General features: G+C 41.2%; 5 protein-coding genes, 1 long non-coding RNA gene and 1 other non-coding gene across 10 annotated transcripts; 2 read left to right on the forward strand and 5 right to left on the reverse strand.

Moving 5' to 3' along the window:
* Positions 1–6,287: 6,287 nt before the first annotated feature.
* On the reverse strand, positions 6,288–77,593 carry PEX1 (peroxisomal biogenesis factor 1). The gene is made up of 24 exons (XM_061164888.1): positions 77,395–77,593; positions 72,587–72,730; positions 71,373–71,456; positions 59,170–59,284; positions 58,311–59,077; positions 56,335–56,454; positions 48,620–48,743; positions 48,285–48,388; positions 47,304–47,386; positions 46,022–46,154; positions 38,713–38,809; positions 36,912–37,082; positions 34,849–35,003; positions 31,969–32,158; positions 31,421–31,587; positions 29,420–29,554; positions 26,218–26,282; positions 23,874–24,016; positions 23,690–23,793; positions 22,733–22,909; positions 21,440–21,670; positions 20,034–20,228; positions 19,618–19,748; positions 6,288–6,568 (listed from the first exon to the last, which is right to left on the reverse strand). Exons 1-24 carry the CDS (start codon positions 77,518–77,520, stop codon positions 6,484–6,486), a joined length of 3,846 nt encoding a protein of 1,281 aa, XP_061020871.1. The 5' UTR covers positions 77,521–77,593; the 3' UTR covers positions 6,288–6,483.
* Positions 77,594–77,835: 242 nt separating this feature from the next.
* On the forward strand, positions 77,836–84,090 carry RBM48 (RNA binding motif protein 48). 2 transcript variants are annotated; one of them, XM_061164889.1, is made up of 5 exons: positions 77,836–77,990; positions 78,482–78,672; positions 80,214–80,359; positions 81,680–82,233; positions 83,771–84,090. In XM_061164889.1, exons 1-5 carry the CDS (start codon positions 77,880–77,882, stop codon positions 83,855–83,857), a joined length of 1,089 nt encoding a protein of 362 aa, XP_061020872.1. In that variant the 5' UTR covers positions 77,836–77,879; the 3' UTR covers positions 83,858–84,090. The 2 variants fall into 2 exon arrangements, with proteins under 2 accessions (XP_061020872.1, XP_061020873.1); XM_061164890.1 differs by lacking the exon at positions 77,836–77,990 and having other exon boundaries at positions 78,536–78,672; positions 80,219–80,359.
* A 1,225-nt stretch (positions 84,091–85,315) lies between these two features.
* Positions 85,316–103,347, reverse strand: LOC133072059 (calaxin-like). The gene is made up of 6 exons (XM_061164892.1): positions 101,847–103,347; positions 93,684–93,839; positions 92,298–92,402; positions 89,713–89,864; positions 87,120–87,224; positions 85,316–86,295 (listed from the first exon to the last, which is right to left on the reverse strand). The coding sequence occupies exons 1-6, from the start codon at positions 101,902–101,904 to the stop codon at positions 86,152–86,154; spliced, it is 720 nt and encodes a 239-aa protein (XP_061020875.1). The 5' UTR covers positions 101,905–103,347; the 3' UTR covers positions 85,316–86,151.
* A 1,340-nt stretch (positions 103,348–104,687) lies between these two features.
* FAM133B (family with sequence similarity 133 member B) lies at positions 104,688–132,723 on the reverse strand. Its single transcript, XM_061164891.1, has 11 exons — positions 132,585–132,723; positions 123,092–123,189; positions 120,936–121,014; positions 119,995–120,069; positions 119,826–119,858; positions 119,364–119,426; positions 118,791–118,883; positions 117,659–117,709; positions 112,374–112,466; positions 107,891–107,938; positions 104,688–105,060 (listed from the first exon to the last, which is right to left on the reverse strand). Exons 1-11 carry the CDS (start codon positions 132,606–132,608, stop codon positions 104,974–104,976), a joined length of 744 nt encoding a protein of 247 aa, XP_061020874.1. The 5' UTR covers positions 132,609–132,723; the 3' UTR covers positions 104,688–104,973.
* LOC133073151 (U6 spliceosomal RNA) lies at positions 116,948–117,055 on the forward strand. The gene has a single exon (XR_009696861.1). It is a non-coding gene; the product is annotated as a U6 spliceosomal RNA (small nuclear RNA).
* Positions 132,724–136,122: 3,399 nt separating the features above from the next.
* CDK6 (cyclin dependent kinase 6) lies at positions 136,123–388,789 on the reverse strand. 3 transcript variants are annotated; one of them, XM_061164896.1, is made up of 8 exons: positions 388,682–388,789; positions 385,165–385,780; positions 323,751–323,886; positions 273,290–273,457; positions 214,426–214,535; positions 157,501–157,551; positions 152,455–152,590; positions 136,123–146,375 (listed from the first exon to the last, which is right to left on the reverse strand). In XM_061164896.1, exons 2-8 carry the CDS (start codon positions 385,395–385,397, stop codon positions 146,229–146,231), a joined length of 981 nt encoding a protein of 326 aa, XP_061020879.1. In that variant the 5' UTR covers positions 385,398–385,780; positions 388,682–388,789; the 3' UTR covers positions 136,123–146,228. The 3 variants fall into 3 exon arrangements, with proteins under 3 accessions (XP_061020879.1, XP_061020877.1, XP_061020876.1); XM_061164894.1 differs by lacking the exon at positions 388,682–388,789 and adding an exon at positions 385,963–386,099; XM_061164893.1 differs by lacking the exon at positions 388,682–388,789 and adding an exon at positions 385,893–386,022.
* A 113,915-nt stretch (positions 388,790–502,704) lies between these two features.
* On the reverse strand, positions 502,705–568,249 carry LOC133072062 (uncharacterized). Its single transcript, XR_009696616.1, has 3 exons — positions 568,047–568,249; positions 552,581–552,679; positions 502,705–504,854 (listed from the first exon to the last, which is right to left on the reverse strand). It is a non-coding gene; the product is annotated as an uncharacterized LOC133072062 (long non-coding RNA).
* Positions 568,250–576,716: the final 8,467 nt, after the last annotated feature.

Below are 576,716 nucleotides of genomic sequence, written 5' to 3' on the forward strand. Positions count from 1 at the left end.
GGCAGAACTCTATTAGCTTTTGCCCTGCTTCATTCTGTAGTCCAAAGCCAAACTTGCCTGTTTCTCCAGGTATCTCTTGACTTCCTACTTTTGCATTCCAGCCCCTTATGATGAAAAGGACATATTTTTTTGGTGTTAGTTCTAGAAGGTCTTGTAGATCTTCACAGAACTGTTAAACTTTGGCTTCTTTGGCATTAGTGGTTGGGGCATAGACTTGGATTACTGTGAATGTTAAATGGTTCGCCTTGGAAACAAACCGAGGTCATTCTGTTGTTTTTGATTGCACCCATGTACTGCATTTCGGACTCTCCTTGTTGATTATGAGGGCTACTCCATTTCTTCTAAGGGATTCTTGCCCACAGTAGTAGATATAATGGTCATCTGAGTTAAATTCACCATTCTAGTCCACTTTAGCTCGCTGATTCCTAAAATGTCAGTGTTCAGTCTTGGCATCTTCAGTTTGACCACTTCCAGTTTGCCTTGATTCATGGAACTAAAATCCCAGGTTCCAATGCAATATTGTTCTTTAGAGCATTGGACTTGACTTTCACCATCACACAGCCACAAGTGGGCGTTGTTTCTGCTTTGGCTCAGCCTCTTCATTCCTTCTGGAGCTGTTTCTCTGCTCTTCCCCAGTAGCATATTGGCCTATTGGCCATCTACCAACCTGGGGGGTTCAGTGTCATACCTTTTTGATTCAGTTATGTATATACCTATATCCCTTATTTTGCAGATTATTTTCCCATATAGGTTATTACACAGTATTGAGTAGAGTTCTCTGTGCTGTGGTATCTGCTATACTGTAGATCCTTGTTATTATATATTTTATATATAATAGTATATATGTTAATCCTAAACTCCTTATTCCTCCCCCCACCTTTCCCTCCTGGTAACCATAAGTTTTTTTGTTTTCTAAGTCTGTGAATCTGTTTTCATAAATAAGTTCATTTGTGTCATTTTTTTAGATTCCATATATAAATGATATCATATTTATCTGACTTATTTTGCTTTCTATGATAATCTCTAGGTCCATCAGTTCAGTTCAGTTGCTCAGTCATGTCTGACTCTTTGCGATCCCATGGACTGCAGCACTCCAGGCTTCCCTCCATCACCAACACCTAGAGTTTACTCAAACTCAAGTCCATTGAGTTGGTGATGCCATCCAACCATCTCATCCTCTGTCATCCCCTTCTCTTCCCGCCTTCAATCTTTCCCAGCATCAGGGTCTTTTACAATGAGTCAGATCTTTGCATCAAGTGGCCAAAGTGTTGGAGTTTCAGCTTCAGCCCTTCCAGTGAATATTCAGGACTGATCTCCTTTAGGATGGACTGGTTGGATCTCCTTGCAGTCCAAGGGACTCTCAAGAGTCTTCTCCAACACCACAGTTCAAAAGCATCAATTCTCTGGCACTCAGCTTTCTTTATAGTCCAACTCTCACACCCATACATGACCACTGGAAAAACCATAGCTTTGCCTAGATGGACCTTTGTTGGCAAAATAATGTCTCTGCTTTTTAATATGCTGTCTAGGTTAGTTATAACTCTTTTTCCATCATGTTGCTAGAAATGCCATTGTTTCATTCTTTTTTTTTTTTGGAAACCAAGAATTTTTTATCTTTTATTTATGCATTTCTTGACCAGAGCTATTACAATGCTGAGTTTTTCACATTTCCAAAGTAATGCCTCATCCATTGCCATGTTGTCTTATTCCAAATTACTAAGTAAGGTGGAACTTTTCCAGTTATACAAACAATAAAACTCTTAGATCTCACCCATAGCATCAGTGTTTGGGCAATATCACTCAGAAGTCTGGATTACAAAGCTACTTAAATCTTCTATTAAAAGGAACAATATTTTAAAAATTTTCCAAGATACTGCATAGAACACAAAAACACAAATATGTTACGCACAGTATTGTCTGCAGCCCCGCCCCAACCTTCTACTACTTAGAACGTGAACTTCTTTTTAACAACAAAGTAAGGAATCTGCCTCAGACTCTTGGAGAGGGAGGAACTGCTGGCTAAGGCACTGGAGCGGGCCCTGGCCCGGGCAGCAATACGAGCCTTGGCTGAAGCTCTAGCTTCGGCTCTCTCTCCCTCATCTCTCAAAGCCGCCTCATACAAGGATGGGAAGGCAGTGGGGACCGTATCACGGATCTTAGCCATAAACTCTAGCACTTTCATCTTGGTGGTTTCAGCGTGGGCTCTAGAGCCCCACAGGAACTCACAGCATGGAGGGTCACTATTGAACACCTGGCGGTACTCTAGGTACTTCTCCTGCACTAAATCTTTGGTAATGAGCTTCCTAGGCTCCCCAAAATGAGGTGCTTCCTCCCCTTATATAACCCCATCACATTCAGGATTTCCCAGACTTGCTCCTCACTAGCACAATTGCCCTGCATGAAGATCACACCCAGAACAGCCATCGGCAGGCCTGTCTTGGGAATCTCGATTCGATTTCTCAGCCTTGCATCGCAGCTTACTTCCATTTTTACACCATTATAACCACCTTCTCATCTATATGGCCTCTGTGGATGGACTCAGTGGATGAAGTACTTGTGGCTCTCTGAACACCCAGATTCTGGGGCTCGCCTTGGGCCTGGCGGGTACGAGGCTTGCTCTTCTGACCCCGAGGCATGATGACTTTCAACAAGGGCAGCAGGCAAGTGGGCAGGCGACTCAGTGACCGCAACCCCCAGCAGAGGCTGGAGCTTCTCTCTGCACTCTCTGACGAAGGGGCCCCTCAGACGGCACGGGCGGAAGTGGTCCTGGGTCAAATCCTTGCCCCACCGGGGTTCCTCCCACAGCCTGTTTCATTCTTTTTATAGCTGAGTAATATTCCACTGTTTGTAAATATCACGTCGCCTTTATCCATTGCCCTGCTGATAGACATTTAGGTTGCTTCCTTGTCTTGGCTGTTGTAAATGGTGCTGCAATGAACATTGAGGGACATGTATCTTTTCGAAGTATGCTTTTCTCCAGATATATGCCCAGGTGTGGGATTGCTAGATCATACGGTAGTTCTATTTTTAGTTTTTTTAAGGAACTTCCATACTGTTCTCTGTAGTGGCTGTACCAATTTACATTCCCACTAATAGTGTAAAAGGGTTCTCTTTTAATTTTGAGTTTATTTTTGCATATGCTGTTAGAGAATGTTCTCATTTCATTCTATTACACATAGCTGTCCCATTTTCCATTTTCTTATTGAAGACACTGTCTTTTATCTGTTGTATATTCTTGCCTCTTTTGTCAGAGAGCAGGTGACCATAAGTGTGTGGGTTTATCTCTGGGCTTCCTATTCTGTTCCATTGATCTATATTTTTGTGCCAAATTCTGACACAAAAACAGGAGTTTGATAACAGTTTACTGGATGGCATTATTTCTTGAATTCACAGCCACTTTAGATCTCTTATGAAAAAGTTAGGTATTGATTGGAAAAGAGTTGAATCCTGGTAATTGGGATGTGGACACATGGAAGAAACTGGAGTGCCTTTTATCCCCAGCCTTTTGAAATCTTGCTTGATAGTGACCCAGCCGGTGTCCCTTGCTTGAATACCCAAATCATCTCCATCTGTGTGGGATCCGCCTTGTAAAAGGAAGCTCCTTCTATTGTCCTGTCCCTACTACATGCCCCAGGGAGACAGTAATAAGTCAGTGTAGAAGGAGAAGGCTTACACAAGCACTATGTATTTTTGCCTTTTGCATGCAAAATCTAAAGAATATATTTGGAGGTAGAGACCTTGGGTGCTAGGCTAAGCAGCACTCATGTCTGACTCTTTGTGACCCCAAGGACTACAGCCTGCCAGGCCCCTCTGTCCATGGGCTTCTCCAGGCAAGAACACTGGAGAGGGTTGCCATGTGCTCCTCCAGGGGATCTTCCTGACCCAGGGATCAAACCCTAGTCTCTGAGGTCTCCTGCATTGGCAGGCAGATGCTTTACTGCTAGAGCAACCTGGGAAGCCAGGTTCAGTCAGTCCAGTCACTCAGTCGTGTCTGACTCTCTACGACCCATGGACTGCAGCACGCCAGGCCTCCCTGTCCATCACCAACTCCTGGAGCTTACTCAAACTCATGTCCGTTGAGTCAGTGATGCCATCCAACCATCTCATCCTCTGTCATCCCCTTCTCCTCCCACCTCCAATTTTTCCCTGCATCAGGGTCTTTTCAAATCAGTCAGTTCTTCACATTAGGTGGCCAAAGTATTAGAGTTTCAGCTTCACCATCAGTCCTTCCAATGAATATTCAGGACCGATTTCCTTTAGGATGGACTGGTTGGATCTCCTTGTAGTCCAAGGGACTCTCAAGTTTCCAACATCACAGTTCAAAAGCATCAGTTCTTTTGTGCTCAGCTTTCTTCATAGTCCAACTCTCACATCCATACTTGACCACTGGAAAAACCATAACTTTGACTAGATGGACCTTTGTTGGCAAAGTAATGTCTCTGCTTTTAAATATGCTGTCTAGGTTGGTCATAACTTTCTTTCTAAGGGGCAAGCATCTTTTAATTTCATGACTGCAGTCACCATATGCAGTGATTTTGGAGCCCCCCAAAATAAAGCCTGTCACTGTTTCCATTGTTTCCCCATCTATGTGCCATGAAGTGATGGGACCAGATGCCATGACCTTAGTTTTCTGAATGTCGAGTTTTAAGCCAACTTTTTCACTCTCCTCTTTCGCTTTCATTAAGAGGCTCTTTAGTTCTTCTTCACTTTCTGCCATAAGGGTGGTGTCATCTGCATATCTGAGGTTATTGATATTTCTCCTGGCAATCTGTGGATTCCAGCTTGTGCTTCATACAGTCCAGCCTTTCTTTCACGGACTCACCACACACACTCACACTATTACTCTATTCCTTATGGCATTTGCTCCTGATCACAAAACTCGTTTTATAGTGAATTCCCTGGACTTAATGTAAATTCCCCTCACCTGGAAACAGCTGGGCTTCTGGGGATATAACTGACTGTGAAGTTGGAGTTCCTTTCTGCAAGATGTAGTACAGAGTATATATACTGTATTAAGGCCCGGGGCCTTAATGGAAGGCGCTAAGGAGCTGGGAACCAAAGTGCAAGGGAGAATGACATGTCTCAGTTAATTCCTAGTGACTGAAACATCTCTGCTTGCCTTTCTTGTGATTCTGGGCTTTGCGGATTTAGAGGTAAACAAAGGAGGCATGCTTCTGGGAAGGGCACACAGTGATGATTCCATTGGTTTGAAAGGGGGGGGTTTACCATGTTGGCTGAGTGAATACGGGGCTGATGCTATCCGATGGGTGATGGGAGAAGAATGGCTGGACCCTTGTGATACTGAGTGTGCACCCTTGTGATACTGAGTGTGCACGGTTAATTTAACGGAGGACACCTACAATCTTAGGTCACCAAAGGCGAAGACGGAAATGACAGCTTAGACCACCCTACTTAGTAAAGGCCTTTAATCCACTAAATGCTAGCTGCTCAGTGGTGTCCTACTCTTTGTGATGCTGTGGCCTGTAGCCCACCAGGCTTCTCTGTCCATGGGATTCTCCAGGCAAGAATACTGGAGTGGGGTGCCACTCCCTTCCCCAGGGTTTTTTCCCCAAGCCAGGGATCGAATCCAGGTCTCCCACATTGCAGGCAGATTCTTTACCAGCTGAGCCACCAGGGAAGCTTCTAATCCACTAACATGAGGGGTGAAGTCAGAGGAACATGGAATAAATAACGGAAGAGAGAAATAAAACCTGTCAGCCACGACCAAACAATTAGCTACAAAAAGGGCAGTGGTTACAGCCGATACATTTCTCTTTGCTCTCATGTGTTCATTTGCATAGTCTACCGACCGTTCTCCTCTCCCCTCACCACATTACGACATACAGCTTGTGTCGGTGGCAGCGACTTTACAGTTTAGCTCACAGCGCGCAGCAGGACAGACCTGTCATGGAGCTGGCGGGGAGGCTGTACCTCGTTCAAGCTCCTGGCCTGGCAGCTGGACGTAGTTTATGTTAGGGGATGTCATTTCACTTCTGATTGAAGGAACGACTCAAGTTTATTTAAATTGTGTGCAAATTCTACATTTTCAGATAAAAAGAACAGATCATTGGATCAGCAGATAACTGAATTTTTTATTTCCAAAATAATCAAGGTGTTAAGCATAAAACTTATCAAATGAAATAAAGATGTTGAATATGCAATCGTGAATTCTAAGAAATGTATTTAATTACATTCTCTTTTCTTCAAAGGAGAAAAAAATCAGTTATTCTATGTGGCCAATATTATTTCAGTAAGAATTTTACATATATAGGAAATAAAATACAGAATCTGTTATAAATATCTCAATTTATTTTAAAGTATTACTGTCAAGTAATCCTGATCATTAGATAACAGCTTTAACAATCTTTGATTTTATAGATTAACAAGTTAAATTAAAAGAAATGTACAGATGACATTTTCATTGTTACAACACAGGGACAAACACCACATACACACACACACACACAAAGTCAGAAGTATATTTTATGCCAGGGTTACTTTCTGTCCAGGTCGAAACACTGTTCCACTTTGATTTTTTCTCTTCTTTGGATTTTGAAAGCTTTCATACCTTATTAAAAAAAAGAGATAACATTTAATACTTATAAATGCTGAATTTACAAAACATAAAACAATGGATTGCTGCAAACAAGTTTTTAAGAAACAAAAGACAGTTCTTATAAGAGTTTTTAAAAGTTGAACACTCCAATAGAAAAGGAACAAAGAGGATGAACAGACAAATTAGAAAAGGGAAAATACGAATGACAATGATCAACCACTATATTTTAATCAGAGAAATGTAAAATTTTAAGATACATACAACTATTCTCAAAATTGGCGAAGTTTAGAGAAATACTAAAATATTTAACATTAGGGTATGGTGAGGCTGGTACTATAATTACATTACTATTGTAACACACATTTCTGAAAGACACTTTGGCAGTAGATTTCAAAGGCATTAAAAAAAATGTGAGTAAACTGATGCGACACCTCCTATCCCAGTGAAATAATTAAGGATATGTGCAAACATAGGTAGGAGAAAGGTTTTCACTATGAGCAATGTGATCAAGTCCAAAAATTGGATGTCACGCCATAGCTGTACTATATAAAATGACAAAATAGTAAACGTATTTAAAATGTGACAGAATGTTAAAGATGTGTGGGTGGATGGGGGACTGCGATACAGCAGTATGTGCAGTGTCTTATTGTATTAACAGAAAACAAGCGTACAAATGAGATTTGGGAGGTAGCGAGGTTTAGGGAATCTGCTGGTTGTTTTTCTTCCCCTTTGTTTTCTGATTTTTCTACAGTAAGCACATGTTTGTTGAAGGGGAGCAGAATATGGCCCCCCAGTGAGCCACTCTGGCACGTGGGTTATTTTGAGCTGAAGGGAATCGAGACGCAGCAGACCCGGGAAAGCCTTCTGCCTGTCTCTTCGCTGCCTTACAGAAGTGAGATGGCCCGCACCGGACAGAGCCACTAGCAGACATGGCTTCTGTTACCTGTCGGCGGGGCGAGCACCTGCCCCTCTCATGCCCTTGTGAACTGCCCTCTTCACCTCTGAAGCTTCAGGCCCCGTCCCTCCCCTCAGTTCAGGACACGACAGAGGCCTCAGCTCACCGACCGCCAATGAGTCTTGTTTTTATGGGGCTCCTGTGTCTACAAAATTAGTTTATCACCTGTTAACATCCTATGTCAGTCAATCACAGACAAGCCAAAGAACCCAGAAGGGAAAGTTTTTGCTACCCCTGCAGTTTGGTGCATATGGGGGGCTCCCCTGGCTGCGGGTGGGAGATCCTGGGACCGCTGAGAAGAGCCAGTCAAGGGTCAGAATCCTTACGTCAGTCTCCTGGGTCTCTGCCTGCAGGTTCGGTGGAAGTGAGGGTGGGGAGAGTCCTTTTCTCAATTCAGAAGCAGAAGAAAAATTTTTGTGTGAACCGAGCCCCACTCCAGTGTTCTTGCCTGGAGAATCCCAGGGACGGGGAGCCTGGTGGGCTGCCGTCTATGGGGTTGCACAGAGTCGGACACGAAGGAAGCGACTTAGCAGCAGCAGCGGCAGTGCCTTAGCTACAGCGACTCTGGGAAAGACACCTTCTGAGTACTCTTGTCCTCTGTTGATCCAGTTCTCCCCGAACACGGCTACTGTTTGCTGCCAGCTCTAGTCTTTGCGTCACATCTCATGAGGAGGAAAACCTCTCTAGAGAGAGAGATGCAGTGTGTGCCGTGTGCTTAGCTGTGTCCAGGTCTCTGCCACACCGTGGACTTTAGCCCGCCAGACTCCTCTGTCCATGGGGACTCTCCAGGCAAGAATACTGGAGTGGGTTGCCATGCTGTCTTCCAGGGGATCTTCCCCACCCAGGAATCGAACCAGGGTCTCCTGCATTGCAGGCAGATTCTTTACTAGCTGAGCTACCAGGGATAGGTTCTAATTTACGCCCATTGTTCAAGCCCACTGGCCTCACAGACTGGTGAGTTCATGGTTCTAAAAGACGTGCATTTGTTTAGACACACTCTGCAGTGGGTCCCCTGTATTTAAACAGGTGAGGTTTCCTCTTGTCTTGTTCTATGTCTTGAGAGCTTGGCTTAGTGGCTGGTATGAGTTTGTGACTCTCTGTGGCTTAGTCAGAGAGAAGCCAGCCAGAAGATTAAGTATCAGCTTGCATCTGATGGGCATCAGGAAAACTCAGGGTCTGAGACAGAGAGAAGTGGTGCTCTCTCGGTCACTGTGCCAGCTCGTAGGGCGTCTGCCTTACGGTGCCCCAGCCCTCAGGGGCCTTTGCTGGCTCAAGCGTCACTGTCGTCTTGGTGCAGGGAAGCCCCACTCCAGTAGCTCCTGTGCGTGCGGTGATGGGGCAGGTCTGCAACTGCAGCATCATGCACTCCGGTAGGAGACGGGGGACTCCGTCTTCCCAGCCCCATTCTCACTGCCTCTGACCACGCAGGGCTCTGCTTTCTTTGGCTAGTTCTGTGAGGAAACTGTGGACCTTGTGAAAGCTATGTCTTTTGCACTCTTTTGGGACACTTCTTGTGGTCATTCCTGGTTAAGCCATAAAAAGGGTTGCAGGTTACAGTCACCATTAAGACCCTATCTGTCAGTGGCCAGATGGATCCTTTAAGCTGGAGAAAACTTCTGTTTTTGAAAAACACCTGAAAGAGCTCATGCTAAACAAGTATCTTATGTTGCCTATGGAAAGACAACAGTGAAAAGAAGGCACAAAGGGGTACTACAGCCAGCCTTGGGCTTGTGTGTGTCTGCAGGGCTTTCTCTTTCTGACCTGTCTCCCCAGCTTCATCCATGTTGCTGCAAAGGCAATTATTTCACTTTTTTTGGCTAAGCAACATTCCGGGGTGTGTGTGTGCATATATGTACATTTATGTATATATGTGTATATATATATACACACACCGCAGCTTCTTTATCCATTCATGTCAATGGATGTCGAGGTTGTTTACATGTCTCAGCTCAGAGAAGCAAAAAGGAAAGGAGAAAAGGAAAGATATACCCAATCGAATGCGGAGTTCCAAAGAATAGCAAAGGAGAGATAAGAAAGCTTTCCTCAGTGATCAGTGCAAAGAAATAGAGGAAAACAACAGAATGGGAAAGACTAGAGATCTCTTGAAGAAAATTAGAGATACCAAGCGAACATTTCATGAAAAGATGGGACAATAAGGACAGAAGTGGTATAGACCTAACAGAATCAGAAGATATTAAGAAGGGATAGCAAGAATACACAGAAGAACTATACAAAAAAGATCTTCATGACCCAGATACTCACGATGGTGTGATCACTCACCTAGAGCCAGACATCCTGGAATGTGAAGTCAAGTGGGCCTTAGGAAGCATCACTAAGAACAAAGCTAGTGGAGGTGATGGAATTCCAGTTGAACTATTTCAAATCCTAAAAGATGATGCTATGAAAGTGCTGCACTCAATATGCCAGCAAATTTGGAAAACTCAGCAGTGGCCACAGGACTGGAAAAGGTCAACTTTCATTCCAATCCCAAAGAAAGGCAATGCCAAAGAATGCTCAAACTACCACACAATTGCACTCATCTCACACGCTAGTAAAGTAATGCTCAAAATTCTCCAAGCGAGGCTTCAATAGGACGTGAACCATGAACTTCCAGATGTTCAAGCTGGTTTTAGAAAAGGCAGAGGAACCAGAGATCAAATTGCCAACATCTGCTGGATTGTCAAAAAAAGCAAGAGAGTTTCAGAAAAACATCTATTTCTGCTTTATTGGCTACAAAGCCTTTGACTGTGTGGATCACAATAAACTGGGAAATTCTTCTAGAGATGGGAATACCAGACCATCATGACCTGCCTCTTGAGAAATCTGTATGCAGGTCAGGAAGCAACAGTAAGAACTGGACATGGAACAACAGACTGGTTACAAATCAAGAAAGGAGTATGTCAAGGCTGTATATTGTCACCCTGCTTGTTTAACTTACATGCAGAGTACATCATTAGAAACACTGGGCTGGATGAAGCACAAGCCGGAATCAAGATTGCTGGGAGAAATATCAATAACCTCAGATATGCAGATGACAACACCCTTATGGCAGAAAGTGAAGAACTAAAGAGCCTCTTGATGAAAGTGAAAGGAGAGTGAAAAAGTTGGCTTAAAACTCAACATTCAGAAAACTAACATCAGGGCATCCGGTCCCATCACTTCATGGGAAATAGATGGGGAAACAGTGGCTGACTTTATTTTTGGGGGCTCCAAAATCACTGCAGATGGTGACTGTAGTCATGAAATTAAAAGATGCTTGCTCCCTGGAAGAAAAGTTATGACCAACCTAGACAGCATATTAAAAAGCAGAGACATTACTTTGCCAACAAAGGTCTGTCTAGTCAAAGCTATGGTTTTTCTAGTCATGTGCGGATGTAAGAGTTGGAATATAAAGAAAGCTGAGCGCCAAAGAATTGATGCTTTTGAACTGTGGTGTTGGAGAAGACTCTTGAGAGTCCCTTGGACTGCAAAGAGATCCAACCAGTCCATCCTAAAGGAAATCAGTCCTGAAAATTCATTGGAAGGACTGAGGCTGAAACTCCCAATACTTTGGCCACCTGATGCGAAGAACTGACTCATTTGAAAAGACCCTGATGCTGGGAAAGATTGAAGGCGGGAGGAGAAGGGGACGACAGAGGATGCGATGGTTGGATGTCATCACTGACTCAATGGGCATGAGTTTGAGTAAGCTCTGGGAGTTGGTGATGGACTGGGAGGCCTGGCGTGCTGCAGTCCATGGAGTTGCAAAGAGTCGGATGTAATTGAACTGAAGATGTTAGCTGTAGCTTTACCATATATGGCCTTTGTTATATTGATGGTGTATTTCTTCTGAAACAACTTTCTGGAGCCTTTTCATCATAAATGGGTTGAATTTTGTCAACAGCTTTTTCTGCATCTATTAAATATATCATGCCACTCCCTCTGGCTTGCAGTGTTTCTGCTGAAAGATCAGCTGATAAACTTATGGGAGTTCCCTTGGATGGCAGTTGTTGCTTTTATATTTAATCTTTGTAATTTTTCTTTGTTGTATTCAATCTTTAAGTAATATGTGTTTCAGCATGTTCCTTATACATGTTCCTACTTGGGTTTATCCTATCTGGACTCTTTATTCTTCCTAGATGTTGGTGACTGCTTCTCTTCCCATGTTAGGGAATTTTTCAGCTATTATCTCTTCAAATATTTTCTCAGATCCTTTATGTCTCTTCTTCTTCTGGGAACTCTAATGCAAATGCTGGTGCCTTTAATATTGTCCTGCACGTCTCTTAGATTGTTTTTGTCTTTTGTTGTATTCTGTGGCAGTGATTTTCACTATTATCTTTTGGGTCACTTATCTGTTCTTCTGCCTCACTTATTCTATTGATTCCTTCTGGTGTATTTTTCATTTCATACTGTTCAACTGTTCGCTCCTTAGTTCTTCTCAGTCTTCAGCAAACACTTATTGTATCTTTCTCAATCCTTGCCTCCATTCTTTTTCTGAGATCTCTGATCATCTTCACTGTTATTCTGAATTCTTCTTCCGGTAGGTTGGCTATCTTTATTTCACTTAGTTGTTCTGGGTTTCATCTTGTTCCTTTATCTGGGACATATTCCTTTTCAATCTCAATTTGACTAACTTTCTGTGATTGCAGTTTCTGTTCCACAGGCCGCAGGAGTAGTTCTTCTGTCTGCCCCCTGGTGGTTGCGGCTGTCTAAGAGGTTTGTGCAGGCTTCCTGATGAGAGGGCTGATCCTGGTCCAGTGGTGGGTAGAGCTGGATTTCGTCCCTCTGGTGCATAGGGCCATGTTCAGGGAGTCTTTAAGCCGCTTGTCTGCTGATGGGGCGCTGTGTTCCTGCCCTGTTGGTGGTCTGGCTTGAGGCGACGCAGCGCTGGAACCTGCAAGGCCAACGGCAGCCCGGGGAGGGGTCACACTGGTAAGCACATCCCGGTGTCTTTGCCCTTGCAGTGAGTCGCGGTCGCCCCTGTCCCCCACCTCTGCAGGAGACCACCCAGCACTAGCAGGTAGGTCTGTCCCTGTCTCTCATCGCGTCACTGCTCTTTTCCCCTGGGTCTCCGTATACATGAGACACTGTGTGCGCCCTCTAAGAGCAGACTTTGTTTTTCTCCCCATCTTGTAGAAATACTGTGGTCAAACCCCACTGGCCTTTAAAGCCAGATTCTCTGGGGGCTGGACCCCCAGGCTGGGAAGGCTGATGTGGGGTTTAAAACTTTCACTCCTGTGGGATAACTTCTATGGCAGAACTGTCTCCAAGCTTGTGAGTCACCCACCCAGCAGGTATGGGATTTGCAATAATGCCCCTCCTACCATCTTATTGTGGCTTTTTTTTTGTAAATGGTTGCTCAGCAGTTGGTTGTGATTTTGGTGTTTCTGCAGGAAGAGGGGGAGCTCACACCCTTCTACTCTGCCATCCTGAGCTAATCCTCCTCTGTTCCCTTACTTTTAATCTGCGCATATCCTTTGCCCTAAGGTAGGTCTCTTATAGACAACATATTATAGGCTATTGCAGTAATCTTTTGATTTCCTTCATAATTAAAAATCTTCATGTAGTTGGATGGTTGGGTCAGGCCCTTGATAGCATTCAGGCTGCAATCCAGTTTTTTGAGGAAATAAGAAACTGTGCGTATTTTACAAATTAGTCTCTGCAAAACGAGAAATGTGGCTCTAGAAACAATTCAAAAGTTCACCTCTCTTTACCAACCCCCAGACCTCCCCTATTGTTCTCAAAATGCTTGCAGGTAGTATAAAAGATCAGGATGTTAGAACTATGTAAATAATTACTCTAGATTTCTGATAATAAATATACCTCCAAACTCCTAGAAAGAGGAAATAATCAATAAAAAGATAACATACTGAACGGGAAGAAATATTTGCAAATGATATGACCAATAAGTGGTTAATACCCAAACTATAAAGAGTACATACAACTCAATACCAAAGAAACCTGAGAAAAAAATGGGCAAAGGATCTGAATAGACATTTTCCAAAGAAGACATTCTTTAGAGATGTTAGCCTTCTAACATCTTCCAATGAGAGAAATGCAAACCAAAAGCATAGCGAGATATCACCTCACAACTGTCAGAATGGCTATCATCAAAAAGACTATAGATAATAAAGGCAAGGATGAGGAGAAAAGGGGACCGTCTGACACTACTGGTGTAAACGAACGTTTGTGTGACCACTATAGAAAACAAAATACAGGCTCCTTACAACATGGATGTTCCTCAAAAAACTACAATGACAGAACTACCATATAACCAGTAATCTAATCTGGGTATGTATAGAAACATATAGTTTACTGTATATACGGTATTAATTAGTACACTAGATATTACTATGTATAGTAACACTGGTCATGTAGTATAGTAATGGCATATAGTATGCTCTATTTGCTATATATGTAGAATATTAAGTGTATAATAATACAGTAGAAAAACAAATAGTAATTTAAAAAGATACATGCATTTTAATGTTCAAAGAAGCATTATTTAGAATTGCCAAGGCATGGAAGCAACAGAAGTGTCCATCAATAAACAGCTGGCCTCATAAGATGTATGTATACACAATGGAATGTTACTCAGCCATTAAAAAGACTGAAACACTGCCATTTCATACAACATGGATGGACCTAGAGAATACCATCAGAAAAGGCAGATACTGTTATCACTTACTTTGGAATCTAAAAAAACAAATGAATGTATGAAACAAAACAGAAATGGACTCACAGATACAGGGAACAAACTAGTGGTTACCAGATAAGGAAGGAAAGGAGCAAGCCAGGGTTTGGGGATAAAGAGGTACAAACTATTCTGTATAAAATAAGGAACAAGGACTATATTATTCATCACAGGGAAATGTAGTGGAGTGTAATCTATAAATATTGAATCACTATGTAGCACACCTGAAGCTAACACTGTAAATCAACTCGAAACACAAGCAGAAAACATACTTTCTTCCTCTGTCCCTGTATGTATCCTAGGAGACAGCTGAAACACAGTCTACAATCACCTGGGACTGGGGGGGGAAGGAGCAGCAGCAGGAGAGGCTTTTTAAAAACTATAGACTTACAACAATTCCTGGGCTTCCCCAGGGGCTCAGATGGTGAAGAATCTGCCCGCAATGCAGGAGACCTGGGTTTAATCCCTGGATTGGGAAGATCCCCTGGAGGAAGAAACGGCACCACCCTGGTATTCTTGCCTGGTTAAGTCCATGGGCAGAGAAGCCAGGCAGGCTACAGTCCATGGGGTTGCAAGAGTTGGACATGATTGAATGACTTTCACACACACATAAAAACTCCCATGGTTTAAAGAGGAATGAATTTGGGTCACATGCAGTGATGTGGATGAACCTGGAGTCTGTCATACACAGTGAAGTAAGTCAGAACAAGCATTGCATATTACTGCATATACATGGAATCTAGAATCTGAACTCAAGTGCATATATGATGAACCTAGGTGCAGGGCAGGAACAGAGAAGCAGATGTAGAGAGTGGACTTGGGGATGCAGTGGGGAGGGGAGGGTGGGATGGACTGAGCATCGCGGACACACACACGACCACGTGTGGAACAGCCATCGGGAGCTGCTGTGAGACAGGAGCCCAGCTGGGTGCTCCGGTGCAACCTGGGGGGGGGGGGCACGCAGAGGGAGGCTTAGAGGGAGGGAGAGGACACGCGCATGCAGACACCTGATTCACGCTCCTAACAGAAGGGATTAACGCAGCACAGCAAAACAGTCCAATTCAAAAACCTCCCAAGGCTAAAATCTGGGGATGGAAGTTAAACAGGGTCTGTTTGTGATATCCATGTGTATGTGATATTTTGGATGAATACTGCCATAATTTGTAAAGCTATCTACTTAATCGGCTTAAAGAAAAACGCAGCACAAATTTAATATTTCTCAACTCTCAGAAACATAATACAAACTAATCCAAGTAAAGTGATCTGGGATACTGTCCATTAAAAAATTAAAGTATATCTGTTATGAAACTTGCCCTGACAGTTAACTGCTTTAATATCCCATAAAATTTTCATAAGTAATCTAAATCATATTTAAAAAACTCATTCTTAAGTGAACTTCTCAATAATAAATTTTCATGGTATGTCTACTTTGTTTCCATAATCTCTTTGGTAACTTAAAACCTTAGTTTTGGTAAATGATGAAAATTCACTGGATATCTAGATCATTTCTAAATATGATAAAATACTAACTACTGAACATAGTATTGTTTACTTTTGGCTTCTTACAATGTAGAAACTAAAAATATTTCAAAGTATAAAGAAATGTGTCCTATTCTACACTGAAGAATTGTACTGTTAAGGTGTAGTCTTCTGGAAATTATGAAATGTATGCAGTAATCTGCCAGTCTACAAAGTGCAAGCGTGACAGTTCAAAATTACCAGAAATTAAGGTTTGTGTTAAGAAGTCTAATTAATGTATTAGAACCGAGACATTACAAGGAAAACAACTGTATGCAACTCTATTCTGATTGTTTCAGAATGGGAAAGAATAAAGGACAAATTAAATGAATACAGAAACTTGGAGAGAGAGAGACTGTGCAGTCAAGGTGGATAAGATGGAACGAATTTACTACAGGGTTTTAAAAAAAAGTTTTAGTTTTATATACTACTGATATTAAAATGTTCTCCTTCAGGACAAAAATTTTTTGGTCTGCTACTGCTGAGACTGTGTGAAAGGTTCTTTACCTTTTTAAGTAGTCTTCATAGAAAACATTTTTAAAAATCAAAATCCTATTTTATCCAAATAATTTCCTATGCCTCGTCTTATTTCTTAAGTCTTCTCTTAAGTGTTTTGTTTTTACAACCATGTAACTCTGTATTTGCCTGCAAAGTCTCTGACACTATGGTTAAGCGAATAAGTATTTAACAGTAAGATACCTAAGATAGTACTGGTGTTTTAAAACCTCTTGATATTTTTGACAAACTTCCCCAAATTCTAAATAAGGTTTTTTTTACTTTGAACTAACTGTGATTTTCCAGAGGTCCCCTGGAACATCTCAAGAGATCTGTTCCCTTTCTCCTTACAAAAAGAGAGATAAATTAGGCTCACTTGATATTATTACATTACACGGGAAGCACTGGCAAGAAAAAACACTACAAATGATACTCAAAGTTATATGGGTATGTTATTAATATGCCTTATGAATATTACACATCAGAAATTTAGGAATTTTATACAATTCCTGTAATTTCAGTTATCTTAAAATTGTATGTCACAGAAATAACCAAATTTCCTCACCAACTACATTACAGTGATGTTTCATCAGATTTTTAAAAAATTTTAATAACTTTTTATTTTAGGAGAAGAGCTTTAGATTTACAGAAAAGTTGGCAAAGATAGTAAAGAGTTTCATCAAATCTTTAACCATGGTCATTTTTAAGTCTTTTGTCATTTATAATTATTGTAAAAGTGTTCCTGCAAAAGTGCTAGATCTTCAGTGAGACTCATGAGACGGACTCTTACAAGAGCTGGTTTCTGATAACTTTCAGTTTATACCACTGACTTAGGTAAGAATTTGTAGAACTCTAATGGAGAAACTGATGGTTTCATAAAACTGCTAACAAAAGATCCATAAAAATTAATTACATGGGATTGAATGAACTACTGAGGACCATTATAGTCTTTATGACTTTGTGTTTATCAAGTATTGTTTTATTTTTGCAGATTTAAGGAAACCTTTTTCTTCTAAGCTATCAATAATTTGGTTAAGTATGCCTTTGTGAACAAAAATGAAACATGTTTTCTCCGACCTGATCCTTCCAGAATTCAGAATCTCTCAATGAATATTCCTATGGCTACAGTTATTTCCATAAGTTCAATAAGAATCCTTTCTCCTTGTAATAGGACGCAGCTGGAAGCACTGGTTATATTACCAAGGCTTTGACTGTAACGTCATATGTGAGAATGCATGGAGAACAGAAAAGACGGGACAATTTTAAGAAACTAAGATTGATTTTATGGAAAACCCGCCTGGTACCTTTTTTTCAGAGTTCCCAGTAACCTTACCAGATAAGTTTAGGAAGGTCATTTCCTGGCAGGCATAGGGACTTCAGGGTATCTTGGGGACCTCCAAAAGAGAGGAATTTAACCCACCTGAATATGGGTGACCCTTTAACAACACAGCAGTGAGGGGTGCCAACCCCACCCCTCACTAACGACATAAATCTTCAGTCAGCCCTCTGTATCCACAGTTCTGCATCCACAGATCCAACAAGCCATGGACTGTGTAGTACAGTACATGTTTACTGGAAATCTGAACACAAGTAGACTCATGTAATTCAAGTCCATGTTGTTTGAGGGTCAAGAGGCTATGGCTACTGCAAGCACAATCTTATGGTAAGTACTTGCCTTGGCTTCCAAGTATCAAGAGTCTTTTAAAACATCAAACTGAGATTCCTTCTGAAAATTTCCAGCAAAAAGCACCTATATGGTCAATTACTATTCTTGCTGAACTTATGTAAATAATCAGGCCAAGTTTATTGAAACTAGATTTAATTTGAAAACAGTTTAGTCTTACTGTGGTTATTTAAGTTAGAAATGGGGGTTGTTTTAGAGAGAGAAATCATGTTTCATTAATATACTTTTGTGGATATCAGATTCTGGTGCTAAATGTCTCTGACATTTGGTTTTCTGTCAACTATTAACAGACTGGATCCTGAATTAATCTAGTTCCCACCCCAAACTGCCACATGGATTATTTTGAGCTAAAGAGAATCAAGACCCAACAGAGCTGAGAAAAGCTTTCTATCCCTCCCTTAACTGCCAAGAAGAATTTAGGAAGGGGGTCTGCACCAGAAAGAAGTCATGACCAGAGAGAAAGAACTTTTTCTTCTTTTTATCTCAAAAGACTTAGGACAAACATCTGATCACCAAACATCTGTTCTTCCCACTTTCCTGTGAATTGCTCTCCTCCCCCGTGGAGTCCAGCCCCTTATCTCAAGACAATATATAAACCTCAACTATCCGGTTGCCTTCGTTCTATTTTTATGCAGATCCTGAATGTACAACATTAGATTTTCCTCCTGTTAATTCACCTTATTCAATTTATTAGACCACCCAAAGAACTTAGAAGGGAAGGAATAATTTTTCTACCCTTTCAATGTACACACACATACCCCAGAGTTTGGCAAAACTCAACAAGAAGGTTGTAACTTCTAAACACCAGGAATACACTTCTTTTTTTTTCTCCCATTTTTGACTTTCTTTAAACTGAGACAACTGACATATAATATTGTATTAGTTTTAGGTGTACAACATAGTGATTTGATATATGAATATATTGTGAAAGAATTACCACAGTAAGTCTAGATGTCAACTATTATCACTTCACAGTTACTTTTCCTGTGATAGCTTTTAAGACCTACTCTCTTAGCAACTTATAAATATACACTACAATACTATTAACTGTAGTCATCATGTTATACATTACAGAGGACTACATCTCTTAAGTTGAATTATTGATCTAGAATGGTCCCCAGTCTACAGGTCTCAGACTCCAAAGTTTTTACAGAGACAAGTGAAGAAGCCTATAAACTCAAATAAGTATTAAACATGTTCCACAAGTGAATAAATGTGAATATATTTAAATGTTTTTGAGATTAATAAAATATAAATTATTTTGAAAACAAAACAGGTGTATTATCATAATTTCTACAAACTATATATTGGAATCATTTCCCAAATTGAAACTAGACTTAAATTTGAAAACAGTTTAGTCTTACTGTAATTATTTATGTTAGAAATGGGGGTCATTTGAGAAATTATTCCAACATACAGTTTGGAATGAAATCAAAGAAAAATGATTTTACTTTTTGTTTTTAAAATTAAAAAAGTCCATTAACCAATTCATTTGATTAAATCTGATTTATATAAAAATAATCTATTTTTGACTTCTTTATTCCTGAAGTTTTTGTGTTTGAATGCATGTCTACTAAGCAAATGCTTCTGAATTGGCTTTTATATATTCCACATATTATTTGTGATTCGAAAAAGAACTTTAGAAGTTTTTTTTTTTTCTTTTTAGAACTTTAGAAGTTTGAAGAACTGTCACCTGTAATAGCATGTATACTTCTGAATCAGAAGTTGTTACTTACAACTCAGCAAAGGTCTTCCAGTCATCTTCACTGATGGATGGCCGAGTGTGACTAAGCGCAGTCATTAAATGTGACTGGCTGATAGCTAAACTGGTTCTGGTCGGTCCTGGTGGGTTAAGAGCATCATCCTCCTTAAACAAAGAATAAAATGACAGAAAGTTAACTAAGGGACATAATGAAAAAGAGTTATTTGCTTTTGAAAAAGAATGTTATTTGCTTTTGCCATTTTCTTGGGACTATGCCTTCCCTTTCTCATAAGATTACCAAAAACTGTTAGCACATAACCATTTGACTGATCGATGTGCTGCAGCCCTTTATAAAGACAGCGCATTTACAAACCAAAAAAATACATATCAAAAACAGGAAAAACAACCTGTAAGAAGTTTTACGATTATGACGAAGGGGGAAAGCCTTACCCCAGTTTGGCTCCGGTATCTGCCTTTGATGACGCTGATATCTGCCCTCAGTTGATCTCTTTGCTCTGGTGTGAGGTCTTGATAACCCTCTTGGGAGGCTGTTCTGAACAGTGGGGGCCGTAACGACTGATCTCTCCCAGGGACTCCGGGAAACTCCCGCGTCACGGAGCTCGGTGCTGACGGGCACTGTGAGCTCTGCGTGGGTGAGTACAATAATGAGAGATGGGAGGGGAAAGAGCAAGGGAGGGGGAAGTTACGGGCTTATCAGAGATAAAGTGACAGACTTTCAGCAGGGAAACTTTAACGTGGGTAAACTTACATTTTAACTAGCTAAATTTAAGCAGGTTTAAAATATGCTCATATTCTATAAAGGACCATCTATACCTACGTGGTTGAACCACCACAGAGTGAAAACTGCCATGATACAAGGTGTTTTTTTTTTAAATGCTTTGTTATAAATCCACCACTAATGCTCTAGTGATAGGGTATACTAAGGTTCTGGGACATTTCTGCATGTTAAGAAACAGAAAACAAGGACTAGAATTAAAACTGCTTACTATTCTTAAGAATAAAAATGGGTTACTTTTATTATATTTTTTAAAACCTAATTAAGGAAATCTACCTAAAAAATTACTGAATATTTGTAAAAATGTTAAGATTACCAATAAAGAAACAGTGAATCACTCTCTTCTGAGATATTGTTGAATGCTATTTTAATTTAGAAAAATGCTATTGCCCAAATTTAATCTGGGCTTCCCTTGTAGCTCAGTCAGTAAAGAATCTGCCTGCAATGCAGGACACCCAGGTTCGATTCCTAAGGACAGGAAGATCCCCTGGAGAAAGAAATGGCAACCCACTCCAGTATTCTCGCCTGGAGAATCCCATGGACAGAGGAGCCTGGCGGGCTACAGTCCATGGAGTCACAGACACGACTTAGTGACTAAAACACATATATTTAATCTAAACATTTTCCCTGTTGAAACATTACTAATAGCTTTTTCACTATGCTTATACTTTCTACCAGAAGTATTACTAAAAGACAACATTTTGTTGTCAGAATTTTTGACATTATCATACCAAATTTCTCATTATCCTCAACTGTTCTACAATAAGAGAATTTAAGTTTAACATAAAATGGACCTGCTACTGAAGATGTTTTAAAGCTGCTAATGAAGAGAGAAAACTACCTGAAAGAAACCAAAGGGTGATCACAACCAGTGGCTACCTCGGCTCCCCTTACTGCCAGCCCCGTCTTCACAAGGAATGAAAATGACTGATTAGTGTACAGAAAGACTGCTTTACTGACAGAGTCACACCAACCAGAAAGAACACAGGGGGCTGGTTAGGACACAAACTGAACCAACATATGGCTTGCTATTTCAGAACTGTACAACTACACAAGTTACCAAATCAGAAGAGGTTCCATTTCCAAGTTCTGACTCGTAAGAGCTTCCAAAGTAGAGCCGGTACACGTTGAACTTTGATTCATCTTGAAGCACCTCCGACATCTCCAGAGAAACCAGGGACTGCTCTAAGCCACATTCTCCGTCTCCAGCTGAATCATCAGAGCCACTGCTGTGGTTAAGGAAAACCATTGAAGACAGACTCAGGTCACTATCAGAGCTGGAACCTCCATCCTAAAACATACAAAAGGACAATCAGCTGTAAGGCTCTAAATAATCCACAATTCAAAAATAAACCACACAGCATTCTAACAGACCAAGGAAACTCCAGGCCCTTTTTACAAAAGTTCTTATCGATTCTCTAATGGTTTTGAGGCATATCACATAATTTTAACTAATAAAATAAGGAAAGACAAAATGGAATATACAGGTAATTTGCCAACCATCTCCCCCAAAACTAACAAAGCTAGGACTCAGACTTCTGGATTTTATTTTCATGTCTCTTTAAATTCCTATTTTTCTATTCTGAAATGAGAAAGCACTCTAAAACATGGTTGATGCATCATTATAGAGTGCTTTACAAATAAACACCCTTTCTGCTAGTGAAATGGGGCGGGGGGAGGAAACCCCTTCCATGGCTTACCAAAATAAGCAGCACAAACTTGGAAGTATCTAAATTTAGTCCCTGCAATAACTTTGAACAAAATGTGAAGGAGAGGAGTCTATAGGAAAAGTCTTCCTAGAAAATATATGGTAAAGTCCATAAGGAGGCAGAGTTCAAATTCTTTGCTGCAAAAATTAAAATATTATCCTTAGAGAAAAAACGTCCTGGGGCTGGAGTACCAAAAGTACAAGATAAACCTAGAACATCTTGTCCTGTAGGGAAGCAGGTGATCAGAGAAAGAGGACGACACACCACGAAGGCAGAAGCCACCAAAAGGGGCTCCTACTGGCCAGATCTGTGACAGTCTGAGCTTCAAAATAACTACTTGATGATTTTTTTAAAAAAGCAAAAAATTTGAAATCCGCAATATAATTCCTGATACCTCAATTCAAAGGATACCCTTCCACACACCAATTATATTTTGCCAATAGTAAGGTAAGGTCAAAGAAACAGACACCAAATTCTCCATGTAATTACAAATTCTCTACAAAGCCAGCATCCCAATTACGGTAAATTTCTGTAAAGTTAAACTGAAGTCGTTCAAAAATAAAATTTTTTTTTAAGGTTGACACTGACACTGAACTGCTCCCGCCACCGTAAGACACCACAGTAGCGGCCTCCTCCGAGCTCACCTGGGGCCCATAGGACAGCAGCCTCCCGTGCAAGGCCTCCAGCTGGGCGTTGTAAAGCAGCGCTTTCAGATCCGCTCCCGTAAAGGAGTCGGTCACTGACGCCACATGCTGAAGATCCACATCATCTGCCAGAGGTAGAGACTCACTGAGAACGTTTAAAATTTCAAGACGTGACGCCTGAAGGGAGAAAAACTCATTGACTTAACAAATAACATTGAATACAATATTTTCAACTGTGCATCTTACAGGATTTTTCTTATACATTCACTTCATATATCTAACAAGTTTTACTTATAAATAAGTTGAGGAATGTACCACCAGGCTACAACTGTCCTCCGTGGTCCTTTTTTTCCTAACAGAAGGAACACAGGGAGGAAAATGAATGAAAATCAACATTCTCAACCATTCAGTGTAGGTCATTTCTTAGTGCTTATGTTCTGGATTTGGGCAAAGGAGCCAATAAATGTTTCAAAAAGAAAATTAAAGTAATTGCTACACGTGATATACATTTATACCTTTGACTACTGATTTGTCTATTTCTTCGTTCACTTATCCATTCATTGCTAAATTTGGAAACACAGGACTAGACTGGTTGAAAAGCATATCTCTACGTAACCGGCATGGACGCTTCCTATACCACTATGCTTGATTCTGTATCAGTCTTCTGTCAAGATAATGAGGTGTGTGATCTCTGAACACAGGGAACATGGACATCAATACTCTGTTTCCCTCCCTTTTTTCCATCTGGCTAACACAAAGTCTTCAGATGGGAGTTTGCATGGGATGGCTGGGCCAAAGAAAGGCTTTGCATCTAATTCAGAATCTTTTCATGCTGTAAGAAAACAATGACTAGGATCTTTGCCAAAAACTGGTCTTCTAAGGACAACTGCTATTACCTGGCAGAAGCAAAGTTCACAGGGAAAGAGTGGCGTGTTTGTAGGTATATGAAATTGTCACCTGATCAGGAGGAGGACAGTATACACATTTATCTAGTCGGCCGGGCCTGAGCAGGGCAGGGTCAATCAAGTCAGGGCGACTAGTGGCAGCCAGTACATAAACACCTGGAGGGAAAAGAAAATACTTTACTAAATCCTGGGGGAATCTGGTTCCTAGAAGGTATTTCTGTATTTACAATTATTACCCTGCAAGCCTTCGACTCCATCCAGCTGAGCCAGCAACTGGTTAACCACACGATCTGTAACCCCTGTGTTATCGTGGCCGCGTCGAGGGGCAATGGATTCAAATTCATCAAAGAAAAGGATGCAGGGCTTTGCGGCCTGTGCTCTGGGGAAACAAACAGTATCTCACAGTTGAACAGGGCCTCCGGGTTTGCGATTTCATATATATATATATCTGTATACACATGCACATATATGTATTTAATTCTTCACAACAAACCCTTAAGAAAGGGTAATTATCCTTGCTTTTAGTAAACTAGGTCTTAGAGAAGTCAGGGAAGATTCGTGCCTTCTGGACCAGTCTTATTCAATAAGTTAAAAGCGTCTTTGGGGAAAAAAAAAAAGCTTCTTTGATCCTTATTACAAGTAAACTCTTTTTAATATGCTTTGGCCACCTGCACTTCTTTTGTGCAATGTCTCTTCATGTCTTCTGTGAATTTAAAATTTGGTACGCTTATTATGTTACCTTCTTTTTAATTAATACAAAGTTAGTCAATAAATAAAACTAAACAAAGTTCAAGTTAGGAAAAAACATATGTGACAAATTATTTTATAGAGAACCTTACAAAATAAAATGAAAATAAATCTCATCTCTGGTAAAAGGATAGACTATAGATCTGAAGAATTGCCCTTAATACAAAATAACTGTCGGGTTGATTAAAAAAAAAAATCTTTATTAAATACATGACAAGTAAGATAAATCTGGCACCGACAATAGACTGGATTACCTGTGCCTTGAATGTCTGGCAAAACTCTCTTAAAAAACCAAAGACATCTGATGTTTGACTTGTGCAAGAATTTTTAACTAGTGACTCATTTTTTCCCTACAGTTACAAGAATATTCAGATTTTGTTTCTTCTTTGCTTGACTTTGGTCAAATATATTTTGTCTATGTTGCCCAAATTTCAAATACACCGGCATAAAATTTATATTACTATTTCATAATATTCTTTTATTATCTTTTTCATCGCTGGGACTTGGTCTGGTGGCAAGCGGAAGTGTTCCGGTTCTCCAGCCTGAAAGTGAAAGTGTTAGTCACTCAGGCGTGTCCAATTCTTCCCGACTCTATGACTGTAGCCCGCCAGGCTCCTCTGTCTATGGAATTCTTCAGGCAAGAATACTGGAGTCAGTTGTCATGTGCTTCTCCAGGGGATCTTCCCAAACCAGGGATCAAACCTGCATCTCCTGCATTACAGGCAGATTCTTTCCTGTCTAAGCCACTAGGGAAGCCCAACTAAATGTATTTGGGGGGGGGGGGCCCTATCCTTTATTTTAACTTGTTTTAAAAGGAGAACAGAGTCCACATTACATTATTTCTTTGAAACTTATTACAATTGCTATGTATGGCCTGACATATGGCCAATTTTCAAAAATGTTCCAGGTGTGCTTAAAAAAAAAAGTGCATTCCCCAATTGTTGGGCACATATTCTAAATACCCTTACATCAAGCTTACTGAATATGTTGTTTAAATCTTCTAAATTTTTACTTTTTTTCTTTACTATTTTTAAAATTAATAACTGAGAACTGTGTTAAAATTTTCCACTATGAAAACAGATCTATCAGTTTCTCTTTGGAGCGCTATAAATTTTTGCTTTAAATATTTTGAAGTTACAGTATTAGATACAATTTTATAACTGTAATATCATTCTGGTAAATTGAACTGTTGGTCAGTATGTGGTTGATTGTCTTTATCTATAATAAGGCTTTTCTGGTAATAGTCTTTTCTTAAATTGGGTCGTAGAAATAAGAGTTCATTTTATTATTCTTTAAAATATATAGATATGTTATATATATTCTAACTGCATATTTTATAATAAAATTTTAGTAAAGGAACAAAGTGGCTTTTTCATTCATAAGCTTTCTGTAATCCCATCACATTTAAGTATTATTTTCACTCTTAAATATAAGCTTCTGTATTCACATGTACTTTTAAATAAATGCAGTAATAATTATACTCTATTTTAATTAAGTTGGCCACATGGAATCTTATAAGAGAGATAAAACTAGTAATTATGTGCTTCATATACTTTGAACATCTATGAATAACCAATAATGATTTCACTTTCAACATTTCAGAAATATTTCTATTATAAATATAAAACCAAATAATTTCTACAGCTTAGTATGAAAAATGTTGTATACTTAAGTAGTATTTGGTAAAACAGTGAAATTTTGTTCTCCAGCTTATTAATAACCTATATTAAATCATAGGTTTCAAAAATCAGACTTTTAAAAAAACAAGATCAACAAGTATTGGCTGATAAATAACCACAGAGTTAGTTAAAAAAACATTCATAGGGTACTAACCTAATAAAAACATCCCGAACAGCTTGTTCACTTGCTCCAATGTATTTGCTGAGTAACTCTGGTCCCTGTTAGGTAAAATAAAGTTAAATTATAATGAATTCAAAACTATCTAAAAACAAAGTATTTTTGTCCATGGCTAAGTCTAAATGTAACAATAGAAAACATTTAATTAAATGGATTTCTCCAAAATACATGTAAAAAATTAACGTGAGTAGAACAACTAGTTCTATACCTGATGTTTCCTTTGCCTAGAACGTCTGTCCCCAGAGTCTCACGGCTTCTTGCTTCATTTCATTCAGACCTCTGACAAAATGTCACATCCCCAGAAAGGCCTTGTCTGACAACCCCCTCTACAATCCACTCCAGTTACTTTACATCTTTCCTTGACTGTCTTCCTACATAGCGCCCACGACCACCTGACAGTGTATTTATTATACGTTAAAGTGTCTGTTTACTGTCTCTCTCCAGTAACAGAATATAAGCTCAGAAAAGACAGCTTTTTTATCGAATCCAATGTGGCTGCTACATGGTAAGTGCTGAATTAATTTAGTAAAGTAATGAATGGTTTAAAAAGGGAAATGTTCCATCTTTCTCTAATCTTTGGAGACTCCAAAATACATGTAATGAGATATGAATTTCTTTAATCAGCATCTTCAATTACTGAAACCAATTTATTTGTTCAATAAATAGATAAGTTATTTGAAGAATATATTGTTTTTCCTAAAAGTCAACTGAAAAAACTTTCAAAACAAGCTTTACTACATGTAACAAAATCAATAATGAGGACAGTTTTTCCTTAAATTGGGATATTTAAAAAAACTGAATAAGCCCTAATGTGGTCTCCAATGACAAATCATTACCATGCAAAGACCAAATATGATCAGGATATGTGACCAAAATAAAGAATTTCTAATATTCAGCCATCATTTGATATCTATTAATATACTAGTATGTAATTATATTTTCTCAACATAGAGAACTATAAATATAGGATGAAATAAGAAATAACTAAGGCAACATATTGGTGTCAGTGAAAGGCCTGCTTCTGATGCACACCTCCTAGGACCCACCCTTACTGAAAGCCTCAGCTCTCTACCGAGACTCATCCCAACTGTGCTCTGAAGACTTACTAAAGGGGACAGATAAGATGTCCTCCTTAATGGAACAACCCAAAATATTTGCAAGTGTTAATCTTGAAAGTATGTTTAAAAAAAACCACACAATAAACCTACATTCTAGTGACAAGTGAAGAAGAAAGAATATGATCATTGCTTTCCATCAATGCCAGGATACTCAAGTAACCAGCTCACAAAAACTGATGTGATAAAGAGGGTAGATGTAACACAACTGCAAATGACTAAACTGGCTCTCAGATTATAAGTCAATTTTGAATAAGATTACAATATAGGTTTCCCTCTTTTTCCCTCCCCTTTCTTTTTGAAGTTCATTTTACACTACTTCGCATTCATGAAAGACCTATTCAGTAACTGTTTTCACTGACAAGAAATCCGAAGAAACACTTCACATTTATGAAATGGAGCAGAAGTGAAGACAGCACTGTGTCTGTTTGCTGCGAGCCATCGCCGAGGCAGCACGCGCCCAGCAGCGGGGCCGGCGCCGCCAGGCCTCCTCCCAAGCCGGCTCGTTCTACACTCAGAACTGGGCGGTCACAGCTGGAGCCGCGTCTGGGAGCCGCGGGGCTCTGCCTCAGTTTACGCTCTTCATCCACTAGCAGGACGTGTCTGTTAGTTTGCTTTATACCATTCTGGTTTATGGAAGTGTTTCACAGAAACACCCTACTTCCAGGCGGTGGGGGAAAATTTGCTTATGATTCCTTTGCCTTGAAATGTAATTGCTCTCTGGCAAATACATATGGCTGGGCCGCTGACACTGTACAAATAAGACACCACATCCCAGACCATAATGACACACCAGTGGTGGAGTGAGAAGCGTTACTCAAAATGATCCACTGCGTGCCAGTGAGGTCTGACTCTTTGCAGCCCCACGGACTGTAGCCTGCCAGGTTCCACTGCCCATGGAATTTTCCAGGGAAGAATACTGGAGTGGGGTGCCATTTCCTACTCCAAGGGATCTTCCAGACCCAGGGATGAAACCCAAGTCGCACGCATTGGCAGGCAGTCTTTACCACTAGCGCCACCTGGTGACTGCCTGGTGATCTGCTAGCATGTCCTTTTGGTACCACACTCACCCTGCATCTGAGAAAACTTAAACTTGGTGTGATGCAGCAAGGGTGAGATACAGACAACAACAGAAACATAAAAACTGCACCTTCTGCCTGAGAGTGGTCTCCAGGCCCTAGTCTTCTAGCTCTTCTTCCCCCTTCAAGTTTGCTCTTTTATCTGAATATTTACACATAATTCTATTGCCGCCTTAAGCAAAAACATAATAATAAGCCCTACAAAAGAGAGATGCCTCATTATTCATTTTCCCACACAGCTTAACAGACTGATCACTGCTTCTACTATTAATAGTTTTCCAAATATGAGACTAACCCACTATCAAGAAACAAATGGGGTTGGCGAGGAGATGGAAAAATAGGTATACTCACTCTCACGCTGCTATACATGTAAAACGGTATAGTCACTATGAAAAAAGTTTGGTGGTTCCTCAAAGAGTTACACGCAGAATTACCGTATGAGTGATTATATATATATATATAATTATACTCTGAGGCATATGTGTATTCCAGAGAACGGAAAGCATGTGTCCACACAAAAATTTACACACACATGTTTACAGGGGCATTATTCATAACAGCTAAGAAGTGGGCATAACCCAGATGTTCACCAGACCATGGCATATCCACACCAACTTTAAAAAAGACTGAACATCATCCCGCCATAAACAGTCCTGAAGTCCTGAGGCACATTACAACTTGGATGAACCCTGAACACATCATGGTAAGTGAAAGAAGTCAGACACAAAAGGTGACACACGGCATGATTCCTTTTCTATGAAATATCTAGAACAGGCAAATCCAGAGAGACAGAAAGCAGACTGGTGATCCCCAGGGGATTGCGAGGGGGATGGAGAATGTGATGAAAAGGTTTTACAACTAGAGAGGTGGTGGCCACACAGTAGCGAGAATGCATTAAATACCACTGAAATGTACACTTTAAAATAACGATGTTAAGTTTTGCCTCAATTAAAAAAAAAGAAAAAAGAAAAATGCCAAACATACCTTGACACTAATAAAGTTCATTCCACTTTCCCGTGCAATTACTCCGGCTAGTAGGGTCTTTCCTGTCCCAGGGGGACCATACAGCAGCACCCCCGTCCTCTGTCGTATGGGCAAGTTGGCAAATAGTTCCGGGTACTGAAAAATACAAAAATATGACAAAGAGCTCAACTCTGAAACAAATGACTGAGCAGCCAGAGATCAGTGTACAGAAAAAAGTCCTTGGACGGTAACAACTGCCATCTCTGTAACAGTGCAATGACAGAAAAAACATTCCTACTTAAGATAATAAATGAGCTCAAAGGAACTATCACAGATTTTTCCCACTGGACCATGGAATACATTCCACATAAAACACATCTAAATGGATCCGAACTTCTTTCCATTTTTCCTGTTTTATCCCCCCAAACATTAAGAAAATAAAAGTAAGTATACTGCCCTCCACTTGTATGGCTCATGGGGCAAGCTGTGAATGCTACATCTATTCAAATATACCCAATCAAGGAAAGAAAATAATAAAGAAACATGTGTAATGATAATAATAAAATCTCCCAGGACATTCCATGCTGAACAAGTAATGTGACTGCTCTATTTCACCCTCTAAACCACCAGCTTCTCCGTAAGAAAACTTTTTGAACAGCAAGAAAACCCTCTGGCTCTGTCAGCAGCCACCGGTCTCCCCTGGCAGCGTGTGAGCTTGTGCTCAGCCGTGTTCAACTCTGTGCTGCCCCGTGGACTGCAGCCGGCCAGGCGCCCCTGTCCACGGGATTCTCCGGGCAAGGCCACTGCAGTGGGCGGCCAGTCTTCTCCAGGGGCTCTTCCTGACCCAGGGACTGAGCCCGTGTCTCCTGCAGGTGGGTTTCTCACTCCTGAGCCACTGGGTCTCCTCTGTTGGTATGTCTATTTAGTCCCACATGTTGACACAATTCCAGCCTCACCTTGACCTCCACTCTCATCTGAATGAGGTCCCAAAGTCAGCATTTATGCGGATGGCCTCACACACCTGGACACTGATGCTGATGCCCAGACCCAGCCTTCGGGTCATGACCCCGCAGGCCACGTCCCACGCCCATGTCCTGCCACACAGGCTTTAACCCCCGGTTGTGAGCGGCACTCAGTACGTCCCAGTCCCCACCAGCCAGTTCCCAGGACTTACCCGTAACTGAGGGCCCGGCCCATTTATCTTCATCTTCGGTCGGGTCCCTGATCTCATGCAAAGATCCTTCTCTCTCACGATTCTCATCCAAACACACCACCTTCTAGATTCTACTTCTGATCTAAAGAACAGTCAGCCTGGTCGGTGCTGCCTGCTAACTCTGCCTTTCCAGACTGTCAACCAAGTCTGGCTTGATCCTGAGTTCTGTGGGCCTCACTGACTCTCCCACCTTCTAGTTGATTTCTATCTGTTTCTGCTCAATCCTAGCTGATGGCTCATAAGCTTCAGTGAAATGTGAATTATTCAAGAAAAATCCAAGAACTCTGAAATTGACATCAAACTGTATTTTTACTACAGGACTTCCCTGGTGGCACAGTGGATGAGAATCCGCCAGCCGATGCAGAGGACATGGGTTCGATCCCTGGTCCAGGAAGATTCTACACGCCTTGGAGCAGCTAAGCCCATGTGCCACATCTACTGAAGCCCGCGTGCCCTACAGGGCCTGTGCTCCACAATGGGAGATGCCACTGCAATGAGAAGCTCGGGCACTGCAGGGAGCAGCAGGCCCTGCTCACCACTAGAGGCAACCCCACAAAGCAATGAAGACCCAGTGCAGGCAAAAATAAAAATAAGTTATTTACTGTAAACATCACCCCAGCTTTATGGGCAAGGACTATATCAAATACTTTAAAAAATCTGTTCAAGTGCCCAAAATAGGACTGGACGTTTATTTGGTAACAATAAATTCTTGTTGGGTCAAACTGAGACTGGGCAAGCCAACACATACAGCCAGAGCCAGTGATTCAGGGGTTTTACAGGAAGCAGGGAGTACTCAATTTTTTAAGTACCTTGGCTGGTAACTGGATAGTATCCACTAGTGTCTGCCGCACTTCATGTAGCCCACCGATCCTATCCCAGCCCAGGTCCCTAGGTTTATGTAGGTTGACATCTCGCAGAGACACAGGAATAAATTCTCGGAGAGCGTTTTGGAAGTCCAATGTTGTCAAAACTAATTCTGTTTAAAAATAAACACAACTTCTGTTGGTAGTCTCATCTACATATGAATTCTCACTCACCCAGCTTGCCCTCCCCTCTAGTAACCACCACTCTCTTCTTCAGGTCTACGTATTTATGTTTGGTTTGGTCTGTTCATTTATTTTGTTTTTTATGTTCCACATGAATAGAATCATGTGGTATTTGTCTTTCCCCATCTGATTTCACTTAGCCAATCTTAACTCGGTTAAAAAAATGTCATTAATTTAGCTGGAAATGCCATTTTCTACTCAAATACCTGCTTAATTGAATGCTAACATGGACTATATTTAATTCTTACCTTACTACATTTCTCCACAACGGAAGGAAGGAACGAAATTTTGGTTTCAGCAATAAAACGTACCTTCCCTGCTGTACACATTCTGCTGAGAGAGACGAGAATGTATGGCTCGATCCACAAGCATGGTAAAATCTCTGGCCACAAAGCCTTCGGTTTCTTTAGCTATACGCTGCAGATCAAGACCGGTGAACCTCTTCATGTCACAGTTCAGTTTAGTTTTTAATATAGTATGCAGAATTTCACATCTTTGATCCTAAGAAAAAAAACACAAAATTCAAATTTATAATTTTACTTGAGTGCAAACTTTTGTACTTGTATTTTGGGGAAAACCCGGTTGCCATAATCTGCAGGCACAGAAAGCAGCCTGTGTTTGCCTGCAGATAGACTGGGGGGTGGTGACTGCAAAGGGCCACCAAGGATACACTGGGGAGGGAGGGAACCGTTTGTTGCCTTAACTGTGGTGATGGTTTCACAGTACATACACAGGTTAAAACTCATCAAATGCACACTGTAATTTTTTATTTTATTTTTTGGTTGCAATGTGTGGCTTGCAGGATCTCAGTTTCCCAACCAGTAACTGAACCTGGGCCACAGCAGTGAAAGAGCTGAATCCTAACCAGCATTCCATCGGGAAACTCCCAAATTGTACACTTTAAATAGTGAGTTTGTTGTCTTCAATTTTTTTATACCTTAATAAAGCTGTAAAAAGAATTACATTGATAAATGACTGCTCTTTCTCCAGTAAAAAGATTTTTATTTTGGCTCCTTTAAGAGTATTTTGTTGTTGTTATTCCCATAAAACATAATTCTAAAAACATTTAGTGGTTGATATCACTATGTTCTGTTATGCTTAATAACAAGTATATTTTTATCCTTTGCTTTTCCTTCAGCTTTGAGATATAATTGACAAATAAAATGATAAGATATTTAAAGTGTACAATGTGATGGGTTTTTTTTAAGTAAACTTTTTATCTTGTATTGGGGTATAGCTGATTAACAAGACTGTTGTAATAGTTTCAGTGGGCAGTGAAGGGGCTCGGCCACACATACACAAGGGTCCATCCTCCCCCCAGACCCCCCTCCCACCCAGGCTGCCGCATGACATTGAGCGGGGTTCCCTGTGCTACCGTCGGTCCTTGCTGGTTATCCGTTTTGAATACAGCAGTGTGTACCTGACCACCCCAGACACCCTAACTACAATAACAGTTAATCGGCATAGGGTCTGAGTACTTAGCGTGGATGCTAGGTAAGAATTTTAAATGGAAAGTTAAAATATGGCTGCCTGTCTGGGAACATTCTTGGAGCGTGCTGCCACTAAAACCATCAGGACTGTAAGCCCCAAAGGAGATGATGGGTTGTGTGTGCTTATGTACATTTGGTCTTTGTCATGCTCCTGGCACAGAGTTCCTAAAGCCCGTAAAATGTCCTAAATGATAAGAGTGATAAACGTGTCTTGACATTCCTAACAAACCCCTTTCAGCCACATCTGAGTTTATGTTGATGAGGTGACTTTTGGGAGCACCTAAGTACAGGGGTTGGTTGCCACAGTAACCTACCTAGGCTAGAGAACTGAAGCTTTCAGTCCCAACCCCTGATTTCCCAGGAGGGAGAGGGACTGGAGGCTGAGTCAGTGCCAATGGCCAATGATTTAATTAACAATGCCTACGTAACAGAGTTCCCACAAAACCCCAAAAGGACAGGGTCTGCAGAGCTCCCAGGCGGGAGGAGGGCTTCCCCGGCAGCTCAGACAGTAAAGAACCCACCTGCAGCGCAGGAGACCTGGGTTCAGTCCCTGAGTTGGGAAGATCCCGAGAAGAAGGAACTGGCAACCCACTCCAGTATTCTCGCCTGGAGAATCCCACAGACAGAGAAGCCTGGCGGGCTGCCGTCCATGGGCTGGCAACGAGTCAGACACGACTGGGCAAGGAGCGCACTCGCTTTCAGGCTGGAGACCCAGACCAAGTCCCAAACTCCGCAAGGACAGACGCTCTTTTGTGCCCGACCTCATCCTGTGTGCCTTTTCACCTGACTGCTGATTTTTATCTGTTCATACTCTTTGTAACAAGCTGGTAATCCACTGAGTGAACTAGTTTTCTAAGTTCTGTGACTTGCTATTGAAAATTAACGCAACCCAAAGAGGCAGTCAAGGGAACCTCTGACAGAAAACCATTCAGGAGCACGGGTAACACTGGCATCTGATGTGGAGGACATCTTGTGGGGCTGAGCCCTCAACCCGGGGAATCTGATGCGCTCTGGGCAGTGTCAGAGTCAGGCTGATGTGGGACACCCATCTGGTCTACAAGAATCGCTTGGTGGTGAGGGGAAGAAACCCCACATCCTGGAAACGGATGTCAGAATCACAGTGGGCACAGAATATTAGTGCTGGTAAAAAAAAAAATGTTTTAGCTAGTCACATTTTTAAAAGGAGAAACTCTTAAAGGTAAATATATGAGGTAATGGATGTGTTAAGGAACTTGACTGTGGTAAATATTCCACAATGTATATGTATATCAAATCACTGTGGTACACTTTAAATATATATAATTGTTCTTGTCAACTGTATCTCACTAAATCTAAAAAGAATTCTAATTTCCATAGTGTATTTATAGATTTTACTGATATGGAATGAAGCAGTTCAGAATTTTCAGGGTTTTTTGTTTCTTTTTAAATGGAGTAAAAAAAAAAACTTTAATAAGAAAAACAGAAGAAATGTTCTTTTCAAAAAAGATATTTCCTTGGAAAGTACCTGGTAATATTTCACATGGTTACAGATGAGAATTTTGTATCTAAGTAAAACACGCACTGAAGGTTGATTTTAAGTCTTCTTAGGATCACTAACATAAGCATTACATTTAAATTAAAGTTATACATCATTAATAAAATGGATAAATAATTTATATAGAAGGGGACACATTTCAACAGTCCTCACAAGTAGTAAGTTACCTGGTCAGGAGGTTGAATGTGCTGGACGCACTGGAATACGTGAACTCCTTGAGCAGAAACAAGTAAGGGATGCAGAGAATGTTGAGACTGGCTCGTAGCAATCAGCGCAACCAAACTTCCCATGGAAATAAATTCTTTCACCACATCGTTCAAAGCTGGAATTGAGCAACACAGTGTAAAAGCTTATTATATAAAAGTGAAATTTTAAAATCATACACTAATTAAAAATAATAACCTAGTTACTTTACAATATTGTAGTGGTTTTTTGAGTGAAAATCAGAACAAATTCAACTTTAAAAAAAAAAATAATAATAATAATAACCTAAAGTCGAGCTTTAAAGTAGAGTATGAAAGGTATGGCCCCTCTTTACCTTTCAAAAATTACATCTTCCACTCATTCTGCAGTTCATCTAGACTGAGGACCTAGTACTGGCCAGGTTCCAGTTACTCTAACAGAGGCAAGGGAAGCAATGTAAATGCCGTGTACTCAGAACCATGCCTAGTGAGGTTGGTTCTTACTAGGTAAACTTCTGGATCTCAACAGATAAATGAAAAGGAGTCTCTGCACAGATGTACAGAACAGACTTTTGGACTCTGTGGGAGAAGGCGAGGGTGGGATGTTTCAAGAGAACAGCATCGAAACATGTATATTATCAAGGGTGAAACAGATCACCAGCATGAGACAAGTGCTCGGGCCTGGTGCACTGGGAAGACCCAGAGGAATCGGGTGAAGAGGGAGGTGGGAGGGGGGATCGGGATGGGGAATACGTGTAAATCCATGGCTGATTCATGTCAATGTATGACAAAAACCACTACAATACTGTAAAGTAATTAGCCTCCAACTAATAAAAATAAATGAAAGAAAAAAAAAGAAAAGGAGTCTCTGAAATAAGTATTATAGAAGGATGAAAAACTTTCATGTTGTGTTCTATTGAGCAAGCAAAATACAGCTTATATACCTATGGCTTTCTGGACAACCTAGCTCAAGAAAGGTTTGACTGGTATGAGGTAAGAACTGAAACAGGCCTTAAAAACGTACATCTGATCCTGACCTAGGAATCTGCAGCATTCCCTTAAACACGAGACTAGCAAGTCTTTCAGACACTACGAGATTCCAAATGTGAAATTAACACTATTTTGGTGATCCAGCAGTTATGGGTGCATTCTGGATTCATCTCGTAAGAATCCTGATGCAGAAGAACACTGTCAAATCCTCCAACTCCTGATCCCATCCTCTCCTAGAACCCTAAGCTCCACTGGAATTACTTGGACCTTTGGCAGCTCCGCGCCAATTTCTACTCCTTCATCAAAACTCATCTCAGTTTGAACTCCTCTCAGAAACCTCCCCTGACAACTTCTTACCCAACCACCTCCAGTTTAGTATATGTGCTCCTACTGCGCCCTGGACACACTTCCAGCAGAACACATCCTACCCACCTCCTAGTTGTGTCTTCCTGGTCAAATTCCCTGACCTTGAGTTTCCATTTACTCAACTGGAAAACCAGGAGAGTGTCTGCATGGGGAATACAAAGCAACCCCTCGCAGTCAACACATGGCGGCTATCACTGTGAGTCTTCTGTACTAACTCTGTTTACTTTTATCTCCTCTCCAAGACTCTGAGACTAGAGACTGTGCATGAGCGATAGAGAAGTATTTGTCAAATGAGCAAAACAAGAGTAAAGCTGTACAGTTCAGCAATTTCTAATAAGTGGAGAAGGGAGAACTTCCCTGACGGCTTAGATGGTAAGGAATCTGCCTGCAACGTGGGAGACCTGCGTTCAATCCCTGGGTCGGGAAGATCCCCTGGAGAAGGAAATGGAAACCCACTGCAGAGGAGAATACGGCCCCAAAGACTAATGATGAGGTTGGAGAATGTTCACACTGCTCTATGGATCTTGCCAATACAAGATAACTACACAATTATACAATGTTCCCAGAGGCCTCAAAAGCAACACATTACATAGCACATATTCTGTTCTCTGAAGAGCACAGATTTACTGCTAACACTAAAAGTACAGACTGAGAAAGGAAAAGGCCTGCAGCCAGCAGGACGTGTGCGTTACCGTGGGCGAGCCGCTGGCTCTGAACGGCCTCCAGACCATGCTCGTGTTCCGGGAGCGCAGAGCGGCCAACGACGAGGTCCAGATCGTCCAACAGAACAACAGAGGGCTGCCGCCACAGCGCCTCTGAGAAAGCTGCTGCTAGGGTCTTCTGTATGTTTTCAAGCCTTTTTCCTTAACACAGGAGATACAAAGTGGTTTTAATGTTATTTGAAGGCTGAGAGAGTTCAGGCTGCCCTTGAAAGCATTAGAAAAGCTCAATATTGATTTGACTATGCAAATTTAATCCATACAGTATTTTGTTAACATACCAATCACTAAAATTGTTAGTCATTAACACAGTTTAATTAATACAGCTTCAAAGGACTCAGTAAAGTACTGAATTTTATAAAACTGAAAGACTATGCTACTATAATTTCTATACATATGCGTTTGTTCATTCCATGGAGAATTTCAGATCCCTATTTATAACAAAACAGTAAAATAAAAACAGGATGTGGGAAAATATAAATGAAAGTAAGGGGTCAAGAATCAGATAAAAGCAAACACAAATATAGCTGCCTCAAGATCCTAGAATTGCTATATTTAAATTACTAATTTGACTTCCATCTTCATGGTGAATTACAAACTTTTCATTTTCAAAGAATAGAGAACATACCAATTCACAAGAAAGGTCAAGAGTTCCTGTTACTTCAATCTTAAAATTTTCACATGAGGCTGCAAGCAAGACTCTAAGGACAAGGTCTCTAAAAACCAACTTTATAGAATATGAAGTAATGGGTTTTCAAAGGCTATTTCTTGGGACTTCCCTGGCAGCCCAGTGATTAAGACTTCACCTTCCAATGCAAGGGGTGCAGGTTCATTCCCTGGCCAGGGAGCTAGGATCCCATATGCCTTGTGGCCGGAAAACCAAAACATAAAACAGAAACAATATTCTAACAAATTCAATAAAGACTTTAAAAATGGTCCACATCAAAAAAATATTTAAAAAAAAGGCTATTTCTTAGTTGTTTACTATATGCTAGATTAATAAACACAATATAATGACTAGTTGTGAGTAGGAGAGGTAGCAAGGGGAGAAAAAATTAACTACTCAGTAAAATTTTTCTGATTCTTAAACTATTGGATAATAATATGTTACAGACTTTCAGAAGTATAAGTGTACAGCTGACCCTTGAACAATATAGGTTTGAACTGTGCAAGTGTACTTATATATATGTGGATTTTTTCCAGTAGGAAATACTACAATATTATACGGTCCAAGGTTGGTTGAATTCGTGGATACAGCAGAAACACATGTTCAGAGGGCTGACTATAAGTTATACAAAGATTTTTGGCTTCATGGAGGGTTGGTACCCCTAAGACACTCACTGTTCAAGAGTCAGCTGTGTGTGGTAGGTTGTAAATTTCCTCTCTGCTGTCTACAGCCACCCACTTTCCCTCCCCTGAAGCAGTCACCCTACGAGTTCCCCAAAGCAATTCAGAAGTAACCTATCCCAATTAGAGTATATTCTAAATACCAGTTTTCTCAGAGTTGTGCAAACTGGCATTGTTTAGGAGTATTGTCTACAAAGAGTTTTGGCTAGGGGAAAAAAAAGCCTCCAGCAAATATGGGGAGTTTTAAAATTTTTATTAAAAACATTAGAATGCCAAAGATCTAAAATTTCTAAGTAATTTCAATGACCAAATGACAAACAGAAAAATTAAATAAAAATTAGCTATCTGTATTTATTACTTAGCATTAAATAGAAACATTTCTTTCTACCAAAAAAGACATTTATGTAGAATATTACCATATTCATACCTCGTAAAGCTTTACAGTCAATTATTTCCACATGGGCATCCAATGTATCAAATGCTTCTTTACCGATTGCCTTTGCTAAAGTTGATTTTCCACTTCCCTAGAAAATAATTGTGTCATAAGAACTCTCAATGTATTCAGTCCCAGCAATAGCCCTTGTCACTGTGGTAACCACCAAGATTCAGCCTCATCAATCAAGTATATACTACACAATGCTATATAACAACTAAATCTCAATAAGCCTGGGGAAAAAGAAGAAAATCCACATCCCTAATTTAAAAATAACATTTAAAAAATACAAGATAACTATAAATACTTAGTAGAGACAAAAGCTTAAAAAAAAATCTGTAATCACCCCTCCTCCCAAAATTACTGTCCACTGTTTTGCCATATCTTCCTTCCAGACACTCCATACACATTTTATGCAAATTTATTAAGCTGGGATTACAGTACTCCTGAGGGTTTACAATAAATCACTGTCCTCTTTATCAACAGACATAGAGGTTCATCAGCTCTCTAGTACAATACCACTCTGAGGATGTACTGGACCACGATGTGCTTATCAAAACCCTTCCCGAGGTATATTTATGTTACTCCCAATTTTTAACCATGAGAAGTAAAGCTAAAATAAATATCCATGCAGATATGTTTATTTGTCAGATTATACTTTTAGAATAAATTTCTACAAGTTAATACTACATCAAAGGGTATACACATTTAAATTTTGCTAAACACTGCTGTAAGTGCCCCCTAGAAGACTTCAGTTCAGTCATTCGATCGTGTCCGACTCTTTGTGACCCCATGAACCGCAGCACACCAGGCTTCCCTGTCCATCACCAACTCCCGGAGTTTACTGAGACTCATGCCCATCGAGTCGGTGATGCCATCCAGCCATCTCATCCTCTGTTGTCCCCTTCTCCTCCTGCCCCCAATCCCTCCCAGCATCAGGGTCTTTTCCAATGAGTCAACTCTTTGCATGAGGTGGCCAAAGTATTGGAGTTTCAGCTTCAGCATCAGTCCTTCCAATGAACACCCAGGACTTATCTCCTTCAGGATGGACTGGCTGGATCTCCTTGCAGTCCAAGCGACTCTCAAGAGTCTTCTCCAACACCACAGTTCAAAAGCATCAATTCTTTGGCGCTCAGCTTTCTTCACAGTCCAGTTCTCACACCCATACATGACCACTGGAAAAACCATAGCCTTTGCCAGACGGACCTTTGTTGGCAATGTAATGTCTCTGCTTTTTAATATGCTATCTAGGTTGGTCATAACTTTTCTTCCAAGGAATAAGCATCTTTTAATTTCATGGCTGCAGTCACCATTTGCAGTGATTTTGGAGCCCCCAAAAATAAAGTCTCTCACTGTTTCCACTGTCTCCCCATCTATTTCCCATGAGGTGATGGGACCAGATACCATGATCTTAGTTTTCTGAATGTTGAGCTTTAAGCCAACTTTTTCACTCTCCTCTTTCACTGTCATCAACAGGCTTTTTTAGTTCCTCTCACTTTCTGCCATAAGGGTGGTGTCATCTGCATATCTGAGGTTATTGATATATCTCCCGGCAATCTTGATTCCAGCTTGTGCTTCTTCCAGCCCAGCATTTCTCATGATGTACTCTGCATATCAGTTAAAGAAGCAGGGTGACAATATACAGCCTTGACGTACTCCTTTTCCTATTTGGAACCAGTCTGCTGTTCCATGTCCAGTTCTAACTGTTGATTCCTGGCCTGCATACAGATTTCTCAAGAGGCAGGTCAGGTGGTCTGGTATTCCCATCTCCTTCATAGTTTTCCACAGTTTATTGTGATCCACACAGTCAAAGGCTTTGGCGTAGTCAATAAAACAGAAATAGATGTTTTTCTGGAATTCTCTTGCTTTTTCGATGATCCAGCGGATGTTGGCAATTTGATCTCTGGTTCCTCTGCCTTTTCTAAAACCACCTTGAACATCTGGAAGTTCATGGTTCACGTCCTGTTGAAGCCTGGCTTGGAGAATTTTGAGCATTACCTTACTAGCGTGTGAGATGAGTGCAACTGTGCGGTAGTTTGAGCATTCTTTGGGATTGCCTTTCTTAGGGATTGGAATGAAAACGGACCTTTTCCAGTCCTGTGGCCACTGCTGAGTTTTCCAAATTTGCTGGCATAGTGAGTGCAGCACTTTCACAGCATCATCTTTCAGGATTTGAAATAGCTCAGCTGCAATTCCATCACATCCACTAGCTTTGTTCGTAGTGATGCTTTCTAAGGCCCACTTGACTTCACATTCCAGGATGTCTGGCTCTAGGTGAGTGACCACACCATCGTGATTATCTGGGTCATGAAGATCTTTTTTGTACAGTTCTTCTGTGTATTCTTGCCACCTCTTCTTAATATCTTCTGCTTCTGTTAGGTTTCTATAATTCTTTTAATATAGGCTTCCTCCCTCAGTCTACTACAATTTCTTACCATTGTTGCTTTGACGAGCTTTTTATTTACCATATATATTTTTTTAATTTATTTAGGCTGAACCAGGCCTTAGTTGTGGCATGTGGGATCTAGTCCCCTGACCAGGGATCAAATCTCAGCCCCCCTGTGATAAAGCGCAGTCTTATCCACTGGACAACCAGAGAAGTCCCTGCCTGGCTTTTAACAGCCCTGTACCAGTTCTAATATTTTGCTTTTCATTTACTGTGAACAGGAAAAACAGCCAAGCTTATTGTGTAAAGTCTGAAATTTAGCAGGCATTCAACAATACTACCATCATTATAGTTTACAGAATTGCATTTATTTTTAAAGTCAGTGGCCCCTAAAGAATAAAGAAATTAGGGGTACTGGGCTGTATGTCCCACCTGTCATACTTTTGGTTTAATCAGAAGGCCTTTTCTCTCACTCAAAAGTAATTCACATTTTAGCACTTTTTAGTTTACAAAGCCCTTTCATATATATTATTTCTCTTAAGTGAGATTAATCCTAAAAGACAAGGTTAGAAACTGAAAAACTGCCTTAAGTCACAGCCAGTAAGTACATAAGAGAAGTGGGACTCAAATTCAGTTCCTCCACTAGTCTCATGAACCATGCTACCCCCAAGTCAGATGGTGGAGGTCTGATTTCTGAGTCAATAGGACATTGTTTTTTAAAATAATATTCTACCATGATGATATATTTTGAAATTTGACATAGGTAATTCAGAGAACATTTTGAGTAACTGCTATATTGTAGCAGCCTTGCATATCTGGAATAAACCCTACTTGATTGTGTTGAACTGTGATGTTGGAGAAGACTCTTGAGAGTCCTTGGACTGCAAGGAGATCCAACCAGTCCATCCTAAAAGAGATCAGTCCTGGGTGTTCATTGGAAGGACTGATGCTGAAGTTGAAACTCCAAAACTTTGGCCACCTGATGTGAAAAGCTGACTCACTGGAAAAGACCCTGATGCTGGGAAAGACTGAGGGCAGGAGAAGGGGACTGCAGTTCATGTGGTCGCAGAGAGTGGGACACGACTGAGCAACTGAATTGAATTCTTTTTATACATTAGTTGATCACATTTGCTAATATTTTATTAGGGATTTCTACACCTGTATTCCTGATAGATCTTAGTCAGTAGTTTTCTTGTGATGCCTGTCTTGTTTTGGCATTACGTAATGCTGGCCTCACAGAATAAACTAGAAGATTTTCCTCTGCTTCCACCCACTGGAAGAGACTGTAGACAACCGGGATAATTTCTTCCTTGAGAGTTTGGTAGAATGTACCCAGTGCGCCCATCTGGGTGTGTGCTTTCTGTTTGGAATGACATTAATTACAGACTCAATTTCTTTAATAGATGTAAGCCATTTTGTATTGTCATTATTCTTCTTGTGTGAGTTTTGGCACCTGTGTCTTTCAAGGAATCGGTTTATTTAACTAGGTTATCTAATTTTTAGGCATAGAGCTAAAAATTTTTAGGGGCACAAGCTGTTTATTACTCTTACTACTTTATTATCCGCTTTTAAAATTTGTTTTAATTGGAGGATAACTGCTTTACCATGCTGTGTGTTTCTGCCTACAAGTGCATCAGCTTAAGTACGTTTATTCTCCCTCTCGAGCCGCGCCCCCACCCCCTGCCCATTATACCCCACTAGGTCAACACAGAGCTTTATTATCCTTTTAATGTCTGTGGGATCTGCCCTCTTTTTCATTTCTTATACTAGTGATTTGTATCCTCTTTTTTTTTTTTTTCTTAGCCTGCCTAAGGGTTTATCAATTTTTACTGACCTTTAAAAAAAAAAAAGCCTTTGGTGTCACTGATTGTCTCTACTGATTTCCTGTTTTCACTTCAATGGTTTCTGCTCTAATTCATATTATTTCTTCTGCTTACATTGGATTTAATTTGCTCTTCTGTTTCTAGTTTACTAAAGTAGAAACTTGGGATTACTGGAGTAGTTGCTCTATTTTAAGTAAGAAATCAAAAGAAAGCAACTGGGGTAGTAAGAGGAAAAAAGTTATTATACTGGAGCTAAAAGTGAATAGAAGTAAAAAAGCCTTATGATTTTGAATTGAAAAAAAAACAAAACACACACAAGACTCACAAAAATCACACTCCAGCCCTGGAAAAAGTACTGCGTTGGTAGAGGAGAAAACTGTAAGCCCCTTCAAAGAGCAGGGAACCTCTAGTAAGACTGACAAAGATTAAAACAAGAGAAGATACAAATTACCAATGTCAGGAAACAGGACATAACAGATTTCCCATCTATGAAAAGCACAGTAAGAAGTGCTGCTGTTGGGAATATAAACTGGTACAGCCACTGTGGAGAACAGTATGGAGGTTCCTTAAAAAACTAAAAACAGAACTACCATATGACCCAGCAATCCCATTAGTGGGCACATCCAGGGGAAAACATAATTAAAAAAGACACATGCAGCCCAATATTCACTGCAGCACCATTTACAATAGCCAGGACAAGGAAGCAAGCTAAGACATGACCATCACAGGAACGGATAAAGACAATGTGGCATACATATACACACACACACAATGGAATATTACTCAGCCATAAAAATAAACAAAGTCGGGTCATCTGTAGAGATGTGAATGGACCTGGAGACTGTCATACAGAGTGAAGTCAGTCAGACCGAGAAGGAAAAATATCATATGACATCCCTAATATATGGAACCTAAAAAGAAATGATACAAATGAACTTACTTACAAAACAGAAAGAAACTCACAGACTTAGAAAATGAACTCATGGCTGCCAGGGGGAGGGGACAGTTAAGGACTTTGGGAAGGTCATGTACACACCGCTATATTTAAAATGGAGATCAACCAAACACTATTGGACAGCACAAGGAACTCTGCTTGATGTTATGTGGCAGCCTAGACGGGAAGGGAGTTGGGGGAGAATGGACACATCTATACGTGTGGCTGAGTCCCTTCACAGTTCACCTGAAACTCTCACAAGATTCCGCTATACCCAACACAAAATGCTTTAGGTGGTAAAAAAAAGATGTGGCGCATGTGTATGCGTGCGTGCATGCGCACACACATACACACACACACACACACACACACACACTCACAGAGGAATATTACTCAGCCGTAAAAAGGAATGAAACTGGGTCATTTGTAGAGATGTGAATGGACTTGGAAACTGTCATGGAGTGAAGTAAGTCAGAAAAACAAATATCATATTAATGCATATATGTGGGATCTAGACAAAGGGTGTAGATGATCTTATCTGCAAAGCAGAAATAGAGACACAGACGTAGAGAACAAACCTATGGACGTCGAGTGAGGAAAGGAGGGGTGGTGGGATGAATTAGGAGACTGGGATTGACATATATATACTATTGATACGACGTATAAAGCAGATAACGAATAAGAACACTACTGTATAGCTCAGGGAACTCTCCTCAATGCTCCACGGTGAGCTAAATGGGACACACACAAACAGGAAGGGAGTCTAAGAAACAGGGCCCGCATGTACACCTCTAGCTGACTCACTCTGCTGTACTGTGGAAACTAACATGTCAGGCAACTATACTGTCAGTCACTCAGTCGTGTCCGACTCTCTGCGACCCCATGGACTGCAGCCCACCAGGCTCCTCCGTCCATGGGATTCTCCAGGCAAGAGTACTGCAGTGGGCTGCCATGCCCTCCTCCAGTAAAGCAACTACTCCTATAAAAAATTTTTAAAAGAGCACACTTAGAGACTGCTACAAGCAACCTCATGCTCACAAATTTGACAACTTAGAAGAAACAGACACATTCCTCAAAAACTACAAATTACCAAACACCTGCCAAAATGAAACAAATGATTAAAGACTCTGAATTTATAACAAATATATAAAGAAATCTCTAGGCACAGATGGGTTCGGTGGAGATTTTACCAAACATTTTAAAGAATTTACATCAATTTTATACAATCTCTTCCAAAAAACAGAACAGAAGGGAGCACTTTTCAACTCATTCTGTGAGGCCAGTATTACTCTGAGAGCAAAACCAAAGGCAGAACCACAGGCTAATACTGATTGTGAATTTACATGCAAAAATCCTCAACAGAATATCAGCAAACAGAACTCAGCAAAGTATAAAAAGAATAACAGACCACTACCAGGTGGGATTTATTACAGATCTGAATGGCCGATATTCAACATTTCAAAATTAATCAGCCCCGTTATCACCCTTTGTTGCTGTTTAGTCACTAAGCCATGTCTGACCCTTTGCGACCTCATGGACTGTAGTCTGCCAGGCTCCTCTGTCCACGAGATTTTCCAGGCAAGAATACTGGAGCAGGTTGCCATTTCTTTCTCCAGGGGATCTTCCCAACTCAGGGATCAAACCTGTGCCTCCTGCACTGACAAGTGGATTTTTTGCTACACCAGGGAATCCCTATTTAACACCCCACCAGCATCATAAAAAAGAATATTCATACAATCATATCAACTGAAATAGAAAAAGAGCAGGGACAGCATCACCTAATTCAAGCGTTTTCTCAACATCTAACAGCAGGCACTCAAAAGTATTAGTGAGCGAATAAATTCTTCCCATCTGTCGCGTCAACAACCCTGTAGAACATGATTAAAGCTCAAGGAGAGAGGAATTAAAAATGGCTAATCAGGCACTTCCCTGATGGTCCAGTGGCTAAGACTCTGCATTCCCAGTGTAGGGGGCCCAGGTCTGATCCCTGGCCAGGGAACTAGATCCCACAGGCTGCAACCAAGAGGCTGCCTGGCACAGCGAAAAGACCCTGCATGCTGCAACTAAGACCAGCTGCAGCCATACAAATATTTAAACTTTTTTTTTGAAAGTTAAAAAAAATTGCTAATGAATGAAAATGAGCATATTTTAACCACATACCTTTCCTCCTGTGAGTAAAAGGGCCCCATTCCTAAGTCCTGCCACAAGGGACACCAGCTGCCGAGACAAAGGGCGCCCCAGGAGGCTGTGAGTGATGTGTTCCATGGAGGAGACACCCAAGGAATTCACTCCTCTGCAAAACATGTAAACTGCATGATCAAATGCTAGAACAGGATAAAATCTAGCGATAAACAATTTTCCTTCACAGGCTAGTTAATGATTTATAAAAAGAGTAAAATTTTGGAAATTTTCCTTTACTTGAAAGTGAAATGATTTAATGCCAAATCTGAGTCACAGATTTTAAAACGAATTCTACTACTTTCAAACATGTGCAGTAACTAGAAATTCTGTCCAAATAGGAATCCTTAAGGGGATTTGTCTTAATACACACATATATCCCCCTCAAAATGATTTCTGGCTTGTTATTCAACATTATCATACATGAGTGCTTTTAAAGTATTAGGATAACTAACTGAAGACTTATTTCCTTTTAAACATCATCTTTGAAATCCAGTTTCAATCTGAAGATTATACAAACATGAACTTTAACCTACTTCCTGATTCTGCCAGTTTATTTCTGATAATATCATAAATTCTTAAAATTAGTCTGCAGAGTTTTTACTTTATAAATTATTTACTTTAAAAAGCAGATTAATTGTTGCTTTGTAGTTTAATCCTTTAACTAAAACCTTTCTAGATTATACTATTACAGAACATCAAATCACTACTACTACATCCATTAAAGGCCTCTGTGACGAATTCTAAGACGCAACAGTTTATGTGAGATTCTTATACTGTATTAAGGGCTAAAGAAACTGAGGAGGTTCTTTTCAAATTTGTCTTAAAAGTTAAGGAAAACACAAATAATTCCCATCAATCAGTACATCTATAAGACAGTGAAGGAATAACTTAATTTGAAATATTTTTAAACACTCAACTAATGTCTTTGGATTTAACTTTCAAAGCTAATTTATTAATTTCAAAAGATTATTGTTTTATTCAAGCATGTACGATCCAGGTCATATCTAGCTGGCTCTCTTCTCACAGATCAAATCGCAAAGTAAAATTTCTAATACGTTTCAGACATTGTTTATCTGAGAAGAGAAGGCAAATTACTGAGCCAGGTGTGAAAACAGAAACAATCCTTGAAAAAACTATCTACCATTACATTAGTAAGACTAGTTAATGACACCGACATCTAATTTAATATTTACACATAAAAGCCCTAAGACAGGTAATGTAAAATGTGTCTAAATGTGCCAGTTTGGCCGTAACTTCTTACCCCAAGCAGTTCAGCTTTAAAAAAGGAAGAATAAAGTCAATTTCCTCACTGTTTTCTTCTTTTACCATAGGATCTAGAAGGACCTATAGTAGCAAGGAAAAATCAATTTTACATGTCAAAGTAATACCTTTTGCCTGCTTTTCTTGGGTTCTGGGAAACTGAATTGCTGATTCTGTTACACCAGAGAGAAAAGATATAGTGTGCATGCAAGACTATTACTTAAAATAACCCTGACAATAACAATTTACTCATCTAAGGAATATAAATAGTTATAGTTAACAAGCAGTAAAGAATGTCTTCATGCAGTTTAGAGATATATCTTTATTTGCAATTTTGATTTATGTCACATTCTTTTCACAATCTTCCATCTTTATCATTTCTGAATGGTATTCCTTAAATTGTATTTCAAAAGTAGAGAAATAATATCTAGTTTCAAACCACTGAAATTCTAAATGACTTTATTCATTTCATCTTCAGTTCTATAATGACAAGAGTAAATATCTTAACCAAAATATAATGTTCTAAAAAGAGTACTTTAAAAATATATCTGGGAGAAAAGTAATCTGATAATAGTTGTGAAGAGTTGAGAATTTAAGAACTGACAAAATAATATGGGCTGTGTAGCAAAACTGCAAATAAAAATATGAATTAAAAAAAAAGTTACCCGCCTCAGCTAAGTTTTCATTTGTTCCAATACTAGAAGAGTTTAAATCATGATCCATTGGCCAGTTAACATGATCAATTCTATTCCTGGAACAATTTTGCTGAAGCATCCATTTTAAATTTAGGATAAATCAATCATTTGCTTAAGTAAGTTAAAGAGACTACAGAATAAAATATTTTAAATCAAGTTATTCCTTACTCTTATCATTTGAGTTTCTAATACAGTTTAGGATGCAAGGTCTTAAGAAGTAAATTCATACTTTAGAATCAATCACATGTGAAAATATTATCATTAAGTATTCAGTAGTATGTAATTACTTGTATTGTCATCTTCTGCAGCAGATTGGTACTCAACAGAAAAATACTTTTTTCTTTTTTCTTTTCCCAAGAATGAACGATATTCAGAGAAAACTCCTTCAACCCTATTAAAAAGAAAGTAATAAGTGTAGTTAGTACTGTAGCTGAGATGAAATAATTTAAAATTTAAATTTATTTACATTTAAATAAAAGGATTATTTGATACATAAAATCTACTGTTTAATTATCATTATTAGGTTTCCTGTTCATACCTATCACAAGATGGAAAAACAATGAAAACTTTTCCAACTTCTTTAATAGGAAAAATATCAAAATAACAAATAAAATATACTCACCATCTTTCATTTCCAGTTTAATGTATTCTTCCTCTGATACTATCAGAGGAACTGTGGTAGTGGCAGACTGCTGTAGCCATGAACAGAACACAGTTTTTATGTCTTCTTCACTGACATCCTTAGACTGCCAGAGGAAAGGAAACAGTAACGATATTCTATTACCTGAACTTAACAGTCTTATTTTAATACCTTATCTTGCTGGTAAAATGATGGTCACAGGCACAGATTTGGGACTTGACATTATAGTACAATGAGTACGGTGCAGCCTGAAGAAAAAGTCACACAAGTGGCAAAGTTTTAAATGCTCCTTTTTTCTATGCCCAGTGATGCACAGAGCACAATTTAGCTCACTTGATAACCATGCCAGCCTAGTCTCTCTTGCTTCCTGTGAAGCAAACTCTGTAGTCAGGGAGCAGGCTCCTCTGTTCCCAGCCTGGAGCTGTGTGTGCCTGTGTGTGGCCAACGCATCACCATCAGCGATCCAAGAGAAGGCTTTCTCTCCCTAACTAAACGGCAGAGAAACCCTGCAAGGAGAAGAGTTTTGCTTTGCACCTGTCCTTCTGCTGCCAAGAATGCAGACGCGCTGTCTATTACCACCACAGATACCTCGCATCTAAGAGGAGGACAGACAAAGATGACAGAAGAGAAAGATCAAAGGAGCTCGGGTCCTTGGTTACATGGTTTAACCACCTCCTCCAAACTTCTTTGCACATGAGAAAAACAAACTCTTTATATGTTAGTGTCACTTTCTCTTTTTTCTATGAAGGCTGATACGTTCAACAAGTAGAGTGTTAATAAACTGTTGAAAAGATATGAAGAAATTCTGAGAAAAACACTGCTAATTTCTGAAACTTTTAGATTAGTATTATTAAGTTTAAATAATCTTCTTGAAATACAAAATCAGAACTAATCAAAATTCATATTGAAAGACACTATCTGCCTAGGAGAATAAACTTCTACCATTTTGCAACTCCCACATCTATTATCTAACAGCTCATACATAAAAACTCATATCTGTTACCTCTCTTCATCCATTAGATCCACTGATTAAACTCAGTTTACAATACGCTCACCACTAAAAAAGTAAGCTAAACTAAGAAAAGGCATCACTTTCCCACTCTTAAAAATCATAGAAATAAGTCAGTTACTTCTTTGTATATTATTGGAAAATGGGATTAAAGACCTAGAGAAAGTCATAAAATGAAAACTATTTTAAATCAAGACTTTTAGAATCAGAAAGCAACTCACAGTTCCTCTAGAACCAAACATCCTTATGTCCTAAGTGATGTAACCAGCCTAGAGAGACCTGCCAAGGTCACACAGCTTCCACCAAAGCACACAACTAGGGACAGGAAAGGAAATACTCCATTGCCGATACCAGAGGAAAACACAGAAAACCAATGAGCAATGGCTAGTTATTTTTGTACATAAGACCTAATTTTTGAAAAAAAAAAAAAAAAAAAAAACAAGATCAATAACCACGTTAAAAGCAGAGCTCCTATAAACTAAAAAAAAACAAAAACTCAAAACTTTATATAAGTCAAGAGCCATAAAAGTTCCACATTATAAAGACTTTTATACTATATGTTTAAAGATTACTAAAGAATATCAATGCAATATAGACAGCAAATATTTTGACTTTGAAAATCCTGGAGTTATCAAGACAATGCTAAATTTCCTTCACATGGTTTTTAAAAACATACTGAGAGACAAGACAGAGATAAGAGGGCGAGTAAAAGGACTTCAGCTCACCTCTTCTCAAGAAAATAGCTAAATCACAACTGGTATATAAACATCTACAAAAAAGACCTGAACCTACCATAAAAGATATTCTGCATCCAAAGACAAAGAAAAGCTACAATAAGACAGTAGGAGGGGCGCTTCTGTGATACAATGAAATCCTATACCCGCTGGGTGGGAGACCCACAAACGAAAATAACAGTACTGCAGAAGTTCTCCCACAGGAGTGAGAGTTCTGAGCCCCGTGTCAGGGTGCCCAGGCTGGGGGGTCTGGCACTGGGAGGAGGCGCCATCAGAGTATTTGGTCTGTGAAGGCCAGTGCAGCTGAAGAGCAGGCGCTCAACAAGGTTTCATGTGCACTAGGATCCGGGGCAAAACAGCGACTCCATGGGAACCTGGGCCAAAACTACCTGCAGGCCTTAGGTTTCCTGGGGACCTGAGGACTGGCTGTGGCTCACTGCGGAGGACAAGGACGCTGGTGACAGAGGCTCCAGGGACTACTCATCGGCATGAGCTCTCCCGGAGGCCATCCTTGGGCCTGGCCCCACCCAGCAGCCCGCAGCTCCAGTGCTGGGACACCTCAGAACAGCCAGCCAACGGGGTGGGAACACAGGCCTACTCACGGACAGACAGGCTGCTAAATGTCTCCCCGAGCCAGCAGCTGCCTCTAGACACACCCTTTGACAAAGCCCTGCCGACAGAGAGACAAGACCCAGACCCACTCACCGGGGGCGGGCAGCGGCCCCTCCCAACAGGAGGCCTGTCAAGCCCCTGGATCAACCTCACCAACTGGGGAGGAGACAGCAGAAGCAAGAACCACAATCCTGCAGCCTGAGGAACGCAGACCACAGACAGCCAAAGTGAGAAGGATGACCCCGCTGAGAAATTTCAGACAAAGAAACCAGACAGAACCCTAGAAGAACAACTAAGTGAGGCAGAGACAGGCAATGTGCCTGGAAAAGACGTCAGAGTAATTAGAGTAAAGATGACTCAAGATCGCAAAAAAAGGAATTGAGAGGATACGAGAAATGTTTAACAACCCACTGAAATGTTGTGAAGTAATTAGCCTCCAACTAATTAAAAAAAAAGAAAGAGAAAAAAAAAAAAACAAAGAGCCGGAAGCTAGAAAAAACAAAGAGAGATTTAGGAGAGGTGGCAAGAACACACAGAAGAACTGTACAAAAAGGCTCAGTGACCTGGATAACCAAGACAGTGCTGTCACTCAGCAAGAGCCAGACACCCTGGAGTGTGAAGTCAAGTGGGCCTCAGGAAGCATCACTATCAACAAAGCTAGTGGAGGTGATGGGATTCCAGCTGAGCTATTTCAAATTCTAAAAGACGATGCTGTTACAAGTGCTCCACTCAATATGTCAGCAAATTTGGAAAACGCAGCAGTAGTCACAGGGCTAGAAAAGGTCAGTTTTCATTCCAATGCCAAAGAAGGGCAGTGCCAAAGAATGTAAAAACTACATTTACACAATTGGCAATTTGGCACAATTGCACTCATTTCTCATGCTAGTGAGGTTATGCTCAAAAATCCTTCAAGCTAGGCTTCAGCAATACTTAAAAACCAAGAACTTCCAGGTGTACAAGCTGGACTTAAAAAAGGCAGAAGAACCGATATCAAACTGCCAACATTCACTGGATCATAGACAAAGCAAGGGAATTCCAGGAAAAAAAAAAACTACTTCTGCTTCACTGACTGTGGGAAAGCCGATCAAAACAAACTGAAGAAAATTCTTAGAGATGGGAATACCAGACCACCTCACCTGCCTCCTGAGAAACCTGTATGCAGGTCAAGAAGCAACAGTTAGAACCTTACATGGAACAACAGACTGGTTCAAAACAGAAAGGAGTACGTCAAGGCTGTATGTTGTCACCCTGCTTATTTAACTTACACGGAGAGTACATTATGTGAAATACTGGGCTGGATGAGTTACAAGCTGGAATCAAGACTGCTGGGAGAAATATCAACAACCTTAGATATGCAGATGACACCACCCTAATGGCACAAAGTGAAGAGGAACTAAAGAGCCTCCTGACGAAGGCGAAAGAGGAGAGTGAAAAAGATGGCTTACAACTCAGCACTCAAAAAACTAACATCATGACATTCGGTCCCATCACTTCATGGCAAATAGATGGGGAAAAAGTAGAAGCAGTGACAGAGTTTCTCTTCTTATGTTCCAAAATCACTGAGGACAGTGACTGCAGCCATGAAATTAGAAGCTTGCTTCTTGGACAATAAGCTATGACAAACCTAGACAGTTGTGTTAAAAAGCAAAGACATCACTTCACTGACAAATGTCCGTATAGTCAAAGCTAGAGTCTTTGCACTAGTCAGGTATCAATGAGAGAACTGGACCATAAAGAAGGCTGAGTGCCAAAGAATTGATGCTTTCAAATTGCGGTGCTGGAAAAGATGCTTGAGAGTCCCTTGAACTTCAGGAGATTAAACTAGTCAATCCTAAAGGAAATCAGTTCTGAATATTCATTGAAAGGATTGATGCTGAAGCTCCAATACTTTGGCCACCTGATGCAAAGAGTTGACTCACTGCAAACTGATGCTGGGAAAGATTTAAGGCAAAAGGAGAAGAGGTCAGCAGAGGATGAGATGGTTAGATGGCATCACCAACTCAATGGATATGAGTTTGAACAATGTCTGGGAGGCAGTGAAGGACAGGGAGGCCTGGTTGCTATAGTCCATGGGGTCGCAGGCACAGAGTCAGATATGACTTTGTGACTGAACAAATAGCTAATTCAGTTTGTTGTAAAACACTGTAAAGTAACTATAATCTAATTTAAAAAATTCTTAGAGTAAAAGATAGCCAGAACACTCTGACATAAATCACAGCAGTATCTTTTTTGATCCACCTCCTAGAGGAATGAAAATAAAAACAAAGGTGGGACCTAATCATACTTAAAAGCTTTTGCACAGCAAAGGAAACTATACACAAAAAAGCAAGCCACAGAATCGGAGAAAATATTTGCAACTGATATGACTGACAAGGGATTACTCTCCAATATATACAAATAGCCCATGCAGTTTGTACATAAAAGAACCCCTCTCCAAAAAAAAACAATCAAAAAATGAGTAGAAGATCTAAATACACTTTTCTCTGAAGAAAAAACACAGATGCCCAAAAGCACATGAACGGATGGTCAACATCACTATTAAATGCAAACCAAAACTACAATGAGTTGTTACCTCACAGTGGTCAGAATAGGCATCGACAAAAAAAGTCTGCAAACAATGAATACTGGAGAGGGTATGGAGAAAAGGGAACCCTTCTCTACTGATGGTGTGAATATAAACTGGTACAACGATTATGGAGAACAGTATGGAGGTTCCTTAAAACACTAAACATAGAACTACTGTATGATGGAGCAATCCCACCCATTCCTAGACTTTTATCCAGAGAGAACCCTAATTCAAAAGGCTTCATGCGCCCCAATGTTCACTGAAGCACTATTTACAAAGCCAAGACATGGAAGCAACCTAAATGTCCATCGACAGTTACGAATAAACAAGTGGTACACGTTAAGCATGGACTATTACTCAATCATGAAAAAGAATGAAATAATGCCATTACAGCAACATGGATGGACCTTTAGATTATCATACTAATTGAATTACTTCTATTTCAGGCAGAAAAAGATTTCACTTATATGTGGAATCTAAAAAAATGATACAAATTAATTTATTTACAAAACAGAAACAAGACTCACAGATTCCAAAAACAACTTATGGTTATCAAAGTGCAAAGGTGGAGGGAAGATAAATTAGGAGTTTGAGATTAACATATACACACTACTGTATACAAAATAAACAACAATGAACTACTGTATAGCACAGAGAACTCCAGCCAATATTCAGCAATAATCTACGTGGGAAAAGAATCTGAAAAAGAACGGATGTATGGAGAACTGAATCAATCTGCTATACATCTGAAACTAATACAACACTGTAAATCAACTATAATATAAAGTACAAATCAGAAAACAACTGAAGATCAAAGAATCAAAAAGTTAAAAACTCTAAATCACTATATATTGTTCAGTGAATATGTTAAATGCTCAGTTGCATACTATTATGGAAATGGCATGTACTCTATTTGTTTTCTTCTCTAGTCACAAAATATAAACTATTTTATATGAGGTCTCATCAAGCAGAAAGATCTGTTAAAATGGTTATATGATGACCTTGACATAATGACCATCATTATCCAGAGGATCCAGAAGTATAATGCAAATTATCAGAGAAGGATTAAATCATATTTGGCATTTTCTAAACATATAATAATTTTCCTGTGTTACAATTCTCTGAGAACTGGTAATCTAAGTTGGTACAGATGATATCACTCTAAAAGAAAATAAATGAAAGTCGCTCAGTTGCATCTCTTTGCGACCCCATGGACTATGCAGTCCATGGAATTCTCCAGGATAGAATACTGGAGTGGGTAGCCTTTCCCTTCTCCAGGGGATCTTCCCAACGGGGATCAAACCAGGTCTCCCGCCTTGCAGGCAGATTACTTACCAGATGAGCCACAAAGGAAGCCCAAGAATACTGGAGTGGGTATCCTATGCCTTCTCCAGTAAGCCTTCCCGACCCAGGAACCAAACTGGGGTTTCCTGCATTGCAGCCAGATTCTTTACCAACTGAGCTATCAGGAAACCCTGATAATATTCTACAGAAATTTTAAAATTAAGTTCCATACCTCAATTCCTGACTATCTCAGTTTCTATCAAAATTAAGTGTTCAAAGAAAAACAGTCTAGCTCTCTTTTACACTGCAGTGTTAATACTGAAACATGTGAGAATTTTCTTAAAAAACTGCCCAGATGTAGCAAAAATAGCAGTCCTTTAAATGCCAAATTATCCATATTTGCATTGACACAATATATGTTATATCATTCGTTAAAGACTTCTTGCAGACTTTCCTGGTGGTCCAGTGGTTTAGAATCCGCCTGCCAGTGAAGGGGACACAGGTTTGATCCCTGGTCCAGGAAGATCCCACATGCCATGGGGCAACTAAGCTCAAGTGCTGCAACTACTGAGCCCCTACTCTGCAACTACTGAGCCCCTACTCTGCAACTACTGAGCCCCTACTCTGCAACAAGAGAAGCTACTGCAGTGAGAAGTTTGTGCAATGCAACTAGAGAGTAGCCCCTGCTCATTGCAACTAGAGAAAGCCTGCCTGCAGCAACAAAGTTCCAGGGCAGGAAAAAAAGAAGACTTTTTGGTTTCTCAAATAGGTAAACAATACCATATGATCTAGCAATTCAACTTCTAGGTATATACCCAAAAGAACTGAAAGTAGGGACTCAAATACTGTATATCAATATTCAGAGCAGCATTAATCACACAGTTTAAACAAAAAAAAGCAGAAATGACCCAAGTGTCCATCAACAGATGAATAAACAACATGTCTATATACATACAATAGAATACTATGGAGGAATAAACAGGAATGCACAGGAATGAAGGAATAAACATAATACAGGAATAAACATAAACAGGAATGAAGTTTGATGTATATGCTATAGTGTGGATAAACCCTGACAACACGTTAAATGAAATAACCAAGATACAAAGGGCAAATATTGTATGATTCCACTTGCATATAAGATCTAGAATAAGCAAATTCACACAGACTGATCACAGTTGAGAACTGGGGCAGGAAAGGATGGGGAGTGATTGTGTAATGGGCACAAAGTTTCTATTCAGGGGATGGAAAAGTTTCAGGAATAGTGATGGTTTCATGTTATAAATGTACTTAATGGCACTAAATTGCACACCTAAAGAGTTAAAACAGCATTTTATCTTATATGTATTTTACCACAATAAAACCAAAAGACAATAAGACTTCTTTGCCCTTCTAGAATAAAGGAGTACAGTGTTATTACTTAGCTAAAGCAACCAGAAATTTTACAATGCACGTAAAACAACTGTGATATAACATATAAGTGTGAACTCACTAAGTTTTCTGTAGGTTGTAGTTTTAGAGATCTTGGAATCTCAGGGGTAATTTCCACTGGAGTTATTCTGACTACTGCATGCATTTCTATATTTAGTCTCTTTCTCAGGTCATCTGGAATCTGAAATATATAAAAATAAATTAAAAATATAAATGTTAAAATCTTAAGAAATATTCCACAGCATAAACACTGATATTAATTTCTATCAACTCAGGTGAATGATAAGATACTGCCATGATTCATAGTATAGGCGGGCATTCAGGTGCTGTTATGATGCTAACATTTCAATTTTTTCCTACAGTAGTTTCTTTTAACATCCTCTTCAGAGGTGATCAGTTTTGATCTGGCCGGTTAAGCCAGCTTGAGCAACTGACGGCAGCTGCCGCCTGTCACAGGCCACCCTCCCAACCTGACCACAGAGGGAGAAGTGCAGGCTCCTCACTGTCGTCTCAGTTGGTCTCCAGGACCCGATCGCCACTTTTTCACCCCAGCCTCACCATATAACATCAAGGAAGTAACAGTGCTTCCTGCCTAATGGCAGCACCATTACTAGAAACAGGCAAGCCCACTGACAGGTTCAGACAATACGATTTTCAAGATGCAGTGGGATCTTCTTGAGTAAGAGAACAGAGATAACAGAAAATGTGAGGCACGGTTGGAGCTTTCGAGAGTGATGTAGGCTGAAGAGATTACAACTTGCAAGCCACCTACCTAAAGGTCACAGTCTAAACTGTGAGCGTAAAAGAAATCTACTAAGGAGACTCCCTTTCCTTTCCATTGTTCTTCCCTGTCCTTCCTTCTCACCCTGAAATTACATTTCACAATGGTTCAAAATTAGGTCAAAATAAAGGAGGCTGGTGACTCATTTCATATAAAATCAACATTAACATCTGAAGCTAGGATGAGGAGGTGGAATGCCAGCCGTGCTCCTTTCGCTCTCCATCACAGTAAAGAACCAATACCAGCAAGGCAAGGAGCTTCCTGGGTACCTCTGAATCCAGGTCATCTCACGCGGTAGGTCTCTCCCGACACTGGGCATTTCCCCCAGCACGTACCAAGACATCCCTTTGCTTTCAAGAAGGTGGAAGCAAATCTTTGGGCATTAAAGATGTGAGGCTTTGTAGGGCGCTCCATTAGAAGCATGAACTCAAGAGTCAGCCTGTCAGGGTTTGAATCCTCATTCTACTTACTGACTCGTTACCTCAGGCAGGTAATTTTGACCTCTCTGGGCCTGTACCTATCTTAGCTTTTACCTGTCCAAGTTTATTAGCCAGAAAAACACACAAACCTTACCCAAACAAGGACTCTACCCTGCAATCAGAAATGTGTCCCCACGGGAACTTCTGCTGTTAGTTACTCAGTCATGTCCGACTCTGTGACCCCGTGGACAGTAGCCTGCCAGGTTCCTCTGTCCATGGGATTCTCCAGGCAAGAATACTGGAGTGGGTTGCCATCTCCTTCTCTAGGAGATCTTCCTGAACTAGGGATCGAACCCTGGTCTCCTGCATTGCAGGCAGATTCTTTACCATCTGAGCCACCAGGGAAGCCTAGAGGAGGGGGGACTTTAAATAGTATTTATTACACTGGTTTTCAACTTGTGCATAAAATATTATAATATTTTAGTTCAAAATTTGGGCAAGTTCAAGCAACATAAGATTATTTTCTAAGATTTATACTAAGCCATTTGCTATACCCCAGAAACAAACAACACTGTCAATCAACTACAGTATAATTTGGGTTTCCCTGGTGGCCCAGACAGTCAAGAACCTGCCTGCGATGTGGGAGACCCAGGTTCAATACCTGGGTTGGGAAGATCACTTGGAGAAGGAATGACTACCCACTCCAGTATTCTCGCCTGGAGAATTCCATGGATAGAGGAGCCTGGCAAGCTATAGTCCGTGGGGTTGCAAAGAGTCAGACACAACTGAGCAACTAACATAATATAGTATAATTTTTAAAGAAAGACTTATACTAACCCAGACTTTCCCAAGATGAAGCGTGTCTAAATTTTTGGTGTATTTAACGGCATTCTTCAGTTCCTCAAGTCCATTCCAGACTACCTTTAGCACACAGGTCTTGCCAGCTTTGTGACTATGGTCTGGGCTAACTTGTTTTTGATCTAGAGGCTCTGACATCTGCTTCTCTTTTTCAGGTGATAGGACATTTTGCTTTGTTCTACTTTGCTGTTGCTTTGGAGAAAGCAGTTTCACTAGCTTTCCATAGGTCACAGTGAAGCTGGGCTCCAAATCAAAATATTCCTGGTCCCATGGGAATACATGAATGGCATGATGTTTGTGAAACACAGAAGTTGCGGATGCCTTACATATGCTGGGAGGCTGGGATTTGCATACTCTGAAAATATTGTCCAGAGGAACAACTGTTGACTGCATGTTTTTGAAAGCATTGATTTCAGTTACCCCCCAGGATGTGTCTTGTTTCTTCTCAGACCCAGAAGAAAAAATGCTTCCTATCACAGTCCATAAGCTTGGTAGAAATGATGAGTTGATCCTTTCCTCTGAATCTTGTTCTTTAGACCCAGTGACTCCTACAGTGTTTGACTGAAGTTGCTTGGTTTGAAGTTCTTTTGTCAATCCTTTTTGGTCTCTTCCATGATTATGAAATTGTCCAGGTGTTTTACCTGCTTCTGAAAATGTACTCTCTTTGGCTTGGCGGGTCTTTGGCTGAATTAGGAGTCTGCTGTCGGTTTCCAGCCTTCCATAAGGAGCACCCGGTGTTAGCGCAACTGTAGATAAAACAAGGGTCATGAGTGTGCCTTTACCTCTACTGTGGATTCAATGTGAAGAGTATCACAGAAAACGCTACAATAGCACCTACCAATCTGGATAAATATGTAAGTCTGCTGATCAACCCAGACAGGAAAAATGGCTTTTGGAAAAACTATTCGAATCTGATCTAGAAGGTGCTGTTCAAGGGAAGCAGCATGCAGCTCCTAGGAAAAAAAAAAAAAAAAAAAGGTCGGTTCCCTTTATATTTCGTCTATTTTGTGTTTAGAAAGGAAATCTCAACTCTTTCTTATAAATCAAACCTACTTGGTTTATAATACCACTTAGAAAAGAGAAATCTAAAGACATCAATATTTTGGGGGATCAGATCAAGATGGAGGAAGGGTAGGATGGGGAGCTCCCCTTCTCCCACAAATATATCAAAAATACATCTACATGTGGACTTGTTCTCACAGAACATCTAGTGAACATCGGTAGAACATTTTATAGATTTCCAAAGGGCAAAAAATCTCCATTTAACTGTGAAGGACAGAAAAAAGAAAAAAGAGAGAAAGGAATCTGGACAGGAGCTATGAGAGGGGAAAGGTTTCTGCTCACTTGGAAGCCCTGTCCCAGGCGGAGAGATCAGTGGGGACAGAGGACGGGCTTTGGAGTCTCAGAGAGCAACGGAGAGACAGACCCGCACAGATAGTCAGTGCTGCCACCAGGCCCTCCCCAGTCTGAGATGCTCATCCACGCAGGCAGGCGGGGGCCGAGGCTCAGGCTTCAGAGGGAGAGCTGGGGAGAGGACTAGGGCTGGCCGTGTGCACAGCCCAAGGGGACCAGGATGCCACGTGCCCCAGCCAAGGGAGTACGGGAATGAGCCTGGGCCCACCAGAGAGGAAAGGTGATGTTGTTGGGGGCACGCCAGGTGAGGCACACGATCCCACAGAATTCCGTTCCCCTGTGCGCTCTCAGCTGACACGCACCACCCACACGCTCCGGGGCAGGCACACGCGGCCGCTACCACCGCAGACTCCAGAGGGGGCTGCAGACCACCGCCACCACCAAGGGTCCTGTGACTGAGCACCAACCGCTGCCCGCGCCTTTCTGGGACTGTGCATGGGCCAAGCGCCCGCACACCCCTCATCGAGTGGATGATGGACAGCACACGCAGAGAAGAGAGACGGCGAGCATTCAAACCGAAAACAACCCTCAGAACATTGTCACATCCACACAAGTTATGCAGGGACACCCTCACATATAAACAGCCCTCCAAGGCTACAGTAGATGACTGTTTCTCCTAAACTCACAGACTAAGAGAGATACAAGTAAAATGAAGCAGCAGAGAACTACTCCCAACTAAAAGACCAAGAGAATTCCCCTAAAGGAATCAACAGTGAAACAGACCTCGGCAGTCTAATAGACACCAACTTCAAAAACAGGTAATGAAAATGCTAAGGGAATTAAGAAAGGCAATCAACAGAAATGCAAATAACTATAAAAAGGAACTAGGAACTATACGGAGGAGCCAAGAAAAGTTAGAAAATTCATTTGCCAAGATGAAAGTTGAACTAAAGGTAATGAATACCAGAATAAATAATGCAAAAGAAGGAATAAGTGATCTGGAAGAAAGAACAAAGGAAATTACACAAAACGGCATACAGAAAGCCAGATGAAAAAAATTAAAGCAATACGAGACCCACTAGATAATATAAAGTGCATCAATCTATGTGTAATATGTTTTCCAGAAGGAGAAGAGAAAAGGGGATTCAAAGTGTATTTGAAGAAATTATGACTAAAAACTTCCCAAACCTGAAGAACCAAAACAGATATCCAGATATAGGAAGCACAGAGGATCCTAAACAATATGAATCCAAACAGACCTACACCAAGACATACTAAAATAACAATGGCAAAAGTTAAAGAGGATTCTAAAGGCAGCAAGACAAAAACAAAGAGTTGATTACAAGGGAACCCCCATAAGCCTATCAGCTGATTTCTCTACAGAAACACTGCAGGCCAAACAGGGGTGGCAAAATATATTCAAAGTCTTGAAAGGGAAAATTCCGCAATCTAAAATATTCTACCCAGCAAGATTATTGTTTAGAAGAAGAAGAAAAATAAAGCATTTCTCAGGCAAGCAAAAACTAAATGAATATACCAATAGTAAAACTATGGAAATATTAACAGATCTCTAAATAGAAAAGATGCAAGGAGATATAGAAAGGCAGAAATCATGATTGGAAAGTAAATCATTTAAACTGGCTAGTATAAATATCAAAAAAAAGAAAAAAATCTATTTGTGAAAGTGATGATACATACAAGCAACAGAAAAGGGATAAACATGAAGATGTAAAAAAGGACATCAAAATCATAAAATGTGGGGAAGGACAGTAAGAAAATGCATTCTTTTTTTTTTTTTTAGAATATGTTTGAGCAGATATGACTATCAGTTTAAAGCAAGCACATATATGAAAGGGTTAACATACTTAAAAAACAGGGCAGTCACAAATCAAAAACATAAAATAAATGCACAAAAACCAAAAAGAACACAAGCATAAAGTAAATCATCAAACCACAAAAAGAGGAAGAAAAACAAAGAAGCAACTGGAAAACAAGGTTTAATATGGCAATAAATACATATATATCAATAATTACCTTAAATGTCAATGGACTGAATGCTCCAATCAAAAGACAGAGTGGGAGACTGGATTAAAAAAAAAAAAGGCTACAACATGCAGCCTATATGAGACCCACCTTATGGCAAAAGACACATAGATTAGAAGTGAGGTCACAGAAAAAGACATTTCATGTATTGGAAATAAAAGGAAAGCAGAAATTGCAATACTTAACATCAGACAAAACAGACTTTAAAACAAAGGCCATAAAGAAAGATAAAGGACACTACATAATGGTAGAAGGATCAATATGAGAAGATATTGCACTTGTCCACATACATGCCCCTAATACAGCAGCGCCCAAATATATAAAACACACACTAACAGACACAAGGGCTTCCTTGGTGGCTCAGTGGTAAAGAGTCTGCCTCTAATTCAGGAGACGTGGGTTCAATCCCTGGGTTGGGAAGATCCCCTGGAGAAGAAAATGGCAACCCACTCCAGTATTCTTGCCTGGGAAATCCCATGGGCAGAAGGAGCCTGGATGACTATAGTTCATGGGGTCAGAAAGAGTTGGACAAAACTTAGTAACTAAACAACAATAATAGTAGGAGACTTTAACAGCCCACTCACATCAAAGAACAGATATTCTAGACAGAAAATCAGTGAGGCAACAGAAATCCTAAATGACCCAATAGAACAGTTACATTTAATTCATATTTTCAGGACATTACATCCCCCTAAAGTAGAATATACATTCTTTTCAAGGGCACATGGAACATTTTCTAGGACTGACCACACAGTAGGGCATAAACTAACCTCAACAAATTCAAGAGTATATTAGCCATTAAAAAGAATACATTTGAATCAGTTCTAATGAGGTGGATGAAACTGGAGCCTATTATACAGAGTGAAGTAAGTCAGAAAGAAAAATACCAAGACAGTATACTAACGCATATATATATATATATATATATATGGAATTTAGAAAGATGGTAACGATGACCCTATATGCGAGACAGCAAAAGAGACACAGAGGTAGAGAACAGTCTTTTGGACTCTGTGGGAGAAGGCGAGGGTGGGATGATGTGAGAGAATGGCATCGAAACATGTATATTATCATATGTGAAACAGATCACCAGTCCAGGTTTGATGCATGAGACAGGGTGCTCAGGGCTGGTGCACTGGGATGATCCTGAGGGATGGGATGGGGAGGGAGGGGGGAGAGGGGTTCAGGATGGAGGACACATGTACACCCATGGCTGATTCATGTCGATGTATGGCAAAACCACTACAATACTGTAAAGTAATTAGCCTCCAATTAAAATAAATAAATAAAAAAAAAATTTCAAGAGTATAGAAAGTATTTCAGGCATCTTCTCCAACCACAGTGGCACAAAATTACCAATCAACCACAGGAAAAGGAATGAGGAAAAGAAGATTACATAGAGACTAAACAACATGCTACTAAAAAACCAATGAGGAAATCAAAAGGAAATTAAAAAATACCTTGAGACAAGTAACAATCAGAACACAACAATACAAAATCTATGGCCTGCAGCAAAGGCAGTTCTTAGAGGGAAGTTCATAACAATAAAGGTCTTCCTCAAAAAACAAGAAGAATCCAACCAACCAACCTAATCCACCACATAAAAGAATTAGAAAAAGAACAAACAAAACCTAAAGTTAGTAGAAGGAAGGATGTAATAAAGAGCAGGGAGGACATAAATAAAGATTAAAAAAAACAACAGGAAAAAAATTATTAAAACCAGGAGCTTGGTCTTTGAAAGGGTAAACAACATTGACAAACCTCTGAACAGGCTCATTAAGAAAAGAGAAAGAACCTAAATAAAGAAAATAAGAAATGAAGGAGAAACCAACAAATTCTGCAGAAATACAAAAACCCGTAAGAGAATACTATGAACAATTAAATGCTGGGAACTCCCGATGATCTAGTGGTTAGGACTTGCACCTCCTCACTGCCATGGCCCAGGTTCAATCCCTGGCTGAGGAACTGAGATCCGGAAAGCTGTACAACATGTCCAAAAAACAAGAACAAATTATATGCCAACAAATTTGACAACCTGGAAGAAATGGACAACTTTCTAGAAACATACAGCCCACTGAAATTGAATCAAGAAATAGATCAGTTGAACAGACCAGTCACTGAAAGTGAAATAGAATCTGTAATGATAAACCTCCCCACAAACAAAAGCTATGACAGACCTAGACGGCATATTAAAAAGCAGAGACAGCACTTTGACAACAAAGGTCCACGTAGTCAAAGCTATGGTTTTTCCAATAGTCATGTACGGATATGAGAAAAGTGAAAGTTGCTCAGTCGTGTCTGACTCTTTGCGACTCCATGGACTATACACAGTCCATGAAATTCTTCAGGCCAGAATACTGGAATGGGTAGCCCTTCTCTCCTCCAGGGGGTTCCCTGGAGAAGATCCCAATCCAGGGATCTAACCCAGGTCTCCTGTACTGCAGGCAGATTCTTTACCAGCTGAGTAAGGAAAGCCCAAGAATACTGGAGTGGGTACCCTATCCCTTCTCCAGTGGATTTTCCTGACCCAGGAATCAAACCTGCACTGCAGGCAGATTCTTTACCAACTGAGCTATCAAGGAAGACCTACAGATATGAAAGTTGGACCATAAAGAAAGCTGAGCACCGAAGAATTGAGGCTTTTGAACTGTGGTGCTGGAGAAGACTCTTGAGAGTCCCTTGGACTGCAAGGAGATCCAACCAGTCCATCCTGAAGGAGATCAGTCCTGGGTGTTCATTGGAAGCACTGATGCTGAAGCTCCAATACTCTGGCCACCTGATATGAAGAGCTGAATCACTGGAAGACTCTGATACTGAGAAAGATTGAAGACAGGAGGAGAAGGAGGTGACAGAGGATGAGATGGTTGGATGCCATCACCGATTCAGGGGACATGAACTTGGGCAAACTCTGGGAGATGGTGAGGGACAGGGAAGCCTGGTGTGCCACAGTCCATGGGGGTCACAAAGAGTCGGACATGACTTAGAGACTGAACAGGAAAGAACAAGCACAAGTCCAGGCCCAGTTGGTGTCACAGGTGAATTCTACCAAACATACAGAGAATAATTTATACTGAGCCTTTTCAAACTCTTCTAAAAGACTGAAAAGGAGGGTACACTCCAAAAGATATTCTATACAGCCACCATCATCCTGATACCAAAACCAGACAAAGATACATCAAAAAAGAAAGTCACAGGCCAGTATCTCTGTTGACTACAGATGCAAAAATTCTCAACAGAATATTAGCAAACTGAATCCAACAACACATAAAGAGATCATACGCCACTACTAACTGAGATTCATTCCAAATTCACAAGGATGGTTTAATGTATGGAAATCAATCAATGTAATACACCATAGAAGCAAAAGAAAAGTCAAAAGAACACATGAGCATCTCAACAGATGCAGAAGACGTATCTGACAAAATTTAACACTCCTTCACAGATCACAGCCTTGTTATAGTGAAGGGACTTGCATAACTCAATGAAGTTATGAGTCCTGTCGTGCAGGGCCACCCAAGAAAGATGGGTCACAGTGAAGAGTTCTCACAGAGAGTGGTCCACTGGAGAAGGGAATGGCAAACCACTGAAGTATTCTTGCCGTGAGAACCCCACGGACAGTAACGAAAAGGCAAAAAGACGTGACACAGTTTGGAAGGCGTCCAGTATGCTACTAGGGAGAGAGCAGAGGGCACTTACTAATGGCTCCAGAAAGAAAGGAGCTGCTGGGCCAGAGTGGGAACAACTCTCCGGGGGTTCCTGTGCCTCGTGGTCAAAGTGAAGTCCAACGCTGTAAGGAACAATACTGCACAGGACCCTGGAACGTTAGGTCCATGAAACAAGGTAAATCGCGGGAGATGGTAAGAGCGAACATCGATGTCTTAGGAATCAGTGAATTAAAATGGATGGGAATGGGAGAATTTAATTCAGATGACCATTACATCTACTACTGTGGGCAAGAATCCCTTAGAAGAAATAAAGGAGCTGTCATAGTCAACAAGAGTCTGAAGCGCCGTACTTGGATGTACTCTTAAAAATGACAGCATGATCTCAGTTCATTTTCAAGACAAACCATTCAACATCACAGTAATCCAAGTCTATGCCCCAACCACTGATGTCAAAGGAGCTGAAGTTGACCAGTTCTATGAAGACCTACATCATCTTCTAGAATTAACACCAAAAAAAAAAAAAAAATGTTCTTTTCATCACAGGGGATTGGAATGCAAAAGGAGAAAGCCAAGAGATACGCGGAATAGCAGGCAAGTGTGGCCTTGGAGTACAAAATGAAACAGGGCATAGGCTAACAGAACTTCATCCAGAGAACGCACTGGTCACAGCAGAGCCCCTCTTTCAACAACACAAAAAGACGACTCTACACATGGACATCACCAGGTGGTCAATACTAAAATCAGACTGATTATATTCTTTGAAACTAAAGATGGAGAAGCTCTATACAGTCAGCAAAAACAAGACCTGGAGCTGACTGTGGTTTGGATCATCAACTTCTTATTGCATAAAAGTTCAGACTTAAATTGAGGAAAGTAGGGAAAACGACTAGGCCATTCAGCTATGACCTAAATCAAATCCCTTATGGTTACACAGTGGAGGTCTCAAATAGATTCAAGTAATTAGATCTGGTAGACAGAGTACCTGAAGAACTATGGGTGGAGGTCTGTAACATTCTACAGGATGCATGACCAAAATCATCCCAAAGAAAAAGAAATGCAAGAAGGCAAGGATGTTGTCTGAGGAGGCTTTCTAAGAGTTGCAGAAAGAAGAGAAGCAAAAATGAAAGGAAAAAGGGAAAGACAGCCCCAACTGAATGCAGAGTTCCAGAAAATAGCCGAGAGGTAAGAAGGCCTTCCTAAACAAACAGTGCAAAGAAATAGAGGAAAACAATAGAATGGGAAAGACTAGAGATCTCTTCAAGAAAACTGGAGATATCAAGGGAACATTTCCTGCAAGGATGGGCACAGTAAAGGACAGAAAGGGGAAGGACCTAACAGGAGCAAAAGAGATTAAGACATTAAGACAAGGTGGCAAGAATACACAGAAGAACAATACGAAACAGTTTTTAATGACACGGATAACCAGGATGGTGTGCTCAATCACCTAGAGTCTGACATCCTGGAGTGTGAAGTCAAGTGGGCCTTAGGAAGCGTTACTATCAACAAAGCGAGGGGAGGTGATGGAATTCCAGCTGAGCTATTCCAAATCCTAAAAGATGATGCTGTGAAAGTGCTGCACTCAATATGTCAGCAAATTTGGAAAACTCAGCAGCGCCCATAGGACTGGAAAAGGTCAGTTTTCATTCCAACCCCAAAGAAAGGCAATGCTGAAGAATGTTCAAATCACTGTACAATTGCCCTCATTTCACATGCTAGTAAGGTTATGGTCACAATACTTCAAGCGTAGGCTTCAACAGTACGTGAACTGAGAATTTCCAGGTGTACAAGATGGGTTTAGAAAAGGCAGAGGAACCAGAGATCAAATTGCCAACATTCGTTGAATCATAGAGAAAGCAAGGGAATTCCAGAAAAACACCTACTTTTGCTTCATTAACTAGGGCTTCCCTGGTGGCTCAGATGGTAAAGAATCTGCCTGCAATGCGCGAGACCTGGGTTCAATCTCTGGGTTGGGAAGATCCCCTGGAGAAGAGAACGGCTACCCACTCCAGTATTTTGGTTTGGAGAATTCCTTGGAGTTGCAAAGAGTCAGACACCACTGAGCAACTTTCACTTTGTTCACTTTGATTAACTATGTTAAAGCCTTTGACTGTGTAGATCACAACAAACTGGAAAATTCTTAGAGACGGGAATACCAGACCACATCACCTGCCTCCTGAGAAACCTGTAATGTAGGTCAAGAAGTAACTGGAACTGGACGTGGAACAATGGAGTGGTTAAACACTGGGACAGGAGTATGCCAAGGCCGTGTACTGTCACCCTGCCTATTTGACTTATTCACAGAGTGCAGATGTGCTGTGCTTAGTCACTCGGCTGTTTCCCACTTAGTGACCCCACGGACTGAGCCCGCCAGGCTCCTCTGTCCTGGGGATTCTCCAGGCAAGAGAAGTGGTGTGGGTTGCCATGCCCTCCTCAGGTCATCTTCCCAACCCAGGAATTGAACCCAGGTCTTCTGTACTGCAGGCGGATTCTTTACTGGTTGAGTCACCAGGAAAGCCCAAGAATACTGAAGTGGGTAGCCTATCCCTTTTCCAGGGGATTGTCCTGACACAGGAATCAAACCAGGGTTTCCTACATTGCAGCTGAGCTACAAGCTTAGCTACCAGGGTAGCCCTATATGCAGAGTACATCATGCAAAATGTTGAACTGAATGAATCACAAGCTGGAATCAAGATTGCTGGAAGAAATATCAAGAACCTCAGAGTATGTAGATGATATTGCTTTAATTGCAGAAGTTAGGGTGAAAAAGGTGGTTTAAAACTCAACATTACAAAAACTTAAGGTCATGACATCCAGTCCCATCAGTTCACGGCAAGTAGAAGGGGAAAAGTGGAAACAGTGACAGACTTTATTTTCTTGGGCTCCAAAATCACTGCAGATGGCGACTGCAGTCATGAAATTACAAGACACTTGTTCTTTGGAAGGAAAGCTATGACAAAACTAGACAACATAGTGAAAAGCAGTGACATCACTTTGCTGCAAAGGTCAGTATAGTCAAAACTATGGTTTTTCCAGTAGTCATGTATGGATGTGAGAGTTGGTCCATAAAGAACGCTGGGCACTAAAGAATTTATGCTTTTGAACTGTGGTGCTGGAGAAGACTCTTGAGAGTCCCTTAAGACTGCAGGAGATCAAACCAGTCAAGCCTAAAGGAAATTAACCCTGAATATTTATTGGAAAGACCAATGCTGAACCTCCAATGCTTTGGCCACCTGATGTGAAGAGCCGACTCACTGGTAAAGACCCTGATGCTAGGAAAGATTAAAGCCAAAAGGAGAAGGGGGCAGCAGAGAATGAGATGGTTAGACACCATCACTGACTCAGACAAGAATTTGAGCAAACTCCAGGAGACAGTGAGACAGGGAAGTCTGGCGTGCTGCAGTCCACGGGTTGCAAAGAGTCGGACGTGACTTAGTGACTGAATAGCAACAACAACATGATAAAAACTCTTTCAGAAGTGGGTACTGAGAGAACATATCTCAGTATAATAAAAGCCTGTTATGACAAACCCACAGCCAATGTAACACTGAACGGTGAAAAGCCAAAAGCATTCCTGCTAAAATCTGGGACAAAGCAAGGATGCCCACTCACCACTTTTCTTCACCATAATATTGGAAGTCCTAGCCACAGCAATCAGACAGAAAAAGAAATAGAAGGTATTCAGACTGGAAGGGAAGAGGTCGAATTGTCATTATATGCAATGCATCCCTGCTCAGTCACTGCAGCTGTGTGCAGCTCTTTGTGACCTTATGGACTGTAGTCCTCCAGGCTCCTCTGGCCATGGGCTTCTCCGGGCAAGACATTTAGGACATTTAGGTTGCCACTTCCTCCTCCAGGGGATCTTCCTGACCCTGGGATCGAACCTAGTCTCCTGCATCTCCTGTACTGCAGGCAGATGCTTTATCACCAGGGAAGCCCATGTGCAGATGACATGATACTGTATACAGAACACCCTAAGGTCTCCATACAAAAACTACTAGATCTAATAAATGAACTCAGCAAAGTAGCAGCATGCAAGATTAACACTCAAAAATCAGTTGCATTTGTTTTATACTAACAGTGAAGTATCAGAAAAGAAATGTAAGAACACAATACTTTTAAACCTGGACCAAAATAAAAATACCTAGGAATAAACCTGACGAAGGAGGTGAAAGACTTAGATGCTGAGTACTATAAAATATTAATATAGGAAATTAAAGAGAATTCAAAGACATGGAAAGACATCCCATGCTCTTGGGCTGGAAGAGTATTGTTAAATGGCAATACCTCCCAAAACGATCTACAAACTTAATGCAATCCGTGCCAAATTACTCATGACATTTTTCACAGAACTGGAACAAGTAATCCAAAAATTTACATGGAACCATAAAGACCCAGAAGTGACAAAGCAATCCTGAGGGGAAAAAAACAAAGCAGAAGGCGTAAGTCTCTCAGATTTCAGACAATACTACCATAAACAAAACAATGTGTGTTGGTACAAAAACCAACATGTGGATCAATGGAACAGAATAGAGAGCCAAGATATAAACCCACACACCTATGGCCAATTAATCTTCAACAAGAACATAAGAAAATCAAATGGGAGAAAGTCTCTTCAGCAAGTGGTGCTAGGAAAATTGGACAGCTGCATGTAAATCAATGAAGTCAGAATACACCCTCACACCACGCACAAAAATAAACTCAAAATGGCTTAAAGACCGAAACACAAAATATGACATCATGAAACTCCTAGAAGAGAATACAGGCAAAGCATTCTCTAATGTAAACTGTACCAATGTTTTATTAGATCAGTCTCCCAAGGCAATAGAAATAAAAACAAAATAAACAAATGGGACTTAATCAAACTCACAAACTTTTGCACAGGGGGAAAAAAAAAGGAAGGATGAAAAGACAGCCTAAGGAATGGGAGAAAATATCTGCAAAATGATATAACTGACAAGGGCTTAATCTCAAAAATATATAAATTGCTCATACAATTCAAGAAAACAAACAACCAATCAAAAAAAAAAAAAGAAAAAAAGGGCAGAAGACCTAAGTAGACATTTCTCCAAAACAGACATATAGATGGCCAATAGGTACATGAAAAGATGTTCAACATCACTAATTATTAGAAAAACCAAAAACAAAACTACAATGAGGTATCACTCCACCCCAGTCAGAATGGCCATCACTAAAAAGTCTATAAATAACAAGTGCTGGAGAGGGTTTGGAGAAAAGGAAACCCTCCCACACTGTTGGGAGGAATGTAAGCTGGTGCAGCCACCATGAAAAACAGCGTGGAGTTCCCCCAGAAAACTAAAAATAGAACTACCATATGATCCAGCAGTCCCACTCCTGGGTATACATCCAGACAAAACTATAATTCAGAAAGATACATGCACCCCTGTGTTCAGAGCAGCACAATTCACAATGGCCAAGACGTGCGAACAGCCTGAATGTCCGTCAATCCACGCACAGCGGAATGCTACTAACAATACATACTAACAAGGCCATCTGCAGCAACACGGACGCAACTAGCTATTGTGATACGAAGTGAAGGAAACCAGAGAGACAAACACCACAAGATGTCATTTACATGTGGAATCTAAAATATGGCACAAAATGAACATATGTAGAAAACAAACACAGGCTCACGGAGAGAAAAGACCTGTGGTTGCTCAAGGGGCTGGGGAGGGAAGGGCAGGACTGGAATCTGGGACTAACAGATGCAAACTATTATGTACAGAATGGACAATAACAAGGTCCTACTGTACGGCACAGGGGACTGTATCCAATCTCCTAGGGTAAATCGTAATGGAAGGGAAACAAAAAAATGTATGTATGTGTATCACTGAGCCGCTCTGCTGCAGAGCAGAAATTAGCTCAGCACTGTAAATAACTACACTCAAAAAACATCAAAGACACTGATGTTCTGAAGTAGTTTAACCTTCAACTTGGACAGTTCTCATTGTGTTCTCTTTACCAGTATCTCCCAATCATCTGCTGACAGGGGTTCCACCTCAACTTGCTGGCAAGACACCACATGGGAACAAGGCTTGAGAAACACCTGGAAAAAAAATTAAAGTATAAAATCACCATTAAAAGACTTTTTTATATCCCTGGAAAATAGGGACTTCTTTAGCTCTGTAGTTAAGTGTGTGTGTCATCCTTTATTTGACAAGTATTTATTAAGCTCTTATTCTTAGGTAGGTGTTGATATACTCAACATTTTAGAAAAAAAATTTCACAACTATAAAATACAGGAAAATACATCCTAGTGCAATACACATTTGAAAAAATAATATAAACATAACCATTTAAAGAAAAGAAATGTAAGTTAAAAAAGAGAAGAAAAACAATGATGTCATCAACTCATGGCTTGATCTAGTATATAAATACTATTGTTTCTAGATGTCCTGCAACTTAGTTTCATAACGAAACCTCAAGCCATGGTGCTTCTGGAAAAGTTAGTAATACACTGAAATAGAGATCAGAACCAATCATTTAGAATTATTCAGAAGTATAATCACTCATAGCTAAAAATATAGTGAAACAAATACTCTGTCCTTCCAGTCTACAGACACACAGGAATGCTAGTGTCTCTCAAGAATCTGGAATCCACTCACTCACTCTATTTCCACTTCTATGGGCATTTCTGGGGATTAGAGGAGTAAAATCCAAAGCCACCGAGGAGTAAATGCTCCTTCTTGCTTTTGTGGGCTGGGGCAGAATTTCCCCAAGCGTCTTGCCCGCTCCTCAGTTATTTCCCTCAGCACCTCCCATGTACACCACTTGAAAGGCATGACTCTGAGAAGGTACAAAGCAAGAAGCTAGTAAACACAAACTGGTGAATAAGATAAAGTGGAGACAGACACGAGTCCGTAAGCTTTGGAGTCTACAATCTAAGCACAGGAAGTAAAACTGAATAATTCATAAAGAATAACTGAACAAATTAAGGAAGCTGGGAACTGAATACAATAAAAGGTAGAACAGAAAATCAACTAGAGAGTACGGGAGATTATTAGACAATGCCTTAACAGAGCATATGACAGATACTACACAACCTGAATATCTTAGACTGGTTATAGTAGCACACAAGTTAGGTGTCCTCTTACCTCCCTAAAACGTACATCTGAACTTTTCTTTCTTTTACTATGTAACATTAAAAAGGTCATCGTCATCACACTTTGTGCTTACCTGTTCCCCATCTGAGAGTCCAAGTTTCTGACCAACTTGTCTGTTAATTTCAGCCACATTTTCACCTTCATCACTAAAATGTCTGCTTTCCACCCAGCTCAAGAATGCAGGCTGGGGACCCCAGGCTACTTCTATAGCTTGATTCTATTTAGTCAAGAAATAAGAAATGGGGGAGAAAGGTTTTGAAAGTTTTTATATGCTTCTCTGGATTCACAGAAAAGATAAACTACAACTGCAACCCACATGTACAAAAAGAGCTCTATAGATGGTTGATAGCTCTCTGTGATCACCTTCATCACAGCATTTAAAAAGCTGTGATCATTTCCAGAACCTAATGGTGATGATACTATGGGTGACACCAATACCCTTATATCCTTATGGTGGCAGGATACATTGATTCAACCACTCCCGAGTTCACAATGGCAGCAGGTAGCCAGTAAACTTAGATAGCCTTTGACCTTATTTACTTACTTAGGACTAATGATTCAAGGAAAAAAACTATACCAGAACACATCTCTGCAGTTATTTTCTATAATTATGAAAACTTAGGGCTGTCTTTATATGTCTAGCAATATGGGAATAAGCTATAAACTTATTATTTTAGTAAAGAATAAGTCAATAAGTAGAAAGATAATCAATAAAAAGCATTAGCTTTTATTTATTAGATGAGTAATAAATGCACATGGTAAAAGCACAAAAAGTATAAAGACATAAAATGTGAGGGCTGGTTCCTGTGCCCGAGATAATCACTGCTAATAGCTTCTTTTATGCATTCTAGAAATTTTATGTTATTCAGCTTAAGTAATTTTAAGTCTTGAACTATGGAAACATATTTATAAGTAAAAAAAAGCAAAGTATAAAATTCATTCTCATTAATAGCAATTATATAAATTATTAATAGAAATTATATAAAATAGGTAAGTATGTCTAAGGGTTAAAAGCCATTTTTTTTAAAAGCCATTTTCTATGATTAAAAAATTACAAACTTATTACAGAAACCTTAGAAAATACATAAACCTTGGAAAATATATAAAAGGAATGACTGATATTCCCATGAGAATATCAACCATGTGAAATAATTTGGTCTTTTCTGGCTAATCCTTTTTTCTATGCACAAGTTAACTGCTGTATTACGGTTATGATTTAGTAATCCTTTTCCCCCACTTATCCTTGTTATTGTATGTATTTTCACATACAGATCGTTTTTAATAAAAAGTAAGAGTTTCACGAATAGCCATGAACACTTAACATCTCAGGAAGTTTCAGTACTGTTGTGCTGTGCTAAGCTGCTTCAGCCGTGTCCAACTCTCTGCAACCCCACGGACTGTAGCTCTTCTGTCCATGGGATTTTCCAGGCAAGAATACTGGAATGGGTAGTCATTTCCTCCTCCAGGGGATCTTCCCCACCCAGGGATTGAACCCATGTCTCCTGAATTGGCAGGCAGATTCTTTACCACTTAGCCACCTGGGAAGCCAGGTGAGTTATAGATGAGGGCAAATTAACTGCATGGAAATGGACTGGCTAATTCTCTTACACATTAAAGTACAGAAATGACCTAGATACCGATGGCCTCTTTCACTATAAACATTGTATGATTCTGGAATAGTGGGTCTTGACTCGGTGCATCCAAGAAGCCTTAAATACTTTTATTAATAAAACTACAGATGCCTGAAGCCCACTCCTCAAGATTCTAATTCAGCAGGTCCATCCAAGAACCAAAATATCTGTTTTTAAAGCGTTTAGGAACATATTAAATACAATGAACACTGCTGCATTAAAACATGAAAGTGGTTGAGAGTAAACGCTGAGTTCTCATCACAAGGGAAACATTTTTTCCCCTTTTCTATAATTTTGTATCTATAGGAGATGACTGATGTTCACTAAACATTTTGATAATCATTTCATGATGCAAGTCAAACCATTGTGCCGTACACTTTAAACTGACACAGGGAGACTCCCCTGTGGTCCAGCGGCTAAGACCCTGCACACCCATACAGGGGCCCGGGTCCGATCCCTGGTTGGGGAACAAGATCCTGCAAGTCGCAACAAAGATCAAAGGTCACGAGAGCATCAACGAAAGACCCGGCACGGCCAAATAAATAAATATTAGAAAAGAAACTTATACACAGCTGTGTGTCAATTATATCTCAATAAAACTGAAAGGGGGAAGAAAAGGTTAAGTCTGATACAGTTCAGAAAATCATTCTAACTTTTTTTCCATTATAGTATCACCTGTATTATGTATTCAATGCTTCAGCTGACGTAAAATAATTCAACCTATTAACTCCCAATTCATGAACTTCTGCCTTAATAATTATTTACGGGGGCTTCCCTGGTGGTCCAGTAGTTAAGAATCCACCCGCCAATGCAGGGGACACAGGTTCCATCCCCGGCCCGGGTAGACACCAGGTGCTGTGGGGCAACTAAGCCCACGTGCCCTAGAGCCTGTGCTCCACGAGGAGGGGAGAGGGGCCACCCGGATGCCAAGTCCTCGAACCACAACGAAGAGCACCCCCACTCGCCACAACCCCACGTGCGGCGATGAGGACCCAGCACAGCCAAAAATAAATTAAAAATTTAAAACTCATTTATGCCCTCTAACTCAATAATTTCTGAAAGCCTATTTTAACCAGAAAATAAAACATTTTATTATACATTACACAAAGATATGCTACTTTTAACTTTTTCTTAAAATACAGTATCATTTTTAATGTCTTAAAAACTGAATGCAATATAAACGTTCAACCAGTGAACAATTATGGCAAACTTATGACAGAACGCTAATCAATACCTCTAAAAAATGACAATTACCAGGCTTCCCTGGTGGTTCAGCTAGTAAAGTATCCACCTGCAATGCAGGAGACTTGGGTTTGATCCCTGGGTTGGGAAGATGCCCTGGAGAAGGGAAAGGCTACCCACTCCAGTGTTCTGGCCTGGAGAATTCCATGGACCCCATAATCCATGGGGGTGGCAAAAAGTTGGACACGACTGAGCAACTTCCAAAAAAAAAAAAATGACAATTACCTTTTAATAAAATAAAACACTCATAAGACTGTAAGAAAATATCAGTATACAAAACTACCAGTGTGTGCAGGCCTCGATCTCTGTTAAAAATAGAGATTTGAAATAAACGAAGATTTGAAACAAAACTGGAAGATTTGATCCAAACTGTTAACATTTGTTATCTCTAGGTTTGGGAGTTATGGGTAGCTTTCATTCTCTTGTTTATAGTTTTCCATGCTTTCCAAATTTTCTACATAATGTATTACTTTTATAATTAGGGAGAAGAGTTGGTCTGGTCTTCTGACACAGGCTAGACAGAAACAACAGTTTGTTCCAAGGCGAAAGGGGTTTAGGTTTCATAAAGATATCCATGAATTAATTCTTACAAATACTTATCAAAGGCTCAAAATTTAAAACAAAGATGAAGACCATTAAACCTAATACAGCACCCACATTCTAGGAGCAAATTAGTTACTGTAAGGAAGCACTTCTATAAGCTCAGCAGGTGAGGAGTGTTTCCAATAAAGTCTGGAGGTGATGACTTAAATTTCCATCAGAGCTGACTGAGTACGGGGCGGCAGGATCTACCTAGGACTTGGTGACAAAACTAACTCACCTCCTGCCATGAAGGATATCATCAGAGCCTAGAGACTGTCTGCGGCTCAGATGCTCTGTGACTCTTCGCCACCCCATGGACTGTAGCCCGAGAGGTTCCTCTGTTCCTGGAATTCTCCAGGCAAGAATACTGGACTGGGTTGCCATTTTCTCCTTCAGGGGATCTTCCCCACCCAGGAATCGAACCGGCGTCTCTTACATCCCCTACATTGGTCCAAGGCTTCTTTACCACTAGCTGTCACCTAGGAGGCCCCGAAAGACTCTCCATTGCAAAAGCAATAATGGCAGGATCTACTGAAATTAACATGCTTTGAAAGACTGGGAGAAAACAATCTAGGAAAGTAATTACAGGGAAGTAGCTAAAATGGAGAGGTGGGATATTTAAAATTATTGCAAACTCCTAAATATTTCCTGCAACGATTAGCCCGTAGTGGGTACTATGCATCCAGGATTTTCAAAGATTTCAACTATTCTTTTTGTCTTCACAGCACACTCAAACTCTTAGACCAGGTGCCTCTATTTTATAATTACGAAACTAGGGATGTGGTTAGAACTATGAACTACCACAATCACAATGTCCAGAGGGCAACTGCCTGCAGAGGTCCAAGTATGCATAATCCCACTGCACGTTCCGGGCACACCTCGGAGGTATTCTGAGCCGCGGAGACGCAGCGAGACCTTCATCTTAATAAACTATCTCGCTCGCGACTCAGTCTCTATTAATTTACAGGGACTCCTGGGCCACAGCCAGGCAGGCGCACCTGGAAATCACTGGCAGGAAAAACGTTTTTTACGAAAGAAAAAAAACAAAACCCGCAAAGACAAACTCGACTTCTCCAAAGCTTTTCCAATCTGGAATGAGGAACAGGGGAACTCAGAGGTAGAATTACCAGGATGTGTGAAAGCCCAGTTTCACCCAGTGAAGACCTGGAACACGTACGGCAAGTTAACGCAAAGGCCTGGGGCTGCACCCGACGTGGCAGGGCTGCAAAGACCGCCCGGACCGGCCCTGCTCCGGAGCGGCCCGCGGTCTCGCCGCTGAACAGGTCGGCGGCGCGAGGAGAGCAGCCCGCGTCCCGCCGTCGGGAGACGCCCGAGCGGCCGCTGCGGCCCGAAAAGGCCCGGGTCCCGGGCGACCTCCCAGGAGTCCCGAGTCCGGGCTGGGGAGTCCGTGGGGCGGGCGCGTTACCTGGAGCAAGTGCAGCTGGGCCACTAGGCGCCGCGGCAAGTGAAGGAAGCAGTCGCGCGTGTTGGTGAAGGCCACGGTCACGGCCGCCCCGCCACCAGAACCCGCCAGCCGACCGCCGCCCCACATCCTCCGCAAGCGACGACCCCCCGGAGGCCCACCCCAGCGGACGCGGGCTAACTGCGGGCCGAGCGCGTCCGGGCCAGATACGCTCGGTCGGCCCCGCCCCCAGGTCCCGCCCCTCGCGCCCGCCGCGCCGCGGCAGCCGGAGCGGCCAGCACGCCCACGCCGGCTCGGCGGGCCTCTCCGCCGCGCCGCTGGAGGGCGGCAGCTCGCTCGCCGACTACTTGCTCACAGGAAACGATGGCCAACCCTGTCGACCCGTCAGCCAATCTCGGCGCGCCTTGACCCATCCCTCTCTCTTATTGGATAATCCGGAGGGCAACAAGGCGGATGTTGTCGTCTCTGCGAGGGCCTAAGCCGCCAAGATGGCGTCGAGCGGAGGGCAAGTTGGCGGCGTATTCGACCACCACGTCCAAAGGGCTGTGTGCGACTCGAGAGCCAAGTATCGGGAGGGCCGACGGCCTCGCGCTGTGAAGGTAAAGTGATTTTGGTTTCATTCGTTGTCGTCGGTAGCTTTATGTGAGCTGTAGCTTCACAGGCCTAGTGAATGTAAATGAAGTCTTCAAAGGCTGCGGTCACATCCATTTGCTGGAGATGAGTGTGAGGAACGCTGGCACTAAGGTACCAGATACTCTCGCGGAGTATCAGTCAGCTGTTGGAGCTCCGTGAGAACGGGGTATGTGTTTACAGTAGTGCATATTTAACTCTTTCCTGTAACATTTACCGAGGCAACTTCTGAAGCCATATCGATTGGAAGTAGTCTATTACGTGCTTTAGCTCGAAGCTCTCACACGTAGGGTTAGTTACTGTTTATGCAAAGAGAGGGGCAGATTTTTAAAAAACTTCTCTGCAGACCTGACCAGAGTAGTTCTTGTTTTCAGCTTTTTTTTTTTTTTTTTTTAAATAGTAACAGGTTTGTCTTGGGCTTGTTTGTGAAATACATTTAATGTGTCTGCATTTGTTTTAGGTATATACAATCAACTTGGAGTCTTGGTACTTATTAATACAAGGAGTTCCTGCAGTGGGAGCAATGAAGGAATTAGTTGAGCGATTTGCTCTATATGGTGCAATTGAACAGTACAATGCTCTAGACGAATACCCAGCAGAAGACTTTACAGAGGTTTATCTTATCAAATTTCTCAATTTACAGAGCGCAAGGTAATGTGCAAGTTAAGCAGTGTCTCATTTTCTCTGTTGCCATTGCTGTCATTTTGGCCTCCCGTATTCTTTCATGAATTACCCAGTAATTTAACATGGCTTTTTATTTTTCTCCAATATTCTTAATGTAGGTGTTAGCTTTATCAAAAGTCTGTCCATCAGGTCATCCCCATGCTTAACTATTTTCTGTCTTTGTAGTGTGGTAGATTAAAAACTGGGTTTGGACTAAGTTTTCAGGTTTCACTGCTTACTAACATCATGACCTTGGACAAGTTATTTAGTCCCATTAAACCTGTTTTCCTGTTTTATAAAATGTGTATGGTAAAAAAGGATCTATTTACTTAAGTTGTATGAGGATGAAATGAGATAATCCATGTAAAGGGCGTAGCAAATGCCTCCTGTTCAGAATTCAGTAAACAACATTAGCTGTTAACGTTTCTTGTTATGCATCTATATGAATTGACCCCATCTTTTTTTTTCTTCTGTATAGCATAAATCCTCTGCTCTAGTAAGGGAAATATGAAATGCCTTATCTCATATTCTTGTCATTAATATGCTTCAAGACCCATCCTTCCCTGGCTATTACAATTCACATTTTTTGTGCTACAAATAGTACTGGGGTATATGGGCCATATATTGGTCTCCAGTTGCTCTTACGTATAATCTCACTGCCCTAACCAGCTTGCCAGCTCCTCATGGTTAGGGAAGCATATTTTCTCATTTGGCATTCATTCCACGAAACTTTTGCATCTCCCACACCCCTTTTACAATAGGCCAGTGTGACATGTGGATTTGAATCCTGGCTCCACAAACCAAGGTGAGCTTGGACAAATGATCTCCCCATGCCTCAGAGTCATCACAGGGATATTGAGAAGTGTGATTTCAAGTGAAGCATTTAAGCATTTAGGCCACTGCCTGGCACATGGTAAAATCTCAGTGAATATTTCTTACCATTTTCCCTGGACACAGAAGTACTTAATTTTGTAGCAATTCCTGGCCAGTCATAGATGTTTAGTAAGTATACATTAAATGAATACTATCCTCTCCTTTTCTCATTTACTGTTACACATTTGTGTTTCCTCCATTATTAAATGTTTATAATTGTAATATTTTTTATTGATTTCTTATCTTTGAACCCCATTATAGGAACACATTGTGCTAAAAAGGCTAAGCTGGGCATGAGCTGATTCTTGAGGGTCTTTTAACACAGAATCTCTATTTGGTGACCGCAGGTTGTGTACCTCAGGCCAACCAGCTGAATCCTATGTTGGTTAAAGGGAGTCTGGATATGTTTGGAAAACTTAGCTTAAAACCTGTGAAGACTCTTGTGAAAGGGGAAGAAAGGCTCTGAAAGAATATGCAGTGGATCAGTAGGGTCAATACCATTCACATGCAGAGCATCTTAACTCCCAAGCTATAGGATTTATGTACACAACAATATCTGGACTTTGCTTTTTAGATCAATGCATTGTATACTAGTTAAGCTTTCATCCTAAGTAAATCTAGGTTAGTAAGCCACGATATCATGCACCTCTGTTTAGGATAGCCAAGAGAAAAATGGATGAACAGAGTTTCTTTGGCGGGTTGCTTCATGTGTGCTATGCTCCAGAATTTGAAACAGTTGAAGAAACCAGAAAAAAATTACAAGAGAGGAATGCTTATGTAGCAAGAATGACTAAAAATAAAGGTATGTAAAGCCTACTACTAAACACCTCCTATGTGTCAGGCATTTTGCTGAGTTTATCCTCCTGGAGTTTTCCCAGTCTAGTGACTATAAGCTGTGAAGATTTTTCTTTACAGAATGCTATGTAATCTGGGCTGGGAAGGGATAGATGTTATCTCATGGAAGATTTCTACAGGATGAGAAAGGTGCTTGAGTTCTGAAGGGTAAGTAGACATTACCCAGAAAGGGAGAGGAACAGATGGAAAGATGGGCCAGAGGAATAAATGAGCGTCATGCATTTTAAGGAACTGTGAGTAATATATGATAACCACAACACAGCAGCTTACGTGTGAATCTGAGATTAGAAAAGGGGACAGTAAGTGAATCCTGAAAGGCCTGTGTCCATGCTGAGGAATTAAGCCTTTGACCAAAAGGCAGTGAGAAACAACTTCTGATGTGCAGACCAGTGTGAACTGCTAATCTAAAACCGAAAACAGTGGAGAAATTACACTTTTGATTAACACCAGCTGGCCAGATACTCCATGTTTCTAATCAGTTGCCCTGGACACAAATTCCCAGGGCACAGAGTGGAGTCCTAGGATCTAGTTCATGGATCGTAGAATGAGAGGGGTCAGCACTGGGCTGTGATAGTGTGTGTGGTCTGACATCTGAATAATTCTAGAGGCTCAGATTACCAGATTTTCACCCTTTGGTTAAGAAGACAAAGACACTGTCTAAAAAGCTATTGAATGTGATGAGTTTCTGACTGACTGGGTAAGGGGCACCTGGCAGTGCGGAGAGAGAAGTGGAAAACTCCCCTGAAACTTTGGCAAGAGCTGTTGGGAGTCTTTGGTCATGCGGAGGTGCTGAGCTATAATCTGTGTAAATGTGTAAATAACTGGCTCCAGGAAAACGTGTATGTGTGGCGAAAGAAATGATAAAATATGGACCCGGCATATTGTTTCCTTTAACAACTACAAACACAAACTAAGCATAATACGTTCAAACAGTAAAAATACTTTGAAGATATAGAAAGTTTTCTGTGTAACGACATGGAAAAACTCCCCAAGATTTAGAGTTAACTGGAAGGCAGAGAGATGCAGAGAAGTGGGTATTATAGGAGAACAAGAGGGCTAAGTGGGAGGGAGAAGACTGGGCAGATAGCCTTGTTAGCTTTTGAACCATGTCAATACAGTGCTTGTTCAAGAATAAATTTTTTAGGGTAGCATTTATTAACATCTTAAAGTAATGTTCCTTTTTAAAATTACGTATTTCTACATGATGAAAACAGTAAATGAACCATTTCTTTTTCCCTTTCCCTGACTTTTAAATTGTAACATACAGATCATTACGTGACAAAGAAGCATAAAGATGCAAAAGATTTTAGAGGGGACTTCCATTCAAAGACATCTAGATTTCCTGCAGCCTCTCTGAAGACTTCTACTGGGAACTCAGATCCTTGTCTTCCTTATTCTTCTGAGTTGCCTTTGTGTTATTTCTCCCCCAAGTGTACATGTTCGTCAGGAGAACATGCAGACAGACCATCAGACTCCTCTCAGGATGGTAGAAACTCTGATGAAACCCTGGGGCATTGTGACCACTGTGACTCTCTGCAGAAAATGCAGATGAAAACTTCACACAATTCCTTGGCCCGCCGTGGCGCACAGAAGGCTCTGACTCCTTCAGAGGCAGTTGACAGGTTTATGCCTAGGACAACACAGCTGCAGGAGCGGAAGAGAAGAAGGGGAGATGACTGTAAACGTGAAACTCTTCTTGAAGCGTGCACAAGTAGTAGTGAGGTTATGATTGGCCCTCAGTTACCAGTCATTCCTAAAGTGGACATGCATGATGACTCCTTGAATACAACAGCAAACTTAATTAGGAATAAACTTAAAGAGGTAAGATCATTTAAAAAAGAAACTTCTAAGAGACAGTTTGGTTATAACGACTGACAGCTCAGTGGAGAACTGTTTGCAGGAACCGCAGTATTGTCCTCCTTTTTTTCCATTTTTAATGTTTAGATGTGTTTTCCTACGGTTCTGTGTTGAAGTAACTGAATTTGACTTATAAATATGTATTTGTTTTGATACCTTTAATCCTTGCTTTAAATATATTTTATGTTACTCTCGGTAGAAAATATTAGAGCAGTAGTTTCAGTCGGATCAGTCTACGAGAATGGATCCCAGGCCCTCCCTTTTTAAACAGAACTATCCCTCTCCAGACAGTTCTAATATGAGCCAACGTGGAGAACTACTGCATTGAGGGAAAATTATTATAATTTATTTCTCAAGTTCATAATTACAAATAAAAAAATTCAAATGCTTATTTTGCTTCTTTAATAATCATAGAAGAAGGTGACATTTTTAAAGATTAGGCCTGCAGGTCTGCATTTTAATTTTAAATTTCTTAAGTAGACTAGACCTATTGATAGATTGTCCTTCTTAGGTAGTAGTTTTTTAATGTTATTTACATTATCATTTTCCATTTTCTAAGCACAAATAAAAGTTAACATTTGAGATAGCTTTTGAAAGACACCTTACTATGGGGCAAGTCTTTAGAAATCATAATCTGAAGGAGAAAGACCATTCTCTTGTACTTGAACTCAGGTTCAGAAGGTGCTTTTCACATAGTGGTACATGTATTTCACAAATGTGATTAAGAAAGGCTAAGGTAGATTGAATTATTTTATAATAATAAAAATTGAGGGACACAGTTTTTATGCTTAAACTTCTGTAACATTGTTTTTGCTTGTGTTGGCGCCCAGCCTTCAGGTGTAGATAGACTGAGACACAGATACACGTACATAGTTACCTTAGCCATAGCTGACTGTATTTTCAAGGAAAAAGTTAGGTCCAAATCCTAGATATAGAGATTGTAGAAGGAGAAATACTAAATACAGTTATGTCAGATTCTGGTAATTTTTCATTTTAAGTGAAGACTGTTGTATGTGCTTTAACTTATATTGTCTACCTTATTCTGATGTATTTGGTTTCATTTTTCCCTAAGAAATTGAGGATTCTAGCATTTTTGCTTATTTCTCTACATTTTTCTCCCACCATCCTGGCTGGAGCCTCCTTGTCTCTGAATGTATCAAACATTATCCATATTTCAAGTTATACAAAAGGTATACCAGGGTATCTCTCTGTATTCATAAAATTACAAGTGACTTCATAAAATAACATATCTATAAAGGAATGTTAAAGTAGAGTATACATTTGCTTTTCTTCCCTCAAAATTTTTTCTTGTTTAGATGGCTTTAAAAATTTTACTCCCATCACTATTTGGACAGAAAACTTTGCTCTGTGCCTAAACTCTTGGGAGTATGTCTTACCTCTTCTAATAGTTTACTACTCTTCTACTGTAAAAATTAAACTGTTGGTGGTTCTCTTTTTATTTTTTTATTATTTTTTTTTTTGGTTCTCTTTTTAAAACTAGGTAATTTCATCTGTGCCAAAGCCTCCAGAGGACAAAGTGGAAGATGTGCCTAGAAGTCATCCTTTAAAACAAAGAAGGAGGATATAAACTGCCCGCCGTAAAGGAACATTTTTAAAGGACTCTTTTTTATTTTTAGGCTGTCATTTGAATTCTTGAAGAGATTTTACTGCTGGTATTTTTTTTTTTAATGCACTCTCTTTGTAGTTTAATTCAAGCTATTTGTCTAATTTAGTTTCCTCTTTTAAAATTAGTTTATTGTGAACAAAGAACATGCCAGCCAATTATGTCCCTTTAAAAAAATAAAACTTCCAGAACCTGCACTCAGTGACTTTGGTTATGTCTTATTAGCTGGAGTTGGGCCGTGGCCGTTCCTGACACAAGAGTCTAGAATGTCAGATGTTTAGGTTTTCTGTTTGTGAGGAAGCAAGAAAAAAGAGGATTGTGAATGGCTGATTAACAGCATTTGCCCCAAGATCTAAGGTTGTTGGCCTAACTTAACAAATTAATTAGTTTATCATTACTTATTATATCAATTGATGTTATTTTGATCCATACTTAATATTATAGAAACCATTCATTACAATATCATTTCTCATGTTGCAATCACTATATGTAAACCAATTGAAGCAAATATAGGTACTTTACAATATAAAGATAGGCAACCAGGATCTGTTTCTGATTTTAATAATTTTGGGTGAGTAACATTCAAAAACTAGAAGTCAGGATATGTTGGAATGCCAGGGCTTCAAAATCAAGACAACTCTGCAAAGCAAAAAAGTTAATAAACTGTTAGAACAAAGCTGAAATGAGAAGCATATATGCTTTAGTTAACTTCAAAGATAATTTACTTCATCTGTGGCAGAAACAAATCAGTATTTGTAAATGGTAGACTTTCACTACTACTTCCCACATTTTTTTCCTGTCAGAGGGCCACATAATTGCAAGTCCAAGTATGTCCAGGATGTTTCCCTTTTTTCTTTTTTTTGCTGGTAACAGTAACCTGAGGAGGCCCATACCAGATGGTGTCTCCTTTTCTCCCTATCCTAAGGGTCTCTTGCCTAATGGATTGATTTTGAATATAAAGGTTAGAAACTTTTACCTTCATTTATGACATTATGCGAGCTTGCTAGGATGGCACTGAGTTGTGAATGATATTAAAAGAAGCTACAGGCAAGGGGACTAGCCCTACTTCCTTGTGAGATAATCAGATATACAATTGACCCTTGAATAATGTGGGGTTAGGGTTGCTGACCCTCCACGCAAAAATCCACATGTAACTTTACAGTCTGCCTTCCATATCTGCTGTTTTGTATCCTCAGATTCAACCGACCATGGATCATATGGTATGTATGTGTGATCATATGGTATGTATTTATTAATAGAAAAAAATTCTACATATAAGTTGACCCTCCCAGTTCACACCTGTATTGTTCAAGGGTCAACTGTACTTTCTGTGGCACTCTTAGTCAAAAAATACATTAGCGACTTCAGCATAGAATTAGAGCAAGTTGCTGTCTAGATCAGGCTTTTCAGACTTTGAGGTGTTTTGAGTCTCGGGGGTCTTATTACAATGCAGATTCAGATGGTGGTGGCAGGGGCTGGTGGGTGATGGGAATGGGAAGTTGTTTAATGGGTGTAGAGTTTCAGTTTGGTGAGATGAGCAGAGTTCTGGAGATGGGTTGCAAAATAGCATGAATGTACCTATCGCTATTGAACTGTAGGCTTAAAATTGGTTAAGAAGATAAATGTTATGACAGGTGTATTTTGTGTCAACTGAAAATGCTCTCTGACAGTTCTGATGGGAGGAGCTGCTGTGTGGGTTCCGTGTCCCTGACCTTTTCTGTGACTGGAGGTCAGCACTGCTCCCCGTCCCTGGCCACATACACAGGATGGACCATGATATGGGAGGGAAAATGAACCGAACCTGTGTCACACACTAAAAAAAGACAAGATTCTGATTCAGCTGGTTTGAGGAGGGATCTGAGAGTGCAGTTCTCACAAGCTTCTAGGGGATACCAGTGGTGCACAGATCATACGCAGTAGTAAGACTCTAGATCACTGGGCTACGGATGGACTCGAGGGGAGCTGCTGAAGAACCCTGGTTGTTCCATCTGAACCTAAGTACTGACTCTAGCCTGTTATTCTATACCGTTTAACCCATCAGTCCTCTTAAAAAGAGAAGTTTGCCTTTTACACATTGATTTTTAATACAGGTTTCCAGACAGTTAAAATGTGGGGATAAACTACAGCAGGACAAGCTGAAATGACTTAAGGATAGCTTGAAAGTGAAAGTGTTAGTTGCTCAGCCATGTCTTACTTTTCGATGCCATGGATTGTAGCCTGCGAAGCTGCTCTGTCCAGGATTTCTCCAGGCAAACATACTAGAGTAGGTTGCCATTCCCTTCTCTAGCGGATCTTCCCAACCCAGGGTTTCCTGCATTGCAGGCAGTTTCTTTACCGTCTGAGCCACCAGGGAAGCCCAAGGATAGCTTAACATGTAGGTGGATGAGTCTGCATAAGGAGAGCTTGAAGTGAAAAAGTGAAAGTGAAGGTCACTCAGTTGTGCCTGACTCTTTCTGACCCCATGGACTGTATAGAATTCTCCAGGCCAGACTACTGGAGTGGGTAGCCTATCCCTTCTCCAGGGGATCTTCCCAACCCGGGAATCAAACTGGGGTCTCCTGCATTGCAGGTGGATTCTTTACCAACTGAGATATGAAGGATAGCTTAACATTATGCAAATTCATCCACAAAATCACCCATCTAAATTACTGCAGAGAATAGAAACTTTCTTCTTATATCACATGTTTGCAAAGCACAGTTGCTCAAACGAAGAATTAAGAAAGGAAATAGTGAAGTCAATTATCAGGCTGGCTCTTCTGGCTCAGAAAACCTTTGTCAAATTCAATACTTTTTGAGGACAAATAAAATACTATAAAGTACTATGCACGTGATCAAAATTTTTGAAAGTGTATTCTCATTGACAACAAATAAGAAAAAGATCAAGTTTTCTCTTAGCAGTTTATGGTAGGTTCTTGCTGAATCCACTCTGTATTTGCTGTTCTATCTCAAGCAAGCCAATATACTTTGGGTTTGGAGGGAGAAAATATTAACATCCAGAATATTAGGAATTGTGTATGGTCAAGGTGGTTAAAAGCTGAAAAAAAAATCTTGAGTATAATTCCTTGGTCACTACCGTCTTGGGTCCCAAATGCTAAGATGGGGCAGAGACCTTGATTGCTGAACTTCAGCAGTAGGTTGGAACCCTACAGAGGTAAGTGTCTAGCAAGTATTTCTTTTCAGGTCCTTTGGAATTTCCCCCCAAACCAATTCATTGCTGCCACTGTACCTTTGCCTCCGGTAAACACGGTCCAAACACTTCCAACAAAAGTCTGTCTTCTTTCACTGCTTTTTCAAAATCTGCAAAAGATATCTTGCCATCGTTGTCATAATCCTGGAGAGGAAGATGATTTCTTGGTAAATGACAAGAGTAGTTAATTCTGCATGGAAAATAACTGTAGAAAAAAAGGTTTTACCAAATCAAACTTACGTTCACACTTCTGTAGGCACTACTTGCACACATCAAAAGATGCTTATTTACTTTGTTCCTTTTAATCTAATAGCTGATATTATGAATAGAACGTTTGTCTCTCCACTGACCAGGGCAGTGGGATGCTATTTGAAGGTGGGGGTCTTTGGGAGGTAGCTTAGGTTCAGAGGAGGTCATGAAGGTAGGGCCCCAACGTGCTGTTAGTGTCCCCGTGAGTAAAAGAAAGGCCAGAGCTCCCTGTCTCTGCCGTGTGAGGACTCACTGAGGAGGTGGCTGTCAGCAAGGCAAGAGCAGAGCGCTCAGCCAGGCAGTGAACCTGCTGGCACTTTCCTCTTGGACTTCTCAGATTCCCCGGATTGTGAGAATACATTCCAGCTGTTCAGTCTACCCGGAGGATGATACTTGGTCACAGCAGCCCCAGCGTCACCTTAGACATATAAAACCCTGTCCCCTAGGGGCTTCCCTGGTGGGCCGGAAGCTGACATCCCACACACCACAAGTAAGACCTGCTGCAGCCAAGTAAGTCAGTAATAATAATTAAAATCCTTAAAGGACTTCTACCCGAATTGGGGGTAAAAAAACGAAAATTAGAGGAAGCCCATTGTAATACTGCTACTTTTGTGATAAAAATAGTGCCAAAGATTCTTAAGTGCAATTTTAGTCTTGTTTCACAAAGCATCTCTTAAACTTGAGAGAAGGCTATCACGTAAAATGTGTAAAAGTGAAGTCGCTTAACAAGGAGCAGGCGCTGAGAAAGCAAGGGCTAGGATCCTGAGAAGGAGCTGGCGGACTCCTGCTAGGCCCTTCAGGGTGGTTGGGGCATAGATAGGCGGAGAGGGGTCAGGAGGGAAAGCGGAAGAATGGCTCAACATGGACTATGACAGTAAGCCGGAATGCAAGTCAGGAAGCAGACAGACCAGGCTGGAATGCAGCGTTCACGACAGGGACTATGGGAAATTAACGAAATCATGTGTGTAGATTATGAATAGTTTTAACTGCTTAATTCAATTTGGATTTGACTTGACGGGTCCTTATTTTTTCACTTCTGGGCATAACTAAATCAAGGTTGCTGGGGGGTCTAAATTTAAAGAAAGGTTTGAATAATTTTCAGAAAAAGAGTCACTCCATGACATTTTCTTTCCAAAAGAAGGGGGTAGGGGACTTCCCTTGTGGTCCAGTGGTTAACACCCCATGCTCCCAATGCAGGGAGCCCAGCCAGGATCAATCGCCCTTCAGGGAACCAGATCCTGCACACTGCAACTAAAGATCCCATGTGCTGCAACTGAGTCCCAGTGCAGCCAAGTAAGTAAATTAAAAAAAAAAAAAAAAACTATTTTAAAAAAAGAAGGGGTGGGAGGGGGGATCCGGATGGGGAACACATGTAAACCCATGGCTGATTCATGTCAATGTATGGCAAAACCCACTACAATATTGTAAAGTAATTAGCCTCCAACTAATAAAAATAAATGAAAAAAAAATGGCAACTTTGAAAAAAATTAAAATTTAGGATGAAAAAAAAAAAAAGAAGGGGGAGTGGGTGTGGGTGTGTACTGGGAAGGATACTGTCTCTCAAGAAGTCTGCCCTCCCGGCTCACAGTGGCTACTGGGCATGTCTAATGGAAAAGGACACCCTGTGGTCTGTTAGCTGAATCTGAGACGCTGAGACTCGGCAGACCCCCTCATCAGTTACTTCCTGAACTCCAAAGAGGTTGTGAGCTGGACCTTGGCGGCCTCAGAGTCTTAAAGCATTGGTATCCAGTCTAGGGTCACAGGGAAAAAAAGAAATCACTATGGCCATAATAAAGAGGTGTTACTGGTTTCACTGAAAGATAAATTTTGCACCTCATTTTCCATCATGGCCTTGTATAAACCTATCTGCACTTCAGTTTTCTCATCTGCAAAATAGAGATGATATTTTCTACTTCATCCCGTTGTTTTGAAGATAAAACATGTTTACATATTAAACTTCTGTGAAGGGTCCAGCGTGTAGTAAGCACTTTATAAGGGTTATTTCATTATAATGAGTGTCCAGATGGATGAGAAAGCAAAGGTCATGAAGACAGACTACAATGGCATTCAATTTTAAAAGAACTAAATCTATCACCCTCCTTTCCAGATAATGAGAGTTAACTGACAGTACAATAATAAATAAAATTAACATTCATTTAATGTAGTGATTCATTTAATCACCCAGCCATCCCATAAATACTTATGAAGGAACCACCATCAGCCAGGCACTGTTTTAGGCAATGGATAGGGCAGAGAACAAATAAGAACTCCTGCCCTCACAAAGGTTACATTCACTATGTAGGAAAATAAATCATTTATTTAGCTTTAGCTTTCTCACATCCACTGGACTGAATATAATGAATTACAGCTTTTTTATTCTTACCATTTTCTTCAGTGCTATATCTACCAACTCTCTTATTCCTTCATCAGTCTCTTCTCCAGGTGACTGTTGGTGTAGACTGTTCTTCAACATGTCATATATTCTCTCTCGAGAAATGTAACCATCACCATTGAAATAATAAACTTCAAAACAAACTTTTCAAAGCATAAGAAGTTTATAGACAAGGATAAAAATAATTAAAATGTCACTAGTCTTCTCAGTTATTTCAGTATATAATTAAAGAAGGATAAAAACAGTTCAGACAATCTACAGTCTAGACTCAATGAATGAATTTGAGCAAATCCTGGGAGACAGTGGAGGACAGAGGAGCCTGGCGTGCTGCATTCCATGGGGTCACAAAGAGCCAGACATGACTTAGCGACTGAACAACATTCTACACAGTAGAGAATTTTATAAATCTTTCCACAAGACTAAATATCCTTTGTGATAACACACACACACACTCACACATATGTGTGTAAAGTCTTTCTTTTCATATATACACATATATATGTGTGTGTGTATCTTACTGCTATAATTTCCTTCTTACACAGAGTAAAAAAGCTAGAGTATACACATCATTACATCACTGACAAAAAAATTGTTCTATATATTTGGGTAGTGGGTAGTGAGTCTGTCAACTCCTTGGAGACTGCCCATTTCACTATCCAAAATGATCCATCTCTCCCTGGAGAATGATTTCATGATTTCCACTGCACCATGTAAGCACCACTACAGTTTATCCTTCATCCCACAAATGACCTTATGCAGGTCCTGGGAATAGAGCAGTGAGGTAGTTCTTGAGTTCGTAATCTAGTTAAATGTTTTTGGAAAGGAAGGAAGGGAGGGGGGAGAGGGAGAGAGACAGAGACAAGGAAAGAAAGAAGAGCAAGATGGGGAGAAAAGAAGGGAGGGAGTGAGGAAGAAAAAGAACCAGGTATTAAATTCCAGAGTATCAGATTAGCTCTTTTGTTGCATTTTTCTAATAAATAGCATATACAAGTTGTGACACAACCTTACTAGAAACAGTATTTTCCCCAAATTAACATGTATTGAAATGTATAATACATGAAGTATTTTTAGGCAGTGGGATTAGAAAAGGAAAAAAAATTTGATAGTGTGATGCTATTCATTATGTCCTGGCTTCCCTGCTGGCTCAGTGGTAAAGAATCCACCTGCCAATGGAGGGGAGATAGGTTTGATCCCTGGGTTGGGAAGATCCCTGGAGAAGGAAATGGCAACCCACTCCAGTGTTCTTGCCTGGAAAATCCCACGGTCAGAGAGCCTAACAGGCAATAGTCCATGGGGTGGCAAATGAGTTGGACATGACTTAAAGACTAAACAACAGCAATTCGTCATGTCCAGTGTTGTTATACAGAAGTCTCACAATTTACATTCATGAAACTTCACTTTTCATTTCTCAGTGAGACTTCAGTATAACAACACTGAAATTATAAGGAACAAGTGACTACTGTACTTAATGGTGTCCTGTGAAAATTAGACTGGAGAAAAGTGGGGGAAAAAACATGTTGTAAGAAAAAAAAAGGAAGTATACAATGTTGTATGTCAATTATACTTCAATATTTTAAGTATTAAAAAAAGGGGGGAAAAAAGGAAAAAAAATACCTCCCCCAAATAAAAGAGAGAAACAAAAGTCTTAACTTTCAAATACAGTTGGTGAGTCTTTAAAATGTTACTATCATTTTTAAAACATGCATTTAACTTAGAGATTTTCTTTTGGACATCCCAAAACCAGAATCAAGTGGCAGAAGGGATAAAAATTTGCTCACATACTAAGAACTCTGCAGTTTTTCCTAGGTAATTTGACATTTGTTCCCTTGAACACTGTTGTTTAAAATTGTTCCTATTCTCTCTCTAGGTTTCACACCCCAAATCCTACACAGGAGGTGTAAAACATAGAAAACATGCGTCACATCAGTGGTACAGGTGAGGTGAGCCAGAGCTATCTCTGCAAAATTGTGGGAGATTTTCGTCTTTGGAATTCCTAACGATGCTCTTCTGTAGGAAGCTCCCTTTATAATACTTCCTCCCTTTGGGGTTTCATTGCCTCAGTCTCATTCCCTTTATTCACCTACACTTATTCTAACACTAGAGTGTTGGTTTCTGACAGCTGTGTGCTTTACCTTGTCTTGTGTTAACCCCTCATCCCTACTCTAACGAAAAGACAAGCAATAGTCCCACTGTGGACTACGTGGCCACCCATATTCAAGGCCCATTTCCTGCTGAGCCCAGACACAGCCCCAGAGATCTCAGCCTTGCCTATCATCATAGTCGGTACCTGTCCTGACCTGTAGCTGCTGTTCTTTGCCCAGGCCTTGAGCCAAAGAGCCATGCTGGTGGTATTTGTATGCTACAGTGAAGTACTAGTGAAGTAAGTGTCTTGGGGACCAGGGACTCTCCTATAAAAGAGGTCACCCATTTCATCTGCCTTTTTTTTTAAACTCTCATGAACTATTTTTGCAAGAGTGCTATAGAGAATAACACTGAGTTTGTATTTAAAAAAAATGATTTAAGGATTAAATATAAAATTGATACTATATATGTTAATATTTATATAGAAATCTTACACTTCAGCTTTTCTTCAAAAGTCCCTCGAAGAAACACTGATAGTCCTTTAACCCACTCTTTCACATTTATGTAGTTATCATTGTCTTTGTCAAATGCAAAAAATACTGAAAGAAAAGGAATGTGTTAGTGTATTGTAATTTATAGCTATTATTCAAGAGTACTATGAATAGAGACAAAAAAGTATTTCCTCCCAAAAAGGGGGGGGGGGGGCGGACAGAAGGTTTTGGTACAATCTTTCTTGAAAGAATCAAAAATAACTGGAAGTATATTTCCAACAGATTTTTACAAAAAGAAGCCATTCTCCTCCCCATGGTTAATGATGAGTGTCACTTGTGATGTTTTGTATGGTTATTCTGAGGAAAAAAGACCAACAATGTAGATAATCAATGTGATAATTTTTACCACTCTAAAAAGAGTGGTAAAATCCTGTTCTAAAGAATTTGTGTTATACCTAAAGATCAATTAGTAAAATAACACATTATTTTTAAAATTACCAATGAAATCTTGGTATTATCCTATAGAAAACAAAATATTATTGTCTCCTTTAGGGTTAATGGAAACATTAATTATTTTGATTATGGACTTCCCAGGTGGCTCAGTGGTAAAGAACCCACCTGCCAAGCAGTAGATGCAAGAGATGAGGGTCCGATCCCTGGGTTGGGAAGATCCCCTGGAGAAGGAAATGGCAACCCACTCCAGTAATCTTGCCTGGAAAATTTCATGGATGGAGGAGCCTGGCAGGCTACAGTCCACGGGGGTTGCAAACAGTCGGACACGACTGAGCACCACCACATGACATGATACAGTCTTCATGGTGTATACACCCATCAAGACATCAAATTGAACACTGAAAGTTTGTTATTGAAACTGACTGGATCATGTTATATAATTTCCTATTTTAAATATAAAATTATTAATATTTTTTTCAATATAATGAGTAATTTTCTTTTTGTGTTTGTTAAAGAAGTCAACATGTCTTTACATGTTTTACATGTCTATAGCATATGAATCCAAAGACAACGGAAACCCCAAACTTATCTTTATTTTTTTATTTTTTATTTTTTACAAACTTATCTTTAAAAAAAATACTGCTAGCTTATTTAGTTCCTTACTGGTTCTTTCTCAAAGTACTACAGCTATGAGACAAGAACTTGAGTGAGTTTATAATAAAATCCATCCTGATGATCAAATCAGATTTACTGTTCTAAATCAGTAGCACTACCAGAATTATATGTATAGTTTTTGTTTTGAAAATTTCAGTCTTTGGTGAAAACTGAATATATGTGTATGTACAAATGTATGTGTGTATACACACACACACACACACACACACACACGCATCTGCCACCGCAGCTTGGCCCATCTCAGTCTCCAGGACTCCTTACCCCTGTTCATTAGCACATCATCAGTCATTCCAAATACGCTGTGCAGGATCACTCGAAATGTGTTACGATCTAGTCCAGCGTTAGCAAGTTTTATGTCACCTCTTCCCACCAAGTTGTGAAAAATCCTTATGAGACACTCTATTTCACTCTTTTTGACTGTAAAATGAAAATACAAATAAATACAACTTAGATTTAACCTCTGAGTTCTCCAACCCAATTAAATATATTTTACTAATTAGCTATTTTGTTTCTGTGATGCACTAGTGGTTTAAAAATTGTGACATGGACTTGTTACTTAACAGCTCACACAGTCAAGACAGATGCCACTCAGATGTCTCATTAAGACAGTATATAAATGTTAAATTATGTCATATAACACTCACCACTATAGACATGTGAAGACAAATCTGTATGAGAAAGACTTGTGCTATTTTCATGAGTGTAGACTTTGAACTGGGCCTTGACGGATGCAGAGCATTTATCCAGAAAGGAATGTATTCAGGGTGGTAAAGAAGTGGAGAATTCCAGGAAGAGGGAATAATATGAGTAAAGGAAAGAATTGAGATTGAGGTTGAATATGTTTTGTTGGGAGCATAGCAAGTTGGGAAGAAGTGAAAAACAAGACTGAAGAGGACAGGCTGTTTAAATAGAGCCTTGAATGCCTGGTCAGAAGATTAATGTTTGTTTTCCTGGAGCAGGGTTCCTTGTGGTATCATCTTTGGACCCTCCATATGAAAATCACCCACCTCTCATTGCTTGTCAAAGGCCTTGCCCCAGACCTACTAAGTCACAGTTGCTAACAGTGGGTCCAGGAGCTACCTTTGAAACAAAAGCTCAGCTAATTCTTCTATGCTGTAAGGGTCGAGAAGTGGTTTAATAAAACCCATCTGGCAAAGTTGTACTGAAGGGGAAAACTGGAAGCCTAGAAGCCTGGCTTGGAGCAATAAGCTTTACTTAGGACCACAGAAATGAGATCAGAAAGCGGGCAGGGAGCCTGAGATGCTGCTTAAGAAGCACAAAGGTGACTCTAATGCACTGTCCGAACTGAGAACTAAGAGATTAGGCTTTGTGGGTTGGGGGTATTAGACTTAAGTCTGGGTTCCACTTCCATTTCGTATCCTACATAGCTGACTTAACACAACTCAACTTCTTTATGCCTCAGAGTCCTCACCTATACAATTTGAGTATTATTCTAGATGATTTCGGATATTCCCTCAGTTTCTAAAAGTCTGATTCTATGACTTAAAGATAATTTGAGAAAACTTTCAAGAAAATTAGAGATACCAAGGGAATATTTCATGCAAAGATAGGCTCAATAAAGGACAGAAATAGTAGGGACCTAACAGAAGCAGAAGATATTAAGAAGAGGTGGCAAGAATATACAGAAGAACTGTACAAAAAAGATCTTCGCAACCTAGATAATCACAATGGTATGATCACTCACCTAGAGCCAGACATCCTGGAATGTGAAGTCAAGTGGGTCTTAGGAAGCATCACTACAAACAAAGCTAGTGGAGGTGATGGAATTCCAGTTGATCTATTTCAAATCCTGAAAGATGACACTGTGAAAGTGCTGCCCTCAATATGTCAGCAAATACGGAAAACTCAGCAGTGGCCACAGGACTGGAAAAGGTAAATTTTCATTCCAATCCCAAAGAAAGGCAATGCCCAAGAATGCTCAAACTACCACACAATTGCACTCATCTCACACACTAGTAAAGTAATGCTTAAAATTATCCAAGCCAGGCTTCAGCAATACATGAACCGTGAACTTCCAGATGTTCAAGCTGGTTTTAGAAAAGGCAGAGGAACCAAAGATCAAATTGCCAACATCCACTGGATCATTGAAAAAGCAAGAGAGTTCCAGAAAAACATCTATTTCTGCTTTATTGGCTATGCCAAAGACTTTGACGGTGTGGATCACAATAAACTGTGGAAAATTCTGAAAGAGATGGGAATACCAGACCTCCTGACCTGCCTCTTGAGAAACCCGTATGCAGGTCAGGAAGCAACAGTTAGAACTGGACATGGAACAACAGACTGGTTCCAAATAGGAAAAGGAGTACATCAGGGCTGTATATTGTCACCCTGCTTATTTAACGTGTATGCAGAGTACATCATGAGAAACACTGGACTGGAAGAAGCACAAGCTGGAATCAAGATTGCCAGGAGAAATATCAATAACCTCAGATAGGCAGATGACACCACCTTATGGCAGAAAGTGAAGAAGAAAAGAAAAGGGCCTCTTAATGAAAGTGAAAGAGGAGAGTGAAAAAGTTGGCTTAAAGCTCAACATTCAGAAAACTAAGATCATGGTATCTGGTCCCATCATTTCATGGGAAATAGATGGGGAAACAGTGGAAACAATGGCTGATTTTATTTTTCTGGGCTCCAAAATTACTGCAGATGGTGATTGCAGCCATGAAATTAAAAGATGCTTACTCCTTGGAAGGAAAGTTATGACCAACCTAGATAGCATATTAAAAAGCAGAGACATTACTTTGCCAACAAAGGTCCATCTAGTCAAGGCTATGGTTTTTCCAGTGGTCATGTATGGATGTGAGATTTGACCTATAAAGAAAGATGAGCGCAGAAGAATTGATGCTTTTGAACTGTGGTGTTGGAGAAGACTCTTGAGTCCCTTGGACTACAAGGAGATCCAACAAGTCTATCCTAAAGGAGATCAGTCCTGGGTGTTCATTGGAAGGACTGATGTTGAAGATGAAACTCCAACACTTTGGCCACCTCATGCAAAGAGCTGACTCATTTGAAAAGACCCTGATGCTGGGAGGGATTGGGGGCAGGAGGAGAAGGGGACGACAGAGGATGAGATGGCTGGATGACATCACTGACTGGATGGACATGGGTTTGGGTAAGCTCTGGGAGTTGGTGATGGACAGGGAGGCCTGGCGTGCTACGGTTCATGGGGTTGCAAAGAGTCAGACACGACTGAGCGACTGAACTGAAGAGTTAGGAGGGAAGCTGTTTACTAGTTCTATTTCTCTCTTCCTTCTCCTCCCTCCCTCTTTTGGGGAGGGTGGAAGGAGAAATATTTTTTTAGATGTTGTCTTTGAGGTGATTTCAAGTTACCCAATGAAAACCAATGAGAACTGACAGCAAATATGCAGGTTACATTAGGGTTTCTAACATGGTCAGAATGACTTGACTCTTAGGGCAAATGTTGATACATCTATAGAATAAACAATTACAAAGATACCTAACATTATTTATGAACTGAACTAGGTCTCAGGCTTCATACATAGCCCCAAGATTTGACATAAAGGTCATTTTTATCCATCTAATAAGCATTTATTAAGGGCCTCCCATGAACCTAGGCAATGAATACACCATCATTTCTGCCCTTAATTTATTACACTTTGGTCAAGAGAAAAAGAAATGAAATAAAAGTGTTACAAATACTGTGATTAAAGTGTTTGGCAGTGACCCAAAGAAAGGAATCATTAAGTGGGGAAAGGCAGTGAGTGAGTGAGAAGGGGCTCCAGGAAGAGGTGTACCTTGAGCTAAAGCCAATTCCAGGAGTAAGCATTTATTATTAATAAATTATAATTAATTTATATAAATTATAAATTTTTATATTATCTATTTATATAGAAAATATAAATTATAATTAGATTAATAGATTAATAATTAATAGCATTATTAAGTAAGAGGAGGCAGTTTGAAGGCAGGGTGGCATATTCTCAGAGCCACAGATGGTTTGGTGCAGCTAGGTGGCAGAACTGTTTGACTTTACAGAGGGGCTTATTGAAAAATTTTGGCTGGCAAGTTGATAATCAGATTTGCATTTAAGGAGGCTCACTGGCAGTGGATTCTTTAAACTGCCTTATGAATGGTCAACCTATAGGTGACAGGTTATATTTTCCCAGATAATTTTAAATCCTGTCCCACTCATATGGTCTTCTTAGAATGAGACTTGATACTTCTCCCTTAGAAAGATGGGGTTTGTGTCTCCTTCACGTAAAACTAGGGGTATTTTTTGACCGCCATTTCAACCAAGAGTACAATAAAATAAAGCAACGTGACTTTTCAAGACTTGGTCACAGAAGGGGGTACAGGTGCTCTGAGGACGAAGTCTCTGTTTTTCTCCTTCTTGTATGGAATATGAGGAGAAACACAGTTCAGGTGTGTGGACACACTATATTGCATACATATTACATTAATGTTTGCCTGAAACTAGCCCTGCTCAACTCTGATGGAGAATCAACGTTTGAGTGTTACAGTGACGTGAAATGGATATCTGAAGAAAGTGAGTCAGGAGTCAGGAACTGCTCTGAATCAAATACTAACAAGTTATCCAGCAAAATAATCAAGGATTTTAGACACAATCTGCAGCAGGTAGTAACTTCTGAGTTTTATCTATGCAGCTCACTTCCATTATATCTGAAGACCTTACACGTGTGGTCAAAGAACCCCTGTATTTGATACTTGAGAAACTGTGGGTAATGAGAATGGTGTTCATAAACTAGAGACTGACATGGTATTTATTAAACTTTTTAGTTTGGAATAGTTTTATTTTACGTAAGAGATGCAGTGATAGTAAGATTCCCCTGAACTCCTCACTGTTTCTTCCTGCTGACTTCTTAAATAACCATGGGGCATTTGTCAAAACTAATACACTGACACTGGTACATTATTATTAACTAAATTATAGATTTCACCTGTTTTCCCACCAATTTCCTTTGTTTATTCTAGGATCCCACGCGGGATCCATTTGGCTGTCACATCTCCTCCAATCCTGCAAGTGTTCCGTCTTAGTCCTTTTCATGAACTTGACAGTTTTTATTTTGCACAATGTTCCTCAACTTAGGTTTGCCTAATGCTTTCCTCATAATTAAAGTGTGGTTGTGTTTTGGGGAAAAATACTAGAGGGATAAAGTGCTGCTTTTGTTGCGTATCAGATACGTGACACTAACATAATGGATCACTGCTGCTAAGCAGGCTCACACGGTTCAGTTTCTCCCCTGAATCTACTTCTCCTTCCCCCAGTCTTTAGAAGCCAGTCTCTCATGATGAAGGTTTAATTAAACTCCACTTCATAGGGAAGGGATATTTATACTATTAAATTCTTCAAAGGAAGATTTGTCTCTTCTCCATTTAATCATTTACATCAGTATGAAGTCACATTTGTTTATTTTAGGCCAACACCATGTCACTTCTCAATAATTTCGCTGCTCAGGTTGTTTCCGCTTTGGCCCCTGGAGCTTTCGGGTTAGGCTCTTCTGTCTCACATGCCCTCACCCTTGTGCAACACTTCTTGCATTCTGCCAGTACTCGCCAGTCCCATCTTGTATTATCCGTATGAAATAACAGGCAGGAAAAAAAAAAAATTGGTCTCTCCTCAGGATCCTCAAACTTTATAGTGTCTAAGAACACATGAAGTGAACAATCTGGAGGCTTGGCACCACTGACAAGAGATTGTTTAAAATACACTAAGGGTGGTACTCAGGGATCCACATTTTCAATATAAACCTTCAGGTGATTCTGATGGGGGAGCTACTCCTACCATACTACAAGTAAGAGGTCATGGCCATTGCCAACTACAGAATTTGTGGGCCCAATGCAAAATGAAAATGCAGGTCTCTAATTTAAAATACATTTTGGGACTGGATGTGGTGGTCCAATGGTTAAGATTCTGTGCACCCAATGCACGGGGCCCTTGTCAGGTCCCTGGTCAGGGAACTAGATCCAGGATGCTGCAGGAAAGATCGAAGACCCAGCATGCCACAACTAAGACCTGGCACAGCCAAATAAATAAATAAATACAAGTAAGAATAAAAAAATAAATTATTTAAGTGTTAGCAGAGCCTTAAACTTAGCATGGGGCCCTATGAGAACACACAGGTTACACACCCATGAAGCCATTTACTATATACCATGAGGTAATTATCTGCCTCCCCCATCAGATTAAAGGGCCATTATTTGGAAAAGGGAATAATTTCTTTGCATGACTCTATAGCAGCAATGTCTAATAGAACTTTCTGAGATGATGGAAATGTTCTATATCTGTGCTGTTCAATTTGGTAGCCACAACCCAATTGTTGGTGTTAAACCCTGAAAAGTGGCTCGTGTGACCAAAACTGGATTTTAAGTTCCACATATTTTATTTAAATAGCCACATGAAGCTAGTGGTTACTATAATGAACAATGTAGCTCTAGAGAGCAGTGTAAATGAAGACAGAAGTCATATTAGCTCTAGAATACAAAACATTCTAGATCTGTTGGAAAAAAAAAAAAAAAGAGGAAACAGCTGTTTAGCACGGGAGTGAATTTCCTTTGGGAAGTCACTGGAGGTGACCAGCTGACAATCTGAGCACAGTCACACAAAGGTCGTGGCTTGGACTGGATGGCCATGTGGCATTTGAGGGGCCTAGCAAATTATGAAGGCTCCCTCCTAAGAAGCTCTAAAGCAAAGCCCAGGAAAAATCACTTCAACTTTCTGTCACACAATTAGAACACCAAGAGAAATAAAGACAGTCCGTTCTTGGGATGGCCAAAGCAGCAACAGCTTATTAGTCCTTCCCACCCCTATCCATCATCAACCAAATTCTAGTCATGAGACACATCGTCTATCCTGGTCTCAACTGCAAGGACTCAAGAACGGGAACTGATTTCAACAACTTTTCACTGCGCCCTTACTATGGTACAACAGTACAGAATGACCATCAGGGGCTATAATGCCGATTAATTTGAAAAAACAAAGATTATCTGAGTGTACATCAGACTAGCTCAGCCCACTAACTGGGTAACTTTACATAAACAATTAAACTAAGATGCAGTTTCCTCACCGAAGAACATGGATAACATCACCTACCTCAATGGAAGAGAAGACAATGGACATAAACCATTTTGCAGTATCCTGTCAATGAAGAGCTCAACAACATCAGCTGTTAATAATCTGGTTATCCTGGTCACTTAGCTGTTCAAGTATTTAGGGTCTGAACTGTTAACAGTAACTTAAGAATTATTAAGTGTCAAAAACTTTGGAATAAGGAAGAAATGCAATTTCTTTTTTTCTAAACAGCTTTATCTTCTTTGTAGACTATATGGGATATGGGTCTCATTTTTTTTTTTTTTCCTCATTAAGTTTTACATACTCGTGTCTACTATTTCAGAGAATCGCTTTCAAATATGAGTAACGAAGAACGACTATAAACACACGTACGGGTAGCAGACGCCACTAAGAACAACCTCATCAGGAAGGGAGAGGAGTCAGGTTTGCAAAGCAAGCGTAACTTCCTTTTGAGTGTTCTAAAACTCGGGCTGTTAATAGCAGGCATTTCTTACTGCATTCAACACTAGGTCAATCTGCTGAATGGATTTTACGGGTAGTAGGACGACAGGAGTAAACCGGGCCCAGGAGTGCTTGAGGAACTTAGATCATTTAAAATCCAACTAAAAGAGAAAACTGAATTATATCCACAATGAGATGCTTAAACAAGGTAGTGACTATCCTGCCAAGGTCACACAAAGAAAAATGGAAGTGCCCAATAATGAGGCCGTAAAGCTGGCTGAAATAATAGTTCCTCAAAGTCTAGAAACAAATTCTTAGAAATCGGTCAGGATTGCTTGTGGTCAGGCTTCAGAAACAAAAAATTCACAAGATTACTTTTTTAAAGTCTGGCAGGGCAAGGAATCCTAAAAAAAGTCTGTTAGTTTTAATAAACACTTGCCATGTGCAAAAGCAACAAGGTGTCTCTTTAACATCTAAAAGGCCTCACGTACCTCTATCAATCTTGTGAAGCACAGCGGTCATCTGCTGCTATGGCTTTTGTGCCAGAGAACTCAGGAGGGCTGTCAAAGCAAACCTTTACACTTTGAGGTCTCTTATGAAACTTCAGACTATAATAAAACCAGAACTCTGCAGGCACATAGCCCTTTAGCATTTTGACGGTCACATAAATTCTCAAGCCAGTCTTCCTATACATGTAACGTATTTTAGGACACCTGATGACTGAAATGTTTTCTGTGTAAGTGCAGGGATTATCATTCACTTACTACCTATGTATTTAAAATGACCAAAATATTAGATAGAAAATAGAACTCTACTTTGGGGTTACAAAGCACTTGTTCTTGGCCAACTACCCAATGTTTTTATTTGACGGAAGATGTTCAGGCAGCGCTAGGTATCTGGTCAGTACTTACAGCTATTGACACTCTTACTGATGGATTCCACCAGTCTCTTCAGAACCTTCTGGTCCATGTCAAGTGTGGCTTCAAAACAATGAAGACTTCTCAGACAGCCTACCTCCAAGCCTGGGCGTCCTGGGTTGCCACTGATTCCACAACTCCCCACTCCACACCAACACAGAACGTGACCATGGCAACATCCCAGCAACCAAACACAGAAGGTTCTCAAGCAATTGGAAAAATATGCAATAGTGGCTGTTACTACTCAGTAAAAATTTCAGTGATTTCATTAGCGTTACTGTGATCTGAAATATTACAGCTAATCCAACTTTGATTTTTGTGGTTCAACACCACTTCAAGTGGTATCTAAGAGTATCACCACTTATATTTCCCGAGAACAAATTCTACAGTTGAAAATGTTTATGGATGAACACATAATAATAATAAAGACCTTATCTTTAAGTAGAAATAAAAATAACTTCCTAGGCTATAAAAATCTCCTTCAAAGGTTATATATAACTTCCTCTGAAAACTCTAACCAAGTACCTTCTCATGATAAGCAAACAGAGGCCTCAATCTGGGAACTTTAGAGAAATATAAAATCTTCACATTTACCCCTCCAACTTATCTGACTGACTGGTAGGAAAACATAGTATGATTATGTCAAAGCTAGCCAAGATGGTAACTGTTCTCATATCTACTGTCGAATCCTGGTATAAAGAACAAACATCTTCTTGTGTATGTCTGCTGGTCTTCACTGTGGTAAAGCAAGGGGAAAAAAAGTACTAAAATGACTTTCAGAATCTAGAACAATGTATTCTTACTAAATTTTAAATAACATATAAAAACAAATTAGGCAAATACAACTGGGAAAGAACAAAACTCCCAAAACTTTTCTTAAGGAAATGCCAAATGTTCACTGATTTTAAGTTGAAAACTGGCAAGTTTTAATAACTGTTCTTAGTGGCTAGTCAATTGTTCTCCATGAAATTAAAAGAAAATTAGGCTCTTAGCACATCTTGACTGGAGGAATATGAATCCATACTCTGGATAAAATAAATTCAGAATAATCTTAGGGTATTTTAAACACCTAAATATACTAAGGGCAACCAAAGGAATTCGAAACAATCAGAAAAAGATAGCACCAGGTATAAATTCAATTTCTCAACCCAGACACTCATCAATTTTGTTGCAGTTACCTTGGCATCATTATCCAAATAACATGTTTTATGTTTATAAAATTAGTATATAATTATTTAAGAAAAACGAGTTTGGTGGAGGGAGAAAGAGATGAACTGCTGCTTTTAGTGGGACGTAATATCCTATACAGGACCAGTCTGTAAAGGTATACTTTTATGTTCAAAGCAAATCTGATCAACAAGTAACCCGATAAGTTTGTCCTATCCTTTAGCATTTCATGAACAATTCTGAGAAACTTCTTTTAGGATAAAAAATGTCTCCCCAACTTGCTGTGTACTCAAAACCTTGTAGATTTCTTTAAAGAGGAAAGATTATGAAAATTCAAGCATAAAATTTAGGGAAATTTGCTAAAACTTTGGGGACATGTCTTATCCATCTACCATTTCATAATTAACAGTGTTTCTTAATGTTTATAACTTGTGACTCAAAGGGAGCTGATAAGAACACAGCTATTTTTATGTAAAATAGCTATTTATTCAGCTTCTTGTCATGCCAAAATGTTTTGTGCATATGCCACTATAATTAGCACACCCTCTGTAACAGGCAAAATTGTACATCAAATTATACTTCATGTTACCTGATTATATAAAAATGTAAAGTGAAAATGATTTATCAATTCTCTTTAACATTACTAGTAAACAGTTCAGCAGGAGATATGAGGCACAAAATCTTAGTAAAATATGACACAGGAAAAGCAATAATGTAATTCTCACTTAAATTTAACTTGTCATAATCTGTTGTGAATATACAAAGACAAACTTTTAAAACGTTATATTTACTAAGATTCTGGCAATAGTTTTATGTAACAAGACACAGCATACCAGGCCTGCCACTCAACTTATTTATGGTAAGTCTCAGCTTCAATATGAAGCTGTTTAAAAAAAAAAAAATCAAAAACCTGCTTTTTACATGCTAAATAGCTTGGCAAGTATGCTGTTAAACACAGTAAGGAATTTAAGATAGCAAGAATAAGAAGTTAATAAAAAGCTAAACATTACAGCCTAAACAAAATTCATACAAAAAATAAAAGAACTATCACTGGTTACATAAAATTTTCCTGACTGGTTAAAACTTAACAGTATAAAACATGCATTTCAGAATCTTTAGCTATCAAGTTCAAAAAGTACCAGTGTCTATCTGAAATGATTCCTTTTCAAAGCCAAAGTGTAGTCAAAATTAGTTCAAATGTTATAACACATTCTAACGCTAAAAAACATTCAGTATTATCGAAGTGGAGGTAAACCCCAGAGCTTCTGGGGCATTCTCATGCTGCAAAAGGCTATTCCTCTGGTTCGCTCAAAGCAGCACGGGGCAGAGTCCGAGGTGACTGAGCTCAAGAAGGGCAGGGCCGCCATACCTGGCTCTGACCTCCCCACGAAGCATGGCTGCTGTGTCCACAAAAATAAGACGTGTGAGGATAAAGGCACGCTATTCTGCTAGCTAAAGTGATAGCAAACCACCCCCACCCCTAAAAGCTCCTTCCCCAGGTAAATAAAAAGGGGGAAAATTTAAAATACACTTATCTACAAGAGTAAGGATTTTGAAATATCAACGTAATCCCTACTTCAAAAAAGGTTAACTAGAGTCATCTGGTCATTTCTGATTACATCTTAATGATGTATACAGATTCAGTTTTTTTGATATATCATTAGATACTTCTGGGCAAAATATTAACTTTATTCCCAAATATCTTAAACCACTAGTATGACTGCAGTGTATTACCTCCCAGAGTTACTGGAAGAGGGAAAAAAATAGATGTTCAAGCAGCAGGCAACAATTATGGCCTTTTCACACAGTGGCATCTGAGTGGCTACTGATAGTCCAGGAATAATTTAAAAACAAGAAAATTCATGCATTTTAGTAAATATGTCATAATTTTCACAGTTGAAATTTCCTTAGACATTGCACTTTCTTTACAAGTGAATCCTGATTCTTCTTGATGTTATGGTGAGTCAGGACTTGAACTAGCAGCCTTCTTTTTCTTCTTCTTACTGTGTTTCTTATGCTTCTTTTTCTTTTTTGTTTTTTCCTGAAAAGATAGTTCCGTGTTAGATATAGCTACATGAAAACCTGCAAATTAAAAACAAGTTCACTACGGTACTTCTAAGTTACTACATAGTCATTTCAAACAATCCACACAAACAAGCAAGTTACTCAAAACATTTCTCAAAAAGCCTCAATAATACTGTATGAGGACTAAGAAAGTACTTGTCAATTTTCAAAATATAAGGAAAAACTCTGTGTCAGCAGCACGTTATTGTGGCTTCTAACAACATTTCCTATAGGAGATAAATTCAACTGAATTATGGTATCAACTACTATACTTTATGTTATCTAATTTCTAAAGCTGCAATAATTATAGTTACTGCAAAGGAAATGTCACATCGTAGTAAAACAATTATAAAATGGTAGCATTCAAAGGAAAAATACATGAAACCTATTTTTTAAGTAAATAGGAAAAGATATTATGTACTGCTTAGGCTGGTAGGACTACTTCATTAACTTAACAACTAACTGGTACAAAATACTGATGCAAAGTTGAAAAGTCTATTTAGCGCTTGATTTTTAGAGGAAAAGGCCATTGTAAAAGTAGTGATACTGTGACTAGACAAAGGAAGCTAAAATTTTGCTACACCCTGACTTTCTGATGTAAAAGAGAAAGGCAGACCTTTTAGAAACAGATATGTGGAAATGGGGCATCAAGTAATATACTAGTGCTGATACTCAGAAGAAAGTAAAAGGGGAAGAGGCACACAGAGGTGGCAAAAGCAAAGCTTCCAGTCCATCTCCTAATCTAGGAGAACTTTCCACCCCTTGCCCCCACTAAGGTCTTTACTACTTTATGGTTCTTAAGACAACTTCCATTGTTCTTCTCATTACAAGTCCAAGTATTCATGGACTGCTACAGAGTCCAAATCTTATATTTGGACTTTTTTAAAAAAATTTTTAAATTTTTTATATTTGGACTTCTAAAGGTAAGTTTTGGGTACAGGTTCCTTTTTCATAAAAGGACTGCTGGCCATTCTGTTCTTAGAAACGTTTCTTCTTGGCTCCCAAGACACCTCACTGCTGCTTTTCTTCTATCACAAAGGCCCCAGTTCCTTTGCTGGTTCTTCCTCTGCTCAATCTTTGTGGGCTTCCTTCTTTTCCACATGCTTTCCCAATCACAGGCTTTAAATACCACTTACAAACTAATCTCTATATCCAGTCCTAGGCTCTGAAGACTGCAAGTACCTCATTAATAGCTCTACCACGCATATTTAAAACTACCATTAAAAATGCTTAGTTTTTTTCTCAAGATCCTCTCTCAGCCATTTTAGTGAATGGCACCACTAATTAATTCACATTTTAGTTAGGCCAAACCATCTAAGCTTCTTTGGCTCTACTCTTCTACCTCCACCCTCCACACCTGAAGCACCAGGCAAGTCCTACCACCTAAGTCTAAAACATATCTCGAATCTACCAGGCCAGCCCATCTCCACCACTATCACTGCAATACAAGTAATAGCATCTCTCATTTATGTCTACCCATCACCTCTGTCAAATAGTTTAAAAAGGTAAAGCTGACTTAGGCCACCTGTTTGCTTTGATAAAAACCCGGTGTGCTCGGAGATAGGGCCTCTGCTGACTTTCCAGCCTCACTGTATGCTCTTCCTCTGTCTTCTCCGAAGGAGCCAAGCCTACCTTTTTTCATTTCTTCAAATGTACCAAACTCACTCCCACCACAGGTCCTGAACTCTTCTCTTTGTCTCGGACAGTCTTCCTTTCATCTACTGGCTGGCTCTTTTTTGTGAATCAGATTTCAGCTGAATTTTACTTCCTCAAAGAGGCCTTCCCTCCCTCAGTCAGCCTCTCATTTGTCACCCTCTTATCTATCTTGAATTCCATTTTAACAGCTCTACCAAGACAGAACCACACCTGCATAGAGAAGCTTAATAAACACATGGAACTGAAGTATGCAAATACAAGTTACAGTTATCCCAAATCAGTTAACTTTGTGTGTCAATAATCTAACCAAAGACGAAAGCAGTCTTTACCCAACTTATTTTCCCACTCAGGAAAAAAGTGTCTTAAACATTTCCTTGATCTTGGAGCATATAAAATGTTATGAATCATACATTATCAGGTGAACCTTCTTTTCAGAGGACTCTCATTTAAGAGCAAAAGACATTCTGAGGAGGGGTAGTTACTGTCAAACCTACAAATGATGCTGTTCATTTTTCTTTTATTTCTCCCTAAGAAAACGCCTTCAAAGGCCACAGCCCAAACTTATGTGAGTGCTCCTAAATTACTCTGGTGATATGACCTCCATTTCTCTTTGGTAATTTGTTATACACTTTCTCTAGGCTGGTCTACTTCTCATTGGGTACCAGGTCCATTTTCCTTATTCCCGTCTTCCAACTTCTCAACCTGCACAGCAGTAGAGATGGCTTCAGAAATGACAAGAATCATCTTTATTACTGAATCATTTATACTGTCACGTTCCTGCTTATTTTTCACTGAAGCTTGTGCTTCAGGAGCTTTTCTCTGTTAGTATCAGTTTGGTAGATCTGGGAATAACTACTCTCGAAGATGGAGGAAATCACCATACTTTAGCTTCATGTTTCCTAGTATCATTTAAGGAAGTCAAACAAAAGTTTAAGCTTACAGTTTTAACAGTGAAATACTGAAATGCTACCAGGATATGCTTCCTCTTACTCTGAGCCAATTTACCTTTCTCCAACTCATTAAGTGAAGCTGCTGAACACCACATCTTTCTCAATAAACATTTAGTTCTAATAAATGCAATCATGCTTTATCATGATGTTTACATTAAACAAAATAGCTATACTGTTATCATGTAAAAACGCGATACTTGCTGTTGTTTTTTCTCGTTCTTCACAGCTTTTCTTCTTTTTTGCTCGTACCTACAGAATTAAAATTTTTGTGGAGAAAAGTTAAATATGTAACTTATACCCAAGGTGTTTTTTTTTTCCCACTAATATAACTTGGATCTTTAAAAATTTTATGTAAAAAACTTTTTTTGGACAATGAAATAACATTTTAAGTTGCTTTGTTGTTCCTTAATCTTCTATTAAATCACAGGGAGGATTCAATGAAAAACTTTTCAAGGAAAGTGAAAGGGTTAGTTGCTCAGTTGTGTTTGATTCTTTGCGACTCCATGGACTATAGCTCACCAGGCACCTCTGTCCATGGGATTCTCCAAGCAAGAATACTGGAGTGGGTTGCCATTCCCTTCTCCAGGGGATCTTCCTGACCCAGGAATCGAAACCTGGGTCTCCTGCATTGCAGGCAGATTCTTTACCACTGAGCCACTCTTTCAGTACCTAAAAACAGCAGTAGAGGTATAGTAGATAAAAAATTTGAGCTGTGAAAGAAAACAACAGACTAAGCTCTGAATCCTACCTCTGCTATATGTTACTCTCAGTTGTAGCTTCTTGGTAAAATGTAGGTAAAACCCACCCTCAAGGGAGCGGGCTGGAATACAGTAGGTATTTTTCTTACCTAAGGTGTTGGTAATAAATAGTAGCTTTATATGTGTATATACATATATATAAAAATGTATATAGTATACTTGGTACCAATGAACTGATTAAAATATTTTTAAGTAACAATTATTACCCCATTAATATTTTATTTAAATATTTTAAAGTGTCATACACTGGATTTACATTACATTCAAAGTTGCTAAAGCTGATGTGTATTAATGTTAAATCCAAGTATAACATTTTTTATTAAGAAATACATAATTAATACAACATATTATAATAGTAAAGGGCAGAAATTGCCAAAATGTTGAATTGTTTGGTTTATCTGCTAGGTTACTATATGTTAAATATATGAAAAATAACTAACACTAGAACAAACAAACAAAAACAGACTAAAGGAATAGAACAAATAAACATTAGAAACTATTAGCTTTCAACAGGGGTGGTAGTTCTCTCGTGAAAACACTTAGAAAATAAAAATATTGTTTCTCGTGGTATTCTTGTCATCACAATGACTGAGTGGGGAGGGCCAGGTTAATACAGGGGAGGGCTGTCATGCAATGTCTAGGATAGCCCTGACATAAATTTATAATAGCCTGCTTGACATTCATATAATGGACCCAATTATGAAAAGTAAAAAATCCTAAAAGATGTTGCTGTTAAGTGTTGCACTCAATATGCCAACAAATTTGGAAAACTCAGCAAGTGGCTATGGGACTGGAAAAGGCCAGTTTTCATTCCAGTCCCAAGGAGGGCAATGCCAAAGAATGCTCAAACTACCACACAATAATTGTGTTCATTTCACATGCTAGCAGGGTTATGCTCAAAATCCTTCAAGTTAGGCTTCAGTAGTATGTGAACCGAGAACTTCCAGATAGACAAGCTGGATTTAGAAAAGGCAGAGGAACCACATATCAAATTGCCAACATTCACCAGACCACAGAAAAGAAAGGGAATTCCAAAAAAAAAATCTGCTTCTGTTTCATTGACTACACTAAAGCCTTTGACTGTGTGGATCACAGCAAACTGTGCAAAATTCTAAGAGACAGCAATACCAGACCACCTGACCTGCCTCCTGAGAAACCTGGATGCAGGTCAAGAAGCAACAGTTAGAACTGAACATCGAACAACGAACTAGTTCAAAATTGGGAAAGGAGTATGTTAAGGGTGTATATTGTCATCCTATTTATTTAACTTATATGCAGAGTACATCATGCTTGAAATGCCAGGCTGGATGAATCACAAGCTGAAATCAATATTGCTGAGAGAAGTATCAATAACCTCATATGCAGATAACACCACCCTAATGGAAAAAGCAAAGAGGAACTAAAAAGCCTCTTGACGGTGAAAGAGGAGACTGAAAAAGCTGGCTTAATACTCATCATTCAAAAAACTAAGACCATGGCCTCCAGTCTCATTACTTCATGGCAAATACATGGGGAAAAATGGTGACTGCAACCACAAGATTAAAAGATGCTTGCCCCTCGGAAGGAAAGCAATGACAAACCTAGACAACATATTAAAAAGCAGAGACATTACTTTGCCAACAAGGTCCATATAATCAAAGCTATGGTTTTTCCAGTAGTCATATATACGGATGTGAGTTGGACCATAATGAAGGCTGAGTGTCAAATAATTGATGCTTTCAAACTGTGGTGCTGGAGAAGACTTTTGAGAGTTCCTTGGGCAGCAAGGAGATCAAACTAGTCAATCTGCAAGGAAATCAACCCTGAATATTCATTAAAGGACTGATGCTGAAGCTGAATTTGGCCACCTGATGTGAAGAGCTGACTCACTGGAAAAGATCCTGATGCTGGGGAAGATTGAGGGCAGGAGGAGAAGGGGATGACAGATGATGAAATGGCTGGATGGCATCATTAACTCAATGGACAAGAGTGTGAGCAAACTTCAGGAGATAGTGAAGGAAGCTTAGTGTGCTGCAGTCCATGGGGTCGCAGAGTCAGACATGACTGAGTGACTGAACAAGTTTATTAAAATATGAACACAAAGTATTTTGTACTGGGTTTTAACATACAGTTGGCCCTCCATATCCACGGGTTCAGCACTCATGGATTCAATCAACCACGGATCAAAAATATTTTGGGAAGGGGATTCCCTGGTGGCTCAGTGGTAAAGAATCTACTTGTAATACCAGAGATGCAGGTTCAGCCCCTGCATCTGGGAAGATCCCACATGCCGTGGATCAGCTGTGCCCATGTGCCACAACTATCGAGCTCATGCTCTAGGGCCCAGGAGCCGCAACTACCGAGCCCACATGCCACAACTACTGAAGCCCTCGCACCCTAGGGCCCATGCTCCACAGAAGCCATTGCAGTGAGCAGCTTGCGTGTAGCAACTAGAGAATAGCCCCTGCTCACTGCAACTAGAGAAAGGCCCACCCAGCAACCAAAATTCAGCATAGCCAGAAGTAAACAAATTTTTTTTTTTAATTTGGGGGAGAAAACGGCAGAAAGTTTCAAAAAGCAAAACTTGAACTGGCCACATGCTAGCAACTATTTATATAGCATTTACATTGTATTAGGTATTATATGTACTCTACAGATAACTTAAAAGTACATGGGAGGATGTACATAGATACACAAGTATTTACTATGCCATTTTGTGTAAGAGACAACACCTGCGGATTGTGATATCCACAGGGGTCCTGGAACCAACTCCCTGCAGACATGGAAGAATGACAGGATAGTAAATGTCCTATAAGAGCGATATCATGTAAATAGGGGGAAGACTATCTTTTGTTTCATTCGGAGCTTTACTGGGAATTGTCTACTATTTTTGAAAATGTCACCGATGACAATGCTATTGTATGGCTTTTTAAGGGCATAGGTCAATTTGCCTGCTATAGCCTGAATTTTGCTGCAGCTCAATATTTTATGTCTTCTAGTGTTATTATGCTCAAATACTTATATACCGAAATACAATTTTATAAAATTATATATTATTTTCTTCTATTCATTTTTATTTCTTTAGGGGATACTATCAATAATATAAAAATGTGCACAGGTAAGCTATATTACCTACAAATTTCATTAAAAGAATAGCGTGAAATATTGCTACATAAATATTACTATAAAATTGCTACAGGTTTTATTTTTCAAATGAGGAATTCAAGTCTAAGCAGAGGACTATATCAAAGATGATAACTTATAAACCAAAATGAACTAAGAATGGACTCTAATTCCAATAGAGTACAAAATCTAAGACATGGATATTATAGCTGGAAAGGATGGTCTAGATTACATAATCATAGTCCCTCATTTTATGGATAGGAAAACTGAGGTCCTATCAACATTTCTGCTTTACCTTATAACCTTTCTGCTTCCTAAAGAGCAGCTCAAAACCAAAACAAGGTGGGGAGGGAGGTGGGGGGGGATCAGGATGGGGAACACATGTAAATCCATGGCTGATTCATGTTAATGTATGGGAAAACCCACTACAATATTGTAAAGTAATTAGCTTCCAACTAATAAAAATAAATGGGGAAAAAAAAAAAAAAAAAAACCACCAAAACAAGGGAATGCTGGGTTTTAATGTGCTACATACTGTACAGTATTTTTCATATCATCAAAATGGTAGTAAAATTTAAAGAAAATATTAGGAGAGTAAAAATAAAAGTTCTCAGATAGGAAAGGTATGTGGGAATATAATTATCAAAATAAAAACTGTATTACTATCGTCTGTAAAAATACAGAATTTAATCTTAAATGGCATTTAACATGTTAGAAAAGTGAGTCAAAAACTTATGAAAAATTATTTTTTAATAATTCACATTCATTAAGTCAAATAACTAGGTATTTTAAAGTAAAGAAAATGGATTTAATTATATACTTACCTCCTCAGTATACTCTGATTCTGACTCTGACTCAGATGATAATGGTTTATCTTCTGGATACATCTTTCTTTTTTTGCTGAGCCCTTTAATGTCCTATGAAAAATAAATACATGTATGTTGACTCAGATATAATAGTATGCCAGAAGAATTTTATGTTTCTAAGTTCTACTTAAAAATTTTTCCTATTATCACAAAAACTACCTATTTTCATTTTAGAACTGTCTAAAATTGGTGACATTTATCAGGAATCAGTTTCTAATTTCAATAAAAGTTACTTTTATTAAGTAACTTGAAAAGAAATAACTATACATCCACTTAGATGTAATATCTTCTTTACTTTCTCTAATTAAACATGATAGAATCTTAAAGAGTTAATGAAAACACAGCGTAAGATTTGGGTCCTTTGCATTCTAACTCTTTTGTTTCTATCCAGGGTTGGATCAGACAGGCCTAGTGCTATAGAAAAGAATCTAAAAAGATTATTGCACTTTAATGCATTTAAAGTGTTAAATTCACATTAAAAAACAAAACAAAACAAAAAACCCCAAACTTAATCCCTAAGCATTTAATGATGAGAAAATGTACAACCTGGGGGGAGAAAAGGAGAGTAAGACTGGGAGAAGGGATAAGTACTCTGAAAACATCTGAAGCAAAAGCGACAAAACATGAAAATGTATTAAAGCTGCATTCTGGATATGCCAGTTGTCATTTTATATTTTCTATATACTTTATCTGTATGTATGAAGTAGTTCATAACAAAAACAAAACCACATAAAGGAAAAAATGTTCACCACCTATTTTACACAGAAAAAAATGACCATTTTTTAATAGCATGAACCCAATTTTGAAGAGGTAAACAAGGAAATAAACTAAAAGTGGTGGTACATGTTAGATTACAGGTGATTTGTTTCTGTGAACAGCTTTATTATTTTGGTAGAAAATAATTCATTATAAGAAGATGCACCCAAATACCACTACAGGGGTTTTGGGAAACATCTATGTGTGTATTTATGCCTTTACATAAATACCTGTTTATGTAACCCACTCTTTTCACCCAACAGTATCTTTCCATGCCAATTACACCATCATTTTTGGCCACTTTTGATATACATTGAAACTATGTATCATTGAAAGTATATCTCACAATTTACTTAACCCATCTCCTTCTGGAGAGCAGGCATATAGGTTTTTGCTATTAAAGTTGAAACAGAGTAAATGGTATGTGAGGGAAAAATCTTTATCTAACAATAAAGACTAAATAAAAAACCAAAGCAGCCTTCATCTAAATCATTGTCTCCCTCTCCCACAACCCTCAAAATTGTTTATTTCATTCATTCATCAATCACACGTCACCAAAAAGCCTCTTCATCAGATTCTTTCGTCACTCATAGCAATCTCAGATTATTAGAATATAGTTCATATTTTCTTTAAGAATTGCCTAAACATGTTTTTTGGGTTTCCCAGGTGGCACAGTGGTAAAGAATCTACCTTTAAAAGTGACAATACACTTGAAATAAATCCACAGAGTTTATATTAAAAAAAAAAAAAAAAAAAAGAATCTACCTTGCCAATGCAGGTGATACAAGAGATAGTTTTAATCCTTAGGTCGGGAAGATGCCCTGAAGTAGGAAATGGCAACCCACTCCAGTATTCTTGCCTGGAAAATGCCCCGGACAGAGGAGCCTGGCGGGCTGCCGTCCATGGGGTTGCAGAATCGGACACAACTAAGCACATACACACGTATTTTGCCTATTTTTATGCGTGTGAGGTATTCTCTTTCCCTTAATTAATGAAGAACAAGGTTTTTGTGTTACATATTCCTAGTAGTTTTTCTTAGTCTATTCATATATATTTAAACTTTGTCCATAGCTTAAATGTCTTTTTGCCATTCAGAATTTGAATTATATGGTCAAAAGTTCCCGAGTTTTGCGGCAACGGCCTTTCTCACTCTGATGTTATATTCACCCATGTCTTTCTCTAGCTACGTTTTCATACATTTCTGACTTATCTGGGAATTTATTTGGCCTTAAGGAGTGTTAAACTTTAAATTTTTCAAATGGTTAGTCACTTTTGCCCAAGAAATGCCACCTCTGACATGTATAAATTCCACAAATACTTACCAATTTTTACCTGGACTTTACAATGTTCCATTGTTTTTTCTATTCCTGTACCATACCACATTGCTTTAATCAAAGTATATGAAAAATGTTTCAACTTCTAGCAGAGCAAGTCACACCCAGAAATTTTACTAAATTTTCATGTGTTTCTGAATAGATGTGTATAGTTTTCTTTAAATTAGTCCTGCTCACTTCCTTAAGATTTTCCTATGTGTTTTTTGTAAATATTATAAATGAAATAGATTTTTCTATTATTATTTTCTACTTAGGTATTGCGCTGCCAAGCACTTTGGAACAATTTAAAATAAAAATGGAGCTAAAAATAATGATTGATATATATGACTGAAAATTAAAACATTATAAGATGATAATAGACATCCCAATTAAGATTAAGAGAAATCGTAGACTTTTCTTAAGAGATGTTAACTATGTGTCTGAAAGATTAGCAATCAAGGTATATAACTCTTACCAATTGGAAAGATTTAAATCAAATGGAAAAATGGGCCAAGACCCGAAGAGGCAATCCACAGAGAATGAAATCTGCATGGCTAATCAATGGAGGGGCTCAGAGATCTCCACACATTAAACTAGCAAAAAAGGAGGTCTCAACAGTGTGCTAAGTACGTACGAGGAACAGGGGCACTATCATATATTACTAGTGGGAGTGTAAATTAGAAAATAAGCACTTTGGCGAGCAAAATGCTGACATGTTAAATGTATCAATATGTTCCCCAGACCCAGAAATTATAGTCCCAGGTATACCTTAGAAAATCAATTAAAAGCTAAGGAAAAGGAGAAAAAGATAACAAATAGCCACGGCAGTACTGTTTGCACTACTCAAGAAAGAAAATGACCTAGATGTCTACAAACAAAAGAACAGAAATACAAATTGTGGTGCATTAAAATAATGGACTATTAGAAGCAGAAGAAACAAACTTCAGAGTATCAAGAAGGATAAATGTCAACAGCACAGTTGCATGAAAAAAAAATAAGTTTCAGAAGAAAACATAATGATACCATTTTTAAAATAAGTGTGAACACACACTTATCTAAAGGTGGATGGGAAGGATACACAGTAATTTCAAAAACAGCTGCCTACAGTGAAGGAGAGTGTGACAGAGACTTCTGCCAATAAAACAAGACATGACAAAATTAAACCATTTGCTAATTCTACTGGGTATGTATATGTGTTATTTATTATATATGTATATCTTACTCTATATTTTGTATATTTTGAAGTACTTCAAAATCATAGTGCAGATGTTTTATTAGTTATTTCATGTTTGTAAACTGTCAGTTCTCAGTTTTACATTGTTTTTAAACACATGAAAGTAACCACTTATTATTTTATAATGATTTTGAAAATCAGGAATTTCTGTTGAAATTATATCACACCCTATTGGAACTGAAAATAATCACACAGTTTCCTTCCTTTGACCAGTTAATATGGCAAGTTATATTGATAAATTTTATATCCTTGAATCCTTGGAATTAATGAAACCAACTTTGTCAATATGGTTTCTTTTTAGTGTATTTATTTGCAAAGTGAAAAAAAAAAAAAAAAAAGAAACCCCTTCTACATATATACCCAAGAGAAAACATGATAGACTAAGGGAAAGAAGCCAGTCACATAAGGTCATATACAGTATAACTGCTTTTATCTGGTACAGCCGGAACATATAAATCCACAGAGCCATAAAGCAGACTGGAGGCCAGCACAGGATGAGGAGAACAGAGAAGGAAGCTGAGTACTTAATGAGTATGGGTATTTTTAACGGAATTATGAAAAAGTCTTGAAACTAAAGAGCTGATCTGCTTAACAATGCCCAACACTGTACATAAACTAAGTATCACCAAATTATAATTTAAAGATGGTTCATAGCATATTATGTGAATTTCACCTCAATTTTTGTTGTTGTTCAGTCACCAAGTTGTGTCCGACTCTGCAACCCCATGAACTGCAGCACACCAGGCCTCCCTGTCCCTCGCCATCTCCCCGAATTTGCCCAACTTCATATCCATTGGAATGATATAAAAAGACTGGATAAACTTTGGTGACATTGGTATTTGGTTTTCTTTTATTAGTAATGCTTTCTTTAGGCTTTTATTTTTAATAATCAGAAAGACTGCACGTGTGCTCAGGTGCTAAGTTGTGCTTGACTCTCTGTGACCCCGTGGACTGTAGCCCACCAGGCTCCTCTGTCCACGGGGTTTCCCAGGCAAGAACACTGGAGTGGGTTGCCATTTCCTTTTCCAGGGAATCAGAAAGACTAAAAATCATGAATTAGAAACTTAGAGAGGCATAAATTTAGCATTAAGCATAGATAAGCTATAAATGAAGATAAAACATCTACTTACAGTAGAAAAAAGATTTTTCAAATTATCTATGGTATACTCAATTTGAAACAGAAATCCATGTTCTTTCATTAAAAGGACCTTCTGTAAAATGAGTGAGGAGTGCTCGCTTCGGCAGCACATATACTAAAAATTGGAACGAAACAGAGAAGATCAGCATGGCCCCTGCGCAAGGATGACATGCAAATTCGTGAAGCGTTCCATATTTTTAAAATAAAATAAAATAAAACAAAATGAGTGAGGAAACAAACGGAATGTTTAAAATCTTCCATTATTTCAATTTTGAGATAATATACTACATCTACACAAACTCTCTGCAGGAATACTCTTCTCATCTTTTACCTTCAATAACGAACCCAATAAGCAAAAGAAATTGCTTAAGTTAAAAAGGGAATGCTTTATTGTTGATTTCTTGAAGCAATTCTTAAAGGAAATGAAGTATCTTAAATTAAAACAATGTAGAGATTTCCCCGGTGGCTCAGTGGGAAGAATACACCTGTCAGTGCAAGGGACATGGGTTCAACCCCTGGCCTGGGAAGATTCCACATGCCACAGAGCAACTGAGCACACGTATTATAACTCCTGAGCCTGTTTGCCACAACTTCTGAAGCCCGCATGCCTCAGAGCCTGTAACAAGTGAGGCCACGGCAATGAGAAGTCCATGCACTGCAACAAAGAGTAGCTACCACTTGCTGCAACTAGAGAAAGTCCACACAAAGCAGTGAAGAGCCAGCGCAGTCAAAACTAAATGAGTAATATTAAAATATATATACACACACAAATATACAAAAGGCAACGTAAAATATAAATTACCTTTTCTTTCTCAGTTGCATCTTTTGACTTCTTTTTCTTTTTTAAACTATCCTAAACAAACACACACACATATATATTAATTTTAAATGTGAAAGATATAGCATTATACCACAATGAACAAAAATATCAAAAAGGTGATAATGATTGAAAGAAATCTTCTTCCAGGCAAGAATTTCTACTTTTGAATCCCTCTGAGCTAGCTATTAACCTCTCTCAGCCTTCCTTATCCATAAAATGGGATAAATATCTACTTCATAGAGTGCTGAGAGGACTGAGTTAAAAGTTAAGTGCTTAGAACTAGGCCTAATACATAGCAGGCGTTCAATAAACGTTAGCTATCAGGATCACTAAACTGGCTCTTCTGCTTTAAAAACAAAACTACCATCTACTGAGTGCTTCTAGATGCCGGGCATTTTATCAGAAGGAATCTCAGTAGGTCAAGCAGATATCCGCCATAAAACCACATAGTGGTTTTGTTCTCCTTGACCCCCAGGACAGTGCTTGTCAACTGTGAAATGCCACGTCAGAATCATAGAGACTATTTGTTAAAAATGTAGACTTCTGATCCTAATCAGCCTCACTAAATCAGACTGTGGAGATGGGGCCCAGGAATCTACATTTTTATTATAACCTGCATGTATTTCTTATGACCACTAATGTTTGAGAGTTAACTTACCTGATAATTCTGGATAGTACAGAACAGATGAGGTAGAGTACCATAAAAAGGATCAGATATCAAAAGACAGATTCAACTTCCAATTCTAATACTATTTGTATGAATTTAAGCAAGATGCTTTATATCTGCACTACAAATTCTTTATGAAGATGGGAAAAACAATGTCTGCCATGTTTATCATAAAGTTACCATGAAAATTTTGAGACACGGAGACCTATCTATATGTTAGAGCATTTAGAGAACAATTAAATGCCCTATGTACAATATTAAGTGCATCAATTAAGTGGCACAGAGCATCAAAGTACAAAAAACAGTGTCACATTTCAATGCTGAGAGCTATTTACTTACTATCGTAAGAACGAAAAGAAAATCTAAAAAAAAAAAAAAAAAAAAAAAGAAAAGAAAATCTAAGTAAATGTCTGCTATCCAAAACACTGCTCATTTAAACAATTTTACCTTGTTGTCTGATTCAGTTTCTGACATGGAATCTTCAGAAGATTTATGTGAACGACTCTTTTTTTTCTTTTTCCTTTTTCCTTGTCTTTTATCCTACATGAAACATAAATAATTTGCTTTGTTTCGTTGCATATATTTGTTGCATTTAATTGACATCAAAACTTTATCAATGAACAAAACTTAATGAAAATATCAGCTTGTAAATGTTTTATTTTAAAATTAATATTTAAAATATAACATACACACATCACTTTTTTTAAAATTAAAATTAAAAACGTTAAGTGATTTGAGTCACATGTAATTCTTAGCTAAAATGGATTTTCCGATTTTTAAATCCATTTCTTCTACTAATATTCTTAAATGAACAAGACAAATCTAGGAATCTAAAAAATACATTTACCAGTATTTAAGTATCTAGTTATTTATTCATGTCAGTGCTCTCAGAGACAATCAATCAAAACTTGGAAGTAAACATTTCCAACAGACACTTCATAACAGGTTTCCCCTTGTTATGAAAGGTATCAGAGAGGCCATTTCACGTATTTCACATTTCGTCACGGCAGCGAACATTACCTCGTCTTCAGAATCTGAAGAACTGCTGGAAGAATCAGAGCTTGATGAAGAAGAAGATGAATACTTGACCAAGCACAAAACAATTAAAGCTTGTGAGATGCAGGAACTTCTCTTTTATTAAGTCTCTCAAATACTTAATGAAATCAATCTAGTTTCTGAGAAACAGATGCTATATGACTTAAATATTAAATGTCAAATTTCACACCCCCCCAAAGTAACAAAGATGTGGCAACAGTAGTCAATTTTCCCTCTTTAATTGTAACGAAGGAGTCACAAGGTTATAAGGAGGTCAGCACCTTCCTTTTATTATCACTAACAGAAGAAAACCACCCATAACTACCAAAGGACCTCCAGACTCTGACTTATCTAGAGTTAGCATACAGTTTGTATCAATTACTCTTACTTTTTGTTTTGTAGGCTCTTGATTATAACATTTAGAAAAAATGGAAAACTTTTGCTCACCCTACCAGATTTCTTCTTTTCTTTTTTCTTTCTCTAAAAGCAAACAAATACAAGTACAAATCTAAATAAGGTAGTGTTTTCCAATGGACCTATTAACAGCAGTACACAGCATTACTATGTAAACCCAACTGTGAGAGTAAGAATAGCAATAAAATAAAAATGGCATTACCTGTCTTTTTTTGGATGAGCTCTCACTTCCACTTAACAATTTCTCCCTGTGTTTTTCTAGTTCTTTCTTCCAGTTCTGCAGAAAAATTATAAACACATCAGAGGTCGTCTCTCCCCTCCTAATATATCTAAATGTTGTTGTCCATTGTTGTTCAGTCACTAAGTTGTGTCCAACTCTCTGCGAGCCCATGAACTGTAGCACGCCAGGCTTCCCTGTCCTTTATTATCTCCCTGAGTTTGCGCAAACTCATGTCCGTTGAGTCAGTGATGCCATCCAACCATCTCATCCTGTCGCCCCCTTCTCCTTTTATACTGAAATGTGCAGACAACAACTACTTCCTTCCTTCCATCCTCTACTATCTTGCTCCCATCTCAGCCTCTAATTAGTCAAAAGATGCTGCAGGTTTAAGAATCCTTTTCCCTGTCACCAAAGGAGCCTCCAATGAGCTCCTTTCAAAGAGGATATTATGAGGTGGAAATTCCACACTGTATACTCAAAGGAGGAGTAGGTGTTATTACTAAGACTGAGAACTTTTTTAAGAAAGGTGGTTAAATTCTCTTTCCAGACAATAAAAGTTCAATTAATCTATACTGTGGCTGAAATACTACATGTAGATTTGCAATCACAACACGCAAACATCATCGTGGAAATCCCAGGGTAAGATGGAGGCATGGGGACCAGGGGAGAGAAGGGACGAACCTAACACTTAGAAAACGTAAGATGATTTAAATTACCGTAAGATGGTTTTTCTCTATTTATTTTTTAAAGAAGTCAAATACTTAAATACAAATCATATTCAATGTAACAAAGACACTTCTAAAATACAGAGTCCCCTTAAAGAGCTAGGCCCAAACTCTTGGCTTATTAAAAATTATGTCATTTTTTTTTTATTGTAAGAAAAAAGATTAGTGTCTTTTTCTATAAAGGCACAATTTACAAACCTCATTCATTTTTTCTTCAAATTCAGCCAATGCCTTGGAGCCTTTCTTTTTCTTTTCTAGTTGTTCTTTCAGTTCTTCCCTTAAAAAATAGAATGTACAATAAATTTTCAAGCAGTTCAAATTAGAGATGGATGCTGACAACAAAAATTTCATAGTTTTTTAATATCCTAATAAGCCTCCATTCCAGTTCCAGTGTTGCTACATTTAAAATTTCTTTGCTCATGTCCTTGTAAATTAATTATCATAATAAATCCTATCAGATAACATAATCATTCCTCTCCAGAACATGGGTTTATAAGAACTAATATTTTATAAAAATTTATATTTATATATATATTTAAATTTATATAAGTTTATATACACTAATATTTAAACACCAAACATTTGAGTACTTCCATACAGTAGGTAAAGGCTTCCTAGGTGGCTCAGTGGTAAAGAATCTGCCTGTCAATACAGGAGTCACAGGTTCAATCCCTGGGCTGGGAAGATCCCCTGGAGGAAATGGCAACCCACTCCAGTATTCTTGCATGGAGACTCCCATGGACAGAGGAGCCTGGTGGGCTATGGTCCATGTTGGAAATGACTTAGCAAGTGAGCACACAGGCACAGAACAGGTACTGTTTTAAATACATCTTCCTTTAATCCTCACAACAATCCTCTGAGAAAAGGTAGCATTATTACTCCCATTATATAGGAGAGAAAGAGGCTGTAGCTTAGGGAAGGTCACAAAGCCAGTAGCTGCAGTGTCAGGGTGAGTTAAGGCCTGTATGACTGAACTACCACAGTCTACTACTAAATCACCCACTTTATAATGCACCTGCTTACAAGAAAGAGTGGCCCCGGCTGGTATCTGGGAACTTAGATTTTGGCACCGTCCCCTGATAAGAGTGCTCACCATGCCTATCTATACACATACAACAGTTTATATGAACATCTGCATTCCTTCTGGAAGTCTGAAATTTTGGCAGCTGATAGGCAGAGGCTGATCAATCAGCAATAAAAAAGCTGGACATACTGAATCACACTAGTTGGCCACATCTCACACATGTTATCACAACTCACTGCTGAGGGAATTAAAGGCAGCATCCTGTATGACTCCACAGAAGCAGTCCTAGAAGTTGACCCCCAATCTCCCCTGGACTTCTCCCCATGTGCCTTTCTCCTCTGTTGACTGTGCCTGGTATCCTTCCACTATAATAAACCTTGCCCATGAGTAGAACTATCTGTGAATCTTTCTAGCAATTACCCAACATGAGGGCTGCCTTGGGGATGTCTGACCACATGTATAATTCACTAGCTTAGGCACTTTGCCTTTCCCTTCTCAAAAAAAAAAAAAAAAAAGAAAGAAAAAGAAAAAAGTATTCATCCCTTCTCCCCAATCTTAAAGATAAAACACACTTTGTTTTGCAATAATTTATTCTCCTGTATGCTGAAACAATAAACAATGGCACTGATGAAGGGGCAGACACAGCTTACTTCGTATTTAACTCAAAGGAAGGATTCCTTGTTGTGTGTAAGCACAAGTTTCAACTATAGCTGCCCAGCTCTTGGGGGCCCTTAGAAGGAATAAAAAGCTAACATCTCTAAATCTTCTCTTATGTCACTTTAGGAGTATGGGTATTTAATAATAAGACATACTGAAAAATAATAATGTTAGAGCTATGATGCTTTATTTACAAAAGATCGGAGCCACTCAACAAGGGCAAAACAAAACAAACTTTAACACACAACTCAGACAATGGGAAATCCTAACATACTGTAAAGCCAGCAGATAAAACCAGAAATAAGGCCTAACATTTTCTTTCTCAACACTTAGTTACACCTCAAAGAAAGGTTAAATTATTCAAACCTACCACTTTAAATAGCCTGGAATACTGCAAGGTTAAGGTCTCTTTTAGGAGACAGAGATGTGTTTGGTATGAAACATTCTCTGGCAGTGCTTCAGCTTAGCTATACTAGGTGGTGGGTTCCTAAATGCTTGCTTTATAGTCATGCGTGTGTTTTATACGTTCAAAAGTAAGCACATATTAAATACTACTTCAAATAATGATGTTATCTAGCAACTGCTTGGCAATCAGTAGAAGTTGTAAAATGACCTTTAAAACATTTATGAAAACCTTATATATATTTATATAGGTAAATTGTTTCACAAATACCAGGTAGGCCTTGGTCGATTCAAATAATCTTGGATCGTTGGACCTGAAGACTGGATTGGACCCCTTGATCTGGCCATTGCTATTGGGTTCATATAGGCCTTGAGGAAAAAAACAAAAATTAACTCCATTAAAATAATCATTTTCTTACTCATAAAGCAATCTTTACTATAAACGCATACTAGGTCAAACTATGCCAAAGAACTTGAGTTCAAGCTCCCACAAAGTTGTACTCATTTCACATGCTAGCAAAATAATGCTCAAAATCCGTCAAGCTAGGTGTCAACAGTAGAACCGAGAACTTCCAGATGTACAAGCTGGATTTAGAAAAAGCACAGGAATAGAACATCAAATTGCCAACATCCGCTGGATCACAGAAAAAACTAGAGAGTTCCAGAAAAACATCTACTTCTGCTTCATTGACTATGCTAAAGCCCTTGACTGTGTAGATCAAGTCAAAGTGTAGATTCCACAAACTGTGGAAAATTCTGAAAGAGATGGGAATACCAGACCATCTTACCTGCCTCCTGTGAAACCTGTATGCAGGTCAAAAAATAAAGGTTAGAACTGGACATGGAACAACCACTGGTTCAAAACTGGGAAAGGAGAACGTCAAGGCTGCATACTGTCACCCTGCTTATTTAACTTACATGCAGAGGACATCATACGAAGTGCTGGGCTGGATGAATCACAAGCTGGAATCAAGGCTGCCAGGAGAAATATCAACAAGCTCAGATATACAGATGACATCACCCTTATGGCAGAAAGTGAAGAGGAACTAAAGAGCCTCTTGATGAAGGTGAAAGAGAGAGAAAAAGCTGTCTTAAAACTCAACAATCAAAAAATGAAGATCATAGCATCTGGTCCCATCACTTGACGGCAAATGGATGGGGGAAATATGGAAACAGTGTCAGATTTCATTTTCTTGGGCTTCAAAATCAATGTGGATGGTGACTGCAGCCATGAAATTAAAAGACACTTTCTCCTTTGAAAAACAGCTATGAGCAGCCTAGACAGTGTATTAAAAGCAGAGATATCACTTTGTCAACAAAGGTCCATCTAGTTAAAGCTATGGTTTTTCCAGTAGTCACGTATGGATGTGAGAGTTGGACTATAAAGAAAGCTGAGCACCGAAGAACTGATGCTTTTGAACTGTTGTGTTGGAGAAGACTCTTCAGACTCCCTTGGATAGCATGGAGATCAAACCAGTCAATCCTAAAGGAAATCAACCCTGAATATTCATTGGAAGGGCTAGTGCTGAAGCTGAAGCTCCAATATTTTGGCCACCTGATGTGAAGAGCTGACTCATTAGAAAAGACCCTGATTCTGGGAAAGACTGAGGGCAAGAGGAGAAGGGGGCTACAGCGGATGAGATGGCTGGATGGCATCACCGACTCAACGGACCTGAGTCTGAGCAAACCAGGGAGACAGTGGAGGACGGGGAGGCCTGGCGCGCTGCGGTGCATGGGCCTGCAGGGCGCTGGACTCACTTAGCAACTGAACCATTAGGCCGCAGAAGTTTGGGAGGTAAGTAATACCACCATTTCAGAGAAAATGTATCTTCACCAGAAATTTGATGAAAATAACATTGATAACTCTTCTCTTACTCTGAGGTGGCTTTGTAGTACTTTCTCCAAAAGCCCAACAAAGCTCTAAGGCTAGGAATACTATGGTAAATGAAGAAACTAGGTTTCAAAGATGGAAGACCTAACACGAAATTCATTGTTTATTCTACTTTATCTTTTATCTCAGGAAATACTGTGCCATCCTGATAGCAATTTTATACACAGATTGTTAACTATCAAAAATTAAATTATGCAAGGCAACCAAAGAAAAAATAAACAAGTTCAGCAAAATTAAAAACATTTGTGCATCAAAGAATACTATCAAGAGACTAAGCCACAGAATGGAAGAAAATAAAGTCCTACAACTCAACAACAAAAAACCCCCAAACCCCATTCAAAAATATGCAAAGGACTTAAGACATTTCTTTAAAGAAGATATACAAATGTCCAACATGCACATGAAAAGATGTTCGCTGTTACTTGTCATTGTTGTCAAAGCTCTGAAACCCCAAGGACTGTAGCATGCCCAGCTCCTCTGTCTTCCCTTATCTCCTGGAATTTCTAGTCATGAGGGAAGTGCAAATCAAAACAATGAGACACCAGATGAATGGCTACTATGAAAAACAGAAAATAAAAAGTGTTGTCAAGGATGTGAAGAAATTGGAACCGTTAAGCACTGCAGGTGAGAATAAAAAATGGTGCGGCTATTTTGGAAAAGTTTGACGATTCCTCAGAAAGTTAAACATAGAATTGCCATATGATTCAGCAACTCCACTTCTAAGTAGGATCGAAGAATGGAAAGGAGGGGCTCAAACAGATACATGTATACCCACGTTCACAGCAGCGTTATTCACAATAGCCAAAAGGTGGAAACAATCCACACATCCACCTATGGATGAATGGATAAACAAAATGTACTATACATTGGGTTGGTCAAAAAGTTTGTTTGGGTTTTTCCGTACCATCTTAAGGGAAAATCCAGATGAGCACTTTGGCCAATTCAGTACATAGAATGGAATATTATTCAGCCTCAGAAAAGAGTGAAATTCTGATACATGCTACAACACAGATGAACCTTGGAAGCACACTAAGTGAAATAAAGCAGACATCAAAGGACAACTATTGTATGATTCAACTTATTTGGGGTACCTAGAATAAGTGAACTCAGACAAAAAAAACGAGTTTACCAGGGGCTGAGAGTGGTGTAATGGGTACAAAGCTTCTTGTTTGAGATAATGAAAAACTTCTGGAAATGGATAGCGGTGATAACTGTATAACACCGTCAATGTATCTAATGCACTATACACTTAAAAATGGTTAAAATTATGAACTTTATATTATATATATTTCTGTACAATAAAACCCCACAAAACTATATTATTATGCTCTGTAAACTACACTTACTAGAGCAGAAATACATATTTTTATACACTTTGCCCAAAAACATACTGAGACAAAATAAAGCAGAATATTCGTTAATGACAGTGTCTAGAAGACAATGTTTTATTAGAATTCACTTTAGAACAGATACAAAACCCCATCTTTAATTCAGCCTCAACTTCTTGATCCTATGATTAAGTTTTCCAATTTAATTCAAGTCAACAAACATTTATTAAAAACTCTTCCACTTTTTATTTTATCACAAATAACGCTTTTAATTACTTAACTTCTTACAGTACTCATAACAGAAACTGACAAATCCGTGTTGTTGTTGTTGAGTTGCTAAGTCACGTCTGACTCTTTTACAACCCCGTGGGCTGTAGCCTGCCAGGCTCTTCTGTCCATGGGATTCCCCAGGCAAGAACACTGGGGTGGGTTGCCATTTCCTTCTCCATCTTCTACTCTTTAAATAAAAAGAACTTTGGTTGGAAACGACTATCACAAAGATTGATTTTGAGGCCTGAAATTTAGTACTTAACATTCCAAAAAATAAAACATAAAAAGGTACTTTCATCTATTGCATTTTACTTAAAACCTTTAAAAATGACAAAATTTTCCACCTTCATAACAAATTTAAGTTATATACATCTCGATTTCTCTGGCAGAGTAAACAATACACAACCACTATAAACAACACATTTCGAGAATTATTTCCATTCAATTGGATACTGCCTAATTACCTGAGATGAAAACGGTTAAACCTTTAATATAATTTTCTTACAGCTAGAGTTCCTAAGGTCAGAGACATTTACAGGATGGAGGCTACACGTGGCTGTCAATGCAATGTTGAAGATCGAGGCATAAAAGTCATATTTTTAATATCAAATGTTATACCCTCAAATATTTCATTCAACTGTCTCTACTGAGATTTTTAATCAGTTTATGTGGAAATGACAACCAACAAAGGCCACAACAGAGCAGTTGTTGGCCCACCCAATGACACTGACCATCTTAACGATCAAAAATATAATGTACAAACTGAGATCATCACTTTTAAACCAGTATAGTATCCATCACCTTCTTACTTCTTAGGTATCATGTCATAATTTTAGCAGTACTTAATGGTAAACTGTTTTAAGCTTGAAACTGTAAAAACTTTATTTTCAAAGTTATAAATATATACACGGATGTTAAAACTATATCACCAGAAGAGGAAATATTGAAAATGCCCAAATAGCCATCAATCTGAGAGTCATCAAATACACTATACTCCCCAAATGAAATACTAGGTTGGTACAAATATAACGGCGGTTTTTGCATTGTTGAAATTTGCCGTTTGACACTGGAATACATTCATAATAAATGTGGTCATAATTAATACACATTTCTCACTTTATGGTTTTTGGTTAATGACTTATTACTTGTTTATTTTATATTTACTTTGGACTATGGAAATGATGTTAGACAAAAAGCAAACTTGAGTGGATTTTCCTATTAAGAGTTCAAAATGTGCCGTAAAGCAGTGGAGACAACTCCCAATATCAACAAGACATTTGGCCCAAGAACTGCTGTTGCAATGTACAGAGCAGAGGTAGTTCAAGAAGTGTTGCAGAGGGAAAAAAGATGAGCCTTGAAGATGAGGAGCACAGCGGCCAGTCATCTCAAGTTTACAATGACCATCTGAGAGCAATCATCGAGGTTGACCCTCTTACAATTACATGAGAAGTTGCCTAAGAACTCAACAGCAACCATTCTATAGCTGTTTGGCATTTGAAGTAAATTGAAAACATTAAAAAGCTCGGTAAGTCAGTACCTCATGCTGCTGCTATTGCTAAGTCACTTCAGTCGTCTCCGACTCTGTGAGACCCCATAGACGGCAGCCCAACAGGCTCCCCCATCCCTGGGATTCTCCAGGCAAGAACACTGGAGTGGGTTGCCATTTCCTTCTCCAGTGCATGAAAGGGAAAAGTGAAAGTGAAGTCACTCAGTCGTGTCGGACTCTTCTCGACCGCATGGACTGCAGCCTACCAGGCTCTTCAGTCCATGGGATTTTCCAGGCAAGAGAACTGGAGTGGAGTGCCATCGCCTTCTCCTAGTACCTCATGAGCTGCCCACAAATCAAAACACCTGTCAATCTGAAGTGTCGCTTTCTCTTGTTCTATGCAACAATGAACCATTTCTCAGTTAGACTGTGCTGTGCCAAGAAAAGTGGGTCTTAGTTATGGGCTCTCTAGTCGTGGTGCGCAGGCTCAGCTGCCCCATGGCGTGTGGGATCCTAGTTCCCTGACCAGGGGTCAAACCCACATCCCCGGTACTAGAAGGCAGACTCCCAACCATTGGGTCACCAGGGAAGTCGCAAGAAAACATTTTTTAATATTACAGTACATTACCTGGAAGGGTACAGTAGTAACAGCTATATATATATAACCACTGCCTTTGTGCTTGCTTCCGGACATTCAGGACTTGACATAAACACACCGTACTACTGTGTTCTACTGCACAGTACACAAAAGCACAACTACTTGAAGAGGACGCACACACATGACAATATACGCCAGACAGGTGAACTAACTTACGTGACTACACATGCGAGAGCATGTTTGCATCTTTGAAAGTTTGCAACTTGAAGGTTCGTATGCAGAGGACTTAGTATAGCGGCAATTTTTCACTGTAGTTTTAAATAATCTAAAGACACATTTACTATGTTTTACAGCCTTAAAATTTTCTAGCAAGTATCTTAAAAACTCACTAATGAGTTTTAATGTCTACTGTGAAACTGCATCCTCAAAGTACGTATCATCCTATCTTACTGCTTACTTTTCAGAGGAATATAAAATAGTACATTCATATGCTAGGAGTCCACGTTAATCATGGACAAGTTATGGCACAATTCCATGAGCTATTACTGAGTATGTAATAAGGCTTAACTTTCAAGCTTTTGATAAACACTATGCCCAGTCTAAGTACACTCTAAATAGCTCCATTATTTATTTCAATTGCAATGGTAATACTTATGAAGTGCATCTTAAAAACTCCTCGCAAAACACCTGATCATGAGTCTGTGCTCATAATCATTAAGCAACAGTGCTCCTCTTTATGATGCACAATAAAAAGGTTTTAAAAACCAAAAAAGTAACCATTTCACAAAGGTAAAGCTCTTTCACTTACTATGCATAAGTGTGAAAAATAATGCTTCTAACATTAGTGCGTTTTACATAGTTTATATAATGGATGAGCATAAATCAAAATAAATTGTGCAATTTCTTAAAATGTCTATGACTTAATCATTTTAAATACTGTGACCTTTAAAATCAAACACCCATACTTATATGTAACTAGAATTGTCTGTGGCTCCAAACTGCTCCATGAGCTTGGGTAACAGAAAATGGGTTTGGTTTTTGGAAGTCAGGATGGCAAAATGGGCTCAAGGGAATATGAAAGTGGGCAGCTAGGAAAAGAGCAACTGCAGTCAAGTTGTTGAGGACAAAATGTGCAGAACTTCATTTGTTACTTTGATTATTTATTTTTATCTAGAGGATACATCTGTTTTAGTAAAAACAGAAAAGAACATGAAAGAAACTTCTGGAAAATAAGGGGCACAAAGGGTGGCCAGTGGCTCAGACAGTATAAAGAATCTTTTGTGATGTGGGAGACCCAGGTTCGATCCTGGGTCAGGAAGATCCTTTGGAGAAGGGAATGGCTACCCACTCCAGTGTTGTTGCTTGGAGAATTCCACTGACAAAGGAGCCTGGTGGGCTACACGGGGTTGCAAAGAGTCGGACACGACTAAGCAACTAACACCTTCATGCTTTACAAATCTCAAGGATTAAAATATTTAGTGGGGGAAAAAAAAGTTGCTTAAGAATGCACAATATCAAAATAAATAAATAAGAACGTACAACATTAAAAGGGAACTCTAATCTTCCAACCCAGGGATCGAACCTAAACTAAGGACTTCAGATGAAAATGATGCGCCAATATATGCTCATTACCCGTAACAAACATACTGCTCAGGTGTGGGAGTTGAAGATAGGGGAGGCAGCGCATGTCTATGAGCAGGGAGCATATGGGAACTCTCTGTACTTTCTGCCCAATTTTGCCTTGAGACCGAAACAGCTCCAAAAAGTAAAGCCTATTTTAAAAAAAAACTTCAACCTGAAATTTATGGCTTTTTAGAAAGCAATTCTGTCATCTCTAAAACCATGATTTTTATCATCAATGTAAAAAGAAAAAAATGCCATTATTTTCAGATGCAAATGTTCATTTTATTTAAAGTCAAAAGTTATGATGTACTGAACTAAGTCACCAGATGACCCACAGTGTTTTTTTGGGGAGTCCCAGTTTTAATAGTTCCGGGGGCTTCCCTGGTGGCTCAGAGGGTAAAGAATCTGCCTGCAATGCTGGAGATCTGGGTTCGATCCCTGGGTTGGAAGATCCCCTGGAGAAGAGAATGGCTATCCACTCCAGTATTCTTGCCTGGCAAATTCCATGGACAGAGGAGCCTGGCGGGCTACAGTCCATGGGGTTGCAAAGAAGTCGGACACGACTGAGCGACCAACACTTTAATAGTTTCACCTCCTCCATTGCAGCGAGGAGGCTGAATTGGGTAACCTGTGTCTTCTATGTCTTAATTTCCTGTTTTCCTTTCTATAACCTTTCAAGCGCATACAAAATGTTACTGGAACTACCTATGCCGAGACAACATACCAAGGAATCAGCAGAGCCCAGAGTCGTCAAAATGCTCTAGTAAATGAAACTAACTTGAAAATTTCGTTTTTCAAATGCTTTAAAAGAATGTCTAAACTAACACCTTTTGCCAGTAAAACAAAACATCTTAGGCCTTTGCATGAAAACTGTACCCAAGGTCCAGTGATTTCTAAACATTTAAGGCCTAAGGTCATTAAACAGCCAAAACACTCAATACCTTAAGCCTAAGGAAGCTCCATGAGAACACCATTTCAACTCTATGAGAATCAATACCATAAGGTCTGACCTACAGAAAGGAAGGCAGGAGAAAAGAACATTCCTCAACCTTGTAATCAAACTTCACCACTGTGGTTCCTAAACATCTTTGATTACAAAGACTATATAAAACTAAGATAAGAGTTTTGAACATATGAAGTATTTCAGAGAAGTAAATCTCTTTGAGCACCTCTCCTTCCCCCAAACAGCAAAGGAAATTAATCGCTTAATTTTTAAAAAGCTAGTTTATTAAATTTAGTACATTAACTTCGACAGCATTTTAAAAATTTTGCTGCACGTTGGTTTAAAGCTCTATCATGGCCAAGCCTAGCAACTGTAACCTAAGCTTATCGCAAATTCCTTATGTTTATGGCCCATCCAATCTGATTCAGAACCTGGGCTTTCCAAACCAAGCTAGTGGACACCTAGAATGCCTTCCTCCCATCTCCGTCTGTGAAAACGGAGAACTTCGAGTTTTCATCAGCCATTTCTTAACATTCTGCTATTAGTTACTTCTGTGTCTCTTTCATCTCATTTACAGAGTAACAACTTGCAGACCAAACATTCGCCCGCCCATCTTGCCTTGTGCGGTCTCAACTATTCTACAAAGTTATGGGCTGCACTGATCCCACTTTACAGATGAAAACAGCGACGTATCCTAGGTCATCCAACTCCGGAGAGCCCCAAACCGACATTCCAGCCTGGGTCTGAGTCCAGAGTCAACCAACAAGCCATTTATTCCTTCTCGGGGCCTAGTAAGTGCTCCGTGGGCTTCCCAGGTGCCTGAAACGGTAAAGAAACTGCCTGCAACGCAGGAGACCCGGGTTCGATTCCTGCGTTGGGAAGATCCCCTGGAAGAGGGAATTGCAACCCACTCCAGTATTCTTGCCTGGAAAATCCCATGGACAGAAGAGCCTGGCGGGCTACAGTCCACGGGGTCACAAAAGAGTCGGACACGACAGAGCGACGTACACACACACACACCTACGTAGTGCTGGGCTCTGGAGCCGCATCAAAGCATTTGGCTTTGATCCTGGTTCTCAAACCAGGGAGCCCGCTTGCCTCTAGAACTGGGCGCCCTGCAGGCCCCCCGGGTGTAGGGACAGCGTCCAAGACCTCCTCGCCTCGGGGCCACCCGAGTGCGCGAGAGGGGCGCAGAGATGGGGCGGGCGATACCGGTCGGGGTGGCGGGGGCGAGTTCCGGCGCCTTCCCGGGCCTCAGACTTCGGACTTGTTTACAGGAGGGGTCAGAGGACCCTCGGCGGCTCTATAAAGTGGGCACTGCTGGCCCGAATGCGAGAGAGAAGGATGCCAGAGAGCACTGCCACAGGGTGCGGCAGGGCTGACCGGATGTAAAGAAAAGGGGGGCCTGAGAGACAAGGGAAAGGAGTGGGGGGCCCACAGGCGCCAACGGCGTGCGCGGCGCAAGCGCGTCCGGGGCCGGCCCCGCTGTGGGGGGAGCCGGGTCTCCAGGCTCAAGGTCCGAGCGCCGCGGCTGCCTCTCAGGCCCAGCCGGGAAGGGCGAGCGGTCCCGCTCTCCCGCCGCCGCGCCCCGCGTCGCCCCACTGTTTTCCCCGCCGGGTACTCACCACTCTATTGTCCCGCTTCCCCATGGTGCCGGACTGAGAGCTCAGCCAGCCCTCAGCGGGGAGACCAGGCCAGCGCGGCCACCGAAGAGGGCCCGAAGCAGGTCCTTCGGCCAACTCCCCACCCCATTGAGAGAGCGGCGCCTCGCGGACCCGGCGGCCGCGGGAGCCCACAGCGCCCCCTACCGCCTCGGAGGAGAGGCGGGCGCCCGCGATCACTTGCGGTTCCCAGGGGTCGCCTGGGGATTCCTGTCCTTTGCCACTCACCCAGTACAGCCGCATTGGAGAAGGAAGTGGCAACCCACTCCAGTGTTCTTGCCTGGAGAATCCCAGGGACAGCGGAGCCTGGTGGGCTGCCGTCTGTGGGGTCGCGCAGAGTCGGACACGACTGAAGTGACTTAGCAGCCGCAGCAGCAGCAATATAGCAGCATGGCCCAGGCAGCTGCTTTCTGTTTGGCCTTGTTTTGCTTTCTGCCATTCCTGATGTACTGAAATCCTCATTCCAGAGGATACAATGATTATTCCAAGGCCTGTTGTGTCCCACTATTATTCCACTATGCCTGTGTGCTTGGCATAGTGCGGATGCTGGGGATCCATAAAGCGAGGACTAGCACGGAGGTAGTCCCTCAGAATCCATCAAGCGGTGGCAGAGAAGTCAGTGTTCTCATAGATATTGCTAAAGACATTGCTTTTAAAGCTCAATTCCACTGATCTATCGCTCATGTATCCATTTCACACTAATTTTTAAACACCTGTGCTGTGCTTGGTCGCTGAGTCGTGTCCGACTCTTTGAGACCCCATAGACTGCAGCCCACCGGGCTCCTCTGTCTAGGGGACTCTCCAGGCAAGAATACTGGAGTGGGTTGCCATGCCTTCCTCCAGGGGATCTTCCCAACCCAAGAATCGAACCCTGGTCTCCCGCACTGCAGGAGGATTTTTTTTTTTTTTTTTTTTTACCCTTTGAGCCACCAGGAAAGCCCTTTGAACACCTACTTGGTGTAATTCTCGGAGTGACTGGAAGCTGGATACGAGCAAGACACAAAGATAAGATTAAACACAAGTGCTACCTTCAAAGGGCCTGTTTATAAGCTAGTTAGGGAGACAGATAAACACAGGGTCAATTTTACTACATGGCATGCCATAATAATGTCCGTAAAACACTAAAACTTCAAGGGAGGTGTTCCGGGGCTTCAGAGAAGGTGTCATTATATTCACTTAGAATTAATAGATCTGGATAAACCTGGATCCATCTCAGCACAACATCATTAGAAATTGAAAATCAATTTGGATCTTTTGTAGACTCTTAGAAAACGTCAAAATGGGCTTATACTCAAATATAAGAAAACTCCTTAAAACCACCTTCCCACTTTGTCTCCCCCTCCTTCCCTTTCTCATGCTGTATCACACAACAAATGATGCCAACTCCCGTTCTCTCAGAACTTTCCCAGACTCTCAAATGCAGCCACTGGGGGTTCTATTCCATACCGAAAGTTCATTCTCCTTAGTAACACCACTTTACTTCTTACTGTAAATTGGGTCTCCAAGATTTCGTTTCTCCTCCTCCTTCTCCCTCACCCCTGACTTAAGCTGGGGATCCTCTTACCAAGGACAGGCTTCTCTGTCTGAACAAGATGAAGTTTGTTTTCATGGCTTATTGATAGTGTTTTTCATATCTCAGGAACTTTACAGATATTAACCCTGTCACAAGGATCTTTTTCTTATGTTTTCTTCAGCAAGTTTTATAGTTTCAGCTCCATGTTAAATCCATGATCCATTTTGAATTTTTTTTCATGGTGTAAAGTAAGGATCAAGCTTCATTTTTTTTTTTACCCATATGGATATCCAGTTTCTCCTGAACCATTTGATGGAAAGATTATCCTTTCTTCATTGAGTTAACATATTAGTTTGCTAGGGCTGTTACAAATATGACTTCCTGGGGGCCCGTCGCTGTCCACAAGGAGTTCTTCCCTAGAGAACTGGGAGTTGTAAACTGGGCTCACAGTCCAGAGAGAAAAATCAGTGGTGGAGACCTACTGCGCTTTTAATGGAGTGAGGTTCTAAGTGAGCTAAACAGACACAGAGATAAGTAACTAGCTGAAAGTCTTCTGTAAACCACTTTGAAGAAAATGGTCCAGCGAAACCTGGTTGTGCATGCCTATGATTTGTGGAAACAGGTAGTTATGACTTTCCATTTCTTAATAAAGATCAAATTCCTGACTCTGTATCATCCCTTCTGAGTATTCTGTGTAGATCCTAAAAATGTAGATGCAATTTAGGGCCTGTTAAAAAGTTAAGACAAGTCTTAATGAGAGCTCCCAAGGAATTCTGGAGGACTAATGTTAAAATACCTGATATTGGACACAAAGACGGGAATATAAACATCAGACAGTGACTATAGTCCCACTTTTGGTTTGCCCGTAGCATCTTAGGAGCTGCTACATCTACCACTCTAATCTAGTATGTAAGTCAAACAGAAATGGGCACACATTAGCAGAAATTATCTCCCTCTTTAAAATCCTTCAATGGTTCCAAACTCCTTTATATGACATATTAAGCTCTTCTGGACCTCACTTCCCTCCCCCTTACAGTTTTAAATCATTGAGTCACGGCCTATTGGTGGAGTTATATGAAGTGAATTTAGTGGCTTTCCACCAGTATTTTCAAAGTGTGGAGGATAACAAGAAAACCTGTGTGGGACACGCAGTATCATTTTGTGGTATGTAAGTTTCTAATACGTGTTTATGTGTGTCTACGTGTGTATATGTGCACCAGCCATACTTTTAGATTATATTTCTTTCTATAGGTTATGATCCAAAAGCTTAAAAGCCACTGCTCCAGGTGTGGCCTCACCAATCTCCTGCCTTTTCCTCTCTGCTATTTCATAACTCCAGGCCACTGCAGACACAAAATATTTCTCCTTGCGTGACTGACCAGCATTAACTTTATAGTCCACTCAAGCACCATTTCTGCTTCCCAGGTGACTTGGTGGTAAAGAATCTGCCTGCCAATGCAGGAAATGTAGGTTTGATTCCTGGTCCGGGAAGATCCTCTGGAGGAGGAAATGGCAACCCACTTCAGTATTCTTGCCTGGGAAATTCCATGGACAGAGGAGCCTGGTGGGCTACAGTCCATGGGGTCGCAGAGTTGGATACGTCTGAACACACACCCACACAGGTGCAAGCCACATTTCCAATGTGAAATCTTTGTTCCTCCCCAGGTTATCAGCAATTGGTTACACAAACCTTTTTCATAGTCTCAGTCTGGAAGTTTCAGAAAGGACTGCTCCTGGTGCTTTACTTATTTTGGGGTCTTCAGTGATTACCACAGTCGACTAATAAGAGCTTACTAAGTATGTGTTATGGAAATTTTACGTTCAATGAGTGGCTACTTTTAAACATTTGAAGCCTGAAAAGGAGCCTCTTAAAAATTTGAAACATATTCTGCTAAAACTTGCAATTATATGTTACTTTACTCACAAGAATTACATTTATTTTACATAAAAGCAAAAAGAAAAATAGAATAGTAATTCATCTCCAAGAAAGCAGGTCAAAATTGCTGTTTTTATTATTTTTATTTGCTACCAAGAGTTTTATTGTAAGAAATACAAAAGATATGACAAATATACAAACCATTGTCTCTTTTTGCCTCAATTCAGCTTGTGCACAAGTGAAAACAATAAACTGGACAATGACATTTCGACACCAATTCTTAAAAGACAGTGAACTCCATTACCTGACAATAAATACCTAAATTTGCATTCTAGCACCCAGTAAGACATCCAGTTACCAAAGGATTCTTGATCTGTAACCCTCTGAATTTTCTGATACGTTCCATTGCTTCAGTCACCACCGGTAGTTCCTCTCCAAACAAGTCTTAAGAGTAAGAGCTAGGAGACCTACCTTTGCCCTCAGCAACCTGGGTCATCATGCACCACTTACTTGAACTAATTCGGAACAGATTGCTAGCAATGGGGGTATTTAATGTGTGTTTTGGCGGTCCTTGGATTACATATTTCCCATGACACAAATACCTACTTTTTTATTTTACTCTTCCAGCGGGAAGAGTCTAAGTAAACTGACCTATATTTTCATCTAGCTAAAAGGAAGGAAGCAAAATCACTCAGTTCAGGGCACTAGGAGGAGGCTAATTTTACAGATTGGCTTTCTTTCTTTTTTTTTTTTTTTTTTTAATTTTTTTTTTTTTTTTGCCTCAGGAGGGCTTTCTATGAGGTTGGCCGCTAGAGTGAGACGGCTCTTTCCATTCTCCTGTCTACACCCGAGGTCATTTCTCTTTGAGGGCTAAGTGACCTGGGTACGTAGGAAGGCCCCTGCTTTTGGAGAGGTGTGCTGCACCCACACTTGGGGAGAGCACAGGGCTTGTGGACCCCGTGAGGAAGGCCACCCCGGTGAACCTCACACCAGGGTGGGAACTCTCCATCTTGTGGATAGAGAAAAGAGTGGAAGCCGTATCTACCACCAAGCCATCTGCCGACATTCGGGTAAACCTGTGTCCGCGGCAGTGAGCTTCTGCACTGCTTCTCCAACCCGCTGAACCCAAAGCACCGGAACAGAGCATTCTGTAGCAATGTGAGCAAACGGAATGAGAGTCGTTTCGCACCTTTAAGGAACATGCACCCTTGTAAGTCTGTACCCTGATATTAAAATAGCAGAATGCGTTTCAAGTATGAAGAAATACAGTGAAAGGATAGCCTGTAGATGGATAGAAAACAGCAGCCTGGAATGTGCTTTATATTCTTGGTTAGTTTCTCTATTTGCACCACAGCTGAAACGGAATGCTCTGTAGAATGACTGGGTTTAAAAATCAAGATCCCTACGAAGAGGCTAGAAGGCATTTGTGATTGGTGTCCTGACTGTTCTCTGCTCAGCACCAGGAACCTTCTCTTGAGAACTATGGCCATAGGGATGGTGGCCAAGCCTGGACAGGCATACCTGGGATGCTTAAAGCATCTCTCGTCATGTCCCTGACCCCAAAGTACAGCAGAGGAGGATGAAGAGCAGCAGATGGATAGGCCGGGAAGGGGGCAGGGAGCACTTCAGAGGGAGGGAGGGAGGGAGGACGCAGAGGCTGGTGGAGCATCTGTTATTCTGGGCTGGTGCACACAGCCTCAACTAGTATCTGACATGCACATGCGCAATCCTTACATCTCCAGAACCGTGATTTCAAACCAACAGAAACCAACAAGTCAGAAGCCCTAATTAAGATTTTCTTCTACTTTAAAAACATCTATTATAAAAACAAGTGAAAAAAAAAAGCAAACAATAACTCCCTGGCTGCAACAGCCTTGCTGAAATCTAGAAGAAAGTTTTAACTAGGCCCTATCCGAGTGCAGAAACACCAACACATTTTAAGGTGAAAACATGCTTTTTTTTTTACACATCTTAGAAATGATAAGCCTATAAAATCCTCTAGTCCTACTCTGCACTCTACAGGAACCGACACTGTGCTTTTCTTAACACATACTGCTCTTCTATACAAAACACTTGCCTTGTAACCTTCAGGTCAAAACTTAAAATAGCAGACATGCAACAAGCTTTTGAGGTGTTAGGGACTGTTGGTGGTTAAAATCCCATTGCTGACAATGTACCCACAGCCCTTCTTTGTTTTAATGACCGGACTGCAGTGCTTCTCTACAAAACCACCTTGCTTGAAGCACGGAACCTTGGACTTCTCCCATCTGGCACGTCCTGGAAGCCTCATGGCACAGGCTGGCAGTTCTGCTTCTGCAGAAAACTCACACATTGGTCTCCTTTCAACAGGGCTACCTGTTCCCCCTACTGTACCCAACGCCTATGAGGGCACAGATCGAGTCGGGGGCGGGGGGCGGTGGGCTTCTTCTCTCGGGCAGCTAAGCGGAAGTGCCAACCAGGCATCTGTCTCTACCTGCCATCTATTATGATGACCACCTGGCAGAGTTCCTAACTGAAGGCCTTATTTGATGCTTTGCTATCTGCAGTTTTAATTTTTGCTGTTATTTCACACCATAATATATGCAATACTTGACAAGAGAACAAGGTTCTTTGCTTTAATTCCTTTACATACTTATAAAACACCTAGACACAAAAAATACTATCTCTATAGACTTAAATTCTACTAATCATGTTAAAATGCATGCAGCTTACTTGGGGGCTTAGTCTTAATTTTAATTTTCTTAGTTCCATCAAGACCATGATAATGAGCATTAAATGCAAATCCTACTGCGGTCTGCCTTCTGTTGCACTTTCACAGGACTAATGTGATTGAGAAATAAATAATATACATGAACAATAATAGAAATAATTTATGCAAATGTAGAACAACTTGGAATAAAAATTTCCCACCGTGTTAAATGCTGATCCTAGGAGTAGTTGATGCTATTCATTCCATGTGCTAACTAACAGACTTATCACTGGTCACAGAAAAATAAAATGAATACAAAGTAAGTTAAGGAATTAAAATATTCCCGTATACATTTCTTGCAAACACAGGACCAAAATGGCAAGATATACAATACACTTGGTGGGGGCTGGGGGTTCAAGATGTGTATTACTGCTGGGATCTATTTTCCTTATCCAGAGACTTCAAGGTCGAATTCAGAGTTGCTGGTGATCACACAAATATTGCTAGTTAATACATATTATTGCATTTAATAAAACTTAAGATTAGAAACTTTCAAGTAAGGGTATGAAGGGTCTCTTCAGGACTGTAACCTAAGCACTTCATTGGGTCTGGCTAGACACCACAGAGTTAGGAATGATATAACTTGTGGCTTTAAGCTTGCTGATTAGTGCTACAATCATAGTTCTTTACAGCATTATGCAGTTATGTGTCCCCTTCAAGAAAAACTACATTTGACAATCCAAACTCCTTAAATAGGGAAGGGGTTGTTTGACAAAACAGTTCACATCAAAGGTTCCTCTAAACAGGAGAGTCTCCCTCCTACATAACATAATTTGCTCACATACCTTTATTTACCTGACAAAGAAAAAGGAGAAAGAAAAAGTTTGAAATTAAAGAGTTAGGAGCTTTTGCCAACTGAGGATGAAGCAGAAAATAAATTTTCCAAACAAAACTTTTCCAGGCATATCTTTTGCCATCATATATGCAGAATGATAGAAAATAAAAAAATAAAAAATCTTTCCTGTAATTATACATCTTCTCTTAGAGAAAAAAAAAAAAAAAAAAAGCAGAGCTTAGAGCTTGAGAGATGCCTGATAGATAGCTTGATAGAGTAGCATCTCTTTATACCCGAACTTTCGGAGAATTGTGTTGTACTTATTTATGCACAGAAGACATCGTTTGCCTCTAGGGGACATTTTACTTCCTAAGACTGCAAAACAGATGCCTCTGAGACAGCAGCAGGGCAACACGGACCTCGGACAGTATCCCGCCGGGTCTGTAATCAATATCAGGCACGAACAGGTGAGCGGTGGGCGGGTCTCAGTCAGCCCCGCCCACTGACCTTCTACGGCCAAAGGGGCGGGGCGACGGCGCAGCGCACCGGCAGGCTTTTTCGGTGGGAGGCGGGTTTTGAGCAGGAGTAAATAAGGTTCAGACTGGCCCAAATGATGACAGACTGGAGGTTTGAATTCGGCCTTCCACTGAGGGGCTTAAACTGGAATCTTCTTCAATGGGATTTTAAGAAGAGGGACAGGCCGAAGATTTGACAGCCTCCAGTGTGTGCGGTATTTTGATTTAGTATAAATTACCGAGACTAGCCAACTGGCTACTCCGGAGAAAAGTGAAGCAGGGACTACGGAGTTTCTGCCACTCAGAAGGAATAAACGGCCTTCCGCTGGGTTGTGCTAAGGGAAGGCTGGAAAAATAATTTCCTTCCTTCTAAAGTTCAGTGACACTACGGAAGAAAATGACTTCTCAAATTGACTAAAATCATCAGGTGGATAATGGTGTCTGAGCAGATCTGTGAATTAAAACAAAAGTCTATGAAAACATATATATTTTTATAACATGAAGTTGCCAAGGAGCTTCACAAATGGAGATACCACTTAATGTAGATATACTCCTAAGTTATTAGCTCATAGGCTTAAAGAAAATTTAAAACAATTAAGAATATCTTGTGAATTTATGCTTGTGACTATACAAATTTGCAGGTCTTTTAGTACTTTAGGGCTCTGTTTCAGCATAGCAGATCTTTGAAAAAAGTTTGGTCTATTTAGTAGCTGCTGTGTCACTTAGTGTCTGCATCTGATTTTGTTAGTTAGGATTTTTAAACTGGATTGTGTTAACGGCCACCACAGTAGGTGACGGGAAAGCAGCTGACATGGGATATACATATTGTGCCTGAGGCCTCTGGAGGAATCTACACTCCTAACAACACTATCCTGTTCACAGATGAGTGTTGCCTATTGAGTAATAAGCCTGTCCACGTTTCTAATTTCTGGACCTGGAAAAGTGAGGTAATTAGATACCTCAAAAGATGTTTCATGAACAAATGAACAACTAGGCTCTCTTCATGCACTTAAATAATCAAAATGGGTGTATTATGCATCCTCAAGAACAATTTACTTGTAGACAACTGTTCAGAACTTAGCTAACAGCTAAAATATCTAAGTTACAGAACATTGTGAGGACTATGAATCATCCTGAAAAACAGGTGCTAGGCAAAAGTTAAATGTATGCAGAAAAATAAAGTTAGAGGCATAGCTCAGATTCCATACCCCCCTTCAAAGTGCCACCTTGTGGAATATACTAGAATAAAACAAGAAAGGCCATCCCTTAGGACAATATGAATTTTAAAACAGACATGTGAAAGAAAAACCACTTCGCTTTCCTAACATATTGACTTAAAATTGCTGTACTAGTATTTAACTAGATGGTTGGGAAAAAACTGTGTTTATTTTCAGGAGAGTATTGTTATATTCTCGAAGGCCAGAGCACCAGTTATTAAGAAAACATAAATATGTTGATGGATGTCCATTCTTTTATCTAAATTAACTCTCAGGGAATGCTAAGAAATAGAAAACATTTGAAAAGCTGACTTGCACTTCATTTAAAAAACAAAAACAACTAACTGAGGAAAACATTGAAAAATCAGACCCCTCCTCTTTCTCCATTTTTTTGTTGTTAACAAAGGTCAGAAGATGGATAAGGCCAAAGGAATATTTTTGGTATATTTTCTGAAAAAGGACAAACTAGAAATGCTTGAGATATAGGTGTGTAATAAAACCAGGTTGAAAATTGCATGCAGAAAAAAGTGAAAATTCTATCTGCTTATGCCTTTGAGGAAAACACCACTGCTAGTTATCTGGGCACTTATATTGCTTGGCAGGTTTATGGGAGCCTGAAGTTTTTCCACTATGGGGACGGACCATGTAATTAATCTTCCTCATCATGTGTCTGTATGTACTGAATGCACATGATAAATGGTTTAGGTTCCACAAGTTTTCAAAAATCTTGGTGGCATAGGAAACACATACCTTTAAAAAATTTATTTAGTTTTTAACAATGAACATTTTAAGGCTCGCACAACGAGCGTAGCTTCACATGGCTGTGTCTTCCCATGAAATGCGGAAGGAATAGGGGTGGTTTAACTTGCTTTAGCTCAACCTTTGAAACGATAACTGTTTGGAATGGCTTTTCCATAAAATTTGTTTTTGACCATATCATGTTCATAGTTGCCAGGTGACTTTAAATAAAGTATACATAACTTTGAAACTATCCTTCTTTGAATACCTTCATTTTCTCCAGAATTTCCTCTAGCCACTGCCTAGTATCTTCTGGTTTTTAAAAAATTTAGAAATAATCACATTTTAATTTTTATAAAGACACTATTTTATGTCTTTAAGCATTCTTTTGAATTCTATCAATATCTGGAATATATAATATTCAATTATTTCCGTTCCAAGAAATTGTACTAACACAATTAAGTAACTACAGTGGCTTATTAACTTTCAACATTCTTTCCTAGACCCACCTAAGCAACATCGGCCTGTTTTTGGAAAATGAGACACTCTCATGTGCTTATAAAAATTACAGTAAAGTCACTTAAAAAGAGAAGCAATTCTTTAGAGAAGAATTTTAGTATGTTTATGATATTAGGAAGCATACATGATTTAATTTCTATTAAGAAATAAGAATTGTCATTACTGATTTTTATAGGTACCCCTGTTTAAGAGAAGTAGCTATAGTTAGTTAAAAACTCAATTTAAATCCATTATTTAAGACTCAAAAGTTTAGTCATATTTAAGTTTTTTTCTCACCAGGATGGACAGTATCACATTCTGAAGTCATATCATAAATTTCTCTATTAAAAGGTCCATGTTTTATTTAAGATAGTAACATCCCATGCATTCTGAAATTTTCATTTTTACCCAAAACGAGGAGGCTGAGAATCAGGTGAATCTTTTGAACTATTTTTAGTGTAAGTCACCTGAGGCTAAGTGAAAAATCAGTCATTCAGGATGTGTGTTTCCTGAGAGAAAACCATGAGAACATAGGGGGCTAAAATGGCCTGGAGCTTTCTTCCGAAACAGGTTCTCCGCTCCTTGAGTTCCCATCCACTTCAAAGGGGGAGGCCAAGTGGGAGGCCCCAGTGCACCGGGTTCTGACAAGCTCTTGGGGATTGTGTTTTTAAGATTATAAGGTTCCAGCCTTATTACCTTTGCCAGGTGAGAGCTCATGATGCCTAAATGGACTCTTTACATGTTGGCTGTTACAAGTCCACCCTGGCACAGCAGTTCCCAACGCTTGGGCCGCTAGATTGAAATACATAGAAACGATCCGGCAAACATTCTTGTCCCCATCCTAGTAAGAAATGCAAATGTGATTTCAAGTCTGTCATCCTGTTTCTTAGAGCTATAAGCTGCTTCAGTGTAACCCTGGGGCGATATGACCTTTTCAGCTAATCACTGCCTAGCTTTTGGCAAAGCCGTCTGAAACCATATGTCACAGAAGAATAAGCCGCATTCAGTAAGCTTGTCTTCTGCTCTATGATTCAGAGTGCCCTAATGGCAAAGGTGCATGTGTGGGATCTGGGTCTCAGAAGTGGTGAGCCGGATGTGAAAGACATAAAATAAAAAAGTAATCACTCAAGTGCAACAACCGCCAGGATGGAGGAGCTGGGGACAGACTCTTTAACGAGTTCACAGTTCTGCCTCTCACAGGGTAATTTGGCAAGTATCTAAATGTTCGTGCTTGAAGTTTTCTTTATAAACACCACCAATAAATGAATCAGGAGCATATGTTGGAAATAAAAATTGGACTTTCTACGTGTTTAAAATGCTAAAGAATGCTGAAAAATTCCAGTTTAGAACAGCTGCATTTTTCTTGAGTGAACTTACGAAAAATTTTTGCAAAAGCCAAAACCCAAGTTATGTTCAATCTAACCATGGATACTCACTGCAAAGCTCCTGACAGATCAGTGCAGTGTTTTAAAATTCAATTTCCAGGCCCCTGGTCTTTATTATTTTGACCTCCGATCAAAGGAAAGGCAGAACTCATTTATTGGTGTTCCCCCCCACCCCCCACTTATCTGGGTAGACCACAAGTACATTTGCCTCGAATATTCTGGGTCCGTTATATCTCAAGCATTTACAGTGATGACAAAACATAATCTCGATGCTGTCACAAGGAAGACTGTAAAAAACATTCTCATGGCCCATCTTCTCAATCATAGCTTGCTTTAGCAAAAATTTTCCTGCTCTTAAAGTTATTGAATTAGAACAATATTAAACAATATATAGATATTAGAAAAGAATGGGTCCCGACCCAGAAAGCTCTTAAAGAGAAAAGTCTCCTAATTTTTCTCTTGTTCAAGATAGTCATATACACTATTAAGTTCTGGAGAACTCGGAAAGGCCTGATTATGCATAAACATCATATAGAACATTTTCTTCTGAGGGAAGCAACGTCCATTCTTTGAAGCCCCTAATGCTAACACGATCTAACTGTTTCATACATGCAAAACATGAATTGGAAAGCCAAGGGAGCTAAAACTTACCAAAGGATACTTCACCTCTGTGTCTTCTGGTTACTAGAGCCGACTGAGCACTAACTACGCAGACGGCAGAGATGGCATGGAATATATAGTACTGCAGAGAAAAATGGCAAGAGGAAAGGTGAAGCTGTTCACAACACCCAGGTCAGGCTGGCTCTGCAGGGGGCGGGGAACGTGCGTAAGGCGCTAGAATGAGCACAGCCTGGTGAATGGAGAACAGGTAATTTTACAGAGTAAATATACATCCCTAAAAAATAGTTCAGGATGTTCCCTCAGACACTACACTGACAATATAGTCTACAAAAATGCAAAACACTAAGTAACACTTTAAAGCAACCTACATCTCAGTGATGGAGAAGAACCAGTCTTCTGCTCACTGCCTAGGTAACAACAGTAAATGCCAGGAAGATTGCAGTAGCGGGAGAATACATGGGATTCTGCTAGGGCTGTGGAATTGGAGCCATAAGCCATCATCTGAATCAAACTGTTGATGAAAGGTTCACTAGAGGAAAGAAAGGAGAAGATGCATGAGAACAGCCTAAGCAATCTGTCATTAACTGTGTAAGGCTAGTGAAGTACATTAGACACGCTGGGGGACAGATAAAGATGTACACTTTGCAAATTCAGCAGTGCACTGCAGAAGAAGTACAGTGTAAAAGGCGGAGGCAAACTTAACACGGCATTCCTGCCTCTGGTCAGAGAGAACTATCCTCCCAACTCAAAAAGGAAACAGTTCCTGAAAATTCCTAACATCAAAACCAAAACAAAGTAACAACAAAAACCAAAAAAGAAATAAACTCCAAACCAGGAAATAAAGGCTTTCTCTATTTTTTTTTTTTTTTTTGACAATTTTACCTTGCTGAGGTACACTCCCTAAATCTATAGCAAGCTTATAAGGGTATTCTTTAAAAGAAACAATCAAGCATACTATACAGGTTAAAATGACAAGGAGTAAATGCAGCTTTTTGAAGAGTAAATAGCACATTTGCTTTCAGAAACAGGTTTCTTAAAAGATACTAGAATTATTTTTTCTTTTTGCTGTGTGTATAAAACTTCACCTAGATGGTGAACCCTTTACTATTAGTGAATTGACTGCTTTTGACCAGAAAAGAAATGCTAAGGACATAGGCTCAATTTTCTAGTTTGAGAAGCCCAATTTAGTGGATCTGCTATAGTCAACAGACACCTGTTATTTAGCGGTCACTTTGAGACTTTAAGATTCAATTCTCCCTCTTGTTTATAGAAAGTAACACTTTTTAAGAGATCAAGAATCACACACACACACGCATGCACACACACTCACTCAGAAGTACCAAAGCAGGCCCCAGCAGCTACAGAGAGATTACATGTGCGATCTCACTCAGCTGTGCCCAGGTTGTTCACGTCACACGGGCAGCATTCAAGATCAGAAAAAATGAAACGGCAGCACAACGGATCAGCAGCTTCTCTTCTGGAATTCTTCCAGGTTCTTGAAACAAACAGACACACAAACAAATGAATGGACATAAAGCTGCAATCACTCTTGCATTGATTTCAAAACAGTAAACGAGGTGGTTCCCTCGGAGAAGCAGAGCCCATCCGGAAGACAGCAGCTAGGAGGTCTCCAGCCAGCGATCCTCGACAGCTCTGCAAGGCTTCCTCGGGGGACCCCTCAGCCACCAAGGAGGTCCCCCGGATGATCAGCTCAAGGCAGGTTAGGCGGTATTCATTTCCGAGCTGTTCTGGCTGGGCGGCAGGTGGGAATCCAGGTTTTCCTTGAACCTCTCCAGATCGTGGAAGTAAGGGTGAGACAGGGCACTGTATGCTGATATTCTTTTGGCTGGATTAAATGTCAAGCACTTCTGTGATGGAGAAAAAATAACAGAGTGACATAAAACACGTCCATGTGCTTACATAGTTATGTATCTCTTCACTGTCATGTGTTAGGAGGAGGGCTTGGCAACCCACTCCAGTATTCTTGACTGGAGAATCCCATGGACAGAGGAGTCTGGCAGGCTACACACCACAGGTCTCAGAGCGTCGGGCACAAATGAAGCAACTTGGCATGCATAATGAGAATGGATATCTACTTCCAGGGACACTAAATACAACGTAGAGAGTACTCATCTGACGTTGTTGTTGAGTCGATAAGTTGTGTCCGACTCTGCGACCCATGGACTGCAGCCCACCAGGCTTCCCTGCCCTTCACTGTCTCCTGGAGTTTGCTCAGATTCATGTCCATTGAGTCGGTGATGCCATCCAGCCATCTCACCCTCTGCTGCCTTCTTCTCCTTTTGCTTCATCTTTTACATGTCCCTAATGTATAAACTGCCCCTCAGGAAAAGGCAACACCTTTTGGATTGCCTGTGGACTGTTACCTACCCAGATTTCTTTCCAACTCAATCATATTATTATTACAGCATGTGGGGGTGGTGGTTTAGTCGCTAAGTTGTGTCTGACTCTTTACTGTAGCCCGCCAAGCTCCTCAGTCCATGGGATTTCCTGGAAAGGATACTGGAGTGGGTTGCCATTCCCTTCTCCAGGGGATCTTCTCAACCCAGGGATGGGGATCTTCCTGAACCAGGGATTGAACCCAGGTCTCCTGCTCGGCAGCCAGATTCTTTACCACTGAGCCACCTGGGAGGCCCTTATTACAGCATGCATATAACTCTAGGGAAGTGATTTTTCTAATGCTAGCAAACTTGGTGCCAAAGGCAGTCTTCACCCTGATTTTTCACTCTGCCCAAGTTTTATCCATGAACGGGAAATGGAAAGGGGTTGCCTTGTTCTGGTGTAAGGCTAATTACTGAACACAGGGCCAGTGGAGGGGGCAACAAGTAAGGGCTAAACCTAGACCCTGATTATCCCGATCCACTAGCAAGTCATGTACCCCACCCTAGGGCTGTGTCTCCCGGAGGAAGAGATGGCTTCCTTCTAATTCATGTCAAGGTGCCATATGGGCTAGCAGTAGCCGTACAGGGAGACCATTAGATTTAATTCAGGTCACTAAACTATTTCAGGCTGCTGACCAAGTGCAGGTAGAAGGTGAGAGGAGAGGAAAGCAGCCATCTGCCTTCCTAAGCTGCCAATACACAATCAATTAGTTATTAACATTCCTCTAATTTCAGTTCCATTTCCACTCCAACCACAGGCAATCATGTTCTTCAAATCCTCCCCCTCTCCTCTACCAACTCCTCCAGCATGCTGAGCAGGTGGTCAGCACTCACTAGCGATGAGTAACATCCCAGCTATCCACACCACTGCCTCAGGAGCTCCCGGGGAGCAGAGAAGCTATGCCAGCTCCTCCATCCTTGTGACCCAGTGCCTGCTGATGCGGCTGGGGAACTGAGATGTCTCTGAATTTCAGTCTTCTAGTCTGTGGTCCTCAGCCTTTTTGGCACCAGGGACTGGTTTCGTGGAAGACAGTTTTTCCACGGATGGGGGTGGGGGTGGGGGTGGGATGGTTTGGGGACAATTCAAGGGCATTACATTTATGGTGCGCTTTATTTTTAATCTAATGCTACTGCTGATCTGACAGGAGGTGCTGGTCCGTGGCCCAGAGGCTGGGGACCCCTGCTGTATGTAATCTAGCTTTAACATTATCACAATTAGGTAGACCTCTTCCATTTAATCTGAGCCCTTGAGTCTTTCACAGTCCTGATTGGATTAGGGACTCCTAAAACTCTGCTGAATACAACTGACCTGGAAAAGTACAAACAGAAAATCCTACATTTAACTTCAAGTGAATTTTTGGGTTCCCCCAAATCTTATTTATCTTGAGCTCCCCACCAGTCCATGGATGCCAACCTGTCTTCTGAAAATTAGACCCAAACAACAAGCAGAGGAAGGAGCTTGTTCTACTGTCTCTAATAGCAATAAACATCTTGAGAAAAGCTTTACAAGGGCTGAATTCTCAAAGGACAGGAAAGCAGGGGCAAAATTCTTAAGCCTGAGTGCTCTCTTCCCAGAGTCCAAGAAGGAGAAAATTACGTAGTGGCATTAGAAAAGGAAGTTGCTAGTTTAATTCCCAGGACATAGGAAAGAAGAAAAAAAAAGTTGTGGAAATATGTCTAAGATAGAGATATCCCTAGAGGATTATCTGGGAGGAAGCCCTGTTCCCACACGACACGGATGGCTTAGAGCTGGGAGCGTGGTAGACAGGAGAACTCCTTAGCCTATGGCGGGGCATGTGTGTGAGAATCTCAAGCTGGAGGTTGTAACACATTTTGTCCTACAGAAATATTGTTAGAAAAAGTGCTTGAGTCTTATTATTGCTCTACTTCACCAGAGCAACTGGCTATTTTGAGAATTAATTTCAAAGTGTTGCATAATAATGTTGTTTCTGCAGAAAAATATAATTTGCTTGCCAAATAATTGACTTAAAATGAGCTTTTGGAATGGCTACTTGACTACTACAGTGGATTTGGATCATTTTCTAACACAAATTTCCTTTCTTTCCTTCTCTGCCTCCATTGGGGGAGTATTTGTTCTATTAGAGTTGGCCTTGGCCATGTAATTTTCATCAGCCCATGGAACATGGACAGAAATAGTAGGGTACCTTTTCCAAGCTTACCTAGGCCATTAGGGGCATCGTATATTTCTGCCTGCCCTTCTGGGAGGGCCCACCTTCCTTCTATGATGAGAAAAGCATGCCCCAGGGAGCCAAAGTCCCTTTGGCCTGGGTCCCAGAAGGCGACACATAGGCAAGACCAGTACTTGACCCACTGGCTGAAGAAGAGTTGTTTCAGATGACTCACAGAGCTGTCTCTGTCAATGTGCAGACCCATGAGCAAGAGACAAAGGTTTACTGCTGGATGCTCGTCAGATATTTCTTTTGGTTGTTTGTTATGCAGCAGAAGCAGACGAATACAAGTATCCAAAAAAAAAAAAAGGTACTACCTCAGGCTCTGAAAGCAGTTAAATAGCAAGAACTCCAAAACTTCTTTTCTACAAGAGCATCATGTCTGGAGGATGTACCCAGCCTCCAAAGTTAATCATGATGAATGGGGCAAAAGTTGTAAAGATATGTAGGTTTGGGTTGCTAAAAATAATTCTTCCCCTGAAGTGTCTTGTTACTGCATACTACTTTCCTTATAGATTTACATAAGAGTGTTCATAACTGTTGCTGTATATATCCATACATGTATGACTGAAGCATTATATAAAGTCGACTTTTTTTTCAGATAGAAATGAAGGATTACTCTTAAAGCGTTAAACTTTTAAATGTTAACTGTCACCAATTTTCCTTTCCCTTGCCCTGCTCAGTAAAACATCTTCAACGGAGGAACAGCACTTTGAGGGTCGCAGGGGCCTCTCTTATACTGAATGGCCTGTTTTCTCAGCTTTACAGTTTTAACTCGTGTCCCTCTAAGATGAAACAGTGAGAGCTTTTAGATAGTTCTGAGGTTTAAGGTCTTGGACTGTCCTTTCCCCGAATGTCTGTGCATATCATGCTTCGTGCTTAACTCTTAGCTGGTCATGATGTTCCCGGCTCTGCTTTTTAAATCTTTTGACTGTTAGCAGTGCTGGGTCTCTGATGCTGTGTGCGGACTTTCTCCAGTTGTCGTGCGCAGGCTTCTCACCGTGGTGGCCTCTCCCGCTGTGGAGCATGGGCCCTGGGGCATGCAGGCTTTGTAGCTGTGGCACACAGGCTTAGTTGCTCTGTGGCTTGAGTGATCTTCCCAGACCAGGGATCAAACCCGTGTCCCCCTGCATTGACGGGCAGATTCTTAACCACTGGACCACCAGGGGAGTCTGAGCTCTGCTTTTTATTCCTATCCCTTGCTTTTCTAATCTCTGCTGCCACTCCTGATCTACCGACTGCCTTCTCGCTTTGGTAGGTTTCTTTGCTCCTTTTTCTTTCTTTGTCTCCTGCTACTTCTTCAGATTAGCACTCATGTGTAGTCTGACTTTGAAGGCCACCACTGCTCTCAGGGGACCCTGAATGAACACATGGGACTGTCTGTTATCTTTAAATTTTAAGTTCTTCTCAGTGATTCCTACTGATGTTGGGGCAAGGAAATCTTGGGGGCTGTCTTTGGATGTTCCAGTAGCTGAAAGAGTGGGTTACTTTACTTAAAGTTGTTCATCATTGTGACTCTCTACCCAGAACCCTCTACTAAGAGAAACATTTCATTCAAAGTTCCTGCCTATGGTGGCCATATTTTATATCAGGTAGTCCTCACCCCCTCCTAGCATAGCTGATTGGGCCAGGAGTGCAGCTTGGCCTTAGGTACCGACCCATACCATGGTTTGGCAGCAAAAGGGTGAGGTGTGCCAGCCAGATTCCTCTTTGTAAGAATCAGATGAAGGAAACAGAGACAGGGCAAATGCTAGCAGAGAGACTGGAGCTGAAAGGATCCGTGAATTAGCTGAAGTTCTGGTAGTCAAGGGACCAGATGATGTTAAGGGGAACAGACAGTAGAACTGAAAAGAAGCAATGAGGTGGAGTAAAGGGCAGGGAAAAGCGGAATTGGTAAGAGAAGGTGATGCGCACAACAGTGACATACTCTGGATGGCTCTCCACCATCAGAAGCCATCCATCAAATCTCCTTTTCTTAAGGTAATGCAAATACATGTTTGGTTGCGTTCTGGGTTAAAGAAAGATTCCCCAAACAATAATTACATAAGATTAGAGTCAGACCCCCCCAAATGAGCTGTGAAATGTAAGAGCAATCAAGGAAGAAATTTCCTCGATAGCAGGTAAACCATTGGCTGTGTATACGGTATACAGTGAGCCCCTGTGTCTAGGTGAATGTTCTCTCTAATTAATCTATCTCAAAGGATGTGGGCCAAGGTCCTTAGTGAGCGTCTTACAAAGAAACAGCAGGGAGGATATAGGGCTGTTCTCATCTGCAGTGTGGAAGTGGAGGGAACTTTTGCCTAACCATCAGGAAATGAGCCACCATCAGGTGAAGATGGAGTTAGGGCTTTCACTGGGAAAAGTCCATGGTTCTGCAAACAGGCCAATCAATGGCTGTGTCCATACAGAGCTGAAGCACAACATTTCTACTTGGACTTATAGACTCTTAGGTCTGTATCTAAAATTTGTAATACACTGACAGAATGGGAGCACTGGCTCCTCTGAGTCTAGGAGCACTTTCTTGGCTAGATATCAAAGGTTGTTCATTTGGCTGGTAAAAGAATACACTCATTACTACTCATTGGGTTCCAGACACCAGGAGAAGTCCAGTAGGTACATTTTTCTACTCTGCCCTACTCTCCAAGTACAGGGAATTATGTGCAAAGCCAAGTATATGAGTTTGAGTCTCAAACAGGGCACAGATCTTTGTTTTTGGTGAGGTATTTTATATGTCAGGGCACGTTCAATACTTCTTAAATAAATCAGTAACTGGAAGGAGTCTTGCTATTTGGTTCCTTTGGAAAAACATCTTCCTAAAGATGTGCCTGTTTAAGAAAAGACACATTTAAAACGCCAAGCAAGCTGCTTAAAGTGGCAGGAAAGTGTAAACAAGGAAACATAATATTTACTTCTACTGAAGCATATGTTTAGACGAATCCAGAGGATTCCAAGGCTGCATTCAAAAGAACATTAAAAAATGGCAGAATGAAGGGGTGTGAATCAGACTCTTTTCCTTTCTATAGGACCTGAAGACACTGCAGAATCAAAAGTCACTAGCCACCATGGGGTAGGAATGAAAGCTCTGTCCTGTGAGCTTGTGGCATGTGAGGCTGAACTGATGCTGTGCCCAGCGCCCAGTGTGGACAGAGGACTTGTCGGCAGCAATAACAATTCATTGCATATCCATGCAATATCAATGCGTATCAATATCAATGCATTACCCATTATCATCCTAAGAGGGAAGTAACATCATTAATCTAAAATGTGTAGGCAGTGCATCACCAGCACACTAAAAATATTAGCTGATGAGTTCTATTCATGAGCGCAGAGAAGACCAACGCTGCATCGCGTGAACTTACCAGAAGTAGGTCTTTGCCTTGTTCATCAATGTCTGTTACAAACTTCTCAATTGGTTGAGGAGATTTTGAGTGAAAAGCCTGCCTGGGTAGGGCAACATCTCTAGGCCAGTCCTCTTCTCCCGGGAGTCCAATGACGCTACAAAAGAACCACAGGTGAATGTAAGCATGAGCTGTTGTGCTGAAGCGACTTTTCTACCAATTCCAGAAGAAGGTGAAGTCTCTGGGAGGCGCCTGGGGGAACACGGAGCCCCGGGAGTCCCCACTTGTATGACCGGCAGGACTCTTCTCTGTCCTCCTAGATGTGGTGAGCCTGGGGTGGAGGGCAGGCTCACAGGAGAATTATAAAGAGCCACTGGGAAGAGAGAAACGCAGTCACTCTGGCAGCAGCTGTGAAATGTGAGAGATCACGCAGAAATGGGAACTATTACTGGTAAGCCCCGAAACACTGTCAGACCAGGATCTATGTACTCAAAGGAGACCCGCATGGACACATCATGTTTGCCTGCATGCCCCAGATGGCTTTCTGTGTCCTGACAAAACATGCTGTATTGACACGCTTTTAGGATGCTCATCTAACATGATGATACCTGAACTGGGTTGCATTTTGGGTTAAAGAATGAGTCCCCAAACAGAAATTCATAGATTAGAGTCAGAACCCCCAAGTGAGGCTAAAAGGTAAGTTAGTTCTGTGTAACACAAACACTATTTTATCATTTAATATCAAATTTAACTTATTTACATATTACAAATTTAACTTATTTATATATTTTATATAATCATTTTTTGGTATTTCAAAGTGAGCGAACAATTCATTAAAAAACCCATTATCTTTTGTTTCCTCTGAGACTCATCCTAGGATCAGAAATGCAGAGAAAGAACTAAGAGATATAAAAACAGCACATGCTTTAGAAACAGGCAGAACTGGGTTCAAATCCTGAACTTGCCTTATTGGTAGGTAAGAACAAATTATCTAACTTTTATTTATATGACAAGGATGATAATTTGTGGTGTTAAGGATCAGCAATGATTTCTATAAAATGCACAGCACAGTGCCTGGCACACAGGATCTGTCAATATCAGGATCAATGTACTGCATATCAATGCATATCAATATCAATGCATTACCCATTAGTATCATAAGAGGGAAATAATGTTATTAATCTAAAATGTGCAGGCAATGCATCACCAACTCACTGAAAATATCAACTGACGAGTTCTACGGGTGTGTGACTTAAGGTTCTTCAGAACTATTAGTAGGCCTGGGGCCTCACACAACTTATACATTATGTAGATGTTCCTTATAACTTATATACAGGTAGTAAGTAGGTTTGAACAAGGAAATTCAGGGGAAGCAAGAACTTATATCTCATATAGACTCTGATTAAATCTGAACCCTGGTTGGTGCAGTGGTAAAGAATCTGCCTGCCAATGGCAGGAGACGCAAGAGATGCAGTTCAATCTCTGGGTCGGGAAGATCCCCTGGAGGAGGAAATGGCAACCCGCTCCAGCATTCTTCCCTGGGAAATCTCATGGACAGAGGAGCCTGGTGGGCTATAGTCCATGGGGTCGCAGAGAGTCAGATACAACTTAGCGACTAAACAACAACCACAAGAAATATTAGAGTTTAGCGGACAGAATACGTGGCTATTCAAATATTGAGTGGACTCTTCTGACTACAGGTAGAAATGGTGCTGCCCTGAATTATAGTCTCCTTGGCCAGTACTTGCCGGGACTGGCAGGCCTGGGTGGTGGTGTGTTGGGGTGTTCTCCCGAGTGGGTCTCCAGGGCATGGGAACAGGCAGTGGTACATTTCACAAGATTTCTGCAGGACTTTGTTCCCCTCCTCTTACCTCGACAGAGCCCAGGCCACAGATCTCACCCGGGAAGAGCAGACACCTGCCACAGGCTGTCTGGAGAAAGACACTGCCCTCCTACCTGAGCCAGACATGCAGGCAGAGCCGGGTTGCTGAGGGAGATAAAGACAGACTCACAGACACACGGAAACAAGCGAAGGGAAAGGAGAGCCTGAGCAACACACAGACCTGTTTAGTAGCAAGATCTAGAATAAGAATAAAAAGAAGCAAGCGGAAACGTTACCATTAATTATGTAAAAAAAAATTTGTGTCTGTTTGGATAGAATGGGACAGGCAGAGGAAGAACAGAAGAATGTTTACTAAATAACTTAAAAACATTGTCTTTCTTTCATTTTTGGCTTTCTGGCCATTTTTATATCAATATTTTTGTGTATTGTTACCAGTTACCTAGAAATCAGTTATAACAACTCAGTGCAAATTGAAAATCTTTTTTTATTTGCAGTTTGGAATGTATTTATATTGAGTTAAGTCTGGCAATGTTGGCAGCTGAATACCAAAAATTCTCAGAAAGACAGTGTCCCTGTATGTATATAAACAAATTTAAAAGTGTTTTAAAATCTACCACCTCCTGAGACATATAGCCTAGATATTATTATTTTCATTATATAGGTGGGGAAACTTAAGATGAGGAATAAAATGAACTGTCAAAGCCACACACAGAGAGTTCAGCCCAGAGGCCGGAGAGAGCTTACTCCAAATCCAGTATTTTATTTCCATTTTACTATGACTCTGCTCTTAAAAATGCTCTAAAATGTCACGGCCTAAAAGCATTCAGTTTCACTTTCAAAGTACTTGCTGTCCTTTGAAAGTATAAATCTTCCTAAACACAGAAAGAATTTTCCCCTTAAGAGAATGTGAATACGGCTTCCCTTTAAAATATATTCAGTTTAATATCTATTATGAACTTTTATGGTCCATACATGAGTGTTGTGAAATTCTAATAGGTCCATTCAAAAGGGCTTGCATCGAATTTCAGTATTTGGATCAAGCTGAATATAAGCCTTACAAGCTGACATTTGTATTGGAACGAGCACAAAACTTATAAAAGTGAAAGTCACTCAGCTGTGTCCAACTCTTTGCGACCCCATGGACTATACAGTCCATGGAATTCAATTCTCTAAGCCAGAATACTGGAGTGGGTAGCCTTTCCCTTCTCCAGGGGATCTTCCCAACCCAGGGATCAAACCCAGGTCTCCTGCATTGCAGGTGGATTCTTTACCAGCTGAGCTCCAAAGGAAGTCCACAAAACCTATAAACGGCATGAATGGCTGGGACAGAAATTATTTTTCTAGTACTTCAACGGGACACTAGGGTGCAGCATTGTCCCTTTTCTCTCCACCAAAGTAATGAAAGCGTTCGGAGGAAACGGAACACAGTTAACAGTGACACAAGGCCAGAAATCAAGACGTAAAATCTAAAGGCACAAAACGTATCGAGCTTCATGGCTTCTTTTCTGCTGGCAACCTCAGATCTCAGGCCTTTTCCAGAAGTGGAACTGGCTTCCCTTGGAAGCAAGTCAAGTGTGTTTGTCAAAGGTTCCTTCTGGTCCATCTCAGGGGCTTCAGGCATTTGGGGCACCAGCAGTGTTTAAGAAGGGTGCCGGAGTCAGACAGAACACCCAGATGGGCTCAGCTGGAAACAGCAGGCGGAGACCTCGGTGTCTGACAAGCTGGCTTCAGTCAAGTGTTCTTACTTTTAACAGTAGGGTCACAGGTAGGCCTGACTCTTATGGTTGCCTCTTCACGATCACATGCACACAAAACATACTCAACAGGGAAAGGCAAGAACAGATGGGAGTTCATCCCTGAAGGATTGGAAAACCTGACACCCAGAAGCAGAGTCACATGCAAGTTTGGTCCTGAGTTCACCCTTCCTACAGAGCGGACAGTAGCAGCGGCAGGAGCAGTCACTGTGGTACCTGTCCTAGACCTGGGAAGCCCCCAGACAGTAAAAGGAGCACATGATTTTTTCAGGCCTGAAAGCCACTGGGTCTGACACTCAGCAGTGATGCTGGCACTCACAGAAGTCTGCTGCAGCTGCTTCTAGTAGCCAAAAGAACAAACTCAGGCTCCCGTTTTATCCCAACTGTTTTCAGCAGCTATGCATGAGAGGACAGTGCTAAAATATAATGCTTTTCTTTAGGGGGACTTTTCATCAGTTTTGCAGCCTGAATATCATAATAATCACTGGGATTCCTATCAAATGGAACAGACCAATGACTGGAGCTATTTTTGGTTCTAGAACTCCCATTTCGTTTCTTGCCACTCCAATCCTATGGAGTTTGGCAAACACACAGGATCCCCACAGGATGCCCTACTGCATGCTCTGTGAGAAGAAAAGCCTCTTCTTCACATTCTAGACACACAGAAGCACCCACCGCCTCACATGCACAAACACGCAGACTCTAAACGGAACTCTGAAAATCATCAAGGAGCTACGTCACAGACAGATGGAACCAAAGAATTCGAGCACAAGGGAGGACCTTAAAGTGTCACTTCTCAGGTGAAGAAGAACAAAAAGATGAAACAATTAATGATGAATTACAGTAAGAGCCAGCATTCTTACAAGCATTTATTACGTAACACCGGGCATCAGTGTTCGAAGTGACCCTCTCAAGACTGCAGAGCTCTTTAGCCACAGACAGAGGAATGGAACCTAGGATTCTCATTTCCTTTTTCAGTGTTCCAAAGAAAAATCAATTAAGTAGCAGACCATCCCTTGCCCAGGAAGACAGAACCAAACAATGTAAAGCCAACCTGGTTGATTACAGGATGTTCAATGGGGACACGAAGCCCAGTGAATAAGGATGGGTTCTCAGGCCACTGAGCACGCCATCCTCTGATGGTGGAAGCATCTGAAAAGACCCCAAGCAGACAACACAACAGAACTAAAGAACGGGAGCTCGGCCAAGCAAAGGGGAGCTGCCAAAAGAGCCACACGAGCAAGACACAAGCTCCAGGGCAGAGCAGTCAGGCCGCACGTCACGACGGGCTCTGCACGAAACGGCACGTCTGCCACGTCCCCACTCACCACACAAATAGTAACACTGTCTGCAGCAGCAGCTTGGGGCAGGAGAGACAAGAGATAAACGTATTATATGAACGTCAGAGGAAGGTCACCGTAAACGTTCTAATGCTACAGACACGGATGTAAAATTACAGGTACTACTTACTCCAAGATTTTTCCTAGTTGGTCGACATCTGAACTTCCACGAAAAAGAGGCCTGAAAGAAAGACACACATTAAACAAGGAATTTTCTCCGGTTACATTTCAATCCTATTTGTCCTGATGATTATTTAACAGAAATCAAAATATTCTTTGGGTGGGGAATAAGTAACCTTTCGTAAATGAAAGTTTTTCTTGCAAACCTTCTAGTCTCAAACCAGAGGTGTGTGGAATTCTTTGAAATTACTCTTGGTCAGATCCTTCTCAGAGCACCCTTCCTTTTTCTGTAATTGAAGTATAGTTGATTTATAATATGTTAGTTTCAAGCATACAGCAAAGTTTTCCAACTCTTTCTCTATATGTGGATATATGTATATATGAACGTATTATATGTGCATACGTGCACGCTCAGTTGCTTCTGTCATGCCTGACCTTCTGTGACCCTAAGGATTGCAGCCCTCCAGGCTCCTCTGTCCACAGGATTCTCCAGGTAAAAATACTCGAGTGGGTTGCCATTTCCTTCTCCAGGGGATCTTCCCAACCCAGGGATCAAACTAGGGTCTCCTGCATTGCAGGCGGATTCTTTTTTTTTTTTAAAACTTCATTTATTTATTTTAATTGGAGGATAATTTCTTTACAACATTGTGGTGGTTTCTGCCATACATCGACATGAATCACACATGGGTGCACGTGTCCCCCCATCCCGAACCCCCCTCCCACTTCCCTTTCCCACTCCATCCCTCTGGGTTGTCCCAGAGCACCGGCTTTGAGTGCCCTGCTTCATGCATCGAACTTGCACTAGACATCTATTTCACATATGGTAATACACATGTTTCAATGCTATTCTCTCAAATCATCCCACCCTTGCCTTCTCCCACACAGTCCAAAAGTCTGTTCTTTACATCTGTGTCTCTTTTGCTGTCTTGCATATAGGGTCAACATTACTGTCTTTCTAAATTCCATATGTATGCATTAATACATGGTATTGGTGTTTCTTTTTCTGACTTACTTCACTCAGTATAATAGGCTCCAGTTTCATCCACCTCATTAGAACTGACTCAAAGGTGTTCTTTTTTATAGTTGAGTGATATTCCATTGTGTACATGTACCACAACATCCTTATCCATTTGTCTGCCAGTGGACATCTGGGTTGCTTCCATGTGCTGGCTATTGTAAACAGTGTGCAGGTGGATTCTTTATCGCTGAGCAACTGGGGAAGCCCGTATGTACATACACATATATTTAAATTATTTTCCACTATAGGTTATTACAAGACATTGAATAGAGTTTCCTGTGATATACAGTAGGTCCACATCTATTTTATGTATAGTAGTTTGTATCTATTAACCTCACACTCCTGATTTATCCCTTCCTCCTCACTTTTCCCTCTGGTAACTGTAAGTGTGTTTTCTGGCAGAGTGCCTTTCTTTAATATCACTCTGCTATCACAGTACTTGCTCATGGGTCTCTCTCCTTCCACTTGTCTGGAATGCTGCAGTGAGCTACCTACGGGGCTGTTTTTTCTGATTATACCACGTCCCGTTCTCCCAGTTTTATGACAGCTAACTAGCACAAGTTGAAAATCCTAACTCTGGGCTTCAGAGGCAATCGTGAACATGCAAGCCTCATTATCTACACCAAGCCTTTAACTGGCAACTCACCTGGGGACAAGTGAACTCACTTGGGGACATGTCTGGCACTTTCTTAAGCAGAGAGCAGGGAGTTTTCTAGGTCTGTCCCCTAACCTTTGACCTAGTGCTTTACCTGAACCGGTGTCCATATTTTATTTTACATATCCTATGGTACACACATACAAATTCCCTAACTCCTGGTTCAATGAATGACACCAAAAGGTATTTTTCAACAGCCGTGTGTTTTTAAAAATATGTGCTGCCTATTATCAGAGATATTTTAAAAATATTACATATCAATTATAAGGCCTTAAACTGGACCTCTTAAATATTTTTACACACAATAAATTAACATGCTATATAAGTTATATATGGAGACCTCTGCAAAGTCACTGCAGTTTAGTGGCGAGAAGACACCTTAAAATTCCTCAACCATACTTTCCATTCAGGCCATTGTTCTTGAAAATCATTCTTTTCTTTTTGTTAGTTTTATTTTTAGCCACACCACAGCTTGCGGGATCTTAGTTCCCAGACCAGGGATCAAACCGGTGTGGACGTGTGGAGCCCTGACCACTGGACACTAGGGAATTCTCAAAAATGGTTATTTTCAAATGCAGTGGAAAGTAATTTATTTGTGGCGTCACGGGTGAGACAGTGTTTGCGTCCCCCGACCCCCCTTCACGTGGCAGCCCAGCCCCAGTGCCTCAGAATGAGGCTGTATTTAGATACAATCTTGAAAGCGTCACTCAGTTGCGTCTTACTCTGTGACCCCATGGACAGCCGCCTGCCAAGCTCATCTGTCCATGGAGTTCTCAAATACTGGAATAGGTTGACATTTCCTTCTCCAGGGGATCTCCCCCACCCAGGGATTGAACCCAGGTCTCCTGCACTGAAGGCAGACTCTTTACCATCTGAGCCACCAGGGAAGCCCAATTTAAAGTGATAGGTAAGTTCAAATGAGGTCACAAGGATGGGCTCTGATGCGGCATGAGTGGAGTCCTTCTGAGATGAGGAATCCAGAGGCACGCGTGCCCAGAGAAGTGATCACATGAGCACACAGCAGGAAGGTGAGCCAAGGAGAGCGTCCTCAGAGAAACCCAACAGCCTGACACCTTGATCCTGGGCTTTCAGCCTCCAGAACTGTCAGAAAACAAACTTCTGTCGCTGAAGCCACTCGGGTCTTCAAATGTATTTTGTTGTAGCAACCCTAGCAAACTAACACGGACATCACTAATGCAGCCAAATTAGTAAAGAATTTTGGAGTTGGTGGGATTCCCTGGTAGCCCAGTGACTGAGACGCCTTGCTCCCATGGCAGCGGGCCTGGGTTCGATCCCTAGTTAGGGAATGAGGTCTCACAAGCCGCAACGAAGAGTTTGCTTCCCGCAACTAAAGATCCCACATACTGCAACCAAGGCCTGGCACGGCCAAATAAATAAACAAACATTAAAGAAGTTATGGGGCTGGGTTCTAGAAGACATCCAGAGTGGTCTTAAAAGATAGCAAGGTGAGAAGTGAAACTTTCTGAAACGCTCAACGTTAAGTGGAATCTTAACGGCTATGATTTATACAGCACTGGTGTGGTATCTGACATAGTGCCATGGGCTGCCCTAACATTATCTCATTTAATTCTCACAGAAACTTCAGGAGCAAGACAGTATGATTATCATCCCTGTTTTCTGATGAGGAAACCGAGGACTGGAGAAGCGTCATGAGTTACCTAAGCACTCATAACAAATTGCAGGCTTAAAATTCAAACCAGGTCTGCTGGATGCTTCATTATTATGTTGTTCTACTTTAATTTTGGTTACTAATGTTCCCTGCAATCACAGACAGTCCCTTTAGCCGAGCCTCTGGGCTGAAGCAGCACAGGGACCCTTGACGAGCACTTTGTAGAGAACCTGATGTCTTGTAAGTGGGTGCCTATGGGTTTTTACAAAAAGCTATTTGTTTGTTTATTAACAGTTGTGCTGGGTCTTGGTTGCCGCACATCAGCTTTCTCTACTTGCAGTGTAAGGGCTTCTCACTGTGGGGGCTTCTCTTGTTGCAGAGCTCGGGCTCTGGGGCACGCGGACTCACGCAGTACTTGTGGCGTGAGGGTTTAGCTGCCCCTTGGCATGTGGAATCTTCCTGGACCAGGGATCGAACCCATGTCCTCTGCATTGGCAGGTGGATTCTTAACCACTAGACCACCAGGGAGGTCTGTCTATGGGATTCTTACATTGCTTTGCAAGCGTCCAACCATCTTTAAATTCTTGCTCTACCTGAACAAGGAACAAAGCGATTCACCAGATCAAGGCTTTCCATCCTCTTCATAAAAACTTACTGACTGATGGCCCTTCTACATCTTTGAATTCTTCCTACAGCCCAATCTGTTATAGCTGTTTAGCTCACACATCTTTGTGGATACATCATCTCTTAATTTTTTGGAAAGCACAGAACTCAAGTCACACAGAATCAACAGTTCTCTTTCTTTTCACACTCACCTATTTCCTTAATATTAAAAGTATAAATATATAAAGCTAAGTACAGCCAGCGTTAGGTTTGGGAACAGAAACAAAAGTCCCCTCCTTGTTAAGCAAGCATCTGAGATGGCTGGGGTGGTGAGGTTGCCAGGTCAGTGAGCAGAGAGGAACAGGGGGCATTGGTCTAATCTGCTGAGCTGGTTAAGTTGCTATGTCAACATGCCAGGCCCCTCACCCTTCATGGAAAAGACTGGTATCCACAAGCATGAGTGAAATTACTTGCGAGGATTATGGAGCAGTTTAAAATAAGTTTGTTGGCATAGCTCTTGGGGGACAAACAAAGCAGGTTAACTTGAATGGATGTTTCCAGGCAAAGGTGTAAGAACATCTCTTTCTCAGGGGTGGGTCCCGAGACGGCCCGAAGCTTGGCTGTACCGGTAGTGGCTCTCGTCCTTACTGTTTTGGTTTTCAGCTCTCCTCTTGTTTTTGTCCCTTGGCAGGATATTCTTTTTTTTTTTTTTTTTTTTGCTGGTTCCACTCTGCCTTTGCGCTTGCTCTATCTTATCTTACATTTGCTACCTGTTTTAACAGAGGACTTTCAAGTCAGGTTGTCTACCATACTGTAAGGACCTGTAGTCTTATCTCTGTTGGGTGGACTTGTCCCATGAGATGAAAAGTGCCCTGCCTTCTTGCGTGAGGACTGGCTCATCACTCGGCTTCCTTTAATGAGGGCAGCAAGCAGAAGGTCTGGACCATAACCATTCTTCTGTGAGTACTCAGAAAAACATGCCAAGGCATACCAGAAACTCAGGGGCGACAATACGGTGGAGAGCTCACATTGCCTTTGCCGCCTTAGGAAGACTTGGTGTGCAATTCTGAGATCTATTACCTTGTCTTTGCAGCAGATGTGGGTTGGCTTGAGTTATATGGAGCGATTGACCCTGACGGCTGGCAATTTAAATTGGATCTATGGATCTTTAGATGCAAAGAAATAGTCACAAGACAAGAGAAGGGGCATTAGGACTAACTGGAACTGGTACTCTCAGCTGACCAAGAGGCTGGCCCTGTGATCAAATTCTTAAAATCACCTATTCGGTTTTCGGCTGAAAATTTGGAATAGTCTGTATGAGCCGGTTTTATGATAAAGGATGCTATGTACATCAGGATCATGGAGAAGGACAATGGGTTTAGAGGACAGATGAAACTTTTCATCATGATGAACTCCTGGCTGTGCTATCTATGGTGGCGCATGGAGATGTGAGAATAAGGTCACCCTATCCCTTAGACTGCAAGGAGATCCAACCAGTCCATCCTAAAGGAGATCAGCCCTGGGTGTTCATTGGAAGGACTGATGCTGAAGCTGAAACTCCAATACTTTGGCCATCTCATGTGAAGAGTTGACTCCTTGGAAAAGACCCTGATGCTGGGAGGGATTGGGGGCAGGAGGAGAAGGGGACGACAGAGGATGAGATGGCTGGATGGCATCACCAACTCGATGGACATTAGTTTGAGTAAACTCCGGGAGTTGGTGATGGACAGGGAGGCCTGGCGTGCTGGGATTCATGGGGTCGCAAAGAGTCGGACACGACTGAGTGACTGAACTCAACTGAAGGACTTTCCCTGGGGCTTCCCTGGTGGCTCAGATGGTAAAGAATCTGCCTGTAATGCAGGAGACCCAGGTTCAATCCCTGGGTCGAAAAGATCCCCTGGAGAAGGGAATGGCAACCCACTCCAGTATTCCTGCCTGGATAAGCCCATGGACAGAGAAGCCTGGTGGGCTTCAGTCCATGGGTTCTCAAGGAGTCAGACATGACTGAGCAACTAACAAGGACCTTATTCTATCTTTAAATGAGGCTCTTTGGTAAGAAGTCTCAGCTGCATCAGGTATGCACGCACCATGAACTGAAAAAACATACAGTACTGATATTTTCATCGAGATTATTTTGAATAGTTCTTCCTCCTTCAGATTAGCTGAGATAAACAGGCTTCCATTCATGTAATTTACGGCATATTTTAGGTGGACAAATATGAACATAATGTTTGATCATAATCTTTGGTTTAGTGATTACTGCCTTGAATAATTGCTAACACACACACATGTATGAGTTGGACTTGCTTGGTTCTTCATTACCGTACACTAGAGCTAAGCTGGAAGGAAGTAAAGGGTTGAAGGAGCAAGACAGGGGAGAATCAAAGACACAGAAAGACTGAAAGACTGAGACTAAGATAGAGATGGCCAGAAAGAGGCAGAATTTCAAACTCTCTTTCTTCCCACTGCCTAAGAATCCACCTCTCCTGGAGATCGTAGGCTGTACTTACACAGGCTCCCCTTGAAGAATGAAAATGGAAAAGGAATGCTGTCTTTATATTCATGAGACAGAGCCTCATCAAAGATAAAATCACACAGGCACTTCCCTGGTGGTCCAGTGGCTAAGACTCCACTCTCCCAATGCAGGGGGACTGGGTTTGATCCCTGCTTAGGGAACTAGATCCCATATGCTGCAACTAAGAGTTCGAATGTTACAACTAAGACCCAGCACAGCTAAATAAACAAATTAGACAAATAGTTTTTTTTAAAGATAAGTCATACATTAAAAAAAAAAAATCACTGTGGGAGAGGGGAGAGACCCACAAAGCTATCCTATTTTGTCTGGTTTTGGACATAAGACTCCCAGCTGACGTGTGAATTCTTTTGGACTAATTACTTAAAAATATAGTTATCAACAGAGATATTCTGTTGAAGGTAGGAAATCTGAAGCCTGTCTTTATATTTTTAAAAAGAATTCCTATATACATATTTTGGGGTGGGGGTTGAATAACAAAATAGAAAGATTACTATTACCAAAAACGTCTGAAAATAAAGAGTATAATTGCTTTACTGGATTAACATGTTAAAAAATCCTTTTATTATACATAACATTACTTAAGGTAACTTTTACGCATTTTACTATATAAAAACCTACAATTCCTTTTAACGGTTGAGTCATATTCCATTGTATATATGTGCCACATCTTCTTTATCCATTTCTATGTTGACAGACATTTAGGTTGCTTCTGTGTCTTGGCTAATGTAAAAAGTGCTATTGTGAACACTGGGGTACACGTATCTTTTTCAGTTAGGGTTTTCTCTGGGTATCCGACCAGTAGTGGGATTGCCAGTCATAATACTTTTCAGTAGTTTAACCGAGTGGTTGGGGAACAGTACACAAATGTTCAATCTAAGTTTCATGAATCCATTTCCAATTTTATGCCTACATCCCTTTTCTCTTCCTCTCGTTTATGAGCCTCCTTTTTCTCCAAAATATCTTCTCCACAGTCTCTGGAACTTTTACAGTCTATTGCATAAACTCTCCTTCTGTTTCTCATGTCCCTGAGCCTCCTTCTATTTTGAATTCCCAGATAAACTTCCAGAAGGACTTTGCCCATGCTACCCTTTGAAGCCAAATTATTTGACAAGATACATAATGTTTGGAGGAAAACATCTGAAACTGAACATGGCCATGTTTTTATAAAAGAGGATTTTACATGATTTCCGAGTATTTGAATATCTTTCTTCATCATAATAGTTGATAATAGTTAATGCTGATAAAACAAATTCTATGAAAGGCATACATTTTCATTTATGCATATAAACTTTTTTCTCTTTTTCCTAACCAAAGGGAGATTACTACAAAATACAATGGCAAACTGCATTCATTTCAAACCATAGCAAAGTCATTTTTCTTCTCATATCACCAATGTGCCAAAATAAATGTAGACCTTGGGTTTTTTTTTTTTAAACCAAGGATTTCTCTAAGGCTTTCTTAAATTTGTGAGAGGCTAAGCCTTAACATGGGCTTCCAGGTGGTGCGAGTCGTAAAGAACTGGTCTGCCAGTGCAGGAGACCTAAGAGATGAGAGTTTGGTCCCTGAGTCAGGAAGATCCCCTTGAGGAGGACTTGGTAATCCACTCCAGGTTCCTGCCTGGAGAATCCCTATGGACAGAGGAACCTGGTGGGCTATAGCCCACGGGGTCACAAAGTTGGACATGACTGAGCGGCTGAGCACGCACGCACGCATGCAAGCCTTAATGCTCCCCCAACCCTTTACCATATTGATTTCTCAGGATGTGTGCTGACTGGGGAACGGGCATGGACTTTGGTGATAGACTGTTCTGGGTGTGAACCCCTACTCAGCCGCTTCTCCCGGTAAGACCTTAGGAAAGTCACTGAGCCTCTTTAAACCTTGATTGCGTCATCTGTAAAAACGTCCGGCTTATAGTAGACCCATAATAAGTAGCGGCTAAATACACAGGCTTTCTCACACTTACATGCGGTAGATGTTCCTTGTTCTGGCCACTATTACTCACAGATGATAAGGTAAAATATTTAGTCAGTGTGGTGGTTTGCCCAAGTCAAACCTAATAGTCCTTCCTCTGGAGTCACTATATATTCTCTACATCTGTAATGGGGCTTCCAGGGGCACTAGTGGTAAAGAACATGCCTCCCAGTGCAGGAGACATAAGAGACACGGGTTTGATCTCTGGGTCGGGAAGATCCCCTGGAGAAGGAAGTGGCAACCCACTCCAGTATTCTTGCCTGGAGAAGCCCATGGACAGAGGAGCCTGGCAGGCTACAGTCCCCGTGGTCGCACAGAGTCGGACACTACTGAAGCGACTTAGCAGGCACATCTGTTATAACGCTGAACACTTTTATCATCAAGAAAATAAAAAGTGAATGTCAAATTTTCCTTGCGAAGATTAACTCATTATGAATTGGCAATATCCTTTCCTCTTCTGAATGTAAGTTTAGCCAAAAACTTGCTCACCATTATCAGTGAAGTGAATTTTCTTGGGTCAAATTACAAAAGGGGACCGAGTTTCAGACTACATGCCTTTTAAAACAAACAACTAAAAGAACATATAAATATTATTCATAATCTCAATGGACGGTGCAAAATAATGTTTAGAAGTAGGATATGTTTTCTAGCAGACAAGACATGTATGGTGATATGTCTCTTATAGGAAGGAAATGATTCATGCATAATGGAAGATCAAAGATTTCGTTTAGTTACAATACTTCCATTGTACTAAAAAGAGACGAGAGTGTCATGGATCACCCTACAAACACCTCTGTAACCTGCATTTGACCTGCAGTTACGCTTTAACTGCTCTCTTTCTTGACTAGTAGAGGAATTTTCCACGTTCATAAAATGACCTTTCGGAAAATATTACCCAGAAGAATGTCTGCTATTTTATACTTGTAACTCATGCTCAGTTCTAAAGCTGTTATCAATGAAGTTAAAAATGACACCTAGACATATACCCAAGAGTATTGAAGGCAGATGTCCTTACAAAAAATTGTACATGGATGTACAAAGCATATTCATGTTCATAATAACCAAAAGGAAGAAAGTACCCAGATGTCCACCAACTGATAAAGGGCTAAACAGAATGTGATACTGCCATACACTGGGGTATCATTCAGTCATAAAAAGGAATGAAATGCTGCTATAACGTGGCTGACCCTTGAAAACATTATGCCGAATAAAAGTGAGTCACAAAATACCACATATTGTATGATTCCATTTATATAAAGAAGAGACACGTCTAGAGAGTCAGAAAGTAGATGAATGGTTGCCTAGGGCAGGGCCTTGTGGGGAAATGAGGAGTGACTGCTGAGTGTGGGGTTTCTTTTTAGAGTGATGAAGATACTCCCAACATTCACCGTGGTGAGAGTTGCACAACTCTGGATACGCTACACTAAAAACCACCGAACTGTAAAATGGTTCTGGTGAACTGTATGGTATGTGAGGTGTATGTCAATAAAGCTGTTTTTAAAAAGTAGTTAAATTATATTTCCAAGCAAACATTACAGATTCAGGACAGGAAAAAAAAAAAAAAAAAAACCTAAGAAAATTGCTTTAGGGCTAAATATATGAAAAGTACATGGTATTCAAGTACAGTGATAGACATTTCTTCTACCATATATTCAACCACCTACTCATTTGGAGAGAAGTGCTTTGGAAGTTCTGAATAATCTACTAGTATCTAAATCTCCTTAAAGACCTGATTTATCAGATTAGGGTTATATAATAAACCTCCAAATGTCTATGGATTTAAAAAGACACTCAGAAAACTATCTAATGCCTTCCTATGGATGGTGATATTATGGGTGATTTTTTTCCCCCTGCATTTTTCTATTATTTTGTACTAAGCATTTATGAGTATGTGTATGCACTCCGTCGGGCTTCCCTGGTGGCTCAGAGGTTAAAGCATCTGCCTGCAATGCGGGAGACCAGGGTTCGATCCCTGGGTGGGGAAGATCCCCTGGAGAAGGAAATGACAATCCACTCCAGTATTCTTGCCTGGAGAATCCCATGGACGGAGGAGCCTGGTGGGCTTACATTAGTCCATGGGGTCACAAACAGTCGAACATGACTTAGCAACGTCACTTCATTTTATGCGCTCAGTCATTCAGTCAAGCCTGACTCTTTGCAACCCCATGGACTACAGTCCGTCAGGCTCCTTTGTCCATGGGATTTTTTCAGGCAAGAATACTGGAGTGGGCTGCCATTTCCTTCTCCAAGGGGATTGTCCCAACCCAGGGATTGTACCCATGTCTACTGCTTGGTAGGTGGATTCTTTACCACTGAGCCACATGGTAAGCCTTATTATATTAGCATCAGCTACTTAAAATTTTTTTACATTTATTTTTATCTGTCTGTGCTGGGTCTTATTTTGGCCTGTGGGAGTTAGTCCTCTGACCAGACATTGAACCTGCTGCTGCTGCTAAGTCGCTTCAGTCGTGTCCGACTCTGTGCGACCCCATAGACGGCAGCCCACCAGGCTCCCCCGTCCCTGGGATTCTCCGGGCAAGAACACTGGAGTGGGTTGCCATTTTCTTCTCCAATGCATGAAAGTGAAAAGTGAAAGTGAAGCCGCTCAGTTGTGTCCGACTCCTAATGACCCCATCGACTGCAGCCCACCAGGCTCCTCCGACCAAGAGGTTTTCCAGGTAAGAGTACTGGAGTGGGGTGCCACTGCCTTCTCTGCATCGGACCTGGGGCACCCTATATTGGAATGTTGAGTCTTAGTCACTGGACCACCAGTGAAGTCCTGAGCATCAGTTATTTTTTAAAATCCGAAGGAAAAGTCCCCAACATGGCTTGCTATATACTTGCCATATATTGCAAGTTGCCATATACTGCACGTACTTGATCTGTTCATCTCACTTCTTCATTCCCCACTTCTGGGCTAACCACTTCTACCTCATTTACTTGTTGGTCTCTACAGCCAAACCAGACGCTCCCCGAGGACAGGATCAACCTCTACTTGCTTCTATATCTAGGGCCCATAACTTTCTGTCCATAACTGGCACTCACAAAATACATACTGAGTGGTTACTGTTCCTTCTACCAAGGTTTTCCTCTCTAGTCTTTCCATAAGGTTCAGTCTCGCACATCTCCAAATTCACTTCCTTGGTTCATCTCTGGGTAATTCAAGTGTGAGCATGTGTGTTTGCACAGATACGTATGTGTGAATAGATGTATACACAGTCAGAGCTGACACCGGATTTGATTTCTAGCGCTGAATCCATTCATGCTTTACCTGCTCTCTGGGCTAGGCAGTATCTGCAAACAGTGGGTATTTAAAAACCACGCGGCCTGATGATTAGCCCCCTAAATCTGAAATCTTGCCAAAACCAGCAGAGAAGCAGCAAGAGACCTGTGGAGGTAGAACTTTTGCCCTGGCGGGCTTACTTCATCAAGGTAGGCAGGACAGGGATGGGCTCCTTGGAAGACAAAGAGGAAAGTGCAGGAAGGGTAGCAAAGGCGAAACAGAGAGTGAGGGATTAACGAGGGTGTGGAGGGGAAACAGGAGCTGGAAGAAAGCCAGCCCAGAGAGGAAGAAGGGCTGGAGGAAAAAAAAATATGAAAAGTCCAAGGAATGAAAAATGAAGGACTGGGGCAAAAAGAACCTGAGATGAAGTTCTGTCGGTGAGGGAGGTGGTCCTGACAGCGAAAACCAGATGAACACAAGTTACAGGGTGATGCCATTTCTGTGCACGGCAGGGGACACTCAGTCTGGTCATTTCCTTAAAAGTAAACAGCTGAATTCATTTTCACCAGTTACCAGCTGTGAATAATTTATTTCTCCACAGAGGGCTCGTATTTAGTGGACTGTGAGTAACTTCCTTGAGAGAAAAAGAGAGCGGGAGAGAGAGGAAAACTCCAATGGTTTTCGATTCAAAATGGCCAATTAAACTAGAGCTCACCCAACCACTTGAGATTTCTAAAACATTACAAAACTTACAAATTAATATATTTACTGACTTGGTCAATTTTATACATGACTAAGAAAGTCTAAGCAGTCATTAAGATGTAAAAAAAGTCACTTCTAATCATCTGAACAAATGTTGAGTATCTACTATTTGCCAGAAACTATTATTTCTCATATACACTTATTTAATGAAAGAACTGCCTTTCTCTTCTCCTCGTCTTAGGGTACTTGGGCTGATATAACAAAATCATAGGCTGGGTGGCTTAAATGACTAAAGTTGATAACCTGCAGCTCTGGAGACTGAGAAGTCCTAGAAGAAAGTGCCAACATGATTGATTTCTGCTGAGGACCCTCTTCCTGGTTTGCAGACCACCTTCTCATTGCATCAGTCATATGATGGAGAGAGAGAGCAAGTTCTCTGGTGTCTCTTTTTAGAAGGGCACTAATCTCCAGTGGTCATGTATGGATGTGAGAGTTGGACTGTGAAGAAAGCTGAGCGCCGAAAAATTGATGCTTTTGAACTGTGGTGTTGGAGAAGACTCTTGAGAGTCCCTTGGACTGCAAGGAGATCCAACCAGTCCATCCTAAAGGAGATCAGCCCTGGGTGTTCATTGGAAGGACTGATGCTGAAGCTGAAACTCCAATACTTTGGCCACCTGATGTGAAGAATGACTCATTGGAAAAGACCCTGATGCTGGGAGGGATTGGGGGCAGGAGGAGAAGGGGAGGACAGAGGATGAGATGGCTGGATGGCATCACCGACTCATGGACATGAGTTTGGGTAAGCTCTGGGAGTTTGTGATGGACAGGGAGGCCTCGCGTGCTGCGATTCATGGGGTCGCAAAGAGTCGGACACAACTGAGCAACTGAACTGAACTGAATCTCCTCGTGGGTGCTTCACCCTCATGACCTCATCTAACTCCAATCAACTCCCAAAGGCCCCATCTCCAAATCACATCAAATTAGGGGTTAGAGCTTCAACATCCGAATTTTGAAGGGGACACAAACATTCAGTCCATAAGACTTCCTTCCTCAAGTTATTAAGGACAAGACCTCGCCTACCTTTAAAAGTAGAAGGCTGGGTTGGCATGTTTTGGTCCAATAGGAACAACAAACAAGATTTGTCTCATTCTGTGTCTGGGATTCAAGTATTTATTTCATGTAATTTCCAAGGATTTTTCTTGCCAAACAACATGTTTGTTACTCTCCCAAATACTCCCTTATCTGTTGCTGTCTAATCAACTCTGCTCATCAGGGGAGTTTTTTTAAATTTATTCATTATTTATTTATTTTTGGTGGCCCTAGGTCTTTGATGCTGCACACAGGCTTTCTCTAGTTGAGGAGAGCTGGGGCTACTTTCAAGTTGTGGTGCGTGGCCTTCTCATTGCGGTGGCCTCTCTTGTTGCAGAGCATGGGATCTAAGGCATGTGGGCTTCCGTAGGGGCCGTGCATGAGCTTAGCTGCCTTGTGCCATGTGGAATCTTCCCAGACCAGGGATTGAACCCAAGACCCCTGCATTGGCAGGTGGATTCTTAACCACTGGACCACCAGGGAAGTCCATCGGGGGAGCTCCTAAGGCAGGAAAGAAATGATCAGGTAACTGAGCATTTCTAAAGGCTAGGGTACTCCCTGCATTACTGCATTTTCATCCTCAGTCTAACCTAAAGTCGGACGACTAGCAAGTACTAGTATAACTTTGCATTTGAAACAAAGCTTGAGAACCAGGAAAAGAGGTCTGAGTCAAAGCTGAGATGTGCTAACTTGCAAGGGTAAAGTGTTTGTATTAGTATTACTAATTACTAGGAATCTGGAGGCAAGTCCAGGATCTGGGACTTCCCATGGAGTCACCTCTCTCACCATGGACGATAAGCCTCTTTTATAGTCAGACATCTCAGGTTCAGTGCCCTGGGGAAGGCGATCTTCTGTCTCTTCATGTAACTACAGAGTCTGTATAACTCTCTTCCTCCCTTATGGAAATTCGAGCTGTAATATGCACTGTATTTTAAGTTGGCCTTGGTATTGAAAAACTTTAATGACGACATGCTGGAAGATCATTTGGGGCAAGGGTGATTGGTGGCATGTGGAGACACAGAAGGATTATCAGAGATTACCAGGAACACTTGGCAAAAGTAGTGTCAGAGATTGATTGGTGAATGGTTTAGTTGCCAAGTCATGTCTGACTCTTGCGACCCCATAGACTGTAGTTTACCAGGCTTTAATTACTAACTGGGCTCAGGGCTTATCAATTACCTTCACTCTGCAGAAATGTGAACTAGAACCATCACTTACCCAAACTAGAACCTCATATCACATAATATCATATCACATAATAAAATCATTCTGTCCCATAATTCCTAGCCTTTTTTTATACTGTGCCTTCCTGGGAGAGAAAGAAAACCTATATGAGGGAGCTGGCTGGGAATCTTGGAACCTCTGTTCCTCAACACTGGCCATGTGGTGGGGCGCCCATGAACAAGGTGACTAAGTGACCTAGGATGCCCAGGATGGTTCCACTTTTAGCATTAAAGATCCTGTATCCAGGGAAACCTCTCTGTCCCAGGCAAACCAGGGTGGCTGGTGACCCTACCCAGGAGACCCAGTACAAGAAGTTCTAGTAAAAGAGAAAAAAAAAAAAAAAGACTAATTTTTAAAACAGTATCTTTGTTATTTCAGAGGTCTTTGGTAAACAATCAAATGAGATCTCTCAAAATAATAATGAAGGTGGTCCAAAGAGACAAGTTCATTTTTGTTTTTCCTAGTAACTCACTGTTTCTATACAATAAGGGACTAGACACTCAGTAGCTTCCTCCTCACACCAAAATTCAATTTGTTATTACTCCATTTTAGCAAAAGACCTTGTAAAACCATATACCTCTTGTGCAGGGAAAGAGCACCGCCTGTGGTTTAATCTGCCTGGTCAACTTAACTGGCTGAGGGAAGTGCACATCTAACTGTTAGTCTCTCAGGCATGTCTGACTCTCTGCGACCCCATGGACTGTCGCCCGCCAGGCTCCTTGTCCATGGGATTCTCCAGGCAAGAATACTGAGTGGGTTGCCATTCCCTTCTCCAGGGGATCTTCCCAACCCAGGGATCGAAGCTGGGTCTCCTGAATTGCAGGCAGATTCTTTACCATCTGAGCCACCAGGGAAGCCCGGCATAATCTAAAGAGGAGATCCTCAATAGAGACTGGGATGGAGCTATTACACATCTAGGAGGGCAAAGAGAATGCATCTTGACCAGTGTGACTGATGATAGCAACAGGCTGTGAGCCAGGTTGAGAATGACTCTGAAATGCTACCTAGGTGCAGTGGGCCTTCAACAACAACAACCTAGGTGCAGCAGCAGAGAATACTGTGATTAACCAGCAACATATACCACGGAAAACAAACTAGCTGCGTGAACCACGGTGACACGTGAGTCAAGTTTTCTGTCCGAAAGGCAGACATCAAAGCAATACACAATGAGCTCAAGGCAGAAAATGTTAAAGTAAGCCCATTGATTAGTGACACAGTCCAATAGCAAATATTACTTAAGTTACGGTAAGAAAAATGTAGCTTTCAAAACCACTCTTCCTTTTAGTCTTTGAATCCACTGGTTTGGTCTTTGACACAATTTCTGCCAAAGAGAGTTTTACAGGCTCTCATGTGGGTGTGTCTCTCAGCAGATAATTATGATTACCTCTATGCTCACATGCACATGCTCTCTCTTGCAAACACTCTAATACTGACATCAGCCAGCTGTCAGCAAAATGATGCATAATCCAAGGCTGCAAGTTTTAATGATGATTTTGGAGTAACATAATCACTAGAAGTTTTCTGCAAAAGACGTGTGTCTATTGGTTGAAGTGGCTTATTAAAAAAAAAAAAAGCAGTTTTTCTCAAAAGGGAACCAAAAGTATCACTCATACAGTATTACAAATGATCCAAAAATATCCTCAAATTGGATTCAATCGTTGGTTAAAAATACTCTCCAAATGGTGGAAAACGACTTTCTCATTTTTTCCTTAAAAAAAAAAAAAAAAGAAAAATCTGCTTAGCATACAAATAAGGGCACTGGCCACAGAATGTCAGTGGGGTTTGTCTATGTCACTAGTACTGAGAGATTAATGTGATCAATCAACAAAAGTTAGCATTTCTTTTCTCAGGGTAAATTTCTGCTAACTTCAGAGCCAGCTGAATTTTTTAAAAAGGATTACTTATTGTGCTTATATTTTTAATGATGGGCAGCTACTTTAAAAATAAATTGTTTTTCTGATTATGAAATATACATGTACTGTAGAAAAACTGGAAAATACAGCAAACTAATTAGAAGAAATCAAACTATCATTTCTTTTCTCTTTTTGTATTTAAGCAGTTAAGATGGGATCTCTTTCAAACAAACTTAGATGGCATTATACTCCAGACCAGGATCGGAATCCTGGTTGTACAGTCCTTGGTTTGAACAAGAATAAAAAGACAAGACGGTGATTGGCCGTCAAAACAAAGCTGAAACTGAATATGATTCAAGCCTTTATGAAGAAAAGAATCAAGGACATATTAAAAAAATATTATTTGTACACACATTTCTACCTACCCTTTTAGAGTTGCTATTTTATGACAAGGAACAGTTCAAATCCTTTCCCTTTATTCCTTTCTAAATGGTCAAGACAACTAGTACCCTGTATGAATATAATATTCCTATCCAGAACATTTTGGTTGGAATCCAATAATGTGTGATAATTTAACAATTTAGCACAGGAAGCAAAGCCCACAACATTCCTTAGAAATTTCACAGACTATCTAGACAGAACAGAACCATTTGAACAGTATTTTTTTTTCAGTGATATTTGAAGAATGCAATTTTTCATGGTCGACACAGTGGGTTTGTGACGGATGCAAATTCAGATAGGAATAGAACACAATTAAATGATTCATACTCTTGCATTATGCTCCCACAGACTTTTGTTTCTGCACGGGTCAAACAAAGGAAAGTTGGTGTTTGACAACTGTGGATGACTCATCAGAGGAAGTTCTGACCCTATGGATGTGCTTGTTGAAATAAAGCTGGTTAACAAAGCTCGCCTTTTTTCTCCCTGTGGGCCAGTGAGGGTTTCGTTTTAGGAAATGGAAGTGTCAATGTGGACAAACTGTCCTGAAGTTTTTAAAGCATAATGTGTCGTTTCCTTCAACTGCCTTTGAACAAAGAATATGTGAATGGAAAATAAGATCTGAATTTCTTTCACTCATGTCATATGAATGGTATTTTGTTTACAAAAGCTATGTTGCACTCCGACATGTATTAATCTATAATGTGATAGGAAAGTGGTGCAGTGACAGTGGGGTGTGCTATGGCTGCCCAATTAATTGTTAGAGCCCTTTCTTCATTAAGGAGGTTATGCCTTTGTCATACTCATTGCAAACATTTTCTCCAACTTTACCATATGCTCTGAAACTTTGCAGCATCTTTATTTTTTTGATGAACAGAAGCTTTCAATTTTTATATAGTCAAATATGTTAACATTTTCCTTTGTTTTTAATGCATTGAAAGTCTAGCTCCATTTTAGAGGCATCGATATTTTCTATAGCTTCTTTATACTTTTACAGTTTCATCTTTAGTATATAAATCTTTAAGCCACCTGTTACTTGCTCTGTGGTAAAGAACAGAGAGAATCTAATCAGATTACCATTCCCTCCCCCACCCCAGTGAGTTGGTCAGTTACTGTACCTCATTTGTTGAACAAGCTATTCTGTCTTCCAGGATTTGTGATTTATGATAAACTATAACACTTCCTGGATTAGAGTTTTTTTGGGGGGCTGTCTATTTTGTTCCATTAATGTCTGTCATCTCTGTCTATTTTGTTCCATTAATGTCTGTCATCTCTTCTGCTGGAACCAAATTGTTTTTATTATTCTGGCTGCATAACACATACATTTTACTGATTGGTGGTAGAAGTTTCGTTTTTAACTTTTTTTTTTGATGAACAGTGCTTGGCTACTTTCATCAATGTAGCTCTTCCAAATGTATTTTAGAAAATCCCACTGGAATTCTGACTGAAGCTGCATAAACCTATAAATTAATTTGGAAAGTTCTTGCATCCTTTGAACATTCAACCTTCTCATTCAGGAAAATGTATATCTTTCCAGTATTCAAATCTCCACATCGAGGTACATCTTTTGTATCTCTCAATCAAGTTCTATAGTTTTCTTGACCTGGGTCCCACATGTTTATTTATATTAATTTACATTCTTGATTATTACTGGGTGTGAGATAGAGCTACTTCTAGCCGGAGAAAACTTGCTCTTTTATCTGAGGTCACGATCCTGACTGTTCTCGAGTCAGGGGTTACCTTCGATTTCAAAAGTGGAAGCAGAAGAAAAAGAGGGTCATGTGGGGATGGTTTATATTCATAGCATGAAGTCTGTGAGCCTTCCAGAAAGGCTCTAAAGGTTAAAAAATATGTAACCAAAAGCATCAGGGGTTAGTGAAAAAGAGAAATAACGTGCTAATATGCTCAGAGTGATGACTCATTGCATTGGATCATCTCTGGGAAACCACCTACTAAGTAGAATTGAGCAGTTAAGGCGTTATTTTTGGTGCACCGTTATGGCTATTTCCTCTTGGGAAAAAAAAAAAGGTTAAACCCCAGCCTTCTAAAAAAGATAACGGTGGTCCTCCTGGCAGACCAGCCTGTCAGGTAACAATGCTCTTTCAGGAGCAGGACAGGGCTGTGTCCCCTGTAGCGTCTTCTTCAGAACAAGACAGAAGCCACCGAGCCACGTGTAATGGAAAAGGAATACAACCCCAGAGACAGAGACCCAGCTCCTAACAGGCTCTGTAACTGATTAACGAATCACTGAGTATAGGCAGGTGGCCACTTAACCTCTCTGCTCATCTGCTCAAGAATCCACATCACAGCTCCTGTCCCACTCTATACCACAGATGGGCTGCAAACATTACAAACTGGACAAATCAGAACTGCTGGCAAGTAAGATTAGCTGCCTGGTAAAAGTCATACTATTAATCAAGCAGCAAATACTTTGGGAATTTGGGACTAGCAGATGCAAACTATTACACACGGGATGGATAAACAACAAGATCCTATCCTACAGCACAGGGAACTACATTCAACATCCTGTAATAAACCATATGGAAAAGAAGATGAAAAAATATACATATGGATAACTGAGTCACGCAGCTCTACATCAGGAACTAACACAGCACTGTAGGTCAACTACACCTCAAAATAAAATCGTAGCAAATATAATAAACACTCACGTACTGCAAAGTTACTTATTTTTGCTCCGTACTGTATTACCTTCTATCCTAGCCTCGGCCCCGCCCCTGTCCCTGCTGGTAATTTCTTTGCCTAGTTTCATTCTGGCTAATAAGTATGCAAAGAAAATTCAATGCTCTTGTTTTTGCCCCATCTTTGAATTTAATGTACCTATGATATTCTGCTGCGCTACTTACGAATATCACTGGCTCAGAAAACTTTAAAGATGATATAGTTAGGATAATGACAAATAGGAGAGAAAATGTGTTTTCTTATTCAGTATCCATGGCAGTAGGACTAATTTTTAGAGTATTCCTCTCTCTACTCCCATCCACAAAGCTTGACTATGGTCTTTCCCTTATATTAATGAAGAAACTGAGGTCCTGCAATATTCAATGGCTTGCTCAACGTTTGATATTTTGTTCATTCACTTCTTCTTTCCTTCCTTCCTTCCGAGAATACTTCAGAGAACGAGTGTCAGATGATGTTCTGGATGCCAACCATATAGTAATAAATGAAAAACCCTCCCTTTCCCGAGTGCATTCATAAACTGTTACTAGAATGTGTATTCCCCTGATTAGTGGTGAGCTGGAACACTTTCACACTTATGCATATCTACCACTGGCAATAATTGTATGAATTTCTACTTCTCAGTTTCCAACAAAGCCAGATAATTTTGCCTAATGAAATGGGATAGGAACGAGAGGTAAGACCTATTTTTCTAATCCTTACGAACAACCCTGAAGCACAGGCAATACTCTCCTCATTTTACAGATGAGGAGGCTGGGACTCAGAGGAGGGTTTGTAACTGCAACAGGCACAGTCAGATGTGTGGTTAAGGGCAAATGCTGGAATTAGTACTGTTAATCATGATTCCTTATTGATGCTATTATATCATATATTTAAACGCAGTCTACCACAGAACAATAAAGGGCTTCCCTGACGGCCTGGACAGTAAAGAATCTGCCTGCAAGGCAGAAGACCAGTGACTCCTGGATTGGGGAGATCCCCTGGAGAAGGGAATGGTTACCCATTTAAATATTCTTACTTGGAGAATTACAAGGACAGAGGTGCCTGGAGATCTACAGTCCATGGGGTTGCAAAGAGTTAAGACACTACTAAGCAACTAACACAGCACACTAAAAATAAGTTACAAACGAGTTATTTAGGGAAATCTTTGGCCCCAGTGCATAGTACTTATTTATGAAACAAATGAACATATTCAGAATCTGATTGGATTACACCTTCTCTACAGACTCAATCCACCATGCACTTGACTTAACAATTATAAGAGAAGGACATTATAGGCATAATGTTGTGTCAGTCACACAAATGAAACAACTGGTAAAAAATATGCACAGTAATAATTACTGTAAATTTATATATTGAAATTACATATTAAAAAACTGGAAATATAGGTCAAATGTATACATAATAGAAAATATATTCATAGTGTATTTTATATATATATATATATATATATATATAAGACTACAAAGAAGGCTATAATGAAAATCTTAAGATATATGTTATCTATCTATGGGTTGCAGGCAATTTTCACCCTCCCTTTTTTACTTCTCTGCATTTTCCAAAATCAGACTTTAAAATTTTGCTAATGTATTACTTTCTAAGAAGAAAAATACAATAAAAGTTGTTAAAAAAAAAGTCCAGTTATGTTTTGCTATCTCTAAATTGATGGTCTTAGGAAAAGATGAATATTTAGATATTAAAAAAAAAAACTTTGGGAGGCATTTTTTTTTATGTACTTAGACTATGTGGTCAAAGGGCTGTCAGATTACATTAGGTGTTACACACTTCTCAACTAGATTAAAGATTTAAATTGTGGCTGGACACTTATTAAAAAACTGGTTCTCAGTTCAGAAAATAGTCTGGTCCAATTTCAGGTTTTAAGCAACTAAACGTCTACTTTCTGATTATAAAGTATAATTATGTATTGACCTTTGGGACTTTCTGATCATCGCTGGTAGACTTGGCACTGTAACTGAGATATGCCTTTTCCTGAAAAGTGAAGTTTAGATTCTTTCAAACTACCAACAAGCTTCTGACGACAACTGGCAAGTTAAAACTCTGAGTGAAAACTTTAAGAAAGTATATAAGAAACCTTAGCCTTAAGACCATTACATCAGAGAAATTATGTAGATAAAAACCAGTGCCACCTAAAAGATGCTGAGTAGGTAACTTTTCTTCACCACTGATGGCTGTTAATAACAGGTGCAACTTCCCAAGCACATGCAGTAGGCCAGGGGCAGCTTTACTCTATTCTACATGTATTCTCTCATTTAATTCTAAGAACATTCTGCTAAGTACAGAATATTATCCTCATTTTAAAAGGAGGAACTGAGGCTTAGATCAATTATCAAGTCTAACATCTACTATTAATAGGTAATAAACAGCAGACAGCACACCCAGTGGTACAAATACAGGGTGATTACCGAATTTTGAGAAAGTACTCAAAAAAGTGAGGCTCAAAATAAATTTTAAAGCTCGAAAGCTTGTACTGTGTTCATCTCCGTGAATTCATCTCTTTAAATTCGAGCCATTTGAAGCTTATAACAGCTTCCCTAGTGGCTCAGCAGTAAGCAACCTGCCTGTAATGCGGGAGATGCAGGAGACACAGGTTTGATCCCTGGGTCAGGAAGATCCCCTGGAGAAGGAAATGGCAACCCACTCCAGTGTTCTTGCTGGGAAAATTCCATGGACGGAGGAGCCTGGCGGGTTACAGTCCATGGGGTCGCAAAGAGTCAGACATGATTGAACATGCACACGCACACACACACACACGCACACACACACACACACACGGCTTTTAAAGCATTATAGGTGGAAGTATCTAATACAGTTAAAATAAAATATTGGTATAGCCTGGTAGTGTACACTGTATGCCTTGCTCATTAAACATACTTTCAAATCGTGTACCTTTAGCACAAAACTAATATGCACTTTAGATTCCTTTGGTTTTGCATGCTAAAAAGTCTTAAAGACATTTACATTAAAATTTTATAAGGTAACTGAACTGCTATTCTTTTTTTTTTTTTTTTTTTAATAAGAGAAGCACTGTATTTCTTTATTTTTGCTGCATGCATGTGGGATCTCAGTTCCCCGACTGGGGATGGAACCTGCGTCCCCGGCACTGGAAACACAGCGTCTCCAGCACTACCCCACCAGCAAGTCCCTGCCCTTCTTTATGAATTTACCAAGTCATACTGTATAGTTGGTATACCTTTGGTGTTTTTGTCCTATTGTTTTATTAGCACCAGCACTATTTTCAAAACAAACACTTTCTTTTAAAAGATACATGGGGCTCCTGAGAGCAGGAAGACCTTGACACAAGGGACGTGTCTGCAGGGTGCGCCTGGCGTGGCTGGGGAGCGCGGCCACACCGGTGCCACGGCCCCTCCTGGAACAACGTCCTACTGTCCGATGTTTAACTGATCCGCTCACCTGAGGATGAACTTTCCTGGTACCTTTCCCCACTTGTTTGGGAGTTCTGCCAATGCCCAGATAGAAGGACGCTTCAGAGCAAATGTGGGGTTTGCCTCAGAGGCCTGCGGCGGAGGCACAGGCTCTGGTCGGCGGCAGGACAGCACACCCTGTGTGATCGTCTGGGCTGGACAGTGGCCCCAGTCCCACTCTGCCACTGGCCGGTAGTGAGTGACCCCCGAGGGCAACACGAACTCTCAGCCTTAGGCTCTTTGGGCCATTCCTTGAATGCTCTATGGACTTACTTAGTAAATTAAAAATATGCACATGATCCAACTATCCCACTTCTGGGTATTCATTTGAAGAAAATGAGAACACCAATCTGAAAAAATATATGTATGCCTATGTTCATTGTAGCATTATTTACAATCAGAAGGACTGATGCTGAGGCTCCAATACCTTGGCCACCTGATGGGAAGAGCCAATGCACTGGAAAAGACCCTCACGGTGGAAAAGATTGAAGGCAGGAGGAGAACGGGCCGACAGAGGATGAGATGGTTGGATGGCATCACCGACTCAATGGACATGAGTTTGAGCAAACTGCAGGAGATGGTGAAGGACAGAGAAGCCTGGCATGCTGCAGTCCATGGGGTCACAAAGAGTTGGACACAACTTAGCGACTGAATAACAAGAAGACCTTGAGGCAAACCTAAGTGCCCATTGATAGAAAAATGGATAAAGAAGCTGTCCACAACAATCACAGTGACACTGTAAAAAAAGAACTTGTCGATATACACAGTATAGCTACAGTACACACACACACACACATGAACACACAGTGCAAGATCACTCAGCCATAAAAAAGGATGAAATCTTGCCATTTGCTACAACATAAATGGACCTAGAGGGTATTATACCAAGTGAAATAAGTCAGAAAGAGTAAGACAAATAACGTACGATTTCCCTTATATGTGGAACCAATGAAGTCATAGGCACAGAGAACAAACAGGTAGTTGCCAGAGGAATAGGGGTTGGGGGAGCAGAGAAATAGGCACAAAGAGACATGAAATGAAAGAAATGAAAAGGTACAAACTTTCCATCACTGAGTCATGGGTATGAAAGGTAACGTGTGGAGAATATAGCCAACAATTACATAATACCTTTGTATGGTGACAGATGGCTCCTAGACTTATCATGGTGACCATTTTAAAATGTAGAGACATGCAAGTCATGGTGCTGAGTACCAGGTACTCACACAGTGTTGTAGGTCAAGTGTACTTAAACAAATTCATAGAAAAAGAGATCAGATTTGTGCTTACCAGAGGCAGGGGTGGGGCTGAGGTGGAGGGGGAGGTAGACTGAAGGCGGTCAAAAGGTAGAAGCTTCCAGTTATAAGATGCACAAGTACTAGGTATATAATGTACAACATGATAAATATAAGTATCATTACTGTACATTATATCTGAGGGCTTCCCAGGTGGTGCTGGTGGTAAAGAACCCGCCTGCCAATGCCGGAGAAGTAAGAGACGTGGGTTCAATCCCTGGGTCGGGAAGATCCCCTGGAGGAGGACATGGCAACCCACTCCAGTATCCTTGCCTGGAGAATCCCATGGACAGAGGAGCCTGGCGGGCTGCAGTCCCTGGGGTCGCAAGGAGTCGGACACTACTGAAGTGACTTGGCACCACCTTTCACTAAATCTAAGGTGCTGCCAACTGATTCCAATGTACATCCTGATTCTAAAAATAATAAAAAATGGAAAAAAGGTACAATATGTGAAATATGGGAGCTGCTGTTGCTGTAAAGTCACTTCAGTCGTGTCCGACTCTGTGCGACCCCATAGACGGCAGCCCACCAGGCTCCCCCGTCCCTGGGATTCTCCAGGCAAGAACACTGGAGTGGGTTGCCATTTCCTTCTCCAATGCATGAACGTGAAAAGTGAAAGTGAAGTCGCTCACTCGTGTCCGACTCTTCGAGACCCCATGGACTGCAGCCTACCAGGCTCCTCCATCCATGGGATTTTTCAGGCAAGAGTACTGGAGTGGGGTGCCATTGCCTTCTCCAGAAACATGGTAGAATAGCTGGTAATTCTTGTTGGGAGTCAGCAAAATGCTTCAGGCATACAGTGTTCAGATTCTTCTAACTCTGGAACTTACACCTTCTGTTCCTTTATAGAACCATTTAACTTCTCAGTTCACTGAATACATATTTACTGACAGTGTTTTTTCACTTTTTAAAGTTAAAACAAACAAAAAATGCATCTCTGAGCTTTGGTGAACACACATGGAGAGCTGCCAGTCTAAAGTTCTCGAAACAAAAACAGCAAATAGAAGACGCTGACTGCTAAAGCCCTTCTCAGTTACAACAAGCGTTTCTTGAAAACTCAGCAATGGTGCAACCTTATGAACCATTTGTTCTAGAAAATTCAGTCAAGAGGATTACAGGGTAAGCTCTTTTGACATAATTTGGTGACTGGACTCCTAGCTTCCTTTGTGTATCCGTGGTCTGAGAAGCATGTAAGGAAGCTGATAAAAATAGCTTCAGTTCAACTCCAGGCTTTCTCTTCCCTCAAGAAAAGCTTTCCTGCTCAGCACTGCTCCTCGGTACTTATAGTCTTCCTGTTCTCACTGGAAAATTGGAGTCAGTGCCTGAGGCATCACCACGCGAGCCTCCTGCCTCATGATCACATCAGACTGCAGGCTGAAACTGTTCTGTACCATTTCCTTTGTGTCCCCCTCTTTTCTGTAATCTTTTTGTTGTTGTTTCGTTGTTATGGGTAGTGACAGTTTCTGGTTTCTTTCGTTTATCAACGGTTTCCTTTACCACAGCCTCTATTCCTCCCACTGGAAGGCTGGCACGACGGGAAGCTGGAAGAAAAACCACAACTGAATAGCCTGGCACTTTCTTTAACAGTCATTTCCAACCACAGATTAATACTATTACTGGATTTGACTAACGGCTCTCAATCAGCCCAACTGTCATCACTTGAGAACATGTGAGCTGGTGGCAGTCAAAAAAGGAAAATATAAGCAAAGCCATATCATGGTTACAGCTTTACTGATTTCTCATCTTTGGAATACAAAGATGCTTCTCTGAATATCCTCTTCTTGGTTCTCCTTAATCATCGGTATCGCATATGGACCTGGAGAATATGCAGACAGACCTCTGCTCCAACTAGCTGGGGGCTTATGTCAGCTGGTGAGAGTTGCCATGGGGACCATCGGGCTTGCGAGGGCAGCCTGCTCAGTTGCAGTGGAGGGCGGGTGCAACCCGCACTTTGCCCTGTCACCTCTGGAAACTGCACTGGTTGCCGGTGTTCAAGGGTCTTAAGGACCCAGCATCCAAGTCCAAATGAAGAGGCCCTTTTGGAGGTTCTGTGTTGATAACAGTGGTGCCTGATGCCAGCCTATCATCATGAGAAATGAGGTTTTTCTCTTCACCCTCGACCTTGACATAGCAGACTCCAGGTCTAGCATGGGTGGTAGGGTTTTTTAAATTTTATTTTAAATAAAAAATGTTTCATTGGAATAAACGGGACTTACAATGTTGTGTTTGCTATATGTGTACAGAATCTTGTTCAGTTATATCCATACCTATATTGACTCATGTTTGTTTATTTTTGGTTGTGCTGGGTCTTCACTGCCGCAGGCTTTCTCTGGTTGCGGGATCGGGGCTAGGCTCCAGCTGCGTCTCGCAGGCTCCTCCAGTTGTGGAGCACAGGTTCTAGGCCCACGGGCTTCAGCAGTTTCGGCACACGGGCTTAGTTGCTCTGTGGCATGTGGAATCTTCCCGGACCAGGGATCAAACTCGTGTCCCCTATGTTGGCAGCAGGATTCTTATCCACTGTACCACCATGGAAGTCCAGGGTTTTCTGACAAAGGCTAGAAGATGATGGTCTGGTCTGTGAGTGGCTAAACTAAACTAAACTAAAATCAGGTTCTATCCTAACTTGGAGCTTTCTGCATTAACAAAAAGCCCATCTGATAAGAGTGAGGGTTTTGCCAAACAGTGATCCCCAGTTTTTAGTTTTCACAGAATCTAACCTACAGAGAGAAGAGGATGTGAATGACTATTATTTTCTGATTCAACGACTTGGGTCCTCCTCTGGGTGTTTCATATACAGTAATCCCAGTCATCATCTTTAAAATGTATTGAAAGGCATGTGTTTAATACATCACTAGTGGGAAAATAAGGTAGAAAAATCTTTCTGGAGGGTGATTTGGCTCCATATATCAAAGGCCATGGGGTTCTAAATATTCTTTACCTCACTATTCCACTTCCAGGAATTAGTACTAAGGAAAAAAATCCTGGGAGTACAGGAGAGTTACAAGAGCATATAGCACAACCTTGCTTTTTTAAAGGCTTGTGAATTTCACTCACTCAATAAATACTCAGTATGTGCCTAGTAATATTTAAATACAAGTAAATAAGATCATGATATATTTTTATATGAGAAAAAAGGTTTAAAAAAGCATGAGTTCATTTTTATAAGAAATTAAAAACATTATAACATTAGAAAAAAATTGAAAGACACTTGTTAAGTCACTAATAATGGTCAACTCTTGGTTACTGGCTTATGGTTTATTTTTCTTTCTCCTCTCGACTCACCTTAAAAAAATAAGTGTTTTATAGAGAGCTATTTTGAGATCATATAAATTTCTCAATCTTTATCAAATAAACTCACTCAGAGCTTTAGCATCCGCTGATGCTTTTCTAACTCTATCATTCTATTTATATTAGTTGGCATTTATTGAAAGAAAGGCTTCCCAGGTGGCACTAGTGGTAAAGAATCTGCCTGCCAATGCAGAAGACCCACATGTCGTGGGTTTGATCCCTGGGTTGGGAAGATCCCCTGGAGTATGAAATGGCAACGTGCTCCAGTATTCTTGTCTGGAAAAGTCTATGGACAGAGAAGCCTGGCAGGCTACAGTCCATGGAGCTGCAGAGAGTCAGACACGACTGAGCGACTGAGCACAATGTAAGAAAGAGCTTTCTCTTCTCTCCTGTCTTAAAAGTATGGACTCATGGATTTTTGTTTTATTCAGTGGATTTAATCCATTACTGTAATTATATATTTTAATGCCTCAGATTGTTTTAGAATTGTCTAGTGGTCTCTTTAGGCTGGATTCTGTGCCCTTTTAGCATATTACCAGTTCTTTTTTATTAGCATTTTCTTATCTGACACAGCAAGATGCTCTCATTTAGTCAGTTCAGTCACTCAGTCGTGTCTGTGTCTTTGCGACCCCATGAATCCCAGCACGCCAGGCCTCCCTGTCCATCACCAGCTCCCGGAGTTTACTCAAACTCACCCCCATTGAGTCAGTGATGCCATCCAGCCATCTCATCCTCTGTCGTCCCCTTGTCCTCCTGCCTTCAATCTTTCCCAGCATCAGGGTCTTTTCCAGTGAGTCAGTTCTTCTCATGAGGTGGCCAAAGTATTGGAGTTCCAGCTTCAGCATCAGTCCTTCCAATGAATATTCAGGACTGATCTCCTTTAGGATGGACTGGTTGGATCTCCTTGCTGTCCAAGGGACTCTCAAGAGTCTTCTCCAACACCACAGTTCAAAAGCAGCAATTCTTCGGCGCTCAGCTTTCTTTATGGTCCCAACTCTCACATCCATACATAACTACTGGAAAAACCATAGCTTTGACTAGACGGGCCTTTATTGGCAAAGTAAAGTCTCTGCTTTTTAATATGCTGTTTAGGTTGGTCATAACTTTTCTTCCAAGGAGTAAGTGTCTTTTAATTTCACGGCTGCAGTCACCATCTGCAGTGATTTTGAAGCCTCCCAAAATAAAGTCTGACACTGTTTCCACTGTTTCCCCATCTATTTGCCATGAAGTGATGGGACCAGATGCCATGATCTTAGTTTTCTGAATGTTGAGTTTTAAGTCAACTTTTTCACTCTCCTCTTTCATTTTTATCAAGAGGCTCTTTAGATCTTCTTTGCTTTTGGCCATAAAGGTGGTGTCATCTGCATATCTGAGGTTATTGATATTTCTGTCCAGGCAATCTTGATTCCAGCTTGTGCTTCATCCAGCCCAGCGTTTCTCATGATGTACTCTGCATATAAGTTAAATAAGCAGGGTGACAATATACAGCCTTGACGTACTCCTTTTCCTATTTGGAACCAGTCTGCTGTTCCATGTCCAGTTCTAACTGTTTAATCCTGACCTGCATACGGGTTTCTCAAGAGGCAGGTCAGGTGGTTTGGTACTCCCATCTCTTTAAGAATTTTTCCACAGTTTGTTGTGATCCACATAGTCAAAGGCTTTGGCATAGTCAATAAAGCAGAAATAGATGTTTTTCTGGATCTCTCTTGCTTTTTCGATGATCCAACGGTTGTTGGCAATTTGATCTCTGGTTCCTTTGCCTTTTCTAAATCTAGCTTGAACATCTGGAAGTTCACAGTTCATGTACTGTTGAAGCCTGCCTTGGAGAATTTTGAGCATTACTTTACTAGCATGTGAGATGAGTGCAATTGTGTGGTAGTTTAAGCATTCTTTGGCATTGCCTTTCTTAGGGACTGGAATGAAAACGGACCTTTTCCAGTCCTGTGGCCACTGCTGAGTTTTCCAAATTTGCTGACATATTGAATGCAGCACTTTCGCAGCATCATCTTTTAGGATTTGAAATAGCTCGGCTGGAATTCCATCACCTCCACTAGGTGTTGTTCGTAGTGGGCTTTTCTTAAAGAGCTTCCCTGGTGGCTCAGACAGCTACTGTCCATGGGATCACAAAGAATCACAAGGATCGCATGACTGAGTGAGTAACATACACACAGAGGCTTATCTTATATTCTTCACTCTGATTTTAAAATATATTTTACAATAGCCATGATTAGTTTTGTTAAATGAAAGAACACAACCAATAATGAAAGATTTATTTTAATGTCCAGATTGCTGACCCTGTTTCTGAAATTCTAAAGCCAATGGGCTCCTCTTTTGAGTTCCAAGTGAGATAGGAGAGGGAAGTACCTGCCTGACAAATCAGTGTGAAAGGCAATTCTGTCCAGTAAGATCATTAAGTGGGGCTTCCCTGATGGCTCAGATGGTAAAGAATCCGCCTGCTGTGGAGGAGACGCGGGAGAACTGCTGAAGAAGGGAGTGGCTACCCACGCCAGTGTTCTTGCCTGGAGGATTCCATGGACAGAGGAGCCCGGCGGGCTACACTGCTCCATGGGGTCACAGAGTTAAACGCGTAAGTCACTGCTCCTTCCCTGATGGAGACCAGTGAGCCAGGCCCACAACCACAGATATGAAAAGGAACAGAGCATGTTCTGTTCAGTGCAGGTCTCGTTTCCCCCTCAGATTCCTGCACAGACACACGGTGAGACGAGATGGTTTTCATCTGTGACTGAGTTTCTTCCTGCTGACTGTCTGGAGTTTCCCTATGAGCTGGGATGAGGCGCCTCTACCGGTGCCTCAGAATAAGACTCTCTGACGGCCAGTACACACTGGGTTCTGTGAGGCACACAGGAGAACAGGACAGGCAGCCCCAGTTTCTCTCCGTCCCAGAGGTAGCTGATCCCACACCCGGAGTGCCCCACCTGGCTTCTCTCATCTCACCGGATGGGTCTGCTGAAACTCACTGCATGCTGCCTCTCGCCAGACTCCAGGATCAGTTCTAGCCTTGTGGTGACTGTGGTGGGGTGGAGGGGAAGAGACACGAGGAGCCCTGCGACGATTAGTCACTACTTCAACACTGAGTCACTTGGCCATGCCGCCCAGGCAGCTGTGACCTAAGTTCACGCTCTGTGCCCTCAGGCAGGAGGCTCTGCTGGGATCTAGGACTCCAGGTCCTAGGCTTTCTGACCCTGAATACTCCCCATGTCCAGGGTTACCTCTGACAAGAAGCCACCCCTTATCCTGCTCCAGAAAAAAATGATACACCCAGGTACTTTAACAATATGAACGAAATGACAGGGGTTAAATTTTACTAAGCATATGCAATCTGAAACACAAAGCTCACTGCTTTACATAACGCTGTGTAATTTAACCTCAGGTCAACAGCAGGTGAGAACTCTACATTAATATCCTCATTTTACAGTTGAGGAAACTGAGGTGGGAGAGATGGTTCATAATGAGTCACCACTACCCAGCTAAGAAGAGATGGAGACAAAATTAAAGGCTCCAAAACTGCTTCCTGCAACCCCTTCACTACATTGCATTCTTCAGATATTAGTGGACCCGAGACTCTGACTGAACAAAAATTCTAGTGTTTTTTTTTTTAAAGAAAAATTAATGAATGGAACCAACCCTGATAAGCTGGATGTTGAGGTCAAGCAGCATTCTTTAGTTGAGTCTGAGAAAAGAAAAGAGGAGATCCCAAAGACCTGAGAGCTCACTAAGAACCTGAAGCCAGCTTGCCCTGCTTCCATAGCTCATTCATTCCTTCAGCACTCCTGCGGGTCTGGGACGTGTGCTTCACTGTGCCACGTGAAGGGACTTCAGGAAGGCATGCGTGATGCGGGCCCTGACCTTGATGTGGTCCCTTCAAGTTCAGGGACGAAGAAAGAGAAATGGCCATTAAATAAATGAGTGCAAAAGAGAAAATACGACGCTCTGATGAAGAAGAACAGGGTGGTCAGAAAAGGCGTCTCTTAAGGTGCTGACATTTAACCTAGAGGATGACACAGAAGCAGCAGTTGATGAGATCTGTTCACTTCCCCTTCATCTTTGGTAGTAACTGGAATTTTTTAGTACTTTTCAAGGGTATTTACAACTTGGGTTCCTTAAAGCAGGCCAACCACTATCTTACAATCTGTACGTGTCTATGTGCTCAGCTATGTTAATCTCTTTGCAGCCCCATGGACTGTAGCCCATCAGGCTCCTCTGTCCATGGGATTTTTCCAAGCAAGAATCCTGGAGTGGGTTGCCATTTCCTTTTTCAGGGGATCTTCCTGACCCAGGGATCGAACCTGAGTTTCCTGCACTTCTTGCATTGGCAGACAGATTCTTTACCTAGGAAGCCCAACAATCTGTATGCTTGATCACTAATGCTTTCTCTGCCCAGTTTAAAATATCACCAATATGATATAAACAATACGGAACTGTTCCGTCCAGAACTATCCTCATTCCTTTTTTCTTAAATACAGAAAATCACTTCAGAATCAGGGACAAGAGGAAAAACTCTGCGTTTTGTAGAGTTCATCCAAGTGTACTATTTGCTTCTTCCCTGCGGAATTGTCATATCAGCTTTAGGAAAGATGATGAAAGACAAGAATTGGGCCCAGAGGATGCTAAGGAAACAAGGCCAAATTTGCTTTTCACGTGGGCCCTTAAGAGGGAGAGTGGAAGGCAAAAGCAGTGAACTGGGTCCAGATTTTTTTCTATCAATGCTGTGTAGTGGTTAGATGAGGAACTCGAAACCAAAAGGCTTCTTTCCTTCACATTTCTGGAAACGGTAATTTTATTATCTCATCGGTAGAGACTCGGCAGAGTCTGCTGAAGGCAACAGCACAGAAGACCCAGGGTTCTTTTCCCACTACAATCCAACTGTATTTCCTCTGGGAGAAGGATGCTCCCTAAGAATATGTGGAGTTGGAACTGGAGGCCATTTAAAGCTAAGGAGGGAGTGTTTTTGATGTCTGGAGAGTTCAAATCATGATTAGATTTTGGGTACAAAGACTGCACTGTGTACTGTCTTCACGGAGCAATCTGAAGTTATAAGGCCCTCTACTTCCTGGCTTCCAGAAGTTTGTTTTCTTCTCCATCACAGTGTTTCCTCTAACTACTGAATAATTAACCCTAATGACTAATCTAGTCTCCTAGGAAAAAGGCTTGTGAAATCTCTTCCTGATGCATGTCATAAGTGCAGAAGGCTGCATTAGGTAATGGGGGAATTCTCCGGTGCTCCAGCGTTAGGAATCTGTGCTCTCACTCCCAGGGGCCTGGGTTCAGTCCCTGGTCAGGGAACTAAAATCCCACAAGCCAAAATAATAACAATAAGCATGGTCTGAGAAGGCCCAGATTCCTTTCCCAGCGCTGGTCCGCCCTGGGACAGAGGGAGGAAGGCCAATGCTCTCGGCACTGGGGCGGCTGTGTTCCGTTTCAGAGATCTCTTCCCATCACACCGAAGCGCCGGAGGGCGGCTACGCTCCCGCTCTCTGTTGTCGGCCAGGGGACCTCCGCGCCACCTGACCGAAGCGGTCACCATCCGAGGCTGCCCACGGGGCCAGACGCGTGGCCTGGTGCCGCGCCGTCACAGGGCCACGTACCAGAGGGGCCAAAGCCCTCTCTCTCTAACGGCTTGGCCACCTGTCTGCGATGGAAGACAAATCCCATTTTGTCAGGCTTGGCGCGGAAAGCAGACTGCCCCCCATCCCCAGGTCCAAAAGCACTTGAGTGGTGGAAGGAAAAGAGGAGAGAAGGGCAGACATGAAGGGTGGACGTAAAAAGTGGATCTTTCCAGAGAGGGCCCTCTGGTCAATCGGCTTTGGATTTGACGGTGTTTTGACCCAGCTCTCAACAATCTTAAGCTGCATTTCGCAGCCTTTCAAGATAGTTCTCTTACTGAAGCAATGCAGTGCCAAAGACATGGTATCACGGGACTTTGCCTTTTCCTGCTTTTTAAAGGCCATCAAAACCATCATTCCCTAACATACCGACACAGGAAAAAAAGATGAGGCTTATCTCACAGTTCAGCTACTGTGTGACCAGCACGTCAGTGGCACAAGAGAGATAGGCAGAGGCTTGCAAAATAAGGTCTGACCCAAGCCTCACCTGATACCCAGTTTCCATCTTGCTGAACACACATGATAATAAGATTTCAAGCTCATTAGAAACCGTGGTTGCTCACAGTTTTAGAAGTGAGTTTGTACAACCCAGGGGAGCACTCCTGATCACTCTGCAGTGAAGTCACCGGCACAAACAGGATTTCCTAAGGAGGTCTCAGGGCGAGGAAGCTTCATTCTCGCTTTGGCCCCGCCATCTGGGCAGCCCCGCGGCTCCTCCTCCACTGTAAACAGGCGGTTAGAAGGTCCCAGGGAACACCCCTGCCTATTGTTCCCGGTCCTCTCACTTCCCTTTCATCTCTGGTAATAGCTGGAATTTATGAGTACACGGGCTGACGTTCCAAGCTTTTCCTTCGCAGTTTATTTACTTCACGGATCCTCCTTAGAAGGGCCCCGTCTTCTGCCCCCGCCCCCCATCCCAGCTGTATTTGCCCAAAGGTGTGGCTTCCTCACTACGCACGGCTAAACTGAATGGAAGAGGAGACAGAAAGGCTGCATGCAGCTCTTAGAGCCCCACGCTGACTGTGCACGGAACACACGCTTTCCCATTTGGAGCCTACCCCTCCAGCCGGCTCTTGCGTTTCCAAGAGCACGCTGCAATTTCTGTGGCCTGCCTAATGAAGTCCTTGTTAAAGATTCAGTCTAACAGCTTCAGAATCCAGCCCAGAGCGAACTTCATGAAATCTCTATAGTGTTGTAGTCCAGTTCAGAGTAATGTCAAACTCTCACGTGGTATTTAAATCTGTACTATGTAGCTTAGCACTGACACATGCTGAGATTCTAACGCAGCTTGCTTACCATGATTATGTGCGAACACACCAAATCTGTGTTTCTTACTTGCCCATATAGACTCTAACCTCTTTGGTCTTTGGTCCTGGCCACAGACCTTGGTATGCATGTGTTAAGTGAGAAGCGATGTTTCACTTTGCCATCTTCCACAGTGCCCAGAATAATCTTAACCACCTAGGTTTGCAAAAGATAACTGAAACACCAAAGGAGTCCCAGCTTTCAGTGCCCTTCATTTCCTTATGATGCGAGTCAGTTAAATGGAAATATCAGAATTCCCCAAGTGGACAATGCTAGCACTAGTTATCTAGGACTGGTAACATTTAATACGTCTACCTCATTTCAATTAGTAAAATGATGTAACATCTCTAAATTAAAATGTAAGTGCTTCCTGCGGATAGGTTTCCCAGGGGTGCTAGTAGAAAGAACTCGCCTGCCAGTACATGAGATCTAACAGACACAGGTTCGATCCCTGGGTTGAGAAGATCCTCTGGAGAAGGAAATGGCACCCTGGTCCAGTATGCTTGCCTGAGACATTGCACGGACAGAGGAGTCTAGTGGGCTATGGTCCATAGGGTGGCAGAGCTGGACACGACTAAAGTGACTGCACGCGTGCACGGGAATATAAAATAAAAAATGATTAAACTTCACTAAAGACAAATTTTGAGACTGTGTGAACAGGGAGAAATACAACAAAACTGTTTAGAGGAAGGCATGGACCAAAATCACGCATTTGGCCCATTTTGCTACTCAGAATGATAGCTAGGCTCTGAGCTAGATAGACCGTAGTGTGTTCATTCATTCATTATTTATTTACTCGGAGTGGTGCCCACTCCACACCATGCTATGTGAGCTATTAGGGATACGGTGGTGAGTGAAACAGAGATGGTCCAGAGTTTCATGAGTGATGGGACAGACAGGTTTTAAACCAGGAACTCTAATAAATATGTAATTAGCTACTACCATTGCAGGGAGTAATAAAGTAGCCTTTGTCTCTAACCCAGGAGTCTTCTGTCTTCTGCCAGCATCCATGAAACTGTGGCAGGCTAATTTGTTAGCTTGCAACAGTGTAGTATCTTCACAGTCAACCGAAAGACTGAAGAATGAGGACTTTTTACTTTAGAAAGGAAAACACCAGAAGGGGAGAAGGCTGAAGTCTACAAAATCGGTAAGAAGAAACTTGGTTGTGTTCACTTATCTTGAATATCAAATCAAAGAAGCAATCCCTCACATTTGGGAGAGGTAAGTTTAGAACAAAAGGAAGGAATTTCTTCACAGAGAGGGCAACCTTATAGAAGTTACCACCTCAATAAGTGGTGCTGGCTGAAAATACAAGCTGTTTTATTTTTTAAGTCTTCTAAAAATTATTTTAAAATTTATTTTTAATCGGAGGAAAACTGCTTTACAATGTTGTGCTGGTTTCTGTCAGAACCAGCGACATGAATCAGCCGTAAGTATACATGCGTCCCCTCCCTCTTAAACCCCCCTTCCACCCCACACACATTCCGCCCCCCCGGGTTGTCACAGAGAGCACCCTGTGTTATGCAACAACGTCCCACTAGCTCTCTGATTTACATATGGTAGTGTATATGTTTCTGTGCTACTCTCCCACTCTCCTTCCCCCCCCCAGCTTTTAAAAATCTTTATTGCATTTGTTACAATATTGCTTCTGTTTTAAGTTTTCGTTTGTCGGTCATGAGGTACCTGGGATCGTCACCGCCCCCCCCCGCCCCCCCCAGGGATCAAACCTGCGCCCTCTGCACTGGAAGATGAAGTCTTAGCCACTGGACCGCCTGGGAAGGCCCCTACAAGCTGTTCTTTAAAAAGGCCTCACTAACTTTATGGATGACAGATGGGGACTGCCCAATTCAACATGCATTTGATGACCGAGTCTTTGCCAAGTAGAGGATCATGTCCTTGTACAACGAGATCTTCATTATCTATCTCAGAGAAGGACCACTGGGAAAAGTCATTAATCTGACCTAACAGGGGCTGTTTTTAATCTAAAAAAATAAGAATTAGACTCTCCCTTGCTTTATCTAAGTCTAATCTGGGTAAACATACACTGCTGTTGTTTAGTCCCAAGAAGACTGGAGTAGGTTGCCATTTCCTTCTCCAGGGGATCTTTCCAACCCAGGGCTTGAACCCCATCTCCTGTATTGGTAGGCAGATTCTAACCACTGAGACACTGGGGAAACTTGTAAACATATATATACATATATATGTATATATTTGGAACTATAAAATCTCTTGTAGAACAAGCTACAATTCATAAAAATCTTAATTTTAAAATACTAAATAATCTTGGTAAAATATGCTCATATTTCAGGGCAGCTGTTTCCCAAACTGGATGTGCAGAACCCTTCTAGGAAATTCAAAGAGGCATATCTTGAAAAATATGTTCCGTGGTCAAATATGTTTGCAGAGCAATGCACTATATATCCTCGGACATTGAAAACTCACATTAATAGTAAAGGCTCTGATAAATCCTGAGTAAGGAAAGTAAACCTAGCATTTCCAAAGTTATTTTAATATTATTCTGCTATACCACAGCATGCCTTTATCTTATGAAACATCATTTCACAAAAGAGCAGATAGAGAATGTTCTTTTAAGGTGTTAAAAAAATGAAGATTTATCTGGTAAGGAATATAAGGCCACATTATCTGTAAAGCTCCATCAATGTGAAGTGGAAAATAACAGTAAGAAGGGACAGAAAGGGATGCCAGGTAACTAGATTTCCTGGTTTGGCCTGCTGGTACACAACGGGTAGGTCATTTGCAGTTCGGGGATCCTTGGGCTCAATTGTTTTTCAGGTCCAAGGAGTCAGAAAGACCCAGTTTCAGGAATGTTTGCATGTTTCGGGAAAGCATAACAAACATAATTATAGCTAACATTGTTGCTGCCAATCAATGTGCTGGGTGCTAGTTTGAGCACTTTAAGTTCTCACAATATACTATGAGAGAGGTCCTCTTATCATCCATTTTCACGGAAAAGGAAACTGAGGTACAGGCAAGCTCAGTAACTGGCCCAAGACTACACAGCTAGTCAGTGAAAGAGCTGGGACTTAAACCCAGGCAGTCTGGCTCCAGAGTGCCAACCAGCAAACTGCCAGGTCACCAGTGTAATCACAGCACAAAGCAACTCACTGGACCTTTAAGTCGAGTTGAAGCCTGATGTAAGCAGCTCTCATAAATAACACCCAGAACTCTGCTAATACAGCTTGAAAAGCTTGTCTAAGTTTTACAGTTGTACCAGAAGAAATTACACACAAATGGGACAGCATGGACCTACTGTCAAAACAATCTCCCTTTTGTATAATTCCTTCTTCTCACCAATTTCTTACTATACACAACAGTAACCTTAGGAAAACAAACAAGAATCTACAAATATACTCACTCTCTTTGAATCACAGCACTGTACAAGGCCACTTAACAAAAGATTCTTTTTCTTTCTTTCTTTTTTTTTTTTTTACTGTTTTAGTCGCTAAGTTGTGTCCGAACTTTTAAGACCCCAAGGACTATAGCCTACCAGGCTTCTCTGTCCATGGGATTCTCCAGGCAAGAATACTGGAGTGGGTTGCCGTTTCTTTCTCCAGGGGATCTTCCCAACCCAGGGATTGAACCCGAGTCTCCTGCACTGGCAGGAGGATTCTTACCACTGAGCCAGCAGAGAAGCCCCTTTGTTAAAACAGCTCATCTCTAAAATACTTTCCTTACAAAGAATGATACATGTGTTTTTTCCCCAGACACCCAATCCTATGTATACTCTTAGCTGAGTGCTGAGTGCAGACTCGCTCTGGGTCCTCCTGGCCTTCAGAATTAGTGGTGCTCACCACGTAGACATTCCCAGCCTGAAAACACTTCCCCAGCCGTGATGAACAGTGTGTCCTGCAGCATCTGCCATTTCTTCCATCCCATCCTGCCGGGTGTATTTGTTGTTGTTGTGTTGTTATTATTTTATATATCGGTGTGTTGGCCTTCGGCTGCTGCTGCTGTATCAAATTACCACCAATTCTGTGGCTGAAAGCAACAGTCATGATTCATCTCAAGCTTCTGCAGATCAAACGCCCAGGTATGGCTTGGCTTAACTGGCTCTCTGCTTAGAGCCTCACAAAGGGCTGCATTCCACCCCGGAGGTTTGGATCTGCTTCTTGGGTCACTGGGGTTGCTGGCTGAATCCAGTTCCATGTGGCTGTTTTATGGAGGTTCCTGATTTCTTGCTGGCCGTCAGTGGCCCTCCGCCCCCTTCAGAGGCCTCTCTCTGGTTCTAATCTCAGAGGCTGTGACAGTGGGTCAAATCCTTCTCACGGTTGGAATCTGACTTCCTCTTCAGTCCCATCTCTTTTGCCTCCAGCCTGACAAAGTTCTCTTTTAAAGAGCTTATGAACAGAAACAGACTCACAGACTTAGGAAACAAACTTGTTTTTAGTCACTCAGTCGTGTCTGACTCTGCTGCAACCCCGCAGACTGTAGCCCGCCAGGATCCTCTGTCCATGGGATTTCCCAGGCAAGAATACTGGGGTGGGTTGCCATTTCCTTCTTCAATATATAAAACAGATAACCAACAAGGACCTACTGTATAGCACAGGGACCTCTACTTAATACTCTGTTATAACCTGTATGGGAAAAAAAATATAGAAAAGAACAGATTTACGTGTGAAAGTGAACGTGTTAGTCACTCAGCCATGTCCGACTCTGCGACGACCCCATGGACTGCAGCCCACCAGCCTCCTCTGTCCGTGGGATTCTCTGGGCAAGAATAGGAGAGTGAGTTGCCATTCTCTTTTCCAGGGGATCTTTCTGACACAGAGATTAAACTTGGGTCTCCTGCATTGCAGGCAGATTCTTTATCGTCTGAGCAGATGTGTAACTAAATCACTTTGTTGTGTACCTGAAACTAACACGACATTGTAAATCAACTCTTCTCCAAACTAAAATTTTTAAAAATGAAGGAAAAAAAGTCCATATCATTAGACTGGGCCTATCCAGATAATCCAGAATAACTTATTTTAAGGTTCACTTTATTTTAAACACAGTTTTTTTTTACTTATGTTTGGTTCTGCTAGGTCTTCACTGCTGTGCGTGGGCTTTCTGTAATTGTGAGTGGGGCCTACGCTCTAGTTTCGGTGCACAGGCTTCTCACCGTGGGCTTAGCTGCTCTGCAGCGTGTGGGATCGTCCCAGAACAAGGACTGAACCCAAGTCCCCTGCATTGGCAGGTGGACTCTTATCCACTGTACCACCAGAAGTTCAAGGCTCATTATCCTAATTACACTGCAAAATCCCTTAACCCGTTATAACAAAACAAATCAGGGGCATATTTAAACACGTTTAGGGGTCATCCTGGGTACCACTCTTGGTGGACATTTCTGTGCCAAGATGGCTAACACGTGAAGGATGTGCTAACCATGTGCCTGAAAAAACAAAACCAAACTAAAGGAAGAGTTTCACAGCAAAGACGTTAAATTCCAAGTTTTAACTCATTTCCGGGAGCCTGCAAGGCCTGGGAAATAGGATGAAAATCAGCAGCCAGCTGGGAACCGGTAGAAGGCCTCTGATATAAAGAGAAAAATGATCTTCCTGACATCAGCAAAGGGTAGCTGGAAGAATCCACTGCCAGAGCAGAGGATGACTTCCAGGGACTGAAGAGAATATAGGGGTTGATACAAATCGATATTCTTAGGAAAGCATCTCCATAGCCTGAGATAATATTTAAAATTCTTTTTTGTTTTAAACATGAAAGGGCTGGAGCATGATTCTGGAAAACCCTGATATGCTAGCCTTCAGTCCCTGTGGTGTTGGAGAAGACTCTTGAGAGTCCCTTGGATAGCAATGAGATCGAAGCAATCAGTCCTAAAGGAAATCAACCCTGAATATTCACTGTAAGGGCTGATGCTGAAGCTCTGATACTTAGGCCACCTGAGGCAAAAAGCCAACTCATTAGAAAAGACCCTGATGCTGGGAAAGATTGAGGGCAGGAGGAGAAGGGGACGGCAGAAGATGAGATGGTTGGATGGCATCACCGACTCAATGGACATCAATGAGTTTGGTAAACTCTGGGAGTTGGTGATGGACAGGGAAGCCTGGCGTGCTGCAGTCCACAGGTCACAAAGAGTCAGACACGACTGAGTGACCACAACCCTTCAGCTGGATCCAAGGGAGGCCCTGGTGATCTGGGGAGAGAGAGGCAGGGGCCACGTAGGAAACTGGGGGTTCTCGGGGCAGTGGGTCTTTTAGCACTGGGAAAACTGGAAGTATGTCAGTATCTTAACAACGAGTAATGGAGGCAGTGATGTTAACAACACAGCGACACCCAGCGACAGGAGTAACACGCCAGGGGGCACTTTCACTTCTAAGAACTGCAGAGCACGCGCTTTCCTATTTCAGCCCTCCTCATAAACTGCACTGATGCGCGGTTATTTACAAAGCAATTCCACTGATGTTGAACATGCTGACTGACTCCAGGTTTTTTTTGTATTAGTATAGATAATCTTTAAATAGAAAATTTCAGGATTAAAAGAAAAATGGGAAAATGTCAGGCATTACATAGAAAGGTATGTATCACAATGTATCACACTTGAAAGTTTAACCAGATTTGCCTTCTGTATCATTTCCTCAGTTCTCCTAAGTGTCAGTTCTCTCTTCTGCCTCCTAAGGGGGCTATAATTTGGCTACTTCATTTTACATCTTTATAATTGTTCCTTATCCCATTCATCTCCCTTTCTATTTCATCTTTCCTTTGACCGACTCCTCTTCTTTTTTAAAGGCCTTTAGAAACCATTTCTTTTTAGTCATAGGTGGCCTAAAATGAAACATAATTTTAGACCCATTTAATTAGACTTTTAAATCTGATGGTACATTCTGCCTGAAGCTTCTTCAGGGGAATTTCTGAAGTCCAATTATAGGGCTATTCTCATAATAAGGACCATTAATTTATAATGAAATTATTTGCTTTTAAGCTTCATCCAGATGCTGTTGTGAAAAATATACTAGTTCGACCACATTCCTACGGGGTCATTAGATGGCCAGTACCAACAGGTGAGGGCTGCTGAAGCCACGGTTCTCAGGACTTCTGTGAAGAGCTGGGTGTCTATAGACAGCGTGTCCCACAGGGCATCTCCCCAGTCCTCTCATACTGTGGTCACCCATTCTTTCCTTTTTAAAAAAATTTTTATTGAAGCACAGTTGAGTTGCAAGGCTGTGTTAATTTCTGTACAGCTAAGGGCTTCAGTTAATACATATAGGCTCTTTTTCCTGTTCTTTTCCATTATGGTTTATCACATGATATTGAATACAGTTCCCCGTGCTATGCAGGACTCTGCTGCTGACCCATCCTGTATATAACAGCTTGCATCTGCTAATCCCGAACTCCTGGTGCTCCCCTCCCTGCCCCCACCTCTGGCAACCACAGCGGTGTCCTCTATGTGTCTGAGCCTGCTTCTGTTTTGTATATATGGTCATTTGTGTCATATTTTATTTATTTTTTTGTGTGTCATATTTTAGATTTCATAAAAGGGCTAGCATATGGTATTTGTCTTCCTCTTTATGACTTAATTTGCTTAGTATGATAATCTCCAGGTCCATCCATTTGTTGCTGCAAATGGCATTATTCTTTTCAATGGCTACTATTCCAATGTATATACCACATACATCTTCTTTATCCATTCATCTGCCAATGGACACTGAGGCTGTTTCTATGTCTTGGCTATTGTAAATTGTCCTCCTAAGAACACAGGGGTGTATGTATCTTCCTGAATTATAGTTTTGTCTGGGTATATGCCCAGGTGTGGGATTGGTGGATCATATGGGAACTTTATTTCTAGATTTTTGAGGAACCTCCACACTGTTTTCCATAGTGGCTGCACCAAATTACATTCTGGCAGTCACCTATTCTTGATGTGCTCATTTTGATATCCTTCTCAGTCAAATCAAGTATGCCCAAGTGGTATTTAATAAACAAAAAACCAAACAAACAAGACAGTCACAGAATCCTTACATATTGGAACCTCTCTCTGTGTTCTGGGGTCACAGACTGTCCCTCACAAATCCAGCCATTTCTCTATTCTCTTCTGACTTTTAGAATAAAAGAGAAGTCTGAGGTCGGCCTGATTTTCCTTTCTTCTTGTATGGCTTTCAAATAAGTTTATTTGTGTTCACAGGCTTTTCTCTTTCTCTATGCAATTCTAACACATCCCAGGGTGTGCTTTATGTCAGCCTGATGTTCTTCAGACCACCATCTGATCAGCAAATCCCACTTCCCTGGTCTCATTCCTTGGTTTAAATGTAGGCATGTGTCATAACAGTTCTGAGGATGAATTTCAGTGCACCTATTTGGAACCCTGGGACAAAAGAATGTGTTCTTTTCCAAAACCTGGAACTACCAGAATCACTTGGCCATGAGGGAAGTCAGTCTTCAAAGATGCCACCACAATGAAAAGAGTCTCAGCGAAATGGAGCTGCAGCTTGTAGATCAAGCCAACGCTGAAGCTCACCTATCTCTGGCATCACCGTTTATGTGAGCTAACAAATTCCTTAGTCTTTAGCTTATCTAAGTTGATTTGAGTTCTGTACCCATAGCCCTAAGCATCCCAAACTACTGGTTTTCTCTTCTGTAATCATTTTCTTAAAAATATTGTGAGATCTTTCAATCCATACACTCAAGTCATGTCTTAGCCTATGTTTTTGATGATTGCATTTTAAAACCATGGGTTTCTTATGCCAGATTCCCCTTCTCTGGTCTTCATATTTGTCCTTTTCTTACCATTTAAAACCTTTTGTTCATCAATGTTATGTGAGAACTTCTCAATACTGTCCTTTACATCAAAGATTCCATTTCCTATATTACTAATTCTTTTTACTCCCTTATTCTCAGATTTCAACTGTGCTACTGTACTTGATTTCTTTATAACTTCACATCTTATGTATCTCCCTTTTCATTGCAGTTTACGTTTCTACATTTCAGAATGTTCGGTTCTGGCTGCCCTTCTGTCTCTCTTATATTTTTTATTGAAGCATAGTTGATTTACAATGTTGCACCAGTTTCAGGTGACAGCAAAGTGATTCAGTAATATATATATATTCTTTTTCATATTCTTTTCTATTACAGGTTATTATAAGATATTGAATATAGTTCCCTATGCTATACAGTAGGTCATTGCTTTTCTTTTTTAAAAAATCTATATTATACATAGTAGTACATATATGTTAATCCTAAGATCTAGTTTATGCCTCCCTCCCTTTCCCCTATGGTAACCATAAGTTTGTCTTCTATGTCTGTGAGTCTATTTCTGTTTTGTAAATAAGTTCTTTTGTACAATTTTTTTTTAGGTACCACATATAAATGGTATCATATGATATTTGTATCTCTCTGTCTGATTAACTTCACTTAGTATGATAATCTCTAGACCCATCCATGTTACTGCAAACGGTATTATTTCATTCTTTTTTATGGCTGAGGAATATTCCATTGTGCGTATCTCACACAGACACACATCCTCTTTAACCACTGATCTGTCGATGGACACTTGTGTTGATTCCACTGTTTCTCTTTTAGAGATTATGTCTTCTAGCACTGCCTTGAGTTAGTCTACTGATTTTTAGAAATTTCTTCTGGTTTTGCTAGTTAATCATTTTCAGAGTTTTATATCATTTTTTAGGCTTCTAGAGACTGTTGCTTGTTTGGTGATATTTTTTCAGAAGTGACAAGAATTGTATTCTTTTAGTTTATCTCATTCTTCTGAGAAGGACAGTCTCCCCAGACCGACAATGTGTAGTTAACAAAATAGACATGACTTTGGCTCATTCTGTAAACATTTTAACAGTCTCTGGGCAGCTCTGAGATCAGCCTTCGTATCTCGCATGTTTCCCCACATACTGCTCTCATGTCTCTTGTCTCCACCTACTAAATAGCCTGTTCTCAACTCCCCTGATCTCTTTTGGCACATATGTGTTCCTGGTATCTGTACTAACACCCGAGAGAGAAAGAGAGATAATACTGATGGCAGAGGGGAGTACCACTGTGGAGATCTCACTAGGATCTGTGGTGGAAAGAGCTGACCATTTTTTGAACTACAATCAACTTTGTTTCTCTAAAAATAGGAATGAGGGAGGGAAAGAAAGGTCTATCTATTTCCAGGTGCACATGACATACCTGAATCATCAAATAGGATTTTAAATCTAGTTCTGGCTAAATGGGAATTCTTTTAAATAATTTTGATAATTATTTCATTGCCAGTTATGAGTGTCGGAGGTTTCACCTTTTTAGTAAGAAACAGAGAAGGGCAGCAGGTATCATTTTAAACTAAAAGCTTCTAATATTTTTAATGTGTTCTGATTGAGGGCTCACAGATGGAATACAACAAGAAACTGTTTTTACTCAATGTATAAAAAAAGTATCAATTTAGATAAAAATGAGAAATGTCTATGTATTTCAGTTCAGTGCCACTTTTAATTGGGGCTGTATCCCATTTACCTGAGTGCCTCTAAAATTAACTTTATTTTATGCTGATATCTGGAGAATTCAGTAAGACCCTGACCAGCAAAACAGACACAGCATTTGGCTTCCAAACTACTTCTTCATATTGAAATATTAATATGTAAAGTTATTACCAGTTAAACAGTTTGACAACATAGCACAAACACATTTGGCAGGCTCCTGATCCCTGACTTCCAAAGTTTTGGATCTTCTCCCAGATCTGGACTGAGAGTGTCCAGCAAACTCTAATTGTGCCAGTGATAAGACAAGAGCTAATAATATCCAGTTTAGCTTGTAGTAAAATCTAATTTCCACCGGAAACCTGCCATTCTGAATTGTCCTTTGCAATATTTCAATTTGTGAGTAAACACAGCCCACATGTCTGTGGCTGTTTCTGCCACACTTTTTTTTTTTCTCATATTAAAACTCTAAAATGTTTATAAGAAAACTAGAAGATTTAGAAATACATTTGCCAGATTTTATTGGTTTTATAAATGTGCACGTGTGCGCACACCACCCCCCCACCCCCACCCCAAGCAGCCAACGGCTCTTAAGCCTATCACTGAGTAAATTTGGATCCCTGCAAATTTAATTTATCCAGCAAAATTGAAGCAGTAAATCAGAAACTCAATACTACCATGTATTATTGGGGAAGGTATATACAGGAGGCCATGTTGAATGCTCTGCATTTCCCAGTTAAATTGGGAGGAGGAAGGGAAAGATGAACAGCGTGGGAGTGGAGGAGAGACCGGGAGGAGGGACCGAAGAGGGAGAGAGAGTCTGCAGCAAGGGTTGAAGAGAAAAGGAGATGAAAGAAGGAAAAGAAAGAACCAGGTAACACCTTCTATTTTTATGAGAAAATGCCCACTGCTTCTCAGCTAAGCCAAGGACTGAGTCTTATCAGGCATCAGCTCCTCCAGCCACTATGGGAAGGCCAGATGGGAGGCAGAGAAGCAGGATCCAAGAGTGGGGCATGGGTATCAGACAGACCCAGATCCCACAGAGGCGGCCACATGGAGCCACAACAGACTGTCATTAGAGCCTGTCACTACAGGACAAGACCAGGTGGGATTTTTCGGCACACCTTACCATTTGCTATAATTCAGCTCTTCAGCACCGTTCTGTGGGAAATTACTTAGGCGTACAACGAAATCCCATAGAATTTACATTTACCTGAAATACCCTGTACACTAAGTGTTCTGTACACAAACGAGTTCTGTCCTGAGAATCTGTTTGTATGTCCATTTGTTCCTAAGTCCAACAAAGTTAGCCTAGGTACCCAACTAACACATCAGCTATACAGAACTCTACTGTAAAGTGAAAGTGAAGTCGCTCAGTCGTGTCCGACTCTTTGCGACCCCATGAACTGTAGCCTACCAGGATCCTCCATCCATGGGATCTTCCAGGCAAGAGTACTGGAGTGGGTTGCCATTTCCTTCTCCAACTCTACTGTAATAAGTTTATAATACTTTTCCCACAAGAATGTCATATCTGCTGAAATAAATATAGGTACTAAGGATCTAATGACATCCTAAAGACCACACATCAGATTGAACTCAGTTTTAACAAATGTGGTCACAGTGAAGTCACTGGATTAAAAACATATCTGATTTTTAATCTATTAATCCAGTATCTGTAATATCAAATGTACATTCCCATTCAAAAATTCTCCAGAGTGAAGTTATTTTATAGACTTGAAGTATAATTTTTAAAGAAGTATTTTAATCTGAGGTTGCATCTGCTAAGGAGTCCTTGCAGTAGTACCAAATAAACGAACACTTCTATTTTGTGCCGGCACTGTACTACTGTACTCTATGGAGAGCTGTAAAGTACACAACAGCAAAGGCACCTGTGGAGGGTGCATGCACACGACAACGTGCGCCAGACAGGTGAACTCACTCACGTGACGGGCCACGTGAAAGCACGCCTGCAACTCTGAAAGTGTGCAACATGAAGGTTCCCATCTGGGGACTCACTGTACCATTCACTATATTTACTGTCTTGTCCAATACATTGCATGACTGCTATAAAGCAACAAATATAATGTAACATCATGCTTTATGGGCTTTCCCAAGGCCGGACTCAACTCAGATCAGAGGTCCAAGCTCCAGCTACAATAACTTTGTGTAGGCCTGGTACTTTTTATTTTGTACTGCTGGGAAGCAACTCATGTTGGTAAGTGCCAGGAACAGTGGTGAGAAGTCTGCCTTTGACTGAGTCAAGATCATCAGACTAGTAACAGCTGGCTATCAATGTACAATATAGCTACTTTCTCTGCCAGTGTTTTATATTTTAGTTTTTTCAGTGTTTTATATTTTAAAAAGGGGCTGCTTCTTGCCTCAAATCAAATATTTTTTTACCCAAATCAATGGTTGAGAGATGTGACCAGCAAGACCTAAGACTTTATGACTAATGTAGAAAACTAAGACTATTAGTCAGATTCATTTTCTCTTTCAAGGTCAGGGCTGATGCAGGGGCTTCCAGAGTTATTCCCACAAATAGGCTCAGAAGGCAAAGAAAGTGAAAAGAAAGTGAAAGTCACTCGGTCATGTCTGACTGTTTGCAACCTTATGGACTATACAGTCCATGGAACTCCCAGGCCAGAATACGGGAGTGGGTAGCCTTTCCCTTCTCCAGGGGATCTTTCCAACCCAGGGATCGAACCCAGGTCTCCTGCATTGCAGGTGGATTCTTTACCAGCTGAGCCATGAGGGAAGCCCAAGAATACTGGAGTGGGTAGCCTATCCCTTCTCCAGTGGATCTTCCTGACCCAGGAATTGAACCAGGGTCTTCTGCATTGCAGGAGGATTCTTTACTAACTGAGCTACCAGGGAAGTCCCCCAGAAGGCAAAATCTGAAGGAAAGATGCATGAGGTCTGGTGACTAAGGAAGAAGAGTACCCATGCCTACATCCAGGCTGGAAGGAAGATCAAAACTCAATATACATTACTCTCCAAGCGTCCACGCTATGGAACTCTACAGAATGATCTTCATATGCTGTCTCTGCACTGGGAAAAACTAGTCTGAAAAACTGCTTGGGTCTTTATCTTCAGATAATTTTTTTTTTAACTGACAAAATGAGGTTGATTTCTTCCCTATCACTACACAACTGATAAAGAGGAAACCCACAGTCAATTTTACAGTTGAAAGAGGTCCCTCAGGCTTCAAACCAACTTAACAGCAGCTTTTATAATTACCATATTCACTCAGGTTTTCCTCTTGACATTATTTTTAAAAAGGCGCAGAAGCAGCAGGAGGAAGTCAGGGCTTACGTAAGAGTCCTTGTCTTGTTTTATTTTTGACAATCTTTCTTCATTTTTGAGACTCAATCCTATTTCCCACCTTAACGTAAAAACAGAGTTTACTTGCTGGAAAGCAGTTTGGTTTAGCCAGCAGAATTTTAAATAGGCATGTGATCTGACCCTATAATTTCCCTTCTGGAATTTACCCATGCAGAAATACTTGGGCAAATGTTTCACAAAATAAGCACAGGATTTGACTGCAATATTGTCTATAATAAGACCAAATGCAACCAGCCAACCAATCCATAAATGCTCATCAATGGGAAATTAAATTATGCAATAAATGAGCTGACAAGGATTCAGCTGTTTAAAAAAGAGTTTGATTTCTATGAACTGACCTAATATATTGTGATAAAATAAAATGAATAAGGCAACATATGTATAGCATAAGCCCATTTCTGTGAGATAAACTGACAGAGGTGTGCATGTGTTTATCTATACATATACATATGTAGATGTTTGCAAACACACACGTTTGAATGTGCAATAAAGATCTGGAAATATATCCAGGGGGTGTCTTTGGGAATGGATTTTGGATAGGAGAATAGGAAAGACAATTTCATTTCTCAAACTCTTTTTTTTTAAAAAATAAAGCTAACTGGCATGTGCATCTCCTAAGTTGTTCCTTCCCACACAATTCCTTTCTGAAAACGGCCTGCAGAGTCAGAGAGTGTGGAGACTGAGGCTCCACGTGCATGTGCTTTTGAAGAGGACACGGTGGGGAAGACTGATCAGCCAGGGCTGATATCACTGTATTTACAGGCTGGCACCTAAGTGTCACTGATTGAGGGACAAAGGCCAGGCCGCTGCACCAACATCAGCTCTACTGGCTGTACATCAAGGACCCCAACTTCTCTGGCCTCCACCCAAACTAGAGAAGATGACAATGTAGGAGACAGAAGACTGAGAAATCAGTGAGCCTAGGGTAGAAGGGCACGGACTCATTCTCTCTCCCCTTCCCAATAAACAGTGAGATGTCTGTTTCTTCTTTATCTTTTCATTTGACGGTTTAAATCTGTGGCTCAGGTAAAGAATCCATCTGCCAATGCAGGAGACGTGGGTTTCATGCCTGGGTCGGAAAGATTCCCTAGTGGAGGAAATGGCTACCCACTCCAGTAACTAAACAACAACATAAAATATAGTACATGTGTCTATGAGCCCTTGAAATGTAGCTAGTCTTAACTGAGATGTGCTGCCAGCATAAAACGTACACTGGAGTTTAACAATTTAGTATTGAAATAGAATGTATGATCTATATTCTTATAGTTATTCCATATTTAAATAGTAACATTTTGGATGTGTGTGTGTTAATTGCTCAGTCATGTCCGAGTCTTTGTCACCCCATGGACAGGATCCCACCAGGCTCCTCTGTCCATGGAACTCTCCAGGCAAGAATACTGGAGTGGGTTGCCATGCCCTTCTCCAGGGGATCTTGCCAACCCAGGGATTGAACCCAGGTCCCCTGCATCGCAGGCAGAGTCTTTACATCTGAGCCAGGGAAGCCCTATTCCCTGTTTACATTTTGGATGTATTGTGTTAAAAAATCAATTTTACTTGTTTCTTTTTACTTTTTTTTCTCTCTCTCTTTTTTTCTTCTTTTTACTTTTAATGTGACTGCTAGAGAATGTAAAATGACATGGTTCACATTCTCTTTTCTATTGGACAGAACTGGTTTAGACTTTCAGACATTCCACATGAATTATCTATATATTTAAATGTGTAAAAAAGGGAATAGTGGAGAGGGAGAGGCATGTACACACAGGCACACACCACTACCCGCCCCCCGCATCTGTTACGCTGCCGCCCTGCACGTCTATGTGACCACCTAGCGTTCTAGTGTAGCTCATCACACTTCACAGGTCATACAGCTCTGAGTTCCAGGTCTGCCAACAACCAGGTGTGGGAGTCCTGGGGCAAGCTGCCTGCGAGGACTAAATTGTATAATGTATGTCAAGTTCTCAGAACCATGACAAGGATGTGTAATAACACCTCTGTCAGCAAGGGTGAGCTCTGCATGACATGTTAAGTCATTCTAGAAATGACCAACCCACAATGTCACCCCAAAGCAAAGAATATCAGAGTTAGAGTGAATCTTGGACAACATCCACTCCTGTGTTGGAAAACCCTCGTCGATTCCAGAAGCCCAGTAGATACAAAAAATGAAATCAAACTGCTCTGAACAAAGCTGAGCAGGGGAACGAAAAGGGCTGGACACTCTTAGACTGTAGAAGGACACGAATACCTCTGTGAAGGTCGGAACGCCATGGATGTATTATCTTTCCAGTCTCTCCAGTCTACAGATAAAGACACTCAGCTCCATGCTGGGCTAGAGTCCATGGGGGTCACGCAGAGTCGACTGAGTGACTGAGGATGCAGGCACTGGCTAATGATACCAAACACTTTTTTATACGCCTATTTGATATCCTTGTGTCTTCTTTGGTGATGTGAACGTTTAAATCTTTCGCCCATTTTGAACTGGGCTGTTTGTCTCATTATTGAGGGTTTGTTTTTTTTTCTGACACCATACATACAGAAGGTAGGGGCGTGAGGTTGGGGGGAGGTCTCTGGGGAGGGGGTGGTTCTCCTCCCTGAAGAGACACCTTCCAGGTTTAGCTCTGGAAGATGAGAGAGGGCAGGGGCCCACCCAGGATAAAAGAACTGAAAGGATTCTAAGGCGTAAGACCTCAAGACACATTTTGGGGCCAAGAGGTAGGCCTCCTTCACGAACATACATTTTCATCTTGGAGAATACGGTGTGGCATGGGCAGAATGCAGTCGGGGTTTTTTAAAGGTCTTGGGGGTTAAGGATCCTACACCAGTTTTAACAAGTTTTGGAAAAAGGGTGACAATGGAGAGATTAATTCATCGGAAGGAGGCAGGAAACAGGCAAGAAACAGGAAAACAGGCTAGCAGGCAGACCCATGGAGTCAGACCCAAAGGGTGGGAAGCTGGGCAGCTGTCGGGAAAGGCTGGCCTGATGGGGGCGTCTCAGCACACACCGCGAAAACAAACACATTCCTGTGAAAGTGAGACTGCTGCTCAGTCGATAAGCCACGTCGGACTCTTCCCATCCCACGCGCTGCAGCACCAGGCTTCCCTGTCCTTCACCGTTTCCCGGAGCTTGCTCACACTCATGTGTATTGAGTCGGTGATGCCACCCCACCATCTCATCTTCTGTCACCCCCTTCTCTTCCTGCCCTCAATCTTTCTCCACATCAGGGACACCAAGAACAAGAAAAAAAAAACACTGATTACGATTAAAAAGTAGTAGTCCTTGGTTCTTCCTTAGAACTCCCCGTGTGCACTGTTTAACAAGATCAGTTCTTTTCCTGGGTACCACCACCTTCGGTATTTCCTCACTCAAGTAAATGCTTCTTTGGAGTTTTTCCCATCTGGTGTGTTCTCTGAAGAACAAAAAAGATCCAAAAAAGCATCCAAGAAGAGACAAGAAACCTCAAGGTCCAGGGAGTGCCCTGGTTTCCACTCGCATGTTTAGATCTAAGCTGGGGTGATGGGTCTCCTCTCAGCGGCTGGGGCCTGCCTCGGTACCTTGGAGTTCAGAGCCTCTGGTCAAGGACCTCATTTCCCTGACATCACTGAGCAAAGTGCTCAAGAATGGGGAACGCCAACACAGTACCCCGTAGGACAGTTGGCAGGGCACTCAGTGACATTTTAAAGATGTTTGCTCCCAGACCACTCAGCCACAAAGGACAGTTTCACTGTCAGTTTCTTAGCTACTGGGTGTTCAATTCATAGAAATCAATTATGGCCAGCTTCGAGAGGCCACCATCCGAGGCGGAGTAAAATCATGAAGCCTTGTTTGTTTCTTTCTAACAGGGACTGTATTTGTTATGTTCTTCTTGGTGGCATCTGGCAATTTTTAGCGAGGGATCAACAGAGCTGGCAACTTGGGACTTCTAAGAACTACTATCTGTTTACCACAATCTCCATATTCAAAGAATTAGTAGCACGTTTCATTTTTTAAATGTGCGTTTTCTTTTCATGACTTTGTCATCACTTGGAAAACCCCATAACTTTCAAACCACAGAAAACAGTTCAGACCATGATCACAAGGCAGTAGACAGATATCTGGAGATTTAACAATTGTGAATCTATCTTGCTATGAAGTTAAAAATCAATCTCTGTCATTCATCTGTCCATCCCTCCATCCATCTCATCCCAATCTTCAAGCTGGATAGTTGTCTACTGACCCAATTCACAGAATGTCTACTGACCCAATTCACAGAATGTTTTTTTACTATTAAAATATGACTCAGTGTGGAGTAAAGATGGATCACCCACTGATGAAGAGTTAAAGGAGGAAGATAAAAGATCCAGGGGCTTCCCTGATAGCTCAGCTGGTACAGAACCCACCTGCCAATGCAGGAGATGCAAGAGACACAAGTTCAATCCCTGGGTCTGGAAGATCCCCTGGAGAAGGATATGGCAACCAGCTCCAGTATTCTTGCCCAGAGAATTCCATGGACAGAGGAGCCTGGCGGGTTATAGTCCATGGGGTCCCAAAGAATCAGACATGACCGAGTGCATGCACACACACGGAAGGTCAGTGTAGCAATTATTAAATTCATATAATAATGACAGGTGGTATTCAAACTCTCTCGCTCTTTGTCAACCGTCTGCCCTAAGATTCTTTTTACTGAGTTCGTATTTCTTAGGTATCCCATTTTAGAATAAAAGGCAGGCACCTCTTAACAAGGTCACAGAGAACTGGTCAGCCTTTCCACTATAGGAGAGACTAGAAATCAAAGCTATTAGATGCATGGCTTGCTTCTTCACCTCCTTAAAATATTATTGCTGCTACACTGTAATAATGCATAAATTACTGCAGAAAAAAATATGGCCCCACAGGTAAAACCACAGCCAAGGCAGAAACATGGCAGAGTGGTAAAATCAAAGATTAGAGAATCAGACAGACCAGGGTTCAAATTTGGTTCTACCACAGAACAGCTGGATGTCCGTGACAAGTTATTCACACTCCTTGTAGAAGGCTGTGGTTCATCACCTACAGACTGAATTAACAGTCCTCAGAATGTGGATTTAGCAAGATAATACACTAATTAATTTAAGGTAGTAAAAAAAACTAAGTATAGTTATCCTAAGAGTATGGCAAAAATGATGCAGGTGTTAAAAGAGACGCCACAGTTTGGGAGCTATGCCATAGCAACAAGGAGGAAGCCAGAGGGAGGGGACACAGGCCAGGGCTCCCTGACGTAGGGTCAGCTAAGGCAACGAGAGTCTGCTTCCAGAAGGCACGGCTTGTGTGCCCTCAGCTGGACACCACAGGTGGGTCAGCACTGAGTCAGGAGTCACGCTGGAAGCAGGTCAAGCCGGTGGCTGGACCCCAGCATCCAGCTGGCATGACTGAGAAGCCTGCACACTCAGATATCTGGGTGTTATCGCAGGAAATACCAAAACGTGAACTGAGCAGGAAGAGGGGTCAGATGCCATGGCTGTTTTCAAGGTCGCATCCAAACCGGCAGGAACTTCCCAGGAGACAGAGCACCCGCCCCAGGAAGGGCGTGTGTGGCAGGCCCAGATGGATTCATTGTCCCTCAGCCTTAAAGGCACACGGGTCCGGATTCTGATATGGCTTCCTGCTGCCTGCAGTTACTTCTCCGTTTGCCCTCCCAGTGTAAGGCTCCCAGACAGGGGGCACTTTCTTCTGTGCACATCTGATGGGTCTCTCCCCAGCAGCTTGCTTTCCCAGAACAGGGAAGCAGACCGTTGCTGCTGAGGTCAGAGGAGGCTCTCTATGCCTCCATCAGAGTCCCTTCTCAGATCCAGTGCTGGGTGAAGAGATGGGTACTCCTGTCTCCTGGACTGAAGCACAGAATGGATTTTCCCATAGAAAAAACTGCTGTTAAGTAGAAAATTTTTATAAATAATGTTTTGTGTATGTTCCAGGTTGTTCCAGGATTCTCTGCAAGCTAGTCTGGGAACCAGACTACCAACTATACCACCATATCAGTGGCAAAGTGAAAATATGGCTGTAAAGATGAAAAGTGGCTTGTAAAATGAAAATATGGATTGCAACTGTCCCATAAGTGGTGGCTACCTATCCTTAAAAATACAGCACATTCCTTACTAGAGAACAGGTAACACTACATATCTTAAATTTCATCTTTCTTTTAACATCTTCCCGAAGAAGATTGGTTTTATCATCAATTATGGCTGGTATTCAAGTTTTATACTATTGAAAAATAACTGATCCCGCTCCTTTCATAACAAACGAAGGACCCAATCTTACATTGGAAGACAATTCTAGCTAGACACATCAGGGTTTCCCAGGTGGCTGGCGCCAGTGGTAAAAAAAATCTGCCTGACAGTACAGGAGACATGGGTTTGATCCCTGGGTCAAGAAGATCCCCTGGAGTAGGAAATGGCCACCCACTCCATTATTTGCCTAGAGGACCGCATGGACAGAGGAGCCTGGCAGGCTACAGTTCATAGGGCTGCCAAGGAGTCGGACACGAGCAACTGAACATAGCACTAGACACATCAAAGTAATTCCAAAATACCTTCTCTACGCATCTCTCTTCTGCACCAAGTTGTTCATGGGATGGACTGAAATGACCGTCTTGACTCCCACACTGCAGTGTTGCCAGTAAATTATTCCTGGTTCTGACCATAAGTGTTTAACCCAGTATTTTCCACATTTGTTTGAAGAAAAGAACTACATGAGGCACTTTTAATTAAAGACAAGAATGCCAGGCCCTAGCCCAATAAGAAGTCAGAATTTCAAGACAGAGGTCTGGGAGTCGTACATTTAAAGACTGCTATCCCTGGTGAGGCTTCCCTGGTGGCTCAGTGGTAAAGAATCTGCCTGCCGAAGCAGGAGATGTGGGTTCAATCCCTGGGTGGAGAAGAATCCCATGGATAGAGGAACCATGGTGGGCTACAGTCGATGGAGTTGCAAAAGACTCAGACATGACTTAGTGACTAAACCACACCACCGCTGGTGATTCTCTCATCCACCCCAGTGGCTCTTACCCTGGAGGGTGAGTTAGGATCCCCTGGAGCGCTTGTGAAAACACAGACGGATGAACCCCAGCCCAGGAGCTTCTGATCCAGTGGGTGTGGGGTGAGGCCCAAGAATCTGCACTTCTAAAAGGTCCCCCAAGTGATGCTGGTGCTACTGGTCCAAGAACCACACTTCCAAAGCTACTTATTTAGCCTATTTAGCAAACATTGCGGCTGAATGCGGTCTTTTTTTTCTTCCCTCCTTGGTAGAAAAACACCACCAGACTCACAAGACTTCCTTTGGAGCAATATCCCTCATACTTTCTGTTTGATGTCAGACAAATTTACCACTGCATCTCAGCTATCTCTTATTGTGAGAAATAAAAAGGTAACGCATGAAAAGAGGTTTGGTCCTGTGACTGGCACACAATGGGCCTGCCTTAAACATCTGTGTACTTTGATCCCCCTCTGTGAGCCACGGATGAATCTGCTGAGGTCTAGAAGCAGGTCCCCAGATTTGTTACACGCACAAAATTTCCTTTGGTTAAAACAAACAAACGAGCAAGCAAACAGCAGCTGACTGCATCTCTTTCTTGTGAGCTATCATGGAGTTACATTTTGAATATAACATGTCCAACGGGAGAATACTCAGCTTCCAAACTCACATTTTCCCATGGAAATAAAAACAGAAGACAAAGAGAGATTAGATTCTGATTAGCCTCTCTGTTTAATTTTTTTTTTTTTCTCTCTGTTTAATTTTAACCAGGCTGAGTTTAGTACCAAGGTGTGGGTTCTTTTCCTGGCAGACCTTTATTATATTGTTTTGGCTATTTCTTGTGATCTGAAAATCACACACATGAACCGCAGACTTTGAGAGTCAGAGGTGCCCTGGAGGCCATCGAGCCCACCCACCCACTCTAGGAATAAACTGTAAACATGTCCAGTGTGCGGTGGCCTGCTCTGCTTTTGGATAGCCAGAGAGAACGCGCTATTTCCACGAGCCCCGATATGCTCTTCAGATAACTCTAGTCATTAGATTTTTTTTCCCCTTCTAAGCAAAAATCTTTATTTCTTTAATTTTAATACCTCTGGTTCTAGTTCCTCCCTCTATAGCACCTGAGTCTGTCTAATCTCTCCTCCAACTGACAGCATTTAACGTCTGAAATGGCTCGGACGTCTCTCTTGTCTGTTCCTTTTCCGTCTAAACATTCTGTTTTGTCAACCCATCATCAAAATTTTCATATACATAACATCCCTGGTCCTCCTCCTGTGGGAAAGTCCACCTTGAGGCTATTTCTCACTAAAAACAAAATTCCATAACATGCTTCATGTTTTATTATCACCAATAGAAACAATAAGTGGTAAGAACAGTGGAGTGTTCTTTCCGAAACAGAGCTTCCAAGAGCCAGAAGTGACAACCACACACAGCGACACTGTAAGGACTCAGAAGGTGGTTTCTGAACCGACTTGGAAGCGAGGGCTGGAGGCATGTGGATGTGGGTATCATGATCCTCCTTGAAAGAGAGATGCCAGGCTGCCACTTAAGTTATCCAAGACCCCAAACGTTTCTTTCCAAGGGAGACAGACAGAAACAAAAAGTATTTCTTACTTTCTACGAAACATCTCTGCAAATATGCAGCCAACGCTCCAGAGGTCCACAGGGGTGGCGTAGCTGGACTGCAGCAGGACTTCGGGAGCGCGGTACCACAGCGTGACGACCTGCAAGGACAAGCGGAGCGTTACTGCGGGCGATGGCCGTCGCTCATGCCTCCCGAGCGGTCTCACACCGAGACTCGGTTTGGAAAGAACCCCTAAAATCTTGCGGGGGACACTGAGATTGGAGCAATAAGTAACGTGGGCTCGTGGCTGACAGGTCAGGAAATTACATCAGCCCCACAACCTGGGTTCCCACCTCAGGCTGGGTGTCTTACTAGGATGGCAAAATAACTGAATGTCAGAGAGCAAAAGCAAAGACTTTAAAAAACAAGCAACCAAACCCTTACCTTAAAACTATGGTTTCTTTCTTAAGGGGTTTTTAAAAAAACAATACATGTAAAATGGGTGATGGCAACGTGTTCAGCTCAATTCCCAGGTCAGCCATTTGGGGGAAATTAGAAGATGATTCCAGGGGCTGTTGGATGGTGTCCCTGAAGACTACAGAGCGCCCAGGACAAGTCAAAACTACTCTTATCACGAGACTGTGGGGAATCAAAACAAAGCCCCTTCAATGCCACTCTGCTCAGAAAACAAAACACCAGGAACTTGAGAGAGAATGTATAACCCAACTGCTTACACGGTGTGGAGAATGTCATCCAAAGGAAGGGATTCCCATATGGGAAGAACCCTATTTTATTCCGAGCAGTGTAATAACAGACAAAGCAAACACAACAAACTGTTTCTGCAACACTGAAAGGTGAGGAAATCATATCATTCAGGTTCTAGATTTATCAGAGCAAATAGGGGTTCAAGTGCTTCTTTTTAGTAGAAATTCTATGGATGTCTGAATCGAAGATATATTCTTTCTTGTCAGGTAAGGAATTCAATACCACATCTATCACAGAAGCATTTTACATTATTCAGATTCCTTTCATCATTACTCTGTTTTACCTAATTGTACTTTCATTGATGTCTATCTAAATTTCCTGAAATTCTGTTTATCTACATTGATGCTATAGAACGTAATGCATCAAGACTGCAGTAGAAATTTTTGGAGAAAAAGTGGCTGCCATCAATTTCCTTCTTTCCTTATATATACACTCCTCTCATTAAAGACTGGAGTTTAATTCACCCTCCCTTCTATCTGAAGTGGCCTTAGTGACTTGCTTGACCAACAGAATATGATGGAAGTGACATCTGAGACTACCAAAGCTAGGTTATAGGAAGACTGATTACCTGGGCCTTTTTGCACGTTTGCTCTTAAGACACTTCCTTTTGGAAACCAGCTGCTATGCGGTGAGAAGCCCACAGAAATGTTCCAGCTGACAGCCTCATCTAAGCTCTCAGCTGAAAGACCATGTGAGCGAGCCATCTTGGACACTGCAGCCTGACCAGTCACCCCAATAGATGACTGTGGGTCCTGCCAACATGACATGGAGCAGAAAACTGCCCAGCTGAGTCCCACTAACTCACAGGATTCTGACTGATAAAGAAATACATGACTTAGTCACACACAAGACCACATCACTGGCTTTCAACCCTGACTGTGTACCAGGATCATCCATGGGGCTTCTAGAAAAACACATGTGTCTGGGCCTTATCCTGCCCCTAACTTAATTAGATATTCATGGGTGGGGCCCCTGGAGTTCTTCTTTTTCTTTCTCCTCCTCGTTCTTTTTTTTTTTTTCCTTCTTTTGGTTAAACTTCATTAGGTAGCCCTAACCCTTGGCTAGGTTTGAGCACCACTCGATTATACAAATGTATCTTCCAGCTCCTGCCTTAATGTTTTTTGATGACCCTGTTCTAGTCTGGCAAACTCTACTTTCTGCTCCACTGGTTGAAATTCTGCTTCTCCCACAAAGCTCAGCTTTGATAGCATCACCTCTCTGGACCCACTGCCACTGAAAAATCATACCTTGTAATATAGTTCTCACTGAACTGACTTAGCACATAATGTTGTTCATAATATGGGTCATTCCCGGGGCCATGGACCTGGTTTCACCCATCATTATGTCTGTAAATGTCCATCATAGTATTGAGCATGTAACAACTGTGTTTCAACAAATACCAAATTGATGATTTTAAGGCAATCATTCCTAGAAGATAAGGGGGCAAAATTCAATCCCCAAAGAGAAGGTACTCACTACTTTTGTTAAGAAAAGTGTCTGATTCTGGGCTTCAGTGTCTAGTTACATAATTTATTTCTGTATTACTAATATTTCTAGCTGGAGGAACATTTTCCTATTTCTCTAATACACTGTAAACCAAGGTGCAGGGGCAAACGGACCATAAAGTTCCAGTCCAGTGGTTTACAGATATACACAGATATTGTGAGATTACAAATTTATCTTCTCACTTCAGTTTGAAATAAAGTCAAACATATGAGATGAAAAGTTTAATCTGAATATGGCATTATTTTAAGCTGTTTAAAGAGGCTGTGATTTCTGACTGATTACTCAGTCGAAAACACTTTAGTAGAGCTATCTTCATTTTTAGTACTTTAACCAGTGATACTTATTATGATCATCAAATAAATGTTTAGACAGCTAAAATAATAAGAAAAATGTTGATACATGTAAGAAGTTCCTTTTGTTTCCTTTTAAAATGTAGTTACCACTCAAAATGGGTAATGCATTTTTATCAAAAGCTTTTTAAAAATGTCTATTAATAATAACCATTTGACCATTCTCTTTTACTCTATTAATGCTAGATTAATTACATTAATAGATTTCCCAATACTGTACCACCCTTCTCTTCATGGAATAAATCATTCCTAATCATGGTTTATTATTCTTTTATTTGACTTGGATTCTATTTGCTAATATTTATTTAGGACACTAACTTACACTGATCAATGAGACTAATCTCATTTTTGTTTTTGTTTTTTTTTCTTTTTTGTTTGTAATTTTTCTTTTTGTGTGTAATTTGTAATTTCTTTTTGTGTGTAAGTTTTCTTTTTGTGTGTAATTTTCCATGTTTGTTGTTAGGGATATATGCAAACTGTCCAACCTTTTCTATATTCTGGAATATTATAAACAGCATACAAATAATCAGTTCCTTGAAAGGATGCACTTGTAAAACCACCTGGATCTGGACCTTTCCGAGCAGTATGTTTTTAACAGTCTCATGACTTTCTTCTTGGTAATTAGTCTGTTCAGGTTTCAACATTGTTTTTAGTCAATTTTGGTAATGATAAGTAATTTCCCTGTGAAAATCCTTAGTCTATATTTTAAAATATATTGGCTTAAATTTATACAGTATTTCTTGTAATTATTTTTATCTCATTTATTTTTTTGGTATTCTAAGAAAGGAAATCTCATTTTTTTTCTCTTTGTATCAGTCAGGGTTGTTAAGAGTTTAGCTACATTATTTATTAAAAAACTGACTTCAAAATGTCCTTTCATTTTGGGAGGCTTACTGTTTTATAATTTATTGACTTCTACTTTTATCTTTTTAAATCCTCCCTCCTAATTTCTTTGTTTTCTAAAATTTATTTCTGAGTTGAAACTTGGATAATTTATTTTCACTTTTGATTAATGATAGAACATTTAGTTATATATTATTAAATAAACAATCCTCATTTTTGTTCAGCTTTAAATAATACATAATTTACCTTTAATTTTCTCTTTAAGAATAAACTAATATGATGAATTATTTAGAAAAGAGTTTTAAAATTTCCATATGATTAGATATTTATGGTTAACTTTTAATTGCTGGATTATTTAATTGCTAGTCCTATTACATCACAGCCAGAGAATGCAACCTGTAGAATGTCTATCCTTTAAGACTATGCATATAACTGGCTTTTGTTTCATAGGCTGTAAGAAGAGTCCTCTCTTTTAAGTGTAAAGTTCTTTATTAATTAGTTTGTCTCACACAGATCACTACTTATATTTTTCTATACTGTGTCAAACTGAAAGATAATTGAGTCTGTGCTTTCCTTCCCCCAGAATCTCCTTGTACTTCTAAGGGTTTCTGCCTTAAATACTCTGGCTTTATGTTTTAATATATGGAATTAATTACAACAAAATATTATATAGATAATAAAAGTTTGGGTGACAGTAGACATAAAGTACAAAACAAATACACAAGTGCTTCTAAGTCAGTTATAAAATATGATGGGAAAAGATCACGTTCACATAGTAACAAAAAAACGTGAAACACTGAGGAATTTTAAAAAGCAAGACCTGTATAAATAAAATGATGCATTATTATTGAAGAATATAAAATAAAAACTAAATAAATGGTGAGACAGACTATGACTAAGATGGGAAAAAGCCATATCATAAAGATAATTATCATTCCTGTATTTAACACAAAAATGTTAAGACAACCCAATGATGTGGGGGAGTAAGTTAACTTTGATAGTTAGGTGTCTCTGGCGGAATAATACTTAAGAAGAGCCAAAAACAGTTTGAGAAATTAGGAGGAGGGGGATTTGTTCTTTGTCACCAAAATGTACTCTGAAGTGAAGTGAAAGTAGCTCAGCTGGATCCGACTCTTTGCAACCCCATGGACTGTATAGTCCATGGAATTCTCCAGGCCAGAATACTGGAGTGGGTAGCCGTTCCCTTCTCCAGGGGATCTTCCCAACCCAGGGATCCAACCCAGGGATCCAACCCAGGTCTCCCGCATTGCAGGTGGATTCTGTACCACCCTGAGCCACCAGGGAAGCAGGTACAGCAAATAAAACAGTAGGTGCTAACAGATTAAAAAATGAATAAAGTCCAGAAAGAGAATGAGATATTTACAAGGTAATGTTTATAAGATATTCTGATAGGTAGGCTGAATTTCATCTTAGAGTGAGACAGAAAATGCATTTCAACAGGTGAAAGCAAGACAACTGGCCGTCCATTTGGAAGAAAAGTAAGTTTGATCCCTACTTTATACCATGTATAAGAAGAAAGAAACTATACTGATGAGAGATCTAAATGTAAGAAGCAGAGCTAGAAAAATGTATTAGAGGAAAACAGAAGAGGACCTTGGGATGTGGAGGCCTTTCTCAGCATGATGGGTAATCTAGAAGCCTGAAATGAAAAGATATACAGATCCAGCTACTTAAAACTGAAATCCTCTTCATCAAACACTGTAAATAAAGGCAAAGGGGAATGATAACCTGGGAGAAAACATCTAAAACAAATTATATCAATAAAACAATACAAAAGAAAAATGGATAAAAATATGAAAAAATTCAAAAGAAAAAACTAGTAAAGATACTCAATTTCATTGAAAGAAAGAAAAGAAACAAAGGAAAAAGAATGAAAGAAAAGGAAGAAAGCAGAGAGGAAGGCAGGCTAACACAATCAGATAATACAACAATATACAATAAAGTAATACAATCAGAGAGCACCATTTTTGCCTGATGGGCAGAAAGGACAGAATACCACTATTCAGAGTTGCCCATGGGAGGGAGGGAGGGAGGGACCCTGTATGTTTTAAATTGCAAACTGGCACAACCTTTTTAAAGGACAATCTGACAGTATCTATAAAATTAATAGTGCCTATGTCTCTGAACCAGGGGTCCATCTGTGGGAACTTATCCTATAGAAATACTCAGACAAGTATACAAAGAGGTATTTGCAAGGATGTTTACTCCACAATAATTCCCAATAGGAGAATATTATTCAGTCATCAAGAAAGATGAGTTAGTTGTCATCCTGCTCATTCCTGTTCACATAAAAAGATATTCATGATACCACTGTTAAGTGAATAGGTAAGTTTTGAAGCAGTGCAAAATATTTTTCAATTTTTATTAAAGATTATGTGTGGGTGTAAATAGTCATTTATGCATACAAAAATGTCTGCCAGGATTCTATACATAGACATCTAGCTTTAAGAGGACAGTTGTCATGGAAACATGGCAATGCGGGAGGTGAAAAGTGGGAGGGGCTGGATGACAATCTCAGAGGCACAAGGTCAGTCAGTTGCTGTTGGTAAGCACATTTTATAGCTGAGAAAACAATTTCAGAGAGGTTGGGTAATTTAGCCAGAGTCATGGAGCTGCCACGTGGGATTCTCCTGGACACTGATTTCAACCCCATACTCCTTCCTCAGCATCCAACACGGCCCCTTTCTTTCAGCATTCCAAACATCCACACATCAGCAGGCAAACATACAGGTTGCAATTAAAGAACTGAAAGAAAAGGATTTTAAATTTTCTTTGAAATATTTTAACATGAACTTAAAAAAAAAATCTCAAAAATGCAGCTATCCTTTGGGGTTAAGTGATTTCCTCTAAAAAAAGGCTTCACTTTTAACTTCAAAATTCACTTCAAAACCACACCAGTGCTCTGCATGGTACAAATGTATTCATCAAATTCCCATTTGATAACTTCAACGAAAGTTAAGATTTAAATATCTCTTTATTAACTCTTAGAGATTTTTAATTGGGCTATGTGTATGTAAATCATTGTAACAAGGTGAGAGGAATTAGATTCACTCATTGGGTTTATGTTTATACTCTTTTTGAACCATCAGCATTTATCTAAAGAGATATCTTTTTGGTTAATCCTTATAGAATTCAAATGCATGAATGCCAGAAAGTATGAACTATACATTTCTAGTTGATTCTCCAAGAAAATAACCCCAATGCTGTCCAGAACCTACATTTAAAATAATAAATGACTGTCTTTTGCAATAGACATAAATCTAACAATTATTCCCTATTTATGTAACATTATCTCATGTATCAAGTAAGCTTCCCTAGTTTTAATTTGCTAATACATGTGGCTGTTCCATTTTCTGACCCAGAGTCCTTCAATCCTCACTTTAAGTCACTGTAATTTTAAAATACCTGAAATGATGACAATTTCTGTAATTTCATGGGATTTCAAATACATAACTTCCAAGCTTCTGAGAGCAAACTGTAACAAATTTCCCTGACATTAAAGTATAAATTCTGTTTCCTAAGGAACTATTACAGTTCTGGACCTCTAAAAACTTCTGATGGAAGACTGTCTCACTTAAAACCAGTTTAAGTTGTAGGAAAGCAGATTTACTAATTTTTAATAGAAAGTTTTATACAGAATGGACAAAACTGATAAAAAAATGTTTCAAGGTTTTAGTAAATGAAGTAACATAGAACACTTTGCACAATGTAATCAATTAATTTCTACTCACATATTTTCTAAGTTTAATAATTATACATACCCTTAAAAACAAAATATAATGGTCAATTAAAAGACATGCTGTGGTAAACAATGAGGACAATGTATAAAGATCAACATTTAGAAATCTAAGACAAAGGTGGCTTCTAACAGTAACAATGAAGTTGTCTACTAAGCAAAGATAACAATAGGAACTATGGACAGAGTTTGGTGGTTGCAGCCAGCTGGAACCCAAGCAAATATGATGTTTATTACAATCATTACATGTATTAACAGCCTCTAGAGGTGCTGGATGGATTTGGCAACAGGAGGGGGAACGGAAGACGAGGGGAGTTCAAGGATATTTACACAAGTGGATGTATCTGTTTAAACTGCTTTGATCTCGATTCACAATTTTGTGAAACAGTTCAGTACAATATAAGATAAAGTAGGGCCAAGGCCAACTCTGACTCAAAATACATGTCAGAGTGAAGCATTCTTACTTAATATTAGATTTTGCAGTCTAAAGACTTTCACCAAGATCCTGAAAACAAGCAGACGTGCTCTGAGTCATCCTTAATCTATGGCTGTGTGCTTAGAGGGCAGCGAAGCTCGGTAGGTATGCTGTGCTGGGCCCGCTGCCCTTCACCTCTGCATGGGGGTCCCATTCTTGGGAGGTGGCCTCTTCCCTTCGCCTCTGCATGGGGGCCCCATTCTTGGGAGGTGGCCTCTTCCCTTCGCCTCTCTGCATGGGGGCCCCATTCTTGGGAGGTGGACCTGTGTCGACCATTTGCCTTCACCTTCTTATTGGGTTTGGCCAATGGGAAGCCAAGGCAGGAGTTCAGAGAGAAGGAGAACAGTGAGGCTGAGTCTTTAACCCTGTGACTTCCTCCCAGCAAGGTGGTCCAGAGCGGGCAGGGCTGTCACCACAAAGTCAACGTCCTTCCCAGGCAGCCCACTCCACCCAACTCCAGTTAACTGCTCCCCATCACCCTTCAAGCCTGCGAATGAATGGTAACAGCTTGATGCAAGTAAGACTCAAGTTCGGACTATCCACTGGGCTTCCCCTAAACCTGCTTCTTTGTAAATCTTGTCTCTGTAAACAAACCTTCCTTGAATTGTCTTATTTTGAGTCTGCCATCTATTTCCTGGTGGGAACTGACTAACACATCCAGTTTGCTGATGAAACTAGTGTGGGTGGCGACTTTTTCTCAGCTTTCTTATCTGTCAGAGAGGACATTTAGACTGGATGACTTGTATAGGGACCTCTGTTAGCATTCTAAGAGGTCTTAAATGATGTAGCAAGGGTAATGACTTAAAAAAACCATATATTAAAAGCAAAAAACAAAAAACCATATATTGTATAGAACCAAGACATCCTTGCCTGCTCTTTAGTTTACTAAGTACTTGTCGGGGAAACAGTGTGGTGGTTCTTCAGGGGCCAATTTCAGTAAGTCTCAAACGTAAACTTCTGTAGCGATTTCTGAGAAATAAGGATAAAATCCTTAGAATAACTCAGGATTTTTATACTGTCCAAGTGAAGGCTTTCTAAGTTGTTCTCTAAGCCGTTTATCTTCTTCACACCAGTATAAAACTTTCTGTTGTAAAGTTGTTGTTTAGTCGCTAAGTTGTGTCCGACTCTGACCCCATGGACTGTAGCCCACCAGCCTCCTCTGTCCATGGAATTCTCCAGGCAAGAACACTGGAGTGGGTTGCCATGCCCTTCTCCAGGGAATTTTCCCAACAAAGGGATTGAACCCGGGTCTTCTGCACTGGCAGGTGGGTTCTTTACCACTGAGTCTCCAGAGAAGCCCATAAATCTCTCTAGTGTGTCTGTTTCTTCCCTCCAAAAGACATCCATGCTTTTGCAAAGGGAACATCAAAATTAGCGGTAATTTCACTGACTCTTCCTAAAGGGTCTCAAAATTCAGTTCTTTAAAATCACACATTTAAATTAAGAGACTATAAACAATCAGAATTTTAATTCCTTCCGGCCCAGTCTTGTCATTGTAAGGCCAATTAAATGGAAAGCATTAAAAGAGTACAATGCCAAAAAAAGTTAACATACAAAGTGCTTTCAACAAATAATAATAACAGAGTCATCTCCACTAGACACATTTATAACCTAAGGGCCAGAAAAAGATGTTCTGGTGCGTGACAAAAAATGGCTGAAGTCTACACAAAAATGTTTTCAGATTCTTGGAGTTGAGCACTGAGCCAACAACACTCATGGCCTCTGCTGTGCATCTGCTACCAGCAGGAAGGCTGCCTGTCCTTCCAGAACCCGGACCAGCCAGTGCGGACCACCTCTGGCTCCCGTGCAGATGTACTGGCTTCCAACTACCTGGTCACTGCTTCTGTGGTTCTCTCTGTGGCATATTCTTTCCCTGAGTCTCTGCTGGTCTGAATGTTCACAGATCACTTCCTCCAGGAAGCCTTTCCTGATCCCTTAGCTGGGGGTGGTTGCTCTCCCCTGAGTTTGCATTGCACCGTTATAGCTCCTATTTTCCATTAGAGTCATTCCATTCATCGGCCACAGTGTATAGACAGTGTCAATGCATGGAAGATGCTCACTTATTATCTCATGACTGGACACAGAAAGAACCACAGGGAACTCACTCCTGGAGTCAGTGTTGATGGTAGATAGAGGCAGTCCTCTACCCTGGAGAATATAGGGACAACAATGTCTAAAATAACCGAGGACCTCTGAGTAATTCTGCATTTTTATTTCTTTATTAAATTAAAAAAAATTTTTTTGGCTGCATCATGCAGCATGTGGGATCTTAGTTACCTGATCAGGGATCAAACCTGCATCCCCCCTGCCCCCCTGCATCACACACATGTAGTCTTAACCACTGGGAAGTCCCACTCACCGTGTATTTTTTAAAAAAGGAACTGTATCTAAAGAGGGAGGTGGGCTGAACCTCATTTGATTCTGAGAATGTGTCAGAAAACTCTAAGGGCAATGGCACAAGGAAAGGAGCTGAGCCCAAGGTGAAGGGAATCTTTGGAGAAGAGGCACTCTGTAGATAGAGAGCTGTCCTGCGTCCTGCGTCCGAGGGGGACAATGACCCTCTGAAGGGTGAATGAAGGTGAGTTCAAGGAGCCAGGCTCTGACCTTTCATGATATCAGTGGCACTGACCATCTCTTTCTAAGCCTTATACCTCTCTCCCATTTTGCTCATGTCTAAGCAAATTTACTTTTAAAAGGTGTTGTTTTAGACATCAAGTCTTTAAAGGTCCAAGTGAACTTCAGTTCATCATGTGAGTGTATACTCTATGAGAGCTACCCTGTTATCCTGGACAGGGTGGGTCACAACCAGGAAGAGCAGCAAGTCAAATCAGCTGACTGAAGGAGAACTTGGGGGTGGGGTCCCAGTGACTTTCCAGTAACCCCTTGGCCATCTCTTTCCCACTCAGTCCCTTAAATAATTGTTTTCTGGACAGGGAAACCTGGCGTGCTGCAGTCCACGGGATCACAGTCAGACATGACTGAGCAACAACAAGGATAGTCTTGGGCAATTGCTTTCTAAATGTGATGCACAACTCCTGGGGAGCATCATAATGGATGACCCTCAAGTCCGTATGGTATCCAGAATTCTGACGCACACATCCAGCTGTCTCCTGGAAGTCACCACTTGGTGCTCGCATGTTAAGTCACTTCAGCCGTGTCCAACTCTTTGCGACCCCATGGACTGTAGCTCACCAAGTTCCTCTGTCCATGGGATTCTCCAGGCAAGAATACTGGAGTGGGCTGCTGGGCCCTGCTCCAGGGGATCTTCCCGACCCAGGGATCAAACCCACCTCCCTTACGTCTCCTGCATTGGCCGGTGGGTTCTTTACCACTAGCGCCACCTGGGAAGCCCCTGGTACTCCCATAGGTACTTCAATTCCAAAATGCACACACTGTCTTTCCTCTTAGATTCCCTCTCTCTGCAAGTAAAGTCACCAGCCGCCCAGGTTCCTTCCCGCACAGCCCCACTCTCAATCAAGTCACCAGAGCCTGACAGCTCCACCATCAACTGCTCCCGGTCACAGCAGCTTCCTAAGGGGTCTTCTCCCACCAGACTGTCTCCCACTCTGGCCTCTCTTCTGCATCTACAGCTGTGCTCACTCCATTCCTCCTGAAAATCCTTCCACCATTCTTGAGAGCCTTCAGGGTCAAGTTCAAGTTCAACTCAAGATCTGGCTCCCACCCTCTCTCTGGCTTTATCGCCTGCCCCTCCTTCACGGGAAAGCTTCCTCCACCCGTTCAGCGGCTTTATGGCTATACAAACATGCGTGCTATGTCATGCATGCCTCGTGGCCTTCTCATAGATTGAAATCCTTTCTCTGGAAAGTTCTCTCTCTCATGACTCCGTTCTTAATTCCTGTGAGTCTTGCCCTGCCCGATCCTGCCCAATTACATGGAAACGCAGCGCTTATCACACTGTATCCCATCTACCGTGTACTCACTGCCTGTGCTGTGTTTAGTCGCTTGGTCATGGCAGACTTTGCGACTCCATGGATGGTAGCCAACCAGGCTTCCCTGTCAGTGCGGATTCTCCAGGCGAGAATACCGGAGTGGCTTGCCATGCCCTCCTCTAGGGGATCTTCCCAGCCCAGGGATCCAACCCAGGTCTCCCATACTGCAGGCAAATTCTCTCCCGTCTGAGGGTAGAGGCTGTTCCTAAGTGGACTGCTCATTCTCAGCACCTTACAAAGCATTGTGCACATGAGGTTTAAAAAAAAAATGTGTGTTCCACTTGTCTGGTGCTTCTGATTAAAATATATTACCCCCACACCAACCGGAATGCTAAGATAACTACTCTCTTTCTTTCGTTCACTCATTTTTTTTAGAAAACTGTTTTTTACTATTTGACTTTTCAAATATGAAAAACAGTATGTACTGTATACTTAAAGCATAAAGAATAATAAACTAAAAACCTAAGGAACTAAAAAAAAAAATGTATGTTTCAAAAATGCAAGGGTAGCCAGAATGAATGAAGGGCTCCAGGGTTAAGAGGGATACCCAGGGCAGACGAAGGTGTTTCTAACATAGTAGAAATTTATAGGGCTTCCCTGGTGGCTCACTGGCAAACAATCCTCCTGCCAACACAGGAGACACAGGTTTGATCCCTGATCCGGGGACATCCCCCATGCTGAGAAGCAACTAAGCCCGTGGGCCGCAACTACTGAGCCTGTGTTTCAGAGCCCACCAACTGCCAACTGCTGAGTCTACATGCTGCAAATACTGAAGCCCAATCACCCCAGAGCCCGATCACCCCAGAGCCCGATCTCCCCAGAGCCCGATCTCCCCAGAGCCCGATCACCCCTGAGCCGGATCACCCCAGAGCCCGATCACCCCTGAGCCGGATCACCCCTGAGCCCGATCACCCCTGAGCCCGATCACCCCAGAGCCCATGCTCTGCAATGAGAAGCCCGAGCACGACAACCAGAGAGTAGCCCCTGCTTGCCTGCATAAAGCAAAGAAGACCCAGCACAGCCAAAAATAAATAAGTAAAATTATAAAAAAAAAAAAAAAAAAAAAAGAAAGAAATTTACAAACTGTGGTCATGTCCCCATGCCCACACGAGGCATCCTTAGAGTCCACCAACATTATCTCTAATCAACAGATGACTTTTTAATAAAGTGTGAGGACCATTTTATTTTTGGAAAATGAAGTTTTAACATGCCTGAAGGGCCCATGTTTTCCCTCAGGCCGTATTGTTTAAATTTCATCCTGAACTTGTGAAACTTAAAATAGCTACTACTCACTAAATGTCTTATTATGTTTCAAGCAACAAACGCACTCTCTTTTTTAGAAGTACAGTATAGTGTAGTTTTGATTTTGACACTGAACAATCACACACTTGATCTCTCTCTGCCTTCACCATAGAAACCAAGCAAATATTTGTAGACATTCCTTCAACCTTCACAGATAAGTAGAAATGAAAATTATTCTGCACACAGGATATGGCAGGCTGTGGAGCTCATCGCTTCCTTTTAAAGGTTGTTTTAACACTTAAGAAAATCTATATACTTTGGGAAGCCTCATCACCACTCAGACTTGGAAGTAAATTTACAAATTGACTTTTTACGATGAAAACAGCTGCATTTCTCTTTAAGTCCATGCCTTCTTCCTCCTTGGTGACTAGGTTCATTCTTAATACAGGCTGCATGTAGAACTATTACATGAACACTTGTAGGTTATTTGGTCAGTGCAAGTGATGAGGGAAATGGATGCACAGTTTTAGGACCTAAGTTTAGGCTCAAACATTCTTCAACGTCTTAAAATCTGTGGGCTCTACTTTCCTTAAATGGGAAGGGTGTGGAGTTTCTGGGCTGGAGGGAACTACCAAGGTATAGCTCATTCTGAAAAAACCACTCTCCCCAAAGTTTGTACTGACACACCTTCATCTAGAAGGTTCACAGAGATGCATGCTAACTAACTAGTCTGGGCAACCGGCAATAAACATAAATTCTCCAGAGGACTCCAGAGTTCCCACCATATTTTGTGCTTTCGCTATTACAGGCAAGAACTAAAGAAAAAATATGCTCCCAAAGATCAGGATGTTTCATGCCGTTCATTTAGCAAGATTAAAACTGCAAACAAAAAACGAGAAGGCCACAAGGCTGAGGACTTAGATTGCACCATTAGGAATTCTGGTTAGAAAGAAGGAAGTATGCTCTGACAAGAAGCACTGTTAAACGGCAGACAGATTACAGCGGGATTTTGTGTTATTTTGTGATCTCTTCTCTTAAAAGCTTTCACTTTTATCCCATCTGGGGGGTGAAGCAGCAGGTTAGGGAAGGAGGGAAAGAAAACACGCGCAGAGCACAGAGAATGTACAATCCTGTGCCAGATGGACTTCACCTGTCTGCTTGGAGCCTCTGCAGGTTAGTGGAAGAAGTCAGTGTCCATGACTATTTTTAAAGATAAGGAAGCTGAGACTCCAGAAATTAAGCAACTTGACCAAGACCCAATCAACTAGTAAATGGTACAAGTGAGATCTGAAACAAGGTTTATCTGATTCAGGTTGACTCTCCTCAGTGTAGAGACTGAATAACCTTGGGTCTTGTCTTTGTTTGCTTTTTGGTCTTCTGCCTAATTCTGATTTTAAATGTCTGTATTTGTAAAGCAATCATTTCTGGGAATTCCCGGGAGGCCCAGTGGTTAGGACTCAGTGCTCTCTACTGCCATGGGCCCCGATTCCATCCCTGGTCAGGGAACTAAGATCCTGTAAGCCATGCTTACAGCCAGAAACAAAAGCAACAAACACAAAAGCAAAACAACCCCCCGCCCCCAACAATCATCTCCATAACAATGTGAGTTAACAGGAGAGCTGACTAGAACAAAAGACATGTTTCCCCCCCCATGCACCCCCTCCCCAGGGTAATGATATCCAAGAACAAAAGAAAAGTTTCCCACCCTCCTGCCCCTCCCCCCACCCAGGAAAATGATATCCCAAAGGATTTCACCAGGACGGTCACCAGTTGAGGGCTCAGGATCGTGGATGGAGGGTGGGGAAGGTGTCCCCAGCCACAGTGCTCTGGTGCGCTGTGATCACCAAAGGCAAGTTCGCTATGTCCTCCCAGAACATTCCTTCTCCAGGGACCACGGCAAAGACCTTCCCCTGAAACTTGTTCTCCTTCTGCATCCCCTGTCTCTGCAAATGAAATCCCCATCTAACCAGTTCCCCAAGCTAGACTCTGTGGCAGACTCACCCTCATCCATTTATGCCGACACAGCTGAACAGCAGGCCTTCTTAACTTGATAAAACAGCGAAATGCACAGCGTACTAGGGCAGTGGAAACCAGAGAACGGAAAACACAGTTTGGACAGCCTGGATACTACCACCCACTGTTTCATTCACATCACTGGGCATACAATGTTTTCAGATTTGAAGGTTCAGTGTAACCGTATGGACATAACATTGTTCTGGATTTTACAGTCTGATTTTCAAATTACTAAAAAGGAGCAAAGATGGATAGGTATAATGTGCCCTTTATTTTCCCTTTCTTTCCTTATTTTCCTTTCTTTCCTATGCTTAAAGAATTTTTAGTATCTTATATCTTCTCTGTGAGGAGGGGAAGGAAAAGATCATCAAAAGGGAGGACAGTTCTTTAAATACTTATAAAATACAGAATTTATTTGCTCTTGATGAGCTGCAAGGCTTCTCTTAAAATTGTCTCAGTTTCTAGGAAGAACCACACTAATACCAAGGAGTCACCAGTATTTCTAGGTACATCCGCTATCAGGAGAGAGAGACATGTGTGAACATAAAAACCAGCGGAAGGCTTCTCACCTATGCTCAGGAGCTCACGCTGCACATGTGTTCGGGGCAGTGTGGTTGCTGCATGCAAAGACTACTTGAAAGGAAAAGTAACTCTCCAGTCTGGGTATAACTTGGCTTTTACCTCAGAGCTAATTCAAAGAAAGATGACTTTTCCATTTATAAACATTTCAAAGAATGTTGCTGCTTTCTAGAAATCTGTGGCAGGTAAGCTTCTTTTATCCTTGAAACCGTTAGGGCTTTGATAAGTGGCCTAAGAAGTGATAACTGTGATATCTAAGGAAAAATGCAGATTACATAAAAAATTTTAATTATTCTTTAGCCATTGAAAAGTAATCTTAAATCACCATTTTAGCTGCTTAATATATTGAGGACCCTGATACATGGCAAAAAGAAAAGCAGGGCCATAAATTTCAGAGTTTTATTGAGATGTATCCATTACTTCTACCTTTCGGTTTATAGTTTATGGGCTGCTGTTCCGGGTTTGTGTCCTCCCTTGGCATCTAATTAAACCTGGAACATGTACTAGATTTGTGTAAGATGTATATGCTGTATGTATGGAATCTAGGAAGGTGGTGCTGCTGAACCTATTGGCAGCAACTGGAGACGCAGACATAGAGAAGACGTGTGGGCGCAGTGGAGGAAGGGGAGGGTGGGGCGAATTGAGGGGGCAGCATGGAAATACACACTTTACCACATGTTATATAGACAGCCGGCGGGAATTTGCTATATCACTCAGGGAACTCAAATCAGGGGCTCTCTGACAGCCTACACGGTGGGATGGGGTGGGAGATGGGAGGGAGGGTCAGGAGGGAGGGCACAGATGTATACCTGTGGCCGATTCCTGTTGATGTACGGCAGAAACTAACGCAATACTGTAAATGAAAATAAATGAATTTAAAAAAAAGAAATATATGCTGGTTTTCCAAAGGTGGTTAATGGGTGAAATTTCTGTGCAAAAAAGACGGTAAGATATAAACTCAAGGAAAAAACAAAGTTGGCAGTTAAAAGGTAGAGTGTGTCTTTGATACAATTTGTTTTATGTCAAAATGTATTTGTCTTCCCCAGAAAGCCTCAAAATAATTTCTATAATAAAGTTAATTTCATTAAAAAAAAAAAAAAAAAAAAGATGCGTTCTGTGAAGCCTTCCAGAACATTCTGAGAGGCTACTGGTTCTACATTCCACACCTCTCTTATGGCCCCGGCTGAGGTGTGATATGACCACAAGAAACTGTTTCCATCTCCATCACCCCGACAAGACTCAATGGCAGCATTGGACCTTAGTTTCCTTTGGATCTCCAAAGCCTGGCCCAGTGTCTGGCATACACCAGACACATTCAATGACTATGTTATATGTAAGACCAAGAGAGAGGCTCTTGCAAAATTTCCCCCAAACTACAAAAACAAGACAAGACCAGGGGGAAAAAAAAATAATACATCTGTTTTAGATTATTCTGAAGATACAAAAGGTGTTTCACATTCATAAATAAGGAAGCAGAATCACATTTATACATCGTACCTTAGAGGAAATTTCTCATAAAGAGCAAATAAGCTTTAGCTACCTATTGCCATCTCTCTCTTTCTCTCCGTCCCCTGAACCCTTAGATATGTACACACCTAGGTAACCACCACTCAGACCGAGATACAGAACATTTACATCATCATAGAAAGTGCTCTCTGTCCCTTTCTTAGGCAATACCATACTATCATCATGGATGAATATTGCTGGGTCTTCTGGCACTTCATATAAAAGGAATCATGCAGTTTTTGTGTCTGGCCTTTTTTTTTTTTTACTCGACTTAATATGTAAGTTGTTTTATTAACAACTTGCTGATAATATCAGTAGCTTGTCGTTCATATCAGAAGTTTTTTCCCTGTTATTGCTGTGTAGTATTCCATTGTGTCAACATGTTAGAATTTATTTAGCCATTTTTTTTTCTTTGGAAGGGTGTTTTAGTTCTTGGTTATAGTGATTAACACACATGGTGAATGAACATTCTGTGCACGTCTCTTATCGGACATAGGCACTCATTTCTCTTGAATACATATATCTATCTACTTGCTGTCTTATCTATTGAGAGAGGGAAGGCATATGGTCAGTAAATACTACAAAACCGTTTTTCCAAGTCTAGTAGCTGAACCATCTTATACTCCCACTAGGAATGCATCAGAGTTCCAGTGTCTCCACTTCTTTGCCAACATTTGATGTTCCCAACCAGTCAAGTTAGTGTGTAGTGGAGCCTCTTACACTTTGACTGATAAATTTATAAGAACATAAACTTTCAAAACATTATAATATAGTCTGTATTTACTAAAGCCCTAGCTTGAGTCTTTGAAATGGCAGAATCAATAATGACATCTGTCATTTGTGTGGCTCAATAGATTAAAGACGATTTTTCGCTTTTGCTCTTGCTGACTGACTTTCAGCAAATTCCCAATTCTTTAAGCATCTGCTTGTCCTACTCTGGAGCTGTAAAACTATTTATACAAAGTTCTTGATAATGTGGGTACTGCGTAGGCAAACTACACAGAAAAGTAGTTTGGAATGCCTCTGCCAAGATTCTAAGTTAAAATATTAATAACGTAAAAGCTGTAGAAGTTGGTGGTGGTGGTTTTTACTAGATTTCCTCTATGAACAAAATGCTGAAACATCATTATACAGTAGAGTCGTACCTGTCAGTACACAGTCCTGCAGGCTAGTTAAGACGCAAACTTGAAGCTATTGGCCCCTGCTGCCACATTCCCCTCTGAAGAGGTCATGGAGCCACTTTTCCTTCTGTGGTGAGCCTGCGTTCACGTTCACTCTGGCATGAAATTTAAACACAGGGAACCATGACAACTATTCTGGGGGTGAGGGGTGCACTGCAGGACAATAATCAGTGTACATGTGGTACCGTTTTCCTTTGTTTAGAAACCTGAACAACTGGAAAAATTATTTTCTTCATTTGCTAGATAAACATTTGCAGAGTGCTACTTGATGGCGGGCACTCTGTGCTAGTGAATGAACCTCAGTTCTTGCACTTACAGGGCTTTAGCATCTGACTGATTTCAAAAGCGTAGTGAGAAACACAGGAAGGAATCCTGTGACTCAGGCCAGAAAGACACACACAGCATCTGTGAGATTTACATTCGACTTCAAAAACAGACTCAAGCCATTCCATCAATATTTCCTATTAACAGAATCACTTCCAGTAAGAGATGAATATTGATAGTATTTGGAGAGAATGAGGAAGGAACCCATTTGGTCATAGTGTTAAGTCCTGATTTTCTATACTCCTGTTTCCCAAAGGGAATTTGGAAGACAGTAATGCCAAGATACGTCTCATCAAAAAGATCCTGCATGCCACAACAAAGAGTGAAGATCCCGTGCCATGACTAAGACCTGACACAGACAAATAATAAATACATACATAAAAATATTTTAAAAAACAGTTCTAAATAAAAAAAATTTTGGAATATGCTCAATTCACTCTCCTGAAATTCACATTTTAACCCCAGAATATTAGAGGATCTAAGAAGTTCTACATTTAAAAAAGAAATCTATTTAATTCAACATTTACTAAGTATTAATGAAGTGTGCCTCCCCTCTCCCCGCCCACTCATATAATACCTATCACTATCCTATAGAATTAGAGGTTTTTGGAAAATGCTTCGAAAAGCAATGGTCTAAGACAACATCTGGTGTTAGGAGCACAAACAACCCAACATAAGTTTGGAACGTATGCTTACACATAACTTAGAATTCTTAACTAATGCCATCCTGAAAAATAAGAGCTGGTGTAGCTTGCTTTAAGCAAGCAATATAAATGAAAAGCTGGTTTTGCATTGAAAATGAAGGTATAAAAAGAAAATATAAGTTGCAAAAAGATTGTTCAGGGCTTTGGTGTAACCATCATAGCACTGACTGCTACTATATAATATATAAGTGGAGATGGTGGGGAGGTCTTGCTATGTCTGTATTAACTATACTGACTATATTCTGTAGTACACATGTGCTCACATTTAGAAAGTGGGTATTTTGAATAAGTTATTTACCTTCAATTACCTTTTTATGGTAAAAGTAGAATGGAGAAAAAGTTCTGGTTACTTAAACTTTCTGGCTCTTGGACACCATTTGGGAAGAAGTTTTTAGTTGCATAATATGTTGAAGTTCACCAACAGGGTCTGAGACTCCAAAGACAAATAACAGACAATGTCTGTTCGGGAGGGGTTCACAGTCTAGCAAGGCAAACATAAAAAGAAATACTGTAATCCAGTGTGGCTGGAATTACAGTAAGAGCTACATGGAACTACATGGAGAAAGCTCTATGGAAACACCAATGACTTCATCAAAAAGAATCAGTGATTTATCACTCCTGCATTAAAGTATGCACAATCTGTCTGTATATAGCTGCAATCAAGAAATTGATAAGATTTATTAAGCATCTATTACATTATATACTATAAATCTGCATGCCAGACTTACTTAAGTGTCAAATTACTACAAGTCTCATAGAATTTCATATTGTTCTCAAAATATAAAAAAACCTCTCAGATTCTTGCTCGATTTTATATCCAGAATTTGAGGGAGTCAAACAAAAGTAGAATTTTACACTTTGGAGAAACTCTAAGGCAAAGAACACCATAGGCAAGCAACCCCTGGGATCTGTCATCAGAAATATACTTATTACATGCGTTCATTCATTTCATAGTTAGAACCAGCAGAGGGAGTAAACCTCTTCAAAGGAAAACCTTAAGTATGTACAAAGAAATAGAAGACCTGAGATGTAAAGAAAGCCTTTGACATTTTTAAAATTTCTGAAATGTAATACAAGAGAACAATAAGCAGTCATTGAAAAAACTGAAGGATGTCAAACTCTTGCTCCCATGAGACTTACGGGACTGAAAGTCTAAACCATCCCATCTGAAAGCCTTGGCGATAGGAAACATATTTTGCAGCAAAATCGAACTCATTGACATTAACAGGAAGGACCTTCAGTAGCACATTTGCTCGTGAGTCAGAGGTAAATGTGTGCTGAGTCTCACTCCCAAGATAAGTCTATATAAACCAACCAACAAAGGCAGTACCGTTCTGTCTCAATTTCCAAGACTGAGAAGTTGCTACTGGTGAAGAGAATGGAGCTTCTACCTTGAGATACCCGAATCCTTTGTGACTGTTACAATAAATTCATTTTTTCATGGAGCTACAAGGCATCCCATGATTTTTCTCATGGGGAGTATTGTGAGAAAAAGTGTTTATTAATGAAAACCAGGCATTCTTATGCGCTGGTACCTCCATGATATTTTTTTTGTCATTGCTCTTTACAGGGTACCACATTGATTGGAACTTTTATCACATTTACCATATTATACCAGACTATAAACCTCTCAAGCATAATATTTCTCCTAATATTGCATACCCCTACCACTCAGCACTTAATTTCTTACACAGAGGTCATGGACAAACAGGGTCTGCTGAGAATGACTTACAGGAGTTTTGAAAATAATAATAGCAACAGATGTATAGAACAGTCTTTTGGACTCTGTGGGAGACGGCGAGGGTGGGATGATTTGAGAGAATAGCATTGAAACATGTATATTACCATATGTGAAACAGATCACCAGTCCAGGTTCGATGCATAAAGACAGGATGCTCAGGGCTGGTGCACTGGGATGACCCTGAGGGATGGGATGGGCAGGGAGGTGGAGGGGGGATCAGGATGGGGGACACATGTACACTCATGGCTGATTCATGTCAATGTGTGGCAAAAACCACCACAATACTGTAAAGTAATTAGCCTCCAATTAAATAAATTTTTTAAAAAAGAAAATAATAATAGCAATCTGTTTTGCTCAGTCCCAAACTCTTTTGGTTGTTGTTACAGGATATATTTCCTCTGTTCTGTTGCTTGCATGAGAACCTAAAACATATAGAGATAGGTGATATTTGTTTTTCTTACCTAGGTTATTGAACAGAGACACACAGACAGAGACATGGGGAGCCCAGCCTTAAGACCTGGAAGGCAGGCGCTCAGAGGAGGAGCCCTGATGTTCCAGGTTTCCCGATCAGCACTCCACCCTATTCTATCTGTCCCGTCTCATATGCCAAGTTCTTTCAAAAGGTCTACTAGCCAGTAGCAAAGGTCACTGATGTGTTCCGAAACAGGACTCTCTTTTCTCTCGAGCAGCTTTGCCAGAAGTAACTTCTCTGGTGCCTCAGATGGTAAAGAATCTGCCTGCAGTGCAGTAGACCCAGGTTTAATCCCTTGGTCAGGTTCAATCCCCTGGAGAAGGCCATGGCAACCCACTCCAGTCTTCTGGCCTGAAGAATCCCATGAACCATGGTGTCACAAAGAGTTGGACACGACTGAGTGACTAACACACACTTTTCTTTGCCAGAAGACTGTCTCTGCTATTAGTCTTTAGGAGGGACCAACTCTGGTTTACTTTTCCCTTTTACACTTTTCCCCTCCTGATTCATTCATTTGTATTTCAAACATTATTTATTCTTGCCTCCTGATTCATATAGACATTTTTCTAATTAATTAATCATTATGCACTTCAACAATGTTTCTGTTTTTCATGATGGGTACATTCATCTTTAGAAAACAGTAAATTCAATAGATGCCTATTGAAAAGAATTCCTTTTCTTTTATGGTCCTTGGATTGATGCATTTTACATAAAAGCATTTAGTGCTCTCAGTCAGCCTCCGTGTATAGCTTTGGTCATATTGCCAGCTTTGATGGAGAGTTCACTGTAGTAATGTAGAGTCAGCCGAGAAATGTTAAATAGGCAAGAGAAAAAGAGAATGCTGTAGGAACTGAGAGAAACTTATCACAGTAAAACCGAGGCATGACAAGCTGATGAGCTAAAGAGTTGAAAGGCCAGTCACTAGACACCTTGGGAATAAGTAGGGATCAAGATTTCATGTGACTTCCTGCTCAGGGTACAAAACATCTGCTCATAATCACTTCTGCCGACTTCAACCTGTGGAGGTACACCCGTGGTGTTAACAGCAGCATCGGTGTACCTCATGCCCACCTTTGGCTGTCAGGGAACTCATCACGCAGTACAGGGGCTCCAAGGCTAGATGGAGTAAGAGAAACAGTCCTGGACTGAAATCTGGAGACCTGGTTTTAGTTCCAGATATATCAGTAATTAATATCTGTGTTTTGTCTCAAAAAAAAAAAAGTAATTCGGTATCAATGGGCCCCGGGTTCCTCTACTATAGGGGCTTCCTTGGTGGCTCAGACAATAAAGAATCTGCCTGCACTGCAGAAGACCCAGGTTTGATCCCTGGGTCGAGAAGATCCCTTGGAGAAGGGAATGGCAACCCACTCCAGTATTCTTGCCTGGAGAATCCCATGGACAGAGGAGCCTGGAGGGCTACAGACCATGGGGATGCAAAGAGCTGGACACAACTGAGCACCCTCAATTATAAAATCCAGAGGTCACATCAGATTATTTCTAAAGTCCTTCCAAGCCTAGAATCCAATAACCAAGAATAAATACATTCTACATGCTCAGTGACGCTACCTGGACATGGTGCTGTCAACCCATACATCCAGGTCAGGGACGCTGATCACAAAACCGTCACACTTTGAAAAATGGAAACTCTGATCAACAGGAAAACGTAAAGGACCTTTTTAAGTACACAACAGAGTTTGTGATTCCATATAGCAAAACTGGAATTCCAGAAGAGTCGGTGAAGAACCTTTAAGAGTCATTTCAGCTGAGAGGCAAAAGGCAAAGTCACATATCTATTATCAACTGCAGCTAGAGGCTAGAGCAGAGCCTGTCTGCATGTCTGTGCGATGTGGCAGGGGCTGATGTCGGGCTTTTCAGAATCAAGCATCATTACTCAAACAGGAACGTTTAGTGACTGACCTTTCTGTAGGCGAGTATCCAAATTTATTCCAAAATGGGCTCATCGTAGCCATTTCAGAAGAAACGGGTATGATTTTATATGCCTGCCTCTGAAATACACTTTTTAAAAAATGTCATGGGGTATGATTTTTTCTGCCCTGAGCTATAACATATGGATTGATCACAATTAAATTTTCAGTTGTATCTTTAGAAATCACTGAAGAGAAAAAAACTATTATATCAAATGACTGAAATGACATGAAATTACTTAAAATAGGTGAAAGGATATTAACCCCCCTACCAAATATTAAAACACTGAGGAGGGAGAAATTTAAGCTACATATAATATTTCTGGAAATTCCACTTTTTCATGTGACTGCATCCATAAAGGTTATTTACAAGTTGTGTGGATAACAGACTTTTGTAGAAGCAGGTATCAATGGCAGCGTAAGTATATGAATCATCTCAGTTTCTTTTCCACATCACCGAACAACCATGGTCCTAGGACTAAGACAACTTTATTTAAATTAAAAAAAAAAATCCTTTCAACTTCTTGATGGTGATTAAAGAACTCTGAAGTTTTAAAAAAGAAAAACAAGAAGCAAAGGTAGGAAGTGCTTTCTTTCATGGTACCAGTGCTCATATCCCAGGGCAGTGGCTGGAGGTAAAGGACAAAGAGATAAGGGCAATACTGCTAGTTACTAACAAATGGCAGATAAAAGAGCTCTTCTGGGTTCTGATTAAGTGACAGCATTCTACACATTCTTTTGACTTGAGAAAGTCAGGCTAAGAGCAGCCGCTAAGTTCCATGTGAAGCACCGCTAAATAAGCATATCTGCATGCTTCCACATTCCAGCAGGATGGGATCTCTTTCCTTTCCCTGAACAGAAACATGTTCTCTGTGCTCCCAGCAAGAACGCGCCTTTGCTTCAGCTTCCATTTAAAAAAAAAAAATAAAAAAAAAAAGCATAAATGTATATGCTGAAAGCACAGAGAAGTTTTGTGCTGTGGGACGTGGTGGCCGGGAGCCAATGTTTACAATCCCCTGGGTGGGAAAGGCAGGGTGAAAGGCTCAGGACGGCAGGCTTTAAAAGTCTTTGCTGTTGCCGCCGGTGACCTTCGCCTCCGTTCTCAAAGCAGCTCTCAGGTTAACCCCTTGGATACTGTGTGTGCTGGGGCCGCACAAAGGAAATACCTTTCTTTGGAGGACACCGCTCTCAGGCACATCGGTTTCTGATTTCGGCTGAAGCAGCTCAGAAACACTGGGTTGACAAGCATGCATTCAGCCCACTATCGGACCCACAGCATGTTGGGGCTATGGGGTCTGGGTTTCGACGTGGGCTGTGTTCTACAAAGTGAAAGTTTCCAGCTTCAGGCGACGGACTCAAGCTTACAAACCGGGGGATTGTGAAACATGAGCATATTTGGTCTCCCGGGGAGAAGGAAGCATCCAATTTATGCAGAAATGCTCTTTTCCCAGCAAGCCAATGAGAGGGCGCGGCTAGGAGAGTGGGGCTTCCTATAGGGATCTCCGGACTGGAAGAATGGTGCTTAAAATTAAAGACATGCTAAATTGCTAACAGCCCGACTTAAAAAGCAGCTGAAGAGAAAAAGCCAATTGTAGAAATGAAAAGCGAGCTTTCCAGTTTTAAGTTAAAGCTGACGGCATTCCACTTATTATTACAGTCGTTACCGTTTCGGTGGAAGAGAATTAAGAAAGCTTTTATTCCTACTGTTAAGATGTAAAGATCCCACTAAAAATCACTTCCCACATGTGTGTACGTCTTTCCTAAATGACTCAAAAGATGTTATTCAACAGTAATGTTATGTAAGACCTCAAAATGTTTTCAGGACACAAGATTTAGCTTTGAGAAAAACCGGTCTGATGTCAAGGACTTGTGTCTATTTTAACAGATGCTTTGTTCTACAAGAAGTTTTGTGGATTTAAAAATGTTTGGTACCTGTATATTGATCATCATGAATAATGTCGTCCCTTTATTTGAACGGACAGCACACAGAATTCCTGGGGTGTTGAAATGAATTGTGCAATTCTAATATCCAGAGTCTATGAATCCCTAACATGTGTTTAAGGTTAAAGGTTAAGACTTCTGGAGATGAAAGTGAACAACAACAAACACTAGAAAATGTAACTGAAATGCACAAAAGTTATTAAAATAAGTCTTATGAAAACCATCCAATCAAATATGAGACAGTAATAAGAGAGGATTTTCTCTCAGTGTTTGGAGATGAAGTCATGGCCTTTGTGTTACCAGGCAGCTGTCTATAACATCATCAAGTATGCGTATCCTGTGGTTAGAAGTCCATCTCTAGAAGAATGGCGCTATTTGAGAATACTTTTCTTCAGTTTTTCTCAATTTAAATTGGTCTTAATAAGGGCTTCTGAAAACAGGTATTAAAATTTCAGCTTCTCCAAGAATGTTTAAGAGTAAACAAAACCACTATCTCGGCTTTTATTACAGACAAAACAACCTGTTCTATTGTAGAAGTCAATGGTGATTAAGTAAATATATTCAAGTCTAATGCAGACGCTAACTAGAAACAATTATTTTGAGAAGCAAAAAGAAACGTCAGAGCTCCACAATAGAAAAGATGTAATAACAGGCAAAATTTACCATGAGTTTTCCTTATGTCTGGCACTTCGCTAAGAACGTTACAAATTTGGTCATTTAAATGCTGTATTGACTTGTGATGTAGGCACTGCATGTCTTGCCCATATTCTGGGGAGGAAACTGATGTGCAGAACATGCTAATAACTGTAGGGAGCCACATGTCGGAGTTAGAACTTAAATGCAGCGTAACCCGGGCGCTGCAGGTATGACCACTGGACCTGAGGGCCATACACACACATAGATCAGTAACACCACAACAGAAGCCCCTGCCAAACATACCTCACAGCCTTAACGGTTCAGTATACATCGTCATTTTCATGGTTACTGGGGACCCCCGAGGCTGACCAGTCTTTCAAGAAGGGAGTTGTGTCCAGCTGGAGATTTTTCATTTTATTACTCAATTAAACCAGTAACATGATTTCTAATTGAGGTCACAAAACAGCCATACTTTGTTTGCAACAGATTTACGAATACCTATGTATTAGTTTTGCATTTTTAAATGGATTCAAAACATGGCAAAGGGGACTGTCCCTATCAAAGATTTTCATGTTTTACAAACCAGTTGGGGAAGATTTTATTTGCAGGCTACATGATCTCATTACTCCTCCTCTGCCCCCCATCCCTTGTACCCCAAGTTTTTAAGACATTGTTTCTCTTTTGTTTCCATCAATGAATCTTGTCTTTTAAAAAAACTGTTGGTAAATCAAAGAAATAATCATAGCAATCTTTTAGACAGAAATGAAAGGTCGCTTAAAAGAAGTTTTCGGCTTTGACTTGGTTTTTGAAGCAGTTTCTCAATGACCAAGAACCTAACAGCTATCCGTGAACTTTAATTATTGCAATATAATTATTAGGAACAACCAGTTACAACTGAGCTTCTCCACACAGAGTATAAAGTTAAAACTGTACAAATGAAGCCAAAATATGCACAGCTAAAAGGAATGTTACAGGGGGGCCTCTCGTAGCGAACAAAGAAAGCTCAGTTTGGCTCTTTTTCACATCCGCACATCGTTAGTTGGAAAATTCCTGATATATGCTGTAATTTTTTTGTGTGTGCTCCCCCCACCCCCCAGTACACTTGGGGCTTTAATGTCCAGATGCCATTTTCCTCCTTATCTGTCCCTGTTTGGTGCTCTGCCAGCCATGGTCAACAATTAATATAGCCGAAGAAAAAAATACAGTACACTCCCTGGCAACGGGTACAGCCTCGCAGGAAATACCAAATAAAAACTTGATTATGTATTGTTTAACCATGTTGTTTGCCTGTAGGCCACCCTGTCGTCGGCGTCCCTCCGACGTGCGGGCTTCATGTAGACGGCCTGCTCGCTGCACCGCCGCTCCCGGGGTCCGTCCTGCACACTCGCTGGCTTCAGCCTGTGGTCTTCTAAAGGAAAGCAGCAGGTCTGTGGCAGCTTTCCAAACGGCATTCCTTTTAATTAGTCAACTTGAGGCCCAACGTTATAATAGATAAGTAACCTCTTAATATTCATGCAATTAATTCATTTTTTCCCTCATTCAGTTGTCAGCCCTTGCGTGCTGGGGGCAGAAAAAGCTTTTTGGCTAGATGGGTCCTAGTTCATGACATAAGCATGTTACTATTACAAAGCACGCTAGAGACCATGTTTCCATGACTCTCCATGAGGGCAGCTCCAGAAACCGCAGTGCGCCTATATCTTTATTTTAAAGCATACTGTTTTCGCACTGAAAATAGGAACTGAAACCATTTTTATGTATACGCTGGATATAGGCAAGATGATTAATCTTGCGAATTTCATCTGGGCTGGGAAGCCTCCCTTCCATTTTAACTGATAAACTAGTTGATGATCGGAAGATGGGACGCTTAGCACTTGTACAAGATCCCATGCAAAGCAAGGATGACATTTAAAGTGGCTAGCAGTTCTCAAAGTACTAGGAAGTCTGTCTGCTCTAGAATAAGTCAATAATTAAACCACTGATGCCGTTAGCTGTTAGCACACGATGAACCCTTAACAAGATAGGTTGCTTGCTATAAATATGAATAATGTCCGTCAGTAACAGGAGTAAGAATGGTTTTTAATGCTCAATATTTAAGTTCTTTTTACCTATCTAAGTTTCTCAATTAAAGGAAGGAATAACATTTCTACTGCTGTGAGATTCTCATGGACAAACTACACGTAGGTGAAATACGGATACATGTGTTTTACTCCCAGATACTCTTGGTATCACATCTCATTCAGTTTATGAGATATTTACAAAACTATTTCAATGATTGATTGATTGATCCATTCATTCATATATACACTAACGTACCAATATGTGACAACCACTGGATCCTGGCTATAAAGATGAATCTGCTTGCAAAAGTTCACAGCTGAGCAGGGGAGGCAGACGTGGAACTATCAACTGCATGAGCGCCTGTGCCCACGGATATACGTGATTTAACAGCCTGGGTTCAAATCCTGGTCCTCTTTTTGCAGGTTTCCTCACCTGCAAAATGGGAAATCCATAGTACCTATTTCACAGGACAACTGTAGAATGACATGAGGTAAGGTCTAAAAACTACTTCGCAGCTGCTGGTTTTTATGAGTAAATCTTGGCTATTGGCAGGTATTATATACACACCACTGTCTCAGGCAGGGCAGGTGCAAGGCTGAGGCGTACGGTGTGACTTTCTCAGAGGGGAGGTGCGAAGGTATGCCTGGCAGGGGCAGCAGCTTGAGCAGAAGGTTCCTGAGTAGCTCATAAAGGACCTTAAGCATCCTACGATGGAGCCTAGACTTCATCCTCAGGGGAGTGGGAGGCATGGAAGAGTTTTATGCAGGGGATACACATCAGATCTTCATTTTTGACTGAATACGCTGGTAACTGTCTAGGATAAAACTGGAGAAGATCCTTGAGGCTGAGAAAGAGCTCAATCAAAAGGCTGCCATGATTTGGCTGCCTTGGGACAAGGACCTACCAACCTACAGCAGGGAGGGGAAGAGAAGCAGGAGGAATGATTTTAAACCAGTCAAATGAAGCAGAGGGGAGGAAAAAGAAATGTGAGTTAAGTCCCAGGTTTCTGGCCTGGGTGACAGGGTGCATGGTGGGACCATCAATCTGAATGCGGACCCAGAAGGGAAACGTCATGCAGGCTTGCTACTGGCGAAGCTGTCCACTTGCATACGCAGGTCTGGGGGATCAAGGGAGCAGACAGAGCTGGGAAGATGATGAGCCCTCTCTTCTACAGGAAGCAGAGGAGATTGTTGAGCAAGAGAGCATACGTAGCACCGAAGTCGGGGGAAGACAGAGGAGGGTAGTCTGCCACCAGGAGTGAGACAGGTAGGGTAGACAGGAAACTGTGTCACAGAAGCCAAGGTGGATATTTACAAAAGGTAAAGAAGAGAGAAAAGTCCTTATAGTCAAAGCTATGGTCTTTCCAGTAGTCATGTATGGATGTGAGAGTTGAATCATAAAGAAGGCTGAACGCTGAAGAATTGATGCTTTTGAACCGTGATGTTAGAGAAGACTGTGTAGAGTCCCTTGGACTGCAAGGAGGGCAAACCAGTCCATCCTAAGGGAAATCAGCCCTTAATACTCACTGGGAGGACTGATGCTGAAGCTGAAGTCCTCCTATACTCTGGCCACCTGTGATGTGAACAGCCGACTCACTAGAAAAGACCCTGATGCTGGGAAAGATTGGGGGCAGGAGGAGAAGGGGGCAACAGAGGACGAGATGGTTGGATGGCATCACCTATTCAATGGACATGAACTTGGGTGAACTCTGGAAGATGGTGAGGGACAGGGAGGCCTGGCGTGCTGCAGTCCATGGGGTTGCAAAGGGTCGGACACAACTTGGCGACTGAACAACAACAAAGGAGAGAGAAGCAGAGGCATACCAGATGATGCTAAGTGAGATGAGGGCTTTAAAATATACATGCAGTGACATGGGGGGAGAAGGCTGCCCGTATAAAACTGTAGGGTTAACAACACTCCAAACAACAGCCACGTACTCTAGAGCTACCTGAGGTGAAAGAACCTAGGATGGGTCAGAGGAGCAAAACGGTAGTTAACTGCATTTAGAACAGCTGACTTGTGCAATTAAAAAAAAGGGAAAAAAAAGACCATATGCACACATTGTTGGGGCCTTTCCCATGGCCTGGGTGTGTGTGTGTGTGTGTGTGTGTGTGTGCGCGCGCGTGTGCGTGTGTGTGTGTGTGCATGCGCACGTATGTGCATGCAAGTGAGGTCTGGAGCTGAAAACCCATTAGGCACAGTAAATCCACTTCTGATCGTAATAATCTCAGCTGAACTTCACTGAGTAACGAGTAATAACATTTTTTTAACAGGTCTCTTTTTATACTGCATAATACTTAATGATACTACTACCCAATTCACACACATTCTGCAAATCCCAGGATGGGCAAAGACACATTTTAAATGACCTCATTAACTGCTACAATATCACCTAAGGTTAAGCTATTAAAGCACAAAACAAGTTATTCTCAATACTCTGAATAAAAATGTCCTATTTTTATGACATGAATACGCTATGAAAAAGTATGTGTAGAGTGTGTGAGTATGTATACGAGTAGCTAATATTTTAGCATCTGACTTATCTGGGAACAGAAATGAAGACTTCAGTATAACAAAATTTCCCAGATTACTTAAGTTTTTCTCTTCGTGCTCTGAAAGTATATTACTATAATCATTTCAGCTTTTGCATGCTTGTGTCCCTTTATCAATTGTTTTCTTTCCTATTGGTATCACTGCCTGTATCTTTCAGCCTAATTCCTTTCAGAATTTCTGCTTCTAATATGGACTAGGCCCCTTATGCAAAGCCCTTAGTTGGCTTCCTACTAAACTTTAAAAAAACGCATTCAAGCACTTCACGTGGACCTCCGAGAAGGGACCCAGGACCCCCTCCCTGATCTCAGCCTTGACCCCTCACTGGCCACTCACTCTGCACTAGCCAATCTGCTTCTCTTGGACAGTCCAACTTCCTCCTGCCAGGGGGCCTGTGAATCCAACACCTCCTCTGCCTGCTGTGCTCCAGGATCTCAGCCTGGTTCTGCCCCTTCCTCAATAAGAGACTTTCTCTGACCACCCTCCTTGTAAATATCCATCTCTGCCTGGTCTGTCACACTCGAGCCCCTTACGGTGCCTTGGAGAACCTGAAATTACAGCCTTCGGTATCTTCTCAGATGGCTCAGTGGTAAAAAGAATGGCCTGCCAGTGCAGGAGACGAGGGTTCGATCCGTGGGTCGGGAAGATCCCCTGGAGGAGGAAATGGCAACCCACCCCAGTATTCTTGCCTGGAGAATTCCATGGACAGAGGAGCCTGGTGGGCTACAGTCCTTGGGGTCGGACACGACTGAGCAACTAAGCACTTTCCATCTCTGAGGGTTCTGCAGCCCTGCATACCGAAGATGAGTGTACTGTGTGTCTTATACAAGAGACTGCAGATTTTGGTACCTGCGGCGGCGGGGTGGGCGTGGGGGAGCGGCTTCCCAAAACCCATTCTCGCAAGAATACCGAGGGATGACTGTGTATAACTGCTTACTTGTTTATCCCATCCACCTTCCCCACAAGACTGAGATTTTATCTGTCTCATCAATTTCTGCACTCTCACTTCAGTGCCTGAAGAGTGGAAATCAGATAGCGAAAATTTAAGAAATCATGTTAAATAGGAGTATGTGTCTAAAAAAGTCCTTAGAGGTGATTGCAAGGCTCTAAAGATTTTACAGCTATTTGGGTGTAAGAGCCCTCCTCCCTCCTGGTGTTTTTAACATTCCTCACTCCTCGTAATTCTAGTCTCTTGCCTCCTTATCCTTCTGTGTCCTCGGTGTTTCTCATTTCCGTGCTGTCAAGAAATATTGGTTTTATCACATAAATATGCCTAAATAATATATTCAGTAATTACTTGCTTCTGAAGTTTATAACATTTCATATACTTTATAATTTTTAAATACTTTAAAATTTCATATATGTTATCATTTTTTTTTTTTCACTCAGTACTGCTTCTAAGATTCATCCATGTTATTGTCTACAGCGATCATTCATTCATTTTCATTTTCACTGCTGGATAATTTTACTGTGTGAATATACCCGAGGGACTGAACCATCCTTTTTTCTGTGAACACTTTGGTTTTCTCAGGTTTTTGCTATGACATACAATGTTGCTATGAATATTTCTGAATATTGGTGTACACATGCATGAATTTCTGTAAAGTATGAAGTTATGTCCTTTAGAAGTTATGTCCCTTAGAAGTTTAGTTAGTGAAAAGGTGGAGGGAAACTCTCTTGGTTTTTGTTTATCTGAAAATGTCTTTATCTTGCGAAGGTATTCTGTACTTAGAATGTACATATACACATTTCATGGCGTTGTTTAGCCGCTCAGTTGCGTTTGACTCTTTGATACCCCATGGGCTGTACTCCAGGCTCCTCTGATCACAAAATTCTCTAGGCAAGAATACTGGAGTGGGTTGCCATTTCCATCTTCAGGGGAATCTTCCCAACCCAGCTATCAAACCCGTCTCTCTTGCATTGGCAAACAGACTCTTTATCACTGAGCCACCAGGGAAGCCATTAGTAGTTAATAAAAAATCTGCAATAGCAGCAGCACTGACAAGGTCCTATCAACCCCAAGAGCAGGAGGGTACATTTACCAAGCAATCCACCATCTCCGCCATGTCTGGGCACCTCCAACGATGCGAGCACGCTTGGCAGAGTCATTGTTACTAATCTGAAGGAGCTCGGAGCAGCAGGAAAAAAGGTGTAAGTCCCATGACACGTAAATAGAGAGTGAAAGGCTTCGCGTGAAGCCTGAAGTGGGTGGCTTCCGAAGGGCGGTCAGAGTTCAGAGCAGGAAGTGTCTAAAGAGAGCTAGATCCCAGTAAGATCGGGTTGCAGAAGCTCCTGAATCACATTTCCACACAACGCTGCTTCTGTGGCCAAACCACGCCTTTCCTTTGAATCTAAGAAAAGCCAGAGTACATTTTCTTTAGAAATAGTATCATGGCTTAATCTGAATCCTGAGTCAGGCGTGAGACAGATAAGAGCAATACTGACACAAATGTTCTTTAAAAAAAAAAAAAAAAAAAACCAAGTTAGAGAGAAAGCAACTGTATAAAATGCCACACACACATTCCATGAATGGCAGACTGACCGTGCCATTGAGTTACTCGCTTAGGTGCCCGCTCCTTTTGTGAATGGTGGGGCATTCCTGCGTGGTTTTGTAAAACAAAACAAGACAGCGCAGGTTATACAAGGGCTGGGCTGAAAGCCTCAGGAATTTCTTTCAACTGACTTTTTGGAAAGGTTAACAGCCGGCAGAGTTCTTGTGTGACACACATCTTCAGCAGAGTATGGGAAAGAGGCGTATGTTATTTGTGACATTAATTACTAATCTGTGGTTGGTACAACGAGTCACTTATTGACCGGGGAAGAATCTAACCTATTTGGAAAATGAAACTTTCTGAATATTAACTACTGAGCACCTACCCCCAAGAGACAGTGATAACCAGAATACAGAATGGTCTGGTGTAGAAATAAGATGAAAAGGTCCATTTTGACTACAGTTAGGAATGTAGTTTCATAATTTAGGAATTGCTGGTTTGCAGTCATCCACTTCCTCCCTACAGAGATTAAGTATAGAACATGGCCTTCCAGAGCAATTTGTTCCTTATCTTTCTGCAGCCTGCCCTGGGGGTGGTAAGGAAGACCAGGAGCGGCAAGCAGGTTTGTGCTTCAGGGTCAAAACTCAGCTCTCTCCTCTAGCCTCAACTATCTGCCTGGCAGGTGAACGTGAGCAGCTTATAAGAACTGAAAAAAGAGCACTGGATTTCTGGGACTCTCTGACCTCACACTGAGAAGCGGAGAATGCCCGAGAGCGAGACGGTCTTCTCTGTCTCTGCAGTTAATTCACAGGGACATGGGCACCCATTCTGAGTCAGTCTCTTAGTGAAAACCCTGTAACTGTTGGACTTGCATACTCGATTTCTTGTATTCAAAGACCAGGGACGTGTATACTCTTAGAAAGGATATATCTTATTTTTTCCCAAACTTCAGCGCCGTTCAAAGAATACTGATAGTGGAAAGAAGATTTCCTCAATATACTCATTTCAGGAGTCCTAGAAACATTCTCCCTTTTGAGAAACAAATAATAATGAAAAAGGAGAGAAGGGTCTCCCTCAGATGTCAGTAAGGTAAACTGTAATATGAGTGGTCCCTAGTAATAACTGGCTAGTAGTGAGAAAACGGTTTAATTGGTTATACTCATTTCTGTACCTGTCTTCATGTCTAGGTGCAAAGATGACTATTACTACTATGTATTTCCATAGGACTGTATTGAGTACTTATTCTTTTCTCGTATGGACTGATTTAATTCCCACAACAATCTTAAAAAGTGGGTACATTTGTATTCTTCATTTTAACAAACAGGACACCAAGAGGAGGCTAAAGAAGTTAAGTTCACACAGCTTGTTAAATAGCAAGATAAACCCCACATAAAACCTCACGTTTTAGTCAATGGGCTGTGCCGTACAATTTCTTGAATGAATCAAAACTTCTGGGGAAAAAAAATCTTGCTGCCTATAGTTGAAAATGGTAGAAGAGAAAAAGGAATATTCCAGGAACACTCTGAATCAATTTAAGGCTTCAAAAACAAGGACGCCAAGAAGGAAGAATGAAACAAGGGAAGAAATTCTGAAACAGGATCAATGGAGTCACTGTCTAAAGAAAAGAAAGACCTTATTCTCTTGGGAGGGTGTGAACTATTTATTCACCAATACCTGCTGAGATATAGAAAACACACACATGATAAACCAATGCAAGGTAAAAAAGAACACTGTAGGCATACAATGCTGAAATTCCAAAATTCTGGTATCTTCTCAAATTCTTCTGACTTACCATCGAGCCTCAAGAAAGTGACAATGGTCTTTCTAAGAGAAACGGCCATTTTCAAGTATATAATATTTGGAGGAAGGGGGGCATGTGGTGCTGATGGTGAAATTTTTATTTAAAGTTTGAAAATAATGCTCAAACTCGACAGACTCTTGGTGGAATGACATCCAATATCTAACTTCTAAACCTGCTATTCCACAGGAGTAGTGAAGGAAGAAAGGTGAAGCTGAGTGGTCCAAAGAAGAGATCTAGCTAACAAGAGGCTGAAAAAATATCTGACCCCTTTTTTTACTAGCCTCATTCTTCTTTGACTTTCTGGCATTGGAAACTGCAAAATAAATCCATGGCACCGTTTTTTTTTTTTTTTTTAAGTGGATGAAAAAGCTGGACCAAGAGAATGGAGAGGGAGATAAAACGAGACCACACAAATTTGCCCGTAATGACGATGTGTTACTTTTATAACGGACGTAAACATCTTAAAAGCATATCATCATTACCAGTTACTATTCCGTGAGCATAATATGTGTGATGCCTGGGTTTCTTCCCTCAGGGTGCTTGTTGTCTAATGAAAAGAGTAAATTATGGGCATTTTGTGGCTGTTTACATAACATAACCCTCATTAGGGTTTAGTCATATAATGACCACATGTGAGGGATGTAATTTGCCAACTTCAGCAAAAACTGGATTATGGAAATGGAAAAGATGAAACAGAAAGACAGGTGACTCATTAGATACAATATAACTATGTATTGGGTCTTTAAGGCCCAATAAGCTAAAGCATGTATCACTTAAGTCCTTATGAAAAGATAAAGTTTTAGTAAAAAAGGCTCTGTTTGTAAATGAAAAAAAAAAAAAGTCATTTTATGATAGATTCATCTAAATGACAACTGGGAGATACATTAAACCATTAGAAAATTTCTGATTCACACAACTACTAGTGAAATGCAGATCCTCCATGGCATGATCTAGTCCACTTTGAATGGAAATGCTCATCACACCAAAACAAATTACCATACATATTTATACCACTACCAATAAAAATGGTAATGATTACACTGATATTGGCTGCTATGTCTTAAGCGTGTGTCTACATTATTATCAACAACAGTATACTATGAAGAGGATTATGACCACAGAGTTTTCAATTTAAAGGAATATTCCTTTTTATTTTTTTCTCATAAGTTAAGTTTCATACCAGGGGCTTTCCAAGTGGCTTGCCTGCCAATGCAGGAGACGTGGATTCGATCCCTGGGTCGGGAAGATCCCCTGGAGCAAGAAATGGCAACCCACTCCAGTGTTCTTGCCCGGGAAATCCCATGGACAGAGGAGCCTGGCGGGCTACAGTCCATGAGCTTGCAAAGAGTTGGACGCGACTGAGCACTGCTCTCCTACTGCAAGTTTCATATCAGACTTGGGCATGTGATGTGTTTTCCCTGTATCTACATTTACAGTTTCTATCTCCTCTTTTTCTTGCCTTCCCTCAGCCTCTCATCATATATCTCTCTTAAAACAGCCTCCACACTGGTCTCTCTGCCAGCAATTTCTTAATTTATGCCAAAGCTTCTTATCAATTCATTCATCACATTGCATTAGAGTGATCTTTAGAGAGAAAAACAAAACAACGAGATGCAAAACAAAGAAACAGTTCGATCATGTTCTCCCAAGACACCTTGCTCACCAACCCACACACTTTTCACTTTTTTGTGCACATGCTCTGCTGGTTCTTAGTATGGTACCTAGACAACACCTTTCTCTCTTGTCTGCCAGGTGAACTCCTGCTCATTCTTCAAGACCTGACTCAAAAATCACCTCCCCTGTGCAGCATTTCCTAGCTCTTCCACATCTAACAATTCCTGCTTCCTGATTCACCTAGGTTTCCTTGGTTAGAATAGAGAAACGAAGGCAACTTCAGATTTACGTGTATAATATGCCAGCAAATTTGGAAAACTCAGCAGTGGCCACAGGACTGGAAAAGGTCAGTTTTCATTCCAATCCCTAAGAAAGGCAATCCCAAACTACCGCACAATTGCACTGATCTCACACGCTAGTAAAGTAATGCTCAAATTCTCCAAGCCAGGCTTCAGCAATACATGAACCGTGAACTTCCAGATGTTCAAGTTGGTTTTAGAAAAGGCAGAGGAACCAGAGATCAAATTTCCAACATCCGCTGGATCATCGAAAACTCAAGAGAGTTCCAGAAAAACATCTATTTCTGCTTTATTGACTATGCCAAAGCCTTCGACTGTGTGGATCACAATAAACTGTGGAAAATTCTGAAAGAGATGGGAATACTAGACCACCTGACCTGCCTCTTGAGAAACCTGTATGTGGGTCAGGAAGCAACAGTTAGAACTGGACACGGAACCACAGACTGGTTCCAAATAGGAAAAGGAGTACATCAAGGCTGTATATTGACACCCTGCTTATTTAACTTATATGCAGAGCTCATCATGAGAAATGCTGGGCTGGAAGAAGCACAAGCTGGAATCAAGATTGCCGGGAGAAATATCAATAACCTCAGATATGCAGATGACACCACCCTTATGACAGAAAGTGAAGATGAACTAAAAAGCCTCTTGATGAAAGTGAAAGAGGAGAGTGAAAAAGCTGGCTTAAAGCTCAACATTCAGAAAACTAAGATCATGGCATCCGGTCCCATCACTTCACGGCAAATGGATGGGGAAATAGTGGAAACAGTGGCTGACTTTATTTTTTTGGGCTCCAAAATCACTGCAGATGGTGACTGCAGCCATGAAATTAAAAGACACTTACTCCTTGGAAGGACAGTTATGACCAACCTAGACAGCATATTAAAAAGCAGAGACATTACTTTGCCAACAAAGGTCCGTCTGGTCAAGGCTATGGTTTTTCCAGTGGTCATGTGTGGCTGTGAGAGTTGGACTGTGAGGAAAGCTGAGTGCCAAAAAATTGATGCTTTTGAACTGGTGTTGGAGAAGACTCTTGAGAGTCCCTTGGACTGCAAGGAGATCCAACCAGTCCATCCTAAAAGAGATCAGTCCTGGGTGTTCATTGGAAGGACTGATGCTGAAGCTGAAACTCCAATACTTTGGCCACCTCATGCGAAGACTTGACTCATTGGAAAAGACCCTGATGCTGGGAGAGATTGGGAGCAGGAAGAGAAGGGGACGACAAGAGAATGAGATGGCTGGATGGCATCACCGACTTGATGGGCATGAGTTTGAGTAAACTCCGGGAGTTGGAGATGGACAGGGAGGCCTGGTGTGCTGTGACTCATGGGGTCACAAAGAATAAGACACGACTGAGCGACTGAACTGAACTGATGCTTTAAAAAGTAAGTAGCATTATTTAAAAAAATATATAAGTATATTAATAACTAATAAGCACATTAACTAGGTACAAGTATTACTTCATTTTATTGTGCTTCCTAGATACTGAGTTTGTTTTTTTCCTTTTTGCAAATTAAAGGTTTGTGGCAACCCTCAGTAGAGCATGTCTTATTGATACCATTTTCCCAACAGCATTTGCTCACTTCATGTCTCTGTGTCATATTTTGGTAATTCTCAAAATATTTCAAACTTCTAAACTTTATTACGTAGTATTTGTTATGGTGATCAGTGATCTTTGATGTTGCTACTAAGAAAGATTATGACTCACTGAAGGCTTAGGTGATGGTCAGCTTTATTTAGCAATGCAGTATTTTTAATTGAGGTATGTACATTTTTATTTGTTTACTTAGTTTTGGCCACACTGAGTCTCCACTGCTGTGCTCAGGCTTTCTCTGGTTGTGGCGAGTGGGGGCTAGTCCTCGCTGCGGTGTGCAGGCTTCCCGTTGCGCTGGCTTCCCTTGCGGCCGAGCACAGGTTCTGGGCTCACAGGCCTCAGGAGCTGCAGTGTGATGACTCAGCAGTTGTGGCTCGAGGCTTCTGGAGTGCAGGCTCAGAAGCTGTGAAGCACGGGTCTAGTTGCTCCGCAGCATGTGGAATTTTCCCAGACCAGGGATCACACCTGTGTCCCCTGAATTGGCAGGTGGATTATTATCCACTGTGCCGCCAGGGAAGTCCAAGGTATGTACATTTTTTGAAACGTAATGCTACTGCACACTTCAGACTACACTATAGTGTAAAGATAACTTTTATACATATTGGGAAATCAAAAAATTCATGTGACTAAGTTTCACATGAATTCATTGTGATATTTGCCTTATGGCAGTAGTCTGGAACCAAACCCATAATACCTCTGACAGATGCTAATAACATAAATATTGATATATTATAATAATATATCTAAATAATATATTAATGAAATTAATGAAATAAATATCTTTTAGAAGTGATACGTTTAACTAAATATTTCTTGCTGCTTCACTGTTTTAAAAACTATCCTTAGCTTCTGACATAGCCAATCAAGTTTGCATGCAGAGATGTCACTTGCAGATTATTTCCAGATTTCTAGTGCCCCCTCAAGTGTTTGTTAATTCTCTTATTAAAGACCCTAAAGTATCATAGTCCTGGTGAGAGTAGCATTCACTCTTAGCCTAATCAACATTGTCATAAAATTCTAAAGCTTTCTGCTTTTAACATATATGGAGCATTAAGGGGTAAAAGCACTGTACTAAATAAACTATTTTATTAGAGATCACTGAATATATCTGCGACCTCTGATAAGGTGCCAGGAGCATAAGTTTCTACCTATACAGCTGCCCCACTGCTTTGGGGAGTTTCCTAGATCAGTGAAGGCCCTTCATTGTTGGTTGCCAAGGAACAGACATTCCCCTTCTCCCTGACTAACACAACCTGATTTTCCTTAGGTAGGAAGAAAAAAAAAAAGCTTACTTGCAGTGTGATTGGTCTGTGGGGAGGTATATGATTCAGTTTTGGGAGATGAAAAGTAAGTGAAAGTCTGAAAAGAGCTTTTGGAAGTGACTGTTTTCCCTGATCAAGAAGGCAGTAAAATCCTTTTCCGGCCCCTGCTTCCTTACTCACCCACCGCTTGTGTGTGTCTGCATTCAGGCACTTCAGTCATGTCTGACTCTTTGCGATCCCGTGGACTGCAGCCCATCAGGCTCCTCTGTCCATGGGATTCTCCAGGCAAGGAAACAGGATCGGGTTCCCATGCACTCCTCCAGGGGATCTTCCCAACCCAGGGATTGAACCCGTGTCTCCTGCATCTCCTGCGTTGCAAGTGGAATCTTTACCCACTGAGCTACCTGGGAAGCCCATTCCCTGCTTAGACCACTGCTATATGAGGGTGTGATGTCTGAAGATGCAGCAGTCACCTTGAGACCACAAGGGAAACTGTCATTCACTGAGGAGAGGAGAATGGAACGTTCCTAATCACCGGTTATAGGACTCAAGATGACACCGTTGAGCAGCTGAACTAGCTGCAGAATTATTTATCTCCAGGCTTCTTAGGTCAGATTTAAAAACTACTATTATTCAAGATAAAACTGGTTGAGTATTCTGAACCTGTAATCAAATGCACGTTGACACAACGGAGTCCAGAAAAAAAAACCCTAAGGATTTCAGTTATGGTGACCGTGCATGTGTGCTAAGTTGCTTCAGTCATGTCTGACACTTTGTGACCCCATGGAATATAGCTCGACAGGCTCCCCTGTCCACGGGATTCTCCAGGCAAGAATACTGGAGTGGGTTGCCATGCCCTTTTCCAGGGGATCTTCCCAACCCAGCAAATGAACCCATGTCTCTTATGTCTCCTGTATTGGCAGGTGGGTTCTTTACCAACTAGCACTACCTGGGAAGCCCCTTGGTGATTACTAGTAATAAAATTAAAGAAAGGAAAATGAAGCAGAACTGCCTGGTTCAGTGAAATTTTAGTCATGTTGTATTTCTGTTGCACATGGGACACCAGGTGGAGACATGAAGGGAAAAGTGGGGTTGAGGGTCTGATGCTCAGAGGGGACCCCTGGCAGAGGTGATGGCTGGGCTGCCTCTGCACAGACATGAAAGTTAAAGCTGTGGACCTGGGTGAGATCTGTGAAAAGGCTGAGGTGGGAACACTCAGGATGCTTTCTTAGTGGGGAGGAGGAACAGGAAGGGCCAAAAAGGTGGTCACTAGAGACACTCAGGAAAGAGGAGGCAGAGAGCACAATCATATTGTGATAAGAGGAGAGGAGGAAAAGTGAAATCCTGTGGAATAACAATGTGGTATTATCAGAATTTGAAATGTGCATACACATGAGAGTTGGACCATAAAGAAGGCTGAACACTGAAGAACTGATGCTTTTGAACTGTGGTGTTGGAGAAGACTCTTGAGAGTCCCTTGGACTGCAAGGAGATCCAACCAGTCAGTCTTAAAGAAAATCAACCTTCAGTATTCATTAGAACTGATGCTGAAGCTGAAGCTCCAATACTTTGGCCACCTGATGCAAAGAATCGACTCATTGCAAAAGACTCTGATGCTGGGAAAGACTGAGGGCAGGAGGAGAAGGGGACGACAGAGGATGAGATGGTTGAATGGCATCACTGACTCAATGGACATGAGTTTGAGCAAATTCCGGGAGATGGTGGAGGACAGGGAGGCCTGGCGTGCTGCAGTCCACAGGGTCACAAAGAGTCAGACATGAGTGAGCGACTGAACAACAGCAACACTCATTAAAACAACAATGAAACACCACTCCAGTCTCACCAGACAGGCCAAGGTCAACACTGGCAACACGAAGTGCTGCTGAGGGTGTGGAGCAGTAGGAACTCTCACTGCTGAGGGTGGGGATGCCAGATAGGACAGCCACTCTGGAAAACAGTTTGGGAGTTTCTTATAAAACTAAACATAAAGACAGAAGAAAACTGTGCACACATTGTCTTTTGTCTTGGTAATGTCACTTCTTGAAACCTATCCTATACAAAAGTATTTAAAAAAAAAATAGATGAAAAGACGTAAGTCCAGGATGTTCACTGTAGCCCTCCAAAAAGACTATCCAAAGGTCCATCTTAGGAGACTGGGTAAAATGAACTACTATGTATATTCACACAGTGAAGGTAAGAAAAAGAATAAACAAGCTATATGTTAGATATGGAAAACTGCGAAAGATGTATGGACATAATTAAAAATGAGCCCCTCCCCTGCGCCCCCCCAAAAAACCTGTATGGATACTATGTAATATGTGTTTACACGTGTACACAGACACATGGGTGCATATAAACAGAAAAAGATATGAACATTCATTTACCAAACTGTTAATAGTGTTTTTCTCTGAGAGGAAAGACAACTGAGAAATTTCTCTTTTCATTTTTTTAATCTATCTGGCATGTTTGCATTTTTAAATAATTTTAGCAATTAAAAAAGAATGCAAAAAAAAAGGAATGCAAGATGATCATCTCAATAGATGCATAAAAAGCCTTTGACAAAATTTAGCACCTATTTATGATTAAAACTCTTCAAAAAATGGGCATAGAAGGAACCTACCTCAACATAGAAAAGGCCATATATAATAAGCCTACAGCAAACATTATTCTCAATGGTGAAAAACTGAAAGCATTCCCCTAAGATCAGGAACAATACAAGGGTGTCCACTTTCACCACTATTATTCAACATAGTTCTGGAAGTCCTAGCTACAGCCATCAGAGAAGGAAAAGAAATAAAAGGAATCTAGATCGGAAAAGAAGATGTCAAGTTCTCACTGTTTGCAGATGACACGATACCATACGTAGAAAACCCTAAAGATAGTAACAGAAAATTACTAGAGCTAATCAGTGAATTTAGCAAAGTTGCAGGATACAAAATCAACAAGCAAAAATCACTTGTATTTCTATACACTAACAATGAAAAATCAGAAAGAGAAATTAAGGAATCAATCCCATTCACTATTGCAGCAAAAATAATTAAATATCTAGGAGTAAACTTACCTAAGGAGATGAAAGAACTGTACACAGAAAATTATAAGACACTAACGAAAGAAATCAAAGATGACATAAACAGATGGAGGGATATTCCATGTTCCTGGGTAGGAAGAATCAACATTGTCAAAATGACTCTACAACCAAATGCAATCTACAGATTCAATGTGATCCCTATCAAATTACCATTGGCATTTTTCACAGAACTAGAACAAAAAAATTCACAATTCATATGGAAACACAAAAGACCCTGAACAGCCAGCCAAGGCAGTCTTGAGAAAGAAGAAGGGAGCTGGAGGAATCAAGCTTTTTGACTTTAGGTTACACTACAAAGCTACAGTCATCAAGACAGTATGGTACTGGCACTAAACCAGAAACACAGACCAATGGAACAAAATAGAAAGCCCAGAAATAAACCTGTGCACCTATGGGTACCTTATTTTTGACAAAAGAGGCAAGAATATACAACGGGGCAAAGACAGCCTCTTCAATAAATGGTGCTGGGAAAACTGGACAGCTACATGTGAAAGTATGAAATTAGAACACTTCCTAACACCATACACAAAGATAAACTCAAAATGGATTAAAGACCTACAAGTAAGACCAGAAACTATAAAACTCTTAGAGGAAAACATAGGCAGAACACTCGATGACATAAATCAAAGCAAGATCCTCTATGACCCACCTCCTAGAGTAATGGAAATAAAAACAAAAGTAAACAAGTGGGACCTGATTAAACTTAAAAGCTTTTGCACAGTAAACTATAAGCAAGGTGAAAAGAAAACCCTCAGAATGGGAGAAAACAATAGCAAATGAAACAGCTGACAAAGGATTAATTTCCAAAATATACAAGCAGCTCATACAACTCAATGCCAGAAAAACAAACAACTCAATCAAAAAGTGGGAAAAAGACCTAAACAGACATTTCTCCAAAGAAGACATACAGATGGCTAACAAACACGTGAAAAGATGCTCAACATCGCTCATTATTAGAGAAATGCAAATCAAAACCACAATGAGATATCACCTCACACTGGTCAGAATGGCCATCATCAAGAAGTCTACAAACAATAAATGCTGGAGAGGGTGTGGAGAAAAAGGAAGGCTCTTGCACTGTTGGTGGGAATGTAAATAGATACAGCCACTATGGAAGACGGTATGGAGATTCCTTAAAACACTCGGAATAAAACCCCCATATGACCCAGCAATCCCACTCCTAGGCATGTACCCTGAGGAAACCAGGGTTGAAAAAGACACATGTATCTCATTGTTCATTGCAACACTATTTACAATAGCTAGAACATGGCAGCAACCTAGATGTCCATCGACAGATAAAAAGAAGTTGTGGTACATATCAGTTCTTCAGTTCAGGCTCTCAGTCGTGTCCAACTCTCCATGACCCCATGAACTGCAGCACACCAGGCCTCCCTGTCCATTATCAACTCCCGGAGCCCACCCAAACCCATGTCCATCGAGTCAGTGATGCCATCCAACCATCTCATCCTCTGTTGTCCCCTTCTCCTCCTGCCTTCAATCCTTCCCAGCATCAGGGTCTTTCCCCATCTATTTGCCATGAAGCGATGGGACCAGATGCCATGATCTTAGTTTTCTGAATGTTGAGCTTTAAGCCAACTTTTTCACTCTCCTGTTTTACTTTCATCAAGAGGCTTTTTAGTTCCTCTTCACTTTCTTCCATAAGGGTGGTGTCATGTGCATATCTGAGGTTATTGATATTTTTCCCGGCAATCTTGATTCCAGCTTGTGCTTCTTCCAGCCCAGCGTTTCTCATGATGTACTCTGCATATAAGTTAGATAAGCAGCGTGACACTATACAGCCTTGGCGTACTCCTTTCTCGATTTGGAATTGGCCTGTTGTTCCATGTCCAGTTCTAACTGTTGCTTCTTGTCCTGCATACAGATTTCTCAGGAGGCAGGTCAGGTGGTCTGGCATTCCCATCTCTTTAAGAATTTTCCAGTTTGTTGTGTTTTGACTTACTATACCATTATTAAAATTCAAACTTGAAGATGCTTTTTTTACTTCAAATGGATTGTTTACTCAATCTTGTCAAAATCCTAAATGTTTTGCTACATTTTAAATTTCAACTAGCAAGCCATAGTCATGATGATAGTAGCCTATGTATGTCCAGGTATAAAAGGAACATGTGAGCCTCTTTTTTTCCTGGATGGTTAACACTTTTAAATTCACAAAGGGTTTTTAAAAAATTTTTTTGTATGTAAGAACCACTGAAAACTAGAATGGTCAGATAGAGTAAGTAGTTTTTCATGATATATATAATTCTGGAAAGGCTTAAGAAAATGAACTTTAATCTATTAATTTTATGTTAGATTGCAGAGGCTACTTTTGAAAAACCTTGCCATAAACTCATCTGCAAAGTACCTGATTATTTATCTATTTTACACATTAGGTTTTTTTTTTTTTTTTAATTACACAGTTTTCTGAAAGCTGTATCAATTTTTTTAAAAACATAAGATCTAATTTCTACTATAACTGGTGAAAAATTTTCCTCAATTTAATTCATTACTGATAAAATAGCTGTTTAACATTAAAAGGGGCTATGTACTGTATAGCACAGGGAACTCTGCTCAATGTCATGCGGCAGCCTGGATGGGAGCGGGGTTTGGGGGAAAATGGATACATGCATATGTATGGCTGAGTCCCTCCGCTGTTTATCTGAAACTATCACAACACTGTCAATCAGCTATACCCTAATACAAAATAAAGGTTAAAAAAAAATAAAAGTGGTTGTGACTAGATCTAGCCCGCTATGACAATATGTAACCAAACCACCTACTTGATGTTCATGCATCTGAGTAAAAGCAGTCAAATCCTGTTTTTCCAGAATATCATTTAAATATAAACACAAGATTCAGCAGTGAAACTGATTAATAAAACAAGTTTCATTCCTGATGCTGAAATTTCAAAACAGATGCAGACACAGACTCCGGTGACACGTTTTAGGAAAGTCGATGTTTGGGGGTGGGGGGCAGCTTCCCTATCTCCATCTCACTCAGCAGCCCCACCCAAGCCAGCCTCCCTACACCTCCGCTACTCAGAAACCTCTGACTGGAGTGGCCAAAAAATTCACTCAGAATTTTCCATAAGCTGGTATGGAAAAATCCAAATGAACTTTTTGGCCAACCCAGTATTTCATCTCACACAGACACACACACACACACTCACAGACCAATACCTTGGTGCTTGTGTCCTGTTAACTCAATGGATATTTTACAGAGTTATTCTTTTTAAAATGGAAGGCAAACCAATGGGGGCATTATCATATGACGGCTACTCTCTCAAAATCAAAAGTTATGCAAAAGAAGGGCCTAACTTTGTCCTAGAGAATCTGGCCGATTTTCAGCGAGGGGGTGGCCTTTCTAGAAGACTCAATAGGAGTCTGCTAGGCTGAAAAAAGGGAAAAACAGTTTAAGCAGAGGGAAGATCTAATGTCTGGAGGCACACAATCTATTGGCCTGTCCTTGCAAATGAGAGGAAAGAGGTCTGGAGTGGCAAGATCACGGAGGGTGGCCTTGAGGTGGGTGGGAAAAGTGGGTGGAGAAAAAGGTGAGGGCGTCTTTGGTGGCTCAGTAGTAAAGAACTTGTCTGCAATGCAGGAGACCTGGGTTCGATCCCTGGGTCGGGAAGATCCCCTGGAGAAGGAACTGGCAACCCACTCCAGTATTCTTGCCTGGGAAAGCCCATGGACAGAGGAGCCTGGCGGGCTACAGTCCATGGTGTTGCAAAGAGTCGGACACAAACTGAGCGACTAAACAACAATAACAACAACAAGAGAAAGGGGAGGGACAGACGGCTTCACGTGAATCCACAGCTCGGAGCACAGACTTTTTAACCTGGGGGCACTGGGGAGCCCGTGGCAATCTGGGCTCCTCCTCCGTCTCCCCAGGCCGGCTGGTTTTCCCACGGTTGGTCCATGCTGCGTGGCCCCTCCCACAGCTCCTTTCAATAAGCCAGTCTTGTCTTTCCAGGAAAAAGAAAATCTGGTTTTCTGATGAACTGCAGTCCTCGTTTTTTCTATCCGCTCTGGAAAAGTGGGATTTTATAGTCCAGTCAAGACATTTTCATGAATATAGATAAAGACCCTCATGTCAGGAACTCATCTCATAATTCTTTGTAAGAATCTTTTCTATTCTTTAGATAGTTTTTGTGGTAACGCTTCTCATCTGCTTTTTCTAAACTAGTAAAAGCTAGTTTTCTGGAACTAGGTTACAGACCGACTTTGGCCCATTTAACAAGGTCAGACTGTTTATTCTTGACAGAATTCTTTCCCACTGTAAAAAGGTACTTTTAAATGCCACATTCCAAGACCAGTGCCAGTAAACCACTGAAGCATATTTTCCCACAAGAACAGATACCAAGTGCGGTCCCCACCTCGCTGAAATCACCCCGAGTTACATAAGGTGCAGGGAGCTGTCAGCGTCACCAAGGAATCTATCAGCCTCGTTCAGAGAACACGTCCCTACATCTAGAAGCATGCTGACCTTTAAAGAGGAATTCATCACAATAAAAATGGGAAAGAAGAAAGGGAAAGATGGCTTAGAAATTAAAAAGAAAAAAAAAGGTTAAATAGCAAAAGAGAAGTCTTTGTAACTTTAGACTAGTATCCAAACCTAGAAGTAGGAGAGATTTTTATCCCTTATTTTGGGCTTTTTATGGTTGAGTGGTTAAATTTATGGCCCCCACTTTTAGATTCTGCCAGCCTTCAAAATAAATATATGAGCAGTGCTAAAGTAAATTCTCCTACGCGTTCCCCTCCTTTCTGTTGGATGTTTCCCTGAGACCTGAAGGTAGACTATTCCTCCACGGCCAACTGTAAAGTTTAGCATGCAAATTTATGAGGGACTTAAAAATCATCCGTGTCCTTATGACACTGGGTGTCACAACGTCACTCTCCCTGTGCTTCACTCTGCAAAGAAAAGGAAAACAGAAAGTGGGAGCAGCAAGAGGCATTATTCGGCAGCCCAGGGAGCAGCGTGGAGAAACCCATTTGAAATATTCGCAGTAAAGTCATTACAACAGGAAAGAAAATCCAGCATAACAAAGCGATTGCATACAAGTCTGAGCTGAACTTTTGGGGACAGCTATACAAATGAGGGCTTCCCAGGTGATTCAATGGTAAAGAACCCGCCTGCCAATGCAGGAGACGCAGGAGACCTGGGCTTGATCCCTGGGTTGGGAAGATCCCCTGCTGAAGGACAAGGTACCCCACTCCAGTATTCTTGCCTGGACAATCCCATGGACAGAGGAGCCTGGTGGGCTACAGTCCACAAGTTCACAAGAGTTGGGCACCACTGAAGTGACTTGAGCAGGCACACACCCACATACTACATTAACAGAAACACATACCTATACTTCTCAAGAACCCAAGTGGACTAAATAATATGACTAAAGGAAACAATAACACAGACATTTTCTACCTTTTCCTACAAATTACGGTTCCTTTAAGGATCCCCAGAGACCTTAACTTAAACACACCATATAGGAAATGTACCTGCACACGCAGGGGAGGAATAGGAAGGCTTGTGATCTCAAATAAGGAGGACGAAGCACGGTAACTATTTGAAGGTTAGGACTGGCTGCCCCAACAGATACTCCAAGTGTAACTGCTGCTCCCTCAGAGCTCCAGTGACCATCAGGGAGTGACGCAGTGGGCAACTGGGAGGACTAGCTGAAAGCTGGGTTTAAAATAAACAATAAATCTTTAGATGCTTATCAGTGAAGAAGGATTAAAGAGCCTCTTGATGAAAGTGAAAGAGGAAGAGCGAAAAAGTTGGCTTAAAACTCAACAGTCAGAAAACTAAGATCATGGCATCTGGTCCCATCTCTTCGTGGCAAATAGATGGGGAAACAATGGAAATAGTGACAGACTTTATTTTGGGGGGCTCTGCAAAATCACTGCATATGGTGTGATTAAAAGATGCATGAAATTAAAAAATGCTTGCTCCTTGGAAGAAAAGTTATGACCAACCTAGACAACATATTAAAAAGCAGAGACATTACTTTGCCAACAAAGGTCCGTCTAGTCAAAGCTTTGGTTTTTCCAGTAGTCATGTACGGATATGAGAGTTGGACTATAAAGAAAGCTGAGTGCTGAAGAACTGATGCTTTTGAACTGTGGTGTTGTTGAAGACTCTTGAGAGGCCCTTGGACAGCAAGGAGATCCAACCAGTCCATCCTAAAGGAATCAGTCCTGAATATTCATTGGAAGGACTGACGCTAAAGCTGAAACTACAATACTTTGGCCACCTGATGTGAAGAACTGACTCTTCTGAAAAGACCCTGATGCTGCGAAAGATTGAATGTGGGAGGAGAAGGGGACGACAGAGGATGAGATGGTTGGATGGCATCACCGACTCAATGGACATGAGTTTGAGTAAACTCTGGGAGCTGGTGATGGACAGGGTGGCCTGGCGTGCTGCATGCATGGGGTCGCAAAGAGTCGGACATGACTGAGTGACTGAACTGAACCGAATAATGATGCAATGGTCCCACCAGCGACACAGAAAAAGCAGAGTTGGAAATTCATTCATAAATTCATCTGTGAAAACAGGGTATTGTGAAAGAACTTAATTTAAAGAGTAGTGAGAAATGATGGTGTTCGACAATAAGGAATATGTCTTTATGAGTATGGGGGTGATTTGTAGGTGGGAGGGAGAGGATGGAGGGGTTGGTGATGGACAGGGAGGCCTGGTATGTTGCAGTCCATGGTGTCACAAAGAGTTGGACATGACAGAGTGACTGAACTGAACTGAACTGAACACAGAAGAAACAAAAAACAATCCTCTGCATGCCATGCTACCGAGTCGGAATTCATTCTTTAGACAATGGAGAATCATGAGGATTTGTTTCATTCATTCATTATGTGTTTATCAAGTGCGTGCCATGGGCCAGGAGGGCACTGTAGGAAACACTAAAATAGTGCAACACTGCAGGTGAGTGAATAAAAATGGCAGTGTTCAATGTAACAGAATTTCAGTGACACATCTCAACTCAGGAATTTGTACTAGGAGACTAGACAAGCCCAAGCAAACTGAAGATACTCCTATCTTTCCCCCACCTTACAAGGAAGCAAGCGGCAGTATCTTTAAAACACCAGAAGTGACATATCCTAAGAATTAGAGAGGATGTAAAAATCCAAGTTATAGAGACATTGTTTTGCACTCAGTTCTAAGGACCGTCTCATACTCTGTTGAAGGCACATGAAAGGACACTTGAGTTAAGGGAATTTAGGGGAGACGGAATAATCCCCTTAAATGCAGTTTGACAGATGAGCCCCTAACCAACCACAGAAGGTGCATTCCCATAAGAATATTAAATGGAAGAGGCAAAAAAATTTTTTCAGCTTCTGGATCTCTAAGAAACCCTCTGTTTGCAAAACCTCTCTAAAGCACTTGGTCTCCTCAATGTTAAGACAATGGTTGGTCTTTATACTCAAACCAGGCCTCAAGCTTCTGAGATTTGGGCTTCCCCTGTGGCTCAGACAGTAAAAAATCTGCCTGCAATGCAGAAGACCAGGCTTTTATCCCTGGGTTGGGAAGATCCCCCAGAAAAGGGAACGGCAACCCACTCCAGTATTCCTGTCTGGAGAACTCCATGGATAGAGGAGCCTAGCAGGCTACAGTCCATGGGGTCACAAAGAGTCAGACATGACTGAGTGACTCACCTTTAAGCCATCATTCAACTTACTTCTGCGACTTGACTGGCGTCACACAGGGTAGACAGAGGTAGGATGAATGTAAATAACCAGGTGACAAGCGGACCCTGTCTACATCATACCTGGCTGAGCTGGCCGAACAGATGCATGGAGGAAGCATATGTAGCAGCAGCATTATAGTTAAACTGTTTTTGTCCAGAACTAATTCGCAGCAGTGATTGCTTATGAAGGAGCTGGAATTAGGTGAGTCAAATGAATGTCTATCTTTTACAAATGAGGAAAGCAGTCATTTGATGAACTTAGCAAGAACACCTGGTGCGATGTGATAGGCACCAGCACGCACACAGGCAGACACACCTACGGCGGCATCTTGCACGGTGTGGAATACAGGCTCTTTCTTCAGGGAAGGTGCTCAGCGTGGTCAACAGTACCCCACAGGCAGAGACTACCCATCAGATGGTAACTGGAATGTGTTTGATTGCCACTGGGAAAGCGTACCGGAGGATCTGGCTGGCTGCTTGTGTTTGTCTTGGCTCTGGCATTTTCCACGTACCCAGCCCTGGGAATCCTGAGGAAAAACGTGTGCTGTTCCCAAGCGTGGGCACGGCCCCATTGTGCTCCACTTCCCTCGCTGGTGAAAGTGAAAACGAAAGCTGCACAAACGCTCCATTGTGAGCTGGGAAGCAGGTACTGGCGGCCGGCAGCTTCCACAGCACAGACCTGGCTGGCTCCCGGCAAGCAGAGGTCGGACGGGGCGGGAGCCGCGGGAGCCTGGCGAGGTGTGTCCTGCCCTTTCGCCGAGGTGCCCTGGCGACGGGTTTTGGGTTTTTTCCATTATGCTCGGTTCACGCCTTTGCTCTGATTTCCTCAGTATGCACTGGCAGGCTTTGCAGGCTTCTGTGGGAGCAGCTCGGCTGCCCAAGGAGGCACAGACCCTGCCAGGTCTCCATAGTAAACACAACACGCACGAAGAGGAAACAAGCATAAACAATTTATTTTCTCCTGTAAAAGATGACATTGTTCTCTGATCCTGGGGCCGGCCTCCCTTTGCCGGCGTGGTGGTGCCAACTGGGTGCTGTCAAGTGAGCTATCCCCAACAGAAACAGACAAAACGAGCAGAGACTGCAGGACGAGCACATCCCCGGGGCCTGCATCCAGGGAGGATGCTGGAGACCTCTCGGAGCACCTCCCATCCTGGAGAGCGTGAACGGGGAGGGCTTCCCTGACCCCAGGGCCTTGCAGCATTCTGCCCTTCTCCTTTACTGCACTTACCTCTGTCTCCAACTCTACACTTCTTGGCATGACTAACTGATTAAGATTTGCCTCCCCATTTTGAGCTCCACTTCTGTTCCCCACGGTCCCTCGGAGTTACCGATAGTGCTTGGCATGTGGAAAGTGATCAGTATCTGTTGACCGAATGTCACAACTCCATTTCAAACTGTCTACCCTACAGTTATCAAAAAGGTTCTGAATCCACAAGGTTCCTTTAGTGTTTACTAAACGCTACCCACAGGCTTCCGAGGTGGCCCAAAGGAACTGCCTGCCAAAGGAGAAGATGTAAGAGACTCAGAGTCGATCCCTGGGTCGGGAAGACCCCAGGAGGACAGCGTGGCAACCCACTCTAGTATTCTTGCCTGGAGAATCCCACGGTCAGAGGAGCCTGGTGGACTATACAGCCCATGGGGTCACAAAGAGTTGGATACGATGAAGTGACCGAGCACTCATTCTTGCATGCAGTTGCTTCCCATGCGGGCACTGGAAGAGGGAACCACCAGAGGCATAAGGAGAGGATGCAAGCAATTGGGTTTTTTTTTTTCTAATTCTTGTATTAAATAATTCTTGTGGAGTGATCTTAAATACGGCAATTTTTATCAGTTTCATATAAAAAAAAAATCCCCAAGTGAATTTTTGTAATCTGTATAACTATCAAAAAAGTCTTCCCATGTTTACTATTTAGTTGTTGTCTTTTATTTCTACAGAGAGGAAGGTGCTTTCATATGAATACATATGTCCTTTAATAGGAAAGATAATATAAAAAAAGGAACTTTTGAGAAGGAGAATGTAATTCACTTAGTGAGAATTTTTACTAAGTCACTGAAAAGACAGAAGACTATTCTCATTCTTCCATATGGTACAAAGTGGATTTTTTTTTCCCTCCAAACTGTGTGTTAGGCACAGGCATTTGGAGGAAAACTGCTAATTCTCCCATTTGTCTAACAATTGAATAAAGGCCCTCCCCAAACACTGGAAAGGCACTGTAATGCTTATTGTCCACTGAAGAACAGAAACAGGTTTACGGCAGGCCAATTCTGGACTTCATCCCAGCATGAGAAGTTACTGATGCCCCAAAAGGAACGAGCTCATTTTAAGCTGTAGCCTTCTCTCTATCCACGGGTGGCATCGTGGTGGCTGCCCTGGGGAGTAGCTCACTCTAACTGCACAGATGTGGCAATTACATCTGGATATAAAAACATCAACCCTGGCGTCGCTCTGAACGGCCCTCAAAGCAGGCTCACACCATACAGGAGCATGCTGTGTGCACTGTCGTGATCAGGCACTTGGATGATTTTAAGGGAGCAGACACACACAAAAGAGTTGGACATGACTTAGCGACCAACCAAGCAACCATAATCTACTGAGAATGCAATAGCATTATGTCTTTAAAGATGTGTATGTGTTAGGCAGAACACTCTCCGACATAAATCACAGCAAGTTCCTCTATGACCCACCTCCCAGAGTAATGGAAATAAAAGCAAAAAATAAACAAACAGTACCTAACTAAGCTTAAAAGCTTTTGCACAATGAAGGAAACTACAAGCACAGTGAACAGACAGCCCTCCACATGGGAGAAAATAATAATAAACATAACAACTGACAAAGAATTAATCTCCAAAATATACAAGCAACTCATGCAGCTCAATACCAAAAAAAAAAAAAAAAAAAAAAACCCAATCAAAAAGTGGGCAAAAGAACTAAACAGACATTTCTCCAAAGAAGACATACAGACGACTAATAAACACATGAAAAGATGCTTAACATCATTCATTATTAGAGAAATGCAAATCAAAACCACAATAAGGTACCATCTCACACGGGTCAGAATGGCCATCATCAAAAATTCCACAAACAATAAATGCTGGAGAGGGTGTGGAGAAAAGGGAACCCTCTTACACTGTTGGTTGGAATGCAAACTGGTACAGCCGCTATGGAGAACAGTGTGGAGATTCCTTAAAAAACTGGGACTAGACCTCCCACGTGACCCAGAAATCCCACTTCTGGGTACACACCAAGAAAACCAGAACTGAAAGAGACACATGTACCCCAGTGTTCACTGCAGCACTGTTTACAATAGCTAGGACATGGAAGCAACCTAGATGTCCATCGGCAGACGAATGGATAAGAAAGCTTTGGTCCATTTACACAATGGAATATTACTCAGCTATAAAAAGGAACACATTTGAGTCAGTTCTAATGAGGTAGATGAACCTAGAGCCTATTATACAGAGTGAAGTAAGTCAGAAAGAGAATGACGAACAGTGTATGTTAACTCATATGTATGGAATTTAGAAAGATGGTAATGACGTTCCTACATGCAGGGCAGCAAAGGAGACGCAGGTGTAAAGAACCGAGTTTTGGACTTAGTGAGAGAAGGCGAGGGTAGTATGATTTGAGAGAACTGCATTGAAACGTGTATTACCATATGTAAAACAGATGACCAACCTGAGTTTGTGCATGAAGTAGGGCACCCAAAGCCGGTGCTCCGGGACGACCCAGAGGCGTAGGGTGGGGATGCGGGTGGGAGGGGAGTTCAGGATGGTGGGGGGCGGGGAGGAGAACACGTGTATACCTGTGGCCGATCAATGATGATGTATGGCGAAACCCACCAAAACACTGCAAAGTAATTCTCCTCCAATTAAAACAAATTAATTAAAAAACAAACAAAACAAGAAGTCCACGTGTGCATGCTTGCTCAGTGTTGTATGACTCTTTGGGACCCCATGAACTGCAGCCCGCCAGGCTCTGCCCATGGGATTCTCCAGGCAAGAATACCGGAGTGCGTTGCCATGCCCTGCTCCAGGGGATCTTCTCGACCCAGGGATCAAACCCATGCCTCCTGTGTCTCCTTGTATTGGCAGGCAGATTCTTTACTACTATGACACCTGGGAAGCCCTGAAAATGTACATACTTTCATTAAAAAATAATTATTGCTAAGAAATGCTGCCTTCTGCAGCTCATAATGTTTTTGAAACAGTAACATCACAGATCACCACAACAAATATTCAATTTAAGATTGAAAAAGTTTGAAATATTGCCAGAATTACAAAAAAGTGACACAGAGACAGTACGTGAGCAAACGCTGTTGGAAAATGGTGCTGTGATGCAGGGTCACCACAAAATGTGTGTAAAAAATGCAACATCTGCTAAATGCAACAGAGTGAGGTGCAATAAAATGAGGTATGCCTGTATTCTTGAAATCCATCTGCCACAAGATTATATATAACCGCATGGGGCATGATTCGTATAGGTCACTTACATACAATGGAAAGAAGCTCCCTCTGACCTATTCTCTGGTTTTCTACAAATGTAGTTATTTCAATACAGGTCGCAGAATTTGATTTTCAGGGTTTCAGAAACAGTTCTTCACCAGGCTCTGAGTATAATGGGCCTCACTTCTCTTCACCTCCCCAGCATCTCCCTGCAGAGCAAGAGGCCTCATGTACGTGCTTATGGCCACCCCATCTGCGTGTCTCCATCCTGCCCAGCGTCTGCAAGCTTCTGCCCCTCAGGTGTGCGGGGAGCACATGGGTGGCCCGATGTGCTTTTAGGAAGGAGAGAAGAGCCTGTGCGATCCCCATTCGGTCAGGGAACTCCAATGCCTTGCGTGTGGCTGGCTGAGCGTGGGCGTCTCAGACCAGAGAGGTACCTGGATTCTGTCCCCATCAAGGGAGGCGTGGCGAGAGCAGGGCCAGAGCTGGCTCCTGCAAATTGTGAAACCCAGGCCACGGGACCCTCCCGCCTGGTGCTAGGGTCTTCGCTGTAGCCATCCACATTGTGATTCTGTACCGTTCACAGAAACAAGTATGAAGCACTCTTCCCTCTGAGGTTACATGTGCATACCTGACTGGACGCTGTGACAGCAAGACCCCAATTCTTCCTAAGACACCTCTGTGTCAGGGGGGAGGCACCCACTTAAGGGCCCTTTATTGTTGTTGAGTTACTAAGTCCTGTCCGACTCTTTGCCTCCCCTTGGACTGTAGCCCGCCAGGCTCCTCTGTCCATGGGATTTCCCAGGCAAGAATACTGAAGTGGGTTGCCATTTCCATCTCCAGGGGACCTTCCTGACTCAGGGATCGAATTCGAGTCTCCTGCATTGGCAGGCGGACTCTTTACCGCTGAACCACCAGGGAAGCCCTAAGGGCACATAAGCCTCCCTTATCAGATGGGAGACAAGCCAAACCAGATCATTTGGCCTTATGTTACACCAACTTTAGCCACAACTAGAGTCCAGACTTAGGACTGTCCTAAATTAATTTCTACCCAAAAGGCCAACTCCTTCAAGGAACTTAGAACTTGATAAACAAAATCCCTAAATAATTACAAACAAGACAGAAAACAGTCTTACGAAAGGCATTAATAAGATGCTTCTTTGGAAATAATGCAGGAGGAAGGTGGGATTAATTTCTGCAGGGGGTACCAAAAGAGGAAATCTGAGTCAGGCTTTGGAACAGAAGTTATATATTAGCGTTTCTCATGGTTGTAAAATGTCAGTTTCGAATCAGTTAACTTGTAATTTCTTTAACATTCCACAAATCAAGTTGATTCCCAGTTCCTGTATGACATAACCCACTAAAATATGCGTATTTCCAGGAAGTGGAGTGTAGTCTTTTTCTCTTCGAGAAATGCAAAAAAGAAAACAAAACAAAAATACCAGTTCAGTCTAAAAAAAAACAATTCCAAGTCTACGTGTCACCATGTGTATGTAAACCAATGTATCACTACAGAAATGGACTTTCCCTTAAAAAGAAAAACAGTGGGAAAAAATTTAATGCAGCATTCTACAGGAATCATACATACTCTTTATTCTTAACATTAAATTTCAGCAATTACTGCTTCAAGTATAATTTCAATTTGTTCCAGTGTCTTTTCCGATTGCTAATCCTTTTTATTTTAGGTCATGTAAGAATTATTTTATGTCACATAAGAAGTATAGAGTATGCAGTACAAGCTAGATACTGAAAAATCAGGTATTTATGATTGCCTTTCCCCTTTTCTGTATGAAACCATTTGTCTCCATTTTCCTGTCTGAACATATCAACTTTCAGTGAGAATGGAATGTTAATTGGTGTTACGCACAAGCTGGGCTATCATTCCTCAAATTTAAGAAGAAGAAGAAAAAAAAAATCAAAACAAACCCAACTGGGTTTCCTGTTTTTATTTACGGTTTTCAGTGCCCCGTTGAGGGGGGATTAAAATAAAGTGGTTCAGTTATGGCTCATCCTTCCTTCAATTAAGCTACCCAAGGAGACCAGTTCCTTCCATCATCTGTCCAGATCGCAAAGCCTATTCAAGCTTCTCCCCAGGGCCCCGAAACAACACACAAAACTACTTCCTAGGGAAGCCGCAGCCTACCTCACCCTTCCCACTGGGGAAACACACAGACTCAGCCCTTTCTGGTGCGATTATATAAGCATACAAGGGCTCACTTGACACCACCCAAATCAGAGATGTGTCCTTTAAACACCACTCTGTGCCCACTCTTCTCAAAAGTGATAGTGTGTGTTGGGCAAACAGGAAACAAGAATGCTTCTGTCTCAACAATGGTGACGCATTCAAAGGAATCTTCTGTAAAAAAACCTCTCTTGCCCTAGCTATAGTGTAGAACACTGGGAAACCATGTGATCTGACATGTACCAGGTTCCAGCATCTGTATTTCGGGGATGAGGACGCAGAATACTTTGGCAAATTGAGTGTTTTTCTAAGGCGAGTTCTCTCTGAGAATTTCCAACTCCCCTCCTGAACTTCTACTTCTCAGCTGGGGCATTACTGGAATTTGCGGAGGCAATTCTTTGTTAGGCAGAATATTAGCCGCCTTGCAGCCGCCTCCACCCCCCAAGTTGTTATGATGACCAAAGATGCCATCATACATTTCTCAACCACGTTTCCCCTCCCCGCTCCAGCGCCACCCTTGACTGAGAACCACTTTGAGGCTAAAAGATGGACAATACGGTAATATACATGTTTCAGGGCTATTCTCCCAAATCATCCCACCCTCACCTTCTCCCACAGAGTCCAAAAGAGACTTTATATTTGTGTCTCTATTGCTGTCTCGCACACAGGGTCGTCGTTACCATCCTGAAATATGCATATTACCATATGTGAAACAGATCACCAGTCCAAGTTCGATGTGGGAAACAGGGCACTCAGAGCCGGCGCATTGGGACAACCCAGAGGGATGGGATGGGAGGGAGGTGCGAGGCGCGTTCAGGACGGGGGATACATGTACACCCGCAGCTGATCCATGTCAATGTCTGGCAAAAACCACCACAATACTGTACAGTTATTGGCCTCCAATTAAAATAAATTAATTAATAAAAAAAAGATGGATAATACGTAGACAATGACATATTGACCCACGAAGATTCTTTTACTTAAGGCTTAATGTAAAGCTTTGGGGGCAATGTTTGTAGTGTTCATGGAATCAAAAGGATTCTCTGAGCCCACATCCATGTGTCCACGTCCTGAGCACAGCAAAGGGACATTCCCTGGCTTAAAAAAAAAAAAAATCTATGCATGAATTCACTGTATGTAAAACAGGCCCTTCAAAGACAACAGTTTATTAGTGCTCACTTCCAGGCTGCTGTTGTATATTTTGGGTGTATTTTCACCACAATTCATCTCGGAAACAATGAACTACATTAGGAGAAACAGAAGCTCACCAAAGTCAGCGGCTATTATGGTTTTATGTCTGCATCAGACACAAAAACCAGAATATTACAACTGTCCTCCTTGGCCAAAATAGAGCCTGTGGGTCTGCGCTTTGTGTGGCGGCCTGGAGGAGCCCGTCATGCGGCGGGGAGGCGCTGCCTGTTCGTGGGTCATAGAAGTTCACTGTAAATGCAATCTCTTCTTCACAGCCGACACCACAGCCTCACAGGAATGCTTTCACACACCTGCGCAGGTGCCCGGCCGTTTCTCGGACGAGGACAGGGACACGTTCTTGGCGCTTTCTCCTCCCTGACCTTGAGCTGTGTCTCCCCAAACCCTACATATGCCGCCCTGGAAACAGTGGTTATGGCAAAAAGCCATATGGCAAAACCATTGGGAAACTTGTAACTGATTCCTTTCTAGTGGCTGAGAAGCAACGGTCTATTTCTGCAATGGGTTCTGTCCACAGCAAGACCAGCCCGGATGTGTCAGCAGTTGTAAGCAGAACACTCTCTTCCTACCGCCTGCCATATAAAAAGGGCAAAGACACTCTGTCCACAAACTGACCACGGGCAGTAATAACATCAGGGGCCCGGAATGGGGGCAGTCTGTCACTCCAAAGAGGAAGATGAAGTTGAATGAAAGAACAGTGCTTTCTCACTCACCACCGAGGTAAGAGCCATCTGGAAACTGTAGATGCGAGCGAGGCCGAAGTCAGCCAGCTTTATTTGTCCACTGCTGGTCACCAGAATGTTCTGTGGCTTTAGATCACGATGCACCACTCGGTGAGAATGAAGGAAGTCCAGGCCTCGGAGAAGCTGAAACATCATGTCCTAAATAAAATCGAGAAACAAAATCAATCAATCGCCAAAAGAGAAATTCAACGTGCTGAATTCTCAGTACTCAGACTAGTGTTTGGCACAGACAAAGCATTTGCTAAATACCTGATGAATGAATGAATCTGTCCCCCTTTCTATGGCTCCACTCTCCCAAGCTCAAGATTACTACAAATGTGTCGCTCTCCACCTGTATTTTATTAATGAAAGGACGATTTAAAAATAATTTCAGGGACTTCCCTGGTGGTCCAGGGGCTAAGACTCTGCACTCCCAATGTAGGGAGCTCAGGTTCAATCCCTGGTCAGGGATGTAGATCCCACATGCCACAATTAAAAAGTTCACATGCCTCAACTAAAGATCCCATGTGCTGCAACTAAGGCCTGGGGAAGCCAAATAAATATAAAAAAAAAAAGTTTCAGATGACATAGGAAATATTCTGGAAGGATATATACCAAACTGGTGTCCAGGGTTATGGTGGGGAGAGAAAGCAGCTGGCAAGAGACAGACATTTTCCAGTTCAGAAACTTTTATATGATTTAACTCATGATTTCAACAATTAAAATCCAGTAAACAACGCTAACAGCAATGGTAGTTCTTAATATTTCTATAGCACCTATTATTTACAGTCACTATGTGTCAAGTACTGCTTTAGTAATTCACTTAATCCATACCACAACATGGGTAAATAAAAGAAGCTGATACATAGTAGGTGTATGTAATTAGCCCAAAGTAGCACCACTGGCAATAAAAACAGAGTCTTGATTTGAACCAGAGTCCAGGAAAACTGGATTCTAATTCCCAAGGCACTCCTTTATTAGATCAATGATCATACGAGTATGGAAAACCAGGTAAGCAGTGTAACCTCACCAAGCCTCACTTTTTCTGTCCATAAAAACAGGAAAGTGACAAAACCTACTGCAAGGATCAATGTTTGGAAATCACTGACCGCAGTAGGCACTTACTGCAGACAGAATCAGCCAGCATGGGGGCATCTGGACCAGTGTCACACCTTCTTCTAATTTTAGAACTTATAAAAGCAGATACAATATTTTAAACTCAGAAACAGTGTCGGATGAAAAGAATTTAAGATAGTGAACGTGATATGACCCTTTGAAATCTGGAGGTTCGTAAGACGGACCTACCTCCTCCACCCCACATAAAACCGTGAGAATGCCGTATAAAGGGAGGATGGAATTAATTTGGCTCTCGTAAGGGTTAGAAAAATGCTTAGGCAGCATCAGGGGCTTCAGAGCTGGGAGGGGCGGTGAGCACACACTTGCTCACCAGTTGGGCTGTATTTGGTTATTGACTTTACAGTATTGGTATTTTCTTCAGGGAGTTCTATCTTTAGCTCCTGGCTTATTCAAAACCAAAGCCTGAGTTTTCCACCTATAAAAAGGAGAAAATGGGGCCTACTTTTCACAATACAAGATGTAAATGAAGTAATGCATGTGAAGAGGCTGTGTAGTTTGCAGGAAAAAAATGATCACCGTTGAAGCGCCCCATTTCCTGGGGGAGACCGAGTCAGAAATAACCAGAGGAAAATGTGGCCACCGTCACCAGGTCAGTGAACAAAGCGCAACGTGGGGATGACACAGGTGAACTGGAATTCTTTCAGTTCCACCTAAATGGATCTGATGAACTGGCCGGGGTTACCTTCTAAGTTTCCAAAGATGAAAAGACCAGACTGCACTGTTGAGGGACAGTGGTCCCAGACTTAAGAACCACTGAGGCTAAAGCAACTTGCAATGAATAAGAGTGTGAAACTGAAGCACAAAATGTTAATGGAAATAATCTTCTGTGGCACACAAGTCTTTATTGGAAACACATGCACACAACTTGTATGCAGTGGATTTTAAACAGCAATAACTAACCCAAAGTAATGTCATGCTGGCTTGCCATCTTTAGCTTCTTATACACTAAGCACCAACCCTTTCAAACAGTACCAAGAATAAATGTGCTTGATTCATGTTTCAGTGTTCAAACAGTGTAAGCAGCCAATGAGTAGAATAAATATGTAAAAATCTGAACCAAGTAAATACTAATAAGGCCCATCTAAATTTATACGTTGGAGAAGACTCTTGAGAGTCCCTTGGACTGCAAGGAGATCCAACCAGTCCATCCTAAAGGAGATCAGTCCTGGGTATTCATTGGAAGGTCTGATGTTGAAGCTGAAACTCCAATACTTTGGCCACCTGATGTGAAGAATGACTCATTGGAAAAGACCCTGATGCTGGGAAAGATTGAGGGCAGGAGGAGAAGGGGACGACAGAAGATGAGATGGCTGGATGGCATCACCGACTCAATGGACATGGGTTTGGGTAAACTCCAGGAGTTGGTGATGGACAGGGAGGCCTGGCGTGCTGCGGTTCATGGGGTCGCAAAGGGTCGGACACGACTGAGCAACTGAACTGAACTGAAATTTATAAAAAGCCTGAACTGTGTGCTGCACTTAGTCTCTCAGTCATGTCTGACTCTTTACAGCGCTATGGACTGCAGCTCACCAGGCTCCTCTGTCCATCGGGATTCTCCAGGCAAGAATACTGGAGTGGGTTGCCATACCTTCCTCCAAGGAGATCTTCCCAGCCCAGGGATCGAACCCAGGTCTCCCGCAATGCGGGCGAATTCTTTACTGACTGAGCCACCTGAGTTTAAATACATGTATACTGTTTTCACTCATGGATTTACACAACCCTGGTGGCTCAGCTGGTAAAGAATCCGCCTGCAGCGCAGGAGACCCCGGTTTGATTCCTGGGTCGTGAAGATCCCCTGGAGAAGGAAACAGCTGCCCACTCTAGTATTCTGGCCTGGAGAATTCCATGGATTGTATAGTCCATGAGGTCACAAAGAGTCAGACGTGACTAAGAGACTTTCACTTGATAGCACATACTATATTTTTCTTAGTTATAAAATTGGTCCGTGCTTAATGCATGTAGAAATCTTTTTAAAAAATTCATTAAAAATCCAGAGGAAGAAAAAAAATCATGCAAAACCCCACCACTCAGAAAACAGAGAAAACTCTACTGTTAAATAACTTTGTCTTTCACGTCTTTTAAACAGATACTGGTATATCTACAGGTGTAAATATATCTATTTAATACTGAAGCATTGTATATAAAATATATCATATACCAATATATATAACATTGATATATAAATACAACATATTTTTAAATAGAAATTGTTATTATTTGGTACACATTTTACTGTTGCTTTAAAAAGATTTAACAATTCATTGTGAATATTTTGCCACTTCAACAAAATTCTTCTAAAATGTAACTTTTTAATACAATATGATTTTTAGTGGCTGCATAGTTTTCCTTCTATGCCATAATCACAATTATTTGGTTTTAGGTTGTGTTATTTTGCTACTTACTCTGAGTGTAGTTCTCCTCTATTTAAAGGCAAATGTAGATAAAAATGACTTGTTAACATCATAGGAAAGCATAGTTTAAGCAGTGAGAACACACATACTGGTCTAATGTTTGACTCCATGTAAATGACACCCATGCATAAACAGTTGGTTCTATGTAAGAATTACCACTCTTTAGATTTAATCAGGCTACTTAATTTTTTTTTGGTTAGCAAGCTGAGTTTTCTTTTACACCCGCAACAACCAGCTACAATTAGAGTTTCGAACTAGCAAACCTTGAGTTAACGATTTTTTTAAAAATTGCCAAAAATCTCATTTCCTTCACTAATTCCAATGCATTGATGCACTGGAGCATGACGGACTTGTAACTCTGGTCACAAATAAGAGTAAGAACTCTGGTCCCAATTTCTGAGAATTATATGAATGGATAAACTGTAACACTAAACAAAGAAAGGAAAAAAAAACCACCTTTCCTTCAGCATCGCAAATGCTTTGATCAAAGACATCTCAAAGGATTCTCTACTTAAGCTTATTATCTGTTCCATCTCAATTTATAGTATCGTGAGACATACTTTTAAATTAGCGCCTCAAGATTTTAATCTAAATTAATCTGTCTTATACAAGACTCAAATATTTCACAGTAATCCCAGTGATGCAATGCAATGAAACTACGGATACTGCCAATTAAGTTAAACATAGGTTTAAAACCTTTTAATGTTACAGTGCCCAATTCTGGTATAAAAGGTTTGAATGTTTAGTCCCACTAATGATAAACAGTCACTGGGGGCCCGCACTCTATCTTTCTGAAACATGTGACGTGGGAGCCTGTTTCAACAGGACACCATCCTGGAATGAAGTCTGGGTCCCAGTGACTTCAGATGGGGTTTCGTCCTTGGCCTCCCTTAAAAAGACTCCAGACTTCAGTCTGAACACAAGTCTTCAAAGCCTTGTAACAACAATCAGTTTCTCTGAGGTGTTCTAGAGCTCTTGTGCTCTCATTTCTTTGAAAATAAAACAAACAGGCAAACTGAAAATCTACCTCAAGCTTTTCTAATGGGAAAAAGTTTTATCATTGGGTCTTTTTTTCCCTAGTGACAAAAAAAGTGGTTTCAAAAGATACTTAAAACACCAACTTATATATCATAAAGTAAATCACAGAAATGACAGCTCTCAATAGACAATTCTGGACTTTTGGATATATCTACCTAAATCTAGGCGATGTATCCACACCGTCAGGTTTCAGCAACAAAAATATATGTCAGTAGTTTATTGATTTAAACAGTTAAGACATATATAGCTTGTACAACATTAATCATTTGTTTCTCCTTAGGATGTATAAACCACAGTCTTTTCAAATTTGTTATCCAAGTTTTAACAGAAGCATCTATTTATAAACGATTTGTTGTTTTGTACAAAGATCTCCTATCCAGTTTGTTTCTTATGAAGGATGTTAGAGGAATCTCACAGATCAACACAACAAAGGTTTTTGTGGGTTTTTTTTTACCAACACTAAACTAATAACATGTTGGCTGGCCTGCAGTGCAGGAGAGTCGGGTTCAACTCATGGGTCGGGAAGATCCCCTGACGGAGGGCATGGCAACCCACTCCAGTAATCTTGCCTAGGAGATTCCACGGACAGAGGAAGCTGGCAGGCTACAGTCCAGAGGGTCAGAGAGAGCCGGACACAACTGGGCAACTAACAGTACACACTACTATAATTATAAGAAGAGAAGTAAAAGATCACATGATGATGAGATCATAAAGCAGAAGACTACTGACAATAGTGAGGGCTAGTCTCAGGATCTCTTTTTCCTCTTTTTGATGATTACAAGTATATATTTTAAAATTTTAATTGTGGTAAGATATATATAATTTCCCACCTTAACCAATTTTAACTGTATAGTTTAGTAGTAAGTATATTCAAACTGCTGTATAACCAATCTCCAGAACTTTTCCATCTTGCAAAACTGAAACTCTACTCTATACCCACTAAACAACTCATTTCTCCCTTCCTTCCAGGCCCTGGCAACCACTCCTCTTCTCTCTGTTTCTGCGCATCTGGCTACTCTAGATACCTCATGTAAGTGGAATCATAATGTATTTGCTTTTGTGACTGGTTTATTTCGTTCAGTGTAATGTCCTCAAAGTTCATCCATGTTGTAGCATGTGTCAGAACTTCCTTCCTTTTAAAGCTGAATAATATTCCACTGTCTGGACTGATGACATTTTGCTTATCCATTCATCTGCTGAAGGATGAACTTGCATTATTTTGGTTACTGTAAGAATATGCTACGAATGTAGGTATATAAATCTAAGTATCTCTTTGTGACCCTGCTTTCAATAATTTCAGGTATATAGGCCCACAAGTGGATTGCTGAATCTAGTCCCAGGATCTTTGGAAAAAACCACAGCTCTCCTGTAAAATGTGGTACAACATTACTGCATAAGCAATGAAGTACGGGGTGACACAGCCTGGTCCTGGGCAGTCTATCAGGTGGCTTCATTCACTCCCTCCACTTCTGCGCTTAAGGAGAATCTGCCTGAGGTCACGCTATTAAGCTTGGTGTTCGGTCTATACCGTACTCTACCCGAAACCTGAGCGCGGCGTCTCCTGCTCTCACTGACCGAGTCAACAGTGTTAACAACGGGCTGCAAAGCCGGCATTCCAAACTTCTCACTCTGGTCCTCAGGAGAACCCACAGAACGCTTCACCTCAAATCACAAAGGGCAAAACACACTCCAAAAAAGCAAGAGGAGGGTTACAGCGGGCTCCCTAAAGCTTCAGATTAGCTGGAAGGTAAAACTGGTACACTGAAAGTAAGGAATAGATGGGAGGCCCTGGAGATCAGCCGTAAGGCATGGGCCATTCGCTTCCAAAGGGAGGAGGTGAGCTGGCTGCGGAAAGGGAGGCCTGGCCTGGGCTTCTTCAGCAGAAACAAAGGCAAAACCCCTCACGGCAGGTGCTGGCTCTCTCATCCCCACGGCTTCTAGGCAACTGGATGAAAGCACAATAAAAGTCATTTCTCACGTAAATTTTATTAACAAAATGCATATTCTGAAGAGAGCATAAAAAGGAGCTATACGTATTATTCAATCCTGGAACTGACGATAATGCTGAGTAAGTAAAGGATCAGTCCCCCAACTAAGTGGAAATAAGAAAATCACAACTGATGTTCACCAAGCCTGGAAATACTGTTGGTGTTTGAGGGACAATGCAATGGCTAAACAGACCGTCTAAAAGAAGGAATCATTACCTCATCATGATGGCTATTACTCACACTGGAAAGTCATTGGGAACTGAAACTACAAATAACAATGTCAACTATAACTTCCTCAGATTGGGATACAAAAACTGACATTGCATAAATAAGAAAATACAAAGTATAAGTACCTAGGTTGCTGGCTAATAACTCAAAATGGTTTTTTGTTCTAGACAAAACATAGATCACACTGTTTTGTGATCCTTTTAAAATCATTTAACAATATACTGTGGCTATTTGCCCATTTCAAAACATATTCTTCATAATAAAAAAATTTAACAGTAAGCTTTTCTTAATAAGTTTTTTTTAATTAATTCATTTCGCTGTGTCGGGTCTTCGTTGTGTGGTGTGTGGGATTTTTCATTGTGGCCCACAGACTCTCGAGTTGTGGTCCACAGGCTCAGGAGTGTGTGCGCTTACCCGCTCAGCAGCACCTAGGATCTTAGTTCCCTGACCAAGGATCGAACCCTGCATTGCAAGGTGGATTCTTAACCACCAAACCACTGGGGGAGTCCCCAAGAGTATGCTTTTTAGTGACTGCATCTGGACAAAATACTCTGTCTTCCTGCATTTTCCTTCTCACTTCCCTCAAGTGAAAGCTTGTCTCTCACTCCATACTTCCCTCCTCTCCAAATGAGACACTACACTAGAGACATTGCTTTTCCAAGAGCAGAGCATATGATTGTTTGCCTATATTGTTGGGTGCCTGTCATGAAGGACTGGACCATGGCAGTCACATTCCTGTTTGCTAGGAGTGGATCCAGACACCGACATGAAACCCAGTCCTAGCTACTGAGACATATAGGCACATTTCAGAAAGTACTGTTCCCCTGATAAGACCACTGCAGAAAGCTCTCTGCTGTACTTCCTCCTTATCCCCCAACCCTCACTCTCCACCCCTGCACCTTACACTAAATGATGCTATTGCTTGAGGGCGGGAACTTGAGACTGTAGCAACCACCTTGACATGGAAAGGGAGATTCCATCTGCACACAGGCCATGCCAGAGGGTAACGAGGGAAACAGTCTGCTCTCTGATGACATCACGAAGAGCAGGACCGACTTTGGGGCTGCCCACCACTGGCCTCGCAGTTAGGGCAACAGTGCTCTTGCTTGCGTGCGTGCTTGCTAAGTCACTTGTTGTGTCCGACTCTTTGCAACCCTGTGAACTGGAGCCCGCCAGGCTCCTGTGTCCATGGGATTCTCCAGGCAAGAATGCTGGAGTGGGTTGTCATTCCCTCCTCCAGGGGATTGTCCCGACCCAGAGATGGGAAACCGAGTCTCTTAAGTCTCCTACATTGGCAGGTGGGTTCTTTACCACTAGCGTCACCTGGGAAGCCCAATAATGCTCTTGAAAGTGAAAGTGGCTCACTCGTGTCTGACGCTTTGCAACTGCATGGACTATACAGTTCATGGGATTCTCCAGGCCAGAATACTGGAGTGGGTAGCTGTTCCCTTCTCCAGGGGATCTTCCCAACCCAGGGATTGAATCCAGGTCTCCCACATTGCAGGCAGATTCTTTATCAGCTGAGCTACCAGGGAAGCCCAAAAATTGGCTTGTGGGATCTTAGTTCCCTGACCAGGGGTTGAACCTGGGCCCCCTGAAGTGGAAGCACAGCATTGTAACCACTGGACTGCCAGGGAATTCCCCCTAAAATAATGCTCTCACTTCAAGATATTTTTTCATCAAGTGTTCTACAACTTGCCATCAATTGTTCTTATAAGAACAATTGTGACTTGTTCTTACAATTTTCAGAATAACTGAAAATCATTCTAACAACTCAAATTATATTAATTCACTGTTAAGGTCACTACCTTTCATTTAACCCCCACCCCCCAATGAAACACGCCCCCCCCAACCCCCTTAGCTTCAGGAAACTTGGACTTCTTCAACTCCATTCCATTCTGTGTCATCTACTCCCATGGCCAAAATCAGGAACATGTTATTACTTAACTTCAATCTTTAATTACATTTATTTGGATGCCAAATTACCACTTAAATTCACATAAACTTCTTAGCATAATTAATTAAACTTGGAAAGCAACTTCTTCAAGCATCATTCGTTAAATCTGTAAATTTCCTTAGCTCTTTGGTTCCGTGGTCATTCTATCTCATCCTCTAGGCAGAGATTAATCTCAATTAGCCCAAATGCTATCTTTCTCAGCTGTTCTACCTGTGCTTCAGAGAGCTGTTAAGTGGGAAAAAATGACCACATACATTAATGGTAGACCACATACGTCTACCATTAATACGAAGTCAGTCTCCAACCCTGACGACGACAGTGCTGCCAGGGAACCGTGCAGGTCCCTGGTTAGCTCTTGTGGTGTCCCTGCAGGTGAAATCCTCACTGCTGTCCTTCTACTTTATCACCTCTCTTCCTCCTCCGAGCACACTGGGATGCGCTCCACTTGAGAGAGAAACACAGACCAGCAAGGGATGCTATCAACTTCCTGGGCGCCACCCACCCGTTGATGAGCACTGGCATCTACCCGTCTCCCTCAGCTCCTGGTGGGAAAGCCTTCCTCCCTCCCCTGCAGTGTTCAACTTCCTCCCGTGCTCTGACTCTCCTTCATCCCAGCTTCCTCAAGTCCTTCCCCTCGCTCTACTAACCGCTGCCCTTCCTACTGTATCTGGGACTTCCCTTTCTATCGTCCCTTGTGCACATTTTCTCATTCCCCACCCACACCACATCCATACAGTGAAGGGGAACGCAATGGCTCTTGCAAGACGGCCAATAAGCACTTGACTTGCCACAACCAACAAGCTAACTGAATCCTGCCGTGGCATTTCACGCGGGATCCCTCCCTCCTCTTCACTGTTCTCCAAAAAGGAGAGATATTCTGAGTGTCTGATTAGAAATGTAAGGCGTATTCACTGTTAAATGTAGAAAAATCAAAACACAAGGGAAAAAAAGACGTAAGACATGAGATAACAGGAATCTGAACCAGAGCACCAGAAAAAGGAAAGTGGGGAAAGGCAATCCAAGAGACGAATGCAGAATGTTAATGCTTGTTTCCAGAGGTCAACTTTAGGGAGCCATCTTCCGAGGACTCTGCTACTTCTCCAAGTTAGACACTGGGTGTACTGAGGCCTGCTACTCAACCCCTACCTTCCCTTCCCTCCAGCCTTGGTTTCCTCATCTGTAAAAGGGGGATAACACTCTCTTGAGGGCGGCTGTGAGAACGAAAAACACTGTGAATTTCCTGGCTTGTCTACTGGATTCAGAACTGGTGCCACGAAATCAAGAGGAGGACTTGCCATTAGCGATGGTGTCCAGCAACACCCTGGGTTTAGACTCATCTAGTTTCTCCAGTTGGGACGTGAACAGTCTCCAACTTTCCAGTCACTGTGGTGGTGGTGCTGTGGCTCAGTCGGGTTTGACTCTGGAGCCTGCAGCCCGCCAGGCTCCTCTGTCTACGGGATATCCCAGGCAAGAATACCGGAGGGGGCTGTCATTCCCTCCTCCAGGGGATCCTCCCAACCCAGGGATCAAACCCACGTCTCTTGTGTCTCCTGCATTGGCAGGCGGGTTCTTTGCCCCTGAGCCACCAAGGTCAACAAACACTTGTGTGCACACTAGAGGACACACCTTTAAAGCAGTTATTACTTTATTTAAATCAAGTGTTATGTTGCCTGCTCTTAACCTTGAAAGACTAAAGATTGCTAGCATTTTAGGTCCTGAAGGGTCCTTAGAAATCATCTGTTACTATTCACTGAATGTATTTCACATCTCTTTAGAAGACCCAACTTTCTAAGGCGGCTTCAAGTTGCTTTTTAACGTATTCCTGGGGACTGACTTTTCTGTTGAGGTTCCCTCAAATGGTCCTATGGGTGTTTCCATGAGATAATAACAACATGCTAGAAAATGCAATACAGTTTTTTTACTTAATCAACATATTTGTTCAGAAGCTACTACTAAGTAGGGAAACACATTCCTCATGGATTTTCTTACATAATTAACTTTGGTTGCTTTCCCAGCTTAAATAAGAATGAGAATTTGTGATATTATTCCCTTATGTTACACATTAATGCTGAACTGTGTGCATTTCAATACAGAGAGGCGGAGAGGAGCGAAAAGAATACTTAGCTTCTTTGGGTCAAAAAAATGGTCTTTACAAGGGTTTTTATTATAGGTCATAAAACACTGCTTACCACAATGTACCTCTTCCTTGAAAAAGAGAAGAAATCCCTGCAGTTGTGAGAAGCCGAAAACAACACCCTGAGAGTGTTGGTGCCTCCTTCCCATAAACACATCTGTGTGTATTATCTGTTCTGGGTCAAGCCGCGTGCGCAGCTGTTTAAGGGGGCTCAGAAGAGGCAGCACTTCAGCAGTTGCTAGCTCGTGTTGTTTCAAGGACTGAGTTTTTAAGCTGGCAGCCTCCTAGGAGAGAGGCGGCAAAAGCATCTCCAGGGGAAGGAGGAACAAATGCTCCTGGCTAATAAGTCCTTCCACGGACAGGAAGAAGAGACTCTGGGTGGTCATATTTAGACACGAAAAGCAGGGAGGCCAAGAGAAAACAGGGGATCTTTAGGCTAAAGGGAACGGAAGAGCATTTGACAAGGCGAAAGCAAACGAAACATCCAACACTTAGTTCAGAATCTAAAGACTATCTGACAGTACAAAGAATTCAGCAAGTTAGTGTTAAAATAGCCAATGCAATAGGAAGTGTCTAGGGAAAGATGGGTGGCACCCAGGCTAGGAAGCTTAGTCTTAGGAGCACCCAGGTACTAAGTACAGGTAAATTTTATACAGTGAGTGTTGTTCTGGTTTAAGGATGCCTCTCCCCTAAATGCAGGATCATGGTCTTTTATTTTTTATTATTATTATTTTTAGAAAAAAATGTAATTGGAGGATAATTGTTTTACAGCGTTGTGTTGATTTCGGCTCTACCACACAGGGTGGTGATTCAGTCGCTCAGTCGTGTCCAACCCTTGTGACCCCAGGGACTGCAGCCCACCAGGCTTCTCTGTCCATGTACTTCTTCAGGCAAGGATACCAAAGTGTTTTGCCATTTCCTTCTCCAGGGGATCTCTCTGACCCAGGGACTGAACCCGAATCTCCTGCTTGGCAGGCAGGTTCTCTACCACTGAGCCACAACCAAGCGAATCAGCTCTAAGTATGTATATGTCCCCTCCCTCTTGAATCTCACCCCCCCACCCCTACCCTATCCCCCCTCTCCCAGTCATCAAAGGATGCTAGGCTGAGCTCCCTGGGCTATACGGCAGCCTCCCACTAGCCATCCACTTGACACGTGGGGGTCTACACACACCAGCGCTACTCTCAAATCATCCCATCCTCTCCCTCCCTCACTGTGAGGATGGTGGTCTTGAACAAACCCCTCTAGTCTTTAAATCTTTTTCCCGGTCCACCTAAAATTCCCAGTTAGCTTTTTGGATCATTCTCTTTCCAGGAACCACAAAAAATCATCTTCCACGGATCCTCCAAGGCCTCACCTTAGTAAACACCTGCCCATCCCAACTTCTACAATTAAGACCGGGAAAGGTTACTTGTCCTAGTCTCCAATTCCACCTGGATGTTCAGTACCACTTTCTCTGGGTCTCTGGCAAACTCCCTTTTGCTGTCCACAACAGTTACCACAAACATGCAGCATCTGTTTGTGGTTCCAATCATGTGTCTCAGAAGAATCTTAAATTCTAAATTCTGCCTTCACCTCCTCACCGCCCTCATTCCTGGCTCCGTCAGTCAGTCATACTCTGAGCATCCAAAGTCGTACTGGCAGATGGGCCGTCTCCCCTGAGTGTCAGACATGCACACGTCAATGCTTCCTGCTCGTCTTTTCTACAATATTCCACAGCAACTGATCTCAGTATGTGCTCAGATAGCAATACAGTTTCTTCACCGTGATCAAACTTTGCAGCCTGCATTTCTTACCTTAAATAATGACTGATCCACAAATCTGATAGACTTTTTAGATTCCTTCTCTCCACCCAACCAGTCCTAGTAATGTGGTTCCTAAATTTTCTTTCAAATCCTATCTCTACATTCCTTCTCAAGTTGCCAGTATCTCTTGCCTATATGACTGCAATGTGTCCCAACAGAGCCCCAGTCTTTAGATTTAAGCATGCATTTTAAATCTTCTCTCTTCTCCATAATGTTGTCTCCATAATAAATGATGTTTCTGAAATGGAAATCTTCATACAGAAGTCACCTACTGTTCAGTATAAGACAAAGGTAGAACCTGGCTGCTTCCTGAAACACTTTCATGTCTGATCTTGAACTGCCTCTGGTTGCATTTCTAGCTGTTTCTGTGCCCTGAAGGTGATTAGCTTTGCACTATCTTTGTCCCTCTGCAATGCTACTCCCTGGGCCTGGGAAGCCCCTCCACCACCCTGCTCCACAATGCACATATCTTGTCCATCTGATTCTTTGCTATTTGTCTTCCAGGACTTACTTTAAGAAGATCTTGGCCAAGTCCCGAGCAAACCTCCTCACACCCACAGGCTAAGCCTGGCGCCCCCTTCTATCGTCCCACAGCACTCAGGTGTAGTTCTGTTAGGGAATATACCCTGCTTTTCTGTAACCAGGATATCTTCCTCCCTAGATTAGAGCCCCGTGATGCTGAGGAAGAAACTAGAAATGCAAGTGGGGTGAGAAAAACAAAGCAGCATTTTACAGATGTGTTTTTTAACCCAGGCACTCTACATACACTATTTCTTTAATTTCACAGCCACCCCTTGAGTAAACTCAGAGTAACTAGTCTGAGCTTGTGTCCCAGGCCAGCTCTGGAGGCAGACGCTGTGCTCGGCTGGAGAACCACAGTGCCTGGTCTCATGGCCCTCCTGGCGGAGCAGAAAGGAGGCCGATTCTGTGAGGTCAAGAAGGCACCTCCCAACCAGGACTGGCTCCACCCGACCAGGTACCCTAGGTGCACGTGGCCTCTTCAGCTGTTCAGTGAATCAGTTTGAAGGTAATGAACAAACCATGTTTTGACAATGTGCTATGACCCAGCAATCCCACTTCTAGGAATTCACCCAACAGAACCAACAGCACAGTTCAGAATAAGTCAATACAAGAGGGTCAATGCTATTTTGTCTGAAAGAGTAAAAAAACAACAACAAAAAAACCCACTTAAAATGTCTACCAATAAGGAAATAGTTTAATAAATTGTGATGAGTCTGCAATGGCATAACAAGCAGCCATTAGAAAGAACCTGGGTAATTCTAACACGCTAACTAATTAATAAGTAAAAGAACATGCCTTAGGTAACACATACAGTTTGATTCTATTTTGATAAAGCAAAGTGTACATATTTATGTATGTGTGAACATGTCTGCGTTACGGTGGCCAGATAAAATACAGAACATCGGGTTAAGTCGGAATTTTAGATAACCAACAGATACATTTTTAGTTTAAATATGTCCCCTGCAATATAAAGGACGCATTTATATGAACAAATTTTTTGTGGTTTGTTGAAATTCAAATTTAACTGAATGTCTTTATTTCGTAAATCTACCAACCCAGCCCGCTTAGTTGCTTCAGTCATGTCTGACTCTTTGTGACCCTCTGGACTGTTGCTAACCATATTTCTCTGCCCAGGAGATTCTCCAGGCAAGAATACTGGAATGGGCTGCCATGTCTTCCTGCAGGGGAACTTCCTGACCCAGGGATCGAACCATGTCTCTTATGTCTCGTGGCAGGTAGGCTCTTTATCACTAGCGCCACCTGGGAAGCCACCAACCCCACGTGAACACATACAAAAATGTACAGAGGCCCAGAAGGAGGTACAGCTACAGTTAAAGGCCGTCACCTCTGGACGTAGGTGTAAAAGGAGGAACAGACAGAGGAGACTTCTGCTTTTTGATGTCAAGTTCTTAAAGTGGTAGAACGATAGGTGTTTTTTTACTTTTCTGTTCTCTTCTAAAGATGCCAGTCAAAATTACGTAAGTAAATGTATTTAAATCCCCCCTTTTAGGTTGCATGGGGTCTCTGTTGTGGTGTGCGACCTTCCCATGGAGGAGGCTTCTCTGGTTGGGGAGCAGAAGCTCCAGATGCTTGGGTTTCAGTGGCTGCAGCGCTCAGCCTCAGCAGTCAGGGAGCGTGGCCCCAGCAAGCCTGGGCTTCAGTATTGTGGTGCAGGAGCCTAGCTGCTCTGCAGCATGTGGAATCTTCCCAGACCCGAGAGAGAACCCGTGTCCCCTGCATTGGCAGGCGGACTCCTATCCACTGCATTACCAGGAAAATCCCCAATGTCCCTTTTACTTATGACAGTTTTTAAGTTACTAGCCAGAAATTATATACTGTTGAAAATAAAAAATTTAGTGTCTCTGATAAAGTTTGTGAAACATGAATAATCCTACAAGGATCATTTATAAAATACACCACAGAAACAAAAATCAGAAAGCTTCAGAATTTTCTAAGAAATGATCGCTCTTTTTCTACTTGCAGTGAACAGTGTTGCTTTATGTCTTCAAGAGACTACTGCTGCTTAAAAATTATGAGTACGGCTTACTCAGGTGTTTTTTTTAACCTCCACTTTCTGACACAGATCCTACAGAAGAACTGGTGCTGAATAAATAAAATAGTTTTACTAATTAAGTAAGAGAAAGAGAAGGTTCAGAAAGACAGTAAAGTAATCCATTTAAGGGAAGAGCTAATGATACAAACAGTTGTTCAGATTGTTTTTTAGACTCTTATTTATTCCAACTATTGGGATATACCTATTCACACGGCTCTAGTGGTAAAGAACCCGCCTGCCAATTCAGGAGACATAAGAGACACAGGTTCAATCCCTGGGTTGGGAAGATTCCCCACAGGAGGGCATAGCATCCCACTCCAGTATTCTTGCCTGGAGAATTACATGGACAGAGAAGCCTGACAGGTTGCAGTCCATGGGGTCACAAAGAGTCAGATATGACTGAAATGACTTAGCACATACACATTGAAATATTTTATCAACAGAATGAACGGTAAATCAATAATGCCCTCTCGGAACAACCCCAAACTTTCTTTAGGCTGAGAATCAAAAGCTTAAAAGTTTGCAGGCAAAATAACTAATGTGAAATATCCCAAGTAGCACCCATCATGGGGGCTTTCCTTGTGGCTCAATGGAAAAAAAAAAACCTGCTTCCCAATGCAGAAGACATGGGTTCAGCTGCTGGTTTGGGACGTTCCCCTCGAGGAGGGCATGGCAACCCACCCCAGTATTCTTGCCTGGGGAATCCCATGGACAGAGCAGGCTGGTGGTTTAGTCCACAGGGTCACACACAGTTGGACACGACTCAGCGACTAAACAACAAAGGACCTATCACAACCACACTTCATCTGCCGTGACTATTTCCAGTCCCTGTTCCTTTCCTATTCTTTGTTGGAATCAGCATACATGATCTTTCAAGATGGTTTCTGAAGTGTTTTAACTGGCCTGTAACACTGTACGCTAGTTTTTAGAGAGATTTCAGGGTCACCACAGACTCTGTCAGACATGACACTTGTTATTAGCCCAGCGGTGCCAGGGTTAACAGTGCTTACTGGTGTTTTTTTACTAGCCTATACTTCAATATAGTTTACTTTTATTTTTTATTTATAGTACTTTTAGGAGGGATATGGTATTTGCACCCCCAAACACACACACACACACACACACACACACACACACACACACACACACAGAGTAGTAAAATGGATAAGCTAAAAAAGAATTGCTTTTGCATCCTTTAAGTTCATAAAATTCTTCTCTTCCGGCACTGTATTTTCAGTAATTTTTTTGTAGACAAGAAGCGGACTGGAAGTGAAAGTTTTTAACAGTTAAAAGCCTAGCTATGAGGCTTCGCTACCTGTCCCATATATTTAGTTCATAGTTAAAAACACTTTACCGGAAACTTAAAATGTACCAATATTTGAATGCTATATCATGAGTTGTCAAAATAGGTTAAAAAGGCATTAGGGAAACATTTTGTCTCTATGCATTTTTAAAGCGATCAGCAGTGACAGAGGTCCACTGTTTCCCCATATATTTGCTATGAAGTGATGGGATAGGATGACATGATCTTAGTTTTCTGAATGTTGAGTTCAGATGGGGAAAAAGTGGAAACAGTTGACAGATTTTATTTTCCTGGGCTCCAAAATCACTGTGAACGGTGACTGCAGTCACAAAATGAAAAGATGCTTGCTCCTTGTTAGAAAAGCTACGACAAACCTAGACGGCATATTAAAAAGCAGAGACATCACTTTGCTTACAAAGGTCTGTATAGTGAAGCTATGGTTTTTCCAGTAGTCAGATACGGATGGGAGAGGTGGACCATAAAGAAGACTGAGCACTGAAGAATTGAGGCTTTTGAACTGTGGTGCTGGGAGAAGACTCTTGGGCGTCCCTTGGACAGTAAGGAGATCAAACTAGTCAGTCCTAAAGGAAATCAACCCTGAATATTCATTGGAAGGATTGCTGCTGAAGCTGAAGCTCCAATACTTTGGCCACCTGATGCAAAGAGCTGACTCACTAGAAAAGACCCTGATGCTGGGGAAGACTGAGGGCACGAGGAGAAGAGGGCAACAGAGGATAAGATGGTTGGATGGCATCACTGACTCAACGGACAAACGGACTTTAGATAAAGCAAACTCTGGGAGGTAGTGCAGGACAGGGAAGCCTGGCATGCTGCAGCACACAGAGTCACAAAGAGTTGGACACATCTGAGAGACTAAACAACAACATAAGAGAGGTCCAGGAGATGCTTAAATCATGCCTGATGCTCTGAGTAAAGAGAGAGAGAGGAAAGGGTCCATTCAAATTCCTACTCACTGGGAGATTTTAGCATTACCCACAATGTATAAAGAACTCCTAAAAATCAATTAAAAAAAGACAGATGACCAAATGTTTAAAAATGGTGAAAAGTAAGAACATGCATTTCACAAAAGAGGAACTTCAAATGTCCAGAGCTTATGAAAAGGTGCTTGGCCTTATTGGACTTCACAGCATTGAATATTAAAAGCATAACAAGATACTACTACAATGGTTTAAGTTGACAACATTCATATGTTGATAAAGATAGGCAGCAAATGACTCTCCCATAGCACTGATGCAAAAACAAAACAGTTTAAATCACTTGAGAAACTGTTTGGCAGGACTACTGGAACACAGGAGAACAAAAATGTATCTCACAGATAGGATATTGAGTAATAGAAGCCACACACAAAACAGTACACACTTTTATATGATATAAGCCAGTGAGTGATTATCTTCAGGGAAGGGCTTGTAGACTGGGGATGGTCAGGAAGAAGCCTTTGGAAATATTCTCTTTCTTGATCTGGATAGTTATTATATTAGCAAAAAAGGAAAAAAAATCAAGTTGCATGCACAGTTGAGATCAATGCACCATCTTTATTACGTCTCCTATACCTCAAATTAGAAAAAAATCCCTATCTTTCCAATATTCATCCAAATCTGGGAATTTTTCCAGTTGAGGCATGCTTTGCAGGGACCTCTCCAGCAGACTCATCGTTAGAGGCCTTATGAACTAGAGATAGATCTTTGTTTTCCTTTGCAACCTATTTCTTCTTAGGCCTGGGTAGTGTAGTGCATGCTAAGTTGCTTCAGGCATGTCTGACCCTTTGCGACCCGATGGACTGTAGCCGGCCAGACTTCTCTCTCCATGGGAATCTCCAGACAAGAATACTGGAGTGGGCTGCCATGCTCTTTTCCAGGGGATTTTCCTGACCCAGGGGTTGAACCCACATCTTTTAGGTCTCCTGAACTGGCAGGTGGGTTCTTTACCACAAGTGCCACCTGGAAAGCCAAGTAGAAAAATAGCTTCACCTACTTTCTACCTGTATCAGTTTCTTCATTAGTATATGGGGGGATGACACAGGTTTTTCATATCCTATTATAATAATCAGGTAATACACAGGTGTATAAGTGCTTTGAATAGCATTAAGTGTTCAATATTTGGAAGAATCGATGTTTCTCCAAATAATATTAAGAAGACAATATTTTTATCTTCCTGGTAGCTCAGACAGCAAAGAATCTGCCTGATTTGATCTCTGAGTCGGGAAGATCCCCTGGAGAAGGGAATGGCTACCCATTACAGAATTCTTGCCCAGAAAATCCCATTTTCAGAGGAGCCTGGTGGGCTACAATCCATGGGGTTGCAAAAAGTCGGACACGATTGACTGACTAACACACGCATTTTTATCACTGCCAATTCCCTAGTAATTCTCAATTTCTTGAGACACAAAATGTCGAGAGTTAATTATGAGCAAGATTGGAAGTGTTCAATCCCTTCCTTTCACCTCATGGTGGACTACAGTGATTCAGGGTACAGGCTTATGAGGTTCTGACTCTGGACCTCTTCCACTGGGAGACCTTGAGTACCTTTGTGCATTAAATCTAAATAAGACATCGTCTATTTTAAGATTTACTGTTATTTCAAGGCATACTAAGAAAGAAGAGTAATTGCCGAGTAAATGATGACACAACTCTTTTTTGTCATATAGGAGCTTTAGTTACAGAAGTTAAAATGGCTCTGTAGCTATCTTCAGATGTGGATTTTCATCACGTATCATTCTTTAAAAAAAAAAAACAAAGGTTTCATTTATTCATTTACTGATGTGGCCGTGCTGCGTCTTCGTGGCTGTGCAGGTTCTTCTCGAGCTGCAGACGGCAGGGGCTACTGTCTAGCTGTGGTGCGTGGCTTTCTTACTGCGCTGCCTTCTCTTGCTGCGGGGCACAGGCTCTGGGGCGTCTCGGCTTCAGCACTTGCGGCCCGTGGGCTCAGTGGGTGTGACTTCCGGCTCGAGGGCACAGGCTCGGTAGTTGCACTGGGGCTTGGTTGCTCTGCGGCGTGTGGGATCTTCCCGGACCAGGGATCAAACCTGTGTCTCCTGCATTGGCAGGTAGATTCTTTACCACTGCGCCACCAGGGAAGCCCTCATGTATCATTCTTGAACACACAGTAAGATGAAAATTTAAGTGGAATAATTTAGGTATTCCAAAAATTTCTCTACACTCATAGTTCAGCACCCTCATATCATGCTTCCACTCAAAATTCTCCATGTCTGTGTTCCCCACACAGTTTTACCCTCTCTACAATCAAGAGTATTGATGCGTGAGCAGTCAAGCTCCCTGTTATCTTCAGGATTTTTATCCAGGTCATTGATGAATTCTGCAAATTCTCAAGTACATGTGCAGTCAGTAACAACTCAATCATGATGGAAGCCCACTGACGGTGACCAAAAACGTATCCCCAAAGGGCATCTTAGAACCGACGAAATAACAATATTTAACCTTTTTGAATCTCAGTTTCTTCTTTAATAAAACAGTATTTATCCTCACAGGATTGTTATAAAGATTAAATCAGATAATGTTGGGGTAGTATATTCTGGTTTGAAAACAATTTTCCATGAGAAATTTAAAATGTGGCTCCATTCTTTTCAGGAACCCATGCTGCTGATAAATCTGTTGTTTTATCACAATTATGTCAAAAATATGCTTCATACTACAATTTATTTATCCATTTGGCCATCCAATAAAATCTCATAAAACTGAATACAGAGCAAAAGAAAATCACAGGCACTCTGCTGAATGCTGGGAGTCCAAATGCAGTCTTTTTCAATAAAAATCTTGTGTGTGTGTGTGTGTGTGTATAGTTCTTTTAATCTATCAGTTTAGCAATGCTATCTGACATGGAGATGAGACTAGATCCAAGGACAATTTCTTAATGAAACTAAGCAAACACCTAGTGATTAGTACATTTTTCTTTGTATACATTTAAATCTTACTTTTTATCATACAAAGAATATCTAAATATATTTATGTTATAAATATGTTTTTTTTTCCTAAAAAAAAAAAAAAAAAACCCCAAAACCCTACTAGGGTTGCCAGACAAAATGTAGGAAGTTCAATTAAATTTGAGTTTCAGATAAACAGTAATTTTTAGTGTAAGCACACCCAACATGTGTTGGAACCTACTCATACTAGAAAATTTTTGTTCGTCATCTTAAGTTAAAATTTAACTGAATATTTGTATTTTTACTTGCTAAATCTGGCAAACTTATCACCTATTTCAACCTTAATCTCTTCCAAGAGACTACCATCATTATCAGTCTGTTTGTATATTTTGCTGAGACTTGGTCCTATGGATTATATGATATACATGTGTACTTCTGACAGATGGAAGCAGGGTATACTTACAGTTCTAAAATTATTAGCTTTTTTCTTCTTTTTCCTCATTCAACATGTGTGCATGTGTGGTCAGTCATGTCTGACTCTTTGCAACCCCAAGGACTGTAGCCCACCAGGCTCCTCTATCCATGGGATTTTGCAGGCAAGAATACTAGAGTGGGTTGCCATTTCCTCCTCCAGGGGATCTTCCCGACCCAGGAATCGAACCTGTGTCTCCTTTGACTCCTGCGCTGGCAGTCAGATTCTTACCACTGAGCCACCTTCTCACTCAACACTATGCTTTAAAGGTAATTTCTTATAGATGTATGTCATTCTTTTCAATTGTCACATACTATTTCATACTATCGGTCTGTTTGGTCATCCCCCTACTGATGAACACTTCATTATTTCCATTTTTCCCACTATTAGTATAAAGTTTCTTAGTGATAACTCCTTTGCACTAACTAATACCAGGGTTTCTCTGAGAAGTGAAAATTCCTGGTCACTGAATATATGCATTTTCAGTTTTAATAAACACAGTCGAACTGCTTCCAAAATGCTGTACCAACTGATGCTCCCTCTAGACGTATCTGAGATTATCCATTTCTCAACGGTCTCAACAACACCTGGCATTACCAAACTTTTCTTGGTTTGTTTTGCTTGCCCCAAATTTGATGGAAGAAGGATTTCAGTATTGTATGGCTTTTCATTTCTGATCATAGTGATGTTTGGACAGCTTTTCATGTTGACTAGCCAGTTATTTTTCTACATGTTCACAACTCATCATTTTAACAACCAAAGAACAGCAACAATCTCACTGCACTGTGTTGGGTAGAATCCACGTTTTTCCTGTCTTTAAAAACACACACACACAAAACGGGCCATTTCCCATTCCCAGCATTTTGGCACCGCTCCTAAATTCTGTGAGTCCTCAAAGGTTACCTGGGGCTCAGCTGCTGCAGCCCCAAGTTCTTGCAATGCCCTCAGATATAATTTCTCATTCCGGGACAAATTCAACAAGACTAAAGTAAACAGCCACTTTCTTCTCCAAACTGATAATTGCTCTCTACTTATTTATTTCGGCTTCTCCTTTTCTGCTCTTGATGAGTAACCAAGTCCTGTCGTTCTTTCTTCACCGTTTCTCCTTACTTTCTGTTTAACCACCATGCTCCTTCTGTACTATGGCCCTGGTTATCTCATTCCCAAACCACTGGAGCAGCAGTCCCTCCGAAAGACGCCAAGTCGTGGCTGACTCTTCCCGACCCCATGCACCTGCCGGGCTTCCCTGTCCCTCACCGTCTCCCGGAGTGGCATCCTTCCGTCTGCACATCGCCAGCAGAACTTAAACCCCTACCGTGCTAACGTCAGCCACCACCCAAAAGCCTGCCATATCTCCCAGAGCCTATGTGACCAAGGCCACTTATCTCCTGATCAACCAGCTTCTTGTTCTCTTTGCTTCTTCTGCTGTGTGTAACTCGTTGTCTCAGAGTAGTATCTTTAAGGTACTGGACAACTGCTATTTTCTTCAAGAAGTGAGCCCTGGTTCTTCCCTCTGAATTCCTGTAGCCTTTGTCATTCTGTGACACAGGACACTGCCATATACTGCCTTATGGGGTGACTACGCAGATATTTTATTCCCTCTCTCTAGATTTTAAACTATCAGTTATGTTTATATAACATTCCCATTATTTAGCATAGTGGCTTCCACATTCTGCTGCACAAGTATTTAAAGAATAGATTAGATACAAAACTATATTTCCTTAATAGACAGGTCTTCTTGTTCCCATTTAAAGCATGCCAATAAAAGTTGATGCATTTGAAGTACATCAAATATTAGACTAGCTTAAAAACTACCATTTCATTTTGGTCAGCTGCCAGCAGGAAACCATGACTAAAAATTGAGGGAAAATGCACAGATGTTAAATATGCTATATTATTTCCAGGGCTTTCACTTCTCAGCTGCACCAGTGCACAATGGAAAACTCTTAAAATCAACTCCTTAAACTACGATGACACATTGTGTGTTCTATACTTAGAAATTTCAGAGATAAAAGTTGATAGATTTGACTTTCCAGAGAATCTGAAGTTTTGTTTTTTTTTTTTTTTACAGTAATTAAGGAGGTAACTTATAAATATCATCAGCAAGAGATAGAAGGAAGTGCAAAAAAGGAGTTTTATGGTCAACAAAGCCCAAAGCAGAAAACGGCTTTAGAGATACTAATGCTCAGTGTTATGTGGCAGCTTGGATAGGAGGGGAGTTTGGGGGAGAATGGATCACATGTATGTATGGCCGAGTCTCCTAGCTGCCCACCCAGAACTATCACATTGTTAACTGGCTATACCCCAATATAAAATAAAACGTTTTTAAAAAAAGAATAGTACATGAGGGTAACTGGAAAGTACATAGGTGAACAATTATCATCCTTTATGTCTTTAGGATGGTGGACTGTTTATAAAATATACATTTTTAACTCATCTGATTTGCACATTTTAATCCTTGTTTTTTACAGATAAGGAAACTGAGGCTCAGAGAAATTAAGTGTCTTGCTCAGGTCACATGGCTCAGGTCACCAGGAATCTTGTTGCCATGGACTCTCTCAAGAATGAAATAAAATGAAATAAGCAGATGGTATCTCCTGAACTGTAAGATCTTTCAGTATTTTAGCACTTCCCCAAATCCACTGAGGTGCTGCTTCCTAAGGCTCCATACAAAGAAAATACATAATTACGTGCATTCCCCTCCTCCATGTCCCCAGTCAAACCTGTGTAATTAATGAACGAAAATATGAAGTTTGCAAGGTGATTTTGGTAATGTAAGATCAACTCATAAAGTGTAAGCCAAGGACCAAAGCTGAATCTCAAATTCTTCAGGCCAGAGTTTAATTCCTTTAATCCTGTGTGCATTTGTGATCCTTGGAGGCCCTCCTGCACCTCCTGCATCTCCTTTATATATCTCACAGCGAAGGTCTGACTGGTACAGGAAAAGGGCAGGGCACAACCTTTAAAAGATTGGCATAGTCCAAGGACAGGGCATAAACTGATAAGAACCAACTGGGTCCAAGATGGCAGACTCAACTTCCACTTGACCTTGAGCCTGAGTATATGCTCAATGTAACACTCCCCAGGGCCATGATGGTTCCAAGGATGACCACAAAAGGTCAAAAAGTGGGCAGTGACCCAGTTCCTGGAAACCCCCACCCCATCCCCAAAATAGCTGGAAAGTTCCTCCTACTCATTAGCCTTTGTAATTACCCAGCCTAGCCTATAAAAACTGACAACCCCACACCCGGGCTTCTTGTGCCTCTCTTGCCTTCTAAGATGGTCTGTATTCTCTCCATGGAGTGTGCTTCCTTCCTGAATAAACCTTCTTTCTCTTTACTAGGGCTCACTCCTTAATTCTTTCCTGAGTGAAGCCAAGAACTCACACTAGGCAGCCATCCTAGGGACTCGGACGTTACCATCCTCTCGCACCTCACTCTCTTACCTAAAATATGACTGCTTTGCAGCACATGACCTGGGTGTCCTGTAAGTTTCTGAAGGTATTCTGCTTTGCCTATTTTAAGTCCTGAGATGGCACAGAGCTTTGCATAAAGAAGGTGTGCAATAAACGTCATTGGACTGAATAGCTAAGTTGACATATATCCTTACTTGACAAATATGTAAGTAATTGTGCAAGAAGCTACCAGGAAAATAGAATAAGGGACGAGAATTTTGACAGTGCATGAACATGACTGAAATGAAATACGTAGACAAATCACAACTCTTCGTGGAGGAAAAAAAAAATACATGTGGAATGAGGCTGTATTTAAAGAGAATGAAATGTTAAGAATGAAAGTTCTAGCAAAGAAAGCATTCCAGGATTCTGGGGTTAGGTAAGTAAAAACAAGGGCAAAGTTCAAACTAACACTGCTTTTAGAGGAATGTGCAAGTAAGTACAGTAACTTATCCAAACCAACAACAAAATGTTTTAAGTATAGGTCTTTAAAATAGTGAATAATTAGAAATAAGAACAAAACCACAGTTATATGGTTTCTGGAAAGCCCCCTGGACTAGAATACCAGGCCTTGGGATACAGTTCTAGGACAGTCCATGACTGTCAGCACATCAGTCAACTTTTTTTAAACTCACATCCTTAAACATAATGTCCGATGTCTAGACAACATCCCAAGGTATTTTCTAATTTTGAAATTTTTACCATTTTCCTAATTTGTGTATAAGTGATACCTTCACGCTATTATAAATGCCTGTCTAAGTAGGTTAAAAATGATTCTTCTGCTTTTGGACACTTCGAACTAATAGACTCTACTAGGTAAACCTTGTCAACTTCTCAAGATTTCAAGCTGAACTGGCTCTAAATGGAGTCCCCTGAACTGCGAGATGAAACTAGTCAATTCCCAATGAAATCAACCCTGAATATTCATTGGAGGGACTCACACTGAAGCTGAAGCTCCAACACTTTGGCCACCTGATTCAAAGAGCCAACGACTCACTGGAAAAGACCCTGATGCTGGGAAAGACTGAAGGCAAGAGGAGAAAAGGGAGGCAGATGACGAGATGGTTAGACAGCATCACAGACTCAACAGATATGAATTTGAGCAAATTCCGGGAGATAGTGAAGGACAGAAGGGCCTGGTATGTTGCAGTCAATGGGGTCGCAAAGAGTTGGACACAACTTGGCAACTGAACAAGAAACAGCAAAATGGGGATAGAATGGATGCACATGATCTATTATAGTCATGGTGACAAAACCTTATTACAATAAGCCATTTCTGAAGAGAAATAAAGTAACGGATTTATGTCACACTCTGGAAGGTGAGCCTTTTCAATGTCCTAGTCACCTTTGGGAACCTAATGGGACAACTAGAATGTTGGTTTTAATGATCTGTCCTGTTATTCTTGCAGTGTAAATTTCGAGTGTCTTCTGATAGGTTTCTGCAAGCTCTGTTTTGGTTTAATCCAGCTTTCACAATATAAAAATACCTGGCATAAGTGGAGTTTAAAAAAAAGGATTTAATGATATTTAATGATAGAGTTTATAATGGTTTACTAAAACTATTCCTAGGCTTTAAGGTAGAGTATGGATTACCACTTAAACAACTATAAGGTATATCTTCTATATGGATGTCATATTTGATTCTTACAGAAGTTGATATTAAAAATTACAGCCTGGGAGGTCACCCTAATTTTTACAAAGGAAGAAGACACAAGTTCTAAAACCTACAGAACATTAAATAAACAAAAAGAAATTCCAGGAGTAGTTTCTAAATTGCTTGGAGGAACAATATAATACAGTAATTCCTTCAAAATGCTAAAATTCTATTTCCAGTGGTCTTTAACAATCATTATTTGTTCTCAAATAAAGGCATAAGATATTAAGTCACAAGGAAAACTGCTAAGAAGTCTAAAGTGATAGTGAATCTCCTATGTCAGATGCTGGATTATTAATGATATTTTAGGAAGAAAAAGGGTATTTGGGATAAATTTGTGTCATAAACTAAACTGGGTTCTCATTCACAACTGCTTTAAAGTTCCTCTGTCATTCTCCCCAAATTAAAAAAAAAAACGGGGAAGAAGGGGAAGGATCTTTTCACTGGAGAGAAGAAAATTTAACTAGAGACTATCCTAATGTGGAATCCTCTCTCAGTGACGACACGGCAACAACAATCACAGGCCGGAGATGATTTACAGATCTGGGAGGAAAATCACAAAAAGCACTGATCACACGGGCAGTTCTGTTCACTTTTTACAGACTGTTACGTTCGAGAATCAAGCTTTAGCTTTGAAAACACGCTATATTCCTGAATGGTTTAAAAGTAAACCTGCAGAAATAAGGATATATTCTCTTTAACTCTGAATATAATTTTAGAGGTGTTAAACAAAACACAATATATGTAATGAGCAGCCAATAACTAATGAACAATTTTTCTTTCTGCATCCTATCACTGGCACCATGGGATTTAACAATAATAAAATTACATGTACCTGTCTTCGTTTTGCTTCTGATTTTATACACTTAGAGGCTTATAATAATTAAAATTATAAAAATGAATTGCCTTAATGGCCTGGAGGGCATGGAAATGCTAAAACATTTATGTAAATAGGACTTACTCATTAAATAGCACTGACAAAGATATATAAATTATATTTAATTCCATCACGATGACTTAGATGAAAACAGTCTAATGGATTGTGCAAGAGTCCCAAATCTAGCTCCTGGCTTTTTACTTGTGTGAACTTGGGCAAGTCATTAATTAGGTGGTGATGCCAGCTGCCTCTATCTGTAAAATGAGGACAGTGCTACTTCTCAACTCTGAGAGAATGTCCCAGGCTCAGTTTTGACAAGTCTCCCGCAGAATTTAATCTTTAAAAAAAAAAAAAACAAATTCAACCAAGATATAAAGGTATAAGAAATGTTCATTTTTCTGAAACTTGCACACTAGATAATGTCTTCCGATGGCATTGCAGGCGCTGAACTATTCAACTGTTCATGAAAATAGTCATGCTTATTGATTCACTAGGCTTGTGTCTACATGAGCGAGAACGCTGAGGGTAAACAGGGGATAAGTTCTGGGGAAAAGAATGCAGTGAGTCATTAAGACTAGAAGTGAAATGAAATGCTATACCAAATCCTATCGAAACTTCAGGACTTAAAATGAGAAACTACTTTTTCCCGTGAGAACTCAGCAATTATAAATTCTAATGAATGCTAGAAATATTTTTTTCAAGTTCTTAGCTGATGTGTTTAAATACAAGTGTTTTCAATGAAATATGCCATTTCATAAAATATGGCCACTATTAATTAATGCCAAAACCAGGAGAATTTTTACAGAATTAGATATTATGAACACATGACTACCAAAGTGGTTCATCATGATTGATGTTATGATTCTGAATACCACAGGGGTTAGTAATGACTCGGTGCCTTCCCATGAAATTCAAGCCAATGTTTTTTGACTAATTGGCTCACTGTTGTTCACTAAATTGGTATTTTCTCTGCTATTCTGTCTCTAATCATCCGATATTCCTCCGGAGCCTGCATTGTCTTCAGGTATGTGCTCCTAGTGAAGCCTGACATTGTACGACAGATCTTGAAATCAGGCCTAAGAAATGGTAAAACAGTTCTGAGCAACCAAAAGCTACAATTTAGTTTCTCTATGTTCTTGTTTTTAACTTACCTAAAATCTACTTTATGGTGAATACATCCACTTCTGAACATCAAATTGTGACTTTTAACAACTTAATAAAATTATGTACTTCAATATTCAGCTAAGCTCCAAGTCCATCACTGATTACCCCCTAAATCAGGGCTCTGAGTAATACAGAAACTTAAATGTAGTCTACATTGACAAGAGAAGAAGAGATTTCACAGTTAGGGGTTGTACCTTTACGTACACTTTACTGACTCTTCTTTGTGATCTAATATTTAAAAAATTATAAATACCTAAAGGAGTTAATTTCTCCAAATCTAATTATCCTGAAATTAAAATTCAGAAATACTTTAAGGTATTTCTACATATACTTAAAACTGGACAAGAAGACCATTTTTTAACACTGGAATCTCTTGCTATAACAGGGCCAACTAAAACTGGTACATCGAATTCACAGCCTGACGTCGTGGCAAAAGCTGACTGCGGCCCTTGTTGAAGAAAGTGACCTCCCCCAGATTGGTGGTGGCTCCTTCCTCCTCCCTGCTGTCAACCAGGCCAGGGAACCTATCTGTTGCTGCTGAGACTGGCTCCACTGAGTCAGCCCATCGAATGATATGCACAGTTCACCGGGGAAGGAGAGACGGGAGCTCTGTCTCTGCTTCACCAGTCCCGGCGATCCCGTTACCTAACCTAGAAAATGAAGGTCTCAGACTCACGGTGCCCTAGGCTGGAACAGTTCTAACGTTCATGACTGACAACACTTCCAAGCTCTCCTTGACGATCACGCCACCTCTTCCGCCATACAGGACGAGATGAAGTCTAGATAATACGACAGTGTTACTTCTACTATTACTCGGATGGTGGCTTCTAGCCCTCACTTAAAGTTCTTTTGAGTGGTGCCAGAACTTTCTGTGGTAATGTTAAGGACTCAGGACAATCCAAGGATGATGTTTCCCTTCACTGCCTTCTCTGTGTGCAATCACAGGTGACTGTCTGCTCACACAGGTGAGCATCGCCTCAGATCTCCCATCGTCACCCCTGTTGACCACTGTCAGAAGTCGAGTCTGACAGAGAAATACTCAGGTCCTCAAGCAAAATGGAATCCTTTTCAGAAAAGTCCTAAGTACACAAATACGAACCCAATACCTATTGGGGTTAAAACACGGTAACGAACCATTCTCTCCTCCCCACCCCCCAGTTTTAATGATGAACTCAAATGAATAAATTTTAATAAACAAAACTTCACATGCAACTGTCTCATTCATCCTTCCCTCCATGCTGGCGATCAGATTTTCACCAGACAAATCTACCCCAAAGCACAGAATGTGCTTACAAAGGTTAGTCAGGACTCTATTTGCATCACAGCAGCTTAATCATTTCAATCTTTTAAAAAAAAAAAAAAAAAAACAGTTTTTGGAAGCCTCTAATTTATTTTCGAGTTTCTTTTTCTCATCTTGGACTGCCCTTCTCCTCAAAAACTGGTTCTCATTTCCCAAAAGCTCTTGTTTGTGTTCTAAAAGCCGCCATCGCTCTCGGAGAAGACGGCTTGACAAAAGTCAGTCAGCAAGATGGATCTCTTTGGAAATGGAAGCCGTCTGGAGTCCACCAATTTTAATGACTTCGGTTTGAACCGAAGAAGAGTTTTATTGCCACTCTAGTCCCCTTCCCTGTGGGCAGTAAATTACCAACGGTTGAAGAAGCCAGTTTCTCCTCACCCTCTCTGCCCCCACCACCCTGCTCTGCTCCCGGCAAAAACAAAAAAAGAAAAAACACGGCCTGCAAGGACAAAACCTGCCACCGAGGCAGCAGCACTGTGGAAATGTCCCCAGGCATTATGATTGATGATGACCAGCAGAGCGTGGGATAATGGCTCCCCTTAATTTACCGGTCCCTTTGAAGGGTTAAAATATGGCAGATGCTGATAGCTGACACTCCTCACTGACAGCAAAGACACATCGCTGGGGGGCCCACTCCCAGGCTCTCCCTCCATGCAGCTGTCCCTGCAGAGCAAATTGCATCCACTTGTTTAACCTCGGGGAACGTCTGGAGGGGACCCAGTACCACAAGGGTACCTTTTTTTTTTTAACGGTCATTTCCTCTCTGGTGTAACTTGCATGACAGTATGTGACAAGCAGAAATTAATGGGGACACTGCTGTGCCAATTCCTCCTGAATTGCTGACACTGGCTACAGGCTGCCTGTTTGCCACCCAGCCAAGACCTCACATGAAACATGGCGAGGGGCCCACAGCTCTATTCACCCACAAGCCAGCTGGTCAGTGATGAGAGGAGCCCGAACAATGCGGGGCGCACAAACCAGGAAGAAAACGCTTTACAAACCGCTTCCAACCAAGGAGGTAACGTTTGCTGCGAGTTCCTATGCCGGTGTATTTTCCTGAGTGGCAAAGTGCAGGACCCCGGTCTCCACAGTACTTTGGCTAGAAGAAGGATTCCTCTCCCAAAGCCTTCTCAGGTACAAGCTCGGGAGGAACATACTTCAGGCACAAGGAAGCCACGTGAGATCTGTCTCCAAGGGTGCTTTTCCAGTAGGCCCACAAGCCAGCAGGGCATCTCCTGCCTCTAGCGAACTACCATGGGGCTGCCCAGTTTAAAAATTCTATGCATAGGGTATTTTTTCCCCTCTTTCTCACATATACAAGTACATGCACAAAAGAACCCCCAGTTCAAGCCCGTTAATCCTCTGCAACGTTTTGCAAGGTTGGGGAATCTGCCCCCATCTTGGCAAGATTCGCTTTCTCCTCTTTCTGTAATCAGGATTCAAGCTCAGTCGGTGGGCACTTAAATGGTGTCTCTGTTATAGACTTGGCCATGCTGATTCCAGCCCAGAAGAAGAAATCAAGGCACATACATTTTTTTTTTTTTTTAAAAGGGAGGGAAGGGCGAGCAGAAACATCACCTAACTATGACATTGTGTATGACTCAAAAGTCAAATTGAAGGTGAGAGAGAGAGAAAGCTGTAATGGGAAAACTGTAAGTGTTTTATAATAAACTGGGAGGCCCTCAGGCATGTCAGAAAGGCACAACAAAGGGATGCCTCAATTTTGTGTTTGGGCACAGCATGGAGTGAAATTGGGGTGCTCTGAAGGAGTAGATATTCTCATAAAAACAAGAATCTGAGGACTTCCCTGGTGGTCCAGGAGCTAAGTGGGGATCACACTCCCAATGCAGGAGTCCTGGGTTCTAACCCTGTTCTGGGGAAGTACATCCCAGAACATGCCACAGCTAAAGAGGCTGCAATGAAGATCGAAGATCCTGCATGCAGCAACTAGGACCTGGGACAGCCAAGTAATAAATATAAAAAAAAAAAAAAACAACAACTATAATCTGTTCAATTAAATTTCTCTTTCATCCCCAGTTTTACAGTGTACTAACCAAAGTGAAGATGTAGGCAGTTTCTGAGAACATAGGGAATACTTGCAGCAACCAGGGAATTCAGCAAGTGAACCTGTGGACCATGTGGAAGTTTTGATCTCAGTTCAACAGGCCTTTTGTTTTGGGGGAAGGAAGAATGGGAGGAGAAACTGAAGTAACCTGCAGTGTTACCGGGTTGGCCCAGGGGGAGAGAAGACACTGTTTCACTTCTGAGAGGACTTTTCAAAGCCAGCATTAGATTGGCAGCCTCAGGATCGTCATTCTTTGGCCATCTCGCTTTCTACAAATAAATGGAATGGACAAAGGTCTCCAAGTCACTCAGGCAGAAGTACAAGACCGGAGACAAAGAATGAAACACCTTGCAAGCCTACCTCTAGCACATAAAGGCTATGGGAATAACTTTAGTGGATGGGCTGTTGTTTCCATAAGTATAATTTAGGAAAGGTTTACAATGTTTCCAACTCAGAACTGGAATGCAGGCCTGGAAAATATACAGAGGAAGAAGTCCTGGAAGTGGAAACCCTAATCTCTTAAACACATTTCCAAAATATACTATATAAGGCTACCTGAGTCCGTTTTTTGTTTTTCGTGTTCACTGCCCATGCTTTCTAATAACAAAGTAGTATCTTAATGAAAATTCAAACAGTGCTGAGAACCTACAGCCTAAATAACAGGTCCCCTTTTGCCAAGATCAGTGTGAAAACCTCAATAAACAGGAATCCCAAACAAATTCAGACATTCCCTCTCACGTGACAACTGCCTGCTCCGAGTCTGAATCTCTCAGGGCTTCCTGAAGACACATGCACATGAAATCTTGTGCTTGCAATCTGATGCCCACAGCTCTCTGCAGCCTTACATGAAGGTGGGCAGGAGGTGTGCTTGGGGGCAGGGGGGGTGCCTCTCACAGTGTTTCTTATTAGTTAAAATATTATTTGCATTAACAAATTTAGCTCTACTTTTCATTTCTGAGCTCCCAAGTTTTTCCAGCCTATAAATAGCCAATTTAATAATGCCAGATGGAGTAAAAGAATGCTACATATGGAATCTGATTGCACAGATATATTTTGAAATGCATATTTCTAGGTTAAACAGGGGATACCTGTACTTATTTAAACAGCCTCTCTCAGCTCAAAGGCCACAGTGTAATGGTCAAAAAAGCTGCATGGTGTGTCAAAGGCTATCGAACTGCACATATGTTCCATCTGTGAGTTAGGGAACTGTGAGTTGGATTTTAAGAGGCAGCTGGATGTAAGACACTTCCAGGCTTCATGACCCTTCCTGATGCTTCGTTAGGCATCTTATCAGAATGAGAAGAATAGAGATCTCTGTTATGGCTTTCCTGTGGCAAGTCAAAGACAAGGCGATGATTTTCCAGTCCATTTCCCCTGGCAACATGCTCATCAATCATCAGGGTCCAGGACTTTGTTATTCTGCTGGAGGAAAGAAAGCTCAGTGGTTTCTCTCCAAGTGAAATGGGACTCTCTCCTATCTGGTATTTGAGGTTATCATCAAGAATTGCTGTGTCTTTGCCTTCAGAGAATGTGCTTAGTTAGGGGCTCACAGGGCTCAGTTGAAACACAGCAATTTTACCTTGTGTACCAAGGATTCAGGTATGGGATCCAAGCTATTCTGAGTGTGTCTGGTGATGCTGTTTTCTAAACCCAACAAGGGGACCACCAAAGCTGCAGTGTTCATCTTTGCATAAACATCTTATCCTCAACAGTTTTCATTTCTATCATCTAGCCCGCTCTGTTTTCATCCTCATATGTTCAAAAGGCCACAATGGGCAAAGACAATATGCTTTAAGGAATGGCTCAAAAATAATAATAATAAACATATATTCAAATTCCCTTTGTTTGGCGTCACTGTCCCCCTTTAATTTTGAAAAACTGTAGGGCTGTCTTGGAGTGGATGGTGGAATTATTCACATTATTTTAAGGCAAGTGTATGTTACCAAGACCACTGTTGGCATTTTGAGTCACAAATGAAGTAATTTACTTCGGAAAAAATTGGGAAGACATCTGACACTTGTTCATTAAACTAATTCTGCATTCACAGCACCTTATCTGTTTGTGAGCAATCTCCTGGTACATGTCGATTCATGGTTTAAGAAGAAATGTTCCTTTTTTAGCAGGCACAGAATAACTCATAGTCCTAAAAATTCTTTGCTAAACTATATACTGGGCACTCACTGTAAGTGTTATGAGCTCATTTTAACAAGAGGACTGAAAGTTGATTTCATGTAAAAAATAGTGAAAAATATTTAATGACCTAGAGATCATTAAAGAAACCCACACCAGTACCTGCCACTGTAGTAAAAACAGGCTTGTAACTTTACTTTATTCTAAGTGCAGATATTAATTTAAAAGTTTACTACTCACCAGCAATTGCTTCCATTTACAACAGAATGAAATTCCTCCATTGCCTATTTATACTATTTAATGGTAAAATGCCGAAAAGATTTAAAGGGGATAGTAACAATAGTGTCAGTCCTGGGTGTTCATTGGAAGGACTGATGCTGAAGCTGAAACTCCAACACTTTGGCCACCTGATGCGAAGAATTGACTCATTGGAAAAGACCCTGATGCTGGGAGGGATTGGGGGCAGGAGGAGAAGGGGACGACAGAGGATGAGATGGCTGGATGGCATCACCAACTCGATGGACATGGGTTTGAGTAAACTCCGGGAGTTGGTGATGGACAGGGAGGCCTGGTGTGCTGTGATTCATGGGGTCGCAAAGAGTCGGACACGACTGAACGACTGAACTGAATTGAACAATAGTGTCAGGGGGTCTTATTAGAAAATCAATCACATCATTTTTTTCCCAGTCTTTTAACATCTGTGCCCTTATCCATATCATCATCATCAATAATCACCTACTCCATGTTTTCAATATACACACACTGACTATTTTACAAATCTGCTCTAGTGTGTTGCCTAACAACAAATGACATGATATTATGTTGCTAATTCTTACCATGGGCTCAAGAAAAGATTCCGACAAGAGAACTTCAACTTTTCTGTAACAGAAGGCATTCCCCGCTAAAGCACAAGTTATAACACCCTTTTGTCAGAAGATAAAAATACTAGGTTGAAATATATGAAACAGCCATTTTTAGTGGGCAAAAAGCAGTCAACCACTGACAACTTCATATGGCTTAATGCACATGCTCATTTTAAACAAACAAACAAACAAAAAAAACCCAACCCATAATACCTTAACAAAGACATGTATTTTAGCATATTGCCTTCTAGTTTTCTATACATATATTTGAAATACATTTCAAAGTTGGGATCATATTATATATACGGATAATAAAGATGAATATCATCTCTCTTTAGGCAATTCTTTAAAAATAAGCCTTTTTGAAACATTCTGTTAAATGCATTTTCATAATTCATTTAATCATCTCCTATTATGGTACCTTCAGATTTAAATGTACATTTCACTGATTTTTTGTGCAGTAGAATACACTTCTACCAGCCATTCTGGGTCTATGTATCATTTCTTTGTGGATCTGTCTGTTAATGTTCTTTATTTATATCTAAATTAGATAATTTTCTTTTTCTTATTAGTTTCTGAGGGTTTTTTGTATGTTAAGGATATGAAACCTCTGCTGTACTTTTGGCAAATATTTTATCTGCCTTTTAGTTCTATTTGTAATATTTTAAGTTTAAAATTTTTAGGGTCTAATCTATGAATTGTTTCCTTTGTGATCATTTCTACTATTTAATGCTTAGAATACTCTCTGATTTGACAGTTGATATATTATTCTATTCATTAAAAAATTAGTAGTGTCACCCCCCAATATACACATACCTTTTAAAACTATAAAGTGTTTAGAGTTTATGCAAAACCACAAAAGAGAATGCTTGCTCAGTGTCCAAAGCTGAAATGCTGTCTTCAGCCTTCTAACCAGCACTAAATGTTACTAAATCAGGACTGTTTCTAGCAAAATTTACAAGCAAACTCAGCTGTCTCTTTTCTAAGGAAAATTTCCTGCCATACAAAGGGTTACCTCTGAACAGTATCTCCATTATTTCACCCATGACTCCATTCCTAATTTTCTGTTTTCTGGCAGCTGCTCTCTAACTTACAAATAATGCATGTCTTTGTTTAGAGTTCCTTAAAAAAACTGTATATTCTAAATGTGGAAGAAAGCTCAATTTATTTTACTTTGAAACCTGAGAAATCAATAACATGAACCATATGTTAATTATGGAACCTGGTGATAAATAAAGTAAGAAGTCCTATGAAACCGTGGTGGTGAAAGTGATGGAGCTGAAACAGAAAAGGAAAGAAGTCCTTTCTCTTGGTGTGTGATGCTTTCATAAATCTCCCTGCTTGGTAGAACACCAAAATGCAACTCTTTTCTTAATTCATTCTAATGTAATTTATATTTCACTTTCTTCCCAACTCCTATTTTTTATCAAGATCTTACAGGAATGACGAGATACATATCAAGGGCCGTTAATACAGTGGCAACATTTAAAACAGATGATGCCAAAGACAAAACTTCACCAATATCAGCGTCTTTGATTTTCATTTATTTGGATTCATGGAGTTTTGCACTGAAGGCATGAATCAAGCTGTCTTTATCTGGTTGAAACACTCAAGGACTTCAGGTCTACAAGATAAATTGCTACGACTGGAATAAGAATCATAATGAGGAAAACAAAAGTCAGTTATGTAATCTTTTAGGTATTTACACTTGGTATCACATACTTCTAAAAGAGTTAACTTTAGGGTATTTACTGAGGGTACATAGATTCCTCTTTTTCCCCTAGAGCCCATTAAATCAATTTTGCTCTTGTTACCACAAACCTACGTCTTCCCTCTTCTTGTACCCCCACCCTCCTGATTTGGAATCTGTTTTTATAGAGGGAAGGGACAGAGGGAAGCAGAGCCCTCACCTGCAGCTTTTACACCACCTCTGTCTCAGTAAACACTTCAGGTCTTCAGCTATGGGTGATGGTGAGTTCCAGATTTAAATGATAAAATGTGATAGTGAGATTAAAATATTCATTAAGTGCTCAGTAATTGTTCCAACATATCAACAGAACTAAACATGCACAGAACAACTTCAATTAAGGATATCTGTTTCCAGATCAATCAGTATCTGATCACTCAGGGTAGCCCTAAACCTTAAAAAAAAATTTTTTTAAACCTGGAACTCATCATTTTTAATTTTTTAGCCTCACCACATGGCATGTGGGATCTTAGTTTCCCAACCAGGGTTCAAACCCACACCCCCTGTATTGGCAGCGTGGAACCTTAACCACTGTACCACCTGTGAAGTCCCTAGACTTAAACCTTTTAACACTGCAGTTTCTAAACTTAATTCAGAGTGAAACCTCCTATGCCCTCTGGTCCCCAATTCTCCGCTATGTTCTATTTTAGCTTTCCAATCTAAAAGTGCTGTGACTATACTAGAGTAGAATGATAAATATTTCTTTGGTTTTGTCCAAGAAAGGAAAAATGAACAAGTATGGTCAGGGACAGCAGAGAGCAATAGTAAATATAAAAACCAACAAAGCTACTAGCTTATATTTGCTAAAGACTTAGAACCACAAGTGGAAGAAATTCTGAGCACTCATATCTTCTAACACATGAGCCTCAAAGTAAGCACCTGAACAATCTGGCCACATTAGCGTCAGCACTAAACATCTCCACCTATGATCCACTTAGGTTTCACGGTGTCTTGGTTCCTTATCAATAGAACAGGGTTAGGAATTCTGATCAGTTACACGTGCAAATCTGGTAATGGTTTACTAATTTAGGACCACAGAGAACTGTGAGAACATTAAGCAAAAGGAAACAAAAAACATCTTTCGAAGGTCAAATTATGATGTGTCATGAACTTTTTTAAAAAGTAGCTTTCTGGGAGGCTTAAGAATTTCTCGTTAGAATTCTCATGTTCCTAAGCATCTTCTCGATAATTCATATTAATAAGTTAGCACTTTCTAATAGATCATCTTAAGGAATAAAATATCAGTGCTTTTAAATAAGTATATATGGACGACTTTAGTTAAAATGCCACACCTGATTCACCTGGGCTTAGCGTCCTCTGAAAGGCTGGGGCCACCTACGCACAAGCAAGCAGATATTCCAAAGGTCTGAGTCATCTCAAGACATTTTCCATTCCCAAGTAGGGTCATATGTCAAACAGTAAGAAAGTATTTCTTAAATAGTAATGTCTTTAGGCATCATCAGAGGGTACTTATTGGAAACTCCCTTCTGAGACTATGTTTAGGGCAAGGCTGCAGATTTAAATGAGCACCCCAGGTGGTGATTATACAGATGATTCACTGGCACACCTGGAGAAAGAGCATTATATTTGACTTCATTAACCCCTTACTAGATGGTGATACCACCATCTAGGGGCTTCCCTGATAGCTCAGTTAGTAAGAATCCACCTGTAATGCAGGAGACCTGGGTTCAATCCCTGGGTTGGGGAGATCTGCTGGTGAAGGGATAGGCTACCCACTCCAGTATTTTTGGGCTTCCCTTCTGGCTCACAGGCCACACCTGGAGAAAGAGCATTACATTTAACTTCGTTAACCCCTTAGCAGATGGTCACACCACCATCTAGGGGCTTCCCTGACAGCTCAGCTGGTGAAGAATCTGCCTGCAGTGCAGGGGACCTGGGTACGATCCCTGGGTTGGGAAGATCCCCTGGAGAAGGCAAAGGCTACCCACTACAGCATTCTGGCCTGGAGAATTCCATGGACTGCATAGTCCATGGGGTGGCAAAGAGTTGGACACAACTGAGTGACTTTCACTTTCAGATGGTGACACATTTCTGCAAACTTTGTTGGTTTAGTCTATCTTTCAGGCATCCAAATCAGGCTTCCACTGTATGGTAGTAGCTAGAGTTTTTGAAGATTAGATTTATACTTGGTCATTTCTAATACCCACAGAACTCTCTTTTACTTCCTAAGATGTCAAGAGTCACAGGTGGGACTTCCCTGGTAGTCCATTAGTTAAGAATCTGCCTTGCAGTGCAGGGGATGTGGGTTCAAACCCTGTTTGGGGAACTAAGATCCCACATTCCGAGGAGCAACTAAGCCTGTATGCTGCAACTAGGGAATCTGGGTGCTGCAACTGGAGAGTCCATGCGTTGCAATGAAAGATCTCACGTGCTGCAGCCAAGACCTGACAGAGCCTAATAAAGAACTTAAAAAAAAAGAAAGAGTCACAGTGTCCAGATGCGTGCATCAAGGCCCTGATTTAGATATATGAATCCAAATTCAGGCCAAACTCTCCTCATTTGATTTTTCCACTGGAATCGATCTCTGTGGATAATTTTTTGAGAGTGAAGCTGAGAAAGAGCATCACAGAATGAGAGTATTTGCAACAATATTTTATTTGCTGGAGATAGTTGGTGCTCATGACACCATTATGGTACTTGCATTATGGGCTTCATTACACAACTGTTTGTAAAAGCCCTTATTCATCTCAACAAATATTTATTAGAACCAATAATGATTTTAACTGCAATGAAACAACTGATTAAGCCTTTCCACCTTCCTTGGGACTGAGGGAAAAGTTACAATCTTAGACAACTGGTGGATATTTTCTCTAGCTGCCTTTCACTAATGTAAAGTTTAGTGACTATAAATTATTGGCAACTGCTCTAGTAGAATGTGCTTTCTTAACTTCCAAACTCCACAATCACATGGGTATCTGAACTTTCTGGATAAGAATGATAAAAATCCAAATGATTAGGAGAGTATTTCCAATTAGATTTTTTGAAAGTAACTTAACTCTTTGAAGCTGCTACTGCTCATGGTGGGAATGACAAAGAGCTTTGCACACAACAGTTGGCATACGGAAACTTACCTTTAAATTTTTAAAAATGCGTCAGTACCAAATTATCTCAGCTATTATATACACCCCTGAGAAATGAGAATGGGCTCTGAGATTGATAGCATCAATCACTTTACTGGACTCAGTTTCCCATCCATAGTACAAAACACACTTAGCAGAGTCAAACATTGAAAGAGAACAACTTCTGGAATTTAATTAAGTCAGTATTAATACGAAAGGAGAAAAGGCATTATAGTTGTAATGGACATCAATTACTGGTTTTAGACTGTATCTAACCCAAGCCAACCAAGCAAATACTTAGTTGATATGGATAATTCCACAGTCTCTGCCCAGCATGAAGAAAGAACCAAGTAGATATGTTACAATATGGCATATTCTCCGCTTACTTTTCTATTATATATATGTATATGCATATATATGTACGTATGTTTTACTGTTTAGTCGCTAAGTCGTGTCCAACTCTTTTGTGATCCATGGACTAGATAGCCTGCCAGGCTCCTCTGTCCATGGGGTTCTCCAGGGAAGAATACTGGAGTGGGTTGCCATGCCCTCCTCCAGGGGATCGTCCCTACCCGGGGATCGAAGTCATGTCTTTTACATCTCCTGCATTGGCAGGTGAGTTCTTTACTGCTAGGGCCACCTGGGAAGCCCATGTATATGCATACATATAAATTATTATATATGCACATGTATAGATAATAACATGCATATATAATAGGAAAGTAAATATATATAAATATATACGAATCTATCCCTGAAAAAGTACAACTTCCTCACTTGTACAATGGGAAAGTAGTTGCTGATGTAATCAACCCTCTAATTAACGCTGAAATACAGGCATTGATATTTTGTTACTAACAAGTTTACTGAAGGTCCACTGTACATTCCAGACAGTACTAGAGACAGCACAATAAACTAGGTTCAGACTTCAAAGCTCTTACCTTCCAGTTGGGAAAGATAAACAACAAACATGAAAAAATGAATGAGATCGTTTCGGCTAAGTGCAGTGAAGAAGATAAAATGGGGCACTATGTGTAACATGGTAAACTGTGAGCAGACGTGGAGTGGTAGGTGAGGTGGTCACACAGGAAGGCATTAGGCCGTGACCTGAGTTGGTACTATGACGACGAGAAACAGGCACCCTTCCTGTGGGGCTTGGGAGGGAGAGGCATGGAGCATTCCAAACAGAATGAACAATACGTACCCACACTGAGCTGGAAGCATGTTGGAAGAACGGAGAGAAGGCAGGTGTGGCTGAAGGACAGTGAACCAAAGAAGCAGAAAGGGTCTGGGGGGCAGGGGAGGGGAGGAAGAAAGAGCACAAGATAGTGCAGGACTTCTGATTTTATTCTGTAGGTCACAGGGAACCACTGGAGAAAAGTGGTTTTCAGCAGAGGAGCAATACCTTTTAAAATTTTTTCTAAATGTCTGTTTGTTTATTTTTTGCTGGGCTGGGCCTTCAATGCCGCACACGGGCTTTCTCTAGCTGCAAGGAGCAGGGGCTTCTCTCTAGTTGCAGTGTGCGTGCTTCTCACTGCAGTGGCTTCTCTTATCTCAGAGTATGGGCTGTAGGGTGTGTGGTCTTCAGCAGTTGTAGTGCACGGGCTTAGCTGCCCCGCAGGATGTGGAATCCTCCTGGAACAGAGATCAAACCCATGCTCCCTGTATTGGCAGGTGGATTCCCAACCGCTGGACCACCAGGGAGGTCCGAGTAATAACTTTAATTTATGCTTCAATAAGGTGCCTCTGGTTGTCATAGGAAGGATGAGCTACATAGGGACAGGAGTGAAAATAGCATATTGAATTAGAAAGCTGGTTTTGTGGGCCAGACTAGAGCTTTAGCAACAAAGATGCTGAGAAGCAGTCAGACTGGGGTTATCTTTTGGGGATAAAACCAAAAGTACTTGCTAAGGGATTAGATGAAGATTGTGAAGGAAAGAAAGAAACCTAGAAGGATCCTTAGGTTTGGGGCTCAAACAACTGGGCAGATGGGAAAGGCCTGAGTTGGGGAGAGGATTCTTGGGTAATGTTTTGGTCCCAAGATATCAGACAGCTGGTTGATTATAATGCATTCAGAGCAAGAGGGAAAGGTCAGGCTAGAGAATAATGATATCTGAAGGTTCAGGACTGAATGATATCACCTGGCCAGAAAGTGTAGACAGGGAAGAGAAGAGAGGTGGGGATCAAGAAGCCTCCACTGTTCCAAGATGTAGAGGAAGAGAGCCAGGAAAGAACCTGTAACCAGGCGGCTTAGGCACACTCTAAACTTGGGTGAGGAATATCCCTCTACTATGTGGAGCATCTCTCCACCATCTGTCACCATAGTGATACACAGTGGGTATACATTGCCTGCAACTTTTTCGTGGGCTATATAAACAGAGCCCAAGGTGAGGAAGCACTTTCTAAAGAGACTCCAACTAACCTATTATTAGCTTGATCAAAGTGTCACTTGTTTATTTTAGTGAGTCAGTATTTATTTTAATGAGTCAGTCTTACAGTACCTTTAGAAAGATACCAGTTGTTTTTTTTTTTTAACCCATATATTTCCTGTTAGGGAAAAAAAAACCCAGCCACTAAATAACTCTATTGTAATTTACTATACTGTTATAATTTTTGATAATCATATTATCTAAATAATACATATATTATATATAGTATATAGGTTTTATATATATGTATAGTATAACAGTATCATCTGTTATACTTTGAGATAATCATGTATTTGCATAATTCTGTCCTCTTTCTGATTTTTCAACTACTAAAAGGGCCTGGGAAATTGCTTAATGATTTGTTTCTGGGAGAGTCCTCAAAATCTAGACTATCTGAAAGTGCTCTCCCTGAAGGGTTACTGAAAGTTACCACAGATGGAGCTCACTCACCCTAGGTTTCCCCCTAAATCTGAGGTGAACTCAGGGCTGACGCACTTCCTTCCGATCATCTCTCCTGTTAGAGTTGACGGTGGCCAATGGCTGGAGCCACTTTGATTTAACCCTCAAGCAACTCCCAGGCTGGCTGCCTAACTTCCACTTAGCATTATGGCTGATGTTCCTGTTTTTAAAAATCCCCCCAAATTCTGTGTGTGTGTATGTGTGTGCGTGTAGGGGGGTGAGATGGGCACCTACCCAGGTAAGGGTGTGGGCCAGGGTGTGGTTTGTTCAGAGAAGGCTTTTTTTTTTTTTTTGAGTCAGAAGTCTACATTCCAAGCTGACTTCCCACAAAGAAAAACTATGACATAGGTTACATTCCTGATGAAAGTTCAGACGCCTGATTTTTAAAAAGCAGAATGCCTCTGAGTATGATCATTAATGCACGAGTGACGTGCCTTTTAAAAGGCATACTAAGGGTCTAGAATGGGCAGAAGGGGCTTCCCAGGTGGTGCTAGTGGTAAAGAATTTGCCTGCCAACGCAATGTAGAATGTGCACAAGTTGTGGATAAAACATTACCATAAGCAATCCTCTAAAATGCTACCTTAATGTGCAAGGGCAGGGAAACGTGAAGGAAAGTCTCTGAGACAGCCCACAGCCCAGGGCAGAGAAGGAAGCTTCGGGGCAGCGCTCCGAAGACCCTGGGAAAGCCAAGAACGTGCGTGTGTGCGCTGGGGAGGAGGGAGAAGAGAGTGGGGGCGTGGGGACGGCGCGGGGCCGGGCGGGCAGAGGGCAGAGCGGACACAGGGCCCGAGTACCACGAAGCAAGTCAGCTTGTCTGGGCTACCGTGCTGGCAAGTCCCAAAGCCCTGAGAAATCCCACTGTACCACAGGCGTGAACTATTCTAAGGCAAACTGCTGTAGGCTGAGGCCCATCTTAGAGTAAAAACCAACACTGGCCGGTGAGGTCCTTTGCACCAGAACTAGTGTTACTGTAACATTCCACTGTTTAATCTTATTAAACAGTCCTCTCAGGCATCCATCATGGACGCACTTTCTTCAAAAAATTATTTCATGTGACTCTGAAAAGCAGTTTGCTTTAAACACCGGGAGAGATGTGTGTGCACATGTCTCTGTGTATTTTAAAAACCCATGGTCTATTCAGCAAAGTCCAGCCGTGATACTAGATTGAAACAAATGTCCTTCCAGGACCCTTATCGTCATTGTGGAGTATTTGTTCACTGAGTTTCTCGTCTTGTTTTTGGGATCACTGTATTATGCAACATCTGCTCTGAATTTCAAATGTGATAAACAGGGTCTGAGTGTCGGTGGCAGATGGCTAATGACCGCCAGCGACAGGGCATTCAAGTCTGCCTTGTTTTCTGGGAAGCGATATTTTCATGTTAATTTGCCCTGTGTCCTGCAAAGATGAGACAAATCACCTGCTCATAATTCAGGCAAAGTGGGGACCACCAGGAGCCGAGAGGGGGCCAGGGCTTGACTCCTTTAGGGGTGGGAGGAGAGGAGGCTCTGGGGGGCTTCCCTCATCAGAGGAACGGGACCAGGCAGTCACTTCGCATTATGTCAGACGGAGAAAGATGAATCGGTCCCGGCCATCCCATCCTGACACCAGGGCCACTGTTTACTGCAAGCAGATATTATTCATGAAAACAGATCTTTCCCAGAGGCAGAAAACAGGTGCTATTAACAGTGTGTGTCAGTCTCTGAAGTCTGGGTTTTGTAACATAAACTTAATAGTACATTTTATCTCCTACTGAAAATGTTACAACCAACAGAAATCTCCAAGAAACATTCAATCGAAGATAAAATGAAATCTAATTCACAGAGAAAATGACCCGCACAGACTCATAAACCTTGAGGTCTTTTGGCCTTCTCGAGCCCAGTAGAATTTGTCTGTTACAGAGATACATGCACAAAATATAATTTTTATTCCAAGACTGAGTCATCCAAAGAGGCCATGTGGTCTTGAGCTGAAAGAACCGTGTTCTGTTTTAGAGAGTCAGCTGGTGTTCTGTGTGAGCTTTCAGTGCCTTTGAATCTTTGCTTGTGAAAGACATGTTACATGTACAGAATGTCCAAAGAATGATACAGGGATTTCAGAGAGTTCAAAAGATAGTTGAGAAGCCAGATCAGACACCAGGAGAGATAATATACTAGAGAGGGAAGTCTGAGGACCCACTGACAGTTTAATAAAAGAGGGTATTTTTACACAGGAGTTTCTTCAGATATATAGTAGCTCAGCTGGTAAAGAATCCACCTGCAATGAAGGAGACCTCAGTTCGATTCCTGGGTTGGGAGAATCCCCTTGAGAAGGGATAGGCTACCCACTCCAGTATTCATGGGCTTCCCCGGTGGCTCAGGTGGTTAAGAATCTGCCTGCAATGCGGGAGACCTGGGTTCGATCCCTGGGTTGGGAAGATACCTTGGAGAAGGGCATGGCAACCCATTCCAGTATGCCTGCCTGGAGAACCCCACGGACTGAGGAGCCTGGCAGGCTACGGTCCATGGCGTCATAAAGAGTCGGACGTGACTTAGCATATGTATATATATATATATATATATATATATATATATATATATATATATATATATATGTATATGTATATATCCTGTCCTACAGTTCTTTTCTGGGTAGCAGTTACATATGACAAAGGAGCAAAGTGAGGGAATTTGTTTACAGTTCTTCCTGATCCTTTCTCACAGAGTGGCAGATAAAGGCATGAAAGAGAAAACCCAACAATCTGGAAGCCTCTGTTTTTTCTTTCCTTATAAAGCACCCCACCCCCACAAGTGAAAGGGGCTACATAAACACTTATACTCAAAATATACTATGAACTCCCAAAGAAAAGAATAAGACAATCATAAGGTGTCAATTATTGCCTCATAAGTTTAAGCAAGTAAGTCTAAGAAGATAATATCGAATCTCAAATGATCAAATTAAACAGATGCACCGAATTCCTCCACAGTTAAGTAGATCAAAAAATAACATTCTGAACTACAAACACGAAAACAAGATACAGTAATGATAAGCCTACGAGGCAAAGTCTGAGTATTTGTTCACGTCACAGCTTAAGAGTCAAGAGGTTTCTATATGCAAATGTTACCGTCAGCATGAATGACTGTATCTTAGGACATCAAGAAAAGACATTAAAGAATGTGATGAAAATTTCAAGATCAAGTATGAATACGATGAGATGTGATTATTTATTCACTTTTAGGAGAAGAGCATTTTAAAATGTTGGAGGGAACCACCTGTAATTTTACTGTGTTCTCATCAGTCTCTCAATGACAGTGTTCAGTCCAGATCATACGATAATGACAAAGTAAAAGTGAAAGTGTTAGTCTCTCAGGTCTGTACGACTCTTTTTGATCCGAGGGATAGCCCACCAGGCTCCTCTGTCCATGGGATTCTCCAGGCAAGAACACTGGAGTAGGTTGCCATTTCCTTCTCCAGGGCATCTTCCCGACCCAGGGATTGAACCTGCGTCTCCTGCACTGCAGGAAGATCCTCTGCCGTCTGAGCCACCAGGGAAGCCCTACAATAGTGACAGGAATTCCCCTAATGAGTTCACCAACTTTCAATCATCACAAATACTTGGGGCTTCAGGGGTAGTCTTTTGCCTTTTAAAAACAAATGGTATTTAAATGCATTTAAAAATTGCTATGTGATGTATGTATACTGGGACAATAAGCCCAGCTTCTAGTTTTAACAATGTGTTCTTTTTTTTTTTTTTAACAGACAGACTGATGACAACGGTCCTGAACAGAAAGATTTTACCTCTGGAACAGTTAGTCAGAGACCATGCAGCATCCTAGTTTTACCAAACACAGCTCACCTAATGCAACATATGTCCTGAACGTGCACTCAGGAGATGCTAAATTGAGGAGGACCAACAGGTAAAAGGTGTCAAAGACGACACGGTGGGGGACAGGTGGTGGGGGCGAATCTCACAGCTCACACCATCTTAATAAGAGGTCTCTTTCCTTGATTTTCTGTTCTATGCCTATTTCATGTTAAAATATTTAACCTATTTACCTATTCTGAAACAGAACATGTTCTGATACATGCAAGACAATAATATTTATGATTCTGAAGCACATTTTAGAAAATATTTTGGTACCATAATGCAAGAATTGGCTACAAACTGTGTCTATTTATAAATAAGTGGGCTTTTTAAAACTTGAAAACACCAGCTGAACTACTTATATAACCACAGAGAAGTGTCCCACATGCTTCTGTGTGCTCCTACACTCTCAGGGCCCTGAGGAAAGACTCACGACTCATTCAGTTTGGTGTCCTCAAAGTGCCTAGCATGGAACTTGCCCTGTAAAATTTTAATTAATCTTTGTACAAGTATACTCAGAAAAACTCTTATTATGAGAAAGCATTCTGTGTAAATAGTTCAATCCATGTCCCCAAAAGGTCCCTCATAATAATATTCTCTTGATATAGTTACTAAGACTTCTCACAAATGAGCTATACAACAACAAAATATTTCTGTTCTCTGGCTGCAGGTTTGAAAAATTCAACTAGCCAGAACTTTCTACCTAGCCGCTATTTATCCTGCATACCAATGCTTAAAAAGACAACAGCTCACAAACAAAAGACACAAATATTCACTAAAAATAAACTTCTTTCAATCATATATTGAACTTTAAACTATCCATTTCCAAAAAACCCACTATCCACTTGATGGTATTACAGCACTTATAAATGATTACTCATGTTTTCGATAATGACCTTAAAGAATCTCAAGCACTCAAATTCTAAAAAAAAAAAACCCAAACCCTTATATTCTTATATTTAATAAGAAAGAAAAGTAGATCTGCACAGTTCAACAACATTTTTTTGAATTAAGGATGAATGGGCATTTGTCTGGAGAAAACTCTAATTTCAAAGGATACATGTACCCCAGTGTCCATCACAGCACTATTTACAATAGCCAAGACAGGGAAACAACCTGAATGGTCACACAGTGGAATATTACTCAGTCATAAAAAAAGAATAAACACTGCCACTTGCAGCAACATGGATGGGATCCAGAGATTATCATAGTAAGTGAAGTCAGGTAGAGAAAGACAAATAGCATATTCCACTTATAGGTGGAATCTAAAAAAAAAAATGATAAAAGTGGACTTATTTACAAAATGGTTACCAAAGGGAAATGGGGCGGGTAGGGATAAATTAGGAGTCTGGAGTTCGCAGATACAAGCTACTATATATAAAATAAACAAGGCCCTACTGTATAGCACAGGGATATTACAGGATATTCAATTTCTATAATAAACCATAGTGGAAAAAATATGAAAACGAATATACATATATGTGTAACTGAATCACTTTACTGTAAACCAGAAACTAACACAACACTGTAAATCAACTTTACTTCAATTAAAAAAAATTAAGGATGAAGACAAAAAGTGTCTTGTGACCATCTTTTAAGTTATCGAAAGATGTTCAATTAGCCATTAACATACAAATTAAGTGCCTGAAATACTGCCTGACTATAGTTTGGTTTTACTGTGAAAACATCAATACATGATTAACCACAAACCTTGAATAACCACAGTCCTTGCCCCCGCCTCCATCTATGTGAGTGGCGTTGACCCTGACGGCTGAAGACATTTAACAGCCTCCAGGACAATCTTCTGCTCAGCACACAGTGAAGTGACACTCCCTTTCCGTGGATAGGTGAGGAACTCAGAAATACTTTCAACAAGTTGCCTTATGAAAGGCTTCTGTTGATAAGCACCAATCCTCTGCTCCCGAAACTGGCTTGGTCACTCCCCGACTCCACTTCTCTCCTTCCTCCTCGCCTAGAGACCACCTTTCTGCCTGTGCCTCATTTAATCCAGCTTACCTCTCGACCCCCACCCTTGAGGGGAAGTGGAATTTCCCCCACTCCACTTTATTTTCTACACCTGCCTGATCAAGCCTTAGTTTAAGCACCTCATTTTAGTTTATCAACTGTTTTAAAACTACTGATACTTTTGCAAATGGGAAGCCCCAGTAGCTCAGCTGGTAAAGAATCTGCCTGCAATGCAGGAGACCCCGGTTTGATTCCTGGGTCAGGAAGATCCCCTGGAGAAGGGTTAGGATACCCACTCCAGTGCTCTTAGGCTCTGCTGGTGGCTCAGATGGTAAAGAATCTGCCGGCAATGCGGGAGACCTGGGTTCGATCCCTAGGTTGGGAAGATTCCCCTGAAGAAGAGAATGGCAACACACTCCAGTATTCTTGCCTGGAAAACCCCATGGGCAGAGGAGCCTGGTAGGCTACAGTCCACGGGGTCGCAAAGAGTCAAACACAGCTGAGCGAGTTTCACTTTCACTTTTGCAAATGATTCCACTTGGCAGCCTCTAACATCCTAGGAGAATTTAACGTGAAGTTCAAAAGACCTATGTAGCTGGAAATGCAGCGTGTAAACAAATGATTACCTTGTCCCGCTGTTTAAAAAACTGACCTCTCCCAAATGAAATTTTTGAACATAGAAATAGATCAGAAGAAGCCAATGCTTGTGTTGACAGTCTATGTTTAAGCTATTGGAAGTCATTTAAAAAAATAATAATTTTCAATGAATGATATCTGAAGAATGGTTGGTGACGTGTCTTACTGATTGAGTACCTATGTGTATAAATCTCTGAGTATGGACTGTCAGGACACAAAGATGAACAAATAAGTAAGATATGGACACAAATAACCACAAATGAACAAAATATGATGAAGAGAGGTGTAGAACAAGTCTAAAAGACAAATGAGATCACATCCAGCTGTAAAAGTTAGTCAAATGGTACCTGGGGTCAGCCCTGAAAATGTGAGCAGATAGTTATTAGTGGGGGGAGCAAAGAAATAGCAATGAGAAGGAAGGCCTCGGAGGGAGGAAGCTGTGAGCCACACCAGGAGGATGCGGATTAGTCCAATTTGGCCAGAAAGCAGAGTACACGGAACGGGGCTGTGTTCTGCCTTGCATGCTGAACATAGTATTTTGGACACACTCATAAAGGAGAGAACTGAAGTCACACGACTGGAAAAGAATTCCGGAGCAAAGAAGGATGCAGAGATAGAAGAGGAAATGCCCAAGAACACGTAATGAGGACTGTGCGTGTGTCAGTAGCTCAGTCGTGTCCGAGTCTTTACAAGCCCAGGGACCGTAGCCCACCGGGCTCCTTTGTCCATGGAGTTCTCCAGGCAAGAACACTGCAGCGGGTTGCCATTTCTTCCTCCAGGGCATCTTCCCAACCCAGACCCACATCTCTTGTGTCTTCTGCAACAGCAGGCAGATTCTTCTTTTTTTTTTTTTTCATTTGCCATTATTTAAGGCAGATTCTTTTATCACTGTGCTACCTGGGAAACCCGTAATTAGGAATACCTATGGTTAGAGGGCCTTACTGTCCTTGAAACTGCTAAGAAGCAATGAGACCATTCCTGAGCACCACATTCTCTTATGAAAGGCAGACGGGAGAAAATAAATTCTATATTGGTCTAAAACCAAATAAATTACTCATTCAATATGTCAAGTTCTAAATGTACCAAAACAAGGGAACCCACCTAGCTGCCACTAAAAGATCTTTCTTACTCTGTTCAGAATATAAACTAAAATAGCTATTCATTCCTATCTAAAATGATTCTAGAAGTCATTTCTACACAATGAATGATAAGGTAAAGAGTCTGTTTCACCTAATTCACAAAAACAAACAGATCTCCATGAACACCTGCACGTATGTGCAGAGATCCAAAAGATCAACTGGGAAGTTCAATTAAGCAGAACAAAGTAAGACCAATAAAGCTTTATAAGCAGCTCTTCCCTTCAGACTTAAAGGCAGAAAAGATTTGGAGTCAATATACTGCATCTAGCTTGCTGACCTCCAAGCAGTCTTACGTCATCTTTGAATCCCAAGAGTTTGGGATGGTACCTGACACTTTGGGGCTTCCTATAAATATTTTATGATTGAGGAAAAAATTCAGAGTTCACAAACCATCAGAAAATGGCTGAGCTATTAACATACTTATTAAACTATACTTTGTAGGCTCAGGGCCAGATAATGTACAAACAGGCATTTCCAATAATTTTAATATATATTAGAACTAAAGGGTTTTTTCCACTGAGTTCTAAAATTAGTGAACTAGAATATACCCCATTCTTTAAACATCCCACTTAGTCATACTAGATATATTTAACTATATATTGAGTTCCAAAGGCTCTACTTCTGGCAATTTTCATAAGGAAAGAATGCCACTGTTTAAATAACATTGTGACTGTTTGACCAGGCAGAGAGAGGACTCCTAGTACCTTTATGGTTTCAGTGGGCACTCCAGGTTCGGGCACTTTATCCAAATAAGTGGTCAAGTCTTGATCAACGTGTTCAAACACTAACGTTAGTTTGGTTTCTCTGTCTGTTCGTGACACTGTACACACGTCAAACAACCTAAAAGGAAAAAGAAAGAAGTATTAGGTAGGTGGTAATACGAAAAGAAGTAATCTGAAAGTCTAACACATATCCTTTGATCACAAAATTAAGGGGGGTGGGACTACATTTGATTATCCCTTGTGATAATATGTAAGGATACCTATTGGTGCTTAGCCCCTCAGTGGTGTCCTTGAGACCCCATGGACGGTCACCTGCCAGGCTCCTCTGCCTTTGGGATTATTCAGGCGAGAATACTGGAGGAGGCAGCCATCCCCTATTCCAGGGAATCTTCCCAACCCAGGGACTGAACCCACATCTCTTGTGTCTCCTGCACTGGTAGGCAGATTCTTTATCACTAATGCCTCCTGGGTCTGACACTTTAATATGAAAGCTCAGGAGAGGAGCACTTGGTTAAGTGGTGACAAAATTCACAGTGGCGAATAGAAAGCAACATGAGAATGTCTGCTTGGAGAGTTCCTTAGTTAAGATCTTAGGGAGAACATGCTGGTGGAGATAGTTTCAAACACTGCAGCCTCTATAAAAAACATGGTTCTTAGCTCATAGGTCAAGAATTATTGAAGAGACAGAGACTAAGCATTCTTTGAGGACACTGGACTCTGCGATTTAGATTTTCCTGGAATTTAAGGTCTTCAAATCATGCCTATGAAAGTAATTAAAATGGAATATGGAGAAATCTGGTTTATTTCTAAGAAAGTGTTCTCCTCCTAGTCAATCCAATCATCTCCCTGGAAAGGGCATGAATTCTTTGTTTTAAAACTCCAAATATCATGCTAATAAAAATGGTGAATTTTTAATTTTTTTGAGGGGGATGCAGACATTGCATTGGCAAACTATTCTGTCCTAAGATGATAAAGGCAGATTGACAAACTTTATAATTATGTTTGGATGGGAGAATTCGATTTATCCCATAAAATCCTACAACTAATTCAAAATTTAAGTTTTAAAAACAAAGCCTTCAGTAATCAAAAGAATTTTCAAGCCAAAGGACTGATCCTCCTTTAGTTTCAACAGTCAAAGGACACCATCTGGGGGGAGTGGGGGGAGAGGACATGAGATGCTCACCAAACATATAAAGAATTAAACACGCCACCCATAAACAAGCTGGAAATAAATTTCAGGACAAGAATGTAATATAAATACTAAGGAAAGGCTAATAAAAATTCTATTCATATTATTTTCTTTCATGTTTTAAAATGAAACAACACTTTCTTCAAAGAAATTAACTATAAATGTGCAAATAACCCAAGTACTAAAATGCAGGGTTGACTCACAATTAGGCACTTTGTACATTACCACTTAAATTTTAATGCCTAACTGGTTCACCATGCCACTCAACTGCATTTCTGCAATCGATGGGCTCTACAACCTTTGGTACTTCTCTGTAAATCTAAAGTAAACTTTAAAAGAACACTATAATTAAGTTAAATCAGATGGAGTGAACACCACCAACAACCACACATACTTCATAGCCAGATCCAAAGTCCTTTTTAATTCTGGGCAGCCTGGGGTGAGGTCTCCAACTCCAGTAAAATCAATTCAGATCAACCAAATTTCTTCCCTACTTTGTCTACTTTCAAACATTCTAAGTTTTTTAATCATCTACTTATAAAATTAACTTCTAAGTTTCTAAAGTCTTTGAATATCAATAATGTGATTTATTCTGAAAAAAAAAATGATTCTGATAAAGCAAAAACTCCTAATTTAAAAATGTATTACAAATAGTGCCATAAATCATATGCATGCCGTACTGTGAAAAATATGATTGCTATCATTCATGGATCAAACCAGTCAATCCTAAAGGAAATCTACCCTGAATATTCATTGGAAGGACAGATGCCTAAGCTGAAGCTCCAATACTTTGGCCACCTGATTCAAACAGTAGACTCACTGGAAAAGGCCCTGAAGATGGGAAAGATTGAGGGCAGGAGGAGAAAGGGGTGACAGGGGATGAGATGGCTGGATGGCATCACCAATTCGATGGACATCAGTTTGAGCAAACTCTGGGAGATAGTGAAGGACAGGGAAGCCTGGCGTGTTGTAATCCATTGGGTCGCAAAGAGTCAGACACTGAACAACAATGGATCTGAAACCTGGGAAGTTTACGAAAACACTTCTTTGAATTTGGTTATTCGAGGTCAGTCAGTCAGTCAGTTCAGTCACTCAGTTGTGTCCGACTCTTTGCTACCCCATGAATCGCAGCACGCCAGGCCTCCCTGTCCATCACCAACTCCTAGAGTTTACTCAAACTCATGCCCATCGAGAAGGTGATGCCATCCAGCCATCTCATCCTCTGTCGTCCCCTTCTCCTCCTGCCCCCAGTCCCTCCCAGCATCAGAGTCTTTTCCAATGAGTCAACTCTTCGCATGAGGTGGCCAAAGTACTGGAGTTTCAGCTTCACCATCAGTCCTTCCAATGAACACCCAGGACTGATCTCCTTTAGGATGGACTGGTTGGATCTCCTTGCAGTCCAAGGGACTCTCAAGAGTCTTGGCCAACACCACAGTTCAAAAGCATCAATTCTTCGGCGCTCAGCTTTCTTCACAGTCTAACTCTCACATCCATACATGACCACTGGAATTCGAGGTAACTACCATTTATTCATCGGCTCTTTTGAACCATCTTCTTTCCACTAAACCCATATTCTTTGACAGTTTTACTTTTTTCTTCCACAATCACCAAGCTTCTTTATATCAGTTGCTTCTGTTTTTGTGATAAAATAAAACAGCAATGAACCAAAAATGGCGTGTATTAAAACCAGATACAAACATGAGAACTGCATCATTACAGCTGCGCTTCTTACACATTACTTTCAAAATGTTTTTTATTATCAATAGAATATTTCCTTAATAAAAGTACATTGCTTATCACTGCCTCCAGTCAGTAAAGATCTAGTAACTTCAGTACTTACTGCACTTATGGTCTGTATACATCAGACATTTTAGTAATTTTCAAAAGGGAAAAAAAAAAAACACACTGACAGGGACATGACTAGAGAATGAAGTGCTCATAAAACCCTGCTAAACCAAAGGGTCACCTGCTCCCAAACCGTTGCTAGTTACCTAACATCCCTGGCAGCACGCTACGTTGCTTCATCTCACTGAAACCGTCTTTAAACACTCTGCGTGTCACAATGCAAGAATAACATCTAACCCATCCAAGTTATTTTTCTCAAAGTTCTAGCACTCTGCCATTTCTTAAGATTCACTGTTGCTGCCCGCAGCACCTGGACTCCACACCTGTGATATCCAAGCGTGAGCTCCCTGGGGTCACTGCTACCTGCCCCTAATGACGAGCCATGGAGAAAAGGCACTAATTTTCACTGGCAATATTTTTAAAAGTGGAGTTTTAAGAGAGACATATTTAAAGAGACACAGAGTAGAATATTCTTGTATAACTTTTAATACATATAGTTATATATTCTTCTAGGCTATGAAAAGAAGGGTGGCTCAGTAGAAGTGGCTCATGCTGGTTCAATGAGACAATTACTTTTATTTTTTAAGATAAAATTTTACCTGATACTATGAATAATAATAATTTCACTTGGGAAATGGAGCCTATTACTGTTTCCTTAGAAATTCAAAGGTGGCATCAAGAGAAGTAAAAGTCCTAGAAGAACCTGTAGGCTTTGGACTCCAGTGCTGGCCATCAACATCCTACAGACTCAATAATCCACAGAAGACATTTTGGGAAATACCACTCTATATTAAAACATGAAATTCAGCCTGACTTAATTGTTTGCGTGCTTGCGTGCTCCGTCACTTTAGTCGTGTTGGACTTTTTGCGACCCTGTGGACTGTAGCCCACTAGGCTCCTCTGTCCATGGGATTCTCCAGGCAAGAATACTGGAATGGGTTACCATTTCCTCCTTCAGGACATTAGTGATAATGGGTAGAAAATGCACTTTGAATCAACAGTTATAAATACTAATCTTAGGAATTTTAGAACATAATATTTTGGATGCTTTCTCATCTACAATGACTCTATCTGGAATCAGCCCAAAGCAAATAGTAATCACTTTGGTGAGCAATAAAGAGAAGATAGATGCTTTAATATAACAGATCAGACTCACATAAAGCAACTGAGCTAAACAAGAACTGAAATCCCCGGTATTTGGCAGGAGGTTAACAATCTGTAATATATTTATATAAATCAATAAGGAATGTGGCCAGGCTGCCTAGAGCCCCTACACTTGCAAAACAAAAGGGCCAGACAGGTCTGAACACTTGAACATAAACCCTGGGAAACAACTTCAACTGTCTGATCTCTTGTGTTGATCAACATCTTAAAGCTTTCTAAAACTTAAAAAAAAAATCTCTTTGCTATTCAGTAAACTGACAAAAATACCATTTCAGCGATTGCATAACTACAGCGCTGTTAGAGAAATATAATCACACTGTGCCGAAGATGAACAAAATATCTCAGATGACTTTTAGAGGAAATGAGAACTACCATTCAAAACTTATCCATTAGGGCTTAGCTTAATGCGATCCAAGTGAATATTCAAAAAGTAGAAATGGAAAGTGCTTCTTCAGTGCTTACTGAGTCTATGAATCCAATTTAGCTGCAAGAAACATGATCCAAAAAAAGGCAGAGAGGTCATTATCATTTCACAATTAAGTCAGACAAGCCCCTAACTATCCCATAAAGCAATCCTCTCCCTGTCTCTGTTGTCCTGACACCCCAGCTGCAGGGCAGAGAGCAAGCACCGCGGTCCAGCGCTGCACTCAGTTTTCCAGCTGTCCTAGTGATGTAATCATCTCATAACAAAATATCTCCATGAATTAACTCTGCATCCTACCCACTGTAATTTGGAGAGACTGCTTCCTGTTCGTGTTCTCCACTTAACTTGCTATTCTGGATCTATTGCATAGGCAAGTTGTCTTCGTCTAATGGATGGGATTATGTCCAATAGGTCTGGGATTTCCAAAGATTAACAATTTACAAAGGCTTCCCAAACAACATGCTCTGTAAACACATTCCCTGCCTTTCTATTGTGGTTGGTTATAATTGAAGGGAAATCTGCATTATTTGCTGTGATTAAACTCTGACCTGTCACAGGAAGTTCTATGAGGATTTTTTTTCCTGTCACTTTTTTTTCCATACTCTTGAAGGTTTGGACATCAAACAGTTCAAGAGCTATAAGACGTCTGGCACAGCTGCCTAAAAGTGCCAAATAAAATTTTATTTGAACTATCGGCAGTCTTCAGAACTGAGAAATTAAAAAAAAAAAAATCTCTACTCTCTTCCTCTATGGCCCACAGAGCACCTTCTGTGGTTATAGCTTGCATGCACCAAATTTATGTTCACACATTCCACTAGCGCTACACTACGGGATACTGGCCAGGGTATTCTCCTTTTGCTCATTAAAGATAGACTATGTGTGCTTATTCTCAACCAGCACTGAATGGTGTAATTCCAGAAGTATTTGCTGCCAGCAATAATGAGCATACTGCTAGAAGGAAAGCACCATTTCAGCAGCATCTGTAAACGTTTATCAGTACCTGCCATGCGCAGGCACTGTGCTTGGTTTTAGAGATTCCAACAGATCTAAGACGGGTACCGTTTTAATTAAGAGTGTCATACCCAGTTGCAGGAAAGACAACTAACAGGTAAACTTGTAAAACTACAAGTAGTGGTATATGGCTATGTATTAATTCTACAAATACTATGTGAAACTTTAATATCAACATCAGAGTAAATTCATTCCACATCCTACTACAGAGAGACATCTGTGATGTCTCCATTTCCAACATCCATGATCTCTTCTGGAAAACATACCATCACTTTTTGCTAAGGAACCATTTCTAGCCCATACTCAGGCAACAGAGCTGTGGGGCGCCTGCATAGGATGGCATGTACCCTACGCTGGACACAGTGGTAATGACTGATTCAGGGATGGACAGGACCATGAGACGTGGTCCAAGGAATTTTACTAGAACTTCTGGGAAAGTAGAGCTCTCTTTATTCTGGGATTACCAAACTGCCAAGTGATTAGCCTGCAGCTGCTGGTGGCCGTCTCTGCCACCACTTCAGGGCACCCCCCGTGGAATGCAGCCGGCAATGAAGACAGCCTGAGCGGGGAGATAACAGGCAAAAGACTATGGATGACATCAGTAAAGCACCTAGATCCATCTGAGCCCAGTCTACCCCTGGATTCACTACGTACGTGAGCTAGTAATGTTGCTTTGGTGCTTATCCTGTGAGAGTTGGGTTTTATACGACTTAAAACAAAAAAGTCCTAAGACATCTATAAACATTCTGAAACAATTAAATGACTTTAAACATCAATATCTGACCTCAAATACATCTTATATGTTAGACAAAATGAATTAAGCTCAAGCTGCTGGGAAAGAATGAAGGCAGGAGGCGAAGGGGGTGACAGAGGATGAGATGACTAGATGGTATCACCAACTTAATGGACATGAGTTTGAACAAACTCCAGGAGACAGTGAAGGACAGGAAGACTGGCGTGCTGCAGTCCATGGGGTCACAGAGAGTCAGACACGACTGACTATACAACAACACAGCAGTGGGGTGACTACCCCAGTTCCCTGATTTGCTGGGAGACTATTTGCCTTAAGAGGGTCCTCCATGCATGTGCCCGCCAGGGAGGTAATTGACAGCCACAGAGTTGACTAAGTAATGTCTCACAAGGAGCCATGCGGCTTCTTCCCAGGAGTCCTCCTTGTGGTTCCTTGTCTGACCACAGGGGCATTTTAAGGAGGAAAAAAAGAAAGAAAGGAAGAAAGAGACATAAGCTCATAGCAAACAGGAACATGGAACCTAGAACCAGAAAGGCCTCAGTTGTTAAGAGGAAGTGAAGGGAAGAAATAATACAAAGATACTGAGTTTAGTTCATTTAAAGATTGAGTCCAATGCTCAGAGATGTGTACTCCTAAAACCCTTAGTTAAGCAACCGCCCTTCCACTAGCTCTTGCTGAAAAGTGGAAATGCACAGGGACGCCATATCAGTAGTAACCCCATTTAGGGAAACCCCTTTGTGATTATACAGTTACCCTGAAGGCTCCCACCATCTGCTAAGGGAATGCAAAGTCAACACTTTCTATTTACTAAACCATTTTTATTCTTTATAGCCTTAGAAAGTATGTTCACAAGGAAGCCTCACTGTTCATTTTCTTCCAGTTCATCTTTAGTTTCCGCTTCTATCCACATATACCGGCAGTGTAGATCTACGAGTTTATATTTTTGCATACACTAATCAAAAGGTGTTTTACAGATAAAATGGGGAGCCCCCAAACTGAGCAAGGTTACAAGATGTGATGTGTACTACAGTGAACACTTAAAAGAGAGCAAAAATAAAGCTTGTGTATATGGAGACGCACTGCTATCTATCACCCAGTAGGGCAACACTGGGGTACTACAAGCTGGGCCTCAAAGAAGCCCTTTGGGCCATCTTAATGGGCGTATGGGATACTGTACTCTGCTCACATCAAGACGCATTCCTGAAATGGACATAAAATAACAGAACTCAACTCTCTTTCACAGTCCTCTAGCAAGCACCCTGTGTGCTAGTTGTTTCAGGCGTATCTGACTCTTTGCGACCCCACAGCCTGCCAGGCTCCTCTGTCCATGGGATCCTCCAGGCAAGAATACTGGAGTGGGTTGCCATGCCCCCCTGCAGGGGATCTTCCTGCCCCAGGGATCAAACGCGAGTCTCTTATGTCTTCTGCACTGTCAGGCGGGTTCTTTACCACTAGCACCACCTGGGAAGCCCAGAGCAAACACCAGAGGCACTCATATTTCAAGCACAAGCCTTCCAACGCCTAATGCATCTTATGTGAATGAAAGGCGCAGACAGAAGAAAGAGTGAGTACCATCATCGTTACGCTAACTACATGCTATTACGGGAAACCAGCTAAGACACAGAAATCTATTTTATGTCTCCTAAAGGGAAGAGAATGGTAGCAAAAGCAAAATATTCTGAGTCACCATGTGGAACACCATCTCCCCAAAATCAAGAGAAAGAAAAACAGAGGCAGCTAGACAACGATGACTTTCACACTTTTGCTTCAGCCAGCTCCAATACAAAAGAGCTTCCTAAGGTCAACAACAGCATAAAGTCAACTCTATAAAAAGAAGAAGCCTGCTGACTAAGAAAATGAGGGACCATTATGTCTTGATTCAGTTCAGTTCAGTTCAGTCGCTCAGTCGTGTCCAACTCTTTGCGACCCCATGGACTGCGGCACACCAGGCTTCCCTGTCCATCACCAACTCCCGGGGCTTATGTCCTGATTACTAATAGAATAAACACCATTGGAACGTCCCTGGTGGTCCAGTGGCTAAGATTCTGCACTCCCAACAAAAGGGGCCTGCGTTTGATCCCTGGTCAGGGAACTAGATCCCACTGGCTGCAACTAAAAGTCCCACATGCTGCAACTGCAATCGAAGTCCTGGGTGCAGCAACTAAGATGCAGTGCATCCAAATAAAGTAATAAACACATTAAAAATAAAGAAATTAACACCATTTACCAACCAAGGACAGAGGAGCCTGGCGGGCGACAGTCCATGGGGTTGCAAAGAGTTAGACACGACTGGGTGACTAAGCAGCAGAGACTGTGCTTGCTAGAGGACTATGAAAGGAGTCTGAATTCTATTATTTCATGTTCATTCTGAATGTGAACGCAGTATACAGTACCCCCATTTACCCGATAATATAGCCCAAAGAGCTGTTGGTTTGCTCCTCACTAGTCACTTCTGCGTATTTTGACTTTTTTGTTCCTCATAACAACTCTATGAAATGGTACTCATCTTTACAGGTGAAGAGACGGACGTATGTACACAAATATTCACTGCAGCATCTAATAGCCCCAAAGAGAAACAAGCCAAATGTCTATCGATTGCTAAATGGATAAATATAACATGGTATCATCCACAGAGTAGAATATTATTTAGTAATAAAAGGAATGAAGCGCAGATACATGCTGTGACACGAATCAACAAGAATCAACAAGATTATGCTCACTGAAGGGTACCAATCACAAAAGGCCAAGTATTTCATAATTCCTTTTATGTGAAACCTCCAGAATAGGCAGATCCATAGAGACAGAGTAGATCAGTGGCTGCCTAGGGCTGGGGGTTGCCAGGTGGCGCTAGTGGTAAAGAACCCATCTGCCAGTGCAGGAAATATAAGAGATGTGAGTTGGATCCCTGGATCAGGAAGATCTCCTGGAGGAGGGAATGGCAACCCACTCCAGTATTCTTGCCTGGAGAATCCCACGGACAGAGGAGCCTGGCGGGCTAGAGTCCACAGGGTCACACAGAGTTGGACATAACCGAAGCAACTTAGCACACAGGGTTGGGGGTGGTGGAGGAGGAGGGATGAAGGAACGAAGAATGACTTCTGTTTCTTTTTAGGGTAAGAAAATGTTCTAAAATTACATCATGGTGATGGCTGCAGAACTCAGCAGACATCCTAAAGGACCACCAAACTGTACCCGTGTCTATGGGTGAACTTGATGGCATGCACAGTCTATCTCTGGGCTTTCTAGGTGGCTCCGTGGTAAAGCATCCGCCCGCCAAAGAAAGAGATGCAGGTTTGACAGCTGAGTTGGGAAGGAGGAGGGCACAGCAACCCACTCCAGTATTCTCGCCTGGAGAATCCCACGGACAGAGGAGCCTGGTGGGCTATAGTCCGTGGGGTCACAGAGAGTTGGACACGCCTGAACGACTGAGCACGCACACAGAGTATATCTCAAGAAACAGTCATAGAGAGGTTTAGGGTCTTGTCTAAGGCCCAGGCACTGTAAGTGGTGAAGACGGGATCTGAAACCAGGTTGCCTGGTTTCCAAGTCTGATCTGCTGACCACTCTGCAAGCCTACCTCCGTATGGGGCACACCTTTGGGGGCAGAGACTTCCTTATGGTAAATGAGACCCATTGCTGACAGATATGGTGGTAATGCCAACTCTCAAAGGTCTTTGCTTAGCTTGGCTATACCGATATATATGCTACCTCCTGGGCTGAAAAAACAAAAATGTGTCGGAAATTTCACAGGAAAATTAAAATAAAGCTGAAGACTGTTGATCTCCTAGACTCTCATCTCTTGAGTCCTTCCCTTGTCTAGTTAGAAAATGACAGACTGTAATTCACCCAACAGAGCCTGAAAAATATATTTCGATTTCAGAAATACAGGAGTGCAGTGATCATTTTGAAAGCAAAGTGAGCAGCTCTGGCCCGAGTCACAAGGAGAGCAGGAACACTCTGGCCAGCTTTCAACATTCAGTTCTGTCTCCGTTTCTGACCTGTAAAAGCCCTGTTCTTCAGCTCTGGGCCTCTCTTGAGGAAAAACGAGGCATCAGCCAAAACTAGGCAGCCGTCTGTGATGAAGACTGTCTGCTGGGTCTTAGGAAAAAAAAAAACAACAACCAAATTTTACCTACACCATAAGCCAAATATCTTCCCTAATCACATCCTTACTAGGTGAGTAAATCTATCCCTGCACTAATTCACTCAGATACTGATAATTGGGTTATTATCTCATAAAACCCACTAAAGTCAGTTCCTTTTAAGGAAACATAAAGGAACAGAAACACAGGACAAAATGTTAAACTTTAGTAATAAAGACACATAAATGATACCATTCAGTTCAGTTCAGTCACTCAGTCGTGTCCGACTCTCTGCGACCCCATGAATCGCAGCACGCCAGGCCTCCCTGCTACACTATTTATAAGCCCCTCAAACTGGGTAACAAAAATGTTTAAATGATAAAAGGGCACAGCATTTGTGAGGGTTTGTGAAAATGGACCCACATGACTATAGGAGTAAAAATTGATTTAAAAAACCTTTTTAGAAGAGTAATCTGGATACACAAACACACAGATAGCATGTGGTCCTTAAAATGATGATACAGATTCATGTTTTTGAACATGGAAGGTGTCAGTCACTCAGTCGTGTCCAACTCTGTGTGACCCCAGGCTCCTCTCTCTATGGGATTCTCCAGGCAAGAATATTGGAGTGGGTTGTCATGCCCTTCTCCAGGGGATCTTCCCACCCTGACCCAGGGATCGAGAATGGTGTTATTAAGGAAAAATTCAGGCTTTAAAAGAATACATACAGTATGACTCTCTATATATAAACAAAATAGTAGAAAGATAAATCAAGATGCTATTAATAACATGGCTAGCTCTCTGGGTGGTGAAATTACAGAACTGTGTTTTCTATTTGTCGATACAATGATAATTATCAGTTTTTACATACAATGAGAATATATTGTATTTTTATTATCAATACAATGAGAATTATCAATTTTTAACAAGAAAAAAAATCACCATTTTAAAAACAAGAATTATGCTTTTTTCCTTGATCAAGGTTTTTTCCTTTCATTACTTATATTTTTCTTTCCATCTACTCCACTACATTAATAAGGCAATCCTGATCATCAATTCTGAAAAGGTAGTTTTAAAACTTAAATATGTTAAATTCTTAACTTTGTTCTAGGAAAAAAAAACCCAATATGCATGCATTACTGCCTCACTAAAGCTATGTGATTTTCAATCTTCCCTATTATGGATGGATTAACTCTACAAAAAAGAAACTAGGAAAAATAAAACTACTTTTCTGATATCTGGCTAACAGGTCAAAAGTAAGAGTTACCATGAAATAAAAGAGAAACAAAAATAACTCAAAATATCTTAAAATCACTCTAAGGCTCATTATACAGGCCAAAAAAGAAAAAAGTCCTGTGTGGCAGAATTATGTAACTTTATAAGTACGGTGAGCTTTGGAGATTATCTGGTTCTATACAGTCATTTCACAGATGAGGCAACACAGGCCAAGAGAGTGCAGAACGTCAAAACTAACGAAGGAATAAGATACTTGGGTCTCAGGACAGAATTTAGTGTCCATATTAATATAATATGGTACAAGCAACCAAAATACCTAAAGCATGACTTTAAAAAAGGCATTAAAAATTAACACCTAACACCTCACATTTTGAAATTAGGTCTATTCCAACAAAATCTCCAGGAATGATTTTTTTAAGAACTGAGAAAAATTCTATATATATATATTTTAAGAACCTCATCAGGGAATTATATTAGAAGACTAGAAAACAGGACACAATTGGAAAAGTTGAAATAACTGGTATCTCTATCAACTACTACCCTTAAGGATCTGAAATTAGGTTTTGTTCAAAGGTAAAAATGTGTAAATATTAAGTTATGATTTAATACGTTTTTACTTCAAGTTTATTTTAGAGTTTGATCTTTGTTTTAGGACTATTTCAGATAATAAGCTAAATATTCCATAGTGTCAAGAGTAATTAAAAACTAAAATAGGTAAGAATTTGTAAATGAAACTGTAATTGTCTTTCCTCCAAGGCATACTTTTTCTTTTGCAGAGAACCAGAGGAACAACTCACCCTGGAAATTAATTAGGCAACTGGGTGTTGCAGTTTAGTCACTAAATCCTGTCCCAACTCTTTGCGACCCCATGGACTGCAGCCCACCAGGCTCCTCTGTCCATGGGATGTTCCAGGCGGGAAAACTGGAGTAGGTTGCCATTTCCTTCTCCAACTGGGTGTTCCATGTAAGTAATTACTTTGGATAACTGATTTTTATTCATCTTAAGCACCTAAATGGAGTTCTTTGAGATAAGCATTGAACATTTTCTTGACTTCTTAAGCACAGTGTACTGATTATGTTCTACTGATGAATGACTCAAGGTTATTATTATTAACATTAAATTATAATCATTTAATTCAGCACCATTTTTATGATCCTTTATCTGAATGCACATGAACACGAAACAAGGAGATTGAGACATATTATAAATCAAACTGTCAAAGAGCAAAGAAAACCACCAGAGATAAGTAACTCATCACTTGCAAGGGAAACTCAGTAAGATTAACAGCCAATTTCTCATCAGAAACCATGGAGGGCAGAAGGCAGTGGGAGGACAAATTTAAAGTGCAACTGTTAACCAGGAATTCTAAAATCCAGAAAAACTATCTTTTAAAAATAAAAATGACTTCGCTGTGGTACAGTGGATAAGAGTAGGACACAGGTTCGATCCCTGGTCCAGGAGGATCCCACCTGCCGACAAGCCTGGGCACCACAAGGAAGGGTAGCACCTGCTTGCCACAACTAGAAGCCTGCACACAGCAAAGGAAGACCTCCTAACACCCCAATATAAATAAATAACTTCTTTAAAAAAAAAGAAGGTGAAGTTAAGACATTCCCAGATAATCAAAAGCTGAGGGAGTTTGTTACCATTAGATACATCTTATAAGAAATGCTAAAGGGAGTCCTTCTGGTTGAAATGAAAAGAAACTAGGCAATAGTTGAAAGACACATGAAGAAATAAAGATCACTGACAAAGGTAAATGACCACTTAGGTAAATATAAAAGCCAATATTACTGTGTTTTGGTTTGAACTTCTTTCCTAATATGATTAAAAGGACAAGTGCATATGAAAATAATTATAAATCTACAGTTAATGGGCAGACCATGAATAAAGATGTGATTTGTGACAATACCATAAAGGGAAGAGATATAGAGCTGTATAGGAAAAAAGGTTTTATATACCATAGAATGTAAGTGAGTATTATTTCAAGCTAAGTTTAAGATATTAACTGGGCTTCCCAGGTGGTGCTAGTGGTAAAGAGCCTGCCTGCCAAAGTAAGAGACATAAGAGACGTGGGTTCGATCCCTGGGTCGGGAAGATCCCCTGGAGAAGGGCAAGGTAATGCACTTCAGTATTCATGCTGGAGAAGCCCACAGACAGAGGAGCCTGGTGGGTCTGTGGGGTTGCAAAGAGTCAGGCACGACCTAGAGCCTGAGCACACACGCCTGCACGGGTGCTGGGGACAGAAGAATCAAAGGATAGAACAGATTTTCTTACCTTGCTCAGAGCCTAGCGTGGTGGCAGACATAAGGAGATGAACATTAACTAATCTGGAAATGCTGAGGGAGAGATAAACACAGGGTATTTTAAGAGTCACAGAGAGACACAACTCACTCAGACTTGTAGGAAAAGGTCTGTAGCAACGACAACTGAACTTAGGCCATCGAGTGTTACCTAAACAACTGGCAAAGAAAGGGTACTGAAAACCAGGCGAAGGGCTTCCCTCGTGGCTCAATGGTAAACAATCTGCCTGCCAATGCGGGGGACACAGGTTCGATTCCTGGTCCGGGAAGATCCCCCATGCTGAGGAGCAACCAAGCCCGTGGGCCACAGCTATTGAGCCTGTGCTCTAGAGCCGGGGAGCGCGACTACTCAAGCCCACGCGTCTGGAGCCTGCGTTTCACAACAAGAGATGCCACAGCAACAAGAAGCCCGAACACTGCAACTAGAGGATATAGCTTCCACTTGCTGCAACGAGAGAAAAAAAATCCTGTGCAGCAACAAAGATCCAGCACAGTCAAAAACAAACAAATAAGTAAATAAAATTATTATTTTTTAAAGAGAAGATGTGAGCAAACAGACAGCAAGAAGCCCCACTGGAGGGACTTCCCTGCTGGTCCAGTGGCTAAGACTCCATGCTCCTGATGCAGGGAGTTTGATTTGATCCCTGATTGGGGGACTAGATCCCAAGCGCTGCCACGAGGAGTTCGCACGCTGCAACTAAAGATCCCGCAGGCCACACTGAAGACTGAAGACTTGGCGGGCTGCAACCCAGACTGGGCACAGCCAAAAAAACTTAAAAAACAAAACAAGAAGTCCCACTGGGGAGAAGTTTTGTATGCCACAAGAAACTTGTATCCTGTGGAAAACAGGTATCTCCTTTCGATTTCTGAAACAGCTCATTCTGATTAGCAGGAATAAAAGAGGAACAGTGGCAAGAAGACCAGTATAAGGAGCCCGCTGCCACAGTTGTACAGGAAAATAAAGAGGGCCTGTCCTAAGGAATTGGCAGCAAGGATGGAGAGGAGAGTACAGATTCCAGAAATATTTAGGAGGTTGAATTGGCAGGACTTGCTAAGTGTCTGAATGTGGCGGGGGTGGAGGGGTGAGGAAGGAGGAGAAGCCAAGGATGACTCATGGGCTTTTGACTTTGGGGACTTGCTGCCACCCCATGAGATACAGTGTTCCCAGCCCTTTGGTTTCCAGGGACCTGGAACATTTCCAGCAAGTTTAGGGCTCTGACATCCGGCTGCCAACTAAAGACATAAATACACCCTCCCATCTACTATCAACATCATCTCATTAAGAGAGTACATTTTAACACCCAAAATGTAAATAGGTTGAGCTTTCCGAAAAATTCACCACAGGGCCCTTATTTTTCTAATTTCGTCACAGACGTTGGAAAATTGGTACCAGGCCTCAGACCAACACTGAGAAGCCCTGAGATGGATATATAGGAGAAGCTGTCCGCTCAGCGGTAACCTGATGAGTGGAAGGCAGAAGAACATGTAGTCCCTGCCTTCACTGACTCTCTAGTCTGATAGGGACGTCTAGCGCATATGTATTAAGGGACGTCTATCCCATATATATTAAGGGCTGGAAAAGAGTTCAAGAGGTTATGGAAACCCTGAAGAGGAGGAACTCAAATGAGGGAAAGCGGCTGGGGAGCCAAGTCTCCCAAGATGATCTGGAATTTGCCAGATAAACAAAGGCTGTTTCGCATGGTCCAGGCAGAAGGAACAGCATGTCCAAAGGTATGTAGGCATGTAGGAAAATTCATATTTGGGGAATTGTGGATAGTTTGGCATGACTTGGTGATTATCTTGGAAGATGGCAAGAGAAGAGTTGGAAAAGTACACAGAAGCAAAATTACAAAGAGTTCGGTAATCCAGACTGAGAAGTCTGGAAATTATCTTATGGGCATTGGGGAAGAACCAAAGGGCTTTACAGTGGGCAATGCTCTGGCCAGATTTACCACTTGGAAATAACCACTCTGACTGCAGAACAGAAGCTGGACTGTAGGGGAGCAAAATGGAAGTGCCTGCAAAAGTCCAGGTAAGAAATACAGATAGATTAGAGAAACAAGAGTAGCAGAGAGAGACCAATATAACCAACAAATATTTACAGAGCACCTCCTCTCTTCAAGGGGTATCAAGGTCAACAAGACAAGATCCTTGCTCTTTTAGAGCTTATTTTCTATTGTTGTTAAAACAAGAATCACACTTTACGTAATGCAATTAAAAAAAATTAGCAATGTAGCAAACACTTTCACAATTCTCCTTATACATACATATATATGAAACTGTGTTTAAATTGCCCTAAAATGCATTATATTTGTGATTTATTAAACTGTTTCTCTATTCTCACAACATTGGCTCATTACCTTAAGGTAAGTTCCTTTAAGTGGCACTGCAAAAATCAAAAGGTATACACTTTTTCTGAATCAAAATATACACACTTTTTATAAGTTTTTGCTCCAAATTGCCTTACAGAAGATTACATCAATTTATATTCCCATAATGGTATCTAAGGAGGTAGAATACATAGGGTTTTGTGACCGACTAGGATGTAGAATGAGAAGTAAGGAAGGAAGGTTAGAATGAGTTTTCAGAGTTCTGGTTTAGGCAACAAGGTTGGTAGTGCTATTTTCAAATAGCTGAAGAAAAATAAAAGAAGATTTGAAGATGAATCAGTGAGTTCACTCCAGAAGAGATGAATTCGAGATGTCTGTGATTTTCAGGTGGTAACATCCCCCGAGTAATTGTAAACACAGACTTGGGAGTTTTGGACACGAGTCAAGTAACCGTTTGGGGAGCTATCAGCATACAAGTGAGACAATTCTGAGGGCTATAATAAGCAACAGGAAGAAGAGCATCCCTGAATAAACCAGAGATGTGTGCAAGAAAACAGCTGAAGAAAATGATGTCACACACACACACACACACACACAAACAAAACAAGGGAATTAAGCAAACAATTCTGTTTATAATAGCATCAAAACCAAAATACATCGGTATAAATTTAACAAAAGATGTACACTGAAAACTATAAAACAATGTTAAAAGAAATTAAAGATCTATGTAAGTAGAAAGATAGCCATATTTGTAGATCAGAAGGACTTGATAATTTAAGAGGCTAATACGCTAGTAAAGTAATGCTCAAAATTCTCCAAGCCAGGCTTCAGCAATATGTGAACCGTGAAGTTCCAGATGTTCAAGCTGGTTTTAGAAAAGGCAGAGGATCCAGAGATCAAATTGCTAACATCCACTGGATCATTGAAAAAGCAAGAGAGTTCCAGAAAAACATCTATTTCTGCTTTATCAACTATGCCAAAGCCTTTCACTTGTGGATCACAATGAACTGTGGAAAATTCTGAAAGATATGGGAATACCAGACCACCTGACCTGCCTCTTGAGAAATCTGTATGTGGGTCAGGAAGCAACAGTTAGAACTGGACATGGAACCACAGACTGGTTCCAAATAGGAAAAGGAGTACGTCAAGGCTGTATATTGTCACCCTGCTTATTTAACTTATATGCAGAGCTCATCATGAGAAACGCTGGGCTGGATGAAGCACAAGCTAGAATCAAGATTGCCGGGAGAAATATCAGATATGCAGATGACACCACCCTTATGGCAGAAAGTGAAGAGGAACTAAAAAGCCTCTTGATGAAAGTGAAAGAGGAGTGTGAAAAAGTTGGCTTAAAGCTCAACATTCAGAAAACTAAGATCATGGCATCCGGTCCCATCACTTCATGGCAAATAGATGGGGAAACAGTGTCAGACTTTATTTTTCTGGGCTCCAAAATCACTGCAGATGGTGATTGCAGCCATGAAATTAAAAAACACCTACTCCTTGGAAGGAAAGTTATGACCAACCTAGATAGCATATTAAAAAACAGAGACATTACTTTGCCAACAAAGGTCCGTCTAGTCAAGGTTATGGTTTTTCCAGTGGTCATGTATGGATGTGAGAGTTGGACTGTGAAGAAAGCTAACCACTGAAGAATTGATGCTTCTGAACTGTGGTGTTGGAGAAGACTCTTGAGAGTCCCTTGGACTGCAAGGAGATCCAACCAGTCCATCCTAAAGGAGATCAGTCCTGGGTGTTCACTGGAATGACTGATGCTGAAGCTGAAACTCCAATACTTTGGCCACCTGATGCGAAGAGCTGACTTGTTGGAAAAGACCCTGATGCTGGGAGGGATTGGGGGCAGGAGGAGAAGGGGACGACAGAGGATGAGATGGCTGGATGGCATCACCGACTCGATGGACATGAGTTTGGGTAAACTCTAGGAGTTGGTGATGGACAGGGAGGCCTGGCGTGCTGCGATTCATGGGGTTGCAAAGAGTTGGACACAACTGAGCAACTGAACTGAACTGAACTGAATATCCCTGAAACTGATCTGCAGCTTGAATGCAACCCACATTAAAATTCCAGACTGTTGATCAGAAACTGACAAACTGATCCTAAACTTTGTAAGGAAATGCAAGGGCAAATAATCTTGAAAAAAATTGGAGGAGTCACACTTCTTGATTTTAAAACTTACCATAGTATGATTTGGTATTCAAGACAGTGTGGTACTACCATAAAGATAAACATATAGATCAATGGAATAGAATTGAGAACCCAGATATTAACTCTCAGCTTTATGCTCAACTGATTTTTCAACAAGGGTGCCCAGACCATTCAATGGGGAAAGAACTGACTTTTCAACACATGATGTGAGGACTACTGAAAATCCACATGCAAAATAATGAAGGTGGACTCCTAACTCACAATATACACAAAAATTAAATTAAAGATGGATCACAAACCTAAACCTAGGAGCTAAAACTATAAAACTCTTAGAAAAAATATAGGAGTAAATATTCATGAACTTGGGTTAGGCAATGCTCAGCTATGACAGCAAAAGTACAAGCCACAGAACAAAGACCAGATAAACCAGATTCACCAAAAATAAAACCATCTGTGCTACAAGTGACACAATCAAAGAAATTAAAAGGCAACCCAAAGAATGGTACAAACTATTTGCAAATTATATATCTGATAAGAGACATAACTAGAATATGTAAAAAGTTCTTTCAATTTAAGAATTAAGAATAATTAATAATAATTTTAAATTATATATCTAAAATTATTTTATAAAAATTATATAAAATTTATGTGATTTTTATAAGTTATAAAATTTTTTATAAAATTATAAATTTAGATTATGTTTAAAATAATAATAAATTAAGAATAATAAAAAGACAAACAACTCAATTTACAAACAAAGGCTGTCAATTATAACTCAGTCAAGCTGAGAAGAAGAAAATAAAATAAGCAAAGGAGCTGAATAGATAGTTCTCCAAAGATGATACAGCAAGGACCGACAAGCATATGGTAAGATGTTCATATTATTAGCCAGCAGAAAAATTAAAATCAAAACTATGAGGTACTACTTCATAACTCTAAGTTGGTTAATAACAAATGCTGGCTAAGTTGTAGAGAAAACAGAACCCTATACATTATGAGTGGGATTATAATACGGTACAGATATTCTGGAAAACAGTTTGGCAGTTGCTCAAAATGTTAAGCACACAGCTATTATATGACCTAGCAATTCCACTCCTTGCTATATACCTGAAAAAAATAAAAACAGATGCCCATGAAAAAACTTGTACAGTGATGTTCAGAGCTGCATTACTCATAATGATCATTCCAAATGTCCATCAGCTAACGAATGGATAAATGAAAATATATGTACACAACAGAGTATTATTCAGCCACAAAAGAAAGAGTGAAGTACATGCTACATGCTACAACATGGATGATTCTTATAAACATTACGTTAAGTGAAAGAAACCAGTCATTAAAAACTACATCCTGTATTATTCCATTCACACGAGATGGCTGGAACAGACAAATCTCCAGAAGAACAAAGTAGATGAATGGTTGCCTAGGATGTAGAGCAGTGGGGGTTGGGGGGGAAGTGAAGTCCCCGTTAATGGGTATGGATTTCTTTCAGGGGGAATGAAAATGTTCTAAAATGAGATTGTGGTGATGGGTGCACAACCGTGTGCCACGCACGGTGCTAAGAACTTTCTCTGCATGCTGTACATGTTAATTGCTTCAGTTGAGTCTGATTCTTTGTGACCTTATGGACTGTAGCCCGCGAGGCTCCTCTGTCCGTGGGATCTTCCAGGCAAGAATACTGGAGCAGGCTGGGTTGCCATGACCTCCTCCAGAGGCTCTTCCCCGACAAAGGGATCAAACCCGCATCTCTTCTCTCTGCTGCACTGGCAGGCGGGTTCTTTATCGCTGTTGCCCCCTGGGAAGCCCGAACCTTCCCTGTGTTTATGTATTTAAACTTCCTAAGCCTTTAATGCAGGTGTCATCATCTCTTTTACAGATGAAAAGAACCAAGGTATAGAAGGTTAGTAGACTGCCCAGCATCACAGAGCTTGTAAATGAAGGAAGCAGAAGTTGAGCTCAGATAACCAGGCTATGCAGAGCATAACTGAGCCAGGCTTCAGAACTCTCTTAACCACTGTATGCTCCATCCCATGGCTTCCAGGACCCTCACGATCCCACCCCTAATAACCACTCCATTCTCATCTTTTACCTTAGGTTCCGTCCACCCTGAAATTATGGCATTTCTTGCATGAAATGTGCATGGCTTTTGTGCTGTGCCTTGACACAAGCTGTTACCTCTACCTAGAAAGTTCTCCTTTTCTCTGGGCATCTGGGGACCTCCTACTCACTTGCAAAGACTGCACAGGGGTGAACAGCCCCTGGGATCCTCACCTGTCTCTGTTCCCACTCCCGGAGCTGGGCCCCTTATGTGTAACCACAACACACCTGACTTACCAGTGGCACTCAGTCACGATGTGCGAATGAATAAACAAGTGAATGAGAATATTCAGTTGTCCTATAAAAGAGTACACTCTATTCTTTGGAAATAGCCTGAGCCAAGTCTGATAAATTCAGCGGGGGATCAGGCTGAGTAATAGTCTTCTGTTTCCAAAAAGAGGTATGATAATAAAGTAAAGATGCTGATTTGGGGGTCTGGCTCATAAAATAGTTCTGAAGACAATTTCAAGAATCTGAAAATGTTTTGCTCAATTAGGACAGAGCTAGAAAAATTGGACTGCCTGCCATGGGACAAGATTTATTTGGTCATGTAAGTTCTAGTACCTGTTTTTGTTTTTTCTTTTTCTTAGTCTCATTATTTTCAAGTCACATAGTGTAAGACAACTTCATTTTTATGAAAAATATTCCATTTCCTAAAGAGCAAGCCACTAAATAAGTTATCCCCATTTTTTTTTCCCCTGCGTGCTTTCTTTCCTCAGTAACTGTCCTGACATGTTAAAGAAATACTTTATTATCACAGGGTGATTTTGCTTATTTCCAAAGAGGAAAGCAATTTGCTACTCTTTAATTTAAACCTACCCTTAAATCCAAGGAATGTCTGGCTCATGAAAGGAAAAAATAAGGTCCAGAATCTATTAACTTGTGATCCACAGCCTTCAAAGCAACTTACATGCAGTATACATTTGAGTTCATTTAGCTGTTAAGAGTAGAGCTTAAACCTCCTGTGCATCTTGCCAGGATGAAAGTGCACTGAGGCCAAAACTAGGTCACAAAGTGTGTTCACACCAGTGTTTCACTCGTCCAACACTTTGAGAAATATCCAAGGAACTAAAAAAGGAAGCTTCCAGAAAGGAACAACGTCATACCCTAAATCACATCCGAGAGAAGCCCCATCTGGATTTAGGGCACGATCAAAACCATAGATGAGAGTTCCTCTGTGCCACAGCACACATCCACCCTCACTGCTCCTCCCAAGTGGACCTGGACACACCACCAAGCCCACCCATGCCCTGCAGAGATCTTGCCCAATTCTCTAAATACGATGATTCATATATTTTCATCTAACCCGTTTTTCTCGTGCCAGAATTTTATAGATTTTTACATTATGTATTTGGAATTAGTATACACAAAGGTCAGAGCCAAGTGTCAGCCCAGTAAGCACAGCTCGGCGAATGAGAGTGAATGTCAGTTACTAGTCTTTCTAAGCTGCTGATCGGATTTCATTCTGCTAAAGCCACCCTCTTATAATCTTGGATATAGGAGTTACTTGAGTCTACAAGCACTGAATAAGATGGCTGTCTGCAAAATACCCACTGGAACTAAGGTGAGAAATAGCAAACACAGCAGTGTTATCAAATACAGACAGAGGCAACGTCACTGGCAGCAGAAATTAATTGGAAAAAGAAATCCTATCCTAAGGGGGTGGAGGAGAATTTCACTTAGAATATTTCAGTTTTGTTAGATAGTAAACAAGAGTTTTGAAAAACATAACCTTAGGAATGAACATATTTATACAGCTTTTTAAAAGTTATAGGACCTCCCTGGCAGTCCAGTGGTTTAGACTCTGCTTTCAAATAAGATCCCACATGCTAGAGAGCATGACCAAAAAATTTTAAAACTGAATAAAAATAAAATAAGAAACTAATTCTTTTTTTAAAGTTTTAGACATATGTATATTTAATTACTGACCTTTTCGCTGGTATTTCTTTGTCAGAAGTAAAACCAAAAAGTCAAATCAGCTATATATCCCTCTTTAACAGAGCAATGACCTTTATCAGATGCTAAAATGATAACAAACCTGACAGTGTTTACAGTCTCTTTTTAGTCTTTCTAATCATTCTCATAGAATACTTTGAGAGGAGGTTATATTTTACAAGTTGCTAAATGTGTAAGTGTTAATTACTATAACATATTGTTGGACCTTTTTCTTTGATGCTTCTCTTTTCTTTTTCAGCTATACAGTATATTTCCCTTTCAGAATCAGAACAGCAGTTTCTTTTTAAAAAACTGAGTAGTAAGAGTAGGGCAGTTTCCTCCTTAAATACATACATATTATTTTTTAGATATTCAAAAAAAAACTATGTACGAAAATTCTAAAACCTCACGTATACAATTTGTAGTTCAGTTCAGTTCAGTTGCTCAGTCCTGTCCAACTCTTTGCGGCCCCTTGAACTGCAGCACGCCAGGCCTCCCTGTCCATCACCAACTCCCGGAGTTTACTCAAACTCATGTCCATTGAGTCAGTGATGCCATCCAGCCATCTCATCCTCTTGATTCCAGCTTGTGCTTCATCCAGTCCAGCATTTCTCATGATGTACTCTGCATATAAGTTAAATAAGCAGGGTGACAATATACAGCCTTGACGTACTTTTCCTGTTTGGAACCAGTCTGTTGTTCCATGTCCAGTTCTAACTGTTGCTTCCTGACCTGCTTACAGGTTTCTCAAGAGGCAGGTCAGGTGGTCTGGTACTCCCATCTCTTTCAGAATTTTCCACAGTTTATTGTGATCCACACAGTGAAAGGCTTTGGCCTAGTCAATAAAGCAGAAATAGATGTTTTTTGGAACTCTCTTGCTTTTTCGATGATCCAGTGGATGTTGGCAATTTGAACTCTGGTTCCTCTGCCTTTTCTAAAACCAGCTTGAACATCTGGAAGTTCACGGTTCACGTATTGCTGAAGCCTGGCTTGGAGAATTTTGAGCATTACTTAGGTAGTGTGTGAGACGAGTTCAATAGTGCAGTAGTTTGAGCATTCTTTGGCATTGCCTTTCTTTGGGATTGGAATGAAAACGGACCTTTTCCGGTCCTGTGGCCACTGCTGAGTTTTCCAAATTTGCTGACATATTGAGTGCAGCACTTTCACAGTGTCATCTTTCAGGATTTGAAATAGCTCAGCTGGAATTCCATCACCTCCACTAGCTTTGTTCGTAGTGATGTTTCCTAAGGTCCACTTGACTTCGCATTCCAGGATGTCTGGCTCTAGGTGAGTGATCACGCCATCGTGGTTATCTGCATCATGAAGATCTTTTTTGTATAGTTCTTCTGTGTATTCTTGCCACCTCTTTTTAATATCTTCTGCTTCTGTTAGGTCCCTACCATTTCTGTCCTTTATTGTGCCCATCTTTGCATGAAACGTTCAGTACTTGTTAACTATAGATGTAAATAAAATACCAGGGAACTCTTAAAATACTCCACTTCTACACTAGTTAATTTTTTTCCAAATACCACTATCAAATGATGTGAAAAAGTTATCTTTAGATGGTTCCTTTTAGTCAGGGAAATTATTTCAATGAACAGACACAAAAGTATTCATAAGTAGGACCATGGGACAGAAAACGTGTTAAGTGCCTGAACTAAACTGAAGGGAAAACTCTAAGATGGAAGGAGGGAAAAATCAAAATGTAAGTGAAGAGACTGAGCTACCAGTACAAAGAGCCAAGAGACTCCAGCCACCCCAAATCTAAAGGATCAGGCAGCGATGCAATTAACACGGCACGAAGTAACCAATGCAACTGACTTTTACAAGAATTCCATATTTTATCTCCATGAAAGTAATCTGTGCGGGCTTCCCTGGCGGCTCAGTAGTAAATAACCTACCTGCCCATGCAGGGGACATGGGTTTGATCCCTGCTGCACGAAGATTTCACACGCTGTGGAACAACTAAGCCTGTGTACCACAACTGCTGACCCTGTGCCCCAGAGCCCAGGAACCACACCTCCTGAATCCACGTGCCCCAGCTACTGAAGCCCGCACACCTGTGCTCCACAAGAAGCGGTGTCACTGCAACGAGAAGCCCGGACACTGCAATGAAGAGCAGCCTCCGCTCACAGCAACTAGGGAAAAACCCGCAGAGCAGCAAAGACACAGCACAGTGAAAAATAGGGAAGATGATTTTTTTAAAAAACCCATCTCTGGAAAGACACAGTCTGGCAGTGGGGCGCCGACTCTGTCACAGGCTGGGGAGTTTTCGTGACAAGCAGAACTTCCTTCGCTACAGTCAAGATGGTGCACTGGATGTGGAGCTTGAGGCCGACAGACATGAAGATTATCTTCCACCTCCGTTCACGGGCTCCACACTGTGCAACTGTGCTCTGTAATCTGGCTTTCCCACAGATAAGCACGCAAGAAAGGCGAAGCCCTGGTTGGCAGATCAGAGTACCCTTGAAAAAGTACAGCTTTTACTGGAAAAGAGTAAATTAACATTTTGGTTCAAACCTCGGTTTCTTGTGAAGTTGGCATGAGTCCATCATCCCTGGACTCTCAGCCCCTCTGGGTATACTAATAAAATCAGGCTTCCAGCCTTCAATGCCAGGCAGATCCTGGAACATGGCAACCGCACCAGAGAACTGGCTCCCTGTGTATGGGCAGCGAGCCATAATTCTGACTGCCTCCCGAAAAGGCAACAGTGGTTACCTTGACCTTGAGACATACCTTTTCTTCACACTGTAACAGAACTGTTTCTGCATTTTGACTTTTCATTCACGCAACTTTTAACTGGAAGAATAAAGACACTGCCTCCGGATGTACTTACCCGGGTTTGCCAGAAGGACTCCTATAGAGGAGACCAGTATAGATGAGCACTTTTGAAAAGGCTCATTTTTAGACTTTGTTTATACTGGGTTGTTTTTATTATGAATTGCCTCCTGGGTGAGAAATGCAAGAGGGTGTCAGAGAAGCAGATAATATAAAAAGCCCTGTCGGGGCTTGTCAAACACTTCTTCGTCACTGTCCATCGAGCATCAGCCAATGATCGACAGTGGGCTTCTGGAACTTTCCATGTACCAATGCTGAAGGTACGGCGGTTAACAACACTGTCCCCTCAGGAAGGGGCCGGCAGTGGCGTCCTGGAGAGCCCCTGGCACGGATCCGTCTGCTCCCTGTCTCAGGTGCGCTGCAGCACAAATAAGGCTGAAAAGGACGCACCTTGATTGAGATTTAATGAGTCTTTTCAAGTGAATTTTGTCAACACTGTTACAGTGAATTCTGTTTTTGCCTTGAGCTATTCAAAACACAAATCTGTTCTATTCATCTGATGGAAGACTAAACAAAAGCATTCATTAAGAAAAAGCAGAGAAAATAAAGTGCCAAAAGCTTTGTATATTTTAGCACATAATACATTCACCTTCTTCTTGGCAAACGGTATGCAGCTTGTTTCTAATTCAAAGACAGATAATGGAAAAAACTGTTTACAGTAGAATAATCTTCAATAATTCAAAGCTTGATGATCTAATGAAATTACTTTAAAATGCCAAACGTCAAAACACTGTTATCAGACCTTTTGCTTTTCAACTCTGAGTTAACATTTCTGTAAAAAAGGAATTCAACAAATAGTAACTGTTTCATGGAAGACTCATCTAACTTTTACCAAGCATTCATTTTGACCGATTGGCTGTCATGTAAAACGGGTCTTCCTTTCATAAACATGTCACCTTAACAATTTTAAGTGTCTACACATAAGTTAATTAATCATCTTTAGTAAATACCAAGAAGTTACCTATCTATCAAATCTTTGAAACAATAAAGAGAGAATGCAAAGCACGAAATCTACCTACTTTAAGGTACGCTGCCCAATAATACAGCAGGGTGGCTGCAAAAGGCTTGGGATGCGCCAAGTGTTCAATTAAAACGTTAGGTGTGGGATGAGGAGGATGAGGATGAAAATGACTTATTCTTAAGAATTTCAACTTTTATTTCATTTACCAGAGCTATTTTTTTTTTTTTAAAGCATAAGGCTTCTTCTGATGCAAGCCTTTAGCACATTGTAAAGCCTCCACTGACTGAGTAACAAGGGACAGTGTCTGGGGCTGAGGGACTCCAGGGACCACTCTAGACTCTTCTCCCCGTTCAATTCCCTCTCAGCACAGCCCTTCCTCCACTTCTGGTCATCAAACTGGGGCCCGCCCTCACCACCCAGCTCTCAAGAGTTACACCTTCAGCCTTGACTGAAGGCTCCCAGTTTTTCCCCTCTCTCTGCAAATGGCCTTTTCCTGTAAAAGAAGGAAATCAAAGCCATGCAGCTCATCCACAGACCTTCTGTCCAGCCTTGTGTTCACAGGAGAGTATTCTCCTCTCCAAGGAGAAGTGTTCCCCACCAACGGGGCCCTCCACCTTCTGCGAAGTCCTCCTTTCATCGGTTTTTACTCCCTACCGTTGCTCCCCAACCTCTCCTCTGCACACCTACAAACACTCATATTTACCTTCTATAACAACAAAAAAAACAGAACATCAATTTTACGCCAACTGGGGTGTCATCCTACCAACAACGCACCACTCCCTGGTGGCTCAGAGGGTAAAGAATCTGCCTGCAATGTGGGAAACCCGGGTTTGATTCCTGGGTCGGGAAGATCTCCTGGAGAAGGGAATGGCAATCCATCTCAGTAGTCTTGCCTGGAACACTCCATGGACAGAGGAGCCTGCTTCTCACTCTGTTATCCGTTAACTGGCTTCCTTTCTTCCAGGGAAATCTCAGACATGGAAACTGACCGCTCCCCACCACTCAATGCAGTCTTCCACCTCTTCAGCTGGCAGCACCTGAGATAAAGGAGTGAAACGCCTCCTTTTCCTAGAAATGCTCCCCTCCTGCAGCTTCCCCGGTTTTCTTCTGTTTTTCTTCCTCTGCTTCTCTGGTCTCTGAGACTTCCTCTCTGCCCACCTTTTCCCCTTGAATCCTAAATGCAACGTACAGACAACTGTATGGATGCCAAGGGGGAAAGCGGGGCATGGGATGGACTGAGATTGGTGTTGACATATATACACCACTGTGTATAAAACATAACTAAAGAGAAACTTCTGTGTAGCACAGGGAACTCTACCCAGTGTATTGTGGTGACCTAAATGGGAAAGGAAACCCAAAAAAGAGAGGATATACGCATACATATAGCTGATTCCCTTTACTATACAGGAGAAATTAACACGACAATAGCAACTAACAAACTAAAGCAACTATACTCCAAAAAAAACAAAAAAACAAAAAACTAAATGTGCATAATCTCAAGGTCCCACTCTTAGTCTTATCTTTCCCCTCAAAATAAGGCAGTTCTTGTTCGCTTATGTAACACGTAGGGTCATGTCTGACAGCGACCTTCAAGACTTACTGTGCACCTACTTTGTGTGTTAGGTCACTCCAGTAGAGTCCCACTCTGTGCAACCCCATGGACTGTAGCCCACCAGGCTCCCCCGTCCATGGGAGTCTCCAGGCAAGAACACTGGAGTGGGTTGCCATGCCCTCCTCCAGGGGATCTTCGCAGCCCAGGGATCGAACCCACGTCTCTTATGTCGGTTCTTTACCACTAGTGCCTGGGAAGCCCAAATACCTACTATACTCTACGCTTCTCTGGCGGCTCAGATGGTAAAGCGTCTGCCTGCAATGCCAGAGACCCGGATTCGATGCCTGGGTAAGGAAGATCCTCTGGAGAAGGAAATGGCAACCCACTCCAGTACACTTGCCTGGAAAATCGCATGGAAAGCCCATATATCTACTATACTCTGTAGTATATGCGTACACTATAGAGACAGGAATTCTGTCTGGGCACGGTTTGAACCCTCTGTGCTGCAAAGGCTGATGGCTGCGAACAAGCCACTCCGCTAGTGACACAATGCCAGTCCTGGGCTCAGCTTGCAGACCGGGGCCCTTGTGGGCTGCTCCCTGAGGTGGGACGCAGGACGTGCTCCAAGCGCGGAGCTCAAAAAGACCCACGGCTCCTTTAAGAGTGTCCTAGGCTTTCCGAACTCCTCTCTGGAGCTCTCAGTTTTCTGCATTTCCATGCTAACTCTGCCTTGGCTGTCTCCTGTGAGCCCACACAATGCAACACGTCCGAAATGGAACTCACCAGCGTCCCACCAAACCCACTCCTTCTCCCTCCACTCTGGTTTCTAGCGGCAGCCCCACCGTCTGACTTAAAACTGTAACTTCAGACTTCCCTGGCAGTCCAGTGGTAAGAACAGAGGCTTTCACGGCAGGAGGCACCAGTTCAATCCCTGGTCAGGGAACTAAGATGTCACATGCCTCGAGGTGCAGCCAAAAAAAAAAAAAAAAAAAATGCCATTTATCTGGTTGACTCGAGAGCCCTGTCCCCCCACACACCCACCCAGCCACTCAGACTGGCCAATTCCTGCACTCGGCTTATCTCTCTCAGTTTAAGGGAAGGGCCCTAACATAGGCCACCATTTTTTGCTCACGTCCCAGGAAATGGCCCATCTCCTAATGGGTCTGCTCATCTCTAGATTCTATTCAACCTGGTGAACCTGCTGCTAGTACTCCGACCCCCCCTCCCCGGCACACCTCCACCTCTCCCCGCCCCTCACCCCCCCGTCACGGCCTCCCCTCAGGCTGGTCTGTCTTGCAGGTGGCATCCCTCTCCACAAGATTCTGTTCATGTGGGTCACCTCCTCCACGGAGGCACAAGTTCCTGCTCCCACAGATTAAACTAAATTTCTTCTGAAGTAGCCTTGATTTGTATCTATATCCAGGGATGGTCCTTACCCCTACGATCTTTGTATGACAGCCGTCTGCATACAGTCCAGGCTTTCTCTCCTCCCACTGGGTTATGATCTCATTGAAAGCAGGGACTGAGTGATCCCTATGGTTTCACGCTGTGCACACTCGCTCTAGTAGGTGCCTTGCATCCAGGAGGTGCTAGCTAACCTCTGCTCCGTGCAGCACCATCTCTGGCACTATTTTAAGAACATCTCCCGTGTCACATACTGCTACTCCCTGTAGGCAACAAACACTGACTCTGGAAACGAGATCCAAACTGTAGCTGGATGCCCTCAGTATCTGGATCTATGCTGAGAGCATCTTCTATTCAGGCAATCCCACTACCCAAGTACTAGACTAGGTCCTGGGCAAATGAGAATATGCCAAAACCAATCTCTCCGTTTCTGCAGAACAGAGAGAGTACATAAGCCATTTCATTTCTTGGGATGCTCCAATATCCCCAGCCTTGTGAATATATTGAACTGTCAACTTTAAGAATGAATAAAGGAGAAAATTATTAAGGTTCTGTTTAATTGTCCATCTAACAAACAGGAAAGCTTCATCACTTGGTTCAGAGCCCAATAACTTACTAAGTGGTAGGCTGAAAAACCTTAATAGAGCTTCTAAATGCATTCTGGCTCTAGGTGAGTGATCACATCATTGTGATTATCTGGGTTGTGAAGATCGTTTTTGTACAGTTCTGTGTATTCTTGCCACCTCTTCTTAATATCTTCTGCTTCTGTTAGGTCCATACCATTTCTGTCCTTTATTAAGCCCATCTTTGCATGAAATGTTCCCTTGGAATCTCTAATTTTCTTGAAGAGATCTCTAGTCTTTCCCATTCTATTGTTTTCCTCTATTTCTTTGCATTGATCGCTGAGGAAGGCTTTCTTATCTCTCCTTACTCCTTGGAAGGAAAGTTATGACCAACCTAGACAGCATATTAAAAAGCAGAGAGATTACTTTGTCAACAAAGGTCTGTCTAGTCAAGGCTATGGTTTTTCCAGTGGTCATGTATGGATGTGAGAGTTGGACTATAAAGAAAGCTGAGGGCCGAAGAATTGATGCTTTTGAACTGTGGTGTTGGAGAAGACTCTTGAGAGAGTCCCTTGGACTGCAAGGAGATCCAACCAGTCCATCCTGAAGGAGATCGGTCCTGGGTGTTCATTGGAAGGACTGATGCTGAAGCTGAAACTCCAGTACTTTGGCCACCTGATGCGAAGAGTTGACTCATTGGAAAAGACCCTGATGCTGGGAAAGATTGAGGATAGGAGGAGAAGGGGATGACAGAGGATGAGATGGTTGGATGGCATCACTGATTCGATGGCCATGGGTTTGGGTGGACTCCGGGAGCTGGTGATAGACAGGGAGGCCTGGCGTGCTGCGGTTCAGGGGGTTGCAGAGAGTCAGACACGACTGAGCGACTGGACTGAACTGAATGCATTCTACCTTTACAAACAGGAAATTTCTCAGATCTGGATTATTGAGCTTAACATGAGACGTGTGAAAATTTCAGTATTATTAGTACTATTAACGTGTTTTCTTTATACCTAAAATATTTTCTTTATACATCAGAAAAAATGGGACAAAATTTTTATTTTACACATCAGAAAAAACGGACAAAATTAGCTAACGATGACATTTTAAAAATCAGCTGTAAATTTCGTTTGTCTCTTTATTTTGCTTGGGGGTGGGGACAACTTTTACTTGTAACAGGAATTCCTTTCTTTCTTTAAACACTGGAGTTAAGTCTTTAGAGAAAGAGATGTTTCTGAAGGTTCTAAGAAACAAACTAGAATAATTAACGCCTTCAAAGTTTCTTTCATAAACCACCTTGTATAAACAATCGTTTGTTTTTTACTACTAGAAACTGAAATTACAGGAACGTAGAATTTTAAAGCTAGAGGTCATCAAATCTTCGTCCTTCCTTCTGAAAATAAGAATTTTAGTCCTTAGTCTTAGTCCTTCTTTTTGAAATGAGCTAACTGAGCTTCAGGATGACTAAGATGTCCTACCCAGGATCCCTGAGAACTTTCTGGTCTCTCTACTGCACCGTTCTGCCCCTGCATGCAGCAAAAAGGGACCTCCCAAACTTATTTTCGGGAGGAAGACCATTAAACATTATCAAGTGTTCTTCAAGGAAGCTTTCAAAATATTTGGAAAAGTAGAAGGCTGCAAGCTTCAATCTTCTAACACAACTATCAATCATTTCAAAGGAATTTCACCTTATTAAAAACATGACCAAATATTCTAACACATCCTTCTGGGACAGCAAATGCCTGTCATTCTCTAAAACCATGAGACACGTGGACTCAGCTTTAAGAGAATTCTCTCCACATACTACTGTCCTCTCCCCACAAAGGCATGGCCTAAGACATAAAGTGCCCTTTTATTACACAAGCAGCTATCAACTCTCTGTCTTTCTGGTCTATGTACATAGCTGCAGTCCCCACCATTTAGGAATTTACAGCATATGATCACTCCCTCCACATAAAATGGCATTAGTGTTTGAACATTCTTGTTCCTTCAGGCGATAAAAAAATGTCAATTGTGGTGTCCACACCATGCTGCAGACTGGGGTTTCGTCCCTGCCACTATTCACAGTTGAGGCCACCTAACTCTTTGCTCTGGGGGATTGTGCTCTGCATTGGAAGATGTTTCATCACATCCCTAGCCTCTAACCACGAGCTGTTTTGCTGTTTAGTCGCTCAGTTCTGTCTGACTCTTTTGCTAACCCATGGACTGCAGCCTGCCAGGCTCCACTGTTCATGGGATTCTCCAGGCAAGAGCACTGGAGTGGGCTGCCATCTCTTCTCTAGGGGATCTTTCTGACCCAGGGGCCAAACCCACGTCTCCTGTAGAGCAGGTGGATTCTTCACTGCTAAGCCACCAGACTTAGACTACTAGACTACCCCACTAGACTGCAATACTATCCCTCCATTTGTCAACCAAAAAACATCTGCCAAATTCCCCTGGGGGTAAAGCCACCCTCAGGTGAGAACAACTAAAATTGAGGGAGGAGAGTCCACACTGCATTATGGGCTAATAAAATTTCTGAAACACACCCTTCCCATGTAATCCCAGGACGACTGTTGGTAGTTAATCTTTTCAAGTGTTCTTATATATAAAAATTGTTACTGGTTTTGTGCACCTTATTTCAATGTAATTTTTAAAGGCAGAGAATATCTTACACAATCAACCAAGTAAGCATTTATTAAGCACCTGCAGTATGACCAGCACTATCCTAACCACCAAAGAGAGATACAGTGACAGATTTTCTTTTCTTGGTCTCCAAAATCACTGTGGATGATGACTGCAGCAGCAAAATTAAAAGATGCTTGCTCCTTGGAAGAAAAGCTATCACAAACCTAGACAATGTATTAAATATCGGAGACATCACTTTGCCAACAAAGGTCTGTCCAGTCAAAGCTATGATTTTTCCAGTAGTCGTATATGGGTGTGAGAGTTGGACCATAAAGAAGGCTGAGTGCAAGAATTGATGCTTTTCAACTGTGGTGTTGGAGAAGACTCTTGAGAGTCCCTTGGACAGCAAGGAGATCAAACCAGTCAATCCTAAAGGAGATCAACCCTGAATATTCATTGGAAGGACTGATGCTGAAGCTAAAGCTCCAATACTTTGGCTACCTGATGCAAAGAGTGGACTCACTGGAAAAGACCCTGATTCTGGGAAAGACTGAAGGCAGGAGGAGAAGGGGATGACAGAGGATGAGATGGTTGGATGGCATCACCAACTCGATGGACATGAGTTTGAGCAAGCTCTAGGAAATGGTGATGGACAGGGAAGCCTGGCGTGCTGCAGTCCATGGGGTTGCAGAGAGTCGGACACGACTGAGCGACTGAACAACAACGAAAAAAGATGAAAGCTGTGGACACTTTTCACAAAGAGCTTTCATCACAGTTGAGGAAAGGGAACATGCATGTGTGAAGCAGCCATGGACACTGCAGGACCAGACAGAACACAGAGCTAAGCAGGTGAAAGAAACTGCTTAGGGCTACGTGGTCAATGGGAGTACTCGAGTCTCCAGAAGGGCCCTCATGGAGTTGATGAGATCTAGCTCAACCTTTGAAGATGTGTGCATATCAAACAAATTAGAAGATAAGGCAAGCCAGACAAGGGAGCCACATGAACAAGACTTGCTGGAAGAAGCCAGCAGGCTCTGCCTGAGAGCCACGTAAGCAAGAGTTCATTCAGAGGACAGAGGAGAATGAACACATAAGACAGGTCCAGGCTACAGTGGGCTCCGAAAGATAAAATCTGGACTTGACATGGTAGGCGTGCAAGGTCATTTTGGGCATGAAGTTTCATTGGAAGAGAGTATGGTGTGAACTAGAAGATGGTTAACACAAAAGGCAGGGGAAAAAATGTATATGGCCCTGTATTGATAGAACCCTGGAATAGTAACAAGGACAACGAAGAGGGGGAAGTCAGCACGGGGGGGGGGGGGGGGGGGGGGCCATTCTGAAGGGAAAACCTACCGGACTTGGATGATACCAGATTGTGTCAAGCAGAAAAGACATTACTCTTCAAGGTTCAATTCCAAACGACTCAGAAAACAATGAGGTCTCAGCCTATCAATGTGTCTATCACATTCACAGACTTCAGTATCACCCACCCTAATTAATCTTAAGCATTCTCCACTGATTATTTTATTGAATCACCTCCTATGAAATAATGACATTTTATAAATGGAGGCACGGGAACGAAAACCGTAAAACATGACATGCACTCGCTGTGACAGGCACTAGGACATGAGGAACAGAGATGCTGGAAGTGCCAATGGCTCTGTGCCCTCAGGGGAGGCGCATGAAGGGTGGCACAGCTCAGCAGGATGAGCTGAAAACTGAATACTGCAGCCTGCTCCGCCACCAGGTCACCTCCCCTGGGGTCAAAATGAGGCTGCTCTGAAGGCCGGCTGATAAAGGCAAAAGCTAGTGAGTTAGTTATACATAAGGTGTCTTTTGAAACCATGAAGCCAAGCAGCACGTCTGCTCAGTGGTTTAAAATCCATTATCTATAATGATGTTCCCACTTTTCCATCTGAGAAGCATGCTTTTCCCACCAAAACGAGTAAGTGGGAGACACCACCGTGGCCCATGCTCATCCAGGCAACCTAGAAACTCCTTCAGAGTTCTCAGGGCCTGCGACACCTGACATGTCTCCAAGTGTTTATGACGGAACACTTACTGTTGAGTCTTTGCATACAACTTCAAATCTGTCTAGTGACACACAGATGGTTTTTGGAAATGCTTCATCAAACTTCAAAATGATTTAAGAATTATCCTCGAGCTGTGTTTTCATGACAAACACGGGATTTTGCTTCTTAAAGACTCAGACCTTAGCTAGAACAACAAAGAATCAAATGTCAACCCATTTTCTTAACCATATGAAACTGAGACCAAAATCCAGTCTTTCCTAGGCTGGGGCTTTCAGGCCCCACACCAGATCTTAAGACTCTCTGGAATGCAGGGCATCACCCTCCTTCAGCACCAGCACTGAGAAGACCATGACGGCTCATGGAAGTGGAGTGTGAGGGGGCCCTGAGCATGGAGACACGCAGGAAGCGGTGAAGGCAGAAGTCAGAGGCGATCAGTCCCTGCCTGCAAGACGAACTACGAACACCCGGAGTGCAGAACCCATTTCAGGAGACCAAGTGTGTAAAGAGATTCATGAGGCCCCTGTTCCCTTAGATAAAACCCCTCCTTCTTGAGCTAGCTTCAGTGGGTCTCTATTCCTTCCAATCCTAATACTAGGCTGCTACCTGGCTATGTCATGACCTGGCCTGGTCCTCATCTCCTGGCCATAAAATGTCATTTAAAAATCTACCTTCTTGGGAGAGAGAGGGGAATGGGGAGTTAGCATTTTAATTACTACAGAGTTTCAGCAGAGGATGACAAAAAATGTTTTGGAGATGGACAGTGGTGATGACTACACAACAGTGTGGTGTATGTACTTAATGACACTGAATTATAGACTTGAAAATGGTTAAAATGGTAAATTTTATGTTATGTATATTTGACCACTGAGGGGAAAAAAGTAAAAAAAACAAACAAACAAACAAAAGAAAAACTATCTTCTCAAAAAAAGTATGATTAAAACATGCTGTCTATAGACGATTCTAATCCTCAACATTAAGTAAGACTAGATAGTTGGGGGTTTTCCCCCTAATAGAATATTTACAAAAGTATGTTCCAAATTCTCCCAAGTTTAGCAATGTATTTGAGAATGTATCAAGGACTGTTTAAAATGTCTTTTTCAAAAAGTAAATAATTGAAGACTATGAAGTGACTAACCCCCCCCTTTTTTAATGATTCCTGTCCCATCACCATTCCTCTGTTTTTGTCACTGCTTACCACTTTATTAGCATCTTTATAAACATATGCAATGAAATGCAAATGGATATGCACATTTATCCCTATGAAAAAGAAGACAGGGAGGAGAGGGGTGGGACCGTGAGTGAGAAAAGAAGAACCCAATGTCCTAAATTGATTACCACTTATCTAGTGTATATGTTTAAAGAAGTCAGTTCATATTTTAACACCACAAGGCAAGAGTTTCTCTGGAACCAGATAATGGGCATAGCATACTGGGTATCATAATGTCAACGAGAAAAACCAACAGGAACTTTACAACATATGGGACAGACCAAAACCTTGTTTGCATGTCAAGTATAACAACTCTTTTATTCCCATTTTTCTACCGTAAGACCAAAAGCTGGATGAATACAGGATGAATGTACCTTCTGTTTCCCACAAGAGACATAAGATGAAAAGAACAAACAAATGTATGTTTGTTTAGGTTTTGGGCAAGAGGTCAACAATGTAAGATTAAGCATGTTGAAACTGTAGCTTTTATTCATTTTGGAGCCAAACTCATTTTAATTCTCTATGACTCCTTCGTATTTCTAGGTGTGTTTTTTCTTTATTTTCCCCTTTAACTTCATTTCTTCTGTCTAGTCTAGAGACATCCACTCAGATTCAGTTTTTTGCCATACTTATTTTGACCTTTCAAAAGTTTAGGATAGAATTTCCTTAATTTGATCTCTTTTAAATTTGGGGGTTCTTTTTCTATTTTACCTATTCATACACTCTCAGAATTTTCTTCTTCCTCTATATTTTTCATTTTTTATTCTCCATCTAAACTTCCTGCATGCCTCTCACTACTACTACACCTCAACATCTCAACTTTTCCCTCCGTAATCTACAAGTTTAAAAGAGCAAAATTTTATTATCTAATCAAAACACAATACCATAATAACTGTTTCTTCAACAGACATGATACAAGGCCTTTTCTTGCCTGTCATGAATAGCCAATCTGTATAACCAAGTAAACATTTTATTAACTATAATTCTCAGAGAAGGCACAGTCTTCATCATAACTGTAGCTCATGAACATTACAATAAAGGATAGATCTTGAAATATTTCCTCAAATATCAACAAAGTAATAAATTATTAGTTTTACTGTTCAGTGTAGTCTGTCATAGTCTAATTCTTGGAAAATGAGACAATGCTCAGAAGAGATGATAACCTTCTATTCACTAGGCTTTCTTCTTAACTGGAGCACTTGATTCCTCAATTGATTATGCAAGTTAACAAAAAGACTCCCTTCTGAAAGTTGAAAAAAAGAGTTTAAAAAATCAGAAATCTCAGAAGGTATTTTTCATTTTCAGTGATAATCATGCAGAATTTCCTACTATAGCTCAATACGCAAAACACTCATTGAATCAGCAAAAGATGAGAAAATGCAGAAGAAAGCAAAATGTGAGTTTCTGTACTGTGGTGGGCAGGACCAGAAATGTGGAGTCTTAAGTATACGCCACCCGTTCTGCAAGTTCTAGAGCACCATCTCAAAGAATGCACAAGAAAAGACAGGGTTTCCTTTGCTTCTTCTTGTACTGGTCATTATTCTCATATTCTCTGTAATGATTTGCGATGCTTTCTAACACTGTATACCCTAAAGTTAAGTTGGCCAAATAGTTTGGTAGAAATGCTTAGACATGTCTCAAACAAATGATTTACAATAAGCACCTTCTAGACAGTAAATGTTGTGTAAGTTAAATTTACAATTGACTGGACAGATGTTCTGACTGGCAAAAACTGGGTTTGTCAATTCTGCTTCTCTTCTTCCATTATTTACTTTTTATTTTAATCATCATCAGAGTGAAATTCCACTTTCAATTCTCCAGTGGCCTGAACCTTTCTGAAAATCTCATGCTTTGAAGCAAAGCTCTTCATGTAATTTCTCAAGTACCTTGAGGCTGGTGGTTAGATGAACAAACCAGAACACAACCCATTTTCAGCTGGTAGGATAGTCAAAAAAACAAAAGTATGTTTCTGGATGAAAGATATTCAAACGGATACACATTACTGCATATTTTCAGTATGATTATGTAACAAGATGCCACTTCAAAGCTAACTTTTCATTTGGATTACATGTGCAAAAAGGTCAGGGTTGTGTTTTCTGTAGGAGTTTTCACTTTTGCTTATTTGGAACCAGTTAAAGAGCTAGAAATTCTTGCTATTTAGAAGCTTCTGTAAAGATGGAAATACATAAAGAAACATTTAACAATAAATATTTGTGTCTTAAATACAACATTATTCTTTCTGTGATATAGGTATTACTTTGCTAAAAATCACTTTAATATTGTCTCAATAACAAGTTTTAGAGAACTTTGTTTATAAACTCTATTATAAATAATAAAAATAGTTTAAAATCTTTTTCATAAAATTTTAAAACAGCTGGTTGTTAACAAGGATAAACTCTCAACCAGGTCCTATTAACACCTCAGGAAAACAGGTAAAAAATGTCTTCTAAAATTTTTAAGGTTTTCTGAAATAGTTCATCTTCAGATGTCTTGATATTAATAACTTTGCGTGTGTCCGTGCGTGCTCAGTCGTGTCGGACACTGCGACTCCATGGACTGAAGGCTGCCAGGCTCCTCTGTCCATGGGATTTCCCAGGTAAGAATAGTGGAGTGGGTTGCCATTCCCTTCTCCCAAGGGATTTTCCCAACCCAGGAATCGAACCCATGTCTCCTGCATGGGTGGGCAGATTCTTTACCACTGAGACACCTGGGAAGCCCAAGAATGACTTTAGAGTGGAACAATTTTGCTTAGTTCTAAGTATAAAACTAACTAATAAAAACAATTCCTTTTTGCTCACATAGTGGGCCTGTTGTGGACTATTCAGAAACTGATGAGGTGCCAATGAACAGATCTATGGTTTCCCTCCCTCCCTTGGCCTCTGGGGTCACTAAACCTTTCCTAAGATCGAACTTAACAAATACACGGCAACTGTAGTTTGAACTTCACTTCCTTCCATTCCTGCCCCAGTTACTGGACTGAACAGAAGTAATACAAAGACCAAATGAATGATGACACGCTGCCTTCACTTGAGAAGTAAGGATATACTTATTACGGCTCAGGGCCAAAGCTACTTCCAGTCCAGAACGGAAAAGCATGTAAACCAGTGCAGAGACTAAGGGCTCACACCTAATACCCTGAATTCAGAAGAAACAGAAAGGAAGGCATGATTTTTTTATTTCAAAGTTTTGACAGCGAGGAAACCAAAGGTTCCCTGAAACCCTCAGCTGGGACCAAGGTCATTTGATACTATTAGCCGCAGCGAGGCTGCAGCGAGCAACCAGGAAGTGCTGAGTCATCCCGAGCCTAAGTGACACCTCGTCAGCACTTCTGGTGCCAGAGTCAGAGGTGAGCCGACTTCCTCTGACCCCCGGCTCTTCCTTCCTCTGCTCACTGGCCTCGGGCATGGAAAACTGACTGCCGTCAAGTGAAGCAGCGTGAACCCTGACAAATAACACTATTGAACAGTCCCAATTCCATGTCCACTTATCTCTACATACGTTATTAAAACAACTAGTTGAAAAAAAGTTTTTAATCTAAAAACATGGATATGTTATATATACAGCATTTAATACTTGTCATAATTAAGCAATTAGACCTCTAGTTTCTGGTTATAAGAAGATAATTTTCTCCCAAAAATTCAGTCCAGCCTCTGTCAGCACGCAGTATATGTTTGCTTCATTTCCCAAAGAGGCCTTAGCCAAAAAGACTCCTATGTCCAAATGATTTTCGCATGACTAAAACACTTGGTGGCTCCGTGGCAAAGGATCCACCTGCCAATACAGGAGACGCAAGAGAGGCAGGTTCGATCCCTGGAGGAGGGCATGGCAACCCACTCCAGGATTCTTGCCTGGAGAAGACTCTCGTGGACAGAGGAGCCTGGTGGGCTACAGTCCATGGTGTCGGGAAGAGGAGGACACGACTGAGCGACTAAAACTCTTTGTAGTACCACACAAGAACCCTAAGGGGAAATAACACCTGAGGTTGAGGTGACCTCGAACAGATCACGCAGAAGTTCTGTGTCTGTTTCTTTACCTGCACAATGGGACTAACAATCCTCCCCCACCCTCTGTTACTGTAAGAATAAGTCTACTAACAGCGCTTAAGAAGTAAACAACTGCCACACACGAGGGAGTGACACATTCTTTACCTATTTAAAAACAAATCAGAGCAAAATAAGACCTTGGTCTCAGGCTAGTTTCTATACATTTTATCAGAAACATTCAATAATTTCATTGCATTTCAACAGCTGTCACCCCAAAGTTAGAATCCAAGGAAGATAAACTTGAGACCTCCAATAGTAGTTCCTGGGCAATGTTCTGTATGTAGCACTGCGCAATACAAAAGTATACTTTTAAAAAGGCAATTATATATGAGAAATATTACAACAATACTCTACTGAGGAGAGAGAAAGTCTGAAGTTGATATTAAAGAATTAGTATTAAGCAGTTTCCTCCAGAATCTCTATAAGTCTCCAAATACCTTATCCATGTTAAACTAACTTTTCCTCAATCATTAGTATTTTATTTCTCAAATGCTACTTAATGTTATACTTGTAGAATATGAACAAAACAAAAACAGCAAGCATTACTTTTTGCAATATTTGATTGCACTGTAGTATATTATTCAGGCTTCCCCGATGGCTCAGTGGGTAAAGAATCGGCCTGCAATGCAGGAGACAGAGGAGACTGGGCTTTGGTCGTTGGGTCAGGAAGAACCCCTAGAGGAGGAAATGGCAACACACTCCAGTATTCTGGCCTGAAAAATCACATGGGTAGAAGCAGCTAGGCTATACTGGAACAAATAAGCTTTGTGAGCTAGCCAGGGTGCGGTTCAACTACATTTACAAAGCTGTTTCCACCAAAACCCTCGAACCCCCAAACCCCAGCTGAGCAGCGGTCATCTTTTCAGTCTCTTTACCACCTTCACATGCTGCGATGATGTAGACGTGACTAAGGGGAGATTTACATGCTCCCTACTGCGTGTGAAAACAGAACAGGAAGACTGCACTGCTTCTTGGCCCTTGACTCTCAAAGGAAGGACAAGACTAGGGTGACTACAAGTCTTGAGATGAAAGGTGGAAATGACTCCAGCGCTTGAAAATGGCAAAAGATGGAGAAGAACGCACGATGACAACACAGCTCTAGCAAACAGCATTTATTTGCTGTTGTTCAGTCGCTCATCATGCCTCTTTGAGAGACATTTATTGCACAGCCCTTAATATTAATACATCCACTCAACCATCTGGAGTGTTCTGTTTTGGTTTTTTTTTTAAGGAGAGTGATTTTGTTCACGAAACAGGAGACTGAACGCGATCAAGTCCTCTTCAAACCCTACTATTACGTGCATCTCTCCGTCTCTTAGAATGATTAAGTCTTGCAGGAATCTCTCAGATCTGCCTAGCTTTCATGCACAGCAAAGCCCCAGGCAAATATCACTGTGATCATGGTTTAGTTGCTCAGTTGGGTCCGACTCTTATGACCCTATGGACTGTGTCCCAGCAGGCTTCTCAGCCCATGGAATTCTCCAGGCGAATACTGGAGTGGGTTTGCCACTTCCTTCTCCAGGGGATCTTCCCCACCCAGGGATCAAACCCACAGATATCATATCAGATATTAATGGTAGCTTCAAGACATGAACTGTTTAATAAACAATAATGTAACTGTGTCTCCAAGGGCCCATGTGTACTCTGAAACTTATATTTAAAATTTCACTCTAACATTTAAATTTAAGATGCCCACATAGTATCTTTCCCCCAAAGACCACACATTACTGAACTGTGGTTCATGAATTTGTTCATGATTTACCTGATAAGACATTAAGCTCCTGCTCGAGCATTTTCAATAACATCTATGAAGTTGATGCCAACCCACCATCTGCAGAATATATTTCCAACTGTCACACTAGCCAGGTGATCAGATCTTCTATCTCAGAATCGAAGGACGCACGTGTGAGATAACTAGCTAGGGCTGGAGCTGCAGGCTTCTGATGGGGAGTAATTTTCTTCCATGCAAGCCACAGCTAAATTCCAAGCCTTGGTCTGCATTTTTGCTGTTGTTTAGACTCTCAGTTGTACCCATGGTCTAAACACGTCTTTGGCCATGCCCAACAGTGGCCAAAAAAGCCTATGCCATTCACAGTCATTTATGATTTGGGGTTTTATTTCTATACAAAAATGAGGTAATTTTTAAGGATTTTAAAGTCCTTTGGATTGTGTTAGGGTAGTAATTTATCCCTGCCAGAATTAGTTTACTGGGATTCCTAAGTAAATAACCGTGAAGAGGAGATGGAGGTGAAAACCATGGTTGTAGAAAATTTGGGAGAGAAGAGAAGCAATCCTATAAAACACTGCTTGCGTTAAGAAGAGAGAGAGAGAAAAAAACTGCACCAAAGCTTTCTTCATTTGAGCAGCCGGTTTTGTTCCCTAACTAGGCTCCCCACATATCTAAGTGCACTGAGTACATTCCCAACTCCGACTGCCAAGTTAAAATGAAAACGTTCTCAGTCTAGAAATGATTGAGGTGGTTTTCTTTAATCAAATTAGAGCGGCCAAATGCTCCTTTCAAAGGTAACTGTCTACTTGCAGCTGTATGCAAACTACCACATCAAATGAGAGAGGGGGAAAAATAGCGATAGAATTGTGTCCTTACAGTACAGTGCTGGCTGCAAGGACGGAGAAACAAAAGCATGCGTACAGCGAAGAATTACATTCACAGTGAGCTTCCAGAAATATGCTGACTTCACAAACTGTGAACAACTTACTGAAACTTCCAGTATATAATTAGTTATTTTGGGGAGGGGAGAAACACGGTGGGGGAAATTCCCCCTGAAGAACTGCTAAGCAGCAATAGATACCTTGAGTCATTTACCCTAGTGACCAAAGCCTCAATGAGAAACATTAAACGACTTCACAGACACAAAAATCTCATAGACCTTGCTTTTTCACTTCCTGCCTCCATCAAAAAACACACTACAGTGAGTAATCTGGAGTATCCAACAAGCTTCAATCAAGCTCATAATGATTCATTTAAATGCAAAATAGATTCTTTTAAATCATCAAGACATGGGAAATTCCTGCAAAGAAATTAATTCGTCTTGAGTTTTATTTTTCTCGGTTTGTTTCTCATAAGAAAAACCAGCTGGTTAAAATCAATGACATCAAACTAGTTACTGCATGATATGGGCTTTATACTGGCTGTTGGCTTTAAGGATGAATATGGTATGAAAATCTAGAATGATGGATTTAGATAGCCAGATGCGACAGGTAATGGAAGAAAAAGATGATGTTCTTTCTACATTTATCACTCCTTTCCAGATGATTAATTACACTGTCCTCCAAATTCAGGAATGCAGCAATAAACAGCCATACTGGCTACCCAGTTTTTACAAAAACTAATGGGTTTTTAGAGCTATAAAGAAAGCAGGAGGGCTGACTTATTCACCTGACACAAACAACCAGGAATTGGACAAACGCATGAAGCAACTGTTTTCAGATACTGGAGTGCGGGAAGCACAGGACTGTGACCCTGGAGACAAGGGAAGCCAACGAGGTGCCCTGGACCACCCGGCCCTTACGCCTGGAGGCGATTTCCAGACCACGGGCACCCGCAAGAGAAACATCCCGTGAGGTCCAGCATCTGAGCTGAGCAGGTAGAAATCACAGCTGAGAAGACAAGGCAGCTAAGGTGACTTAAATTCCTGAGACAGAGAGGTGAAGAAAAAACTACCCAGGAAAAGAGCTTCAGAAATCCACACGGGACCTACTGACTTCTCGCCTGAATCTGCACATGTGCAACTGCCTGAGGCCAAGTGAAAAACTGCTTCTGAGGAAGAACAATTACCAGGAAGTTGTAAACTGAATGATTCCTAGAGCTCACCAGAGGCAAGAAATCTCTCTAGTCCCCACTAACCAAAGAGGAGAGACCACAAGAGGGTAATGCTGCCTTAGCAGTGGGCCCTACCTGGCCCTGAAATAAAGTCTAAAGCAGAGTAGCGCCCCTCCTCATTTTGTTGTTGTTGTTCAGTTGCTAAGTTGTGTCCGGCTCTTTGCAACCCCATGGATTACATTTTAAAAAAACTAAAAGTAAGCCTTGGAAGGATCAAACTCAACTGCAAGTAACTTACTGCCCCTCAGAACAAAAGTTCAACATTCTTGAAAAGAATGGAACAAAATCAAGCAGTCAACAATGAAATATTCACAATGTTTGGCATCCAATAAAAAGGTATCAGACATGCATACATATAGGAGAAAGATCAGTCAATAGGAATAGACCCAGAAATAACACAGATTATGGAATAGCAGACAAAGAGCAACTATTATAAAAGTTCTTAAAGACTTAAAGGAAAACATGAACATATGAGAGGAAAATGGGAAGTATTTTTAAAAGAATCAAATGGAACAAGTACCAAGATACACTTTATGGACCAACACATGTCTTAATAAATTTAAAAAGGATAAAATCGTATACTATTGTTCTCTGATCACAGCAGAATTTAATTAGACAGAAAGGCATTTGAAAAATTCTGTATATGTCTGGAAACTTAAAAACACAAATCTAAATAACCCACAAGTCAAAAATTCATCACCAAAACAGGGCTAAAATATTTTGTATCGCACAAAAATGGAATCAAAATATGTCAACATTTGTGGGAAGCAAATAAAATAACATAAATGCTTATATTAGAAGAGAATAAAATTCTAAAAACAATGAACAAAGCTACTATTTCAAAAAGCTAAAAAATAAGAACAAATTAAACTCAAAGTAAGTAGGAAAAGGAAATGAAACTAAAAGTAAATATCAGTGGAATAGACAATAGACAAATTATAAAGAAAATTAATGAAGCCAAAAACTGGTTTATCATCAACAGAGTTAACAAAAATCTACCTGTATTATCGAGAAAAACAGGGAGAACATACAAATTACTAATATCAGAAATGAAGGGGGAAGACATCACTACAGATTCTAGACATTAAAAAGATAAGAAAATAAAAGAATCTATGCCAGTAAACCCTAAAGGCTAGATGAAACATACAATTCCTTGAAAAACAAGTTACAAAGTGATTCAATCTATATGGCTCCATGTCCACTAGGGAAATAAAATCTGAAGTTAAAAACCATACCATGAGGAAAATCCGTGGCTCAGATGACTTCATTGGTAAATTGTTCACTATGTAAGAAAATGATACTAATGTTACATGAAATCTTTCAGAAGAGCTAGAAACACTTATAAAATTCACTATATCAGATTACCTCCAAACCAAAAGCTGAGACATTATTTAAAAAAGAAAATTATATAACAATATCCTTCATTAACATAGATGCAAAAACTCTTAGCAAAATTTCAGCAGACAAAATTGCAAAAGCAACTTTCAAAAAAGAAGAAGAAAATAGTTGGAAAACCTACACTACCTGATTTCAGGACTTACTATTAGACTATAGTAATTAAAACATCATGGCACTGGCAAAAGTATAAATATATAAATCAATGGAACAGAGCAGAGAGTCCACAAATAGACCTAAATTTACATGGTCAATTCATTTGTGACAAAAGTGCCAAGGTAATTCAAAATGAAGAAGGCACGGTCTTTTTTAACAAATGGTGCTAGAACAGATGGATATCCATACAAGAAAAAAATGAAACCCGACTCTTCCCTCAAGCCACACACAGATTTAATGTGAATGTACCACAGACTTGACATAAAAGCAATAACTATAACATTCTAGAAGAAAACATGAAAAAAAATCTACGTGCCTTTGGGGTAAGCAAAGATAGGATACAAAAAAACAAAATCCATCAAAGAAAAAAATTATAAACTTTGGAAAAATTAAAATGTCCTCTTTGACAGACACTGTTAAGAAAATGAAAAGGCAAGCCAAAGACCTGGAGAAAATATCTGCAACACATACATCTGACAAAAGAGTGTTTCACAATACATAAAAAACTCACAATACAATGGGATAATCCAGTTTTTTAATGGTCAAAATATTTGAATAGATACTTCCCGAAAGAAGGTAAGAGAATGACCAATAAGCAAATGAAAAGATGGTCAATAACATTAGTCATTAGGTAAATGCAAATTAAAACCACAATGTGGTATCGGTTCACACTTAATATAGAATGGTTAACATTAAAAGGATTGACAATACCAAATGTTGAGTAGAAGGCAAATCAAGTGGAACCTTTATACACTGCTGGTGGAAATACAAAATGGTACAACCAGTTTGGAAAAGCTTGGTAGTTTCTTTGAAAATTAAGCATATTAATACATTTGCCATACAAGTCGGCAAACCACCTCTAGATACTTGGTTTTAGTCGGTCAGTCGTGTCCGACTCTTGCAACCTCATGGACTGTAGCCCGCCAGGCTCCTCCGTCCCTGGGATTCTCCAGGCAAGAACACTGGAGTGGGCTGCCATTTCCTTCTCCAGGGGATCTTCCAGACCCAGGAATCGAACCTGGGTCCCCCACATTGCAGCAGATTCTTTACCGACTGAGCTACAAGAGGAGCCCTCTAGATATTTACTCAAATGAAATGAAAGCACGTGTCGTATAAACACAAAGACCTGTTCACGAATGTCATAGCAGCATTATTCATAATGACCTCAAATTGGAAGCAACACAAATAACCATTAACAGGTGAATGAATAAATAAATAACGCACATCATGGCAAATTCACATGAGAAAGAATGTCCTACTAATACAGTCAACATAAATGAACCTCGAAAATACCTGTGCAAGTCAGATACCAAAAAACACAATACCGTTTGATACCATGTATGAAACTCTAGAAAGGACAAATAAAATCTATAATGACAAAAAGAAGATTAGGGTTGCCAGGGGTTCAGGTAGAGGAAGGAGACTGACTGCAAAGGGGCCTAAGGGAACTTCTGGAGTAATGGAAATGTCTTAGATCTTGATTGTGAAGGTAGTTTATATGAGAGTATAAACTTGTCAGACTTCACTAAAAAGCACACTCAAAATGGATGTCTTTTACTGTATGTAAATTATATCTCAATAAACTTGATTTTTTTTAAAAAAGCAAAATAATATCCAAATATTGAAGTGAAGTGAAAGTCGCTCGGTCGTGCCAACTCTTTGCGACCCCATAGACTGTAGCCCGCCAGGCTCCTCTGTCCATGGGATTCTCCAGGCAAGAACACTGGAGTGGACTGCCATATCCCTCCTCCAGGGGATCCTCCTGATCCAGAGATTGAACCCACGACTCCTGCAATGCAGGTGAATTCTTTACGGTCTGAACCACCACGGAAGCCCATCCAAATACTACTCAGCTTTTAAGGAATCCAGCAACAGGAAAAACAAAAGTTAGGAACAAAATACTGACTAAAACAGAGATAATAAGGAGAACCTTTTCGAAATTTAGAGCAATTCATGGACATAGTACAGCCATAAAACCAGAATAGAATGTTTATCAAAAAACAACAACAACAAGCAAAGAACAACATCAAATAAGATGGTTTGAGGTTAAAAATAGAACTGCGAAAAGAGTGAATTCAATAGATGTTTAGAAAACAACACAGATTTCTTTAGAATAAAGCAAAACAAGCCCAAAGGAAATAGAATAATTAGAAAGTAGAGGAAAAGAAGGTAAGAAACATAGAGGCCAATCTGTAAAACTGAACTTTACGAGACTTACAAGTCCCAATTGAAAGAATGAATATCTGACGAACAAGAGGAATTCATAAAGAAAGAACAGAACAAATAGGAAAAAGTAACTTTTAAAAACAAAATAAATATGCACAGAAAGATCTCAAGGAATGCCCAGCAAATTCAACTTACAAATGCACCACACCCAGTCACATATTTCTGCAGAACACATCCTAGCAGCTTTCAGAGCAAAACAAAAAGTCACTAAGAACTAATTAGAAAATCATATCAGTAGATGACTTTTTTTATTAGTAACACTGAATACAGAGAAAACAATATTTTGTGGCAAAAATTTTTCATCCTAGAGTTCTAAAAACAGTCAAGTCATAATCAATTGGGAGAGACAATAAAGATGTTTTCAAACAGGTGAGGATTCAGAAAAGCTTATCTCCCATACACAATTTCTTAGGGAGTTTCTCACAAACCTACACTAGCAAAAAGAAGGGTGTGAACCACTGAAGAGGAAGAGTCAGGATGTGGGAATGAGTAGCTCCAAGTCAGAGGAGCAGTGAAAAACTCCCAGGAAGACAACAGTTCATCAATCCAAGTAAACAGCCAATTCTAAGTAAACCAAAACTTCTGAGAAACTTCAGGAAAGCAGGCAATTCAATAGAAATAGATGATATGATAAGGTGTTTGAAAAGAAGATGTTCTGGCTGTGATAAAGGCAAATAGTGTAAGAAAAATAAAAAGGCAATCATAAACTCCAGGAAAAATAAAGCACAAGAAAGTCATGGTCTGAAAAAGTAGAACACTAAAATAGGTGTAATTTTTCAAAAGTGATGCAGAATAAGAAAAGAGAATCCAGATGTCTGTATTGAAGAAAGGACGACTCTCTCAGCCTCACAGGGTTTTAACACCAGACCTATACCTGAGGTTGCAAAACAGAATGCAAACATTTAACAACTTTAGCAAAGTAGCTGATGGCAGATGTGACATTAAATGGAGTACAAAGGCAGAGGAAAGGTTAGGGAGACAAAGAATTCCTCTCTTACTAAATGTAGACTCAAGAGACACTGCCAAAAGAGAAAGAACAAACAAAAAAAAAATTATGTTTAAAGATATTATTTTCAATCATCATAAAAAATAAAAATGTCCCTATCAAGATTAACAAGGAGTAGTACTGATGAGCTAAGTCTTCATCTTTCAGAATAGGAAGTCAATAGTTATTATCTGAAGTTTAGATATCAAGAAATAGAGCATAGTATATTATCCAGATTCACAGAGGAACAACCAGAAGCACCAAAAACAGAATTAAAAGAAGTTGTATCTGAGTACTGGGCACAGGGATAGTTGGGAGGGACAGGAGTCTTGCTTTTTTTATCATATACTCTGCTATATTAAACACCATGGGACAGTTGGGACAGGAGCCTTGCTTCTTTATCATATACTCTGCTATATTAAACACCAAGCACATATGTCATGACTATCGGGGGGGGGGGGCACAAATTCTTTAATATTTTCTAGTAAGAGATGGTAGATGTGCCCTCCCCTGAATCTGTGGGGCTTTGAACTCACTTGTAACCAACAAAATGTGGCAGAAGTAATGGTCCTGAGGACACTGACTGCCTTGTGGAGCCATGCAGGGCCACCTAAGTCCGATTACTCTGAAGCCTGGATGCTGAGAGGAAGCTCAGGACACATGCAGAAGCAAGGCACCCGTGCTTCGGGCCACAGGCCCCCTGCTCAGGTCTTAGCAGATATCAACCGGCCTGAGTGAACACCAGTGTTGTGCATGAAGACATCATCTCAAAATGAAGCAAATCCCCAGTAGCTGTGTCAGCTCAAGGTGAAGACTCAGACATCGAAGAGCAGAGATCCTACTCTCACTGTGCTGTTTCCCAGCCACCGAATGCTTGAGCCTAAGAAAGAGGTTGTCTTCAGCCCCTAAATTCTGGGGTAATTTGCTACACAGCCATATTAATCAGAACAACTTCTTTAACAGAAAACACAATGACTTTAAATTAAAAGCTGCAAATAACTCCCTTGGTATTCTACTTCAGTTACAACGCCTGGCAACGCATCTGACAACAGACTGGGACCACCACACATTTTCACTCTATTCTAGTCTATTCCACACCATTCCATTCCTCCCCTTCTCACTCCTTTTTTGCTTTTTTCTCCTTTTCTTTCCATCATTACTACTAGTCACAACTAAGTAATGTCAGATCCCTTGGGTGATCACCGATCTGAGCAGAGAAGAAGGTGTTTGGAGAGGCAGCAGCGCCAAACAGCAGGACTGGGTCAAGGTTCTCGGGGAGACTGGCCTGTGATAAGGACAGCAAGAGGGGCTCACAGCACGACTTGGCAGCTCAAACTCTTCAGGAAACTGTATGCCAATCCTTTCTATAAAATTTCATGACCTATGGAATCTGAAACTATATCCTAAAATTCCCACCAAAATATCTAAATCAATTCTGCCACAAACCATATGACCATTTAAAATATCAGTTAGTACTGTTTATGTAAAATTATGTTTATAATTGAATGAAAATATCAGTGGAAAAATTAGTTTAGAGGGAATATATCTTAGTGTCCAGTCTACTTGCTAATTATTATAACTCCTAATTACTGTCATAATCCAATTTACTAATATAATTATTAGACTATATAAATCTTAAGAGTTTTAAATGCAATACTAATGAGTGAATAGAAAAATAACGCAGCTGCTAAATTTGGTGTTAATTTACATTTTTACTGTCATAAAAACTCCTGTAAAAGAGTAATCTTTGCTCACTGCTTAGCTCTTCGGTAAGGCACTCAACAGGTATTTATATGCTAGACACTGTTCTAGACACTGGGGATAAAAGTGGTGAAGAAAAGGGACAAAAATTCATGCCTTCATGGAGCTTATGTTCTAATGTGAAGCATACATTCTATATTAATTCATGCATTACTTCAAGACATTTGCATGGTAGGCACAATGGACAATACAAATATGGCTAAAATAAGGTACCCGAGAAAAAGGAATCAGACAACTATGCCCTTTTATCATCATGGGATTAAAAAGAATGATAGCCTGAGTTTACTTATTCAACAAACACTGGTTGTGGTCTTTCTAAACGTGCTAGGACTTTAGGCTTCACTAGGTTTCAAATCTTGAACTCCAAGAAAACTCAGATTTATGCAAGCATTGCCAGATTCTGTCACTATTTTACATATTCACCATATAGTATCTCTCAGCTCTACCTCAACTTAGCTTACCTTCTGCCATATTCTTCCCTCCTTTTAATGAGTCTGTGGTCCTTTCAGTTCGTAAGGAAGGTATATCTCTTAACTATTCTCTATTGGCCTAATGATGGTTTCACCTCTCAACTTTATCACCTAAAGTGGGAAAAAAATTATATCATTTTGCATAAACAAAGATGCTACTCTTGACTCATTTCAAAAGTTCTATTTTTCTAGGATCAGGAATGGGTACCACCGAATCAACCATGCTTTTGTATAGTTCTTCTGGAGACCAACTCCACCCCTCTAAGTCAACCTTTTGCTCTTTGCAAAACTAACTGGTTTAGTTGAGGACCCAAGAGGCATCATCAACCCTAAGCTCCAGCCTAATGAGCTCTTGGTTAGAGAAATTACCACTGATTAAATCTCATGGGCTTAAAAGAATTTGTAACAACTAGCAGGATGTCGCAACTTTTCTTTTCATCTTAATACATAAGAGGTATGTTATTTCAAAGAAGGGATGCAGTCCCTGTTCTTTAAGGGGACTTCCATAACTTAAATACACTTCAGTCATGATCGGCAACAGGAGTCCTTTCCAGCCCAATCTCTAAATCTTGTCTCCGGGTTTCTTATGGCTCAACAAGAAAACATCCCATTTTTATCCAAGGCTATTTAATAGCTCCTTTAAGTGATTCCTCATGGTTGGAATGTAGACGACATCATCTAAAACTCCCAACTTGAAACCACTCAGCTAGTTTCCTGGTTTCCACCAAAAAGTTTTAAAATGTATTGGTCAGAGCCAATAGCCTAACATTTAAAACGCAAAGACAGATTTTGTTTTTCTTGTTCTGTTGCTGAATAGGGCTAAGCGTTAATGTTTCCAACTTTACACATTCATACCTTACCTTCTGAAAAGAAAACATTAGGAAAAGTACATGTTTTACACTAATTGTTAGGAATACTTAACACAGAAATTTATGAGATTACTTAACAATCAAAGGAAGCAAAATAAAAGAGAGACTTCATTAGAGATTAGTGTCCCTGAAAGAGAACTGCCTCTTTTCTGTGGATAGATCTTAATGACTTAAACACGGAGTATATGGAACGAAATTTAAAATGTCCTAAGGTGGTCATGCCATAAGAAGAGCCTTGGAAAATTTAAAAAAAGCAGAAATTCCAGTGTGTGACATAAAAAGGAATAATTCCATTTGAGATTTTGAAATAAAAAGAGAAAGAACACAGAATTCAATTCCTCCTTGAGCTAAATTGAGCAGGGAACTAAAAAAGATATCATCACACTTCCAACGGTCCTGACAATGTGTTCTTAGGGTTGCTGTGTCCTCAGACCTGTCCACAATACACCCATTAATGAACAGGATACTGGGTAAGGGGCTTCCCGGGTAGCTCAGTGGTAAAGAGCCTGCCTGCCAGTACAGGAGACATACAGACAAGGGTTTGATCCCTGGGTCGGGAAGATCCCCTGGAGGAGGAAATGGCAACCCACTCCAGTATTTCTGCCTGGAGAATCCATGGACAGAGGAGCCTGGTGGGCTACCACAGGGTTGCAAAGAGTCAGACACAACCGAATGACTTAGCACACAGAAAGATTTCACTTCACTGTATTCCTCCGAAGAGTTCTTCCAGCACAGAAATCCACATTAGTGGTAAAAAGAAAAGTAAAAGAATTCAAGTAAATGATTAAAATGTATTCAGAGTAACTTACATTCTCATATTAAAAAATGTGCAAATCATTTTCAACTTTTACTGAATGTGTGCACATTTCCTGATGTTAATGTTCTCTACAGTATGTACATTAAGTCCAAGACTGTACAGTTAACCATGGGAATTACTTAAGTTTTAAAACTCACTTGACTATAAACTATATGTGCTGGAGTGAAACAAAAATGAAAATTCCTCTTTTCAATATTTATTATTCCCAGGAAACCAAATAAATATAACCCAATATACAGATTCATTTTCCCTCTTTATTCGACACTTCTTTTTATTAACATTCATGTGATGGAAACAACCCACATGATCCCTTACTTAATACCTAGAGCCCCTTTTCCTTAATTCATTCATTTGTTCATTTATTCATTTTATTTCCACTGGATGTGGAATGTAAATGGACATGACCCAATACACACTTTCTGCCTCAAGGAGCTCACCACTGGGGTGTGGAAAGTTAAAGGATCAGAAAACAGTGGGAGGAGGGGAGACTGATATTATACCTTACATAATAGGCATAATAATATACAGGGCAGACAGACATATACTAAGTACCATAAGAGAGGGCTGAAGTTGTTAAGGTTCAAAGGAAGCAGAAATTTTACCCAAATGAAGATATTAAGGACACACAAAAGTCAGGAAGCACATGACTAGCGGAGGAGAAACAGGGTCTGAAACACGTGAAGACAGAATCTGGACTGTGGAAAATTCTCCCAACCCTCCGACGTGTAAAATTTTAAGTGAAGAAACTGATTTTCATCAGTGTTTGCTCAAAATGGAAATTGACCCCTGTCACAGATAACTTTGATAACTCAACATATGCAGTTACGAACACTGTGCACTAATTTTTTCTTTTGGGATAAGAAAGGTGTGAAATTGAATTCATCAGATTCCTTTGTTTGTAAGCAACAACCCAACAGCAATACTACAAATAATAAAGAGGACTGTATGCTAAAAAAAAAAAAAAGTGGCATTAGAGCTTGGTTCTGAAGGATACATACATAGCATTTCAACAGGTGGTACAGGGAGGCCAGCATACTCTGAGACCAGCTCCCATGAAACAGCGGTGGCGGCAAGGAGCCCGGGGAGAGGAAACGGACTAGTCAATATCACTGTAGGACGCAAGGAGCGAACGCAGACAGAAAACACAAGAAGATCCTATCGAAGTTGAAGTTAGGACTAAAGATTAAAAAAATAGACAGTCGCAGGGAAAATGTTAAATATCAGTAAGTATTTGAATGTTCTTACTGAATAGCTTGGTGTACAGATACAGTTAAAAGCAATAATCTGCCAGCATTTAGCTCGAGATACTTACTATGTGTGCCTTCACGCTTGCTCAGTCACTTCAGCGGTATCCGTCTCTTTGCGACCCCATGGACTGTGGCCCTCCAGGCTTCTCTGTCCATGTGATTCTCCAGGCAAGAGTACTGGAGTGGGTTGCCATGTCCTCCTCCAGGGGGTCTTCCCAACCCAGAGATCGAACCAGATCGATCTCCTGCACTGCAGGCAGATTCCTTACCGCTGAACCACCAAGGAAGCCCTACTAATGTTACATGCAACTTTAAAATGATGAAAAGTTCTCATGTGAGGGACTTATAATTTAGTTTACTCTACTTCATTCAGGAAACATATTGGGCAACTAACATATGGACCCTGTTATTTATGGATATAAAAGATACTTGTCTTCAAGTCAGCAAACAAAATCATTTAACTGAAAATACTTTTCTCATTCAAGGCAATGTTCTCTGATATGCAACGCCCATCAGTAATCCTGTTCTGCTAACACGGGAGATAAACCTGTTTTTGAACCTTAGTTATCTTCAGTTTGTATCTACAACTCATGTAACTGAGGAATAAAATAATGGATTAAAAATCAGACAAATTTTTAATGCATTTACACAACAATTTCTACACAGGTCAAAGAGGGTTGAATCAAGTTAAATCTAAAATCCTTTTCAATGAAAAAAACTCCTGTACTGTGATTCTAATTCTACTGAACTAAAATCCTTTAGGAAGACTAAACAGGACTCAGTAATTAAAATGGCTACTTGAACGACAAAGTAAGTAGTTGTCCAAATTTAGGTAAACTACTGTTTAATAATGATTCCATCTCAAATGGACTTCCAGGCTACTGCTGCACGCGCGTGTGTACACACACACAGATTCCTGCCACATGCTTTAAGCTGCCTTTATTTTGTGATACATATATACAATGGATTATTACTCAGCCATAAAAAGGAACAAACTTGAGTTGGCTGCAGTGAGGTGGATGAGCCTAGAGTCTGTTATACAGAGTGAAGTAAGTCAGAAAGAGAAAAACAAATATCATATATTAATGCATATATATGGAATCTAGACAAAGGGTACTGATAAACCTGCTTGCCTGGAGAATCCCAGGGACGGGAGCCTGCTGGGCTGCCGTCTATGGGGTCACACCAAGTTGGACACGACTGATGTGACTTAGTAGCAGCAGCAAACCTGTTTGCAGGGCAGGAATAGAGATGCAGACGTGCAGAACGGACTTGTGGACACATCGAGGTAAGGACAGGGGGCGATGCGCTGACAGGGCAGCCCTGACACATACACAAACGCCCACGTGTGACACAGCCAGCTGGTGGGAAGCACTGTACGGCCCAGGGAGCTCAGCCGGGTGCTCTGAGACGACCCGAAGGAGTGGCAGGGGGTGGGAAGGAGCCTCAGGAGGAAGGGGATACATGTACACTTGCGGCTGATCCACGCTGCTGTGTGGCAGAGACCAACACAACATTGGAAAGCAACGATTCTCCAATTAAAAATAATTAAAAAAAAAAATGTTCTTGGGACTTTTCTTGTGGTCCAGTGGTTAAGACTCCAAGCTCTCAAGACAAGGGGGCCCAGGTTTGATCCCTTGTCAGGGAACTGGATCCCACATGCTGATAAATAAATTAATATATATATTTTTAAAAGATGCCTTTATTTCACCTTAATGGGGAGCAGTTACATGAGTAGCTGGTAAAACAAAATCAAGCGGGGCAACACATGGGTGACATTCAGAACAACTGCCCAGTAGCTCTTAAAAACTCCTCCCTCTGACTGCTCACCCGCCTGACCCAGTAGACTTAGCATCTATAGATGATCAATCAAATGGTAACCTTTATGTAGGCAGGCCTGTCACCAACCACCTGTGTCCATTTTCCATGTGCGTGGAAAAGGCCCCGCTTCCAAACACTACCTTCTTGTACTCCCACCCCTCCTGTACCCAGATTTCATCTCTGCTGTGTTAACACTAGGAAGCTCATGATTAATTTCCTTCCTAAGAAGACTGAGGACTTCTCTGGGGATCCAGGGGTTAAGAATTCACCTGCCGATGCAGGGGACACAGGTTCGATCCCTGGTCCAGGAAGAGTCCATACGCCACGGAGCAACTTAAGCCTGTGCTCCGTGACTACTGAGTGGGTGCTCTAGAGCCCCTGAGCTATAACTCTGGGAGCCCACATGCCTGGGGCCAGGGTGCCCCAAGAGAGAAGCCACTAGTCAGAAGCCCGCACGCCACAACGAGAGAGGGGTTCCCACTCACCGAAAGGCCTGAGCGCAGCGCTCAAGATCCAGCGTAGACAAAAACAAAGAAAATAAACCTTAAAAAAGAAGACTGAGAAGTTTATCTGAGCCTCCTGAGAACCAGAAATGGTGTGACTAGTTCAAGAAGCAGGGGCAACACATATTTGCTTAGGAGTCTAGAAGTTGCTATCCTACCTAATTTTCAAGTATTATAGTGTTTATTTCACTAACTCGGTATTAGATGCCAGGGCCACATTATGAAATAGTTCATTCATAAGATGAATACCAAGCATTTAGATTTTTTTTAACTTTTCTTTGTGTCAAATGAATTTAGTATTATTACTTAATTATTTAACTACATTATTTACCCATACTATACCTATTTAAATGATCATAGTTATTACCCAATTTCCTTAAAAGCAGAATTTAATGGATAATCACCACACTTTTTACAGATTTACTTCAGTAAGGCATACTGCAGAACTCAGGAATTTCCCGAGTTGATATGTCATTTATTCCTGGCAAACCATCATCTTTGTCTACATATAGTTCATTTTTTCCAAACTAGAAATGTACTCACTGGAGTTAACTTCTTCCATCAAACAAAAAAATTATTTTAAAACTGCTACTGAGATTTTAGAGCACGTCAACAACTTTCAAATGGCATGACAGGCAAGCTGCTTGACCTTTGGACTTTAGTTTATCTAGAATACCAAAGGGCTGAAAGACCTCCAAAGTGTCTTCCAATCCTATCATTCATGAGTTTCTCATGACACAGTGTGAGTACTGGATGTTTTATTCTTTTAAAACATTCTTAGGAAATCATTAATAGTGAGGCATGATTTTTCTTAATTTACTTTTTTAAAATTTGATTTTTAATTGGAGAACAGTTGCTTTACAATGTTGTGTTGATTTCTGCCATACAACAGTGTGAATCAGCTGTGTGTGTGTGTGTGTGTGTGTGTGTGTGTGTGTCCCAACCCTCATCCCCTTCTCGGTCGTCACAGGAGGCCAGGTGGTGCTCCCTGTGTTATAGAGTAACTTCCCACTCGCTATCTGTTTTACACAGGGTAATATATATGTTTCAAGGCGACTCTCTCCTTCCTAAGGGTAATTTACTTTTAATAAGGAGTCTGTTTTCACAGATATCCACTTACCTTTGTTCTAAACATAGGAAAATACCCTAAAAGATACTCAAGTTTAAACAGATCTTCCTTTTAGGAGCTACTTTCTCATTGATAGAGAAATTCTAATAGTTCCATAGTGATAACAGTTGTGTGAAAAGGATACAGCGCAATCCATGGCCACAATTCAGCACTACCAAGTTCTTCTGCGGCAACAAGTATTTATTTATTTATGTGTATTTACTAAATAAGTTCAATAACTTGGAAACTTCTCAAGGAGCTCTCAGAGAATGAAAGACAAAGCTTACTTTTCACATAAAAAAAATTTTAAATTCCTGCTTCTCCTGCCTTCACTGAAACAAGCCCTAATAAACATATTATTCACCCACAAAATAACATTTTATTCAGAAGGATTCCCACAAACTAACCCACCTGAGCATTCATGTTTATGCAGCAACAAATCATATATCTTTCTACTCTGTTAATAGGTTTTCCTAGAGAAATCACATTTTTATTCTTTTTATGATATTACTGAGATCATTAAAAACAGGAAATGGGAAAACTCTCCTTGAATAATAATCAGTGAGCTATATGAATTTTTCTGGTTTTCTTAAAAGCAGTGATTAAATTTGCTAATAGTAATAATTTAACATATTCAAGACATCACCAGTTTACTCACTGAAATACTGTGAGTTTTAGATTACTGAACTAGTACTTGAATTTGAATTCCTTCCCCTGCCACCCTAACAGATTTCATCCCTGGAGACACACTGATAGCGCTAATCAGTATCTCTGGAATGACATGATACTCACGTCTCCGGGTTATGGTGACCATATTATTCCTTCAAAACCAGGGAAAATTATTGTTTAAAATCCCCTTGGTTTTTAAACAGTAGGTCCTTCCTAAATCCTTGTTGAGTAAGTGGAGCTCAGATGTTCATATCTATCAATTGCATGTCAATGTTGTCTTATACAGATCTCTGTGTATGTCCCTAAGGTGAAATTTAATCCCGCCAAAGCATTTGATTCTGATTACTGTTTCAGTTATTTAACTATTCAGTCAGCAAATTCACAGTAACCAAATTATCACAAATATTAGCTGCTCTAAAAAAAAAAAAAAAAATGGTTAGGTGAAATATAGCAAAAAGTCAGTGGAAAGAAAGAGAAGTGAATTTTTAAAAAGATCAAAGAATTGCTCATCCCATGACAAGGTTAAGTTCTGTAAATGTAGAGACTTTTTCAACTTGTTCACTGATGTATCCTCAGCTTATAGCAGTGTCTGGCAAATACTGGGCTCTTGATAAATACTTGGTGAATGGATAGACTGCTGATAAAACAAGCTATTTTATCCACTATGTATACTTAGTTCAGAATGTAAGACGGGATTCATTTGTAGAGTGCAGAAGCTCTAATATAGGTTCATACTGAAGTCTGATTCTGGCAAAGGCTCCCGGATTTAGAATTACTAACTGTAAAATACAAATAAATTTATATCCCAGACACTGACTGGCTGATCAAGCTTGGGCCTGGGATACATCAAGCCACAGGTAAGCAAGAATTTCAAGTCATTATCCCTGTGCATGCTGGCAGTCCCAGAGCCAGCAATAACAAGACAGCTTTTCAGGCAAATCCATCAAATATCTCAAACTTTAGAAAAACTAATGTGTTTATTATGCTTCTTCAAGCTTTGAGGCTTAACTATCTGTGGGAAGGACCTATAATTATGATCAATTACTTGTGACTTGAAGGCATTTATACAGGCACCTATCTGCCCTTTTAAGAAACCTTTAAAGAATCAGCCACAGGACTGTAAAATGGATCCTCTGGGGCAACAATAAATCACAGGTTTGGGGGCCAGACTCTGACAACTCTCCTTTGGAAGGAAAGAATTTGTCACCTGTCCTTGATTTCCTAATCCTGCCTGAAGAATTATCACCATCATCTAAAATGTGAATTCCTAGTCAAGCTCAGCAAGTCATGGGGACCAGTAACTGCCCCAGGCAGAAGCAGAAGGGAAGAAACAGGAAGGAAACAAATGGAATGGAGATCTGCAGCTCGTGAGGATGACATCATCGATGCTGTTCTCAAGTGTCATTGAACTTCATGGCATATGACTGATGGTCTTTTCTGACAAACTACAGGCTCATTATATTTCGAGTAGCTTCGTGGTTCCGGAGCTTGTAATGTCTGGGCTTGAGTATGATTCGTCCTACAGGAAAGGACAGGTGAACTAATGCCCTACTGGGAACTTTTACCAAGGCAAGCCCCCGGTAGGCCCCTCCCCACCCCACCACCCCCACTGTCAATCTTCTTGAACACAAATAATACTTGGACATCTGAAGCACTCTTAAATTTACAAACTGTTCACATATACACTATCTCAGTTTCTCCTCATGATTCTTAAGAGGTTGATGTCATCTTCACCACTTAACATGTGAAACAGTTTTAGAAAATGATGCCTTTGTCTTTGACATAGCAGTACAATCTCGACTTACCAATGTAATCTCCTAAAATTTCTCAGTACAGAATCCAAGACACGGCTTGGTTAGAAATGTATAAAGACACACCAACGTCAAGAGGATAAAGCAAAAGAATAAGTCGGATTTGCTGGCACAAGGGCAAAAACAACTTCCCTCTGTTATGAGAGTAAATTGTGTGCTTTAGGGAAAGGACGGTGTTACACAGGGGTACCTCTGTAATACCTCTACAATTGGAAGGACATGATTTTATTTACATACATGATCATCACCCTTAACTGGACACTATCCATAGGTAACAGACAAAATAAAACAAGAATTTTGGACTTACAATTCTAGCGGTAGAATTCACCCTTTGGGAAGTGACTGGGTGATTCCGCTAGGAAGATAACTAAGTTGCAGGTACAAATGGACCCTTTGCTTTCCTCTCCAATATCACAAAGACGCCCCAAAAGGGTTTCTGTTGTTTTTCAACAAGAACAAAAAAATACACAGAAGGTTACCTACTGCTTTTATATTTAATCTCATCTTCCTAAATCACGGATTCTTTCAATCCCTCTATTGGCTAAAACAGAGGTATATTGGGATCCCAGCTTTACAGCCGTTTACTACCCTGTTTATGTAGTCATGGTTCTTCGCTGCCTTCTAGCCCGAGTCCTGACTGTGGCAGGAACAAAGCAGCATACAAGTCATCCAGCCTGGGATAAGAGGAGACAAGTTGAAACCTCCCAGGAAGACTCTGTAGACACGTGGGCCCCCTGAGTCTATGGAGGGCTTGGTATTTCAAAGGTCAGTCTTGGGTCTCTCCACTTTGGTGACTAATGTTAAATTGTTTGACTTTTCACAAAAATATTTAGCTATGCTTATTTACATAATCTCATCCACAGCACACATACAGTAGTAGATATGTATTTGTTGAACAGAGCCCCTGGACAGATGAGGAGACAGGAAGAAGACCTCAAGACCTCCTTTCTCCAACTTATTATCTTAGAAGTTGAGAAAGGTAAAATCACACCCTAATTTGTAGAAGTTTCTGGGCATTCCTTTTCAGCTTAAAACTATGCACCTCTGTTTAAAAAAAGAAAAGGATGACACACCACACAATGTCAAACACACAATGGGGAAATTCCAGGATCACTAAGAAAACACCATTATCCAAAGTCATACACACTTTGGTTTAATACTGGTTCCCACACAAGAGACACTGTAAAAGCTGCTGCCTCCCCACCCGCCAGCACAGCCCACCGAGGAGAATCCTGGGCAGGACATTCGCAATCTAAATATTCCATAACCTGGACTGACTGCCTGGAGAAGGAGCCTAAGGACTATGCCCTCTTAGACACACAAAATAATACGAACAGGTAACATATTTGGAAGACATTTTAAAAATGACACAAACTGGGCGTCGGCACTGAAGTCCTTCATCAGGAATCCTTATCATTATGCAATGTTAGCGAAAAGAAACTGTAGGTGTAATTGACAAAATTATTCTCAAGTGTTTCTGCACTTTAAAACCTCATTTATACGAGGCTCTGGCAGAAGACTTTTTTCCCCTACTAATTACCACCATACCCTGTTACCTCTCATTCATTCTCTCAAAAACTCCCCCAATGGCCAAGAAAACTACGCGGGGGCCTGGGGGGCTGGGCGCCCGTCTCAGGTTGCCTTGTTCTGTCCCCTAAAAGACACCCATCTTTCCGGACCCCTTTCAGGAAGAACCGGGAGGAAAACACTTAGAACTGGCACAGCGGCGGGGAAGGCTGCGCAGGTCATATTTTCTGACTGGTCTTTTTGCTCGCTGTCTGGCAAGGTCGCCAGCTCTGGCTCGTGGCTCTGTCGACAAAACTCACTCTCACTCGGTAAGGTCGACGGATGGCGCCCTGCCTCCCCCGCCGCCCCTCCGCCCTCCCGCACGCGCAGCATCCTCGTGGGGCCGGGGATCCCAGGCCCTCCGCCAGCGCACGGCCCCCGACGGCACGGGCGCCGATCCACCGCTCACCTGACCACGTTGGGGTGCTCGAAGGTCTCCAGGTGCCTCAGCACCGCCACCTCGCGGATGGTGGAGAGCGGCATGCCCTCCTCGCCAGTCTGCACTCGCACGCGTTTCAGCGCCACGAAACGGCCTCCGTTCTTCAGGTCCCGGGCCTTGAACACCTTCCCGTAGGCGCCCTCCCCGATCTCCGCCACGCACTCATACTGCTGGTCGGCACGGCTCAGGCCGTCCTTCTCCATGCCGCCCGGACGCCGCCCGGCGCGGTGCCGCTGGGGCGGGCGGGGGGCGCGCTCGGCTCGCTGGTGGCCGCCGCTCGCCTCCTCCCGGACTCCCCGGCCGACTCCCTCGCGCCCCGGAGCTCGGTCTCGCTCTCTCTCACCCCCCCCGCCGACTACCGCGCTCGGGCGCTCGGACTCTCGCGGCCGCTGGGGCTGGATGGAGCGACCTCCCCGCGGGCGGGCGCAACCCTGGTGCCGCCGCTGCGAAACTCCGCCTGCTGAGTCGCCGGGGAGCGAGCCGATCCCTCCTCTTCCCTCCCCGAAGCGCAGTCCTCTGCAGTCACCGAGGCGATTACATAGTCTCAGTCTCAGCCCGAGCGCGTCTCAGTCCACGGTCATTCCACCTAAAAGAGGAGACGGGAGGACAAGAAGAAAGTGTAATCAGACATCCCAGGCGCCTTCTCCGGGGTTCCTACCGGGACCCCTCCTCCTCCTCTACGCAGTCCCCATCGCTACCCTCTGCGAGCTCCTGCCCTCTCCCAGGCCGCTTAATCCTTCCTGGTTCCTACGAGAAAAACGAAGTTACTTTGCTTTCCCTGCAGAGCTGGAGCCGTCTTCGTGCGGAGAGGTTGCAGGGGCCCCTCGGGGATGAGCGCCGGGCGCGGGACGCAGTGGAACGAGAGGGGGCGTGCCAAGCAGCCCAGAGTGTGCCGGGAGCGCGGGGGAGGGGAGGCGCCGGGCACGTCAATGTCACGGCTTAATATTTCCCTGTATTATTGTGTTGCGCTGCTACCCTCCCTGCCTGCCGGGCCTGGACGTCAGGGGACAGGGGCTCCATGGGTGCCGTGGAGGCGTTCTGGGGTCGTGCGCAGCCCGCTGTGGAGAGACCTCGGGTCCGCCCGAGTGCGGCCGCAGAATGTGGGTGGGGGCTCCCAGGACCTTTGTAACCCGATGCTGGGAGCGTGCGAGGAGGGGTGGTCAGACATCTGCTCGGAAATTGCTTCCTTTCTACTTTCAGTTTTTCTACGAGGAGACATTTAAAGACGACACACAAATGGTCTTTTTAGGGTAAAAGAGTCTGGGTTGGAAACGGAATCCTTCCTCTGACTTGGGAAGACCTCCCTGGTGGAAACCCATCAGATCCGAGAGGGCGGGAGCTCCCGCTCCTCTGGAGTGGGTGAGCGATGCCTCCCCCTGCGGTGTGGCGGGGCGGCGGGGGGGGGGGGGGGGGGGGGGTGAGCGGGTGAAGTCGCCTGCCGAACCCGAAGAATGGGATAAAGAGGTGCTTGCCGCAGTTCAGCTGGTCGTCTCCTTGGAGAACTTCAGAAGCAAGGCGGCATAATCGTGACTCGCCTTGAATTTTTCAACCGATTGCAACCTGAGCGAAACAAGCCTCCCCTTAAAAAGGGTGAGGGGTGGGGGGAGTAAAGGCTGCCTCCAGGGGAAAGCGAAAAGGGGTTGCGCCCCCGAGGCCGGGACTCGCGAACCTTTCCCCACTCTCAGGGTTGTTCCCGAAGTAGGTAGCAGAGGTGGTTGCTCCACTCCCCTTTCAGCTTAAGGTCGGGTCCGAACAGCAGCCAGGGGCCCCCGGAGCCCACCCCCCCCCCCCCCCCGCCACACACACAACAAAGCGGGGGCGGGGGTCGCACTCTTCTTTCCCATTCAAGCTGCAATCCAGGGCCCAGAGGACCTCCGCTCCACCAACGCTGTGGCCTCTGCCGGACATTCGCCGCTCCGACTGCGTGTCCGAAATTCCCGGAGCTCCTCGGAATTACCTGCCCCGCAACCTCTGGCTCGCTCGCCTTCCGCCAGGAATTAAAGATACAGACTGCGCGACCCCCGCGGTCTGCGGGCGGAGGGGACCGCAGAGAGCACCGGGCTCCTCACACTCTCTCCATTCAGAATTCTCCTTAAAAGGTGAAGGCCAGTCCTGGGGGGGGGGGGGGGGGGCCGAGGAACGAGCCCCCCGAGCCGAGGACCCAGCGGTCGGAGCCAGGCCGAGGGCCACACAGGTAGCCGAGGAGCCGCGGCGAGCGCGCCGCCCGCCCCCTCCCGCGGGCCCCCTCCGCGCCCCAGTCCTGCCCGCCGCCCGGCGGCGAAGGAAGCGGCGGGGACGTCCCACCCCCGCAGGGAGCTGCGCCCGCCGCCCCCGCCCGGCCCCGCACCGCCCGCCCGGCTCTCCCCCCCTCGCTCCCCGGACTGTCGGCTCCGGCGGAGAGAAACGGGAGCAGCCGTGCCTCCCCCCCGCCCCGTCCACTTTTTTTTGTTGTTGTTGTTGCTTTCCCACGCTGGCTGAATGTGACTTGACCCCATTTCAAAAAGTTTGACAGAGTGCTTCAACATTTCCGCATTCCTCCGCGACTACAAAGGCTGCAGCCGCCTCCTTCTGCTTTCTGTCTCTGCTCTCTGTCTTCACACTCAATGAAATCCTTCATGTGCCTCTCCCGAAGCCTGCCAAGCACCCCAAGGGTCGCCACCACCGCGGCGACCAGAGGCCGCCCCGGGGACCACGACTCCCGCGTGTGCGCACACGCAGATGCGCCCACGTGCACAGTGACGGGCGCGGGGCTCGGGCCCGGAGGTGTTCACCCCGGGGGCGTGCGTTTTAACGTCGATATTTTAAATTAGGAAAGTAAACTGGGAAACTAAAGCAAGCGTCCATCCTTGCGGGGGTACTCCCAGCCTGGGCACTGGCCGCCGGCGTGCACTCCTCTCTTAAGTGCAGAACACGCCCGCGGGGGCTGCCAGCAAGGAGTCTGCGTTAACATTTATCTCGTGGTGGGGAAGGTGGAGCTCACACCCACACCTCGGCGAGATGGAGGGGGAGCTTTCGTGGGGAAATAAATACAAGGCACCGAAACACATTTTCTCCCGCGTGAGGTCCCCAGAAGCAGTGCATTTTAAACCCTGAGTGTAAATTGCTCGGCGAGTTTCCCAGTGGAGCCTGAGTTCCGTTTGAAAAACTGGATAAGAAGTGTTTGTGTGGGTGTTTGTGCGCAAGGCTGTGTGGGAGCCACAGGAGCTCGGCGTTGGGGGGAGTCCCTCGTGTGGGATGTTCCCCTCTAGTCAGATTAGAAGAAACTCCTGTAGCTCCCCCGAAACTGGCCCCTGTAACCACCCCGCCTCGGACCGTAAGGGGTTAACCAAAGCCGATTCCGAGAACCTCCCGCGCCCCCCCGGCCCAGTCACCCCCACCCACCCCCGCCTCCGACCCCGGCCGAGCCCCCAAGTCTTCCCCGAGGACCCCCCCCCCCAGCCCCACCCCGCACCCTGCCGCCCACCCACCGGGGCACACAGCGCCTCACCTGAGGGGCCCGGCCGCGGCGGGCCTCGCGAGGGGGCTGCGGGGACCGGTCGACCTTCGCACGTGTCCGCCGCGGCGCGGAGCAGGTAACCCGGCTCGAGGAAGGAGTTAGCGGCGCTCGCTCGGGCGAGGGGGTGGGCACTGCGGCGGAGGGCGGAGGGACGGCGGAGGGCGCCGCCCGCGCGGCGCGCTGGGGGCGGACGGGGGCCGCGGGGCTCCGGCCGGGGCTCGGGGCCCGAGCCGGGGAGGCGGCGGCGGCGGGGGGCCCTGGGGGCCGGCGGCCCGCGACCCTCCCGGCGGCCGGGTGGGGGGCTCGCCGCTCAGTGGCCGGCGAGTGTGCAAATTAAAGTCTTCCGGAGAGGGGGCAGGCGGCCGAGCCCCGGCTGTGCTCTGAGCCTCCGGCTCCCCGGCTCTCCGCTCCGAGTGGGGGGCGAGAAAGAGGGGGGAGCTAAATGAAAATTTCCGGCGTTCGCTGCAACTGGAGTGGGGCGACTAGAATGAGAGGCGTGAGAGGGAGAGTGGGATGTGTGGTCTGCAGTCGGCTGAGTTACCAAACCCAGGGTCGCCCCGAGTTGGGGTTTTTGACAGAGTGAGGCGGGCGGGGGGGTTTCAGCAGTCAGTGATGTAGACGGATGGGGAAAACACAACGACCAACAATAATCATGAGGGGCCGGTGGGGGTGGTAAATACTAACACTTTCCAAGAAACTGAAAAATCAGACCAAAAAAATAACTTTATTAAAAAAAAAAATTGGCAGGACGCCTTGCAGAAAAGAAAATACTAATCTGTCCAAGCACTTTTCACTTTCAGCATGAGCTACATTTGTTTTGTTTTCCTTCGCTTCCTTTCGGCCTCACAAAGCCCTATCTTTTCCTTTTGGACAGAGGATATGATTTGGAAATTGTCTGGCACTCTTGTGGTTAACGATCTACTTGAAGGGGCTGGCCGGTTCACAGTTATTAAGTGATTAGTAACTGCTGAGGGTTCACTAAGGTATTTCTGTGGAGGTAAAAAGCCTAAAATTGACTTTAAATAACAGAACAGCAAGATAACAGACACACGCACACACACACAAAGAGGAAAGAACACGATTCGATGGGTGCTGAGTTTAAATGCATTACTGAACTTCTGAAATTTGAAACTTTGTAAGAATGTATACTTTACCTGCTGAGAAAACCTGAATATTTCAGGTGCAAATGAGATTTTGGAGAAAAAGAAAAGACTTCTAGACTTTCTACAATGAAGTAAAATAAAACTTAAAATGACTATTTATTTTGAAAGAATTCAGTATTATCCAAAATCTCTATCTGTAAAATACTTGAAACCCTTTGAAATATCTTTATGCAAACCCTAAAAAAGTGTTATTTACTTCAGGACTCTGTGTAAAAATTAAAGCCCAGAAAAATTCTGTTTGAATGAAAAATACTACCTCTATAATTCTTTTGACATTTTGAATTAAACTATGTTGCTAATTTCACAGTAGATCAAAATTTTGCTTTATAAAATTGATTCTGTAGTATAATGTGAAGTAACAGGTTAGGTAAATAAAAATTGTTGCATTTCCATTAGCAAATATTTTGCAAGGCATTATAGTAATTTATTCTTAAAAAATAAAAAATGAATAATTGTGTTTTTTATGCTTAAGATAGTTCATAAAATACATTTTTTTGTGTTTAGAAGCATATCTTCTAAAATGAAATCCAATTTCTGAACAAAACTTATGCTTGTAAAGATAGCTACAATCTCATAGACTTTACAAACTTAAGAAAACAAAGTGTTGGAATTTGTATTTCTATAAAATATTGGATCACTACAAATCACTAATTAGACTTTAAACCAGAGACACAAATGGGAATCCTCCATTTTGATATGCTCACACTATCAATGTTTTTTAAAACAAGATTTATTTGTTGGTAATTAACACATTTATGTAACTCAGAAATAATTGTCAATAAATAGTCATAGGAACCAGCAAATGATTGTAAGAATTTGAGTAAATAATTTGTTAAAAAATATTAAGCTGTAAATATCTTTTAAATTAACAGAAAAATATCTTTTCTACACTGGGTTGCATTTTTCATTACTGAATTGGATAACAACCATAGATGAATTAGAAACTCCAAGATTTAGCTTACTAGATCACTTGGGCAATGTCAAAAACAATGAAACTTTATTTAATTACATACATTAATACTGAGTGTTACCTCTCTATGTCATCTGCTTTCTCTGATACTGTTAATTTGTCATGTTCACTCTCCTTGGTTATGGTTCATACAAACTCCAGGTTGGTTAAAGCTTCAGATCAGGAAGTTTTACAATGGATTGTATAAAATTAGTAAATACCAGATTGTTTTTGTTTATGGATACCTTCCTTTGTGGGTAACAGGCTATCATAACAAAATTTGTGCCAAGTTTACAAACTGTGAACAAAATTCCGACTCCTTTGTTTAGGAGTCCTCCATGAATGAGTACATCACTCCAGAATAATTATTTGTACCAGTATTTCACACTACATCTCAGATATTCTAAGTTGCAAATCACCTTAGTTTTTTAAAAATTGGAATTCATGGATTTCCAGATACGCTACTGTAGCTTACCCTACAGTTTTTCTGAGTGTCACATAAGAGATACATTCCCTGTGTGAACATTTTATACCAAATATCTGGAAGTTTTTGTTTTTCCTAAAATAAAAATGAAAATTTAAATTCTGGTCTATACTTTTATAACACTGTTTAAGAAATGAGAAATGTGTTTAAAATTAGTAATTGTATAATGTACATCTAATTCTAAATGATCTCTGATTTATATTAGCCATTTGAGTTTATAAAGTACATTTTCAAGAAACTCAGAAATGAAGTTTTATTAGAATCTACTATACAATAGGTTTAATTAGAGGTCATATAAATTTAAATTTTTGTCTACAGAGTTCTGTTTATCATCTTGATTAAAAAAAAAAAAAAACTTCTCTGGTTTAATAACTTTGAAATTAGTTACCCTCAATTTTAACTTGAGTTATATGTGTATATGAACATTACCTTTATTAAGTAATTACCACAAAAAATGTTATTTCAACAGAAAAGGCATAATATAATTCAGTGCATTTGAATGCATTTTCTCCCCTCTCTTAGGCATTTCTAAGCTGGTTTTTTTTTTGGATGGTTGGCCTTTAAAATATAATATTGAAAATCTGCTAAATATCTTGGAAAAAGTCAACTGTACCACAAAATTTTTCAATTGTAAATTTTTGGACTTTAAGTTCAACCTTCTAAATAAATTGCTTCCTGTCAATTTGGAAATGATCTGGATTCTTCTCTTCCTGCTGTTGCATGATCTAGTGCACTGCATTTGAACAGTGGGACTTGAAACGGTTTTGATACTGCCATGACAAAAAAAAAAAATGAACTAGTAGCTTATGAAATTTAAGGAGAAAAGCCAAATAATATTATCTATTGAAAACATTCCATTTTCATGGAATGAAATTACAATTATCCCCATGCAACATGTCAGCACTATGTTCATATCTGTATAATTGTCATCATCTTTTCAATTTTTTCCCTTTTGATAGACACTCCTATCTTCTGTTCCCTTTGTGTGCGAGTGTGAATACCTTTATGTTCTTGGCATATTGTTATGACTCGTTTGAAACATGTTCTTAAGATTCTTTCATCAACTACATTAGAATTCTGAACTATCAGAAAAATAACTATGGAAATACACTTACAAAGATGGTGACAGTCACACTGAAATACCTCCATTTACTTTTCCATTTATAGTGTCCTGTACTATTTAGTGACTTCCTACATTTCTCTTCCAAGAGAGTACTTGTATTTCAGCTGCACACGTGGCCTAACAGTTGTGTCGTCATAGCTGCCTGTGGTTGAGCTAAAAGGTGTATACATGTTTCAGATAGATTGTTCAGATGAAGCAGTGTAGGTCCAACACAATGAAGGTGAATGATGATAAAGTGGGATCCAGGAGATAGGAAGAAGGAGAGAGAAGGTCACTGGGGAGAACCTCCTGTGAATGGCTTGGTAGTAGGGATATGTGAAGAAGGCACATGCTAAGGTCCCGGGGCCAAGAGATGTTCCTCAGTGCTCTAAGTATAGCATGTCCAGACAACTGATTCTTTCCGAATGAACAGCATTCTGTGTCTCTCCTATTATGCAGTGAATGAGACTGCATAGTGTATTGGTCCATATTCATGTAACTCTCTTATGTTGTCTCATGATGGATTTCCCCTGAAAATAACATAGAATGGAATTCTTGGCAGAATTCTCTGAATGTCTAGAAGAAAGTATGTAATAGCATAGCTCTGTGGGTCAAACATTTTACCATGAATTGAAGAGAGGATCCAATTTTTAATGCCCACTTTAATTTTGTTCAAGGTTTCTCAAAGGTTTGTATCCTGGATATCTAGCACAGTAACTGGCAAGTATTTGGGGTCCAATAAATGTTTGTCAATGGGAAAGTTGACTTTGTATCCTTTATTCCTTCCTCTTTGGGTACAATTGGTTGATTTCCTTCAGAGGGATGTATCAGGATTATTTTTTAAATATAATCCAACCAAAATTTAAGGATCAGTTTGCTGACTTCAGGACCCTAGAAATGAATCTCTTCTGTCTTCTGCTCCATTTCCTTTTAGCCCTCTTCACTAAATTCTACAGTCCCTTTAGGGCCCAGCTCTACCTTAAAACCCGGGAGAGTCCCTCAGCCGAACCTCTCTGCTCTAACTCCTAGAGCCCATCTGCTTCTTACCTTCCTCAAAGCTTGGTGCCCTGCTCTCCTCCACCCGAGCTCCCCGAGAACGTCACTGTGCCCAGCGCCCTTCCACAACGTCCCAGCCCCCGGCGGCGCCATCTGGCCGTAGTAGGTGGTCAACGAAGGCGGCATTGGCGCGTTACTGGGGCAGACAGGCACAGAGCAGCCTGGGGTCGTGGGGCATAGTGAGGGTAACATCTCACAGTGGAGAGTGGTGGTCCACTTTTCCTAAACGGGAAAGAACAAGGAAGAACAAGGGCATCCGGCTACTTTGTGTGGGTTTCTTAGAGTTTTCTCTTGCGTTGCAGAGATTAGTCATTGACAACATTTCTGTCTAAAAGAAAACACGTTCACATAAATTTCTAAATTTGTCTGAAAGATGAATTCTAAAATCTTAACAGAAAGAAACTGTGTTTAGATAATTGTCTCTATTCTCTAACCCTAAAAATCCCAATTATTCTTCTCTGAAAAGAACCAACACTAAAACTCCGAGGTAAGTTAGATACTGTAGAGTCCAGAACCTGGAAAGAATACTCATTTTATTTGCCAATATCCTTAATGTCCATATATCCTAAAGGGCAGAACCCTTGATTTCTGAGTCAGGAGTCTCTGTTTGATTCCTGGCTCTCCCTCTCTCAGCAAGTTTCTCTGTACCCTCAGGGAACAGATATTTAACCTTGCTGACCCTCGGTGTCTGTGCCTATCAAATGGGTTTGCTAATCATTCAGGAAGATGTTAGGAAAATAGTTTGGAGAGAAGCAGTAAAGAGTTTTACCTTCACAGGAGAAGATACAGAATATCATGGAGGCTGCGGGTCCACGTGGAATTTATGATGAACTTGCCTACAAACTACCTGCGTGACTTTGGGTGACTCAGCGAAGGCCCTGGGCCTTAAGGTCCTTGTCCGTAAAAGAGATGATGAGACTGGACGGTTTGTATGGCAGCTGCACCTCGAAAGTGCTGTAGTCCAGTCCAGCATGCCAAGCCTGGCACCATCATGATACATCCGTTTTTTTATAAATGCCCTAAATTAGGGTAGTGACAGAAGACGGGATTCTGACATCAGCACCCCAGAGAGGGGTCTGGACTTCAAATGTGAGTCACTGCGATCTCTGCAACTTAACTCTCTGGATTTTCAAGACTGAATAGAAATGAGGACTTCAGAAAAACATTAGGGGAATTCACTAGCGTTTTCCTTAGAAACGGGGAGGGAGGAGCCAGGTTTTAATTTTTTTGGCTGAAACTAAATATGATGAGTGAATGAATCAACCCTCATTAGTAAACTTTGATCAATAAATTATAATAGTACATACTGAACTAGGATACTCAAGATTAGAAATCTTGGATGAAAACAAATTTTTCAAAGATATCATGAAAAAAAAAAAAGCTATCATGAATCCTAACTTTGGGAGATGTGACATATCTGTAAACTATTGTAAACATCAGGGGCCGCTGGCCCCCTGGGAGGCAGTGCAAAGTGGGGGGCCGGAGGGTTAAAAGCAGTACGCAGTGAATCTGAGGGGCTCCAGTGGAAACCAGAAATTCCGAGAGCTATTGATCCAAAGCCATTATGATAACGTGCAGAGAAAAGAAGACTCTGTGCTTTTGTTTTCTACCATATCAGCCCATGTGTGTGGTTTTAAGGTCCTCCCTAGAGGCACAGGGTAAAAAACGTTTAGGCAGTTGGAACCAGAGAGTCCTGGGTTAGCAGCCTGGCTCCACCACGTGGCCCTGGACTAGGTTCTTAAACATTCAGATCTCCGGTTTCCCTCAAAGTAGGGATGCTATCTTCCGCCACAGTAGGTTGGTGTGAGAACTAAGGAAATGCATTTAGCAGACCCTTAACCAGTAGTAGGACACAGTCAGTATCTCTTTCGTGAAAGCAGGTTTCCTAGTCTTTCCGTTTTTATGGACAGCTAACCCTTTGACTGACAGGTCATTCTTTTTAACTGGATTGAAACATCTACCTGTTGCAGAAGGAGCAGCCTGAAACAGAGCAGACCTCAAATGACAGTGGACTTGAACGAAACCACGGCTATCTCTGGGCATGTGGGGAACAGAAGAGCAGGTGGGGTGTCTCTCCTGAGGCCGCTCCGTCTTGTCCAGATCTCATCCCAGGGCTGCTCCATCTCCTCAGTCTGTTGCTCACTGTCCTCCGAACTCTTCCCTACAAGCGGCTCTGTTCTTCCTTTCCCCACTGCTTTGGTGTGGCGGCACCTCGTTCTGCCCCTTCAGTCTGTACCCCAGATTTGCTGACACTTGTCTCCAGAGCCCTGGGCTTGGCTGCCCCCATCAAGAGCACCCCTGTTGCTCACGCCTCCGCAGCCGCTGGCTGCTACTTCTCTGGGTCGCAGAGCTGACTGCTGTTAGCCTGTCCTCCTCTCCACCTCCTCACTCCGCTCCGACCTGCTCTTCTTGGCTTAGCAGAAGCTGCCTTAGATGACACTGCGTTCCCCACCCCATATGCTCTCCGTAGAAACTCTTGAGGGGAACTACGCTGTCACCCCTGCCCTTGTCTTTAAGGAATTTTTGTTTTGGACTGTGCTGTGTCTGTTGCTGCACGGGCGTTCTCTAGTTGCCACGAGCCGGGGCTGCTGTCCGTGGCCGAGCTCGGGCTCCTCGCAGAGCACAGGCTCCCGAGCGCGCGGGCTTTAGTGGTTGTGGCGCACTTCCTCCATCATGTGTGAGGTCTTCCAGGACCAAGGATCGAATCTGTGTCCCCTCCACTGGCAGGCAGATTCTCATCCACTGTGTCACCAGGGAAGTAAGTCCTCCCCTGCCCTTTTCAATTTTTGTTTTATTTTTTGAACTTCCCAGGGGTATCTCCTCAGCTTCCTGTCCTTTGATACCCCAGGGCTTCCTTGTGGGCCATTTTCCACACAGCTTTCACCTCCTTACCATCAGAGAGATGCACCCCCAGTTCCTGGAGTTCTGTTCTGTCTCCTACTGAGGTCCCCCCGGGATGATGAGACTCCTTCAGTGTGGGATCTGCAGCTTTTATGGCTTCATCTCTAAATCCGGGCCCCGAGGAGGGAGCCACAGGTGCTGGCTGGAGGAAAGCTACGGGATCACAGGCAACACGGGGCGGCAAGGGGTCTTCATCTGAGCGCCGACTGCACTGTGGAGCACCAGGCTCCCTGTCCCCTCCGCTCTGGCTTCCACACAGTCTTCTTTAAGAGTGATCTCTGAAGCAGGGGACGTAAAGGTCTCCTCCTGGGGGCTGCACCATCCCCACCTCCCCTGACACAGGAAAACACAGACTGGTGGATACAAAGCTCATGAAGCTGCGTTGCTCTGACCTGTGGGCTCATGGTGGTCAGGGAGAGCCATGAGATCCAGGCAGGGACGCTGAAGCTTGATTTCTAGGCAAAACACAAAACTCGTTTAAGATTTTCTTGAGCAGAGAACGTTGCTCTTGGAGCAGTGACAGCATAAAAGTTGTGTGCTTGGGTACTAGCAGGTTAAGAGGCTGAAATCAGGGAGGCCAAGCTCTTGCCAGTGGTGAAAAGACCAAGATGATAGGAATGGATATATATAGACAGAGAATGGCTATAAGAGAGAATTCAGAGGAAATATCAAACAGGATTTGGTTAATAACAAGATAAGCAGAATTATGGGAAGAGTTAACATGTATATGGATACATATAGGATCCATATATACATGTATGTATATGTACATATATACATATACATATCCTATACATATGTATAGGATAGCTCAGGCACTGTATATAAATTAACCCATTTAAACTCCCTCATTATCTCCATTTTGTAGACAATGAAATGGAGGCACAGGATGAAACTTCTAACCAGGCTTTGCGTTCAAGGTATCAAAATAATTAATAATAATAATATAGTCTATAATAGATAAAAAGAAGAATGGCAAAATGAGACGGTCTGAAGTTTTTTTTAAGATTTTTTTTGATGTGGACTATTTCTTTTTTGTTCAAGGGATGCTTTTATTTATTTATTTAAAAATTTATTTATTTAACTGGAGGCTAATTACTTTACAATATTGTGGTGGTTTTTGCCGTACATCAACATGAATCAGCCATTGGTGCACATGTGTCCCACCACCCTGAACCCTCCTCCCACCTCCCTCCCCACCCCACCCCTCTGGGTTGTCCCAGAGCACCGGCTTTGAGTACCCTGCTTCATGCGTTGAACTTGCACTGGTCATCTGTTTTACATATGGTAATATACATGTTTCAATGCTATTCTCTCATATCGTCCCACCCTTGCCTTCTCCCACATAGTACAAAAGTCTGTTCTTTACATCTGTGTCTCTTTTGCTGTCTTGCATATAGGGTTGTCATTACCATCTTTCTAAATTCCATATGTATGCATTAATGTATTGTATTGATGTTTTGCTTTCTGGCTTACTTCACTCTGTATAATAGCCTCCAGTTTCATCCACCTCATTTGAGCTGACTCCAATGCATTCTTTTTAATAGCTGAGTAGTATTCCATTGTGTATATGTACCACAGCTTTCTTATCCATTCATCGGCCGATGGACATCTGGGTTACTTCCATTTCCCAGCTATTGTAAACAGTGCTGCGATGAACACTGGGGTACATGTGTCTCTTTCAATTCTGGTTTCCTCAGTGTGTATGCCCAGCAGTGGGATTGCTGGTCAAATGGTAGTTCTATTTCCAGTTTTTTCTTTTTTAAGATTTTTTTTTTGATGTGGACTGTTTTTAAAGTCTTTATCGAATTTGTTACAATACTTCTTCTGTTTTATGTTTTGGGTTTTTTGGCCATGAGGCATGTGGAATCTTGGCTCTCCGACCAGGGACTGAACCCGTACCCCCTGCATTGGAAGGGGAAGTCTTAGCCACTGGGCCACCAGGGAAGTCGCCTTGGTGAAGGTTTAGGGTTTCCACTTTGGAATCTGAGATGACAGACGAATGAAAATACCCTGTGGCTCCATGAAGCACAGAGCCTTTCCCCTCTGTCTGCCTGTGAGCTTAGTCGTGTGTGACTCTGCGACCCCGTGGACGGCAGCCCACCAGGCTCCTCTGTCCATGGGATTCTCCAGGCAAGAATGCTGGAGTGGGTTGCCATGCCCTCCTCCAGGGGAGCTTCCTGTCCCAGGGATCAAACTCAGGTCTCTTACATCTCCTGCAATAGCAGGCGGGTTCTTTACCATTCAGGCTACCTGGGAAGCCCCTTTTGGCTAGTTCTGCCTTAAAATACACCCAGATCCACCATCCTGCAGTTTCCCAGGGCTGTTTTCAAATGATTCTGCTATTTTTTCCCCCTTTGCCATCTGCGGGGCCAGTTGCATGAGTTACATAGAAGAGCCCTGTGCTGGGTAGAATGCTCTGCTGTGGCCGCTGTAGTAATTTTTGAGCACGGTGTCTACATGTCCATTTGGACTGAGCCTGCGAATTTTGTAGAGGGCCTGCCTTTCCGCTGGAACATCTGGGATGGATGTTCGGGGTGCGGGCATTCCTCCCCTGCTCAGGCCTCCTCCACCTTCACGGGGCGTGTGCTCCTCTCACTGCTTCTGTGAAACTGTTCTTTCCCACATCATCACTGACACCATCAGTGCCAGTTTTTTCTCAGTTAGGCTCAGCACTTATCACATGCTCATTTTCATCTTTTCCAAAAATTCTCTCCTGCCTTAGCTGTCACAGGCCATGACTTCTGCCACTTCTTGATTTGATGTTCTTTTATTTGTACAATGTGAGAGTTGGACCATAAAGAAGGCTGAGCAATGAAGAAATAATGTTTTTGAACTGTGGAGCTGGAGAAGACTCTTGAGAGTCCCTTGGGCAGCAAGAAGATCAAACTAGTCAATCCTAAAGGAAATCAACCCAAAATATTCATTGGAAGGACTGATGCTGATGCTGAAGCTCCAATACCTTGGTCACCTGATGCAAAGAGGTGACTCACTGGAAAAGACCGTGATGCTGGGAAACATTGAGGGCAGGAGGAGAAGGGGACGACAGAGGATGAGATGGCTGGATGGCATCACCGATTTGATGGACATGGGTTTGGGTGGACTCCGGGAGTTGGTGATGGACAGGGAGGCCTGGTGTGCTGCGGTTCATGGGGTCGCAAAGAGTCGGACATGACTGAGCGACTGAACTGAACTGAACTGTACTCTGGTCACCTGATGTGAAGAGCCCGCTCATAGGAAAAGACCCTGATGCTGGGAAAGATTGAAGGCAAAAGGAGAAGAGGGCAGCAGAAGATGAGATGGTGGATGGCATCCCTGACTCAGTGGACGTGAATTTGAGCAAACTCTGGGAGACAGTGAAGGACGGGGAAGCCCGGCGTGCTGCAGATCATGGGGTCGCAGTCAGACACGACCTAGTGACTGAACAGTAACAACAATGCTTTGCACCACCAGCTCTTCCTCTGGGTCCTGCCCCACATCTGGAAGTATCTTCTAAGACTCAACAATCATGGGTTGAACTGTTCCGCTGCAAGTGCACTGACTCCCATTTAACCTATCAGAACATCCCCTGTGGTATGCATATGAAAATGGATTTCCATCATCCTTATCTTGATAGTTGTCACTGCATGGACCCTAGCCACAAACCCAACCTGATTCACTCTCTTTTTCTATACCTGTTCTTAATATTTCTGTCTGTTGACTTCATAACTCTTCAAATTTATGATCTCTTCTTACTCTGTTGGTCTTCACTTTTGATATCTCCACTCAACCACTAGTCCATCGTAGGGTAGGTATTCCCCAGTTCCAAGTATTTTAGGCCACTCTGGGAAATTCTTGGCTTAATCCAGCCCTGTTCCCTGCCCTTTCATCTTGACCAGGTGCTAGAAGGTGATGTTCCTGCTGAGTCTGTCTTAGCTCTGTCAATGTCCTCTCCCTTCCCTCTGCACATTTAACCCTGAAGCTGAACAAGCCTGACACTGAACTCTGCACCGCAGAGCCACCACAGCCAACCTGCTCTGGTCCATGAGTGTGTTTGCCAAATCACCAGCTTTCAAGAGAGCCCACCACCTAGGCAGTGCTACTGTATGTCCCTAGTTCACTCTTGATCTTGGTTTCCCAAAGATTATTTCCTATCTTCTGTCTTCTCAAATCTCCAGCACTTTCTTCCCATTCTCATTTCATGATGCCCTACTTTTGATTTCACTGAGAAAATAGAAGAAATGAAGGGAGAAATTCCATCCACTTGCATGCTTGCTCCTCTTGAACTGCTTCCTTCGCTGTCTCCAGCACCCCGCTGTCTTGCTTTTCTTCTTGTCTCATGACCACACCTATTCACTCGTTGGTCATTTTCCTTCTTCCAAGCCTCTAGGTTGGTGTATCGTCAGTTTGGGCTGCTACAACAAAAATACCGTAAGCTGGGCGGTGTAGGCAACACACATTTATTTCTCGTAGTTCTAGAGGCTGGGAGGCACAAGATCAGGATGCCACCATGACGACCCTCTGCCTGGCTTATGGACAGTCATCTCCTCACAGGGCAGAGAGTGGAGACTCCTCTTATAAGGGCACCAATCCCTTCATGAGGGCTCCACCCTTATGATCTAATTACTTCCCAGCAACCACCATCTCCACACACCACCACATTGGGGATTAGGGTTACAATGTATAAATTTGGGGAGGACACAAACATGGAGACCATATGATGTGTTTTAAGGGTTAATCCTTATACCTCCTTTCCCTACTCTTCAATCTCACTCTCTGAGTAACGTCATCTAGTGCCATGACTTTAAATAAATATCATGGCATACTAATCCTCCAAGATTTATACCTTCATCTGGGTACTCCTTTTGAATTCCAGATATATATATATATATCTGCCTACATGATATTTGATGCATGTGTGCGTATATGCTAGGTCGCTGCAGTCATGTCCGACTCTGTGACCCTATGGACTATAGCCCACCAGGCTCCTCTGTCCATGGGATTCTCCAGGCAAGAATGCTAGAGTGGGTTGCCATGCCTTCTTCAAGGGGATCTTCCCGACACAGGAATCGAACCCGCATCTCTTATGACTCCTGCGTTGGCAGGCAGCACAAATATCCAATAGGCATCTCAAATTTAACCCATCCAAAACTGAACTCTTCATTTTCCTCCCCAAACCTATTTCTCCCACAGTTTTTTCCACCTTAGTAAATAAAATCTGTATTGGTCTGGTAGCTTAGTCCAAAATGTAGCAACGCAGCCTGACTCTGCTCTCTTTTTCAAGCCTTGTGTCCACTCCATCGGTAAAATCCTGCCAGCCGTAGAGTCGCGCTCCACACCACTAGAGCAGTTATCTCATCTATCACCCGGTCTCTTGCAATAGCCTCCTAACTGGTCTTCCTGCTTCTATCCTTGCCCCTCTGCCTTCTGCACACAGCAGTCAACATGATGCTTGCTAAAACCAAAGTGAGATCGTATCATTCCTGTCTAGTGTCAAAGACTCTCCAGGGTCGTGCCATTTCTCTCAGTAGAATCTGCGTCCTTTCGAGGGTTTCCAAGCCTTCCAGGCATGCCCTCCTCCTTCTCTGTGCCGGTGCTTCTCGCTGCTCCCCCGCCTGCTTCTTCTGCACAGCCGCACTGGCCTCCTCGCTGTTCCTCACGTCCCCAAGCACGTTCATGCCCCCGCACCTTTGCACTGGCTGTGTCCTCTGGCTGAAATACTTTTCACCTACACATCGGCATGGCTGTCTGCCTCATCGCCCTCAGAGGTCAGTAGAGGGACCTTCTCTGACAACCCTGCCTGAGTTGCATTCACTCTGGTTTCTCTATCCATCTTATTTCACCGTATCATTCTTTTTTGGCATTACTGTCATCTGACACATTATATCAGTTTATTTGTTTAGTATCAGTCTCCACTCTCCCTCCCAGAATGTAATCTACAGAAGAGCTTTGCTTTGTATACTCTTGTATTAACTAAAATAGTCACTCAGAGTGGTTACTGCATAAATATTTGTTGAATGAATAGATGAACTCTCTTCCTATTACCCAGGCTTACAACTAGTCAGTCCTGGGCTGGGTTCTTTAACTTGACTCATTAAGAGTAACTATAATACATACCTTAGTGTGTGCTAAGTCACTTCAGTTGTGTCTTGACTCTTTGCGACCCCAATGGACTGTAGCCCGCCAGGCTCTCTGTCCATGGGATTCTCCAGGCAAGAATACTGGAGTGGGTTGCCATGCCCTCCTCCAGGGGACCTTCCCGACCCAGGGATGGAACCTGTGACTGCCTGCACTGGCAGGCAGATCCTTTAGCAACAGCGCCACCTGGGAAACCCACATCTATTAGTGCAATCCTCCTAAATTTAGGTTATTTCACAACCAACCAACTTCTGTTAGGGGGCTTCAGCTGGGATTGTTCACAAAGGTGCCAATTAAGGATAATTTGATCCATGCACCATAGGTTAATTATATCTAAAATCACTGAGACTATAAAATCAGGATATTCAATTGCAATTATCTCTTACACTGAAATGTGTGTGTAACAAGTGTTTGTTTTGTTTAAAATATTTGTCTCTCCTCACATAAAGAGGGGGGAGCAGTTTGAAAACCAGAAATGCCCCAATTCAGATTCATGCCCCAATCAATCCACCACACTTCCTTTCTGCCATCTTATTACGGCAGGTTCTTGCAAGTCTAATGAGCACCAGTCATGGTGCTTCAGAGCAGAGGCACTGAAGGCTGGCTATGTTGGTTTGAATCCAAGCCCTGCCACTTGTCAGCTTTGTCTCCTTGGATAAGTTACTTAACTGCTCTGAGTTTCTTCATCCGGGTTATGGCTCTCTGCCTCTCGGGTTGTCCTGAGGATCGAATGAGATAATTCATGTAAAGCACTTTTAGGATTGGCACAAAGAAAGTGCAAGTAGCTGTGATTTTCGCTAATATTCCTCCTGATAAAACAGCGGTCACTTAAGTGCTTTACTGTCCTTGCCCCTGGGCACCTGGCCCGGGACTGACCCCACAGTGCTGTGTCCACTGGGTATTGCGACCACACCCGTGGAGCCCTTGCTGCTTGTGTTCCATAAAAGCTTGGTCTCTGCCCTCCTTTCCTCTCCCCTCCCGTCCTTCTTTCCTTCCTCCTTCCCTCCCTTCGTCCCTTCCTTCCTCGCTCCCTCACCCCCACCCCTTCCTTCCTCCTCCTCCTGAGTTCTGCCTTTCCTCACTCCTCTCTACTTCTCTCTCGCATACCGCACAGTCTGTTTTGCATGAGTCTCTCTTTCCTCTCCTCCGTTCTTCCGCTGCTCCTCTCTGCTCTCAGTCACAGAGGAAGAGTTCTAGAGGGAAGGGACCTGTCATGTCACCAGGAAGAGTCCCCAGAAGCAAGTGTCTTAGACCTCTCACTTCCTGAATAGAGTTTTGCTCTTTCAAGCAGGCCGTGCTTTAGAAATCAGAGGCCTTTTATCAAAGACTGCTCAGGTTAATCAGAAATGCCATCGCAGCATTTCTAACCCATATGTGGGTTATGCCAGCAGCATCCACGAAATGCTTTAGAAAACACTGTCATGTCTTCTCAACAATCACAGGCAAACCATGAAATTGACCATAACCAACTGTATTGCTCGCTGCTTTTAAGGAACATCAATGAAATAATGTGGTCACTGTGGTGCTTAATAATGTTCAATTCCAGTGAGAATGATGGTGAGAATGTAGAAAGGAATGAAAGACATGTTCAGTGGAAACATTTTTTTTCCTTTTTCCCTATTAGATTAGGAGCTCCATGAGTGAAGGGACCATGCCTGCTGTCGTACTGAGGTATACGACTAGCATCTAGCTTAGATATGAACATATGAACAGAATATGTGTTCAGTAAATAAACATGCCCTGAATTTTTACTTCTCAAGAATTAGACAAAAGTGGTCAAAAATTCTGAGTACACAAAGACGACAAGAAGAAAACCATGAATAAGGATGGTGCTTTATGGGACAATCATTCAGGTGGCTTTGTAAAACATAAAAGTCTTAGAACTAATTAGAAAACATCACTGAAAACATGATCACAATTCTCTATAGTTCTATGAATTTTTATACCATCTCTTTTGTGGCAATTACTACTGAAAATTATAGTGATATGGAAGTATATCTCAATTCTTCCTATTACTGATTATTTATTATTCTATTACTTGGGGAACTAGTTCCTACTGTTTCACCATACACATCATATACTTCAGTACCTGTTTGCTAAATAAATGATTAAATGGTGAAGTTACATGCATGCATGCTAAGTCGAAACTTCACCATTTAGTCATTTATTCATTGTGCTAAATCGCTTCAGTCATGTCCAACTCTTTGCAAGCCTATGGACCATCACCTGCAGGCTCCTCTGTCCACGGGATTCTCCAGGTAAGAATACCGGAGTGGGTTGCCACGCCCTCCTTCAGGGAATCTTCCTGACCCAGGGATCGAACCCGTGTCTCTCGAGTCTCATGTCTCCTGCAATGGTGGGCAGGTTCTTTACCACTGGTGCCACCTGAGAAGCCCAATTTCTGGTCATTCAGAATATTTGAAAAGGTTTCACGAAATTGGATGGCCTTTTTAAGCAAAAATTACTACCTATATAATCTGTATGAATTGATATTAGAACATAAAATTTTAAAAGTCACAATTATGTTAAACATATGTTATCTCTTTTGATTCAAAAAGTACTTCATGATCTTTAAGTTATAAAATTAGGTTCATTTCTCTGTGTCTGGAAGGATGTCATTGTTGGGCCATCAAGGAAAAAAATTACTATATCCAGTTCTTTGACAAAACCTCAGGTGCATGGCTTTCTGGCCAAGCATCTGCAATTTCATATTGTTGGAACATTCATTGTCTCCTTGGGAACTGCAACTTTCTGTAACTTTGCTGTGGCTGAACTAGGAAAGAAGGCATATGCAGATTTCTATAGAAATTATGACTCCATGAAAGATTTTGAGGTGAAGGGGAGGGCTGGTATCTCTCAAAGTGCAAAGTGATTTGAAATATAAAGAATTTCTTTGCTTGAGTTCCATGGAAGTTTGTCACTTACCTGTGTTCCTGAACCATGAAACTATGAATATCTGGGCTGAAGAATAGTCTCTCAACAAATAAATGATGAACAAATACTGTGGGCACTAAAAAAAAAAGGCAAAAGAAACCAATTAGGCACCCCAAAATGTAATTTAATCTATTTTTGGTCTACCGGTATTTTACTAAGACTTTAAAATAAACCTGCTTTTTCAAATTGTTTAGTTGAATGGATTCTGAATAAAAAGCGATTTTATATTCTGGTTGGAAAGATTTAAAGAGGCTGAATTACCTGAGAAAGACAGTATAACCCTAAACCAAAGTGACAGAAATAACTGTACTTTAATTTTTCTTTAATACATTTGTATCTCATCATATTACATTTCGAGACCAAAATGGTTTGTACATTTCTGTTGGTTGAGCAGGAGGAAATCATTATAATGAAAAGAGTTATTGAAAATGGTCCATGTTGTGTAATTCCCAGGATAAATGGGCTGAGTAGCAAATATTTCTGTTGTGAACTGTTTTATACTGAAATGTGCATTATTAAACCCATTTGTTGAACACATTGAAAGATCGAATATCTTCCTAACCCGACACTGGAAAATGTTTATTTGCTAGTCCTCTCCTTCCTCTGCTGCTTGGATCTTGATAGATATTGTTTCTGGGTTTTCTGGAATCCATTCACATGAGAGGGGAAAAAAAAAAATCATAGATGAATAAACCAGAAAAACAGAATTTACGATTTATAAATACATACTTTAAACAAGATCATAAGAAATTTAAAATAGTATACCTAATAGAAACAGCATGTGGAAAAGCAATGGTGGTGGTGGGTGACTATTTTTTTTTATACTATCATGAAGCTCCTACGTGTTTGAAGAACACAAAAGTAGCCATCCAGCTATAAAAATCTGAGTATAGCAGAAGAATGCTAGTGATCAAGATGGTTCGGGGGTGATGTTATGCTCCTTTGATTTTATAAGTATGTTACTTTATGTATACCGTGTATTTAAGTAATATGATTTTACTGCCCTTTAAAACACTGTGTGTGCAATCAATCGTTTTTATTTCATTTAGAGTAATTATATGTGGGTTTGACTCCATGTGCCAATTATCTCCCAAAGAAGCCTAAGTTAAAAAACCAACAGAACCTTCAAAGACTTAGAGTTGGAGTTTATAGCATCTGGAGTGGAAGGAGCAGAAAGTAGTCTTCCTTTTTGACTATCCTTTTCTTTCTTCTCCAGTAACTCCACTTAATCTAGAGTTGAATTGGAAGTAGGACATCTAGGTGTAGATTTATTTATTTATTCATTCAATCAATAAGCATCTATTAAGTGGCTACCGTGTGCCAGCTTGGGTACTAAGGATGTAAGAAGTTGTTAATGTGGCATTGAACTTCTGGAGAGATTTTAAGGTTAAACATCTAGAATTGTAAGTCAGATAAAAGGTAGTAAAAATGTCTTTGAAGCAGATGAAAACTGAGGGAAGTTGGGTGGAGAGACAGGTTTATGCTGAGGAGGTGTGGAAGAGGTATGAATTAATATATTTGATTCTTCAGGGCTTCCCAGGTGGCTCAGTGGTAAAGAATCCGCCTGCCAATGCAGGAGACACAGGAGGCGCAGGTTCAATCCCTGGGTCAGGAAGAGCCCCTGGAGGAGGAAATGGCAACCCACTCCAGTATTTTTCCTAGGAAATCCCACGGAGAGAGGAGCCTGGTGGGCTACAGTCCACAGGGTTGCAAAGAGTCAGACATGACTGAGCATACACACATATATAGGAAGTCTTTGCCATGAATGATAGAGGGAAGATAGATGAGATTTTGAGGTACACAGATGAAAATCAGGTGCATAGAATTATTGGGGGAATATTCCCTGCAACGAACCAGGGGATTTTTGTTGGCATTCCTGGCACTGTTGTAGCCAGCATGTGTTATAGGGAGCCAGAGAATTCCCGGGTTTTCTCCAGCAGTGTTCCTGGGCATAAATAGAAAAGCTGGACAGTGTGCCTGGGGTGGGTTTCCCAGTGACAGGGTGGGTCCCAAGAACATGGTGGTAGCCGTGTTGTTAGAGAAGGTAGTAATGGGCTGAGTCAAGGGTTCCTAGGTAGGTCAAACTGAAGGATTTAGTGTTCACTGACCTCGGGGAGCAGAAAGCAGGGAGGGACATTGGAAGGGGCAGAGGTGCAGTGGTAGATATGGGACTGTCTATAAAAAACAAGCAGTCCGGGTACCTCTAATGGTTAAATTCAGAGAGTGATTCTGCTGGCACATGGCTGAAGCAGGGTGGGATTGGAAGACTGCAGTGAACAAGATCGTGGGACTCTACAGTTACAGTGACTGATGGATCTCTAGCATGAGTTTTAAAGATGTCAGAAGTGAAGACGAGGTGTGAGGATGTGGAGGAAAATTAGCCAGGTGCTGTGTTCATCTAGAAAGGTGGAAGTGGGTCTCATAGGAGTTGAGTAAACAACAGCTGTGGCGCCTTTAAGAGAGTGGAACAGAGAACTGATGTCAATTTTATATGAGAAGGAAAAAGAAGTAGACAGTGAGTAGTCCAAAAGTTTAAAGTCTTGGTTTGTAAATTACAGGGGGAGAAACTCCCAAGGGGGTCAGAATTTGTTTTCAAGGCATCTATAATACTACATACACTATATATAATCAGATAACTGCATTTTTGCTAGATTAATTCAAAAAAATGTTAATTTGTTGCTGATTTGATTATTCATCACTACAGATACTGCTCTGGTAAGAAGAAGATGCTATTTTATATTTTTCCTTGATTGCTTTCTGACATGGCTCTTTGTAGGATTTCTTTAGCATCCCCCAGCTTAAAAATGCCAAAGTGTGGGAGGATACGCTTTTCTAAATAACAGATCAGTTCAGTTCAGTACATTTGCTCAGTCGCATCCAACTCTTTGCGACCCCATGGATTGCAGCACGCCAGGCCTCCCTGTCCATCACCAACTCCTAGAGTTTACCCAAACTCATGTCCATAGAGTCGGTGATGCCATTCAACCATCTCATCCTCTGTCGTCCCCTCCGCTTCTCCTCCTGCCCTCAATCTTTCCCATCATCAGGGTCTTTTCATGAGTTAGTTCTTCACATCAGGTGGCCAAAGTATTGGAGCTTCAGCTTCAGCATCAGTCCTTCCTATGAATATTCAGGACTGATTTCCTTTAGGAAGGACTGGTTGGATCTCCTTGCAGTCCAAGGGACTCTTAAGAGTCTTCTCTAACACCACAGTTCAAAAGCATCAATTCTTCGGCACTTAGCTTTCTTTATAGTCCAACTCTCACATCCATACATGACTACTGGAAAAACCATAGTTTTTATTAGACAGACCTTTGTTGGCAAAATAATGTCTCTGCTTTTTAATATGCTGTCTAGGTTGGGCATAGCTTTTCTTCCAAGGAGAAAGCGTCTTTTAATTTCATGTCTGCAGTCACCATCTGCAGTGATTTTGGAGTCCAAAAAATAGTCTGTCACTATTTCCACTGTTTCCCCATCTATTTGTTGTGAAGTGATGGGACCGGATGCCATGATCTTAGTTTTCTGAATGTTGAGCTTTAAGCCAACTTTTGCACTCTCCTCTTTCACTTTCATCAAGAGGCTTTTTAGTTCCTCTTCACTTTCTGCCATAAGGGTGGTGTCATCTGCATATCTGAGGTTATTGATATTTCTCCCAGCAATCTTGATTCCAGCTTGTGCTTCATCCAGTCCAGCGTTTCTCATGATGTACTCTGCATATAAGTTAAATAAGCAGGGTGACAATATACAGCCTTGACGTACTCCTTTTCCTGTTTGGAAGCAGTCTGTTGTTCCATGTCCAGTTCTAACTGTTGCCTCCTGACCTGCATACAGGTTTCTCAAGAGGCAGGTCAGATGGTCTGGTATTCCCATCTCTAGAAGAATTTTCCACAGTTTATTGTGATCCACACAGTGAAAGGCTTTGGCATAGCCAATAAAGCAGAAATAGATGTTTTTCTGGAACTCTCTTGCTTTTTCAATGATCCAGCAGATGTTGGCAATTTGATCTCTGGTTCCTCTGCCTTTTCTAAAACCACCTTGAACATCTGGAAGTTCACAGTTCACATATTGCTGAAGCCTGGCTTGGAGAATTTTGAGCATTATTTTACTAGCATTTGAGATGAGTGCAATTGTGTGGTAGTTTGAGCATTCTTTGGCATTGCCTTTCTTTGGGATTAGAATGAAAATGGACCTTTTCCAGTCCTGTGGCCACTGCTGAGTTTTCCAAATTTGCTGACATATTGAGTGCAAAACTTTCACAGCAGCATCTTTTAGGATTTGAAACAGCTCAACTGGAATTCCATCACCTCCACTAGCTTTGTTCCTAGTGATGCTTCCTAAGGCCCACTTGACTTCACATTCCAGGATGTCTGGCTCTAGGTGAGTGATCACACCATCGTGATTATCTGGGTCGTGAAGATCTTTTCTATATAGTTCTTCTGTGTATTCATGCCACCTCTTCTCAATATCTTCTGCTTCTGTTAGGTCCATACCATTTCTGTCCTTTATTGAGCCCATCTTTGCATGAAATGTTTGTTTGGTATCTCTGAGTTTCTTGAAGAGCTCTCTAGTCTTTCCCATTCTATTGTTTTCCTCTATTTCTTTGCACTGATCATTGAGGAAGGCTTTCTCATCTCTCCTTGCTATTCTTTGGAACTCTGCATTCAAATGGGTACATCTTTCCTTTTCTCCTTTGATTTTTGCTTCTCTTCTTTTCACAGCTATTTGTAAGGCCTCCTCAGACAGCCGTTTTGCTTTTTTGCATTTCTTTTTCTTGGGGATGGTCTTGATTCCTGTCTCCTGTGCAATGTCACGAACCTCCGTCCATAGTTCATCAGTCACTCTATCAGATCCAGTCCCTTAAATCTATTTCTCACTTCAATTGTATAATTGTAAGGCTCCCTAGGCTTTTTACATACATTAATAATGAGATCCAGTTGGCAGAACCACTAGAGGGTATTTAATTTTTTTCAAGATAATCCTCTGCATCTAAAAGAAAAAGTATAATGTTTTTCTATAATGTTCCTTTTTCCTCCCTATTAATCTTACTTATATAATCATAGTCCTAGGCAAGTATTTTTATTTCGAAGTGATGAGTCCTAACCACTGGACAGTCAGGGAATTCCTCGGACTAGTTTTGAAACCACTGTTATATTAAGTATATAAAATACAACTGATGTGATTATCGCAAGGTGTACCTTTTGCATTGGAATAGAGAACACAACGTTTCCTGACATACAAATAATGGTCTGATAAATTTACAGTCACAGTAGTATCTTTGTGGATATCCTGACTATTTCAAAGCCAGTTTTTTTGCATGATGGTTCCCTTTTTATTTACAAAGCATCATGAATGCTATTTAAATTATAATAAAATCCCTTCCAGGGAATAGTAGGGGCAGTGTGTGGTTGACGTTGACCAACACCTGTCCTTTATAGTTATGTGCTAAAAAGCAGGTGTTCGTACATTTATTGTGCTTTTGTTGGGCTTTTCATCTCTACCCTCTTATCTGAAAATGTTGACAATTCAAAAGACTTCATTGCAACATTACAGTTTGTGCTTTATCACTTAGAGCAAACAAAACCTATTCCTTCACTGGGATGAATGTACTACTTTTTCAATCTTTATTTAAGTAAATCAAGTCCAGGGCATTCCAAAGTAAGCTATTACCACTTTCCCACTTGTCCTTCCGGCAGTGCTCACTCTCTTTTGGAGGACGGTCATCTTGCCTGCTGGATCCTTCACTTAGTCTGGCTCTGTTTGATGTGAGATCAAAGGGCTTTCATTTTTTGTTATCAATTAGGCTGGCTGTCTTGTCTCAATGAGATTAAGTAGCCTCTGGAGACTAGAGACACAGGAGCAGCAGCTGATGAGCTGATGGTTAGCATACAATTTGGTTGTCTTAATTCTTTCTAAATGGTAGTTTCTATAGTCTGATGTCTTTCTTTTATGATTGTGTCTGTGGCTCATTTGTTCAGGGCAACTGTGCAGCACACCCCAGACCTGATAATCAGTGATCTGACTTTCTAAAAAGGCTAGTGAGGCACATCAGTTCTCTCCTAAGCTTCATGTATTTCTCGTGCTAAGGGAAGGTTTTGTTTATCTTTCTTTGATCTTTTTGGTACAATGTGAAGTACCAACATATTCAACCCCAGAAAAATTCTAAACCCTCTACCCAGAATTCACCCCAAAGTTGCTTAAAGGAAGTGTTATCAAAAGCCTTTGCTGAGCCCCAGGAAAAGCTGTGTGAGGCTGGTGTGGGTCCTGCTATACGGACACTCTGTATCTGGAAGTTTATGGTTCAAATGTTCCACAGTCACACTGAACCACTTCTCTGGAGATAAGACTTGAACTCCCTCACGAAAGAAAGTGCAGCCGTGTTTTTAAGGGCATAAACAAGACAGTGGTATGCATTAACAATATTTCTGTCTCAGATTATTCGCTCTGACTTCACTTTCAGTGATTTCCTAGCCAGCTGCTTCTTCAAGAAAAAAGACGTCATCAAGTAGAAACTCACTGAGTTTGCCTTCTTCACCGTCTTCAGACTTCTCTAGGCTTACACTGACTCTCCTTCTTCCTTACTATCCCAGAAGAGAAAGGTCTACCTCTTTCTAAGTCTCACTTTCAATGTGTGCCCCAAACCTCTGGCCTCCTTAGTATCTCACCTCCTCTCACTTCTTGACCCCTCCTTTCTCCTCTGGGTACACATGTGCTCAAGACTCCGCCAGACGTTAGAGAAAAAAAAAAGACAAACTAGTGACAGAAACAACTACCCTTTCTTTAGCTCAACTTCCTTTTTTTTCTGGGCTGTTGCCTTACATTTCACCTTTTCTTCACCATCAAATTCTTAAGAAAGATAACATGCCTTATTTTAGGTACTAGGTCCGATTTTCTTTTTAATCGCCTGTCCTCTGCTTTCTGCCCCACCCTGCTGTTCTCGCCAATCAAGGAACACCGTTCAGTTCTCCTCTTACTCGCCTCTCTTTTCCGATTGCCACTCAGGATTAGTCTCTCCAGCAGGTAAGCATCTTCTGAGTTCTGTCTCCTTTCCTTCCCTTGGTCCCCCTCGTGTATCCTTCTAAATGTCCTGGCGCTTCTCTTTGCTTTCTGTCCCTCAGTTCATCCCTTAGAAGTTCAGGTTTTCTAAGCTTTCTCATTCTTCTCTCCTCCCCTCGCTCCTCTTCCTCCTCATCCCTAGGCAATCTCTTGAGTTTCTTCCAGCCAGAAACTTGCATCACCAATTACTCATAGGAATTCTCGTTGAGGCACCTCAGGATTCAGCACACAGGAAAGAACTGACATGGCAAACGCCTTCCACGGGAACTGCTCACACACACTTCTATTCTCCCTCGCTCCGTCAGGACCTCACCTCTCAGATGCCCTGGAGGGATCTGAGCCTTCTTATCTTGTCGTACTTCCTCTCAGTTCTACCTTCTTCATTCTTCGTTCCATTACCTCAGTCTAGATCGGACCTCATTGTCTCACACATGGGAGGCTGCGTCTAGGATTATATTTCTACAACTATATCTGATCCTATCACTGCCAGGAGTAAAGACTCCCTTCCATTTCCAGCTGCCTACAAAATGTGTTTGAGTCCAAACTCCTTAGTGTGGCATACGATCCCCTTCAGATTGTGACCAAGCCTAGTTTTCTAATTCCTTTCTGGTCGCCCACCCCCATATGCCTTTACACACTCCAGAATGTTCCCCATCTGTGCCTTCATAGCCAGGGTCAGGGTGATCCTTTCCCCTGAAATGCTCACATGGCTACATGGACTCCAGGGTCACCTCCCTTCTAGTGCACTGGTCTTCACTGACCACAGCTCCTACCCCAGTCCCACAACTTTCAAAAACTTAACTGTTCTGCCTTTGATGTTCCCAGACCATTTTATGCACGTGCATGCTAAGTCACTTCAGTCGTGTCCAACTCTTTGCGACCCCATGGATTGATTGCAGCTCGCCAGGCTCCTCTGTCCATGGGATTCTCCAGGCAAGAATACTGGAGTAGGTTGCCATTTCCTGCTCAAGGGGATCTTCCCGTTCCAGGGATCGAACCCATGTCTCTTATGTCTCCTGCATTGGCAGGTGGGTTCTTTACCATTGAGCTACCAGCATGCTTCCCCTTAAAGTCCTGTCTCGTCCTACCGCCCTTTGTCTGTTAGTCTGTCTTCCCTGCCAGGCTACCTGCTTCTCCAAAGCCATTTTCATTTTTCTCCTATGCCTAGGATTCTCCCCAAGTTCCTATTTCGTTTTTGAGATGAAACAGAAAGCCTTCACTGCCTGCCTCGGGAAGCGTTGGCAGTCCTCTGTCACCTCTCCTACAATTTTCTATGCGTGTTCTCCATTACAGCACTTGTTATATTGACGCCATATGTTTACTTTTCCGTCTCTTCCTGCGAGACTGAGAGTATCTCAGGAGCAGGGAACCTCATCTCATTCATCGTCATGGCCACACAAGTGGTTAATACAGTGCCCAGAACACAGTAGGTACCAAATAAATGTTTGGCAAACAAACTGCCAAGCCCCTAAGCCTTTAGTATTGTATCTGAGTTACTTTTAGATGTCAAATGGTGCTTTTGTTTTGAATGGCTATATAAGATACATTTTGTTAAGTGCTTATTAATTTACTGTGAACATTTCACCAACAGTGATCATCACCTGCACAGTAAATTTAAAATTCTCATTTGTTAGAGAAGGATCACGTTAAGGGACTAGAAAACAACCCTGACGCGTGGGAAACTGAGACACAGAGAGTGCTGAATTAAAAGGAAAGGAGTGAACACATAAAGTGACATACAGTGCTTGCTCAAGGCATTGGAATGCCAATAAATATGTAACATCCCACACCCTGGAGTCTGTTTTTTTTAAAGGGAAAATAAAAAAGAAGGTAACCGAAGTTACTTAACAAGTTTATGCTAAAAACCAAGGTTAAAAACTACACTGAAAGTCCCCTTGGTCCCAAGAACCGTAATGTTTCTATAAAACCTCCTGCTGGTGTTTTTCTCATAATCACCAAATTATGGGACAGAAGAGAATGTGACTGTATGTATAATCAGTTGAGGTGGGCAAGTTGGGGGAAAGTTATGGGGGAAGTGAAGATCAGAAGAATCAGCACTTCTCTCTTCCCTGGGTTCCTCTCCACTTGTAGATTTGCACAGATAATATACATTCACTTTATAAAAATCAGTCAACAGGAAAAAGCTCCCTCGCCTATAAACTGGAACACTGATCTGAGGGAGTCTGGTTTCAGAGTTCCTATTTTCTATGGCTAACAACTGTGAGTTGTTTTGTGAGCTCTTCATTACCTGTAGAGCTTAGGTGCTTTAAATTATTAGTAATACAAATTAGTAATTATATTAAATGACCCCAGATTTTCTTTTAGCATGGTGAGTCCTCTCAAAGTTGGGCTGTTTCAGCCAGCTACTATCACTGTATTTTTCCCTTTTATTTTTTTCTTTCTTTTTTTCCCCCTTGAGTTATGTTGTGGTGTTATGGGTATTTCCCAATATTATCAACCCATGTACATCCATTTTCACTTAGCCCATATCCTGCTTCCTACACTCTTCTAAGCTTTATTTATGAATCACTCAAAATTTTACATAGTCTAGAAATTACACACTTACTTTTCAGAATACAGTAACCACTCTTCCTTCCTTATTTGAAACATTTTTAACATCTCTCCTAAATGAACTCTCCATTGCTTATGCTAGTTTATACAATTATAGTTAGCTCTTATGGTGAGCCAGGAAAAAAGTAATTATCAAGACCATTTTTTCCCTTTCTTTAATCCTTGCTCATCTTTTTTATTCTTCGCAAAGCCTGGGGGTCTGGAGCAGAGCCTGGGGGTCTGGAGCGGAGGTGGGGAGTTCTTCCACAGGAAGAAAGGTACCTGGCCGTGAGCACCTTCACACCTCATTATTATCTATTAGGCATTGGCTCATTTGAAAACTGTTAGGCAAGCTGCGATTGGAGGTTGGAGGAACCAGGGTGGAAAGCGATTTGTCCACATTCGAAAAGAATCAATCGATATGGAGAACCTCAAACTCAGAGATATGACTCAGCCCTGCAAGAAAACTGTGGACTTGGGAGTTTTTAACAGCTGTTGAAGGATGAAGAAAGCACTCCTAGATTATCAGAATTAGGAAGCAGTGCTTCAAGTTTAAAAAGAATAAATTCAGTTTCACCCAAAGAGATGAAATTTGGTAATTTATATAAAGAGATAGTTTAGGTTCAAATTAAAAGACACTTTCTGGGACTGAAAACATAAGTGATTATATATTCAGTATATAACACATATAAAAATATATGTATGATAAAGATATATTTAAACAGGAAATTTTAATTAGAGCTTTAAAAATTTCAGACAATACAAAAGGGTGTGTACAATGAACAATGAGTCCCCCTCCTTGCTCACAGTCTTCTCCTCCCACCTCCCCTGCCAGGTCCCCTTGCTGAGCAAAATCCCGGCTACTTAGTTGTTATTTATCCTTTTAGAGAAATTCTATGCATTTACAAACATGTATGTGTGTGAGGGTTTTTTTTTTTCCCCACCTCATGAATGATAGCATACTCTATGATGTCTGCACCTTACTTTCTCCACTTACCAATGTGTCTTAAAGATCTTTCCGTATCAGTCCGTATAGAGCTGTCTTATGCTTTATGACTGTGGCAGAATTCAATAAGCCATTCCCTTCTGATGGACACTGAGGCTGTCTGCGCTCTTCTGCTCTTACAAAACTGTACTGCATTATACCCGAACTGAAAGAATGACATGAAACCCTGATGACAGGAGGGCTGGAGGCAGGCTGGGGCAGAACGAACTGTTGCTCTCACGTGAGCCAAACCTCCTGAGGTTCTGGTTCTCTGCCTCGCTGCCGTGCAGAAGGAGGAGGAAACACAGAGGAACTCCACGAGAGGGCCACATTCCTGGTTTCCCCATTAGACCGGCAGGTTTCCAGGGCGTGGAGCCATTATGGAGTGGTACCCCAGGTCTTACGTGGTAGTGCGGGAACATTTTAGGAACACACCTGAGTCCTTTGAGAAGAAAACTACAGTGTGGAAGGAGCACTGGGTTTGGGTCACAGGAACGTGGTTTGAGCCTCAGCTCTGCCTTTTACTTGGGTGTTCACTGAAGCCATCTTTGCACCTCCGAGCCTTTTTTTTTTCCCTGTAAAATGGGGATAATAGTACCAACGTTATGTTTTGAAGATGTAATGAAGTAAGGCTTATGAAGTGATGGTGTAAGCCAGTGGTTCTCAAACTTCAGACAGGTTCTGATTCAGAAGGTCTAGAGTGAAGCTTGGGAACTTACATTTCTAGTAAATTCTCAGATGATGCTGATGTTGTTGGTCTGGGGACCAAAATATGAGAAATGCTGATATAAGCCATAAAGGACTGATGGGGGTGTTATTCGGAGAAGGCAATGGCACCCCACTCCAGTACTCTTGCCTGGAAAATCCTATGGATGGAGGAGCCTGGTAGGCTGCGGTCCATGGGGTCGCTAAGAGTCGGACACGAGTGAGCGACTTCACTTTCACTTTTCACTTTCACACATTGGAGAAGGAAAGGGCAACCCACTCCACTGTTCTTGCCCGGAGAATCCCAGGTACGGGGGAGCCTGGGGCTGCTGTCTATGGGGTCACACAGAATCAGCCGTGACTTAGCAGCAGCAGCAGCAGCAGGGGGTGTTATATTTTTTGTTATTACAGTTACTCTCCTAGAAAGAACACTATCTTTACATATCTCCTTAGAGAAATGAGAGAGGCCGTGATAATCACCTTCGAATTAAAGTGAACATTCTTCCAGCCAATCAAGTACAAGGAAAACCACAGAAATCTCTAAAGAGATTGAACTTGTTGGGGGAGGGTGGTATTAAACACATAATTTTGCACACTTTGAGTTTATTTAAATGTTCATGCACCTCTGAATTCGGTGGTAAACAGCACTTGACAGGAAGTGGAAGTATAAAAATAAACAAGAAAGGCTCATCTCGTGGCATTGCTGCCTTAACTGAACACAGGAAGTCCTGGAAATCTTGCAAGACTATCTGTTCCTTCATGATGTCTTGCCTGATTTTAAGACCCCAAATTATTTTTAGTTTGTATTATGGAAACAAACAATTGGAGGGGGAAAATACATATGTGTGCGCATGAGTATGTGTGTGTGTGTATATATATATATACATATATATATATATTTATTTATTTAAAAGAGATTTATGATAAGGTATTGGCTCCTGCAACCTTGGAGGCTGAGAAACCCAGACCCAGAAAAGCCTATGGTATACTTTCAGTCTGAGTACAAGAACCAGGAGCACCAGTGGTATAAGTTTCTTTCTGAGTGACAATACAAAGGCAGGGGAAGATCAATGTCCCAACATAAAGACAGTCAGACAGAGAGAGAATTCTGTCTTATTCACCCTTTTATTCCATTCAGGCCTTCAACAGATTGGACGAGGCCCAGTCACATTGGGAGGGCCATCTGCTTTACTCAATCTCCCAATTCAAATATTAATCTCATCTAGAAACACCCTCACAGACACCCTCAGAAATAACATGTGACCAAATATCCAGGCACCAGTGAAGCTGACACAGACCATTAACCATCACGGCATTGTTGATGAATATCTAAAATGAGCCACTTGCAGTTTGCTTATCAGTGGCTTTCCAGTCCACAAGGCTACATCAAAACGTCTGATGCTTCAAGGAAGACAAACTTCAACTGCGGCTGTATGTATAGTCAGCTCCACATTCTAGTCATCACACATCTTACAGCAACATATTTAAATGGCCGACTTACAGCTCAACCTCAAGATATTTTTAAAACAAAAATTTCAGGTAATGATGGCCAGTGGGTGCCATCAACATTATTATATATATATAGGGAAGGTGCTGCCAACAGGTCTGCCAGGATATAAATGCTGTTCGGTGTTTAAATGTATGTTAAGAATAATTCAGAATCATTGGTTTATTTCTGTGTAGGAATCCACACATTTGGCTTTTAACACTGAAGGGCTATCTTCTGAAAACTGCCATACACTTTCTCCCCATCCCCATCCCAACTAATAAATTCAGCCTGTGGAACAATAGACATACCACAATACATTCCTGGGATCCCAAGAGATATTCTTAAAAACAAATATTAAAATGAATGAGACAGCTATAAGAGTTTGGACATAAATTAACATGAATGATGAAGCAAAATTTTTAAACCACGGCACAGTAAGAAGAAAACACTGGGGTTGTATGTGAAGAATGCTTTTGTGAAGATGGCACTTCTTCTGGTGGGTTTCCTTGCTTTCCATCTCCCTGACTTCCTTTTTGACACTGTACAGCTATTTCCTCTCTAATACAGAAACTCTCCCCTACAGAATCTTTTTCCATGGCTGGACTTCATCACTTCTTGATAGGTACCTAAATATTTCAGTTTCTTCCACTTTATTTTCCCTTAACAATAACTGCTGCCCAATCAACTCATTCATCTTTCCCCCTGTTATAAAGTATTTGAGATACTGAATGAGTATCAAGCACCATTTGGAATCCTCTAGATTCTCTTATTTGGCATTTTCTTAGAGTCCTGGTCTCAATTTCACTTGGAAGTTTAAATTAGGTTTGTCTAATCATTTAAAATTTTGGGGTTCAAAGTTCATTGTGGGCTTTCTCTTCTTGTCTTCTTGTTCTTATCTTGCCTGATGGAGATTTTTGTGTGTAAATGAAGGACAGATCTTAAAATCTAAGACTTGTTTAATAGATCATGCACATTTATCAATAATATTCAGACATGTGATACAGAAAAGCAAATACTATGCTTTGAAATCCCCACAAGTGATAACAACTAACATTTATTTGCTATTCACTATGAAGTAGGTGCATGACAAAGTTCAACCTAGGAGTTAGGGATCTTTTTTTTTTTTTTGGCCATGACGCACAGCATGCAGAATCTTGGTTCTCCGACCAGGAATCAAACCTGTGCCCCCTTCAGTGGAAGTGCAGAATCCTAACCATTGGACCACCAGGGAATCCCCTAGGAATCTTATTAGGAGCTTTCTTACCCTTGGTGTCCATAGTAGTGTAGCATTAGTGTTAGTCATTGAGTCGTGTCTGACTCTGCAATCCCACAGACTGTAGCCTGCCAGGCTCCTTGGTCTATGGAATTCTCCAGGCAAGAATACTGGAGTGGATTACCATTCCCTTCTCCAGAGGATCTTCCTGACCCAGGGAGTGAACCCGGGTCTCCTGCATTGCAGGCAGATTCTTTACCGTTTGAGCTACAGGGAAGACCTGTTGGTGTCCGCAGGCAATCCTATCAATTCAGTTCAGTTGTTCAGTCGTGTCCAACTCTTTGTGACCCCATGGACTGCAGCATGCCAGTCTTCCCTGTCCATCACCGACTCCCAGAGCTTACTCCAACTCATTTCCATTGAGTCGGTGATGCCATCCAACCATCTCATCCTCTGTCGTCCCGTTCTCCCTGCCTTCAGTCTTACCCAGCATCAGGGTCTTTTCTAAGGAGTCAGTTCTTCGCAACAAGTGGCCAAAGTATTGGAACTTCAGCTTCTGCATCAGTCCTTCCAATGAATATTCAGGACTGATCTCCTTTAGGATTGACTGATTGGATCTCTTTGCAGTCCAAGGGATGCTCAAGAGTCTTCTCCAACACCACAGTTCAAAAGCATCAATTCTTCAGCGCTCAGCTTTCTTTACAGTCCAACTCTCACATCCATACATGACCACTGGAAAAACCATAGCCTTGACTAGACGGACCTTTGTCAGCACTCTCATAGGCAATCTCAAAATTGTTATAGTTATTTGAGTTGAGTTTCTGGTATTTGTAACACAAAGAGAATTCATTTATGTAAATATGATACATGTTATTATATACACATTTATCTTTGTGGGTGTGTAAAACAAAGTTCCATATCCTGAGCAAGGGGAGATCAAGTAGAAAAGGTCTGTGTTCTCTCACACCCATTTACACTGACTGAATGTACAAATCCCTAGAAGAACCTCCTGAGAGAACAAAACAACAAGGATTGGGGCCAGGAGGCTAACTTGCAAGGATTTCACTTGCATGGCTCCATGAGAAGGACCTGACCTTAAGACAAGAAAATCTGAAGACTGAATAGGTAAAACATAAATTTTAAACTCGGGTTTAAAAATCAAAGAATATAAAAAGATATACCATGTGGTGTAGTGGTAGAGAAGGTGAAGAATCCGCCTGCCAGTGCAGGAGACACAGGAGATACAGGTGTGATCCGTGGGTTGGGAAGATCCCCTGGAGGAGGGCATGGCAATCCACTCCAGTATTCTTGCCTGGAGCATCCCATGGACAGAGGGGACTAGTGGGCTACAAGGGAATGCAAAGAGTCGGACACAACTGAAGCAACTTAGCACGCGTGCACACACACGTACAATAAAGGGTCTCTCTCCTGTCCTACTATTTGGCCCTCTATTTGATCAAATCTCACCCAGTTCCTAGACTGGTAACTGTCCTTCATTTCCTGTGTCAATTTCCATAGTTTCTTCAAGCAAATACAAGCAAAGCCAAACATAGATTCTTATTGTTCTTCATTTGTTTACAAAGGTAGCATATTTTACATATCATTCTGCACCTTTCTTTTTGTTTGTTTATTTATCTTGGACTTCTTTCCCTGTTGGTATAAAGAAAGTTTCCTCATTCTTTTCTAACTGCTGCTTAATGTTCTAAGGTGTAGATGTATCGTTATTTAACCACTTGTTTTGGACAGACATGAGTTGTTTCTAACCTCTGGTTAGAAATCTCTGGCTATTACAAACAATGCTACCAAGAATGACTTTGCACAAAAGTCATTTCTCACCTGGGCATGAATATCTGCATGATTAATTCCTCCGTAAGTAATTCTGAGTCTATATTTTATTTATTAATTTGGCTGTCTTGGGTGTTATTACAGCATGAGGGATCTTGTTTCCTGAAAAGGGATTGAACTTGGGACCCCTGCACTGGGAGCAGGAAGTCTTAGCCACTGGCAGGGAAGTCCACTAGGCTTTTGTTATTTGAAAGTGACCACGTAGCTATCCTCTCTACAAAGATACACTCTGGTGGGAGAAGGGATGTGTGTGTGTAAAGCTAGAAAGGGCTATAACACCTTAGGGCCCAGTTCATGCTGCTTTTAGAACCCCTAAGAGAGTCCAGCCTCTGGAGAAGAGTCACATTCCTGCCCACTTTCAGAGGAAGGATGAGTGTGGGTCCTCCAGGTTGCCAAAGAGGGGACACTGGAGAGGAAACAGTGGCCTGAGCGAGGCACAGGGCTGTGATTCAAATGTGAAGCCATGACTGTGTTGTAAGCTGCTGGGGCTTAAGCAGCACTTTGTAAGGATTAGTAACCCCAGCAGTGCAGGTGGCCCTGGGCAAAGGATGGCACAAAGACAAGTGTTTTCCATGTTCTTACATTTTCTCACTTCGAACTAACACTCTAACAAAAGCCATAGTACTGTGAAGCCTGGTGATATTTGGGTAAAATATGCTTAAGAAAGGTCCAGAATAAGTGAAAGATATTAATAGAGGTTTTCTCTAGGAGTACAGGGTAAAAGGGGCTTCCCAGGTGGTTCAGTGGTAAAGAATCTGCCTGTCAATGCAGGAGACGCAAGAAACTTGGGTTCATAAATGAGTGTTGAATTTTGTCAAAGGCTTTCTGTGCATCTATTGAGATAATCATATGGTTTTTATCTTTCAATTTGTTAATGTGGTGTATTACATTGATTGATTTGCGGATATTAAAGAATCCTTGCATTCCTGGGATAAAGCCCACTTGGTCATGGTGTATGATTTTTTTAATATGTTGTTGGATTCTGTTTGCTAGAATTTTGTTAAGGATTTTTGCATCTATGTTCATCAGTGATATTGGCCTGTAGTTTTCTTTTTTTGTGGCATCTTTGTCTGGTTTTGGAATTAGGGTGATGGTGGCCTCATAGAATGAGTTTGGAAGCTTACCTTCTTCTGCAATTTTCTGGAAGAGTTTGAGTAAGATAGGTGTTAGCTCTTCTCTAAATTTTTGGTAGAATTCAGCTGTGAAGCCATCTGGTCCTGGGCTTTTGTTTGCTGGAAGATTTTTGATTACAGTTTCGATTTCCTTGCTTGTGATGGGTCTGTTAAGATCTTCTATTTCTTCCTGGTTCAGTTTTGGAAAGTTATACTTTTCTAAGAATTTGTCCATTTCATCCAAGTTGTCCATTTTATTGGCATAGAGCTGCTGGTAGTAGTCTCTTATGATCCTTTGTATTTCAGTGTTGTCTGTTGTGATCTCTCCATTTTCATTTCTAATTTTGTTAATTTGGTTTTTCTCTCTTTGTTTCTTAATGAGTCTTGCTAATGGTTTGTCAATTTTGTTTATTTTTTCAAAAAACCAGCTTTTAGCTTTGTTGATTTTTGCTATGGTCTCTTTAGTTTCTTTTGCATTTATTTCTGCCCTGATTTTTAAGATTTCTTTCCTTCTGCTAACTCTGGGGTTCTTCATTTCTTCCTTCTCTAATTGCTTTAGGTGTAGAGTTAGGTTATTTAATTGGTTTTTTTCCTGTTTCTTGATGTAAGCCTGTAATGCTATGAACCTTCCCCTTAGCACTGCTTTTACAGTGTCCCATAGGTTTTGGGTTGTTGTGTTTTCATTTTCATTCATTTGTATACATATTTTGATTTCTTTTTTGATTTCTTCTATGATTTGTTGGTTATTCAGAAGCGTGTTATTTAGCCTCCATATGTTTGAAGTTTTAACAATTTTTTCCCTGTAATTGAGATCTAATCTTACTGCACTGTGGTCAGAAAAGATAACTGGAATGATTTCAATTTTTTTGAATTTTCCAAGACCAGATTTATGGCCCAGGATGTGATCTATTCTGGAGAATGTTCCGTGTGCACTTGAGAAAAAGGTGAAGTTGATTGTTTTGGGGTGAAATGTCCTATAGATATCAATTAGGTCTAGCTGGTCCATTGTGTCATTTAAGGTTTGTGTTTCCTTGTTAATTTTCTGTTTAGTTGATCTATCCATAGTTGTGAGTGGGGTATTAAAGTCTCCCACTATTATTGTGTTACTATTAATTTCCTCTTTCATACTTGTTAGCGTTTGCCGTACATATTGCGGTGCTCCTATGTTGGGTGCATATATATTTATAATTGTTATATCTTCTTTTTTGATTGATCCTTTGATCATTATGTAGTGTCCTTCTTTGTCTCTTTTCACTTCCTTTATTTGAAAGTCTATTTTATCTGATATGAGTATTGCGACTCCTGCTTTCTTTTGGTCTCCGTTTGCATGAAATATTTTTTTCCAGCCCTTCACTTTTAGTCTGTATGTGTCTCTTGTTTTGAGGTGGGTCTCTTGTAGACAGCATATATAGGGGTCTTGTTCTTGTATCCATTCAGCCAATCTTTGTCTTTTGGTTGGGGCATTCAACCCATTTACATTTAGGGTAATTATTGATAGGTGTGGTCCCGTTGCCATTTACTTTGTTGTTTTGGGTTCACATTTATAAAACCTTTCTGCATTTCCTGTCTAGAGAAGATCCTTTAGCATTTGTTGAAGAGCTGGTTTGGTGGTGCTGAATTCTCTCAGCTTTTGCTTATCTGTAAAGCTTTTGAATTCTCCTTCATATCTGAATGAGATCCTTGCTGGATACAGTAATCTAGGTTGTAGGTTATTCTCTTTCATTACTTTCAGTACGTCCTGCCATTCCCTTCTGGCCTGGAGGGTTTCTATTGATAGATCAGCTGTTATCCTTATGGGAATCCCTTTGTGTGTTATTTGTTGTTTTTCCCTTGCTGCTTTTAATATTTGTTCTTTGTGTTTGATCTTTGTTAATTTGATTAATATGTGTCTTGGGGTGTTTCGCCTTGGGTTTATCCTGTTTGGGACTCTCTGGGTTTCTTGGATTTGGGTGGCTATTTCCTTCCCCATTTTAGGGAAGTTTTCAGCTATTATCTCCTCGAGTATTTTCTCATGGCCCTTCTTTTTGTCTTCTTCTTCTGGAACTCCTATGATTCGAATGTTGGGGCGTTTCACAGTGTCCCAGAGGTCCCTGAGGTTGTCCTCATTTCTTTTGATCCTTTTTTCTTTTTTCCTCTCTGCTTCATTTATTTCCACCATTTTATCTTCTACCTCACTTATCCTATCTTCTGCCTCCATTATTCTACTCTTGGTTCCCTCCAAAGTGTTTTTGATCTCATTCATTGCATTATTCATTTGTAATTGACTCTTTTTTATTTCTTCTAGGTCTTTATTAAACAGTTCTTGAATCTTTTCAATCTTTGTTTCCAGGCTATTTATCTGTAACTCCATTTTGTTTTCAAGATTTTGGATCATTTTTATTATCATTATTCTAAATTCTTTTTCAGGTAGATTCCCTATCTCCTCCTCTTTTGTTTGACTTGGTGGGCATTTTTCATGTTCCTTTACCTGTTGGGTATTTCTTTGCCTTTTCATCTTGTTTAGATTGCTGTATCTGGAGTGGGCTTTCTGTATTCTGGAGGTCTGTGGTTCCTTTTTGTTGTGGAGGATTAACCCAGTGGATGGGGTTAGACGATTGGCTTGTCAAGGTTTCCTGGTTAGGGAAGCTTGCATCAGTGTTCTGGTGCGTGGAACTTGATTTCTTCTCTTTGGAGAGCAATGGAGTGCCCAGTAATGAGTTTTGAGATGGGTCTGTGTGTTAGGTGTGACCTTGGGCAGCCTGTATGTTGATGTTCAGGGCTATGTTCCTGCGTTGCTGGAGAATTTGCGTGGTATGTCTTGCTCTAAAACTTATTGGCTCTTGTGTGGTGGTTGGTTTCAGTGTAGGTATGGAGGCTTTTGGACAGTCACTTATCACTTAAAGTTCCTTGTAGTCAGGAGTTTTCTGGTGTTCTCAGGTTTTGGGCTTAAGTCTCCTGCCTCTGGATTTCAGTTTTATTCTTCCTGTAGTCTCAGGACTTCTCCAACTATGCAGCCCTGATAAGAAAACTTCTAGGTTAATGGCTAAAAGATTCTCCCCCGTTAGGGACACCCAGAGAGGTTCACAGAGTCACATGAAGAAGAGGAGAGGGAGGAGGGAGATAGAGATGAACAGGAGGAGAAAAAGGGGGACTCAAGAGGAGAGAGACAGATCTACACAGCTGTCTGTTCCCAGAGTGTTCTCCGTAGCCCAGTCACCTACAAAGATTCACAGAATTGGATTGGGAAGAGAAGGGGAAAGGAGGAAATAGAGGTGTTCTGAGGTAGAAAACAGAGAGTCAAGATTGGGAGAGAATAATCTTCGGTTTAAAAATAGGGCTTCTCTTCTTTTTTTTTTTTTTGTAAGGTTATAGTGTATTGAAAATGAAAATTAAGGAGTAGTAGAGGAGTACTAGAGGACTTTAAAAGAAATAAGAGAAAAAAAAATAGAAAATAGAAGAGAAAAAGGAAAGAAAAAAAAGAAAAAAAAAAAGAAAGAAAAAGAAAAAAAAGAAAAAAAAAGAAAAAAAAAAAAAAAAGGAAAAAAAAATTTTTTTTTCCCCCTAATTAAAAAATCGTAAAAGTCTATGGAAATGAAAGTTAAGGAGTAATGGGGGAGTAATAGGGGATTTTAAAGGAAAATAAAAGAGAAAAAATAGAAAAAAGAAAAAAAGAAAAAAAAATTAAAAAAAGAGAAAAAAGTAAAATTATATCTAGGAGTTTCTCTGGAGCTGTTGCGGTCAGTGTGGGTTCGGCTCAGTTTCAGATAGCTCCTAGTTCCAGCTTACGCTTCTCGATATCTACAGGCTCCTCCGGTGTAGTCAATGTTTCCTAGAGGGATTTTAATCTGTTGCACCAGTCCCTTCTGAAGCGGTTCCCTTTGTTTATTTGGCTTCTGTTTGCCGGTCTCTTCAGAGCCTCATTTCCGCCCTGACACAGGCGGGCGGAGATGGACTCTTATTCAGGTAGCTAGTTCCGTCGCTCCGCGGGGAGGGGCTGGCGCTGCCGGGAGGGGCCGACCCTGCCCTCTCCGTCTGCGCTGCTCAGGCTCCCGGCTGTTCTATATGGAGCGTGCCCGCGCTGCGCGAGGTTCCAGCCCTCGGGTGTTCCACAAAAGCGCGGAAGGAAAAGCTGAGCCTGCTCTCAGTGCCTTCCCCGTCAGAGCGGTCCACGCAGCCAGGGGCTCGGTGGGCGCACTCTCCCCAGGTGTGGCGCGCCCCCTCCCCTCCGCGGACCCAGTCTCAGTTTCCGCTGGCGCCAGTCGGGTGCGCGCGCCTTCCGCCCTCCGCGTCCCCAGCCCCAGTCCCCGCCCGCGCCGGTCGGGTGCCTGCGCCCTGCGTCTTGCCGCGACCTTCCCCTCCCCCCTGCCTCCTGCCTCCGGCAGGGCTGGGCCGGTCCGCAGCCTGCGAGCTCTTCTCTGGATTTTCTCGGTCCCTTTGTTCTGCGAACGGCCGGCAGTGTGTTCGGGCCGGTTAATTTACTCTCTCCTTTGGTCTCCCACAGTTCAAGTTGGCAACTCGCAGAAGCTCCCTCCGATTGTCCTCAGGGCACTCAGGCCCGGACCCTACCCCAAGCAATGCCGCCTAAGAGCTCCCGGGACGGATCTCCGTCCTTAGCTCTTTTGTCTCACTTTTTATCTTTTATATTTTGTCCTACCTCCTTTCGAAGACAATGGGCTGCTTTTCTGGGCGCCTGATGACCTCAGCTAGCGATCAGAAGTTGTTTTGCGAAGTTTGCTCTGCGTTCAGTTATTCTTTTGATGAATTTGTAGGAGAGAAAGTGGTCTCCCCGTCCTACTCCTCCGCCATCTTGGCTCCTCCCCCTCGAAACTTGGGTTCAATCCCTGGGTTGGGAAGACACCGTGGAGTAGGAAATGACAACCCACTTCAGTATTCTTACCTGGAAAATTGAATGAACAGAGGAGCCTGGCAGGCTACAGACATGGGGTTGCAAAGAGTCAGAAATGCCCAAGCACAAACACACACATAGGCTGAGAAGTTAAGAGTCCTACTTCACCTATCTCTTGAAGTTAATAAATGTCCATCAACTCTGCTGCGAGTTGTTGTGTATCCTTCTTAAATTTTCAATATATATACATCTGTCTTTACCAATGTAAATAATTTTTGTTATATAAATAGTATATCTACACATATTGTTTTACAATTGTTTTTATTTTAAATATGTATTTTGGACATTTTCCAAGTTAATAATATAAAGATCTACTTCAGTGTCTCTAAATGCTGCATAGATGTCTACCACAATTGATCTGACCAATCCTGATATTTGGCTATTAGAAACAATGCTACAGAAAACGCCTTTGTACTTGTCTCTGGGCATATATGTGAGTACTTCTCAAGAACTGAAGCCTAGACAAAGAAATACTGGACTGAAGGGTTCAGTTCAGTTCAGTTGCTCAGTCGTGTCCGACCCTTTGTGACCTCATGAACTGCAGCATGCCAGGCCTCCCTGTCCATTACCAACTCCTGAAGTCTACCCAAACCCATGTCCATCGAGTCGGTGATGCCATCCAACCATCTCATCCTCTGTCGTCCCCTTCTCCTCCTGCCCTCAATCTTTCCCAGCATCAGGGTATTTTCAAATGAGTCAGCTCTTCACATCAGGTGGCCAAAGTGTTGGAGTTTCAGCTTGAACATCAGTCCTTCCAATGAACACCGAGGACTTATCTCCTTTAGGATGGACTGGTTGGATCTCCTTGCAGTCCAAGGGATGCTCAAGAGTCTTCTCCAACACCACAGTTCAAAAGCATCAATTCTTCAGCGCTCAGCTTTCTTCACAGTCCAACTCTCACATCCATACATGACCACTGGAAAAACGATAGCCTTGACTAGACGGACCTTTGTTGGCAAAGTATTTTCTCTGCTTTTTAATATGCTGTCTAGGTTGGGCATAACTTTCCTTCCAAGGAGTAAGCGTCTTTTAATTTCATGGCTGCAATCACCATCTGCAGTGATTTTGGAGCCCCCCAAAATAAAGTCTGACACTGTTTCCCCATCTATTTGCCATGAGGTGATGGGACCGGATGCCATGATCTTAGTTTTCTGAATGTTGAGCTTTAAGCCAACTCTTTCACTCTTCTCCTCCACTTTCATCAAGAGGCTTTTTAGTTCTTCTTCACTTTCTGCCATAAAGGTGGTGTCATCTTCATATCTGAGGTTATTGATATTTCTCCCAGCAATCGTGATTCCAGCTTGTGCTTCCTCCGGTCCAGCGTTTCTCATGATGTATTCTGCATATAAGTTATATAAGCAGGGTGACAATATACAGCCTTGATGTACTCCTTTTCCTATTTGGAACCAGTCTGTGGTTCCATGTCCAGTTCTAACTGTTGCCTCCTGACCTGCATACAGGTTTCTCAAGAGACAGGTCAGATGGTCTGGTATTCCCTTCTCTCTAAGGACTTTCCATAGTTTATTGTGATCCACACAGTGTGTGGACTGAAGGGTACGCATATTTAAAATTCTGATGGATACTACCACATTAAAAAGGCTTTGCTAGTTGACTCTCTTGCCAAGAGTATAGGAAAAAGACTGCTCACAATCTTGCTAATAATGGATCTTATCCATCCTTTAAATTTTTGTCAATTATATTTTTAAAATCATTTTACATTGTTGACATAACTTATATTTCCTAGATTACCAGTGAGGTTGAACTCCTTTCATAAGATTCGTTTATATTACTTCTATAAATTGCCTGTTAATTTCCTTTGCCCATTTTTCTCTTAGGTAGCTGTTTTAATTAATTTGAAGAATTATTTCATGTTCTGTTGTCTGTTATTTCTGTAGCAAGTATTTTTTTTCTGCTCTCTGTCATTTAACTCTTAACTTGAATATAACTGTTAAGACTCTTTTAGTTGTGTCTTAATTTATAAGACTACTATAACAAAATAACATATGCTAGGTAGCTTATAAACAATGGAAATTTATTTCTCACAGTTTTAAAAGCTGGACCACCCAAGATCAAGGTGTAGACATGGTTGCATGAGGGCCCACTTCCTCGTTTGTAGCCGGCACCTTCTCACTCTGCCCTTATGTGGTGTAAAGGGCAAAGGGTCTTTCTGGACCATCCTTTGAATTGGCATGAAGAGGGTTAATGAGGGCTTTGCACTGGTGACCTAATCACCTCCCAAAGGCCCAACAGTCATCTTTGGGGATTAGGATTTCTACATATGAATTTGGGGAGGACCCAAGCACTCCCTACCTAGCTCTCCAAAATTCATGTCCTCCTCACATGCAGACTACATTCATTCCATTCCAGCAACCCAGAAGTCTTGTCCCAGCATCAACTCAAAAGTCTAAGTCCAAGGGCTTCCCTGGAATGCCAGGTGTTTTTAAAATCCTAAAAGATGATATTGTTAAAGTGCTGCACTCAATATGTGAGGAAATTTGGAACACCCAGCATGGTCACAACACTGGAAAAAGTCAGTTTTCATTTCAGTCCCAAAGCGGGGCACTGCCAAAGAATATTCAGAGTACCATACAATTGCACTCATTTCACATGCTAGCAAGTTTATGCTCAAAATCCTTCAAGGTAGGCTTCAGCAGTATGTGAGCCAGGAACTTTCAGATGTACAAGCTGGATTTAGAAAAGGCACAGGAACCAGAGATCAAATTGCCTGTATCTGTTAGATCACAGAGGAAGCAAAGGAATTCCAGAAAAACATCTACTTCTGCTTCATTGACTGTGCTAAAGCCTTTGACTGTGTGGATCACAACAAACTGTGGAAAATTCTTAAAGAGATGGGAATACAAGACCACCTACTTGTCTCCTGATAAACCTGTATGCAGGTCAAGAAGCAACAGTTAGAACATGTTAAACATGGAACAATGGACTGGTTCAAATTGGGAAGTAGTACTCAAGGTTCTATATGGTCACCTGGCCTATTTAACTTCTATGCAGAGTATATCATGCAAAATGCCAAGCTGCCTGAAACACAAGCTGGAATCAAGATTGCTGGGAGAAATATCAATAACCTCAGATATGCAGATAATACCACTCTAATGTCAGAAAGAAGACATATAAGACCTTTCAGAACTAACACCCAAAAAAGATGTCCTTTTCATTATAGGGGGCTGGAATGCAAAGTCAAGAAACACCTGGAGTAACAGGCAAATTTGGCCTTGGAGTACAGAATGAAGCAGGACAAAGGCTAATAAGAATTTTGCCAAGAGAACACACTGGTCATAGCAAACACCCTCTTCCAGCAACACATGGACATCATCAGATGGCCAACACCGAAATCAGATTGATTATATTCTTTACAGCCAAAGAAGCCCTATACAGTCAGCAAAAACAAGACTGGGAGCTGACTGTGGCTCAGATCATGAATTCCTTATTGCCAAATTCAGACTGACATTGAAGAAACTAGGGAAAACCACTAGACCATTCAGGTATGACCTAAATCAAATCCCTTATGATTATACAGTGGAAGTGAGAAATAGATTTAAGGGACTGGATCTGATAGACAGAGAGCCTGATGAACTATGGACGGAGGCTCGTGACATTGTACAGGAGACAGGGAGCATCCCGAAGAAAAGCCCATCCCCAAGAAAAAGAAATGCAAAAAAACAAAATGGCTGTCTGAGGAGGCCTTACAAATAGCTGTGAAAAGAAGAGAAGCAAAAATCAAAGGAGAAAAGGAAAGATGTACCCATTTGAATGCAGAGTTCCAAAGAATAGCAAGGAGAGATAAGAAAGCCTTCCTCAGTGATCAGTGCAAAGAAATAGAGGAAAACAATAGAATGGGAAAGACTAGATATCTTCAAGAAAATTAGAGATACCAAATGAACATTTCATGCAAAGATGGGCTCAATAAAGAACAGAAATGGTATGGACCTAACAGAAGCAGAAGATATTGAGAAGAGGTGGCAAGAATTACAGAAGAACTATACAGAAAAGATCTTCATGACTCAGATAATCATGATAGTGTGATCTCACCTAGAGCCAGAAATCCTGGAATGTGAAGTCAAGTGGGCCTTAGGAAGCATCACTACAAACAAAGCTATTGGAGGTGATGGAATTCCAGTTGAGCTATTTCAAATCCTAAAAGATGATGCTGTGAAAGTGCTACACTGAATATGTCAGCAAATTTGGAAAACTCAGCAGTGGCCACAGGACTGGAAAAGGTCCATTTTCATTCTAATCCCAAAGAAAGGCAATGCCAAAGGATGCTCAAACTACCACACAATTGCACTCATCTCAAATGCTAGTAAAATAATGCTCAAAATTCTCCAAGCCAGGCTTCCGCAATATGTGAACAACTTCCAGATGTTCAAGGTGGTTTTAGAAAAGGCAGAGGAACCAGAGATCTAATTGCCAACATCTGCTGGATCATTGAAAAAGCAAGAGAGTTCCAAAAAACCATCTATTTCTGCTTTATTGACTATGCCAACGCCTTTCACTGTGTGGATCACAATAAACTGTGGAAAATTCTGAAAGAGATGGGAATACCAGACCACCTGACCTGCCTCTTGAGAAACCTGTATGCAGGTCAGGAGGCAACAGTTAGAACTGGACATGGAACCACAGACTGGTTCCAAATAGGAAAAGGAGTACATCAAGGCTGTATATTGTCACCCTGCTTATTTAACTTATATGCAGAGTACATCATGAGAAACGCTGGACTGGATGAAGCACAAGCTGGAATCAAGATTGTTGGGAGAAATATCAATAACCTCAGATATGAAGATGAAACCACCCTTATGGCAGAAAGTGAAGAAGAACTAAAAAGCCTCTTGATGAAAGTGAAAGAGGAGAGTGAAAGAGTTGGCTTAAAGCTCAACATTCAGAAAACTAAGATCATGGCATCCGGTCTCATCACTTCATGGCAAATAGATGGGGAAACAGTAGAAACAGTGGCTGAATTTATTTTTTGGACTCCAAAATCACTGCAGATGGTGACTGCAGACATGAAATTAAAAGATGCTTACTCCTTGGAAGGAAAGTTATGACCACCCTTGACAGCATATTAAAAAGCAGAGACATTACTTTGCCAACAAAGGTCTGTCTAGTCAAGGCTATCGTTTTTCCAGTAGTCATGTATGGATGTGAGAGTTGAACTATAAAGAAAGTTGAGCGCTGAAGAATTGATGCTTTTGAACTGTGGTGTTGGAGAAGACTCTTGAGAGTCCCTTGGACTGCAAGGAGATCAAACCAGTTGATCCTAAAGGAAATCATACTCAGTATTAACTGGAAGGACTAATGCTGAAGCCAAAGCTCTAATTCTTTGGCCACCTGATGTGAAGAGCAGTCTCACTGGAAAAGACCTTGATGCTTGGAAAGATTAAAGGCAGGAGGAGAAGGAGATGACAGTGAATGAGATGGTTGGATCTCATCACTGACTCAATGGACAAGAGTTTGAGCAAACTCTGGGAGATGGTAAAGGACAGGGAAGCCTGGCATGCTTCAGTCCCTGGGGTTGCAAAGAGTCGGACATGACTGAGCAACTGAAGAACAATAGGGACTTCCCTGGTGGTCCAGTGGTTAAGACTTCACACCCCAATCCAGAGGGTCTAGATTCAATCTGTGGTCAAGGAAATAGATCCTGTGTGCTGCAACTAAAGATCCTGAAATGCTGCAACAAAGACCCAGTGCAGCCAAATAAAATAAATATATATATTTTTAAAAATCTAATGTTAAATCTCATCTAGATACCATCTAAATCAAATATGGGTGAGACATTTATCCTTAGGCAAACAGCCCTCCAGTTATGAATTATGAAATCAAACTCCTTAGATGCTTCCAAAATAGAGTGGAGAGACAGACATGGGATATACATTTCCATTCTGAAGGGAGAAATACGGAAGAAGAAAGGGTAAATAGTTTCCAAGCAAGCCCAAAACCTTACAGCCCATCTCTGGACACACTGGGGTGGGCAGTGGGCCCCCAAGCCTAGGAGTGGCCCCATCGGCACAGCTTTGCTAGACACAGCCTACTGGGCAGCTCTCACAGGCTAGAGTCTCATGTCTGCCTTCTCCGGGGCTGACATGGTGGTCTCAGGAGCAACCCTGCCCTTACAGCCCCACTGGTCACTGACCTAACGGGGGCCTCTCTACTGTGGCCCTGCCCCATCCTGAGCCCACTGCTCTGGGAGGGTTCCGTCTTCCAAACCTAGATGGAGCTGTAAATGCTTCCAGGGCTGTTATACTCTGCACTCGAGAGAAGAGGGTGAGATATATGGCAAGAGTAACATGGAAACGTACGTTACCATATGTAAAATAGGTAGCCAACGGGAATTTGCTGTGTGGGTAAGTTTTGCTGGTGGTTCAGCAGTAAAGAATCCACCTGCAATGCAGGAGACTTGGGTTCGATCCCTGGGTCAGAAAGATACACTGGAGAACGAAACGGCAACCCACTCCAGTATTCTTGCCTGGAAAATCCCTTGGACAGAGGAGCCTGGGATCCAAACGAGTCAGAACACTAGGGACTAAACAACAATTTGCCCACAGGCCATGAACTCAGGATTTGTGATGGTAGGCCAAGTCTAAAATGCCTTTGGGCATTTCATTCGTCTATTGTTAAACAACAGGTCCCACCTTCTGTTTGGAGGGCCAACCTGATGGCTCCATTATCTTGAAAATAGTTCCTGTCTTCCACTGAGATGGTCGATCCACATTAATTGCCCATCAAATTTGGCCGCATTGTGGTTTTTTTAAAAATTAATTAATTATTTATTTATTGAAGGGTACATGGGAAATAGATGGGAAAACAGTGGAAACGGTGTCAGACTTTATTTTTTGGGGCTCCAGAATCACTGCAGATGGTGACTGCAGCCATGAAATTAAAAGACGCTCACTCCTTGAAAGGAAAGTTATGACCAACCTAGACAGCATATTAAAAAGCAGAGACATTACTTTGCCAACAAAGGTCTGTTTAGTCAAGGCTGTGGTTTTTCCAGTAGTCATGTATCAATGTGAGAGTTGGACTGTGAAGAAAGTTGAGCACCAAAGAACTGATGCTTTTGAACTGTGGTGTTGGAGAAGACTCTTGAGAGTCCCTTGGACTGTGAGGAGATCCAACCAGTCCATCCTAAAGGAGATCAGTCCTCTGTGTTCATTGGAAGGACTGATGTTGAAGCTGAAGCTCCAATACTTTGGCCACCTCACGCGAAAAGTTGACTCATTGGAAAAGACCCTGATGCTGGGAGGGACTGAGGGCAGGAGGAGAAGAGGACGACAGAGGATGAGATGGCTGGATGGCATCACCGACTCGATGGACATGAGCTTGAGTAAACTTTGGGAGTTGGTGATGGACAGGGAGGCCTGGCGTGCTGTGATTCATGGGGTTGCAAAGAGTTGGACACGACTGAGCGACTGAACTGAACTGATGGCTGATTCATGTTGAGGTTTGACAGAAAACAACAAAATTCAATAAAGCAATTTTCCTTCAATAAAAAAATGTTTGATAGAATTCTCCTCTGAAGCCATCTGGTCCTGAGCTTTTGTGTTTTGGGAGATGTTTGATCATAGCTTCAATTTCAGTGCTTGTAATTAGGTTGTTCATAATTTCTATTTTTTCCTGGTTGAATCTTGGATGACTGAACGTTTCTAAGAATTTTCCATTTCTTCCAGGTTATCATCCATTTTATTGCCATATAGTTGTTCATAACAGTCTCTTATAATCCTTTGTATTTCTGCATTGTCTGTTGTAACCTCTTTTTCATTTCTAATTTTGATTTGATTCTTCTCCCTTTTTTTCTTGATGGGTCTGGCCAAAGGTTTGTTAATTTTGTTTATCTTCTCAAAGAATCAGCTTTTAGTTTTATTAATCTTTACTATTGTTTCTTTAATTCTTTTTTCATTTATTTCTGCTCAGATCTTTATGATTTCTTTCCTTCTACTAATTTTGGTTTTTGTTGTTGTTGTTCTTCTTCTTCTTTTTCCAGTTGTTTTAGGTGTAAAGTTAGGTTGTCTATTCAATGTTTTTCTTGTTTCTTGAGGTAGGATTGTATTGCTATGAACTTCCCTCTTAGTACTTCTTTTGCTGCATCCCATAGGTTTTGAGTTGTTGTGTTTTCATTGTCATTTGTTTCTAGAAATTTTTTTATTTCTTCAGTAACCTGTTGGTTATTTAGAAACACATTGTTTAATCTCCATGTGTTTGTGTTTCTTACAGTTTTTTTTTTTTTTCTTGTAACTGATGTCTATTCTCATAGCGTTGTGGTCGGAGAAGATGCGTGATATGATTTCAGTTTTCTTAAATTTACTGAGCTTTGATTTGTGACCCAAGATGTGGTCTATCCTGGAGAATGTTCCATGTGCACTTGAGAATAAGGTGTATTCTTCTGCATTTTGATAGGATGTCCTGAAGATATCAGTGAGATCCCTCTCATCTAATGTATTATTTAAGACTTGTGTTTCCTTATTTTCTGTTTTGATGATCTGTCCATTGGTGTGAGGGGGGTGTCAGTCTCTACTATTATCTGTTACTGTCAACTTCTCCTTTTATGTCTGTCAGTGTTTGTCTTATGTATTGAGGTGCTCCTATGCTGGGTGCATAGATATTCACAATTGTTATGTCTTCCTCTTGGCTTGATCCTTTGATCATTATGTAGTGTTCTTCATTATCTCTTGTAATCTTCTTTAGTTTTAAGGTCTATTTTGTCTGATAGGAGGATTGCTACTCCAGCTTTCTTTTGCTTCCCATTTGCATGGTATATATTTTTCCATCCCCTCACTTTCAGTCTATATGTGCCTTTAGGTCTGAAGTAGGTTTCTTGTAGACAGCATATATATATATATATATATATATATATATATATATATATATATATATATGGGTCTTGTTTTTGTATCCATTCAGCCAGTCTGTGTCTTTTGGTTGGAACAGTTAGTCCATTTACATTGAAAGTAATTATTGATAATATGTGTTCCTATTGCCATTTTCTTAATTGTTTTCGGTTGATTTTGTAGATCGTTTTCCTTCTCTTGTATTTCTTGACTGTAAAAGTCCCTTTAACATTTGTTGTAAAGCTGGTTTGGTGGTACTGAATTCTCTTAACTTTTGCTTGTCTGAAAAGCTTTCTATTTCTCCATCAATTTTGAATGAGATCCTTGCTGGGTACAGTAATCTTGGTCGTAGATTTTCCCCTTTCAGTACTTTAAATATATCCTGACATTCCCTTCTGGCCTGCAGAGTTTCTGCTGAAAGATCAGCTTATAAGCATTTGGGATTTCCCTTGTATGTTGCTTGTTGCTTTTCCCTTGCTGCTTTTAATATTCTTTCTTTGTGTTTAGTCTTTGTTAGTTTGATTAGTACGTGTCTTGGCGTGTTTCTCCTTGGGTTTATCCTGTGTGGGACTCTTTGCACTTCTTGGATTTGATTGGCTATTTCCTTTGCCATGCTGGGGAAATTTTCAACTATAATCTCTTCTAAAATTTTCTCATACTCTTTCTTTTCCTCTCCTTCTTCTGGGACCCCTATAATTCAAATATTGGTGTTGTTTGATATTGTCCCAGAGGTTTCTGAGACTATCCTCAGTTCTTTTCATTCTTATTACTTTATTATGCTCTTCTGAAGTTATTTCCACCATTTTATCTTCCAGCTCACTGATTTGTTCTTCTGCTTCAGATATTCTGCTATTGATTCCTTCCAGAGTATTTTTAATTTCAGTAATTGTGTTGTCTGTCTCTGTATGTTTATTCCTTAATTCTTCTAGGTCTTTGTTAATTGATTCTTGCATTTTCTCCATTTTGCTTTCAAGGTTTTTGATCATCTTTACTATCATTCTGAATTGTTTTTTAGGTAGTTTGCTTATTTCCGCTTCATTTATTTGGACTTATGTGTTTCTAATTTGTTCCTTTATTTGTGTAGTATTTCTCTGCCTGTTTATTATTTTTTTTAACTTATTGTGTTTGAGGTCTCCTTTTCCCAGGCTTCAAGGTTGAATTCTTTCTTCCTTTTGGTTTCTGCCCTCCTCAGGTTGGTCCAGTAGTTAGTGTAAGCTTTGTGTAGGGTGAAATTTGTCCTGAGTTTTTGTTTGTTTTTCTTCTGAGGGGCAAGGCTGAGTGAGGTGGTAATCCTGTCTGCTGGTGATTTGGTTTGCATTTTTGTTTTGTTTGTTGTTTAGATGAGGCGTCCTGCACAGGGTGCTACTGGCTGTTGGGTGATGCTGGGTCTTGTATTCAAGTGGTTTCCTTTGCGTGAGTTCTCACTATTTGATACTCCTTATGCTGAAGCTGAAACTCCAATACTTTGGCCACCTCATGCGAAGAGTTGACTCATTGGAAAAGACCCTGATGCTGGGAGGGATTGGGGGCAGCAGGAGAAGGGGGCGACAGAGGATGAGATGGCTAGATGGCATCACCGACTCGATGGACATGAGTTTGGGTAAACTCCAGGAGTTTGTGATGGACAGGGAGGCCTGGTGTGCTGCGATTCATGGGGTCGCAAAGAGTCGGACACGACTGAGCGACTGAACTGAACTGAACTGAGGGTTAGTTCTGTGGTAGTCTAGGGTCTTGGACTCAGTGCTCCCACTCCAAAAGCTCAGGACTTGATCTATGATTGTGGAAGCTTTCAGTCTTTGGTGTCCCAAATCTTTAATCTGGCAGGCTGGAGACCAGGGAATAGATGCAGTCTGAGTTCAAAGGCAGTGTTTTGGCAGAATTCCTTCTTGGTGAGGGAGGTCAGTCTTTGTTCTATTAAGGCCTTCGACTGACTGGAAGAGGCTGACCTATTTCTAGAAGCAGTTCTCTCCCTATGGCTCTAAAGAGCGACTTATACACTGGTTATCAAAACACCCACAATAGGTATTTCAGACCATGCAGAAGGAAATACTGACCCTTTTTTCCCTTTGTGCTTAGTGTAGTTTCAGTTGCTCATGAGGTGCTCCATGCAGAGGCCTTGCCCTGAGAACTTTGGGCTGGAGCTCCTAGTGCGAAAAAGACGCCCACTACACCTCAATTCAAGATGGAGGCCCACATTGTTTTTTACAAACAAACTTTCTTATTTCTTTCAAAATGGATAGGGCAAGAGTTTTCCAAATGTTAAAGTTCTGCTTTGTTTTTGATGAACAATTCTACCTTTAAATAATTTCTTTCTTTTTGAGTTTTATTATAAGCATTTAAGAGAAACCAGGCTGTTTCTTCAACGCTCTGCTTTGAAATTTCTTCACCCACATAGCCACTTTTCATCACTTACAAGTTCTACCTTCCACAAAACACCAGGACAGGAACCAATTCAACTAAGCTCTTTGCCACTTGGAAAGCATAGCCTTCCCTCCGGTTTCCAATAACATGTTACTTATTTCCCTCTGAGACCTCAGCAGAATGACCTTTATCATCCATATTTTTACTATCATTCCATTAACAACCATTTAGGTATTCTCTAAGAAAATTGAGCGTTTTGCTAGTTTTCCTCTTCTGAGCTCTTACTAGAATTACTTTTAACCACTGATGTGCATTAATAGAGGCTTTTTCTAGCATGTACCTCAAAACTCTTCTAGTCTCTACCCAGTCACTCTGTCATGTCCCACTCTTTGCAACCCCATGGACGTTAGCCCACCAGGCTCCTCTGTCCATAGGATTTTCCAGGCAAGAATACTGGAGTGCATTGCTGTTTCCTACTCCAGGGGATCTTCTCTACCCATTATCCAGTTCCAAAGATGCCTCTACATTTTTGGGTACTTGTTATAACAGCAATTTCATACTTGGTGCCAATTTTGCATCTTAGTCATTTGGTCTGCTGTAACGAGATACTATAGACTGAGAAGCATATAAACAACAGAAATCTATTGCTCAGAATTCTGGAGATTAGGTGAGGCTCTTTTTCAAGCGACAGATTTCTGGTTCTATCCTCATATGGCAAAGGGGGAGTTCTGTCGGACTGCTTTTGTTAAAAATATTAATTTTTATTAGTATCTTCAGATTCACAGATTTGAAATAATAAAGAACTAGAAGAAAGGTAAGGGAAAAAATCCAAAATGGAACATGGGGTGAAAAAGAATGGAATATTAAAAATAATGGAAATGCAACATCCACTTTAGATTAAAATTCTCAGTAGCATGTGTTATGGAAATGTACCTCAACATTATAGAAGTCATATATGACAAGCCCACAGCTAACATGATACTTGATGGTGAAAATCTGAAAGCTTTTCCTCTAAGATCAGGAACAACAGAAGGATACCCACTCTCACTACTCATTCAATGTAGTATTGGAAGTCCTAGCAGAACAGTTAGGCAAGAAAAAGAAATAAAAGACATCCAAATTGGAAAGGAAGAAGTAAAACTGTCACAGTTTGCAGATGACATGACATATATAGAAAACCCTAAAGACTCCACTGAAAACCTGTTAAGCTAACCAATGGATCTGGTAAAGTGCAGGGTACAAAATCAATATACAAAAATCTGTTGCATTTTATACACTAAAGAGAAATTAAGAAAACAATCCTATTTACAAGTGCATCACAAAGAACAAAATACCTAGGAATAAATGTAACCAAGCAGGTGAGATACCTGTACATTGAAAACTATAAGACATTAACAAAAGAAATTGAGAAAAAACAAATAATTAGAAAGATATTCCATGCTCATGGATTGGAAGAATTAACATTGTTAAAATGTCCATACTACCAAAGCAGTGTATACGTTCAGTGCAATCCCTATTAATATTCCAGTGGCATTTTTCACAGAAATAGAACAAACCAGGCTAAAATTTGTGTGCAGCTGCAAAAGACCCCACATAGTCAAAGCAATCTTTAGAAAGAAAAGGCTGGATTCAAACTATACTACAAAGTTATAGCAATCAAAACAGTACAGTATTGGCATAGGCAGCCCAGAAATAAATACACCCATATAGAGTCAACTATCTATTTTATGTATTTGGTGTTCTCAGTTGTGTCCAAGTCTCTGCAACCTCAAGAATTGTAGCCCACCAGACTCCTATGTTCATGAAATTTTCCAGGCAAGAATACTGGAGTGGGTTGTAATTTTCTCCTCCAGGGGATCTTCCCGACCCAGGGATCAAGCCTGCATCTCTTGTGTCTCCTGCATTGGCAGACAGATTCTTTACCACTGTGCCACCTGGAAGCCCATAGAGTCAATTATCAATAAAGTGTCAAAGACCATACAATGGAGAAAGGATAGCCTCTTCAATAAGTGGTATTGGAAAATGGGACAGCCATGTGCCAAAGAATGAAACTAAACCACTATCTTCTACCATACACAAAAATTAACTCAAAATGAATTAAAGACTTGAATGTAAGACCTGATTTTTGGATTTGACACCAAAAGCAAAGGCAACAAAAGCAAAAATAAGCAAACTAAAAAGCTTCTTCACAGGAAAGGCAATCATCAAATGGAAAAACAACCTACTAAATGTAAAAAGATATTATAAATCACATACCTGATAAGGGGTTAATATCCAAAATATATAGTCTTCTCAGGTTGTGCTAGTGGTAAAGAACCCACCTGTCGATTTAGGGGATGTAAGAGACATGGGTTTGATTCCTGGGTCTGGAAGATCTTCTGGAGGACGGCATGGCAACCCACTCTAGTATTCTTGCCTGGAGAATCCCATGGACAGGGGAGTCTGGTGGACTATGGTCCATGGGGTTGCAAAGAGTTGGACATGACTGAAGTGACTTAGCACGCACACATCCAAAATATATAAAGAACTGACATGGTTCAATAGTGAAAAGCCAAACAATCTGATTTAAAAATGAGCAGAGGACCTAAAGAGACATTTTTCCAAAGAAGATATACAGATGGCCAACAGGCATATGAAATATGCTCAACATCACTGATCATCAGGGAAATGCAAATCAAAACCACAATGAGCTACCACCTCACACCTGTTAGAATGGCTGTCATCAAAATGACAAGAATTAAGAGTTGGGGAGAATGTGGAGAAAAGGGAACCCTTATGCACTGTTGGTGGGAATGTAAATTGGGGCAGCCACTATAAAAATCAGTATTGATGTTTTCCCCCAAATTACAAATAAAACTGCCTTATGACCCAGCAATACCACTTTTGGGTATTTGTTTGAATAAAATGAAAACCCTAATTCAAAAAGATATATGCACCCTTATGTTCACTGCAGCATTGTTGTTATTTTTTAAAAATTATTTTCCTAAGATAGTCTCAATTTATTTCTATTACCACTTGTCATAACAAATGAGACTCTTCTGCTAAAAAATTTACAGCATGCTCTCTTGTTTGACAAATAAAATAAAAACCCCTTTGCTTTTTAAAACAGGTACTAACATGCAAACAGTTTAGTGTGATCAGAAAGTTGTCATTTTTCCTCTCAAGAAACCAATTTATATCTCATTAATTTGTAGGGATCCCTTTCACTACCTTCCTCTCCTTTTTTTTTTTTTTAAGTGTTTACTTTCATCAAAGATATATATGCCTCTAAAGAGAAAATGGTTATTGTATTGTTTACAATAACCAAGACATGGAAACAACCTCAGTTTCCATTGATGGATGAATGGATAAAGAAAAACATGGTATTGTTGTTCAGTCACTAAATCGTCTGATTCTTTGTGACCCCATGGACTGCAGCACACCAGGCTTCCCTGTCTTTCACTATCTCCTAGAGTTTGCTCAACCTCATGTCCATTGAGCTGGTGATGCCATCCAAGCATCTCATCCTCTGTCATCCCCTTCTCCTCCTGCCCTCAATCTCTCCCAGCTTCAGGGTCTTTTCCAGTGAGTCTGCTCTTCACATCAGGTGGCCAAAGTATTGGAGCTTCAGCGTCAGCATCATTTCTTCCAATAAATATTCAGGGGTAATTTCCTTCAGGATTGACTGGTTTGATCTCCTTGCAGTCCAAGGGACTCTCAAGAGTCTTCACACCACCGTTCAGAAGCATCAGTTCTTCAGTGCTCAGTCTTCTTTATGGTCCAGCTCTCACATCCATACATGACTAGTGGAAAAACCATAGCTTTGATTATACAGAACCTTTATTGGCAAAGTGATGTCTCTGCTTTCTAATATGTTGTCTAGGTTTGTCATAGTCTTTCTTCCAAGGAGCAAGTGTCTTTTCATTTCATGGCTGCAGTCACTGCCCACAGTGATTTTGGAGCCCAAGAAAAACGTCTATCACTAATATATACATACATATATATGAAATAGAAGATTATTCAGCCATAAATAAGAACTAAATCTTGTCATTTGTGACAATATGGATGGGCTTTGAGGGCATTATACTAAGTGAAATAAAATACTGTATGATCTCACTTTTATGTGTAGTCTTAAACAAACAAACAAAAATACTGGAGCTCATTGATATAGAGAACAGACTGTGGCTGCCTGAGGTAAGGGGGCCAAAACAGGTGAAGGGGTTAAAAAGGTTCATATTTCTAGTTGTGAAATGGGATATAAATATAGCTGTGATAACAGTTATATACATCATAGTTAATAATGCTATATTGCATATTTGTATTATATTGTAAAACTTTTTGTATTTGTATTGCAAATATATATTGCATATTTGAAAGGAGCTAGGAGAGTGGATCTTGAAAGTTCTCATGAGAAAAAGAATTGTAACTCTGTAGGCTGATGGATGTTATCAGACTTATTATGGTGATCACTTTACAACATATAAAAGTATTGAAATGAATATAACATTATGTCAGTTATAACAATAAAAAATAATGAAATAAGAAACAGGGAAGGTAGAGTGAAAATGTCTAACTTTCAGAAGGGGAACAGAAAGAGAATGGGGCAGAAGCAAGAAGCAAACAGGGAAAAAATGATGGCGACAAAGTTCAGAATCAGTGAGAGTTATTCAAGAGGGTCTCAGAATGACTGCAGGATAAATGCTCAGAAACTATACCTAGGTCCCTCTTAGTAAAACTGCTGAAAATAAAAGGCAATTGTAAAAAAACTTAGCAGTCAAAGATGAGGGAAAGTATGTACTACCTTTAAAGGAACAAAAAATATAGTGACAGTTGTATTCTCAATGGAAACACTGGACTACAGAAAAAATATGGAATGATGGCTTCAAAGCACTGGGGCAAAATGCCAATCTTAAAATGCTATGTACAGTGAAAAGGCCCTTTAAAAACAGAGGTGAAATAAGTCATTTTCAGATAAAAATTAAGAGAACTTGCCACCAGTTGCCTTATAAGAGGAAAAATAATAACAGATAGAAGCATAGATACAGAAAGGACAAAAAAAGAGCAATGGGAAGAGTAAATATTAATATATGGGTAAATCTAGGTTGATACTGAGTGTTTAAAAGAGCAATGAGGAATGGAACCTCTTTTACAAAAGCACTATACCACTCTCTTGACCAAATCACCTCCCAGCGGCCACACTTACTAATATCATCACTTTTGGAGGTTAGCACTTCAACATATGTGTTTTGAGGGGGACACAATTATTCAGACTGTAGCAAGTTGCAAATGAGAGACAAGTCAAATTAAAACTGCATTAAGTAAAAACAGAAATTCATTATACATCTAAAAAGCCTAAACTTGGACTAGTGGCAAGTACACCTGGAATCAGGGTTTAACTCATGTCATTAAGATGTACTTTTTTTCTCTCTCCATTCATTAACAAATATTTAAGTGCCTACTATGTACCAGGCAATGTTCTGGAAAACTAAAAATTCACTGTTGAGTGAACCAAACAGACACAAGTTTCTGTTTGTCGAGTTTACATTCTGCCTGTAATTGTGATGACTTCACTCTCGGGATCTTCTTTGCAGTTCCTAGCTCATTTCTGGCAACACCAAGTCCAGCAGAAGATGGAAAATCACCTTCCCCAACAGGTCAAACCAAAGCCAATGGTGAGATTTGATTCTAATGTCTCTGCCTTAGATTTTGTGCCCATTTCTCAAACAATCACTATCAGGTGGTTGTGATGCTGTTACTAACTGAACTCAGATCTCCTGACCTCCTGGGAATCAGAAGTGGCGTCAACTGTCCAGGTACAGCAGTAGCTGACAGTTGGGGAGGCGAGGACGGACAAACAGGAACCAGCTCTGACTTAAAGGAAGATTTGGGGCCACCTAATCCAACCAGTGTGCAGTGACTGGTGTGTGCTTGTGTGCTGTCATCTCAGTCGTGTCTGACTCTTTGTGACCCCATGGACTGTAGCCCCCCAGGCTCCTCTGTTCATGGGATTTCCCAGGCAAGAATACTGAAGTAGGTTGTCATGCTCTTCTCCAGGGGATCTTCCCAACCCAGGGGTCAAACCCACATCTCTTGCATCTCCTGCATTGGCAGGCAGATTCTTTAGCACTGTGCCACCTGGGAAGCCCCAGTTGAGTTGTCACTGGGGGCTCATCTGTTTGTGGGGGGACAAAGATTTTTCTTGGCAGTGCTGAATTGGTTTGGGAATCACAATTTCTTTCTAAGAGAGTGAGAGCAGTGAGAGGAAACTGTTCTCTAAAAATTCCAAAGGGATTCCTGTTCCTAGCCTCCCTTTCTTGGAAATGTGAAGAATCAAACTCCACAACAAATGCATGCGTGCATACTAAGTTGCTTCAGTCGTGGCTGACTCTGTGTGACGCTATGGACTGTAGCCTGCCAGGTTCCCCTGTCCATGGGATTCTCCAGGCAAGAATACTGGAGTGGGTTGCCATTTCCTCCTCCAGAGGATCTTCCCAACCCAGGGGTCTAACCTGAATCTCCTGCATTTCCAGCATTGGCAGGCAGGTTCTTTACCACTAGCGCCACAACTGGACTGTTTTATCAAACAGAGTTTTAAATTTTTTTGTAGTTATATCTGTCTATCCTTTCCTTCACTGCACCTGGAGTTCATGTCTTCTCAACTGTTAAATTTAGGACTTCCCTGGTGGCTCAGGCGGTAAAGATCTGCCCGTGGAAAAGGGAATACCCATTCGAGTATTCGTGCCTGGAGAATTCCAGCTTTTACAAATACATTTCCCATAATATCCCCCACATTTTATATATATATTTAAAATATTTAGCTCTTAATTCATCTCGACTTTATTTTTGAGACTGGTGTGATGTAAGGACTGAGTCTTTTAAAAAGTATGTGCTTAGCTGATAATTCTGATTGTTTACAATGAAAAAGAGGGGGGGATCTTGTGTGATCAAGGGTGTTCTAAAAGATTGACCTTGTAGTCATGTATGTGCTATGCTGTTTATCACATCATTTAGAGGTGGAGAACAGACAGGAGATTCGAAGCACGGGTGTCGGAGTGAGATGGACCAAGCCTACTCTGCCCAGTTAGCTCTACATGTGGAGCAAGTCTCTGAACCTCAATTTTCTCTCCTGTCGATTGGTGATAACCTCACTTCCTCATTGGATTGTTGTGATAAATAATGAGGCCACCTTTGTAAGACATAGATAGTTCTTGGCAGGTAATCAACATGAATAAAGAATAGCTAGTATACTTAATAGTAAAAAACAGGAACAGTTTCAATAATAGGAAATTGTTTAAATAAATTATGAAAAATTCATATAACAGAATAGTATATAGGCACTGAAAATCTTATTTTAGAAGAATGTTTAATGATAGGGAATGATAGGGAAAAGTGTTCACTGTGTTTGAGAAAGAGCAGGAAACAAAAGTATATAAAATTTAATTCAAATGATGAAAAATAATACATGTTTGTGTGTAAAAATTATATATAATTTTTTTATTATACCCTTAGAAAAAAGACCAAATTGATAAATCTGGCCATCTCTGAATTCTAGGTTTATAAGTTTTTACTTTTATCTTTATACTTTTTTATTTAAAATATTTTCTATAGCAAGAATTACTTACATAACAAGAAATATGTTACAAGATGCAATGTAATTTGTGCTACAATATAATACCTACAGCTACGTGCACAGAGAGGAGAAAGACACCAAAGGCATAAAAAGAAGCTAAAGCAGCAAGCTTTGGAGTTTGCAGAGAGGGAGGCCACACAAAACACCTCTCAGCTCCATGGACTCTGGCAACAACTGAGAGAGGCAAGTGGAGATCAAAGCAATCACTTTTAATTCTAGTAAAGGTTAGAGGATGTGACTTCAGGTCTGTCAGCTAAACAGGCTCAAGAGAATTGTCTAATTTTACTGTCAGTCAATGCCAGCCTCCCAGCTGCCTGTAAGGAGAGGTGAGCAGGGACATGCAAGGAAGCAGCTGGGGAAGCGGCAGTGGTTAAGACTCAGCACTTCAACGAGCAGGTGCGGGGTCCATCCCTGGTGTGGGAGCTAAGGTCCCAAACACTGTGCGGCACAGTCAAAAAGTAAAAACTAAAAAAAAAAGGAAAAATGAACATTCACTCCTTCCCCGTGGATGACAGAGAAAGTGCTGCTCTGATGGCCTTTGCTGCACATGGAAGCATGGAGCCAGAAAAAAGGGAGCTACCCTCTTAACACTGACAAGTGTTCAACCACGTCAAATACCACAGAGATACAGAGGAAGGGGAGCAAAATAATCTCTGTACTGGTGATTGGTGAGGAATGGTGAGGAAGAAATCAGACTTGCAGAATTCACTGGAAGTAGGACAGCAGAAACAGTCTGTATGGATTAATCCTTTGAAGAAATACACTGGTTTAAGAAATTGAGAGAAAAGATTGTAGATTGGGAGAGAGTACATAGAAGGAGCAAGGTTTACTTTTTAGTTTATTTCTATGTATTCAAAAAACTTTTAGAACCGGAGAAGCTTCAGTTTGTTTACAGCTTCCAGGGAGAGGACAAGGAGGAGGAACTTGAAGAGAGAAGAGAGAATAACTGCTAGCACAGAGGTCTGGAGCTGGTTGGAGGCCACGTGAAGTGTGTTTTTTTCTGAAGCAGGAGGTTCCACCATTAGTTGAGTCCCAGACAGATGCCCTAGAAGATAACTGGCTGACTAAAGATACCAGAAGTATATTCATTCAAGTGTGATAGTTCCAACAAGTTTTCAATTGGGCCAATTAATACAGTTATTTAATTTAGTTTTTCTAGAATCACAGAGGCACATTTGGTGTCATGAACTGGCAAGACAGAAATGGCTTTTACAGACTGAGCAAAAAAAATTTAAATAAATAAATTTAACAGATCAATACATATATATATATGTATATATGTATGTGTATATATATATATATATATATATTTTTTTTTTTTTTTTCTGAAAAGAAACCTGTTCCATAGGATAGAATTCAAAAGGAATTTCAGGAAGCACAAAGTTTTAGGGTATGGTAAGCTTGAAAAATAAAGGTTTATTTTGTTGAACAACCTTCTAAAAATTGTGCTTTATTATTAAGTCCAGCTCCACTGAAAACAAGTGTATCTAATAAAGTAAGGTAATATGTAAAATAAATTAGAAAACCACAAGTGACGCCAGGGTCCTAAATGATCTACTGAACTGAGAAAGCCCACTGTCACAGTGCCTGACCTGGACTGCATACGCAGATTTGGACATGTTCAATGAGACAAAGCAGGCAAATATACACAAGCGTTGGTTTTATCTAGTTACTATGATTGTTAAATCCTTTGCTCTCATAGAACTTCAAAACTGGCAAAAGAACAAAGTTAGAACTTAACAGTGCTGCTATTTTTAATCAGCCATGTGTTCCAAATACATTAATTGCATACCAACTCTTTAAAATAAGCGTGCTTGGCTAAGAGAGTACATTGTGTTGTAGAAATACAGCATTTTCCAATGTATGTAATTCCAGTGAAATTTTTTTTTTTTTTTTTTTTTTTTTTTTTACTGTGGATTTATCATGGATGTGATAGACTACAACAGGAAAGGAGAAAATACAATACTGAGCATTTGACCTTCTCCACACTTGATCCTGTTTGCACTGATAGGCTCTTTTCATTGGAAGACTGTTTCATGTGTATGAAGGGGCTCATCCCTCTCTCCTAAATCAAGTAACAAAGAAAGTAACAGAAGTTCAGGGTCAAGTTACCAGGCTGGACTAAAAAGGTGGAGGGGAGAATCTAGGAAAGATGGGGAGCAGAGCAGGTTGCCACTTTTAAATCAGGACTTAGAAAAAAACAAAGCCAGATTTGCCAACTCAAGGTCAGAAGCACATATTAATAGCAATAAGTAAAGTAGGAAAAGGTAGAGGAAACATTGCAAAAAAGGATATGCAGATGACTGGAGAGAGGGTTTTAAGTAGTTTAATATTTCTTCTAAATCCCAACAGATCTCACCTATAAGATAAACCCCTATTTGGTCAACTCATGTGTTTCCCTGAATATGCTTGACTCTTGAAAGTGTCTGATTCTTTGCAACCCCATGCACTATAGCCTGCCAGGCTCCTCTGTTCATGGGAGTCTCCAGGCAAAAATACTGGAGTGGGTCGCCATTTCCTCTTCCGGGGGATCTTCTCCACCCAGGGACCACACCTGCGTCGCTTGCACTGCAGGTGATTCTTCACCTTCTGAGCCACCAGGGTGCTGTGCTGAGTCGCCCAGTCATGTCCAACTCTTTGCAGCCCCAGAGACTGCAGCCCGCCAGGCTCTTCCGTCCATGGGGAGTCTCCAGGCAAGAATACTGGAGTGGGTTGCCATGTCCTCCTCCAGGGGATCTTTCGGGCCCAGGGATCGAACCCAGGTCTCCGGCATTGTAGGTGGATTCTTTACCGACTGAGCCACCAGGGAAGCCCACACAGACAGTAAGGTCCATGAAAACAGTTCCTGTAGCACAGGTAAACAGGATGTCTCTGAATCACCGTGTGGTGTATTTCTTGATTGATTCTATCAGTGGCGATGATAAATTCTGAAGGGTCAAAGTGTCACTTGGCATGAGTGACACTCGTGAGTCCCCATAGCACCATGAGTCCTTGCATACCTTGTGAAGCACCCAACTGGAAACAGCTGTTGACCTACATTCAAGGTCACTGTACAGGACCTTGTATAGTGACATCCGCACCCAGGTGTGGCCCAAAGTCTTGAGGCCAATTTCACTAGCAACTCTCTCTAACCTACTGAACTAACTTGCTGTAGACAGACTGCAATCAAAGTAGTACATAAGAGGGAATTTTCTGGCTCTTCATTTTTAAAATTCAATTTTGAAATCTTATGTCAGATTTCTCTTTTTCAGTTCAGTTCAGCTCGGTCGCTCAGTCGTGTCCGACTCTCTGCGACCCCGTGAACCGCAGCACGCCAGGCCTCCCTGTCCATCACCAACTTCCGGAGTCTACCCAAACCTATGTCCATTGAGTCAGTGATGCCATCCAACCATCTCATCCTCTGTCGTCCCCTTCTCCTCCTGCCCTCAATCTTTCCCAGCATCAGGGTATTTTCAAATGAGTCAGCTCTTCACATCAGGTGGCCAGTGTTGGAGTTTCAGCTTCAACATCAGTCTTTCCCATGAACACCCAGGACTGACCTCCTTTAGGATGGACTGGTTGGATCTCCTTGCAGTCCAAGGGACTCTCAAGAGTCTTCTCCAACACCATAGTTCAAAAGCATCAATTCTTCGGCAGTCAGCTTTCTTTATAGTCCAATTCTCACATCCATACATGACCACTGGAAAAACCATAGCCTTGACTAGACGGACCTTTGTGGACAAAGTAATATCTCTGCTTTTTAATATGCTGTCTAGGTTGGTCATAACTTTTCTTCCAAGGAGTAAGCGTCTTTTAATTTCATGGCTGCAATCACCATCTGCAGTGATTTTAGAGCCCCCCGAAAATAAAGTCAGCCACTGTTTCTACTGTTTCCCCATCTATTTGCCATGGCAAAATTTTTTTAAAAGGTGGTGGAGGAATATGGGTGGAGAACATCCTTTATGCCTGTTTCTGAACATTATGTAATGAGTGGTAAGATTCTTTGGGAAAAAAGTCAAATGTTTTGTATTGTAAGAGGGTATCTTGGAGAAGGAAATGGCAATCCACTCCAGTATTCTTGCCTGGAAAATCTCATTAACAGAGGGGCCTGGTGGGCTACAGTCCATGGGGTCGTGAAGAGTCAAGACATAAATGAGCATGCATGCATGCAAGAGGGTATCTATTCTGTGAATACAAAGCAGTTTCATATAATCTCTTTCAAGTTATCACTTGCGTATTCTAAATGAGGGGTTGTTACTCTGTTTACAAAAAGATACGGATATTTATATACTTTCTCTATATTTACAAAAAATATTTATTTTTTAGTTTTTGTGCCTCTCTGTGCCAACTACGCACCTCTGCAGAGCAAATGTAGTCAGAGACCGTTTGTAAATGACTGGGCGTGGCTGTGTTCCAATAAAACTTTATTTACAAAACAGGCAGCAGACTGGATTTGGCTTTGTTTGCTGACCCCTGCTCTAAATTCATGAAGAGTTCCTGAAGCTTATTGTATTTAGGAAACTGAGCATATCAATTTGCTTTTAATGATGCTAATAATAGCTAGCATTCATGACCCTAGGTACTGTTCTGAAATTTTTAGTAGTTTAATCTCAGTGCTAATTTTCTTCTTATAGGTTAAGCAACCTAAAAACCTCATATACTCAGCAAGTGGTGAAGCGGCTTAAGGTTGAGTGAATTTGCACCTTAACAGTTTAACTTTAGGTCTGATGAACTTTTCCCTCCTATCTCTTCCTCCCATTCTTCCCCACTTTGTAACCATAAGTTTGTAGAGTCTGAACTTTTAACCGTGAAAAGTACGTATGACCCAGGAGACAGCTGACTACGTTCCAGTGTCATCTTATCATTTTGCACTTGGGAAAGCCTGGCCGGGGGCTAACCTCAAGGTACCTCAGTTGTCCACTTCGTGGCTGTCCTCCCACTTCAGGAGAGGTTGGCCCTCGGTCCCCAGGCTGCAGTTTCCCCCTGTGGACAGCCACTGGAGAAGGACGTGGGTCACGCCACACTGCCTGTACTGCCCTGCCGCTTGGGGCCTCAGAAATGGCAGCGGGGCAGCGAAGCCGCCAGGAAGTCTCGGTGTGAGTAATGACATTTCTGACGAAGGGTGAGATATGTGGAACCACACGCTGTGTGGGTCTGTCTAGGCCGAAGGAAAAGCCCCCAAAGAGACAAACATTTTACATGGGAGCTCTGATAGAAATACCCCTGTTTCCAATCTTTTAGGGTCCTCTAATTTTTAGGCTTCTAATTTGGAGACTTCCCTGGTGGCTCAGATGGTGAAGAATCTGCCTGCAATGCAGGAGAACTAGGTTCGATCCCTGCGTCAGGAAGATTCCCCTGGAGCAGGGCATGGGAACCCACTCCAGTATTCTTGCCTGGAGAATCCCCATGGACAGAGGAGCCTGGCAGGCTACAGTCCACGGGGCTGCAAAGAGTCAGACACTAACACTCAATTTTGAGGCTCTTCTTTTCAAAATGACTAAATCTGATCCTCATTCATCTTTTTTGAGAAATTTCAATCCAACCCATAGAGTGTAGTCCAAGCTTGGTTCCACCTCCTTCCTTCACACTCTGGGTAATGTTTGGGGTCCAGGAACCTTAAGGAGTCCATCAATAGATTCTGCCTCTGACTACTGGTAGAGCCCGCCCAATGGAGGAGCCAAAGAAAAGGTCAGGATGTACATTTTCTGGCTCCCTTCCTTCACATTAACTGAGATGATCAATTTTATGTGTCAACTTAGCTCAACTAAACTTTCCAGTTATTCAATCAAATACTGAGTATTTCTGTGAAAGTATTCTATAGATATGGAGAATTATGAAGCTCTGCATTGATAGTTCATGGGGAGTCTGGGGACACTGATCAAAGAAAAGTGTTATTATTATAGATGAGAAATTAGAATGTCTGAATATAAGCTACTTCAGTACATCCTCCTTCTTTCAATGGTGAATTACATGTTTAAAAACTGAAGGGCTTCCCAGGTGGCACAGTGGTAAAGAATCTGCCTGCCAATTCAGGAGACATGGGTTTGATCCCTGGTCTAGGAAGCTCCCACATGTAACAGAGCAGCTAAGCCTGTGCATCACTACCACTGAAGCTTGCATGTCTAGAGCCTGTATTCCACAACAAGAGATGCTGCTGCAATGAGAGGCCCACATTCTGCAACTAGAGATGCCTGCACAGCAATTAAAACCTAGTGCAACCAAATTCACAGAATTATGTTTTAAAACCTAAATGGTCTTCTTAGGATTTAAGCTTTATTTTATTGCAGATTCCATACCCCCAAATAAAAGACATTAAAATGTTTTAGAGCAAAAAGAAAGCAATAAAGTATTCTGCAAAGGTGATTAAAATAAATAAATAATTGACTCTCCGTAAGGAAGACTGCTCTAAGGAAACTGGGTGGGCTGAACTCAACCTGTTGACATGCGTCAAAGAGCAGAACCAAGGCTTCCCAGAAGAGCAAATCCTGCCTGGGGACAGGAGCTTCATCCCATGCCTGAGAGTCCCCACCCTGCCCTTCCTGATGGTCTGCTCCTATAGCCAGCCCCCAACAATTACATAAGCCAGTTCCTTGTAATAAACCCCTTAATAATTATCTACCACTAGTTATGTTTCTTTGGTTGAACCCTGGCTGTAGCCTTGAGCTGGTGGTCTCTTAACCAAAGGCCAGTGGTCCTCTCGAGTGTCTAACTGTATATGACTCTCTCTCCTTCCTGTTCTGCAATAGCTTCTGGCCTAAGAGTGGATACAGTAACTGTATCATTACTAGTGGTTCTTCTCTATGCCATTTTTGTATATAATCCCATTGTAAGTTACCTGCCACTGAATTATCCTATTTGGGGTGTGCTCTTGTCTCTTGGGACTTAAGTGATGTGTCCACAAACAGGACACTTAAAATCAACTCACTCATCAACTGCATTAATTTTTTTATTCAAAATATTATTGAGTGTCTATTATGAGCCAGCCAAGTGCCAGGCTCAAGGGATATGATGGTTAATAAAAACTTAGTCCATGTCTTTCTGAGCTTACAGTTTGGTGGAGGAGATAGACAAATAAACAGATAATTATTGTTTTGTGTATGAAATTCTACAGTAGGGAAAGGATAGCATTCTATGTGTGCAGAGGTGGGGGGTGGTCCTGAATAAAGTTGAAGCATCTGGGAAAGTTTCCTGGAGAAAGAGGGATCTGCAGTGAGGCCTGAAATAAGAGGAAAATAAGTTGGGTAAAGGGAGGTGTGTGGTGGATGGTATACGCGTGTAGTGAGAAGTGTTTCAGACAAGGAAGTCAGGTATGCAAAGGCTTAGAATCCTAAAAGACTGGCTTCTTTAAGACCTGAGAGTCAAGACTTCTCTGGTGGTACAATGGGTAAGAATCTGCCTGCCAATGCAGGGGACTTGGGTTCAATCCCTGATCCAGGAAGATCCCACATGCCACAGAGCAGCTGAGCCCGTGTACCATTAAGTACTGAGCCAGTGCTCTGGAGCCCAGGAGCTATAACTACTGAGCCTAGACATCCCAACTACTGAGTCTGCATGCTGCAGTTACTGAAGTCCGTGTGCCTAGAGCCTGTGCTCCACAACGAGAGAAGCCACAGCAATGAGAAGCCTGTGCAATGCAACTACAGAGTAGCCCCCACTCACTGCAACTAGAGAAAGCCCATGTGCAGCAACAAAGACCCATTGCAACCAAATATAAATAAATAAATAAATTTTAAAAAAGAGAACGAGTCATTGGGTGTGGAAAGAAGACAACACAGGCTACAGAAGCAAGCATGGGCCAGATCAGGAAGGACTCTGCCATCACGTTAAAGGGTCTGAATAGGGGAAGCCATTGAAGGGCATCGGGGGATGTTGTAGTCAGATCTGAGAAGAAAGACCACTCTGCAGAGTGGAGAAAATACTGAAGGGATGACGCTGGAGTTCTCATTATATGGTCAAGAGGTGACAATAACTTACAGAAGAGCAGGGGCTAGTCCGGGAAAAGAGAAAACGGCAGATTTTTAGAGATGTTTGGAAGGTTCACTTGACTGAGCTCCAGGGAAAATTGGGTTTGGGCTCTGGGATTGGGGAAGGTGAAGAAAAAAGGAGAAATGTCCCTCAGCTGTCAGCACCGCATGTCTGGATGACGGCACAGTGTCTGAAATAGGAAGTGCCGGCTCTGGGAGAAGTCATGAACACAGGGTGACTGAGGAACCTGTGGGATATGCCGGGGAGGATGAGGAGGAGGTTGTAAGTCTGAAGCCCAGAAGAGTTTTGGACCAGACGTAAAAATCTAAGACTCATTAGCAAATAGATGGTAACTGATACTATAGGATTGGGCTTCCCTGGTGGCTTAGATGGTAAAAGAATCTGCGTGCAATGCAGGAGATACGGGTTTGATTCCTGGATCAGAAAGATCCCCTGGAGGAGGAAACAGCAACCCACTCCAGTATTCTTGCCTGGGAAATCCCATGAACAGAGGAGCCTGGCGGGCTACAGTCCATGGGGTAGCAAAGAGTTGGTCGTGACTGAGCGACGAAGACTTTTACTTTCACTATGGAATTGGATGAGAAATTTTAGGTAAAGAGTAGCAAGTGAAAAAGAGTAGGGTCCAAACCAAGGAATGCCACATGTGAAGGGATGGTGAGGGAAGGACCCTCTGAAGGAATCTAAGAAACGGGAGAGCCAGGAGGACACCAGGAGCAGGGAGCACTCCCAAAGTCTGAGAGGAGAGGGTTCCAAGCAGTCTGTATACACAAGTGGAGCAAGAGGGTCTGGAAGTTGTACTGGGGAATAAAGACACCAGCCCCTCCTAACCCTGATGGAGTTGGGGGAAATGAATAACTTCTACTTGAGAGACTGTGAGGGAGAGTCATATCGGAATTAGGGCAAGGTGGCACACACTCAGAGAGTCTGAGAAAAGAGAGGGTGTTCATTACAGAAGGGATTTCCAGAGGATATAGCTGTGAGTTTGAAGAAGATGCCCAGAGGAGCATGGAGATGTGTTTACAGGGCAGCGGTGTCCCTGCAGTGGCGCATCCACTGCCTCGGGGTTCCGAACACCAGCAAGATACAGGCACTGTCTCGGGCTTCCCTTAGGCTCAGGGGTGAAGAGTCCATCTGCCAGTTCAGGGCACATGGGTTTGGTTCCTGATCTGGGAAGACCCCACATGCCATGGAGCAACTGGGCCCATTCGCCACGACTATTGCTCTACAGCCTGGGAGCCATAACTACTGAGCCCACGGGCCGCAACTACTGAAGCCTGAATGCCCTAGAGTCTGTGCTCTGCAACTAGACAAGACACCACAATGAAACACACGTGCACCGCAACTAGAGAGTAGCCCCCACCTGCCACAGCTAGAGAAAAGCCCATGCAGAAATGAAGACCCAGCCAGCCAAAAATAAATAAATAACATTATTTTTTAAAAAAGCACCATATCTCTGCATGATGATAATATCCAGACATATATGTGGTAACCACCCAGACGTGTAGGACTCTGTAACAGTGACCAATGGGGCCAATAAATAAGAAAGAAGCAATCTTTGGCAAAATAAAACACATCTGAAATACTCAGGATTAATCTGACAAGTTCCATGTGCAGCTGGTAAACATCAGTGATTCTCAGATAACAGACCAAGAGTAAGTTTTCCCTGATACAAGGCAAAAGGACAAAAATACAAATAAGGTAGTGAACTTTTATTATGGCTAAATATATTCAATTTTGATAACTGTCCTTTACTCTTAAATTATTTCTTCACTTTTTTGGCTGTTAAATTTTTTTTCAAATGAAACAATGGTAATAGCAAATGACAATTTATGTCAATGACCTTTCTTGGCAAGGTGAAATTGTGGCAACCTTTTGATTTTAGTGGGGCTTCCCCAATGGCTCAGTGGGTAAAGAATCTCCCTGCAATGCAGGAGACACAGGAGACATGGGTTCAATCCCTGGGTCAGGAAGATCCCCTGGAGAAGGAAATGGCAACCCACTTCAGTATTCTTGCCTGGGAAATCCCATGCACAGAGGCGCCTGGTGGGCTACAGTCCAAAGGGTTGCAGAGAGTAGGACACGACTAAGCACGAGGACAATTGATGTTACCCGTCTTTGAAGTCTCTGAACCTAGACACTACACATTGATTTCCACACTTCCAGAGTTTTGTTTCCAGTGTGCTATGGCTTATTCATGCCATTTAGGAATTAGGAAGGCGTGATTTCAATGTTACTTGACAGTAATAATCTTTCTGTCGGTTGCCAAGTAACAAGCATCCCCTTGGGAACACAGTTTGGGGAAGGTGGTGAATGTACCAGAACTCTAAGAACAAAGGGTCTGCGCTCAATTACACTTGATAAACCATGCATAGCAAATCTCTCTCCTGGGTTTCATAAAGCACATATCATCTGAAAGACTGAGAAGTTCTGGATTCAAGAAATCAATTACATTTTGTTTAATGGAGGAACAAACAAATTTGTCTGCTGCAGGAAAAAAAAATTTATGGGCACCTCACAAACATCTTCTGGAATAATCTTGTGTTAAGACCAGTTTGAGAAGTGTGTGAATAGTTGCTCTCGAATAATAATCAAATGGGTGCTGCATGCTGTAATATAGCCAGCAATCTAAGGAAATCCAGTCAAAGCTGAAGCCTATTTAAGTGTACTTTTGTTTTTAATTATATCAGACTGACTTTTAGATACCTATCTTTTAGATATCTATTTTGGCTATGCTCAAAAAATAACAATAGCAAATATTTTTGTGGCATTTACCATGTAATTTAGGCACTATTCTAAGCACTTACATTAACTCATTCGTTCTTTAAAACCACTCACTTATGGTGTAAGTACTATTATTATCCCCATTTTATGGTACTGAGGCTCAGAGAGGTTAGGTCATTTGCCCACGAACGTACAGTTGGGTCCAGAGCTCCACCCCTTGGGTCTGCCATGCCTCTCTCTGATGGGCTCCTCATGGCTAGCATGGCCTGCAAAGCTCAGTTTCCCACTGCACAGTTGGACAGGCCACCTATAAACTTGTCTAAAGAATGGATGATAGATCAAGGTGTCCTAAAACTATTCAGGATGAGTCCACCTGAATTGATCCATTTCTCAGGTTTGGTTCCACCATAAGACTGGAAATGGTAGGGCCCTGGGGTGAACCCTCTTTGAAAGGAGTCACCATGCTACGCACTGACCACACTTCTAAGAGAGCATGGGCTCAGGGGAGGAGTGTAACTGGCCGAGGTGGCCAGGATGAACTAACTTCTTGATCTGGATTTCCTCCGGGAGAAGTTCTGGTTTCCAAGCTCTTAGCACATAGGCTCCCGGAAAGTGGTTGGACTAGAGCTGGCCAGGGTCTGGGGCCTGGGGAGAAGGACCGGTGGTGGTGGAGGCCACAGGCCTGCCGGTCCCTAACTGGGTCTCCACCCAAATTCTCTGCTCAATTTGTAGGCTGTCATATGCAATTAACTTTTCCTTTGAGAAGAAATAACATTCTGCTTTCATGCCCATTAGGACATTGCTCACGTACAACTAGCGACTCAGTTGGCCTCCAGTTATTACATGCCACTAGTAGACAGTCTGTGTAAACTGTAAATTTTCAGTACTAACTCAAGCCCAAGATTGTTCTGATCCCATTTTGTGGCAAAATTATATTGGGGAAAACACTTATAAGAATCTCTGGATACCTTCAAAATTTATCCTACATTTCAATGAAATGGAGGGTTTTTTGTTTGTTTTTTTTAGCATAACAAAGCCTATCCTCTTGGAGGGAGCAGATGTTGAAACAGTTTAAAGGAATTAAAGCAAGAACTAAATCTTAAGAAAGTACATGGAAGAAACCAACAAAGGATTAATCTCCAAAATATACAAACAGCTCAGGCAGCTCAATATCAAAAAAACAAACAATTCAATTGAAAAATGGGCAGAAGATCTAAACAGACATTTCTCCAAAGAAGATATATAGATGGCCAAAAAGCACATGAAAAGATGCTCAACATCACTAATTATTAGAGAAATGAAAATCAAAACTACAATGATGGATCATCTCACACGAGTCAGAATGGCCATCACCCAAAAGTCTACAAACAATAAATGCTAGAAAGGATGTGGAGAAGAGGGGAGAAAGAGGAAAGAGGGGAAAGATGGGAGAGATGGGAGAGATGGGAAAGAAGGGAGAGAGAAAAGGGAGCCCTCTTACACTGTTAGTGGGGATGTAAATTGGTATAATCACTATGCAGAATAGTATGGAGGGCCCTTATAAAACTAAATATAGAACTATCATATGATCCAGCAATCCCACTTTTGAGCATATATCAAGAGAAAACCATACTTCAAAAAGATACACATGCACCCCAATATTCATAGCAGTACTATTTACAATATCCAAGACACAGAAGCAACCTAAATGTCCATTGACAGATGAACAGATAAAGAAGCTGTGGTATACATATGCAATGGAATATCACTCAGCCATAAAAAGGATGCAGTAATGCCATTTGCAGCAACATGGATGGACCTTAGAGACTGTCATATTGAGTGAAGTCAGACAAATTATCAAATGATATTGCTTATATGCAGACTCTAAAACAATGGGACAAATGAAATTATTCACAAAACAGAAATAGAATCACTATTGTAGAAAACAACCTCATGGTTACCAGAGGGGAAAGGGGGGAGGAATCAATTGGGAGATAGGGATGGACACAAACACACTACTATATATAAAGTAGATAACCAAGAAGGACCTATTTATAGCACAGGGAACTCTACTCAATGCTCTGTAACGACCTATATGGGGAAGAATCTAAGAAAGAATAGATATGTGTATATATAAGAAATGCAAAAGAGAAGAATGGCTATCTGAGGAGGCCTTACCAATAGCCGTGAAAAGACGGGAGGCAAAAAGCAAAGGGGAAAAGAAAAGATATACCCATTTGAATGCAGAGTTCCAAAGAATAGCAAGGAGAGATAAGAAAGCTTTCCTCAGTGATCAATGCAAAGAAATAGAGGAAAACAATAGAATGGGAAAGACTAGAGAGCTCTTCAAGAAAATTAGAGATACCAAGGGAACATTTCATGCAAAGATGGGCTCAATAAAGGACAGAAATGGTATGAATCTAACAGAAGCAGAAGATATTAAGAAGAGGTGACAAGAATACACAGAAGAACTGTACAAAAAAAGATTTTCACAACCCAGATAATCATGATGGTGTGATCACTCACCTAGAGCCAGACATCCTGGAATGTGAAGTCAAGTGGGCCTTAGGAAGCATCACTACAAACAAAGCTAAGGAGGTGATCAAATTCCAATTGAGCTATTTTAAATCCTGAAAGATGATGCTGTGAAAGTGCTGCACTCAATATGCCAGCAAATTTGGAAAACTCAGCAGTGGCCACAGGATTGGAAAAGGTCTGTTTTCATTCCAATCCCAAAGAAAGGCAATGCCAAAGAATGCTCAAACTACCACACAATTGCACTCATCTCACACGCTAGTAAAGTAATACTTAAATTCTCCAAGCCAGGCTTCAGCAATATGTGAACTGTGAACTTCCAGATGTTCAAGCTGGTTTTAGAAAAGGCAGAGGAACCAGAGATCAAATTGCCAACATCTGCTGGATCATCGAAAAAGCAAGAGAGTTCCAGAAAAGCATCTCTTTCTGCTTTATTGACTATGCCAAAGCCTTTCACTGTGTGGATCACAGTAAACTGTGGAAAATTCTGAAAGAGATGGGAATACCAGACCACCTGACCTGCCTCTTGAGAAATCTCTATGCAAGTCAGGAAGCAACAGTTAGAACTGGACATGGAACAACAGACTGGTTCCAAATAGGAAAAGGAGTACATCAAGGCTGTATATTGTCACCCTGCTTATTTAACTTATATGCAGAGTACATCATGAGAAATGCTGGGCTGGAGGAAGCACAGGCTTGAATCAAGATTGCCGGGAGAAATATCAATAACCTCAGATATGCAGATGACACCACCCTTATGGCAGAAAGTGAAGAACTAAAGCGCCTCTTGATGAAAGTGAAAGAGGAGAGTAAAAAATTTGGCTTAAAGCTCAACATTCAGAAAACTAAGATCATGGTATCCGGTCTCATCACTTCATGGCAGATAGATGAGGAAACAGTGGAAAAAGTGACTGACTTTATTTTTCTGGGCTCCAAAATCACTGCAGATGGTGACGGCAGCCATGAAATTAAAAGACGCTTACTCCTTGGAAGGAAAGTTATGACCAACCTAGACAACATATTAAAAAGCAGAGATCACTTTGCCAACAAAGGTCCGTCTAGTCAAGGCTATGGTTTTTCCAGTGGTCATGTATGGATATGAGATTTGGACTATAAAGAAAGCGGAGCACAGAAGAATTGATGCTTTTGAACTGTGGTATTGGAGAATACTCTTGAGAGTCCCTTGGACTGCAAGGAGATCCAACCAGTCCATGGTAAAGGAGATCAGTCCTGGGTGTTCATTGGAGGGACTGATGTTGAAGCTGAAACTCCAATACTTTGGCTACCTGATGCAGAGAGCTGACTCATTTGAAAAGACCCTGATGCTGGGAAATATTGGGGGCAGGAGGAGAAGGGGACGGCAGAGGATGAGATGGTTGGATGGCATCACCGACTCAATGGACATGGGTTTGGGTGGACTCCGGGAGTTGGTGATGGACAGAGAGGCCTGGTGTGCTGCAAAGAGTCGGACAGGACTGAGCGACTGAACTGAACTGAACTGGTAGCTGATTCATGTTACTGAGCACCTGTAATGAACACAACATTGAACATAAATTAACTATATTCCAATAAAAAATTCTAAAAAATAAAGTCATGCTTAATGAATAGCAAACAAAATCTGTCACACTGTTAGCTACACAAAAACAGAGAATCCACAAATGTAAGCAGAAAATCTATTTGGCTAATTTAAAGTGTAACCAGGTAGGGGTGGGTGGGTGTGTGTGTGTATGCTCACGCACACGCGTGGGGCGTGTGTGTGCATGTGCTCAATCATGTGTGTTTGTGTGTGTGTGTGCATGTGTGCATGCACTCAGTCATGTCCAAATCTTTTGCAACCCCATGGATTGTAGCCTGCCCAGCTTCTCCATCCATGGAACTTTCCAGGCAAGAATACTGAAGTGGGTTACTCCTTCTTACTCCAAGGGATCTTCCCCACCCAGGGGTTGAACCTGTGTCTCCTGCATTGGCAGGTGGGTTCTTTACCACTGTGCCACCTGGGAAGCCCCATAACCAGGCATAGTAGGTGAGAAAGAGTGTCTGTTGACTGCTAAGACATTTGCAATAAAGACCAGGGATGGAAAAAAAGGAAATTCTCTTCTGTGAGGGGAAAGTTTTTTATTTTTTCCTAAAGTAAAACTTTTCTTCCTGATATCATGATTCTGCCCTTTTCCCACCAAACTGACAGCAAAAATTGCAGTTTTAACACAGTGGGAGATGGCAGCCTGGAAATCAAATGGTAGGGTGTCTTTGTAATTGCTTGACAAATATTGAGATAAAAACCCTTTGCTCATTCAGAGATGGAGTATTTAAAATATTTGAGGGCCAAAATGAGTTCACAGGCCATTTGCTGATAAGCTCCAATTTCAGAGGAATTCAAGCTTTTGAGAAATCCCATGCCCATAGCTTTTGAGTATTCTTTTGGGTTGCCAGTTTGTTTTCGTTTGTAATTGCACATTAGAACTCCACTTTGTTTCACTTAACAGCTGACAGCTGAGACCACAGACGACAGAAGATAGATTATGAGGGAAAGTTGTGGAAAATCCTTCTAAACTATTTTAAGAAAAGAAAAAACTTAGACCAGGAGTAACTAAACCCAGCCAGGCCTAAACGTGAGATGCACAGAGGACACACTGGAGTTGCTTGTTTCTACAATTAAGGGATTTTATGGTTCAGCCCAGTCTTTCATACAGAAATGAGTCTGTTATTCGATAATGCAAAACAGAGCAGAAAAGCCTTAATGATTAGCAGATAAATTAGGGTTGACAATAGATTATTTTGTTACTTATCTGTGTTCTTACTAAAAAAAATGGAGGATAAAGAATGCCTGTAAATGTCTCAAACCACATACACGTGTCTATTATTCTCTGAATAGCTTTTTGGAGTATTTAGTGCCTTTTTGGTATTGATTTGGTTCTGCTTCATTTTTAGATAATGGTATATGTAAACACTGTATAATAGCATAACAAGAATTTTATATGCATAAAAATACCTAGAGGGCACTGCAGGCATTTTCTGCTCATTTTCCAAGACCCAGCAGGTAGGTCACCTTCACAAGAATTGTTCTCAGCATTACTCCTACAGTCAGCTGTGCCCCTGCACTGCTCCCACGGCACTTCCTGCGGACCTCCATTATAGCATTTATCTGTTAGCTATTGGTTTTCATTTCGCTGGGAACTTCTCAGAAGCAGAGAAACTGCTTTGCTCACTGTTTCATCTCCAGCAGTGAGCACGGTGTGTGGCCCACAGTAGGCACACCATCATTACTCCTGATGGGCCATCTTTCCAGTGGGAAACAAGTGTGGAACCTGTCGGGCTTTGCAGGTACAGCTGCAATCCAGAGACTGCAAGTCTTTGAGATTTCTTGCCTTTTAGCTTGTCTAGTACGTCTGTCCAAAAAACTAGCCCACCCCTGATTTTTATGCATGATCTTGTTCAGTCTTCTAGTCTGCGAAAACGCCCAGAGAATGATCCAAAGCTTTGGTTATATTGAATTGTGCTATATTAAATTAAATTTGAGGCTTGGGGCTATAGGAGAGAAATTTGGAAATCTTTGAGCTTTATACAATAAAGAGTTGGCTGTCAGAGTTAACCGTTTCCACATATCCAACAACAGAGCATCTTTATTGTTATCCCATTCCACTGCCTGTAGGGGTATGGCTAGGTACTATTTCTGCCATCCAGTCTTTAACTTAATTTTAATAACAACTTTATTGTGACATAGTTCATATTCGTACACTTCAACTACTTAAGCGGAAACTCCAGTACTTTGGCCACCTGATGCGAAGAGTTGACTCACTGGAAAAGACCCTGATGCTGGGAGGGGTTGGGGGCGGGAGGAGAAGGGGACGACAGAGGATGAGATGGCTGGATGGCATCACCGATTTGATGGGTGTGAGTTTGAGTAAACTCCGGGAGTTGGTGATGGACAGGGAGGCCTGGCGTGCTGCGATTCATGGGGTCTCAAAGAGTTGGACACGACTGAGCCACTGAACTGAACTGAACTGATTCAGTGGTTTTCACTGTATTCACAGAATAGCACAACCAACACTACTAATTCCAAAACATTTCATTATTCCCTCCAATATTTTGGATATTACCCCTTATCACACATGGCGTTTGCAAATATATTCTCCCATTCAGTAGGCTGATTTGGTTCCATTTGTTTATTTTTGCTTTTGTTGCCCTTGCCTGAGAAGTCAGATCCAAAATACACTGTTAAGATTAATATGAAAGAGATATTTATTAAGAAAACTCAGAGTTTTCTTCTGTGAGTTTTAATTGTTTCAGGTCTTAGATTTACGTCTTTCATCCATTTTGAGTTTACTTTTGTACATGGTCTGAGGAATGGTCTAGTTTCATTCTTTTACATGTAGCTATCCAGTTTTCCCAACACCAGTTATTGAAGAGGCTGCTTCTTTACCCATTAAATATTTTTGCCTCTTCTGTCACCGATTAATTGACCATGTGTGTAACTTTTTTTTTTTTCTGGGCTCTCCATTCTGTTCTACTGATCTACGTGTCTCTTTTTTGTGTTAGTACCTTACTGCTATTACTGTAGCTTCCTAGTATAATTTAAAGTCTGGAAATGTGGTGATACTTCCAGCTTTGTTCTTCTTTATCAAGATTGCTTTGGTTTTTCAGGATCTTTGTAGATCCATTAAAAAATTTTAATTTTTTTACTCTAGTTATGGGAAAAATGCTATTGATATTTTGATAGGGGTTGCATTGAATCTGTTCATGGCTTTGGGAATTATGGACATTTTAACAACATTAATTCTTCTGATCCCTAAGCATGGTATGTCTTTCCATTGATTTGTGTCATCTTCAGTTTCTTTCATTAATATCTTATAGTTTTCAGAGTACAGATCTTTCACTTCTTTGGTGAAATATAATATTCCCAGGTATTTTATATTTAATATAATTTTAATGGAATTGTTTTTATTTCTGTTTCTGATAGCTCATTACTAGTGTATCAAAATGCAACAGATTTCTGAATACTAATTTTGGATTCTGCATCTTTACTGAATTCATTCATTAGTTTTAACAGTTCCCTGGTGGTTCTTAAGGATTTTTCAGTACATAGAATTGTGTTATCTGAAAATAGTGACAATTTTACATCTTTTCTAATCTGGATACCTTTCCTTTCTTCTTCTTGTCTGATTGCTATGGTCAGGACTTGCAATACTATGTTGAATAAAAGTAGTGAGAGTGGGTTTCACTGTCTTGTTCCTGATCTTAGAGGTAAAACTTTCAGCTCTTCATCATTAAGTATGATGTTAGCTGTGGGTTTGCCATAAATAGACTTTATTATATTGAGGTACATTCCCTCTATACCAATTTTGTGGATAGCTTTTATCATGAATGAACGTTGAATTTTGTTAAGTGTTTTCTCTGCATCTGCTGTGACAACCATGTGATTTTAATCTTTTATTAATGTGTTGTGGGATATTAGTTTTTTACATAAAAAGGCGGCTGGAAAATATAACTCCAACTTATTTACCCTCTAGCTGGGTAAAGAATGGCAAAGAGGAGTAAAGAAGGACTTTTCAGTTTTTAGCCATTACTACCAGTGGGGGCAGGCGGAGAAGGGAATGACAGAGGATGAGATGGCTGGATGGCATCACTGACTCGATGGGCATGAGTTTGAGTAAACTCCAGGAGTTGGTGATGGACAGGGAGGCTTGGTGTGCTGCGATTCATGGGGTCGCGAAGAGTCAGACACGACTGAGTGACTGAACTGAACCAATGCTGCATGAACATGATTTACACACATCTTAGTATGAAGCCTAGCTCAGTAAGATATGAAACCTGAATGCTATAAATGAAATGAACAGGCCATGTAAGAGTTCTACACTGTATCACTCAGAGTTCAACCTGAGAAGTGGAAAAGCCTGTAGGTGTGTGTGTGTGTAATTTGGGGTGTTGACTAAGAAAATTTGAAATCAGTAAAGCAGATCTTCGGGAAGAGAACATCACAAGTAGACTGGAACTATATTTTCTCCTTTTGGAAAAAGCCTCTGTTCTGCTTTTAAGGCTTTTCAACTGATTGAATCAGCAACACCCTCCCCTCACCCACTCCACCAATTGTCCATGATAATCTCCCTTACTTAAAGTCAACTGATTAGGGTCTTTAATTACATCTTAAAATACTTTTACAGCAAAACCAAGATTAGCATATGGCTGAATAACTGGATACTGTTGACAGCTCAAAGCCATCATATATACAAATTAAAAATTTATGTTCAGCGAAAGACTGTGAACAAAGAGAGACAATGGACATGTAAAATATATTATCTACAATAGAGATAATAAAGGGATTAATACTCAAAATTTATTGAGTTCTCCCAATCAAGAAGAAAGTCATGAAACAGCTGATAGAAAAATGAGCAAAGAATATGAATAGGTAGTACATACACAAATAGTGGGAGTGACAAATAGATTCAAGGGACTGGATCTGACAGACGAGTGCCTGAAGAACAACGGATGCAGGTTTGTAACACTGTACGGGAGGCAGTGATCAAAACCATCTCCAAGAAAAAGAAATGCAAACAGGCAAAATGGTTGACCGAGGAGGCCTTACAAATAGCTGAGAAAAGAAAAGATGCAAAAGACAGAGGAGAAAAGGAAAGATATACCCATCTGAATGCAGAGTGCCAAAGAAGAGCAAGGAGAGATGAGAAAGCCTTCCTAAGTGATCAATGCAAAGAAATAGAGGAAAACAACAGAATGGGAAAGACTATAGATTTCTTCAAGAATATTAGAGATATCAGGGGAACATTTCATGCAAAGATGGAACAGAATAATAAAGAACAGAAATGGTATGGACCTAACAGAAGCAGAAGATATTAAGAAGAGGTGACAAGAATACACAGAAGAACTGTACAGAAAAAGACCATAATGACCTAGATAACCACGATGGTGTGATCACTTACCTAGAACCAGACATCCTGGAGTGTGAAGTCAAGTGGGCCTTAGGAAGCATTACTAGGAACAAAGCTAGTGGAGGTGATGGAATTCCAGCTGAGCTATTTCAAATCCTAAAAGATGATGCTGTGAAAGTGCTGCACTCAATATGCCAGCAAGTTTGGAAAACTCAGCAGTGGCCACGGGACCAGAAAGGGTCCATTTTCGTTCCAATCCCTAAGAAAGGCAATCGCAAAGAATACTCACACTACCACACAATTGCACTCATCTCACATGCTAGTAAAGTAATGCTCAAAAATCTTTAAGCGAGGCTTCAACAGCACCTGAAACGAGAACTTCCAGATGTAGAAGCTGGATTTAGAGAAGGCAGAGGAACCAGAGCTCAAATTGCCAATATCCGTTGGATCATAGAAAAAGCAAGAGAGTTCCAGAAAAACATCTACTTCTGCTTCACTGACTATGCTAAAGCCTTTGACTGTGGATCACAACAATCTGTGGAAAATTCTTAAAGACAGGGGAATACCAGACCACCTCACCTGCCTCCTGAGGAATCTGTATGCAGGTCAAGAAGCAACAGTTAGAACCGGACATGGAACAATGGACTGGTTCAAAATTGGGAAAGGAATATATCAAGGCTGTATATTGTCACCCTACTTATTTAATTTATATTCAGAGTACATCATGTGAAAGGCCAGACTGCATAAAGTACAAGCTAGCATCAAGATTGCTGGGAGAAATATCAATAACCTCAGATGCACAGATAATACCACCCTTATGGCAGAAAATGAAGAAGAACTAAAGAGCCTCTTGATGAAGGTGAAAGAGGAGAGTGAAAAACGTGGCTTAAAACTCAACATTCAAAAAACTAAGATCATGGCATCTGGTCCCATCACTTCATGGCAAATAGATGGGGAAAATGTGGAAACAGTGACAGACTTTATTTTCTTGGGCTTCAAAATCACGGTGGATGGTGACTGTATCCTTGAAATAAAAGACACTTGCTCCTTGGAAGAAAAGCTATGACAAAAGTAGATAGGACATTAAAAAACAGAGACATCACTTTACTGATAAAAGTCCATACTGTCAAAGCTATGTTTTTTCCAGTAGTCATATATAGATGTGAGAGTTGGACTGCAAAGAAGGCTGAGTAATGAAGAAATGATGCTTTTGAATTGTGGTGCTGGAGAAGACTCTTGAGAGTCTCTTGGACTGCAAGGATATTGAACCAGTCAATCCTAAAGGAAATCAACCCTGAATATTCATCAGAAGGACTGATGTTGAAACTGAAGCTTCAATACTTTGGCCACATGATGTGAAGAGCCGATTCATCGGAAAAGACCCTGATGCCCGCAAAGATTGAAGGCAGGGGGAAGAGGGGATGACAGGGGATGAGATGGTTGGATGGCATCACTGACTCAGTTGACATGAGTTTGAGCAGACTCTGGGAGATGGTAAAGGGCAGGGAAGCCTAGCGTGCTGCAGTCCAGGGGGTCACAGAGATTTGGACACGACTGAGTGACTGAAGAACCACAACACAAAACACAACAGTGTGTATGAAAATGTTCAAACTCATTAATAAGTAGGGAAACAAAATTGAGATCTTAACTTTTTCTGATAATTTTGGATACTATTAAAAGTTAGCAAAAATAAAGAGGAATGGGCATCCTTATTCACACACAAAGCCTTTGGTAAGAATGTACATTGACAAAGCCTTTTAAGAAGGAAATTTAATAGCATCTCTGAAAACTGTAAATGAACATACCTTCTGCTTGTGAACTGCTAGGAATCTATTGTCTCTTACTCCTTTTGTTAATCACCAAGTTCAAATGTTAAATATTATACAATTGAGCCTCCGACCAACTCTCCCTCCCCCTTAATTCCTTTCTCCCTGAGTTCAGCCTTATACTACCAATACTTATAGACAGGCACAGATATACCCATGCACACATATGCCATAGCCCTGTAACAGCCCCAAGCTGGAAACAACCCACTGTGTAAAAACTGCAGCACGAATAAAGAATTCATTTACAATAAAGAAAGCAAAGGACTATTAAATACATTTGGAAAAGGAAATCGCAACCCACTCCACTATTCTTGCGTGGAGAATCCAATGGATGGAGGAGCCTGGTGGGCTACAGTCCACGGGGTCGCAAAGAGTCGGACACGACTGAGCGACTTCACTTATTAAATACAAATGTCAACATAGATGACTCTCAAAAAGTACTGTTGGGTCAAAGAAGCAAAAAACCAAGAAAACAAAAAGCATGATTCTGTTTAAACTAGGTTCAAAAAAGGCAAAACTATACTACCTGATTTAGGGATGCATACCTAGGGGGTAAAACCATAAAGAAAAGCAAGAAAATAAAATGATTTCCCCAAATGTTAGGCTAGTGATTATCGTGGGTGGGGGAGGAGGAAGGGAGTTGTGACTGGGGAAGGTAAATTCAAGGAGACTTTAGGATGCGACTGACCTTGGACTTTTTGACCTTGACGGTGATGGCATGTTAAACTGAATGTAAGTGTTTCATGATCTTCTGTATTCTCATAATTTAAAAAAAAAAAATGTCACTAAGAAAGTTTCTGAGGTGCTGGCAGTCTTCTATTTCTCTTTTCTTTTTTATTTCCAGCTTTGTTGAGATGTAATTGACTTATGCCATTGTATATGTTTAACGTGTATAATCTGTTGATTTGATACATTTATAAATCACAAAATGATGACCACTATAATGTTAGCTACCACCCCCATCCTGTCACATATGCTGGTTGCACAAATTTTGCCTTGTCATTTTGTAAATTAAATTTACATCTGACTTCCACATTTTTTGATTTGTTGTATTTGACTTAAAAATAAAATTTAAAAACTTCTATGGATTACTTGCTGCCTACAGAGTAAAGTTCTGACTCCTTCATATGAACTTTCAAATTCCTCCATCTACTGATGACTTTTCAGCCTCTCTGATCCTAACTCCCACTACTACCTTCAGTGGAAACCCAAAAAACCCTAAACAAAACAAAACCAAAAAAGCCCCAACAGATACTAATTTTAGTAAAATGCCTTTACAGAAAAAAGAAAAGACAGACAGAAAATTGCCCTTTCCTCTTACTCTGTATTTGAAAGTAAATGGGCGAGGATTATGAATCGCCTACCACATGTTTTCCCAAAATGAATCAGAGCAGGATGAGATGCCTGCTTAGTCTTTGGCTATAATGAATGTGTGTCTGTGACAACATTCTCAAAAAGAACATATTTCTCCCAAGTTACTATCTAGCTGGCATTTTGATTAAGAATTTTCTTTTAGGTCAAATAAGCAATAAAAAATGGTTGAAGGCAAGTATATGTGATGTTACATGCTGGTGTGTGTCCACCAAAACACAGTGGAAACTAAATAAATGGCCTGAATTGAGCCCTGAGTCTTCACGCACAGACTATCAGTTTCACACTTAGTTATAGTAACTTCACACATAGATGCCACTGAAACAACCAGGGCCAAATGTTCCTGGAAAATGGGACTTCTTAGACATTCACAGACATTTGGTGCAAATACCTGTGCCCCATGCTTTGGGTGGAGATCTCAGCAAGAAAACTGATGGGCAGCTTCCAGGGGAAAAAAATGAGGGAGGGGCAGGATGTGGTCTTGGTGATTCAGAGGCACCCCCCCCAGACCAGTTTGAGTCAGCATGCAGCCACATGGCCCCACATGGGGCAGCCACGGCTCTTGATGAGTTGTCATGCCAGATCCTCCCAACCTGCCTTTATTAAAGCACTTGGTGATTTCAGAAGCCCACATTGCATATGAGTAGTTTTACCCTGTCTTTCTAAATTAGTCAAGCAGCAAGTGGCTGACGCTTTCTGATCTACAGGATATGGTGGCATGGGGTGCTGCTGGCCATTTTGATACTTGCTTGCCTTCCCTGGTCTTTAAAGTTATAAACTCCCATCACTCATTTGGAGGCAGCCTAGCATGGCAGCTGAGGCCCTGGATGTTGGCGCCCAGATGGCTGGGCTCAAATCCCTGCTCACCACCCCTGGACCTGTGATTTTAGAAGTGTGCATAAATCCCTTTTTTGCCCCAGGGCATGAATGGTGTGCTCTTCCCGTGACTGGTGCAGGAGGAGCGGAGGGTCATCCTCCTGCCGCAACACCGGCAGCAGTCACAGCAAGCTCCAGCAGGGCGGTCCTCCTGCTGGCTGCGTCCGGTTCCAGGGTGGGCAGAGTAGCTCACACTGTCCAGGGCTGACCAGCAGCTATCCATGTCTTGGATCTGGAGTACTGTCCACGACTGCATCGTTCTCAACCCGTCCATGCTGGCAACTGTGGGAGTTATCCAGTCACCTTTTAACACCTTCTTTTCTGCTTCAACTTTTGGCTTTTTAAAAAATATAACTAAGATTACTGACTGATACAATGACCTTGGAAAATTTTATTAAGTTTTCTCACCTTATTTTCTCATCTGTAAAGTAGCTTAGTAGTATCTATCTCTTAGGGTTAGTAGGAGACTTGTAAATATGCTACTGCATGCCAGTGTTCATTATGGTACTGGTATACGGTAAGGATCCCTAAAATATTAGCTACTATTATTAATAATTTGTGGGGCACAAGAAGTACATTGGACTGCTTAAATAAGAGTGAAACGTGATACGAGAAAGTCCTTGTCATTTATCTTAGAGTTAAGAGCCATAGCTTGGAGTCTTATAAATTAGAGATCATTATATGTTAGCTTCAAGATTCAAGTACTGTGGCCCCATCTGACTGGTTATGTTGAAGAAATAATTCCATCTTTATTGCAAAGATAGGATGAAAAGTAACCTAGGAACTTTGATGGCTTTAATTTATGGTTGGTTGATTTAGGCAACCATAAATATTTTGTTCTCCTTATCTAAATTTGACATGTGGACCAAAAAGGGCACACATCTTAAGTTTATAACTTGATTATCATACTGTTGAATATTACCAATACTACAGAGGCTTACTCTGTGCTCCCAGCCTCAAAGGCATCACTACACAGATTTCTCTTACCATAAATTTAGGTTGCCTGTTTTTGAACTTTATATAAATGAGATTCTATAGTATGTAATCTTTTTGTTGCTAAATGTTACATCTTTTGACATACATAGGTGTTGCACACAGAAATAGTTCTTTACATTGCTACATAGCAATACATGCCACACTTTATTTATCCATTCTACTGTTAATAGACATTTGGGTTGCTTCCAGTTTGGTGCTATTAAGAATAATGTACTGAGAATATTCTTGTAATTATCTTTCATGCTCATATGTATGCATTTCTTTTGGATTTACACCTAGGGGTTGAATTGCTTAATCACGGGGTGGACATATGCTTAATTTAACTGGCAACGAAACTTCCAAAGTAGTTTTACCAGTTCACACTCTCAAGCATTCCAGGAGTTTCTGTTGCTCTATATCCTAAAATCTGTATCATCAACCTCTTAAATTTTAGCCCTTCTGGGATGTGTGTAGAGATATTCTGTTATGTTTTCAACTTGAATTTTCCCGATAACTAATGATGTTGAATACATTTTCATGTTCACTGACATTTGCATATACTCTTTCATAATTCTGTTCATATCATTGAGGATTTCTTTTAAAAAAAACTGAGTCAATTTTTTTCTTATTGAGTTACAAGAAATCTTTATACACTCTGGATATGAGTTATCTGTGTGATTTATATACATAAATTATCTTCTCCCACTTTGTATCTTGCCTTTTCATTCTCTTAATAACTTCTTTTGATGAATAGAAGTTTTAAAATTACAATACATCTAAATGACTACTTTTTCCTATGATGGTGTTTTTCCAAAAGAAAATAGACTTTATTGTTTAAAGCAGTCTTAGGCGTATTGAAAAATGAGCAGAGAGAAAGAACTTTTATTCCTATATACTCAGCCCTACTCACCAAGTTTCCCCTATTATTAACATCATGCATTGATATGGCACATTCCTGAAAACTGATGAACAAATACTGATACATTATTAGTAACTAAAGTTCATAGTTTACATTTACATTTCACTCTTTATGTTGTACACTTTTTTGGTTTTGACAAATGAATCATGGTATTTATCCCCCATTATAGTATCATACAGAGTAGTTTCACTGCCCTAAAAATCTCTTGTCTTTCTCTTCATCTTCCCTCTCAACCCTTGATAACCATTGATAACCACTGATAACCACTGTCTTCATAGTTTCTGCTCCAGAATGTCATATGTTTGGAATCATATAGTTAGCCTTTTCAGACTGACTTCTTTCACGTATCAATACACATTTAAGGCTCCTCCATGGCTTCATAGCTCATTATTCTATACTGAATAATATTCCATTGACTGGATATACTAGAGTTTATTTATCCATTTACCTACTGAAAGACACCTTGGTGGCTTCTAAGTTTTGGCAATTATAAACAAAGCTGTTATAAACATCTGTGTACAGGTATTTGTGTAAACTTAAGTTATTCTCTTCTCTGCGTAAATACCAAAGAGTATGCTTGCTGACCACCCAAGATGGATGGGATCATGGTGGAGAGTTCTGACAAAACGTGGTCCACTGGGGAACAGAATGGTACACCACTTCAGTATTCTTGCCTTGAGAACCCCATGAACAGGATGAAAGGGCAAAAAGATATGACACTAAAAGATGAACTCCCCAGGTTGGTAAGTGTCCAATATGCTACCGGAGAAGAGTAGAGAGATAGCTCCAGAAAGAATGAAGAGGCTGAGCCAAAGTGAAAACAACACCCAGTTGTGGATGTGACTGGCGATGCTGTGAAGAGCAATACTGCATAGGAACCTGGAATGTTAGGTCCATGAATCAAGGTAAATTGGAAGTGGTCAAACAGGAGATGGCAAGAGTGGAGAGCGACATTTTAGGAATCAGTGAACTGAAATGGACCAGAATGGGTGAATTTAACTCAGATGACCATTATATCCACTACTGTGGGCAAGAATCCCTTAGAAGAAATGGAGTAGCCCTCATAATCAACAAAAGAGTCCAAAATGTAGTACTTGTGTGCAATCTCAAAAATGACAGAATGATCTCTGTTCATTTCCAAGGCAAACCATTCAATATCACGGTAATCCAAGTCTATGCCCCAACCAGTAATGCTGAAGAAGCTGAAGTTGAATGGTTCTATGAAGACCTATAAGACCTCCTAGAACTAACACTAAAAAAAGATGTCCTTTCATCATAGGGGACTAGAAAGCAAAAGTAGGAAGTCAAGAGATACCCGGAGTAACAGGCAAGTTTGGCCTTGGAGAACAAAATGAACAGGGCAAACACTATCAGAGTTTTGCCGAGAGAACGCACTGATCATAGCAAACACCCTCTTCCAACAACACAGACAGGACTCTACACATGGACATCACCAGATGGTCAATACCAAAATCAGATTGATTATATTCTTTGCAGCTGAAGATGGAGACACTCTACACAGTCAGCAAAAACAAGACTGGGAGCTGACTGTGGCTCAGATCATCAACTCCTTATTGCAAAAATCAGACTTAAATTGAAGAAAGTAGGGAAAACCACTAGACTATTGAGGTATGACCTAAATAAAATCCCTTATGATTATACAGTGAAAGTGACAAATAGATTCAAGGGGTTAGATCAGATAGATAGAGTACTTGAAGAACTGTGCACGGAGGTTCATAACATTATATAGGAAGCGATGATTAAAACCATCCCCCAGAAGAAGAAGTGCAAAAAGGCAAAATGGTTAACTGAGGAGGCCTTACAAATAGCTGAGAAAAGAAGAGACATGTAAGGCAAAGGAGAAATGGAAAGATATATCCATCTGAATGCAGAGTTCCGAAGAATAGCAAGGAGAGATAAGAAAGCCTTCCTAAGTGATCAATGCAAAGAAATAGAGGAAAACAATAGAATGGGAAAGACTAGAGATTTCTTCAAGAAAATTAGAGATACTTTCATGCAAAGATGGAACAGAATAATAAAGAACAGAAATGGTATGGACCTAACAGAAGCAGAAGATATTAAGAAGAGGTGACAAGAATACACAGAAGAACTATACAAAAAAAAGATCTTAATGACCAAGATAACCATGGTGGTGTGATCACTTATCTAGAACCAGACATCCTGGAGTATGAAGTCAAGTGGGCCTTAGGAAGCATCACGAGGAACAAAGCTAGTGGAGGTGATGGAATTCCAGTTGAGCTATTTCAAATCCTAAAAGATGATGCTGTGAAAGTGCTGCACTCAATATGCCAGCAAATTTGGAAAACTCAGCAGTGGCCATGGGACTGGAAAAGGTCTGTTTACATTCCGATCCCAAACAAAGACAGTGCCAAAGAATGCTCAAACTACTGCACAATTGCACTCATCTCACACGCTAGGAAAGTAATGCTCAAAATTCTCCAAGCCAGGCTTCAACAGTATGTGAAACGAGAACTTCCAGATGTAGAAGCTGGATTTAGAGAAGGCAGAGGAACCAGAGCTCAAATTGCCAATATCTGTTGGATCACAGAAAAAGAGCAAGAGAATTCCAGAAAAACATCTACTTCTGCTTCACTGACTATGCTAAAGCCTTTGACTGTGGATCACAACAATCTGTGGAAAATTCTTAAAGACAGGGGAATACCAGACCACCTCACCTGCCTCCTGAGGAATCTGTGTGCAGGTCAAGAAGCAACAGTTAGAACCGGACATGGAACAATGGATTGGTTCAAAATTGGGAAAGGAATATATCAAGGCTGTATACTGTCACCCTACTTATTTAATTTATATTCAGAGTACATCATGTGAAATGCCGGACTGCATAAAGTACAAGCTAGCATCAAGATTGCTGGGAGAAATATCAATAACCTCAGATGCACAGATAATACCACCCTTATGGCAGAAAATGAAGAAGAACTAAAGAGCCTCTTGATGAAGGTGAAAGAGGAGAGTGAAAAACGTGGCTTAAAACTCAACATTCAAAAAACTAAGATCATGGCATCTGGTCCCATCACTTCATGGCAAATAGATGGGGAAAATGTGGAAAAAGTGACAGACTTTATTTTCTTGGGCTTCAAAATCACTGCAGATGGTGACTGCAGCCATGAAATAAAAGACACTTGCTCCTTGCAAGAAAAGCTATGACCAACCTAGACTACATATTAAAAAGAACAGACATCTGCTTTTTAATCAATGCTATGGTTGGCCCATACAGTCAATGCTATGGTTTTTCCAGTAGTCATATGTGCATGTGAGAGTTGGACAATAACGAAAGCTGAGCACTGAAGAAATGATGCTTTTGAATTGTGGTGTTGAAAGACTCTTGAGAGTCCCTTGGACAGCAAGGAGATCAAACCAGTCCATCCTAAAGGAAATCAATCTTGAATATTCACTGGAAGGACTGATGCTAATGCTGAAGCTGAAACTCCAATACTTTGGCCACCTGATGAGAAGAATTGACTCACTGGAAAAGACCCTGATGCTGGGAAAGACTGAAGCCAGGAGAAGGGGATGACAGAGGATGAGATGGTTGGATGGCATCACTGACTGGATGGACATGAGTTTGAGCAAGCTTTGGGAGTTGGTGATGGATAGGGAAGCCTGGTGCGCTGCAGTCCATGGGGTTGCAAAGAGTTGGACACGACTGAGTGACTCAACTGCTGATTGCTAGATCAGATGGTAAGATTACATTTAGTTTTGTCAGATACTGCCTAATTGTCTTTCAAAGTGCACCATTTTGCATTCTCATCAGCAATGAAGAAAAATTCCTCACCAGCCTTTGCTCGTGTCAGTGTTCTGGATTTTGGTCATTCTAACAGTGGTGTAGTGCTACCTTGTTTTAGTTTGTACTTTCCTGGGGGCATGCATTGTGGAGCTTCTTCAATCTGTATATTTTCTCAGGTGAGGTGCCTGTTATGATCTTTAGCCCACTTTATAATCTGATTGCTTGTTTTCTTATTGTTGATTTTAAGACTTCTTAGTATATTTAGAATAACTCCATTATCAGGTATGTCTTTTACAAGTACTTTCTTTCAATCTGTGGCTGGTCTTATCATTCTCCTGATATTTTGCAGAGCAGAAATTTTTAATTTCAGTGAAGTTGAGTTTATCCATTCTTTTTTTCATGGATCATTCCTTTGGTGTTGTGTGGAAAAAGTCACTGCCATGCCCAACCATAATCACCTAGGTTTCCTTCTATGTTATCTTCTAGGAGTTTATAGTTTTATGTTTTTCATTTAGCTATACAATTCATTTTACGTCAGGTTCTGTGAAAGGTGTAAGGTTCTTGTCTGGATTCTTTCTTTTCTTCTTTTAGCGTGTGGATGTTGTTCCAACATCATTTGTTGAAAATACTATCTTTGCTCTACTGTTTTGCCTTTGTTCTTTTGTCAAAAATCAGTTTACTCTATTTATGGGGGTCTATTTCTGGGTTCTCTATTCTGTTACATTGATTTACTCGCCTGTTCTTTGACCAACATCACACTGTCCTGACTACCATTCCTGAGATACCTCCAGTGTGAAGCACGAAGCTCATTACGTACAGGATGGAATTATGGTCTAGTAGCTACTTGGACCTGTGGTCTGTAGAAGCAGAGATAGTTCATGTGACCAATTTAAAATGTACTAGTCTGTCCCCTTTCAGTGGCAAGTGACAGAAACCCAGTTTAAACTTAAGCAGAGGAAGGAATGTTGTGGCTCAAAAGAATGAGGAAGAACTGAACTGGAACTGGGATCAGATATATTCCAAATCAACATCAATTTCTCTCTTTCTGTCTCAATCTCTTCACTTCTCTTCCTCATTTAGTGGATTTGAAACAAAAAGAAAAATAAAAAGTCCCAAATCCGCACATCCTATGCCTTCAAGAAAATTTCATTTCCTACGAGTGTTTGCTCAAATCTCCCTTCTTCAGTGAGGCTGACCAATTCTCACTTTATTCAGCCAAAACTGTTCCTTCTATCCCAGCAGTCCTGATTCTTTTCACCATGCTCTATTTTTATATTTCCCCACTTAGTACTTCCTAAGATAGTATAGTATTTTCTTATTCATGTTTTTAATTTATCCATCTCAGCTGGAATGTTACTTCTGCCAGAGTAGGGCTCTTGTGTACTTTATTTATCGACATATTCCAAATACTTGCTTCTCAGGTAGATCAAATGGTAAAGAATCTGCCTGCAATGCAGGAGACCTCAGTTTGATCCCGAGGTCAAGAAGATCCCCTGGAGAAGGGCATGGCAACTCACTCCAGTATTCTTGCCTGGAAAATCCCAGGGACAGAGGAGCCTGGCGGGCTATAGTTCATGGAGTCACAGAAAGTTGGACACAACAGAGCAACTGACACTTTCTTTTTCTGAATACCTATAATAGGGTACCTGGAGCATCCTCTCATGGTAGGTGCTCAATAAATACTGTTGACTGAATGAAAGGGAATTTATCATATCACATAAGAAGAAGTCTCAAGTTGGGTGTTCCCAGGATTTTCGGTTCTGTAGCTCGGTGGCCTAACTAAGAACCATGCTCTTTTTATCTTCTCTGCCTGCCATCCTCAGCATGTCAGGTGGGTCTCTTAGGCTAGCTCCTGGCATAGCTGCAAGATGGCTACTGCAGTTCCAGACGTCACATCTCAGACTCATCTAGCAGGAGCAGAATGATGGCTGTAAATTGTTTTCTTATTTATCCCCTTTTATTTTTAATCAATGAGGAAACATATTATTTTTGTTAAAAACACCCCTGCATATGCGATATGTGTGTGTCCTGTCCGATTCTTTGTAACCCTGTGAACTGTAGCCCACCAGGCTCCTCTGTCCATGGAATTCTTTATGCAAGAATACTGGAGTGGGTTGCCATTTCCTACTCCAGGGGATCTTCCCGACCCAGGGAAGATCCTCAGGTCTCCTGCATTGTGGGCAGATTCTGTACTGTCTGAGCCACCAGGGAAATATCTGAAATTAAAATAAATGCATATGATTGCATTAGTTTCTAAGCTAACCCTTATTGACAGGAATATATATTCTTGGGACTTCCCTGGCGGTCCAGTGGTTGACTCTGCACTCTTAGCGCAGGGGGTACAGGTTCAATCCCTGGTCAGGGAACTAAGATCCTGCATGCTGTAGGTATGATCCGCCCCTCCACCCCCCGCCAAAAAAGTATTCATTCTCAGCATAAACTACTTAATTGTAACAATATTATTTTTGGAAGAAACATGTCAATGTAAATTTATGAAACATTAAGGCATTTTGGATTTAGAAAGTATAATAATCTGGACACTGTGCTTAAAAAGTTTAATAGCTAGAAAAATTATATTTAAAAATTCATATCAGTTACTTGTTTTGATAAAATTCTGAGAAAAAAAACACATGTAGAAATCTGCCATAAGGATGAGTAAGGGGAGAGGCATCTTGAATATATTAAAGACAAAGTATCTTTAAAGACAGTGAAAATGTACTTAAAAATACAAAATTTATCCAAAAGCATGATACAGTCAAAAACACATGGAAGATGATTTTTATGTATTTTTCGGTCTGATTCATTGAATACATATTTTATGTAACTTAGGTTACAGGTCAGATGGATTAAGAAATTCACTTTTGCTAGGAAAATAAGATATTGGTAAGGGAACTGTCGAGCTCATTTAATATTACTGTTCTGAAAAAATGAAGAATAATTAATCTGAAATTGTTTAACACATGGACTTTATTGGTTACAATTTTGCTTAACATATGTATATGGCTCCTGCTTATAAAATCTGAAGAGAAAATAACCACCAGTCACCCTGCTAATCCATGGGGCACTTCTGGCTGAATTAAGTTTGTCCTTGTTAAAGAAATTATCTTCGTTTTCTTCCCCTCTCAGGAATGCATGTAAAACAGTTCCTGTCTCGATGCACGCCTAAGGCAAAAAGTTCAGTGCTCAATTACCTGCTGTCTGCAGTCTCATATTTTGCAGTGAGCCAGTGAAACAGCATTTTAATCAGACGTCTTGACCCATGCTCTTCTGTTTTCCTTTGCAGCCTTGCAAGCTATTTGGCATATGAAGGTCCTGACCTGAGAAAACCATCTTGGATAACCGTGGCAAGGAGAAGGAAAAATGCAACAGCTAGGAGATTTCGGTAAACAGTAGAATCATGCCAACCTAATCTGTGTTAAAATGCTTGGAATGTGGGAGCCGCTGATGATGCCTGTTGTCTGTGTGTCTGACTGAATCCTTTCTTTTCTCAGAGCAGCAAAGCAAAGCCTGGGAACCAGGCCAAATGCCTGCCACTTACCTTAAATTGATCAGCTACTTTGAGATTAAAACCCCTGAGAGCTGCCACACCGTGAAAACAAGGCCTCCTTCACATTAAAGGCAAATTGCGACTTTGGGTTTGCTGTGATCTTTTTTTCCATTTTATCCAGTTTTTCACAGTGCGCACTTTTTTTTCTTTCCTTTCCATTTATGCTCCAATGTAGAAGCCAATAGTTACAGCATCTTGGCCAAGCATTCATTAAGGTTTATAAGAACAAAATTTATGGTTATTTAGCAGTTGGCACAAAGACAGACTTGCTGAAAAAAGAAAAAGAAATACAGGTGGGAAATATAAGGCCCAACAAAGGCCCATACTATACTGCGGTGCTGTGGTGTACGAGGTGCTCAGAACTGGCCTGGGAGAAAAATTATATCATATTTATAGCCAGCCACTTCTCTATTCTGAATCCATCCAATTTGATGGCTCTGTGGATGGCTGAAACAAGTCTGCAGGTCATTCCAAGAGATTTTTCTGTCTTGTGTAACTGCTACCATCTACAGGAGCTGGCAGTTGTAGAGATAAATAGATTCGTGTTAATCTGGGTGATAATCTGTCAGTTTGGTTAATAGATGAGGTACATATAAAAATATGCATGTTATGGATCAGAAGAAGGGCTCTCCCATGAAGAGGAGAGTCATGTCAGCCTTGTTGAGTAGACCTTACATAATGGCAAGGCCTATGTTCCCAAAAATGTAGGGTGTGGGCAAAACACACACTTAATCTTTGAATTCAGGCAGTAATGTGGAATTCTGGCACCGTCTGGAAGTCTATATTCTTCCTCAGGAAACACTGTTAATGAATCTTGGGGGTTTTTTTGCTTTTGTGTTTTTTTAATATTCTCTGATTTCCTGACCTAGGGGAATAAGAAAGCATCTTCTTCTGTCATTTGCACTACTTGTAAAACAAATATTTTATGAATATGTTTTCATTTTTTACTCGTTGTTTAAGGAGTATCTGGGAGTACTTGCATGCATTGAAAAATATACAGCTTCAGTGTCTCATGATGCAGACTGTTCCCAAAATGTCATTTGCTTTAGCTACGCCAGTAACTTACCGTATGACTTAGGGAAAGTTAATTTAGATGTCTAGCCATTTCCTGTGATCAAATGGGAACGCTAATACTGTTACAGGGTCCAAACTTACCGCACAGCCGGGCAACGAATCAGAGACAGGTGTTGGGGCAAGGAATAGGACTTCATTCAGAGAGCTGGCAGACCCAGAAGATGGCAGACTAATGTCTCAAAATAACCATGTTGTCAGGGCCTGGATGTCAGGTTATTTTATGGATTGGAGATGGGGAGAGGTGAGGAAACAATGTAAAAAGGCCATTAATCTTGCAAATATCTCCTAGAATGGCAAGCCTCGGGCAGGGGATATGTTAACTCTTCCTTCCTGCCATCTACAGGTGGACAGGGTCCTGAACCAGGGCACTTTAGTTCCACAGTCGGGCAGATGAGCAGGATTCTCTGAGGCAGGCCATTGTGCATGATTATAGTGACAAAAACAATGAAAAGCAACTCAAAGAAACCATTCCAACATGCAGTCAGAATTGGCTTCTCCTGCAGCAATGCTAACACTTATACTAATAATATATTCTCTACTGGGTGAACTGTGATAAGGTCTATGTTTCCACTTCCAATACCTTGCAGACATTACACTGTTTTTCCCCTTCCTTTACATGAAATGAAGTGCATATTTTTTACTGACTTTGTTTTGGAAATCTTCCACTTAATTCTTTTTATCACTGTTACCTCACATGGAAATACATACACTGTTATGTGAACTTACATTAGTTCACCTGTTGCTCTGCAAAGGACCAGTTTACTTGTGCATGAGTCCTTTCTCCTAACTACACACAATTTCACTCCCCACGGGCAGGGGTAATGTTCTTCTTGATATCTCTATATATGAGATGCTCATTAAGTTTGGAAAATTGAATATGCACACAAACTTTTGCATCAGTTCATAAAATGCTGAATACAACTTTGGCTGCGTAAGTACACAAAGTGATCATCATTTGCAGACTAATACCGCTTATTTCTGAGCATGGGGGAGCCTATTTGTTAAGTAGTGATTAGAAGTCACTTCCTTTGTTTTTCAGAATGCCAGAAATCCAGAGCCATCAGAGAAGGAACAGAAAAAGCCATTTCAATCTGGTGCTGACCTCTGCTTCCTCATCTTTTTAACCAGCTTGCCTTACGTGTTTGTCATTAAAATTTTCTATCAGGGCTTAGGGAATTTCATCGTGACTACTGATTTTCTAACTTCCAAGTTTTCATACTTTGTATTTCCTATTAATTCTGATCCCTCTATATTTCATCAGTATGTTTCATTCTTTATCAAGTATCTTTCATATTTTACCAAGTATGTTTAGTGTCAGTCTAAGGGTAATTGGAAGATCCCTATATAAAAAGAAGGAGTTGGTTAAAAAAAAACAAACAAACAACTGTCTGCAGTGATCTACTCTGCATTTTGTTACATAGGGTAACACTTTGAGGACATCAAGAGAATGTACAATAGAGTCATATTTCATGATGAAATATCCAATGTGGCAGTTCAGAAAGTGTTCCCTGGAGCAATCACAGAACGTATAAGACTTAAACTGGGCCTAGAAAGATGGTGGAGAAAGAAGGGAAATTTCTCTAAGAGAGGGGAATGGCATGAACAAAGCATAGAGGTGGGAAAGAACTTAATGAACTAAAAAATCAGACAAATTGTGTCCTGGGTGGAGAGGTTAAGAGTATGGCTAAGAAGGTGATAGGAAAGAGGATTGAGAGAGAGACAAGAGTTACTAATGAAAGTCCTTGAAAGTCAAAAAGAAGAGTAGTGATTGTCTTGGGGAGACAAATGTGACCCTCTTAAGATCTGAGTTGAGAATGAAAGATTTCAGATAATTATCAATTCTTTTTGATGCAAAGAGCCCTAGACTTGGAATCAGAACACCCAGGCTCTGGTCTCCATTTCACCGTTTTCACGATGTACAGTCTTGAGCAGGTCAGTGAATTTGTCTGAGCCTTAGTCCTTGCGCTGATAAAACAGGAATGCTGATACCTGCCTTGACGGCCTGCTTCAGCACCCCACGTCAGTCACATGTGGTCCATCATGGCCACACGGGTGTGATGGAGTCAGGGTCTGGAGGACAGCAGGGGCTGCAGGAATTGAGTGAAAAGAACAGATCAGAGAGGTTGCAAGTGCTGATGCTTTACCACAGAGGTGACTCTGGTCTGCTGGCCTTCAGAAAAAAAAAGATACTGTTTTCAATTGACTTCTTTTGTGGAAACGCGGTCTCCTTATCTCCCCACGTCACTGGGGTTTCTCCTTCCCTCACATTGTTCCCTGGTGGCTCAAAGGGTAAAGAATCTGCCTGCAATGCAGGAGACCAGGGTTCGATCTCTGGGTCGGGAAGATCTCCTGGAGAAGGAAACAGCAACCTACTCCAGCACTCTTGCCTGGAGAATTCCATGGACAGAGGAGCCTGGTGGGTTACAGTCCTTGGGGTCACAAAGAGTTGGAGGTGACTGAGCAACTAACCCTTTCACAGTTCCACCTTATACACGCCCTCTGTTAATGTTATTCCTTAGTTTTGTGACATCTTATTTTCTGTAAATCCCCAGACCTTCTAGTGAGTCAGACTCTGTAAACGATCTTTTGTTTCCACCTAAAATAATTCACATTCCTCCATTTTCCTAAATCTGCCACTGATTATTTTCCTCCTGGAGGTTAGCTGACCCCCTGATCACTCATCACCAGTACTCCTCTCTGTCCTACCATTAGCCTATCTCATTCTTGGATCTTCGTGCATTTGAAAAGAGTAGGAAGTCACAGTGCTAAATGCCAAGCCCTGGTGAGGATGCGGGGAACAAACTAAGATAGTTCAGTTCAGTCGCTCAGTCATGTCCGACTCTTTGCGACCCCATGAACCGCAGCACACCAGGCCTCCCTGTCCATCACCAACTCCCGGAGTCCATCCAAACCCATGTCCATTGTGTTGGTGATGCCATCCAGCCATCTCATCCTCCGTTGTCCCCTTCTCCTCCTGCCCTCAACCTTTCCCAGCATCAGGGTCTTTTCAAATGAGTCAACTCTCTGCATCAGGTGGCCCTAAGTATTGGAGTTTCAGCTTCAACATCAGTCCCTCCAATGAACACCCAGGACTGATCTCCTTTACCATGGACTGGTTGGATCTCCTTGCAGTCCAAGGGACTCTCAAGAGTCTTCTCCAACACCACAGTTCAAAAGCATCAATTCTTCTGTGCTCAGCTTTCTTTATAGTCCAACTCTCACATCCATACATGACTACAGGAAAAACCATAGCCTTGACTAGATGGACCTTTGTTGGAAAGTAATGTCTCTGCTTTTTAATATGCTGTCTAGGTTGGTCATAACTCTCCTTCCAAGGAGCAAGCGTCTTTTAATTTCATGGTTGCAATCACCATCTGCAGTGATTTTGGAGCCCAGAAAAATAAAGTCAGCCAGTTTCCACTGTTTCCCCATCTATTTGCCATGAAGTGATGGGACCAGATGCCCATGATCTTAGTTTTCTGAATGTTGAGCTTTAAGCCAACTTTTTCACTCTCCTCTTTCACTTTCATCAAGAGGCTCTTTAGTTTTCTTCTTCACTTTCTGCCATAAGGGTGGTTTCATCTGCAAATCTGAGGTTATTGATATTTCTCCCGGCAATCTTGATTCAAGCCTGTGCTTCCTCCAGCCCAGAGTTTCTCATGATGTACTCTGCATATAAGTTAAATAAGCAGGGTGACAATATACAGCCTTGACGTACTCCTTTTCCTATTTAGAACCAGTCTGTTGTTCCATGTCCAGTTCTAACTGTTGCTTCCTGACCTGCATACAGGTTTCTCAAGAAACTAAGATCTTGTTGGTGAGCATATACTGTTACAACCAACTGAAAATCAATTTGGGATTACCTAGTAAAGCCACAAGGAAAAGGCAATGGCACCCCACTCCAGTACTCTTGCCTGGAAAATCCCATGGACGGAGGAGCCTGGTAGGCTGCAGTCTATAGGGTCGTGAGTAGTCGGGCATGACTGAGCGACTTCACTTTTACTTTTCACTTTCATGCATTGGAGAAGGAAATGGCAACCCACTCCAGTGTTCTTGCCTGGAGAATCCCAGGGACGGCGGAGCCTGGTGGGCTGCTGTCTGTGGGGTTGCACAGAGTCGAACACAACTGAAGCGACTTAGCAGCAGCAGCAGTAAAGCCACAGATGCTTAAAACTGCTTCCTAATAATCATGACCGCTATCATACACTGAATGCTTCCTTTTTGTAAGACTCTGTTCTCACAGCTTTATTTTCTTAAAGGAGGTATTATCATTATTCTAATTTTACTGAAGAGGAAACCAGGCATGGAAAAATTAAGTAACACACCCAGGATCACACTGTTGTGACTTTGTGGTGGAACATAGATTTGGAATGGGCAACTGGGTTTCAGAGCCTAAGGTGTTGTCTACCCAATTCTGCCTGGAGAAGTTCATGCCCTAGAAACCATGTTTATAAATGTTCACAAATGTTCACTGCAGTACTGCTTAGAACAGCAAAAAGGCATGAATGGTCGAACTGCCCTCCAAAGGTGAATGGGTGGCTATACTCACGGGCTACTATTTCAGGAGCTAACATGAATGAACTAAATCCACACATATCAACACAGATGAATCTCAAAAATAGAATCTGGTAAGAAAAAGCAAGGTACAGCAAGATATATACAAGTACACTGGGGATGATATAAATTTTTAAAATACTTGAGGGATAAATTAGGAGTTTGGGGTTAAAATATACACACTACTATACATCATCAGCAAGGACCTACTGTATAGCACAGGGAATTATACTCAGTATCTTGCGATAACATAGCATGGAAAAGAATTTTTTAAAAGTTTGTATATATAAAAAACTGAATCACTTTGCTCTTTACCTGAAGCTAAACAAAACATTGCAAATCAATTATATTTTAATAAAAATTTTAAAAAGAAGTAAAGCACTTTCAACATAATACATGGTGTGGTTTAGTTGCTAAGTTGTATTCGACTCTTTGCAACCTCATGGACTGTACCCTGCCAGGCTCCTCTGTCCATGGCATTTTCCAGGCAAGAAATCTGGAGTGGGTTACCATTTCCTTCTCCAGGAGATCTTCCTGACCCAGGGATTGAACCTGCATCTCCTGTTTGATAGGCAGATTCTTTACCACTGAGCCACCTGGGAAGCTCAAAAATTTAAATAAAGCAGTAAAACACTTGTAACATAATATAGATAACAACATATGTAACAACATATAGATAATTACATATGTAGTAGATAAAAACCTTAGAGGTGAATGAGCTAGACCAACTAAAAGAAACCTTGAGGGATGGAGGGAGAATGTAGGAATGGTAATTTTCTCTGTGTTTGTAGCATATAAAAACAAAAGAGAGGGTTGATGAAAACATGGAAAAATATTCATATTTTTTAAATCTAGGTACTGGGTGCATAGGTATCATATTATCTTTTGGTTCTTTTCTATATGCTGGAAATATTTTATACACACAATTTGAAAACATTTTAAAAAGAAATGAAAGTCAGCCAAAACTTTACGAAAGGGACCATCATTTTTATGCCTCTTCAAGTCAAAACAAGTAATTCTTGAGTATAGAATAAGTTCTCAGTATTGTAAGGGGATCCAAAAAGAAGGAATAGGCAATTTCTAGGAGCCTTGAGATTCTCTTGGACTTCAAGGAGATCAAACCAGTCCATCCTAAAGGAAATCAGTCCTGAATATTCATTGGAAGGACTGATGCTGAAGCTGAAGCTCCAATACTTTGGCCACCTGATGCGAAGAACTGACTCAATGGAAAAGACCCTGATGCTGGGAAAGATTGAAGGCAGGAGGAGAAGGGGGTGACAAAGGATGAGATGGCTGGATGGCATCACTGACTCAATGGACATGAACTTGGGTAAACTCCGGGAGATAGTGAGGGACAGGGAAGCCTGGCATGCTGCAGTCCACAGGGTCACAAAGAGTTGGCCATGGCTTAGTGACTGAACAACAACACAAATACACAGAGGCAAGCGGTTGTGAAGCACAACGTTCTTGTACTAGAGAAACTGCACTGAGGGGTTTCAGCGGCCTGGCCGTGGCTGATGCTGCAGGAGATGCCCTGGGCTCGTCTTTGGATGCTGGGCAGCCTTCTGAGTATGACCCCGAGTGTGATGGCTGAGGCTCTGCTCTTAGAAGCTGAGCAGAATAGGAAACACCTTGGCTACCCATCCACTGAGAGCCTGTCACTGATGCACAGCAGCCAAAACTGTAATTTTATTATTCTGTAGCTAGGCTTCTCTTTATACATCTCATGTCCATAGGGTTGGTATAATTAGAACAAAGAGGCAGTACCTAAGGTATCTATTGAACACATAAGGTATTCTGACTGTACTGTATTTGTTATATATTGAGTTCATCTCTACGTGAACACAACACTTGACAAATATGTAGAAAGACAAGTTTTCTGCCCTGGGGTGCTTATGTTCCAATGTGGACAAACAGAGAGGGGGATAGAATCTCTATGTGGGGAAGAGCTGGCAGAAGAGCAAGAGAGGGTGCCGAGGGAGAAAAGAAGGAAGGCTGAAATCTCTGGGAAAGTGGGGGTGGGAATGGGGAGGAGATAGAGGACTTTCAAAGAAATCTTTTAAAAGTAAACATGAGGTTTAGTCAGTAAAATACTCTTGAAAGAAAACTTTTTTTTTGTTTTGAGAGCAGGGGGAAAGGTTAAGAAAAATGAATCTCATTGTGACAATAATTATATATGTAGTGAAGCAGCATTAATACTTTAGCAGTGACTGGTGACTCAGTGGAAAAGAATCCGCTTGCCAATGCAGGAGATGTGGGTACGATCCCTGGGTCAGAAAGATCCCCTGGAGGAGGGCACAGCAACCCACTCTAGTATCCTTGCCTGGAGAATCCCATGGACAGAGAAGTCTGGCGAGCTACAGTCTACGGGGTTGCAAGAGTCAGCTTAGCTACTCTTGACTAAGTATGACTTAGTGTACTTTAGGATGACTTAGCTACTAAAACAACACCACAATGTACTGAAGCTACTACATGCCCGACAACCTGCTAGACCCCCGTGCAGATATTACTTCACCAATTTTCAGAGGCTGATTTAATGTCCTCACTTTATGTAAGTGGAAACTGAGGTTCAGAGGCCAGGGAACTCACCAGAATGACACAGGTAGTAAGTGGGTGAGCATGAATTCAAAGTTAGATCTGACTTCAAAGTCCAGGCTTTTACTCCATGCTCCCCTCAAAGCAAAGAGATTCTCAAGGAGTGAGGAATAGACAGGAGGGTTAGAGCACAGTAGGGCTAACTGTATACCCGGGGCAACAATGCAACACAGCCAACTCAGCATTTCAGGGGGTGCATGCGTGTGAGATAACTCGCTTTGGTCATGCCCGACTCCTTGTGACCCCTTGGACTGTAGCCCACCAGGTTCCTCTGTCTGTGGGATTCTCTAGGCAAGAACGCTGGATGGGGTTGCCATGCCCTCCTCCAGGGGATCTTTCCGACCCAGGGATTGAACCTGCTTCTCCTGCACTGGCAGGCGGGTTCTTTACCACTAGAGCCACCTGGGAAGCCCAATTTAAGGGGTATGTTTTCTTAGGTGAGAAAAAGTAGAATCAATGATGATAGGTTAAAAGACTGAACTGAACTGCATTTATCACTAGTAAGTAAAATCTGTTGAGACTTATGCCAACTTCCTGGGAGAGCAGTCAGAGAGGACAGCATAGGGTGTGACCGTGGAGAAAAAGACAATGAGGAGAAATGGACAGGATCGGGGCAAACCTTCTGAGGAAGTGGGGGGTGGGGTGGGGAAAGAGCCCTGGATGTGCAAGTCAATGTACCTTTCACTGTTTTTTAAACATTTATTTTTAATTAGATGATAACTGCCTTACAATATCGTCTTGGTTTCTGCAGTCCAACAACGTGAATCAGCCGTAAATATACATGTACCTCCTCCCCCTGGAACCTCCCTCCCGCTCCCTCATCCCACCCTTCCCTCTGGGTCGTCACAGAGCTCTGGTCTGAGCTCCCTGTGTTATACGCAACTCTGAGTCTGTTCTCAGGCTTTGCTCAGCTGTGTGCCTCTATTGCGTCCCAAATGCATAAGAATCCACTGGCACGATCATCTGCTAGTCTATCTATTCTATCCTCTTCCATCTCTTTCTGAGACAGATCGAAAGCAATTTTTATAAAAATAGATTCACTCAATAAGGTTAATAAAATTTAAAAAGGAGAGACATCACTTTGCCAACAGAGGTCCATATAGTCAAAGCTATGGTTTATTCAGTAGTCATGTATGGATGTGAAAGTTGGACCATAAAGAAGGCTGAGTGCAGAAGAATTGATGCTTGCAAATCGTGGTGCTGGAGAAGACTCTTGAGAGTCCCTTGGACAGCAAGGATATCAAACTAGTCAATCCTAAAGGAAACAACATGTTACTGGACATGCAACAACGGACTGGTCCAAAATTGTGAAAGGGGTATGTCAAGTTGTATTTTGTCACCCTTCTTATTTAACTGATCAGAGTACATCATGTGAAATGCTGAGCTGTATGAAACACAAGCTGAAATTAAGATTGCCAGGAAAAATATCTACAATCTCAGATATGCAGATGATAACCAGTCTAATGGCAGAAAGTGAAGAGGAACAAGAGAGCCTCTTGATGAGGGTGAAAGCGGAGAGTGAAAAAGCTGACTTAAAACTCAACATTCAAAAAACTAAGATCATGGCATCTGGTCCCATTGTGCAGGCATGCTTGCTAAGTTGCTTCAGTCGTGTCCAGTTCTTGGCGATCCTATGGACCACAGCAGGCCAGACTCCTCTGTCCATGGGACTCTCCAGGCCAGAATACTGGAGTGGGCTGCTGTCCCTCCTCCAGGGGAGCTTCCCGACCCAGGGATGGAACCCGGGCCTCTTACAGCTCCCGCGCTGGCAGTCAGGTTCCTTACCACTAGCGTCACCTGGGAAGCCACCAGTCCCATCACTTCATGGCAAAAAGATGGGGGAAAGTAGGGACAGTGACAGATTTTATTTTCTTGGGTTCCAAAACCACTGTGGACTGTGACTGTAGCCACAAATTAAAAGACGCTTGCTCCTTGGATGAAAAGCTATGACAAACCTAGAGGGCATATTAAAAAGCAGAGGCATCACTTTGCCGACAAAGGCCTGTATTGTCAAAGCTATGGTTTTTCCAGTGGTCGTGTACGGATATGAGAGTTAGACCATAAAGATGGCTGAGCACTAAAGAAATGATGCTTTCGAACTGTGGTGCTGGAGAAGATTCTTGAGAGTCCCTTGGACAGCAAGAAGATCAAACCAGTCAATCCTAAAGAAAATCAGCCCTGAATATTCACCAGGACTGAAGCTCCAGTACTTTGGCCACCCGATCTGAACAGCTGACTCACTGGAAAAGACCCTGATGCAGGGAAAGACTGAAGGCAGCAGGAGAAGGGGGCGACAGAGGATGAGATGGTTGGAGGGCATCACTGACTCAATGGACATGCGTGTGTTTTAATTCACTTCAGTCATGTCCAGCTCTTTGTGACCCCAGAGACTATACCCTGCCAGGCTCCTCTGTCCATGGACATGAGTTTGAGCAAACTCTGGGAGATAATGAAGGAAAGAGAAGCCTGGCGTGCTGCAGTCCATGGGGTTGCAAAGAGTTGGACATGAATTAGTGACTGAACAACAAACAATAACAACAACAAAGTTAATAAAAAGCAAAATAATTATAAACTTACTCGCCATGCTCTTTCTCAACCCCTGACCCTCAGTCAGCCCTCCATCCATCAAACAGTCTCATACTTTGAGATCTAACTCAAAACCCCTCACCAATCTGACCCTTCTATCTTGTCCTTCTATTTCACCCCATAAATTTATTGTAGCATTTATCATGTTATCTTGTCTGCACTGTACTTGACAAAACATCTGACATGTGTTAGGTACTCAAATAGTTACTGAGTGAATGAAAAATTAAATAAAAATCAGAATCAAGGAAAATAACAGAAAGCAACTTTTCTAAATATACAGATTGAGATAGATTTTTGTGTTGAGCATCAGATTTGGCTCTGAAAGTCAGGGTCAAAAGAAACACAGAAAAATCACATTATCATTACCAAAAGGAAAAGGAAAATATATTCATGGGGAAGCAGTGCATATACCTAATTATACATAATTAATCTTTGGGGGCATTTTAAGTAATATGTTTTAAACTGGTTTTTCCAAGCAGGAGTTTTATATTAAATAAAGAATACTGTACTTATCTACAAAATGGTGACCAGGTTGTCAAAGAGTTATAACCAGAATTTCCCAGTACCACTGACATAAGAAGAACTCTAAATTTATGTTTTAAATGTGACAGTAGTACCAGGGAAAAGGTTTTGGCTCTGCTGCTGCTAAGTAATCACCTATCACTGTAATTCACAGTGGTATTATTCTCAATCATTAGTCAAGCACCTTCTCTTTCAGCACATTTGTTTTGAGATGCTGTGCTTCAGTATACTGAGGATGCACTTGGAACTGGGGATCCTTAGGTTCAGTTCCTAGTTCTGCCATTTATTTGCTATGTGATCCTGGAAAAATTATAGAACCTCTCAGAGCTTCAGTTCCTCATGTGTAAAAAATATGTAAAGAGTATATGAGGCAGTATGTGGGTAGCTTCTTTACCACTAGCTTGACCTCAGAAGTCCGAGGCTATGTTAAGTACCCAATAAAGTGGCCCCCACTGAGTAGCCAATCAATCAGTGATGGTTATTATTAAGGGCAAAAATCCTCTCATCCCCTGGTTGCCCTTAATCAGAACACTTGAAACCATTCCGCACATTTTGGGGGCAATAAGTGAGGAAGGAACCCCTTTCAGATCGTTGGCCTGGGGCTTGCTGCCTTTGACTACTGCTCTGATGATTTACTGGCTTCCCCAGTAGGTCAGTGGTAAAAGAATCTGCCTGCCAATGCAAGAGACACAGGAGACACAAGTTCAACTCCTGGGTTGGAAAGGCCCCCCAGAGAAGGAAATAGCAACCTACTCCAGTGTTCTTGACTGGGAAATCCCATGAACAGAGAAGCCTGGCAGGCTACAGTACCTGGGGTCTCAAAGAGTCCGACAGGACTGAGTGACTAAACAGCAAACAATACTGCTGATCGTTGCCAAAACAATCATCTCATCTCCGCACTCACCTGGAGGATGTCACCCTGTGTTGCAACAGGGGAGCTGGAATGTTTGCCTGCCTGACGCCCTCTGCTTCCAGTGGTACGCACCCCCTCTCACCCCCCACTCCCAGCATCTATCACTGACACCCTGCTGGATAACACAGCAGACTTTTCCTAGATTTATGCTTTCCCTTTATCTCCACAGCCTGCATCCTGGTCTTTATCACTGATCTTCACTCACCTTGTTCCAGTTCTTTCTACACAAATGACCAGGACAGTCTTCCTTAAACTCTGAGTTTAGTGTTTAATGATCCCTTTTAGGAATTTTAGAGATAAAATGTGCTGACCTGTCAGATTTTGTGTCTACCCATATCAGTATTTTATTTCTACACCAAAATTTTGTGGAGAGTCTCAAAAGGTTTTGAAGATATTGATCAGCATCTTATTTGGTATTTATAATGCCTTATTTATCATTAACAACCTCCTCAGATCAGTTTAGTTCAGTTGCTCAGTTGTGTCCGATGCTTCGCGACCCCGTGGCAAAGCATACCAGCACACCAGGCTTCCCTGTTTATCACCAACTCCTGAAGCTTGTTCAAACTCATGTCCATAGAGTCAGTGATGCCATCCAACCATCTCATTCTCTGTCACCCCCTTCTCCTCCTGCTTTCAATCTTTCCCAGCATCAGGGTCTTTTTCAGTGAGTCAGTTCTTCACATCAGGTGGCCAAAGTATTAGAGCTTTAGCTTCAGCATCAGTCCTTCCAATGAATATTCAGGACTGATTTCCTTTAGGCTTGACTGGTTTGATCTCCTTGCAGTCCAAGGGACTCTCAAGAGTCTTCTCCAACACCACAGTTCAAAAGCATCAATTTTTCAGTGCTCAACTTTTCTTTATAGTCCAGCTCTCACATCCATACATGACTACTGGGAAAACCATAGCTTTGACTAGACAGACCTTTGTTGGCAAAGTAATGTCTCTGCTGTTTTTAATATGCTGTCTAGGTTGGTCATAACTTTTCTTCCCAGGAGCAAGCGTCTTTTAATTTCATAGCTGCAATCACCATCTGCAGTGATTTTGGAGCCCAAGAAAATAAAGTCTGCCACTGTTTCCATTCTTTCCCCATCTATTTGCCATGAAGTGATAGGACCAGATGCCATGATCTTAGTTTTTTGAATGTTGAGTTTTAAGCCACTTTCTCACTCTCCTCTTTCACTGTCATCAAGAGGCTCTTCAGTTCTTCTTTGCTTTCTGCCATACGGGTGTTGTCATCTGCGTATCTGAGGTTATTGATATTTCTCCCAGCAGTCTTGATTCCAGCTTGTGCATCATCCAGCCCGGCATTTCACATGATGTACTCTGCATATAAGTTAAATAAGCAGGGTGACAATATACATCCTTGACATACTCCTTTCCCAATTTGGAACCAGTTCATTGTTCCATGTCTGGTTCTAACTGTTGCTCCTTGACCTGCACACAGATTTCTCATGAGGCGGGTGCCAGATAAGGTGATCTGGTATTCCCATCTCTTTAAGAATCTGCCACAGTTTGGTATGATCCACACAGTCAAAGTCAAACAACTTGCTAAACAACAATCTGTTATCTGTTCACCTAGAATTTCTTTGTCTCCTTAGGATTGGTTTCCTGAAATAGATAATGATATACTGCATGGTAGAAAGAGAGTCAAAGGAGAAATGGATCTTTTTAGGTTTAGTCTCATACTTTCTACAGGACTTCCCAGATGGCTTAGTGGTAAAGAATCTGCCTGCCAATGAAGGAGACGTGGGTTGGATCCCTGGGTCAAGAAGATCCCCTGGAGAAGGAAATGGCAACCCACTCTAGTATTCTTGCCTGGAGATTCCCATGGACAGAGAAGCCTGGTGAGCTGCAGTCCATGGGGTCACAAAGAGTCAGACAGGACTGAGCGACTAACACTTTGATTTCATTTCACTTTCATGGCAGCAAAGAGAGTCCACAGTACTGTCCATGGGGCAGGGAGGATGTGCTTGGCCAATGGTTCCCACGGCTGGACCTTGAGTACGATTACGGTCAAGTCTCTTGTTCCTACACACACTCTGAATCTGCTTCTCCAGCCGCCCTTTCTAGCTTGCTGGAGTTAGATAAGACTTCGGTTGCATGGTGGGTCACTAACAAAAGTCTGACTAACCAAAGGTAAATACAGCTCCTCTCCACACCCACTGTCTCAGGGCTTCCATCCACCTCCATGCAGCTCTTCTGTCTCAGTAGAGCTCCCAGGATCGCGGTAGCAGAGAAAAAGTGTGAGAACTTACACTCGCTCGTACAGGCTCTGGACCAGAAGCACACGGGGCACTTCCTCCCGTGACCATCAGGCAGCCGCATCGCCCACATGACCGCGCGGAGGCAGGAGTGGGACCTTTCTGTGGGCCCAGGAGGGAGAGCAGAGCCAAACACGAGAGACACTAGACGTCTGTGCGTTGAGAGTACGGACCAAGCTCTGCTCGACGTTCACGGAAGCAGAAAACGAGGGAAGCCCGGGGAATCAGAGGAGTGCATGGGAAACAGCGCCAGGGCTCTGCAGGCTCACTCCGTACCAGCGTCTCCCGAGCCTCAGCCACCTCCCCGGCGCGGTCTCAGCCGCAGCATCCAGGTGTTTCCAGCATCTGCCGCTCTCCAGTCCCCCAGTGCAGCGGTGCCTGTCCTCTCTGGACGTGAATGAAACGCTACCCAGCAAGGTGTGGAGTCCAGCTTTCCCAGAGGATGCCAAAGGAACTGAAGGTGGCAACCTGAAAGGGCTCAGAAACTCACGGCCCAGGGGCCAGACTTGGACTAACAGCAAGTGGGAACCGGGAGAGAAGGTGGCAGATCTGTTCTCTTCTCCTCCTCCTTCCCTCGAGGCACAGCTTCTCCACACGGTCTGTCAGGAGACTTGCTGTGTCTGGCGCGTGGCAAACAGTGGCCAGCGTGGAGATCATTCGCCTTGTGTGGCTTCCCTTCTTTTACTGCTTCATTTTCTTTTTCTCCTACTCTTGCTGGCTCGGGCTTACACTCCCAAATATAACAGTGTAAGAAAAACCTCACTTTCCTCTCTATCACTTTATTCACTATTACTGCCACACTCGCAGGGCTTCCCAGGCGGCTCAGTGGTAAAGAACTTGCCTGCCAATTCGGGAAATACCAGAGGCATGGTGGGTTTGATCCCTGGGTCAGGAAGATCCCCTGGAGTAAGAAACGGCAATGCACTCCAGTACTCTTGCCTGGGAAATCCCATGGACAGAGGAGCCTGGTGGGCTGCCGTTCATGGGGTCACAGAGAGGCAGACACGGCTGAGCACCCCACACACCACACTCGTGTTTCTCGCTACCAAACGTGTAGGGCTTCCCCACACACAGAATTTCTTCTGTTCCTGGTGGACACAGGAACACAGGTCACGCAGTTCAATTCAGTCCTGACACAATCTACCTCCAGTTATCGTTGGATCCCACAGGGTAAGGGCTCGGTCTCATAAAACTGTCAGAAGCTGATCAAAACCATAGGCTGCCCTCTTCACTTCTGAGCGACTGGCTCGGGACTCCCAGGACCCACTTCTCAAGTTCAACAGTTTGCTAGCTCACAGAACTCAGGGAGATGCTTATATTGACTGGTTTGGCACATAATAAAGGCTCTGGTAAAGGATCCGGATGAATAGTCAGGTGAAGAAATACGTGCAGCCAGGTTCAGAGGGCTCCTTCTTACAACGATAGGTGTGCTTTCCCACGGCCCTTTGGCTAGAGAGTGCAATGTCGGGGGAAAAAAAAAACAATGTTCTTCACAAACATAGACACACACCCCAGACTTATTGGTTCATTTTTGCCTGGTAGATCTGACTTCAGTCCGCAGTCACAGACCCGACTGCAGTTATCCCTGCCGAGGCCCCTGCAGGGCCCGCTGGCTGTCCTCCCGGGAGGTGTCGCCTCCTGTCACCTCTGCGTGGTGCAGCCCTGGTCACGCTGGCCGAGCCCGGGGCGGCGGGGGCAGGGACCACCCTGTCCAGGCCCCGCGTCCCCTTGTGTTTGCGCTGTTGCCACCGAGCCCCGATTTGAAACGCCGTAAGGAAAGTACTCTGCTTGCGGTGGCTGTGGTGGCTGGCTCCGGGAGAGCAATTCTTCTCCTGAGTCATGGGCAAGGCTGGCTCATGAGCTGAGGCCAGGGCTGGGACAGAGATGAAAGCTTTTCTCTCCTCTGTCGAGCCCAGTAAGAACCAGAATCACTGAGCCAGACCCAGCATTACAAATACTGTATTCACATGTAGCTTGATATAGTCATTTAGTTTCAGGGAACACCAGGGTTTTCTTGGCAATGGATTCGATTTGCCCCTGAAGACTGTGATTTTTTTTTTTTTTTTTTGGCTACCAGTTCACATATGAACTGTTGCCTCTTACATTGTGATGGCCTTTCTCTTCCCATTTTTAAAGGCATTGTTTAGATTTTTATTTATTCATTATTTTTGCCTGCACTGGTCTCTGCTGCTACACTGGGGCTTTCTCTAGTTGTGGCACTTCTCTTGTTCTGGAGCACAGGCTCATGGCTCAGTACTTGTGGCATGAGGGCCTTGCTGCCCCTTGGCATGTGGGATCTTAGTCCCTGGACCAGGGATCAGATCCATGTCCCTTGGATTTTGCAGGGTAAGATTCTTCACCACTGGACCACCAGGGAACTTCCTCTCTTTCCATTTAATTCGATAAATATTTATTCAGCACCCACCATGTTGCTACGGAGAATATAAAATTGGGGAGGGGAGGATAAGCTGAGTGAGTAGCACGGACATGTACACACTACCATGGATAAAAGAGACAGCTAGCGGGAAGCTGCTAGATAGCACAGGGAGTTCAGCTTGGTGCTCTGTGATGACCTAGAGGGGCAGGATGCTGGCCAGGGTGGGGCGGGGGGGAGCGAGGCTCCAGAGGGAGGAGATATATGTATATGTCTAGCTGATTCACATCGTTGAACAGCAGAAACCAACACAACACTGTAAAGCAATTACACTTGGATTAAAAAAACCAACATACAGATGAATGGAGTATAGCTCTGATCTTAAGAAGTATATATTCTAGAAAGCGTGTCAGACATGTAGGTAAGTAACTGGGCATCACTCTTCAGCACCTCAACGGCAGCCACTGTTGTTGTTCAGTCGCTAAGTCATGTCCAGCTCTCTGCGATTCCATGGACTGCAGCACGCCAGGCTTCCCCGTCCTTCACCAACTCCCAGAGTTTGCTCAAACTCATGCCCATCAAGTCGGTGATGCCATCTAGCCATCTCATCCTCTGTTACCCCCTTTCTTTGCTTGCCCTCAATCTTTCCCAGCATCAGGGTCTTTTCCAATGAGTCAGCTCTTTGCATCAGGTGACCAAAGTATTGGAGCTTCAGCTTTAGCATCAATCCTTCCGTGAATACTCAGGGCTGATTAAGCCGCATGTTGATAAATGCTATGAGTCTATGTGCTGAAAGGATGGTGTTCAAAGGATAATGATCTATTTAATGAGTGCCCCTTTAACATGCACGTACCGAACCAATGGCCTTTACGTGGCTTGATCCTCAGAAGAACTCAGAAGAACTCTTTGAGCCGGACACTGCTACCACGCGATTCTGCAGGTGAGACAGCTGTGGTCATGGTGCAGCTTGCTGAGATCCCAGGGCTAGTTAAGTCCTGGAGTCAAACCCAGACAGCCTGCCTCTGGGTCTGTGCCCTTCCCAAATACAACGTGTGTTTTTCTTATTCTTTCGGTCTACAGTTTTCCTTTGTTTGTTTTTTTTTTTTTAAGGACGTTGTTGATCTCTGGGAACTTCTGCTTTTGGGGAATCAGAAAAATTATAATGCAACCAGACCTTTTCAGAGGCGTCTGAAAATTTTTCCTGCTGTTGCTTCACATGGGAGCACATGTGACTTCGTCGGCACTGAAACAGCGCCTGGAGTCTGAGGCGCTGACTGTACTCCCGTTGTTCTATGCATTCTGTACAGTCTTGGGAGGTTATTTTTAATGCAACATGCCAGAGTGGCATGTTGAAAGATCCATAGTAACCAGCTAACAGTAACAGTAGGGCCTGCCAAGTAAAAGTTCCGTAAATCAGTCATAAACGCAGTTACAAAATCCGGCCAGCGTCGTGTGCATGAGGGAGTGTCCTTGGAGGAGGTACAATTCACGCACAGTTTCACAGGATCTCCTCGAAATTCCAGGGCAGTAAAGAGCTCTTGTGGTAAGTTTTTGTTTTGTTTTTTTTTTGTTTTTTTAGGGGAAAAGAGTGAAAAAGAGGCTTCCTGGAACTTTATTCTAACAGGGAACTTTCCCCCATGTGATCAGGTAGCTTGGAGAAGCTGAGAAAAAGACACACAGAGAGACAAATGTTTCAGATACCAAGGGCCTCCTTTCTCGTGTTTTTAATATTTTTGGACTCTTTCCTTTCCCACTACTACACCCCACATTCAGGCCTTCATAACGCGGTGTCCTGAGAAGCCTCAGCGTTTGTATCTGTCTACCCGCCCTCAAGTCTCCGGAATTCACAGCGGTGAAAATCGCCCCAGGCAGGATTTTGGACTTCTTACTCTTTGAGTGGGAATTTTACAAGGAGCTCACAAGTGCTACCATACCAAATAAAAGCTCACACTTTGCAACATGAGGGGCTTTCTCTATGATAGGCGGACAGCAAACTTGTGAGGGAGCAAGACCCTTTACACGGGGTTTGAGAATTATGAGGAAGACTTTCCTCACAGGCAATGGGTACATCATCAGCAAACACTAACGAGTCATGTGTTACTTTTGAAACACTGGAGAAATTATCTTTATGTATTTGGCTTCCTGCTGTCACAGAAAACTTGGGCATGGGGAGGCTATTTATATCAACACAAGAGGACCGCGTGGGTGCTCAGTCGTTCAGCTGTGTCCGACTCTTTGCGACCCCCTGGACTGTAGCCCGCCAGGCTCCTCTCTCCATGGGATTTTCCTGGGCAAGAATACTGGAGTGGGTTGCCATTTCCTCCTCCAGGGGATCTTCCAGACCCAGAGATCAAATCCATGTCTCCTGCGTGGCAGGAGGGTTCTTTACCAGTGAGATAGCAGGGAAGCCTGTATGACACAAGTATAAATACACCACAGGCTGGAAACTCAAGCACCGATAACTTGATAACTTCATGCTCGAGGAAAGACTGAATCTGGGCCTGCAGGAGTAGATTTCGAGGCCCTTCCCCAATCACCCTCATCACCATTCACACCACCCCTACTTTTTTCACTTGACTGTGCAAGTGGCCGGTTCTATCCTTGCTTACAAAGCACCTGTCTATCCACCACTGTCCTCCTGGAGAGGGAGGTGTGGGGTCAAGGTAGAAGAGGACTGAAGGAAAGCGAAAGGAAAACCTTTCGAGCAGTGCCACCTGAAGAGCAGTTATAAATGAGATAAAACCCCTCTGCCTATTAGAACCCATGTCATTGGGAAGATGTGATTTAGCTCCTAATGTCACAGAAACAATTGTTACTGGTAAAACAAGGTGTGGCTGTGTAACCTGAAAGGCTAGAGATAAGCTGAAGCAGAAGGCTCTTTCCAAGGTGCCTCTCAGGACGCCTACCTGGGAATTCCCCAGGGCAGATTTCTTCCCCCAGAAGGAGATTCTTGTTGAATAGAGAGGAGTTACGAAACTGACTTTTCTCTGTTTACTGTGAAGGTTTTCATTTCAGGAACTTTGATACTTTGGGTGCATCCTTTTTTTTTCCCCTGTTACGATGATACACCACATAAAATTATCATTTTAACCATTATTTTTCTTAAGTATTTATTGGTTGTGCTGGGTTTTAGTTGCAGCATGCGGGATCTACAGTTGCAATACAGGGGATCTAGTTCCCTGACCAGGGATCGAACCCGGGTTCCCCTGCACTGGGAGCCTGCAGTCTTAGTCACTGGATCCCCAGGGAAGTCCCTAACCATTTTTAAAGCGTACAATTCAGTGGCATTGAATACATTCACAATGTTCTGCAACCAGTACTTTTTCATCCTCCTAAACAAACTCTGTGCCCATCAAACACCACCACCTCATTTCGGCTTCCCCCAGGCTCTGGTTCCCTCTCTTCTGCTTTCGGTCTCTATGAATTTGCCTATTCTAGGTAGCTCATATAAGTGGAGTCATGCAATACTGTCCTCACAAAGTGTGTCTGGCTTATTTTCTCAGCACAGTGTCTTCAACGTTCATCCCACGTCTTTATAAATATTTATATAATTTATTTATTTTTGACTGCCCTGGATCTTTATTGCTATGCAGGCTTCTCAGTGCATTGGCTTCTCCCGCTGCAACATGGGCTTCAGTAGTTGTGACGCACACACTTAGTTGCTCTACAACTCGTGGGATCTTCCTGGATCAGGGATTGAACCTGTGTCTCCTGCATTGGCAGGCGGATTCCCTACCACTGATCCACCACAGAAGCCCTCATCCCATGTTTTCACACATTTCAGACTTTCATTCCTTTCGAAGGCTGAATAATATTCCACTGTGTGTAAAAACCATATTTTGCTTATCCGTTCATTGCTGAGGGACATCTGGGTTGTTTCTGGCCTTTGGCTGCCGTGAATAATGCTGCCATGAACATCAGTGTACAATTATCTGTGTGTGTCGTTGTTCTCAACTTCCTGCGGTACACACTTAGAAGTGAAACTGCTGGGTCAAATGGCAATTCTGTGTTAAACTTTTCAAGGAAGTTTGGGCACTTTTAAAGAGATATAAATCACAGAGGCAAGCCCAAATGAGAAGTGTCAATTGGATTTAGGAAAAAAAGAAAGAAGTGATCGGTAACCCTGCTATGAGCAGCGGGGGTCAAGGTGAGGAGACAGAAGCCAGATTAGAGTGGACTGGCATGTGAATGGGAGAAGCAGAGACAGCTATTTGTTCAAGTCTTGTGAGGATCTGAACGATGAACGATGGGGAAAAGGCAAGGTGGGAGCTGGAGGAACAAAGTTGAGAACCAGCTTTTTTAAGTAGGAGAATCTTGAGCATGTTGAGTGCTCACGGGAGATAGGAGCCAGGGTGGAGATAGTCAGCAGAGGTCTCTGAGAAGGCAAAAAAGGGCAGTGGTTGGAGCTGCTCTGGCCCGCACCAAGGATGCATCTCTGTATAGTGACAGAGAGGACAGGACAGCTTCCAGGGCAACTAAATTTAATCTTTCAAAGATATTTTTTGAGTTTGGCATTGAGGGTGAAGACAAAGTGAAACACTACCTGGCTTTCACTCTAATGGTACAATAGAGGAGGGAAGGCTTGAACCCCCAAACTAAAAACAGGGCAGAAAACACTCATGTCACAAGGGAAAGAAACTGACGTGGTATTATCACTCTCAGTAGAGGAGTACTTCCTGCCTTGGAGGAGGACCAATAGTAAGGGAGCCTCCACTACAGTGTAAATTATTTGGGACAGAATTTGAGATCTAGATGGGCTTTCCTGGAGGCTCAGAGGGTAAACAATCTGCCTGCAGTGTAGGAGACCTGGGTTCGATTCCTGGGTTGGGAAGATCCCCTGGAGAAGGGAATGGCAACCCGCTCCAGTATTCTGGCCTGGAGAATTCCATGGACTGAGGAGCCTGGCGGGCTACAGTCCATGGGGTCGCAAAGAGTCGGACACAACTAAACAGCAACAGATAGGAAAACCATGAGACATTTTTAAGCTGAAAAGAGACAATGTTAATTATGCCAGGACAACAGGTGTATATTGGGACTGTCCCAGGCAGACTGGGATGAATGGTGACCCTCATTCTATACCAGAATCCCCATTTGAAGATTAAAATGAAGATTAGGATTTTAAAAGACTCTGAAAAGTACTCTAGTAAAGAAACTTGTTTTATACTGGTTAACTCAACGTTTCCCAAATTTATCTTACTATGGTACCCTGACCCTGCTTTTTTCCCCTCAGAGAAGCACATGCTAGCACCTAATAAACGCTTCCAGAGCAGAAAAGTGAAAGAGATGTGGGAGTCTGGAGGATTTGGTCTGGCACACAGACAGCAGTGGAAGGAGAGATCAGAAAGCGAATTGAGCCACATCCTAGAGGATTGAGAGGGCCAGAGTTGGTACTTGTACTTGATGATGAAAGTGATTAATGCCATTTCTCAGAGCAGCACACAGAATAGGTACCCGAAACTCGAAAAGAATTTCAAAGACTACTTTTCAGAAGGGTAAAATGGTGCACACTTTTCCTTCCATTCCTATTTCTGTTCCTTCCTTAATCTCTGTGATTAGGAGAGACAAAAAACTCCACTGCAGGGACTTTCTCACGAGTGGTTCAACTCCCGCCTGAACTCCCATCTTCTCCCCTCACTCGAGTTTCCTGCGTGAGGTCTAAAGGACAAAGAGATGGAAGAGTGCTGGGTTTGGAAAAGAAGAGTCATCTCAGTTCTGTTTGCTACTGTGGGTGCTACACTCTAAGATGTGGATTTGAATACAAAGAGTCTGCCTGGCTAGGGCGGAGTGGGAAGAAAACAAACCAGTGGTTATCATTGCTTGGTCACAGCTAAGACTTTTCTTAACCAGGGGCCATGTATCTGGCAACCTGATTTACAGGACAAAACAGATACAAAACGGAATCATTCAAAATAAACTCCTGGAGAGGCTAAAACTTAACCAGTGCAGACTTGACACACCTTAGGAGCCACAGACAATTCTCAGAAACTCCCCATACTCATTGGCACAAACTCCTAGTAAATTTAGTAACCCAGATTTCTAGCATGTAGTAAATTTAATAGCAAGTTAAAAGGGAAGGAAAAATTAACAGGGGTCGGTACATTTAAGTGAAAAAGGAAAGCGTAATGCTATAAAATTTCAATAACATGACTAACATGGGGTAAAGTTTTGAAGGCATTTTTTAGAGGTTAAAAACTATTTGGTTATACCATAGAGATGGGCTTATTTATAAGGATTATTTTGATTCATCAAAGGATGTTTAAGAATGTTCTACTGTTTAAAGTGGTAAGAAAGCATGTAAGACATTTTAGAAACATTTCAATTCAAAATGTTGCAATTTTACAAGTTTGGTCAATACAGTTATCTGTTATCTAGGGGAGTCACTGTGTAAATCTGGTATTTCTCCAGGTGCTACTTCCTCTAGAAAGAAGTCCATTGTCAATTTTTTTCCCATCCATATTTCAACATCAATTATTAATCCTGTGGGTTGAAAGGAGATCACATGGCAACAAAATATTTTGAAAACAGTCTCGCAATTTGAAGATTAAAGAAATCATTAAATTAAATTACTCCACCATCAAATGTTTATGACTGTTTAAAGTCGGCCAGCCAGTGGCACTCTGTAAAGGAACACCAACTGAATTATGTCATAAAATACAGCAGCTAAACTCTATCTTATCACTTAAAAGCCACTTGCGGTTCTCAAATGGAGATGCTGGCTGTTCGGAGGCGCAGAGGACGAGCCGGTGTGTAATAAAGCAGCTGTAGGCACTGTATCAGCCGCCCTCCAGGAAGGAGAGCGCCAACGGTGCAATCCACAGGGACCTATTTTTCTCCTTAATATTTTACTTTGGAGTGTTTTTGCCTACTTTAAGGACAGCAGTTTTAACCTCATCAAAAAGTGGGAGTGAAAAACAGATAAAGCTGCCCTTAAAGGTAGATATGAGAAGAGTTCAGAAGTTTTGAAAAATTCACACTATTTAACACCATGTTTGCCACTGTGGAAAACAATGAAGTACAGTTTACAATATATGGTCGTTGTCCTTATTTCTTGGCAGACAATAGCATTTCTACTTTTCAATCCAAATTGAGCTAGACGGCTGAAGAGTGCATCACTGTTAGAAAACTACACTTCCTCTTGGATAATGTGAATGTACTAATAAGATTTATCAGTTTCTTGTCTCATAATTTAAGGAGGTCTGCTTTTATTCATTGTTTATCAGAAATATATATGGATTTCTTAAAAAAAAACTGTCTCTAATATATGAGTAAACCTTGGGAATTTAAAGAAAACCATGAACATCTACTTTAAAAGATGTGGTTCACTCTACTGACTGGTAAATCGGAAAAACAAACAAGCCTTGTTGTATGGCTTAGGGGCATTATGGCTGCCATTCCTTGAGAGAGGTTGTGCAGAACACATAATTCATCTGCTTTGTAGAGTATGACTCTATAAAAGTAACAAGATTTTAGGGTCTGAAGAAATCCCCATGTATGATCTTAGACCAGAAGCACCGGCACTACCCAGAAGCCTGACAGAAACGCAAACTGACGAGTCTCACCAGCCCACCTGAACCTGAATCTCTAGGGGTGAAAGCAGGAATCTGTCCCACGAAGCTCCCCCAGGTGAGTCCAACGTGTACTGAAGTCTGAGATTTCTCAGACATCACAGAACATCACCGAACCGACACGAAATATGCAGAGGGACATCTGCTATCTTCCAACGGACAGTTTTAATTTTTTCTTTTGAGAGAAAACTTTTGAATATTGAGCTGATATCTGTGTCCCTGAATCTCTCTTCTAATTCTACCCGTTTGGAGTCACACAAACAAGTCCAGTCTGTTTTCCCTTGTTGAGATGTGAGGTAGTCTGTATGAAGGCTGACAGCACAGACAGATCCTGGGTTTGAGTTGCTAATTCTAGCATTAATGCATGTGTGACTGTCGGCAAGTTATCTGAGCTCTCTGAGTAGGCCTATACCAAACTTAAAAGCTTCCACATGTCAAAAGAAACAATGAATAAGGTGAAAAGGCAACATATGGGTGAGAGAAAATATTAGCAAATCATCTACTGGTAGTATTTAGGTTAATATCCAAAATATATAAAGAACTAATATAACTCAACAGCAAAAGAACAAATAATCCAATTAAATTATAGGCAGAGGATCTGAACAGACATTTTTCCCAAAGAAAAAGACATCCACATGGTCATCAGGTACATGAAAAGATGCTCAACATCACTAATCATCAGGGAAATGCAAATCAAAATCACAAGGTATCACTTCATATCCATTAGGGTATTTATTATCAAAACAACAAGAGATTAAGTATTGGCAAGAATGTAGAGAGAGGCAGCCCTTGTGCGCTGATGGTGGGAATGCAAATTTGTAGAGCACTGTGAAAAAGAGTATGGCGATTCCTCAAAAAATTACAGATGTAACTACCACATGATCCAGCAATCCCACTTCTGGGTATACGTCTGAAAGGATGAAATCAGGACCTCAGGGAGGTTTCTGCACCCCCGTGTTCACTGTAGCATCATCCACAACAGCCAAGACACGGAGACAACCTAACGGTACATCTGTGAATAAATGGATAAAGAGAATGTGAAACGAATGAGTGAAGAAAGAAAATGGAACGTCATTCAGCCATAAAAAAGAAGGAAATCCTGCTTTTCGTGACAACATGGAAGGACCTTGAGAGCATTCTGCTAAGTGAAGAAGTCAGACAGCAAAAAACAAATACTGTGTTTTCTATTGTATGTGGAATCTAAAAGAGGCAACCACACAGAAATAGAGTGGAATGGTGATTGTGGGGAAGTGGTAAAATGTTGGTCAAAGGGTACAAACTTCCAGTTACAGATGAATAAGTTCTGAGGATCTAATGTACATCATGGTGACTGTAGTCAGTACTGTATTATAAACTTGAAAGTTGTTAAGAGTAAATCTTAAGTGTTATCACCACAAAAAAGAAAAAAAAAGGTCATTATATGAAATGAGGTGATATGTTAAATAATGTTAATAAGGTAACAATTCCACAATTGTATCAGATCTATTTGCACACCTTAATTATGCATTATGGCAATAATATTTCAGTAAAACTAGAAAAAATAAATGCTATGATTAATGCTCTAGTAGCCAAACACTTATGTGTATCCTTAATTATTTAAGAGAAATTTCTGAAAGTGTAATTCTTAGGATAAAAAGTCTGCATGGTTTTATGATTCCAATACATATTGCCAAATTGTTGAAGAGGGACTTAACAATTCACACTTTGACATGAAGTATATGAGAATGCCTATTTCTTCAAATTCTTGTCAGCACTGAGAATTACCCTTCTTTCTACCTTTATCAATTTGGTAGATCGAGGGATTACTGTTTCAACTTAAATCTCTTGGAATAATAATGAAGATAAACCATTTTGTTTATGAATCATTTATATTCCTTCTTTGCATGGTTGCCAGTTCAAGTCTGACTCTAAAACACACACACAGTTCCATGCCTCTCCCATCCTGCATTTGTACACAGTGGTTTTTTCTTTTTTCTTTTTATGGGCCAGAATGCAGGAACTTCCATTTTCCCCTTTGCAATCATCTTGTTAAATTCAGCCAACAGTTGCCGCTTTTTGGATCCCGATTCTCTCATCCTGTGTTTGCTGTCCTTTCTGGTTTGTTTTTAACTGCGAATCTGAAATATTTGCAAAATATCATTGTGTTTTCATCTTTTACAAAGGTTGTTAGCAGGACAGGGCTCTGCCCAGAACCTGTGGTGGCCTCTCAGGAACTGGCCCTGTCCTGACATTGATCGGTTCCCTAGACGGGCTACAGGCTGACGTCCCATCACCACCATGGATGGCGCTGGGATCCTCAGTGTTCAGACGTTCTCTCAGCCTTAGGGCTGGTCACTGCAGCTGCGCCTTGAGGCCCACTGAAGCCACAGGATTACAAAGTTTTGATTTCTCCTTTGGCTATAAACTTCTAAGACGTCTGTAAGAGCATCTCACTCATCTCTTTACTTGTCTCCAGATCCTTCCCGCAGTTTCTTGTTCAGTCATTCAACCAAAGTGTATTAAACGGAACATAAACTTTCCTGGCTGCTTTGCCCACGGGGACAAATGACTCACCTCCTCCTCAGCTCTGTAGGCTGATCAATCCTACATCTAAGTAGCAATATATATATATATTGCTACACACACACACACACACACACACACGGAAAAGCTTCATGGAGAAAACTCATGTTATATACTCCATTGCTGAAACAGGATAGAAATTGAAATTTTTTATGCACTACATTTTTAAAAGAGTAAATTCTTGTTTTATTTTCTGCAATTATGGATCTATAGTAAGAATTTATTGCTGAAAAGTGAACCTGAGGCTCTGTCAGTTTCTAGGTCATAAAATAAAGATTAAACTCAAGGAGGCTTGAAACTTAAAAAATAAATATCTGGTTATTCAAAGCAGAGTAGTCTCAAACATTCTAGTTAATGTTCTCTTTTCTCTGATGTCCAGCTTCACTGAAGTTTCAGACCATGAGACTTCTTATCATTAGTTTTGCCCAAGTCTAAAATCTGCATTTCTCGCCTAAGCACTTTACAGACTGTCTCACTGAACTCTCACAAGAAATAAAGGCACAGAACCTTTTTAGAAGAAAATAATATACATAGATTTCTAATCCTGAGGTTATTTTTAATTTTATACTTATATAATATGTACATTGATAAAAACCAGATTTAAACTTATAATACTTAGAGATTTTACTAAAATTAAAAAAGAGAAATTTAGGGATCCAATACAAATAAAACTGCAAAACAATGTAATTCAGATGAACAGCATAAGCTTGATGTGATGAATGGTCTTGTTTGAACTTTGGGTTAGATATGGAAAAAATATCTATATTAAATTGATTCCCAGCACTGTAAACCATGGTTTGAGTCATTATCGTTAGCCTTCCCCTAATCAGTGATCTTGTATTCATGCTAATCATTTGAGTAATGCACCCTAAAAATAATACTAAAAAATTGTTTTATAACAAATCCTTAACTATGGGTTTGCCATAACTCTTATTGCTATCACCACACAAGATGGTAGGTACAAACCAGGACCTGTGATACTATGATATACTTACTCTTTTAAATGTGGTCCTGACTGCTGTGGGTCAGCTCTTCAAGTCTGGCTTCTCCTTTATTACCATACACTGTGTGATGGCTGGGTTTTCCCACTATTTCTCCCTATTTAAATGACTTTGAACCTCTAATTTGTGCTATTAACCTCAAAATCTTTTGCCTTCTCGTGTGGTAAGGATGAGACTGTAAAGGTGAACAGAGCATGGGCACTAATGTTATCGGGGGTGGCTAGTCATCTAGATAATCTCATCAGATATTTATATTACACTCATACTTTTCACTGAGGTGAAAATTCCAAGTTAAGAATTTCTAAACACACTTTACAAGAGTTTTTCTTGTAAGAAACAGTTTAACAAATTTATTAAGAGGTATAATTCATCCACTTCCCTGGTGGTCTGGTGGTTAAGAATCTGCCTTGCAATGCAAGGGACACCAGGCCAGGACATCAATTCCTGGCCAGGGAAGATCCCACATGCAGTGGAGCAACTAAGCCTGAGTGCCACAAATACTGAAGCCTGCACACCCAGGGCCCGTGCTGGGCAACAGAAGAGGCCATTGCAATGAGAAGCCTGCAAACCGTTACTAGAGAGTGGCCCCTGCTCCCTGCAACTAGAGAAAGCCCTCGTACAGCAACGAAGACTCAGTACCACCAAAAAATAATTCAAGAGCTATTGCATAGAGTCAGGGACTAGGAGTAAATGAAGTCAGGCAAATCAAACATTGAGCGCAGAGTCCAGGACATGCTGGTCAGGATCCCCATCACTCTTATCAGGAGTCGGTGTAAAACTTCACGGAGGCAGCAGCCCTGGACCGGCCTCGTCTCGGAGGGGTTCAGACAAAGTGAATTTTTTACACTGATACTGAAGAATAAGTAGGGGTTTGAGAAGGACAGAGGAAAAGCCTTGCACAGAGGCCGATGAAGATCACCTGGCTGTGGGTTACAAGGAACCACGAGGAGGGAAGGTCAGGTGAAAGCCGAGGGTGTGTGCAGCAGAGGGCCACGTGCAGGAAGCTTGCTGGGGCCTGAACCCAGAAGTCGGGGCTTTCTTTATCTCACAGGCACTGGGAAACAAGGGAAGATATTGGATCGAAAAATAACATGACTGAGGTAGAATGGCTTATAGAGAAACAACTCTTCTACAGGCAGAGGAGATGTCAGCCATCATCACATGTGCTCCTTCGCTGTAACCTCTTGATGACTTACATCCCGAATGCAAAGCCAAAACACACATGCAGGAAATGGTCTGGGAACACGAGGCAGGAAAACACTGTCCTCAATCCCCAAAGGACTCAGAGCCCATGTTTCACTGTTTTGTATACTAACCAAGTCAGCTCTTCTCTATCTCTGAGCCGTGGACCCTGAGTGTGGGTATGTGTGTCTGTATACATCCATGTATGTATTTTCAGCAGGATATACATTTGTATAAAATCACATTTTTCATGTGATTTGTACAAAATCACACAGCAATTTTAATGACTTATGAATTTGTTCTAGTGGTTGTGTTCACATCCCTTTTACTATTCTTTCCTTAAATAAATAGATCATTGTTGGGACTCCAGCAAGATGCAAGCAAATGAAAGCTAGCTTCCTTTGAAATACCTGAAGATGTGGCACCAAATGATTAGACTGGAACTGTAACTGTTCCCTTTCAAGAAAAAAAAAAAGTGTTCCTTGCTTTGCTACAGTGGTCATTACTCCATTTTATTTCCCAACCCTGAGCCTGTGTGTCAATGGTGTTTATCGTCATAATAGCACTCTTGTTTCACTTCTGGTTGCTTCCACACATTGATTTTCATTCCCTACTTGGCATCTATGTGCATTTTAGCTTGTGACTCATGGATAAAACCAATTTTTATTTTCCTGTCTGAAGTTGAATTTTTATAGGTATTTCTCCTAAATATTCTTAGACAAGCTAAATGCAGCATTGACTATCATAAATGCTGAAGAGCTGAGGTCAGGCCAACGCGTGGTTGTAACTCATGTATACCATATTTCTTGGCCTGGCTAATTCTGTGCATTCATTGACAAAGAGAATCTGCCAGAAGTTGTTTTCTATTTGACAGCAGGCCAACAGATGCTGTGAAATCATGCCACCACGGGCCAAGTTGTCACCTCAGTATTCCTGTTATCAGAGACTTCATTGTACAAATCCCTTGCCCACTGTTATGTCATATTTACTTGTTCAGATAGATAAAGGCCCATGTCCAGATGACTGAACTCTTAGGAGAGTTCTATTTTTACCTGATTCCCTAAAAGCTACATACGAGTGACAAATATTTCCATAGGATTAATGAATAGGTGTTTAAGTCTCCTCTGTTCTCATTAAATCCTCGCTTTTTCTTTCGTACTTGGAACTCTGTTGAATTTGTAGATGAGAAACATTTTCCATATATAATGAATCCAGGGACTTTTTAACCTACTCAGTTTTGTTATATATATTGGTCACTGTTTTAAGGAATTGTTCCCAATCTAACCAAGAATCAAATAACCCAAGAATTTGGTACTCCTTCATTTAGAATATTTTCATATCTTTGAATAATATATGTAGAAAATATTTCTTGATAAGATCAAGAAATGACCAAGGGGATCATGTAGCTTTAGCCATCCTTGTTTTTATCATTTGCCAAAAAATTTCCTTAGCTTCGTGGTAACCACATAGAAACCAAATGACTTGGTTTTCTTTCCACTTCTCTAGGCAACAAACCAATTTTTTTTGGTTTCCATGGACACCAAGTTGAGCAACAGTAGCTAGATCTGTAAAAACTGCTATCTGACTTGGAGTCTGATGGTGACCTACACACCAGCCCTGGTCATTCAAGCCTGGCTCTCTAAGGGACCCACACGGATGAGACTGGCTGCTAGCATCTGGGATAGTACCCAGTTACTGTCCCTGGTGCTTTTCCAGTTTCTTAATTTGTGGAGGTTCACAAATCATTATGGATCTTGTCTTGATATCTGGCTAGTCAGAAAGCTTCAAAATTAGGAGTGGGAATGGTAATAAAACAGGTCTAGCTGAAATAGATTTACTTTCTTTCCACTTGGTTAAGAAAGAGGCTGCTATTTTAACTCAGTTAAGAAGTAGTACTTATTTGGAAATCCTTGTGGGAAGCCCAAAATGTACTTGAAATGAGAGAAGTCATAAACTTATTTAGCACATATGAAGCATAGCTTTGAATCTAGGCAGTAACTGAAAGTCCATCCGTACTGGCTCTGGAGAAACATAAGAAAAGATTGAACTGCATTATCCTGTAACATATACAAATTCTCCAGGGCCTGTTCCCTTCTAACTTAGGACAGAACAAACAATTAATTGAAAAGATAAATCTGGTTTCCAGATTTTGAATATGTTGTTCTTTGGTTTTACTTGCATTGTGTAAAAATTCTCCATTTCCTAGCTGCCCCAAAATTAGGAGTTTAAAAACTGAATCTTTCAGACCATTGATTGGTGTTGGAAATGTTGACAAAGAAAGGTTTTGAAAAAATAGTGGAAATGATACTTTTACTGGAATTAGGGGACACAACTTTGTTATTAATATGCAAGACCACTGTAGTAGGTATGTAATTTCTCTTTTCTCAGTCTCTATCTCATCTATAAAGCTCTAGCTCATCACAGGAATAAAACTTTCAAGTTCATGGCTGTAGAGATTTGATCTTGGTATTTTCATAAAAAGCCTCTAATTGCTTCTTTTTCTCTTTGTACTATAGAACTTTTCCATGAACACCATACAAAATGGATTCCTGAGGAAAGAGTGGGTCTTTCTCAGAGATTTTCATTTTTGGTTTGTTTCTAGTAATTTTAGATAGACAAATAGAAGTGGAATTTTAAAATGTAGTTTTTTCTTTAAAAAAAAGAAGAGATAGAAATAGACGGTAGTTGGCTATCAGAAATCAGCCAAAGTTTCATGGGTGTATACTCAACTGGTGATTTGAAGTGATATATTTTTGTCATTAGTACATCAGGAATAGAAGAAAAATTTAGGAGAAATATTACAGAGAAACCTTTAGCTTTACAAACCTAGGGACTGACACATTTACATACCACAGTTCCTTGGCAGCGCCTTTAATATATGCAAAATTTCCCATCTCACTAAAGTAACCTGGGCAAATTAAAGGGAAAAAGCATTCCAGGTAAAAGAACACCGTGATCAGAGATTGGGAAGTAAGAGATAGCATGCTGTGTAGAGGCACTGCAAAGAGCTGGTTTAATCCTTTAGGAGGATAAAATATAGAAGGACACTAGATCATTCAGAGTTCAGGTGCAGATAACAGAAACCATTTTGTTGATTTTAAAAGAACTGTGGGAAAAAAAAGTAATAAAAGAACTGTGAAACAGAAACCAAATGAAGGGAGTTACTCAAGAGGGTCAAACACTGCTATCTTGTCAAGAAAGATCAGGGCTGAGGAGTGTCTAGTAGCTTTGACTGTTAGGAAACCTTTGATATTCTTAGCAAACACTGACCGGGAGGTAAACTGGGTCACACGGCAGGGATTATGGTATGAACAGGAGATGAGGAAGAGGAAGTAGACTAATCTGTCTTCTGAATGCTTGGCTCTGAAGGGAAGGAAAGCTCTATCTGAAGAAAAATATAAAATGGAGGAAGATTTTGATCTTAAGCTGTAAAAATCTTAAACAGGTATGGATGCAGAAAGAAAGAAGTCAATGGTTAGATAAGACTTGAAGGAGAGAGGCAGATACTTGATACTAGATGCCCTCAGATTTGGAGTAGAAAGATGGAGGCTGGAGGAGGCAGTGCTGGTCTCAGGTAAGAAGAGAATTATGTGTTTCTCTATATGAGGCAGAGGAGGGAAGCCTGAGTGAAAAAGCAGATGTGTTTGTAAACTGGGGGAAAGAAGGGAGTAGAAATCACACCCAATAGATTATTTTCTTGATAAGAAACAGACCATTTGCTGAGAGAGAGAATGGAAGGGGGGGTGAAACAGGGTGGGGCAGAGAGTGTGAAGAAGAAATGGGTGGGGGCAAAGAGCCAGAAGTGATTAGAACTGCTCAACAGGACTGACTGTGAAGAAGTGGGGAGATTTCTGAGGAAAGGCTTAGAGTAATATGATAATTGTTAAGACCTTGGGAACTGTGGTCTTTTAGAAAGTGCTGGTGGGTAGTTTGAGAGGTGATGTTCCTCTTTAAAATACATTTGTTTTGAAGCTGTCCACATGATGACTGGGTAAGACCTGTAAATTATCATCATCACCTGTACCCAGGTCTCCTGCATTGAAGGTAGACGCTTTACCCTCTGAGCCACCAGGGAAGTTCAATCATCACCTGTTAGTCATCTATTAATATGATCAATCTTTTATTTCTAAGACCATCTTCAGTGCTTTGAATAGCAGTGAGACAAAATGGCAGAAGTGTATCATTAACAAAATAATGTTCTAAGAACTTACACTTTGAAGCACTCTTCTGTGAATTCCCTGGCGGTCCAATGGTTAGAACTCAACACTCTGCCTGAGCTCCGGGTTTGATTCCTTTCCAGGAACTAAGATTCTGCAAGTTGCGTGGCACAGCCAAAAAAGTAAAATAAAATTTGAAGTACTTTTCTGTGACTGAAACTCACTTTAGGTTAAACCTGATTGAAGATTTGACAAATTTGCCCAATAGACTGAGTAAGGATACAACAAGATGCTCAAAATTATTACTCATCAGGGATACACAAAATACAAGGTAATACCACCATATTCCTATTAGAGTATCCAAAATGGCACACACTGAACATACCAGGTGTTGGCAAGGATCTGCAACAAGGCGGATTCTTATGAACTGTTGATGGGAATGAAAATGGTTCAACCACTTTGGAAAAATAGTCTGGCAGTTTCTTAAAAATATGCACGTCTACATCCATATCATGTGACAAAGACACTTCATCCTCAGAATCAAAAATATTTGTGTGTAAGTCTTTGCACAGACTTTGCTTTCTGTATGGCAGAAAGTGAAGAAGAACTAAAAAGTCTCTTGATGAAAGTGAAAAAAGGAGAGTGAAAAAGTTGGATTAAAACTCAACATTCAGAAAACTAAGATCATGGCATCTGGTCCCATCACTTCATGGCAAATAGATGGGGAAACAGTGGAAACAGTGAGAGACTTTATTTTGGTGGCTCCAAAATCACTGCAGATGGTGTCTGCAGCCATGAAATTAAAAGACGCTTGCTCCTTGGAAGAAAAACTATGACCAACCTAGACAGCATATTAAAAAGCAGAGACATTACTTTGCAAACAAAGGTCCATCTAGTCAAAGCTGTAGTTTTTCGAGTACTCATGTATGGATGTGAGAGTTGGACTATAAAGAAGGCTGAGTACTGAAGAATTGATGCTTTGAAATGTGCTGTTGGAGAAGACTCTTGAGAGTCCCTGGACTGCAAGGAGATCCAACTAGTCCATCCTAAAGGAAATCAGTCCTGAATATTTATTGGACTGATGCTGAAGCTGAAATTTCAATACTTTGAACTGGGTCAATACTTTGGTTGGATGGCATCACCGACTCAATGGAAATGAATTTGAGTAAGCTCTGAGAGTTGGTGATAGACAGGGTAGCCGGGCGTGCTATAGTCCATGGGGTCACAAAGAGTCAGACATGACTATGTGACTGAACTGAACTTCGTATAGACTATCCAAGAGAAAAAGAAATTTATGGCTATAAAAAGATACATGCAATGTTCACAGAAGTTTTATTTGTAATAATCTTTTAAAAAAGGAAGCAACAAAAATGCCCATCAACAGGTGAGTGGATACAATGGAATACTACTCGGCAATAAAAGTAAACAAACTGCTGTCTGTACAACACAGCTGTATCTCAAAATAAATATGGTTAGTGAAAGAAGTCAGACAAAAGAGAGCACACAGTGTATTGTTCCATTCATAAAATAGTCTAAAAACCCAAACTAACCTATAGGATCAGAAAACAGATCAGAGGTTGCCTGGAGATGGGGGTTGGAGCTGGGGGAGGCAGGTGGAAGGATTACAGTGGAACGCAAGAAAACTCCTGTGGGTGAAGCATATGTTCATTATCTTGATTGTGATTATGGTTTCATAGGTACATTCATTAGTCATAACTTAGCAAACTTTACTCTTTAAATATGGGCTTTCCTGGTGGCTCAGACAGTCAAGAATCCACCTGCAATGCAGCAGACTCAGGTTCAATCTCTGGGTCAGGAAGATCCCCTGGGGAAGGGAATGGCAACCCACTCCAGTATTCTTGCCTGGAGAATCCCATGGAGAGGGGAGCTGGTGGGCTACAGTCCATGGGGTCACAGAGAGTTGGACTTGACTGAGTGACACATACACATACTTTAAATATGAACAGATAATTACATTTTAATAAAGGTGTTAAAACAAGAGAAATAATGCACATGTTCAAAAGTTGAAGAATGATTTAATTATGCTATAGAACAGTAAATTTTTGGAATACTGTATCTTTTAAAAATGTTTTTTTAAAGAGCATTTAGTATTGTCAGAAAATGCTCATAGTATTCAGAGACATGTGTTGTTCTGATTGATAGTGGTCCATTAACATTTGATGAATATGAAATGAATGATGTAGTGTTAAATGAAAAGAGTAAGGCATAAAAATGCATCCATAAATTAAATAAGATCCCAATTGTGGTAATTCTCTCTCATCTCTCATGGCTGAAAGGAAATCTCTCAAAATGTTAACAGTGGTTGTCTCTGTGAAGTGGAATACGATTTTTATTTTCCTTCTTATGCTTTTGGGGCTTTTTTGTACTTGATCTTCCACCACTTTTATAAATAGACAAAAACCTACCCAATGCTCTTTGAAAAGATTCTTTCCCACAAAGGGAACTCACTGGTGCAAATATTTTTCGAAAATCTATCAATCTGACTGAAGCACATGGCATCTTTTCTTGCACTTCTTCACAGTAACCTGCTGCTGAACACTGAGGGAGTTCAGTGGAATGGTGATGCGCTGGAAAGACCAGCTTCAGCCTGCAGTTAGCTTGCAATGAGATATAGCCTAAAAATGCATGTTTTTAAGTTATGCTTTATGTAGCCTCAGGTATTCACTTACCTTTATCACTTCATTGCTAGCCGTCCCCTGATAAAACTGGGTCAAAGACAGGGAGAATCAATTCCCCAGGTTATGTCTGTTACAGATCTGTCAGGAAATGTTCACCAAGGATGTCCTGATGAGGAGAGGAGAGCAGCTGTGTATCAGATGCAGATAACTCCTCAGCCTTTTGTCCAATCCATGGTGAGCATTTCTTTCCTCTGAGTCAAAAAGACAACCAGGGAGGGCAAGCCTGTGGAGTGAGCGCTCAGGAAGAAGTAGTGAAAGTGAGGGTCATAGGTGAGGAGGAATCAGGAGAGCTCTCATGCACAGAGATGAGCCTTCATTACCGTTCCCCACATGGGGGACATTTGTCCAGGGAGACTTCCATTCTGCTTTTCTGTCCCCTGGAGAGCTGCAATGATTGATGCTCTCCTCACTGTGGGGGTGCCGTGGCCGGAGGGGACAGGGCTGGAGCCTGAGGCAAAGACGATGGTGAGACCTACAGGGAGCCCTCCCACTCCTTCCCCACTCTGCAGGGTAGCTGGGTTGTAGCTGCACCCGACACATGAGAATCAAAGGGAGCGAGAGCCTGAGGCGTGCAGGACTGGACAGCAGGGACCCCTGGGGCAGCGCGAAGGCGGGGAGTGATACCTCTTCCAGTCTGCAATAACAACAGCCTCCAATAAAACCGCGTTGCAAAGCATGGGAAAGAGACAGAATGCAAAGACTAAAAGTCAGAGAGAAAAGCCTGAAGAACTGATGATGGAAAAAGACAGAACTGACTTGTAGTGAAAGGGTGGGAGATGGTATCTCCTCAAGTGAAAAGGAAATACAGATGTTGATGATATCGGGACTCTGAAAGGAAACTCGGATTACCCAGACTTAACTGAAACACTTCTTAATTCTCCAACAGCTGGTACAGAAAAAGGTGGTACAAAAAGAAAATCTTTATCAGGCAGTGAATCTGACGCCAGGGAATCAAAGAAAAAGAGATGCTGCTGTCAAATCAAGGGCTGTGTCAGGGGTATGATCCTGAACAAATAACTGGTGCACAGACAGCAGTGGACAATTCATGCTTCTCATGAAGCGGGCGGGAAGATTCAAATGAGGCAGACTTGGTGCTGGTAGAAGCAGCAAAGATGAAGTGTGCTCAGATTGTAACTGCCACTTATGCACAGACTAACTTGACATTCTTGTCCAGAAAATGAAGCTCAATAGTGGTCTACGTTGTCATACATATAATTTCATATATACATAAACTGATGTATATAAATGGTGGGTCTTGGTTTTTGGTTTATTAGTATGAAGAAATAACTAGATTCTAAAGAAGATAAAGTCTCATATGTTCATTTTGAAGTTGTATTAGAGGTGCTGGTTTTTGTTTTTTATTTATTTATTTTTTGAGTCTATAGTTCTGGTCACTTTGAACAAATAAATAAAGCTTTCTTAGTTGCTTCCTTTATCAGGAAAAAGCCATTTGATAACATGATACATTATTTCCTCTGCATTAGGGAACATATTTTCTAAATGTTGGAGGAAATCTCCATAGTCATTACTCAATCTGATTTTGTGTTTAACTCATATATGCCTAAGGACAATTTTGGGTTTTTTTTTTTATTTGAAGTTTTTTTTGTGTGTGTATATATATAAAACACATGTAAATGATTTTAACTTCCTTGTTTTTATTTTTTTAAAAACATTTGCCAAAAAAATGCCAATTCATAACCACGAATAAGTCCATGTTTCTGGGATGCTCTAACTCTGAGCAGCCTAAGAAATAAATCAATTCAAGTAAAATGGAAACTTTCCTGAAACCTTATCCTTTCAAATTAGGTAGCTGATTCTGTAATTATTTGGAAAATTTAAACATAATGCAAATAAATTAAATTGGACAACAAAAGCAGTTGTATTTGAATCCATATCTATAACTACATATAAAAGGAAGTTTATTTGAAAAACTCCTGACAGGAAAAATTTCATCACTAACAAGAATCTTTCCACCCAGATGAGAAAACTAGAAAAATCCTAATGTGTTTTAATTAGCCAAGCAAGACTTAGTTAAATGGACATTTACAGGTTTCTTCTAGTGAACCTCTTCTGTCCTAGAGTTGAAATCCCTGCACTGTGTCAACTAAGAGGTCAATGGTTCAGGATGAGGAACACATGTACACCCGTGGCGGATTCATGTCAATGTATGGCAAAACCAATACAATATTGTAAAGTTATTAGCCTCCAATTAAAATAAATAAATTTACATTTAAAAAAAAGAGGCCAATGTATAAGACTTTGCTCATGAAAACCTAATTGTGTGGTTAGAGATGTCAATTTAGGACCTGCTAGAATAAATGGGTGAATAAGCTTTTGTAATCTAAACTCCTGATCTACATGTTTTTCTTTACCGCAACTGATTCTTCACATATAGGTTCAATCTTTTCAGTATCTGAGTTATTGGTTCAGCAGAAGTGTGAAAAAGCAATAACATCGTAGTAATCAGAATGTTACCCAGTTAATTATGGCTCCTCTTAGTGTAGAGATTATAAAATTATAGAACAAATTTCCTGTATCACCTCCTACACACAAATCAGTTCAGTTCAGTTGCTCAGTAATGTCCAACTCTGCGACCCCATGCACTGCAGCACGCCAGGCTTTCCTATCCATCACCAACTCCCAGAGCTTGCTCAAACTCACATCCAAACTCATGGTGGTGCCATCCAACCATCTCATCCTCTGTCGTCCCCTTCTCCTCCTGCCTTCAATCTTTCCCAGCATCAGGGTCTTTTCAAATGAGTCAGTTCTTCACATCAGGTGGCCAAAGTATTGGAGATTCAGCTTCAGCATCAGTTCCTCCAATAAATATTCAGGACTGATTTCCTTTAGGATCTGGCTGGATCTCCTTGCTGTCCGAGGGACTCTCAAGAGTGTTCTCCAGCACCACAGTTCAAAAGTATCAATTCTTCAGCGCTCAGCTTTCTTTATAGTCCAACTCTCACATCCATACATGACCACTGGAAAAACCATAGCTTTTACTAGATGGACCTTTGTTGGCAAATTAATGTCTCTGCTTTTTAATATGCTGTCTAGGTTGGTCATAGCTTTTCGTCCAAAGAACAAGCATCATTTAATTTCATGGCTGCAGTCACCATCTGCAGTGATTTGGGAGCTCCCAAAAATAAAGTCTCTTACTATTTCCCCATCTATTTGCCATGAAGTGATGGGACCAGATGCCATGATCTTAGTTTTCTGACTGTTGAGTTTTAATCCAACTTTTTCACTCTCCTCTTTCACTTTCATCAAGAGGCTCTTTAGTTCTTCACTTTTGCCATAGGGGTGGTATCATCTGCATATCTGAGGTTATTGATATTTCTCCCAGCAGTCTTGATTCCAGCTTGTGCTTCATCTAGTTCAGCATTTCTCATGATGTACTCTGCATATAAGCAGGGTGACAATATACAGCCTTGACATACTCTTTTCCTGATTTGGAACCAATCTATGATTCCATGTCCAGTTCTAACTGTTGCTTCTTGACCTACATATAGATTTCTCAGAATGCAGGTCAGGTGGTCTGGTATTCCCATCTCTTGAAGAATTTTCCAGTTTGTTGTGATCCACACAGTCAAAGGCTTTGGCATAGTCAATAAAGCAGAAATAGATGTTTTTCTGATATTCTCTTGCTTTTTCGATGATCCACCGGATGTTGGCAATTTGATCTCTGGTTCCTCTAATTGCTCTAAATCCAGTTTGAACATCTGGAAGTTCACAGCTCACATATTGTTGAAGCCTGGCTTGGAGAATTTTGAGCATTACTTTGCTAGTGTGTAAGATGAGTACAATTGTGTGGTAGTTTGAGCATTCTTTGGCATTGCCTTTCTTTGGGACTGAAATGAAAACTGACCTTTTTGAGTCCTGTGGCTACTGCTGAGTTTTCCAAATTTGCTGGCATATTGAGTGCAGCACTTTCATAGCATCATCTTTTAGGATTTGAAATAGCTCAACTGGAATTCCATCTAGCCTTGTTTGTAGTGATGCTTCCTAAGGCCCACTTGACTTCACACTCCAGGATGTCTGGCTCTAGGTGAGTGATCACACCATTGTGGTTACCTGGCTCATGAAGAACTTTTTTGTACAGTTCTTCTGTGTATTCTTGCCACCGCTTCTTATTATCTTTTGCTTCTGTTAGGTCCATATCATTTCTGTCCTTTATTGTGCCCATCTTTGCATGAAATGTTCCCTTGATATCTCTAATTTTCTTGAAGAGATCTTTAGTCTTTTCCATTCTATTGTTTTCCTCTATTTCTTTGCACTGATCACTGAGGAAGGCTTTCTTATCTCTCCTTGCTGTTCTTTGGAACTCTGCGTTCAAATGGGAATATCTTTCCTTTTCTCCTTTGCTTTAGCTTCTCTTCTTTTCTCAGCTATGTGTAAGGCCTCCTCAGACAACCATTTTGCCTTTTTGCATTTCTTTTTCTTGGGTATGGTCTTGATCACTGCCTCCTTTACAATGTCATGAACCTCTGTCCATAGTTCTTCAGGCACTCATCTATCAGATTTAACCCCTTGAATCTATTTGTCATTTCTGCTGTATAATCACAAGGGATTTGATTTAGATCATACCTGAATGGTCTAGTGGTTTTCCCTACTTTTTTCAATTTCAGTCTGAATTTGGCAATAAGGAGTTCATTATCTGAGCCACAGTCAGCTCCCAGTCTTGTTTTTGCTGACTGTATAGAGCTTCTTATCTTTGACTGCAAAGAATATAATCAATCTGATTTCAGTATTGACCACCTGGTGATGTCCATGTGTAGAGTCTTCACTTGTGTTGTTGGAAGAGGGTGTTTGCTATGATCAGGTGTTATGCTACACACAAATATGTAAGGACAAATTCCAAAATGTAATGGAGAAGAATATTAGACTTAGTTATAGGAAACAGGAATATATACTTTTATAAAGATTATTAATTAAAGATATCGGGAATATATTTTAGAAACATTATGCCCATGCATTGAAAATTATTCAAGAGTTGTATTTTTTTGCACCAAATTTGAATTGTATTGTGATTTACTTTATATGAATTCTAGCCATTGAAATACATGTGTAGCATAATCTCACTTTTGCTTTAATTTGCATTTTGATAATGGCTAATGATAGTGACCATCTTTTATGTGATTATTTAACTTCTGTTTACCCACTTTGGTAAAATATCTATTTAAGAGTTTTGTGCATTCGAAAAATAAAAAGAATGTTATCCAACTGTATATTGTTTACCTTCTATAAAAACTGGTGAACAACAATCAATAGTTTTATATTAAAAAAATAAAATGGATATGCAAATTTTTACTTTTGCAAATCATCAGTAGCTATAACATTTTAGCTAATTTCTGCCTTTTTAAATTATTTAAAGAGTTACATTTCATAACGCTTGAAAATGTGTTTCTTCAAATGTCCCTGGAACACACTGTCATCCTTTTCCTCTGTAAATAATCTCACCCTTTAATTTATCAGGCTGAAAATTTACCTTCAGGTGGTTAAATATTCCATCCTTCCTGACCCAGATTTCCTTAGAATTTTGAGGAAGACCTCTGGTCACTTTATCATAGCTTTTCAGTCTTCTGGAGTTTACCTTCAGCTCTGCACATCCTCAAATGATGATCCGGCTTTAGAGGCTACCATCACTGGGTAGAGACTGTGGGAATCCAGCTCCTGGTGTCTGTTTAAGGTCAAGGATGGCAAGTGGAGCAGGGAGTAATGATATCCTCTAGGAACAAAGTTCTAGACACAACGGGCAAGAATTATATATGCCTTTTTCCTTAGAGACACTGTCATACATGTAGATTAGCTCTAGAATGTGATGATGACAGTGTTTAACCACTTATTTGTGGTTAAATATGCTTTAGTTGCATACTTAGGCATTGAAATTCTTTGAAAGTTGGTATACATGTATGGTGGTGGTGTAATACGTGTTGGGTGGTGGTGTTATTTAATCGCTAAGTTGTGTCCAACTCTTTATGACCCCATGGACTGTAGCCCACCAGGCTCCTGTGTCCAAGAGATTTCCCAGGCAAGAATTCTGGCATGGGTTGCCATTTCCTTCTCCAATACATACGTCTAGATATATTATAATCTATTATCCTATATGTATTATGTATTTCTTTATATAATTTTTAAACCATTTATTTAACCTGAACATTGATTAAGTAGAATATACTTCCCAATTAACCTTGCTAACAGAAGTTACCACATTTAAGCTTGAAATTCATGAAATGATGTAGGAGTTCTATGTTCATAGACTTAAAAAAAAAAAATAAAATTTGGTCACTGAGATGAACTATCTCATTTTGTAAACTGTCCCTAGCATTTAATTGAACAACAGCTGACCCTCTCCAGACTATTACAGAATCATTCAATTTTGGATTTAAGTCTTTTCATTATTTTAAAAATTGTTATTTTACTCTAGTGAATTCTACACATTTGTGAATAATTAGTGAAATTCTGAATATGCTGTTGATTAAAATGTGTGTTTAAGACACTCTCAGAATTTAACTAATGATTGTGGTATATTCCAGCACTTAAAGATATCATAATTACTTTGAGGAGGAAAACTTTTTAAAGTCTACAATAAAAGCATTTAGAAACTCTGGGATGAAGGGATCTCTACACTGTCCTCCATAGTGGTTGTATCAATTTACATATCCACCGACAGTGAAGGAAGGCTCCCTTCTCTCCACACCCTCTCCAGCATGAATTGTTTGTAGACTTTTTGGTGATGGCCATTCTGACTGCTGTGAGGTGATGCCTCACTGTAGTTTTGACTTGCATTTCTCTGTGGCTTAGCTGGTAAAGAATCCACCTGCAAGGCAGGAGACCTGGGTTCAATCCCTGGGTTGGAAAGATCCCCTGGAGAAGGGAAAGGCTATCTAATCTAGTATTCTGGCCTAGAGAATTCCATGGACTATGCAGTCCATCGGGTCGAAAAGAGTTGGACATGACTAAGTGACTTTCATTTTCACTAATTATTGATGTTGAGCATCTTTTCATGTGTCTACTGGCCATCAGTGTGTCTTCTCTGGAGAAATGTCTAGTTCGGTTTTCTGCCCACTTTCTGACTGGGTTGTTTTTGTTGTTCTTGACTTGTATGAGCTGTTTGTGTATTTTGGAAATTAAGCCCCTGTCAGTCGCATCATTTGCAAATACTTTCTCCCAGTCTGCTGGCTGTCTTTTCATTTTGTTTATGGTTTCCTTTGCTGTGCAAAATCTTCTAAGTTTTATTAGGTCCAATTTGTTTATTTTTGTTTTTATTTCTACTGCTTTGGGAGACCAACCTTAAGAAAACAGTGCTGCAATTTATGTCAGAAAATGTTTTGCCTATGTTCTCTTCTAGGAGGTTTACAGTGTTCTGTCTTATATTTCAGTCTTAAAGCAATTTTGAGTTTATTTTTGTGTATGGTGTGAGGAAATGTTTTAATCTCATTGGTTTACACGAGGCTGTCCAGTCTTCCCTCCATCACTTGCTGAAGAGATGATCTTTCCTCCAATGTATATTCATTCTTGCCTTCTTTGTCTAAGATTAATTTCCCAGTGGGTATGTGAGTTTATTTCTGGGCTCTCTATTGTGTTCCACAGATATATACACCTCTTTTTGTGCCAATATCCTGCTGTTTTGATTACTATAGCTTTGTAGTATTGCCTGAAGTCTGGGAGAGCTTCCAGCTTTGCTGTCTTTCCTCAGGATTGCTTTGGCAATTATGGGTCTTTTATGATACAATACAAACTTTAGCATTATTTGTTCTAGTTCTATGGGAAATGTCATAAATTATTTGATAGGGATCCCATTAAACCTGGAGATTGTTTGGGGGTAGTATGGGCATTTTAACAATATTAATTCTTTCAATCCAAGAGCATGGGCTATCTTGCCATGTCTTTAAATCATATTCAATTTCCTTTATCAATGTCTTATTGTTTTCAGCATACAAGTTTTTCACCTCCTCGGTCAGGTTTACTACTAAGTTTTTTTAATGTGAATTTAAAGTGGATTTTTAAAAAACTTTTCCTTTTTGATATTTTATTGTTAGTGTGAATATATGCAACTGAGTTTTGTATGTAAATGTTGTATACTGATACCTAGCTGAATTCGTTTCAGTTCTAGCAGTTTTTGTGGGGAGTCTCTGTGCTTTCTCTATATATTATCATGTCATCACCATCTAATGACAATTTTACCTCTTTTCTTTCAATTTGGATACCTTTCATTTATTTTTCTTGTCTAATTGCCATGCTGTGCTGTGCTTAGTCGTTCAATCATGTCTGACTCTTTGCAACCCCATGGACTGTAGTCCACCAGCTCCTCTGTCCATGGGGATTCTCCAGGCAAGAATACTGGAGTAGGTTGAAATGCCCTCCTCCAGAGGACCTTCCCAATCCAGGAACTGAACACAGGTCTCCCACACTGCAGGCAGATTCTTTACCATCTGAACCACCAGGGAAGCCCATGAAAACTGGAATGGGTAGCCTATCCCTTCTCCAGGGGATCTTTCCAACTCAGGAATCAAACTGGGGTCTCCTGCATTGCAGGTGGATTCTCTAGCAGCTGAGCTAGCAGGGAAGCCCAACTGCCATGGCCAGGACTTCTAATACTATGTTGAATAGAAGTGGTGAGAGTGGGCACCCTTGTCTTATTCCAGGTTTTAGCAGCAAGGCTTTCAACATTTTTACCATGTTGCTGTGGGTTTGTCACAAATAACTTTTATTATGTTGAGATATGTTCCCTCTATACCCACTTTGGCAAGAGCTTTTTTTTTTTTAATCACAAATGGATGTTGACTTTTTCAATGACAGAATCAAAGAGGAAATTAAAAAAATACCTTGAGATAAATGACAATGAAAATACAACTATACAAAACTGCAGTAAAAGCAGTCGTAAGAGGGAAGTTCACAGCGATACAGACCTTTCTCAAAAAAAAAACAAGAAAAATCCCAAATAAACAACCTAAAGGAGTTAGAAAAACACATAAAACCTGAAGTTATCAAAAGGAGGAAAAGAAAAACAAATAAAACCTAAAGTCATCAGAAGGAAGGAAATAATAAACATTAGTGAGGAAGTAAAAAAAAAAATAGAGATTAAAAAAATAGGAAAAAAACACAATCAAACCAACCTGTGTTTTTGAAAGGGTAAACAAAAACCAACAAACCTCTGGCCAGGCTCACCGAGAAAAGAAGCAGGACCCAAATAACCAAAATAAGAAATGAAAAAGAAGAAATAACAGCCAATGCTTCAGAAATATAAAAAAAAACCTTAAGAGAATACTACGAACAATTGTATGCCATGAAACTGGACATCCTGGAAGATATACACAAGTTTCTAGAAACATACAATCCATCAAAATGAATCAAGAAGATACAGACCTATGAATAGACTGATCAGTAGCAGTGAAGTAGAATCTGTAGTAAAATAACCCCCTGCAAACAAAAGTCTAGGACTGGATGGCTTCACTAGGAAATTCTACCAAACATACAAAGAACATATACCAATCCTTCTCAAACTCTTCCAAAAGACTGAAGAGGAAGGGACACTCCTAAGGTCACTCTGTGAAGTCACCACCACTGTGATACCAAAACCAGACAAAGACACAACCAAAAAAGGAAATTATAGGTCAATATCTTTAATGAATACAGATGCAGAAATTCTCAACAGAGTATTAGCAAACTGAATCCAATAATACATAAAAAAGATGATCATACACCATGATCAAATTGGATTCATCCCAGGGTCACAAAGATGGTTCAACACACAAATCAAGGAGCTACACCACATCAACAAAAGAAACGACAAAAACCACATGTTCAATCTCAACAGATGCAGAAAAAGCATTTGTTAAAACTCACTGTTCTTTTTAAGCCTAGTTTTAACCCAGTGAGAAGTTGACTGTTGCACAGGCTTTTGAGTTCTGAGGATTATAGTAGATATGTGGTATTTATACTCTCTTACACACACAGAGAAAAAAAGTCATTTTGAAACAGAAAACTGCTTCATTCCATAAGCATGCCATTAATGCATGACTCAAGATGTCATAGTTTGGATGAGATAATCAAATTCCTTAGATGAATCAACTGAAAGCAGCTGCTTCGTTTAGGAACGATTTAGAGATATGTAAATTGAAGATAGTAGATTGCAAGGGAGAAAAAAAGAGATAAGTGAAAAGATATCATTAAAAATACAAAATGATTAAAGAGTCATTATGACTACTGGGCCAATTGAAAAAAGTTATGCTCATTCATCTTGCAAGGAATACCTCCAAACGAAAATGCAACTCTACTTCTACTAGTACATATTTGATATTGACAGATGTACATGCCATCATTTTGAGATTATGAACTTGAAACCCTTGGGAGTCGTCATAGAACGAATGAACTAATATTCTTTGAAAACCCCAGTCCAAGAAAGTTTGTTCTCAATAATAACAATTCATGTTTATAAGGTGTCTTTCATTAAACTCTTAAGACACTGTGTACAGATGCATTTAAATATGCACGGTCATATATCACTGTCTTCATACATCACAGGCCAAATGTTTCAATTCCTTGGACATAAAGCAAGTCTTTATTTCATATATGAAAATACAATCTCTACCCCCGCCACACAAATTCTCTATAAATAGCACCTTCTCATTTATGCTCCTATATTGCTTGTGTTGAAGGATTGTTAATGCAATCTTTTCTTAAAGAAATGTTTAAAAAATTCTTTAAAAACAAAACACCTGTGTTTTCTGGCAGGACAACAATGTATCAGCCAAAATAGCTTTATTTAATGACTGACTGTGGTTAGCTAGCGCCCCATAATTCATTTCATAATTGGAAAAAAATGTAACATTTGCTGACATCATCTGAGTGCTGATCTGGACCCACTGAACAGGGAGTTTTCCAACAAAAACGATTTAACTTTCCACTTCACAATTCAGGAAGAATTTAGGATTAGGGCATTCATGGAGTCTAGAAATGGTTTTGATTTTCAGCATTTTAGCTCAAAGTTTGAACAGGATGGAAAACTGGACATAGTTTAACTTCCAAGGCAAAATTTCACCTGTACAATCTTACTTCCTCCGATGCATGTTGATACCAGACTGAGATAAAACATATTAAGCTCTGAAGAGAAAATAGCCTTAGAAGTGAAAAATTAAATGGAAGTTCTAATTAGTAAGGTCAGACAAAGTTACTGTAAATTCTATTCTGAGTTTCTTCAATAAATATGTACTCACCTGATTCTTGATTACTTAGCTCTCCAGTCTATTTGAATGTTTGCAGTACAAAAATATCAACATATATGGATTACTTCAACAATTACTCTAAAGTAATACACTACCAGTTGCAGTGGCATTATTTGATGATGACAGATAATAGATCTACACTTTACTGCAAATATGGGTAAAGAACATCTACCCTAACCTTTCTTAACAAAGCTCATCTTTGTATCAGACAGGAGACAGAGAAACTTGTTTTTAAAGCTGCCACCTTCCACATTTTTATCTCTTCTCATTTAAACACCCTTATGAATACCCCTAATTCTCGAGGCTGGAGTTAACTCCAAAGTCATAACCTAGGTTTAAACCCATCTGTCTGCTGACCCTGCGCTGGCATCTGAACAGCTGAAATGACAAAAACAAAACACATTAACTGCGTGTCTTACTCCCTCTTTAAGTTCCATAGCACCAAATCTCAGATGGGCACACAACATGTCCAGAATACTACTAAGATTGAATAACATCCTCACCGTCTTACTTTCCTACCTTAGTCTGCTCAGCCTGTCATAACAGGATATGAGGCTGTGTGGCTTAAGCAACAGAAATCACTCTTACAATTCCAAAGGTAGAGAAGTCCAGTATCAGTGCTGGCCAGTTCCAGTTTCTCCTGAGGGCCCTCTTCCTGGATGTGGATGGCTGTGTTTTCACAGTGCAGAGATATATTTATTCTTTTTCTCAAGATCCCTGCCCCTTTCCTCTCTTCTTCCTTCCTTCCCTCTTTTTATAATGCCACACTCCTATCAGGTTAGAGCTCCCCCTTTATGGGTTCATTTAATCTCAACTCAGGTGGTGCTAGTGGTAAAGAACCCACTTGCCAACGCAGGAGACAAAAGAGATGTGGGTTTGATCCCTGGGTCAGGAAGATTCCCTGGAGGAGGGTATGGCAACCCACTCGATTATTCTTACCTGGAGAATCCCATGGAGAGAGGAGTCTGGCAGGCTACAGTCCACGGAGTTGCAAATAGTCGGACACGTCTGAGCATGCGTGTGCACGCACACACACATGCACACTATGTGTGCATGTGTGTGTGTGTGTATTTATATACTGCCTCCTAAAGACCCTATCTCTAGTAAAGACACATTGGGAGTTAGGGCTTCAACATATAAGCTTTAGGGAGATACAACTCAGTTCGTAGCAATTGTCAAATGATCATTTCACTCAGCTCTGAAACTCATTCAGCTTCTCCCGTACCCTCGCTACTTAACATATAGTGAAAGGGTGAAAGTTGCTCTGTCATGTCCAACTCTTTGCATCCCCAGGGACTATAGCCTGCCAGGCTCCTCTGTCCATGAAATTCTCCAGCAAGAATACTGGAGTGGGTAGCAGGAGAATGAATTCTTTACCGTCTGAGCCACCAGGGAAGCCCAAGAATACTGGAGTGGGAAGTCCAGCCCTTCTCCAGGGGATCTTCCCAACCCAGGAATTGAACCTGGGTCTTCTTCATTGCAGGTAGATTCTTTATCAGCTGAGCCACCAGAGAAGCCCCACTACTTAACATACGATTATCATAAATTTATCAGGAAAGGAGAAGCAACTAGACAGGAACGCCTCTGAAAACTACCAGTCTACTTGCCACATTGCTCCTCCCCTTCTGCCTCCTTCTGTTTACTACAGATGACGGAGTTCGGCCCGGGTCAAAGGACAACTTGATCAGGTCATCCATTGTCTTCCAGATCTTTTCTAGGGACTTAATTTCTACAATTATCTCTAATATCTCAGATCCGTATGTCCTGTGAATTGTCCCTTTTTTCTGCTGCTCCTCATAAAAATTCTCTTCAAAGAGTTATCCAGAGTTGCTGCTCTTACTTTTTCAATTCACATTCTCTCCTAACCTACCTCAATTAGACACCTGTCCCTACAACTCCATGGACTCTGCCATTCCTTTCTTGCTTGCCCTCTTAGCAGTATTCAAGAAAGTTGACCATCCTTTCCTTCTTTAAAAAAAATTTAATTTTTTTATTGTGATAAGAACACAACATGAAATATACTCTCAGATTTTCAAGTGTATATTATATACAATACAGTATAATCTATAAGCAAAATTTTGTAGAGCAGATCCCTAGGACTTATTAACTTTCCAACTTGAAACAGTTACTTTTCTTGGAATCCATGACACCATACTCTCCTGGTTTCTATTTCATTGGCCTCTGCTTCTTAAGTCTTCTACATGGGCTCTGCCTTCTCCTCTGCCTTCTGCCTGCTGCTGCTAAGTCAACTCACTTCAATCATGTCCTCTAACTGAATGCTAAAGGTATTAGCACTCCAGGGCTCTGTCTTGCTCTCCCTTCTTTTCTCTAGGTATGCAGTTTTCCCAATTAACCTCATTCAGTACCATGGCTTTAAATACGATCTGTATGCTGATGATTTCCAAATCTCTATGTTCAGCTCTGACCTCTCTTTTAAGCTCCAGACTAAACATTCAGGTTCCTATTTGACATCACCACACTGATTTTAAACAGATTGCTGCTGCTGCTAAGTCGCTTCAGTCGTGTCCGACTCTGTGCGACCCCATAGATGGCAGCCCACCAGGCTCCTCTGTCCCTGGGATTCTCCAGGCAAGAACACTGGAGTGGGTTGCCATTTCCTTCTCCAATGCATGAAAGTGAAAAGTGAAAGGGAAGTCGCTCAGTCATGTCCGACTCTTAGCGACCTCATGGACTGTAGCCTACCAGGCTCCTTCGTCCAAGGGATTTTCCAGGCAAGAGTACTGGAGTGGGGTGACATTGCCTTCTCTGTTAAATAGGTTAGGTATCTCTAATTTAATGTGTTCAAGATAGAACTTTCCTTTGTCATTCCCAAGTCCAACCCTAATGGGTCTTTTTCTCAGTACATAACATCATCTTGGATTCAACATTGATTCCTTTCCTTTCCTCATTCATCCTCACATCTAAACCCTTAGTAAGGCCTGCTAACTTAACCTCCAAAAGCATTCTGAAAACTTCTACTTTTCTCTGTTTCTACTACTACCTTCTCCTCTGGACTATTTCCATAGTCTGCTAAGTCTACCAGGGTTCCCTCCTGTTCCCCACTCCCAGTACAAATGGAATCCCAATGGATGACTATATGGCAGACAAAGTGTTTTTTAAAAATAAAAATCAAATCATGACTCACTCTTCCTTGAAGTTCCTCTAATGACACCTCATCAAGATCAGAGTAAAATCCAAAGCCTTGACCTAGAAAATTCTAGGGCTTATAGCATTTTCATTGTAGTCTATGAGGGAATTAAGGTCTGCAGAACAATTTCACCATTAATGATGATGTTAGGTATGGGTTTTTCATAGATGCCTTTCATCTGGTTGGGGAAGTTCTCTGCTATTCCTAGCTTGAGTGTTTTTATCCTGAAAGAGTGTTGCATTTTGCCAAATATTTTTTTTTTTGTATCATTTGAGACAATCATGTGTTTTTGTCCTTTATTCTATTAATACAGTATATTACACTGAACTAACCTTAATTAACTGGGTTACATTCTACTTGATTATGGTTTATAATCTTTTTTATATGTTGCTGGATTTGCTTTGCTGGTATTTTGTTGAGGAATTTTTGTTTTCTCAATAAGTCCTTGTCTGGTTTGTGTAGTAGAGTAATACTGACTTCAGAATGAATTTGGAAATGTTTCCTCCTTTACTATTTTCTGTAAGAGATTGTGAGAGATTGATAATGATCTTATGTTTGGTAGAATTCCCAGTGAAGCTATTTGGGCATATGCTTTTCTTTGTGGAATTTTTTTGATGACTAGTTCAGCCTCTTTACTTGTCCTAGGCTGATTCAGATTTTCTATTTCCCTTTGAGACAGTTCTGGTAGTTAGTATCCTTCCAGGCATTTGTCCATTTCAACTGGGTTATCTAATTTGTTGGCATGTGATAATTCATGATATTCTCTTATAATTCTTATTTCTATAAGATAAGAAACTTATTATTTCAAAATACTATTTATTTTAGTAATTTGAGTCTTCTCTCTCTTATAGGTACTGAAGTTAAAGGTGTGTCAGTTTTGGTGACATTTTCAAAGAACCAGCTTTCATTGATTATTTACTGATTTTATGTTCTCTATTTCATTTTTTTCTATCTAATCATTCATTTTCCCTCCGCTTCTTTTTCCTCTAGTTTTAGCTTATTTTTCTAGTTTCTTAAAGTGGAAGGTTAGGTTATTGATTTGAGACTTTTCTTCTTTTTTAATGGGCATTTGTTGATATAAATTTCTCTTGAAGCACTGCTTTAGCTGCATTTCATAAATTTTGGTATGTCCTGTATTCACTTTCATTCATCTCAAAGTATTTTTTAATTCTGTTCCTGGTTTAGCTTTTAACTTGTTGATCATTTAGTAGTGTGCTGTTTAATTTACACATACTTGTGAACTCCCCAAATTTCCTTCTGTTTTGCCTTTCTATTTGTGATCCATTGTGGTTGGAGGTCATATGTTGTTTTATTTCAGTCCTTCTGAATTTACTGTGGCTTGTTTTATGGCCTAACGTATGGTCTATTTTGAAAACTGTTCTATGTGTACTTGAGAAGAATGTATATTCTTTTGCTGTGTAGAATGTTCTATAGATGTCTATTAGGTCTATTTGGTTTATAGTGTTAAGTCTTCTATTTCCTTGTTGATTTTCTATCATTTTATTCATTATTTAAAGTGAAGTATTAAAGTCTTCAATTATTGCTGTTGAATGGTGCATTTTAGTTCCCAACCAGGGACTGAACCTGGGCCCATGGCAGCGTAAACACCAAGTCCTAACCATTGGACTACCAAGGAATTCCCACCCATATATTTTAAGCATGGTTATACTTGAAATATGCCATTTTAGGTAAAGATAATTAACCAGTTCATTTTAAAATGCAATTATTAAGTTTGAAAAATTCTATAAAAATCACAACATACCCTTATTCTTATGATGTATCTCTGATCACCACAGTTTCCCATGCCTCATTTAATAAACTCTCAGAAAACAGTTATTACTAGGTAATATAGTTTAAGTCATTTCCATCTGAATTTGTAAACTTTTAGTTATGTTTCCATTTAATTTCTTTTATTGCTGTCATTATGAGCTAAGTTTTTACAATTAAAAAAATCACCTGGGTCTAGGAATCTAAACAATGTCATCTAAATTAATTTTCTCTCTCCTTTCTCCATTTATTCCATCTTTGTGTTAGCTTCTTTCTTTCCAGGTTCAGTTCAGTTGCTCAGTTGTGTCCAACTCTTTGCAACCCCATGGACTGCAGCACGCCAGGCCTCTGTGTTCATCACCAACTCCCAGAGCTTACTCAAACTCATGTCCATTGAGTTGGTGATGCCATCCAACCATCTCATCCTCTGTCGTTCCCTTCTCCTCCCACCTTTAATCATTCCCAGCATCAGGGTCTTTTCAAATGAGTCAGTTTTTCACATCAGGTGGCCAAAGTACCGGAGTTTCAGCTTTAGCATCAGTGCTTCCAATGAATATTCAGGACTGATTTCCTTTAGGATGGACTGGTTGGATCTCCTTGCATTCCAAGGGACTCTCAAGAGTCTTCCCCAACACCACAGTTCAAAAGCATCAATTTTTTGGCACTCAGCTCTCTTTATAGTCCAACTCTCACATCCATATGTGACCACTGGAAAAACCAAAGCTCTGACTAAAAGGACCTTTTTTGGCAAAGTAATGTCTCTGCTTTTTAATATGCTGTCTAGGTTGGTCATAGCTTTTCTTTCAAGGAACAACCGTCTTTTAATTTCATGGCTACAGTCACCATCTGCAGTGATTTGGGAGCCCCCCAAAATAAAGTCTCTCATTGTTTCCATCTATTTGCCATGAAATGATGGGACCAGATGCCATGATCTTAGTTTTCTGAATGTTGAGTTTTAATCCAACTTTTTCACTCTCCTCTTTCACTTTCATCAAGAGGCTCTTTAGTTCTTCTTCGCTTTCCACCATAGGGTGGTGTCATCTGCATATCTGAGGTTATTGATATTTCTCCCAGCAATCTTGATTCCAGCTTGTGCTTCCTCCAGCCCAGAGTTTCTCATGATGTACTCTGCATATAAGTTAAATAGGCAGAGTGACAATATACAGCCTTGACGTACTCCTTTTCCTATTTGGAACCGGTCTGTTGTTCTATGTCCAGTTCTAACTGTTGCTTCTTGACCTCCATACAGATTTCTCAGGAGGCAGGCCAAGTGGTCTGGTATTCCCATCTCTTGAAGAATTTTCCATTTTGCTGTGATCCACATCGTCAAAGGCTTTGGCACAGTCAATAAAGCAGAAGTAGATGTTTTCTGGAACTCTCTCACTTTTTCAATGATCCAACGGATGTTGGCAATTTGATCTCTGGTTCCTCTGCCTTTTCAAAATCCAGCTTGAACATCTGGAAATTCACAGTTCATGTACTGTTGAAGCCTGGCTTGGGGATGGATAGAGCTTCCTAAACACAGAGGAAAGAGAGAGCTCCTCTTTCCAATGGTTTCACCATTTCAGGATTGAGTTTCACACTCAACCAGAGATACTGAATGTTTGATTACAACAACTGAACAGGCCTGGGATCTAGACTCCCTTTAGAAGCTGGTGATGGAATGAGCACCAACCATCCACAGGGTCTGAGAGTTGGGGAGGAGGATTTTATCAAAAGAAAATTAAGGTGCTCTTATTAGAAGAAGGAAGAGAGTCCACCAAACAAAAACAACAGAGGACCAATGTTCCCAATGTGTCAGATCATAGGAATCACTGAAATGAGTGTTAAAAAACAGAGATCCTTAGACCCCTTCTCATTCGTATTGAATCAGAATCACTTAGAGGAGTTGTTTAGGAATTGGTGTTCTTAATAGGATTAACGACTGTTCCATGTTAGTCACTACTTCTGCTAAAATCTAAAGAAGTATTTGCAATATTCTCATTTTCCATCCATCTTAAGATATACTTCTTGGGCTATACATCCAAGCTAAAGAGAAGTGAAGAATCATTGACCACATTTAAGTTGTGTAGATATGTACTTGCAGTTGGTATGGGAAATGATCTGAAATAGATACTGATACTTCTCTAAAACATCTAGTATTATTTACCCCTTTTTTTGACTAGTGCAGTATAAAACTAATGACATATTTTATTTTAAAAACAAAGGAAAAATGAAAACAAAACAGAAAACTCTTCTAATTCAACATTGTTTTTCTCCTCAAAGGCAAAAATGTATAAATAGCCACTTATAACCATTTAATAGCTGCATTCTAGATTTGTTAAAAGAGGAGACCATCTTTTTCATGTCTTGAATTAATCCACACTCCTCATTTCTAAACTCATATAGGTTTTGTCATTGGAAGAGAAGAGGTCCTCAGCAGATTAGAAAGTCACTGTGAGCACCAGTAAATTACTTTCTGCTTATATTCAGCTGTGTTGGCTGATACAAGTGTGTGATATGTGAAGTTACTCTGAGAATGGAGGTATCCTAACTCTTTTGCATTTTCATGAAGGTGTGTTGGCTTCTTCTATGTACCTTGTGGACCTAAGTTTTAACACCAATATGTACCAATGCTAAAGGAATTTAAGCTATAACTCATACTTAAATATAATTAGCCACTATCAAATTCATGTGTTTTGAAATGTTCAATAAAAACAATTTTTTATTGTTCAGTTCTTAAGTCATATCTGACTCTTTGTGACCCCATGGACTGCAGTACACCAGGCTTCCCTGTCCTTCACTATCTCCCAGAGTTTGCTTAAACTCGTCCATTCAGTCAGTGATGCCATCCAAACCATCTCATCCTCTGTTCATCCCCTTCTACTTCTGCCTTCAATCTTTCCCAGTATCAGGGTCTTTTCCAATTAGTTGGCTCTTTGCATCAGGTGGCCAAAGTATCGGAGCTTCAGCATCAGTCCTTCCAATGAATGTTCAGGGTTGATTTCCTTTAGGATTGACTGGTTTGATCTCCCTGATGTCCACAGGACTCTCAGGAGTCTTCTCCAGCACCACATTTCAAAAGCATCAATTCTTTGGTGCTCAGCCTTCTTTATGGTCCAACTCTCACATCCATATATGACTAATGGAAAAACCATAGCTATGACTATACAGACCTTTGTTGGCAAAGTGATGCCTCTGCTTTTTAATATGCTGTCTAGGTTTGTCATAGTTTTTATTCCAAGGAGCCAGTTATCTTTCTTCTGTCTGCAGTCACCATCTGCAGTGATTTTGGAGTCCAAGAAAATAAAATCTCTGTTTACATTTTTTCCCATCTATTTGCCATCAAGTGATGGAACTGGATGCCATGATCTTAGTTTTTGAATGCTGGGTTTTAAGCCAGCTTTTCAGCAAAAAACGAACTAAAAATACCATTTATTGAGTATTCTCTATGTACCTACTTTTTTGTTAAGCACATTACATGGGTAATCTCATTAAATATTTATAACAATCCTATGAAGTATTTTCTGTTATTATTCCATTTTGTGATAAGGAAATGGAAACGCCAAGTAAGCAGCCTGAATCTGCAAAGTTGTGAAACGGCTGAGACAGTTTAGCACAGTCTGACTCCATCTATATACACCTACCATTTACCCTTTTTGACTAACGGATGCAATGCCAGTAGGGATGTGTGCAGTGGTCATGTGTTCAGCTGACAGAGAGGACAAGATCAGCAAGTTCCTGCACAACTGAATCAATGACCTTGACTTCATTAACTTCGTATTGCATGCAGCTAAACGAGCTTAGTGCAGACTTGGGTGTTTCAGAACACTCAGCAGCAATTAAAGCCTTGTATCTGGGTTGAGGGATCCTAGACAGAGAAAGAGCAGGCTTCAGGAGACCTTGTTGTCTGTTGGTGTAGACTAGACAGATTAGATTCACAGAATAAAGACAAATGAACATGCAAGTAGGAACTCACACCCTTCAAGTTCAGTGAAAGCAAGAACTGAACTCATTCATTTACAGCCATCACTAAGAAGTCCTCATTTTTTCAACCCATGTTTCCAAGGAAAATTTTTCTTTTCATAAAAAGTCATCTCTGTATTATCTCTTTAAAAATGAGGTAGACTGTTCAAAAACTTTATTTTTTTCATTAGCCTCTCAGAAATTTAGAAGTTGCTCTGTGATCTTCAAAACTGGTTTGAATTAGGTGCACACTTATGAATCCATCAAGTTGGAGAAAGAGCTGAACTTTCCAACACCAGTTTATCAGTTTAACCGTCTTCTTTTATAAAAGAAGTATCAACAGAAGAAAAGGGGAAAGTCTGCCTTAACAATCCTATGCAAAGAGGCTCTCGGTTTGTTTTTTCTTTAACTATTATCAGTTCTTGAGAAATGAAGGTATCTGTTGCAATAAGCAGCAATTGCATGCTCTGTGAAGACAGGGGAAACCTCCTGCAGGACTGTGTGAATGGAATTCAGTATACATTGCAGCCTAAAAATACTTAAGAGCATTCCATTCTTCTCAGGAGACGTTTCTTTCTTTCTTATTCAGCTGTACACAGATGCCTGTGGGGAGCAAGCGAGTCTGTGGACTCAATGAAACGTAAAGGCAGCGGAGACTGCCAGAGAGGCTTCTTTCTGTCCTTTAGGGTCTTCATTTGTTTACAATGCTTGATAGATCAGTTTAGTCCAGAATTCACCGATACAGGGGAGATATTGACTTGCCCTTTTGTGTAAACACAGAGAGCTGCAAATCAAAACCCCTGCCAGTGACCCCAAGCCCCAAGCTCTGCGAACTATGGGACTGAGACAAGAAATTGTGAGAGGCAGTAATGGCACTGAAACCATACGTTATTGACTCAGAGTTACTGGAAATTAAAGCACCAACCCCAGAGGAAATTTTGCAAAGAAAGCAGGGAATGCTGGGGTGCTCTGTAGTCTCAAGCTCTTATTCTTGCCTTGACTGGATCATTATTAGCAAAGACAGGTAGAAAAACTACAAGATACTTCTGTAAGCTCTCTTTCCTTTAAAAGAAAAAAAAAAAGTTGTCATTGACTAAGGTTCCATGTGAAAAGCTGAGATGGGGCTTGGATGGTTTGTATTAAATTGTGCCTCTACCTCTGAGCTTATGTTACTTTAAGAAATGCACACAACCACTGGATGTTTCTATTTTGAAAATCTACCCAAAAATGAGGTAATCATATCTTCTACCTTCTTATTCTTCCAAGATAGGTATCGATCAGGCTGTGGACAATGTGTTTAATTCTGAGCAAAGGTGGCTCTGATGAAATTCAGGAGAATCCTTTTTTCTCTTATTGCTGTAGTTTTTTTTTTCCCTTTGTTAAGACACAATGTAGTTCTTTTGCATCCAATAGACAATAGTCACACAGTCCGGTTTTGTTCCTGGTATCTTCTTCTCTCCAAAATATTACCAGTGATTTCACCAGTAGGAAAGCAGAGCATGGAAGATTATATTTGTCAGTTAAACTGCACTCCCTCTGCTGGTTGGATGACTGGTATTTCTCTTCCCGTGACTTCTCCTAGGATCTCAGATTTAATTAATAATTAGCTTGTTTATTTTCAGTAAAGTTGGAAATTATATATTTTGGGGGGAGAATAATCAGTTTAGGATGAACTTGTGATAGGCAAGTTTCATAAAACTAGTTTTTATCAAGGTGGTATTATCAAGGATTAGCAAATCTAACTCCAATTTTCTGATGGTACATACAAAAAAAGGCATAAGAAATAAATACTTGGAATCACATACCAACTATTGTCTTTAAAACACAGTGCACACGACTGATAAAAGCAACCCGAACTGTTGAATATGTTTAAATTCACGGGTTCAAACTAATAATAAAAAAAAAAAACCCAGTCACCTTCAAATGATGATAAAGAATCAATTTATTATTTTGAAAACTGCTAAATAAAAGGAAAGAATCAAGCAATTCTCCTGTCTTTTCAGCTGCATTATACTACTGTATAATCTAAAGTAGATGAAAGAAATATATCTTGATATAAGTGTTCCAGCTAATGAATATAAAACAAATGGCAGAGTATTACCATTTTACAGTCCCTAACCAATGAACCTATTAAGTCATCAAGCATCCAAGGTTACTAACATCCCTAAAGAGCTATATCCTGTGCCTCCTGATGAAAAAACACGCCACCACCTATGAACTTGACAAACCCAAGTCTGACCAAGCCTCTGGCTCCAGCTGCCAATTTGCCAGAAACAGAGAGGGCAGGAGAAGTGTTAAACTCTGTGCAACCTGCACAATCCAGACTATGGGAATCTCTCCAGGTCAAATGCCCTGGGTTCTTCAACAGATCAACTGCAAAGAAAAGATACAGAGAGGAAATCTCTAGAATAAAGATGACTTTAAAAATAATGTTTTTAAATTAGGGAAGTCTTCGTCAAGAGTGTCTAAGGTGCCTCCTAGGGGTGGTAAAAACAAGGAAGAAACAGAAGGAGTGATTACAACGCTTGTCAGGTTGGTGTGTGTTTCTGGGAGGAGGGAAGGTGTTAAATTTGGATGGAACACACAGAAGTGCTTCACGGATGTTACCAACGTTCTATTTCATGACCTGGGTGGTGGCTATGGGGTGCTCCCCTTGTAATAATTCGTTAAGCTATGATTTCGTGTGGTTTTGGGTTTCTATGTTTTACTTTGCCACGACAAGTCTGTGAAACAGGCATTCAGAACGAGCAAGGTGCCTATGGCTGCCTCCGTGAGTTCCCTACTTTCCTCTTCCTCTCCTCCTCCTTTGTCTCTCTCATCATCATAGTCATTCTTCTCAGCTCTCAGCCCTCAGCCACTCCTTGGACTGAAGCTTTTGGTACCTCCCTCATGTGGTTCTTCTAGATCCAAGGTGAAACTCTAGTCTGCTTGTTGGTTGTGGTAACTGCCTGTGCCTACTCTTATGTCACAGCCAAGTGGGACAGCTGGGAAGAGAAAAGAGAGTCCAAGAATCTACTTCTTTTTTGTTGGCTTTCAAGCTCTGCTGCTAAACTGAATTTCATCAGAGCTCATGTCTTATTAAGAATTTCCCACCACATATTTTTATGTCTACATGATTTTCTGTTTCTTTTCATCTGGTTTAACTTCAGTTATTTGTAAATTTAATAGACTTGCATGGCAGATTCAAAAAGGATGAGTAAGTATTTTAGACAAACGTGTTTAAGAAACAACTAATTATTTTTGTGGAGTACCTTTCTAAAGGCCATAGGCCAGGTTACTTTTCTTTACAAGAGTTGTAAAAACAAAAGTAGCTACATATTTTAGCACTAATCCTGCAGAGGACAGATGATCTCTACAGAGCAGGTATCATTATCTTTATTTTGTGTGTGCGCGTTAGTCGCTCAATCATGTCTGACTCTTTGCGGCCCCATGGACTGTAGCCCGCTAGGCTCCTCTCCATGGAATTCTCCAGGCAAGAATACTGGGGTGGGTTGTCATTTCCTCCTCCAGAGGATCTTCCAGACCCAGGAATTGAACTCGCATCTCATGCATTGCAAGTGAATTCTTTACCATCTGAGTCAGCAGGGTAAGGCTGCATTATTTCCATGTTTACGAAAGTATGACTATTGATGACACTGTTTTTTTTTTTTTAAAGAACCAAATCTCTCTCTCTCACACTCTTCTGCCCCCCCAAACCAAATTAAAATCTGTGGTTTTCTTTTTGAGTTTCTTCAAGAGAAAAAGCTCTCTAACATTAATGGGAACAAGTCTTGGCTACTTTTATTTTTCATGCAACTAATGATGAATTTTTTAAAGTGTTAACCATGGCCCTGAGAACTATTTGTATGTTAACATTTGGACTTACTGAATTGTTTTTAAAGCAACCAAATTACATATCTTTCTTTTAAAGAAGGTGGCTACCATCTGAGAAACTCCACAGACATTGTAATGGTATGCATATCCAAATATCACTTAAAAAGCAAGAATTCCAGGTCTCTGACATACCACACAAAAGTGAAGGTTCCTTGACCAAGTGAGATGCTTCCATTAGTGGGCTACAATATACAAAATTCCATAATAATTAAAACACAAATTTCCAAACATCAGTCATTCTTCCACAGCCAGTGGCTCTTGACCTGGCTGTCCATTAGCATTAGCAGGAGGGACTGTGTATGAATGCTTTGACTGTGTATGAACGCTTTTGATAAACACTGATGTCCAATCCTTTCCTCGGGCTCTAGGTGTGGATCACAGGCCTCAGTGTTTTTAAAAGCTCCCAGACAATCTCTACATGCAGCCAATGTTGAGAACCATTCTGTGCATGATAATTTCTAAATACACTGCAATTTCTGGGGACATGTGGAATTATTTATTCCTTGATCAGAAGGTCTGATTTAAATATGGGAGGCAGTCATCAAAGTGCATTCACTGGCAATTTCTTTCTTTCATTTAGAAGGCACTGCTGTGTGGGGGAATCATGTGAAAGTTCCAAAACTATTCTGCCAGATATCTGTGGCAACTTTGCAGGCCGCAGATTTATTCACTCAGGGAAGAGTGAAACAAGTGTTTTTCTGGGGTCTGGGAGAGGTTTTTAAATAAGGGCATTTAGGGAAAGTGAGCCAGAAGAGCTGTCTCCCTTCTCTTCATTTCTATTTTCTCAAATGTGTCAGTGGTATCTGGGCTGATCAAGCTATAATGATGGTCACCTTAAGGACCCAGAGTGACGCTTCTTTGAATGAAGGGCAGTTTGGTAGAAGCCCAAAGATCAAACCTTACATCAAAACCCTTATCTTCACGTTCTGCAAAGCCACTCTCACCCACTGATAGCAATTTCCAGTTTCTCTTGGGCATTTAGCTATGTTGGTAGGCATTTTGCTATGTTTGCTCAGTTTATCTGAAACAAGGGTAGTGTGTGAGGAGGATTTGCTTTCCAGACACTGTGGCATTTTAGTGAAAAAAGGCCAGCCTGTGTGGCTCATTCGAATTTATCAAAAGCTGCCAGGCTTGGCTACATTGCAGATCTAGCAATCTACTTCAATGTAAACATTTTAATTACTATTTCTAACATTTGGCTTTCATTAAAAGTTAAAGAAAAACTTCAAATTTTTTTCATAAAGTAAATACTGGAAAACCCCTTTAAAGAGCCATTCCACCAGTCCCTCTCTCCCTCTCCTTCGTTCTTTTTTCCCTCCTCCCACTAGACACAGACACACACACACAGTTTTGATTTAAAAAGAAAAATCTATAAACAAAAGGAGCTTCCCAGGGTGCCAGTGGTTAAAAAACTGCCTGCCAATGCAAGAGACACAAAAGATAGGAGTTTGATCCCTGGGTTGGGAAGATCCCCTAGAGAAGGGAAAGGCTACCCACTTCAGTATTCTTGCCTGGAGAATCTCAAGGACAGAGGAGACTGGCAGGCTACAGTCCATGGGGTCACAAAGAGTCAGACATGACTGAAGCGACCTGGCACACACACATAAATAAAAGGAAAACCAAGAACATGAAGAAGAATGAGAGATATACGACTCACAAAAATTAACTCAAGATGAATTAAAACTTAAACAGAAGACCTGATACCATAAAACTCCTAGAAGAAAACATGGGGAAGAAGCTCCCTGACATTCATTTTGGCAATAATTTTTTTGCATATGACATCAAAAGCACAAACAACAAAAGCAAAAATCAACATGTGGCATCAGTTCAAACTAAAGACCTTCTGCACAGCAAAAGAAGCAATCAAAATGAAAAGCAAACTATGAACGAGAAAAAATATTTGCAACCCGTATATCTGATGAGAGGTGAATATCCAAAATACAGAAAGAAATCATACAACTCAATTACAGGAAAAACCAAATAATCCAACTAAAAATGGGCAGAAGACTTGAATAGACATTTTTAAAAAGAAGACATCCAAATGGCCAACAGGTATATGAAAGGATGATCAACATCACTAACATTTAAGGAAATACAAATCAAAAGTACAATGAAATATCAACTCACACCTGTTAGAATGGCTACCATCAAAAGACAAGAGATAGCTAGTGATACCAAGGGTGTGGAGAAAATGGAACCCCTGTCTGCTGTTGGTGAGAGTGAAAATTGGTTCAACCCCTTTGGAAAACTAATGTGGAGGTTTCACAAAAATACTAAAATACCACTGCCATATGATCCAACTGACCCTTCTCTGGGTATACATCCAAAGGAAATGAGAACAAGACACCGAGTAGATACCTACACTCCCAAGTATACTGCAGCATTATTCACAATAGCCAAGATATGGGAACAATCTAACTTTCTGCCAAGGGACAAACGAATAAAGAAGATGTGGTATATATACAACGAAATATTTGGCCTTGAGAAAAAAGGCTGAAAGAAGTCCTGCCATTACAGGCGGGTGACAGCCAGAGCTGGAAGGCAAGGGGCAAACTCGGCCCCAGATATGGCATCCTCTTCCAAACTGCGAGCAGGCTCCCAGTTGCTAACCAAGTCTTCCTGGCATCCTGGACGGTTGACTTCTGCCAGGAGGGCCGCAGTCAGAGATCAGCTCCCCAGAGGAGACACAGGGCACACCGGCACACCGCTGCGGCTGGGACCGGGGAGGTGATAAGACGCACTGCCCACCTGGGGAGAGTGCACTCACCAAGCACCTGGTCTCCTGAGCTGCTCAGACCTGGGAAGGGCACAAAATGCAGGCACCGAGTCTGTGCCTTTGTGGAGTACCTGAGAACCTGAACCTGAGTGGCTGAGACCTGGGAAGCGCGTGCAACCCAGGGCCTGGTTTAGACAGTTCCCCTGCAGAGCAACCTGGAGCCTGAGCAGTGCAGACCAGGAAAGCACACACGCTGTGAGTGGGGGCAAACCCAGTGTGGCCCAGACACTGCACGCACTCCCCACACACACCAGTGAGATTTGTTTACAGTGTTCTTCCCTCCCCGCAGCACAAATGAACAAGTCAGCCTAAATAAATGACCACCTTCACCCCCTTGTGTCAGGGTGGAAGGTAGACACTGAAGAGACTTGCAAACAGAGGAAGCCAAAATAAACAAAGACGACGGAACTGCTTTGGAAGTGACAGGTGCAACAGATTAAACCCCTATAGTTAGCATTGACTACATTGGAAGGGACCTATAGACCTTGAGAAGTATAAGCTGGAGCAAGGAACTGTCTGAAACTGACCTGACCCCACACTGCCCTCAACAGCTCCAGAGAAATTCCTAGATATATTTTACTAATATCATTTTTAAATTTTTAAAAATTTTTGAATTTTTAAGTTCTTTATTACTCCTTTAATTTTCATCTTTAAAATCTACTATTACCTTGCAAAAAAAAAGACCCTATTTTTAAAGCACATTTCATATATATATTTTTAATAACTTTTACAACTTTGTTTTGTTTCTTTAATATTATAATTTTGAGAGTGTAACCTCTACTCTAGATTTTTAATCTTTGCTTTTTGGTATTTGTTATCTGTTTTGCACCTTTAAGAATCCAATCTTCAGCACCCATTTTCACTTAGGAGTGTGATTACTGGCTTGATTGCTCTCTCTCCTTTTGACTCTCCTTTTTCTCCCCCAGGTCAGCTCTATCTCTTCCCCTCCCCTTCTCTTCTCTACTTAACCTTGTGAATCTCTTTGGGTGTCCCAGGCTGTGGAGAACACTTAGGGAACTGATCACTGGCTAGATTGGTCTCTCTCCTTTTGACTCCCTCTCTTCTCCTCCTGGTCACCTCTATCCCCTTCCTCCCTCTTCTCTTCTCTATGGAACTCCATGAACCTCTCTGAGTGTTCCAGACTGTGGAGAACAAATAGGGAATTGATTACTGGCTAGATTGCTCTCTCCCCTTTTGATTCCCCCTCTTCTCCTCCTGGTCACCTCTATCTCCCTCCTCCATGTAACCCTGTGAACCTCTCTGGGTGTCCCTTACTATGGAGAATCTTTTCATCATTAACCTAGATGTTTTATCACCAGTGCTGTATGGATGGAGAAGTCTTGAGGCTACTGTCAGAATAAGACTGAAAGCCAGAGGCAGGAGGCTTAAATCCAAAACTTGAGAACACCAGAAAACTCCTGACTCCAGGGAACATTAATCAACAAGAGCTCATCCAAAAGCCTCCATACCTACACTGAAAACAAGCTCCACCCTAGAGCCAACAAGTTTCAGAGCAAGATATACCAAGCTAATTCTCCAACAACGCAGGAACATAACCCTGAGCACAAAAGTCACACCAAACCCATAGACACCTCAAAACTCACTACTGGACACTTCACTGCACTCCAGAGAGAAGGGATCCAGCTCCACCTATCAGAACACGAACTCAAGATTCCTTAACCAGGAAACCTTGACAAGCCACTCGTCCAATGCCACCCACAGGGAGGAACCTCCACAATAAAGAGGAACCACAAACTTCCAGCATACAGAAAGGTCACCCCAAACACAGCAGCCTAAACAAGATGAAAAGGCAGAGAAATACTCAGCAGTTAAAGGAACATGATAAAAGCACACCAAACCAAAAGAGGAGGAGACAGGGAGTCTACCTGAAAAAGAATTCAGAATAATGATAGTAAAAATGATCCAAAATCTTGAAAAAACAAATGGAGTTACAGATAAATAGTCTGGAGACAAGGACTGAGAACATGCAAGAAAAGTTTAACAAGGACCTAAAAGAAATAAAAAAGAGTCAATCAGTAATGAGTAATGCAGTAACTGAGATCAAAAGCACTCTGGAGGGAACCATCAGTAGAATAACTGAGGCAGAAGATATGATAAGTGAGGTGGAAGACAGAATGGTGGAAATAAATGAAGCAGAGAAGAAAAAAGAAAAAGAATTAAAAGAAATGAGGACAACCACAGAGACCTTTGGGATAATGGTAAACCCCCAACATTTGATTCATAGGAGTCCCAGAAGAAGAAGACAAAAAGAAAGGCCATGAAAAAACACTTGAGGAGATAATAATTGAAAACTTCCATAAAATGGGGAAGGAAGTAGCCACCCAAGTCCAAGGATAAACCCAAGGCAAAACACCCTAAGACACATATTAATCAAATTAACAGAGATCAAACACAAAGAACAAATACTAAAAGCAGGAAGGGAAAAACAACAAATAACTCACAAGGGAATTCCCATAGGATAACAGCTGATCTTTCAATTGAAACTCTTCAGGCCAGAAGGGCAGGATATACTTAAAGTAATGAAAGAGAAAAACCTACAACCCAGATTACTGTACCCAGCAAGGATCTCATTCAAATATGAAGGAGAAATCAAAAGCTTTACAGACAAGCAAAAGCTGAGAGAATTCAGCACCACCAAACCAGCTCTTCAATAAATGCTAAAGGATCTTCTCTAGACAGGAAACACAGAAAGGGTTTACAAACTCGAACCCAAAACAACAAAGTAAATGGCAATGGGATCATACTTATCAACAATTACCTTAAATGTAAATGGGGTGAATGCCCCATCCAAAAGACAAAGACTGGCTAAATGGATACAAAAACAAAACCCCTATATATGCTGTCTGCAAGAGACTCACCTCAAACCTAGGGACACATACAGACTGAAAGTGAAGGGCTGGAAAAAGATATTTCATGCAAATGGAGACCAAAAGAAAGCAGGAGTCACAATACTCATATCAGATAAAATAGACTTTGAAATAAAGGCCATGAAAAGAGACAAAGAAGGACACTACATAATGATCAAAGGATCAATCCAAAAAGAAGATATAAATATATATCCACCCAACATAGGAGCACTGTAATATGTAAGACAAATGCTAACAAGTATGAAAGGGAAAATTAACAGTAACACAAGAATAGTGGGAGACTTTAATACCCCACTCACACCTATGGATAGATCAACTAAACAGAAAATTAGCAAGGAAACACAAATTTTAAATCATAAAATGGACTCAGTTCAGTTCAGACGCTCAGTTGTGTCTGACTCGTTGTGACCCCATGAATCACAGCATGCCAGGCCTCCCTGTCCATCACTAACTCCCGAAGTTTACTCAAACTCATGTCCATCGGGTTGGTGATGCCATCCAGACATCTTATCCTCTGTCATCCCCTTCTTCTCCTGTCCCCAATCCCTCCCAGCATCAGGGTCTTTTTCAATGAGTCAACTCTTCACATGAGGTGGCCAAAGTATTGGAGTTTCAGCTTCAGCATCAGTCCTTCCAATGAACACCCAGGACTGATCTCCTTTAGGATGGACTGGTTGGATCTCCTTGCAGTCCAAGGGACTCTCAAGAGTATTCTCCAACACCACAGTTCAAAAGCATCAATTCTTCAGCACTCAGCTTTCTTCACAGTCCAACTCTCACATCCATACATGACTACTGGAAAAACTACAGCCTTGACTAGACAGATCTTTGTTAGCAAAGTAATGTCTCTGCTTTTAAATATGCTATCTAGGTTGGTCATAACTTTCCTTCCAAGGAGTAAGTGTCTTTTAATTTCAAGGCTGCAGTCATCATCTGCAGTGACTTTGAAGCCCCCCAAAATAAAGTCTGACACTGTTTCCACTGTTTCCCCATCTATTTCCCATGAGGTGATGGCACCAGATGCCATGATCTTAGTTTTCTGAATGTTGAGCTTTAAGCCAACTTTTTCACTCTCCTCTTTCACTTTCATCAAGAGGCTGTTTAGTTCCTCTTCACTTTCTGCCATAAGGGTGGTGTCATCTGCATATCTGAGGTTATTGATATTTCTCCCGGCAATCTCGATTCCAGCTGTGCTTCTTCCACACCGGCGTTTCTCATGATGTACTCTGCATAGAAGTTAAATAAGCAGGGTGACAATATACAGCCTTGACGTACTCCTTTTCCTATTTGGAACCAGTCTGTTGTTCCATGTCCAGTTCTAACTGTTGCTTCCTGACCTGCATACAGGTTTCTCAAGAGGCAGGTCAGGTGGTCTGGTATTCCCATCTCCTTCAGAATTTTCCCCAGTTTATTGTGATCCACACAGTCAAAGGCTTTGGTATAGTTAATAAAACAATGGACTAGTTAGACCTAATTGATATCTATAGGACATTTCGCCCTAAAACAATGAATTTCACCTTTTTCTCAAGTGCACATGGAACCTTCTCCAGGATAAAGCACATCCTAGGCAATAAATCTAGCCTTGGTAAATTTAAAAAAATTGAAATCATCTCAAGCATCTTTTCTGATCAAAGTGCAGCAAGATTATGTGTCAATTACAGGAAAAAAACTATTAAAAATACAAACATATGGAGGCTAAACAACACACTTATGAATAACCAACATATCACAGAAGAAATAAAAAAATAAATCAAACTATGCATAGAAATGAATGAAAATGAAAACACAACAACCCAAAACCTATGGGATTCAGTAAAAGCAGTGCTAAGGGGAAGGTTCATAGAAATACAAGCCTACCTCAATAAACAGGAGAAAAATCAAATAAATAACCTAACTCTTCATCTAAAGCTGGTTCAAGCTGGTTTTAGAAAAGGCAGAGGAACCAGTAAATTGCCAGTATCCTCTGGATCATCAAGAAAGCAAGAGAGGTCCAGAAAAACATCTATTTCTGCTTTATTGACTATGCCAAAGACTTCAACTGTGTGGATCACAATAAACTGGGGAAAATTCTGAAGGAGATGGGAATACCAGACCACCTGACCTGCCTCTTGAGAAACCTGTATGCAGGTCAGGAAGCAACAGTTAGAACTGGACATGGAACAACAGACTGGTTCCAAATAGGAAAAGGAGTACGTCAAGGCTGTATATTGTCACCCTGCTTATTTAACTTCTATGCAGAGTACATCATGAGAAACGCCGGTGTGGAAGAAGCACAGCTGGAGTCGAGATTGCTGGGAGAAATATCAATAACCTCAGATATGCAGATGACACCACCCTTATGGCAGAAAGTGAAGAGGAACTAAACAGCCTCTTGATGAAAGTGAAAGAGGAGAGTGAAAAAGTTGGCTTAAAGCTCAACATTCAGAAAACTAAGATCATGGCATCTGGTGCCATCACCTCATGGGAAATAGATGGGGAGACAGTTGGAAACAGTGTCAGACTTTATTTTTTTGGGCTCCAAAATCACTGCAGATGGTGACTGCAGCCATGAAATTAAAAGATGCTTGCTCCTTGGAAGGAAAGTTATGACCAACCTAGATAGCATATTCAAAAGCAGAGACATTACTTTGCTAACAAAGGTCCGTCTGGTCAAGGCTATGGTTTTTCCAGTGGTCATGTATGGATGTGAGAGTTGGACTGTGAAGAAAGCTGAGCACCAAATAATTGATGCTTTTGAACTGTGGTGTTGGAGAATACTCTTGAGAGTCCCTTGGACTGCAAGGAGATCCAACTAGTCCATCCTAAAGGAGATAAGTCCTGGACGTTCATTGGAAGGACTGATGCTGAAGCTCAAACTTCAATACTTTGGCCACCTCACGTGAAGAGCTGACTCATTGGAAAAGACCCTGATGCTGGGAGGGATTGGGGGCAGGAGAAGAAGGGGACGACAGAGGATGAGATGGCTGGATGGCATCACCGACTCAACGGACATGAGTTTGAGTAAACTTCGGGAGTTAGTGATGGACAGGGAGGCCTGTCGTGCTGCAATTCATGGGTGGGCAAAGAGTTGGACATGACTGAGCGACTGAATTGAACTCACTGACACCTAAGGCAACTAGAAAAAGAAGAAATGAAGCACCCCAGGGTTAGTAGAAGGAAAGAAATCACGAAAATTAGGGCAGAAATAAATGAAAAAGAAACAAAGCAGACTGTAGCCAAAATCAACAAAGCTAAAAGCTGGTTCTTTGAGAAGATAAATAGACAAATCATTAGCCAGACTCATCAAGAAAAAAAGGGAGAAGAATCAAATCAACAAAATGAGAAATGAAAGTGGAGATATCACAACAGACAACACAGAAATGCAAAGGATCATAAGAGACTACTATCAGCAACTATATGCCAATAAAATGGACAACTTGGAAGAAATGGACAAATTCTTAGAAAAGTATAACTTTCCAAAACGGAACCAGGAAGAAATAGAAACTCTTAACAGACCCATCACAAGCACAGAAATTGAAACTGTAATCAGAAATCCTCCAACAAACAAAGCCCAGGACCAGATGGCTTCACAGCTGAATTCTACCAAAAATTTAGAGAAGAGCTTACACCTATCCTACTCAAACTCTTCCAGAAAATTGCAGAGGAAGGTAAATTTCCAAACTCATTCTATGAGGCCACCAATACCCTCGTACCAAAACCAGACAAAGATGCCACAAAAAAAGAAAACTACAGGCCAATGTCACTGATGAACATAGATGCAAAAATCCTTAACAAAATTCTAGCGAACAGAATCCAACATATTAAAAAGATCATATATCATGACCAAGTGGGCTTTATCCCAAGGATGCAAGGATTCTTCAATATTTGCAAATCAATCAATGTGATACACCACATTAACAAACTGAAAGATAAAACCATGTGATTATCTCAATAGATGCAGAGAAAGCCTTTGACAAAATTCAACATCCATTTATGATAAAAAAAACCCTCCAGAAAGCAGGCATAGAAGGAATGTACCTCAACGTAATAAAAGCCATATATGATAAACCCATAACAAACATTATCCTCAATGGTGAAAAATTGAAAGCATTTCCCCTAAAGACAGGAACAAGACAAGGATGCCCACTCTCACCACTACTATTCAACATAGTTTTGGAAGTTCTAGCCACAGCAATCAGAGAAGAAAAAGAAAAGGAATCCAGATGGGAAAAGAAGAAGTAAAGCTCTCAGTGTTTGCAGATGACATGATCCTCTACATAGAAAACCCTAAAGACTCCACCAGAAAATTACTAGAGCTAATCAATGAATATAGTAAAGTTGCAGATTATAAAATTAACACACAGAAATCCCTTGCATTGCTATACACTAACAATGAGAAAACAAAAAGAGAAATTAAGGAAACAATTCCATTCACCATTGCAATGAAAAGAATAAAATACTTAGAAATTAGTCTACTTAAAGAAACAAAAGACCTATATATAGAAAACTATAAAACACAGATAAAAGAAATCAATGATGACACAAATAGTTGGGGAAATATACCGTGTTCATGGATCAGAAGAATCAACATACTGAAAATGGGTATACTACCCAAAGGAATCTATAGATTCAATGCAATCCCTATTAAACTACCAACAGTATTTTTCAGAGAACTAGAACAAATAATTTCATAATTTGTATGAAAATACAAAAAAACCTTGAATAGCCAAAGCAATCTTTAGAAAGAAGAATGGAACTGGAGGAATCAACCTGCCTGACTTTAGGTTCTACTACAAAGCAATTGACAAGGAGTTAATCTCAAAAATATACAAGCAACTCTTGCAGCTCAATTCCAGAAAAATAAATGACCCAATTGGAAAATGAGCAAAAGAACTAAACAAACATTTTTCCAAAGAAGACATACAGATGGCTAACAAACACATGAAAAGATGCTCAACATCACTCATTTTCAGAGAAATGCAAATCAAAACCACAATGAGGTACCATCTCACTCCAGTTAGAATGGCTGCTAGCAAAAAGTCTACAAACAATAAATGCTGCAGAGGGTGCAGAGAAAAAGGAATCCTCTTACACTGTTGGTGGAAATGCAAACTAGTACAGCCACTATGGAGAACAGTGTGGAGATTCCTTTAAAAACTGGAAATAGAACTGCCATACAATGCAGCAATCCCACCCGACCTGGTGTGGTGGGCATACACACTGAGGAAACCAGAATTGAAAGAGACACGTGTACCCCAATGTTCATCACAGCACTGTTTACAATAGCCAGGATATGGAAGCAACCTAGATGTCCACTGGCAGATGAATGGATAAGAAAGCTGTGGTACATATACACAATGGAATATTACTCAGCTATTAAAAAGAATGCATTTGAATCAGTTCTAATGAGGTGAATGAACCTGGAGCCTACTATACAGAGTTAAGTAAGTCAGAAAGAAAAACACCAATACAGTATACTAAAGCATATATGTGGAATTTAGAAAGATGCTAATGATGACCCTGTATGTGTAACAGCAAAAGAGACACAGATGTATCAAATCAACAGGTTGTATGTACACTTTAACTTGCCCAAAGTTATATGTAAATTATATCTCAAAAATAAATGAAAAGTAAAGTAAGTATTAATAGAACAAACCCTAGCAATCCAATAACCCAAAGTGTTACCTGTTCAGTCATCTTTGACTCCTTGCCACCCCATGGACTAGAGCTGGGCTTCCCTGGTAGCTCATCTGGTAAAGAATAAGCCTGCAATGCAGGAGACCCCAGTTTGATTCCTGGGTTGGGAAGATCCCCTGCAGAAGGGAAAGGATACCCACTCCAGTATTCTTGAGCTTCCCTGGTGGCTCAGATGGTAAAGAATATGACTACAATGTGAGAGACTCAGGTTGAATCTCTGGGTTGGGAAGATCCCTTGGAGGAGTACATGGCAATGCACTCCAGTATTCTTGCTTGGAGAATCCCCATGGACAGAGGAGCCTGGCAGGCTACAGTCCACAGGGTCTCAAAGAGTGGGACATGACTGAGCAACTAAGCATACACAGCACACAGGACTATCGCTTGCCAGGCTTCTCTGTCTGTGGAAGTCTCCAGGCAAGAACACTGGAGAGGGCTGCATGCCCTTCTCCAAGGGCATATTCTTTACTATTTCAGCCACCAGGGAAGTCTCAAACCTGCAGGCAAAGGTTAGACTCCAAGAATATGAATAGAAAAGAGGAAATCTTGGACTGATTCTGAAATTCAGAAATGACAGTTTTGGTAAAGGACTTTTAAAAATATGATGCACAGTGAAGTTTTAAAATATCAAGGAGGTGCATTTTCCTGCCCACTTTCGAAAAAATCTATGGTAGGAACTTCCCTGGCAGTCCAGTCGTTAAGACTTCACCTTCCAATGCAAGGGGGACAGGTTTGATTCCTGCTGGGGGAGCTAAGATGGTAAGCCTAGCAGCCAAAAACTAGAACATAAACAACAGAAGCAATATTGTAACAAATTCAGTGAAGACTTTAAAAAACAATCAAACAAAACAAACAAGAAAAAAAACAAACCCCCAAAAGATCTACGGTAGTTTACAAGGTGTACTATGGTATAAAACAGTACAGTTAACGTTAGAACAGAACCTGGGCTACCCAGTGGAAATTGAGGAAAGGATATTACCAGGAATTTGGGATGAGTCGCTTACGTCATCTGGGAAATGGATTTGCCATTAATTTTCTTGGAAATCAAGAGATAAAAGAAACATATCTTTTTTTTTTAATAGTTTCTTTCCTTCCCTTCTCTTGCTAAAAAAGAACATATAAAGCTGTCTTGTAGATGAACTTATTATAGACCACACAATTAGTTGCTAATGTAAATGTTTTCAATGGTGAGCTTCTTGTTAACTAATTTTTAAGGTCATTATATCATCACAACAATCTCCACTTTTGTCTTTGGTTTTGAAGAAACATATACATATATATATATATATTTAAGGAGATGATATTGTCAAAAAAATAACATTAAAATCTGTCATATATTTTGATGAGTTCTTCCTGTCAAGCTCCAAAGGTCACCATAAGGTTTGATTGGGCAGGATGTACACGAAAGTATTCCTCAACACTTCTGGACAACACAAGCTACAACTTCACTTATCCACCTACACCAGGAGTGCTAGTTTCAGTTGATATGTGCTCCCTGTTGTGATATGCAATTCTATGTTACATGGCTAGTCTCAGTTGAAAGACTAACTTTATACTCTAGTAAGTAGTGTATAGTGTATAGTAGTATAGTGAAGAACTGAGGTCTTACTGGTTCTTCAAAAAGCAGAGAATGGGAGTGAAAAAGGCTAGAGAGACAGTTGAGGGGAGGTCACGGCAGGCTGTAGCAAAGACTATTACCTTGAGTAACATGGAAAGCCATTGGAGGGGTTGGGGTAGAGAAGTGACATCACCTTGATTACTGGGTTAAGAGCAGATTGTAGGAGACAAAGGCAGAGCAGGAGGATCAGGTTGAGTATTCAGTAGTTAAAAGGGATTCTTTACCTTGCACCAGGCAGATAACGGTGGAGCTGGAGAGAGGTCACAGAATCATAGATATCTTTGAAATTTAGATGTGACAGGATTTGGTGATGAATTGGACATCTGAAAGAAAGAGAGAAAGGAGTCAAGAGAATAAGGTTTTAGATTTGGAACAACCAAAATAACAGCAGCTGTTAACTGAGGTGAGCGATCACACTTTAAAAGTGTCATTCATTTATCCATTTTAGTTGTTCAGTTGTGTCTCTTTGCAACCCCCATGGACTGCAGCACACCAGGCTTCCCTGTCCATCACCAACTCCCAGAGCTTACTCAAACTCATGTCCATCCAACCATCTCATCCTCTGTCATCCCCTTCTCCTCCTGCTTTCAATCTTTCCCAGCATCAGGGTCTTTTCCAATGAGTCAGTTCTTTGCATCAGGTGACCAAAGTATTGGAGCATCAGCTTTAGCATCAGTCTTTCCAATAAATATTCAGGACTAATTTCCTTTAGTTGGAAAGGAACTAAAGGAAAGGAACCAGTTGGACTGGTTGGATCTCCTTGCAGTCCAAAGGACTCTCAAGAGTCTTCTCCAATATCGCAGTTCAAGGCATCAATTCTTCGGCACTCAGCTTTCTTTATAGTCCAACTCTCACATCCATACATGAGTGCTGAAAAAAACCAGAGCTTTGACTAGATGGACCTTTGTTAGCAAAGTAATGTCTCTGTTTTTAAACATGCTGTCTAGTTTGGTCATAGCTTTTCTTCCAAGGAGAAAGCGTCTTTTAATTTTATGGCTGCAGTCACCATCTGCAGTGATTTTGAAGCCCCCCCCAAATAAAGTCTGTCACTGTTTCCATAGTTTCCCCATCTATTTCCCATGAAGTGATGGGACTGGATGCCATGATCTTAGTTTTCTGAATGTTGAGTTTTAGGCCAACTTTTCCACTCTCCTCTTTCACTTTCATCAAGAGGCTGTTTAGTTCCTCTTCACTTTCTGCCATAAGGGTGGTGTCATCTGCATATCTGAGGTTATTGATATTTCTCCCGGCAATCTTGATTCCAGCTTGTGCTTCATCCAGCCCAGTGTTTCTCATGTTGTACTCAGCATATAAGTTAAATAAGTAGGGTGACAATATACAGCCTTGGTGTATACAATATACAGCCTTTCCTGATTTGGAGCCAGTCCAGTTCTAACTGTTACTTCCTGACCTGCAGACAGATTTCTCAGGAGGCAGGTCAGGTGGTCTGGTATTCCCATCTCTTTCAGAATTTTCCACAGTTTGTTGTGATCCACACAGTCAAAGGCTTTGCTGTAGATCCACACAGTCAAAGGCTGTGGTGTATTCTCCTTTAAAAGTTTCCAGTGTTTTAATTCTTTTTTAAAAAGCTAAATTGGAGGATAATCGCTTTACAATGTTGTGTTGGTTTCTGCCATACAGCAACATGAATCAACCCTAAGTAGACATACACCCATCCCTCTGGAACTTCCCTCCTGCCCCACCCCATCCCACCTTCTAGGCCATCACAGAGCACCGACCTGAGCTGCCTGTGCTATACATCAACTTCCCATTAGCTATCTATTTTACACAGGGTAGTGTATAGTCTTCAATGCAACTCTCTCAATCACTGTTTTAATTTAATCTTTAATACTTACTGTTACTTGCTATAAGTATCTATGCTCTAAGTATTTCCATATCAACTCTATTCTCAGTGTCTAGCTCAGAGAAGCACTTAATACATATCTGGCCACTGCATAAGCAGTATGATTTTATGTTATCTTTAAAATGGAATCTAAAGGTTTCTCTCTATTGTTAAGAATGATTTGTGAATATTTTAAATCTTAAAGTTATATAATTTCTCACATTATATGAAAGGCATTGGGAAAATACAGTTCAGGAATTCAAGGATTCTATCATGTGAGAAAAACTAATGCCAGAGGCCAGAACTGAATCTTTCTTCTACCCTGGTCTGGACACCAGTCATGACCTAAAGTAGGACCAAGGTCCTGCTAATGTTTCGGACAGAAATGACCCTCAAAATTCTGGCCAAGTTAGCCCAAGACTAACCACATGAATGCTCCAGGGGCTGGAACTATCTATCACAGCAGATCTGGGGACAGATGCTAGCAGGTAATGGCTTTACAACTTCTGGACCCAGGGTCAATCAAAAGAACAAGTGAAGTGACTACATCATTTGACTGACCATCCCAGGTAAGGTTTGGAATAGTTCTTCCCTTTTCTTCTGGAACGAAGGAGATTTAGGGTTTGGTTGGTTTTCTCAGGTCTGTGGAACTGGTATCTTCTGAGAGAGACTAAGTACTGGGGGGAAGTGGTACTTTCTTAGATGCCTTTTTAGCATCTGGCATCTGACACCTCTGAAACCATGGAAGTCAGAAGGAATATGGAATTTAAAGGAAAATAGAAAGGTTCTAACTTTACCACTTAGATCCTAACTTTCTGTGTACCATTCCACTCAGAAATGATTTACTGAACACCTGCTCTATGTTGGGGGCTGTGACTAACAAGTTTGTTACTGTTTTGTTAAGTACAGTGTATTTTTAAAATTTAGTGTATTTTTACATTTAGAAATTTAAAATTAGACTATAATTCTTAATTATGGCTACTATCAAGACTTCAAAGCAGCCAACATCAACAATAGAACTTTGAATTTAACTTCAGATAAAATTTTCACAATGATGTAAAACTGTCTACTGAAACAGGATACTAAAAGATGAGCAATATACTGGAAGAAAAGTTTTGCCCCTAAATATGACAAGCAAATGGGTCTTCCTTATAGCAAAATATCTTATGCACTGCTTCTAAAAAACACTGTAAAAACAGAAAAAGATAAAAGAATTAAATCATTCAAATAAGAAATATAAGTGACTGATAAAAAAGAAAAACTTGAATGTTACTAGTAATAAAAATGTTTGCAACTACAAATGATGTCAAAATACCATTTTTCCTGTTAACTTTTTATGAATTAGGTTTTGAAGACTGCATTAAAAGTTCTATCCATCCATCTATCAGATGGGTTGAATGTAAATTAATCAAGTGGACAAGAGGGTAAGAGTCTGAGAGAAGGGCACTCTAGAGGTTTGAAGTTGTACTCTGTGTTCAGAGACATGAAAAGTTCAGCATTGCTAGAGATGATTATGCAAGGGGAAGAAGAGTGAGGGGTGAGGCAAGATAAGTAGGAAGGTCAGGATTATGGAGGATACTGAGTAGGGAATGGTAAAGACCTTTGTATTCTGAGGATGATCAGGATCCAGTAAGGACTTTCTACAGGAAAAATTCCAATTGAATTCGGAGTTTTAGGAAAATCACTTTGACCCTGCAGGTAGGGTGCGGCTGAAGACAGGATGATCACTCAAGCAGGACAGGTGGCTGAGCGAGATGGGGAAGCCTGAACCTAGCCAAGAAAGAAAGGCTGGGAGGAGAGCAACAAGCATCTGTAGCACCCTTCCCCGATGAGCTACAATTACACTCAAAGAAAAACACCACCAAGGACACACTTAACTTCTTTTCCATTTTAGCATAGCTTCACCTTCAAAGCTAAGATGCCCCTCTTTTTGTTCTCACCAATGTAACTCTGGGGTCAGGGGTGGAGAGGCTGTTAGTCCAGAGCTGGGCGTAGCTTGTGGTCAGTAAATTTGTGGGCTGCTTTCTGCGTGTCCTTACACTGGCTGGAGGGTTCTGATAATGCAAGGATTTGGGCCCAAGCTGTAGGGAACTCCTATCTCAAGGCTCCTGCCCACACCCTAGGGGGGTTTCCTGGAAGCCTGAGCTCTACTGTTATATGCTAATCAGCAACCAGGGAGACACCCAAGCTCTAAGAAGGAAAGAACCCGACAAGTCTTAGGAAAGATGGAGAGGGTCTTCAATTCTCATCTGGAATTTATTTTTTGCCTTTCCAGGAACATAATATATCTGGTTACTGCTCTTCTAATTCATGAGGCAACAAATGTCGTTTATAGTTAACCCTCCTCCAGTACTCTTGCCTAGAAAATCCCATGGACGAAGGAGCCTGGTGGGCTGCAGTCCACAGGGTCAATAAGAATCAGACATGACTAAGCGACTTCACTTTCACTTTTCACATTCATGCATTGGAGAAGGAAAGGGCAACCCACTCCAGTGTTCTTGCCTGGAGAATCCCAGGGATGGTGGAGCCTGGTGGGCTGCTGTCTATGGGACTGCATAGAGTCAGACACAATTGAAGCGACTTAGCAGCAGCAGCAGCCTCCACCAACCCCCACCTTTTTTTTTTTTAAGAAAAAGAGGAGGGAATTTCACAACTTGACTAGGATACGTACAATTTCACTTTTAAATTATAAATTCATGTTATGATTTAGGGAAAACTGATATGACTTAATATTTTAATATTACAGAGAATAGTAGTTCTAATTATAGTTCGGTTGATGGATCTATAAGTGGAAACAATATAAATAAATTATTGAAATGCTTTATGTTGGGTTTTAGTTGAGCCACTTGGAGCTAGTAAAATAGCATGGTCATTTAGTAAAAACTTAGAGGTAAATGGGCTGCCCTGGCGGCTCAGCAGTAGAGAATCTACCTGCAATGCAGAAGACAGCTTCGGTCCCTGGTCAGGAAGATCCCCTGGAGAAGGAAATGGCAACCCACTCTAGTATTCTTGCCTGGGAAATCTCATGGACAGAGGAGCCTGGCGGGCTACACACGTGAGGTCACAAGGAGTTGGATAAAACTTAGTAACTAAACAACAAAAGTCAAAACTGTAATAAAATAAAAACAGTTCTTTGCTGGGTGATTGGGAATGAACAGGAAAATCCATAGATGTTGCTTCAGAGGTGAAGGTGCACAAAGCTCAAATTTTAAGGGAAAAGTATGTATTCTCTAGAATACATAGATTCTTTTCTAGATAAAGAATCTGAAACCCAAAGCAATTAACTGACCTGGCAAAGACACATAGCTAGTTAGTGCAGAGCTTGGAAAAAAAACTAACCTCCCTTGACTCAAAGTTCATTCCCCCCCCCACTATCCCATGTTATTCTATGATTAACTACGGAATTGGAGATTTCACTAACTATGGTGTCACACACAGAGAAGGACCCCAGAATAGGATGAGTGGTAAGATTATACAAGAAAATAACACACAACAGAGGTGCAAAACAAAAGCAGTAAGTCCAAATAATCTTTTCAGGTTGTAACAAACAACAGCCATGTCTTCAAGCATTGAGAGAGAAGGAAGAGGGGCTGCCATTGGCTAGAAGATGCTGTGGCATTTAATTCAGGAAACTGTGTAAGAATCGCACTTTCAGAAAAACCTTTCAGTGATATTTTTCACACAGACACACACAAATGCCAAAGGATGAAAAGGTCCAATTAAGGAGCTTATTCGATAGAAGACACATTGTAAAATAATTATATTGCCCTTCTAATTGCCAGGGAAGAGGGTGGAGACCTGTTAAAAGTGTACAATAGACACGGCACTAAAAGGAATCCAGATAACAGCTAACAGAACTGGTTATAAAAAGATTAGAAGCACTTGGAGCTGACCAAACAGAAGGCGCAGATAACACACATCTGCAGGTTCGCAAGGCCTGAGTGGAGAACCAGTGAACCTTAGAACTGCAGCCGACATGGCGTGAAGTGGAAGGCTGAGTAAGAGTCTGACTCGCTCAGGTGTCAACTGTCTAAGATATTTTGGTAAAACAATTTTCTAAACAAAGTTGGTTTGAACAACTGGTCCTCAATTTTGGACAGTCTTCTGAAACTGAGTCACAAGATTTTTGTGATAAGTGTGAGAAAGAGCACTCCAGGGACCTATGTATGATTCATAAAGTTTAAGTATAGTGTTCTAACCCAAGCAGAAAATAAAAACCCAGAAATCAAGCACGTCCTATAACCAGACACTCTGCCGTAGTCTTAATTCTAAGACCCTACCATCTTAGGTGATCTTATCCCTATTGTATGGATCACAAAAGGGGCTGGTTAAATTGGAGAAGGCTGCTCCGACTGAGGGCAAGAGGAGAACGGGCAAGAGGATGAGATGGTTGGATGGCATCACTGAGTCAATGGACATGAGTCTGAGCAGACTCCAGGAGACACTGAAGGACAGGGAAGCCTGGCGTGCTGCAGTCCACAGGTTTGCGGACACAACACAGCAACTGAACAACGTCGACACTAAGAAACCAGTGTCGAAGCAGGAATTACTTCTGACCGTGCCAGATGCCTGCCCATTTTTCATGCCCCACAAAGTAGATCGATGGGAAGAGTGACAACTTCTCATTTTCTTCTCTGTCAAGGCTGGATCTGAAGGAACTGAAGAAGATGTTTAGAGAAGGCAGGTCAGTTCATTCTATGTTGGTTAATGTATGCCTGACCCAGTAGGAAATGATATGCTACAAAATTTCCCAGGTAGTTTTCAGGGGAACTTAGAGAAAGGCTGTCTGACTGTAAGGCCCCAGACATTGTCTGGGTAACCATGGTTCCCCTACAAACTACAGAATAAAATTTAGCATCCAAAGTCTACACCCCAGCACTTACTTAAGCCCTTCACCAGTCTCCTTGTTGTTCAGTCACTCAGTCATGTCTGACTCTTTGCCACTCCATGGACTGCAGCACCCTAGGCTTCCATGTCCTTCACCATCTCCCAGTTTGCTCAAACTCATGTTCATTGAGTCAGTGATGCCATCCAACCATCTCATCCTCTGTCACCCCCTTCTCCTCCTGCCCTCAATCTTTCCCAGCATCAGGCAATTTTGCTTAAACAATCAAACAATCTTCATTGTGAACTATATCAAATACACAGAAAAGCATGCAAAACTGTATGGTTTAAAAAATGACAGACTATAAGAGTAGCTATTATATTCCAAGCACAGCGGTCAGTGCTTTCTTCCTGTTATCATATTTGATCTTCACTAAAACAAAAGGTATCCTTATCTTATATGAGAAAAAAAAAAAAAAAGCAGAATCCAAAGGTAGATGGGTACAGGAGAGTTTAAGCAACTTATTCAAAGCCATACAGTCATGAGTTAGTGAGAGAGAGGGATCTGGATTTCAGTCCCTCTGCTTAGAATTGTGCACTTCCTGTTTGGCAAAGAATGTCTTTGCTTGGGGCTTCTTGGGCACATCGTTGACTTCCTCCTATTCCATCACTGTCTTTATCAGTCTTAGCCTTGGTCACAGAGACTGTTCACAACAGCTGTCCTGATGATCTCAGGTGAGGAAAAATGGTCATGGGGAAGAAAATGGTCAGTCAAGATTTATGCAAACAATCTTCCATTGTTTATTTGTTTTAGGGTTAAAAAGAAATTTTCATAGTTGGGAACTACCTACTATTGAGTCCATGGTAAGGTGGACAGATAAAGTGCTAATGTAAGTATGTTCCAAATTTGTCATTTGACTAAAGAATTATGTTTTTTATCTGAAATTCAAATCTATTTGTGTGCCCGGTATTTTATTTGCTAAATCTGGCAATCATAGCCTCTGAACAGAAAGGCTTCTCAGTAACTTTCATTCTTGGAATAAAAAAAAAAAAAGAAAAAGAAAACAGCTAAAATGAACACAGAACCAGAAGCAAAGAGTCCATGGATCCCTCAATATACAGATCAAAACTCTCCTCTCTCTTAAAACTTCCTCAGGCCCTGCTCCACGGAGCATCACAGTTGAAGGCAGATGCTTCAGGAAAAAGATCTATGAGAACTGGAAGTTGGACTTCTAACTCTGTGTGAGCTTGAGCAATACCCTTAATCTCACTGAATTTAGTTTTGTTATTTGTGAAATTAAAACACTGAAAAAGATAACTTCCAAGTTCTTTTCAGTTCTAAAAATATTCTCCTTCCATAAAGAAAGTGAAGGAAAATAAAAATTTGGTGAATATATATAGAGTGCCCAGTCCTGTAGAAGATAGTTTAATACCTTTTTTAATTCTCAGAATAATTTAGAGAATCCAATTATATTAGCCTTGCATCTGTACCTGGCTACTTCTTTGTGGAAACCCTCATTTTCCTCTACTCCTACTGTGAAGGAAGACCAAGTACTTAGATGTCATGTAGAAATGGGTTAAATTGCACAACATGTTAAACAGAAATGGATGGTTTACTGAAGGTTTGGTAGGGGGCTAGGTACCAGGACCCAAACAAGACCTCTCAGTTCTTAATTGTGAAGTTCCAGTTGGGCACCAGCTAACATCTTTCTGTTCAATTTCTAAGTTCCTTTCCTCCAGATCCTTACCAGTCATATTCTCCCCAGTCTTCTTTTTCAGTATGAGTAGACTCAGAAATAAGGAAGGTAGAATTCAGGGCACACTTTCAAAGTGTGGTGAAGCTGTTTTAAACTGGCCAAGCATCACCAAGAACTATCTTTCAAACACTGAACATCTGATGGTAAAAAGCTTCTGCCTGACTTTCAAGAAAAGCTCTTTTTTTTTTTTTTTTTTTATTATTATTATTATTATTTTTTTTTCCAGTGGGTTTTGTCATACATTGATATGAATCAGCCATGGATTTACATGTATTCCCAATCCCGATCCCCCCTCCCACCTCCCTCTCCACCCGATTCCTCTGGGTCTTCCCAGTGCACCAGGCCGGAGCACTTGTCTATCATGCATCCCACCTGGGTTGGTGATCTGTTTCACCATAGATAGTATACATGCTGTTCTTTTGAAATATCCCACCCTCACATTCTCCCACAAAGTTCTTTAACCTCCACTTAATAAGTAGTTAAACGGGGAAAACTACAAATTTAATCAAGTAGAAAATGCACATGAAAACTCTGTATTCTGTAATGTGCCTCTGTGTTGGCTACAATCTTAGCTGTGTTAAAGAGCTTGAGTTTATGAGCCATGAAATCAAATAGTAGCAGAAAGCCTTTTGAAACTGGTTTCTTTCAGCAGCACAATGTTCTTGAGATTCACCACACCTGTTGTGTATATTGGTACTTTGCTACTTTTTGTTACTGAGTCGTAGTCCATCCTATGCATGTACCACAATTTGTTTATCCATTCACCAGCTGTTGAACATTTAGGTTGTTTGCAGCTTTTGGTGGCTATGAATAAAGACTTCACAAACATAAACATTTGTATATAGGTTTTTGTGTAGAAGTCAGTCTTTAGAAATAAAGTTTCTCTTCCCAGAAATAGAATTGTTACCTTATATTTGATGTTTAACTGCTAAACTCACTTAAGTGTGGTTGTGCCATTTTACATTCCCTTGGCAACGTACAAGAGTTTCAAGGGACTCCATATCCTGATTAACATTTGCAAGAATATTTTAAAATTTCAGCCACTCTGATGAGTGTGTAATTGTATCACATCAGGGTTCCAATTCCTATTTCCACAATGATTAATGATATTGAGCATCTTTTCATGTGCTTATTTGCCATATATATCTTCTTTAGTGAACTATTTAAAATTGCTTGCCTGTTAAAAAAAAATCAGGTGGTTTGCTTTCCTATGAGTTTTGAGATTTCTTTATATACCTTGGATACAAGATCTTTATCAGACATGTGACATGAAACCATTTTTTTCCCAGTCTCTGTCTTGCTTTTAATTTTCTTAACATTATCTGTGAAAGAGCTGGCATTTTTAAGTTAATGAAGTCCAATTTACCAATTTTTTCTTTCATGGTTCATGATTTCTGTGTCCTAAGAAATCTCTGCCTAACTCAAGGTAACAAAGATTTTCTCTTGTTCTTTAGTTTTTCTAAAAGTTTTATAGTTCTAGCACTTATGCTTAATTCTGCAAGCCATTTTGAATAAATTTTTGCATATGATGGCAAAGATCAAAGTTCATACTTTATGTCCATTTTTCCAGTGCCATTTATTGAAAAGGCTATTTTGCCCCACTGAATAACCTTGGCATCTTTGTCAAAAATTCATCAGCTATAAATGTGATGTGATATAAATAAATTCTATTAATAAATATAAATAAATAAATTTTATTTATTTATATAAATTTAAATTTATATAAATTTATATAAATTATTTATAAATTAATAAATAGAAATAAATAAATATAAATAAATTCTATTTCTGACTCTCTTTTATGTTTATCCTTATGCAAGCACCACATTGCTTTAATTACTGCAGCTCTCTACTAAATCTTGAAATCAGGTGGTAGAAGACCTCCAACTTTCACTACATGATTTATAGATGCTCAAATTTGGAAATACTCAGAGAAGATATTTCTTTTTCTCACGTAAGTACACTGGCCGCTTGTACGTATTTTGGAAGCATCTCTGTTTCCTGTAATAGTTTACATCAGCGGCTGTGAGTCTGAAGTATTTTAAGAGTTCATTATAAAGCCTAGCTTTCATATTCTCTTGCAAATGAACCCCATAAGCAGATCACTTCATGTCCATGATGTGCATTATCTGTCACGGGGTCACAAAGGCCAGGCCTCCAGCACCACGAGGGGCAAGGGGGGCAGTGATACTGAACAGCTCTACTTTTCTCTCAAGTTATCCTGCTCTCCCACGGTTCCCTGATTCTTGGGAGGCTTTGAAAACAGGTTGTGCAGGTTGCACTCAAAATAGCAAACAGCTGGCTTTTTAAGTCTTGGGAATTTCAGGGAAAGTAAATCTTTCCCCAATTCAGTCGGTGGAAATGAGGAATCAACATTAGTCACGTGAACTATTATGTCAGAAATCAAGGGGATTTATGCTGAAAACACAGTCCTGTCCTCATCTTTGAAATGCAGAGACCCTCTCTTCTGTCACCAAAGGGAGTTTGGGACAGAAATATTGTTATTTTCACAGTGCAAGAAGTGTGCATTATATCACTCACCATTCTATAATTATTTTCCTACTTGTAATTTTCTCTTCCCAAACTAGTGAAGGACAAACAGTGACTATGAGTTTCCTGGTGAGAGACAAGTGTCTTTGCATAATAGCAGCTCATGTGTTTAGCATATTATTGAAGAAATGTAACAAAGTATCACCTTAAAACTAAAATATTTTTCTAAAATGAACTGTACACTCCTCGTATTAATAATGGAATACGCTGAACCAATTTAACATCACCTGGTATCTCAGAGACTACGGAGGATGTAGTGTTGTTTGCCCCTGTATGAAATGTTCTAAATTATTGCATTCCCTTTGTTCATTTAATCGCTTCCCTCCGCTCTTGCTGGTATGCTTTTTGTTTTGCAATGACATTACTGAACCACTACATTAGAAATGATAATTTAGCTTCCTGGAATTGTGAGAAAAGCAAGTGAATGTGGCCCACAGGCTTCTCCTGTTTACGTGTGTGTGTGTGAGTGTTTGTGGGTGTGTGACAGAGAGAGAGAGGAGGGGGTCTGGTGTGGTATCTATGTGCTAAGTATGTAAGAAGTAAATATTGCATGTAAGTATGTAAGAAGTAAATAATACATGTATACACGTATCATATATATTTTAAGTTCCAGAAGAGTTTCTCTATATACCTGGGGCTGGTATAAATTAAGCCCTAAATAAATGTTTGTTGAATTCCTGGAAAAAAAAAACCACATAGACTTTGTGTTTATTGATATGGGATAGCCATAGCAACTCTGACAATTTTATAATTCATGCTGCACTGTGGGAAATGGGTCATATCCACTGGAATGACCTCCAATCCTTTTAGAAGAGATAGTTATTCTGATAGCATCACTAGGACTACTGACCACTCCAGCTTTTGGGACGAAACTCCCAGGCAACCAGTTTTGTTTAGAAGGGTGTTAACTCCTGTGTTCACTCAACTCAAAACCCATTTTTAGGGACTAGGGGCACCCCCAGTTTAATTTTCCTCAAAAAAGAGCCATTTTCTAGTTATTAATAGCAAAATGCTATCTGGAATATTGATAATATCACCAAGATATTCACACTGCTCTGGGGCTGAAGGGAAGTACATTCTTTAACTGCTAATGCTTTTGAGAATCAAGTAAATAAAGCAGAATTTAATGGTTTAGAAGCATTAACTGTATTTTCCTCTTGGACTCAATCAGTTAACCAGCTGATATGAGAGTGGAGAAAAGGATATTGAACTCAACATCTTACAGATTTTATTTGAGATAAAAAAAAAAAATTAGGACTAATAAGATTGGGTTGTCTCTACTATGAAGATATTCTGTTCAACAGTTGCTTTAACAATGGTTTGAACTCTCAAGTCTGTTTTTAATGATGTTTGGGGTCTAGATTCATGAAGGACCAGTTATATCTAACGGTAACTCTAATAGTCTTCATTTCAACGTTTACCAGGTTGGTTTCACATTCACTTGCTCTGTGATTCGTTATCCACCTCTTTTGCAACCCTCTGGACTGCAGCCCACCATGCTCCTCTGTCCATGGGATTCTTCAGGCAAAAATACTGGAGTGGGTTGGCATTTCCTCCTGCAGGGGGTCTTCCCAACCCAGGGATCAAACCTGTGTCTCCTGCATCGGCAGGTGGGTTCTTTTACCACTGAGTCACCTGGGAAGCCTCCCTTTTAGTGTCACAGATCTTTAATACTGCAGGATTTCTAAGGTTAGACTGGGAAGGCAAAAGCTCGAAAATTCAGGCTACATTGTTTTATTATGACAGAAGGTCAGGCTTTAAAAAAAAAATAAAAGTGCTTTTTCCTGGACTTGCCAACCCATCTTTCTTGGATAACTTTTAAAAGCCCGGGGGGCACTGGTAGCTACGTAAATACTTGAAAATGGCATCACCATGCCTGAATTTTAATGTATCTGTCCAGCTGGATGGGCACTGGTAAGATCTGTTCGTAACTGAGGGGCCCGCAGCTCACACACACACTCTCCTGCCTACCTGATGGCCAGTTTCTAGATGGAGGCGAGGACTCGCTCCCCCATCGCTTGGGCTCAGAACCCCTGCAGCTGACGCTTCAGTGTGCAGTTGAATGGAACACCCTGTGGGAAAAGCACCATCCCGTGCTCAATTCTGGAGCCATTAGAAATGGATGGAGTCCCTCTCCTGGATCTGCAGGCTGGACAACCACTTCCTTTGCACCCAGGCAATCAGTAAGGCCAATGACTTTGAAGTACAGCCCTCTGGTTACAAACTCTAGGCAGTTACTTGGAAGTTCTAAATATGCTTTCTCATTAGTCTGCCTCTGCTGTCCATTCTTAGGCATAATGTCTCTGCAGTGATGGAGTCCCGTATGACCGCAGTGGATGTCCCGTATGCAGGAAGACTCTGGGATTCACTTTGAAAGAAGTTTACTGTTTCAAATGGGTAAAGCTGGGGAGTATCCACATACCCATTAACTGGCTTCTTTTCTTTTCAGGCTTCTATGAAAATGAGATGCCTATTCTGAACTAAGGGCTTCCCAGGTGGTGTGAGTGGTAAAGAATCCACCTGCCAATGCAGAAGACCTAAGAGACACAGGTTTGATCCCTGGGTCAGGAAGATTCCCTGAAGGAGGGCATGGTAACCCACTCCAGTATTCTTGTCTGGAGAATCCCATGAATAGAGGAGCCTGGTGGGCTACAGTCCATAAGGTCGCAAAAAGCGGGACACAACTCAAGTGACTTAGCACAATTCTGACCTTAGGATGAGGCAGTCAGTAATCATGAAAATAAACAATTTCATATAGGGAAGAATGAGTTTTTTCCTTCCATATATTTCAAACTCTTTCTGAGTCTCCATGGAACATCCTAAAGCTCTTCTCTAAGGAAGATTAAGAATTAAGTCCCTTACTCTTCTATCTGTTCCTTCTTCTTAAAAATGTTCTCAGGCTTTCTTCCTGTCATTTTGCCTGAGATCATGGCAGAGGTACGCTGAGGAAGACTGGTTTCAAAACAAGCATGTCAGCACGAAGAAGTGAATAAAGAAAAAAGAATGGTGGCCTAAAAGAATGCAGAGGTTTACAGAAATGATGTACCTCCTGTAAAAATTTTAACTGCTCAGAGACTGTCGGTTTCATGGAATGCCTCTTTGGAATGATTTTTTTTTCCCCCAGTGGCTGAGATACATAAAGGCCACTGAAACTTGCTGTTACCCTCCCCCTGCCTTTTATAACCCCTGAAGTTCGGGTCAGTTTTCATGCATCGAAGCCCGGGTGGCAACTCTGGTTTAAATGCCATTTCATGCCTGATAAAATTTCATTAGACATTTTAACTTTTAATTTCTTTTATTGACTTATCGTGCAGATGGAGAGAAATGTTTAGAAAGGGGAAAAAATTTAAACAGGGATTTACTGAAGTCATGTTTCAGTAAGGAAGGAAATACCATCGACTTTATTACAGCTGCCTAATGTTTTCCACAAACTGTAGAAATAATGCGTTGTATCTTGGTGACCTACAATAGCAGCTGACTACTTGCACATGATGGAAATGCAATTTGGGTTTGCTAAAAATTAACTATTTAAAGCCCTGGTCTCCGGGGCTCATGGTGTCTTGTGTCTGGTTTGCTCTATATGATGCTCCTTTCAAGTCGTGGATGGTCATTTGCTACAGGTTTGAATGAGGGCGTGGGGCTTCCTAAAAGGCAGCTGGGCTCCAATGGGGACCAGCTATACCATATACCCACGTGCCTGTGTTTGCTGTCCCTATGTGTTCCTAAGAACTGATGGGAAGATTTCATCTGCCCCCTTCACCTGCCCCCCACCCCCCTACCAGCCCAACCCTGTGGAGCCCCCTCCCTTCCCTCCCTCTCTCCCTCAGCTGGGCCTTATCTGGTCTGTTCAGTGATGCGATAAAACAAAAAGGGAAGTTTCTGATTGCACGAACACACCCTTTGGAGAGATTCCAGCTAGAGAAGAGTCCGTTAAGGAAAGTGAGAGCGGTGGAGGGAGGCCTGAGTGCCAGGAGCGAGGAAAACGGCAAGCTTAGGAGGAAAAAATAATAACATGCCAGAATGTTGGTGGTGATTTCGAGAGGGCTGTGGGTGGAGGGAGTTCAAAAAGGAACTTGCCTAATGAGGCCTCTCTGAAGATTTACTGCAGTGGCTGCTGCTGAGAAGAGGATCCGGAGAAAAGATGTTCTGCCCTGACTAGCTTCACAGGAAGTCAGGCAGGGCTTGTATTCTCTGGCAGGCAGAGGAGGGAGACTGCTCAGCCAGCAGCAGCCAGGGCTTCTCAGTTTAATTGTTTTTAAAGAGCCCCCTTCCACACAGCATTTGTGACCCTATAACACATCCAGTTCTCAAGACAGGAAAACCAGAGAAACCATTCTGGACGAGAGCCGCCCCCTAGCTAGTCCTAAGGATGACCACATCAGCTGCCGGGGAGGGCGGGGGGAGCCCATTTCCTTCCCTAACAGCACCTCTCCTGGACTTCCGGGCTCATCCTGCAGCCATCAGCCTTTCTTTGCTGAAAGGATGCGCCAGACCATCCACAGAGCTCAGAACGCTGTTGGTCCTTTACCCAGCGGAGCGGGGGTCTGGCCACTCCCCGGTCCCCCCCGCAGGACCCTGAGCCCCGCTCACTTCCAGGGACCGGAAGTGAGACTCTGCAGTGCAAACACTGGCGCCACAGGCGGCCAGCACTCAAACAGGGGTGTTCTCTCGGTGCCCAAGGAGTTAGGAGGACGGAGTCCCTGGCCAAAGCACTACCTTTCAGGTGAAAGAGCGTCGTCTGTCCAAGTCTGAGGAAGTTCCGGTCACTGCCAGTTGACTTCTGTGAGCACGCAGGTTTAGCAAGCAGAAGTCACTGCTGCAAGGACACAGAAAGACCAGGCCTCAGAACAGGGGTCCCAGCCCCGCCCCCGCGGGGGCCAGGCGCCGGGACTGGTCCGTGGCCTGTCAGGAACCGGCCGGCCCAGCAGGTGGCGAGCGGGGAACCGAACCATCCGCTCCCCCAGCCCACGCCCCTACCCGGGGAAAAACTGTCTTCCATGAAATCGGTCTTTGGTGCCGAAGAGGTTGGGGACCACTGCCTTAGAACACTCCTATCCCATCTGACCATGGGAGGACGCAGGCCCCCGGCCCCCGTGGACCCGCTGAGGTCACTCTGAGAACTCGTTCTGGGTAATAAGTCAGAATCCTCAGGAAAGAAAGACAAATGCGGTTCCGGGTGTTTTCTCACGTCAGACAGAAAAGCAGCCCATCTGGCTCATCGTGAAAATCACAGGAAGTGAGGTAGAGTATGGACAAGGATCCAGAGCTCGGGATTCCGACCTCCACTCTACAAACAAGTGAATTGGACTCGACTCACCAGGAAGGCTCAGGTAGATCCCCGAAGGGCAGAGCGTAGCCACGGCGTGGGGAGAAAAGCAAAGGAATTCCGGATGGAGAGACAGCCTCTTTGCCCATTCTTCTCAAAGACGGAGAGAGAAATAGAGCAGTGGGAAGAGGAGGGGCCCCTTGTTCTCTCCCAGGTATGTGCGCCAGCAGATAGATGGCGCGTGAGGCGAGGATGCGTGGGGCAGGTGAACGCGGCCGCCAGGCCAGAGCCGGTCAGCGGCTCCTCAAAGAGTTTCACGTGTGCTGGCCGGGAGGGCGCATGCGTGCGCGTGCGTGCGTGCGCGCGATCCACGCTCTTGCAGAGCGGTGTGCTTCATAGACTTGGTTCCGCTTTGTTGAATGAGTACCTGTTACAAAGCACTTCTTCCCAAGGACCCATAGGCAGAAAATAACTTCATTAATACTTGTTTTCATAAAAGATAGAAAGGATTGCTAGTTGCCTACTGAATATGTTTTCCCTTTCTTCTTTCCTAAAAAAACCCAACAAAAACCTAACTTGAGGATGCGGAGTGAAGGAAGGTAAGTTGCCTATCTCGGCTTTTATGTCTCAGTCTCCCTCGTTGCTAAGTTCTGGCCAGTAGCATATAAAGTAAATTTTATTTGGGGGAACATACAGGAAAGGTCCTTGAAAAATAGACAGATGGCAGCTCTCTTGTCATTGTAAAATGCAAAGCTAGGGACTGAGGATGTAAAAATGGAAAGATGGAAGTACTGTGTGTCTCTAATGGCATCTTGTTGGCTGCATAAAGACTCTGGATTTCCTTTCCCAGATTTCTTTTACAAGAAAACTCCCTAGTTTGTTTAAGCCACTGTGACAGGGTCTGTGTTACCAGTAGGCAAAGCTAATTCCGAACTGATGCAGAAGGCAAGCTGCTTACTTTTTTTCTCAGTACGTGGGTAGTCCACATGACACAAAGAAGGGGCTGCTCAAACGGTAAAGTAAGTCATTGTAAACACTAGAGGTAGATTCTAACCCACCTCTATTACATTCAGCCTTTAGATGTGACTGGCATACCTTTAAAAGACCCTTTTTGGGAAACCGGAGGATGCTGTAGACAAACTCTTTAGGGAAATGCATATGCACATTTACACAGGAAATCCTTACAGACTATCTCAGATATTTTATGGAATCAGGGAAGCCCAACCACAGAACCCTTGTGAAGGATTTCTGTGTTTGGTTACAATTACTTCAAAATGTAGAAGAGAAGGCACTAAATCTGGCTTGGGTGTATATTCAGTCTTTTTTTTAGGGAAGTTGAGGACAAGGCTGGGTTTCTTGGCTAGTCAGATGTATTTCCGGGAAGCTTCCAGAAGAGTAAGCTAAATTTCCTCGATTTGGTGTTGGGCTGGTGAGACCATTTGGTGAGGGAGAAATCAGATGCCACTCTGAGGCCTGGCAGACCCAGGGACAGGACAGGCCATCGCAGGAGCTTCAAGAGGCATCTGAAGCTAGCTGTAGCCCACGGTAAAATAAATTAGCTAATTTACTCTACAAACGAACAAAGGATGTTGGGAAGGGCTTTGTGACTGAATGTGAACTGTCTTTGGAGAACTAGCCATTCTTGTTCATTGGATTTTAGTAGATTTTGGATAGTTTTACAGCACTGTGTATGTTTGTGTGATAACACTGATAACACATTCTGAAAGTTGGTTGGTTAATGAAGCTGTAACAAGATATTTTACTTAAAGAGCAGCTGTTCCAGTGTTTGGGCATTCCACTTCAAGCTGCTATGAGCTGATCTAGTCCAAAGAGGCTTTACTAAAAGTATGTTGTAATAAACAGGGTCCACTGGGTGAATTTGCCTAAATACTTTTTTTGTGCTTTATGTCTGTGAGAAAAGACATATGATATTTGGGAAGCTGTTTTGCTTTGATTTCCCAGCAAAGTAATCCTTCTCTCACAAATTCTAATTGTATGATGCCATAGAACAGGCTTAACCCAGGCTGTAAAAATGCATAGGTTGTACTGTCTTAATTCCCCTTTGGAAGATATGTATAATTCATTTCCTTAAATCTTTATCATGCATGCTTTCCTCTTGAACTATTTGCATATCTTTCATTCCTTTTAAGCAAAACATCACAAACAAAACAACAAGCATCCTGATTTTATTCATTTTGGCTTCTGAGATTACGTGGAGAACACCACCTAGTGTATGTGGAGCATTTTCTCATATTTTTAGAGCAAACTAGAATATTCTGGGTCAGTTCTCCGATTTCACTCTGCAAAAGATACCTGCCTGCTAAGTTGCTTCAGTCATGTCAGATTCTGCCACACTATGGACACCTCTGTCCATGGGATTCTCTAGACCAGAATACTGGACTGGGTTGCCAAGCCCTCCTCCAGAGGATCTTCCCCACCCAGGGACTGAATCTGCATCTCTTATGCATTGGCAGGTGGGTTCTTTACCACTAGCACCACCTGGGAAGCCCAAAAAGTACCTATGGAGTATATTAAAATGCAGGTTCCAAGGCCCCCCAGGGCTCTCACTCAGGGGGCGTACAGTTGACTGTTGTGCTTTGAGACAACCACAGCTTGCATTATAGAGCCAAAGTCTCTTTTAATAAAAGGGTGAGGTTATTTGTTCCCTTTATTTGATTCTTTCCATTTGAAGACCTTGAAATGCTATGCAAAACTTTTAAGGCAGTCTTGTGCTAGACAGTAACGGGACTAGTGATATCAGGGAGAAATCAGGAAAGAAAAGAAAAAGTGTGGTTTTCACGGCTGTTTTTCTCTTGGTAGGATAGAGAGTCACATTTGATGACATGGTGTATCAATGTACGCCAGGAACATAGTGGATGCTTAATCACTGGGGTGAATTCCAAGGCACCCCATCATTTCTACAGTGCCTCCTACAAACTGTCAGTTTGGGATTTGAAAATACCCTTCTCAGACTATTCCAGTCATGACTGAATTGATGACAACATCAGGAAGAGAAACAGTTAAGCACTTCTCAGATGCTAGTCCATCTGCTTCATGTCATAAACCCACAGATGTTCTCTTCTTTCTTTAGGGGACTTCTGACATTCTTGTTTTACAATGTTAGGAATTATAATATATACAATATGCTTCCCTGAAAGTGTCATTTATGTTTGTAATATATTGTCCTTTAACCTAAAAGCATGTATCCTGTAAACTACAGATGTCAATTTTTTTGTTATGTGGAGGGTCTCAATTACTTGCTGTCTGCTTTCACTAAACCATAGTGTGCAAAAAGTTTCTCTCTCTATATTCGACTACACTTGTGAGAGGCATGGCAAAGCTGGGCAGATGAATGAGGCTCCTCCTGAGAAGGCCCTACTTTGAGGAGGGGTGGGGTAACCCACAGTAAGCAGTGTTCAAGAAAGAGAAGATCCGGTCAGGAGAAGCCCAATGCATCCATCATCAGATAAAATCCCAGTGTGGACAGCCAGGAACAAGAAGAAAGGCCAGGATGATACGAGTAGGCAGGAGCTGATAAGAAAGCTAAGAAAGAAGTGAGAGGGTCGAAGCCATTGTTGCACGAGTGGGTTTGGGATTCTCAGAACTCATTTTTAGAGATATGAAATTCCATTTTCTGGACAATGAAAGCCTTTGTGGGTCACATTTTAAGAAACTATTCAAAGCATCTTGTTCTTCTGACTACCTCCAAACACAGAAGCTAGCACAGGCTTGGAATCCTACCTGTTGATTCACAGGAGACCTTGGGTTTCTAAAAGAAACTCACACCCAGTGTCCTCAAGTGATTTTTGCTACAGCTTCTCTTTTGGTTTCAGCCACCCCTGATGGCATTAAATGGTACAACCATCCCATGGATGCCCTTGTCTGGGATAAAGGTGCCATGATGCCTTCTAAAGTGCATATCCTTACCACGCTGGGACAGGGCAGTGTCCCCCAGAGCCCTGGTGAGAATGCTGCTGCGTCCAACCCCAGCATGGGGACCACAGTTCTTGCTATCTGGCTATTGTACCTGGTCTCCAGGCCCCAAGCAGTGAGGTTCATATTTCCTGCCTCACAGAATTCCTCAGGAAAACTCTTCCTTCAATTTCTGTCTCCACAGGGCTCAGACATGAGACCTTGGGGCTGAGGTGAGGAACGAGAACCCGTAATGCAGAATGCATTGTTCTCTGTGATCTCCTTCACCTGAAAGCCCACTCTCTGCTCTGGTCCTTCAGACACAAATCCTCTTACAAACCAGTCCTGGGACCAGCTCCCGTGGTTCACTGAACGTGCCTGGTATGTCTGCATCCCGTGGAGCAGAAGGTCACACCTCTGCTGTTGAGGTTCCCTTCCCCCTGTAGACACTGGTTGGCTTGGTCTGAAGCCTCGGCATTTGTGTTGACGGCCTGGAGCAGCTTGCACTCACTGTCCTGTGCACAAGTAGCTTGCTAGCACCCGCCGTTGCTTTCTCAGAAGACGGGGAAGCCGCCGAGGTAAGCAGCCCCAGTTAACTCTGGAGGCAGGGAATGTTACGAGTCTCACACTATGAGCAATGTGTGTTTGCTAAGACAGTTCTACATCTCAGGATCTGTGGCGTTTCCTGCACGTATTCCGGGGTTTAGTTATGAGCCTCCAAGGCTGAGCATGTTGTCGAATATCCTGGGTTGTCCCAAGGGACTTTCAGTCGGCAGAAGTAAAGTTGGATGATAAACTCTATGAGCATCACTTGGACTTCCCCAGTGGCTCAGTGGTAAAGAATCCCCCTGCGATGCAGGAGACCCAGGAAACATGGGTTCGATCCCTGAGTCAGAAGATCCCCTGAAGAAGGAAATGGCAACTCACTCCAGGATTCTTGCCTGGAGAATCCTGTGGACAGAGGAACCTGATGGGCTGCAGTCTACAGGGTCACAAAGAGTCAGACGTGACTGAATGACTGAACACCAACCACCACACTAGGAGCATTCTCAGTATTAAGATGTGTGGGGCCTGCAGGAGCCTACACTCAGCAGGTAACCAGGTCCTGAAGGACGGAGCATGCGTCTCTCCCTCATTCATTTGGAAATTCCTGATGAGAAAGAATCCGAGTCCCGTGTTCCTTGCTCCTCTACCAAAAGGTGATGCCAAGTCCCTTCAAGGCCAGACTAGTTGCTTCCGTGGAATAACTCAATCCACATCCTTTGTAGGTTGTAAATCAGAGAATAAACTATACGTCCACCATTATAAACTATAAATAGTTTAATAAGGGAAGTTTAATAGTTTATTAAGGGAAGCCTGGTGTGCTGCAGTCCTTGGGGTCCCCAAGAGTTGGACACAACTGAGCAACTAAACAACAAGAATGAAGTCTGCCACCTTGGATCTCAGTCAAGAAACCATTTGAAATTAGGGCTGCTTGTGTGATTATTTTCACCCTGTTAAAATGATCTTTTACTTGGAATTTAAATTGTTCATTTAATTTTTTCCTCCTTTATTATTCCCCATCATTCTTCTTCATCTCCTAAGGCCCCTAAAACTCTCTTCTCCATCATGCTGACTAAACTATAAAATAAAATATAGTGGGTTGTGATTAGGAGGATGCCTGAAATTTACTTCCCACCTTATACAGTCACCAGTATTTTAAATCCAACTATTACTTATGTTTTGGTTTGTTCGAGTCAAAGTTCTACAAATGTAGTACGTTATCAGCTTGGAATACTACTATACATATAACAAGTATCTAGCACAGTGCCTGAAACTCAGTATGAGTGCTTAGTAATCGTTTGTTGAATGAATGAAATGTTTTTTCTTATGATTTAATAAGGTAGATGCTTTTAGTAATATCAGTTGCTAAAATTGACTCTAAATATTTTGATGTCTGCTGCTGCTGCTGCTGCTAACTCGCTTCAGTCGTGTCCGACTCTGTGCGACCCCATAGACGGCAGCCCACCAGGCTCCCCCGTCCCTGGGATTCTCCAGGCAAGAACACTGGAGTGGGTTGCCATTTCCTTCTCCAATGCATGAAAGTGAAAAACGAAAGTGAAGTCGCTCAGTCGTGTCCGACTCTTAGCAGCATCATGGACTGCAGCCCACCAGGCTCCTCCGTCCATGGGATTTTCCAGGCAAGAGTACTGGAGTGGGGGTGCCATTGCCTTCTCCAATTTTGATGTCTACTATATGCCAAAACCATGCTAGTCACCTCTGAAAAATGTACTTAGCAGCTATGGTTTTTAGAAAATAATTTTTCTGATGTTCTTCTGAGAGCAGGTTTTATTTGGGGAAAAGGAAAGCACATCTCTGGGGATATGCTTTGGGGACACAGGGCATTTTGGGAAGGATAATCATAAGGAAAATCCAATAATAACAATGACTTCACTGAGCCCTAACTATAGGGTAGACATTTAACCTTCACACAAATACTAGATAAAGAGGTTATTTCCATTTGACAGATAAAGAAACTGAGGCTTATCGACTTTAAGGAACTGCTGCAAGATCATGCAGTTAATCAATGGCAAGGCTAAGCTTTCAAACAGTTTGCTGACCCCAAAGCTCTACCTCTGGTCACCATGCCTCTGGCCATGCTCCTGACATGGGTTCAATTCCTGGGTCAGGAAGATCCCCTGGAGGAGGGCATGGCAACCCACTCCAGTATTCTTGCCAGGAGAATCACATGGACAGAGGAGCCTGGTGGGTTACAGTCTAGTCTGTGGGTTGCAAAGAGTCGGATGAAACTGAAGCAATTGAGCATGCATGCATAGCAGACAATAATTTGTTAAATTTCCATTTCTATCCAATGCTTTCTGCAAAGCATTGTGATGGGCCAGTTTTATCTTAGCTATATGTTCCAGACCTGAATTGCATTTTGATAATGCCAAACACAATAAGAACCAGGAATAATGATACATTAAAACTTCTTAAAGAGGTATTTGAAATCTGGAATAAGTATTTACAGTGTAGATATGATTCTGCATGACAAGCAATGGACAGTTAGTTGAATTTTAAAGACGATGCCCATTTTGGGCATAGACATCTTCAAAACCAGGAAAATATGGAATGTAAATTTGAATTTACTATGTTTAAGTTCTTATTATTTCTAACAAAATCATTTAAACTCTCCTGTTATTTCTAGAAATTATTCATAAAATGACTTAAAAATATAAAACATAAATGAATAAAAAGGACTGATTGGCCCAGCTGGTTAAGTTGTGATGACTTTGACCTGGAACACTGAAGATTATTGAGCTCTATTATATTCTTATCCATATCAATAATTGAATGGATAAAGGAATGAATCTAGACTCAATTAATACAGATGTGGGGGGATCTTAAAAATATATAAAATAAACAATATACAATAGAGAGGAGATCAAACTGAAGGAAAAATAAATTTTAATGTTTAATTTCAGGCCTTGAGAAGTAAGGGGAAAATGGCTATAGGTTGCAGTAACCTCTAAAGTCATTTTAGCTACAGAGAACCTTACAACTATTCCTATCCTCATGATTATTATGGCAGATGGGATTCCATACCCACTTTAGTTACAAAGCCGGAGACAGAGTTTTATATATCTACAGGTGTGATATATGAAAGAAGAATTTATGAACATAGTCTCCTGACTGTGAAAAATAATACCTTTCAAACCCTAGTGCAACTGCTATGAGTGTACTTTGTTTCTGTAAGCCACTTGTAACTCACTGCTTTGCAATTTGCAGCCTCACACTTTATACAACACCTGTGCTTCACTCCTTGCTGCCTCTGTCTGCTCAATCGACAGTTTCAGGCAACTGAATCTAAATAAGACATGCTTGAATTCCCTGGTGGTCTGGGGCCCGGGTTTAATCCTTGGTAGGGGACTCCCAAGGGGAATTCCAAGGGGCTTCCCAGTTAGCACTAGTGGTAAAGAACCCACTTGCCAATGCAGGAGACGTAACAGATGCAGGTTCGATCCCTGAATCCAGAAGATCGAGGGCATGGCAACCCACTCCAGTATTCTTTCCTGGAGAATCCCACGGACAGAGGAGCCTGGTGGGCTACAGTCCATGAGGTCTCAAAGAGCTGGACACGAATGAAGTGACTTAGCATGTATGCATGCAGGGGAACTAAAATTCTGCAAGCCGCATGGCAAAAAAAGAAGAGATTATAGGAAATACAA

Source organism: Dama dama, chromosome 18, assembly GCF_033118175.1.
Source record: "Dama dama isolate Ldn47 chromosome 18, ASM3311817v1, whole genome shotgun sequence".
Lineage (NCBI taxonomy): Eukaryota > Metazoa > Chordata > Mammalia > Artiodactyla > Cervidae > Dama > Dama dama.

Excerpts from the sequence above, each read along its gene's own strand:
- FAM133B (XM_061164891.1), bottom strand. The coding sequence starts at position 132,608 with ATGGGGAAGCGGGACAATAGAGTG. Across the intron at positions 119,859-119,994 it reads GCTCATCCAAAAAAAGACAG|AGAAAGAAAAAAGAAAAGAA; the intron begins GTAATGCCATTT and ends GTTTGCTTTTAG. Across the intron at positions 112,467-117,658 it reads ATGCAACTGAGAAAGAAAAG|GACATTAAAGGGCTCAGCAA; the intron begins GTAATTTATATT and ends TATTTTTCATAG.
- RBM48 (XM_061164889.1), top strand. The coding sequence starts at position 77,880 with ATGGCGTCGAGCGGAGGGCAAGTTGGCGGCGTATTCGACCACCACGTC. Across the intron at positions 78,673-80,213 it reads CTCAATTTACAGAGCGCAAG|GATAGCCAAGAGAAAAATGG; the intron begins GTAATGTGCAAG and ends ACCTCTGTTTAG. Across the intron at positions 82,234-83,770 it reads TTAGGAATAAACTTAAAGAG|GTAATTTCATCTGTGCCAAA; the intron begins GTAAGATCATTT and ends TTTTAAAACTAG.
- LOC133072059 (XM_061164892.1), bottom strand. The coding sequence starts at position 101,904 with ATGGACCAGAAGGTTCTGAAGAGACTGGTGGAATCCATCAGTAAGAGT. Across the intron at positions 87,225-89,712 it reads ATATAGCACTGAAGAAAATG|GATTATGACAACGATGGCAA; the intron begins GTAAGAATAAAA and ends CTTCCTCTCCAG. Across the intron at positions 86,296-87,119 it reads CGTGTTTACCGGAGGCAAAG|CTCTCCTTATGCAGACTCAT; the intron begins GTACAGTGGCAG and ends TTTCACTTCAAG.
- PEX1 (XM_061164888.1), bottom strand. The coding sequence starts at position 77,520 with ATGTGGGGCGGCGGTCGGCTGGCGGGTTCTGGTGGCGGGGCGGCCGTG. Across the intron at positions 48,389-48,619 it reads TAAACTGGAAATGAAAGATG|GGTTGAAGGAGTTTTCTCTG; the intron begins GTGAGTATATTT and ends TCTTTTTAATAG. Across the intron at positions 6,569-19,617 it reads TGGAAGACCTTTGCTGAGTT|GTATGAAAGCTTTCAAAATC; the intron begins GTAAGTAACAAC and ends TTTTTTAATAAG.
- CDK6 (XM_061164896.1), bottom strand. The coding sequence starts at position 385,397 with ATGGAGAAGGACGGCCTGAGCCGTGCCGACCAGCAGTATGAGTGCGTG. Across the intron at positions 323,887-385,164 it reads GAGCACCCCAACGTGGTCAG|GTTGTTTGACGTGTGTACAG; the intron begins GTGAGCGGTGGA and ends TTTTCCTTTTAG. Across the intron at positions 273,458-323,750 it reads TGCCCACTGAAACCATAAAG|GACATGATGTTTCAGCTTCT; the intron begins GTACTAGGAGTC and ends GATTTTATTTAG.